Source organism: Oncorhynchus mykiss, chromosome 4 (genome assembly GCF_057628025.1).
Source record: "Oncorhynchus mykiss isolate SJ-2025 chromosome 4, ASM5762802v1, whole genome shotgun sequence".
NCBI classification, from domain to species: Eukaryota; Metazoa; Chordata; class Actinopteri; order Salmoniformes; family Salmonidae; genus Oncorhynchus; species Oncorhynchus mykiss.
Window position 1 is genome coordinate 72,632,820 of NC_143025.1, and position 576,716 is coordinate 73,209,535.

The window sequence follows — 576,716 nt, forward strand, 5'->3', positions numbered from 1 at the left end:
TCCCTCCACCATACTTTACAGTTGGGATGAGGTTTTGATGTTGTTGTGCTGTGACTTTTTTCTCTTCACACATAGTGTTGTGTGTTCCTTCCAAACAACTCAACTTTAGTTTCATCTGTCCACAGAATATTTTGCCAGTAGCGTTGTGGAACATCCAGGTGCTCTTTTGCGAACTTCAGACTTGCCGCAACGTTTTTTTTGGAGAGGAGTGGCAACTTCCGTGGTGTCCTCGCATGAACATCCTTCTTGTTTAGTGTTTTACGTATCGTAGACTCATCAGCAGAGATGTTAGCATATTCCAGAGATTTCTGTAAGTCTTTAGCTGACACTAGGATTCTTCTTAACCTTATTGAGCATTCTGCACTGTGCTCTTGCAGTCATCTTTGCAGGACGGCCACTCCTAGGGAGAGTAGCAACAGTGCTGAACTTTCTCAATATATAGACAATTTGTCTTAACGTGGACTGATGAACATCAAGGCTTTTAGAGATACTTTTGTAACCATTTCCAGCTTCAAGCAAGTCAACAATTCTTAATGTTAGGTCTTCTGAGATCTCTATTGTTCTAGGCACGGTTCACATCAGGCAATACTTCATGTGAATAGCAAACTGACATTTTGTGAGTGTTTTTTTACATTGCAGGGCAGCTCTAACCAACATCTCTAATCTCGTCTCATTGATTGGACTCCAGGTTAGCTGACTCCTGACTCCAATGATCTTTTGGAGAAGTCATTAACCAAGGGGTTCACATACTTTTCCCAACCTACACTGTGAATGTTTAAATTATATATTCAATATAGACAAGAAAAATACAATAATGTGTGTGTTATTAGTTTAAGCACATTGTGTTTGTCTGTTGTTGTGACTTCAGAGATCAGATCGCTTTTTTGACCAATTTCTGTAAAAATCCAGGTAATTCCAAAGGGTTCACATACTTTTCCTTTCAACTGTATTTGCAGAATTATTGAACATGTGACTAGTGGCTAACAAATTGACACTGTAAACTTGACTGAACACAGCTGAGTGGCAATGGATACCCTTGCAAAAGTAAATATTAGCAGCAAACTTCCAGCAAGTTTGTGGCTAATTTGCTGCAAACTAAATTGTGTGCCACAAAAACGTTGCCAGAAGTTTGCAAATGTTGCCACTAGTGGTGAAACTGCGGCAAACCTTTGGCAACTATAAAATGTATTGGCACTAGTTGCAAACAGTTCAACAGAGTTTTTTCTGGCAAATAATTATGTCGAGATTCTGTTTCAATCTGTGGCAAAAATGTGGCAACAATATGTATTGCCACAAGTGGCAAACCGTTTACCAGAATTACACATGCGTTTCAAGACCAGTAACCGGTAATTTTTCTGCCATTTTGGTGCCACTCCAGCCCTTGCTTCCAATGGGAGAGCATCTCCACCTGGCTGATGGGGGGCAGCTTGGTTAGCAGCATCTGGAAGGCAGGAGGGGGCAGTCTGCTGGAAAAGTTGCTGGGGTTTGCCTGCACACAGCAATGACGTTAGCAGAGAGGAAGAGGCAAAATGAGAGGTTTCACTCTTGACAAGAACTGTCCAAAATAAGCCCAATGTGTTTCCATGGGCTTATTTTGGACCTATGGGCTTGTTCCCTGCCTTCCCGCTTTTGGGACAATGATTCCCATTGTTAGGGCGGAGACATAAACATCTCGTCATGATATAGGCCTACAGATCTTTGATGTTAGTCAGGTGAACCACTCCCTTCTCATAGTTTCCAAAGGGTAAGATCACAAAATAGATGAGTTGAAAGGAACAATGTAAGGTCTGGACTGGAGCAAATATGTGAATATAGGAAAGGCTCTTCTTCCCCTCAAATGTTTTGTACCCTTTAGACAACAGAAATTCAGAAGAATCAGATTGATTACAGTCCATATCATCGATCAGCCCCCTTACAGAGTCTCTGGTATTGTCCCCTGTGAGATATAATATCTCACTACTGTAGTGTTGACAATTGACAAAATTTACTACTGTATGCAAACAGAAACTTTACTTGCAAACAAAATGTCACAAGAACTGTGGTGGAGGATGGGACTATAATAACCTGAACGCTACCATGCTGTAGAGTAGCACTTACATCCAGAATATTTTGCTGTAGGCTTCAGCTACAGGACTTGGCATAGAAGGTGGTTGAGAGAGCACTGTAGGCTTCAACTACAAGGGCTCTTCTCCACCCTTCTCCTGAAGTGTGCATTTGCACACCCCTCGTCATGGATTTAAAAGCATAGGATAGTTTCCAGCATTGCTTTGCTAAATCCGTACAAGAAAGTGTGCTTTGGGAAAAAGGTGGGGAATCGGGATGCAATTCACACAGAAACATTACATTTAGGTCAAACTCATATTAGTACTGCCTATGAGGAGAAACAGTGCCAAGTAATGACTTGCAACTATAGAATTAGATACTGTAGACATTATCTACATTTATCCTCCACCTCCTATCTATCCAAATAGTAGTAGTGAAGAAAAGGACTAGGGCAAGGACAGACTGTAAGCTAGTTTCAGGACTGTTGTTTCCACCGTGGCACATTGGTCAGAATGCAAATGAGGAGATTGAGTAGGAATCCAGGTTTAGGGGTATTTATTACACAAACACACTTGAACACAGGAACGAACAGAGGCACGTTGGGAGAGGGTTTGGAATTAAGGTTTTGTAGGGCTTGTAAGGCCGGTGGGAAGGTTAGGAAGGATGCTTTAGGAGTGGTGGCTTGTAAAGGCCTTGGAGATAGGATGTGGATAACAAGGATGTGATGATCTGGACGGAAGATACAAAAGGGAAACTTTATCAACACATAACATAGAGGTGCAGACATGACAAAGTAGTGCCAGGTGACTATGGGGAATTGGCTTAACATATAGCATCCAACGCAGGAGACTGCCAGGATAAACATAACAAATGAGTAATTAGCATTATCAAACTGATGACATGGGTATCAAAGGGATATAACGTAGGGCAACAAATATAAATATATACTGTATATATATGATTATTTAGTGCTTACATTTCTCCAAACTTTGTTCTAACAGGAATAAGTTAAACTATTAAATTACTTTCCTCACAAGATTTGTATTACATTTCCAGAATCTACCTATAACTATGACTCCAAATAATTTTAAACAGTGGGACAAACTCCTGACCAAATTTATCTAGGAAGGAAGAAAAGCCTGTGTCAAACTTAAAACAATTTGAATGCGTTTCTACTGGACTGACACTGTAAATTCATTAGGCCTATGGACCTTTCACCATGCTTCTGTCCAGCAGATGGCGTCATTTTTATTAGTCCTCTTTTGAACAGCGCCCTTCACACCTGCATGTCATGTGCTGTCAAACTGTCAAAACTTTTTCACAAGGATACATTGTAACAATTAAATTATTATATTGAAATATCATGGCACTAACCAATTCTTATTTGAATCTAATTTGACATACAATTAAATGCTATTCACTGATCTTTCTGTATGATAAATAACATTTCAAAATAAAAGACAACATACCTAAATGTATTAAAATAAATAATTATTATTACTAATAGAAGTAGACGTAGTAGTAGCGCTAGTTTTATGTTATTATTAGGCCTTACTATTATTGTTGTTGTTGTTAGTATTATTATACGTTTGATTATTATTGTTGTTTTTAGCTTGGCCAAGGCTACTAGGGATAGGAGAGTCCTGACCTGGATCTACAAACTCACACAACTAACTTGTCATATACATAGTCTATAGGCCTGCTTGTCTTGGGAGAACCATTGGACTGAGCCCACTTTCTTTCCGGTTTCTTACTACCGGTAGGCTACAGGAATCTTGCTCCCCGGGCTCTGGAGTCAATTCAGCTATTTACTCGCTATAAAGAAATTTCATATTTTTGTTGACTGGATATACACAATTGGGATTGACTGTCGCGGATTTTTTCGCACTCAACCATTTTAGCTGTCTCTCTCAGGTTTGAGGTTAAAGGGCATCTTGTATTTAGTGATGTATTAAAATTTGTTCTGCGACGACTCGCCCCAAGAAGTGCCTTGTTTTCGCCCAGTTGAGCTGCGAGGAAATGTCTGGCTGAGGATTTGTAACCCACGAAAACCTTGGCCCGTTTTGTAATGATAGATTAATGCACCGACAATGGCAAACAAGGTAGGATGACATCTTTACAGAAGTGTTTTTTTCTGAAAGCTGGCGATCTATCCATTTTGAATTATTTTAGCACCAGAGTTAGTCGGAGAAGGAGAATATCAGGGCTGTGAGAGTTCTATTTTCAGTCTGGCGCTCACCTCGAAATTGGTTACATTTGTGAACTATTTCCCCGGTATTAAGAGAGGGGAGAAGACATTTTATTTTCTCTGTTGTTCGTACTTCAAAATGGCTTAGGAACGCTTTTATATGTACATGGAAAATATGTATCATTAAAAAGTGTCTTGTGACATTTTATTACCCTTCCAGTGCGGGTCATTTCTTTACGCTAAGAACTCTGGGAAGTGTAGTGCTTTGAGCACAGAACTTTGTGGCAGAGGGTGAAAATGTTAAACGCTTTGGTGTTAACTTATTGATACGCATAAAAGCCCACTAAAGATAATTAAGGTACCAAGCTACTAACATTGCACAATGCAGGGTACTATGTAATCTATAGCTGTTATTATTATGTGCAAAATGCTACGATGAGGCTAGGCGTGAAATAGACTGCTTGGAATGAAAGGGAAAGGCCCATTCGTTCTATGAAGGATTCCTCTTCTAACATTCTATAATGGAGCATCCTAGAATTCTATGGAGGTGTACGTTGTATAAAAGATGCTGTCTTTTGAGTTAATCTCTGGTGATTTCGCTTGAGACTGCATGCTTCCTTTTGGGGTAGCGTTTGAAGGACAGAATTGAAATTGATTTCACATTCTAAGGAATCTTGACTATTTGGTTCCGCCTTTCTATGGAGAATTCAACTGAAACATGTCAGCCATTCCTGTACTTTTATCATCAGCAAGAGTATGTAGGCTACACGAGGGCCACATCAAATAGATCCTATTATGTAGCCTAAGTTCTGCATTCCTTTTTATGGTCTGTCCAGACGTTCCAAAGAATGTTGGCTATTTGCTTCCACCCTCATCTCATTGTAATCCATTCTATGAATCATTAGGAATGTTGTATTAGCCAACGCTCTTCTCTTCCATCAGCTTCAGTGTGTAGCCTAGCTGTAGATCCAGACACTGAGCTAAAGAGCACCCAAAAGTCTTCTGACAACTTGCATTTCCGCCAAAACTGACTGACTCACTCTGTCTATGGTATCATTCTTTCTTCCTCCCCCTCTCTGTCCCCCGTCTTCTCCCGGCCTCGTGGAAGCTGGCTGGGATGCTAACATTAAAATAGACCTATATTCAGAGGCTGAAGGTGCTAAACAAACAGACGGGCAGACACCGAGACAGACGGGCAGACACCGAGACAGACGGGCAGACACCGAGACAGACGGGCAGACACCGAGACAGACGGGCAGACACCGAGACAGACGGGCAGACACCGAGACAGACGGGCAGACACCGAGACAGACGGGCAGACACCGAGACAGACGGGCAGACACCGAGACAGACGGGCAGACACCGAGACAGACGGGCAGACACCGAGACAGACGGGCAGACACCGAGACAGACGGGCAGACACCGAGACAGACGGGCAGACACCGAGACAGACGGGCAGACACCGAGACAGACGGACAGACACCGAGACAGACGGACAGACACCGAGACAGACAGACAGACAGACACCGAGACAGACAGACAGACAGACACCGAGACAGACAGACAGACAGACACCGAGACAGACAGACAGACAGACAGACACCGAGACAGACAGACAGACACCGAGACAGACGGGCATTTCCATGGAAAAGGACCCGTGAGCACCAACATGTGAAATTCATAGGAGCATATCAAATTGGGTGTCAAATGAAAGTATATATTTTTGGGAAATTAAGGCATAGATATGTTTTTCAACCATTTTCCATCCTAAAAATTAGGAATAAGTAAAGGCTTTGATTTCTGGAAAAAACAGAAGTGTTAAAAGGTATCAGAAATAGATAAAGACCGCTGTCAACTAATATCAACACTTATATATAGTTTTGGAGAAATTCCTTACCTTCTGTAAATTCAAGATATATTGCCTTGTGCCTTTAAATTCCGTTACCAAAAACCCACATACTGTATCTTTAAAATATTTTATAATTTCATGCCCTTATGAAGAGGGACGATAATGACATTTCATAGAAGTAACAAATACAGTGTCTTCAGAAAGTATTCACACCCCTTGACTTTTTCCACATTTTGTTGTTACACATTCTGAATGTAAAATTGATTAAATGTAGATTTATTTTGTCACTGGCCTACACAAGACCAGGGAAGTTTTCCAATGCCTCACGAAGAAGGGCAACTTCAAACATTGAATATCCCTTTGAGCATGGTGAAGTTATTAATTACACTTTGGATGGTGTATCAATACACCCTGTCACGACAACGTTACGGGCATCATTCCTAATTCAGTTGCCGGAGAGGAAGGAAACCGCTCAGGGATTTCACTATGAGGTCAATGGTGACTTTAAAACAGTTACAGGGTTTAATGGCTGTGATAGGAGAAAACTGAGGATGGATCAACAACATTATAGTTATTCCACAATAGTAACCTAATTCACAGAGTGAAAAGGAGGCCTGTACAGAATAAAAATATTCCAAAACATGCATCATGTTTGCAACAGGGCACTAAAGTAAAATTGTAAAAAAGGTGGGAAAAGCTATTCACTTTTTGTCCAGAATACAAAGTAATGTTCTGTGGCAAATCCAAGTACCACTCTCCATATTTTAAAGCATAGTGGTGGCTGCATCATGTTATGGGTATGCTTGTAATTGTTTAGGACTGGGGAGTGTTTCAGGATAAAAAGAAACAGAAGGGAGCTCAGCATAGGCAAAATCCAATAGGAAAGCCTGGTTCAGGGTGCTTTCCACCAGACACTGGGAGATGTGCGCCAAATCTACACTGGAGTTGCTTACCAAGAAGACAGTGAATGTTCCTGAGTGGCCGAGTTACAGTTTTTCCTTAAATCTACTTCAAAATCTATTGCAAGACATAAATGGTTGTCTAGCAATGACCAGCAACCAATTTGACAGAGCTTGAAGAATGAAAATAATAATGGGAAATGTTGCACAATCCAGGTATTGAAAGCTATTAGACTTACACAGAAAGACTCACAACTGTAATCGCTACCAAAGGTGCTTCTACAAAGTATTGCCTCAGCTGTGCATGCTTATATGAATGAGATATTCTGTATTTCATCTTCAATACATTTGCTAACATTTTTTAAAACATGTTTTCACTTTGTCATTATGGGCTATTGTGTGTGTATATTGGTGAAAAACTCAAATGTAATCAATGTTGAGTTCAGGCTGTACACAAGAAAATGTGGAGTCAAGTCAAGAGGTAGGAACACTTCTTGGCGCACCCATCCCGTTTGTGGGATCATTTTCGTCAACATCCGCTGAATTGCAGAGCGCCAAATTCAAATGAAATTACTAAAAATATTACATTTTCATGAAATCACAAGTGCAATATAGCTTGGCTTGTTGTTAATCCACCTGGCGTGTCAGATTTCAAAAGAGCTTTTAGGCGAAAGCAAACCAAGCGTTTATGTAAGGACATCTCTCTCAGCAGACAAAACATTACAAACAGCTAGCAGCAAAGTAGATTGGTCACGAAATTCAGAAAAGCAATAAAATGAATCGCTTACCTTTGATCTTCGTATGTTTGCACTCACGAGACTCCCAGTTACACAATAAATGTTCCTTTTGTTCCATAAAGATTATTTTTATATCCAAAATACCTCCATTAGGTTGGCGCGTTATGTTCAGTAATCCACAGGCTCGAGCGGTCACGACGGGGCAGACGAAAATTCCAAATAGTATCCGTAAAGTTTGTAGAAACATGTCAAACGTTTTTTATAATCAATCCTCAGGTTGTTTGTACAATAAATAATCGATAATATTTGAACCGGACCGTAGCTTTTTCAATAGGAGAGAGAGAGAGAGAGAGAAAATGTCTGCTCCAAGCTGTTGGCGCATGCAAAACTCTGCTGGCACCCAGCCATCCACTGACGCGATGTGATTGTTCTCGCTCATTTTTCAGAATAAAAGGCTGAAACTATGTCTAAAGACTGTTCAGACCACGTGGAAGCCATAGGAAAAGGAATCTGGTTGATATCCCTTTTAAATGGAGCGAAGGCATGCAATGGAACAGGGAGCTTTCAAAATAGAAGGCACTTCCTCTTTGGATTTTCCTCAGGTTTTCGCCTGCAATATCAGTTCTGTTATACTCACAGACAACATTTTGACAGTTTTGGAAACTTTAGAGTTTTCTATCCTAATATGACAATTATATGCATATTCTAGTTTCTGGGCCTGAGAAATAGGCAGTTTCATTTGGGTATGTTTTTCATCCAAACATCAAAATACTGCCCCCTACACTCAACAGGTTAATGAAGGCACTGGTAGACCTACCAATTAGTTATAGTAATTTTACTGATAATTTTACTCCTCTTTGTTTGAATGATTAAGTGATTCATTACTAAATTGTTAACGGAATTACCAAAAAATCAGTAACGGAATTACTGCAACTGAAGTTGCTACAATGGGAAATCATAATAGTCACAAACCACAGTTGGGTTACCTGCTACTGTCCTCCCTTCCACTGGCATACTGTTCAGCTCATAATTGTTTTCTTTGAAGAATCTTAAATACAGCACCAGTCAAAAGTTTGGACACACCTACTCATTCAAGGGTTTTTATTTAATGTGTACTATTTTCTACATTGTAGAATAAAAGTGAAGACATCAACTATGAAATAACACATGGAATCATGTAGTAACCAAAAAACTGTTAAACAAATCAAAACATATTATATATTTGAGATTCTTCAAAGTAGCCACCCTTTGCACACTCTTGGTATTCTCTCAACCAGCTTCATGACGTAGTCACCTGGAATGCATTTCAATTAATTGTGCCTGGTTAATTTGTGGAATTTCTTTCCTTAATGCGTTTGAGCAAACAGTTGTGTTGTGACAAGTTAGGGGTGGTATACAGAAGATAGCACTATTTGGTAAAAGACCAAGTCCATATTATGGAAAGAACAGCTCAAATAAGCAAAGAGAAATGACAGTCCTTCATTACTTTAAGACATGAAGGTCAGTCAATCCGGATAATTTCAATAACTTTGAATGTTTCTTCAAGTGCAGTCGCAAAAAGCTTTCAAGTGCAATGATTAAACTGGCTCTCATGAGGACCGCCACAGGAAAGGAAGACCCAGAATTACCTCTGCTGCAGAGGATAAGTTCGTTAGAGTTACCAGCCTCGAAATTGCAGCCCAAATAAATGCTTCACAGAATTAAGGTAACAGACACATCTCAACATCAAATGTTCAGAGGAGACTGTGTGAATCAGGCCTTCATGGTCGAATTGCTGTGAAGAAACCACTACTTAAGGACATCAATAAGAAGAGACTTGCTTGGGCCAAGAAACATTAGCAATGGACCATAGACCGGTAGAAATCTGTCCTTTGGTCTGATGACTAAAAAATCTCAAATTTGGGTTCCAACCACTGTGTCTTTGTGAGACGCAGAGTAGGTGAACGGATGATCTCTGCATGTGTGGTTCCCACCGTGAAGCATGGTGGAGGAGGTGTGGGGTTGCTTTGCTGGTGACACTGTCAGTGATTTATTTAGAATTCAAGGCACACGTAACCTGCATGGCTCCAAAGCATTCTGCAGAAATACGACATCCCATCTGGTTTGCACTTAGTGGGACTATCATTTGTTTTTCTACAGGACAATGACCCAACACACCTCCAGGCTATGTATGGGCTATTTGACCAAGAAGGAGGGTGATGGAGCTCTGCATCAGATGACCTGGCCTCCACTATCACCCAACCTCAACCCAATTGAGAGAGTTTGGAATGAGTTGTACTGCAGAGTGAAGGAAAAGCAGCCAACAAGTGCTCAGCATATGTGGGAACTCCTTCAAGACTGTTGGAAAAGCATTCCAGGTGAAGCTGGTTGAGAGAATGACAAGTGTGCAAAGCTGTCATCAGGGCAAAGGGTGGCTACTTTGAAGAATCTAAAATATATTTTAATTTAACACTTTTTTTGTTTACTACGTGTGGGCGTCACTACAGACCCTGGTTCGATTCCAGGCTGTATCACAACCGGCCGTGATTGGGAGTTCCATAGGGTGTCACACAATTGGCCCAGGGTTGTTAGGGTTAGGGTCATTGTAAATAAGAATTTGTTCTTAACTGACTTGCCTTTTTAAATAAAGGTTAAATAAATAAATAACATGATTCCATATGTGTTATTTCATAGTTTTGATGTCTTCACTATTATTCTACAATGTAGAAAATAGTCAAAATAAAGAAAAACCCTTAAATGAGTAGGTGTGTCCAAACTTTTGACTGGTACTGTATGTTTCACAAGTAGAGTACAGTATTGAGTAGAGCACTGTCGAATACAGTATTGAGTACATTACAGTACTGTACAATAGTGAGTAGGGCACCACAATACAATATAGTGAGTAGAGCACAGTAGAGTACAGTCCAATGTGGTATAGTACAGTATATTGGACTGTTTTGAACTATGCTCTACTTTACTGTACTGAACTCTACCCTACTCTGCTGTGCTGTATTGTATCGTACTGCACTGTACTCTCCTGTGCTCCGCTGCACTGGGCTGTGATGTCCAAAGTTACACATCAGGGACCCATGATGTAATTCCGTTACCGTAATTCTGTTGCAGGGTGTAAATCCACTTCACTTACTGTAGTTCAATAACCAAAATATATATATTTTTTACTCAAGGTGCCATGTCATTGCTGACACAATTCTTTCTGCAGACATCTTTGAATCTTAATTTAGAGTACATAAAAAATCTGGTCCCATTAAAGCCTGATGGAGATTTTACTGTTCCATTACCAAAGTTTGCGTTGGCACAGTTCTTCCACTAAATGATTTTTCTACATTTTCTGTTGAAGTTATTAAGTTGTTGAACTTTGGAATCAATTTTTTTTATTTTTTTAAGTACATTTTAAAGTAAAAAAACTGAGTCAAAGTCTAATTCCGTTACCGTGGAATTGCCCACAGACATTGCTTCAGTCTGTCTAATCGATACGCTAGCTGCCCAAGCACTGACGTAGCTCTGTGAATTCTACACCATTATAACAATAGCATTCCCTCTTTTGTCCGAGACTCTCATCCCCTCTTTTATCTTCTGTACATAGCATAGGCCAGGAGGTTTCCCTGACCATGTGACCTAACCAGGAATAACTCTTGGCTTCCTACCTCTCCCAGAGGCCTTTCATACTGAAATGCTACAACGTTCTTTGAAGTTACTGCTGTAGCCTTGGGGTTACCAATAGACCAATCTGTGCAGAGGTCAAGCTGAGCTGTCTAAAAATGGCGTCAGTGAAGAAGTGAAAGAGGTTAATCTTGGAGTGATATGATCACTTGTTTCTCTCTCACTTCCCTCTTAGAGAGGCGTAGAGGGAATTGGGCGGGGTTACTGTTTCTCGAAGGAGCCCCTTGTCAAGAACACTGTTCCCACTGTCAGATCCCCCCTGCACACGTGCTTATTTCTATGGGCACAAGCTCTGTTTATCTCACAAACTGTTCACACCCCTCTTGTTGGCGGAGAGAACATTTAGCAAGTTTAAAGCTTATTTCCTTTAATTCTACACATTTTGTCATGGGGTGCATAGAAAATGTTTCAATTTTTAAGCTAACTCTGCACATTTTGCCAAGTCTAATGTGTATTCATGTGATGTTTGAGTGACTCAAATATTACAACAATCTATGGGCAAAACATCATAGCTAAATAACATTAACATGGGCTAGTTGATCTGGACATTTCTGACAAGTTATAAATATCTATAAATATATAGGTATGCAATGACTGACATGACAAGAGGAACTGATGATGCACTACCCAATTTTTGAAATTGCACCTTGTGCTTTCTACTATTACAACTTTCAAGAGTAAGTTTATAACCCCCCACACACACACACACACACACATAGTTTGAGAACCACTGGTCTAGTGGACTGAGTCACTAGGGTGAGTTGAGGCCGTCGGAATGGGCCTATCAGGGTTCAAGCTCTGTTTGAGATGTATATACAGGTGCTGAGGTTGAGTCCGCACAGCAGAAGTCCTTGGCAGCAGAACTAGTTCAGCTTGTTTGAGGTTGAGATTTCCTCACTCCACTCCTCAGCAGATAAACGATGATGTGTGTCTGTGTTTGGCCTGATTGGCCTGGCCCTGATTGTGTTGACTCTTGTTGTGCTTCTCTCAGGCACAGGTTTTGTATGACTTCACTGCTGAGCCTGGAAACAACGAGCTGACCGTGAGAGAGGGAGAGACAGTCACTATCACCAATCAGGTGAGCACGTGACTGACCCCCCCCCCCCCCCCCCCTTCATTACCCCGTTTATCTTTTTCTGTCCCTATCGTTACCCATCTCTTTTTCTATCGCTGTCTTTCTCTTCCACATATCTCTCTATCTGTCTCTATTTTTGTCCTCATACAGTATCTTTTTCTCTCGAACCCCCTTTCTCTCGTACGCGCTCTTACCCCCCCCCCATCTAACTTTCTCTCATCTTTCCCCCTCACACCACACTATGCACATCATCAGTTCTGTGTGCATTTATGTGAGTATAAAAGTATCATGTCTTGCTGGCTCAACTATATTCTGTGTCCTGTTTACAGCCGTGTAAAGTCACATGATCAATATCTCACATGATCACATAGACAATAAAAGCTCCTCTCTGTAGTATAATGAGCCAACGTGATGTCACTGCTATCATGCGGGAACGGCAGTTCAAAGGTCACTGCAGTGACTAACTGTTTCATCATCAAATCTGTCATCAGCCAATCACGTCATATCATGACACTCTCTTCTCACAAAGCCAATCACAGTCTCTCTTATTGGTGTGTTTTGTTTCAGGGTGTTGGAGGAGGCTGGATAGAAGCACAGAATTCCAGAGGAGAGGTTGGACTAGTGCCAGAAGACTACATTGAGGTTAGGGAGTGGCTTGAAGTGTTGTTGATGGAACTGGCTTCATTTACACTTTATATCAATGTCTTATTCCTTCTCATATATTGTTTCACCGTTTTTTAAATCTTCTATGTATAATTGACTTTTCTTTTTCTTTTTTTACCAGTTGCATTCACCTTGTAGCCTGAACCTGTTAGTAGTGTACCTACAGTGTTACTACACATGGATAAATAGCTTGTGTCGTGTTACTGGGATTGTCAATGGGAATGGGCTCAGGGTTGTGGAAGGGGGTCAAGGAAAAGGCAGCTCTCGCCAAGTTTCTCTGCTTTTGGGAAACCAGGACAGGATATACCTCCTTCGGGACTGGGGGTTGTATCACTATGTTTATGTAATGCAGTGGTGTAGGGACCCTTCTGAGTAGTGTGTTTCTGTGATACAGTATCAACTTCAGTATGGGGTGAGTCACTCTGTGGTCTTCTTAAAGCCAAGACAGAGATGTGAGTTCTGTCCAGTCAGTCGATGGCAGAGAGAGGAGAGGTCTGCTAAACAGTTTAGTCTTACTCCAAACAGCACCGAGTAGTCACAGCAGTAACAGATCACGCTGTGTGTGTGTGTGTGTGTGTGTGTGTGTGTGTGTGTATTTGGAGGACCAGTAAAAACTCATCACCCTAACTGATCAGTGCTTACTTTCTTTATTCACAAGATGGAAGTGCGTGTTTGTTATTATTGGGCAGACTCCCACCAGCTATTTGACCCTTAGTTACCTCCCCAGCTGTCCTAGATAGTTTTGGTTCCACACAGGGTCATAATATTCCCATTGACAACTGATATCCACATGCTGTTATTGTTATTTTCAGTGAAAACAGCAGGACTAAAGTTCACTGTGTCTCTAAAGCAAGTGGTTTCTATCTCCGTACACCAGGCTACAATCTCGGGGGGAGGTGTATACAAAACAGGGCTACTTCTGCTGAGTAAAGAGTTAGTTAGGATTTATTTTTGTATAGTTTCACTATACCATTTCAGTGGCCTCCCAGGTGGTTAGCCACTAAACCTTCTATAAATCAACCATAACTTGAGCTTAGAACTTGAAGGTGTAAAATGTGGTTGTTTGTAAATATGTTTGTCTCTCTCTCTGTCTCCTTTGTCGCTTCTCTTCTGTCTGCAGCTCCCAGGAGGAGGGGGAAATGTAGGACATGTAGCTGCCCCAGTAGCTGCCCACGCCCCAGACCTATCGTTCTTTGACGCCTTCGCTGCCCCAGCCAACAACACCACTCAGAACCAGGTAGCACACTGAAGAAGTAATGACATGTTTATCCACAGTGAGAAAATATTTCATTTCAAATAGGAGCTAATGTCTTTTAAATTATCATAATTGTGTTGTAACCTCATGTCTCTGTCTGCCTCTGGGTTTTTGTCCCAATACTTCTTTATATCATACTTCCCTTGTCTCTTCTCCTCTGCTTTTACATGTGACTCACCCCTTACTAATTCTTATCACTCTATACTAGTCCCTCCCTGCTACAGTGGCCTCTGTGCCAAGCTAGACCACAATGCACTGCTCCCAACGATACCATGGTGGTGTGACGTTTTGAGTGAAAGAGATGCAGAGTGCAGAATTGAGGGATGACCTTTCAGTCTTTTATTCATCTAATGAATATTATTCTACCCATCCGAACCTCTGAAATGAAGAAGGAAGAGCAGATATTTCTGCACGGTTGTGGGTTTTAAATGATCCCTGTTTTTAGATATTGGTCTTAGGACAGGGGGTTACATTGTGTGATTGTGTATGTATTGAAAAATACAATAGAATGTGAGTATGAGTGAATGGGAACTACAGTGCCTTGCAAAAGTATTTGCATCTCTTGGATTTAATTTTGTTGCAAAGTTGGATTAAAATGTATTTAATTTCCATTTTGTTGTCAATAATCTACACAAAATACTCATGTCAAAGTGGAAGAAAAATTACATATATTTTTTGTAAATTAATAAAATAACTAAAATATAGTCATTGCATAAGTATTCAGCTCCCTCAGCCCATACATGTTAGAATCTCCTTTGGCAGCCATTACAGCGAAGAGTCTTCTTGGAGCTTTACACACCTGGATTGTGCAATATTTGCTTATTATTCTGTTAAAATTCTTCAAGCTCTGTCAAGCTGTTGGGGATCATGGCTAGACAGCAATTTTCAGGTCTTGCCATAGTATTTCTAGCAGATTTAAGTAAAAACTTGGCCACTTACAGTAGGAACATTCACTGACTTCTTGGTAAGTAACTCCTGTGTAGATTTGGCCTTGTGTTGTAGGTTATTGTCCTTCTGAAAGGTGACCTCCTCGCCCAGTGTCTAGTGGAAAGCAGACTGAAGCAGGTTTTGCTTTAGGATTTTGCATGTGCTTAGCTCCATCCCATTTATTTTAATCCTGGAAAAACTCCCCAGTATTTGCTGATGTCAAGCATACTCATACCATGATGCAGCCACCACCATGCTTGAAAATAAGGAGGCAGTTACTCAGTGATGTGTGGTGTTGGATTTGCCCAAAGGCCAAAACATGTATTCATTTGACATTGTTTTTTTCCCACTATTACTTTAGTGCCTTGTTGCATACAATATGCATGTTTTGGAATATATTTATTTAGTATGTTTGTGTTCTTCTTTTCACCCTTGTCATTTAGGTAATTTATTGTGGAGTCACTACAATGTTGATCTATCCTCAGGTTTCTCCCATCAGTCATTGAACATTGTATCTGTTTTAAAATCACCATGGCCTCATGGTATCATTCCCTGAGCAGTTCAGAAGGATGACTGACTATCTTTGAGGTGTCTGGGTGGTTTAATACATAATGCACAGCATAATTCTTCATTATACAACGGGTGGTTCTAATACTGAATGCTGATTGGTTAAAACCACATTCCAGCCGGTGTCTATTCCACAAGTTACCACTGGCTAAATCTATTACTTTAAAATGCCTATTTACTCTTCCATCTGACTGCGCAATCCAGTGTCTCATCAGCCCAGCCAGGCAATTTATAAACTTGATTTCCACTATAAAAAGCATCTAGACATTCTCACATTTCTTTTAGACTAACATTTAGTTTTAAACAGCAGAGATTTGTATAACCTTGCTGTCTGTCTCTCTGACATTTGCAACATTGTTTCAATATTCCAATTCGATCTCCAGCTGTTCCATAGTAATGAGTCTCTCGTCCCGAGAGAGAGAGAGGCAGGCAGTGTTTCTCAGCCAGTCGAAATCATGAATCAGCTGACATCATTTTTATGGATATATACAAAGAATTGTCAATTGATAAAAGGTAGAACATAAACGAAGGTCAGCTAGTTTGTGGTCTTTCCAGCTTCAGTTTGAAGTTATTGTGTTAGGTGTGTTGTTGGCTAGCTCCTCTGAACTAATCGATTGCAGAGGCCATGGGGATGGTACAGTCCAAGAAGAAGGGGAGTGTGGCTAAGATGCACATCTCTGTCCAGAATGCACTCTCTCTGCCAATTATGTACTCAATATATTATTCCAGTCTTTTGCTGTTCGCATTGTCGGAGTGGACACGTTGTTTCCAGAGTGCACAGCCTATGCTACACTTGTGAGAAACACTTTTTGGTTCATTTCATTCCACTTCCAAGTTGTCAATTTAGTCATTGTCTTTTGTTTGGAGCGCTCCTGTCAATGTACATTACCCATAGAACTAGGCCTATAGGCTAGCTGGCCTGCGCACTAATGTAGGCATATAAATGTGCCAATTTTAAAGCATCAGACAAGCTCAATGTGAATTTATAGTTGATTTTATTAAAACACAAAGGGCGTGTCTAGGTCTGTTGCGTTGACTATTACCGCCACACCGGCGGTCACAAGTCATGAAGGCAGTCAAATTCCACATGACCGTTTAGTCATGGTAATTAGGTTTCTCCAAGCTCTGATGCTGCTGGTGGTCATTAGTAGCCCTTCAAACTTGCTAACTGCCTGGTACTCAAGCACTCTATTGTCCCTCTAATCACTTTGACATCAATGCAAATGTTATAGAAAATCCCGCTGCCCCTGTGTGTGATAATGGTCTATTCTATATCAAAACAAATGTCACACTTGTATTATTTAGTATATGTAAAGACAATATTTAATCAAGAATAGTCTGATGGGTGACAATATTAGCCTATTACTGATATGATATATTATCACTTGTAAATGATGCCTAGCATAAGAAGCAATGACTTTTTCTAATCATGGTCGCAAACCTCATGTAACCTAGCCCATAGGCCTATATGTTTTAAAGGTTTGTATCACAACTAAAGTGGCTGGCCAAATAACCTCTTAAAGTGATGCACATTAATCTGCTTTACAAGGGGTGTAGAGCCTAACGTGTGAGTTTCAAGTTTGGGGTAGATAATTTTCAGCATAAAAATGCACCTTTTATAATAAAATAAATACATGCATAATTGCATTTTGTGGTCACTTTTGATAATGTTTTTTTCCCGCTAATGGCACATTTGCACTTATAGCCTACTACCATGTATGTGTGCATTGCTGCGCTGTTAATGTGAAGAAGTAGCCTAATAGTTTATCAACATGTTAAGCTAAACGTCCTGATCTGTTGCGTCAGCCTCATTGCATAAAAACATTTTTTGATGCTAGTGGTTGTATTAATTTGGGATCTATCGCATCCCACAACTGTCCCAGACTATGTTTGGAATATTTATTTATTACACAAAATAGAATAGGTCGACTTTTGTGCTATGTAGATTGACATAGGCTAGTGCTTTTGCCGTTTGTTAGGCCTACTCGTCTTTTTGGCTGACGAAAAGTTATTCTATTATCTTCAATATGCACCTCGGAATTGGAAAAGGACGTGCGCAGTTGCGTCCCGGATGTGTCTGTCTTCACTTGTAAACCTGTAAGAAAGACCTGATCAAGTGGCTGAAAGCCATGTGAGTGAGAGGCGCTTCAGATTGCGCCGCACACTGTTACAAGTTACATTAATAACTTTATATTAAGCATATAGGAGTACCTATTTTTTTCTTAACACAGAATAGGCGCATGTGCGCACTCCCTCAAATCGTTTGGAGAAAATATTTATATTTTATTCAACTTTGTTCAATTGTGTTCTTCATACTATAAAATAATGCCACGGAATTCTAAGCAAATCTTGTCTGCTAAATGAACTAGTGTAGCCCACATCAGGACCTAACATAAGGACAACTCAGAGTATGCTATTCTTTTCTTCTGAAATAGTCTACATTTTCTTCATATCATGCTTCTTTAGAGCTGTCTAAAATAAATAATGGATTTATTGTGTAGGTGTAGGCTATATTACATGGATTTATTGTACTTTTTAAAATGGCTTGTAGGCTATGTGTGAAAGCCAGGAGATGCTAAATGTGTTTATGTTAATTAAAGGTCAATTACCGTGAGACCGACAGTTATTTGCTTGACAATCACCGGCTGACCAAATTTTGTGACCGCCACAACCCCAGGTGTGCCCAATGTTCCCTCAATTGTTTTCCGGCACTGAGCAAATTTCAGGTATGCCGAGTGCAAACTTGAAGTTGTTCAAATTCTGTTCAAATTCCAGTGCGCGTTTACTGTGAACACCGAGTCTGTACCCGCTTTAAGTTACAGTTTTAACAGTGGCTATGGCTATTTCATCATGATGTAGGCCTACCAGAGTGGCATAGCATCAAAATCAATGGAGTGCATCCCATAACATTTTAACATGGAAATCATTCAGCCTACAGTAGCAGCCACTGTGTGGTGTTCAGTGTAGGCCTACATTCCATGAGGCTTTTGGAGAAGAAGAAAAAAGCATGCAGGGCTTGACATGAACCTGTTAATCCACTTGTCCTTCAGACAAGGTGACTGAAAGTGTTGTGGGATGCAAGAAACCACTTTACAAAATAAAATGCATTATTATTCCCATACCATTAATACAGACAATCAGGCAAATTATGCTACCCTCTGTCTATTGGTTACTTAGCTTATTCAAGACTGTCTCAAAATACAACACTACCTGTTTATGACAAAAAAAGCTCTTTTACCTTACTCGCTTTTCAAAGATGTCTAGAAATGTACATATTTTGTGCTCTTGTAGGAAGCAATCACTCCCCTATTGCTGACTACAAGTGATCTATAACTGGGCTAATAACTCAGTAACTAGCAAAGGATATGAACAAACTGTGCACACGCGGCTACATGCAGCTCTCACTTTGATCTCAAAACAAGCGCATCAACTCACGACCACTCATGCTGTAAACACAGTCCAGTTCAAAGTAAATGGTACAGATCCATATACAGTGCATTCAGAAAGTATTCACTTTTTCCACATTTTGTTACATTACTGCCTTATTCTAAAGTGGATTCAATTGGTGAGGGAAAAAAAACAATCTACACACAATACCCCATAATGACAAAGCAGAAACAGGTTTTTAGAAATGTTTGCAAATTAAACTGAAGTATCACTTTTACTCCCATTCGTCCCTACAGATGCTCTCAAGCTCTGTCAGGTTGGATGGGGAGCATTGCTACACAGCTATTTGCAGGTCTCTCCAGAGATGTTAGATCGGGTTCAAGTCCGGGCTCTGGCTGGCCCACTCAAGGACATTCAGAGACTTGTCCCGAAGCCACTCCTGCATTGTCTTGGCTGTGTGCTTAGGGTCATTGTCCTTTTGGAAGGTGATCCTTCTCTGCAGTCTGAGGTCCTGAAGCAGGTTTTCTTTAAGGATCTCTCAGTACTTAGCTCCTTTCAGCTTTCTCGATCCTGACTAATCTCCCACTCCCTGCCGCTGAAAAACATCCCCACAGCATGATGCTGCCACCACCGTGCTTCACCATAGGGATGGTTTTGGCCAGGTGATGAGCAGTGCCTGGCTGTAATGTGATGCTTGTTATTCAGGCCAAATAGTTCAATCTTGGTTTCATCTGAACAGAGAATCTTGTTTCTCATTGTTCGAGAGTCCTTTTGGTGCCTTTTGGCAAACTCCATTTGGCCGAGCATCTCGGTGGATGCTTTATTCAATCAATTTTAGAATAAGGCTGTAACGTAAGAACATTTGAAAAGTTAATATGATCACACCAGTAATAGATTTGATGTTGTATTACTTGTGAAACACAGCTGAGTAAGCATTTAAATAATTTGCTTTTTATTTTTTATTTTACTGGGCTGATGGTGCCTGCATCTGATGGTCAGTCTCAGCAGAGGGAGAGAGCAGCAGACTGAGGGTCCACTTCTCAACATCCCTCCGCTCTTCCTTTCCTCCACTGACCAAAAAGTCACACTGTCTTCCAGCTAATGGCAACTTGAGTTGCACAACATTATTTCTGCCTCATCCACAGATTCATGTTGTTACTCCTATGAACAGAGAAAGTTAAATATTCCTCGATATTAAAAAAAGACCCAAGCTGTTAATAATAATAATGCAATCCTATAGATACACTTTCCTACTCATTACTGCTGCAGTGCTTGTTGTAGCGCTGAGTGGAAATAGGAAGAAGGCGCATTTTATGGTTTTATAAAAGTGTTGAATACAAAGTGTTGACAGTGCTGAGTAAGAACATGAAGGAGTTCACAAACAGCAGCTCTTTGCTGTATTCGTTGACAGTCTCTCTCCTGTCATGGTTTTAAACGTTTTGAAATATCACAGTATCAATTTTACTGTAGATTTATTTTATGCCTGTTACGTTACTGTAGACATGGTCATCTGAGCCATCCAATTGGCCAGCGGTAGACCTATTGTGCACTTGATATGCTCTCTGGCCCACTGGAAAGGCTGAGTTTGTACCTTCAGACACATGAAATGGTTCAAAATGGCAACAGTTCGCCTACCTGGCGCAGGGAAGCTAAATCGGGTGCATCTATCGCCAACAGCCTGAGACGAATACAAAAAAAGGAGGAAAACAAGGCTTTATCGTTGTTTTTTTTACAGAAATGTTTGGCGATCGACTAGAAATGCCTTGGAGATCGACCAGTCAATCGCGATCGACCTGTTGGTGACCACTGCTCTAGAAAGTGAAGTTTAATCTTGTGCTTCTCTCTGTGGGCTGGTATTTCTGCGCGGCAGTCCCGGAGGAGCTGCGTGGCAGTCTTGGGCTACTGTGCACACGCAGGCAGCTTAGAGGGAACATTGGGTGTGTCTATATATGCAAAAAAATACATGTTTTAAAATTTCAACCAATCGATTGTTTGAAAGAACAGACTACTTCCGGTCAACAATTAAAAAAACAAAATGTTTTTATGTTGTTGTCGGCAACAGCCCTATTTGTTACCCATCTACCAAACCTATTATTTCACGCAAAGTGAATCCATGTAACTTTTTATGTGATTTGTTAAGCCAAATTTGACTCCTGAACTAATTTAGGCTTGCCTAAAACAAAGGGACCGAACACTTATGCAATGACTATATTTTAGTTATTACATTTTGTATTCAGAATAATGTTTTTTTTACTTATCCACTTTGTCATTACAGAGTATTTTGTGTATATTATTGACAAAATATGACAATTAAATCCCTTTTAATCCCACTACGTGACACAATAAATCCAAGAGGAATCCAAGGGGTCTGAATACTTTTACAAGGCACTGTATGCTAGATGCAAGCTATTTATTTTTCTTGGAAAATGGGATAGCTATACAACTGTGAAGACATGGTACCCCTATTATAAGTTAGAGGGGAGTCAAATATTCCTACTTCACTGTGGCCCCTGCTTGGGGTCCGCGTTGCCCAGGTTACCCTTTACTCGCAGGCGCTTTGTGATGATGTCACCTTCTCTCCCCTCAAGGTGGATGTTGGGGCCTGTAGTCCTCAGCCGGACACCCCCGACACCCAGGCCCCCCCTTCCTCCTCTTCCCCTGACGAGGTAACCAGCACCGAGCGGTGGTCAGGGCCCCGTCCCCCACCTCCCATCTCAAATCCCCCCCCCACCCCCCTGCAACCCCACCCACACCCCCAGCTCAGCCTGCAAGAGCATGATCTTACATTGTACCACCCCCACCCTCTCCTACACCCCACTCCCTAAACCAGGGTCCACTTACTTTCTGTCCATCAAACTACAACTGACCTGGAGCCAGTTGATAAGGGTAACTGTTAACTGGAACATCCAAATCAGAGGCCAAATCAAGCCTACCGACCCCCTACACCCCCAGACGGGCATCCCATCACAGATGAATGAAATTGATCTGCACATCTCTGATACAACATGCACCGCTATGGATCAATGTTTCTTATTACCAGCACTAAACACCAAACGAATGATCTCAACATTCACGGTTCCCTATAACCAATCAATTATTACAGTGATCAGTGAACAATCTCTCCCACCAGGCAAGAGCCAGCAATCATTTGTCTCAATTTTACCATTGTTTTTATATGTTGTAAACAAATTGTTGGACAATTCAGCAGAATAAGTCAAAACTCCTGCAGTTTGTTCTGTGGTAACACACAGCTGCTATGAGCCTGTGTTCCCCACCACTGTGGTCCTCTAATGTACTCTCTCTCCCTCTGTTTGTTTTGTGGCTTACTGTGAGTAGCCTATGATGGAGATGTTTGGTCAGCAACTTCCTATCCAAACGTGCACACATACACACACACATCTACACAGGGCTCTCCAAGCCTGTTCCTGGAGCGCTACCATCCTGTAGGTTTTTCGCTCCAACCCTAATCTAGTGCTAATAATTCGCTGGTTGATGAGATGAATCAGGTCAGTTACAACTGGGGTTGGGGTGAAAACCTAGAGAAGGGTAGCGCTCCAGGAACAGCCCTGATCTACACACACATGCTTGCGGCATGGTCAACGTCTGCCCCATACGCATGGCATGCAGTTATCCTGTCAATTGTCTTTTGCAAAATTCTTCTATAGTCTCAGTGAATGAATGACTGTAGAACGCATGAGATGTGTGTCTGTTCTGCTTGTGTTGTCCTCCAGCCATGGAAATGACTGGGAGAAATGCTTACTGTGACGTGCTGCATCCTGCCGTGCCTTGGCATGATCTGAATGGTACAGTGCAGTGCGTCACAATGCTGGACTTGAATACGAGGCATGAATTTCTCAATTATTTAGATAAGCGTGAGAGTGGCATTGTGCGCGAGAGACGTTTTTGCATAATTTTGTGTGACTTGAGGAAACACGCTGTACCTGCAAGTCCAGGGTTCAACTTCCATACCATTCAACACACAGTCACATGTCAGTGTGTTGCCTGACTCTGTATTTTGAGTGGGGTGTGTGGGGAGGGAGTCTGCCAGGTAAGGGTTGGAGTGAGAACACCATCTTTTCTTCCTTGTTTCATGTTTTATGTCCATTTTTCTCAAGCAGTATTAGTGGGGCAAATAAGTATTTAGTCAGCCACCAATTGTGCAAGTTCTCCCACTTAAAAAGATGAGAGGCCTGTAATTTTCATCATAGGTACACTTCAACTATGACAGACAAAATGAGAAAACAAAATCCAGAAAATCACATTGTAGGATTTTTAATGAATTTATTTGCAAATTATGGTGGAAAGTAAGTATTTGGTCACCTACAAACAAGCAAGATTTCTGGCTCTCATAGACCTGTAACTTCTTCTTTAAGAGGCTCCTTTGTCCTCCACTTGTTACCTGTATTAATGGCACCTGTTTGAACTTGTTATCAGTATAAAAGACACCTGTCCACAACCTCAAACAGTCACACTCCAAACTCCACTATGGCCAAGACCAAAGAGCTGTCAAAGGACACCAGAAACAAAATTGTAGACCTGCACCAGGCTGGGAAGACTGAATCTGCAATAGGTAAGCAGCTTGGTTTGAAGAAATCAACTGCGGGAGCAATTATTAGGAAATGGAAGACATACAAGACCACTGATAATCTCCCTCGATCTGGGGCTCCACGCAAGATCTCACCCCGTGGGGTCAAAATGATCACAAGAACGGTCAGCAAAAATCCCAGAACCACACGGGGGGACCTAGTGAATGACCTGCAGAGAGATGGGACCAAAGTAACAAAGCCTACCATCAGTAACACACTACGCCGCCAGGGACTCAAATCCTGCAGTGCCAGACGTGTCCCCTGCTTAAGCCAGTACATGTCCAGGCCCGTCTGAAGTTTGCTAGAGAGCATTTGGATGATCCAGAAGAAGATTGGGAGAATGTCATATGGTCAGATGAAACCAAAATATAACTTTTTGGTAAAAACTCAACTCGTCGTGTTTGGAAGACAAAGAATGCTGAGTTGCATCCAAATAACACCATACCTACTGTGAAGCATGGAGGTGGAAACATCATGCTTTGGGGCTGTTTATCTGCAAAGGGACCAGGACGACTGATCCGTGTAAAGGAAAGAATGAATGGGGCCATGTATCATGAGATTTTGAGTGAAAACCTTCCATCAGCAAGGGCATTGAAGATGAAACGTGGCTGGGTCTTTCAGCATGACAATGATCCCAAACACACCGCCCGGGCAACAAAGGAGTGGCATCGTAAGAAGCATTTCAAGGTCCTGGAGTGGCCTAGCCAGTCTCCAGATCTCAACCCCATAGAAAATCTTTGGAGGGAGTTGAAAGTCCGTGTTGCCCAGCAACAGCCCCAAAACATCACTGCTCTAGAGGAGATCTGCATGGAGGAATGGCCAAAATACCAGCAACAGTGTGTGAAAACCTTGTGATGACTTAAAGAAAACGTTTGACCTCTGTCATTGCCAACAAAGGGTATATAACAAAGTATTGAGAAACTTTTGTTATTGACCAAATACTTATTTTCCACCATAATTTGCAAATAAATTCATTAAAAATCCTACAATGTGATTTTCTGGATTTTTTTTCTTCTCCTTTTGTCTGTCATAGTTGAAGTGTACCTATGATGAAAATTACAGGTCACTCTCATCTTTTTAAGTGGGAGAACTTGCACAATTGGTGGCTGACTAAATACTTTTTTGCCCCACTGTATATTCAAATTTCTATCAAGTCAAGTTATATACCCTGTCATTTCTTTCCCTGACAAGTCATTTAAAACCAGTATTGGTTGATTGTTAAAAAGGCTGTCCTCTACCCCCTACCTATTTTTCTCTCTCCTCTCTCTCGCTCCTCTAGGCGAGTAACGGTAAAGACCCGTGGTCGGTATGGAACCAGGACACCACGGGAGGTTCCTCCAACAACTGGGCGGCCCAGCCAGAGGGCACCATTACAGGCACCATTACAGGCAAGAGTGCTGCCCCTGACCCCTGGGGCTCCACAGCACAGAGCCATCCTCAGGCCTACCAGGGCCCAGGTAAGAGTCACTGTTCTAGAGGAACTAAAGGGCAATGAGGGCCCCTTTATGGACCTCAACACTTTGGTAATAATTTGCTCGTAATACTGTAGGGAAGACCTACTTTAGCAAGTTTCTGGCAAAAGACTTGCAGAAAGATGTCTCCAGAAATGATTTTTTCCCCCTTGTTATACCTCTTTTTAGGAACTTTATCCATTGTTAATATCTATGTTTTGGGTTTTAAGAATATAGCCTTTGGCATACATGAAGGGTGGTGTTTTGCAATGCATTTTCTAGGTGTGGTCTTTAACAGGGGACGGTGTTGTCATCAATAGTTATGAGATCACTTGCCTTTGCAGAGTTTTTGCTGGCTTTGGTTTTTCACTTCCCGTTTTAAAACTATATTCTGAATTAAGACGTGACTGACTGAATGAACGAAATAACAAAGTGCCTCTTCTTTTTCCTTCCAAAGATATCTATCCATATCCCTACCTTATTGACTGGTCAGGTATCCCACCATGCATTGCCTGCTGGGAGGGTTTCCCTGTTTGTGCGAGTGTTGACTGTTTCTTGTTTTAAGAAAATGTCTGGCATGTGTATAACCAGTAAATGTACATTATTTTCTCTATTGTAGGCATGTGTTTGCATTGTGTGTATTTTCTCTCAAGAAAGCTATTCACAGTATTTATAGCTTAACACTCAATTGGTTGGTTTTGAGTATATATCTAACTGATTATCTAGACTGATATAATAGGTTTGTTGTTTCTGTTTGGATACATACTGTACAGTATATTTACAATTTTTCTCTCAAAACATAGCACGGGGTAGTGCAGTGCAGTGGTCTTCAAACCTCTCATTGGGCACCCAAGATTTTCCCTTAAGGAGCTCACCTAATTCTCTAATCAAGGGCTTAATGATTAGTGATTGGAATCAGGTGTGCTAGCTCTGGAATAAGAACGTCTGGGGGTCCTCGAGGAGAGGTTGGAAACCCACTGGTCTAGTGCATGTTCTCTGATCTCGGTTTTAGGCTTTTTATGCTGTATGATCTCTCTTCCATGTATTTGGTTACTAAGGGTGTGTGTTTGTGTGTGGGTAGGAGCGGAGGACGATGAGTGGGATGATGAGTGGGATGATGTGAAGTCGAACTCCGAGTCTGGAGATGGAGGGGCCATCCAGAGAGGAGGGGCTACTGGCTCCTCCATGAAGATCTCCCTCAACAAGTAAGACAGCTGACTACTACTCCAAACCATCACACTGAATCCACAAACACTAGCCATGACCTAAAGACCACTTTTACCCAGATTTTACCCACGGTAAACATAAACATTGAGTCAATATACAGAGTTTGGCCATCTTAGTTTGCGGTTTAGAATCTGAGACGTTTGGCGGAGGATAGTTGGCCCAACTCACCATTGCCGTTGGATTTCCAGACTGTCAAGTGTCCCTTTCTACCTAACCACTGACACTTAACCCCTGACCTTTACCCCTGTGTGTTCCTCTTTGAGCAGGTTCCCCGGGTTCTCCAAGTCTGGTCCTGAGCTGTTCCTCCTCTGCAAGCAACCACCCAAGGGAAAGGAGAAGATAACCATCTATGTGAGTTGGTGGAGGACCGTCATCAGTACTGGACATTGAATGGAGTGTGGTTGGCTGTGTTGTTTAGCAATTTTTTGTACTGTAGTCTTTTCAAATTGCTGTAGGATTTATCTTGTAGGATTTAGTAGGGTTGTCTCTGCTCCGTCTCAGATGGGGGAGGTTGGTCCAGTGTGGTCCTATCCAGAGGCTCAGCTGGACTGTGTCGTAGCCGACCCTAAGAAGGGCACCAAGATGTACGGCCTGAAGAGCTACATCGAGTACCATGTCATACCCAACGTAAGTGGGACCACTACTAGTATCAATGTGAATGGTCATTAATGTTTCTGGCTCGATCATTTCTAGGGACAGATACATTGTCCAAATGCCTGATATAACGTGCTGTCTCAGATAAAAGCTGCAGTTTCCGAAAGCCAATATTATGCCAACCCATTGGCATTATAGTGCATGTTAACTTTGTGTGATTGGTTTGCAGACCACAAACAGACCTGTCAATCACCGATACAAGCACTTTGATTGGCTGTATGAGAGGCTACTGGACAAGTTCGGTTCAGCCATCCCCATCCCCTCTCTACCGGACAAGCAGGTCACAGGTGAGAGACTGACCTGCTAACCTCTCCTCTTCTCTCCTCCACTGAGAAACCCTCTGTCTATCCTATAGGAGAGGAGTTCACTTAATGTATGAAGGTATATGTGGAGCCTGGGGTGCTCCTTTCAATGCACACTGCTTATATCTGCTCTCTCTCCCTTTCTCCCTCCCTCTCTGCCAGGGCGTTTTGAGGAGGAGTTTATCAAGATGAGGATGGAGAGGTTGCAGGGCTGGATGACCAGGATGTGTCGGCACCCTGTGGTCTCCAACAGTGACGTCTTCCAACTCTTCCTGACCTACAAGGACGAGAAGGTACAGTAGGAGTCTTCCTCATCTTCCTCCCCCAGAAACAGCAGAGGGGTGCAGTATCAGACTGGACATGGAGCTCTGACTGTACAGGACTGGTAGTGACACTGAGGATTGGCTATTGAGCACTGTGTGTTGCAGGACTGGAAAACAGGGAAGAGAAAAGCAGAGAAAGACGAGGATGTGGGAGTGATGATCTTCTCCTCCATAGAGCCTGAAGCCCCCGACCTGGACCCCATCGAAGTGTGAGTGACATCACACCACTCTGCAGCAGACATATACAATATGAAATGCTATGGGGTGTTTTTCTTCATTTGTTTCCATTGCGTAACAGGGAGCAGAAGTGTGATCAGTTCAGTCGTTTCACCAAAGCTATGGATGATGGTGTGAAGGATCTACTCACAGTGGGCCAGGAGCACTGGAAGAGATGCACAGGACGTATGTATGCACTACATAAACACTACACAGCAGCTATGCAGGCTACATAGTTATAACACATGACCGAATCTGTGTGTGTCCTCAGCTTTGCCCAAAGAGTACCAGAGGATTGGCAAGGCCTTCCAGAACCTCTCGTCTGTCTTCACCAGCAGTGGATACCAAGGTAGGCCTGTTTGGACAGACATTTACCCCACTAAATGGGATATATATGGATCTCTGAATGTTTTAGTTTGTTCAATGTAAGTGTTGTTGCGTGTAATGTAAAAAAAACAGGTTCTTGTATCTGCAGGAGAGGCCACCCTCACCGATGCCATGACTTCAGCAGGAAAGACCTATGAGGAGATAGCTCAGATGGTGGCTGAGCAGGTACAGTACCAGTACAGACGTGTCATAACCTGTAGATCTCTCTCTTAACCCTGTATCTCCTCTGGGTTAAAATAAATTATCAGAATGTGTTGTTATTTTCAGTGTCAGAATTGAATTTCCATGTTATTTTATTTGATTATTTAAAAACAAGATACTGTTAGGTTCTGAACAAACAGAGTAAAAACTCAAACGGATGACTAGGAAAAATCTCAAACCAAGTTTATTCACCCACTGGGTCATACACAAATCAAAATCAAATCAAATCAAATTTATTTATATAGCCCTTCGTACATCAGCTGATATCTCAAAGTGCTGTACAGAAACCCAGCCTAAAACCCCAAACAGCAAGCAATGCAGGTGTAGAAGCACGGTGGCTAGGAAAAACTCCCTAGAAAGGCCAAAACCTAGGAAGAAACCTAGAGAGGAACCAGGCTATGAGGGGTGGCCAGTCCTCTTCTGGCTGTGCCGGGTGGAGATTATAACAGAACATGGCCAAGATGTTCAAATGTTCATAAATTACCAGCATGGTCCAATAATAATAAGGCAGAACAGTTGAAACTGGAGCAGCAGCACGGCCAGGTGGACTGGGGACAGCAAGGACTCATCATGTTAGGTAGTCCTGAGGCATGGTCCTAGGGCTCAGGTCCTCCGAGAGAGAGAAAGAAAGAGAAAAAGAGAGAATTAGAGAGAGCACACTTAAATTCACACAGGACACCGAATAGGACAGGAGAAGTACTCCAGATATAACAAACTGACCCTAGCCCCCCGACACATAAACTAATGCAGCATAAATACTGAAGGCTGAGACAGGAGGGGTCAGGAGACACTGTGGCCCCATCCGATGACACCCCCGGACAGGGCCAAACAGGAAGGATATAACCCCACCCACTTTGCCAATGCACAGCCCCCACACCACTAGAGGGATATCTTCAACCACCAACTTACCATCCTGAGACAAGGCTGAGTATAGCCCACAAAGATCTCCGCCACGGCACAACCCAAGGGGGGGGCGCCAACCCAGCCAGGATGACCACATCAGTGACTCAACCCACTCAGGTGACGCACCCCTCCCAGGGACGGTATGAGAGAGCCCCAGTAAGCCAGTGACTCAGTCCCTGTAATAGGGTTAGAAGCAGAGAATCCCAGTGGAAAGAGGGGAACTGGTCAGGCAGAGACAGCAAGGGCGGTTCGTTGCTCCAGAGCCTTTCCGTTCACCTTCCCACTCCTGGGCCAGACTACACTCAATCATATGACCCACTGAAGAGATGAGTCTTCAGTAAAGACTTAAAGGTTGAGACCGAGTTTGCGTCTCTGACATGGGTAGGCAGACCGTTCCATAAAAATTGAGCTCTATAGGAGAAAGCCCTGCCTCCAGCTGTTTGCTTAGAAATTCTAGGGACAATTAGGAGGCCTGAGTCTTGTGACCGTAGCGTACGTGTAGCTATGTACGGCAGGACCAAATCAGAGAGATAGGTAGGAGCAAGCCCATGTAATGCTTTGTAGGTTAGCAGTAAAACCTTGAAATCAGCCCTTGCTTTGACAGGAAGCCAGTGTAGGGAGGCTAGCACTGGAGTAATATGATCACATTTTTTGGTTCTAGTCAGGATTCTAGCAGCCGTATTTAGCACTAACTGAAGTTTATTTAGTGCTTTATCCGGGTAGCCGGAAAGTAGAGCATTGCAGTAGTCTAACCTAGAAGTGACAAAAGCATGGATTAATTTTTCTGCATCATTTTTGGACAGAAAGTTTCTGATTTTTGCAATGTTACGGAGATGGAAAAAAGCTGTCCTTGAAATGGTCTTGATATGTTCTTCAAAAGAGAGATCAGGGTCCAGAGTAACGCCGAGGTCCTTCACAGTTTTATTTGAGACGACTGTACAACCATTAAGATTAATTGTCAGATTCAACAGAAGATATCTTTGTTTCTTGGGACCTAGAACAAGCATCTCTGTTTTGTCCGAGTTTAAAAGTAGAAAGTTTGCAGCCATCCACTTCCTTATGTCTGAAACACATGCTTCTAGCGAGGGCAATTTTGGGGCTTCACCATGTTTCATTGAAATGTACAGCTGTGTGTCATCCGCATAGCAGTGAAAGTTAACATTATTTTTTTGAATGACATCCCCAAGAGGTAAAATATATAGTGAAAACAATAGTGGTCCTAAAACGGAACCTAGAGGAACACCGAACGCACGAGGACAGATGCAGAGCCTCGGTCTGATGCCATTAAAATGTCATTTACCACCTTCACAAGTGCAGTCTCAGTGCTATGATGGGGTCTTTATTACTGCCACTTTTAGTGAGTTTGGTACACATCCGGTGGATAGAGAGCCGTTTATTATGTTCAACATAGGAGGGCCAAGCACAGGAAGCAGCTCTTTCAGTAGTTTAGTTGGAATAGGGTCCAGTATGCAGCTTGAAGGTTTAGAGGCCATGATTATTTTCATCATTGTGTCAAGAGGTATAGTACTAAAACACTTGAGCGTCTCTCTTGATCCTAGGTCCTGGCAGAGTTGTACAGACTCAGGACAACTGAGCTTTGAAGGAATACGCAGATTTAAAGAGGAGTCCGTAATTTGCTTTCTAATAATCATGATCTTTTCCTCAAAGAAGTTCCTGAATTTATCACTGCTAAAGTGAAAGCCATCCTCTCTTGGGGAATGCTGCTTTTTAGTTAGCTTTGCGACAGTATCAAAAAGGAATTTCGGATTGTTCTTATTTTTCTCAATTAAGTTAGAAAAATAGGATGATCGAGCAGCAGTAAGGGCTCTTCGGTACTGCACGGTACTGTCTTTCCAAGCTAGTCGGAAGACTTCCAGTTTGGTGTGGCGCCATTTCCGTTCCAATTTTCTGGAAGCTTGCTTCAGAGCTCGGTATTTTCTGTGTACCAGGGAGCTAGTTTCTTATGAGAAATGTTTTTACACCTGCAAAGACAAAGCATGATTACACAAGCACATATATTTATAACCTCCTACTAGGCAGGGTCAACTCCTTACACGTCTAGATAGCCAATACATACATCTCTGTCGCCAGGCAGGAACTTAATTGGTTTCTCTCACTGGTGTAGTCATGGTCCTTCCTGATGTTAGAACCTTGGTGGGTGTGGAAGTGTGTGTGTGAGATAGGACTGTTGTGGTGGGCCCCTCTGGCCCCCCTCCCAGAGGTTTCTTCTCACTTCATCTGTTGACTTAACCTCGAGCCAAATTCCACGCTCCTCTCTAGTTTCGCAGCTGGCCTGCCCTAACAGAGACTAACTACACTGTTGCCCTTTTACCTCCCTCCTTAGGACATACACCAGATTCCTATACACCCTTCATTGACCCCAACATATACATTCCTTGTACATGTAAAGTATCAACATGTTTTAGTATAGTAAAAGTATATTTCGAGCTAGAATCCAACAATATGCATACAAAATTATTCAATTGATTAAGAATCATTGAGGATGAACACAAAAAAGCACAAATGTCTGTGACTTACTTCCATTGTGGTCCTCTTTCATGATAGTGTTTGGCATAATGTGGCACGATAAAAAAAGATACATCTAAATTGGCAGGCCAATTTGGTTACTTAATCATAAGAACACAAACACATCCAGTTTACACACTATACACAAAGGAACTAGGAGGGATTGCTCACACAAGCACACTATCCATTAACTAGGATTTCACCTTCCCTTTAATGCTACTCAGAGTGGGAATAGTTTTAACACAGACAGATTATTCCACTCAGAGGCTGCTGAAGAGTCTCCTGTTGAGAGTGTAGTTGCTCAAGGGCTGTAAATAGTATTTGAAAGGCAATGTGTGCTATACGTCAGATGTAGCCTTGTTTTTTTTTGTCTCAGTTGTTGAGGTCTTGGAATCCAAAATAAGCCTTTGAGGGAGTGTATGCTAGTCTACTTTGAGGAGCAGCTTTGGGCAAGTGGGGGCAACTTCCTGTTGCTCTGTGTACTTCCTTTAGCCCCAAAGGCCTTGTGCTCTATTCCCGTTCCTTTGGTCTCTCTTTTTTCTTCATCGCCCCAAGCTGCTCCTGTCTGATGTCACTTCCTGGATGTCTGCGTGTGTTTCCTGTGACCTCACAGTGTCTGTTTTATATCCTTGTTCTGACCTTCTTCTGACCCTTTCACTAAGCATCCTGTGTGTGAGGTGTGTGTTATCTGAAGGGAAGAGGTCAAGACTTGTATGATTACTCCATGACATTAATTTAAGGCCACCAGCACTAAATTTAAGGCCACCAGAGCAAAATATGTTCTCTACGTTCCTCTGACAGTTCAGTTGAACATAATGTTTGAATATCAGTTCTCTGATTTATATCCATGACGGTGTAGTGTGGTTTGTAATGAAATCAAAGCCCCACCCTGTTTTTGATGTTGTCGCAGCAGCGTCGACATGGAGGACTCATCTGGTAAGCATGTGTTGCTCCAGTCCAGAGGTTTCTGTCCTTGGTCCAGACTCTGTTTGACTTCTTTTTGACCTCCACCAATCATTAGCTGTGTAGTTTCAGTCCTGGGTAGTTACTAGCACTCAGACACAGTGCTGTCTATATATATATATATATATATATATATATATATATATATATATATATATATATGTGTGTGTGTGTGTCAGTTCAACATTATAGTAAACCTACAGTTCCCTACCTTGGTTCTCTGGTAATGTTTGGGTGGATGTGTTATGGATCTCTTCCATGACCAAGCACGCCTTTTGGATGTTGTTTTCCCTACATGGTCCTTTATTGTCTCTGTTTTTGGTCATATTTCTATCGTTTTTAAGTGGTTTCCTGTTTTTTGCTATTTGAGACATTGCTACTACATTTCTTTCTGATGATGTCACAGTTGTATTATTGTACTCATTTTGTTCATTGGCTTTTCTGGCTCAGTACCAAAAGTGTAATGTGAATTGGCTTTTGCTCTGTTTGCAGGGGATATTGGGTTGTGCGGCTGTGTGTGTGATTTGATATCTAATTGTCCATGTTCTCTCTCTGTAGCCCAGGAAAGACCTGCACTTCCTCATGGAGAACAACAATGAGTACAAAGGCCTTCTAGGATGTTTCCCTGACACCATTGGAGTACACAAGGTAGGCTCCTACAGGGGGGGAGGGAGGGAGGAGAGAGAGAGAAATTGGTATTCACATGATACTGAGCCTAGGGCAGAGGAGAGAGAGCGAGAGAATAACAACCATATGAAAATAACATTGCTAAAAGAACAAAACCATTTTATTTTGGTTAGGACCTACAGTGTCTTTGCTATTAATGTAGATCCCTGTTTAATCCAGTATAGCTGTAAAGTTGAATCCCTAGAATTTTGTGTAAAGCTGAAGACTGCTCTGTCTTTTCACTGTTAGGCGGCCATAGAGAAGGTGAAGGAGGGAGACCGGCTGGTGGCAGCTAGCAAGATCACCCCTCAAGACAAAGTGACCATGGCTAAACGTGTTAGCACCATGTCATATGCACTACAAGGTAAGGCTACTGGTCTAATGCTAAACGTGTTAGCACCATGTCATATGCACTACAAGGTAAGGCTACTGGTCTAATGCTAAATGTGTTAGCAATGGTTAAATGTGCTAGCACAAAGTACTGTAAGCCTATGGCGTAATAAAGAGATGGTTCCATCATCTATACTAAATCACGTGACAGTGGATTTCCTGTTTTCCCCCCGCCCACAGCTGAGATGAACCACTTCCATAGCAACCGTATCTACGACTACAACAGGGTGATGCAGCTGTACCTGGAGGAGCAAGTGAAGTTCTACGAGACGGTAAGAACACCATTTTAAAATGTCAGTAGCTTCTTCCTCTCAAATAGAAAACCTATGAGTTCTTTGCCTGAATGACAGTGGATCTAAAGCAAATGAGTATTGCTAGCATTGAAATTATATTAATGAATGGGTCATTTCCACATGCTCACATGCAATTGTCTCTGACCCTGGTCACAAGGTCTGCTATGAGAGGGACTGCTATGAATAGATGCATCTGTACATACAAATAGTAGTCCATCAACAATGCTTCAATCTGATGAATGTTTTTATTTAGGCATTCAGCACATGGCTTTCAATGGGATTTTTCTCTTTATTCCTGGTTTGGGCAGATTGCTGAGAAGCTGAAGCAAGCACACAGTCAATTCACCACCATGTAAACCTGCCTCCTAAGACTGAAAATGCAAGAAACAGCTTAACACCCAAGAGATCTCTCTTTTTCTATTTCTCACTCTGTTGCTTTTTCCCTTTGCGCTCAGTGCAATTTCATTTCCTGCAGTCGTTAGCTAATGATGCTAATGTAATCTGTTTTAAACAGTCTAGGAACTGTTTAGGAAGAGGTGTAGACAGTCGAAACCCAGATGGGTGGATTGCAGCAGTGCCTGATGCACAGTGGGTGCCACATGCAGCACCAAACAGCCCAGTCCCACAGGAAACAACACTGACTTCTTCCTGTGTCTCAGGTCAGGGTAACATGACAAACATTCAGGCCCTCATTGAACATATTGCACAGTTAAGCATTGCCCTCACTGCCTCAGTGATTCACTCAAAATGCAGAGGTCAAAGAGCAGCTCTCTTCCCCTGGCAAAGAGGATACTGTTTGCATTTCCTTGTTTGACTGAATCCATGGGCTAGTCATGTGGAACTGACTTCCTCAGTTCCACATTATAGTAAAACTACAGTTCCCTACCTTGGTTCTCTGGTAATGTTTGGATGGATGTGTTATGGATCTCTCTCATGACCAAGCACGCCTTTGTGGATGTTGTTTTATGCTCCATGGTTCTTTATTATCCCCTGGTCATCTTTTGGACCTTACCCCAGCATCACAGCATTTTTTAATCACAGCATTTCAACAGAAATTGTGTATATGATTTTCTTAAGTGATTGAAACACACTCACAGTTCAGAGTAGAGTTGTTGCATTATGCCTTGTCAGTTAAGTTCCAGCAGATATGAGAGAGAGTGTGTCACCACGCCCCTTGCTTGTGAGTGTGTCTGAACACTGCTGGCAGTGCCCCGCCTCTTCCTTCACTCACTTCCTCGATCTCTTAACAGGAAGCTCGACCCTTTCCTGCCACTGTGCCTTGTTGACGTTCTGTAGAAAATAGAACTGCATGCTTCGCTAATTCCCCCCTGCCTCATTTTTTTTTTTTTTTACTTTTCACATCTTTCCAAAAACATGGAGTTCTGCTTTTCTCCCTTCTGGAAGGACACATCTTGATGGGGAATGTTAGAGGTTATGCAATGGGAGCCTACTCCTCGTCCATGGAAGCCAAACATCAGTGAGCCAATGCTTCTCCCAAAGCCAGTGCCAAACATGGTGGCTGGGTCCCAATACTCGTAAATTGCTCCCTTGTTTTCTTTCCTTCAAAAACAGCTGAGCGGTTTCACAATATTGCTTTCACCTATCAAATCCTTACATAGCAGTGGTTAGTAAGGAAATGTGGTTAAGACAATTGGGACACAGCCATGCCTTTCTCCGGGTGTCTATGACAGCTCTTCTCTGCCTCACTCCACTTAATACCGCAGTGCAATCTTCAATCATTATTTAATCTCACTCTTTCTATTCTCGTCACATAAATACAAATACATCTATATTCTATCTGATGCATGTGCTTTTTGGTTGTTGAGGTATTATTTTATGTATAGAAATATTTGCGATACGTTGTCACCCAGAAAGAGGAGAAATTTAAGTTTGATTTAATAAAAATGATTTGTACTCTCCATGTACACGTTTGCATTTCTTTGAGTGTGTTTGTGGGAGTGAGTGAGTCATGTCTTGTTCTGCCGGACTTGTGTATTTGGGACGACACCCACCCACACACACTCATATACACACACAGCAGGCCCCGTCTGAAAATTCTGTGGAGATGGATAGGAATGAAAATGAGTTGGTCTATCAGCAGAGCGGAGCGTCAAAGAGTGTGTTTGTGCTGATTATGAGGGTGGAATGAAAGAGGTCTTTCACCCTGTACTCTGCCTGCACCCAGCTCTGACTGAAATCAGGTGCAGCTGGGTCTCTATCTCTACACCCAGAAAGAGTTAAATATTTCACTCTATAAAGAGTTAAATACGCTATACAGTGCCTTGCGAAAGTATTCGGCCCCCTTGAACTTTGCGACCTTTTGCCACATTTCAGGCTTCAAACATAAAGATATAAAACTGTATTTTTTTGTGAAGAATCAACAACAAGTGGGACACAATCATGAAGTGGAACGACATTTATTGGATATTTCAAACTTTTTTAACAAATCAAAAACTGAAAAATTAGGCGTGCAAAATTATTCAGCCTCTTTACTTTCAGTGCAGCAAACTCTCTCCAGAAGTTCATTGAGGATCTCTGAATGATCCAATGTTGACCTAAATGACTAATGATGATAAATACAATCCACCTGTGTGTAATCAAGTCTCTGTATAAATGCACCTGCACTGTGATAGTCTCAGAGGTCCGTCAAAAGCGCAGAGAGCATCATGAAGAACAAGGAACACACCAGGCAGGTCCGAGATACTGTTGTGAAGAAGTTTAAAGCCGGATTTGGATACAAAAAGATTTCCCAAGCTTTAAAAATCCCAAGGAGCACTGTGCAAGCGATAATATTGAAATGGAAGGAGTATCAGACCACTGCAAATCTACCAAGACCTGGCCGTCCCTCTAAACTTTCAGCTCATACAAGGAGAAGACTGATCAGAGATGCAGCCAAGAGGCCCATGATCACTCTGGATGAACTGCAGAGATCTACATCTGAGGTGGGAGACTCTGTCCATAGGACAACAATCAGTCGTATATTGCACAAATCTGGCCTTTATGGAAGAGTGGCAAGAAGAAAGCCATTTCTTAAAGATATCCATAAAAAGTGTTGTTTAAAGTTTGCCACAAGCCACCTGGGAGACACACCAAACATGTGGAAGAAGGTGCTCTGGTCAGATGAAACCAAAATTGAACTTTTTGGCAACAATGCAAAACGTTATGTTTGGCGTAAAAGCAACACAGCTCATCACCCTGACCACACCATCCCCACTGTCAAACATGGTGGTGGCAGCATCATGGTTTGGGCCTGCTTTTCTTCAGCAGGGACAGGGAAGATGGTTAAAATTGATGGGAAGATGGATGGAGCCAAATACAGGACCATTCTGGAAGAAAACCTGATGGAGTCTGCAAAAGACCTGAGACTGGGACGGAGATTTGTCTTCCAACAAGACAATGATCCAAAACATAAAGCAAAATCTACAATGGAATGGTTCAAAAATAAACATATCCAGGTGTTAGAATGGCCAAGTCAAAGTCCAGACCTGAATCCAATCGAGAATCTGTGGAAAGAACTGAAAACTGCTGTTCACAAATGCTCTCCATCCAACCTCACTGAGCTCGAGCTGTTTTGCAAGGAGGAATGGGAAAAAATGTCAGTCTCTCGATGTGCAAAACTGATAGAGACATACCCCAAGCCACTTACAGCTGTAATCGCAGCAAAAGGTGGCGCTACAAAGTATTAACTTAAGGGGGCTGAATAATTTTGCACGCCCAATTTTTCAGTTTTCGATTTGTTAAAAAAGTTTGAAATATCCAATAAATGTCGTTCCACTTCATGATTGTGTCCCACTTGTTGTTGATTCTTCACAAAAAAAATACAGTTTTATATCTTTATGTTTGAAGCCTGAAATGTGGCAAAAGGTCGCAAAGTTCAAGGGGGCCGAATACTTTCGCAAGGCACTGTATATACAGAAGTATGTGGACATCTCTTAAAATGTGTGGATGTGGCTGTTTCAGCCACACTCGTTGCTGACGGGTGTACAAAATCGACTACACAGCCATGGAATCTCCATAAACAAACATTGGCAGTAGAATGGCCTTACTGAAGAGCTTAGTGACTTTCAATGTGGCACCATCATAGGATGCCACCTTTCTAACAAGTCAGGTTGTCAAATTTCTGCCCTGCTAGAGCTGCCCCGGTCTACTGTAAGTGCTGTTATTGTGAAGTGGAAATGTCTAAGAGCAACAACGGCTCAGATGTGAAGTGGTAGGCCATACAAGCTCACAGAATGGGACCACCGAGTGCTGTAGTGCATACAAACTGTCTGTCCTCTGTTGCAACACTCACTACCGAGTTCCAAACTGCCTCTGGAAGCAAGGTCGGCACAAGAACTGTTCATCGGGAGCTTCATGAAATGGGTTTCTATGACTGAGCAGCCGCACGCACACAAGACCAGTAGCGATTTTAGCATGTAAATCTTGATGGGGGGAAAATAAATAAAAGTGGGATGCATCCTAGCAAAGCCACTACACAACACAACACTAAACAAATTGCACTATAACGGTGACAAACAATGCCCACAAACTGTTAGGGTCTACATAAAGCTGTCCCAACAGAAGTCTCAACACCTTACCACTGCTACACCTGGCTATCAGCGGAGCCTTGTCTGGCAGTGAAAAAATAAAAAAGTTTATTCAGCCTCATTTACTGCCTTTAAAAAAACATAGCTGATATGGCTGACTTGCTAAAACAAATGTGGTGTCTACTGACAATTGAGATGTACAAACTATGGTATAAGGTGACGACAAGCAGATGAGGCAATCTGTAATTTTGATTAAGACATTGAGCGAGCTACAGTAGGACGAACGTAGTCAATATAACTTTGTTTTGCACTATTGAAATGTACAGCGCCACAATTCAGAACATGGGCCGTTCTTATAGTGTTCTCCCTGTACACCAATTCAGAAGAACCGTAGGATAAATAAAGGGGGCATATAAGCAGACAATGAAAGCTCTTACAATATTCGATGATTACAGTTCTCTAAAACAGGTTAAATGCTACATGTACACCACCAAGTCAGAACAGTAGGGAAAATTAAGAGGGGTATATGGACCAAATTATTAGGGTGAGGCACATGGTACTACTAACATCTTACTGCACAACATACACTTAGTATTACTTTCTTAGCTACAGTATGCATATCTACCTGGCATATTACATAATTTATGCAGGAGCATACAATACATTTTTGGACTCACCTTGTTGTGCTGTGCTCACTTGAACAGGAAGGTGGCACGTCCTTCATGGGCTTATTTTGTCATCAAAGTCTGTCATTCTCTGGATTTATGGTGCTTTCAAAACAACTGGGAACTCTGGGGGGGGGGGGGAACAAGGTAAAATCGTGATGACGTCATTGATCTTCAGGTCGTAGCTGTAGAAAGAGACCAGATTTACAGTTCCGAGTTGGATGACCATTCAAAATGTATTTTCCAATGCATTTATTCCCGACTTCCCAGTTGTTTTCGCAGTTCCAAGTTAAGTTGTTTAGACCGCGGCACAAATTATGTTTCATTGACAGCATGGCCATGTGAATGTTTATCATTTTAAACTTGGAAAAAAGCCCTTAATCACAGATTTGGGACCACACAGCCATTCCACTGAATAGCAGGCTAGTGATTGGTTTGCAAAGCTTGCAGTTGGCCACTGTCACTGATTCCTTCCAAACCACTCATTGTTGAATTTGGGATTTCTAACTTGTTGTGTAATGTTTATGGCCGATGAGCACCAATACGTTTAATCTATCATTTCTCTTCATTATTTCTCTTAATATGACAATAATTAAAAAGGATTTGCCAGTAGATTGTCGACTTGATTCATGATGATGACTGCTAGCTAAGATTTTGAAAGTATGATGTTGACAGCCCAGTCAATTCCTGCCAGTCTGCACAGCGCGATATCAACCCAGAACATATTGGACTGCTTTTTCTCTACCACATCTCTGGATTCCTACCACAAGCTCTGAACCTTTACACCGGATCATCGCAGCTAGCTAGCTGCTATCCGAGTGTCTACTCCTGGCTAACGTCTCTGTCCGGAAGCAAGCACCAGTTAGCTTGGAGCTAGCCTCGAGCTAGGCCCATCTCCTGGCTAGCTGAAGAGGTCCATCAGCCAATTTCTTGGGTTACAATACCTATTTTGCCAATTGGCCTGGACCCTTTTACTGCCGACACGGAGTGCCAACGATCCATCACAACTGATGTGCCGACGTAACCTTCCGAGGGGATCTCAACAGGCTCTTCCGTCGCGACGTCCACCGAAGGCCCTTCTGCTAGCTCCGGCCCGCTAGCTGTCTGAATCGCCGTGTCTCCAGCTCGCCTAGCTACTCACTGGACGCTATGATCACTCAGCTACGCATGCCTCTCCCTAATGTCAATATGTCTTGTCCATTGCTGTTTTGGCTAGTGATTATTGTGTTATTTCGATGTAGAGCCTCCAGTCCTGCTCAATATCCCTTTTGTTCCACTCCCCACTCATGTGGTGACCTCACCTGGCTTAAATGGTGCCTCGAGAGACAAAACCTCTCTCATCGCCACTCAATGCCTAGGTTTACCTCCACTGTATTGATATCCTACCATACCCTTATTTGTACATTATTCCTTGAATCTATTCTTCTGCGCCCAGAAATCTGCTCCTTTTACTCTCTGTTCTGAACGTACTAGACAACCAGTTCTTATAGCCTTTATCCGTACCCTTATCCTACTCCTCCTCTGTTCCTCTGGTGATATAGAGGTTAACCCAGGCGCTGCAGCACCTAGCTCCACTCCCATTCCCCATGTGCTCTCATTTGTTGACTTCTGTAACTATAAAAGCCTTGGTTTCATGCATGTTAACATCAGAAGCCTTCTCCCTAAGTTTGTTTTATTCACTGCTTTGGCACACTCCGCCAACCCAGATGTCCTAGCCATGTCTGAATCCTGGTTTAGGAAGGCCACCAAAAATCCTGAAATTTCCATCCCCAACTACAATATTTTCCGACAAGATAGAACTGCCAAGGTGAACCGAGTGCCTGCAGAGTTCTGTTATACTATCCAGGCCTGTTCCCAAACAATTCGGGCTTCTACTTTTAAAAGTCCACCTTTCCAGAAACAAGTCTCTCACTGTTGTCACTTGTTATAGACCACCTTCAGCCCCCAGCTGTGACCTGGACACCATATGTGAATTGATTGCCCCCCATCTATCTTAAGAGCTTGTGCTGCTAGGTGACCTAAACTGGGATATGCTTAACACCCCGGCTCGTCCTACAATCTATGCTCGATGCCAAATTATCAAGGAACCTATCAGGTACAACCCTAAATCCATAACCATGGGCACCCTCTTAGATATCATCCTGACCAACTTGCCCTCTAAATACACCTCTGCTGTCTTCAACCAGGATCTCAGCGATCATTGCCTCATTGTAAAACTGACCATCCTACCGATCCTTGACTTCGGCAATGTCATTTACAAAATAGCCTCCAACACTACTCAGCAAACTGGATGTAGTCTATTACAGTGCCATCTGTTTTGTCACCAAAACCCCATATACTACCCACGACTGCGACCTGTACGCTCTCGTTGGCTGGCCCTCACTACATATTCGTCGCCAAACCCACTGGCTCCAGGGCATCTGTAAGTCTATCCTAGGCAAAGCCCCGCCTTATCTCAGCTCACTGGTCACCATAGCAACACCCACCGGTAGCACACGCTCCAGCAGGTATATTTCACTGGTCACCCCCAAAGCCAACACTTACTTTGGCCGCCTTTCCTTCCAGTTCTCTGCTACCAATGACTGGAACTAATTGTAAAAATCACTGAAGCTGGAGACTTATAACTCCCTCTCTAACTTTAAGCATCAGCTGTCAGAGCAGCTTACCGATCACTGTACCTGTACACAGCCAATCTGTAAATAGCACACCCAACTACCTCATCCCCATATTGTTACTTATCCTCTTGCTCTTTTGCACCCCAGTATCTCTACTTGCACATCATCATCTGCAAATCTATCACTCCAGTGTTAATGCTAAATTGTAATTATTTTGCTTCCATGGCCTATTTATTGCCTACCTCCCTACTCTTCTACATTTGTACACACTGTACATAGATTGTTCTATTGTGTTATTGACTGTACGTTTGTTTATGTGTAACTCTGTGTAGTTGTATTTGCCGCACTGCTTTGCTTTATCTTGGGCAGGTTGCAGTTGTAAATGAGAACTTATTCTCAACTGGCCCACCTGGTTAAATAAAGGCGAAATACAAATAAATAAAACAGTCCATGATGATCAGTCCAATCAAAGCTGCTGTACATATAACTTCATTTGATGTAATTTTATCTGTGGCCAATGACCTTGAGATTTCTTGGATGGGCACTTGTAATGTAACTATGGCAGCACCCAAGGGACTAGAATTTTCTAGCTCTAATGTTCTAGTTCTTGTGGGGCGGCAGGTAGCCTAGTGTTTAGAGTGTTGGGACAGAAACTGTAAGGTTGCTGGATCGAATCCCCGAGCTGACAAGGTAAAAATATTTCGTTCTGCCCCTGAACAAGGCAGTTAACCCACTTTTCCCCTTTAGGCCGTCATTGTAAATAAGAATTTGTTCTTCACTGACTTGCCTAGTTAAATAAAGGTTGCATTACCATTAGACTTGGCAGTGACATAGTGTCCCCATGAGTGACAGAACACTGAGCTAGGCTGAAACACCTGCGTTTTGGAGTTGCCTTACTCAAGAAAACAAAAAAGAGACCGTGTTTGTATGCGGCTTTATTAGTAACATGCCTCCCCCCCAAAAAAAATAAAAACAAATGTATTTGTTTTTGTAAAAATGTTGGCCTCAAAACAGGTTTCCAGCGTTTCCACTGCACAAGACTAAGATCACCATGCCAAGCGTCAGCTGGAGTCCGCCGAATCTGGGTTTGACAAATGCCAGGAGAACGCTACCTGCCCAAATGCATAGTGCCAACTGTAAAGTTTGGTGGAGGAGGAATAATGGTCTGGGGCTGTTTTTCATGGTTAGGTTTAGGCCCGTTACTTCCAGTGAAGGGAAATCTTAACGCTACAGCATACAATGACATTCTATATGATTCTGTGCTTCCAACTTTGTGGCAACAGTTTGGGGAAGGCCCTTTCCAGTTTCAGCATGACAAAGCGCCTGTGTTCAAAGCGAGGTCCATACAGAAATGGTTTGTCGCAAATCGGTGTGGAAGATCTTGACTGGCTTGCACAGATCCCTGACCTTCACCCCATTAAACACCTTTGGGATGAATTGGAACGCCGACTGCTTATCGCCCAAAACCAGTGCCACTCCTCACTAATGCTCTTGATGCTGAATGGAAGCAAGTCCCTGCAGCAATGTGGAAAGCCTTCCCAGAAGAGTGGAGGCTGTTATAGCAGCAAAGGGGGGGACCAACTCCCATGTTAATGCCCATGGTTTTGGAATGAGATGTTCGACAAGTAGGTGTCCACATACTTTTGGTCATGTAGTGTATCTCAATCTACACACACAAATAGGTAAATATGTCAATCTGCACACAAGGCCGTAAACACCCACACTTCCTTGTGTTTGAACGCTAACTGCAGTTTAAGAACAGCGGCAGTTAGCCTAGTGGTTAATAGTGTTGGGCCAATAACCGAAAGTTCGCTGGTTTGAATCCCCAAGCCGACAAGGTGAAAAATCTGTCTGTGCCCGTGAGCAAGGTACTTAACCCTAATTGCTCCTTTAAGTCAGTCTGGTTAAGAGCATCTGCTAAAATGTAAGAATGTTATATTTACATTCATCTGAGTTTTGTGTTTTTCTAGCTGGGATTCAGCCCTTAGTCTTTACACTAACACACATTGCAGTTTAAACAGTGTCTTTTCTCTTCTATATATTATGTATGGTATAATATATAGCATTTTATGTACTGTATAGTATATTGTCCACCTGACTGTGGATCTATAGGAGGGAAGTTCCCCTTCATCCCTCCAGCAATAGGCTGTTAGTTTGGCACAGTCATGTTATTATAGTACAGGACTGTGGAATCTATGTAACTCCAGCCATCTTCTAGACAGGTCAACACACACACAAAGGACTTCTCGACGTGTGCCACCCCTTCCATTCAATACTTGTTTCTCAGAGTTCACTGGACAATATCTGTTCCTGTGTCTGTATTGGTCAGAAGACTTTAGTACAACATGCCACAGTATCCAGGATTGAGCTTCTCACTGAGCACAGGTGGCTGGTGGCACCTTCATTTGGGAGGATGGACTCAGTAATGGTTGGAACGGAATAAATTGAATGGTATCAAACGTGGTTTCCATGTGTTTGATAATATTCCTTTCACTCTATTCCAGACATTATTATGAGCCGTCCTCACCTCACCAGCCTCCTGTGCCTGTCAGGCTTATTGGTGGCATGGCCACATATGCAAATTTAAACATTATGCAAACATATATCCACACACATTCAAAAATATGTGCACACACTGAAAATCCATCTCCAGACCGGTGAGTAAGGTTTACTGCACATTTCACTGTAAAAGTGTGGAGCATGTACGTCTGTGGTGATGTCATCAGATCAGACGAGCCATTATGGAGCCTGACCGTCATCAGGGGGTGGTTGTCATGGCCATGCGGTGGTTTCTCAGGGCGACATGCGTGGGCGGAAGGTACGTGGGCGGATCATCATACTGACTTTCCTTAGAGAGTAGTAGTCCGAGTCCTTCCAGGAATACCACACGATTCCGTCTGGTCCTAGAGGGTTCTTCCCCTTGGGGGAATACCGGCCTCCCTGTGGGGTCACAAACACAGTCAGAGTTAGCGGTCAGGGTGGTAACAGGGAGGAATACCGGTGACCAGATACCTATAGGTCTGTAAATATCTGTCAAGCACTTTGTGACAACTGCTGATGTAAAAAGGGGATTATAAAAAACATTTGATTGTTTGATTGGTTATGAATATTCTTTTGATTATCATTACACACATACCTCTATCAAACATTCACATTCTATCTGACAAGGTCATTTATTGTGCAGTGTGTTTGTGTGTGTCTGTATGGTGAGGTTGTTACTCTGTAGTAGACTCCGTTGAGGTTGGCGTAGAAGCACTGGTTGTACCACCAGCCTCCGTGGGATATCTCAGCACAGATGTTGCCAGTGTCGGGGGTGCTGAAGCCCTGCTTGTCATGGTACCAGCTGAATGAGTCCTCCGTCGTCCCACTGAACCCAGACACATGGAGACAGTACTGGCTGTCCTCCCCATCCACACTGTATGGAGAGACACACACACGCACACGGACAAGCAGAAGTTAAAATGCCACCCAAAAGAGAATGTCTAGGTCATTCCAAATTCCATTAACAGTGTGTGTTTTCATTCAAATAAAAATTGAAAATCTGCAGAAAATTACCATTTTGAAATGTCCAACTTCTGCAAGAATGTTAACCCACTCAACCCCAAGGTCTTCCCAAGTTTTCACCATTGTTGTTTAAGCCCTGGTTATTTTGTTGCTTTGGACAAGTAATTTGACTTATTTAATGTGATTAGTGATTAATTAACATTTGTCCCTCAGGTTTAAGGTCTATCCTGAAATGTGAACTGGACTCTCGTTTTAATTAATATGGTAAAACTATTTCTTTTGAAAAAGGAACATTGAACATTAATAGTCGAATCATAGTGTAGAAGCAGGTGAGATGGTTCTACTGTTTTTTTGGGGTGTTTTGTGTTGGAAAACTGAGTACATTGAGTATAACATGTCAACCCTGTTGCTCATTATAGGCTAGAAATGTTTTAACACGTTCAAATATTGTTGTTAAGCTTGTATCTAACCCCCACCTGAAGCTCTGGTAGAGGGCGTGTTTGTATCTAACCCCCACCTGAAGCTCTGGTAGAGGGCGTGTTTGTCTCTAACCCCCACCTGAAGCTCTGGTAGAGGGCGTGTTTGTATCTAACCCCCACCTGAAGCTCTGGTAGAGGGCGTGTTTGTCTCTAACCCCCACCTGAAGCTCTGGTAGAGGGCGTGTTTGTCTCTAACCCCCACCTGAAGCTCTGGTAGAGGGCGTGTTTGTCTCTAACCCCCACCTGAAGCTCTGGTAGAGGGTGTGTTTGTCTCTAACCCCCACCTGAAGCTCTGGTAGAGGGCGTGTTTGTCTCTAACCCCCACCTGAAGCTCTGGTAGAGGGTGTGTTTGTCTCTAACCCCCACCTGAAGCTCTGGTAGAGGGCGTGTTTGTCTCTAACCCCCACCTGAAGCTCTGGTAGAGGGCGTGTTTGTCTCTAACCCCCACCTGAAGCTCTGGTAGAGGGCGTGTTTGTCTCTAACCCTCACCTGAAGCTCTGGTAGAGGGCGTGTTTGTCTCTAACCCCCACCTGAAGCTCTGGTAGAGGGCGTGTTTGTCTCTAACCCCCACCTGAAGCTCTGGTAGAGGGCGTGTTTGTCTCTAACCCCCACCTGAAGCTCTGGTAGAGGGCGTGTTTGTCTCTAACCCCCACTTGAAGCTCTGGTAGAGGGCGTGTTTGTCTCTAACCCCCACCTGAAGCTCTGGTAGAGGGCGTGTTTGTCTCTAACCCCCACCTGAAGCTCTGGTAGAGGGTGTGTTTGTCTCTAACCCCCACCTGAAGCTCTGGTAGAGGGCGTGTTTGTCTCTAACCCCCACCTGAAGCTCTGGTAGAGGGCGTGTTTGTCTCTAACCCCCACCTGAAGCTCTGGTAGAGGGCGTGTTTGTATCTAACCCCCACCTGAAGCTCTGGTAGAGGGCGTGTTTGTCTCTAACCCCCACCTGAAGCTCTGGTAGAGGGCGTGTTTGTATCTAACCCCCACCTGAAGCTCTGGTAGAGGGCGTGTTTGTCTCTAACCCCCACCTGAAGCTCTGGTAGAGGGTGTGTTTGTATCTAACCCCCACCTGAAGCTCTGGTAGAGGGTGTGTTTGTCTCTAACCCCCACCTGAAGCTCTGGTAGAGGGCGTGTTTGTATCTAACCCCCACCTGAAGCTCTGGTAGAGGGCGTGTTTGTCTCTAACCCCCACCTGAAGCTCTGGTAGAGGGCGTGTTTGTCTCTAACCCCCACCTGAAGCTCTGGTAGAGGGCGTGTTTGTCTCTAACCCCCACCTGAAGCTCTGGTAGAGGGTGTGTTTGTATCTAACCCCCACCTGAAGCTCTGGTAGAGGGTGTGTTTGTCTCTAACCCCCACCTGAAGCTCTGGTAGAGGTTGTGTTTGTATCTAACCCCCACCTGAAGCTCTGGTAGAGGGTGTGTTTGTCTCTAACCCCCACCTGAAGCTCTGGTAGAGGGTGTGTTTGTATCTAACCCCCACCTGAAGCTCTGGTAGAGGGTGTGTTTGTATCTAACCCCCACCTGAAGCTCTGGTAGAGGGTGTGTTTGTCTCTAACCCCCACCTGAAGCTCTGGTAGAGGGTGTGTTTGTATCTAACCCCCACCTGAAGCTCTGGTAGAGGGCGTGTTTGTATCTAACCCCCACCTGAAGCTCTGGTAGAGGGTGTGTTTGTCTCTAACCCCCACCTGAAGCTCTGGTAGAGGGCGTGTTTGTCTCTAACCCCCACCTGAAGCTCTGGTAGAGGGTGTGTTTGTATCTAACCCCCACCTGAAGCTCTGGTAGAGGGCGTGTTTGTATCTAACCCCCACCTGAAGCTCTGGTAGAGGGCGTGTTTGTCTCTAACCCCCACCTGAAGCTCTGGTAGAGGGTGTGTTTGTATCTAACCCCCACCTGAAGCTCTGGTAGAGGGTGTGTTTGTATCTAACCCCCACCTGAAGCTCTGGTAGAGGGTGTGTTTGTATCTAACCCCCACCTGAAGCTCTGGTAGAGGGCGTGTTTGTATCTAACCCCCACCTGAAGCTCTGGTAGAGGGCGTGTTTGTCTCTAACCCCCACCTGAAGCTCTGGTAGAGGGCGTGTTTGTCTCTAACCCCCACCTGAAGCTCTGGTAGAGGGCGTGTTTGTCTCTAACCCCCACCTGAAGCTCTGGTAGAGGGTGTGTTTGTATCTAACCCCCACCTGAAGCTCTGGTAGAGGGTGTGTTTGTCTCTAACCCCCACCTGAAGCTCTGGTAGAGGTTGTGTTTGTATCTAACCCCCACCTGAAGCTCTGGTAGAGGGTGTGTTTGTCTCTAACCCCCACCTGAAGCTCTGGTAGAGGGTGTGTTTGTATCTAACCCCCACCTGAAGCTCTGGTAGAGGGTGTGTTTGTATCTAACCCCCACCTGAAGCTCTGGTAGAGGGTGTGTTTGTCTCTAACCCCCACCTGAAGCTCTGGTAGAGGGTGTGTTTGTATCTAACCCCCACCTGAAGCTCTGGTAGAGGGCGTGTTTGTATCTAACCCCCACCTGAAGCTCTGGTAGAGGGTGTGTTTGTCTCTAACCCCCACCTGAAGCTCTGGTAGAGGGCGTGTTTGTCTCTAACCCCCACCTGAAGCTCTGGTAGAGGGTGTGTTTGTATCTAACCCCCACCTGAAGCTCTGGTAGAGGGCGTGTTTGTATCTAACCCCCACCTGAAGCTCTGGTAGAGGGCGTGTTTGTCTCTAACCCCCACCTGAAGCTCTGGTAGAGGGCGTGTTTGTATCTAACCCCCACCTGAAGCTCTGGTAGAGGGCGTGTTTGTCTCTAACCCCCACCTGAAGCTCTGGTAGAGGGTGTGTTTGTATCTAACCCCCACCTGAAGCTCTGGTAGAGGGTGTGTTTGTATCTAACCCCCACCTGAAGCTCTGGTAGAGGGTGTGTTTGTATCTAACCCCCACCTGAAGCTCTGGTAGAGGGTGTGTTTGTATCTAACCCCCACCTGAAGCTCTGGTAGAGGGTGTGTTTGTATCTAACCCCCACCTGAAGCTCTGGTAGAGGGTGTGTTTGTATCTAACCCCCACCTGAAGCTCTGGTAGAGGGCGTGTTTGTATCTAACCCCCACCTGAAGCTCTGGTAGAGGGCGTGTTTGTATCTAACCCCCACCTGAAGCTCTGGTAGAGGGCGTGTTTGTCTCTAACCCCCACCTGAAGCTCTGGTAGAGGGCGTGTTTGTATCTAACCCCCACCTGAAGCTCTGGTAGAGGGCGTGTTTGTCTCTAACCCCCACCTGAAGCTCTGGTAGAGGGTGTGTTTGTATCTAACCCCCACCTGAAGCTCTGGTAGAGGGTGTGTTTGTCTCTAACCCCCACCTGAAGCTCTGGTAGAGGGCGTGTTTGTATCTAACCCCCACCTGAAGCTCTGGTAGAGGGCGTGTTTGTCTCTAACCCCCACCTGAAGCTCTGGTAGAGGGCGTGTTTGTCTCTAACCCCCACCTGAAGCTCTGGTAGAGGGCGTGTTTGTCTCTAACCCCCACCTGAAGCTCTGGTAGAGGGTGTGTTTGTATCTAACCCCCACCTGAAGCTCTGGTAGAGGGTGTGTTTGTCTCTAACCCCCACCTGAAGCTCTGGTAGAGGTTGTGTTTGTATCTAACCCCCACCTGAAGCTCTGGTAGAGGGTGTGTTTGTCTCTAACCCCCACCTGAAGCTCTGGTAGAGGGTGTGTTTGTATCTAACCCCCACCTGAAGCTCTGGTAGAGGGTGTGTTTGTATCTAACCCCCACCTGAAGCTCTGGTAGAGGGTGTGTTTGTCTCTAACCCCCACCTGAAGCTCTGGTAGAGGGTGTGTTTGTATCTAACCCCCACCTGAAGCTCTGGTAGAGGGCGTGTTTGTATCTAACCCCCACCTGAAGCTCTGGTAGAGGGTGTGTTTGTCTCTAACCCCCACCTGAAGCTCTGGTAGAGGGCGTGTTTGTCTCTAACCCCCACCTGAAGCTCTGGTAGAGGGCGTGTTTGTCTCTAACCCCCACCTGAAGCTCTGGTAGAGGGCGTGTTTGTCTCTAACCCCCACCTGAAGCTCTGGTAGAGGGCGTGTTTGTCTCTAACCCCCACCTGAAGCTCTGGTAGAGGGCGTGTTTGTCTCTAACCCCCACCTGAAGCTCTGGTAGAGGGTGTGTTTGTATCTAACCCCCACCTGAAGCTCTGGTAGAGGGTGTGTTTGTATCTAACCCCCACCTGAAGCTCTGGTAGAGGGTGTGTTTGTATCTAACCCCCACCTGAAGCTCTGGTAGAGGGCGTGTTTGTATCTAACCCCCACCTGAAGCTCTGGTAGAGGGCGTGTTTGTCTCTAACCCCCACCTGAAGATCTCGTGGAGGGCGTGTTTGTCTCTAACCCCCACCTGAAGCTCTGGTAGAGGGCGTGTTTGTCTCTAACCCCCACCTGAAGATCTCGTGGAGGGCGTGTTTGTCTCTAACCCCCACCTGAAGCTCTGGTAGAGGGCGTGTTTGTCTCTAACCCCCACCTGAAGATCTCGTGGAGGGCGTGTTTGTCTCTAACCCCCACCTGAAGCTCTGGTAGAGGGCGTGTTTGTCTCTAACCCCCACCTGAAGCTCTGGTAGAGGGCGTGTTTGTCTCTAACCCCCACCTGAAGCTCTGGTAGAGGGCGTGTTTGTCTCTAACCCCCACCTGAAGCTCTGGTAGAGGGCGTGTTTGTCTCTAACCCCCACCTGAAGCTCTGGTAGAGGGCGTGTTTGTCTCTAACCCCCACCTGAAGCTCTGGTAGAGGGCGTGTTTGTATCTAACCCCCACCTGAAGCTCTGGTAGAGGGCGTGTTTGTCTCTAACCCCCACCTGAAGCTCTGGTAGAGGGCGTGTTTGTCTCTAACCCCCACCTGAAGCTCTGGTAGAGGGCGTGTTTGTCTCTAACCCCCACCTGAAGCTCTGGTAGAGGGCGTGTTTGTCTCTAACCCCCACCTGAAGCTCTGGTAGAGGGCGTGTTTGTATCTAACCCCCACCTGAAGCTCTGGTAGAGGGCGTGTTTGTCTCTAACCCCCACCTGAAGCTCTGGTAGAGGGCGTGTTTGTCTCTAACCCCCACCTGAAGCTCTGGTAGAGGGCGTGTTTGTCTCTAACCCCCACCTGAAGCTCTGGTAGAGGGCGTGTTTGTCTCTAACCCCCACCTGAAGCTCTGGTAGAGGGCGTGTTTGTCTCTAACCCCCACCTGAAGCTCTGGTAGAGGGCGTGTTTGTCTCTAACCCCCACCTGAAGCTCTGGTAGAGGGCGTGTTTGTCTCTAACCCCCACCTGAAGCTCTGGTAGAGGGCGTGTTTGTCTCTAACCCCCACCTGAAGCTCTGGTAGAGGGCGTGTTTGTCTCTAACCCCCACCTGAAGCTCTGGTAGAGGGCGTGTTTGTCTCTAACCCCCACCTGAAGCTCTCGTGGAGGGCGTGTTTGTCTCTAACCCCCACCTGAAGCTCTGGTAGAGGGCGTGTTTGTCTCTAACCCCCACCTGAAGATGTCGTGGAGGGCGTGTTTGTCTCTAACCCCCACCTGAAGCTCTGGTAGAGGGCGTGTTTGTGCTTGTTGCTCCAGTCCTCTAGGTCAATCCTGAGGCTATAGTCTCCCTGGCTGGTCAGGTCATGGATGTGGTCGTTACCCAGCCAGAACTCAGAATGCATATCACCAAACCCGTCCTTATACTCCCTCCAGCTCCGGTCAAAGGTCACAGAGCCATCCACACGCCGCTGGAGCATCGTCCAGCCACCACCTGGGAGAAGGAGAGGATACGTATACATTAAATATGACATACACTACCAAAGGTTTTAAAACACCTATTTATTCAAGAGTTTTTCTTTATTTTTACTATTTTCTACATTGTCGAATAATCGTGAAGACATCAAAACTATGAAATAACACATATGGAATCATGTAATAACCAAAAAAGTGTTAACCAAATCAAAATATATTTTATATTTGAGATTCTTCAAATAGCCACCCTTTGCCTTGATGACAGCTTTGCACACTCTTGGCATTGGTAGTGTACAAGTTATGCAAACACACATAATGAGGATATGTTATTGACTGATAAAACTGGTTCTTCAAACCACAAACCAACTCTGTTCATGTGTGACACTTGTGAGTGTATATAACCCTCACCCTCTGTCTCCATGTCACAGTAAACCTCGACAGGCATAACCCCCAGTGAAGGCACCACCGTGTACAGACCAGAGCGCCTCACACCGTTATAGTAGATAGACGCACAATCTATAGGACAGTTCCTCACATGCTGTACCTCTGGCGGACAGAGAAAACACAGAGTGTTTCATCATTAATTGACACAAACTTAAAAATGCAGTATTTGAGCAGAAATGAACAGGTGAGATATTGGACTCAGAATACTTTTAAAGAGGCTTGTCACCCCCTACTGGTAAATTGTAGACCTTGGCTCCAATGAATTGTAGATATGTTAAATAAGTCCAAAATAAGGCAATAATATTAACATATATATATAAATATATCTGAGTGTGTGTGTGTGTGTGTGTGTGTTTTTATCAATAATGAGTGTCTATGTACCTGGATGCAGGGCCTCCTCTGAACTCATCTGAGGGCTGGTACCGACAATGTTGATCATACAGCCAGGGTTCCTCCGTACACTCTCTACCAGCCGAGACAGGTTATGGATCTGGGCCTAGAGAGACAGACGACAAGCTCTCAACATGTTTGAAAAATGTACTTAGATTATTACATTACTGGTACTATAAGATGTGTACTGTACTGTGTACCTGAAGGTCGTAGATGAGGGTCCCTTGTAAGTGCACTAGTGTGGTGGCCTCGGCATAGTGTGTCTCCAATTCATGGAAACGATGCTCCAAGGATGAGTTAATACGGGTCTTCTCCTCGCTCTGATATATATATATATATACACACACACACATTAAGACAACAATGCATGGATATGTACACAGCAAAGAATCAACTCCACAGCTGGCCATTTCAAAATCCATGCAAGTAATGGAACAATGCTTGAAAGTGTTGATTGTTTGAAATATCTGGGTTTGAGGATATATTCTGAATGATCTTTTGGAAAGCACATTGATTATATTCGAAAAACAATTAACTATAAGCTACACAGATCTAATAATTGTTTTACTTTATCCATTAGAAAGACCTTAGGAACTCAACTGCTGCTTCCTATAATAGACTATGGTGGCATCATCTATAAAAACACAACCACGACCTTACTTTATGAATGAGATGTAATTTACATCAATCTTTGAAGATTGAGTCCTGGATGCCATTATAAGGCACATCATTGCACAATGTGTGAATCACTAAATGGTATGTCACTGTCTAACAGAAGACAACTGCATTGGTACCAATTTCTTTCTAAATGTATCTATTTAAATCTCTCTGTATCAGTGGAGGCTGCGGAGGAGGAGGACAGCTCATAATGTCTGGAACGGAGTGAATGGAATGATACCATTCCACGTATTCCGCTCCAGCCACTATCACGAGCCCGTCTTCCCCAATTAAGATGCCGCCAACCTCCTGTGCCCTGTATATACTCACTTTACAAGACACACACTACTCCTTTCAAAAACAGTAGCAATCACAAATTCTAAGGGTATATCATGAGGTTGGAGTAAGATCTTTCAGATACAAAGGCCCAACTTACTGAAATAATTTACATACAGAAATCAGGACATTACAATCACACAGGGAATTTAAGAAAGGCCTTTTTCGAATGTTATTGTTTTTAAGTAATAGAAACATCACCATGTGAAGATGTTTGTAAATATGTATCTATGTATTACAGGTACTTGGTTGTATTAGTAGTGTTAGCAGTAGTTTTTATTAGTTGTATTAGTAGTGTTAGCAGTAGTTTTTATTAGTTGTATTAGTAGTGTTAGCAGTAGTTTTTATTAGTTGTATTAGTAGTGTTAGCAGTAGTTTTTATTTGTTGTATTAGTAGTGTTAGCAGTAGTTTTTATTCGTTTTTATTAGTTGTATTAGTAGTGTTAGCAGTAGTTGTATTAGTTGTATTAGTAGTGTTAGCAGTAGTTTTTATTAGTTGTATTAGTAGTGTTAGCAGTAGTTGTATTAGTTGTATTAGTAGTGTTCGCAGTAGTTTTTATTAGTTGTATTAGTAGTGTTAGCAGTAGTTGTATTAGTAGTGTTAGCAGTAGTTGTATTAGTTGTATTTGTAGTGTTAGCAGTAGTTTTTATTAGTTGTATTAGTAGTGTTAGCAGTAGTTGTATTAGTTGTATTAGTAGTGTTCGCAGTAGTTTTTATTAGTTGTATTAGTAGTGTTAGCAGTAGTTGTATTAGTAGTGTTAGCAGTAGTTGTATTAGTTGTATTAGTAGTGTTAGCAGTAGTTTTTATTAGTTGTATTGGTAGTGTTAGCAGTAGTTTTTATTAGTTGTATTAGTAGTGTTAGCAGTAGTTTTTATTAGTTGTAGTAGTAGTGTTAGCAGTAGTTTTTATTAGTTGTATTAGTAGTGTTACCAGTAGTTTTTATTAGTTGTATTGGTAGTGTTAGCAGTAGTTTTTATTAGTTGTATTAGTAGTGTTAGCAGTAGTTTTTATTAGTTGTATTAGTAGTGTTAGCAGTAGTTTTTATTAGTTGTATTAGTAGTGTTAGCAGTAGTTGTATTAGTTGTATTAGTAGTGTTAGCAGTAGTTTTTATTAGTTGTATTAGTAGTGTTAGCAGTAGTTTTTATTAGTTGTATTAGTAGTGTTAGCAGTAGTCGTATTAGTAGTGTTAGCAGTAGTTGTATTAGTAGTGTTAGCAGTAGTTTTTATTAGTTGTAGTGTTAGCAGTAGTTTTTATTAGTTGTATTAGTAGTGTTAGCAGTAGTTTTTATTAGTTGTATTAGTAGTGTTAGCAGTAGTTTTTATTAGTTGTATTGGTAGTGTTAGCAGTAGTTTTTATTAGTTGTATTAGTAGTGTTAGCAGTAGTTGTATTAGTTGTATTAGTAGTGTTAGCAGTAGTTGTATTAGTTGTATTAGTAGTGTTAGCAGTAGTTTTTATTAGTTGTATTAGTAGTGTTAGCAGTAGTTTTTATTAGTTGTATTAGTAGTGTTAGCAGTAGTTTTTATTAGTTGTATTAGTAGTGTTAGCAGTAGTTGTAGTAGTTGTATTAGTAGTGTTACCAGTAGTTTTTATTAGTTGTATTAGTAGTGTTAGCAGTAGTTGTATTAGTTGTATTAGTAGTGTTAGCAGTAGTTGTATTAGTTGTATTAGTAGTGTTAGCAGTAGTTTTTATTAGTTGTATTAGTAGTGTTAGCAGTAGTTTTTATTAGTTGTATTAGTAGTGTTAGCAGTAGTTTTTATTAGTTGTATTAGTAGTGTTAGCAGTAGTTGTAGTAGTTGTATTAGTAGTGTTACCAGTAGTTTTTATTAGTTGTATTAGTAGTGTTAGCAGTAGTTTTTATTAGTTGTATTAGTAGTGTTAGCAGTAGTTTTTATTAGTTGTATTAGTAGTGTTAGCAGTAGTTGTAGTAGTTGTATTAGTAGTGTTACCAGTAGTTTTTATTAGTTGTATTAGTAGTGTTACCAGTAGTTTTTAGTAGTTGTATTAGTAGTGTTAGCAGTAGTTTTTAGTAGTTGTATTAGTAGTGTTAGCAGTAGTTTTTATTAGTTGTATTAGTAGTGTTAGCAGTAGTCGTATTAGTTGTATTAGTAGTATTAGCAGTAGTCGTATTAGTTGTATTAGTAGTATTAGCAGTAGTCGTATTAGTTGTATTAGTAGTATTAGCAGTAGTCGTATTAGTTGTAGGCCTATTAACTGTTTTATGCTGTTAATGTACTTTTTTGTTTGTTATTATTTCATTTAAATTATTTTTAGACTGTAGTTGCCATATTATTCTTGTTGTTAAGTATTGTTTGTTTGTTTCCTTTTTTTTAAAATTTGGACACGAGTTGGTGCATCTCAAGAGATTTCATCCTTGAAAATATCTAATAAATATATATAAGTACATTTTCATAAACAAAGATGTTCTGTACATGCTAAGAAAAGTCTGCTATGCAGTAACTGCTATGCCATTTTCCCCTGTAAGGTGAGAAGTGTTGGGATATAATAGTGGGGCAATATGCTGTATGACCCCAGAAAAAGAGATTTGCAGAGAGAGAAAGGAGTAAAAATGATAAGGGAAATGACAGAGACAGACAGACATACAGAGGGTATTCAACCACCTATTATGGTGGAAATTACAAGATTATGTTATAATACTTTTATTGCATCAAATGGTTGTTTTATGCAACCGAAGAGAGGATTTTTAGAACTATTGTGTGTGTTCTACTGAGGATGGGCCTCTGGGAGATAACACTGACAGGAGATTTATGATGTATTTTGGGTGATAAAACCTAAAGAGACCTCATTCCAGAGCATGAGTTTATGTTTCTGTTCTATAAGATACCAGGGAGAGATGACCCCAGTGCCAGACACTGGTCTCTACGCAAAGATAACTGTTTTTACAGCATATACTGTCTGCTGTGAATTATACGTATCTTTCATACAAATCTTAACCTTGTGACCCATTCTATATATCTGTTGTTCATCATGTAGGTTGAAAGGGGTGTATCTTAGCTATAAAAGACCTTTGTACTTTTGTCTCAGGGCTCTCAACGAGTCATCTAAGGGTGACTCGATGACCAGCCATCATTATCGTAGAGCACTCAATCGATTCACTTTATATGTGTGAGTTGTATTCACCTGCTCCCTTATTAATAAGTGATTTAAAGATTTAGTTTAAGTATAAGTATAAGACTTGTGTGATAAGGTTGTCTCTCCTCATTTGATAGTAAAGAAATGAACCACCACACTAACCCCAACCATCCCAACTACAGGTGCTATATTCCCAGCCCATATCCCAAACCACATCCAAGTGGCACTACCTCCCCCTTTCGTCCCAGACCAGGTAAAAGCCATGGTTAGCCAAAGGGCTGAGTCCCAGTGCCACAGACACACGAGGCAGCACGTGGTGGAGGAGGGCCAGGAGAGCCAGGCCAGAGTACCCAGGGCTAATCCCCTTAGCGCCAGGGTCAAGGACTTGCTAGGAGGGAGGGACACCTGGGGCGATACCGTACACTACCGGCTGCCACAGCGTAGGGGGAGTAACAGAGACAGGTGTCAGTGTGTATGTGTGTGTCTACAGTATGTGTGTTAGTTGGCTGAAGTCCTCCTTTATGACGTAGGGTTAGAGCGTGTTCCGGAGGCTTTTAGCATTCAGTTTAACGTAAAGTAACCATAGCAGTATCTCAAGAACAGTTGCTCACCTGCAGTTCTAGACCACTGGCACATGTCCTGCTCCGAGTCTGAAGCAGTGGCTCACCTCCAGCCTTACACACTCATACAGAAACTAGAGCACTGTATCTCAGTCATTGAACTTTTATTTCCATGAAGCTTTATAACCCTGGCCTACTTGTTTTTCCCTGAACTCTAGTTCTAGAATTTGAACTCCATCTATTTCTCTACACCATTAGCCTATTCCTCCAGTTCAATCTCTAGAACCCACCTGCAGCTCCAGAACCTTGACGCGGTGCCTGTGGTTCCTCAGCTCCTCCTGAAGCTCTGAGATGGTCTCCCTCAGAGACAGAATCTGCTGTTTCCTCTCCTCGTTCTCATGCAGCCAATAGGAGACTTCGTCTGTGCAACGGAACATGTCTGGACAGCGCTGGTCCTCGGTCTGGGGCAGGGTGGCCACCAGACGGCACATCCCATCCTCCATCACCTGGTTACTGTAGTCCCCGCACTGGGAGCCCCCGCCACCACCGCCAATCTGATGACTAGTGGGGTCTTCTCCATGGACCTCCCGGACCAGGAGGACACACAGAGCCAGCCACAAGCCCAAGAGGGGGGTACAGTGAGGGGGTAGGAAGGCCATTGTTCTCCTCTGGTTGGAACGTCCTAGCTTGGTCAGAGAGAGTGGTCTGTCTGGCTCTGGAGACTGGCAGGTTCAGGTTCAGGTTTAGCTTTCTCTCTGTAGGATGGGCAAAAAAGCTTTAGTACTATAAAATCACTGCACACTGGTAGGCCTATATGTACCACCAGATCATCATTGCATTACTTAGCAGATGTTCTTATGCAGAGCAACTAGGGTTAAGTGCCTTGCTCAAGGGCACATCAACAGGTTTTTATACCTAGGCAGCTCAGGGATTCAAACCAGCGATATTTCAGCTATTGGCCCAACGCTCTTAACCAATAGGCTACCTGGCGCCCCATCGTAGTCCAGACACTAATGTCTGACATATTCGTAGCTCACACCAACGCCCACCTCCCAACCACAACCTTTGACCTGCTCTAATAGCGTGATTAATAGGTCATGAACTCTGAGCACTGAAATGAATACTAGGTGAACCTACCATGTTATAATAGTTGAATTGCATCATAACTGATATACATGTTTTCAAATGACTGAGTAGCATTTACTGACACACAAATACATAAGCCAATGTATCTCAAACCCCCCTCCAAAACAACATACTATTTAATCACTCTATTTATTCACACAACACAATAAAACCCAACAACAAACCCAGTATAGAACCCCCCTGTGCATGTACAGAGTTATCTACAGAGCTGCTGTAAACAAAGAAGTTTGGTATTTCTTTACCTCTCTCCTGGCCAGTCTCTCGCCCCTGTCCTTACACCATCCTGGTCGTAAGACCCTCCCCATTCCTCTCCGTCTCCGTCGTTCCTTCTCTCCTCCAATCTCCACCTCTCTTTCTCTATCTCTCTATGTGAAAGAGTGATTTAGAGCAGTGTGGCTGTAACACAGTGGACATCTTATCCCCATAATCCACCTTAGAGGATTCCCCTGAGGGAGAGGGAAAGTGAGGGAGGGAGGGAAGGAAGGAAGGAAGGAGGGAGGGAGATGCTGTGAAAATAGGATTAGGGATGAGCTGGGATGTGGACATGAAGCTAGGGTTAGAGGTAAGGTTAGGGATGAGCTGGGATGTGGACATGAAGCTAGGGTTAGGGGTAGGGATGAGCTGGGATGTGGACATGAAGCTAGGGTTAGGGGTAGGGATGAGCTGGGAAGTCATCCTGGTCTCAGAACATTTCGTTTTATTCTGTACGTAAATACGTAACACTCCATTTAGTATTATGTTATATTTTTGTCTCTATTTATTAATTTGTGGATATCCATCACCCATTTCTTATATGTTACGAATTACAATTCATATTATAAACTCAACAAAAAAAGAAACGTCCTCTCACTGTCAATTGCGTTTATTTTCAGCAAACTTAACATGTGTAAATATTTGTATGACCATTACAAGATTCAACAACTGAGACATAAACTGAACAAGTTCCACAGACATGTGACTAACAGAAATGGAATAATGTGTCCCTGAACAAAGGGGGGGTCAAAATCAAAAGTATCTCCTCCTCATGGACTGCACCAGATTTGCCAGTTCTTGCTGTGAGATGTTACCCCACTCTTCCAACTAGGCAATGGCAAGTTCCCGGGCATTTCTAGGGGGAATGGCCCTAGCCCTCACCCTCCGATCCAACAGGTCCCAGATGTGCTCAATGTGATTGAGATCCGGGCTCTTCGCTGGCCATGGCAGAACACTGACATTCCTGTCTTGCAGGAAATCACGTACAGAACGAGCGGTATGGCTGGTGATGCTGGAGGGTCATGTCAGGATGAGCCTGCTGGAAGGGTACCACATGAGGGAGGAGGATGTCTTCCCTGTAACGCACAGCGTTGAGATTGCCTGCAATGACAACAAGCTCAGTCCGATGACGCTGTGACACACCGCCCCAGACCATGACGGACCCTCCACCTCCAAATCAATCCCGCTCCAGAGTACAGGCCTCGGTGTAACGCTCATTCCTTCGACGATAAACGCGAATCCGACCATCACCCCTGGTGAGACAAAACCACAACTCATCAGTGAAGAGCACTTTTTGCCAGTCCTGTCTGGTCCAGTGACGGTGGGTTTGTGCCCATAGGCGATGTTGTTGCCGGTGATGTCTTGTGAGGACCTGCTTTACAGGCCTACAAGCCCCCAGTCCAGCCTCTCTCAGCCTATTGCGGACAGTCTGAGCACTGATGGAGGGATTGTGCGTTCCTGGTGTAACTCGGGCAGTTGTTGTTGCCATCCTGTACCTGTCCCGCAGGTGTGATGTTCGGATGTACCAATCCTGTGCAGGTGTTGTTACACGTGATCTGCCACTGCGAGGACGATCAGCTGTTCATCCTGTCTCCCTGTAGTGCTGTCTTAGGCGTCTCACAGTACGGACATTGCAATTTATTGCCCTGGCCACATCTGCAGTCCTCATACCACCTTGCAAAGTGCCTAAGGCATGTTCACGCTGATGAGCAAGGACCCTGGGCATCCTTCTTTTGGTGTTTTTCAGAGTCAGTAGAAAGGCCTCTTTAGTGTCCTAAGTTTTCAAAACTGTGACCTTAATTACCTTCCGTCTGTAAGCTGTTAGTGTCTTAACGAACGTTCCACATGTGCATGTTCATTAATTGTTTCATTGAACAAGCATGGGAAACAATATTTAAACCCTATACAATGAACATCTTTGAAGTTACTTGGTTTTTAACTAATTATCTTTGAAAGACAGGGTCCTGAAAAATGTCTTTTTTTGCTGAGTTTATGTCACGCGTTTGCAAAACTATACTATAAAATACAAAACATTACATCTAGTCTATGAGACCAGGCTGGGGATGTGGACATGAAGCTAAGGTTCGTTTTTTTTTTTTATCTTTATTTAACTAGGCAAGTCAGTTAAGAACAAATTCTTATTTACAATGACTGCCAGATGACACTGGGCCAATTGTGCGCCACACTATAGGACTCCCAATCACGGCCGGATGTGATGCAGTCTGGATTTGAACCAGGTACTACAGTGACGCCTCTTGTACTGAGATGAAGTGTCTTAGAACACTGAGCCCCTTGGGAGCCCATAAAAAGGGTTAGGGGAAGGGAGGAGCTGGGATGTGGACATGAAGCTAGGGGTGGGGCAGTGCGGCCCTTCATTCAGGGCACCTGTTTGAACCCAACAATTTTTGCAAAAAATAATAATAAAAATAAATGTTTTGTTAAAAGAATTGGGCTTGCATGTTTTGCATGTTATTTTAGAATTAATGACTTGTGGTCCCAAGTCTAAGATCTATGGGTCTATTCTCCTAGTTTAAAATGATAAACATTCAACATTGGCCATGCTGTCTGATTTGTGCCGCACTCAAAACAACTGTTAACTCGGAACTGAAAAATCTGACTTTAGTGAGTTCAAGACAACTGGGAAATCAGGAAAAATTAGCTACGACTGGGAAAATACATTTTGAACTTTCATCCAACTCGGAATTGTAAATCAGGAACTCTGGCCTCTTTCTAGAGCTACGACCAGTTGTCTTGAAAGCAGCATAAATCCAAAGAGTGACAGACTTTGATGACGAAGATTGATGACAAAATTCGCCCATGAAGGGACGCCGCGCCACCTTCCTGTTCAAGTGAGAACAGCACAATAAGGTGAGTAGCCCATGTGCCTCACCCTAATAATTTGGTCTATTTTCACCTCTTAATTTCACCTGCTGTTCTGACTTGGTGGTGCACATTTAGCCTATACCTATTTTGAAAAATGTAATAATAGAATATTGTAAGAGCTTTCATTGTCTGCTTATATGCTCCCTTTATTTATCCTACTGTTCTGACTTGGTGTACAGGGAGAACACTGTAAGAACAGCCCATATTCTGAAGACAAGGCTCTGCTGATAGCCAGGTGTAGCAGTGGTAAGGATTCAAGCCATGGTGCTGAAAATAAAGCTCTCCTGTTGGGACAGCTTTATGTAGGCCATACTGTAACATTGTGGGCATCATTTGTCACCGTTTTAGTGCAATTCATGTATTGTTTAGTGTTGTGGCTTTGCTGGCATGCATCTAAAATAATGTTGGAGGGTTTGTCCCACCAAGATTTACACGCTAAAATCGCCACTGTGGTAGGATTTAGGGGTGAGCTGGGATGTGGACATGAAGCTAGGGTGAGGGTTTAAAAAGTTTGGGAACCTCTGGGTTAGGTTAAGCCTAACCCTAACTCTAGTTTCATGTCCACACCCCGGTTCAAATCCATTCCTAGCCATAACCCCAATCCTAACCGTTAAAACTTTACAGGTTGTCATGTAAAGAAAGTTGCCCTTTCCCTGAGTTTATAGGGCTCTTAAATCAAGCTGAAATTATTTTGGGGATGGCTCATAATAAAGCATATACAGGTGTAAGATCTTAATTTGATCAGTTTCTCACAGCAGGAAAATAATCATGCAGCAACGGGAAATGTGAATTATTGTGTGAATTATAATTAATGGACATTTTTGTAGGGGTTGATACATTTTCTGTTAGGGCAAATCAAGTCTGACATTTTTAAGTGGAAATGGCAAACTTTAGAAGCCTTTTAAAACCTTGAATACACTACAAATGTGCAGGAAATTTCCAGCAACAACAAGGTGATCAAATTAAGATCCTACGCCTACAGGTTATGTTGGAGCATTTTGACATTTCCATGGCATCAATGTAGATTACTCACTTCACACTTAGTTCATGTTCTGACAAGCTTGCTGTTGAATAACTATTTGACAGAACACAAAACAACTTTCCTAGAAATGCATTCCAAATATCAAAGTGTGTGTTCATCTGGTTTAATGTATATTTGAGTAACCAACCATTAAAAGCCTCCTAACCCAACCAAAACAAACAGACGCGCACGCGCGACACACACACACAAACACACAGTTTTATGACCAAGTTCAGGTCTTTGAGCTAATGGTAGGCTTTTCATATTTTCTTTTATCCATCTTGAAAGTGGCAATCTGCAGTAGCTACATCCATGTTTGGACGTGTAAATTAATTATATGGACCCATTGATTCGTTGAAACGTATCTTATACATGCCTCATACCCCATCAGAACCCCAAATATAAGCTTGTTTTACTCCGATGTTTGTAAACTAGGTAAATGTAAACGAACACTATACAGCCTCAAAAACTTGGTTAAAACTCTCATGTTGATATCATGGATAGCCATAGCCATGCATCCATAGCTCTGTCAATGAATTTGAGAGTGGGTACATTTATCCAACCTCATCCATCTCTCAGCTTTCTACCGAATCAGAGGCGGAGGTAAGCTTTGTTAAAGTTTCAACTGCTGACATCCCCTTTAAAGCAAAAAAAGACAATTGTTCAATATTCTTTTCAATATACTTCTTGCAACATCAAAGCAACATTTTATTGGAGAGAGAAAAGCTTAATATTTGGGATCCACCATGTCACCCTCTGCCATTCTGTGGCTAGCCTAAAGTTCCCTTTCTTTTTACAAATCAATTCAAAATGTACTGTAAAGTGTGTAAAACCTTTGTTTCTAGAAAAATCAGTCAATAACTAAGTGTAATTGCTTTCTTTCTCCAGCCCCTAACATAGATTTCTGTGGTATTCTTTTGTATCTTGTTTCCTTTAATTATATGGAGCAGTCACAATGGTGCATTCAGATCATCCTCCACTGCAATGGAAGCCATTGTTTTTCACAATGTGTGTGTAGCACAAGAGGTTGGTGGTACCTTAATTGGGCAGGACAGGCTTATGGTAATGGCTGGAGTGGAATACATGGCATGGTTTGAATGATTCAAACACATGGGTTCCATATGTATGATGGATGTCATTCCATTTGCTAATTTCCAGTCATAATTGTGAGCTGTCCTCCCCTCAGCAGCCTCCACTGATGTGTAAGGGTTGCAAAGGGAGGGTATACTGTATTTCTGGTAACTTTAAAAGTTTATAACATGTGAAAATGAAGACAATTTTAATATTTACATTTTTTTTAATGACAAAAGCTGTATAACATTATCCTAAATATAACCCATCAACTTTGTGAATATCGTTGGTGTTTAAAAGGGAGGGTTTCAGCATGAAATATCCTTTATATTTTGACGTGCTTTTATTTATTTTTATCTGTCAATATGTGTTTGTTGTAAATGTAAATAGGGTTGCAGAGTTCATTGGAATTAATTTAATTGTTGATTAGATGCTCTTTAAAAATTAATTAGGCTGTTTTCGCTTGATCATAATGGTCTATACACAAAAAAACTTGTGGACAATAATATGGACACAGATCTAAATATGAAGAGAATTTAATATTTTACATGAATACATTTCAAATATATATTTAAGAATAAATTCCTACTTACCATAGAGTGCCAAAATTATAGATAATTCTGTTTTGCAACCCTACAGTGTGTGTGTGTGTGTGTGTGTGTGTGTCTGCTTCAATCCTTGTGTGTGTAAGGTGGAAAGAGTGTTTGCTTGCCCCTCTACAACCCAACTTCTAAGGGTTTATTAAGGTGTAGCAATCATGTGTGATCATCAATGAGTCAGATTTCTGAGAAAATTTTGATTTGGCCTTAAATGTTATCCTTGATGAAAACCAATGGAACCAACTCCATTTGCACGCTGCCCGCTGCTGCCCTTTCTCCTATGAAAACATGTTACTCCACATCGCTCCTCCGTAGCTGATTAGGTAGCAGTGTTTAGCACCTCCTTGAGTATCCATCTACTGACAATAGAGGCTGGAGAGAACCTCAGATCCGGTGTCAGCGTCACCTTTTAAACCCAGAAAGAGAAGTGTCAATTTTCCCACATACACATATGATTCAAAAACTGATCAACGCAAAGAAACACAACGTCAGTTGCTATGGCATGACTCAACAAGTGGCAGCTACCTGCTAAGACCTCACCTGTCATCTGGTAACGTGAGCCCCCATCGATTAGAGAGAGAGAGGGAAAGTGTGTGAGGGTGGAATTTCCTATGACCTCCCCACCCCTAGCCTCCTACCCACCCACACGTGTCTTTGGCTACAGTATAAAAGGTGCTCCCACCTCACAGACATAGACACAGGACAAATTCCTACAAAGAAATTGATCAGACAACCAAGGGAAGAGAAGGAGAGAGAGGAGTGATTCCATTCTGCGCTGTGAGATCCTGCAGAGAAAGACAGGAGACCTGTGGAAGAACAAAACGAGAAAGTGAAAGAAGGTAAGGAAGATGAACCTGCTAAAGAGCAACAGCAAACTTCTGCATAATTTTCCATTCATGCTCTGAATTAGCTGTTGTCTTATTTTGTTGAGAATTATTAGTAAGACTTAGCACTAGGCTGTGTGCATAAATATGATTTTAGTTAATTGCACAGCTCTATTGCATGTTAACATTCCTACCCTGAATATTAGCAGAGGTAAGCTGGCTAATCTGCTTATCTGCAATATATATTTCATTATGTTTGAAATATAGATTATTTGTCCTAAAGTAGAGAGATGAGAAATATTGATTAGGTATCAATTGATCAGGGAGAGGAAATATGAACATGCATGCATGGAACACCAACTCATCACTTTTTGTCGTAATAATAATATAAATAAATATATAAACTACTTTGTTAGTAATTAGAAGAATATTGGGGGAATACTTATTTTACTATAACTTTCGGACACAAAGGTATACTTGTGTGTCAATGTATTTGTCATCATCAATTGAGTAGTGTTTAAAAGTTACTGTAAAATCAATGCTAATTTCCCCCCAAGATAACCTATTTTTGAGCCATTCACAAGCCAATGGCATTTCTTTCTGACGAAACAAGTGGCTGACCTTTCTGCAATGCAGAGATCAACTTATTCTCAGAAAGCCAGGGAACATTCTCAGGACATTTTTTATCACCAAATATAGTATATCCTTGGAATTTTCTCCTAACATTCACTAACATGTTGTGCACAACACCTGTTAAAACTACTACAGGACATTCTCCTAAGGTTCTCATTAGGTTGCCAGGGAACGTAATAACACAATGTTCCGGTATATTCTTAGAACATACATAACAAAATGTGGGAGCAATAGAAATTGTTCTGAGGAAACGTTACAGGAACGTTCTGCTTATTTTGATGGATATGAAAAAAATTAAATTAAATAAAAAATAATAATTAGGGCATATTTCTACAATGAATGGTCTCATAAAGTTAGTGTGACGTTTTGACCTTATGTTCCAAAAACATTCCTTGAACATACTTCATGAAATGATGTCTGGATTCAGTTGAATTGGTTATGACAACATTGCAGGACCGTTCTGCTAATGTCCATGGCGACTCTCACATAGGTACAGTGTGATGTGTCCATTAGCGTTCCCTGAACATACTTCAGCAATAAAATGTAGGAGAAATAGAAAATGCTGGAGAACATTCCTGGAATATTCAACTAATGTTGGTGGATATACAGTATTACTACTGACACCTACAACAAACAAACAAGAAACATTCCTGCAAGACTGTTATAAAGTTATTCTGCAAATTCATGTCATGATGTTCCAATACATCCAGTACATCACTGAGCCGAGCTTCCTGCCATCCAGGACCTCTATACCAGGCGGTGTCAGAGGAAGGCCCTAACCATGGTAAAAGACTCCAGCCACCTATGTCATTGACTGTTCTCTCCACTACCGCATGGCAAGCGGTACCAGAGTGCCAAGTCTGGGACTCCTTAACAGCTTCTACTCCCAAGCCATAAGACTAATGAACAGTTAATCAAATGGCTACCCCCCTTGATTTTATTTTCTGCACTGACTCTCTTGCACAGGCTTGATGTACACTCACTGGACTCCAACCGCACACTCACACATGCACTACACGGCCAAAAGTACGTGGGCGCGGCCTCCCGGGTGGCGCAGTGGTTAAGGGCGCTGTACTGCAGCGCCAGCTGTGCCATCAGAGTCCCTGGGTTCGCGCCCAGGCTCTGTCGTAACCGGCCGCGACCGGGAGGTCCGTGGGGCGACGCACAATTGGCCTAGCGTCGTCCGGGTTAGGGAGGGATTGGTCGGTAGTGATCTCCTTGTCTCATCGCGCACCAGCGACTCCTGTGGCGGGCCGGGCGCAGTGCGCGCTAGCCAAGGCATGGTGTAGCCTCCGACACATTGGTGCGGCTGGCTTCCGGGTTGGATGCGCGCTGTGTTAAGAAGCAGTACGGCTGGTTGGGTTGTGTATCGGAGGACGCATGACATTCAGCCTTAGTCTCTCCCGAGCCCGCACGGGAGTTGTAGCAATGAGACAAGATAGTAGCTACTACAACAATTGGATACCACGAAATTGGGGAGAAAAAGGGGTAAAATTCAACAAAAAAAAAGTACGTGGGCACCCCTTCAAATGAGTGGTTTTGGCTATTTCAGCCACACCGTTGCTAATAGGTGTATAAAATCGAGCACATAGCCATGCAATCTCCATAGACAAACATTGGCAGTAGAATGGCCCGTACTGAAGAGCTCAGTGACTTTCAACGTTGCACTGTCATAGGATGTCACCTTTCCAACAAGTTAGTTCGTTAAATTTCTGCCCAACTAGAGCTTCCCCGGTCAACTGTAAGTGCTGTTACTGTGAAGTGGCAATGTCTAAGAGCAACAGAGGCTCAGCCTCAAAGTGGTAGGACACACAAGCTCACAGAACGGGACCGCCGAGTGCTGAAGCTCGTAGCGCGTAAAAATCTTCTTTCCTCGTTTGCAACACTAACTACCAAGTTCCAAACTGCCTCTGGAAGCAACGTCAGCACAATAGCTGTTAGTCGGGAGCTTCATGAAATGGGTTTCCATGGACGAGCAGCAGCAAACAAGCCGGAGATCACCATGTTCAATACCAAGTTACGGCTAAAGTGGTGTAAAGCTCGGTGCCATTGGACTCTGAAGCAGCGGAAATGCATTCTCTGGAGTGATGAAACACGCTTCATCATCTGGCAGTGCGACGGACTCATCTGGGTTTGCCAGGATAATGCTACCTGAATTCATAGTGCCAACTGTAAAGTTTGGTGGAGGAGGAATAATGGTCTGGGGCTGTTTTTCATGGTTCGGGCTAGGCCCCTTAGTTCCAGTGAAGGGAAATCTTAATGCAACATCATACATACATCATACAAAGACATTCTAGAATATGCTGTGCTTCCAACGTTGTGGCAACAGTTTGGGGAAGGCCCATTCCTATTTCAGCATGACAATTCCCCCGTGCACAAAAGCGAGGACCATACAGAAATGGTATGTCGAGATCGGTGTGGAAGAATTGTTCCAACATCTAGATGTTCCAACATGTTCCAACTTCCCAGAAGAGTGGAGGCTGGTATAGCAGCAAAGGGGGGACCAACTCCATATTAATGCCCATTACTTTGGAATGAGATGTTCGACGAGCAGGTGTCCACATACGTTTGGTCGTGTACTGTATCTCACTACACTGACACTCCAACACTCAAACACGCACACACACACGGGGACAAACACAAAACACACACACATGCATTTTGACACCACACACATGCACACACATGCGTTCACATTCTTCGCATACACTGTTGCTACTCTCTGATTATTATCTATGCATAGTCACGTTACCCCTACCTACATGTACATATTAAATAATTTACCTCAACTAACCCGTACCCCCACACATTGACTAGGTACAAGTACCCCTTGTATGATCATTTATTGGGGTATTTCAAAAAATAGTTACAGCTTTGAACCAGCAATCTGCTGTCTTACAGCCCTGATAGTCTGCTAAGCCACCAGGAGAGAGCTCATCTGTTTCATTCTGTACATAAAGCTGTTCAGTCACAGACACAGCAGGGGTTCAAACTGTGGAACCCAATTCCTACATTTGAATATAAAAATGTATTTTATCAAACAAAACTATGCCACATTTGATCTCTGGAACCCTCAGGATTACAAATCTGAGCAAGATTACTGAATGTAAGTACATTATGTACCTTCAGAGGTGAATGTATCAAACCAGTTGCCGTGATAAAAGTTTTGTTGTTGTACAGTCTCCTCAAACAATAGCATAGTATTTTTTCACTGTAACAGCTGCTGTAAATTAGACAATGCAAAATAAGATTAACAAGAATTTAAGCTTTCTTCCCATATAGGACATGTCTATGTCCTGGGAAATGTTATTTTTTACTTACAACGTCATGCTAATCACATTAGCGCACGTTAGCTCAACCATCCCACGGGGGGACACCGATCCCGTAGAGGTTTTAATCAAAGAATTATGTCTCATATTTACCTTTGCAATTGATATAGAAAAATAATTAATTCACAAGTATCCTCTCTTTCTTTCAAATCCCAATGTTTCCATTGGATTTCCCTTTGCATTGAAATCCTTAAATTAAGATTGAAATTATGGCTATAAGATTCCAACTATGTCTCACTCTTAGTACATATTCACATCTATTTACACCTCACCACAATCGATCAGGCAGTAATAAAAATGTTATATGATTTCTGAAATCAAGTTTGTAGGGAACTAAAAGTATTGTATATATAATTGATTGGTAGAGTAAGAAATAATAAAGTGTACTTATTTTTCTAGATGTAGTTATCCTCTCTCTGCAAAGACAAACATCACAACCTGGAACTCTTAACATAACGCTGTAAACAGCTTTGTACTTGTGTTAGTCCCATCCTAGTGGTGTGGTGGATTCATTCCTGGGATAACACTCCAAAGATCCCAACTAAATGTTTTGGGAACTTTTAAATAACATTCTGATTAAGGCGAGACAAGTTTCCACAGACATAGATCTATTGAGTTTGTCAGAGAACTCCACAGCAGTAAGAATGCCATGATAAAACACTCAGTTACATTGTAACTCAATACTTTGTTCCTTTTTTCAGTCACTGTTTTAGTATGTTCATTAAAAGTATGTTGTATGTTTAGTAAAATGTGTTTCTTTATTATTTAAAGGCAACGCATTCCTGCCTTCATACAGTACCTGGTGTTAGTACAGTATGTTCGGAACATTCTTGCAAAATCAGAGGTATGTTAACATCCTACTACAAAGATTGTATAATCATCAACACAACTGGACAGATTTTGTGTTACTATAATTTTTGAGTGGAATGTTCTTAATAATATGTTCTGGGAACATTTACAGAACCAGTTATGGTGTGCTGGAATCTTTTTCTGAATGAAAATACATAATTGGATGTTCTAGGTTCTATTATAGAACACCTGGATGGTTATCAGTGATGGGATGACTGAGGTACAGCCACAAAGTTAAGGATATAGGGAGAAGGAGCAGTGGTTTGTCAACTTTAACTTGTGCTAACTTAAAGATAACAGGGGGCAATAGACTAGGGGAGATGTGTCACAAGGCCAGTGAAGGCTGCCTCCCATTCAGAGACTTCCTTTGCACATCTTCCACAATATTTTATAGAAAATGTTCCAGTGTATGTGTGGGACAGGGGCATGAATGAGCTCCATATCTGTGTTGTGTGTGTGTGTGTTCACAAGGGCACTGATATATAGGAGCAACAGATAAACAAAGGTCAGCGAAGTCATCTTTGATAAGAATGTCTGAGCGTCACATACGTTGGGTGATAGAATTCCAATGGTATGGGTTCTAATCCATCCTTCTTATAGTTTGCCCTTCACCAGTTTACCTGTGAATACTGCATTAATTCACCTTTGTGTCAGGGATTATTTCAGATTGATGCAGGACAGGATTAAAGTTGATCAAGAGGAAGTAGAACTGCTGGTGAAATGACCACAGACTCAAGCCCTATTCCTCTATGCGCCTCATCATCTGCAGTCTATTTTCATGACGTGTTTCTGATCAGAATTAAATAATTGTACATGTCTTTGTCATTGGCTAATCCTCCCTGTGCCTCTGTGTGTCTTGTGCAGTGTTAGGTTGAATATGGTGTGTGCGCCCTGGCTGTTAGCGGTGGTGGTGGTGTGTGTGTGCAACCCCGGGGTGGAAGGGCAGTGCTGGGATAGCTCCCACTGCAAAGACCTCCCTTCAGAGGACAAGATACTGGTGAGTTAAAGTTAAAATCATCACCTTCATTCAGTAATCATCATCAAAATCAGTATAAGATTTAATCATCATCTATAGCAATTTTCATCAGTCACTATTCATGAATTGTTCTTTAACCCAACCATCCATATATCACTAAACACTGTTCCTGTCCATCCATTTGTATTGAACTCCTGTCTCCTGTTCTTCTTCCGTCTGGCAGGAGTGCATCCACCTGTTCAGGTCTGGGCTCCAGGACGAATCCCCAGAGCCCAGATCGGCTGCCCAGCAGTCCACTGAGGAGAGCCTCTCCCTGGGCATCCTGTTGGCAGCCCTGACCTCTGGAGAGAGAGCACTGGATGCTGACCCTGAGCCCCACAGCGACAAGAGACACTCCTACTCCATGGAGCACTTCCGCTGGGGCAAACCCATTGGGCACAAACGCCGCCCCATCAAAGTCTATGCCTCCAGTCTGGAAGGGGGGGACTCCTCCGAGGGCACCTTTCCCCTGCAGGCACGCAGGCAGCTGAGCAGCTGGGAGGACGAGATGGTGGGAGCTCTGGGGAACCAGGGGGCCAAGGCTCAGACCAAGGTAGTCCCCAGAACCCTCACTGTGACGGGGCTGCAAGATAAGAAGGATGGGTCCTATCGGATGGGTCACTTCCGCTGGGGCAGCCCAACCGCTATCAAGCGCTACGGTGGCTTCATGAAGCCATATACCCAGCAATCCCACAAGCCCCTGATCACGCTGCTCAAGCATGTCACCCTTAAGAACGAGCAGTAGAGGAGGGCAGCAGGAACAAGGGATAGAAGGGAGGGAGGGGAGGGATAGGATGAGTGTAGTAAAGAGGAAAAGATGAAAGATGAACTGAATGTTTTGAAGACCAGTGGCAACTGTTGAAAACTAAGGGTCATATTTAATCTGTAGCCAAGTTTCCAGAGTAACACAAAAAACGAATTATAGCTCCGCAATATAAAACAATGAAACAACAAATAAGTCCCCAAAAAATGTCTTATATACATTTCAGACAAGATATGATATGTTACCTGTAAAAAAGATAAGGCAATGTTCCCATTCAAACAGCCCCTTATTTACAACTTATTTGCAGGTATGCCCTTTTATACATATCAGTGGGTAACTGGCAAATTGGGAGGGTAGGGTGTGCCGTTAAACAATCGAAGTGTTAATTAATTTACCTGCAAATAAGCGGAGAACCATACTGTACACAGACCTGATACCTGTATTTTGGTTAGAGGGTCTGTGAAAATACAGGAATCATGACTAGGTCTTTAGGTGGGTTTTAAATTACCATGTTTTTTTTAACCCTTACCCCTTTCAGAATGACAAAAAAAGCTTGTACTGTATAAAAAGCTGGCATGGTAAAATAGTGTGATTTTTGTCTGTATATGAAAGGGATATTAGCATTGCCCTAGATAGCCCATAACGGTTTTGATTGAATAGGGCCATTGATAGCTGTAGAATACATTTATGGCCATGGCTTGAATGCTGTATGAGAAAGTATAAATTGAAGGAAGTACTTAGAAAGTCTTCGGTAACAGTGACCATACTGAATACTGTGTATAGATGACAGACTGGGGTAGGGAGTGGGGTATGAGAGAAGATCATTTCAAATGGAATACTATTTTTCCTCATTATTTTTATTGAGATAAATTGTACCATATTGTAAATGTATGTATTAAACAGATACTGCTTTGTGGCAAGCAACACAAATGACTTCCTTTTTTGTACTGTACATTACTATTTATTTGATGTCTACCAAACAAGCAACCAAGATAAAATCAATGGTGCTGTCAATATACAGGTATAGGTAGTGCCGATTTTAGCATGTACATTTTGGTGGGGCAAAAATAAACAAGTGGGGTGCATGCCAGCAAGGCCACAACACAACACTAAACAATACAGTAATTGCACTATAACAGTGAAAACGGTGCCCACAAACTGTTCAGGCCTACATAAAGTTGTCCCAACAGCAGTCCCAACATCTTACCACTGCTACACCTGCCTTGTCTGGCAGCAAAACAGTCAATTCAGCCTCATTGACTGCCTTTAAAAAAAATATAGCTGGTATGGCTGACTTGCTTAAACAAATGTGGTTTCTACGAACAATTGAGATGTACAAACTATGGCATAAGGGAGCGACAAGTGGATAAGATGCAATCCGTAATTTCAATTAAGACATTAATGAGCGAGCTAGGATGTACGTAGTCAATATCACTATTTGTTTAGCACTATTGAAATGTACAGCGACAGAATTCAGAACATGGGCTGTTCTTACAGTGTTCTCCCTGTACACCAAGTATGAACCATAGGATAAATAAAGGGGGATAAGCAAACAATGAAAGCTCTTACAATATTACATCACTTATGCAGGAGCATACAATACATTTTTGGGCTCACCTTGTTGTGCTGTGCTCACTTGAACAGGAAGGTGGCGGTCCATCAAAGTCTGGCATTCTCAGAATGTATTGTGCTTTCAAAACAACTGGGAACTCGGAAAAAAAATAAGGTTGAATCATGATGATGTCATTGATCTTCAGGTCGCAGCTGTAGAAAGAGGCCGGATTTACAATTCCGAGTTGGATGACCGTTCAAAACGTATTTTCCCAGTCAGAGCTTGTTTATTCCCGACTTCCCAGTTGTCTTGAACTCACTGAAGTCAAGTTTTCGCAGTTCCGAGTTAACAGTTGTAGCGCGGCACAAATCATGCTTCATTGACTTGAAAAAGAGCCCCTTAAGCCCAGATTTGGGACCACACAGCCATTCCACTGAATAGCAGGCTTGTGATTGCTTTACAATGCTTACAGTTTGCCACTGTTTCCTTCCAAGCAATTAATTGTTGAATGTGAATGTTTATGTCCAATGGCTGAATACGTTTTATCTATCATTTCTCTCCATTATCTCTGTCACGTCTGCTCTCACTCTTCCCTCCCCTGGCGCTTGAGGGCGCAAGGCTGCCCTGCATCACGCACTCCTGTCATCAATTACGCACACCTGCCTTCCATCGTCATGCGCTTCAGCGATATTGGACTCACCTGGACTCACTTATCATCTGTTTATTACCTCCCCTATATTTGTCAGTTTGCCTGCTGATGCATTGATTATTTTTTGTCTTTGTTTTCTTGTATGTTGATGCTGTTCCTGTCTCGTTCCATGTCCGTTCCTTATTAAATGTTTGACTCCCGTACCTGCTTCGTCTCTCCAGCGTCAACTCATGTGACAATTTCTCTTCATATGACAAGGATTAAAAAGGATTTGCCAGTAGATTGTAGACTTGATTCATGATGATGACTGCTTGTCTCACTTGCTAGCTAAGATTTTGAAAGTATGATGTTGACATGATTAGTCCAATCAAAGCTACTTTACATATAACGTGATATGATGTAATTTTATCTGTGGCCAATGACCTTGAGTCTTCTTGGATGGGCACTTCTAATGTAACTCTATGGCAGCACCTAAAGGGCTAGAATTTTCTAGCTCTACCCTTAGACTTGGCAGTGACATTGTGTCCCCATGAGTGACAGAACACTTAGCCAATCATGTCATAATGCTCCGTATTTTCTGCTGGCTTGCCCCACCACCACAGAAAGCACAGAGCTAGACTGAAACACCTGATTTTTGGAGCTGCCTTACTCAAGAAAACAAAAAAGAGACAATGTTTGTATGCAGCTTTATTAATTCAATGATATGTACTTTTTCTTTTACATTGATTGCAAACTGATATGTGACACAGACTAACTTTCTCAGGCCTTTTATATGTACTGTACAGTTAGTGAAAGTCTAAACACCCCTTGCACAGTCTTCACATTTTGCTGTCTTAAAATTAAATCCAAAAATGTAACATTTTTTTTTCCTACTGATCTACACAACCTACTCCACATTTTCAAAGTCCTTATAAAAAATTATACAAAGTTTACCACACAAAAAATATCAGAAAAGGTATGATTTTATCCCAGCTACAACATGTTGTTCCTTAAAAGTTATGGGACTATACATTTTTTATTTCCTATTGTTTCTAGGAACGAAGCCATACAGTGCATTCGTAAAGTACTCAGACCCCTAGACTTTTTCCACATTTTGTACCGTTATATTTTTCCCCCATCAACCTACACACCTGCCCCATAATGACAAAGCAACAAAAAAAAGCAGAAAAATATAATTTCCATAAGTATTCAGACCCTTTACTCAGTACTTTGTTGAAACACCTTTGACAGCGATTACAGCCTTGAGTCTTCTTGGGTATGACGCCACCAGAATGACACACCTGTGTTTAGGCAGTCCTCTCAAGCTCTGTCAGGTTGGACGGGGAGCGATGCTGCACAGCTATTTTCAGGTCTCTTTCCAGAGATGTTTGATCTGGATCATGTCCGGACTCTGGCTGGGCCACTCAAGGACATTCAGAGACTTATCCCGAAGCCACTCCTGCGTTGTCTTGGCAGTGTGCTTAGGGTTGTTGTCCTGTTGGAAGGTGAACCTTCGCCCCAGTCTGAGGTCCAGGTTTTCGTCAAGGATCTCTCTGTACTTTGGCCCGTTCATCATTGCCTCGATCCTGACTAGTCTACCAGTCCCTGCCGCTGAAAAACATCCCCATAGGTGCCTTTTGGCAAACTCAAAGCGGGCTGTCATGTGCCTTTTACTGAGGAGTGGCTTCCATCTGGCCACTACCGTAAAGGCCAGATTGGTGGAGTGCTGCAGAGATGATTGTCCTTCTGGAAGGATCTCCCATCTCCACAGACAAACTCTAGAGCTCTGTCAGAGTGACCATCAGGTTCTTAATCACCTCCCTGACCAAGGCCCTTCTCCCTCGATTGCTCAGTTTGGCCGGGCGGCCAGCTCTAGGAAGTGTCTTGGTGGTTCCAAACTTCTTCCATTTAAGAATGATGGAGGCCACTGTGTTCTTGGGGACCTTAAATGCTGCAGAAATGTTTTGGTACCCTTCCCCAGATCTGTGCCTCGACACAATCCTGTCTCGGAGCTCTACAGATCATTCCTTCAACTTCATGGCTTGGTTTTTGTTCTGACATGCACACATCTGTCAACTGTGGGACCTTATATAGACAGGTGTGTACATTTCCAAATGATGTCCAATCAATTAAATTTACCACAGGTGGACTCCAATGAAATTGTAGAAACATCTCAAGAATTATCAATGGAAATAGGATACAGCTGAGCTCAATTTCGAGTCTCATAGCAAATGGTCTGAATACTTATGTAAATAAGTTATTTCAGTTTTTTATTTCTATTAAATTTACAAAAATGTCTAAAAACCTGTGTTCGCTTCATCGTTATGGGGTAGTGCATGTAGATTGATGAGGAAATGTTTTAATTTAATCAATTTTAGAATAAAGCTGTAATGTAACAAAATGTGGAAAACGTCAAGGCCTCTGAATACTTATTGACGCTTGTTCGCTTGCCCGGTGCAAGTGAAAAAAACATTTACGTTGTCTGATGGACATTTACGTTGTCTGATGGACATTTACGTTGTCTGATGGACATTTACATTGTCTGATGGACATTTACGTTGTCTGATGGACATTTACGTTGTCTGATGGACATTTACGTTGTCTGATGGACAAAAGCAACAATATTAAACAATTAGACTCCCCCGATCAGAATTGGATCAGTATCCTCCGAATGCAATGGGTTGCACACTGTTGTCCCAATCTCTGCAGAGCGCATCGGAGTATAATTATTGTAGGCCTGCATTGACAGGCTAAAGAAGCCTTTCAATCATGGAGTCGCAAGATGCGTTTTTGAAATAAAAGCCTAGTTTAGTTTGGTCAGCAATGAAGATCCTGTAAAAGTCATGGTGTGTGCCTCACCTGCGTGTGCCAGTGGGCCGTTGCCAGGGGAGAGAGAACGAGAGAGAGACATTGTGCTGCATGTAAAATAATTACAGTGGGGCAAAAAAGTATTTAGTCAGCCACCAATTGTGCAAGTTCTCCCACTTAAAAAGATGAGAGAGGCCTGTAATACACTTCAACTATGACAGACAAAATGAGGAAAAAAAATCCAGAAAATCACATTGTAGGATTTTTAATGAATTTATTTGCAAATTATGGTGAAAAATAAGTATTTGGTCAATAACAAAAGTTTATCTCAATACTTTGTTATATACCCTCTGTTGGCAATGACAGAGGTCAAACGTTTTCTGTAAGTCTTCACAACACACTGTTGCTGGTATTTTGGCCCATTCCTCCATGCAGATATCCTCTAGAGCAGTGATGTTTTGGGGCTGTTGCTGGGCAACACGGACTTTCAACTCCCTCCAAAGATTTTCTATGGGGTTGAGATCTGGAGACTGGCTAGGCCACTCCAGGACTTTGAAATGCTTCTTACGAAGCCATTCCTTCGTTGCCCGTGCGGTGTGTTTGGGATCATTGTCATGCTGAAAGACCCAGCCATGTTTCATCTTCAATGCCCTTGCTGATGGAAGGAGGTTTTCACTCCAAATCTCACGATACATGGCCCCATTCATTCTTTCCTTTACACGGATCAGTCGTCCTGGTCCCTTTGCAGAAAAACAGCCCCAAAGCAGGATGTTTCCACCCCCATGCTTCACAGTAGGTATGGTGTTCTTTGGATGCAACTCGTGCAACTCGTGCAACTCATTCTTTGTCCTCCAAACACGACGAGTTGAGTTTTTACCAAAAAGTTATATTTTGGTTTCATCTGACCATATGACATTCTCCCAATCTTCTTCTGGATCATCCAAATGCTCTCTAGCAAACTTCAGACGGGCCTGGACATGTACTGGCTTAAGCAGGGGGACACGTCTGGCACTGCAGGATTTGAGTCCCTGGCGGCGTAGTGTGTTACTGATGGTAGGCTTTGTTACTTTGGTCCCATCTCTCTGCAGGTCATTCACTAGGTCCCCCTGTGTGGTTCTGGGATTTTTGCTCACCGTTCTTGTGATCATTTTGACCCCACGGGGTGAGATCTTGCGTGGAGCCCCAGATCGAGGGAGATTATCAGTGGTCTTGTATGTCTTCCATTTCCTAATAATTGCTCCCACAGTTGATTTCTTCAAACCAAGCTGCTTACCTATTGCAGATTCAGTCTTCCCAGCCTGGTGCAGGTCTACAATTTTGTTTCTGGTGTCCTTTGACAGCTCTTTGGTCTTGGCCATAGTGGAGTTTGGAATGTGACTGTTTGAGGTTGTGGACAGGTGTCTTTTATACTGATAACAAGTTCAAACAGGTGCCATTAATACAGGTAACGAGTGGAGGATAGAGGAGCTTTTTAAAGAAGAAGTTACAAGTCTGTGAGAGCCATAAATCTTGCTTGTTTGTAGGTGACCAAATACTTATTTTCCACCATAATTTGCAAATAAATTCGTTAAAAAACTTACAATGTGATTTTCTGGATTGTTTTCTTCTCATTTTGTCTGTCATAGTTGAAGTGTACCTATGATGAAAATTACAGGCCTCTCTCATCTTTTTAAGTGGTTGAACTTGCACAATTGGTGGCTGACTAAATACTTTTTTGCCCCACTGTATACACAACAAATCAAATCACATTTTATTTGCCACATGCGCCGAATACAACAGGTGTAGATAGACCTTAGTGAAATGCTTACTTACAAGCCCTTAACCAACAGTGATTAAAAATAGATAAGAAAAAATTAAAAATAAAAGTAACAAATAATTCAACAGCAGCAGTAAAACGACAAGTGAGGCTATATACAGGTATATTGAGGTAATATGTACATGTAGGTAGAGTTAAAGTGACTATGCATTATAAACAGAGAGTAGCAGCAGCGTAAAAGAGGGGTCTGGGTAGCCCTTTGATTAGCTGTTCAGGAGTTGTATGGCTTGGGGGTAGAAGCTGTTACGAAGCCTTTTGTTCCTAGACTTGGCACTCTGGTATTGCTTGCCGTGTGGTAGCAGAGAGAACAGTCTATGACTAGGGTGGCTGGAGTCTTTGACAACTTTAATGGCCTTCCTCTGACACCGCCTGGTATAGAGGTCCTGGATGGCAGGAAGCTTGGCCCCAGTGATGTACTGGGCCGCACGCACTACCTTCTGTAGTGCCTTGCGGTCGGAGGCCGAGCAGTTGCCATACCAGGCAGTGAATCAACCAGTGGTGCAGCTGTAGAACCTTTTGAGGATCTGAGGACCCATGCCAAATCTCTTCAGTCTCCTGAGGGGAAATAGGCTTTGTCGTGCCCTCTTCACGACTGTCTTGATGTGTTTGAACCATGATAGATTGTTGGTGATGTGGACACCAAGGAACTTGAAGCTCTCAACCTGTTCCACCATAGCCCCGTCAATGAGAATGGGGGCATGCTCGGTCCTCCTTTTCCTGTAGTTCACAATACTCTCCTTTGTCTTGATCACGTTGAGGGAGAGGTTGTTGTCCTGGCACGACACGGTCAGGTCTCTGACCTCCTCCCTATAGGCTGTCTCATCGTTGTCGGGGATCAGGCCTACCACTGTTGTGTCATTGGCAAACTTCATGATGGTGTTGGAGTCGTGCCTGGCCATGCAGTCATGAGTGAACAGGGACTACAGGAGGGGACTGAGCACGCACCCCTGAGAGGCCCCCGTGTTGAGGATCAGCATGGCAGATGTGTTGTTCCCTACCCTTACCACCTAGGGGCGGCCCGTTAGGAAGTCCAGGATCCAGTTGTAGAGGGAGTTGTTTAGTCCCAGGGTCCTTACCTTAGTGATAAGCTTTGAGGGCACTATGGTGTTGAACGCTGAGCTGTAGTCAATGAATAGCATTCTCACATAGGTGTTGTCCAGGTGGGAAAGGGCAGTGTGGAGTGCAATAGAGATTTCATCATCTGTGGATCTGTTGGGGCGGATGCAAATTGGAGTGGGTCTACGGTTTCTGGGATAATGGTGTTGATGTGAGCCATGACCAGCCTTTCAAAGCACTTCATGGCTACAGATGTGAGTGCTAAGGGTCAGTAGTCATTTAGGCAGGTTACCTTAGTGTTCTTGGGCACAGGGACTATGGTGGTCTGTATTACAGACTCAGTCAGGGACTGGTTGAAAATGTCAGTGAAGACACTTGCCAGTTGGTCAGCGCATGCTCGGAGTACACGTCCTGGTAAGCCGTCTGGCCCTGCGGCCTTGTAAATGTTGACCTGTTTAAAGGTCTTACTCACATCGGCTACGGAGAGCGTGATCACACAGTCATCCAGAACAGCAAGTGCTCTCATGCATATTTCGGTGTTACTTGCCTCGAAGCGAGCATAGAAGTGATTTAGGTCGTCTGGTAGGTGTGTGTCACTGGGCAGCTCACGGCTGTGCTTCCCTTTGTATTCTGTAATTGTTTGCAAGCCCTGCCACATCCGATGAGCGTTGGAGCCGGTGTAGTACAATTCAATCTTAGTCCTATATTGATGCTTCGGCTGTTTGATGGTTTTTCAAAGGGTATAGCAGGATTTCTTATAAGCTTCCCTGATAGTGTCCTGCTCCGTGAAAGTGGCAGCTCTACCCTTTAGCTCATTGTGAATGTTGCCTGTAATCCATGGCTTCTGGTTCGTGTTTGCACGTACACTCACTGTGGGGACGACGTCATGGATGCACTTATTGATGAAGCCAGTGACTGATGTGGTGTACTCCTCAATGCCATCGGAAGAATCCTGGAACATATTCCAGTCTGTGCTAGCAAAACAGTCCTGTAGCTGAGCATCTGCTTCATCTGACCACTTTCTTATTGACAGAGTCACTGGTGCTTCCTGCTTTAGTTTCTGCTTGTAAGCAGGAATCAGGAGTTTAGAATTATGGTCAGATTTGCCAAACAGAGGGCGAGGGAGAGCTTTGTACGCCTCTCTGTGTGTGGAGTAAAGGTGGTCGGTCTAGAGTTTTTTTCCCATCTAGTTACACATTTAACATGCTGGTAGAGATTAGGTAGAACGGATTTGAGTTTCCCTGCATTAAAGTCCCCGGCCACTCTGGATGAGTGTTCCTGTTTGCTTATGGCCTTATACAGCTCATTAAGTGTGGTCTTAGTGCCAGCATCGGTCTGCAGTGGTATATAGACAGCTACGAAAAATATAGATGTAAACTCTCTTGGTAAATAGTGTGGTCTACAGTTTATCATGAGATACTTTACCTCAGGTGAGCAAAACCTCGAGACTTCCTTAGATTTCATGCACCAGCTGTTGTTTACGAATATACATAGGCTGCCACATCTTGTCTTACCAGAGGCCACTGTTCCATCCTGCTGAAAAATCTGTATGTTAATCATGTCGTCGTTCAGCCACGACTTGGTGAAACATAAGATATTACAGTTTTCAATGTCCCGTTGGTAGGATATACGTGCTCGTAGTTCATTTATTTTATTATTGATTGATTGTACATTGGCTAATAGGACCGATGGTAAAGGTAGTTTACGCTCTCGGCGAAGGATCCTTACAGGGCACCTGGACCGTCATCCACGATATCTCCGTCTTTTCCTCCTATCGGGCGTCAGGAAGTAAATTCTTCCCGTCCGACACGTTGAAGAAGAAGAATTCCTCCAGTACGGGGTGAGTAATCGCTGCCCTGATATCAAGAAGCTCTTTTAGGTCATAAGACACGGTGGCAGAAACATTATACACAAAATAAGTTACAAATAACGCAAAGAAACATACACAATAGCACAATTGGTTACAGGATTGTAAAATGGAAGCCATCTCATTTGCCGCCATTATGCTCAGACTAACTAGATAGGCAATTCAAAACATAGTGCAGTTTGGCTGGTTCTCTCGCTAGTTAACTATTTAGCATGTATCAATGTCATTGTCATGTCCGATGTCCTAAAATAACTTTCTACTAGCACTCGTGTATATCTGCAAATGGCAGACACACAGTTGATACGGGTGCGCAGTTGATGAAACCAATGCTGCATACGCTGGTTGTAAAGCAGGCTCTTCACTTCTCAAAATTTGCTAGGATTCTTCTTTAATGAATACTATGTAATTCTGACAAAGTAAAAAAAACACAAATCTTAGAATAGCCTAATTGACAAGTAACTCCTATGCTTTAAAGATCTCCCTTGAACACTGAATATTTTAACCTTACAAATAGATAAACATCTTAACTAGCTACCTTAGCCATTTGATCCCTGGTTTATTGAATAAGGGAATTGTTTTATAAACACAAAAAGTATTTGGTTGTAATTGTAATGTTGCAGGGTGTGCAGGCTTTTGATCAAGCCCTGCTCGAACACACCACACTGTAAAGAATCAGCTGCTCAACAGGACCTTGATAAGCTGACTGGTGACTTTGAGCAGGGTTTGATCAAAAGCCTGCCCACCTGGTAGCTTTCCAGATGGAAAGTTGACGGACGGTGTGTTTTATACAGTAGTCAATCAGTGCAGTATTTTACTTTGTGGGGGTTAAATGCCTTGCTCAAGGTCACAACGGCAGGATACACTGTATAATACATGGGATCCGAGACTAGCAGCCTTCCATTGTCAATACCAGTGATAATAATTAATGTTATTTTGGGAAGTGTTTCCTTGCATCATACAACGCAATTTTCCATCACATTTTTGGCCCATGCTGTTACAGATTTAAATTGGGAACAAGTGACTTGAGCTTTCGGACAAGCCCTGCATAAGTTTCCTGACCGGTAAAACTGAATGTTTTTTAAACGTTATGAGAACGGAAGTAAACATGTCGCCAGTTCTGGAAACATAAATGTTTTGGTTGCAGGGAAGTGTTTAAAACATGTTTTACTATGGTCTTCTGAAAGTTTTCCTGGGAGGTTTTATTAACGTTAAGGGAACAGAAATTATAGGTTATTTGAAGGTAATTCTGAGAACATGTTTCAATAATACTTTTAATAACACTGCTAGCTTAATTTAGGTTAACTGTTTTGAACTCCAAGCACATATACTGTAGGACACATGGGCTGCGTTTACACAGGCATCCCAATTCTGATATTTATTTCACTAATTGGTCTTATGACCAATCAGATCAGCTCTAAAAAAAAAAAAATCTGATGTGAAAAGATCTGATGTGATTGGTCAAAAGACCAATTAGTTGAAAAAAGATCAGAATGGGCTGTCTGTATAAACGCGGCAAAGGAAATTAATTTGCTTAGGCATTAATCATGCAAACACATGTATTTTTTATTGTGGCATGGCATCAGTGAGGAAGTGAAGGAAACAAGCACTCATTAAGATCAGGTGTGGCCAATTAGTGGGCACGGCCAACACTCCACCCCTTTGCTATTATAACAGCCTCTACTCTTCTGGGAAGGCTTTCCACTAGATGTTGGAACATTGTTGCAGGGACTTGCTTCAATTTATCCACAAGAGCATTAGTGAAGTCTGGCACTGATGTTGGGCGATTAGGCCTGGCTCACAGTCAGCGTTCCAATTCATCCCAAAGGTGTTTGATGAGGTTGAGGTCATGGCTCTGTGCATGCCGGTCAAGTTCTTCCACAAAATCTTGACAAACCATTTCTGTAAGGACCTCGCTTTGTGCACAGGGGCATTGAGATGCTGAAACAAGAAAGGGCCTTCCCCCAAACTGTTGCCACAAAGTTGGAAGCACAGAATCGTCTTGACTGTCATTGCATGCTGTCGCGTTAAGATTTCCCTTCAATGGAACTAAGAGGCCTAGCCCAAAGCATGAAAAACAGTCCTAGACCATTATTCCTTCTCCACAAAACTTTACAGTTGGCAATATGCATTCGAGCAGGTAGCGTTCTCTTGGTATCCGCCAAACCGGACTGCCAGATGGTGAAGCGTGATTCAATGGCTGCGAGCTTTATACCACTCCAGTCAACGCTTGGCATTGTGCATGGTCACCTTAGGATTGTGTGCGGCAGCTCGGCCATGGAAGCCCATTTCATGAAGCTCCCGACAAACAGTTATTGTGCTGACGTTGCTTACAGAGGCAGTTTGAAACTCGGTAGTGAGTGTAGCATCCGAGGACAGACGACACACACATTCAGCACTCGGCAGTCCCGTTCTGAGCTTGTGTGGCCTACCACTTCGTGGCTGAGCCGTTGCTGCTCCTAGACGTTTCCACTTCACAATAACAGCACTTATAGTTGACCAGGGCAGCACTAGCAAGGCAGAAACTTGACAAACTGACATGTTGGAAAGGTGGCATCCTATGACAATGCTATTTTGAATGTCACGGAGTTCTTCAGTAAGCCTATTATACTGCCAATGTTTTGCTATGGAGATTGCATGGCGGTGTGTTCGATTTTATACACCTGTCAACAACGGGTGTAGCTGAAATAGCCAAATCCACTAATTTGAAGGGGTGTCAACATACACTATATATACAAAAGCATGAATGTTATGTGTAAGCCTCACACCTATGAAACATATGGTTCTCAGAATGTTATGTGTAAGCCTCACACCTAAGAAACATGGTTCTCAGAATGTTATGTGTAAGCCTCACACCTAAGAAACATATGGTTCTCAGAATGTTATGTGTAAGCCTCACACCTAAGAAACATATGGTTCTCAGAATGTTATGTGTAAGCCTCACACCTAAGAAACATATGGTTCTCAGAATGTTATGTGTAAGCCTCACACCTAAGAAACATATGGTTCTCAGAATGTTATGTGTAAGCCTCACACCTAAGAAACATATGGTTCTTAGAATGTTATGTGTAAGCCTCACACCTAAGATAATTCTTAGCGGAAACACCTTTGGCTGGCATTACCACCAACTTGGCACAACTCAGGATCAGGAGTTTGAGGAAACCCCACCTGTCTTCTAAATAATTAACCCTGGTATAGTTTTATTTTTCAGAGAAAATTACAAAAAAATGTTTGCCAAAGACGTACCAGAATGGCTTTCCAATAGGCGTTGAGTGTTCCAATATTGCTTTCCATCAATGACTCCCAACCAAATTTACGGAGTAATTTTTACAAAAACAATAGGTATATGTTGCCCTAAGAGTTGTGCCAAGTTGGTCAAATCTTATTCAAAATGATTCACAGCTGTAATGGCTACTGAAAGGGATTCCACTAAGTATTTACTCTGGGGTGTGAAGACCCTACGCAATCGAGATTTTTTTAAAAATTATTATTATTTTTTAAAGTTTAACATTCTCTATAATTGTTCTTTCACTTTGAAGATGTGAAGTAGGTTGTGTACATCAGAAGAAAAAAAATCTAATTTAACAAATGTTTTGATTTCATTTTAAGGCAGCAAAATGTGAAGACTGTGCTGCAAGAGTTGTGTAGACTTTCATCAGGCACTGTATTTCTCTTTTTCTCTGAAGCAGAGTACACATTTTCACTAATGAGGTGAGAAGACCGTGTGCTGTACTGGTGGACAGTCTCTCATTCCTCAGAGACACATTCGTAATTATATTCTTAAATCCTTAGTCTTAAAAGTCATGCTTCACTCAGCTGTCAGATATACAGCAGGCTACCCAATAGAGCACTGTCCTACCCTCAGTGGGTATGGTAACACCCTTTAATGCTACAATATGCATTAGAGCTGCTGCCATCAGGATTACCTTTACAGATTCAGAAAGAAACAACATACCAGCATATTTTGGCCACGCCAACATTCGTAAAGTTAATTTATTTGACAACCAATCAAATGACAATCAGGATGAAAAAAATAAAAAACAGCTGAGCAGGACAAACATTCAGGATCAGGAGGATACAGTCAGTCAGTCAGTTAATGCTGCACAGTAGTGTTTTAATAACAATACAAACATCACATACTGCAGTCTATCAAACTATGGGAGAGAGAACACCTCACCTATAGTCTGACAATCAGTCACACACAACCGCATGCTGTTGTATTGTGATGGAAAAACCTACGACTGTTTGAAACACTGTAGCCTATTATACATAAATAATTCAATTTCACCTGGAAAAGCTAGGTGAAATCACAGGGGGACATTCTACCACAGTCCAGTCTCACTTCTGAGATGAGCTTTACTCAGAGATAGATAGAGGACTTATCTTTGTATCTGTGGCATTGTAGCGTCTGTGACAGCATGGGCAGCACCATTTTGAAGTAGTCAAATTTCTTCATGGTTGTCTGATCCAATGAATTTGGAAGTTCCACCCAGTTGACTACATTCAAATGGTGGAAGCCCTCAACGTCACTGCCAATGCTAAGACGGTCTCTTCTTTTACTAATTGGCAATGAATTATGCTGATTTCTACTACGTAGCTGTCTGTTAAAATGTTGCTGTATGTACACCAACTGTGTGGGCGTCCGACTGTATTTGACAATATGTCTACATCTTACGACATTGCTACTGAGAGACATGGTGCTTCTACAACAGCCATACTACATACAGTTCAATTAAAAAGTATGTGTTTTTCTTATAATTTCAGCAATAAAGGTTTCTTTGAAACAGAACATCTTCAGTGCAATTGGCAAAGACTAAATTAAATGTTTCATGGAAATTTGATCAGGAAGAAACAGTAACATACATAAATTCAGCTAGATGGTCATTGAACTGTACGTAGCTACATCACTAGCATGCAAAGTCAGGTCCAGCACTCATCATAAGGCATTTTCTCCATGTACAAGCTGCCTCTGTCACTAGGGAATCCAGTTTAAAGTGCAAAGTTCACAGATTAGATAGTTTGACCTACAGCACTACAATGTAAAGAGCTACATTTACTATACAAGGAAAAGGAGATGAGTGGACAGAAAGGTGTAACAGATCTAATAAGCATTAGATTTACACCAAGCAGAACTGTTGTTGTTTAGTTCAAAATAAATGTACCCACATGAAAAACATAAGTTTACTATAGAATACTACAGTACTTACTATACTACACAATGTAGTATCCCCCGATCATGTGTAGTACTTACTATAGAATATTGAAGTACACTATAGTAAATACTACAGTATTATCTGCCAAAAAAACACTGTAGTGTTCATCTGTTACTGTGACTTGTTATTGGCTTCGTTGGAAGGATAGAGAGCTGCGTGATGCTGATTACATTGTTCTTCATGAGAAGGAGGAAGAGGAGTTAATGGACTGGGTTGTAAACTGGGTCTGATCATTAGTTTGGTCTTGGGGTGATGACTGAATAGACAAGAACACACGGATGCACGGACGAACACACACAATGACAAAGTTACTCAGTAAACATGAACCTTGTAAAAATTGAAACGTCAATGGACAATCCGGTAAACTACTGGCATGGGTTGACTTGACAGAGACAATACATAGTAGAAACAAAACCTACAGAACACTGCATTATGGGCAGTTAACACTAATCACAATATGACATTTTGTCAGTGACAGACATCAACTGGTTATGACAGTGACACATATAGAGCACACCCAGTTTACACGAGCACAGTTTACACGAGCACAGTTTACACTAGCACAGTTTGAGAGTCAGTTGACACTAGCACAGGAAGGAAGGAGTCTCACAATGTCACGGGTACAGAAGGTGTCACAGCACCGTCCAGAAGTCATTTATTAAAACACAGAATATGGACTATCTTCAGATGGGGCTATTTCAGCCTGGAAGGCCAGTCTGTTTCGGAGTTGGCTAAACTGGACTCTAGACTGCCTGATCTGGCTAGTTCAGAAAACCTCAAACCATCATAAGACTTAGAATTATTGCCATTGTACTTTGTTTTGCGACAATCTGTAAGAGCATGAGCTGAAAGTACGAGCCCAGACACACCGGCAGAGACATTCTTATGAAGCTACTTCTGTGACCAGTATCTACTGTCCAGTCCAGGCTCGTCTCTCTCCACTCACATACAAAGGGCAAACAATCATAACGATGACGTCATCAGTAGGGAAAGGATGAGGAGGATCTGATATAATAAACGTGGCACTATCATTGGACTAAACACACTGACTCTAGTTGTAATAAAGGATAGTTATGGCAGTATGATTACAGGGAGGGGGGTATGTTGCTAACTTGCTTTCCCTCCTGCAACATCGCTCTGGTGTATTACAGACGTTAAGATGTCTGAGGGAACTACACACTAGATCATCTCTAACGTCTCTGGTTTTAAAACGGCCTGTGTGGCATCGATATGAGTCATAAACATTCATTCTAGTGTCAAAATTGATTACAAAGTGAAATAGGATAAAACCTAGTTTATGAAGTGAATAGGTCATGACTTCCTGAAGCGTTGGGTATGGATTAGGATCATGCCCACTAGCAGCCAGGACCTCCAGACAGTGAGACATACCTGCCAATTACGCAGCGCCTCAGACTTGTTTACATAAGACAACCCGTCACCAATGTTATGTTGAAATAACCATTGGCCCTAAGCCCTTTAAGGACTGGCCACATGCGGATGTTTTGAAAGTGTCAAACCCCCGAGTCTGACACTTTTTTGGGGCAAAATGAGAATTGAGATGATCTTATATCGCACTTGTATCCCATCTGCAACTCAATTTTGAGTGACTTGATAAGCTGATTGTGGCCTGGTTGTGCTCAATACGCCTTCTAGCTACTACTTGCTAGCTTCATTGACAAACAGAGTTGTAATTTAGCTGGAAAGTGATTTTGGGCACTGATAAACAGCTTGCAGATGAAGTTGTAGACAAGTTATTGTTCTCAGAAATCAGTCCTGAACGCGCAGCCAGACTTTCCCGACTCGATAGACTGTATGCAGTGCACGGGCTAGTTTTTCATGCACATTTATTTACTTGAGATATACTGCACCAAACACCTTAGCTAGATCTAAAATTGCACGACTAAATTAATTACAGATGTTTTTATTAATCTTAAATTAAATCGGACTATTTTGAAGAAGTGGCTGTGTTATTGTACAGTGACTCAGGAGGGACAAACAACAGTACCTGTCAGGGTACGATTAAGTGAACACAACACAGCCACATCAATCCACACCCCTAAGACAACTCTCATTTGACTTCAGCCATGGCCACTGGCATTTCTTAATGAGCAATCTTCAAAATGAGGCTACATCAGGAAGTGCAATCGCACTTTAATATGTCTGAGGGAACTACTCCCTAGATCTTCATCACTCTCCTCCACTGCTCTCTGTCTGGCAGTAACTCTAAACATAATATGGCAGTCTCTTTACAGGCCATCCCTGTTCCAGACACAGTCCGTCCTGATTTGATGCCATGCTGGTTAGTTCTCAGTGGGCTAGCTTATATATATATATATATATATATATATATATATATATATATATATATATATATATATATATATATACACACTCTTAAACATATTAGTAGATATTTCCCTTAACTATGGCTAGTCAGTGCAATCTAAAAGTATATTTATAGATCTATACACAAACAAAATTAACTACATTTACATCATGGTTATAGCTAGATATGTAATGTACTCTGTATCCACGTACACAATCTTAATTTGACCCTGCTTCTCACAGCAGGAAAATAATCCAACAGCAACAGGAAATGTGAATTATGTGGATTATAATTATTGGACACTTTTGTAGGGGTTGATACATTTTTCGTTAGGTCAAATCAAGTCACATTTTTAAGTGGAAATCACAAACTTTAGAAGCCTTTTTAAACCTTGAATACACTACAATGACCATTTCCTGCGACAACCCGAGAGATTAAATTAAGATAGCAGATCTGTATATGACAAATAATAAATGTGGGTTGGTTAATTAGTCTATATGGGTCGTTCAACAAAATGAGCACCTTTTGAAATTGTGCATCAATATTCAATTTTAAAAGCCTGTTATAGTCAATGAAGTGCCCTTTATTATAGACCATATGGAGAACTAAATACAGATTTTTGTATATGAATAAAGACTTGCTAAAGTGCCAAAATTCAGCATTTTGACATGTCCTTCCTTGCACCCTCTGACTTCCAGGAAGATTTGAACATACTTAACTCCACAAAGGTTTTCACCATCAAAGCCCTTGTTGCTTTGACAAAGTAATTTCTGAAGATGATCATTTATTTCATGTGATTAGTGATTCATTTTAAGGTAAAAAAACAGCAACATTTTCCTCATTTTATGGTTAACCCTGTTATGTGAACTGAATATGGTGAATCTATTCCTTTGGAAAAAAAAAAACATCTCAAGAAATATTAACCATCTAATAGTCAAATCGTAATGTAAGAGCAGGTGATCTGGTTCCCCTCTTTTTGGCCATTTACTGGTGTTTTGTGGTGAAAACTGAGTGGGTCAAGCATAACACGTCAAGCTTGTGACCCATATGGACAGGCTAGAAATGTTTTAACAGAAACATGTGTAGCTTCCATGCAATTGCCCCTCCCTGTTGCACACAACAAGCTTACAATTCCCTTGTAACGGGATTTGTGGCTGATTTAAAATGAAATCGTCAATCCTGTTACTTTATTTGCCACTTAATAGACACTTACTATATACAGTATTATTTGTATCTCTTACTCTTTACAACAATGTTAAAATAAGGTGAAATCAGAAGTTTCTTTTAACCAAGATCCACATCTCAAAAGGCACCGTATTGATGGAACGACCCATATGCTAGTGTTTGAGCATGTAAACATAACTGTACACTCTTCAGATCCTTACAAAGTGGGAAAGCTATGACTGGTTTTGTGAGCGGTTGGACTGGTTGAATCTAGCTCTGCTGTCACCTGTAGGGCACTCTCACATTTCGGAGGACAGCACACACGTCACACACTTTAACCTTTGCAGTCAAATCATGGATTACAATATACAACATTTAAAAAGCAAGGGGGTAAAAAATACAAAATGAAGATAATTTGGGTCAGCATCAAAAGCACACCCGGCTAACACGCTACGACACAAACAAATACTCTGGAGTTCTCACCCCAGAGACTTAAAATAAAAACCTAGAAAGACATGAAAAGCACCAAGCAAACACAATGCACCGTTGACTTAGAACTGAATGGTCTGAGCAGGGAGTGGGGATAGTGTTTCAGAAGTAGTCATCCCACTGAAAACTAAAACACTAGATTCCATACATTTTTCATTACAGCTTCCATTGCCAGGTATTTAACATTGTCCCTTTCCAGTACTGAAAAACGAAATAATTGCAATACAATAAAACTAATGAGAACATTTGATTTTGTTACATTTGGCAATTAGCCATTTTGTGATTGGTGCACTTTGGGTAGTAATGCATCCAGTGAGGGATAAACTAGGACAACGACTAGACACTAGTAATGGGCTCAAGGGTGGTGTTTAGAGTGGTGGGCATGCAGCAAGTTAATCAGGGGGAAAGAAGGTTAAAACTGGCGATCACTATGTTCTCTCCTCCCTGTTCTATCCTCAGTCCATCCATTGTTCTTCTCCACGGTCTTTCTGGCTACAGTCTAATCCAAGCCGGTGGCAGTCATATGGGAATTTTGAGGATGGGGGGAGGGGTCGCGCAAAGGGTGAAGGGTCGATATCTCACACTGCTGCCTTTTTGTTTGTCTATTTGTTTAGTCTGCGATCACAGTGCAAAAAACGCATGGTCAGTCATGTCAGTAGCTCTTGACAAAATGAGAATGGGGAGCAGGGGGAACAGGTCACAGTGTCTGTAGTTGTTTTAACACTGAGGGCTGCTGTAGCTCCACACCCCCTGTTCCTCTCTCCTCCTAGGGTGACCCCTGACCTTTAGGGCTAGTAGACACAGAGGTCAGGGAACTTCATCTCGTAGACGGGCACCGAGCGGCTCTGGGTCTGGCCGTAGCCTGATGAGATGGTGCCAGACGGGCTGGGAGGGGGTCTGGGGAGGGCAGAGAGAGAGAACATGGGGAAGGTGTTCTAAAAGATTCCAAATTATGTTGCTCAAGTCATAGAGTGTGCCAGATATTTACCAGGACAGATTGGAGGGTACAATTATATCATACTAAGTGCCTACGGGAATCCTCTGTTCTTTTGGCATGTGGACAGGCATACATTACAGTGGTGAGAAGTATGTATGTGTTTATGTGGGTGGGGAGGGGGTGAAGCTATTAATTCCAATTTATGCTGTTCAAGTCATAGTGTGCCTACTTGTGCCCATACCAAGAGCCAAAATAACTTCAGAATGCACCTAACATTATGATATAATTGTACCCTCCAACCTGGCCTGTTAAAAATGTGCAGGTTAGCATTTATTCAGATGAGTAGTCTACCAGAGGCTGCACTGTAGTGTTCAATAGCTGGCACAGCCACCGTGCCAGCTTTAAACCTAACCTTAATACTTAGCCATAACCTTCAATTAAGACCAAAAAGCACATTTACGATATAGCCAATTTTGAAACAGCTCAATTTTGCCTCCAGGGTGAGACCCTGCCAATAAACGCTAACCTCTGTTAAATATCTGGCTCCTGAGCAACACCATCCCCCCTCCACCCACACAAACACACTCATCATGTCTACAATGTACACTGAACACAATGAACTGAATGGTGAATGATAACTGAAGAAATGTACTGAGTGAGTGGATGTTTCTGAGCACTTCTAAAGTGGGAATTACATCATCATAGCTTCTGTTTGGACTATTCTTTCTTTTCCTCTTGTTTCTTACCGGATTGTGATCTCAAAGATCTGATTGAGTTTGCTCTGCAGCAATGTGGCCTGTAAAGAACAAGCAGAGAAGAGCATCAGAGTCAGAAATAGAATGAAGCCACAAAATAAAAAATACAAAAGTAAGATAATGGATTGAAAAATTCAACAGTGATATTCAAGTCATGCAACGGCAGAATTTAGGTTCTTTAAACATGGGGGTAGAATTATATATATTTTTTTACCCTGGCCCCGCAGTGGGCAGCTATCTCCTCGAAGGGGGCCTTCTGGAACTTCTCCACCACCTGCCTCCTGCGCTCTCTCTCCTGCTCCTCCATCCCCACACTGTCCACTGAGGAGACACACACACTTCGGTATTGTTGTACTGCTGATACAATCACAATGTGCTTGGAGGGACAGATTGATAACGGTCCAATAGAACACTTTACTGTCAGCTAACTTAATATCCTGCTGCCTGACCAAATGACTCATGAGTGATATAGTGCTGATGTGTACTTACCAATGGCGTTTTTCAGAGTTTCAAATGTGATCTCCTCTGCTGGAGTCCTCTGTAGAATGAGAGAGCGAGAGAGAGAGAGAGAGAGAGAGAGAGAGAGAGAGAGAGAGAGAAAGAGAGAGAGAGAGAGAGAGAGAGAGAGAGAGAGAGAGAGTGAGGGACAGAAGAGACGGGGGGACATTTTTGGTGTGCCTGTGTTTGTGTTTCTCCTTACCTCCTCTTTCTCTGGGCTGTTCCTAGACTCCACCTCCACCTGTAGTGAGATGGTCTCTCCAATGCTCTTCCTCTTGGACAGACGGTCCTCGTCTAGAGAGAACAACAATTTAGCTGAAAAATGACCCACGATGAGTACAATGGCTTGGGATTAAAGAGGCAATCTGGGATTCAATCAACAAAGTGGTCACCCAGTGACGAAGGTACAGTACACACTATTAACTCAGTTGTAGAAGAGGTGCAATTCACCTCTTTTCTATTTCCATTCACTCTACAGGCATGGATCAAAACACAGGCTGCGTGCATTGCTGTTCCAAAGGTTAACCATTTCAGCTGGATTACTCCTCATCACCCATCCTTATTGAAGCTACTGATCTTAGTAAGAGTTGAGCACATGTTCTCGTGCATGTTGAAAGGTCTGTGTTACCTGTGAACTGAGGGATGTAGGGTGTGGCCAGCCTGTCTGTGTTGTAGCCGCTGCCCCCCAAGACTTCTGTGATCTTAGACTGCTGGAACAGAACATCCCCCTCCAACTTCTCCAGAGAGGCAGGGAGCCTGGGAGACGGGAAAGAAGAGACCGAAGACAAACGGTAAGAGAGATGGGGAAGAAGAGAGATGAAAGAAGAGAGGGACAGGACGGCGACAGAAGACATGGAAAGACAGAAGGAAGATCAGAGAAGGAATAAACGGGAGGAAACTTCTCCATTTACTCCAGATCTTATTTACTCCACATCTTAAAAAAGACTCCCCATCTCCCCGATGAAGTATGAAAGCAATATATGGAGGAAAGTAACCCTGCATCCATAAGCTGCACCGCTTTCATCTGTAGAGTTCACAAAAGCCTTGAGGAAGTTCACAGAGCGACAAACAGCATAGAGCACACACACACACACACACACACAGAGAGAACTTAGAATAGCTCTCTTTAAATGCATCACTAATAGGATTTTCGGGTTGACACGAAAAGGAAGGAAGGTCTGTTAAAAGCTGTGTTGACTGTGGCTGAATGCTTCATGAATCTTAAGTGAAATGTCTTTCTAATGGAAAGAATACAAGAGGGCTGTGGGAAGAACAAGAACCCAGACTACTACTCCTATTCACGGAGTAGTGCTGAGCGATTAGTGAACTTCGAGGTCGGTTCGATTCAAAATGGATTTGATTTGGGTTGAACGCTGTAACACAGAATAAAACAATGAATAAAAGATGGTAGTGACTGCCCATTACTACTTATCACTAATTAACCATAATTTATTCACATTACTTTACGAAAATATTTCAGTTGTGTATATTACATTTGTTTTAAGTGATGACTATTATTTCATTCCAAGTCTTCATCTCATCTCTATAGAGCTGTTGCCTATGCTGTCTGACAAAATCATTATTTTAGTAGTTCTTCAAAGTAAATAAAACATACTTTTATGATCATGTATTTTCAGGTAGATACCTCGCGGAGCAACAGCTGCTCTATCTCCTCAAAATCTCGCATTCTTCTGTTTCTTCCGTAGGAGGATTAAAAGAAACACAGACCAGACAAGTAGATGCACAATAGATTATGCTCATTGTAGTTAATTGCCACATTTTATGCGATAAACTATGTAGAATATTGGCCTGTTGGAAACTCCCATCGCACAGTTCAGGCTGGATCTGATTTATCTCTAGAGAAACTGTGCAATGTGTGAATTAAGCTTGCAGAAAACAAAGAACAAAATGGAATTCAAAATAATTGAACCAATGTCGGTCAATTAGTTGTTTAAAAAAATAAAAATAACCAACATTTTGGGTTAATCACTCACTGAGACCTATAATATAATATCATACAGTGCCTTCAGAAAGTATTCATACCTCTTGACTTATTCCACAAATCATAATAATTCTCACCCATCTACACATAATACCCCATAATTACAAAGTCGAAACATATATATTTTTGGGCAAATTTATTGAAAATGAAATGCAGAAATATATAATCTACATAAGTAGTCACACCCATGAGTCAATACTTTTTAGAAGCACCTTTGGCAGCGATTACAGCGATGAGTCTTTCTGGGTAAGTCTAAGAGCTTTGCACACCTGGATTGTACAATATTTGCACATTATTCTTAAAAAAATTCCTAAAGCAATTTTCAAGTCTCGCCATAGATTTTCAAGCCAATTTAAGTCAAAACTAACTAGGCCACTCAGGAACGTTCAATATTGTCTTGGTAAGCAAATCCATTGTATATTTGGCCTTGTGTTCTAGGTTATTGTCCTGCTGAAAGGTGAATTTGTCTCCCAGTGTCTGTTGGAAAGCAGACTGAACCAGGTTTTCCTCTAGGATGTTGCCTAGATGTCCACCACCATGCTTGACTAGTACTCGGTGTTGTGCTGCATTTGCCCTAAACATTACGCTTTGTATTCAGGAAATGAAGTCCATTACTTTGCCACATCTTCTGCAGTTTTGCTTTAGTGCCTTTTTGCAAACAGAATGCATATGGGATATTTTTCTTCTTAGCTTCCTTCTTTTCACTGTCATTTAGGTTAGTAATGTGGAGTAACTACAACGTTGTTGATCCATCCTCAGTTTTCTCCTATCACAACCATTAAACTCTGGAACTGTTTTAAAGTCACCATTGGCCTCGAGGTGAAATCCCTGAGTGGTTTCCTTCCTGTCCGGCCACTGAGTTAGGAAGGACACCAGTATCTTCATAAAGTCTGGGTGTATTGATACACCATCCAAAGTGTCATTATTAACTTCACCATACTCAAAGGGATATTCAATGTCTGCTTTCAGATTTGCTATAACAAAAGGGGTTGAAAACTTGACTAAGAACATTTCAGCTTCACATTTGTATTAATTTGTAAACATTTCTAAAAACATATTCCACTTTGACATTATGGGATGTTGTGTGTATGCCAGTGATACAAAATTGCAATTAAATCCATTCAAAATTCAGGCTGTAACAAAACAAAATGTGGGAAAGTCGTAGGGTGTGAATACTTTCTGAAGGCACTGTAGACACAAATGAATCACTAATCACACAAAATAAATAATACACTTCAGAAATGACTGTCAACACAACAAACGTGAGCAAGAAAAAGGAACTGATCGTAGATAACAGGAAAAGGAGGACCGAACACGCCCCCATTCACATCGACGGGGCCGGAGTGGAGGAGCAGGTCGAGAGCTTCAAGTTCCTTGGTGTCCACATCACCAACAAACTATGATGGTCCAAACACACCAAGACAGTCGTGAAGAGGGCACGAAAAAGCCTATTCCCCCTCAGGAGACTGAAAAGATTTGGCATGGGTCCCCAGATCCTCAAAATGTTCTACAGTTGCACCATCGAGAGTATCCTAACCGGTTGCATCACTGCTTGGCATCCGTAAGGTGTTACAGAGGGTAATGCGTACAGCCCAGTACATCACTGCTTGGCATCCGTAAGGTGTTACAGAGGGTAATGCGTACAGCCCAGTACATCACTGCTTGGCATCCGTAAGGTGTTACAGAGGGTAATGCATACAGCCCAGTACATCACTGCTTGGCATCCGCAAGGTGTTACAGAGGGTAATGCGTACAGCCCAGTACATCACTGCTTGGCATCCGTAAGGTGTTACAGAGGGTAATGCGTACAGCCCAGTACATCACTGCTTGGCATCCGTAAGGTGTTACAGAGGGTAATGCGTACAGCCCAGTACATCACTGCTTGGCATCCGTAAGGTGTTACAGAGGGTAATGCGTACAGCCCAGTACATCACTGCTTGGCATCCGTAAGGTGTTACAGAGGGTAATGCGTACAGCCCAGTACATCACTGCTTGGCATCCGTAAGGTGTTACAGAGGGTAATGCATACAGCCCAGTACATCACTGCTTGGCATCCGTAAGGTGTTACAGAGGGTAATGCGTACAGCCCAGTACATCACTGCTTGGCATCCGTAAGGTGTTACAGAGAGTAATGCGTACATCCCAGTACATCACTGGGTCCAAGCTTCCTGCCACCCAGGACCTTTACACTAGGCAGTGTCAGAGGAAGGCCCCAAAAAATTGTCAAAGACTCCAGCCACCCAAGTCATAGACTGTTCACTTTGCTAGCGCACGGCAGATGGTACTGGGGCGCCAAGACCAGGTCCAAAAGGCTTCAGATAAGACTGCTGAACAGTAAATCAACTGACTACCCAAACTATTTGCACTGGCCCCCACACATTTTATTAATATTATTATTTTTTTACACTGCAGCTACTCGCTGTTTATTATGTATGCATAGTCACTTGTACCCTACCTACATGTACATATTATCTCAACTAACCTGTACCACTGCACATTAAATCGGTACCCCCTGTTAATAGCCTCGTTATGGTATTTTTTATTGTGTTACTTTTTAAAACTTTAAGTAATTTTCTCAACTCTTATTTTCTTAAAACTGCATTGTTGGTTAAGGGCTTGTAATTTTGTATTTGGCGTATGTGAAAAATACAATTTGATTTGAAAATAACTAGGGCTTGACAATGATGGTGAAAACTAGGGATAATTGTGGGTTTAAGTGGGTTAAAATCTTCCTAGAAGTTACCCAGGGTGCAATATTGGGGAAACATTTCTACTTAAAATATCGAAGGGACGCAAGAGGCACTCGTAGTAGAACAAACCATATCTACATATACAAAAATATAAACACAACACGTGCTGGTCCCATGTTTCATGAGCTGAAATAAAAGGTCCCAGAAATGTTCCATATGCAAAAAAGAGCTTATTTCTCTCAGATTTTGTGCACAAATTTGGTTACATCCTTGTTATTCAGCATTTCTCCTTTGTCAAGACAATCCATCCACCTGACAGGTGTGGCATATGAAGAAGCTGATTAAAAGGCATTATAATTACACAGGTGCACCTTGTGCTGAGGACAATAAAAGGCCAAATGTGAAGTTTTGTCACACAACACAATGCCACAGATGTCTCAAGTTTTGAGGGAGTGTGCAATTGGCAGGCTGACTGCAGGAATGTCTACCAGAGCTGTTGCTAGAAAATGTAATGTTAATTCCCCTACCATAAGCTGCCTCCAATGTCATTTTAGAGAATTTGGCAGTACGTGCAACTGGCCTCACAACCGTAGACCACGTGTAACCAAACCAGCCCAGGACCTCCACATCTGGCTTCTTCACCTGCGGGATGATCTGAGACCAACCACCCAGACAGCTGATGAAACTGAGGACTTTTTCTGTCTGTAAACCCCTTTTGTGGGGAAAAACGTATTCTAATTGGCTGGGCCTTGCTCCCCAGTGGGTGGGCCTATACCCTCCCAGGCTCACCCATGGCAGCGCCCCTGCCCAGTCATATGAAATCAGAAATATGTGTTATTTCATAGTGTTGATGTCTTCACTATTATTCTACAATGTAGAAAATAGTAAAAATAAAGAAAAACCCTGGAATGAGTAGGTGTGTCCAAACTTTTGAATATATATATTATTACATATTTCTGCCGAGAAGCGTTTTAATTGGATTGTCATTGGCTCAATGACTGTGTCATTGTGCAAACGCTATTACCCCCTCCCCCCACTACTCTTGTCACCACTGCTGTCAAAAAACCTAGGGGAAACACAGCTTTACCTATACCAATCTTAACAACTACCAAAGTGATGTAAACCTACTTGGGGTTTTCTATGAAGACGTCCTCAGGGAGAAGGAAGGGTACCTCCTTCTGTCTCATCTCAATCACCTGGGAGGGAGTGAGCGACACACAAGTCATTCATTAGAGGAGTCCTACATCTGCACATTGCAGGCAGAGAGTGGTCTGATGCACACAGGTACCTCGTGTATGTGCTGACAGAAGGTGGGGACGGTGGTGAGTTGACAGATGAGGTTGAGATAGGCAGCAGAGAGGGCATGGACAGCACAGCGGTTATAGACTGACAGAGACTCCTCGTTGGTTTGAGCCAACTCCTACAGGATAGAGAGAGATGACACTGATAACCTTTATGAGTATGTGTGTGTGTGTGTGTGTGTGTGTGTGTGTGTGTGTGTGTGTGTGTGTGTGTGTGTGTGTGTGTGTGTGTGTATAGTTATGAGTATGTATGTGTGTGTGTGTGTGTGTACCTGCAGGGCCAGGGCCAGTCTGATGAGGTCCACCACCACCTCTTCGTTGGCCAGTTCCATGCTGATGAGGGCCAGCAGGGTGTAGAGCGTCTCAAAGTGCTGTGGACCACTGCTCTGCTCCTTACACGCCAAGTAGATGTGGCGGTACAACTGCTGTGCATGCTGGGAAATAGAGAAAGAGAGGAGAGTGAGACAGGAGGGGGTGGCAGATGGAGAGAGGGAGAAAGAGAGAGAGTGAGGAAGGTGAGATGGTGATAGAGAGAGCAAGCTGGTGATAGAGAGGTTTACCTTTTTCATGAAAAGGTTGTCCTGTCGAGAGCACTTATCCACTTTCAGTTTGAGAACAGAGATATCTGATATAATGCTGTAGGAGGAGACAGGAGACTAGCATTATTATATGGACAGATACAGAGAGAGTGAAAGCATAGCACAGTGCTTCTGTAAGGACAGGTCAAGAAGACAAGATGCCTCAAAATGACAAGTGCAAGCCTGAGGAAAGAATGATAGTGACAGAGACAGAGAAGGGATGACAATAAGCCTGACAGGGGAGACAAAAGCCTGACAGTGAAAGATAAGGACAGAGGGATAGAGAGAAGGACAGAGGGATAGAGAGAAGGTATGTCTGAGGGGCAGAAATACAGACAGATTGGGGGGAAGCGAATGAGAGAAAAAGTGAGAGTCACACAAAGAGCTAGACCTAAGGAGTGTTCTGACCTGATGCTGGAGAACTTGGGTGTGTTGTCGTGTCTGTCTATAACACTGAGGAGGATGGTGAGCACCAGCAGTCTGACCTCCGGGTCCTCCATCAGAGAGAAGGACAGCAGCGGCTCCAGAAATGAGTTGGGCAGCGCCGTCAGCATGTTGGTGGTCTGGAACCCTGTCGTCACCTGGGGAGAGGGAGGAGAGAGCGTGGTGGGGGGAGGGAGGAGGAGGAAGAAAGATTTAAAGAAAGAAAGAGGAAGATTGATGTGGGCCAGTTGACAGAAACCTGCACACAGAGTTTGGTGACTACTGAGAAGTCTCTAATGTTAATGTCTCACCTGAACCAGTGACTTCAGCAGCATGATCTGGATCATCCTGGTCCCTTCACAACCCCTTCAAATAAAAAAAAGTTGTCAGGAAAGTGTGAGAGTGTGCGTGTGTGTGCGTGTGAGTGCGTGTGTGTCCTCACCCTGAGCCTGCGTTTGTGAGTGCGGGGTGTACCCCTGGTACAGGAATCTTGCCCATGATGAAGAGCATGACTTCGGAGCGCTGGTATGTAGGGAGGGTGTTCGCAAACGACCCTGGAGAGATACAAACAGTTCAAATGAAAGTCAATATTTTGGTAGTTATAGATCTTGAAAACTTGACTGCTGACATGCAAAACATTTTGGGACTATATCAGATAGAGGAAGGTGGAGAGAGATGGTGTGTGTGATTGTCCACACACACACTAGATTTGCAGCCAGTCTCTCCTTAAAGAACACACACACACTGACCAATAGTCCTGATGACGGCTTCCTGTAGCTGTCTCTCCTCATGTGTTTTGATGATCTTGATTCCAATGTTTCCGCTGGCGTCGTAGGAGCCGGTCAGCTCGTAGTCCACACTGAGACGCAGCTGCCTTAGCAGAGTGTTAAACACCTCCAACACGGTGGGGCCTGACACACACACACTTCATTAGAGAAAGAACCCCTACTTCAGTAGATAGACACTTTCAATGATAACACACCTCTCTCTGGTAGAGAGATTATAATACTGAATGAAGTGTGATCTGGACAGGCAAGCCAGGACAAGGTGTGTGTGTGTGTGTGTGGCAGACCTCTTTCTACCCACCTACAGAGCCACTGGAAGCAATGGCTGCAGCCTCCAGGAGGACTTCAACTATCCCAGCACGCACTGTGGCTGAATTCTTACTGTTGGCATCCAGGTGACCTAGCAGCTGCTGGATGACCAGGTGAGAGTGCTGCGACTGGAGGAGGAGGAGAGAGGGAGCGAGAAGGAGCGAAACAGGGCAAAAGAGGGAGAGAGAGAATTAATTTCAAACCACTTTATTGGGTCAATATAAAAACAGCCTTACATCAAAGCAACACAGAGAGTGGGAGTGAGAAGCAACTAGGATTTCAGTTGAATTGGGGTGAAAGTACGAGGTTGTTCTAAAAGACGGGGGAGGATACAAAAAGCACTTTAGGTTGACTGACTTTTCTGCTATTTGATCATCCCCAGGTAACAGCTGCCAGAGAGCGAGAGAGGGAGGGAGGGAGAGAGAGCAGGGAGAGAGGGCGGGAGGACGGAAGGAAGGAACGGAGAGAGTGAGGAATAGAGGGAGTAGAGGTGACTCACCTGGATAGAGTACATGATGATCTTAAAGCAGCGGACTGCAAAGGTCTTCCCCTCCCACAGAGAGTGGTTATCTAAGTGCCTGGAGTGAGAGAATGAGCGTGAGAGACAGAGAAGAGACAGAAAGTGTAAACGTGAAAGTTACAAAGTACAGACAAGAGGAAGACAGACAGAGAGAGAACTTGCTGATACAGAACATTCCCCACAGAACCATGTTGCATTTTAGTCACAATACACAGCACTAGTCCACTAATACACAGCACTAGTCCACTAATACGCAGCACTAGTCCACTAATACACATAACTAATCCACTAATCCACAGCACTAGTCCACTAATCCACAGCACTAGTCCACTAATACACATAACTAATCCACTAATACACAGCACTAGTCCACTAATCCACAGCACTAGTCCACTAATACACATAACTAATCCACTAATACACAGCACTAGTCCACTAATACACATAACTAATCCACTAATACACATAACTAATCCACTAATCCACATAACTAGTCCACTAATACACAGCACTAGTTCACTAACACAGCACGAGTCCACTAATACACATAACTAATCCACTAATACACATAACTAATCCACATAACTAGTCCACTAATACACAGCACTAGTCCACTAATAAACAGCACTAGTCCATTAGCACAGCACTAGTCCACTAATACAGAACTAATCCACTAATACAGAACGAATCCACTAATACACAACACTAGTCAACTAACACAGCACGAGTCCAAAAACACAGCACTAGTCAACTAACACAGCACTAGTCCACTAACACAGCACTAGTCCACTAACACAGCACTAGTCCACTAATACACAGCACTAGTCCACTAACACAGCACTAGTCCACTAATAGACAGAACTAATCCACTAATACACAGCACTAGTCCACTAATAAACAGCACTAGTCCACTAATAAACAGCACTAGTCCACTAACACAGCACTAGTCCACTAATACACAGCACTAGTCCACTAACACACAGCACTAGTCCACTAACACACAGCACTAGTCCACTAACACACAGCACTAGTCCACCAACGCCCAGCACTAGTCCACCAACGCCCAGCACTAGTCCACCAACACCCAGCACTAGTCCACCAACGCCCAGCACTAGTCCACCAACACCCAGCACTAGTCCACTAACACACAGCACTAGTCCACCAACGCCCAGCACTAGTCCACCAACGCCCAGCACTAGTCCACCAACGCCCAGCACTAGTCCACCAACACCCAGCACTAGTCTACCAACACCCAGCACTAGTCCACCAACACCCAGCACTAGTCCACCAACGTGCAGCACTAGTCCACCAATAAACAGCACTAGTCCACTAATAAACAGCACTAGTCCACTAATACACAGCACTAGTCCACTAATACACAGCACTAGTCCACTAATACACAGCACTAGTCCACTAATACACAGTACTAGTCCACTAATACACAGCACTAGTCCACTAATACACAGCACTAGTCCACTAATACACAGCACTAGTCCACTAATACACAGCACTAGTCCACTAACACACAGCACTAGTCCACTAACACACAGCACTAGTCCACCAACGCCCAGCACTAGTCCACCAACGCCCAGCACTAGTCCACCAACGCCCAGCACTAGTCCACCAACACCCAGCACTAGTCCACCAACACCCAGCACTAGTCCACCAACACCCAGCACTAGTCCACCAACGTGCAGCACTAGTCCACCAACGCGCTGAACTAGTCCACCAACGCCCAGCACTAGTACACCAACGCCCAGCACTAGTCCACCAACGCCCAACACTAGTCCACCAACGCCCAGCACTAGTACACCAACGCCCAGCACTAGTCCACCAACGCCCAACACTAGTCCACCAACGCGCAGCACTAGTCCACCAACGCCCAACACTAGTCCACCAACACCCAGCACTAGTCCACCAACGCGCAGCACTAGTCCACCAACGCGCAGCACTAGTCCACCAACGCGCTGAACTAGTCCACCAACGCGCAGCACTAGTCCACCAACGCGCTGAACTAGTCCACCAACGTGCAGCACTAGTCCACCAACGCGCAGCACTAGTCCACCAACGCCCAACACTAGTCCACCAACGCCCAGCACTAGTCCACCAACGCGCAGCACTAGTCCACCAACGCGCAGCACTAGTCCACCAACGCGCTGAACTAGTCCACCAACGTGCAGCACTAGTCCACCAACGCGCAGCACTAGTCCACCAACGCGCTGAACTAGTCCACCAACGTGCAGCACTAGTCCACCAACGCGCTGAACTAGTCCACCAACGCGCAGCACTAGTCCACCAATGCGCAGCACTAGTCCACCAATGCGCAGCACTAGTCCACAGCCCTAGTCCACAGCCCTAGACCACAGCCCTAGACCACAGCCCTAGACCACAGCCCTAGACCACAGCCCTAGACCACAGCCCTAGACCACAGCCCTAGACCACAGCCCTAGACTACAGCCCTAGACTACAGCCCTAGACCACAGCCCTAGACCACAGCCCTAGACCACAGCACTAGACCACAGCACTAGACCACAGCACTAGACCACAGCACTAGACCACAGCACTAGTCCACTAAAACAGAGGGGACCAAGTCTTACATGAGTACTGGTGTGACAGCGTTCTTGATGTTGCCGTAGGCGGCCCGTCCCAGCAGCTCTCTGAAGCAGCGCTCCGTCAGCTCTGCCGGACTCTCCTTCTCTTTCTCCGACGCCTGCAGGGGAGAGGGGGAGCGGCTGGAGAGACCGAGAGAGAGGAAGGGAGGGTGAAAGGAAGGTGAGAGAGAGACCGAGGGTGAAGAAGGACAGTGAAGGAGTAAAAGAGGAGCAGAAATATATTTGAGTCAACGAAAACACACATAAACGCACGCTTTCGACACACATAAAAATCACATAAACAAGGGTGTTGTGTCCTTGCTGGTGTATACCTGCCTGAGGCACTTTTCCCTCTCTGTTGTGGTGTGTTTGTGGTGACTGCACAAATGGTGAGCGTGTATGCGTGTACACTTGAATGTGAAAGAGAGCGAGAGTGTGTGTGAGCATAAAGTGTTAATGTGGTTGCGTGTATGTGCAACAGTATGTTTGTAAAATGTGCATGGAAGCCCTCTTCTCCCTCTCTCTCGGGCCCAGGCTTTCCTGTCTTATACATAGTTAAAGCGTTCTCAGCTGAGCGGAAGTCTTCTCTGTTCTACTCTCTACCATGCCTGGCATCAGGTGGTCCTCCAATAACATCATTTATTAACCACATACGGCCTTTCTTCTCGCCCCCCCACCACCAGCACCACTGAAGAAGAGGTCATGGGACTTCCCGTCTCTGTATGGGTCCCGTCTCTGTAGAACTCTCTCATTAGCAGCCATGCTCTTACTGTAAACGCCCCAGAAAATATTAGATAAACATACACTTGGAAATGATTCAAAACAAAACAAAATCTGCCACAAAACATGGATAGCAGCATTTTCATCTATTCAACATGTGGGTAATGCTGTATGAAGGTAGAGAAAAGAAAATGATATGTTCCTCGCCATTAATGAAACAATGGATACACCAAGAGAAGGTGCACAGCAGATTGGTATCAGCGACCTTTCAATAAGTCTAGCATTTCCTTAACAACAAGTTAAAAACAATCAGTGAAGGACGAGATAAATGTCTCTAAATATGTCCTCACGTTTACCTGTATTTATTTATTTCTGCAAGACCTATTTTCCAGCCTTACAATAAATGAAGATTTCTAGTTTGAATGTCCTTTGAATTACATGATCAAAGTAAGACATAACCACATTGTAGAAATTAATTAGCTAGTGTGCTAGCCCCTGCAGTCCTACTAGAGTTGGCCAATAAGGACAAAAAAAAGATATCACGATGAACTGACAGAATTTTTACGATACTGATAAATTGAACAATAAATGTATAACATGAAATGTGCACAGGTAACTTCTTTATATAACCCTTAAAACTACTACTACTGGCTATGAATGATGTGCTTTCAATTGTCCTGTTAGCAATAGTCCATATGAGCAGACTTCTTTCCTTTCTAACGTCACAGTCCTCTAATAAAGGCTACACAGATGACACAATTGCTCAAAAAAGCTGAGGCTCTCTCTCGCTCTCTCAATTCAATTTCAATTTAAGGGTCTTTATTGGCATGGGAAACACATGTTAACATTGCCAAAGCAAGTGAAGTAGATAATAAACAAAAGTGAAATAAACAATAAAAATTAACAGCAAACATTACATTCACAGAAGTTCCAAAAGAATAAAGACATTTCAAATGTCATATTATGTCTATATACAGGGTTGTAATGATGTGAAAAGGGAAAATAAATCAACATAAATATAGGACTCGCTCTCTCTCTCTGATTTATTGGCGTCAGTGTGATTCAGTGCATGTGGAGACCTGCCAAAAACTGGATAGAGGCAGTCTGGCTCTCCACTACCCTCTCCACCCCCCTCTCCCTCTCTCAGCATCTCTGCCACATTGCCCCCTCTTTCCTCTCCAGGACTCATTTGGTCCCTCAGTATTGTAGATGCATTTAATTATTTGTCTCCATCTTTCTTAATAATTTTGAGTCAATCATTACCTACCTCTGACTTTCTCTCATCTTCTCTTCCTCCATTCCTCTCCCTCCCCATCTCTTCAACCCTCTATCTCTCCCCCCTTCCCACATTCACTCTGTTTGTCCTTGGATGCAGTGCTAAAGACATGGCCTTGAGGTTAACTGGACTGTCAGTGACATCAATCACAGATGAGTGGATAACAGCTGGCTGGCAGTGTCAACACAAACACCACCTGACCTGGACTAGCAGGCCTGCGCAACCACCCACCCACAGCTACAATGACCCATCCACAGCAACTCCACCCTCCAGTCCTTGTAGGCCTGGACTTTCAAACCTCTCGTTCACAACATGGATGGGCTATTTGAACATAGACATATGTCTTTCTGTCAGGCGGTCACTTCTCTAAAACCTCTTCGTAGTTTTTTAATATAATTAACTACAAGGAAACTGTTACTAATGACCCTGCCCCTGACCGCTAGCCTCTTGATAACCCCTTACATTGACCCCTCACCTCTCAGTGCCCTCTCCACTCTGCAGGTTGAAGAGCAGTGAGGGGACGATCTTGTCCATGTGCTGGGGATCCCAGATGTTAGACTGTAGGTCATCATTCACCGTCTTCCTCACAACCCCCTGCAGACCATTTATCCCAGCCATACGGATCCTATAAGAGAAAGGGGACAAATGAATGAATCAACCAACCAATTAGTCAGTCTCTTGATATTAATCGAGGATCATTTAATCTTAAAATCACTCTCCCATCAGGAAGATTTGTAACAAAGTAATCAAGTATAAGACAGTACAGGTACATAGATCAATATCTACAATAGGGCTGATCCCATTTAGTCGACTGGTCGATTGTTCGGTCGATAGGCTGTTGGTCAACCGAGATTTCTTTAGTCGAGCAGTTTTTCATGGCTGATTCACGCCCTTCTCAGGTCGACTAATCCATTGAGGAGGCCGCGGGGATGCCATGGTCCAAGAAGAAGAGGAGTTTACCGTTCTCATTGTCGGAGTGGACACATTGTTTGCAGAGCTCACAACCTATGCTACACTTGTGAGAAAGTTCTTATCCAGAGCGACTGACAATAGTGAGTGCACACATTTTTTGTTGTTGTACTTTTTCATACTGTAACGACAAGCACCTGATTACACATATAGAAGTATGCCTAGGCAACCTAGCCTGTGCGCAAATGTAAGTCTATAAATGTGCCCATGTGGGGATGTCTGATAGTATTTCTGATTTTCTTAACTCACCACCACTAAAATCAGTTGTGGAGCTTCTCAAACTAATTTTTTCTTCACCTCAATTAGCAAGTAAACAAACTGTTTTTAGAATGACAATAGTTCCTCTAGGGCTGACCCCATTTAGTCGACTGGTCGATTGTTTGGTTGATAGGCTGTTGGTCGACCGAGATCTCATTAGTCGAGCAGTAGCAAAAAATGACAATAATAATCATCACAGTGTACAAGAAACCTGTCTGATTTGTGCATGTCTGAGCGGACTGATCCATTGTGGAGGCTGTGGGGATGGCACAGTCCATCAGTCTAAGAAGCAATGGGTGGGTGGGTACAGGCCCACCCACTTGAGAACCAGGTCCACCCACTGGGGAGCAGACCCAGCCAATCAGAATTCGTTTCTACCCACAAAAGGGCTTTATTACAGACAGAAAAAGTCCTCAGTTTCATCAGCTGTCCGGGTGGTTGGTCTCGGATCATCCCGCAGATGAAGAAGCCAGATGTGGAGGTCCTGGGCTGGTGTGGTTACACGTGGTCTGCGGTTGTGAGGCCGGTTGCACGTACTACCAAATTTTTGGCTTATGGTAGAGAAATTAAAATAAAATTCTCTAGCAACAGCTCTGGTGGACATTCCTGTAGTTAGCATGCCAATTGCGCGTTCCCTCAAAATGTAGGCATCTGTGGCATTGTGTTGTGACAAAACTGCACATTTAAGAGTCGTCTTTTATTGTCCCCAGCACAAGGGGCACCTGTGTAATGATAATGCTATTCAGCTTCTTTATACGCCACACCGGTCAGGTGGATGGATTATCTTGGCAAAGGATAAATGCTCACTAACAGGGATGTAAACAAATTTGTGAACAAAACTTGAGAGAAATACGCTTTTTGTGCATATGGAAAATTTATGCAATCTTTATTTCAGCTCATTAAAGATGGATTCAACACTTTACATGTTGCGTTTTATTTTTGTCCTGTACACACACATGCATAACACAGTAGCAGTCAAAAGTTTGGACACATCTACTCACTCAAGGGTTTTTCTTTATTTTGACTATTTTCTACATAGTAGAATAATAGTGAAGACATCAAAACTATGAAACAACACATACAGGAATCATGTAGTAACCAAAAATATATATTTTAGATGTTAGATTCTTCATAGTAGTCACCCTTTGCCTTGACAGCATTGCACACGTTTGGCATTCTCTCAACTAGCTTCACCTGGAATGCTTTTCCAACAGTCTTGAAGGAGTTCCCACATATTCTGAGCACTTGTTGGCTGCTTTTCCTTCACTCTGCAGCCCAACTCATCCCAAACCATCTCAAATAGGTTGAGATCAAGTATTCGTGGAAGCTAGGTCATCTGATGCAGCACTTCATCACTCTTCTTCTTGGTCAAATAGCCCTTACACAGCCTGAAGGTGTGTTTATCATTGTCCTGTTGAAAAACAAATGATAGTCCCACTAAGCGCAAACCAGATGAGATGTCCTATTGCTGCAGAATGCTTTGGAGCCATGCTGGTTAAGTGTGCCTTGAATTCTAAATAAATCACAGACAGCACACCCACACCACCTCCTCCATGCTTCACGGTGGGAACCACACATGCACAGATCATCTGTTTACCTACTCTGTGTCTCACAAAGACACAGCGGTTGGAACTTAACATCTAAAATTTGGACTCATCAGACCAAAGGACAGATTTCGACCGGTCTAATGTCCATTGCTCGTGTTTCTTGGCCCAAGCAAGTGTCTCCTTATTTCTGTCCTTTACTAGTGGTTTCTTCGCAGCAATTCAACCATGAAGGCCTGATTCATGCAGTCTCCTCTGAACAGTTGATGTTGAGATGTGTCTGTTACTTGAACCCTGTAAAGCATTTATTTGGGCTGCAATTTCTAAGGCTGGTAACTATAATGAATTTATCTTCTGCAGCAGAGGTAACTCTGGGTCTTCCTTTCCTGTGGTCCTAATGAGAGCCAGTTTCAACATAGCGCTTGATGGTTTTTGTAGCTGCACTTGAAGAAACGTTCTTGACATTTTCCGTATTGACTGACCTCCATGTCTTAAAGTAATGATGGACTGTCATTTCTCTTTGCTTATTTGAGCTGTTCTTGCCATATGTATTGGTCTTTTACCAAATAGGGCTATTGTCTGTATACCACCCCTACCATGTCACAACACAACTGATTGGCTCAAATGCATTAAGAAGGAAAGAAATTCCACAAATTAACTTTTAACAAGGCACACCTGTTAATGCATTCCAGGTGACTACCTCAAGAAGCTGGTTGAGTGTGCAAAGAAAAATAGCTGGTTGAGTGTGCAAAGCTGTCAAAAAGGCAAAGGGTGGCTACTTTGAAGAATCTATAATATATTTTATTTGTTTAACAATTTTTGGTTGCTACATGATTCCATGATTGTTATTTCATACTTTTGATTTCTTCACTATTATGCTACAATGTAGAAAATAGTAAAAATAAATAAAAATCCTGGAATGAGTGGGTGTGTCCAAACTATTGACTGGTACAGTATATCTACAGAAACTAACCTGTTTGAGTGTTTGTTTAATATCCTACTGATTACGTGAGCTCTAAGCTGTGATTTATTTAACTGCGATTTATTCACAGGGGTTCCTCATCAGCTTGCTGCTATTTTGGCTGCGTGGTGATAACCACCTCTACGCAGACGACACCATTCTGTATACTTCTGGCCCCTCACGGATTACAAAAAGAAAACCAGCCCAGTCACGGACCAGGATGCCTTGCTCCCAGGCAGATTAAATTACTTTTTTGCCCGCTTTGAGGACAATACAGTGCCACTGACACGGCCCGCAACCAAAACATGCGGACTCTCCTTCACTGCAGCCGAGGTGAGTAAAACATTTAAACGTGTTAACCCTCGCAAGGCTGCAGGCCCAGACGGCATCCCCAGCAGCGCCCTCAGAGCATGCGCAGACCAGCTGGCTGGTGTGTTTATGGACATATTCAATCAATCCCTATCCTAGTCTGCTGTTCCCACATGCTTCAAGAGGGCCACCATTGTTCCTGTTCCCTGTTCCTGTACCCTGGGTCTCGACCCCGCCCTGTGCAACTGGGTACTGGACTTCCTGACGGGCCGCCCCCAGGTGGTGAGGGTAGGTAACAACATCTCAACACCCCGCTGATCCTCAACACTGGGGCCCCACAAGGGTGCGTTCTGAGCCCTCTCCTGTACTCCCTGTTCACCCACGACTGCGTGGCCACGCACGCCTCCAACTCAATCATCAAGTTTGCGGACGACACAACAGTAGTAGGCTTGATTACCAACAACGACGAGACGGCCTACAGGGAGGAGGTGAGGGCCCTCGGAGTGTGGTGTCAGGAAAATAACCTCACACTCAACATCAACAAAACTAAGGAGATGATTGTGGACTTCAGGAAACAGCAGAGGGAACACCCCCCTATCCACATCGATGGAACAGTAGTGGAGAGGGTAGTAAGTTTTAAGTTCCTCGGTGTACACATCACAGACAAACTGAATTGGTCCACCCACACAGACAGCATCGTGAAGAAGGCGCAGCAGCACCTCTTCAACCTCAGGAGGCTGAAGAAATTCGGCTTGTCACCAAAAGCACTCACAAACTTCTACAGATGCACAATCGAGAGCATCCTGTCGGGCTGTATCACTGCCTGGTACGGCAACTGCTCCGCCCACAACCGTAAGGCTCTCCAGAGGGTAGTGAGGTCTGCACAACGCATCACCGGGGGCAAACTACCTGCCCTCCAGGACACCTACACCACCCGGTGTCACAGGTAGCCAATAAAGATCATCAAGGACAACAACCACCCGAGCCACTGCCTGTTCACCCCGCTATCATCCAGAAGGCGAGGTCAGTACAGGTGCATCAAAGCTGGGACAGAGAGACTGAAAAACAGCTTCTATCTCAAGGCCATCAGACTGTTAAACAGCCACCACTAACATTGAGAGGCTGCTGCCAACACACTGACTCAACTCCAGCCACTTTAATAATGTGAATTGATGTAAAATATATCACTAGCCACTTTAAACAATGCTACTTAATATAATGTTTACATACCCTACATTATTCATCTCATATGTATATACTGTACTCTATATCATCTACTGCATCTTTATGTAATACATGTATCACTAGCCACTTTAAACTATGCCACTTTGTTTACATACTCATCTCAAATGTACAGTGCCTTGCGAAAGTATTCGGCCCCCTTGAACTTTGCGACCTTTTGCCACATTTCAGGCTTCAAACATAAAGATATAAAACTGTATTTTTTGTGAAGAATCAACAACAAGTGGGACACAATCATGAAGTGGAACAACATTTATTGGATATTTCAAACTTTTTTAACAAATCAAAAACTGAAAAATTGGGCGTGCAAAATTATTCAGCCCCCTTAAATTAATACTTTCTAGCGCCACCTTTTGCTGGGATTACAGCTGTAAGTCGCTTGGGGTATGTCTATCAGTTTTGCACATCGAGAGACTGAAGTTTTTTCCCATTCCTCCTTGCAAAACAGCTCGAGCTCAGTGAGGTTGGATGGAGAGCATTTGTGAACAGCAGTTTTCAGTTCTTTCCACAGATTCTCGATTGGATTCAGGTCTGGACATTGACTTGGCCATTCTAACACCTGGATATGTTTATATTTGAACCATTCCATTGTAGATTTTGCTTTATGTTTTGGATCATTGTCTTGTTGGAAGACAAATCTCCGTCCCAGTCTCAGGTCTTTTGCAGACTCCATCAGGTTCTCTTCCAGAATGGTCCTGTATTTGGCTCCATCCATCTTCCCATCAATGTTAACCATCTTCCCTGTCCCTGCTGAAGAAAAGCAGGCCCAAACCATGATGCTGCCACCACCATGTTTGACAGTGGGGATGGTGTGGTCAGCTGTGTTGCTTTTACGCCAAACATAACGTTTTGCATTGTTGCCAAAAAGTTCAATGGTTTGGTTTCATCTGACCAGAGCACCTTCTTCCACATGTGTGTCTTCCAGGTGGCTTGTTGCAAACTTTAAACGACACTTTTTATGGATATCTTTAAGAAATGGCTTTCTTCTTGCCACTCTTCCATAAAGGCCAGATTTGTGCAATATACGACTGATCGTTGTCCTATGGACAGAGTCTCCCACCTCAGCTGTAGATCTCTGTGAGTGATCATGGGCCTCTTGGCTGCATCTCTGATCAGTCTTCTCCTTGTATGAGCTGAAAGTTTAGAGGGACGGCCAGGTCTTGGTAGATTTGCAGTGGTCCGCTTGCACAGTGCTCCTTGGGATGTTTAAAGCTTGGGAAATATTTTTGTATCCAAATCCGGCTTTAAACTTCTTCACAACAGTATCTCGGACCTGCCTGGTGTGTTCCTTGTTCTTCATGATGCTCTCTGCGCTTTTAACGGACCTCTGAGACTATCACAGTGCAGGTGCATTTATACGGAGACTTGATTACACACAGGTGGATTGTATTTATCATCATTAGTCATTTAGGTCAACATTGGATCATTCAGAGATCCTCACTGAACTTTTATTTTATTTATTTTACCTTTATTTAACCAGGCAAGTCAGTTAAGAACAAATTCTTATTTTCAATGACGGCCTGGGAACAGTGGGAACTGCCTGTTCAGGGGCAGAACGACAGATTTGTACCTTGTCAGCTCGGGGGTTTGAACTCGCAACTTTCCGGTTACTAGTCCAACGCTCTAACCACTAGGCTACCCTGCCGCCCCAACTTCTGGAGAGAGTTTGCTGCACTGAAAGTAAAGGGGCTGAATAATTTTGCACGCCCAATTTTTCAGTTTTTGATTTGTTAAAAAAGTTTGAAATATCCAATAAATGTCGTTACACTTCATGATTGTGTCCCACTTGTTGTTGATTCTTCACAAAAAAATACAGTTTTATATCTTTATGTTTGAAGCCTGAAATGTGGCAAAAGGTCGCAAAGTTCAAGGGGGCCGAATACTTTCGCAAGGCACTGTATATACTGTACTCGATACCATCTACTGCATCTTGCCTATGCCGTTCTGTACCATCACTCATTCACATATCTTTATGTACATATTCTTTATCCCTTTACACTTGTGTGTTTAAGGTAGTAGTTTTGGAATTGTTAGCTACATTACTCGTTGGTTTTTACTGCATTGTCGGAACTAGAAGCACAAGCATTTCGCTACACTCGCATTAACATCTGCTAACCATGTGTATGTGACAAATAAAATTTGATTTGATTTGATTTAGTACAGCAGCCTTGTATAACCACCACCGAGCTATAGACCTAAGAGTGATTCTGTTGAGTATTAATAACGTACCTTACTTCGGCATATATTTCAATACTTATATACAGTTGAAGTAGGAAGATTAAATACATTTAGGTTGGAGTCATTAAAACTCATTTTTCAACCACTCCACAAATTTCTTGTTAAACTATAGTTTTGGCAAGTCGGTTAGGACATCTACTTTGTGCATGACACAAGCCATTTTTCCAACAATTGTTTACAGACAGATTATTTCACTTATAAATCACTGTATCACCATTCCAGTGGGTCAGAAGTTTAAAAGGCACAGTTAACTTAGTGTACGTAAACAGCTTGAGAAATTCCAGAAAATGAGGTCATGGCTTTAGAAGCTTCTGATAGGCTAATTGACATCCTTTGAGTCAATTGGAGGTGTACCTATGGATGTATTTCAAGGCCTACCTTCAAACTTAGTGCCTCTTTGCTTGACATCATGGGAAAATAAAAAAAAATCAGCCAAGACCTCAGAAAAATAATTGTAGACCTCCACAAGTCTGGTTCATCCTTGGGAGCAATTTCCAAACACCATGGGACCACGCAGCCGTCATACCACTCAGGAAGGAGACACGGCCTGTCTCCTAGAGATGAACGTACTTTGCTGCGAAAAGTGAAAATCAATCCCAGAACAACAGCAAAGGACCAGCAAAGGACCACGTGAGGAAACGGGTACAAAAGTATCTATATCCACAGCAAAACGAGTCCCATATCGACATAACCTGAAAGGCCGCTCAGCAAGGAAGAAGCCACTGCTCCAAACCCGCCATAAAAAAGCCCGACTACGGTTTGCAACTACACATGGGGGCAAAGATTGTGCTTTTTGGAGAAATGTCCTCTGGTCTGATGAAACAAAAATATAACTGTTTGGCCATAATGACCATTGTTATGTTTGGAGGAAAAAGGGGGAGGCTTGCAAGCCGAAGAACACCATCCCAACCGTGAAGCACGGGGGTGGCAGCATCATGTCAGGAATTTAAGCTTGGTCGCAAATGGGTCTTCCAAAATGGACAATGACCCCAAACATACTTCCAAAATTGTGGCAAAATGGCTTAAGGACAACAAAGTCAAGGTATTGGATTGGCCATCACAAAGCCCTGACCTCAATCCCATAGAACATTTGTGGGCAGAACTGAGGAGGCCTACAAACCTGACTCAGTTACACCAGCTCTGTCAGAGGGCATGGGCCAAAATTGACCCAACTTATTGTGGGAAGCTTGTGGAAGGCTACCCGAAACATTTGACCCAAGTTAAACAATTTAAAGGCAATGCTACCAAATACTAATTGAGTGCATGTAAACTTCTGACCCACTGGGAATGTGATGAAAGAAGTAAAAGCTGAAATAAATCAATCATTCTCTCTACTATTGTTCTGACATTTCACATTCTTAAAATAAAGTTGTGATCCTAACTGCCCAAATTTTTACAAGGATTAAATGTCAGGAATTGAGTTTAAATGTATTTGGCTAAGGTGTATGTAAACTTCCGACTTCAACTGTAGGCTTCTGTATCAATCAATCACTTATTTGTTCATGTCATCACACAGCATACAAGTCATTCACGATTTGAAACAATAAACATAAATAAATAGGCCTAAACCGTTCCATTTCGGAAATTGCATTCACAAAGGAATGCAACTGTTTTAATCTTTGCTGTAATATATTTTATTTTGTGTTGTTTACATTGTTCCATATGGTCAGGAAAAGTATATTGTAATCTAACAGCACCTGTTTGGGACATTCTTTCAATAATCATGCAGCAATAAAAAGGGAAACATGAAATGCTCTGATCCAGTAGAAACGTCAAAAAATGCCTCATTACTTCTTATCCCTTGCACAAATAACCTACAGCTGTATCTGTCCTGAGCTCACTGGTGCGGGAAACTGAGGGCCCAGAATATTTTATACAATGTTGCAAGTTTGCTAGCAGGAGCTTCAGGCCGGACACAGTTGATAGTTACAATTTTTAAGTTAATTGCTGACAGGCCATGCGTAGCCAATGTGATTTATAAGATACTTTCTTCCTGCAGGCTGCAATGTTTTTATTTGTTTGCTTTATGTAGGCTATTTTTACATGGTTGGCAATAGAAGTTAGATTTTTATTTAGACTCAGATAGAATTTAGATTAACCACATGACAATGACTTTGAGATACAAAGACTATTGTAAATTAAATGAAACTGTCCCACGAAAATGTACACATGAAAATCATAATGGGCACGCAGATCGGCAGAAATTCTAAGATAAATTGGCACTCGGAAACGGTTCAAATAGAAAAGGGTCAGGAGCGTAACAGCAGAATCTGTGAAGGCCAGCAGCGGGAGGAGGGTCAGGAACAGGTTTTTTTCCTTCTGGTTAAGCTATCTTGATCTCCGGGTCCCTCGAGTCATATGCGTGTCTTAATTATTTAATCAAACCGTGTGCTTTAACCCTTTAACCCACAGGTGTGATCATGCTACAGTGGTCCCTGCCTGTGTGATTAGAACGCTTATTTAGTGTGTCCAGTTTCCATTGATAAAACAGTGTTTGAGATGGCAACACTTTTTTTCCTCTCAGAAAACAGTTTGTTTGTCCAAACATTACAACATTATGTCCTAAATGTGACCAGTTAATATTTGGATGCAATGTTCGGACATTCACAGAAGTGGCGACAGCATAACACAATCATCCAAACAGGAAATGTAGGCTACATTAGTCCTAGCACTAACAGATGGAAGATTGACCTAACACAAGCGGCCATATTTAGCTAACTCTTGGCTGAAATAAACCATAATATGAATTAGCCAATAGAAATTATTATTTACAATACAATTTGAGTCAACCATTTATAAGAAGAGAAAACAAGATTAGTTTAATCTGTTTGCAGAATGAATGTTGAAGAGGGTGTGTCTACTACAATCATTCACATCCGGAAGTTTACTCGAAAGATGAGTGAACCATCCCTCACCTCATTTTGTTGTAACATCTTTGGTCTGACAGACATTTAACGTGACACCCAGAATGCATTGTATAATGTCAACAAATATGGCCCCGGCAAATAGTTCAGCATTAGCTCCTCATAATCAGTACAACCTTCAAAAAATAATTTTCCACACATCATAAAGTGCAGTCGGAAAGTATTCAGACCCCTTGACTATTTCCACATTTTATTACGTTACAGCCTTATTCTAAAATGGATTTTAAAAATACATGTAAAAAAAATCCTCAATCTACACACAGTACCCCATAGTGACAAAGTTAAAACCGTTTCTTAGAAATGTTAGCAAATGGACTGAATAGTTATGTAAATAAGTGTAAATATTTGCAATGACACTCAAAATTTAGGTCAGGTGCATCCTGTTTCTATTGATCATCCTTGAGATGTTTCTACAACTTGATTGGAGACAATTGATTGGATATGATTTGGAAAGGCACACACCTTTCTATATAAAAGGTCCCACAGTTGACAATGGATGTCAGAGCAAAAACCATGCCATGAGGTCGATGGAATTGTCCGTAGAGCGCCGAGACAGGATTGTGTCGAGGCACAGATCTGGGGAAGGGTACCAAAATATGTCTACAGCATTGAAGGTCCCCAAGAACACAGTGGCCTCCATCATTCTTAAATGGAAAATGTTTGGAACCACCAAGACTCTTCCTAGAGCTGGCCACCTGGCCAAACTGAGCAATCATGTGGAGAAGGGCCTTGGTCAGGGAAGTGACCAAGAACCCAATGGTCACTGACAGAGCTCTAGAGTTTCTCTGTGGAGATGGGAGAACCTTCCAGAAGGACAACCATCTCTGCAGCACTCCACCAATCAGGCCTTTATGTTAGCCACTCCTCATTAAAAGGTGCATGACAGCCTGCTTGGAGTTTGCCAAAAGGCATCTAAAGGACTCTCAGACCATGAGAAACAAGATTCTCTGGTCTGATGAAACCAAGATTGAACTATTTGGCCTGAATGCCAAGCATCATGTCTGGAGGAAACCTGGCACCATCCCTACAGTGAAGCATGGTGGTGGTAGCATCATGCTGTGGGGATGTTTTTCAGAGGCAGGGACTGGGAGACTAGTCAGGATCGAGGGAAAGATGAATGGAGCAAAGTACTGCGAGATCCTTGATGAAAGCCTGCTTCAGAGCGCACAGGACCACAAACTGGGGTGAAGGTTCACCTTCCAACAGGACAACAACAGTGAAGGCAATGCAAGCACCAGCCAGAACATGTGCCAGGGGGAAAAAGTTTGTGCTAGACTGCGCAAATGTCTGCATACTTGATCTGGGGAACAACTGGTGAGGTGCTTGGGCTCTCAAAGGGAGAAGTTTGTCCAGTTCAGTAAAGCCTCATACATAAATTGGCCGCAACAATGAAATGGGCTACTTCTATGTGAATTAATACAACTTGTTATGAAATAATTTAAAATGAACATGTTGAAATATAGCCTATAGATAATTAGCAGGTGGCGTGTGTCTTGGTTTGAGGGCAGTGTGGGTTACCAGTCCTGTTTCGTAACAATCCCATTTTTGAAGTGAGTGCATTCTGACTTCACGCGCATAAAACAATCTCAGGCTGGGGCGACCGTTAGAGATATTTGGGACTCACATGAGAAAATGTTAAGCATCAGACAATTCAGTACATATTGTTGATTTTATTAAAACACATAGGGTGTGTCTATAAAGAAAAATATACGTTTTAAAATTTCTACCAATCAATTGGTCGAAAGAAAAGACAACTCTCGGTCGACTAAGATTTTTTGTCAGGGACAGCTCTAATCTGCAACATCAATTGATCATCCATATAACGTCCACTCACTTGGTGCGGATGTCTGGGTCCTCGTAGCTGGAGTGACACATCTCGCTGAAGCGCGAAACAAAGAAGTCATAGCTGCGATGATAAGACGCAGTGTCCTCCTCAATGTTGGCAAACTTCACAAACTGAGGGAGGGGGAGAGAGGGAGAGAGAGAGGTAAATTAACATGAATCTCCATCAACTGGAGAAGAACGCAATAAATCTGTCTCTCTAACTATCATATTCTTCCGCTTTCTTTGTCTAATATAATCCCAAATTGAATTTTGCAATTAATTTCTGGGAAAAGAGTAGCACAAAAGCCTCGTATTGAACTGCCAGGCAAAGAACAGATTCTGACTGCCGCTGAAATGTCACCATTTCAACTTTAACACTTTAGCATTTCGTTTCACACCCCTCCCCAATTAACAACTAAACAATGTGCTACTCTTGGGAATGGAACAGAGGGAAGCCTTCCTGAAGCCAACCTGTGGTGATGACTTCTTAATTAGATGCCTGATTAAACTCATTCCAATGGACAAACCAGGCTAAACAACTGCAGGTGACCTTGACCGGACCAGACCAGACACAGAGGCTAAAATAGCACCGTGGTTGTGATGTACCCAGGGCTCTATGATATCTGGTACCACTGTTATTTCAAGTATGACAATGCAATGTAGTTTAGACTAATGTGTAGTGTCCATTTAAACACAGATAAATACAAGGAATCTGCATACATAGACAGGATATTTGAATTGAACTGATTTAGGCTCTGTGTATTGAGTCCTTTTAGGTGAGTCCTAAAGAGAACAGGAGACCTTCAGTAGCTATCCTGGACCACTGTGACAGTGGTAATAATCTCTTTCTAATCCCCCCCCCACTCTCCCTCTGACTCTCCCAATTAAACACCACAGCATGAGGCAAAGACTGATGTGCTGGCTGGTGTATTTAGTAATCATACATAAACACATTACTTTGGGGTCTGTGCTTCTGTGTATGTATCAGTGTATTAGGTGACGTCCCCGCGTCCTGTCCAAACAACGTTGATATAAAGGACACATTGCTAGGCCTAAACAGTGTTAGGCCTAGTTCTTTTTTTATCTAGTCTAGGCTGCAATGATTTTCAAATTTGTAGGGCTATGTTTCTGTTGTCCATAAAAATACTCAGATATCAGTTATATAAGCCTACCTTTTAAAAAGGGATATTATAGCTGTATGAAGTGTATTCTATTGTTATTTCATCTTGATCATCTGGGTAAGTGCTTATGCTACATTCTTCCATTAGGCTACTTTGTCAGTTTCAGACTGTAAAAAGGATTTCACTATAGTATAGCCTGCCTTAGTAACTACAGTATAGCCTGCCTTAGTAACTACCGCCTTAGTAACTACAGTATAGCCTGCCTTGCGCTAAATAATTTTTAAAATGATGGCTGACTTGGGAAAGTAAAACAGGTCTTCGGTTTCAGGCCGAATGATAAAGGTGAGCCAGCAGACCTGACTGAAGTCACTTGCAGAATTTGCAAAAAGATGATCAATGCAAAGGATGGACGGACAACAAACCTCCAACATTTACAAGTCCATTATCCTGCAGAGTTCGCTACTCTGAACATGCTGGTTTTCCTTAACAGAAACCTTTAGGTAGGCCTAAGACAAGGTGTAAAAAATTTAAATAAATTGCACTATATTTTATTTTTTAATGTAGCCTATAATTAAAATACAGATGCATCTTATTGGAAAGACATATCCTATAGGATAGGCTCAAATATTGTGCCAAAGCTTGAGACTTTTTCACACTGTTTTTTTTGCCAGTAATTTAGGTCATTTTCATACTTGTTTTGTTTAGGCTACTTTTTAAAATGTTGTAACGTCTAGGAATATATTTAGGATTTTTACAGTTCAATATCCTAATAGGTCTATTCATTTTAGAATTAGCCATTGTTAATTCGTTTAAGTGTTATAAAGAATATTATAAGTAATCATTAGTTTTATCTGATTGCATAATTAGGATTGGTACAGTTCAATAGGCACAAGACAGACCGGATAACAGGCCTATTTGTTTTTAGTCTAAGCCAATGTACAGTCAAGTGTTAAGCTATAAAGAGACTTATAAGCCACATAATCATTTGTTTTATTTGATTGTTGACATTTATATGAACGCACAATTTTGAAACAATTCAAAATAAAGTAGTTTGTGAGACAAGTAATGACAACAATTCATAATTTATAGATGTTTGTTTCCACTTACTGAAAGTGCTGCTGCGGGAGCTTATGCCACGATTGCCCATTGTGCAATTCAAGGATATCAATAAATACTTTGAAAATATTATAAATATAAAATGTATAAGTTTAACTTGTATTGACAGTAACCTATGTGTAGGCCTATATTATTGTCTGTTTGGTTTGCAAGGAGGGATTTTCCGACTGCACAATTTTTGTGCCTACATTTTGGTGAAGTAAAGCAGAAACATACCAGGTTTAAACAAACTAGGTTTAAACAAACTTTGTTTGATTAGTTTATCTTGCAGAAGTTTGTTTTCTCTCTTATTATTACGATAGTGTTTTAATTTTGGCTATTTGCAAAAAAACTTTTGAGATGGAACTCTGAGACCTATAGATTCATTCAATGGTTGATTATGAAATAGTAGACTATGCCTATTTATTTTATTTTATTTCACCTTTATTTAACCAGGTAGGCCAGGTGAGAACAAGTTCTCATTTACAATTGCGACCTGGCCAAGATAAAGCAAAGCAGTTTGACACATACAACAACACAGAGTTACACATGGAGTAAAACAAACATACAGTCAATAATACAGTATAAACAAGTCTATATACGATGTGAACAAATGAGGTGAGAAGGGAGGTAAAGGCAAAAAAGGCCATGGTGGCAAAGTAAATACAATATAGCAAGTAAAACACTGGAATTGTAGATTTGCAATGGAAGAATGTGCAAAGTAGAAATACAAATAATGGGGTGCAAAGGAGCAAAATAAATAAATTAATTAAATACAGTAGGGAAAGAGGTAGTTGTTTGGGCTAAATTTTAGGTGGGCTATGTACAGGTGCAGTAATCTGTGAGCTGCTCTGACAGTTGGTGCTTAAAGCTAGTTATAACAACAAGTCACATTCAAATCGAATGGGGATTGGGGAGAAAAAGGGAAAATCAAGATCTTAAAACAATAAACCAGACAACGGAGTGTCTGCTCAAAAAGGCCCATGATCAACCAAAATCGGAAAGGAGAGGGAACAAAACATGATATAGGTCCCATCTGAATTTTTGCACTGCTTTGGTGCTCTCCGCTCTTTCTACAATCTACATTGTTCTCTTGCAATGTGTTAGTCTAACTACCTCATGTGTATTGAACATTTAGGCTATGGCAAATGTGGAAAAGGCCATTTGGCATGGCACCCTGCTGCGTGCTCACTGCGCTGTTGTGCGCTACCAGACTCCAATGGTGCAGTCAAATTCAAATATGCTAAACCATCGTTTGTGAAATCACAATGTCGTCAACATCGACGATGGCTGTCAAACATTGTCGATAGACAATGTAATCGTAAAATCGTCGAACACTAGTGCGTGTATGAGTATGTGTATCAGTGTGTGTGTAATCCATGGTATCACTAGACAGTGTTGCCAGTGTGGTAAGTCTGTCTCTATGGGTAATGTTATTTCCTTGATACTTCCTGTTCCCTCCTGACCCTGCTGCTCTGACAGCCCTGTCTGATAACACCGACAGCTGCTGCTGGCTGCTATTACACATCATCAACCAGATAGCCATTCTCTCTCTATGCATACCCACGCTCTCCACCTCCTCCCTCCCTGGTAAAAATTTACATTTATGTTTAGATCACAGTCTGGCATCTTCTATTTACATGGCCGTTGCTACATTACATTTCCTACAGAATAGACCTGCAATTATATTTCTTTGTGATTCATTGCAGCCAGCTGCTAGTGTGTATTGTCAGATAAAACCTGACTGTTTATCAAGGTGGGCGTCTTCTATTCTACTCACAGAGTTGGTTCCCAGGATCTGTAGGTTGGGTTTGTCGGCCTCCAGCAGTTTACGGACCATCTTAAGGAAACTCTCCACAAACAGGTTGATGCTCTGACAGTGGCACGCCATCAGCAACTGATCCAGAGCTTCCATAGCTATACACACATACCTGAACACACACACACATGGTAGTTATGCCACACACCATATGTCTTAAGACCATTACATTCAACTAGAATGCAAATGAGAAAGTAATAGCCATGGTGCATTTTGAGCCGACATGGATGACAGTTGACAGATATCTGTGCAGTATATTCATGGCTCCGGTGTAACTGTGGTGTTGCTCACCCGTAGCGGTGCCTAGCCACGTCCCTGGAGAGCCTCTCTGACAGGTAGGCCCCGATACGGTCCAGCTTCTCTGGAGCTGACAGGGCATAGAACGTCAACTTCTCCATGTTAGCCTTCACCAACCCGTCCTACAAACAGACCGAGAGATCGAGGGTGTGGGGGGGAGAGAGGGAAAGACAAGAGAAAAAGAAAGGTGGAGGATGAAGGTGGAAAAGGGTTAGGTTTGGGTTCTTGGTTCACTGTCTCCACAGGACAGGAATATACTCAAATCAAAATCAAGCTTTATTTATACAGCGCATTTCAGACATGGAATGCAATGCGCTTTACAGGAAAAATTAAAAACAGTTAAAAAGATTAAACATTTACTACACAATAAACATGATTTCTTTTTTTAAGAATGACAAACTGAATGACTAAAAAGCACCCTAATAAAATGCAAAGCTAAAAATGTATGTTAAGTTCTCTTTTAAATATGTCCACCGTTTCAGCCCCCCTCAGGTTCTCTGACAGGCTATTCCAGAGGCTGGGGTCATAATAACTCAAGGCTGTCTCTCCATGCCTCATGGTCCAAGGCTTTGGGGTAGTTAAAAGGTCAGTGCCAGAAGACCTGAGGGACCTACTGGGTACATAACTTAAAAGCATGTATTGGGGTGCAGAATCGTGGATTGATTATAAACCAATAGAATCTTTTTTAAATTAATTCTAAAAAACTTACAGGCAGCCAGTGCAGAGACCTTAAAAGCGGTGTAATGAGTGCGCTCTGGTCTTGGTCAGTACCCGTGCTGCAGCATTCTGTATGTTTTGCAGTTGACCAATGGCTTTCTTGGGTAGACCAGACAGGAGACCATTACAGTAGTCAAGCCTGCTTATAATAAAAGCATGGAAGAGTGTCTCTGTATAAACCTGAGAGAGAAACGGCTACAACTTGGCAATGTTCCTCATCTGGTAAAAAGCTATTTCGATTATATTGCTAATGAAATTTTGTTCAGAATCTATAATAACACCTAAGTTTTTACCTGGTGTTTTATCTTTATTACCAGTGAATTAAAATGTGAGACTCGATTCTCTCTCTGTGCTTTGGCTCCAACAATAAGTACCTCAGTCATGTCTTGATTTAGATGGAGGAAGTTGAGGGCCATTCAAGTATTTACATCACTAATACAGTCTAATAATTTATCAGGGGAGCTAAAATAGTCTGGTGACACATAAATGTAAAGTTGTGTATTGTCTGCATATCAGTGAAAATTAATGCTGTGCTTTCTGATAACGCTGCCAAGGGATAACATAAATAAACTGAATAGTACCGGACCCAAAATGGAACCTTGTGGAACGCCACATGTGATATGCATTTTCTCAGAGTTATGTTCACCAAGGGTGACAGAAAAAAAGAAAAAGAGGACAACAACACAACACAACACAAGCATGCGGCCATGCTCAAACTCTCGGTCACACCAACACACACCCCCTCCAGGTCAAACAGTCTGGGCTCAAGGACTAAAATCGTCCACTCCACAGTGTCTGGTGAGATAGCCTCTCATTTACATTTAGACTAGTAATGATCCAATAAAATAGAATGAACTTTGCTCACAGGAATTGCCTCCATTGTATATTGTATTTTGGTATTTTATTAGGATCCCCATTAGCTGTTGCAAAAGCAGCTACACTTCCTGGGGTCGACAAAACATAGTACAGAATGTCAATAGACAAGAACAGAACGACATACTTTTTATAAGGCTTGAACTACAAAATGTGTGGTAAAGCATTGAAAATAATACAAAGATAGAATGAAAAGTCATTACCAGACATAACTCTATATGATAAACACATTAACCTGACTTTGGTCTATTCTCCCTGACTCTGGATTTAGTGTCTGACTCAACGTTATCTGAAGACACTTTTTATCTCCCCTGCAGCCGTGTGAATGTTATCAGAGAGCTCTGGTTAGTCTCATACACACATTCCAGACACACTGTTAGTGTGAATGAGTGAATGATAGAGGGTTGTGGGTCAGTCCCTGGGTGAGGAGATTAGATTAGTTACAGTCTCTGTGTCGGGAGCGTAGAACCCAAAATTAGAAACAGACTGGTTTTTGGGGCATGCAGCACACAATTGACATGCACACGCAGCAGAGAAAGTGGGTCTCTGCGTTCTGAAATCAGATGTGTTGCTGGCAACAGATCTGACAGGTAGACTGGGCTATTTTTACAACGTTCACAAATAAATTAATTCAATCAAGTCATTCTCTTTCACAGATATGGTGATATATGTGGAATATCTTCAATAGTGACTTTCTTCTTTGTCCTTCATATTCTCTCATTGTGACAGGACCAGTGAAAGTAATTCAGAGGTTGCCTGCCAGGAATTCACTTGTCTGTCTGTCTGGTCTTTTCAGATCAGTGAAGATGAGAGGAGACCACTAGAAATATTGAAATGGCAAAAAGGTCACAGGATGTAGAGCACATTGCCACAGGAAACAGGAAGTGTCAGTTGAACTCTCACCTCTGGGTCCTCTGGGAAAATGTTGTCCACCAGTCTCTTGTAGCGGGGCCTCAGAGCCCCACAGCAACCACACACCCCTTCAGGAGAGAGGGAAGGAGATACGGAGAGTGGGTGAGTGAGCGAGTGAGAGATGACAGAAAGACGTATGAATTAATAAATCATGTTTGCAACTGCAGATACCTGACCATGATAAACCACCAATAAAATAAGTCCTCCTTCAAAGAGAGTTAGTGAGACTACAGTGAAAGCTCAGGTTGTTGCAGTGCTACATCAAGTCTGTCACCTAGTACACCTTAGTGTCAGCAGCATCCACCTCATGTTGACTGAAGAACACCGTTATTATTGACAAAGTTAAATAAGCCTTGCACAGCTCAAAGATTAATCAAATTTAGACATCCATCTACCCAGGGCTTGGGGGGGAGCGAGAGAGAACGAGAGAGAGAAAAAAAGCTTGGACACAACTACACAGCAGCAATACCAGTTTTTTCACACAGGCTGAGAAATAGATGCCTTTGTTCTAAGCTCCCTTTAAAAGAGGTCAGACATCTGAAGAATGTGGCCACAAAGGCATTGGAGCACAAAGACACACTGAGACGAGAAAGACTCACCAACATTTTTTTTGAAAGACATTGTACACACACATTATTTTTCTCTCGAAAAGACACAGTCACTCAGTGTGCGCACACACACAATCTATACATCACAGTCTCACAATTGACAACCTTGAGGAAAGTTGTGCAACACTGCGGAGGGAAGAAAGCTGTGAGAGCGAGAGAGACAGAAAGAGGCAGAGAGAGAGAAAGAGAGAGAGAACACGCTGGGAGCTGATTGGAGCAGAGAACTCGGCAGTGATGAGTCATAGGGCAGGGGCAGGCAACTAGATTCAGCCGCAGGGAGATTTTTTTCAGAGTGGATGGTCGGGGGGCCGGAACATAATTAATCCCAAAAATAAATTGTTATTTTCAAATACACCTTCATACCTTGATTACATTGAGACAAGATCTCATTTATTTTTTATTTGTGGGAATATTTGTGCACAGATTTCCTAAATTTAACTAATTCCTAGCTGAATTCCCCCCCCCCCCCCCCAAAAAAAAAAAAACTACAGGAAGGAACATTCCAGTCCACCTGGATAAACACAGCTGACTGACAATCGCCTGGAATTCATTCAAAGCATTACCACTGGTTAATATATACGCTGTCAAATAAATAGCCTTTCTAATTCATTTTTTTGAGAATCTGCAGTGAACTCTACATAGGAAGACTTCTGGGGAAGCAAGACAACCTTGAAATAAGCTTTTAACAATTTCAAATAGGCTTGCCTAACTGAATGAGAAAAAGATAGCTCCCAAAAATTTGAAGACAGTCAGGCTGTATACAGATCCTTCCTTCCCTTCCCTCATTCTATCCTTCCTAGTTTATTTTCTTCCTTTCATGAAGATCTCCTTGAACATTCCACCATATTGCTTTCACCTAGGCTACCCAATCATTATCAATTAATGGTTGTCAAATCATCATCAGCGATCACCTCATAGTGGAAAGGAGGAAGGATGCATTTCAAAATTACTCTCACTAGGCAACTGTTCTGTGTCTGTCTATCCCTCTGTCACATCTCTGAGGTGGTATCCTCAGTCATTCTAGCCTTGGGAGTTAAGATAAGATTTAGGCTTAGGGCCTCTGTCTGTGCGTCGGTCAGTAAAGTTTCTGTCATTGTGGTGTTAAACGCCCCCGTAAGGCTCTGCTAGCTGCAAGCAGCTGCTATCTCCAGCTCTCTATCTGCCCTCCCTGCTGCTATTCTTAGCTTTCCTCCTCTCCTCCATCACTTCCAACTCCAAATTACTCTTCTCCTCTCCTTTACACCCTCCATCCCTTCCTCGCCCGTCTTGGCTGGGGGCCCTGGAGTAGGAGTCACCACTGAATTAATGACTGCATCAGGGTCCCCGGTGAAGAAAGCAGGGAGGATTGAGGGATGGGTGGAGGTGGGTCCTGTGAGTGAGTCACTGAGAAGTGCTACTGTACATACGGCAAGTCTGTTCCCCGAGGAACAAACTTTGTGTGGAACACACACACACAGTGATATTACCAAAATATAATATCACGGTATTTAAAAAAAAAAAAAGATACTGTCATAACGTAAATAATATATGTTTTTGAATAATAAAACATTTGCTTTATGAGTAGTGAATGATCCCAGGGTCTCAACACATACATTCTAAGTGATTTCAATGAGTCTTTCTCCATTCTGATTGTTTTAAACTCTTCAATTTAACTTTAAGCAAAAGTACATTTCTGCGTTATCACTTTCTGCATTTCCTGCACTTATTTGAGAATTTCCACACTGCCATGTAGGGCTGCATGATATGGGAAAGCAACAATGTTGATGACAACAATGCTTTTTTCACTTTGCTTCTTAATATAAATCCACTAGTGCTCTGTAATTACACTATTGGTTTGTGTTTTTTTACATCTGAAAATTGTTAGTTTTGTATTTTCTTATCAAGTTGGACCTAATTTGTGTTAGCTGCTAATGCTAATCACTAGTTACACTTTTTTTTCCTACCCTGACACAATAACTACTCCCTGGCATTTTAATTCGTTGTCATGCCAAACAACTGTATTCAAAGAGCCCACTATTCTATAGAATTAGAATAATCATTCTATTTCCATGATTCCAACAGTTTACCCAAATGTTTTGCTCTAAATCGCAAGTCAAATCACAATTGCAACATTTGGTAAACAATAAGGCCTAGATTATAGCTGACCATGCAGACTGAACACAAGTGTCTGGTGATCGAGGAACAACAAATGCACTCCTTGAGTGACAGGGGGCGGGGCTAGGTCTGTGTGGAAAGTGGCTTGGAGAGAGAGAGAGAGCAGAGAGAGAGAGCAGAGAGAGAGGACTCAAGTAGCAGAGTATACTACAAAAATGGACGTTACACACTTTGTATCGCATTTAACAGACCAAACATTCGAATACCGTTACAGAAGATAAAGTAAAAACCCAAACCAGTCCGTGCATCAATACCGGTATATAGGAAAATACGGTATACCGCCCAGCCCTAGCTGTGTGTAAGGGTGTATGTGTGGAGGTTCATAGTTTGGTTGGGGGAAAAGGGTTGCACATTGGGGACTTCTGTTTTGTTGTTGAGGGGGGTGAATAAAAATGTGGTGAATAACAATTCTCTTGACAGCAGTGCAGCATATTGGTGGGTGCTGTACTGAACTAGCCTATTAAGGTGTGGGCTGGTTGGAGGCAGTACGGAAGTACGGAAGAGGGAACTAGGAATGGTAGAATCGTCAGGAGAGTATAGGGGGTAGATGCTAGATGGTAGTTGTGACATTGCAGCACAGCGAGGGGTCTCTGGCTGTCCATTCACCCTCACAGTAAACAGGTTTATTACAGCTCTGCGTACGTCATGTTCCTCTGCTCTCCTACACCAACACACACACACACACACACACACACCGAGAGCGAGACAAAAGAGAAAGCAAGAAAGGGGTGGAAAGTGCACAGCAAACTCCACAACTGTACAGCAGCCAGTCAGTCTAGGCCCGCGACCCCAGTTTGATATCTGAAAATTCTCGTGACCCCAACCAAGTGAATTTTATTTGGTAATTAACAGCCAATGTTTACTTTTTTATTTGGGGCTATGGAAGTCTTTCTGATGGTCTTCTCATCTCATACACATACTTTTAATGTGGGGCTATGACAGTCAATTGCAAATTAGTCTGACTTAATATATGTCTCACCACCACTAATGAGTTGGGTGTGCTTGATGCATATCGCGAGGAGCTTTTCAAAGTCAGATGGCGAGGTCGCACGTCATCCCTGCTGTCACATCCAACCTGGATCGATATTTGGTTTTAACGCAGACGATGGTGCTTTCAAAACAACTGGGAACTCAGAAAAATATAAGGTCAAACCATGACGTCAGTGATCTTCAAGTCAGAAAGTCGGAGCTCTAGAAGAATGGGAGAAACTCCTCAAATACAGTGTGTCAAGCTTATAGCAAGAAGACTCGAGGCTGTAATCACTGCCAAAGGTGATTCAACAAAAGTACTCAGTAAAGGGGACTGAATACTTATTTAAAATGTGATATATTTAAATGTTTTTCTTAATTTGCAAAAATGTCTAAAAACTTGTTTTTTGCTTTGTCATTATGGGGTATTGTATATACAATATACAATTATTTAATACATTTTAGAATAAGGCTGTATAACGTAACAAAATGAGGAAAAAAGGCATCTTAATACTTTCTGAATGAGCTGTATATGCAAGAAAGAAAAAAAAGAACAGTTTTTATAAATAGTTTCCTGATCATCCGTGTATATCTCGCAGATATAGGACATACACTTCAGAACAAACGTCCTTTAGATTTTCTGTTCCATGTCGTCAATCTGTTATTCAATAAATTTCTACGGGCTAATAGCAGTAATGCCAAATTAAATATTTTTTTAATACCTTAAGGGGTCTTAAAAATTCTACACCAAGTATCATAAGCTATTTGATATGACCATCTTAAAACAATTCCATATGTTAACCCCACCAGACGCACGCCATCAGTCCAGAAAAAAAGTCCCAAAAAAAAGCCAATTATTATGCTCACTTAGCTGTGCCTCACAAGTAATCAATCAATGTTGCTTCCTAAGTGGACAGTTTGATTTCACAGAAGTGTGATTGACTTGGAGTTACATTGTGTTGTTTAAGTGTTCCCTTTATTTTTTTGAGCAGTGATCTATATATAATATATATATATATAATATATATATTATATATATTATATATAAATATATAACATATATAATATATATATATATAATATATATACACAGTTGAAGTGGGAAGTTTACATACATTTAGGTTAAAGTGATTAAAACTCGTTTTTCAACCACTCCACAAATGTCTTGTTAACCTCTCTAGGGTAGGGGGCAGCATTCGGAATTTTGGATGAAAAGCATGCCCAAATTAAACGGCCTGCTACTTGGGCCCAGAACATATGATATGCATATAACTGGTGGAGTTGGATAGAAAACTCTAAAAAGTTTCCAAAACTGTTAAAATATGTCTGTGAGTATAACAGAACTGATTTGGCAGGCGAAAACCTGAGAAAAATACATTCAGGAAGTCGTTTTGGTTTTGTAGTTTTCTATTCAATGCCATTACAGTATCCATTGACTTAGGACTCAATTTACAGTTCCTATGCCTTCCACTAGATATCAACAGTCTTTAGAAATTGTTTCAGGCTTGTATTCTTATAAATGAGGGAGTAAGACCAGTCTGAATGAGTGGACCCTGACGTGTCACATAGCTTTTTCATGCGCAATCCCGAGTGCATTTCTTGTTTACCTTTTATATTGACAACGTTATTGTCCGGTTGAAATATTATAGATCATTTAGGCTAAAAACAACCTGAGGATTGAATATATTGGATATAAAAAGAGACTCAAACAAAAGGAACATTTATTGAGTAAATTAACATCTTCTGAGTGCCACCATATGAAGATCATCAAAGGTAAGGGATTAATTTGATCTCTATTTCTGAGTTTTGTAACGCTTCTGCTTGGCTGGTTACTGTTTGTAATAATTTGTCAACTGGGCTATGTTCTCAAATAATCGTAATGTATGCTTTCGCCGTAAAGCATTTTTTGAATCTGACACCGTGGTTGGATTCACAAGAAGTTAATCTTTAAACCTATGTAAAATATGTTTTGTTTTCTGAATTTTTATAAATTAGTATTTCTGTATTTGAATTTGGCGCTCTGCAATCTCACTGGATGTTGGCCAGATGGGACGCTAGCGTCCCACAAACCCTAGAGAGGTTGACAAACTATAGTTTTGGCAAGTCGGTTAGGACATCTACTATGTGCATGACACAAGTAATTTTTCCAACAATTGTTTACAGACAGATTATTTCACTGTATCACAATTCCAGTGGGTCAGAAGTTGACTGTGTCTTTAAACAACTTGGAAAATTCCAGAAAATTCTGTCATGGCTTTAGAAGCTTCTGATAGGCTAATTGGCATCATTTGAGTCAATTGGAGGTGTATCTGTGGATGTATTTCAAGGCATACCTTCAAATTGCCTCTTTACTTGACATCATGGGAAAATCAAAAGAAAGCCAAGACCTCAGAAAAGAAAATTGTAGACCTCCACAAGTCTGGTTCATCCTTGGGAGCAATTTCCAAATGCCTGAATGTACCATGTTCATCTGTAAAAACAATAGTACGCAAGTATAAACACCATGGGACCACGGAGCCGTCATACCGCCCAGGAAGGAGACACGGTCTGTCTCCTAGAGATGAACGTACTTTGCTGCGAAAAGTGCAAATCAATCCCAGAACAACAGCAAAGGACCTTGTGAAGATGCTGAAGGAAACAGGTACAAAAGTATTTATATCCACAGTAAAACAAGTCCTATATCGACATAACCTGAAAGGCCACTCAGCAAGGGAGAAGCAACTGCTCCAAAACCACCACAAAAAAGCCAGACTACGGTTTGCAACTGCACATGAGGACAAAGATCGTACTTTTTGGAGAAATGTCCTCTGGTCTGATGAAACAAAAATGTAACTATTTGGCCATAATGACCTTTGTTATGTTTGGAGGAAAAGGGGGGAGGCTTCAAGCCGAAGAACACCATCCCAACCGTGAAGCTCGGGGGTGGCATCATCATGTTGTGGGGGTGGTTTGCCGCAGAAGGGACTGGTGCACTTCACAAAATAGATGGCATCATGAGGTAGGAAAATTATGTGGATATATTGAAGCAACATCTCAAGACATCAGTCAGGAAGTTAAAGCTTGGTCACAAATGGGTCTTCCAAATGGACCCCAAGCATACTTCTAAAGTTGTGGCAAAATGGCTTAAGGACAACAAAGGCAAGGTACTGGAGTGGCCATCACAAAGCCCTGACCTCAATCCTATGGAAAATTTGTGGGCAGAACTGAAAAAGCTTGTGCGAGCACAAAGGCCTACAAACCTGACTCAGTTACACCAGCTCTGTCAGGAGGAATAGGCCAAAATTCACCCAACTTATTGTGGGAAGCTTGTGAAAGGCTACCCAAAACGTTTGACCCAAGATAAACAATTTAAAGGCAATGCTACCAAATACTAATTGAGTGCATGTAAACTTCTGACCCACTGGGAATGTGATGAAAGAAATAAAAGCTGAACTAAATCACTATTATTATTCTGACATTTCACATTCTTAAAATAAAGTGGTGATCCTAACAGACCTAAGACGGGGAATCTTTACTAGGATTAAATATCAGGAATTGTGAAAAACTGAGTTTAAATGTATTTGTATTAAGGTGTACGTAAACTTCCGACTTCAACTATATATATATATATATATATATATATATATATATATATATATATCAGTGCATTCTGATAAGTTGTTGTGCTGGTAGTTATGCATACTCCTCGTACTTTTCTCATTCGTGTGAGAAAGATTGAGGGGAGGTAGAGAGGAAAAGGGGGATAGAGAGAGCTGGAGAGGGGTTGAAAGAAGGATAGAGTGAGCGGGAACGAAGGAGACAAAAATAGACAAATGGAAGAAGAGAAAGAGAGAGACAAACCTAACCTAAAGAGAAATACATGGACTTAGTACAGACAGACAGGGAGGGAATGTCATCAACAGCTCTTCTCGTTGTCTTATCTGCACCTGCTGTCACAAAGCTGCTCTGTGTTTTTCCAAAGACACGTGGCCTGCAAATGTGAGCAAGTATACCCTAGTCCCCATCAGCACTTTATCCTGCTATCAATATCAGGAAATAGAGAGCTTTTAAATCTTTCCATGGCTGTGCGTGTGCGCGTACGTGCGTGTATGGTCTCCCAAAGCCTTATCCATCTGCTACTTCAACAGAACTGCTACTCACTCCCCTGCGTGAGATTGATTGCACTCTGCTATGTGTACGTCTTTAAAATGTGTGTGTGTCTGAAGTCGACCATGTGAACTGGAGTGGAGCTGGAGCGGAGCGTGCCCAATTTGACTGGAGCGTGGAGCGAGATTCCCAAAGGATGGAGCCTCAAGGCCGCTCCAATTTCACTCCAGTAGTGCTCACGTCACGAGCTCAGGCATGCCCACCCCAGCATGCATTTGTAGTCTACTTGTGTGCTGCTATGGCCCCTTGCTTTAGCTACTGTCATGGAGTTCACTAAATATTTTCATAAAGAAACTGATAAAACACACAGGTGCTAAATAAAGGTGACTTACAAAGATGAGGACCAAGAGCAAGAGAGGGAGTGCAGTGATGGTGTCCACAACTAAATAATCATTGTGGAATCTGAAAAGACACTCACCAAATCAAATGTTATTTGTCACAAGTGCCGAATGCAACTGGTGTAGACTAGAGGTCGACCGATTAATCGGAATGGCTGATTAATTAGTGCCGATTTCAAGTTTTCATAACCATCGGAAATCGGTACTTTTGGATGGCGACTTTGCCGATATACAGTGCCTTGCGAAATTATTCGGCCCCCTTGAACTTTGCGACCTTTTGCCACATTTCAGGCTTCAAACATAAAGATATAAAACTGTATTTTTTTGTGAAGAATCAACAACAAGTGGGACACAATCATGAAGTGGAACGACATTTATTGGATATTTCAAACTTTTTTAACAAATCAAAAACTGAAAAATTGGGCGTGCAAAATTATTCAGCCCCTTTACTTTCAGTGCAGCAAACTCTCTCCAGAAGTTCAGTGAGGATCTCTGAATGATCCAATGTTGACCTAAATGACTAATGATGATAAATACAATCCACCTGTGTGTAATCAAGTCTCCGTATAAATGCACCTGCACTGTGATAGTCTCAGAGGTCCGTTAAAAGCGCAGAGAGCATCATGAAGAACAAGGAACACACCAGGCAGGTCCGAGATACTGTTGTGAAGAAGTTTAAAGCCGGATTTGGATACAAAAAGATTTCCCAAGCTTTAAACATCCCAAGGAGCACTGTGCAAGCGATAATATTGAAATGGAAGGAGTATCAGACCACTGCAAATCTACCAAGACCTGGCCGTCCCTCTAAACTTTCAGCTCATACAAGGAGAAGACTGATCAGAGATGCAGCCAAGAGGCCCATGATCACTCTGGATGAACTGCAGAGATCTACAGCTGAGGTGGGAGACTCTGTCCATAGGACAACAATCAGTCGTATATTGCACAAATCTGACCTTTATGGAAGAGTGGCAAGAAGAAAGCCATTTCTTAAAGATATCCATAAAAAGTGTCGTTTAAAGTTTGCCACAAGCCACATGGGAGACACACCAAACATGTGGAAGAAGGTGCTCTGGTCAGATGAAACCAAAATTGAACTTTTTGGCAACAATGCAAAACGTTATGTTTGGCGTAAAAGCAACACAGCTGAACACACCATCCCCACTGTCAAACATGGTGGTGGCAGCATCATGGTTTGGGCCTGCTTTTCTTCAGCAGGGACAGGGAAGATGGTTAAAATTGATGGAAGATGGATGGAGCCAAATACAGGACCATTCTGTAAGAAAACCTGATGGAGTCTGCAAAAGACCTGAGACTGGGACGGAGATTTGTCTTCCAACAAGACAATGATCCAAAACATAAAGCAAAATCTACAATGGAATGGTTCAAAAATAAACATATTCAGGTGTTAGAATGGCCAAGTCAAAGTCCAGACCTGAATCCAATCGAGAATCTGTGGAAAGAACTGAAAACTGCTGTTCACAAATGCTCTCCATCCAACCTCACTGAGCTCGAGCTGTTTTGCAAGGAGGAATGGGAAAAAAAATTCAGTCTCTCGATGTGCAAAACTGATAGAGACATACCCCAAGCGACTTACAGCTGTAATCGCAGCAAAATGTGGCGCTACAAAGTATTAACTTAAGGGGGCTGAATAAGTTTGCACGCCCAATTTTTCAGTTTTTGATTTGTTAAAAAAGTTTGAAATATCCAATAAATGTCGTTCCACTTCATGATTGTGTCCCACTTGTTGTTGAATCTTCACAAAAAAATACAGTTTTATATCTATGTTTGAAGCCTGAAATGTGGCAAAAGGTCGCAAAGTTCAAGGGGGCCGAATACTTTCGCAAGGCACTGTATATATATTTTTTTTACACCTTTATTTAACTAGGCAAGTCAGTTAACTTCTTACGGCTGGGGGGCAGTATTGAGTAGCTTGGATGAATAAAATTGCCCAAACTAAATGGCCTGCTCCTCAGTCTCAGTTGCTAATATATGCATATTATTATTAGTATTGAATAGAATAGAAAACACTCTAAAGTTTCCAAAACTGTCAAAATATTGTCTGTGAGTATAACAGAACTGATATTGCAGGCGAAACCCTGAGGAAAATCAAACCAGGAAATGGCTTCTATTTTGAAAACTCCATGTTCCATAGCCTGCCTTTGCTCCATTTAAAAGGGATATCAACCAGATTCCTTTTCATACCGCTTCCTCAAGGTGTCAGTCTTTAGACATAGTTTCAGGCTTTTATTTAGAAAAATGAGCGAGAACGATAACATTGCGTCATTGTATGGCTGGGTGCCAGCAGCGTTTTGTATGCGTAACAGAGTTTGGGCTGCCATTGCCTTTCCCTCTCCTACTGATAAAGACAGTTGAAGGTTGATATATTATCAATTATATATTTTAAAAAACAACCTGAGGATTGATTATAAAAAACGTTTGATATGTTTCTGTGGACATTATGGAAACTATTTGGAATTTGTCTGCGTTGTTGTGACCACTCTTTCCTGTGGATTTCTGAACATAACGCGCCAAACAAACTGAGGTATTTTGGGTATAAAAATAATCTTTATGGAACAAAAGGAACAGTTGTGTAACTGGGAGTTGTGAGTGAAAACATCCGAAGATCAAAAGGTAAACGAATAATTTGATTGCTTTTCTGATTTGTGACCAAGCTACTTGATGCTAAGTGTACATAATGCTTTGTCGAGCGATCGATAAACTTACAAACGCTTGTATTGCTTTCGCTGTAAAGCATATTTTCAAAATCTGACACGACAGGTGGATTAACAAAAGGCTAAGCTGTATTTTCCTATATTGCACTTGTGATTTCATGAATATAAATATTTTTAGTAATATTGTTTGAATGTGGCGCGATGCAATTCAGCGGTCGTTGATGACAATTATCCCGTTAACTTGTTATGGCTGCAATCCCGTTAACAACACATTCTTATTTTCAATGACGGCCTAGGAACGGTGCCTTGTTCAGGGGCAGAACGACAGATTTTTACCTTGTCAGCTCAGACTTGGAGTAGTTGTTCCCCTTGCTCTGCATGGGTAATGCTGCTTCGAGGGTGGCCCAAAAAAATAGATCTCTGAAATGTTTCATTAATTTTCTTTCTATTATCTGTATAACATAATAGATTTTGGTCCAATAGGCCTGGCCCATTCCCACATTCAAGGAGCTTTCCGTTTTGATTAGGTTTTGCCTAAAAACCTTTAGGCCTACGTATAATTATTATAATTGTTTTTCCTTCTCCGCATCTCTGCCCAGAAAAAGGGTGTTTAGCATCCCCAGTGGCTCTGCCAGTGTAGAGAGGATATTCTTGTCTGGAGAGCTTGCCTGCTCTCCAGACACCATTGCATGAGCATGAAGCCACAGACTGGCCAAACTCGTGTTTCTAAAGATGAATTCAAAAAAAGTCATTTTTTTGTTTAAATTGTATTTAATTCTAAGTCACAGCGTACAGTATATGCACAATTTATGGAATGATTTAATACAATGAAATGTTTAAATGCTGTGCGCTTTAGGTCCCTACCAGCCTATTGTGTCGCACTCGCAAGTGCTTCAATGTATTTCTTTGCAGGCTATAGCCTTGAAAGAATAGACAGACAATTTATTTTCGTTCCTTAGGCTCCCTGTCTGGCTCCTGAGCAATTTAGAGTGTTTATATGCGGTTTAATATGAATATGTAGCCAATTTGAAATTATGTTCGCTTCTTAAAAATTCACTTTTTCATGTTTATTCAAATACTTTTCATTCAAATCCACATGGTTTGGTTTCAATACTTAAAAATCAACTGGTAGGTCCAGGTAGTCACAAAAATAGATGGGTGTTGGTTAAACTGTGATTTTATTGAATGGAGCGCATTTTTTTTCCTGTGAGTTTCTTTTCCTGTGAGAGCGGAACAGTTTTTAGCAGAGCAGTAAGAAAGGACATGGAGCACCAGAGCAGAGCAATGAGCGGGATTTCCAACCGCTCACATGGTCTGGTGTGAAGTAAGTGTGTGTGTGTGTGTGTGTGTGTGGCAGGCCCATGTCCTGAGAAGTATCGTGACCAAATGACGTCATCACACACTCCCTACCTACTGTGCTCAGCACGCTTCACTGTAACCAGTGCATACTGCAAAGATAATCCAGCCCATTATTGTATGCTACATGCACAGCAATCATATACACACTCTGTACTCTGCTCACCATGATGGTTAAAAGCGGGGAGCCTTCAGGGCCATTACATAAGGGGGGGGGGGGGGTAGAGAGAGAGCGAGAGAGAGAGAGAGAGAGACACACACCACTTCTTGCTATTTTTATCAGCACAGAGAGCAACCAAACGTCACTAAATCTACAGCCCCACCCAGACACAGACCAAGTAGAGGAGAGTATAATGGTCTGTAGCTCCAGTCTCTGTTAAAGTCATTAATAGGAAATAGAGAGAGTGCCATTGAGTGCCACTCAGGCCACACAGACAGACACAGAAACACGAGAGCCTCCGTCACCGTTTGACATAGACTTCCGTGTGACTTTTGACATTAAATCGATCAAAGTCTGCTGCTGGAAAAACTTGTGTTATGGCGTTACACCCACTGCTATATTGTGGATAAAGAGTTACTTGTCTAACAGAACACAGAGGGTGTTCTTTAATGGAAGTCTCTCAAATATAATCCAGTTGGAATTGGGAATTCCCCGGGGCAGCTGTTTATGTCCCTTTCTTTTTTCAATTTTTACTAATGACATGCCACTGACTTTGAGTAAAGCCAGAGTGTCTATGTATGCAGATGACTCAACACTATACACGTCAGCTACTACAGCGACTGAAATGACTGCAACACTCAAAGAGCTGCAGTTAGTTTCAGAGTGGGTGGCAAGGAATAAGTTAGCCCTAAATATTTCTAAAACTAAAAGCATTGTATTTGGAACAAAACTCACTAAACCCTTAAACCTCAACTAAATATTGTAATAAATAATGTGGAAATTGAGCAAGTTCAGATGACTAAACTGCTTGGAGTAACCCTAGATTGTAAACTGTCATGGTCAAAATATATTGATGCAGTAGTAGCTAAGATAGGGAGGGATAAGTCTGTCTATAATAAAGCGATGCTCTCCCTCCTTAATAACACTATCAACAAGGCAGGTCCTACAGGCCCTAGATTTGTCGCACCTTGCCTACTGTTCAGTCGTGTGGTCAGGTGACACAAAAAGGACTTAGCCAATTGCAATTGGCTCAGAACAGGGCAGCACGGCTGGCCCTTGGATGTTCACAGAGAGCTAATATTAATAATATGCATGTCAATCTCTCCTGGCTGAATGTTGCGGAGAGACTCTTCATCACTACTTTTATTTATGAGAGGTATTGACATGTTGAATGGGCCGAGCTGTCTGTCTAAACTACTGGCACACAACTCGGACACCATGCATACCCAACAAGAGGTCTTTTCACAGTCCCCAAGTCCAGAACAGACTATGGGAGGCACACAGGACTACATGGAACTCTATTCCACATCAAGTAACTGACGCAAGCAGTACATTTAGATATAAAAAAACCCTAACCCTGAGGGGACTGTGAAGCAACACAAACATTGGAGCACACACACACACGGGTTTAGTGCTGTAGATATGTGGTAGAGTAGGGGCCTGAGGGCACCCAGTGTGTTGTGAAATCTGTGAATGCATTGTAATGTTTTTAAAATTGTATAAACTGCCTTAATTGTGCTGGACCCCAGTAAGAGTAGCTGCTGCTTTGGTAGCAGCTAATGGGGATCCATAATAAATGCAACATACTATCACTAGCAGACATTTCCACAGCCAAACACACACACACACACCCCGATCGTAAAGAAGATCACGGAACATACTGCACACCTCCAATTCATTGAACGTGTCAAATGCTGTGTGGGTGAGAGAAAACATGCTGGATGAGCACAGCTAAACACGACACAATATCATTAGGCTATATGTACGTCATTCATCATACCTATCAGTTAAACTATGTACCTTCGGACCTGCATGAACATGATCCATACAGATCTATAGTGTACAGTAATGCACTGAACTGAATGTGAGCTCAAAGACTCAGCATGCGGCATTCATACCACAGCTGAATGAATGGCAGCATATTGAAGCACTATAGGAAAGAATGAAAAACATCCTGTATTATCTAAATTAACAGTGGATAGCCATTCATTTAGCTAATGGACCAACATCAATACAGTGATTTATCTCAATAAACAACAGCCTCCTGGAACATAACAACCTCCACACACACACACGTCAATAGCCAGTGTGTGTGGTTGAACGGCAAAATTACATAGCAGTACAGCTAGTAGGGCATGGAAATTGCCAGGGACCTAAAGATTCGATATTATCATGATACGATATGTATTGTGATTCTCATGAATCGCAATTCGATACTGCGATTTCATTGAGATTCGATGTTCCAAACACATTGCTCACCATGTCTGTTGCAGAGGGACAAGAGAGCATGAGAAAACAAGTTGTATTCATCAGTCAGGGAAATACATAAAAGTGCAAACTATTTAAAAAAGAAGATGGAGAACAAGCTCTAGGATGAATAATACCAGAGTTTTAACGCAGGTACAGCAGACTAGCGCTAGCTAGCGCTCATATACATATATATTTTAGTTATTTTTTTATTATATTTTTTTAATCAATACTTGGAGTCAAAGTACCAATATAATATTGTCCAAAAATAATATTGAGATAGGTAACTATGCATTTTTTCCCTGATCGTTCAACAGGGTTGACTGTGTTAGGCTATTACACACACACACACACACACACACACATGTATTAGGCTAGTGCATTAAGAGTGTGTATCACACACATATTGATGTGCCCACACAAACATGTCAATATACCATAGAGGACCAGCAGACGTATACAACTTCAGGGACAGTATAAGAAGATGACGATAAGCAGCAACTTACATAGTTCACCTAGAACGTACATGATCAGACACAGCTGGACACCTCTTCAGTACCACCACAACACTACAGTTAACGCTATTAGAGTACCATATTTTATACAGTTCCATATGCATACAAGTCACATACAAGTCACATACTAGTCTACATGCATAAAATACCATAGACTGTCCAGAGCAGTGACCATCACTGGGAAGATAAGAAACCATGGATTTTAGAGAATGTAGGAAAACTGGCTCAACGGAGGATGATTGACATTGCGCAGGAGCACACACACACACACACAGAGAGAAAAGGATACTTAGCATTCTTACCATACATCGATCACGATGCTGACGCGTTTCACTATCTGCCTGCAGCTTCTCTGATGCGGTCACGGATAGTCACACGCACACACACACACTGCTGTGCAAACAAGACACCGAAAAATACACACACACAGTGTTCTTTGGGATTAATACATAGGTGCACGGTCATATACACACACAGTCTTGTAGGCACACAAGCTTGCTCCCTGCAATAAAAATGAACACACACATACGCTGTACGAGAAGGCTGACAGACAGCATCAGCGAGAAGCGTGTTGCGATGACCTTGTATTTTCCCGTTTGCGCTCCCAATCGCTCAGTCTCAAGAGAATGACGCTGATTTCACACACACGCACACACACCTCCTATCCAATCACAATTCACACACAAGAGAGCGAGAGAGAGAGAGGGGTGGGGGGGACAGCTCTGCACCTACAGGGGCTGTGAGGAAGAAACCCTCCACCCACTCACTCTTCAGCTCCCTTGCTCTCCCTCGCTCCCTCTCTCCACCCTCTGCCTGCATCACCCCCCTCATCCACCATCAGTCTTCCCATTTCCTCATTTACAGAAACCCAGCTTAAAACCCCAAAGAGCAAGCAATGCAAATGTAGAAGCAACGCAGATAGTCTATTATTGAACATGCAACTCCTGTAATGAAGCCGCTAATAAAACGTCCTTTTCAAACATTTACCAAAACGCAATTCTCAGGAAAACACAGTTGTAAACAGAACACCTAACGCGAGCGGTTCTGGGATAGAGATGAACATCTTCCTTAGGGATCTCATAGCAACAATTAGGATGGGTTGCTAATATGACTAGGATTGTGCCTTTGGCTTCTGGACAACGTAAGAAAGTTTATATGAAAACCAATCAATTTTATTTTTAGAATAATTGCTTCCACGTTTCTATGGTTGGATTTTGACTAGACTACTTTGAAGCAAGATAAGACAAGCCTCATCATTTGAAGTGTTCAGGTTTCAGACAATTATACTGCCTCAAGCTGACATTGTAGTGGTTGGTGACGCGCTGACTGCCTGCCTATCATCGTCTATAACCCATGGCGCTCTTTAATTACAAGTTCAGATAGAGAAATAAAAATAGTAGCACTTTTTAAAATTGTGGCCATCAAAACAGTAAACACGGGATTGCATTTAGAATTGTTATTTTTTGCGTATTGACTGGGCTTATAAAAGCACGTTTTACTCAATTACCAGCTTTGTGAGGAGCTACTCTCACGCTGTCTGACATGTGGTAGGCTATTCCGCTCCTCAAACTAGGCTCTGCATGCTGTGCGTGTGTGATTAACAAAATACATGAAGACTAGGGATGCACGATATATCAGTGAAAATGTCAAAATCGGACGATATTAGCTAAAAATGCCAACATCAGTATCGGCCGATGTCTAGTTTAATGCCCCGATGTGCAAAACCAATGTCAAAGCTGACGTGCATACCTATATAACGTATGTAATGACGGCACATAAAATTTTGCGCTATATGTGCAACACAGCATTCCTAACCTAGCCCACAATGTCTGCTGTGTGGATCGAGCAGTCAACAAGTCGAGGGGTCATTTGAAAGAGGAACAAAATTTCAGCGAGCCAACTCAAAGGTGAAATCGATTAAAGCCAAGAATAATGGAATACATTGCGCTTGACAATCTACCGTTCTCTGTCGTGGGTGATGTTGGCTTTCGCCGACTGGTCGAGCACCGGTACACACCACCAAGTGCGCTGTTTCAGATGTTGCCCTACCGGAGTTACACAGTAATTGCGTCACTGCTATTAGCTTCATGACATACAGTGGGGCAAAAAAGTATTTAGTCAGCCACCAATTGTGCAAGTTCTCCCACTTAAAAAGATGAGAGAGGCCTGTAATTTTCATCATAGGTACACTTCAACTATGACAGACAAAATGAGAAAAAAAATCCAGAAAATCACATTGTAGTATTTTTTATGAATTTATTTACAAATTATGGTGGAAAATAAGTATACCAAGGAATTCCGTTTGGGTTTTTGCGTGTCAAAAAATATACAGTAGCACTGTCAAAGCTGTACAAAAAAGTCTGCAAAAAAGCAACACTGGCCACGAACGATGTGTTTATAATACTGCGTTGGTAATAAAGCATAATTTGTTTGACCGCAACTCCTGGGGTAGCTAGCTTTAGCTTGGTACCTAGCTAGCACCAATATAACCAGCCTGAAAACAATGACCAGTAGAACCTGCAGTCATTTTCATTATTCTTAGCAATGATTTAGGAATCCTGCAATGATTTAGGAATCCTGCAATGATTTAGGAATACGTAAATGCCAACAAAATGACTTTTTTAACTAGGCAAGTCAGTTAAGAACAAATTCCTATTTACAATGATGGCCCGGACGAAGCTGGGCCAATTGTGCGCCGCACTATGGGACTCCCAATCACGGCCGGATGTGATACAGCCTGGATTCAAACCAGGGACTGTAGTGACGCCTCTTGCACTGAGATGCAGTGCCTTAGACCGCTGGGTCCGTGTGTGTGTTAACTATACTAGAATGCTTAAAAGGCCATTCAAATTGTGAATAGCGGTATCGTTTTTTTTGGCAAGGCTATCGGTCAAAAACGTCATATTGGTGCATCACTAATGAGGACTAATGAAAATACACATTCGCCAATTTAATTCCACTAAATTATGAAAATTAACCTATAGACCGATAAGCATGACCAATCAAATGTATTTTGGGCGGTTAACCGACTAACATGCTTTTTACATTTATATCACAAACCATTTTTTTTTTTTTAAATCAATATGATGAAAGTGGCCATTTTAAGCATTTGAAGACCTACAGCATAGTCCTTATAGTGTACCCTCAAATATGGAGTGTCTAGACTCTGAAATACTATTTTTCAAATACATTAGTATGAATGTCTCAAAACGATCCTTTTTGATTTTTTTTTTACATTATATTGTTTGAAACAATATACTCTTCAGACACACAACATTTCCAGAGTTGCTCTCTGGTTCTTTTAATGATATGACCCATTTTTCTTTTACATAGAAATGTATATTATAGGTTATAAACCAATCACAGCCCTGCTTTAGGATTGTACATTCAGCAAACCACCAGCACAGGGAGTTCCCTTTGAATCCATTCACTGTGTTGGTGGTGCTCATAAAATGGATCAGAACTTCAAAATTAGCAGAGCACCCACTATGGAAATGTGATGTACTTGTAGAGTATACTGTTCCAAACAATACGTCTTAAGATGAACAGATTCAAAAAGGGTAATTGAGATATATTAATATTGTACTTGATTTTTTTTTTTTAACTGCACAGGTAAACGAGTGTGAGTGTGGAAAAATGCTGAGCCACAGTGAAACAAAAAGACAGTTGTAGGAAGAGAGAAGTGGGAAGAAACTAGAGGAACAGAGAAACAGACACAGAGAGTACGAGGCGGAGATGGGACCTCTTACCCCTGCCAACGCGATGATCCAGGAGGAAACGACAGTCCAGTGTCAGCCTCCGAGAGGCCGGGACATCGGGCACAGGCAGGGGCATGGTGGGTACACACACACACACCGGCTCACACACACTCAAGCACACAGCTAGTCTCTCACACACAGAAGCAAATTCTCGCACAAAAACACACACTGATACGCTGGAACACATACAAACACATAGGCTAGGCTATATAAAATCAAGTTCCAATGACAAGACAAAAAAATTACTCTAGTCTTGCATACAAATCAGTCCTGTCGTAAATCTACACAACCGCTCAGAGCCTCAAACAAGCCTGACAACACTAACTAAAGACTGTTCATTTCTTAACACAGAAACACACATATCCATAACCCACCTTGTCAAATCCTTAACACATGGATTGACCACAAACAACACGCCCTTCACACATACGCACCAGCTTAAACCTCAGCAACAAAACACCACACACACACACCCTCCATACAGCTCCAACCAATGTGAAGAATTTCACAGACACACAGTCACACAGCCCTTATGGCCTCTGCCGAAGACAACTTGTGTCTCCCTCAGAGTCTCTGTCCTGTGTTTCTTCTTCAGCTAGTGGAGGAGCTAACAGAGAACAGCCTGGGTGCCTTGGCTTTCAGTGCACTATGAGATTAGCGATTAGCCCCTTCTATAGCTGCTCTGCCTCCCTTTCTATCCCTCTCTCATTAATAAACATCTCACTAACACAATGGGCTTCACTATCCACCCTCTGTCTCTCTGTGTGAGAAAGAGAGGGAGGGAGAGAGAACAAGCTGCATTGCTTGCTGTTTGGGGTTTTAGGATGGGTTTCTGTATAGCACTGTGACATCTGCTGATTAAAAAAATGAGGCCATTTTTACATTTAACTAGGCAAGTCAGTTAAGAACAAATTATTATTTACAATGACGGCCTACAGGGGAAAAGTGGGTTAACTGCCTTGTTCAGGGACAGAACGACATATTTTTACCTTGTCAGCTCGGGGATTCGATCTAGCAACATTTTGGATGGCCCAATGCTCTAACCGCTAGGCTACCTGCCGCCCCTCTAATAAATACATTTGATTGACTGATCAGAGAGGCAGCCTTTCAGCTACTTGGCAAGAGGTTTGCCAGCAGACACCAATGCTGGGGAAACGTCTGGAAACGTATATTTTCATACACTGAACCTGGACACACTCAAGACACAAATACATACACACTAGTACACAGACAACCTATCACATAGGAGGGACAGGGGCACCTCCTTGAGTGATTCACTGAAGACTTTGATTAAGCAGCTCAGGGACTTTTCAGCCTCTGCAGCAGTTCAGCTTAGAAATGACCTCCACTGCATTCAGGATGCATAACCCTCTTGTGTACTACAGTATTAAAGCTATTCGGGAAATTGCAGATATTGCTTACCTGTCATATTCAATATTCGTCACCAGGCGTCGTTGTTCTCTACGAGCTGGTTCTGTCTAATCCAGTGTAGAGGTTTAGTTGGGAGAGACCCCCAAAGTAATGCTTTTCCGGGGGCAGACACAAAAGGAAAACCGCAGGTTATCCTTAGGCCTGTGAAAAATGTTGTTAGGTTAGCTTGTAGCTAGGTTGTACAGTTGGCACATTAGGCAACTACTGTAAGGAAATTATTGTTAAACATTGGCTAGATGACAATCTGCCTTCTCTGTCTCTGTTCATAGGCTGTTTATACATGCAAATTCTCACTGATGAACTGTCAGCTAAGCTAGCTAACTGGTAACGTTAACCCATGTGTAGCTAGCTAGCATTTTAACAAGTAGGCTGGCCAGCTAGCTAGATTATGATTAACTATAACCAACCACTTTATTAGCTAGCTATCTGACAGCATATTCGCTTGCAAAACAATTAACGTGAGATAGCTAACATATATTGACACATACGCTAGCTAGATGCTGCTGCTAGCCATCATGTCAGTTAGCTAATAATTTCCCCTCTTAACACCAAGTAACTAGTTAATATCAAAGACTGTACAGTAGGTTTGGAAACTCTGCTAATATTGTTAACGTCAATTTGCAAGCACCACGTTATTTTAGCAGTAGTTTGCTTAGCTTGCCACAACAACAGCATTCACACATTTGGTTAGCTAGGTAACGTTAGCTAGTTAATAACCTTAGCTAGTTAATAACGTTAGCTCGAGCTGGCTCATTGAATCACTCAAAGACAACTACAATTGTGAATGAAGAATTGGTCGTAAAAAACGCTCTTACCGTGGGTTGACTTGAGATCATGAAATTGATGATTCGCCGAAAAGTATCCCTAACTTGCTGTCCAGCTGGGTTGTCTATCTTGCTAGCTAGCTACCGTCTTAAACCCCCCGTAGCCTGAATTTGAAGAAGGGTCCACCCAGTTCATCGTGTCAAAATGTTCAGTCAGATTCTGTCCCGTCCTTTCCCCAAAACGCTACGCACGCCCGAGCTTACTGTGCAAGAACAACATGCACTTATTGGAGCAGTATCCTCGACATTCTTGACAGATGTTTTCAAGCCATAAATTACTTTTTACAACAAAAGTGTAAGCTACATTGATAATAATGTAGATATTTAGCTAGCTGTATTATCCTGCAGCCTAACTAAGCATATTATTCGTTAGCTTTTTCTTGAACTTCTATAATTGTCTATCATAATATTTAGGATAAGAAAAATGCAATTGCTTTAGTTAATCTAATATGTATTTGGGCTAAACAAATAAAATGTGTATATGTCTGACTATGGAATGAATACTGAAGTACTGTATCTTCACTGGACCTTGGATGATGCACCACCTCACTAATGGTACATTGATTGTTATTCCAGCTGGGGGCAGTAGTGGGTTCAGCTGCTGCTGCGGCTGTACTGCGGCGTTGCGCTGCTGCGGCTGCTGCTGCGCGCGGTTGCTGTTGCGCTGCTTCTTCTTCTTTCGCTTAATAGCGTTTGCAACAATTATATGTTCATTCCGCCACCTACAGTACAGGTGGATAATAAGGATCCAAAAAGGAAAAAAATGCGGGGTAAAAATATCGAATACATTTTTTTAAAGTCCATACAAACTATCAGTAACGAAATGTTAATTCATCTAAATCAGCCTGCTTTTCAGTTTTAATCAGGTCCCTACACAGGCTCAGGATCCTGGGATGGCGGGTGTAATATTTGTGTTTTGGAGAAAATTACAGGGAGTAATTACCGGGAGACGGGAGTACAGTTTATTGTCGTTTAGTAAGATCATTTCGTGCCCTACAGCTCCCGGGCCAATAGCGCGCATGTGCACTTCTATTAGGCGTTGTAACATAATACTGCCTTAATACATTACTGCTTAGTAACAGCATAGTAACTAATATAGACAGATATAGATAACCAATACTACACTCCTCCTCCATAACTTTTAACTTCCAGAGAACAAGGGAAATACATTAGGGAAATACTAATGCAATATCTGAACAATGCATTCATAAGCATTTCTCAACTACTGGGTTGAAGCAGATTTTCCAGAGCCCAGCACAAATCCAGGGGATTATTCTACCCGGAAGATAGATTTTGTACTAATAACTAGCCCAGGTAATGTCCTTTTTCTTTCCTTTTATTAAAATGAAGGTTTAATAAAAACATGTTTAAAGTGTTTGTTTTACTGTTCGTTACCTCCTGAAATAGCTCAATTCACAGGTCAAGCTTTTGAGGTGCCCTTCACTGTCGAACAGGATATCTCCGCTCCTCCTGGGCTTCCGGTGGTGGGCCAGGTTCGGGTGGAAGGTCAGGCTCTGTCTCCCCCGTATGTCCACAGTCAGGAGAATAGTCCTGGGGGGTCATTATTGTTCTTGTTCTCTCGGCATGTCTCTGCTAGGGCGTTGGACCATAGCAGATGATCCACATGAACGTTGACATGGCGATGATCAACTTGGACTTGGTAAGTCAAGGGTCCTCTGCGTTGCAAGATCACACCTGAGTTCCACAGGCACTTGGTGTGTCTTAAGTCACGTACCATCACCCTCTCTCCCTCTTTGAAATCTCTGACTGTCTTTGTGTCTGTCATGAGCTTTCTTCTGCTATAGCTGGTGCTTTGCCACACTGTTTGACGAGTCTGGGTTCAACAATGTCAGACGGGTACGTGGTTGAAGTTTCAGAAAGAGTTCAGCTGGTGTACGTTCCGTTACTTTGTCTGGTGTGTTACGGTAAGTAAACAGGAAATGGGGAAGTCTTTGGTGGGTGGGCACAGACTGATCCTTGAGTCTAGTCCAGGCCTTCTTAAAGGTTTGCTCGGCTCTCTCCGCTGCCCCGTTTGATGCCAGATGGTGAGGTGGTGACAGGATGTGCCTTACTCTGTTGTTCTTGAGAAACATTTTGAAATATTTTGCTGTGGAAAGGTGGGCCTTCGTCCGAGACAAGCTCCTTGACTAGTCCAAAGTATGCAAACAGGTGTCTGAGAAGATTGACGATCTTCTCAGCTGTAGTCAGTTGAGTAGGGAACACTTCCATCCACTTGGAATAGACATCGACGACAACAAGGAAGTTTTGCTTGTCAATCTCAGCGTAATCCACATGGGTGCGTTCCCATGGTGTAGCAGCCCAGGACCATGGATGGAGAGGTGCAGTAGCAGGCTTGTTGCGAACAGCTTCACAGGTGAGCAGTCTCGTATAGGCCATACGCCGCTGAATGTCCTGATTCATTCCAAGTCACCACAGATAACTGCGGTCGAGTGTTTTCATTCGAGTGATCACTGGATGTCCCTCATGCAGGTCAGATAGCAGTCTCCTCTTGTATTTGTGAGGTACCACCACCCTTGATCCCCACAGAACACATACTTGATCAGTAGACAACTGGTCTTTCTTGTCGATGAATGGATAAAGGTTTTGTTTATGAAGGTTGGCCAGCCTGCCAATGTTAATTCCAAGACTTTTGAAAGCACTGGGTCATTCCTTGTTTCCTCTGATATGTCTGAAACATATATGGGCAGTTAGCCGATGAGAGAGATCTGGAAGACTGCTCTATCACCTTCACTGTTGGTGTCACTTTTGCTTGGTAGTCTTGACAGTGCATCAGCATAATTTTTCTAACTTGGTGACAGAGTCCGTGATGCAAATGCAGTAGGGTGTTCTTCATCTGATGGTAGAACATGTGAGATGACGGCTCCTACTCCGTTTGGAGATGCATCTCAGCTTCATCTCTGTGTCGTACTGGGCAAGCCACTTGCTATCAGGTATGAAGGTCAAATGTCCAATTAACAATGGTTCAATAATCCAACAGGGGCAGGTAATATACAGGTCGAGGCAGGCAGAGGTTAATAATCCAGAGGTTGGGCAAAGGTACAGGACGGCAGGTAGGCTCCGGGTCAGGGGCAGGCGGAGTGGTCAGGCAGGCGGGCTCAGAGTCAGGACAGGCAAGGGTCATACCAGGAGGGTGAGACAAGAGAGACTGGGAAAAAGCAGGGACAAAAACGCTGGTTGACTTGACAAACAGACACACAGAGAACACAGGTATAAATGCACAGGGGATAATTGGGAAGATGGGCGACACCTGGAGGGGGGTGGAGACAATCACAAAGACAGGTGAAATAGATCAGGGTGTGTGTGACACTTGCTCTTTAGCAGACGCTGTTTTCAAGTCTTGAATACTTCTTCGTATTGTTTTATTTGAATTAGTACATTTGTTTTATTTCCTCTTTCCACCAGAGGATATAGTCCAGGCAAAAGCCAGTTGTTAGTTCTTAGGTTTTGAAGTCTCTAACCAAACAGCCGAGTATTAAATTGTCGTTCAATCTATTCATTCCACGTTGGTATGCTAAACAAATCATTGGCATCAATGATGACAAGAGACAAAAACTTCAATAAATTATGATTTAATAAATCATTTATAAATAGGCAACAAAAACATCAACAAATAATGATTTGATAAATAATGTATAAATAGGCAAAAACCAGCTGATTGTCAAGTTGATAAAGTTATGGAGAATGGCTAGGCTAAAGTTACTTGGCTTTGCTAGTTAGCTAGCCAACTAACGTTAAATCTAACCCACAATCACATCAAGCAGCTGAAATTAAATAAAACTACAGTATGTGCATTTTCATTTGTTTTACCTTTGATTTTATGTTTTACCTTTGTTTTAATATATTGTCCTTTATTTTAATATATCTAATATAATGATCCTAATAAATTAATTTGCCGTGCCCAGAGAAGCTGTCAGTCTTGTCACTTTCATACGCAAGGTACAGTGGAGATCAAAAAAATTATTGCAACATGTTGCACAGGTCAGACAGGCACACAGCGAGGGTACAAATCAAAGAGCTAGGCAAGATGCATGGGGAAATATTGTATAGATGAATTCATAAGAATGCTGTAAGTACAGAATTTGTTTTGGTTTGCCAACCAGACAAACCAGCAATCTTGCTATAGAAATAGAACCTATAGAGTGGGAATTATCAACCAAACATTGCTCCCAGTGTTTGTATGATGTTTCCCATGCCACAGAGTGTTGTATCTGTTCTATGTGTTATATTTCTACACTCACCGTGGGGATCAGAGTGGTGACAGTGGGCCGTGGGAGAGCAGCCACATGCCAGAAGGAGCCCAGGCAGGAGTTTATAGCATATCTTCATTACTAACAAGCTCAGGTCTAAATCTGGCAACCAGCTCAGTCACAGCTGAGAACCTGCCCACAGACAGTACCTGTCTCTAACGTTTGGTCCAAGCCTCGATGTCAGAGCACACACCATGTTGAGTTGTGACTGTGTTGGAACTGGTAGAAGGAAGCAGCAGGCAGCAGGCAGCAGATGATCCAGATTAGTATGAGTCTAGAGCTTTGGACAGTATTTGTTTTCTTGGGCGTCATACTCTTGTTTTTTCAGGACTGAAAGAACATTGTTTTGCAATAAAATATCACATGAATGACCAGATTAGAATGTCCCTGCACCGACACTTTCATTCATTTTCTGAAATGGAATTGGCTCCACCTTATTAACTTCACCACATTTCATCCCCTATCCCCTCCATCCTTCTTTCCTCTATACTCTGCTCAGGCAATGCAGCCCCACCCTTCCCTGACTCCTAACCCCTCGTGAGCTGAGAGGAGGAACACCCCAGACCTCCTGACAACTCCGATGGTGGAGGTCGGGTCACTTGGAGGTCATCATGAGGACCTTTGCAGAGACGTCGGGGGTGCAGCCCATGCTTCGGGAGCCGTCATGCATCACCACACATCTGTCCCCCGGGCTGCGGCGGAAACAGCTGATGTCGAAAAATGCCGTCATAACACATCATTAGCTAACAGGAGATAAATGAGCATGTGAACTTACATGACACGTACAAATCATCTCTCCTCCTACACTGAGTATTGTTGGCCATGTCTTAACTATACACTCTTAGAATAAAAGTTGCTATCTAGGACCTAAAATGGTTCTTCAGCTGTCCCCATAGAATAACCCTTTTGGTTCCAGGTAGAACCAATGGAACACAAAGAGGGTTCTTCTATGGGGACAGCTGAAGAACCCTTTTTTAGAAGTATACTGTCCTCATTCCTTGCTTCCTTCTCTTGTATCCTTTCCCTCTTGACCACTAATAGGTACAGTGAATGTAGGGGCAGGTGGGACTTGATGACTATACATGTTAATCTCACATTTTCAGAAATTCATCTCAGATCAGTAGTCATGAAAATGGGATGAGATCCAATTGATGTCAATCACACTGTACAGTAAGTGTTGACTTTTAATCCTGCGACCTGAAGTAGCTCTACCAGCAACACTCCTCCCACCAACGAGGCACCTTGCTGGCCGTCATCGATGCCTTGGCCAAACTACACATCCTGGTCCTGTACCTGGTGGGTGGCTGACGGGGTTATTCATGGCAGTGTCTGTAGCGCTGTGTCCTGGTTCTGACTTGTTAGGACTTAATGTCTCCTCAGTGGCTGCGCTATGCTGGCCTGGCTAGTTGGTTGTCCCAGACGGCCTCTGGCGGCCTGGCCTGCGGGCTGGAGAGGGACCCAACATGGTACGTGCTGTTCACGCTATTTGCCACCTACACACTGCTCCCACTACCTCTGCTCTGGGCCATGTGCGCCGGCTCGCTCACCTCGGCACTAGAACTACTGAAAGGGGATCATCCGTCACTACAACAAATAACTTTGTTGCTCTCTACTGTTGTCTAGTGATTCTTCTACCTATTGAGAATCCCACCCCATGTGGTAGCTTGCAGCCATCCCCTACTGTACAACTCTCCTCCTCCATTCTTATCCTCCTTGCCATGTGTTAGCCATAAGGCTGGTTTACACATCTAACCCTCTCTTATCCTACTAGCTTCAGGTGTTGGCCACAGGGCTGCTATACTTGGGTATGAACACAGCTGGCCTGTTCATCCACAACAAACTCCCACTCAACGTCGACAAAACAAAGGAGATGAACGTGGACTTCAGGAAACAGCAGATTGAGCACACCCCTATCCACATCGACGGGACAGCAGTGGAGAGGGTAGTTTTAAGTTCCTCGGCTTAAACAAGGGCGAACTGAAAAGGTCCACCCACACAGACAGTGTGGTGAAGAAGAAGCAACAGCGCCTCTTCAACCTCAGGAGGCTGAAGAAATTTGGCTTATCACCTAAAACCCTCACAAACTTTTACAGATGCACAATTGAGAGCATCCTCTCGGGCTGTATCACCGCCTGATACGGCAACTGCACCACCTTCACCCGCTGGGCTTTCCAGAGGGTGGTGCGGTCTGCACAACGCATCACCGGGGGCAAACTACCTGCCCTCTAGGACACCTACAGCACCCGATGTCACAGGAAGGCCAAAAAGATCGACAGCAACCACCCAAGCCACTGCCTGTTCACCCCGCTACCATTAAGAAGGCAAGGTCAGTACAGCTGCATCAAAGCTGGGACTGAGAGACAGATGTATTTCAATCTCAAGATCATCAGACTGTTAAACAGCCATCTGTCACGTTCTGACCTCTATTTCTGTTGTTTTGTATTTATTTAGTATGGTCAGGGCGTGAGTTGGGTGGGCAGTCTATGTTTGTTTTTCTATGTTTTGGGGCATTTCTATGTTTTCGGCCTAGTATGGTTCTCAATCAGAGGCAGGTGTCATTAGTTGTCTCTGATTGAGAATCATACTTAGGTAGCCTGGGTTTCACTGTGTGTTTGTGGGTGATTGTTCCTGTCACTGTGTTTGTTGTCACAGGATAGGCTGTATAGGTTTTCACGGTCCGTTTGTTGTTTTGTAGATTTGAGTTATTTCATGTATCGTTCAGTTTTCCATTAAAGAACATGAATAACCACCACGCTGCTTTTTGGTCCGCTTCTCCTCCTACAGACGAACGTCGTTACAGAACCACCCACCTACCAAGGACCAAGCGGCATGGTAAACAGAGGCAGCAGCAACAGCAGCAGCAGGAGAAGCGACTGGTGCAGCAGGAGCAACAGCAGCAGCAGCAAAAGCAGCAGCAGGAGGAGCAACAGCAGCAGCAGCAAAATCAGCAGTGGGAGAGGCTGCACTACTTGGAGAGATGGACTTGGGAGGAGATTCTAGACGGGAAAGGACCCTGGGCAGAGCCAGGAGAATATTGCCGCCCCAAGGCCGAGCTGGAGGCAGCAAAAGCAGAGAGGCGGCATTATGAGGAACTAGCACGGCAGAGCGGATGGAAGCCCGAGAGTCACCCCCAAAAATTTCTTGGGGGGGGGCCACAGGGGGAGTGTGGCAGAGTCAGGAGTCAGACCTGAGCCAACTCCCCCCGTTTATCGTGAGGAGCCAAGGAGGAGCTCAGAACCAGAGCTGGTGTTGGAGGTGAGCGAAGCAGAGACTGTGAAGGAGTTAATGGGGAAATTGGAGGAGAGTGATATGAGGGACTTGCTGGTTTGGTGCATGAGGCACGACATTCGCCCGACGGAGCGTGTCAGGGATTTAATGGCACCGGGGTCAGCTCTCCATACTCATCCTGAGGTGCGTGCGAGGGGTCTGGTGAAGACTGTGCCAGCCTCACGCACCAGGCCTCCTGTGCATCTCCCTAGCCTTGCACGTCCTGTGCCATCTCAGCACTACAGTGCTCCTAGCAGTGCTAACTGTGGCGGGCGTGGTGCTGGTCAGGCACCGTGTTATGCAGTTGTGCGCACGGTGTCCCCAGTACGCGTGCTTAGCCCGGTGCGCTACATCCCAGCTCCCCACATCTGCCGGGCTAGGGTGAAGATCCAGCCAGGGCGGTTGGTGCCAGCCCTGCTCTCAAGATCTCCAGTACGCCTTCACGGCCCGGTCTATCCGTCACCACCTCCACGCACCAGCCCTCCGGTGGCAGCCCCCCGTACCAGGCTGTCTCTCCGGCCCATCCTTACAGGGGCTTCCTCCTCTCCAGCGCTGCCGGAGCCTCCCACCTGTCCGGCGCCTCTGCCGGAGCCTCTCGCCTGTCCGGCGCCGCTGCCGGAGCCTCCCGCCTGTCCGGCGCCTCTGCCGGAGCCTCCCGCCTGTCCGGCGCCGCTGCCGGAACCTCCCGCCTGTCCGGCGCCGCTGCAGGAGCCTCCCGCCTGTCCGGCGCCTCTGCCGGAGCCTCCCGCCTGTCCGGCGCCTCTGCCGGAGCCTCCCGCCTGTCCGGCGCCTCTGCCGGAGCCTCCCGCCTGTCCGGCGCCTCTGCCGGAGCCTCCCGCCTGTCCGGCGCCACTGCCGGAGCCTCCCGCCTGTCCGGCGCCTCTGCCGGAGCCTCCCGCCTGTCCGGCGCCTCTGCCGGAGCCTCCCGCCTGTCCGGCGCCGCTGCCGGAGCCTCCCGCCTGTCCGGCGCCGCTGCCGGAGCCTCCCGCCTGTCCGGCGCCGCTGCCGGAGCCTCCCGCCTGTCCGGCGCCGCTGCCGGAGTCTCCCGCCTCTCCGGCGCTACCAGGGCCTTCCTCTTCTCCAGCGTTGCCGGAGCTTCCCGTCTGCCCAGCGCCAGCTGAGCTTCCCGTCTGCCCAGCGCCAGCTGAGCTTCCCGTCTGCCCAGCGCCAGCTGAGCTTCCCGTCTGCCCAGCGCCGCCAGCGCCGTCTGTCTGCCCAGCGCCGCCAGCGCCGTCCGTCTGCCCAGCGCCGCCAGCGCCGCCCGTCTGCCCAGCGCCGCCAGCGCCGCCCGTCTGCCCAGCGCCGCCAGCGCCGCCCGTCTGCCAGGAGCCGCCAGCGCCGCCCGTCTGCCAGGAGCCGCCCGTCTGCCAGGAGCCGCCAGTGCCGCCCGTCTGCCAGGAGCCGCCAGTGCCGCCCGTCTGCCAGGGGCCGCCAGTGCCGCCAGTCTGCCAGGGGCCGCCAGTGCCGCCAGTCAGCCAGGGGCCGCCAGTGCCGCCAGTCAGCCAGGGGCCGCCAGTGCCGCCAGTCAGCCAGGGGCCGCCAGTGCCGCCAGTCAGCCAGGGGCCGCCAGTGCCGCCAGTAAGTCAGGGGCCGCCAGTAAGCCAGGGGCCGCCAGTGCCGGCAGTCAGCCAGGGGCCGGCAGTAAGCCAGGGGCCGCCAGTGCCGCCAGTCAGCCAGGGGCCGCCCGAGCAGCTGCCCCTCTGTCCAGAGCAGCTGTCGCCCCTCTGTCCCAAGCTGCTGCCGCCCCTCTGTCCCGAGCAGCTGTCCCTCGGTCCCGAGCAGCTGCCCCTCTGTCCCGAGCAGCTGCCGCCCCTCTGTCCCGAGCTGCTATCGCCCCTCTGTCCCGAGCTGCTATCGCCCCGCTGTCCCGAGCTGCTATCGCCCCTCTGTCCCGAGCAGCTGCCCCTCTGTCACGAGCAGTTGTCCCTCTGTCCCGAGCAGCTGCTTCACCTCTGTCCCGAGCTGCCCCTCTGTCCCGAGCAGCCCCTCTGTCCAGTGGGGTCATTGAGAGGGGTGGCCATGGTGAGTAAGCCAGGGAGGTGGACAATAAGGCGGACTAAGACAATGGTGAAGTGGGGTCCGCGTCCTGCGCCAGAGCCGCCACCGCGGACAGACGCCCACCCAGACCCTCCCCTATAGGTCAAGGTTTTGCGGCCGGAGTCCGCACCTTTGGGGGGGGGGTACTGTCACGTTCTGACCTCTATTTCTGTTGTTTTGTATTTATTTAGTATGGTCAGGGCGTGAGTTGGGTGGGCAGTCTATGTTTGTTTTTCTATGTTTTGGGGCATTTCTATGTTTTCGGCCTAGTATGGTTCTCAATCAGAGGCAGGTGTCATTAGTTGTCTCTGATTGAGAATCATACTTAGGTAGCCTGGGTTTCACTGTGTGTTTGTGGGTGATTGTTCCTGTCACTGTGTTTGTTGTCACAGGATAGGCTGTATAGGTTTTCACGTTCCGTTTGTTGTTTTGTAGATTTGAGTTATTTCATGTATCGTTCAGTTTTCCATTAAAGAACATGAATAACCACCACGCTGCTTTTTGGTCCGCTTCTCCTCCTACAGACGAACGTCGTTACACCATCACTTAACAGAGAGAGAATGCTGCCTACATAGATACCCGAATCATTGGTCACTTTAATAAATGGATCACTAGTCACTTTAAATAATGCCACTAATAATGTTTACATATCTTACATTACTCATCTCATATGTATATGCTGTATTTTATAACATCTGTTGCATCTTGCCTATGCCGCTCGGTCATCGCTCATCCATATATTTATATGTGCGTATTCTAATTCCATCCCTTTAGATTTGTGTGTATTAGGTAGTTGCTTTGGAATTGTTAGATATTACTGCACTGCCGGAACTAGAAGCACAATCATTTCGCTACACTCGCATTTAACATCTGCTAACCATGTGTATGTGACCAATAAAATTTGATTTGAACAGCGCCCACAACCTTCTCACTGTCATCGCTATCAACTTCGGCCTGACCTTCACCGACATGGTGAGTACCAGCCAGGTTGAGTCCATTTAATTTAAATTCAGTCATTTCTGGACTGGATTTTCAGTTAAAATGCATTTATGAGCTAAATAATTATAAACAAATGGATGGCCTGGTATCAACTTATCATAGAAAGATATTATGAGCACCAATAGAGCTTAGAAAGATACGTGTGGTGAGTACTGGAAGGACAGGGTTTTACTCCTTTCATATCAGGAGCTGCATTACTCAATGTCCGTGCTTCACTCCTGCACCGTCCCACTCTTCTGGTGAAAATGAGAAACCTCATGAATTCTACTGACTGTTTTCATCATGTGTCTGATTTGAGGTCCAGCAGGACATGAGGATGGTGTTGTGTAGTTGACTGTCCTGCTTCACTCGTCTGTCTGCGCTGGTCCAGGTGTGGTGCATTCTGAGGGACTCTGCTGTAGCAGGGGACAGACAGGGCCAGCACAGACAAACCCATCCAATGGATTCTCACAGCCTGCACCTACCCAGAGGTTAGACAGACTTCTCTGAAAGACAAATGTGGAGTGTGGATTTATCACAATGTGATCTTACAAATTCTAATACATTTTCACTGTTGAAGATTCACTATACATACACATTTAGCCATTTAAGACAATAAATAACACTGTCCCTTCGCTCTCTCTCGCTCTCTCCTATGTTCTACAGTTTTTTTGTGTAGAGCGTGGTGACATCCATGGTGACATGTGCAGTGTTCCTCAAGCTGAGTTCTCTGCTGAAGCTAGCTGTACTGCTATTGGTGGTAGCTGTCTACTCTTACTTTATACAGGTGGCATTCCACGTTCTATATGTCAATGAGCAAGAGCAGGACCTCCTCCTTCATAAGCACGCATACACATCAATATAACAAACATACCAATTTCACAAAGTATAACAAATAGCATATAACAAATGTCAGGTGGCAGGTAGCCTAACGGTTAAGCGAGTTGGGCCAGTAACCGAAAGGTCGCTGGTTTGAATCCCGGAGCTGTCAAGGTGGAAAAATCTGCCATTCTGCCTTTGCGTAAGGCAGTTAACCCTGATGTGGATGTTGGTTGGGTTAAATGCATTCAGTTGTGCAACTGACTAGGTATCCCCCTTCACTCTAAATCAATATTGTGTGTGATTTGGCAATGAGTTGTCCATTACCAGTTGAACACTTGGTTGATTTTTATCACTCAAATTATGTGTCTGTCTCTTCCTTTGTGTGTCACACACACACACAGGTCTCACAGGTCCTACCTCAGGAGGAAGGGCATCTCCATCCTCCTCATGACCATTTTTGTTGTTGTTGTGTTCTACAACAGAAGACAAGTACAGTAACACACAACAGTCCTTACTTTTTATTTCAGTAGAGCTCCCAAGGCATCTTATTGTGTTAAGCAGTTATGTAGCTGCAACTGATGTGTCTAACTAATTCAAATTTATTGAGTCACCATCATCCCTCAGTAAAGTCTATTTGTGATTGGCTGTTCCTTGTCGTCCAGTGGGAGGCGACGGCGAGGCTGGACTTCCTATGGCGTCTGCAGGCTCAGCAGGAAGGGGAGGACATGAGGGAGCTGCTGGAGCACAACCGGTGTCTGCTGCACAACATCCTGCCATTGCACGTCGCAAGACACTTCCTAGAAAGGTGCAGGAACAACGAAGTATAGAAAACACCTTGACACCGTATAGGCTACTGAATATCCTGATTCCAAACCAATCCCTTGCACATGTCCATTAGCCTAGTCCCAGATCTCTGTTTTGCCTTGTCAACTCCTATAGTCATTTTTTGGCAAGACAGCACAAACATCTGGGACCAGAGTACCGATCCTCAGGTCTCTGACTTCACAGATCCTTCTGACGAGGAGTAAGAGATATCGGACCAATTTGCAGCGTGGTAAGTGTCCATAACGTTACTTTATTAACAAGAACACTAAACTACAAAATAACAACGTGAAATACTGAAACAAACGAAACAGTCCCGTGTGGCACTAACACGGAAAACAATCACCCACAACTCAAAAGTGAAACCAGGCTACCCAAGTATGGTTCTCAAATCAGGGACAACGATTGACAGCTGCCTCTGATTGAGAACCATACCAGGCCAAACACAGAAATCCCAAATCATAGAAAAAGGAACATAGACAACCCACCCAACTCACGCCCTGACCATACTAAACAAAGACATAACAGAACTAAGGTCAGAACGTGACAGCTGGTATGGCTTTCCTTTGTTGTCTGGTCAGCCTCATGGCAAGGCCATTTGGATAATGAATTTAAGGTAATTTGTACTACTGATTTTAAGGTAATCTGTGTAATTGATAATTATGATGGAGTTTATAGTTCTTTGACATATTTGTAATGTGAACCAATGAGAAGGGCATAGCCTTTGATTAAGGGTATGCTTCCTTGAGTCTATTTTCCTATGTCCATAAGAGTACAATAATTTCTTTGGAGTTTTTCAGAGTAGTGATTTTGATCTGATTATGTCATTTGAAATGTTTTCATCTTTTGACCCGTAGTAGTATTTTTATACATTACCTAGCTAAGTTTTATTTTCCCTTAGCTGTTGTATGCAGTGTAAGAAATTTAACACAACAAGGCTGTGAAATTGATATAATGGTATTATTATATGTTGAGTTTTCTAAAAAAAATCCATGAGTGGAGACAGTGAGACATTTAGTCAATATTTGGAAACAGAAACCATATTTGATATTGACTGTTATGAGAAAGAGTGACAGACCGATAGAAGGGCAGACGGAGAAGTCCTCCCCCGCACTGCGGAGACCTTGATGGTTTGCGAGTAGCAGGAGGAGAGAAGATAGAAGTGACACAGAATGGGTAGATAACAGTTACTGAGTGGAGACCAGCATAGCTCAAATATAAACAGGATTAGATGGCAGAGTGTAAGGCTCTCCTGAGAAATGGAGGACAGAAATAATACCATGACAGACAAAAGACCGAATAAGAATAAAAGGGGAAGAGAATTTGGTTCGCTTAGCTTTAGGATATTAATTCATGGAGAGACTGTCAGCTCCATTGGTTTTAAAAATATGAAAAGTTAGGAGGGGAGGCAGGTATTTTAGTTTTTATTTTAAGTGTATGGTTAGTAAATTCGCTAGGAAGAGATATGATGATGATTTTCTTGAAAGTAGTTACCCTAACTAAATTGGGAATGAAAGCTTAGTTAGTTTCAGGAACTAAGGTGTTAGACACTGAGTCATTGCCCAGTGTCTGAGCCATTATTCTGCACAGCAGGATGAAATAGTAGCATTGACTAGAGCCTGCAAAATAAGAAAGGAGAGAATGGTTACTATTTACACAGACAAGCACATAGACATTTAAAACCATACAAAGCAGCACAGATAAATCTTAAAGTAGATAAGACACTTGACAGAGAATTTTTATAGGATAGCCAAGAACGAACGCCCCAGGAAGACTTGGACATGTGGACAATGAAAGGGGCAATCCTACAAGATAAGGTCTGACATAAGGATAATTTACTAATCTTACCAAAGACACTCTTTAGATATGTGGCAATATTGACACATGGGCGGAACCATGTGTCAACAGGGAGGAAGGATGGTAAAGCAGGTTAGGAAACACTGCAGGTTAGGAAAGACGTAGTGGCCTATAGGATAACTACTTTAAAAAATATATATAATAGATAAATATAGCAAATGGGGAGAAGCGTTCCCAACTTCCTTGGCGGACACGATTATGGTAGTTAAAATATTAGGTCAAGATATTATCCCTAGAGTTGGTTTACTAGGATCCACGTTACCCACTGCAAAGAGGTATGTACACATACAAGCACTGTTGATCACACACAGAGTAAGGAGAAGAACCGAGTACCAACAGGGTCCAGGGGTTACCTCCTTAACGAAGATTCCCTATCCCGACCGCTCATCACTGTGGGTGCTCCTAGAAGTGTGAGTATGGGGTGGTACCTAGCGGACCGACTAAGGGCAGGAGAGGGTTGGTGGTTTTTGGGAAGATTAGGGACTCTGAGCTGCATCATAGTCTTGGTAACCTTTCTGATACATCCAGATCCACCACCTTCCGGTACTAATTATATGACGCTGTTGTCATTGATAAGAAGTAAAAGAGATAAACTATACAATACACTGACCATCAAGGATGGGTGACTTACAGAATAGGAGGCAAAGAAGGTCAAGATGTAGGATTTAAGGTAAACATTAAACAATTCCCTCAGAAAGCAAATACCTTTACAGGGATTGGGTTGGCCAGATTGAAGTACCCGGCCAACCCACCTCGGTTCACTTTAACTCCTGATGAGTACCAGTGTTATAGATACAAGAAGTACACCGAGAACTTAGGTGATTTTAATGGCTGTAAGGCAATTGTTAATTTGACTGACATAGGTTTGGAAGTACAGGAGAAAATTCTTAACCTCACAGCACCTATAACTGATGTAGGGTGGGCTTGAACCAGAAAAGGATGCATACTATATTTAGATTCTTTAGATTTAGATTTATATTTATATTCATGCATACTACTATTAGCATCCATCTAGACAAAGCTACTCCCATCCTGGTCAACTCCTCCTGTATCCTTCTTTAGCCTCCTATAACTGGCCTCTGATTACTCATTTGAACTGGTTGGACCAATAACACCGGGGCGCAAGTTCCTAACCATCCTTTTTGGTAGTGTCTCAGGGAAGTTCCAGATGAATACAAAGCTAGGAATTAAATTAGGTGAAGGCTTTACCATTACGTTTTTTTTTTGGTGGTTGACAATAAATGAAAATGTGGATTGGATTAATTACATCTATTATAATCAACAGAGATTCATGAATGAAACCGGGGATGCAGTAAAGGGGTTCTCTGACCAATTATCCGCCACCTCCCTCATGACCTGGTCAAATAGACTGGCTCTCAATATGTTATTGGCAGAGAAGGGCGGGGTATGTTAAATGATTGGGGTTCATTGCTGTACGTTTATTTTTTAATAACACAGCTCCAGATGGATCCGTGACCAAGGCCCTGGCTGGTTAACTTCTCTAGGATAGGGGGAAGCATTTGGAATTCTGGATGAAAAGCATGCCCAAATTCAACTGCCTGCTACTCATCCCCAGAAGATAAGATATGCATATTAGAAAACACTGTTAAAAAACACTGTTAGAAAACACTGTTAGAAAACACTGTTAGAATCATGTCTGTGAGTATAACAGAACGTTTGTAGCAGGCGAAACCCCGAGGACAAACCATTCAGATTTTTTTTTGAGGTCACCCTCTTTTCAATGGGTTTTCATTGGGAATCCAGATTTCTAAGGGACTTGCTTGCAGTTCCTACCGCTTCCACTGGATGTCACCAGTCTTTAGAAATTGGTTGAGGTTATTCCTAGTGTAATGAAGTACGGCCATCTTGAACAAGGGTCACTTCATGTGTACTGTTTGATAGAGGCGCATGACCAGAAAGCATGCTTCAGTTTGTTTTCTTCCTGTATTGACACAGATCATCTCAACTTCAATTTTATCGATGATTTACTTTAAAAAATACCTAAAGTTGTATTACAAAAGTAGTTTGAAATGTTTTGGCAAAGTTTACAGGTAACTTTTGCAATATTTTGTAGTCACATTGCGCAAGTTCCTGTGTTTTTCTGGATCAAACTCGCCAAATAAAATGGACATTTTGGATATATATATATATCGACGGAATTAATCGAACAAAAGGACCATTTGTGATGTTTATGGGACATATTGGAGTGCCAACAAAAGAAGCTCGTCAAAGGTAAGGCATTAATTATATTTTTACTTTTGCGTTTTGTGTTGTGCCTGCAGGGTTGAAATATGCTTTTCTCTCTTTGTTTACGGAGGTGCTATCCTCAGATAATAGCATTGTTGGCTTTCACTGAAAAGCCTTTTTGAAATCTGACATGTTGGCTGGATTCACAACACGTGATTCACAACAGCATCTCCTCCGGCCCGTACCCCTCCCAGTCCACGAGGTACTGAAGGCCCCTCGCCCGACGTCTTGAATCCAAAATGGATCGAACAGAGTACGCCGGGACCCCCTCGATGTCTAGAGGAGGTGGAGGAACATCACACACTTCAGCCTCCTGGAGCGGACCAGCCACCACCGGCCTGAGGAGAGTCACATGGAACGAGGGGTTAATACGGTAATTAGTTGGCATTTCTAACCTATAACATACCTCGTTCACTCTCCTCTGGACTTTAAACGGCCCCACAAACCCTTGCACTGGGCGCACACCGAGCAGGAGGAAACATAAATCCTCACGTCCTTAGCTAAAGTGGGCCACCAGTACCTCCCATCAAGACAGCGCATCGTCCGACCTATCCCAGGATGACCAGAGGAGGGTGACGTGTGAGCCCAATAGATCAATTGATCGCGGACAGCAGACGGAACGTACAGGCGACCAGCTGGACACTCAGGGGGAGAGGGCTCTGCACGTGACGCTTGCTCAATGTCCGCGTCCAGCTCCCACACTACTGGCGCCACCAAACACGAAGCTGGGAGTATGGGAGTGGGATCCATGGACCGCTCCTCTGTGTCATACAGCCGAGACAATGCGTCTGCTTTGACGTTCTGGGAGCCTGGTCTGTAAGAAACACAAAACGAGTGAAAAACAAGGCCCACCTTGCCTGGCGAGGATTCAGTCTCTTCGCCTGCCGGATGTACTCCAGATTGCGGTGATCAGTCCAGATGAGAAAAGGGTGTTTAGCCCCCTCAAGCCAATGCCTCCACGCCTTCAAGGCTCTTACAACAGCTAACAGCTCCCGGTCCCCCACATCATAGTTTCACTCCGCCGGGCTGAGCTTCTTCGAAAAGAAAGCACAGGGGCGAAGCTTCAGTGGCGTAACCGAACGCTGAGAGACCACTGCTCCTATCCCAGCTTCGGATGCGTCCACCTCCACTATGAATGGCAAAGAGGGATCCGGATGAGCCAACACAGGTAACGAGGTAAACAGAGTCTTCAGGTGTCCAAAAGCCCTGTTCACCTCAGCCGACCACTGCAAGCGCACCGGACCCAACTTTAGCAGTGAGGTGATGGGAGCAGCAACCTGACCAAAACCCCAGATAAACCTCCGATAGTAATTGGCAAACCCTAAAAACCGCTGCACCTCCTTTACCGTGGTTGGAGTCGGCCAATTACACACGGCTGCAATGCGGTCGCTCTCCATTTCCACTCCTGAAGTAGAAATCCGATGCCATAGGAAGGAGATGGATTGTTGGAAGAACAAGCATTTCTCAGCCTTGACATATAGATTATGCTCCAACAGGCGACCAAGCACCCTGCGCACCAGAGACACATGCTCGGCGCGTGTAGCGGAGTAATTCAGAATATCATTGATATACACCACTACACCCTGCCTGTGCAGGTCCCTGAAATCTCATCTACAAATGATTGGAAGACTGATGGAGCATTCATCAACCCATATGGCATAAGGTACTCATGACCTGAGGTGGTGCTAAATGTTGTCTTCCACTCATCACCCTTCCGAATACGCACCAGATTGTACACACTCCTGAGATCCAATTTTGTGAAGAAGCAGAGGTAGCGGGTAACTATATTTCACCGTGATTTTATTTAGACCTCGATAATCAATGCACGGGCGTAAACCGCCATCCTTCTTTTGGCTGAATGTACCCCTGACGCAGGGATTCAGAGACATATGTCTCCATAGCCACCGTCTTCGCTTGAGACAGGGGATACACGTGACTCCTGGGATAAACAGCGTCTACCAGGAGATCTATCGCACAATCCCCCCGTCGATGGGGTGGTAATTGGGTCGCCTACTTTTTACAGAAGGCGAGAGCCAAATCGGCATATTCGGGGGAATGTGCACGGTGGAGACCTGGTCTGGACTTTCCACCGTAGTAGCACCAACGGAGACCCCAAAACACCTACCTGAGCACTCTCGTGACCACCCCGTAAGAGCCCTCTGTGGCCAAGAAACAGTGGGGTTATGACAAGCTAACCAGGGTAGGCCTAGCACCACAGAATACGCAGGAGAATCAATAAGGAAAAGACTAAGCTTCTCCTTGTGACCCTCCTGCGTTATCATACCTTAAGGGAACATTTTGACATTCGCCATATGGTTGGTGAGAAGGTCCATATTGCAAATGTACGGTCCCTTACCAGACGTCTGAAAACGTTTGCAAAATTTGCGGACGGCGTCGGGCCGTGCGGCAGGGCCGGATCTATCGGGAAGTCATCAAACGAACTCTCTCGGACATTCGGTTTCCGTTTTATAAAATAATCACATTTTGGTCATTTTTCCACTGTCCCGATAAATCCCACAAGAGGGCGAATGGAATCATATTGCAAATGTACAAAACATCACGAATCACGACGTGGCCTTATCTCCAAAACGGAAAAGACTTCGAAGACGAAACTTGGTGAGCGTAGGTTTGGCATAATGGGCAGTTGGCCCCGAACAAGATGGCGTCTAGGCCTCAACGGTTTTTGAGTTATGGCCATTTTTCTGGGATTAAAGGTCCAAAATGAAAATAGAGCAATCATTTTTCAGCTTCACGTCAAAGTCAAGGAGCCTCCGGTGTCAATAAAAAAAGAACCAGACATTTATCTATCGTCGTTTAAGAGAAATCGTACAATGTCAAATTGGTGATGTTCAAAAATAGTTTTTTTTAAAAAAAGTTACAGATCCAGTTGCAGGGTGTTCATACAAATATTTTTAAAGTGTGCTGCGGAGCTCTGCGAGATTTCTGTGATTTTCTGAGATAACACACTCACCCAACCCTAACTCAGTTCTTAACGTAAAGACTTAAAACTAAGGATTCTGTAAAGGCATACCCCAATCAGGATATGAGTTTATTTATAGCTTCCTGTGCCAACCGGAAGTGCCTTAAATGGTGTCATAGTGGCTGTTTTGAAGGGTTAAAATGGTCAGACCTTTTCAAAGCTTCATGTGTGTGATTAGGCAACCCCCATGAACTGTAAATCAGTCATGACTCCCACAAAATTTCAAAGAAAAACTAAAGCACACACACACACAGCTTGGCAGGAGGGACCCATTGGGGTGCGTAGAGACAGACAGTGCCTGCAATAGTTACCTTTGTTCGAGCTAAAAATGAACCGTCAGACCTAGAGTTCTGAAACTTTAGAAACCTGTTCTAGACATCAGGTCGATAGTGTGTGGTGAGTTAGGTGGCTCTCGAAGGTTCTCGGACCGAGAAACAGCCTCGTACATTTGCAATGACTTCAATTCATTTTGACCATTACGAAAATGACGACATTTAGAAAAGTCTCAGAGACGCAAGACTAGGTGCATTGAAACCGGCTCGGCCCATAGAGACGGACCCCAATGTTTCTGTCCGATAGCTCATTCAAGGACCCCGTAGCAAGGCATGGAAAAAAGTGGATTTTCAGCACCAATTAGGGTCTTGCTCGGCACCGAATGACCTATCGAGCCGAAACTCTGGGGTTGGGGTCGCCTCACATAGACCTACACATAATGTCCGAACTGGACCCGCAAGAACGTAACTATGTGTTTTACGTTTTTGTTATGTTTTAAACTGAAGGCGCTGTGAATTATGGGCCTGCTCTGGAATATGTGATAGTTGGCTTCTAAATGAGTTGGAAAAAGTGGGTTTGGTGTCAGAATGACATCTAATTGACTGATGTACAAAAGTCAACTAGCAAGTCAGTGTCCATTTGCAATATGTTTAAACTGAGAGGTAACATCACCAAAGTGACATTCTGAAATCAACCCTAATGAGCGATGGAGAGGAACCAGAATCACTGCCCAGCCATCCCGAGTTCATCGGGCCAGTCAATTTTGCATTTCTGCAGGATTTTTGAGCATGACAAATTCGTGATGGTACATGGCCATTGAAACAAATTGCAAATGCACAGTGAATTTGCAAAAGTGAGAAAACATAAACAAATGGACATAATGAAAACAACACAACGAGTGATGGAAAGGAGAAACTATCACTGCCCGGCCATCCTGTGTTCATCAGGCCAGTCAATTTTGCATTTCTGCAGGATTTTTGAGCACGACAAATTCGTGATGGTAAATGCCCATTGAAACATATTGCAAATGCACGTGCATTTGCAATATGATTCAATAGTGAAAAAAACATCACCAAATGGACATGATGAAATCAACACAAGGAGTGATGGAAAGGAACAACTATCACTGCCCGGCCATCCCCAGTACATCAGGCAAGTCAATTTTGCATTTCTGCAGTATTTTTGAGCATGTCAAATTTCTTATGACTTTTGACTTCCTATGAAATCATATTGCAAATGGACAAAACATATGCCTTATGCACAAGTAAAAAATAAAAATAAAAATGATGATAATAAAATATGACTAAAGTATGTTGATACAGTTCTTATACATGTGTAATTGACACAAAAATCTAAAGAATTTCAAAAAAACGGTCCAGAAAGCACTTTAAGGGGGTGCTAAGTTTTTGAAAAAATTCACTTTTTCAAAATGTTGCTTTTGGATGTTGACTTGTGTAGCATTTCCAACAGGTGGAGCGCGCTTGCCACCTGTTGGATTTTTAAAAAGTGTTACATCTGGCATTTGCCATATGGCATTTGCAATCAAGTTTGAACGAAACAACGCCGAATTGAGTGGTATTGGACACCGTGTATATGGTTTGTCCAGTGCCAATGACTTCCCATTCATTTTTGTCCATTTCAGGGGGGTGTTCCCTTACATACACAAAGGTGTGGTGACCTCCCTGATAAACCCTGACCCTAATGGTCGACTATCTAAGGCATGAATAGGGAAAGGCATATCCACAGAAACAATAGGGATCCCTAAAGAATGAGATACATTTTTATTAATGAAATTCCCAGCCGCGTCTGAATCTACTAGCGCCTTATACTGGGAATGCAGGGAAAAATCCGGAAAAGTGACAGAGACAAACATTAGTGCAACAGAGGGCTCTGGATGAGAATGGTGCCTACTCACCTGGGGTGATGCCAGAGTTTCCTGCCTGCCTTCTCTATTCCCAGAGGAACCAACCCGGCACCGACCAGCAGTGTGCTCTCTGCGACCATAGATGGTGCTCGAGCGGGAACCCCCTCCGGTCTCCCTGCGCACCATTGCTCCCAATTCCATAGGTTCGGGAGAGAGGGTGCGGGAGGATGGAACAACCAGACCCCGATCTAGACGTCCACGAGTAGCCAGCATGTTGTCCAGCCTGGTGGACATGTCCACCAGCAGGTCGAAGGTGAGGGTGGTGTATCTACAGGCCAGCTCCCGGCGGACGTCCTCGCGTAGACTACAACAGTAATGGTCGATCAGGGCCCTGTCGCTCCATCCAGCGCAGGCAGCCAAGGTCCTAAACTCCAAAGCAAACTCCTGTGCGCTCCTCGTCTCCTGCCTCAGATGATAGAGGCGCTCACCCGCCGCTTTGCCTTCGGGTGGGTGGTCGAATACTATCCGGAAATGGCGGGTGAACTCCTCAATGGTCCAACTCCGCATCCTCCTCTCTACACACAGTGCTGGCCCACTCCAGGGCTTTCCTGGTGGAGGGCGCAACTCTTCTCACGGTCCGATGGTACTGGGAGAACGTGGCCAGATACAAGTTCAGTTTAAGAAGAAAACCCTGGCAGCCGGCAGTATCTCCGTTGTATCCCGTGGGTAGGGATACATGGATCTTATTAGGTTCAGGAGGGGGGGAAAGCGTTCAAGGGAGATCCCGGTTGTGGTGGTGGAGGCGCTGGAGAAACTCCCTGTCTCTCCCAGCGGTCCATATTCTGGACAATGCGATCCATGGCGGCGCTCAGACAGTCAATCTCCTCCGCTTGTTCCCGGACTCATTCCTCCATCTCCCTGAGCGACGTGTCCTGCTAACTTCATATTTATGGTCAGAGATTCTGTCAGGTGTGCATAGGTGGCAGGGAAGTCAGGCGCAGGAGAGTCAAACGGAGTGTAAATTGAGTCTTTTAATATAAGTCCGCTTAACATGCTACAAACACTAAATCCGTACATACATAAACGAACATGGCACACCTATACAAAAAAAACAAAATAAAACAACACTTGACATAAAATAGAGGGTTAAATACACAACAGGTAATGAATGGGATTGAAAACAGGTGTGTGGGAAGACAAGACAAAACCAATGGAAAATGAAAAATGGATCAATGATGGCTAGAAGGCTGGTGACTTCGAGCACTGCCCGAACAAGGAGAGGCAATGACTTCGGCAGAAGTTGTGACACTCCCTCCCTCCCTCATACACACACGCACACATTCAAAGTCGCAGTCCCAGAATGAATGGGTGGCACCACCTGAGTGAGCTGGTCCTGTTTGCCCTGGCCATGTAGGAGACCCTGAGAGAGATCAACAAAAACTCTCACATCTTCCAGCTCCGCGTAAGTAAGAGACAACAGACTATACACAGAGAGACTATGCTCAGACAGACCTACGCAGACATATAGGCCTAAACTACATGTTTTATGATGCTCAATTATGATCGATCCGATGGTTGTTCTCTCTGCTTGAGATGACACAGTAGTTCAGTCAAGATGGCACTCTCGCTCACACAATACCCAGCTAGCACATAACATTCTGAGAACCATATGTTTCTTAGAGCTTGGTGAGAGTGTGGTTGTCCTATGGTTATTTTTGCATTCAACTTTCCCACAACTTCTTGGGAATGGTGCAGGATAGTTGATTAGCTTTGGAACATTCTCAGCACATTTTGAAGAAATTGATAACCAAACATTATTTTCTTGGTATTTCATTACTTTACCAGAACATTTCCTAAAAGTTCAATAATGGTTGCATTTAATAAAATGTTTGGTAATGTTCTAAGAACGTTCTTAAACTGGTTTGACATTGGCTATGTTCTCAAATAATTCAGTGAATGTAAAGAAACAATGTACTACTGTGGGAATTTCACTACTTCAGTATATTGTTTCCTACAGGTTTCCTCATGATTCTATTTAAAATGTTGTTCTCAAATTGTTCCAAGAGCGTTAAAAGAAAATGTTCCAATAAAACCTCAAGAAAACTTTAGCAAAGTTCAGAAAATGTTCTAAGAATATATACATTCCATCAACAAAACTTTCTCTATCCTCTCTGTTGTTAAGTGTGTTCAGGTGTGTTGTCCACGCCCACTAATTGGCCACAACTGATCTTAATGAGTGCTTGTTTCCTTTGAAATGGATTTTTAAAATTAACAGCTTTGTATGCGTAAAAGAACATGGCATGCTAGTTCCATCCTGGTGGTGCAGTGGATTAATTCCATGAATAGAGAACAAACGATTATAGATTCAAATCTCACTAATGCTGTGTCATAATAAAAAAATGTATGTGTTTGCATGATTAATGACTAAGGAATTGATTTTGTATCTGTCCTATCTGTGCTTGTAGTTCAAGAAAGTGAACCCAAAATAAGCTGACAGTGTTATTAAAAGTCTTATTGAAACATTTAGTGAAAGTTTTAAGGAAGTTACTAAAAATTCAGAGCGTTAATAAAACTTCAGAGGAACATTTTCAAGGAACCAGTGTAAAATGTTCCTAGAACCTCCCTGCAACCTCAAAATAAAAGTTCCCAGAACAGGCTAAATTTCCACTTCTGTTCTCAGAAAGTAAAAAAAACTTTCAGTTTTACCAGTCAGGAAACATTTGGCTTCATTCCCACAACCAATGTGAAACCAAAAACATATGTTCCCACAACTTCCAAGGAACCAAATGTGCTAGCTTGGTAAATAATGATTACGGTGTAATAAGCTTAACTTTTACTAAGTCAATACTCATCCAATCAAGCCTCTCCACGTTTATTTCTAACCACAACTCAGGCATCGCTCATGGGCCTGTGGTTGCCAGGGTGATCAGCGCAACCAAGCCTCGGCATGACATCTGGGGACAACGGTGAACCTGGCGAGCCGCATGGACAGCACAGGCGTGAGCGGCCACATCCAGGTGCCTGAGGCCACACAAGGGATCCTGGCTGCCTGGGGCTTCGTCCTGGAGCTGAGGGGACAGATCTACATCGATGGGGTGTAGCTCTGTCCCCACCCTATACCCCACATTGTGCACCACTATTGTCCAGAGCCATATGAGGATATAGTATATAGTACTGTACACTTTAAGAGGAATTCAGAAAATTAGGGTATTGCTTTCTATTCCTTTTATTTGTGTTATTGTAAGTGAGTGAGCGGCAGGGGAAAGTCCAGACTTACTTCATCTACAGCAGTCACACCCAAAGGGTCAGTAACGGGACTGGGGGGACGGTCAGGGGGGCAATCGGAGGGCAAGAACACCCTGGCAGTGGTGGTGTTTGGCCTGGTACAGTCCAGGAAGAAGGAGAAGCAGAGAGTCCAACAGAGTGTTGTTCAGCTTGGCCCCTAACAGCGGACAGTGCTAGCAGAGGATTCTGCTAGCACACCAAAGGCACTTCCTGTTTAGGGGGTCATGACTTCCTATGTTGTGAGTCGTCCAGCCCTGGCTCTAAACACCACTGTGGTGGATTAGCTGGTTGATCCTCAGAGAGAGAGAATATATACTGTATGAGATACTGTATGTAGTGATTCTCATGAGAGAAAACTGTACAGAACATGGGACCAAGTACCCCAAGGGATTAAAGTATTTTGTTGGGTCGGTTCAAGGGACACATTGGGTGTCATATTAAACATTATTCAGAGGACTTTCTCTTTGGCCCACAAGACTCCATCTTGTTTTGAACAGGAGGATCCACTGTCAGTCTAAGTTTTACTGAGTTTTAACAATCACCGTTAGGATGATAATAGATTTTTTTTTGCCATATCTACATATGCAGTACATATTTGTTAAATGTGTTTTCATGTTTATTTCTTACCTGACTGAGGCCAACACAGTGCACTACTCTTATAGACGTCACATCTGTGCAAGACAATTTGATTACTATAAGAATTCACTGTAAGAGGAGTGCATTGTATTTACTTACTGATGTCATTAACCCTGCAGTTTACATGTTCGATTAGAGTCCAGACCTTTAAGCCATGATAATAAATGCCTCACTTCATCATCACTGTACCAAGACTAACTGCAACTTATTTTGTATCATAGACTTTCATTCGCTGGATTAATTTAGTGTAAATCAGTGCATTCATTTTTGTAAATGATATACAATTTTGTAATGTTTTTATTACGATGTATAATATCATTGTTAATCGAGAGAACACATTGTTTAAATACATTGTTTGATCTGTGTAGTGATAATAATAAGTGTATTTTGCTACACATTAGATGTCTTTCTCTGCTCACACAGTGGTGAGCAGGACCTGTTCTTCCTTCTCGTCTTTGTCCTAGACTACTTTAGGTTCCCAGCTGCAGACTGTGAATGTTTCGCCTTTACCTTCTTCTCTCGTCGAGAGTTTCAGAGGGTCTTACCATTTTCTAGTCTTGTAGTTTTAGCCATTTCAACATGTGGACCACGGCCTCACGTTCTCTGGTCTGTATTTAAAATCTCAGCGAGTCCTTTGAAGCACTCTGGCCTGAAACGCGGTTCCATCATGTTGACACGAACTCTGAGCTCACTTGGGTGTGGCTACTGACTGGGCACAAGTTTGCAAGAAAAACAATTCTCATTTAAAAGGCTAAAATCACATTGCTATCTTTTCAAAAATAGTGTGAATAGGTGTGGTCAACCAGGTATATCTCACAGCTTATACTAACCGTACTCTTTACTACAGAGTTGTCCTTTGTACCTCAGCAAGTTGCAGCAGAAACATTGTGGCCAGTTTCCCCATTCTGCAGATCCTTATTCCTTCTGGCTGATTTAGGGCGGGCAGAAGGGCGCGGTATTCAGCATTGTAGTGCATTTCTGGGCACAGAAATGTTCCGTTTCTGCCCCATTTCAGCACAGTCAGCAATGTCCTGAAGAGCCCAGATCAATTTAATTTTCATGAAAGGGGAAACACTTTCCTTTGGAGCTACTCAATGACCAACATGCAACAGCCTCCTATATAATATCTCTTATGTTATTTGTTCCTGTTGATAGTGAATATTCTAGTCTGTGTTTTATATTGTTTTTATGATTTACACTTCAATGTTTATTGTGTGTGTTGATATAATGTAATAATATGTTTCTGACAGTTTATCAGCTGTTGATTTATGGCAAATATTTTGCTAAGAAATATTTCACTGCCTAATTTAGGATATTCACAGACAGTCCAATTATTACCAGATTTTTTTGTTATACAATCTTTACTTGATCAGTATTTTGGTGGCTGCCTCTGTTGATCCAGATGAGATAATGGGGAAGTGCGCCATCTAGTGGCAAATTATGTTTATATTGTCTGCCATCACCATTCAGTACAAACAAACAATTTAAAGCTAGAGTCCTTATTCAAACAATAAACAGAGTTAAACAGAGCTGTGGATGTAATGACTGACCATTCATTATATTCAAATTGTAGTTTTAACCATGTTTTGAGGCCAGAAAAATCCAATTGAACGGCCATCCAAATGGTAATTACTAGTCGGAAACTATCATCATGAACTCCCACTTCTCCCGCATGCTGACCTCTGACATCACGTCACCTTCTAATGAAATTACCTCGATTACAGCCTTTCCAGGAGTTAAATGCAATAACAAAACATTATTTATAAAAAGCAATCTGTTCATGTTTTTTTTAACACTTTTGGTCGGATCAATTCTTCAACCAGTAAGATTTTAGCTAGCTTTCTTCAACAATCAATCTGTATAAATATTCTTAATTTAAGTCCAAAAAATAGATCTTTAAAATAAAACCTAAAAGTACAAATACTATCATTAATAAAAGGTTATTCGTTTGAAATAAAAATGTTTTTTTGAGCGTTGGTTATCGAACTCTGTATTTGACTTTCTATGTCTTTTAGAACATCTTCCTCGATTGCTCTTGTCTGCGTATCTGCGCGGGTACTCTGCACGCGGGCTGCAACTACATTGTAGTGGCTACTGCCAAGCACGTTAGATTTACATTCAATCAATCTAATTTTGTGTATAAACTCAACAAAAATGGCAGATGCACAAGAGGACAAGCTTTACAAAGCTGAATATGCCAAAAGTGGACGTGCTTCGTGCAAGAAATGCAAGGAAAACATAGCAAAGGATTCGCTGCGGATGGCTATCATGGTGCAGGTAACGTAGCTAGAGCGTCTTTGGATTTCCAAGAAAACTGTATAAGTGTGGACAATCTCAGAATCATTAAGAATCACTTATACGGTTATGTTGTTTCTGCACTAAACAGCCCATTATTGATATGTTGTGGATTTCCTTTACGAATACAGCATGTTTGTGTTGTCTTGATAGAACTCATTTGCGTTTAAATGGCTTCCGAATGCTTAAATGAGAACGGGCTTTGATTCCTTCGCACCAGCAGCGCATTCTTTTTTGGATGATTTGCGTAGATGTGATCGAAGTAAATGGAATGCAGATAGTGGGGAGAAGGAAGCAGAATTGTCGCAGGTTAAACACATCCGTTCTAACAGTGGATATTCGTACAACCCGTCGTGATTTATGTATTGTAACAGGCCCGCAATGTGGCTACTAATATCCGGTTAGGATATAATTGGCAGTTTTCGCTACATAACAGAAGTTTTCCCTTTTCTGGTTTAATAGAATTGACTGCTAACTAATTTCGCTTCGTATAAACTGGTAGCATAACTATCACACACAACTCTGTTGTGTTAGTCAAATTCGTTTTTATCTGTATTGCAGTTGATTGGTGACGATGCCATTAACATGTATTGGGGTTAACATCTGTATAAGAATTATACTTAATTTTTACAAATTTTTTACCTCAAGTGTCAAATACACATCAATAACGGCCTAATATGTTCATTTTGCTGGGGTCATTGAGGAGTTTCGTGTCTGTCCCCAACGGCATCTTTCCCAACGCGTTTCCATGGCAAATCTCCATTAGGTCACACTGCTATGCTTTATCTTGGCCAGGTCGCAGTTGTAAATGAGAACTTGTTCTCAACTAGCCTATCTGGTTAAATAAAGGTGAAAATAAATAAATAAAAAGGTCGCGTTCCACCTCTTTACCGCATCTCTGCTACAGCTAGCGTTATGCCCTTGATTTCCAATAATTAATTAGTTCAATTCAACGACCTGCGGTAGCATCTGCCGCTTTCAAAACAATTCGGAACTTGGAAATCTTTGAATTTAGCGCGTTCACAACAACTGCTAAAAAAACGCGCTCCTACTGTAGAAAATCGTTTTGAATTGTCATCCAAGGTGCAACTCGGAATGCCAAGCTGGGAACTCGGGGCAGCTTTCTAGAACTCCTACCACAAGATCACTTACGTCATGATTTGACCAAGTTTTTTCCGAGTTCAGTAGTTTTGAAAGCACCATATGTCAGTTTGACCCATTTCCAAATTAGCTCAGGGAAAACTTCAGCAACATCGCCAGTGCAGTCATTTGTCATAACACTTTTGAGAGTTGTGTGAATTGTGCCAAGAATTTCACATGAACCAATGTTTACACTTCACAAGTGAAATAAGTGACATAGCTTGCTAGATAAGATGGCAAGTGTGCCTGCTGGTGACCATTTTTTTTGTTACCCTGAGTCATATGAGCCTACAACCTGGACTATATATGTACAATGTAGTGTGATTACCTTACCCACCATGACCCTCCCATTATTGTATTTTCCCCAGTCGCCCATGTTTGATGGTAAGGTGCCCCACTGGCACCACTTCTCCTGCTTCTGGCTGCGGGCGTCTGCCCAGTCTCCTGCAGACATCGCTGGATTCTCTGACCTGCGATGGGAGGACCAGGAGAAGGTCAAGAAGGCCATCGAGACTGGGGGAGCTGCAGGAGGTCAGTCTTTAACCATTAACTTTTCTCCCAGCGTGGAGTCATCTGTGTACCCCTTTGATGTCATCGAAATGGGACCCCAAAAAATGTCATGCTCATTGACTGGAGGTCAGATTTCAAATATGGCTTCTCTCTTCCTCACAGGAAAAGGTGATGTGAAGGGTGGGGCCAAAGGAGAGAAGACTCTGAATGACTTTGCAGTGGAGTATGCCAAGTCCAATCGCAGCACATGTAAAGGGTGTGAGCAGAAAATTGAAAAGGTGAGGAGTCAATATTTAGATCTGTTTATTTTGTACATAGAGATGATCTGATACACATGGCTGTAAAATGAATAATTACAGTACAGCTATTCCTCAACATCTGTTCAGTGTAAAAAATAAAAATAGAAAGTTTTAGAATAGATTGTCAATGTCCATAAATACTTGAATAGGTATCCTACATAAACCCAAATATACACTATCATAACAACCCGAACTCCTCTCCTCTGTGCCCCAGGACCAGATCCGTGTATCTAAGAAGACGATTGACCCAGAGAAGCCCCAGCTGGGGTTGATAGACCGCTGGTACCATACCGCCTGCTTTGTGGGCCGCAGGGAGGAGCTGGTCTTCAAACAAGAGTACAGCGCCGCTCAGCTCAAAGGCTTTAACACACTCAGGGTGGAGGACAAGGAGGAGCTGAAGAGAAGGCTCCCCGCTGTCAAATCTAAAGGGTGAGGCTTTCTCTAATGAAGCAAATAAAGTAGTCTGGTGTCCACAAACTTGAACTTTACTGGAATGTACATAGTGGTATATTAACGTTAGTTAGGAGATGTGTCCCTGATATTCTAGCAGTTCTGTTTATTGTAAAAGACAGTTCTCTGGGCATAAAGACCACCAAATGGTACATAATCCTCACCAGTTGAACATTTAAGGAATGGCGAGTCAAGACGGTACCAACGGGTCTTCGGTCAGGTCCTGTGGGTGGTGGTCCCCCCACCATCGGCCGCCTCTTCCCAGTCCCCTAGAGCTCTACAGCAGAGGAAGATGGCCTTAAAGGTGTTCCGGAAGGTCTTCATCTTGTACGCGTACAGAAAGGGGTTAACGGCAGAGTTTGCGTGTGATAGGATAATGGCGGTGAGGAGGAGCTCCAAAGGCACAGGGCAGCCGGGGCAGAGCAGCAGGAAGCAGTTGATGACGTGCAGTGGTATCCAGCAGGCAGTGAAGAGGAAGAGGACGAGGAACAGCGACGTGGCTGTCTTTATCTCCTTCTTCATGCTGGCCGCCCGGGCCGCCTGCCCCTCCGCACCCCCCACGCCGCCCCCGCGCTCTGCTGCGATGCGCCGTACCTGCCGCTTGACTGTCACAAAGATCTTGGCGTAGATGAGGAACATGACCACCAGGGGCGCTAGCACGCAGGCAAAGAAGTTGAAGTAGACCATATAGGTCATGTCCACCACGAAGACGAAGAAGCAGTAGCCTGAGTCGGGCGGTGTTTTGTGCCAGCCCATGAGGGGCACCAGGCCAATGAGGAAAGCCAGCACCCAGGTCACCAGGATAACTAGGATAGCGTTGCGTGGTGTCATGAGCGTGTGGTAGCGGAAGGGCAGGAAGATGGCCACGTAGCGCTCCACAGCTACAGCTAGCAGGCTGAAGATGGAGCTCTGGGTTAGCATGATGAGCACACTTAGCATCAGCAGACACAGGTAGAGGTTGTGGCGGGGCACGCCAACGCCAGTGAGGATGGCGCAAGGGATGGCCAGTGCACCCACGCAGATGTCGGCTACGGCCAGCGACACTAGGAAGTAGTTGGTGACAGTACGTAGCTTCCTATTGAGGCCAACGGCAGCACACACCAGCAGGTTACCCACGGTGGAGAGGGTTGCTATGATGAGTTCAGCCACCATGTACACAACGTTGGGGGACACCACCAGGTCAGGGGGAGGAGGGGTGGAAGAGGGGGAGGAAGAGGAGGTCCAGAGGGGTTGAAGGTATGGGGGGAAGGTTGAGTTGTCGAAGAGAAGGGAGGTTGAGCGATTTAGTGATGCTGTGATCTCTGTCATTTTCCTGAAATTGAAAGGGAAGTCAGACTTGCTTACTGTAACATTGTGAAAATTGTCTTAAAGTGATTCTGATTTAAATGATTCCTTATTGATTTACTACATAAAAATGCAGTTTTGGTAAAGAAAGGGCTACTTACCAAACGGTAGCTAGTCAGAATAATGATCCTTAAAATGAAGAATGTCCGTCTTGTTCTGTGCCTGACTCTCCCTCTCTCTAATGAAGAGCAGTGTTCATCAGGAGGACTTGTGAGAAAGGGAATGCATTAGTATTGATCTGCTGCCATCTCTACAAAGTACCACCTCTCTCCCAACCACTGCTACTGCTATGACCACACACAGGCTTAGTGTGTGCACAAGGCAGAGATGGGTCGTTTTTATAGATTCTATCATAGGAGGTGGATGTTTTTTGGTGTTTGTTTCCTGTCCTGTGAGTCAGTTGGTGACCACTATGGGACAATGTGTTTAAGGGGCAGTGATTTACAGATGTTTAGAGGGACAGGATAGGCCTCTGGGAAGCTGATTAATTTCCCTCCTGAAGGGGAGAGGTTGACCAGAGGGAGGGGAAGTGGGTGACATCCTAATCACCTACGGAGTCACAGGGACGTGTAGTAACTTGAATCATCTCCAGAGACTGGGTGATGTGCGTCTCCACCAGGTGTCAGGACACTAATGAATCTCCCTGATTAATGAAGGTGTCAGGCCTGTTTGACTAACCTTGGATAAGGCTCTGCTCCCAACAGGCCTCATTTACAAAGTTAATGGGGAAGTCCGTGCCTGTCAAGTTCCTTCAGGAAGTTTTCAACAGCAAAACTTTCTCTTGGAGGATGAATTACAGGATAGTGTTATTTGAAATGTTGCTTGTAAATGTTTTGCTTGGTAGATAAATTGGTTCCTGCATAGAGAATGTAAGCCATTTATTTTCCCTGTTTTTCCCTCAGAAAGAGAGAGACTGATGAGGTAGATGGAGAAGGGGCATCGAAGAAGAAGAAGAAGGATGAGGAGGAGAAGAAGAAAGTGGACTTGCAGATGAAGGTTCACTCCTGAAAATTGCAGAAATGCCTTAACATTAATATTTCTTTACTTCATCAAATTAGTAACATAATGTCATTGTTGTCATGTTGAATGTGTGTATGCAACTATATGCCCATATGTTTTGCAGGTGATGTTTTCCAAACCCCCTCTTGTGTGGTTGTGTGTGTACAGGAGCAGAGCCAGCTGATCTGGGGCATCAAGGACAAGCTCAGGCAGTTCTGTTCCACCAACGACATGAAGGAGCTGCTCATCGCCAACGGACAGGAAGTGCCCTCTGGAGAGTCCAATGTAAGGAGGCTCACTGTATCTGTCTCAGTAGTTGTCTTTCTCTCTATCTGTCCATTTCTGCGGTCTGTCTCATTTAACTGTGTAAAAGTGTGTGGTTTGTGTGTCTGTGTGATGGTTCAAACAGCCAGTCAAATCGTGTGTTGTTTAATTGACAGGTGGTGGACAGCCTAGGAGACTGCATGGCCTTTGGCGCACTGAAGCCCTGCGAGGAGTGCCAGGGCCAGCTGGTGTTCAAGAGCGACGCCTACTACTGCACTGGAGACCTCTCCGCCTGGACCAAGTGTGTGTTCAAGACCCAGCTGCCCAACCGCAAGGGCTGGGTCATCCCCAAGGTAGGCCCCCTTCTTTGGGTTCAGAGCGTCTGTAGAGTTTGATGTTCATGTACGCTGCTGCTACTCGCTGTTTATGATCTATGCATAGTCACTTTACCTGTACCTACATGTACAAATGACCTTGACTGACCTGTACCCCCGCACATTGACTCAGTACTGGTACCCCCTGCATATAGCCTCGGTATTGTTTATAAAGTAAATATTTTCCTAACTCTATTTTCTTAACTGCATTGTTGGTTAGGGGCTTGTAAGTAAGCATTTCACCGTATTTCGTGCATGTAACAAATATAATTTCATTTATCTGGGTTGTAGGGAAAACTAAGCAAAAAGTTTTGCAACAGAAAATGAAAAAGCCATTTCTTATTGGACAAGTTCACATAGTACCTGCTTGTTTTGGACTGTTTTCTTCAGTGTCGTGCCTAATGAATTCGACAAAGATCTCAGATATAACTCACTATGCTCTTGTGAATGTCCAACTCAACCATCTCCTCCTCCAATCTATTCCCCTGCAGGAGTTCCATGAGCTTCCCTTCCTCAAGAAGTTCAAGTTTAAGAGACAGGACCGGGTGTTCCCCAAGGTGGCCCCTCCCCCAGCCTCTTCTGCATCCGCTCCTGTCCCCAGTGCCTCCAGTGATCCCAGTATACCCCTCCCAGAGGGAGCCCCTGCAGGTAAGCAGAAACCAGTAGGAGAATGTGGTGTAGTGGGCCAACTTGTTGGAATGACTTGAGTCATTATCTTCTCATTGTGCTGAGGAATCTGGCCGAAATGGAGATGCCTCTTTTAGAGTAAAACAACAATGATTTCACTCTATTTTTGCTTCTCTATTCTACAGTGAATATATTATCTTGTTCCTAAGTGCGATGCTAGAACATGACCAGCCCCATTCATAGTATTGGAATGGCCATTCTACTCATTCTAATTCTGTCTATATCGGTTCCTCTCCCCTGTAGATAAGCCTCTGACAGGGATGAAGTTGCTGACTGTGGGCAAGCTGAGACAGAACAAGGACGAGCTGAAGGCTGCCGTGGAGGAGCTGGGCGGGAAGATCACCGGCACAGCCAATAAGGCTACTCTCTGCCTCAGCACCAAGAGTGAGTAGCCAATCAATCCGAGGGGGCTGTTGGATTCAACTTTTGTTCACCCTTACAGTAACAAATTACACAGATTTTCAGAAGGATAGGTTGGATTTCTTTGTTTTCCCTAGTTTGACATCTTTGGTGTGCTCTCTTTCTCACAGAGGAAGTAGAGAAGATGAGTAAGAAGATGGAGGAGGCAGAGGAGGCGGGCGTGCGCGTGGTCTCAGAGGACTTCCTTACTGACATCAAGTCCTCGGGCAAGGCCCTGCAGGAGCTGGTCTCCCTGCACGCCATCTCCCCCTGGGGGGCCGAGGTCAAACTAGAGACCCAGGTTCAATCAGCAGCCTCCAGGTCTGGAGCCATGGCTGGCAAGAGCACCAAGAGGGTGAAGGAGGAGGAAGGTACGGAATCGGAAGTAACATTGAGTAACTTAACTGACTGTTATCGTGGAGTATTTTCTTTTTACAAGCTGCTATGCTAGAGTGTATGGCAGTTGGGTCAATTCCACTTTTACAGTTGTAACAATCTAATTTCTGCTTTTTCAGGTGTTAGCAAGGCCAGTAAGAAGATGAAGCTGACTGTGAAAGGAGGGGCAGCAGTGGACCCAGACTCATGTCTAGAGAACAGTGCTCATGTCCTGGATCAGAATGGCAAGATCTTCAGCGCTACGCTAGGTCTGGTGGACATCGTCAGGGGTACCAACTCCTACTACAAACTGCAGCTGCTGGAGGACGATGTGCATAAACGGTTAGTCTATCCTCCGGGTGAAAGGGGGCCACTTCCTCTCATCCCTTTCTCTTTATCCTCCCCATTCACCACTCCTCTCTCCCCTGTGCTACTCTCTCTGCTTTCCCTGTATTTCTCTTCCTCTTTCTCCTACCTCTTTCTTGTCCCTATTTCAGCTCATCTCACCCTTCTCTTCCCTCTCCCTCTGTCTTTCTTCTCTGTGTGTAGGTACTGGGTGTTCCGCTCCTGGGGCAGAGTGGGCACCACCATTGGGGGAAATAAGCTGGATAAGTTCCAGGATAAGAACTCTGCCATGGACAACTTCCTGGGTGTGTACGAAGAGAAGACAGGCAACGCCTGGGGCTCTTCCCACTTCACCAAGTATCCCAACAGGTTCTACCCTCTGGAGATCGACTACGGTCAGGTACAGCTAGAACACACAGACACACACAGGACCGTTTGTGTTCATATTTAAGAAACTTGTTGTGCATTTGACTTGACAGGCCAACTTTTAATTGAGAAATGTATACTGTGGCCTTCACCGATTAACCCTGATTGGCCCATCCTATCTCTGTCCCATATCTGATTGGTTGTTTTCCCCACCAGGATGAGGAGGCGGTGAAGAGGCTGACAGCCAGTGCTGGCACAAACTCTCTGCTGGCCAAGCCTGTCCAGGAACTCATCAGGACCATCTTTGATGTGGAGAGCATGAAGAAGGCCATGGTGGAGTTTGAGGTGGGTACTGAGTTGGAGAGAGTGTGTGTGTGTTGGTTTTTCTTAATGTGTATTTTTGTCCAAATGTGACCCCCATTTCCCCCTTTGATTTCTCTTAATTGAGAATGAGTCATTCATCTTTTGTCTTTCCTGTCAGATTGACCTCCAGAAGATGCCGCTGGGGAAGCTGAGTAAGAGGCAGATTCAGAGTGCCTACGCCCTCCTCAGTGAGGTGCAGCAGGCTGTGTCGGACAGTTCCTCAGAGTCCCAAATTCTGGACCTGTCCAATCGCTTCTACACCCTCATACCTCACGACTTTGGCATGAAGAAACCACCGCTGCTCAGCAACCTTGACTACATTCAGGTGAGGACACCTGTGTTCTCTCTCACGCTCATCCTCTCAATCAAATGTATTTATTAGCAATTGTTACAAAGTGCTACTACAGAAACGGAGCCTAAAACCCTGGAGAGCGAGCAAGGCAGATGTAGAAGCACGGTGGCTAGGAAAAAATCCCTAGAAAGGCGGGCTCTGAGGGGTGGCCAGTCATCTTCTGGCTGTGCCGGGTAGAGGTTTTTAAGAGTACGTGGTTATTAAGGCCAGATTTGTCAGACCTCCAGCTCTAAATGTACACAGTCAGTCAGTTATCCAGAGGTACTTGAACCAAAGGAGTCTAGTTGACTTTATTTCTAAACTCTTCACTAAGTAATGGTAGCTGTTTTTAACCCTTTGTGTCCCACTACAAACCAGGCTAAGGTCCAGATGTTGGACAACCTGCTGGACATTGAAGTGGCCTACAGTCTGCTGAAAGGAGGGGCCGAGGATAACAAGAAGGACCCTATCGACATCAACTATGAGAAACTCAAAACCAAGATTGAGGTACAGTAGGGCCTGGTGGTTTTTCAATGCTACTCTCTCTTGTGAATACAGTGCTCTAAAAGTTATGAATTGTGTTGTATTTGTCATCCACCTTGCAGGTTGTTGACAAGACCACAGAGGAGGCAGAGATCATTCTGCAGTATGTCAAGAACACACACGCTGCTACACACAACACCTACACACTGGAAGTTGAGGAGGTAAGATTTTCCTGAGAAGCTCACATACACACACTTCACAACTGCTTCTACCAGACTCTTATTATGACTGCTAAATACTGCATAATTTAAACACTTACCCCCTAATATCCCCTTCCCCAAAACACATAAATATTGGACTATAAGTTGTGCCTTCCTGTATTATACCTGTGATAAAATGTATATTCTATTATACTGAGCCATTTACTCTATGTTCCTATTCTTATATTTGATTATTTCTTACTGTTGCATTGTTGAGAAGGAACCTTCAAGTAAGCATTTCTATGGACGGTGTATACGATGTGTATCCCTTACATAAGACTAATAAAACTTCCGCGGTGTCTTGCTTCCGCCCTCTCAGATCTTCAAGATCGTTAGGGAGGGAGAGTACCAGAAGTACCGCCCCTTCCAGGATCTGCCCAATCGACAGCTTCTGTGGCACGGTTCTCGTGCCACCAACTACGCTGGTATCCTTTCTCAGGGTCTGCGTATCGCTCCTCCTGAAGCCCCCGTGGTGAGTGTCCTCCTCTCACTACGGCGCCAGCTAATGCTTGGGATGCATAGCGGAAGTTCCTTCTTTCTGTTTTTATGATAGCTGATCAACATGGGATTCTTTTTAGTACCTGGTGACATGGTCTTGTATGCAGTCCATATTTATCATTATATGGCAACAGCACCGGTTCAAATTCAGCTTTACTACGTTGTGACATTTGAAAAAACGCTCATGATGCTGTCCTGATACATTCCAGACGGGTTACATGTTTGGCAAAGGTGTGTACTTTGCCGACATGGTGTCCAAGTCGGCCAACTACTGCCACACCTCCCAGTCCGACCCAACTGGCCTACTTCTACTGGGAGAGGTCGCCCTCGGAAACATGTGAGTGACGGCTCAGGTTCATAGAATCCTTTTAATATTCCATATTCTCTGCAATGCCAACTATCGTTATTAATATTTGTTTATCTTTTGTACAGGCATGAACTGAAGAAGGCCTCACACATCACAAAACTACCCAAGGGTAAACACAGTGTGAAAGGTAAGGTGATTTTAAATCATATTTAAGTAATTGAAAAGGCTGTATACAATCATGCAATATGTAGACACATTTATATTACTGTAACTTACTTGGCACTTAACTCATTATTTTCTTCCTTCTCTCCCTGTTAGGGTTGGGTCGAAACGCCCCAGATCCTAGTGCCACTGTCACTTTAGATGGGGTGCAAGTGCCTCTGGGAAAAGGAACCAACACCAACATCGACGACACGAGTCTGCTGTACAACGAGTATCCTTTGCTTCCTCTGAGGGCCTCTGCCTGTCTTCTGAATCTGAGTCTTATACTTTTGCCCATTTTCATCCAAGTGGGTTTATGCACTGCCTTGTCAATAGAATTTAAAACCATCTCTACTACATTGTTATTACACATGTACGAGGTTGAGAGATGGATATGTGTCCTGTTATCAAGACGAGTTTACAACCTTTTGTTGTATTTCTGTTTGAGGACTTGCATCGAATAATATGCCATACCCCCACACTGTTCCCTAGTTCCTATTTCACTTAACCTTGCCTCCTCTAGATATATTGTGTATGATGTGGCACAGGTGAACCTGAAGTACCTGCTGAAGATCAAGTTCAACTACCAGATGTCCATGTGGTGAACGGGGTTGTAGTTGACCACCACAGGCTCTCCAGAAAATTCCAGCTGACCACCCACCGCTTCCAGCTCCCACCCCACAACAAGAGACATTTTGAACCTTCCCATCCTAATGCAGTGTTCTGTTTTCATTTTGTAGTTTAAAATCTTAGCCACTATACACATGGCTTATTGCAATAGCGGATAGCCTTAAATAGGATAGATGTATTGACCTTGTTTTATGCACCTTAGTACCTGTTTGACTATACTAGGTTGGTATTGGTTATTAAGACTGTGGATCGTAAGGTCAGAGTTCAACAATCAGAATGGCTGAATTAAGGCACCTGTGGAAAGAGATTGTCATTGCAAGACAAGAAAAGCGATAATATAACCAACACTGGTCTGTTAAATGTAAGTTTGTTTTAGTTTACTTGTGTACCCATAGTCCAAGGTAGTATTTCAGGTAAATGCAAAGCTGTTTTTTAAAGTTTGAAAAAAAATATTACTCTTAAAACTGCAATTTTTCATCTATGGTCAGTTTCAAGGGTTTCAACGGGCATAATGAGATGTTTCCCAATGTGTCATTTCTCTTCACCCAGTCCACTCCATTCTAGCCAAAAGGTAGTAGTTGGTAAATCGGCACACCCTGTGAACACATACAAACCATGGATGACACTTTACTAGAACTTACTAGTAATAGAACTGTTAAGATAAATACTTTGTAGACTGTTCGTAAGGAGTCAATACTAAGTTTGACCTGTATAATATGCTTTGTTTTTTTCTATATGCTTTGTCTCTCAATCTCTTTGTCAAGGTTGACCCTGTAAAAAATAGGTTTGTGCTGACAGCGTTTAGTCCATGTATTCTATAAATAAATGTTTGACTTGGAGTGGTGAGAGACTGTTGGTTTTGTTCTATCCACTGTATTTTTTTCCCCACCACTCAGAATAAAGCATTTTGTAAATCTTACCTTCTTACAAATGGCAACTTTGAACTCCTGTATTTCCATTGTCTAAATTACAAATATTGTTTGTTGCCCTTGTACAAAGTCAACCCATCACATGGCAGGCATTCTTGTCATTACTTGCTTTATGATGTCTGGAGAATTCATGTTGGGAACTAATTTGTCATAAAACACCCCCAGTTGGCCCACTTACTTCATTTGGGTGTGTCCTCTGAGCCCTGTGTTACAAAGGGGGGGGGGGGGGGGCAGTTTTGTTTTCTTCTGCTTGCTCTGCTGCTAATAAAGGACTAGTAAAGGCCCAGTGCACTACTTTTGTGCATTTGTAACTTGAGTCTGATAATTATCTGTACAAAACAGTTAATCTGATAATTGAGGAATATAAAAATACTTGCTTTATATTTTCAAGTGTCTTGAAATACTTTGCAAATGCAACTTATTTCTATGTGAGAACTAAAATGGTCTGTTCATTCCTTTTCCATTTTAGTAGATACTTTTATCCAGAGCAACTTACAGTAGTGAATGCATAATGTCATACTTTTTCATACTGGTCCCCCCTTGGAATCAAACCTACAACCTTAGCTTTGCAAGCACCATGCTCTACCGACTGAGCCACATCACAAACCATTTGATCAATTACTGTTTTTGCATAGGTTTTTTTCAGTGATGGAAAGCCTACAGGTACAGACCTAGATGACCAGCCAATGTACAATACAGTAATGTATTACATTAAGTGGTTTGTAAGGCTGGAAAATTAATACTGCACAAAAAGTGTTTTCCATGTTATTTGATTTTAAAACTATATTTTGATAGCATGTTTTGTGTCTTTGACCATAACTTTGCACCTTTTGATGTAAATGTTTGAGTACAGGGTTTTGTTATTTCTGTATTCCATTAGAATGACAATTGCAGAGAAAGGGATGGGACAACTCTTTCAATTGCAACTACTGAATTCTGTAAGATACTGTTCTTAATTATACAATTAACTTTTTATGCCAAAGCTGAGATGCTGAAGATTTTTTTTGCCTGCACTACTGACTTCTATATCGGTCTGCTAATACCAATGGTGGAAAAAGTACCCAGTTGTCATACTTAAGTAAAAGTATAGATACCTTTCTATTAAGGTAAGTCAACCAGTAAAATACTACTTAAGTAAAAGTCAAAGTATTTGGTTCTAAATATACTTAAGTATCAAAAGTAAAAGTATAAATTATTTAAAATGACTTAAATTAAGCAAAGCAGATGGCACCATTTTCTTGTTTTTAAAATGTACAGATAGCCAGGGGCACACTCCAACACTCAGACAAGTCTGTCAATTCGGAGGCAGTAGGGATGACCAGGGATTTTATTTTGATGTGTGAAATGGACCATTTTCCTGTCCTGCTAAGCATTCAAAATGTAACTTTTGGGTGTCAGGGAAAATGTAGGGAGTAAAAAGTGTGTTCTTTTTTTTAGGAATGTAGTAAAGTAAATGTTGCCCAAAATATAAATAGTAATGTACAGATACCCCAAAAAACTGCTTAAGTAGTACTTTAAAGTATGTTTTACTTAAGTACTTTACGCCACTGGCCAATACTAGTAAAGGCACAGTGCACTACATTTGTATTTTTTTATTCTGATTTTTCAGGGGGGGCTACAGCACCCTAAGCATCCCTACTTCCCGCAGCTATGGTTGATGAGCTTCTGCATGGTCCAGTAACTCATGAAGCCCTCTCATTAATGTATCATTGTCTTGTCAAGGTTAATTATATGGAGTTTTTTTCTTCCTTCGGACAGCATGTTTAAGGTTAGCTCTCGAGAACTACAGCCAGTTCCCCTCTTGGGTTCTCAGCTGAAGGTATGGACCACAGCTGGCTCCATGTGAACTACAATCTTGACGCTCTGTTTAACATTTAGAAACGTTATTAATCATCACTTGCGATACAGTTTTGGAAACCTTTGGAACATAACTTTTATATAAGCGAGAACAAATATTTCAAATACAAAGACAAACTTAGTGTACTTGTACTCAGTTTAGCAAAGTTGCACCAGGATTTGTTTTGAAACAGCATTGGCTACAATACATCCTCATCTTGCCCTCGCATTTCCATTTTACCATTCCATTCAATATTTCCTGGTGCAACTTTGATAAACTGCATACAGTAAGTGTATATTTTGTATAAAAAAATATATATATATATATATTGCTCATATGAGGTGGATTTGCATTTAAACAGAGCATTTGGCCAGGGCCGGGCACTTGCCTCATGCAGCATAATAGCTATGTGGAATGAGTGTTAGTCATGTGCTGCTACGCAGTTGTGGGTGAACAGGGAGTACAGGAGGGGACTAAGCACGCACCCCTGAGGGCCCCAGTGTTGAGGGTCAGCATGATTGGATGTGTTGTTTCCTACCCTCACCCTCTACCATTTCCATGCCATATTGGCTTAGATAACTAAATGCATGTATTTGATTGCTACCCAATTTAAGCATCCCTTTACATAAACAGTTTACATGATAATAATAATGTTACTGTTTATTATCTAGGTGTAAACATAAATTCAGTCCATAAAAAATTGCCCTGCAGACACACTGTCCCAGAATGCATCTTGACAATATGGTCTTTGAAAAAAGCAGCGCGGCTAATTCAAGATGGCGGAGATGGACCAGCTAGACGAGAGTAAGTAATAACACGAATTTAACAAGACTTTTAAACTACCAATATAATTATGTGAGGAAATGTTTACTTTAGAACCTTGTATGTGTAACTGTTATTAACTGAATACTTGTCGCACTTTTTTCCTGAAGCGTTTGTAAACTAGTTTTCTAGACGCAAGCGCTAGTGAGCTAACGCTTGTTAGCAAGTTAGCTTGTGAAGCTAGCTGCTTACCGAGCTAACAAGCGTTAGCTCAGATTAGTACGCTAGCTAGCTGCTCTAAAAATAATTAGGCGATTGTCATTATGGCTAACTAAAGGTTTGCAGGCTTGTTTGTTGCCCGTTAGCTATCAACCCAGAAATCTAACGTTAGCTAGCTGAGCTTTGTTTGCTTACTTGATTTCTGAGTATTTGTATCAAACTTACTTAGCTACATTTAGCTAACTGTTAACGAGTTACATACATTAAACACTGTTTCCTAAAATACATCATTTGTATAGGTGTCTTGCTGTTTAAACATCTAAAAACAAATCGCCTATTCAGCAGTCTTATCTGTCAAGACACTGACAGAACAGCCCTCTAATGGGTGATGTGAGGGGTCATACTGCTGGCTAGTTGTCATATTTGTCTAGTAACTGTTCTAGCCACAAACTGCCAATTTCCTCGGTATTTAACAAACATCGATTGTAGAGTTGAAATATAAACTGTCAGACCACCTGCTATTCTTTCTATTTGTACCTAGCTAACTACCTTTGTCAATAATTGACCTTGGGTTATTGGGTTAATAAAGATCACATTCTCTCCAATGAGCATTATTTTGTCACAACACTTAGTATTTGCATATAGGGCTATATGGGGACTGCTGACTGGAGCTCATCTCCTCCTCACTATGAAACACCACATTTTTGGATTCTCACAAATATTACATTTTATTGACCTATGGGTTTTCTTATATAGTGCCTGTAGAAAGCCTACCCCCCCCCCTTCAAAATAAAATGTTCACCTTTTGTTGATTTATAGCTGGAATAAATACATTTCCACCCCCCATTGATCTACACATCCTACCACACAATTTCCAAGTGAGAAATATTCTGGAATGTTTTAGAAAATCAAAGGGGTTGGACAAGTGTCCACCCCCTTTTAATATAAATCTTAAATTAGCTCAGCTGTAACCAATCACCTTAATCACACACCAGGTTATTTAGCCTCCACCTGTGTAGTTATTCGTGTGATTTCATGATGATTTCAGGATAAATTCAGCAGTTCCTGTATGTTCCCTCTGCTGGGTTGGACATTGCAGAGCAAACACTTAACCATGAGAACCAATAAGCTTTGAAAAGAACTCCAGGACAAAGTTGTTGAAAAGCACAGATCAGGGGATAGGTATGAAAATATTTTAAAAAGTCCTAAAATATCCCTTGGAGCACGGTCAAGATGATTTTATTAAGTGGAAGGTGTATGGCATCGCCAAGACCCTACCTAGATCAGGCTTTCCTTCTAAACTGGATGACTGAGCAAGTAGGAGACTGATCAGAGAGGCTGCCAAGAGTCCAAAGGCAACTTTGAAAGAGCTGCAGGCTTTTATGGCCAAGACTGGTCAAAGTCTGTAAAAAAAAGGGGGGGGGGGCGGGGGGGATACCCTTGTCAGTTGCATAATGCATTCAACCGAAATGTGTCAAACACAATTTAAACTCCTCTGAATCAGAGAGGTGCGGGGTGGCAAGAAGGAAGCCATTACTCAAGAAAACCCACCTTGAATCCTGTTTTGAAGTATAAAAAAAAAAAGCAGTGTCAGTGTTGTGGTCTGACGAAACTACAATTGAAATGCAAAGCGTTACGTTTATCAGGATGAAGGGGAAAATGAATCGAGCAATGTACAGAAAAGTCCTTGAGGGAAAACCTGCTGCCCTCTGCAAGAAAGTTGAAACTGGGATGGAAGTTCACCTTTTCAGCATGACATCACAATGACCTGATGCACACAGCCAAAGCTATAGTGGAATAAAAAGGTAAATGTCCCAGTCAGAGTCCGGATCTAAATCCAATCGAAAATGTGTGGCATGACTTCGATTGCTGTCCTAATGAACTTGACAGAGCTTGAACCGTTTTGTAAAGAATGGTCAAATATCGCCAAATCTAGGCACTGACAGAACAAAAATTTTAAAAGTTCAAGGGGTTTAGACTTTCCATAGGCACTGTACATTCGGTTTATTGGGAACACCCATCTAGTACTGGGTCGGACCCCTCGTTGCCTCCAGATCAGCTATAATTCTTCTAGGAATGGATTCTACAAAGTATGACTTTCAAATGTTTCTCAGTTGGTATCAAGGGACCTAACGTGTGGCAGAATTTTTTTCCCCCACGTGATTACACCATCGCTACCAGCCTGTACTGTCGACACCATTTAGGATGGGGCCATGGACTCATGCTGCTTACGCCAAATCTTGCCATCATCGTGCCACAATGGGATTCGTTGGACCAGGCAATGTTTTTCCACTCAATTGTGTTGCTCATGTGCCCACTTGAGCCGCTTCTAGTTTTTAGCTGACAGGAATGGAACCCGGTGTGGTTTTCAGCTGCAATAGCCATCCGAGACAAGGACCGATGAGATGTGCGTTCTGTGATGCCATACTGCGCAGTTATATGCCTGTTTGTCGCCCGCCTGTTAGCTTGCAAGATTCTTGCCCTTCTTCGACCTTGCTCATCAACATGCTGTTTTCGTCCACAAGACTGCCGCTGACTGGAGGTTTTTTGATTGTCACACCATTCTCTGTAAACCCTAGACACTGTCGTGCGTGAAAAGCCCAGAGGCCAGCCATTTCTGATGTACTGGAACCGGCGCACCTTCAACTGACCACAATACACATTCAGTCTAAGTCACTCGTTTAGCCCATTTGTAACGTTCAACCAAACAGTAACTGGATGCCTGTCTGCCTGCTGTATATAGCAAGCCATGGCCACCTGACTCACTGTCTGTAGGAGTGAACCATTTTTGTGAATGGCCACTGAGTATGTAAATCCAAAATCATGAATAAAGTCACTCAATCCTCAAACACCATCAAATGAGAGAAAGGATGAATAAGAATGCGGGATTTTGTTTAAGTGGAGGACAAATTCCATGTCAGTCTTGGATCATTCCCCTCTTCTCTTGATTGCAGGCTCTTCAGCAGAGGCGCTAGTCAGTCTGAAAGGTACTGTAGCTTAACACATTGCATTTATTATCCCTGTCTGTGTATGTAACCTATGTATTGCATACTGCATGCCCACGTTGACTGTTTTTCCCAAAAGGTTGGAGATGTCAGTCCCTCATTGGATTAGGAGTCTTTAAAAGTCTGTAATTACAAGCTTAAAAATGCAACACACAGGTGATGTGTCAGACTCGGAACTAAGCCCATTTGAACTCTTAACTTGTCAATTGTTATAGTCTTAGACCATCAATGTGCTTTATTCACTGATGTCATTGTCTGATGTGGTAAGTATGTACTTATAAGTAGTTAACTCTCCTTTCCTGTAAGACTACTGATTGCAGAATACTTAATAGGAGAAATCAATAACGTGGAAACCAGTCCTTTCAGCTATGGCAGGGCTTGACATTAACTTTTTTTAGCCACTGATTTTTGTTTTTTACTTGTCCGAAACCTCAAGTCACACCATGGGCCAAAAAGGTGACAGGAAATTGTGTTGTATGATACAAGGAACCACTTCACAATAACATTCATTATTATTGACAATGGAAGGCTGCTGGTCTCTGATCCCATGTATAATACAGTATCTCCTGGTTATGTGTCCTTGAGCAAAGCGCTTAACCTCCTCCCCCCATAAGATACTGCACTGATAAGCTGTCAACCCTCCATCTGGAGAGCTACCAGGTGTGCATGCTTTGGCTCCAACCCTACTCAAAACACACCAGTCAGCTTATCCTGTTGAGCAGCTGATTTAAAACATTTGGCGTAAAAGCCTGCACACCCAGTAGCTCTCCTGGAATCTCTTGGAGGATGGTTGGTCACCCTGCAACATTACTTTTTATATATTTTATAAAATGAGTTACTTGTCAATAGGGTTGGGCACTATCCATAACTTCATACTGTCCCTGTTGCCATTCTGGGATATACGGTATTAATGGTAGTAACACCATAGGGGTGCTATTTTTAAAATATTTTTTCAAATGTAAATAAAGACCCAAAAATGTCACTTAACAGAATTTTTACAAAATGCTAACAAGTAACGTTACTAAGGAATCCCCATAGCGGATGCTTGGTAAACACGGAAGTCCAGAGAGGACATAAGAATAAATGTGGGGCATTTTAAGCTACGAACAATACTTTTCCAGAATTACATGGCCGGTATTGAATAGAGGAGAATCATAGCCAATTTTGAGTGCTTGAGGGACAGTTTTACAACTGGAGTAAGAAGCAATGGTTTCATCAACTGTCTGTCTGCCGTTTGCGGATATACACGAGTGCCGCAGGAAAGTTATTTTAGGATATCGGACATGACAATGACATTCATACATGCTAATAGTTAACTAGTGAGAACCAACTATACAATATGTTTTGAATTGGCCATCTAGTTAGTCTGTATGTCATTATTTTACCTGCTGCACAAATGGCTCTCCCTCTCCTCTGGCAACTGCCCGCTGGCGCAACCAGGATTTTCATTGCTGACCAAAAATGTGCTATAACTGGGCAAATAACTCACTAATTAGCAATGAATATCAACAAATGTGCACACGCGGCTCGCTATGATCTCAAAAATGCATCTCGCGACTGCATGATTGAAAGACCGCCCATGCCTGTCAATGTAGGCAGACCTACAGTAATTATACTCCGATGCAATTTGAAGAGATTGGGAGGACAGTGTGCAACACATTGCATCCAGAGGATACTGATCCAATTCTGATTGAAGTAGCCACATTTGATTTTTTTGTTGCGTGATTTGGATTTTTTGCTTGTCCATTTGGACAACCTTATTGCATTGTTTTTGTCTGACAATTTATTAACTTTCCCTGGGCAAGGGGAAACGTGTAATTTTGAACCCTGTATGGTCATGAAGTAAGAATACTAGGAAAGGAAGACATTTCAGAGTTTTGTGAAACAAACAATGAGAGAGCAGTGGTGATTTGTAAGATGCAAGTTTAATCTATTTTTGATAACGCCATATTTTGTGCATCTCCAGAGGGCAGTCTGTCAAATACTTTGAATGAGAAACAAACAAAAGCTCACAACACGAGAGGAAGACACACCTTGGTGTCCATGGAAACGGTGAGTTGGCCAATCTAGCACTTCATCACATCTATCCTTTGAAACTCTAGGTCTCCTATCGATTTATCTGGTGACTTAATCACTGTTAATTAAGTGGACACTGATAGTCTTATCAGAACTTCCCATTAGCAGTTTGTCCAAGTTACCCTCAATGTTATGATTTGCACGATCAGTTCTACCTTGAAACTTAATTTTTGTTCTAAACAAATCAGTGCCCCTGTTTCATCATAGATGGGGTAGGCGTGTGCCATAAGCAATACTATCTGCACATTTGAAAAACATTTTTATTAAGCATTGACATTATTCTCACCGATATGCTGACCCTCCTGTCCCTGTGTCTAGCCCACACGGAGCTCCAAGAGGAGCAGACTGTTCAGAGAGGAGGAGGAGCAGCGCCTCCCATCCAGATCCCCTAGAAGGAGCCAGAGGGTCACCTCTGTACCCCAGGTATAGCTCCGGCTCACACAGCTGGGCAAAGCAAATCCTGTTGCTTCTGTAAAATAAATGCCTTGCTTTTGGCCAGCATCGTCCTATCCCCCTCTTTGCAAATACACTACCTTCTTTCAACTCAGAGGTGACAGCATTGCCTCCTATAGATCAACTACTATAGCTCAGGATAACCCAGATGTGCTTTTGTAAACTATTTGACTTCATTATTGTTAATTTGTTTTGATTGTTTTCTTTCAGAAGTTTGCTAATGTGACGACCCCAGATAAGAAAGTGTCTCAGAGAATCGGGCTGAGGTTGAGAAACCTTCTCAAACTTCCTAAAGCACACAAATGGTGCATCTACGAGTGGTTCTATTCTAACATAGATGGGTAAGCTACACTACCACGACAGCTGTATAACTTAAACACACCCAGTGTGTAATTCCTTTGACCTCTGACACCTTTTCCTGCACCCAGACCTTTATTTGAAGGTGACAATGACTTCTGCCTGTGCCTGAAAGAATCCTTCCCCAACCTGAAGACCAGGAAGTTGACCCGCGTGGAGTGGGGTACAATCAGGAGACTGATGGGGAAACCCAGACGGTATTGTTCATTATTACAGCACATTCTCTTTTTAAAGACTGACCTTCCAAATCTGGTTTGCATTAATTTATTTTTCTGTTTCCTTTTGAAGTGAGTAGATTGTCCCCATGAATATCCCGTTCTTTTTTAAATTATTTCGAATCACCAATGATACATCTTATGGACACCATGGATTCTCAGGGAAATATCCTGGAATGTTAAAGAAACCTTCCTTGGTTGTCTTTCACGCACACCAAGTATACCAACTGTTTGTGTAAAATTTACTTAGTTAAATGTTCCCCTTTAGGTGTTCGTCTGCGTTCTTTGCTGAGGAGCGGACTGCGCTGAGGCAGAAGAGGCAGAAGATGCGTATGCTGCAGCAGAGGAAGTTTTTCGACGTGGCACACTGCAAAGACCTCCCCGACGAGATCCCCTTGCCGCTCGTCATAGGAACCAAAGTCACCGGTAAAACACTGTAGTGATGGCAACCGAAATGACTTGTTAAATACCAGCAGCCCCTACCCTAAAAGTAGCTATCAGCAAACCTGTAGTCATAGCACCCAAAGTCCCCTTTAAATCTCCAGATTAGATGGATTCTGTGTGTTCCAGCTCGTCTTAGGGGAGTCCATGACGGCCTGTTCACTGGGCAGATCGATGCCGTGGATACGGGCGCTGCCACTTACCGTGTGACCTTTGACCGGAATGGGCTGGGCACACACACCGTGCCTGATTACGAAGTGCTGGTACGCCTGGTCTTCATTACTCATTCAGCATTGACATGTTAGAATGAGGGATTCTGACCTCGGCAAACATCAAACACACAGAGAAACCGGAGTCTGTCCATTACCAGCAGTGCTGTTGTCAACTTAAAAAGCAAAACATTTAGAACAATCCTTCAATCACACACGCTACATGGAAATCACAAGGGAACAAGAAAAAGACGATGCAATAAATTACTTCCTGCTGTATTACCAACGATATGGTTGATTTAAATCTGTTGTTTTTCCCCCCTCCAGAGTAATGAGCCCAACGAGACCATGCCCATCTCAACCTTCGCACAGAAACTGAGACCCTCCCGCTTCCAAAACTTCATGACCCCTCCCAGAGTGACCTACGCCTCCGCCACCACACCAGTCCTCATGGTAAGAAGGAAACGGTGCACATTGTACAGTACCAGTCAAACTTTGACACACCTACTCAATACGGGGTTTTTCTTTATTTTTACTATTTTATACATTATAGAATAGTGAAGACATCAAAACTATGAAATAATACATATGGAATACTGTACTAACCAAAAAGTGTTTAACAAATCAAAATATTTTATTTGAGAGAATTCAAATTGCCACCCTTTGCCTTCACTCTTGGCATTCTCTCAACTTGCTTCATGCAGGGATGCAAACTAGTCACCTTTCGGTGAAATTCGCCTCAAAATAGGTGACCTACGTGATTCGTGATGAGAAAAGTTTGTGCGGGGGTGCTTTGGATCACTACTGGCTGTAAGTGAACGAGTGATGCGCCTTTGGAGCAATACTGGCTGTATCCAAGGTTCAGCCAATCGTTCACATAACAATAGAATGCAGCACGCTACTTAAGAGAGACACGACAACCAATGTGCTAGTTACGGCATCAGCGTATGCTGAAAGAGCGGAGAGTGGAATGGCAATTTACCAATTACAGCAGGGCGTCCCCTGAACGATAAGAGGTAGGAGAGAAGCCTGACCACCGAGATGGGGTTGAAAAGGTGATGAACCGCACTTCATGCGCTGTAACCGAAAAACACCTGGCATTTGGAAAATTTGAGCTGAGGGAGAAAGTGTGGCGGAACAAGTATTGTTTAGAGGTGAAAGAAACACCTATTTAGGCGAGGTGCTGGCTAGCGGAGGGGAATGCTTACAAAAATAAAGGAGAGCCGCACACTCTAGGAGCTCAGGTGCAAAAATATTTATGCCCAGCGTTTCGACAGACAAGCTGTCATCATCAGGGTATAATGACAAACACTGCAGGATGACTCATTTATATAGTGTCAAGACACACAGGTGTCCGTAATCATGGCCGGGTGTGGTCTGATATCATTGGTTCATCCTCATATTAAAATAACATACAAAAAACATAAATGGATAGCGTACGATCATAGATACAATTTGGCTACATACGCCTACAAACATTTACAATAGCAAAATAACGTAGAGACGAAATCGAGTGGTTTTCTTCCAAAAAGTTGGCCGCAACTGGGTAAGTTGAGTTTTTGCAGCTAATGGTGCTACGATGCTCCGAGATGCGTACTTTTAAATTGCGCTTTGTTTTATCCACACAATTTTATCCACACAAAAGGACAAGTTATAAGATAAATAGCACCCTTAGTGGAGCACGTGATGACACCTTTGATTGGGATCTGTTTCCCTGTTTGGGGGTGTTTGAAGGATCTACATTTTATAAGTGTCATTACATTGAGCACAGCCATTACACTTGTAGTCTCCATCCGTTAGGGGCGCAAATAGACATTGTGCAGGGATATCTTGGGGTGGTAAATCAGAGTTTACCAATTGTGAGATTTCTGCCCCGTGAGAATACGAACAAGGGAAAGTATCGGTAATGTGTTTTCAGACCATCATCGGATCTTAGAATGTGCCAATGTTTGTTCAGAGCACTTTGAATAGCGGGTAGTTTGTTTTTGCTAGACTGACCTTGAAAAAGGTTGTCTCGTTTTGGGACAAGTATTGTTAAGTATATTGCTACAGTAGCTAGATCGAAGTTGACGTTGGCTAGCCAGAGAAATGTTGAGCAATATTAGCCAACTTAACTGGACACACAATTGAGTTTATGGTGTGAAAATTAGCTGGCTAATAAGGTCAGGCAGCTAACGTTAGCTTGTCTGATGTTGTAACCTAACCATTCGCTATAGTATTAACTGGTATACGACTCCTTGCCGATGTGCCGAAAGCGAGGGGGGATTATTAAATGTTTTACTCTGTGAACATTATTTTTGCACACATGTAGCCTTGTGCACTTGATCGACGTCTACTATAGTTGCAACTATAATAGAGCAAAAATAGAATTCCTGGTTCATTCTATTTTCACTTTAAAACTTCTTATGGCTAGGCCTCGACAACATTCCGCTGAAAAGGCAGCGCGCAAAATTCAAAAATATATTTTTACTTTCACACATTAACAAGTCCAATACACCAAATGAAAGAAACTTCTTGTTAATCTACCCATCGTGTCAGATTTCAAAAAGGCTTTACAGCGAAAGCACAACATATGATTGTTAGGTCAGAGCCAAGTCACAAAAACACACACAGCCATTTTTCCAGCCAAAGATAGGAGTCACAAAAAGAAATATAGATCAAATGAATCACTAACCTTTTGATGATCTTCATCAGATGACACTCATAGGACATCATGTTACACAATACATGTATGTTTTGTTCGATAATGTGCATATTTATATCCAAAAATCTCAGTTTACGTTGGCGCATTACGTGCAGTAATGTTTTGCTTCCAAAACATCTGGTGATTTTGCAGATAGCCACATCAAATCCCAGAAATACTCATAATAAACATTGATAAAAGATACAATTGTTATTCACAGAATTAAAGATACACTTCTCCTTAATGCAACCGCTGTGTCAGACTTCAAAACTTTACGGAAAAAGCATCATCTGAGCTTGGCGCTCAGAGCCCAATCCAGCCAAAGAAATATCCGCCATGTTGGAGTCAACAGAAGTCAGAAATAGCATTATAAATATTCACTTACCTTTGGTCTTCATCAGAATGCACTCCCAGGAATCCCAGTTCAACAAATGTTTGATTTGTTCCATAAAGTCAATAATTTATGTCTATATAGCCACTTGTTGTTAGCGCGTTCAGCCCAGTAATCCATCTTCATGAGGCGCGAGCACTAGGTCCAGACAAAGTCGAAACGTTCTGTTACAGTTCGTAGAAACATGTCAAATGACGTATGGATCTTTAGAATGTTTTTAACAACTTCAATAATGTTCCAACCGGAGAATTCCATTGTCTGCAGAAAAGCAATGGAATGAGAGCTACCTCTCACAGGAACGAGCATCACGAGCCTGTGGCACTCTGCCAGACCACTGACTCAAAGAGCCCTTATGAGCCCCTCCTTTACAGTAGAAGCCTGAAACAAGTTTCTAAAGACAGTTGACATCTAGTGGAAGCCTTGGGAAGTGCAATTTGACCCCATAGACACTGTATTCGGTAGGCCAAGCTTTGAAAACTACAAACCTCAGATTTCCCACTTCCTGGTTGGATTTTTATCAGGTTTTCGCCTGCCATATGAGTTCTGTTATACTCAGACATCATTCAAACAGTTTTAGAAACTTCAGTGTTTTCTATCCAATACTACTAATAATATGCATATATTAGCATCTGGAACTGAGTAGGAGGCAGTTTACTCTGGGCACGCTTTTCATCCAAAAGTGAAAATGCTGCCCCCTATCCCCCTATCCCTCAGATTTCCCACTTCCTGGTTGGATTTTTATCAGGTTTTCGCCTGCCATATGAGTTCTGTTATACTCAGACATCATTCAAACAGTTTTAGAAACTTCAGTGTTTTCTATCCAATACTACGAATAATATGCATATATTAGCATCTGGAACTGAGTAGGAGGCAGTTTACTCTGGGCACGCTTTTCATCCAAAAGTGAAAATGCTGCCCCCTATACCCCCTATATTTTACACACAGAGACTGATCATGTAGATCCTATTCTTTGTTGTTTAATTAGTTAAAACCTGCATTTCCCCTTAGCAGGGATTATTTTCTTTTTTTTTGCAAGTTTCAGTACAACAAAACAAGTTGCCTTTTTGGGCCATCACCAGTTTGCATCCCTGTTCATGAGGTTGTCACTTGGAATGCATTTCAATAAACAGGTGTGCCGTATAAAAGTTAATTTGTGGAATTTCTTCCCTTAATGCGTTTGATCCAATCAGTTGTTGTGACAAGGTAGGGGTGGTATACATAAGACAGCCCTATTTGGTAAAAGACCAAATCCATATTATGGCAAGAACAGTTCAAATAAGCAAAGAGAAACGACAGTCCATCATTACTTTAAGACATGAAGATCAGTCAATCCGGGAAAAGGTCATTAACTTTGAAAGTTTCTTCAAGTGCAGTCACAAAAACCAAGCGCTGTGATGAAAACTGACTCGCATGAGGACCGCCACAGGAAAGGAAGACCCTGAGTTACCTTTGCTGCAGAGGATACGTTCATTAGTTACTAGCCTCAGAAATTGCAGCCCAAATAAATGCTTGAGAGTTCAAGTAACAGACAGATCTCAACATCAACTGTTCAGAGGAGACTCTGTGAATCAGGCCTTCGTGGTGGAATTGCTGCAGAGAAATCACCACTGAAGGACAGCAATAAGAAGATGCTTGGTCCAAGAAACACGAGCAATTGACATTAGATGGGTAAAAAGTTATCCTTGGGTCTGGAATCCACGTGGCTTCGTGAGATGTGGTGTGGGTGAACAGATGATCTCCATGTGTATTTCCCACCGTAAAGTATAGAGGAGGAGATGTTATGGTGTGGGGTGCTTTGCTGGTGACACTGTCTGTGATTTAATTTAGAATTCAAGGCACACTTAACCACCATGGCTCCAAAGCATTCTGCAGCAATACGCCATCCCATCTGGTTTGCGCTCAGTGGGACTATCGTTTGTTTTTCAACAGGACAATGACCCAACACACCTCCAGGCAATGTAAGGGCTATTTGACCAAGAATGAGGGTGATGGAGTGCTGCATCAGATGACATGGCCTCCACAATCACCTGGCCTCAACCAAAATGAGACGAGTTGGAATGCAGAGTGAAGGAAAAGCAGCCAACAAGTGCTCAGCATATGTGGGAACTCCTTCAAGACTGTTGGAAAAGCATTCCTCAGGCTGGTTGAGAGAATGCAAAGCAGTCATCAAGGAAAAGGGTGGCTACTTTGAAGAATATAAAATATATTTTGATTTGGTCATGGGTGAACCTCAGCCACGCTCAAGGTCCTAAACGATATATCCCCCATCGATAAGAGACCTTACTGTGCAGCAGTATTCATCAACCTGCCTAAGGCTTTCGACTCTGTCAATCACAACATTCTTATTGGCAGACTCAAATGATTGTTTAAATGCCTTGTTTACTCAAATGATTGCCTTGCCTGGTTCACCAACTACTTTGCAGACAGTGTCACATCGGAGGGCCTGTTGTCCGGACCTCTGGCAGTCTCTATGGGGTGCCACAGGGTTCATTTCTCGGGCCGACTCTCTTCTCTGTATACATCAATGATGTCGCTCTTGCTGCTGGTGATTCTTTAATCCACCTCTACGCAGACAGTTCTGACTTAGATTATGTGGACAACTACAAATACCTACGTGTCTGGTTAGACTGTGAACTCTCCTTCCAGACTCACATTAAACATCTCCAATCCAAAATTAAATCTAGAATCTGCTTCCTATTTCGCAACAAAGCATCCTTCACTCATGCTGCCAAACATACCCTGGTAAAACTGACGATCCTAGACTTTGGCGACGTCATTTACAAAATAGCCTCCAACACTCTACTCAACAAACTGGATGCAGTCTATCACAGTGCCATCCGTTTTGTCACCAAAGCCCCATATACTACCCACCACTGCGACCTGTACGCTCTCGTTGGCAGGCCCTCGCTTCATACTCGTCACCAAACCCACTGGCTCCAGTTTATCTACCAGTCTATGCTAGGGAAAGCCCCGCCTTATCTAAGCTCACTGGTCACCATAGCAGCACCCATCCGTAGCATGCGCTCCAGCTGGTGTATCCCATTGGTCACCCCCAAGGCCAATTCTTCCTTTGGCTGCCTTTCCTTCCAGTTTTCTGCTGCCAATGACTGGAACGAACTGCAAAAAACACTGAGGCTGGAGACTCATATCTCCCTCACTAGCTTTAAGCACCAGCTGTCAGAGCAGCTCACAGATCACTGCACCTGTACATAGCTTATCTGTAAATAGCCCATCCAACTACCTCATCCCCATACTATATTTATTTATCTTGCTCCTTTGCACCTCAGTATCTCTACTTGCACATTCATCTTCTGCACTTTTTACCATTTGTGTTTAATTGCTAAATTGTAATTACTTTGCCACCATGGCCTATTTATTCCCTTACCTCCCTTATCCTACCTCATTTGCACATGCTGTATATAGACTTTTTCTACTGTATTATTGATTGTATGTTTGTTTATTCCATGTGTAACTCTGTATGTGTCCGAACTGCTTTGCTTTATCTTGGCCAGGTCGCAGTTGCAAATGAGAACTTGTTCTCAACTAGCCTACCTGGTTTAAATAAAGGTGAAATAAAAACATTTTTTAATACTTTTAACACTTTTTTTTGGTTACTACATGATTCCATATGTGTTATTTCATAGTTTGATGTCTTCACTATTATTCTACAATGTAGAAAATAGTAAAAATAAAGAAAAACCCTTGGATGAGTAGGTACGTCCAAACTTTTGACTGGTACTGTAGTTTCATCACTTCTAATCATTCATTTCTGAATGATGTCATCTGGGATACTGGTTAGGTATTGTCTTTACAGTGTTATTTGTGATAATTTGAGATCACTGTGAATGTTACATGTACTTCTATTGCTATAACATGATTATGACTGACCCTTTGTCTCTCAATTTAATTCAATGTTGCTTTGCTTATTTGCCATTGGAATTTACACATTCCTGTGACAGGACAATGATCCCCTCATCAGCCAGTCTCCATGGAAAAACAAACTCCCTGGAGCGGACGGAGACACGCTTGGAGGGTTCCCTGTCAAGTTCCTCGTCCAAGTGGTCAGTCTTCCTATCTTGACTCTGCTTCTAGGATAATAGAGCATAATGTGAAGGTAAATGTCCCACTAAGAATCTCTCCCTCCTAGACGAGGCTCTCCAAGATCCTCATGATCAAGAAAGAACACGTCAAGCACTTGAAGGATATGAACGCAGAAGCTGAAAAACTGGTAGAGTCTCAGAAAATACTAAATCCGTATTATGACAGAATGTTCCTAACAGTTTATTCCATCATAGAAATGGTAAATATATACAACTTAACATTAAATTGTGCTGTGTGTTTTGTAGAAGTCGTGCTCGATGCCTATAGGCCTAGAGTTCCAGAAGCGTTATGCCACCACAGTACTGGAGCTGGAGCAGCTCAATAAAGACCTGAACAAGGTGCTGCACGAGGTCCAGCAGTTCTGCTACGAGGTGACGACACACTGGCACATCTTTCGGTCTAATCTCAGTAAACAGGCTATATTTTGTCTTGCAGCTAGACGTGTAACAGATCGCCTTACCTCCGAGTGTATTTAGCAAGAAGGCATGAGACGAGCAAAACATCACCAATAGTAATTTTTAGATTATCATCAATGAAGGCTGTCTAATGACGATACACTGATAAATTGCATATTTGTTTCCAAAGCTTAAATGAGCATCTTTCTCTTTGGCTGGTCCCAGAACAGTTTATACAAGAATATGAATCGACACATGTCCCTCTGTCCTCTCCAGCTGGCCCCAGATCAGGGCATGGCTCCTGCGGACCGGCCCACAGAGCTGCGTCAGCGCTGTGAGGAGGAGGCCAAGGAGATGGTGCAGCAGACCAACACCCTCCGTGACGACCAGCAGTGCGTCTCCAACGCCAGCCTCACACACCTCATCTCAGGCCTCACTGCCTTACTGCTGCAGATCAAGGTTAGTGTATGGTGCGCGCACACAGCATCACAGCACTACTCTATTTGTTTGCCTGAGCATGTATTTGTTTGTTCCAGTGTCTGGCTGAAGGAGGAGATCTGAACTCCTTTGAATTTAAATCACTCACTGACTCTCTGAATGACATAAAGAGCTCAATCGACCCCTCCAACCTCAGGTGAGTGCCTCTACAGTTCACATCCAATTTGCCCAATATTTCATCCTATTTAGCGCTATGCGAGGAGATGGGTGACTGTGGTGGAAGACTTCAGAGGAAGGGATAGAAGATGGTGGGTGCATGTTCACCTGGTCTTAATGTTTGTCTTGCCTTTGCAGTTGCTTCCAGAACAACGTAGAGATTCACGTAGCCCATATCCAGAGTGGTCTGAGTCAGCTGGGAAACCTACACGCCTTTGCAGCCAACAACACCAACACAGTCTGAACACACACAAAGAGTGCGGCCTGGTCAGCATCAACTAAGTGGAACATGCACACTATCTCGAGTGACTGTGAAAGAAGAGGTCGGTTTGTGGCCCCCCTGACTTTCAAACAAAAAGCCCCCACTGAAATGATCTGGCTCAACATGTAGGCTGTTTCTGAGGTTGTGGGGAAATATCCTTACTTTTCTCATAGCTGTCTGTCATCCACCTTTGATTTTATTGTATATATGTCTTTGAAAATGACTTGTTTACTGTAATGAACACAGACAAAATGTCATGTCAAACCTACCCTGGTCTATAGACTAGGACTTTGGTCACTGCAAGAATTCACAACACAATTTCTGTTGTAGATTTATTCTATGGTCTCATGTGCCAAACAGTACTTCAAGCGGTTTCTATTATAATCCATATTTATTTTTAAGAGTTGGTGATAAAACAAGATTTACCATTTGGAGCTTCCCTTTGTGAGTCAATGTTTTGTGTTCCTTTACTCCACTGGTAGTAAGCACAGGGTAGGCTAAAGAATGTTTTGTAAAATTGTTTATTGTAGATATTTGTACAATACCTTTGAGTACTCTGATTTATCGTTAACATTTCTGTAACATACTCAGAGATGGCTTTTGTAATTGTGTGCACTGAAGAGATTTTTTTTGTATTTTTGTAAAATGAGAATTCTGGTTTTTGATGCAGTTGACTCAAATTGATTGGCAGCCTCGAATATGGCATTGTTGAAGCATCAGACTGACATGTAACCCAAATTCAAACAATACTAAGGTGATAAATGTTTGTTTCCAGAATTTCTCCAGTCACTTTTTGTTTTGTAAATCTGTATATGGGAATTTGTACATATTCCTTGCTCTCATTTTATATTAAACATATAGCCAAGAAAACTCATGATTTTGTGACAATTGATACGGATCAGTGGGGGGAAAAATGACACAGCGGGGGTAGATTAAATATAATATTTTATTTGGTAGCCTGTTTGAAAACGAAGACAATCAAAATAATATACAATAAATAAGTATCTTTATAACAAACTTACATCCGTTCATTTTGAAGTGATGAACCCATCAGTCAATTTCACATTGACAGAAAATTCACATGAAGTCACCAAAGCCAGACATGGCACCGTTTTCCCACTCTGAATCCGAATCAGAAAACTCTTGAGCCTTGCTAGCACGAATGGGAGAGAAGTGGCCAAAGTTATCAGGTCTGGTCTTAACCTGAGGATGCTGTACCTGGCATGCGATATGCTTTGGAGAGGACCTGCCTAAGTTGTTCTGTGAAGGAATAGGAGGGATAACAACTTTCATTTCGGGACCTATGGTCTTGTTTGGGGGAAAGTTGTCATATTCAACCAGGACATGTTTTGTACCTTCACTACCGCTTATGTTGCTCTGGGACTTAATGTAAAGTCCATTTCCCTTGTGATACGGATGAACGTTGTTGCACGGAACCGCAACGCTCAACTCATCTCGTTCAATTTGCTCAATTTTTCTTGTATTCCCATTTATGGATGCATCGTCAACATACGGGATAGTTGAGTGTTCGTAGTTACCAGTTTTCGTGGGTAGTGTAGTCTTGGCTTGCGTTTCTTCCGTCCGGCTGTGGAGTGGTGGTCTGAAGTTGGGCATTCGGTGATGGAGTTGTGCGAACGGGGTCACGGGGGCGCTGGCGGCAACACCATTGAGCTTCATAGAAATGGACGACCCTTCCAGGCGACGGGATTTTGCGCGTCGGTTCTGGAACCACACCTGTGGGAGATAACGTCCTTTAACGTTTTCTTCGCATTTCAAGTAATTTTTTTGTGGGTAGGCCTAGAACATTTTGCCCATGGCAGTTTGCCAAGATTTATCATGGAAACAACTTGTAAATCTGGTGCCTTACCTGAATTCTGGACTCTGGTAGGCCGGTGAGAGCCTCAAGTCTCTCACGAAGGAATATGTCAGGGTATTTGGTGTCGGAGTATACTTTCTCCAGCACCCCAATCTGCTGCTGGGTGAAGTTGGTTCTCTTCCTTCGATGGGTCATACTGTCGGCTCTCTGTAAAGTGGCGTTTGGGGAGTTGAAGTAGTTTGCCCTATCCGCAGCACCATAATCTGTCAAAAACAAGAGCGATGCAATGAATGTAAAATGTAACGAAGGTAGACAGTAAGATTTACAGAGAGATTGCGCTTAACCTGTGCGTAATTACACTGTAACCAACCTGAATGCAGCATGCTATTCCTCTCCATGTGTCCTTCGGGGTACATCGGGAATTGAGTTAGGTCTCCTACCCTCAGTTTTCCGTGGACGGCTGACATATTACTACTCTAGTCTATTCCCAGAATCTGACTGACCACAACCGCCTGATCCCCGGTTTTATATCCGCCCTCATCTCCTTGTGATCAAAGGTGACGTCGGAATGTGTGAACTACGAGGGCAGTTAGCGGCGGCTGGCACTGGAGACGAACATTGTTCCTAGCGCGTCTGATGGCTGGAGAAAGGTGTGAATCTGCGACACCCTGAACGGTAGTGTGCACAAGGTCGCTTGAAAAGGTCTACATGTCCAATACACAACTTGAGAAAGCATTTATATGCTTTTTGAAGAAATGGTGGTCCCCTTCTGAAGCAGTAGTCTTCAAAGAGAGGATGTGAAAGGCTTCCACCATGCTGAGAATTACAGAAATATTTTTTACCTTCATTTAACTAGGCAAGTCAGTTAAGAACAAATTCTTATTTTCAATTACGGCCTAGGAACAGTGGATTAACTGCCTTGTTCAGGTGCAGAACGACAGAATTTTACCTCGTCAGCTCTGGGATTCGATCTTGCAACCATCCGTTTACTAGTTAGTACAACGATCTAACCACTAGGCTGCCTGCCGCCCATAATTATGGGTCCATACCTCTATATTCAGCAATGATTCCATTTTAACGGTAGCTGCAAACATTTGTTCACTTTTAAAATGTTGTTGTTTAGCCTATTTATTTAATCTTATATAGGTTAATAAATGTTTTATTTAACCTATATCTCTGCAAGTCAGTTAATTAAGAACACATTGTTATTTACAATGATGGCCTACCAAGAGGGGGGGGGGGGGGGTGGCTGGGATGAAAAAAATATATATAGGACAATACACACATGACAAGAGAGACAACACAACACTACATAAAGAGAGACCTATAAGACAACAGCATGGCAGCAACACATGACAACACAGAATGGTAGCAACAAGACAACATGGTAGCAGCACAAAACAGGGTACAAACATTATTGAGCACAGACAACAGCACAAAGGGCAAAAAGGTAGAGACAATACATCACGCAAAGAATGTCCATGATTGAGTCTTTGAATGAAGAGATTGAGATATGGTGATGTAGGCAGTTTCAAACCAGACCTACATGGAAATATACACTATAGTAAAATGTGTAGGCCTACTTTCAGTTGACCCAGTGGGTCTTGTGAATGATCATGACGAATCATACCTCTATCAACAAAGAGCATGTCAATACACAAACCCAGATCAAAGGTGGTCATGAGGGTATGTTTGAGGTGAATGGCCTGCCTCCACATGGGCAATAGGAGGTCAAGTCAAGAGGTCAACATCAAACTCACACTCATCCATGTATGTGTACCAGTACAGAAATAGATGATTGAATGTATTTAACAACTTTGTTACAAATGCAGTTACCCTAAATCTGAAATAATTATGCATGAATTCTGAAAAATATTTATCGATCCATTTCACTTGGGCCCCCAGACAAGACATTGATTTGACATTGGATTCAAATGTGCTTGTGATCGAGTCCTATATATTGCAGCACTTCACAAGCCAGGCTTTGTCTGAGGGTTCCAACTCCATTTGGTTACTGTCTGTCTGTGAGCCTCTAGAGTGTTACATTGGGCTGTTGAGGTTCCTGATCTTGTGTAATGGCCTGGGTCAATGTTCTCAGGCTTCTTCTTGTGCATAACCTAAAGTCTTCGTGAGGGACATATCTCAGATGTTTCAAAACGTCTCAGATCATGTTTCTTTTGCTTGCAAATCTTTGAATAATTCAAATTTCAGATACCCAAAAATTACAAAATTGGTGTTCTGCATCATGCAAGAGTCAGACACCCCAAGGCTAGAATACTTTGTCTGCTTTTGATGCAGATGTAGACCACACAGCCGTATGTAGGCTAACTATTCACAACAGACCTAACTGTCATACATTAATTAGGTTGTGAAAGTGTTTCGTAATGAAAAAAAAGGAGGACCATGAAGGGAGATTTAACAATTGTGTTCATTCTTGTTGACTGTATGTCTAGCATAGTCAAAGACTGACACTGACCCTACTGCTGATAAGATCTGTTAAATTAGATTAAAGGCTGGAGAAAGTTGATTAACTATTTTTTCTTTCAAACATCAAACAGCAGAGAGCGGCTGGCTGGTCAGAGCATCATGCTCAAGGCAGTGATCAGCTGAGCTGTGATAGGGGGCAGCCTTTGTTGATAGACCCATTAACACCCTGTCATCAGACAGACTGGGAAATGGACCACAGAGATTTACAAGGAAATGTCATGCATCTTGATGTTCTGTTGTCTATTCTATTTAGGCCTGTAACCTGTGGGTGATGACATAGGATGGTAGGATTCGTAGCCACTGCAATTCTTGATCTAAAACAGTACAACCAAAAGAGGACAGTTAATGTAATTTTATCCAAAAATTCTTGAATGGGGTTCATTTGGATGCCTATTGCTTTTGGGGTAGGGGGGGGGGGGGGGGGGGATTCGTAGGACTGGAAGTGTGTGTTGTGTCGTTTACGCTTTCCAGTTTGAATGGAGATGGACATTTGGGAGGTCTGGTTGCGGGAAATCGAATTCATAGCCCCAAGGTTCCCAGGTAGAAATCTTCTAAAAGCCCTTACAAAAAAGATTGCATATATATATATATATATATATATATATATATATACATATATATATAAAACTGCAAACACACACTTCCAGTCCTACGAATCCCCCGTCCAAATATTTGCAGCATACTGCAGTTACACTGCACTCTTTCTGCAATATTTTTTTCGTAAGGGAGAATCTCTTTCCACCATTTACCACAGCCACAAAGTAAAACATGGCTATATAGTAAACATTCCTGAAAACCAAAATTAGCTTTTTGGTCTTACTTTAAGGTAAGGCATAAGGTTAACAGTGTGGTTAATTTTAGGGTTATGTTTAAAATCACATTTTAAGAAGAGAAATTGAAGAAATGGGCGGGGTTTATAACTTTGTGTCTGTGGTAACTAGTGACGACCCAGAATCTCCCGGAACTTCCGCTAAATTAAATCGGAAGTAAGTACGTGGCTGCTTCAGGCAGCTCAAATTCTGCATGATGGCGACAGAGGTTCAGAGCGGCGACCTCAACAATGGCAGTTCTAGCCGGCTCGAAGTCTCAATCGATGGCCTCACCCTCAGCCCGGATCCCGAGGGCGAGCAGGAGCAAGTCTTTGAACCGGACCCCGTGCCCGCGGAGCAGGAGACCGAGGACCAGAGCACCGCCGAAGCCACCGACGATGGGCAGGAAGGCGAGTCTGCCAAAACCACGATAGAGAGGAAATGGGGCTTTGGTTTGCTGGAGCTATACGGACTAGCATTGAAATTCTTCAAAGGTATTTTGTATTTATTCGTATTTGATGCTAACAGTGTAATGGAATTGACATTGTGATTTGGCATTACATGATGTGGCTAGCTAGCTGTTTCATCCCAGTTTATTTTTGTGTGTGCTGTACATTAGCTAACTAGCTAATGTTAGCAAGCTAGCCACTTGCTTAACTATGATGCCTTGCTAGCTGTCAAAATGCCACAGCAACTTGAAGATTTTTCAACAGAATCTCCGAATAATGTATCTGCATGATTGCTGGATGTTCTTTCAGGTTGTCTCTCGTTGACAGAATAGTTATTCAGACATCGAAAGAATTACGGCGTAGCTATATCTAGTTTAGATGAGGCGACATTTAACTTGACATGTCATGTGTCGATGTGATCATGTGGTTCCTCCACGTAGCTACTAACTGCCAGTTTAACGTTACTCTAGTGAATGACAACCCAGTAACTAGCTAGTTTGACTGGTATGTGGCACACGCCCTGTTATTAATACATATATTCTCGTTACGGGCAGGGAGTCAGATTTGCATACAGCTCATAGACACAGATTTGTCGACGTCAAAATACTACATAATGCTAGTGATTCATACTAAATAAACATTGCGATCAGCATACACACATGTTGACACCTGTCATTTCTGAGATCTTGAATTATTGATTACTGAACTAAGCAGACAAGGCTAGTCATTCAGGCATCGGCTAAAGTAGACAGCTTGCAAGCAGTCTACTTACTTGTACTGCTTAATTGTAGGATGACTGCCTTACAATCTTCAGAATTCTCATGCATTAACTGCACTTGGCTCCATCAAAATAAAGTGCTTAGGTTTCCTTTAATGGGCCATTGAATGCAGACTACACACGCATTTCACAGCCAATGGATTAGCTTGGAAATGAGTCTGTGCAAATGCTATCACCATCACTTCAGATCTACACCTTCTATAGAGCAACAATAACTTGACATTTTTAAAGCACACATGAATGCATTCTGCCCTGATTCACTGCTCCCCTGACAGGACTGAATAGCTAAAAGAAGTGTGGCTGAAACAAGGTGACAAGGTACACACCTACTCAATCATCTCAGATCTACGCTTGTGGAGTGAACAATGCCAGAGAGGATGGGATACATTTCTGGAATGAAATGCAGCCTAGATATGTAGAGGGGAGAGAAAGAATAAGGAAACATTGAAGGAGTAGTTTATTTCTCACACATGGGTGTGTTCGCTAAGTAAACATTTTTGCATCCACCACTTCAAACATATAATCCATTTTTACGGCTGGATTATTGTGAGAGCCCTCCAGGTGACTGGGCATTGTGCAAACTGGTTCTAAAATGGGACTCCTCCTGTTCTTCAGTGAAGTTGTGCATTGCATGCATTGTTGATTTCTCCATGCATTTGCAATATAAGGGGCTGAGAAGGGAGAAAAACATGCTTTATGACCAAGCCCAGACATGGCTAAGTAGCTCCTTCGCTGACTGTACACAATAAAAGGGACATTTATGTCAGTCATCATTCGCCAGCAACACACCAAGCAACAATCTATTCTGGAACGAGGAAAACAAAACAGAACATTCATTTTTAATGACCCATTTTATAGAGTGCCATTTTCAATATAAGCCTAAGTGTCTAGCAATGAATAATTGGTTAAATGATCAACAGATGACGTATTTGCCTTGCTAGTGTATTGCAGTATGGAATCTAGACTATTAGTTTGTTCTCAGATAAGGATGGGAAGGCCTTTCACCCCACCTATGAGGAGAAGCTTCGTCTGGTGGCCCTCCACAAGCAGGTGTTACTGGGGCCATACAACCTCGACGCCTCTCCAGAGGTGGGCTTCTTTGACGTCCTGGGCAATGACCGCAGGTAACCCCCAACCCCCGCCCCTCCCCATTGTGTGTGTGTGTATATGACCTTTGAACTCCAGCAGCAGCTCCAGCCCTAGTGCTGCTGCTGTGTTCCAGTAAACAGGAAATATGAGGGAACAGATTGTGGAACAGAGCTTTTCCTCCCAACAGTTTATCAAGGTTTTTCACAGCTCAACACACACTTATCTACTGCCTCTACCTTAAATGTGCACCAATTGATGGCCCATGCTGACGCTCAGTGGTTGAACTCTTTACCCCTTACTGCAGACCACGTAAGAAAACCTTGGACTTAACTTTTGTTCTTGTTATTTGTCCTAAGTCATTGTCCTATTGCCGCCACCTCTCTTCCTTCTGTAGGAAAGAGTGGGCTGCTCTGGGTAACATGGAGAAGGAGGAGGCCATGGTGGAGTTTGTCAAGCTGTTGAACAAATGCTGTAATTTATTCGCTCCTTACGTCACCTCCCACCAAATAGAGAAGAAGGAGCAGGAAAGGAAACGGTAAGATGCCCAGGAGGACAAACAGACAGACATTTCTGCCCATAAGAGCAACATGGGAACTTTCCCCTAGTTTAGGATTTAGGGAATTCTCAAGTTTGTCTTGTTTTTGTCTCTTTCCTTCCATCTCACCTCAGGAGGGAGGAGGAGGAACGACAGCGCCGGGAGGATGAAGAGCGGGAACGACAGAGACAGGAGGAGGAGAGGCAGAGGCTGGAGGAGGAGGAGAGGCTGAAGAGGGAGGAGGAGGAAAGGAGACAGTTGGATGAGGAGAGGCTACGGGTGGAGCAGCATAAGTGAGTACTGTGTGTGATAAGTCTCATGATCTAGATCTCTAGCTTCAGCTTAACCTCTATCTAGTGTGTGTAGGAAGCTTTTTATGGTATCCCAGTATTCGTTGAATGGTGCTGCATTGATGGTCTCCTCCATCCTCCCCCTCCCTGTCTGCAGACAGCAGATCATGGCAGCATTGAATGCCCAGACAGCGGTGCAGTTTCAGCAGTATGCTGCCCAACAGTATCCAGAGAGCCCTGAGCAGCAGCTGGGTCTCATACGCCAGCTGCAGGAACAACACTACCAACAGTACATGCAGCAGCTCTACCAAGTCCAGCTGGCTCAGCAACAGGTACACCCTCCCACAATGTCCTATGTACTCCACACCTCAACACATCTTTTTCAGATACAAGGTAATAAGCAGTACTAAGCCATTTTAAGTGTTCATTAAGTTGTTGCTCCTTTACGTCTCTCATTAGAGATGTCAACCAGGGCGTACCTTTTTATTTTCATGAGGAGAATACAATGTGGAGATTATACAGAAATGTATTAATCATGTTGTCTTCCAAGTCATTGACCGTCATCCTTCCCCTCCAGGCAGCCTTACAGAAGCAGCAGGAGGATGCGGTGGTGCAGGCTACCCTGGAGGTCACAACTGAGCCTGTAGCTGCAGTGCCCCCGGCTAGAGAGGAGGTCCCCATGCTCAACGGCCAGTCGGACTCCCACTCTGAGAGCATGGACAAAGAGCCAGAACCCCTCGAGCCTGCCGACGAGGCCACTGAGAATGGACCCATGGGTACACGCACGCATCGACCAGGTACCAACACACACGTGCACACACACCGGCCAGGTATCATCAGGGATCACCCGAGTCGAGTATGATTGTCCTCAATGCGTTTTTCTATTTGTGGTTCTTCAGATGGCTGTAAAGGCTGATGCGGAGCCACATTTTGGTGCAGTGTGGATAGGGGTGAGGTGTGGTTGGACCTTCCTGGTGTTGTCCTTGCATAGCACTCACACCCCACAGACCAACCGGTATAGTTGCATTCCAACCGGTATAGCTGCATTCCAACCTGTAAATGTGTGATACCTTACACTCTGTCCTTGGGCGTCAGAAAGGGATGCATAGGTGTAAGGGATAGGTGAATGACTCCACTCTAACCCTCCGATTGGCTAAGAGGAGTTCCTGCCCATTGTGCTCTCATTGATACAGTTCTTTCAGGTCTCTGATGAGGGAGTTCTCAAGGACAGAGGAGGCCAATTTCTGGTTTGGAATCAAGCCATGGAATGCATTAATCTGTAACAGCAGAGTATCTCTTTCTATTCTGTTCATGCGGGATAGAACAAGGAGACAGTATGCCAGTGTTGCCCGAAAGCCATTACTGCCTCATCGAGTTTCTTAAGATGCCACTCTAATTGAGAAAGGAAGTTTTATTTGAAAGTACTCAAAAGCAGGATTTTAAAACTATATATGTTTTTATCCTCACTGAATCAGATTAGTCTTTTTCTGAAAATTTCTACCTGAGAAATGTATGTACGTGGTGCCCAATCTACCTGTTATATTTACACACCCCTCTGATACCTTCCTCCCCCCACTTTCCCTTCTCCGTCCAGCAGACTCTTCCCCGGTCATCGCGGCTCCCTCCATGTGGACGCGGCCCCAGATCAAGGACTTCAAGGAGAAGATCCGACAGGACGTGGACAGTGTGATCACGGTGGGGCGTGGTGAGGTGGTGACGGTGCGTGTGCCCACCCACGAGGAGGGCTCCTACCTTTTCTGGGAGTTCGCCACGGACCACTACGACATCGGCTTCGGGGTCCTCTTCGAGTGGACTGATGCCACCAACGCCTCGGTCAGCGTGCACGTCAGCGAGTCAAGCGACGAAGACGAGGATGAGGAAGGTGAGGTGGAGCACTGTTAGATAGGCTGCTTGTGTTTTAATAGGATGTTACGTGTTGTTTAGTGAGACCCAGGATGCATTTCTACTGAGATGACTGTCCTAGCTAAATATAACCATTTAGTTAGTCCTCACCTTCCTAATGGGGTTATTCCTGCTTGTTTGTTACGGCTTATGTTCTTTTTTGCATGTTTCCTCCTTACTGTTGATGTGTACGGTCCTTTCACACATCTTGAATGCTACCTCAGACATGATGAATATTCAGTAGCTACAGACAGCCTTCCTGACGGTCTGTGTTCCCTCCATCTTCAGGGGAGCCTCCCAGGGAGGGGGTGAAGCTTAAGAAGGGGGCAGGGAAGCCCCAGGTGGATGAGATAGTGCCGGTGTACCGGCGGGACTGTCACGAGGAGGTATACGCTGGCAGTCACCAATACCCCGGCCGTGGAGTCTACCTGCTCAAGTTCGACAACTCCTACTCTCTCTGGAGGTCCAAGAGCGTCTACTACAGAGTCTACTACACCAGATAAGCCTGGAGATGGACTGGGGGAGGGTGGGGTGTGCCTGTACATTAAGAGAGGGGGAGGGGGGGTGAGAGGATCTGTTCTGGACAAGACCACCAGAGGGTGACAGAAATGTCAGACTCAGTTTGGAGATGGGAACTGCTATCTGTTTGGTGTGTGTGTGTGTATACACCTCGTCGGAGTTTGGGGGGGAAGTTAACGCTGTAGTCTGTTCGCCGACCTGTCTTTTCTCTCTGAGACCACCTCTAGGACTCTGTATTAATGTCTGTCTTCCCTGCACAAAGGTCATCTAACCCACAGTCTATGTTCTGTCATGTCATGTCATTGTTATGGCTGTGCTTCTATCTGACTGAGACGCTTCTTAACCGGAGTTTACATATTTCAACACAGAGCTGAAGTTCATACAGGGTTTTGTCCAATGAGAGAAGTCCTGGACAAACAGAGTCCAAACAGAGTGACACACTACACTACAGCACCATGCCTTTGTACTATAGCAGGAGTCCCTTATACACCAACACTGAGTAACACACTCAACTGAACAGTCAATCGCTCCTGTAGTGGCAATACTGCTGCGGAAAGAGCTACACCCAGATCCACATGAACGCCTAGCCCCTACCACCTACACCCTACTGGGATCTGAGAGGGTTGGATTATAGGCATAAGCAATACGGCTTATCTGTGAAAACTTTACACATCTCCACAAGTACATAGGGAGACGGGGCTAGGGGTAGATTGGGTTCTATTCTACTGAACGAGGGATCATTGAGAAGTGGGGAAGGGTTATTGGTGGTGGAAGAGGGGATATGACATGTACATTGGAAAGTATGGTTGAGGCCTTGTAAATTTGGGCATCTCGAAATGGAATGCTGAAAAAAGGTGATTGTCTAAAAAGGATTTAATAAATATTTATTTGCCCTTTCTTGTAGAGTAGGATCATTTTTGTGTCTGTATAATATTTGGGTGTATTTCATCTCCAGTGGCCTCCCTGCTTCAGGAGACATGTCTCTTTAGATCAGGGTTCCCAAATCGGTGGCCTGCAGGTGATTTAAAAAAAATTTTTTTATTTGGTCCCCTAAGTTTATTTGGTCCCCTCTGTAGGACAGAAGACTAAAATCAACAGGAAATCAGCTCAAAGTGATTTTTAATTTAGGAGATCTGTTCCCAAGTATTCCCACACAGAAATAGAAAGGGATACGATCACATATGCCAATGTAATCAAGGTTTAAAATTATTCAGTTTTTGAATCTTGCAGTCAATTTGCAGTGTACAAATTATAATTGTTCGGCCTCCCGACTATCCGCTCAAGGAGAACTGGTCACATGGCTGAATGTAATGGACCCCGCTTTAGATGCTTGCTTTTCTTTATGGCCGCTGGTCTCAGGACATGACAGGTTTCCATCCTTATCATTTTCACCTGTCGGTCTATCCCTATAAGAGGGCAAGGAAAGCAAGCCAGTAAAGAGTATTGGGACATACCACATGTCTGTTCAGAGGGAGACTGGACACTGTCCTCTATTGGCAATTGTGTGTTGAGTTTGTCACTAATTTGATTTGACTCATACATACGCTAACAATCCAAGAAGATTTTTGCCTTTTGTTTTGGTCATTTCACTGTTACATCTCTATAGCATTTAATCTTTCAGAAGTCCACAGCCAAGCACAATATTGGCTGCATTTATGTCATCATTTGATGGATTGATTCAGATTTGTCATCTCAAATATGGCTTTGAACTATCGCTAATAAACTGGTCATTCATGTCTCTGGTTGAGAGTAATGCTCTCTGGTCACGTCTAGCTCTCTGGTCGTTCATGTCTCTGGTTGAGAGTAATGCTCTCTGGTCACGTCTAGCTCTCTGGTCGTTCATGTCTCTGGTTGAGAGTAATGCTCTCTGGTCACGTCTAGCTCTCTGGTCGTTCATGTCTCTGGTTGAGAGTAATGCTCTCTGGTCACGTCTAGCTCTCTGGTCGTTCATGTCTCTGGTTGAGAGTAATGCTCTCTGGTCACGTCTAGCTCTCTGGTCGTTCATGTCTCTGGTTGAGAGTAATGCTCTCTGGTCGTTCATGTCTCTGGTTGAGAGTAATCAGTTATTGAGCTCAGACTGAGCTTAGTGTTTAACTCTTATGATTTCTGAGTTTATTTTGCTGGCATTATTTGGTATTGTTCAGACTGTTCACCTACCTTACATCTGCATGCTTTGTGTTTCACTTGAAGTCAGATGGCCACCAGGGTTTGTTGATGAGTTGTTCTTCTTTTGAAAGACTTTTCGATGAATCCTACTGTTTGGTTTCTGATGGATGACCAAGTCTCCTTTCAAATGAGTTGTACAGTGTCAACACGGGTCAGACTTGGGCTTATCGGTAGGCCTGATTCTAATCACGACTCCCTCTCCTAGTTGGATGTTCCTCCTTGTTGTTTTGTTCATTTGTTTAAAGTACTTTTGCTCACCAACTAGTAGCCTAATGATACAGATTGTTCAAGCCTTGTATGTAAATAATTATAAATGGATTTTAAGTGTGTGGGGGGGGGGGCACAATGGGTTGAGAAGTGATGCACTGTAGTATGGTGAATGAGATTATGTATATTGTTTCCCCAAAAAGTCAAACTCAAGTGTAAACTGAAAGACAATGAACTGTGGAAAAATGCTCATCCATGTTTGTATTGCTTTGACTGTATGTTCTGTATTGATCTGTATGAGTTTGAAGAATCTGGGCATATATTTAACCTCGATTACATTTATGCTCATCTCTCTTACCTGAATTTCTTCTCACGTGTTTTTATTTTATTTTTACAATGTAAATGTTAAATTTAGAGGTACATTTTGTTCTACTTTTTGTTACAGTCCAGGTGTTAAGATTATGTAGTAGACCTTCATCAGTCTCATTACAGATGTTTCTTTTGCAATCTTTTAGAAATGATCATTTTATAAACGTTGTGTACACTCTGTCCCAAAACATGTGTGCCAGTTTTCATGCAAAATGTGTCATTTTATAAAAATTTAATTTGAGTTGAGAATGTGCTTATCCTCCCTCCCAAAGTCTTGCATTGCAACAAGGCAAAAGTAGTATTGTGCAAATGGGGAATTCAGGATGAAACAAAAGAACAGGCAGGCCTAGCTAAATATAATAACATGCTATCAGTGAGAAGAGTGAAGTTATCTTTGTATTCAAAAATAATTAGAATTATTTCCTAATTAATTTCCGTGATCGTTGCAGAATAAAATCCTCACCTTTTCTGACTGAGATGGTTTCATAGGCTACTTTAGAAAATAGTCTACAAGTTCAGAAAAATGGTATCCCATCTCTCATTTAAGTGACCCACTTCACAGTAAATAGATGAGCTATTTCAAGCAGGCTTTTAAAAAGTTTTTTTTGCTCTATGTGCAGTTTAATGGTAGAACAGACGGTTCAGCTTTTCCATTGACATTTGTAGGCTACATCTAAATAACGTAATGTGACATTTCTTAATTTATATGCATAAATACATAGTCGTGGCCAACAATATTGTCACCCTTGCACTTTTTTTTTCAAATAAATGCCCCATTTCTTCCAGAACTGTTGAAATTAAAAGCCTGCTTGAAATTAAACATGTATGTCTTAGATTTGCAGTTAAACAAAACAAATAGGAATAACTGACTAAATGTTAGCTTATTCCACAAAGAAATCCTAAAACGGCCTAGGCAATATTATTGGCTCCTTCTAGAAGTAGTTAGAAATAATTAGATTTCAAGCAGGTGATTCTTCTTTACTTTGGAATTGAACTCACTTATGGTGAGTTGGTGCCTGCAATATAAACATCACTCATTTGAACAGAGAAAAGGATTCATTCTCCTGTTTTGTGTCACTGTGTACTTCAATGAGCATGGAGGAAGAAAGAACTAGAGGATTATCTGAGGTCAGACACAAGATTGTAGCCAAGCATGGACAATCTCAAGGCTACAAGTCCATCACCAGAGACCTTGATGTTCCTGTTTCCACCGTACGTAATGTTATCAAGAAGTTTGAGGCCCAAGCCGCTGTAGCCAGCCGCACTGGACGTGGCCAAGAGAGAACTTGATGGAAGATTGTACCGAGGATCGTTGGAATGGTGGAGAAAGCACCACGATCAACTACCACACAGATTCAAGCTGCCCTTCAGACAGAAGGTACGACCGTTTCAACTCGCACCATCCGTTGCCAACTCAATGAAAGGCAGTTATATGGTAGGAGACCCAGGAGGACCCCACTGCAGAGAGGGAGACATAAAGAAAGCCTGACTGCAATTTGCCAAAACACACTTGAACATGCCAAAATCCTTCTGGGAGAATTTCCTGTGGACAGATGAGACCAAAATAGAGCTTTTGGTAAAGCACACCATCTCTATGTTTACAGAAAACCAAATGAAGCCTTTAAAGAAAAGAACACCTTCCCTACAGTCAAACATGGAGGCAGTTCAGTGATGTTTTGGAGTTGCTTTGCTTCCTCTGTCACTGGGTGTCTTGAAAGTGTGAATGGCATCATGAAATCAGGGGAATACCAAGGGGGTTGGCGCCCCCCCTTGGGTTGTGCCGTGGAGGAGATCTTTGTGGGCTATACTCGGCCTTGTCTCAGGATGGTAAGTTGAAGATACCCCTCTAGTGGTGTGGGGGCTGTGCTTTGGCAAAGTGGGTGGGGTTATATCCTGCCTGTTTGGCCCTGTCTGGGGAAATCATCAGATGGGGACACAGTCTCTCCTGACCCCTCCTGTCTCAGCCTCCAGTATTTATGCTGCAGTAGTTTATGTGTTGGGGGGCTAGGGCCAGTCTGTTATATCTGGAGTATTTCTCCTGTCTTATCCGGTGTCCTGTGTGAATTTAAGTATGCTCTCTCTAATTCTCTCTTTCGTTCTCTCTGAGGACCTGAGCCCTAGGACCATGCCTCAGGACTACCTGGCATGATGACTCCTTGCTGTCCCCAGTCCACCTGGCTGTGTTGCTGCTCCAGTTTCAACTGTTCTGCCTGCGGCTATGGAACCCTGACCTGTTCCCCGGACGTGCTACCTCTCCCAGACCTGCTGTTTTCAACTCTCTAGAGACCGCAGGAGTGGTAGAGATACTCTCAATGATCGGCTATAAAAAGCCAACTGACATTTACTCCTGAGGTGCTGACATGTCGCACCCTCGACAACTACTGTGATTATTATTATTTGACCATGCTGGTCATTTATGAACATTTGAACATCTTGGCCATGTTCTGTTATAATCTCCACCCGGCACAGCCAGAAGAGGACTGGCCACCCCTCATAGCCTGGTTCCTCCCTAGGTTTCTTCCTAGGTTTAGGCCTTTCTAGGGAGTTTCTCCTAGCCACCGTGCTTCTACACCTGCATTGCTTGCTGTTTGGGGTTTTAGGCTGGGTTTCTGTACAGCACTTTGAGATATCAGCTGATGTAAGAAGGGCTATATAAATACATTTGATTTTGAAATTTGATTTTAGGAGCGCAATGTTGGAAAGCTTGTTCCATCGATGGTCATGGGTCTTTCAGCAGGTCAATGACCCCAAACACACTTCAAAAAGCACCCAGGAATGGTTCAAGATAAAATGCTGGACTGTTCTGAAGTAGCCAGCAGTGAGTCCAGATCCAAATCCCATTGAAAACTTGGGGAGAGATCAGAGAACGGCAGTTGGGAGAAGGCACCCTTCAAAAATAGGAGAACTGGAGCAGTTTGCATAAGAGGAGTGTGCCAAAATGCCAGTAAAGAGGTGCAGAAAGCTCATCAGTGGCTATAGGAAGCACTTGATTGCAGTTATTTTGACCAAACACTGCTACCAAATATTAAGTCTAGGGTGCCAATAATTTTGTCAATGCCATTTCTGTTTATTTTCTGATTTAAATGCATATATTAGTAGACAATATTTCAGATTGTGCAGCATATTTAGGTTCGGGAAAAAGTGAATGGAAAACATTGCATTCAATCGATCTGTTTACAGGTCCACGACAATCTGCAATTGATTTTGTCTTTCAGAAACTGTCAGATACAGCAAATGTCACTGCAAAAGAACAATTTCCCAACACCTCCACAGATATTTGATCAAGTTCACCATCCTTTAGATACTGTCTTGCCCTAATTCCAATACTTCCAAAGTATACAGCAAATAAGGGCGTTATTGTCACCATAAAAGGTGAATGATCAGCGTTTTTCAGGCAGAGTTATAATGCTCGTTCACTCGCGCAGTTTAACGACAGCTCTGATTTATAATGGTAAACATGGGTATTTTGTGGTTGCGCCGTTTTTTTTTACAGAAATGGCGCACGCAGATATGTTGTATTAAATTTACGCATTGGTTATAAACGAGGCCACCGGAGTTGTGTTATTGTCACCCAGTACATTGGTCTTTTATGGCGCTCATTGGGTTTGGCCTTGGAGCATGTTTCTGGTCTGGTGACAGATGCGTCATCCACATTCTGTATTCCAGCTAAACCTCCTTTACTGTAGGGAGGATACAGGAGGGGAAGTGACTAACATTAGAGCCATTCAGGCATTCTTTCCATATTGAACTAGGAAATTGCTACATAGATAGAAATGTCACCAGGAAAGAGAAGTGCAGAGTAAGCCTCCTGTGAAATCCTGTCTTGTTGGGTTGGCAACTTTTGCACAATTAGTCATGTTGATGTTGAAGACATAGCATTGAACATTGTTTGTTGGTTGATTTAGAATTAAAGTCGACATTTGGCAACATACCATGAACAAGTATGGCAACTTGATCTACCACAGTGCCAGTCAAAAATAAGATGGTTCACTATGCTGTTATGTTTGCTTGAAACCACAAGGGGGCGGATGAGGTGGACACAACTCAAGTTTAAATAGTGATAGGAATGATTGCCAACTGCCAACTGGACATTGCGCTCCTCAGTTTAGGCTGCGTTTACTCAGGAAGCCCAATTATGATATTTTTTTTCACTAATTGGTCTTTTGACCAATCAGATCTGCACTGAAAAAAATCTGATATGAAGAAATCTGATATGATTGGTTTAAAGACCAATTAGTGGAAAAAAATATCGGAATTGGGCTGCCTGTCTAAAGTCAGCACAGATATTTTACTTATTCTGTGGACTCAGACAAATCTGAATGACTCTTATCAACAATAGCCTTGGAATTATTGCTGGATCTGAGTTTGCGGTCCAACCTTCTAGGGAAACCAGATTGTGCAATGGTAGGAATATTGCCTACAATAGCCCTGGACATACAGTATGTGAGTGAAACAATGTTCCGAGAATGTTTACGGTTTTTATAGTGTTCAATGTCTATCTTCACATTCGTATTTGAAACGGGCAAAAACCTATGCACATTTCCGTGGAAAATAAATACTGTTGTACTTCACATTGTACAGGGAATCCAGTCCGGATTTTCCGTCCTGCCTTGGCAGCAGGGGAGGCAGGTAAACGTTTCTTCCACATCTTGCAGATACAGAATTCAGACTCCAGTTGCCACAGGTGGTTGTACTTTTCCGTGTTTTACTCGTACTTTCCCCCTACTTTGCTCCGCGAGTTGTTTTTCTATGCTGGTTCTCGTTGGATTTGAATAGACTTTGGGAGCAACGTCTCCGTACAGCGGAATTTCGCATCTTTGAAAAATATGGCGGGATGTCAGGATCATGTAGCTTCACAAACAATAGCGGCATTGCATCTGTTTCTTGAGGTTTAATGTAGAGACCTTGTGACCGAAGTTTTATTGTTTTGTCTTCCCTGGAATTCGTAAAAATGCCGTTCCACCAAAGAATAGTGGAGCCGCGGCATTTGTCTCGGTTGCCCAGGAGGGATGGCAAAACTTTAGGTGAAGAAGATGGGGCTTTCATAGTGGTGGATGGACGCAAACTTCGGAAGCCTGTTTTATTTACAGCCTTGGATGAGGTTTGCTCTCATACAATGATAAACATACTTCACCAACTTTCTGACCTATCACGAAATGCAAGCGACATATTTCTGGGGATTGAGATGGAGGCTGGAATGGTATTTCAAAGATCCTGCAGGATTCAAGTGCGCCTGGAAACTTTACACAATGCTGTCATCAAGTTCGATCACAAGAAAATCAAAATCCGTAAGTGTGATAGTGATGTTTTTTTTGGTTGTCGTGCATTTGACACTACATATTTTTGTTGAAGCATTAATGCTTTTTTGTCACCCCAGTCAGTCCTAATGATGTTTATAAATCGTTGGTCAGTCTTTGTATATGAGTAGTTAGGTTAATTGTTCAAAAGTAATACGTGTATCCTTATGCTGTGTGTACAGCATCATCATAATAGTTTTGTAACAAAATGCAGCCATTAATAAAACGAGGTATTTTAATGAATCATGAGAAAGTGTTACTTTAAACTCAACACAGTAAGCTACTTGAAGATAGCTAACGGGTTTGTTCATATTTGAATTAATTAATTAATAACAGATTGTCACATAGTATTGGTAAAAACAAGAGGAGCCACTGTCGAGTAAACACATGGCGTGTGTTTGAGTTAGGTTTGAAGTTATGCTAATACGGTTATTCTACGGGCGTGAGTCCTGTCATATGTGATCGATTTCCAGCAACGCACTGACCATCTGCGCGAGCTGGGGCGCCTGTGGCGTGGGGGCTTCAAAGCATGCTTCATAACGACATTTGGACCTCGGGGCGGGAGCGGCAACGATAACCTTCACACAAGCCGAATCCTTCTGTTTCTAGTCCTCAAAGATGAACGTGAAATCAATTCCCTTTTTGATAAGCCTAATTGTTGACTCTCCACAACCCACACCATCTTATTTTGAGGGTAGGGGTTTATGTTGAAGCTGACAATTGTATCTTCGATTATTTATTTTTTAGATAGCATATGCTCGTATCCAGAGCGACTTTTAAGGTACTGAGTGAGTGCATGCATACATGTTCGTACCTTTTCGTGCTGATGCTTGTCTTTCGTTTTGGCATGTTTTGCTGCCTTGTGCCAGCCAGGCAGCTACGTCACGATTGCAAAGATACTTGCCCTCCTGCTGCACCGATATGTAGGAAATCCACTGAGTAAACAAACTGCTAAAACACTAACTTTTTAATCACAGCAAACTACCTTATTGTTTGCCTACTAGTAGTGTGTCAATGTTTTAGAATCTGCCAGGGAACTGTATCCCTGTTTTGTATTTATATTATTTTACCAAAAGGCAAATATTTGGATGAATTTACATGTCTTCAGCAGCTTGTTGGGGAAACAGAGTTGACCACTTCAGGAAACATTCCTTGTCAGGTTGATGAATTTCCTCCTGGCTTTTACACAGCACACAACTCTTTTTGTTTGAATCTACATCCCATGCCAAAATCCCGGGTGAATCCTAATTCAATTTCCTCCCAGCAGTGTAAAACTTAGTCAAGAGGAAGTACAGTTTAACAATCTTTTCTTTGTCTGACTTCATCTACTAAAACACCAGACATCATGGACCACGTTCCTTTTGAGGAGGACTTATTCACCAACAGCTGTAGAATGACTGTAGCCTAGTTCTTCCCCTCAAAATTCTCTGCTGTGTCCTGCACCCCAGTGTAACACACACACACCACACACGAGTTAGACAGTATATAGAGTATGTATGATGAGAAACAGACAGTAGGTTACATGCTGACCTTGATGGAATCAGTCATCATAATGATACTGAAAGGCAAGTGCTCCTGCTGGTATAGGTCTGCTACTTGACATATAGCATATTCACTCCCTAATACCAAAGACCAGATTCAACTTGTTATCAGAAAGCCCGCTTAATTAAACCTCTGTCGGATACCCCACCTTATTAACTCTTCACACAGCCTGTGATGCCACATACTCTACTCACTGGTTGAGGCAATACACCAGAGAGACAGTTTTAATAAACCTCAGATACCACATGATACTAAATACCACCTCGTAGCCCAAACTATTACACAACCTCATTCTCCCAGGGTGGAGGCTTATAGTTATAACCCAACCTCATTCTCTCAGGGTGGAGGCTTATAGTTATAACCCAACCTCATTCTCTCAGGGTGGAGGCGTATAGTTATAACACAACCTCATTCTCCCAGGGTGGAGGCGTATAGTTATAACACAACCTCATTCTCTCAGGGTGGAGGCTTATAGTTATAACCCAACCTCATTCTCCCAGGGTAGAGGCTTATAGTTATAACCCAACCTCATTCTCCCAGGGTGGAGGCTTATAGTTATAACCCAACCTCATTCTCCCAGGGTAGAGGCTTATAGTTATAACCCAACCTCATTCTCTCAGGGTGTAGGCTTATAATTATAACCCAACCTCATTCTCCCAGGGTGGAGGCTTATAGTCCCCAACAGATTTTCCCATAGAACCTGGGATTCCAACCGGGTCTGGCAACACCTCCAGTTGCTGGCCAGCCTCTCCATTTCCATCCTTCAGTCTAGTGTTTCCCAACTCCGGTCCTGCAGTGAATCAGCTGAGCTTGTCCAGAGCTACATCAACAACGTGTGCTGTTGGGGGTACTGGAGGTCTGGAGTTAGGAAACACTAGTCAAAGCTACTTGCCGCTCCTAATGGGAAAACACCTGGCCCTACATCAGTCTACCTGTGGTGGTGTTTAAGACCAACTAAGAGGTTAGTGAAGCCAGGAAGTTCCAGACAAGCTGTGAGAGAGAAGACTGGAATGTGCTTACATAGGGGAGCTTTAGTGTCCAAGAGAAGCACTGGCATGTTTTAAATGCCTGCCTTAGGTTCTATAACCCCCCCCCACACACACACACACATACATACATACATATACACACACTTTGATCATATATTAAAATAGGCTCGTTATGACAGTTCTTATTATTGAAATAATAGACTGAATAAAGTTGAGCATAGTCTGTGCTCTCAATAAGCAAGTCTAGGGTCATTTAGTGCTGAGGTAGGCATTTATGCTACGAGAATGATTTTGTAAAGACACAAAGCCACTGTTGCTATGCTAAAGCTAGCCCCTGCTCTGGGTGCAGGTCTGCGTACAGAATCTCTGCATGGGGAATGAATCATGTTACTCGTCAGGGGCAATAGAATGGCAACAAGAGGGGCCCCTAGCTGCTTGGTGCTTGACATTTAGGGAAGGGCATGTGTGTTTGTATGTGCGTGCGGACACATGCTCCTGAGTTTGTCTGAGGGTCAGAGTTCATTGTAGTGGCATGGTCAGTGGTCAGCCTTTCTCTCTTTCTGGAGGGAAACACCCGAGTGAATCAAGAGTTAGGTTGAAGCAAAGTCAAGTAGTTTATCCCTGTTAGCACTTCAGCCCTCAAAAACAGGTCACTGCCACGCCTGAACTTCAACCAACACAATAACAACGTCTGTCGCTTCTGATGGCTCAGTAGGCATGGAACAGGATGCTGTCAATACCAGAGTTGTTGGATTAATTCCCACATGGGCTATATTCAATGATGTGTTGTCTATAGGCCCAAGTTGGGTAAAGATAAAAGAATCTGCTTAATGAACATGAAATTATTTTGGAGCTATGCTGAAATTGGCACCATGTAATTAGATGGAATTAAATAGTGCCTATCTTTCCCATTCATTCTCCTCGTGCATCTAGCTAGATCAACGACACCACAGATGGCGTGGGAAATGGACTCCTCTTAACCGTAGACTACTTTTTTATGGAGACTTCTGAGTGTGATTTAAGGGAGAACTATTTCTTTCAAGGCGCTACATGTAGAATGTCTCACCCACGTGGGAGCTAGGGAAATTTGAACAACACTTAGGTTGAATATAAACAATATTTGTGAATATTAACAATATTTATTGTTATTTCGCATCGATTTAGATGGTGCAATTATTCCCAACACTATTCAGTGCATGTTTTCTCACACAAACTGAAATTGAGCGAGGCGTGTAGAATTTTAGCAACCAGGAAATGACAGAGCGATGTCTACATTGGCCGCTTGCGCCGGTCTGCCATTGTTCAGTGTGCTCGATTAGGAGATGACCAGGCCTTTTAGTGAAGCCCATGTTATAGAGGGAGGGTGCAGTTTTCCCATCTAGATAACAGAAGCTGGCATGGCCTTTGTTGTCAAATCAAAAGTCTTCATTTTAAGATTGTGATTGTGCATTGGTCCAAAATAATTTTTGTTTGTGAGAAAATAATTCTACTATGACTCCAGATATATTATGGATTTTTCTGAAATTTCAATGCAAAAATGCTACATCTAGCTCCTTTAAGTCTACCACATAATAAGCCAATTTCTGTCATTTGTTAGAAACGGATGTAGAGGGTTTGTCTTTGAGTAGGGAGTTGTGTGGGCTATTTTAATATGGAAAGTGTGTCAAACCGTATTGAAGGTTAATTGGAGTGTAGGCAGTGTTAGGGCCTCCCTTTTCAGAAAGCTTAGGACACACACACTACAAGACTGCCTAGACACACACACACACACACATTCAGATGCCCTGCTGATCGCCACTATCTCTCTCTCTCTCACACACACACACACACACACACACACACACACACACGCACACACACACACACACACACACACACACGCACACACACACACACACACACACACACACACACACACACACCAAAGCGGTCACATTCCTCCCCTTATCCCTCTCTGATATTTATAGATGTGTATGTCTTCGCCCGTTCGCCCCTCTCATCTCTCACACGCTGTCATGTGGAGTGCGTGTCTCTGCCTGTGTGCTTCTGATTCTTGTCATGGAATCACTCTTGCTGAAGGACATGACAGCAGGTCTGGGTTCAGTCTAAGTTTAGACAGCTACTGTACTGCGTGTCTACTGTGTGCACACTGTGGCCTATAGTACACACAAACCTGCCTAATGGTAATGATAACTTAAGTGTTTTTGATAGATAGAGATGAAAGTGCTCTCTAAAGTAATGGTTATAACGTAGTAGGGAGGAACACTGATGTGGCTCTAATTGGTTGTTCATGTGGTGAACCTTGTTTTCGTAGTCCTGTACGCCCATCTGTCCAACTGGTTTCACATTCCAACGACACACGCACACACACACGGACCAGAACGAGGGTTAAGGGGCTCCTTCTCTCCTCCTGTTGACCTACAGTAGTGGGAAAACGAGGTAACGTGATGTTATCCCTCTTTCACCCCTCTGTACCCTGGCATGGCCTGGATCCCTCTGTACCCTGGCATGGCCTGGATCCCCCTCTCACCCCTCTGTACCCTGGCATGGCCTGGATCCCCCTCTCACCCCTCTGTAACCTGGCATGGCATGGATCCTTCTCTCACCCCTCTGTACCCTGGCATGGCCTGGATCCCTCTGTACCCTGGCATGGCCTGGATCCCTCTGTACCCTGGCATGGCCTGGATCCCTCTGTACCCTGGCATGGCCTGGATCCCCCTCTCACCCCTCTGTACCCTGGCATGGCCTGGATACCTCTGTACCCTGGCATGGCCTGGATCCCCCTCTCACCCCTCTGTAACCTGGCATGGCCTGGATCCTTCAATCACCCCTCTGTACCCTGGCATGGCCTGGATCCCCCTCTCACCCCTCTGTGCCCAGGCATGTTCTGGATCCCCCTCTCACCCACCCTGGGGGGTCTGAGGTAGCGTGAGATGCCCACATGGACTCTTTCTCCCATTGCCCCCCAGAGCCATGGCTCTGCTGCTCCCTCCATTTTGTCATTGGACCATGGTTGCATTCTAGAACCCCGTCTGGCTGCTTCCATTGGTGGGAAAGGATTTGTGTATTCTCAAAACGTCCTGACTGTCTTTTGTCCCTTTAGAGATGGCAATGACAGCATGGAGTGAAGTGAGGCCAGGAGACATGGAGTTAGAAAGAGCTGTGTGTGTGTGTGTGTGTGTGTGTGTGTGTGTGTGTGTGTACAATGGGTCACAATGTGGAAAAGAAACCCAACCGTCACCACTGGTAAAAGGGAGACGTGACCCCAATGACTTTTTCTCTTACTTCCATGCTAATCTTTTGACTTTGTCATGTGACATTTCCTGTTCCTAACAGGAAAAAACTCCTAATCTTTCTCATCGGAAATTGATTTTAAGCTGACGTAGGATGGCTGAACTGTGACGCTGTACTGTATTGTAAGACTTAAAGTAAACGGAAAGCCGTTTCCCCCCTTTTCTTTTGATGTAAGTATTAAATCCTAGTGTGTGTGTGTGTGTTTGGAGACAGTCCAGTAGAACCAGTCTAGTGGTATAAGCCTGTGAGAGCTGTAGGATTAAGGGTTGGATCTAAACATGTATAGTTGTAGAGAGTGAGGGTTCCTTGCCTATGTCTTTCTATCCCTGTTTCTCCTGAACATTCTCTCCCCTGAACATTCTCTCCCCTGAACATTCTCTCCCCTGAACATTCTCTCCCCTGAACATTCTCTCCCCTGAACATTCTCTCCCCTGAACATTCTCTCCCCTGAACATTCTCTCCCCTGAACATTCTCTCTCCTGAACATTCTCTCCCCTGAACATTCTCTCCCCTGAACATTCTCTCCCCTGAACATTCTCTCCCCTGAACATTATCTCCCCTGAACATTATCTCCCCTGAACATTATCTCCCCTGAACATTCTCTCCCCTGAACATTCTCTCCCCTGAACATTCTCTCCCCTGAACATTCTCTCCCCTGAACATTCTCTCCCCTGAAAATTCTCTCCCCTGAACATTCTCTCCCCTGAACATTCTCTCTCCTGAACATTCTCTCTTCTGTGTCTTTTCTGAATCCATGTCTGTCTTGTCATACTCTGTCAGTGGGGAGATGGTCTTTTACGGTGAGACTACGTAGTACCTACACACATTGTATGGATAATACACAAGCTTTAACAAAGTGTTCTGCCATCATCCAGTCCAGATGCGGGCACACCAACATTGTGTCATCATCCGGCAGGGACACACACACACACACACTCTCACTCACTCATCCCTGGTTCCATCCGTGGTTGGAGTACCAGAGCCAGGCTGACAGACCTAGAAGGGATGCTGACCAGTGTGTAATCTGGGGCTTTACCCAGCACAGGGGAGATAAGCACGATTTAATCGCCTCTAGGATGGCCTGTCCCTGGGGTAGGAGCCAGTGAGGGAGTCGGTCTACTTCCATCTTGTCCCGTGTAGCTCAGTTGGTAGAGCATGGAGCTTGCAACACCAGGGTAGTGGGTTCAATTCCCACGGGGGACCAGTATGAAAATGTATGAACTCATTACTGTAAGTCGCTCTGGATAAGAGCGTCTGCTAAATGATTAACATGTAGATGTCTCCACAATCACTACAGTGTCACTGTTTTCTCTCGCGTTTATCATACTCACTGTCACACACACCGCTCATTGAAGGGTTTGTGTTAGTTCAGCAAGGGTTCAGGCTACTTTGTTCTCTTATCGCTTTTCTAGAACTCTATTGTCTTTTAGTGAAAGACACGAGTAGAAAAAGCTAAATGTCCAGATGTTCAAATTGATACCATTTGGGATGAAGACAGAAACAAACAAACAAATACCAGAATGTAGAAAGAACATTGTTTCAAGTGTATAGCTGGCTGTATTACACAACTGTTCTGCTGTTCCCGTAAATACATTATTCTGACTGTTGTTCGTCAACAGTGTATAATGTGTGTAACACAATCTCCTTTTCTTCAGTGGTGTCCTTTTTTTAAGTGCATCAGTCGTCAATAACTCTAATTTATTCTGTACTCTATCCAGATCTGTTTTGAAGCCTCTCTTCCCCTCACTCTGTTTTTTCATATGGCTTCCAGGCCTGTCTCAGCTGTGTCTGTCCATCCCTCCCTCTGCCTGCAGCGTTGACGTCAGAACTGGTACAGCCACTCTGGCCACTACAAAGACACAACAACAGGACACTCTTTCCTCCCCTTCATCTGTTCAGGCACTGAATGTACTGTTTCTCCCTCTTTCTCTCTTTCTCTCTCTTCCTCTCTCTTTCCCTCTGTGCCAGGTGCTGTTTGTTTGTCAGGTGTGGACGTTTGGTAGCAGGAAAGGTTCTATAACTTAGGTGTGTGTGTTTGCCTGTGTGTGTGTTCGCCTGTCTCCACCAGCATGTGTTTCAGCACCTCTTAACCCTGGCTATTGTGACCGACTGTTTTACAGCTGAAACTCGCCCACGTTCCTCCATTTTTATTTCCCCTCAAAGACAACACGAGTGGGTTTTTCCATAGCTGTGACCCTGAGCTCTCTTCTGGACCAGCGACCTGTCTCAAGGTGTTGAGGGATGCTGATTGGTGCCTAGACTCAGGGCTCACTCATTCATCATTGTGCTCTGTAACAGTGCCTCCAGGAAGTATTGACACACCTGGACTTTTTCCACATTGTGTTGTGTTACAGCCTGTATTTAAAATGGATTACATTGATGTTGTATCACTGGCCTACACACAAACCCATATTGTCATGTTTTTAGACATTTTTACAAATGTAATAAAGTTCAGGAGTAACAATATGCTTAAGTCACAACTTGCATGGACTCACTCTGTGTTTATTTAATGGGGTTTTAACAGGATTCTTAAATGACTTACCCATCTCTGTGCCCCACACAATTATCTAAAAGGTCCCTCAGTCGAGCAGTGAATTGCAAACACAGGTTTTAACCACAAAGACCAGGGAGGTTTTCCACTGGCTCGCAGAGAAGGCCACTTCTTGGTATAGTATTTGTCTCGATTTTACACATGTACAAGTAGGTATTAAAAAGCATGTGTGAATTGGAAATGTGTTTCCTGCAGAGACACCGTCGGAGAGTAGGATCACGGCCAGGGTCTGTACATAATACATGAGGTATGATAAAGGATTGTCACCCATGAATAGACAAGTGGATCAGGGAAATGATACACTGATAAAGCAACAAGTCTGTGTGTGTGTGTGTGTGTGTATATATGTATCATTGGTTTGTACAGAAAACATTATTGTCCTGCCAACTACTTTTTTCAGAAAATAGGAATTTCATTATTTTGTTGCTAAGCAGCTAAATAACAGAAGTACTGTTTCCTCGACAACATGTTCAGTCACATGAATAAAAGCATTTGACATTAAACAGAGAGCCACAACAAGACTGACAGCTGATAATGGTATCACGCAGAGGATTGCTGCTCCATTAGTGACCCCACAGCGTTGTCGTGTTGTGACATTTCATCTTGCGTGTGCCTCTGTCCATACCCACTAATGCTGATGGAGCTCATTTCTCCAGTGTTTCCCTGTGTTCATGTTAGAGGCTGACCACATGTAGGTGAACAGTGCTCTCAGAAGTCCAAACACCGGCACCTGTAGTCCTGTCTGTGTGTTATCTCTCTAAGTGCTTACCCTGCTATTAATAAAGTTACCCTTTACATAAGAGCAAACACGGTTAGACTCTGACCACACCCTGCTGTGATTGATCTCTCTCTCTCACACACACACACACACACAGGTGGAAGCTCATTTTACAGAAACACAAAGCTTATTGTTGTCATCCAGCTTCTATACTTTACAGCTTTTATGTACAAGGGAACTTACTGTACACCCCACACACACACTAGGGTTGGCACAATACCAGTATTGAGATGTAAGGAAGGTCCTAAACAGTCCTTATGTGGTCACATTTAGTTTATTATTCAGATTTCAGGCCCAGTGCAGGCAATTGGTTAATAGACCAAAAGCAAAGAGTTCCAAACCTCTCTGCCAATAACAGCTCATTTTCAGTTTTCCCTTCGCCCCTCTGACCACTCCCAGACAGTCCTAGCTAAATTCTTGCTTGAGAAAGTTTATTTTAGCTAAATAGCTGTTTTTGCCCATTTTAATGAAACTTATTACATTAAGGTACTTAATTGTTACCCAGAAAATATTTTTATATTGATATAAAAATGTCTGCTTTGGGCCTTATTTAAGATCACTTTATTCCTCAATTGTAAACAAGGTCCAACTGAAGTTTGACTACAGCTTTGTCCCAACCCCTCTGAAAGACACGCCCACATGTACAGGTTGGAGCAGTGGGCTGCCACACAGGGCGTCTGGAGCAGTAGTTGTGGGGGATTAAGTGCCTTGTTCAAGGGCGCAATGGCATCTAGGATTTGATAGCAGCAACACTCTGGTTGCCAGATCTTTCCCATCAGACCCGGGATTTGAGCAGGCAGCCCTTCGGTTTCTGGCTCGCCTCTCTAACCGCTAGGCTACCTTTGCAAGGTATAACTCTACAATATTTGAAATAAAGTAGGTTTTCAAAGGATCATAAAGTTAAGTCTGCTTTGCCAAGGAAAATCTGGGATTGTAGTATCGGGATACTGGTATCGTGACAACCCACACACTGCTGAATGAAGACTGGCTCAGGATAAATAAACAGGGATTTTCTGCCACATCTGTCGCTAGTGCTATGACCCCTCCTACCCTTTTTCCCTCAAACTCTGACACACACACACACACACACACACACACACACACCACACACACACACACAGAGACATATCCTCATGATTTGCATTCGAGCCTGTATAAACACACTGTAGTGGGCCTCGTCCTACTGTGCTCTGTCAGAGGAAATACCATTACATACACCACAGTCTATGGACAGGCTGTAAGGCCACTTCCTCCTCTAGTACACGTTATTGAACGATGCTTTAGTCTTCAGTCTTCACTTCATTGGAGCTTGAGCTCCAGTGTTCGGTTGATATTACTGAATTGGTTCAGCTGTGATCAACTTCCTGGTTGAAAATGTATGTTTTTCCACCTCTCGTAACTTCGGTATTTGAGCTCTCGCTGACTTGTCAATGAGTGGGTCAGATGGGTCCCTTTGGCCACAGAGGGAGAGGGTACCATTATAACCTCCCCCTTTTCCCCATGTAGTGACATGACATGATGAGTCAGTGCCAGGGGGTTAGTAGTTGTGGAGTGTTTTCCCAGACCTGTGTGTGTGTGTTAAACAGTCCCCACACCAAACGGTTGTGTGTCAACCAGGACAACACCCAGTGTGATCTGAATGCCTTCACTTCTCCAGGTCAGCCATGATGTTAGGAAGAGTAGTAGGCCAGCCCTCACACCATAAACCAGCATTGGGCTGAGGGCTCTAGAGCTTTATGGGATCCTGCCTTTGTGTTAACAGTGCATGTCATGGATTCTCATTCACTAAAGTGATGAGTAGGCTATCGTGTCGTCATGGACTGGGTCATTTGAGCAGTAACGCATTGTAATGTATATGTAATTGTATTAATTGTAATGTTATACAATGGGGTTAGTAATGTGTTATAGGGCTGAGGAGGACTGGAGTGAGTGGAACTAAAAGGGATTGTAATAGGTTTGTATTGGCAGCTCTGCAACGCATCTTCACTGACTATCAAGCCTTCCTGGAAAACGTCCTCCGGAGGTCCTCTCTGACACAGAAGACAGCTGTGTGTGTGTGTGTGTGTGTGTGTGTGTGTGTGTGTTTTGAGCGAGATAACGTTTGAGAGATCCCTTTCAGCATTTCTGTTGGCCAGTTCCTGTCTTTCTGTCTCTCAGACCTTTTTATTCCCTTGCTTTCTATTCTATGGAATCAGGATGGGTTGGACTAAAAATAAAATACTAGCTTGTCCTCTGTTTCCCTCTCTCTCTCTCTCGCGCTCTCTCTCTCTCTCTGCTGTGTTGTTTTATGTGAGTGTTTCCCTCTGTTCTCCCTCTCTCTCTCTTCCATCTCACTGGCCTCTCTCTCTTTTTCATTGCCTGTGTGTTGTACTGGAGGGGTTGAGGAGTGTGTTTTGATTGGAGCTCTTTGACTGCAGCTGGATGCTGTTGTGACCTAGGAGAGGATGGAACAGTAAAATTGGTGACAATATAGAACAGGATAGATTAAGCTGCTATATTAAAGTGCTGCTAATCAATAGTTGAAGTTAAACCACAAGATCTCACAGGCACACTTCATTACCCGTGGTTTACGGTTTATTAAACTGGGCTCCCGAGTGGCGCAGCGGTCTAAGGCACTGCATCTCAGTGCTAGAGGCATACCTACAGACACCCTAGTTCGAATCCAGGCTGTATCACAACCGGCTGTGATTGGGAGTCCCATAGGGCGGTGCACAATTGGCCCAGCGTCATCCGGGTTTGGCCGGTGTTTGTTCTTAACTGACTTACCTAGTTAAATAAAGGTGAACAAAAAAAATGTAATGTAAAAAATATATATACCACGGCTGTCAGCCAATCAGCATTGAGGGCTCGAACCATCCCGTTTGCAATATGCTTTCACTGCACTCTATAGAGTCAAACACTACTTGTTTCCAACTCTTTTGTTGATAATTCCTTGGCCTGAGGCAGAAACTGTCCCTGTCGTCCATCATGCACCCCCCCCCCCAGAACACTGAGAACTCTGTGCGCTCCAGTGTGTATTACCTCGTATCTGCTGAGAGAATAGAATAGAATATGACATACTCTACACAGGAATCTCTGTGTGTGCTTCTTGTCTGCTTCCCATGTATCATACCCAGCTCTCTGTCTCTCTCTACAACTCCACAGTGCACCATTCTGTCAATGCCAAATCTGTACCTTGCTCATAGACGGGTTGGTTGTTTAGCAACAAAACCGAGGCGTGCGCAGCTATGGGGCTAAACAGACGGGGTTGGCTTAAATTGTTGACATGTAAACTATATTTTGTCTCCAACTTTTTCATTGAAAACAAAAATACATTTGCACAATGAGTAGATTGTTACTGTTGTTGGTTAGCTAGCTAGTGAATTTGAGCCATTTTAGCATTGACAAGAACACCTGAAAACAAGGTCAACACCTGAAAACAAGACATTGTTTCATCTTGTTCTTGATACCATCTTGCTAGTAATCTGGCCATCAAGAATCACAACAACACTCTGACTTCTGCCCCATGGAAGCATGCACATTGCTTTCGTGACGTTGGCAGCTAACCCATCGACACACCGAAAAGAAGTCTGCTTAAACCGAGAGGAATTATTTTGACCTGTTGGCATGTTTAGCCAGAAACAGCTTGACCTCAACAATAGAGAGAAAACGGTCTGATTAAATCTGGAGATTTGTTTTGATCTCCATGTGCTTGACTTGTTGAGCTCCTAACAATCTGGCAGGATTGACCAGTATGTTACATTATGTTTGGCATGTGTGTCTGTAGGAGCTGGTCTGTGACCATGGTTATGTCATGTCTCTGGCAGGTCTGGCTGCCATAACTGGCCCCAGATCAGTGGTCATTCCTCTGCAGGGGTTTACTGACTGAGTGACGATGAAAGCAGATGTCTGTCAGTCCGCCCTATCCAAGCACTGCTCTTTACTGCAACCAGATGTTCACTATCCTCTCTCTTTCTTGCTCGCTCTCGTTGTCTCTCTTTCCTTTCTTCCGTTATTCTCAGGCTTCCCCTGTCCTGTTCTTTACAACAACCACATGAGAGAGAACTCTTCGTTCTGCCTTTACTTGCATGCCCAAATGGCTAGAAGATGACTGAATGTATTTGTTTAGAAGTTTCCCTAATTACTGAGTGTGTAACATACTCACTGTGAATCTCTTCTCTGCCGCTAAGGCCCTGGTGTCTGGCGCGCAACACGTCCTTGATGAGTGTGGAAAAGAAAGAGGAAAATCCAAACCACCTGCTGCTCCCTGTAATGCCAACGACACACAGAAACAGGACTTTATAGGATGTAAGCGGAGAACGTTTATGGTTGTGATGCAGTTTATTAAACATGAAGGGACCATAAAGGACTGTGGAGGCTTAGAACCGCAGAGGAACAAATAGTGGTTATAATACTGAATTGACGTGGCTAACGCGCACACATACACACACACACACACACACACAGCTTTTACAGAGCAGGACCGTGTCGTAATAACTCACATTGCATATGCAGCGATCCATGTCATAACTCACAAAATGTCTCAAGTCTACTGTAGCATAATAACCCGTTAAGTGTATGCTGCTAGCTGGTTCATATTCATAATAGGCAGTAGCGAAATGGTTCTTCCTCTACAATGGAAATGTTTTCCCTCATTGTGCACTGAAGGTTGGGTCTACAAAGTCAATCACACAGCGCTACCCTACAGCTTGGGTTTTTTTGTAGGCCATATGTGAGATCCTTTAGCTGGGCCCTTCCAGGCCTTAAGTGGGGATTTTCAGAGCCAGTGGATGGAATTATGAATATGATTCTATAGAGCAGAGTATTGTTGATCTCCAGGACTTAAGCCCTGGTACAAGTCCTGTTACAGCATGTTGCTGAGGATGGCATGGCACAGAGGCATTAGAATGGGCTTTCATTCTTTACCTGTGGAAAAGTGTTGTGGTGAAGTGCTGTTGCTCTAGGGTGACGGCTCCTATTTGTTGATTTTGAGAGGTGTGTTCAGTGCAGGCAAGAGTTGCTTGTTAAAACAAGAATAAGTAATCAACAAGTGTTTCCACCAAAAACCCAGGCTAGACAATATGTGAAAGTGGGCGTGTCTCTTTTTGGTGGTTTAAGTATAGTAGTTGACTCACGTAGCTTTGAGATATGACCAGCTGTGTGTGGGTGTGTGTGTGTGTGTGTCTGTTGAACTTGGCCAGACTTTCTGTGTTTCTCAGATGTTTCATCCCCTTGGTTGATTCTGTGGGATGAGAATGGGTTTGACTAAAAATAAAAAAAGCGGTGCTTTTCTCTGAGTCAGCTGGCTCTTTTTTATTTCAGCAGTTTTCCCCTCTTTCTTTCTCTGCCTCGGTGGAAGTTTCTATTTGTTTGAGTTGGACTCTCAGACTACAGGTGTTTCCTTCTGTGTAGAATGAGGGTCAGTTCCACTTAAGTCAGTAGTTGTCTTAAGGTGAAACTCAACTGTCCGGTATTGAAGCTGAACTGTCCGGTATTGAAACTGAACTGTCCGGTATTGAAACTGAACTGTCCGGTATTGAAACTGAACTGTCCGGTATTGAAACTGAACTGTCCGGTATTGAAACTGAACTGTCCGGTATTGAAGCTGAACTGTCCGGTATTGAAACTGAACTGTCCGGTATTGAAACTGAACTGTCCGGTATTGAAACTGAACTGTCCGGTATTGAAACTGAACTGTCCGGTATTGAAACTGAACTGTCCGGTATTGAAGCTGAACTGTCCGGTATTGAAACTGAACTGTCCGGTATTGAAACTGAACTGTCCGGTATTGAAACTGAACTGTCCGGTATTGAAACTGAACTGTCCGGTATTGAAGCTGAACTGTCCGGTATTGAAGCTGAACTGTCCGGTATTGAAACTGAACTGTCCGGTATTGAAACTGAACTGTCCGGTATTGAAACTGAACTGTCCGGTATTGAAACTGAACTGTCCGGTATTGAAGCTGAACTGTCCGGTATTGAAGCTGAACTGTCCGGTATTGAAACTGAACTGTCCGGTATTGAAACTGAACTGTCCGGTATTGAAGCTGAACTGTCCGGTATTGAAGCTGAACTGTCCGGTATTGAAGCTGAACTGTCCGGTATTGAAACTGAACTGTCCGGTATTGAAACTGAACTGTCCGGTATTGAAGCTGAACTGTCCGGTATTGAAACTGAACTGTCCGGTATTGAAACTGAACTGTCCGGTATTGAAACTGAACTGTCCGGTATTGAAACTGAACTGTCCGGTATTGAAACTGAACTTTTGAGAAAGTGTCAGGAAACAAAATGGAATTGAGCCCAATTCTGGTATGTAGCCAGTTTTTATATTGGTATTAAGTTACTGCTCTCAGCTTGTGTGTGTGTGTGTGTGTGTGTGTGTGTGTGTGTGTGTGTGTGTGTGTGTGTGTGTGTGTGTCACTAACTGCCAAGGTTACAGGTGTGTTTGGTGTAGAGGTCGACCGATTATGATTTTTCAACGCCGATACCAATACCGATTATTGGAGGTCCAAAAGGCCGATACCGATTAATCGGCCGATTTTAAAATAAAATAAAAATAATACAAAAATGTATTTGTAATAATGACCATTACAACAATACTGAATTAACACTTATTTTAACTTAATATAATACATCAATAAAATCAATTTAGCCTCTAGTAGATAATGAAACATGTTCAATTTGGTTTAAATAATGCAAAAACAAAGTGTTGGACAAGAAAGTAAAAGTGCAATATGTGCTATGTAAGAAAGCTAACGTTTCAGTTCCTTACTCAGAACATGAGAACATATGAAAGCTGGTGGTTCCTTTTAACATGAGTCTTCAATATTCCCAGGTAAGAAGTTTTAGGTTGTAGTTATTATAAGACTATTTCCCTCTATACCATTTGTATTTCATTAACCTTTGACTATTGGATGTTCTTATAGGCACTTTAGTATTGCCAGTGTAACAGTATAGCTTCCGTCCCCCTCGCTCCTCCTGGGGCTCGAAACAGCAACACAACGACAACAGCCACCACATCGAAGCAGCGTTACCCATGCAGAGCAAGGGAAACAACCACCCCAAGGCTCAGAGCGAGTGAAGTTTGAAACGCTATTAGCGCGTGCTAACTAGCCAGCCATTTCACTTCGGTCACACCAGCCTCATCTCAGGAGTTGATAGGTTTGAAATCATAAACAGCGCAATGCTTGATACATAACGAAGAGCTGCTGGCAAAACGCACAAAAGTGCTGTTTGAATGAATGTCAGATACTTAGATACTTGTATGCTTGTATGCTCAGTCAGATTATATGTAACACAGGACACACTAGATAATATCTAGTAATATCATCAACCATGTGTCGTTAACTCATGATTATGATTGATTGATTGTTTTTTATAAGATAAGTTTAATGCTAGCCAGCAACTTACCTAGGCTTACTGCATTCGCGTAACAGGCAGGTCATTATTGCGTTGGACTAGTTAACTGTAAGGTTGCAAGATTGGATCCCCCGAGCTGACAAGGTGAAAATCTGTCTTACTGCCTCTGAACGAGGCAGTTAACCCACCGTTCCTAGGCCGTCATTGAAAATAAGAATGTTCTTAACTGACTTGCCTAGTTAAATAAAGATTAAATAAAGGTGTAAAAAAAAAAATAATCCGGCAAATCGGTGCCCAAAAATACAGATTTCCGATTGTTATGAAAACTTGAAATCGGCCCTAATTAATCGGCCATTCTGATTAATTGGTCGACCTCTAGTTTGGTGTGTCAGCACCCTATTTATAATACTGAAGGATCTGATTCCTCCATCTAGAGTTTGGGTTTTTGTCTGTTCTCGAGGATGGAATGTGTATTTGTGGTTCTTGCATACATGTTGGTGAGATTTAGAAAATGTATATAGGTCTATTTGTATGTGTATGTCAGTAAGTTTGTGTGACTTAATGTGTGTCAGAGGCCTAAACGATAAAACACTCATCCTGAATTTAAACCTTTCACCTTTGAACTAAATCCCCCCCCCCCCATCACCCCTCCCATCCTTACCACATCAAACCCTACCCACAGCCCATTCCCCCTCCCATCCCCATCCGTTATCTTAACTCACTCTCTATGATGCCTGAGGCCACCACATAAAAGCATATCACCCCCACCCCCTGCACTCAGCCCAGCACAGCCTCGATCCCCTTCAATGAGACAGAGAGAGTGTGTGTGCATCTGAGCCCCCAGAAACGTCCCTCTATGCCTCTATCACATTTTTTTATTTGTATTTAACCTTTATTTAACTAGGCAAGTCAGTGCATTGAATACAACGGGTGTAGACGTTACCTTGAAATGCTTAGTTACGAGCCCTTTCCCAACAATGCAGAGAAAAGTCAAAGATTAGCAAAAAGTAAAAGAAATACTAACACAATAAAATAACAATAACAAAGCTATATACAAGAAGTACCGGTACCGAGTCAGGGGTACGGGGGTACGAGGTAGAGGTAAATGAGACAATAAGTACATGTCGGTAGGTAGGGGTAAAGGGACTAGGCAATGAGGATATACTGTATAATAAACAGAGTAGCGGCAGTGTGTCTGTGTGTCAGTGTATGTGTGGGTAGAGCTTGTGCAATAATAAAACATGATTGAATAAAGGGGGTCAATGAAAATATCCCATAGGTGTGACTGGAGAGGGTTGTGCTTGGTGCAGAGGTGAAGAAGTAGGAGGGAGGTGAGCTGGGTTAATAAGCCCAGGACATGCTCCTGATCCTGGGGGAGCTGTGGTCCTCTGGGCCCCTGGACCCTGGAGGTGTGGAGATGGGGCTGGCTCTTTTGTGTTCTGAGACGGGAGGTAATGAGAGCCGCTGATTTAATGCCAGCCCCAGGCAGGGAGAAAGATCCAATCCTCTCTCTTTCTCTTTTATCACTTCATCTTTTATTCTCTTTTTCTTGCTGGCTGTCTCCGTCTTCCTCTGTTTGTTTTTCCCTATCTTCCTCTCTTCCCCCTCCTCTCTCTGTCATAAATAAATATGTAGGACAATGGAACACATACTCTGTCAGCCATGTGGACTGACGGATGGATGGTTTCCTGCTTGTCAGGGTCAGAGTGTGTGTGTGTGTGTGTGTGTGTGTGTGTGTGTGTGTGTGTGCGTGCCATTATGCCCTGGCACTGCTTCCCATCCTGTCTCGTATGCGCACACACACACAGGAACTCAACTGTAGCATGATATAGCGTCCCTATAAACAAGACTAGTGTCTCCAGCCTCCCCATGTTAGCAGAACTCAACACACTTCCACACACAGCTCTGGCACGGCAGACAGCTACTGGACTGTCTCATAACCTCTCTCTCCTCTGTCTCTTCCCCCCTCTCTCTCTCTTTCTTTCTCTACACACACTGAGTGTACAAAACATTAAGAACACCTTCCTAATATTGAGTTGCACCCCTATCCCCTTCTTTCCCTCAGAACAGCAAGTGACTGTGTGACTGGCTCCTGTTGTCTCTCCTCCCTGCTGCAGCGACCACCACACAACATTAACAGTGTTTATCGTGCTGACCGTGTTGCTAAAGCTGCAACATAATTACAGCCATTTCTGACTGAAAAGTTCTGCTACCAAAATCACTAATTTGTTCAGGACATACCCTCAACCCCTCAACTCAATGTGCAGTTAGATTACAATATACTTTTTCTGTCCATTTGGAACAATGTAAACAACACTAAATACAGTTGAAGTCGGAAGTTTACGAACACTTAGGTTGGAGTCATTAAAACTCGTTTTTCAACCACTCCACAAATGTCTTGTTAACAAACTACAGTTTTGGCAAGTCGGTTAGGACATCTACTTTGTGCATGACACAAGTAATTTTTCCAACAATTGTTTAACAGACTTTTAATTATAATTCTTATAACACTTATAATTCACTGTATCACAATTCCAGTGGGTCAGAAGTTTACATACACTAAGTTGACTGTGCTTTTAAACAGCTTGGAAAATTCCAGAAAATTATGTCATGGCTTTAGAAGCTTCTGATAGGCTAATTGACATCATTTGAGTCAATTGGAGGTGTACCTGTGGATGTATTTCAAGGCCTACCTTCAAACTCATTGCCTCTTTGCTTGACATCATGGGAAAATCAAAAGAAATCAGCCAAGATTGTTGTTATTCTAACTTCCACGACGCATATAAGGCCCTCCCCCGCCCTCCCTTCGGAAAAGCTGACCACGTCTCCATTTTGTTGCTTCCAGCCTATAGACAGAGACTAAAACAGGAAGCTCCCGCGCTCAGGTCTGTTCAACGCTGGTCTGACCAATCAGATTCCACGCTTCAAGATTGCTTCGATCACGTGGACTGGGATATGTTCCTCATTGCGTCAAACAACAACATTGACGAATACGCTGATTCGGTGAGTGAGTTTATTAGCATGTGCATCGGCGATGTCGTACCTATTAAAACATTCCCAAACCAGAAACCGTTGATTGATGGCAGCATTCGCGCGAAACTGAAAGCGCAAACCACTGCTTTTAATCAGGGCAAGGTGACCGGAAACATGACAGAATACAAACAGTGTAGCTATTCCCTCCGCAAGGCAATCAAACAAGCTAAGCGTCAGTATAGAGACAAAGTAGAGTTGCAATTCAACGGCTCAGAAACAAGATGTATGTGGCAGGGTCTACAGTCAATCACGGATTACAAAAAGAAAACCAGACCCGTCGCGGACCAGGATGTCTTGCTCCCAGACAGACTAAACAACTTCTTTGCTCGCTTTGAGGACAATACAATGCCACTGACACGCCTCCCACAGGTGGGGAGGGTAGGTAACAACATCTCCACTCCGCTGATCCTCAACACTGGGGCCCCACAGGGGTGCGTTCTGAGCCCTCTCCTGTACTCCCTATTCACCCACGACTGCGTGGCCATGCACGCCTCCAACTCAATCATCAAGTTTGCAGACGACACTACAATGGTAGGCTTGATTAACAACAATGACGAGACGGCCTACAGGGAGGAGGTGAGGGCCCTTGGTGTGTGGTGTCAGGAAAATAACCTCACACTCAACGTCAACAAAACAAAGGAGACGATCGTGGACTTCAGGAAACAGCAGAGGAAGCACCCCCTATCCACATCGACGGGACAGTAGTGGAGAGGGTTGTAAGTTTTAAGTTCCTCGGCGTACACATCATAGACAAACTGAATGCGTGGTGAAGAAGGCACAGCAGCGGGGGCAAACTACCTGCCCTCCAGGACACCTACAGCACCCGATGTCACAGGAAGGCCATAAAGATTCTCAAGGACAACAACCACCCGAGCCAAGGCCTGTTCACCCCACTATCATCCAGTAGGCGAGGTCAGTACAGGTGCATCAAAGCAGGGACCCAGAGACTGAAAAACAGCTTATATCTCAAGGCCATCAGACTGTTAAACAGCCAACACTAACATTGAGTGGCTGCTGCCAACATGCTGACTCAACTCTAGCCACTTTAAGGACAACAAAGTCAAGGTATTGGAGTGGCCATCACAAAGCCCTGACCTCAATCCCATAGAAATATTGTGGGCAGAACTGAAAAAGCGTGTGCGAGCAAGGAGACCTACAAACCTGACTATTACACTAGCTCTGTCAGGAGGAATGGGCCAAAATTCACCCAACTTATTGTGGGAAGTTAATGGAAGGCTACCCAATGGAAGGCTACCCAAGTTAAACATTTAAAGGCATTGCTACCAAATACTAATTTAGTGTATGTAACCTTCTGTCCCACTTGGAATGTGTTGAAAGTTATACAAGTTTAAATAAATAATTCTCTCAACTATTATTCTGACATTTCACATTCTTAAAATAAAGTGGTCATCCTAACTGACCTAAGACAGGGGATTTTTACAAGGATTAAGTGTCAGGAATTGTGAAAAACTGACTTTAAATGTGTTTGGCTAAGGTGTATGTAAACGTCCGACTTCAGCTGTAAATGATAAGAGTAGCAGTGAGTCTGTCATGTTTTTGTTGTGAAGCCTTAATTACAGCAAAGACTAAAAACAGTTGCATTCATTCGTGATGGCAAATTAGAGATATGGAACGGTTTAAGGCCTATTTACTGTTTACGCTAATTATCCAATGGTCACTTTATTTTAAAACTAAAATAATTTATTTTCATTTCAAACCATGATTGAATCGTATGACGCCTATTTAAGAATTGAAATATCGGCCGAAGTAAGTTACGGTATTAAGACTAAACAGGATGCGCTCTTAAGCATACAGCTTGTTAGTGGTTATACAAGGCTGCTATACTAGACAACTTTTCTTATTGTTAGTAATAAAACAATGGGGAGAGCAAGGAAAATGGAGGTATATTATTCTTATAAGTAAATACAAATCTGACATTTTGGAACAGTGTGAACGACACAAAATAAATTATAAATATTACCAGAGAGGCTGGTCTAACAAAAGAGTGTAAAGTCTTTATTACAACATTGCAGAGATTTAAAAACAGCAACATTTGTGAAATTGTTTATCCAAAATGTGGTTGTGTGAGGCTTGGGGATCACGGAATTAGTAGGCTATTAAACAGACACTCGGATCCTACTTCTGTTGCCTGTTTGTCCCATTTCTGTACATATACAGTATCAGTCAAAAGTTTGGACACACCTGCTTATTCCAGGGTTTTTACATTGTAGAATAATAGTGAAGACATCATAACTATTAAATAACACAGAGGGAATCCTGTAGTAACCAGAAAGGTGTTAGGGGTGAAATACAGAAGATTATTTGGTAAAAGACCAAGTCCATATTATGGCAAGAACAGCTCAAATAAGCAAAGAGAAACAACAGTCCATCATTACTTTAAGACACGAAGGTCAGTCAAAGTTTCTTCCAGTGCTGTCTCAAAAACCATCAAGCCGGATGATGAAACTGGCTCTCATGAGGACCGCCACAGAAGACCAAGAGTTACCTCTGCTGCATAGGATAATTTCATTAGTTACCAGACTCAGAAATTGCAGCCCAAATAAATGCTTCACAGAGTTCAAGTAACAGACGCATCTCAACATCAACTGTTCAGAGTAGAGGTCGACCGATTATGATTTTTCAACGCCGATACCGATTATTGGAGGACCAAAAAAAGCCGAAACCGATTAATCAGACGATTTTTATTTATTTATTTGTAATAATGACAATTACAAAAATACTGAATTAACACTTATTTTAACTTAATATAATACATCAATAAAAATATATTTAGCCTCAAATAAATAATGCAAAAACAAAGTGTTGGAGAAGTAAAAGTGCAATATGTGCCATGTAAAAAAGCTAACGTTTGAGTTCCTTGCTCAGAACATGAGAACATATGAAAGCTGGTGGTTCTTTTTAACAGGAGTCTTCAATATTCCAAGGTAAGAGGTTTTTAGGTTGTAGTTAATATATAGTATTTATAGGACTATTTCCCTCTATAGCATTTGTATTTCATATACCTTTGACTATTGGATGTTCTTATAGGCACTATAGTATTGCCAGTGTAACAGTATAGCTTTCGTCCCTCTCCTCGCCCCTACCTGGGCTCGAACCAGGAACACATCGACAACAGCCACACTCGGAGCAGCGTTACCCATCGCTCCACAAAAGGGGAATAACTACTCCAAGTCTCAGAGCGAGTGACGTTTGAAACGCTGTTAGTGCGCACCCCGCTAACTAGCAAGCCATTTCACATCGGTTACACCAGCCATTAGGCTGATAGGCTTGAAGTCATAAACAGCGCTGTGCTTGCAAAAAGCTGCTGGCAAAACGCACGAAAGTGCTGTTTGGATGAATGCTTACGAGCCTGCTGCTGCCTACCATCGCTCAGTCAGACTGCTCTATCAAATCATAGACTTAATTATAACATAATAACACACAGAAATACGAGCCTTTGGTCATTAATATGGTCGAATCCGGAAACTATCATTTCAAAAACAAAACGTTTATTATTTCAGTGAAATACGGAACCTTTCGGTATTTTATCTTAACGGGTGGCATCCCTAAGTCTAAATATTCTTGTTACATTGCACAACCTTCAATGTTATGTCATAATTACGTAAAATTCTGGCACATAGTTTGCAATGAGCCAGGCTGCCCAAACTGTTGCATATACTCTGACTCTGCGTGCAAGAGAAGTGACACAATTTCACCTGGTTAAAATGGCCTGCTAACCTGGATTTCTTTTAGCTAAATATGCAGGTATAAAAATATATACTTCTGTGTATTGATTTTAAGAAAGGCATTGGTGTTTATGGTTAGGTACAGTCGTCCAACGATTCTGCTTTTTTCGCAAATGCGCTTCTGTTAAATCATCCCCCAACGCTGCATCGATTATATGCAACGCAGGACACGCTAGATAAACTAGTAATATCATCAACCATGTGCAGTTATAACTAGTGATTATGATTGATTGATTTTTATAAGGTAAGTTTAATGCTAGCTAGCAACTTGCCTTGGCTTCTACCTCATAGACCGGTGTCAGTCTGTCCTTTGGTCTGATTTGAGATTTGTGGTTCCAACCTCCATATCTTTGTGAGACGCAGAGTAGGTGAACGGATGACCTCTGCATGTGTGGTTCCCACCGTGAAGCATGGAGGAGGAGTGATTTATTTAGAATTCAAGGCCCACTTAACCAGCATGGCTACCACAGAATTCTGCAGTGATACGCCATCCCATCTGGTTTGTGCTTAGTGGGACTTTCATCTTGTACTGGGTCACTACTAGTGCTGTTTTCACCCACAGGACTGCCGCTGACTGGAGGTTTCTGTTTGTTGCACTATTCTCTGTAAACCCTAGACACTGTTGTGGGTGAAAAGCCCAGCAGGCTGGCCGTTTCTGAGCTACTGAATGATCATACCACGCTCAGTCGCTAAGGTCATTTTACCCTTTTCTAACGTTCAATCGAACAGTAACTGAATGCCTTAATGCCCATCTGCCTGCTTTATATACAGTGCCTTCAGAAAGTATTTACACTCCTTGCCTTTTCATATGTTGTTGTGTTACAGCCTGAATTTAAAATGGATTAAGTTGAGATTGTTTGTCGCTGGCCTACACACAAAACCCCCGTAATGTCAAAGTGGAATTATGTTTTTAGAAATGTTTACAAATGTAATAATACATGTATAGCTGAAATGTCTTGAGTCAATAAGTACTCAACCCCTTTGTTATGGCAAGCCTAAATAAGTTCAGGAGTAAAGATGTGCTTAACCAGTCACACAAGTTGCATGGGCTCCCTCTATGCACGATAATAGTGTATCATGATTTTTGAATGACCAGCTCATCTCTGTACCCCACACATACAATTGTTTTTAAGGTCCCTCAGTCAAGCAGTGCATTTCAAACACAGATTCAACCACAAAGACCAGGGAGGTTTTTTAATAGATGGGTTAAAAAAAAAGCAGACATTGAATATCCCTTTGAGACTGGTGAAGTTATTCATTACACTTTGTGTGGTGTATCAATACACCCATTCACTACAAAGATAAAGGCGTCATTCCTAACTCCGTTTCCGGAGAGGAAGGAAACTGCTCAGAGATTTCACCATGAATTGTTACTTTAAAACAGTCATTTAACTTTTTGTCCTGAATACAGTGTTATGTTTAGAGCAACTCCAATACAACACATTACTGAGTACCACTTTCCATATTTTCAAGCATAGTGGTGGCTGCATCATGTTATGGGTATGCTTGTAATCGTTCAAGACTGGGGCAAAATCCTAAACGACAACCTGACTCAGTTTGCTTCCCACCAGACACCAAAAATAAAAATACAACATGCAACAATTTCAACAATTTGACTGAGTTATACTTCATAGAAGGAAATCAGTCAATTGAAATTTATTAGGCCCCAAATATATGGATTTCACATGACTGGAATTCAGATATGCATCTGTTGGTCAATGTGGAAGTCCTGAGCTGGCATGGTTACACCCCAGTGTGGTCTGTAGTTGTGAGGCTGGTTGGACGAACTGTCAAATTCTTTAAAACGACAGAGGCAGCTTATGGTAGAGTAATGAACATTCAGTTCTCTGGCAACAGCTCTGGTGGACATTCCTACAGTCAGCATGCCAATTGCACACTCCCTCAACTTGAGACATCTGTGCCATTGTGTGTGACATCTGCATATTATAGTGCCCTTTTATTGTCCCCAGTACAAGGTGCACCTGTGTAATGATCATGCTTTTTAATTAGCTTCTTGATATGCCACACCTGTCAGGTTGATGGATTATCTTGGCAAAGGAGAAACACTCACTAACAGGGATCTAAACAAATGTTTGCACAAAATTTGAGAGAAATAAGCTTTTTGTGCATATGGGACATTTCTGGGATCTTTTATTTCAGCTCATGAAACATGGGACCAACACTTTACATGTTGTGTTTTATATTTTTCTTCGGTGTATATGATATTTGTGTTATGAGTCAGCAGCAGGTGTTATCAATCAGGCATGACTGGACTTGACTGTACCTTTCTATCATACCTGAAGACAGACAGACACACAGACAGTACACTATCATTTAAATCCCTGTTTCAGTGAATACTTCAATTTCAAACTTGTTGATGAACTAGTAGCTTACTTCCCTCCCTCTCTCCCCTCTCCTCCCTTTCTCTCATTCTCTCTGTTCTATGGTCCCTTCCAACCATGTGTTTAGCTCCTAGTGTGAAGGAATGGGCAGCCAGTCTTTGGTCTGGTCAGTCAACAGGCTGAAAAAGGAGAATAATTTATCTTGGCAGGCTAACTGGAACACAGAAGTTGTAGGCCGTCATTGTAAATAAGAATTTGTTCTTAACTGACTTGCTTAGTTAAATAAAGGTTCAATAAAAAATGAATAAAATATGTTAGGCTATTCTACCCAATGCTACACTCCATTGACTTCATCAACACTGGAGAATGAGAGACGGAAGGAGGATACTAAGGTAGATGGGGCAAAAGGAGGGAGAGCTGGGGATAGAGAAAAAAGAGGACCAGACCGAGGTAGAAAGAAACCAAGAGGGGGAGGGAGATGAAGGGAGAGAGAAGTTGAGAGGAGGGTTTATGGTAAACAGTCACTAACGACATAACAGGGTGTCCTAATTGGCCTGTGTGTGGTGGTTAGGTGCTTCAGTGAACAGCTGGCTATGCGGCTTCTTTGGGCTGAGGGCAGCAGGGTCATGGAGAACCCCCTTATTAACAATCTCTCTCTCTCTCTCTCTCTCTCACTCACTCACTCACTCACTCACTCACTCACTCACTCACTCACTCACTCACTCACTCACTCACTCACTCACTCACACTCACACTCACACACACTGTCTCCGGCACCACATGGGACCCACCCAGTAGGTCTTTTATGTGGTTGGTAAGGGGAGGTAATTTAGGGGAAGGCAATCAGATACAGCACCAGTTGAAGTCTTCACTGTCTTCCTCTCCTCTTTCTCCACCTCCACTTCCCTCTTTCTCTCCTCCTTCTTCCTGCTCCTCCTCCCCTCCACTTCCCTCTCCTCCTCCCCTTCTGCTTCCCTCTCCTCCTCCCCCCACTTCCCTCTTCTTCTCTCTGGTGTTATCGATAAGCTTCCTTTTTGAATTGGTTAAGTATGACGGTGTATTTTGGGTTCTGTAAGGAATTATTCTGTTCCCCTCCTCCTGTTGTCCTTAGTCAGGGAGGGGTGTTGATGTGTCTTCAGTGACTGCAGTAAGTGATGCCATGTGTTGTTTTACGTTTACAGTTGGGCTGAAGGTAAAACAGGAGTCACTCGGTCCACACCTGGAGAACATCAGTCAGTGCGGTTTAGATAGCTACAGGATGCTAACAGTTGATGTCTCTCTTTCCATAGTATCTTGACCTGTAGCCTAGTCATATGCTACGCTAGCAGATATTTCAACTCTATGAAGTTTAGTCTGCAGCTGCTCATAGACAAAACTGGTCTCTTTCTCTCTCTCTCTCTCTCTCTCTCACACACACACACACACACACACACACACACACACACACACACACACACACACACACAGTAGCCTCATTGTGTTAGTTGAGGTCCCCCAGACAACCGGTCACACACACGTACGCACATGCGTACACACACACACATTGTCTCTGACTCCTCTGTGGCATCCTTGTCACCGAGTCTCTTTTAAAATGGGCTTAAAAAAGACTAACACACACAGGAATATTATACCTGGTTTGTGTGTGATGATATCAGTCCACCCTGGGTCACTCTCTCTGTGTCACTGTCTTTGATTGGCTCTCCGACTGGTATCCCATTTCCCCCTGCAGCATGTGTCTAAAGCCTGACCACAAGGGATTCTGCATGTAGGTAACCCTCTCTCTCTCTCTCTCTCTCTCTCTCTCTCTCACTCTCTCACTCTCTATAATGTGTGTCTTGTGACGTATAGTACAGCAGCCATAAATGCCATGTCTTACTGGGCTTCTCTGATCTTCACTGTCTCACCTGTTCTCTGATCCTTCTGACACCGCACAGCCCTGCACCGTCTCAGCTGTTCTCTGATCTTCACAGTCACCACACAGCCCTGCACTGTCTCAGCTGTTCTCTGATCTTCACAGTCACCACACAGCCCTGCACTGTCTCAGCCGTTCTCTGATCTTCAAAGTCACCACACAGCCCTGCACTGTCTCAGCTGTTCTCTGATCTTCACAGTCACCACACAGCCCTGCACTGTCTCAGCTGTTCTCTGATCTTCACAGTCACCACACAGCCCTGCACTGTCTCAGCCGTTCTCTGATCTTCACAGTCACCACACAGCCCTGCACTGTCTCAGCTGTTCTCTGATCTTCACATTCACCACACAGTCCTGCACTGTCTCAGCTGTTCTCTGATTTTCACAGTCACCACACAGCCCTGCACTGTGTCTCAGCCGTTCTCTGATCTTCACTGTCTCAGCTGTTCTCTGATTTTCACAGTCACCACACAGCCCTGCACTGTCTCAGCTGTTCTCTGATCTTCACAGTCACCACACAGCCCTGCACTGTCTCAGCTGTTCTCTGAACTTCACAGTCACCACACAGCCCTGCACTGTCTCAGCTGTTCTCTGATCTTCACAGTCACCACACAGCCATGCACTGTCTCAGTTGTTCTCTGATTTTCACAGTCACCACACAGCCCTGCACTGTCTCAGCTGTTCTCTGAACTTCACAGTCACCACACAGCCCTGCACTGTGTTTTAGCTGTTCTCTGATTTTCACAGTCACCACACAGCCCTGCACTGTCTCAGCTGTTCTCTGATCTCCACAGTCACCTCACAGCCCTGCACTGTCTCAGCTGTTCTCTGATTTTCACAGTCACCACACAGCCCTGCACTGTGTCTTAGCTGTTCTCTTAACTTCACAGTCATCACACAGCCCTGCACTGTCTCACCTGTTCTCTGATCCTTCACAGTCACCACACAGCCCTGCACTGTCTCACCTGTTCTCTGATCCGTCACAGTCACCACACAGCCCTGCACTGTGTCTTAGCTGTTCTCTGAACTTCACAGTCACCACACAGCCCTGCACTGTCTCAGCTGTTCTTTGATCTTCACAGTCACCACACAGCCCTGCACTGTGTCTCAGCTGTTCTCTGATCTTCACAGTCACCACACAGCCCTGCACTGTCTCAGCTGTTCTCTGATCCTTCACAGTCACCACACAGCCCTGCACTGTCTCAGCTGTTATCTGATCCTTCAGTCACCACACAGCCCTGCACTGTGTCTCAGCTGTTCTCTGATCCTTCACAGACACCGCACAGCCCTGCACTGTCTCTCAGCGGTTCTCTGATCCTTCTGACACCGCACAGCCCTGCACTGTCTCAGCTGTTCTCTGATCTTCACTGTCTCAGCCGTTCTCTGATCTTCAGTCACCACACAGCCCTGCACTGTCTCAGCCGTTCTCTGATCTTCAGTCACCACACAGCCCTGCACTGTGTCTCAGCCATTTTCTGATATTCAGTCACCACACAGCCCTGCACTATGTCTCAGCTGTTCTCTGATCTTCACAGTCTCACCTGTTCTCTGATCCTTCACAGTCACCACACAGCCCTGCTCTGTGTCTCAGCTGTTCTCTGATCCTTCACAGTCACCACACAGCCCTGCACTATGTCTCAGCCGTTCTCTGATCTTCACTGTCTCACCTGTTCTCTGATCCTTCTGACACCGCACAGCCCTGCACTGTCTCAGCTGTTCTCTGATCTTCACAGTCACCACACAGCCCTGCACTGTCTCAGCTGTTCTCTGATCTTCACAGTCACCACACAGCCCTGCACTGTCTCAGCCGTTCTCTGATCTTCACAGTCACCACACAGCCCTGCACTGTCTCAGCTGTTCTCTGATCTTCACATTCACCACACAGTCCTGCACTGTCTCAGCTGTTCTCTGATTTTCACAGTCACCACACAGCCCTGCACTGTGTCTCAGCCGTTCTCTGATCTTCACTGTCTCAGCTGTTCTCTGATTTTCACAGTCACCACACAGCCCTGCACTGTCTCAGCTGTTCTCTGATCTTCACAGTCACCACACAGCCCTGCACTGTGTCTCACCTGTTCTCTGATCTTCACAGTCACCACACAGCCCTGCACTGTCTCAGCTGTTCTCTGATCTCCACAGTCACCACACAGCCCTGCACTGTGTCTCAGCTGTTCTCTGATTTTCACAGTCACCACACAGCCCTGCACTGTCTCAGCTGTTCTCTGATTTCCACAGTCACCACACAGCCCTGCACTGTCTCAGCTGTTCTCTGATCTTCACAGTCACCACACAGCCCTGCACTGTCTCAGCTGTTCTCTGATTTTCACAGTCACCAAGCCTCAAGAGCCTGTCTGGTCTCTATGGCTGAGGAGGTCTCTATGCTGAGTCACTTTCATGATAAAATGGTGACCTTGTGTTACAGGTGAAATCCGAGGGTGTGTATTTCCTTCGATGCTCTCCCAGTCATGTTATGTACGCTTGTCTCTTCGTTTACGTCATTACTCACTCTCTCACTCCACTTCCAGTGTAAGTGGATCCCTCTACCTACTGTCTCTCTGTCTTTCTCTCTCTCTGAGTTTTGATCTCAGTAGCTGCTGATATCCTGAAGCTATGGTGGATCAGGTTATGTGAGCTCACTGCACAGCATGATTGCCTTTGATTATTTGTGTCTGTATGTTAAAGTATATCTGTACGAAACTGAGTCAGTATCACTGGGGTCACAAAGGGAGAACAGGTTTAAGGCAGGATACTAGTGTGTGTGTTTTTGTGCTCATGGATGGGTGCATTTTGTAGTCTTACAACCCTGTTTCTAATGAGCATTTTAAATGCTTCTGAGACATTATGTTCCATTTTTCATGATGTAAGGTGAAACCTTCGCCCCATTTTATGTTGACACATAAAATCACGCACGGCAAACACAGTCTTCTCCAGTTGATGTTTTTGTCTTTGAGGCTAGATGGGGGTTAAAGGTTAGCTTTTAGGTTTATTTAGGTCATTCTCAGCATTCCCTGTGGTTACCATGGTACCAGCCTTCTAGTCTGTAGTCCAACCTAAAGCCTGAAAAACGGTTGTGTGTGTGTGTGAATTTTGCGCGATTTAGGACACCAATGACATTTCTCATGCTACTAACGCCTGTTAATTAGACATCCATTGGTTTGGACTGTGTGCAAGGAACTGATGGTAACAAACACACACACATACTGAGAGAGCATAAAGTAGCTAGTGGAGACACAGGAAAACCCATGTGGAAGTGTTTTCTCCCCATGCCTTCCAACCACAGCCTGCTTCAAAGGCCGTCACTCACTGTGTGTGTGTGTGTGTGTGTGTGTGTGTGTTTTCTTACATATTCATACTCTATGTATTTGTTCTGGTTTTTGTTTCTGTAATGTATTCTAAGGCTGTAATTGCCTTTTGTCTGTGTGCTTGTCTTACTTTAGTGAATGAGGGTCTTTGTCTGTCAGGTGTGCGTGTGCGTGTGCGTGTGTGTGTGTGTGTGTGTGTGTGTGTGTGTGTGTGTATTATATGAGTGTATCCATCCATAGAAGAAGACAGGCGGTAAAGTGTCTCCCTAAGCTGTTTTTTGTCCTTGGGGGATTGAGGGATCACTGAAAAGACGTGGGAAACGTCCGAATGAAAAGGAAGGAGAGGAAGAAGGAGAAAAGGGAGGAAGTCCTTGTTCTGCATGCTATGAGTATGTCCTGTTGGAACGTGTGTGTTGGCACAGTCGTTGCAACTCCGTCCTGGTTTTGGCACGTCCCAGACTGCTGGCGTACAACGACAGAGAGAAGTAGCAGGTGAATGTGAAAAAGGAGGAGTGTGAGACAGTCACAGCTAAGGAGGAGGGTAAGAAAGGAGGAGTGTGAGAATGTCACAGCTAAGGAGAGAGGGTTAGAAAGGAGGAGTGTGAGACGGTCACAGCTAAGGAGAGAGGGTTAGAAAGGAGGAGTGTGAGACGGTCACAGCTAAGGAGAGAGGGTTAGAAAGGAGGAGTGTGAGACGGTCACAGCTAAGGAGAGAGGGTTAAAAAGGAGGAGTGTGAGAAGGTCACAGCTAAGGAGAGAGGGTTAGAAAGGAGCCTGAAGAAGTATGGAAAGAGGGACCCAACATAATGGGAAAGATTGGGGGTAAAGAATGCTAGAAAATGGTGAGAGAGGTGGATAAACAGCCCTTATATTGTGTGAATGAGTGTGAGGCGACAGTAGAGGTTATTCGAACTAGGAACAGTGTGAAAGACAATGTGCTGGTGTGAATTAGCGGGTTGAAATCAAGGAACTCTTAACCTCCCTCTCTCTCCTTCTTTCCATGACTCTTTGTCCCTTTCTTTCTTTCTCCCCCTCACTCTGTTTCACTTTCCCTTGTCCCTTCCTTTATCTTTCATTGAATGCCTTATTTCTCCCTCTCTCCTTCCCTTCTCTCTCACTCCTGTTAGTTGTTTCACCAGTCCAGAGAGTCTAGTTAGTTATCCATACCATCATGCTTTACCTTCTCGTCCAGCGACATGTCTACTTACTTTCCCTCTGCTCTGGGTGACTGGCCTGGCTGGCTGCTCCCATCACTGACATCCTGTCCCCCCCAGTCCTAAACCTGTTTCCTCCTCTGTCCCTAAGCCTATCCGCTCTGCCCCTCACCAGAACACCAGACCCCATACACACTCAAAAGAGGAAGTGCTCTTAATCTGACAGCTGTCTCAGCCAAACAGATCGCTCAAATCCCCCCCTTGTCCCTGTCTGTCACAGCTTTCCATGATTGTTGCCTAGCGCAGGATGTGACATGTGTTCACTGTCGTTTCCCGTTAAAGGGAAAATCCACTCAAAAACGATCTTTTGGTATTTTCTTTCATTAGTCCACTGTTGATACAGTCCCCAGATATGTTGTATGTCAGCAGTCAAGTTTTCAAGATATTGGGCTTTCAAGAAGCAAAGTGTCACCGGTCACATTATCATGATGATACAGAAAAGAAGGGGGAGCATGGTGGAGTTAGGGGAATGGATTCAATAGCTTTAGGAAGTTGTCTGTCTTCCCCCAAAACAACTCGTCTGTTCTGAATCTCTGCATATCTAACGAGACATGGGGTCTGCTGGTTTCTTCGATTGTTTTTCTGAGTCGGACTCTGATTGGTGTTCTCTGAGACTGAGTGCAGTTTGAAAGCCGTCTAATTTGATCAGTGTGAGAGCACTCTGTATGATATGAAAGACGGTCTGTCTGTTGTGTCTGAGGAGGAGAAGAGGAGGTTGATGAGAGGAGAGGATGAGAGGAACTACTTTTGGTTGACCAACGCTTGACCGCCAAAAAAAACTGCTTGTCCTTTATCCCTGATATTGTCAACAACACACAGTCCACACTAACTTAATTAGAAAAGTGTTAAGAGTGTGAGGTTGGGGTGGCGGGGTGCACCCCTCATAATTGAAAGGAGTGCAGGGGGACACCCCTTCAGCTTCCATAACCCAATTAAGGAGGCGATGAGCTACACCTCATTCCCTTGACAACAACGGATAGCAACCACATCACCATAGCAACCTGGGGATTGGGGTGGGGGGGGGTCACTGGTCAGGTCCTCTTGAATGTCCCACCCCCTCCACACACACCCCTCTGTATGTTACGGCCTATTTGATTGGCCTGTGTGTGTCAGTGTAGTGTGTGTGTGGGATCTCGGCACGCGTGCGGTGAGGCGGCACAGAGGTGGCCAAGTGTGGAGAGTGTGTGTGTCTGTGTTGAGCACTGAGCGGGAGAAAGGGTGTCTGTTGGAGGGAAACTCTGCAGCGTTAGTGTTTGAGGCTACTTGGTGTGTGTGTGTGTGAGTGTGCTAGAGTTTAACAGTACTTGATGTTTATAACAGCATAGTGTGTGTCCCCTCTGTGTAGCTCAGTGTGTGTGTGTGTATATGGGCTTAGTGGACACAGTCATGCCTGCTAGAGGGATCAAGATTTGGGGCCACAAGAAAAGGAAGAACCCCTATGCAGGTAGGAAGTGTTTGCGTGCCATGTGTGAGCACATGTTGTTGTTATGTGTGCCATTTGCTGTGGTTGTTAATACATGTTCACAACATCACCAGAGTTTTGCCTTGGATCAGAGATGTAAATTAAGACGTTCACAGACAGAGAGTCAGCGTGAGAAAGTGTGAACCAGAGGGAGAGGTAGATGGAAGAGGAAGAGAAAGTGTGATGAGAGAGAAATGAGATTTAGCCCTTAACGTATGTCTCAGTGATGCTGAGAGACTAGCTTGTGAGCTTCAACATGTAGTGTTGTTGGTAGTATGCAGTCATGTTCATAGTAAATGGAGTTACATTGATGTAGCTGTAATATTTACTTTTCTATCAGAATAGTAGTGACTTTCTTTGTGAGTGAATGGATTTGCACAGGGATGACGTTGAGTTTGAAGGAAGACACTCACCTGACATTGGAGGTAGGCTTTCACCTTCACTTACAATGTTCTGTTATAGACACCTTTTAACACACAGCTTTCAGATTCTAGCCTACTATCTAAGGAGATATATTATTATATTTTTTTATTTGATATTTGTTGGAATATTATACTAAAATCTGCCAAGAACTTTTTCTCAAGTCATGTTGTAGGACTTCATTTCATTTGTTTGACCTAGAAGATGTGGCTACTATGTTACAGTGAATGTTCTGGTCTGCTTGGTGATGGCCTTGAGATGGGCTGACTGTCCGCTGCAGAACAGCACACATCCTTCTGTTCTGAGCACCATCATGGACAATACGTTGCCTTTGAGCTTGTCCGTATTAATTTGGTAAACATAACTAAGTAAGGTGATATGGTTGGTTAACTGTAGCTCTTTGTAAATAATGATTAATGACAGATTAAATAGATGTATGAGCCAGAATACAGTACATAGATTGATTTCTCATTGATGGAGTCTCAACAATAAACCTGAATGACTGGCTGTTGAGGGTCTCACTCTCAGGGTCAAGTGTGTGTGTTTGTGTGTGTGTGTGTGTGTGTGTGTGTTGGGATGATTTTATATAGTTAAATAAAATATTGTGATATTTGAAGTTGACGATATACAGTACCAGTCAAAAGTTTGGAGTACTCATTCCAGGGTTTTTTTCTTCTTTATTTTGACTACTTTCTACATTGTAGAACAATAGTGAAGACTTGAAAATTATGAAATAACACATATGGAATCATGTAGTAACCAAAAAAAGTGTTCAACAAATGACCGCTTTGCACACATCAAGGCAAATGGTGGCTACTTTGAAGAATCTAAACTATAAAATATATTGTGATTTGTTGAACACTTTTTTGGTTACGACATAATTCCATATGTGTTATTTCATAATTTTCAAGTCTTCACTATTGTTCTACAATGTAGAAAATAGTCAAAATAAAGAAGAACCCTTGAAAAAGTAGGTGTCCAACCTTTTGACTATAATTTAACTTTTACAAATCAAAACAGTTCGGTCTTCTCAGTTAGACTGTATCAATATGTTCTTTTTTTGAACCATATTAAGATTATATAATGAGAATATGACTATAATATCGTAAATATAATGAAACAAAATTATTATCTAGTTATTAACTTCGCAAAACGATTATACTGAATATCGCCATATTTTTAGTAGCGTATTGTAGAAGAGGTCTGCCCAAATATCAGCCAACCCTAGTGTGTGTGTTTGTGAGTGACACACTGCTGATACCTCTCTTGTGTGATGGAGGAAAAGTAGATATTTGACTGATCTGACGTAGACAGCCCCCCCCCCCAGCATCCCTTAATTATCCCACATCATCGCACCCCCAAACATCCCTCAACTATCACACACACACACACACAGCTTTGTCCTTTCCATGCTACACTCCTATAAGGTCTGTGTTTTCTTGTCTATTATTGTACAGTGGTGTTCATTCATTAGTACTTCTAGTATCTCTCTCACTCACACCCCCATCTTTCCCCTCACTCTCTCATTTACAGTGAGCTCCCCCCCCCCCCCCCACACACACACACTCACACCCCCATCTTTCCCCTCACTCTCTCATTTACAGTGAGCTCCAAAAGTACCCCCCCCCCCCCCACACACACACATACACAAAAATGCTAACTTCTCCTGTTATTGTGATGGTGAGAGGTTAGCTTGCCTTGGGGGTATGAAATGTGTGTAACTTTCTCACTCATCATTCGTCACGATTCATTCAGGACTGTCCGTAATCATGGTAGCATCCACATTAATGTAGATGTGTTAGAGTGTCTCAAATGGCACAATACATGATTTACCATTCATTTCTATTGAGCACAAAATTATCTGAAACGCAATCAAAAGAAACAGAAAATGCATCCAACAAGTTTGTAGAGTCACACGTTTGATGTAATCATTGCTTACTAAGAATATGGGACCAAATGCTAAACTTTTGACTATATATGGTCCCCTAAAATGGGGGGGACGGGACACTATGCCAAAAAGTGCTGTACTTTCTAAACGGTTCACCCAATATGGATGAAAATAGCCTCAAATTAAAGCTGACAGTCTGCACTTTAACCTACATTTAACCTCCCCTTTTTGCATAATTTCAAATCCAAAGTGCTTGAGTACAGAGCCAAAACTACACAAAATGTGTCCCTGTCCCAATACTTTTGGAGCTCACTGTGGTCGTTCTTTTCTCCTCATTCTTTTTATTCTCTTTCTGTATTTATTTCTCTACCTCTGTTTCTTTCTCTCTTCATGCCTTTTTCTCTGCATCTCTGTTTCTCTCTCTGTTTCTCTCTCTGTTTCTCTCTCTGTTTCTCCCTCTGTTTCTTTCTCTCTTCATGCCTTTTTCTCTGCATCTGTTTCTCTCTCTGTTTCTCTCTCTCTGTTTCTCTCTCTCTGTTTCTCTCTCTCTGTTTCTCTCTCTCTCTCTCTCTCTCTCTCTGTTTCTCTCCCCCCCCAAAGAAAGACCATGTGTCAGTCAGCAGGCACTAGTTTATTAGTACAGCATTACTGTATGTATGTATCATGAGTCCAACTGAAAGCAATGAGAAGTTTTTTTAAAATTATTTGTTTATTTAACTAGGCAAGTCAGTTAAGATAAAATTCTTATTTACAATGGCGGCCTACCTAAAGGCTGCCTGTGGGGACGGGGGCCTGGGATTAAAATAAATACAATATAAATATAGGACAAAACACACATCACAACAACAGAGACAATGCTACATTCACAGCCAGAAGAGGACTGGCCACTCCACATAGCCTGGTTCCTCTCTAGGTTTCTTCCTAGGTTTTGGCCTTTCTAGGGAGTTTATCCTAGCCACCGTGCTTCTACACCTGCATTGCTTGCTGTTTGGGGTTTTAGACTGGGTTTCTGTACAGCACTTTGAGATATCAGCTGACGTACGAAGGGCTATATAAATCAATTTGATTTGATTTGATTTGCTACATACAGAGAGACCTAAGACGACAACATAGCAAGGCAGCAACACATGACAACACAGCATGGTAGCAACACAACATAACAACATGGTAGCAACACAACATGGTAGCAGCACAAAACATGGTACAAACATTATTGGGCACAATCAACAGCACAAAGGTAGAGACAACAATACATCACACAAACAACCACAACTGTCAGTAAGAGTGTCCATGATTGAGTCTGTGAATGAAGAGATAAACTGTCCAGTTTGAGTGTTTGTTGCAGCTTGTTCAAGTAACTAACTGCAGCGAACTGAGAAGAGCAGCGACCCAGGGATGTATGTGCTTTGTGGACCTTTAACATAAATTTAGAAGAACGTGGGGCCTAGGATTGAGCCTTGGGGTACTCTGTTGGTGACAGGCAGTGGCTGAGACAACAGATTTTCTGACTTTATACATTGCACTCTTTGAGAGAGGTAGTTAGCAAACCAGCACAAAGACCCCTCAGACACCAGTACTCCTTAGCAGCACAATATTGCTTAGAATCAAGGGCAATGGTGACATCTTTGAGGACATTTTAAGGTTGCAGTGACACATCCGTAACCTGAGCTGAAACCAGATTGCATACCATAGAGAATACTATAGACCTCAAGAAAGCCAGCCAGTTGATTATTGACAAGTTTTTCCAAGAAGAAGACTGGGGGGCAGGAGGGGGACAAGGGGAGCAGGTAGCTGACTTGGTGGCTGTTCAGCAACCTGATGTTCTGGGGTTAGAAGCTATTGGCCAGCCTTACAGTTTTGTCCATGATGCTCCTATACTACCCACGTGCGTAGTATATTATGAAATATAGGATGAAAAAATATAAATATATATATATATTAGAGGTCGACCGATTAATCGGAATGGCCGATTAATTAGGGCCGATTTGAAGTTTTCATAACAATCGGGAATCGGTATTTTTGGACACCGATTTGGCTGATTTTTATTTTTATTTAATTAAATTTTTTACACCTTTATTTAACTAGGCAAGTCAGTTAAGAACACATTCTTATTGTCAATGACGGCCTAGGAACGGTGGGTTAACTGCCTCGTTCAGGGGCAGAATGACAGATTTTCACATTGTCAGCTCGGGGGATCCAATCTTGCAACCTCACGGTTAACTAGTCCAACTTAATAACAGCCTGCCTCTCTCTCGTTGCACTCCACAAGGAGACTGCCTGTTACGCAAATGCAGTAAGCCAAGGTAAGTTGCTAGCTAGCATTAAACTTATCTTATAAAAAACAATCAATCATAATCACTTGTTAACTACACATGGTTGATGATATTACTAGATATTATCTAGCGTGTCCTGCGTTGCATATAATCTGACTGAGCATACAAGCATACAAGTGTCTAAGTATCGCACTTTTGTGTGTTTTTCCAGCAGCTCTTCGTTGTGCGTCAAGCATTGCGCTGTTTATGACTTCAAGCCTATCAACTCCCGAGATGAGGCTGGTGTAACCAAAGTGAAATGGCAAGCTAGTTAGCGTGCGCTAATAGCGTTTCAAACGTCACTTGCTCTGAGCCTTGCAGTGGTTGTTGCCCTTGCTCTGCATGGATAACGCTGCTTCGATGGTGGCTGTTGTCGTTGTGTTGCTGGTTCGAGCCCAGGGAAGAGCGAGGAGAGGGATGGAAGCTATACTGTTACACTGGCAATACTAAAGTGCCTATAAGAACATCCAATAGTCAAAGGTTAATGAGATACAAATGGCATAGAGGGAAATAGTCCTATAATTCCAATAATAACTACAACCTAAAACTTCTTACCTGGGAATATTGAAGACTCATGTTAAAAGGAACCACCAGCTTTCATAGGTTCTCATGTTCTGAGCAAGGAACTGAAACGTTAGCTTTCTTACATAGCACATATTGCACTTTTACTTTCTTCTCCAACACTTTGTTTTTGCATTATTTTAACCAAATTACTTGAGGCTACATTTATTTTATTGATGTATTATATTAAGTTAAAATAAGCGTTCATTCAGTATTTTTGTAATTGTCATTATTACAAATAAATTTACAAAATATTTTTTGTTCCTCCAATAATCGGTATCGGTGTTGAAAAATCATAATCGGTCGACCTCTAGTAACAACACATCCGCCACGCTGATCCTCAACACGGTGACCCCTCAGGGGTTCGTGCTCAGTCCCCTCCTGTACTCCCTGTTCACTCATGACTGCATGGCCAGGCACGACTCCAACACCATCATTAAGTTTGCCGATGACACAACAGCAGTAGGCCTGATCACCGACAATGATGAGACAGCCTATAGGGAGGAGGTCAGAGGCCTGGCAGTGTGGTGCCAGGACAGCAACCTCTCCCTCAACGTGATCAAGACAAAGGAGATGGTTGTGGACTACAGGAAAAGGAGGACCAAGCATGCCCCCATTCTCATTGACGGGGCTGTAGTGGAACAGGTTGAGCGCTTCAAGTTCCTTGGTGCCCACATCACCAACAAACTATCATGGTCCAAACACACCAAGACAGTTGAAAAGATTTGACATGGGTCCTCAGATCCTCCAAAATGTATGCAGCTGCACCATCAAGAGCATCCTGACTGGTTGCATCACTGCCTGGTAAGGCAATTGCTCGGCCTCTGACCGCAAGGCACTACAGAAGGTAGTGCATATGGCCCAGTACGTGGGGCCATGCTTCCTGCCATCAAGGACCTCTATACCAGGCGGGGTCAGAGGAAGGCCCTAAAAATGGCCAAAGATTCTAGCCACCCTAGTCGTAGACTGTTCTCTCTGCTACCACACGGCAAGCGGTACCGGAGCCCCAAGTCTAGATCCTTCTTAACAGCTTCTACCACCAAGCCATACGACTCCTGAACAGGTAATCAAATGGCTACCCAGACTATTTGCATTGTCGTCACCCCTCCCCCCACCCTTACGCTGCTGCTACTCTGTATATTATCCATAGTCACTTTAACTCTACCTACATGTACATATTTCCGCAATTACCTCGACAAACCTGTGCCCCCGCACATTGTCTCTGTACCGGTATCCCCTGTATATAGCCTTGTTACTGTTATTTTACGGCTGCTCTTTAATTATTTGTTATTTTTTACTTAACTTTATACCTGTTGTATTTGGTGCATGTGACATACGATTTGATTAGATGAAGCGGAGAGAACAGGACATGGCTCAGGTGGCTGGGGTCCTGTAGATCACTGTGAGGGCCCTCTGATGTTGAAGATGCTCTGTTGTACCTTCTTCACCACGTGTATTTTGACAATTTCAGCTCCTCGGAGAGGTGTACGCCAAGGAACTAAGTTTTGGAACGTCTCCACGGTGGCCCCGTTGATGAGGATGGGGGCGTGTCCAATCTGGTGACTCCTGAAGTCCAGAATCCGCTCCTTTTTGTTTTTCTGATGTTGAGGGAGAGGTTGTTTACCTGATACCATGCCGTCAGAGTGCCTACCTCCTCCCTGTAGGCCGTCTCGTAGTTTTTGAAAATCAGGCATACTACTGTTGTGTCATCAGCTAACTTAATAATGGAGTTGGAACTGTGTGAGGCCATGCAGTCATGGGTATACCTTGTGGGGACAGGACGCACCCTTGTGGGGCTCCTGTGTTGAGAATCGGTGTCAAGTTAATGTTGCCTACATTCACCACCTGGGGGCGGCCTGTCAGGAAGTCCAGGACCGGGTTGCATAGGGAGGGGTTCAGTCCCAGTGTTGTGAGCTTTGTGGAGAGCTTAGGGGGCACTATGGTATTGAAGGCCGAGCTGTAGTCGACGAATGGCATTCTCACATAGGTGTTCCTTTTGTCCAGGTGGGAAAGGGCAGTGTGGAGTGCAATGGCGATTTGCGTCCTCCGTGAATCTGTTAGGGCGGTAGGCGAATTGGAGAAGGTTGAATGTGTCAGGAGGGAGTAGGTGGTCTTTTGACCAATCTCTTGAAGCACTTCATGATGACGGAAGTGAGTGCTACTGGTTCAGTTCAGTTACTTTCCCTTTCTTAGGCACAGGGATGATAGTGGACATCTTGAAGCAGGTGGGGATAGCGGCCTGAACTAGAGAGAAAATGTCAGCTGGTCTGCACATGCTCTGACGGCACAGCCTCTTATTTCTTACTGAGTGTTATATACACACACACACACACAGAGACAACGCAGCATTCATTGTGTTCATCTCAGCCTGTCAAAGCTTCCTCTCCTGTTCCTGACCAATGTCCAGACAACGGCAGTTAAACATCTGACTGGCTGACTGTTTCCGTAAATGCCAGTTACCGGAGGACATTTGCGGATTAAAGTTTGTTCAGGAGATCGGACAAATGATATCCTGCTATTCAATGTCTGTTAACTATTACTCTCCTTATGCTCCTCTCGGACCTGACCCTTGCCTGACCCCTCTTGATCCCTACCAATCTTCATCTGTATAACTCCGGTAAGTGCTTTTTGGGGAGAACAGCCAGTAACAAACTTCACCTTTCACCCCTCCCTGTGATTTTGGTTTATTCACTAGGGCACAATATTACAGAACATTTACTGTATGTTTACGCAGAAATGCATAGAACTGACATGATTCTATGTCATGTCTCTTCTATACATTCCATGTCTATCTGCAACATTGTTATTCCCCAGAATATGTGACCCACCACTTCGATTCGGTCTTATGTAGCAACATTTGAAACAGTTTTTTACATTGGATAAAAGTAGACTCAGAGCTGTGAAATGGTATATCATACACTGCAGTTGAGGAACTATGGGAAAGTTATTATGCTTTGAAACTTGATAAACTTGTAACCCCACTTTTGACAAAATGGCCCTTGAAAATGTTGGTACACCTACTGGAGAGCTTTGTCTACACCTATGTCTACACCTATTTGTCTACACCTTTGTAGACACCTATTCAGCATCGTTCCCACCCTCTTAAGCCTTGGCCCCACCCATCTCTTTAAGGATTCACGTGAGGCCAAGTGCTGAACAGAGTGAGTAAGGTAGTGTAGTAAACAACCAAAGACTAAGACTAACAGTGGTGAAAGTGGTAGCCTACAATAATGAAACATTCTAGGTGAAAATACACTTTATTTAGTCATTGGCCTGTATCCTAAGATGACTTTGAAAGTGTCCAGATAAAAATATTTTATAATTATTAGATGATGCTTACCCAGACAGCTGTCTAAATTGATGGGTCACGTGAAAGAAATGCTATAACCACCCCCCAGCCACATATAGCTAAGTGGATGGGTCACTATTGTCTAGACATGTACACATGTTCATGAAATACTATAGAGGCCGTAATCACCTCTAGACACACAACTTGATGGGTCATGTATTCATTAACTTGTGAAGTGGAGTCTTTTGTTTAGACATGTAGTTAGCTTGCTAAACAATGAACCATAATCCCAATCCCAAAATTAGCTAGCAATGCAAATGGATTTCTGAGATACAAATAATATTACTACACAGATCATACACGTAAAGTTAGCTAGCTAGCGAACAGTACGCTTTAACTTTCAATGAAAACGGCTTTCTGCCCAAATTAGAAATGTATAATATCTGAAAATGTAGCTAGACTCTTAGCCGTAAACATGGATGAACGCTTCAGGGTAGCGTGTCTTTTCCGTTTGGTTTGTAGCTAGCTACAGCTTGTTTTGCCCGTTGGTGTGTCAAGTCACTCTGGTTCACACTAAACTTGTGCAGAAATAGTCCATCAACTTTTTCCCACAGATCTTTGTTGATAGCACCTACTAAATTCAGGGCAGCAATGTTGTTGAGAGCAGTAGCAACACTTTTGCAGATTTCCATGGCTAACGTTTTATCTTTCAAAAAATCTGCGGTAGGAAGGATTAGCTACACACACTGAGCAGCTCATGTTATCGACAGAAGTGTGCTACATCGCAGACCAATCCGAACTCCTCTCTCAGCATGTTCAGCCCATTTGTTATCTCATCCAATCATGGCTAGCAGGAAGGTTCCTGACTTTTTCCGTGGATAAACGGACTAGGCTCGTAATTTTGACAATTTTATTTGTATTTACAGATGGCATACAAGTTTGTTATTAATATTTTTATTTTTATGTTTTACCTTTATTTAACTAGGCAAGTCCGTTACAATGACGGCCTACACCGGCCAAATCCGGACGGCGCTCGGCCAATTGTGCCCCGCCCTATGGGACTCCCAATCACTGCCGGTTGTGATACAGCCTGGATACGGACCAGGGTATCTGTAGTGACGCCTCTAGCACTGAGATGCAGTTCCTTAGACCGCTGCGCCACTCGGGAACCCAGAGGAATTTCTGGGCTTAAATAAATTCAAAACGTTCAAATGTCTGTTTTGTGAAGAAGTGACGTGCAACATACGCCTGCCTAGCTTCTTGAAACGGGTCACAGTATTTAAATGTATAAGCCCCTGGTCTCTGTAGGGGTGTCTGCCAAGAAGTGAAGCTAATTTCCTGGATGTCAGAGCAGAGTGATGGGCCTCACCCGTTGTGTGGACGGTACTGATGCAGTCAACATGATTTATATGTGATAGACTTAGGGAGCAGAAAAATGTGTGTGGGGGTGATGTTGAGGAGCTGTGTGTGCTTGTGCGTGTATATACTGTGTGTGTGTATGCGAGCACATGAGTGTGTGTGTAACTGTCTACCTCTGTGTGTGTATAACCGGAGGGGTGTGCTCCTAACGTGGGAACACCGGGTGAAACGATGTGAGATCACTAATCTCACTGTCTCCACAGAGCCCTGAGCTACACATTGACCCCTTCACCACTCCCACAGGGGAACATAACCTCATAACTCACACCTAGAGGAAAATACACCTTGAGAAGCTAGAGCTCATATTACCTCTATCACCTTTATGACAGACCTATAGGCTCCATATAGAACGGATCTACAGAGATCGTTACTATAGGCTCCATATAGAACAGATCTACAGAGATCGTTACTATAGGCTCCATATAGAACGGATCTACAGAGATCGTGACTATAGGCTCCATATAGAACGGATCTACAGACATCGTTACTATAGGCTCCATATAGAACGGATCTACAGACATCGTTACTATAGTCTCTATATAGAACGGATCTACAGAGATCGTTACTATAGGCTCCATATAGAACGGATCTACAGAGATCGTTACTATAGGCTCCATATAGAACGGATCTACAGAGATCGTTACTATATGCTCCATATAGAACGGATCTACAGAGATCGTTACTATAGGCTCCATATAGAACAGATCTACAGAGATCGTTACTATAGGCTCCATATAGAACGGATCTACAGAGATCGTTACTATAGGCTCCATATAGAACGGATCTACAGACATCGTTACTATAGGCTCCATATAGAACGGATCTACAGACATCGTTACTATAGTCTCTATATAGAACGGATCTACAGAGATCGTTACTATAGGCTCCATATAGAACGGATCTACAGACATCGTTACTATAGGCTCCATATAGAACGGATCTACAGAGATCGTTACTATAGGCGCCATATAGAACGGATCTACAGAGATCGTTACTATAGGCTCCATATAGAACGGATCTACAGAGATCGTTACTATAGGCTCCATATAGAACGGATCTACTGACATCGTTACTATAGGCTCCATATAGAACGGATCTACAGACATCGTTACTATAGGCTCCATATAGAACGGATCTACAGAGATCGTTACTATAGGCTCCATATAGAACGGATCTACAGAGCTCGTTACTATAGGCTCCATATAGAACGGATCTACAGAGATCGTTACTATAGGCTCCATATAGAACAGATCTACAGAGATCGTTACTATAGGCTCCATATAGAACGGCTCTACATAGATCGTTACTATAGGCTCCATATAGAACGGATCTACAGAGATCGTTACTATAGGCTCCATATAGAATGGATCTACAGAGCTCGTTACTATAGGCTCCATATAGAACGGATCTACAGAGATCGTTACTATAGGCTCCATATAGAACAGATCTACAGAGATCGTTACTATAGGCTCCATATAGAACGGCTCTACATAGATCGTTACTATAGGCTCCATATAGAACGGATCTACAGAGATCGTTACTATAGGCTCCATATAGAACGGATCTACAGAGATCGTTACTATAGGCTCCATATAGAACAGATCTACAGACATCGTTACTATAGGCTCCATATAGAACGGATCTACAGAGATCGTTACTATAGGCTCCATATAGAACAGCTCTACAGACATCGTTACTATAGGCTCCATATAGAACGGATCTACAGAGATCGTTACTATAGGCTCCATATAGAACAGATCTACAGACATCGTTACTATAGGCTCCATATAGAACGGATCTACAGAGATCGTTACTATAGGCTCCATATAGAACAGCTCTACAGACATCGTTACTATAGGCTCCATATAGAACGGATCTACAGAGATCGTTACTATAGGCTCCATATAGAATGGATCTACATAGATCGTTACTATAGGCTCCATATAGAACAGATCTACAGACATCGTTACTATAGTCTCCATATAGAACAGATCTACAGACATCGTTACTATAGGCTCCATATAGAACGGATCTACAGAGATCGTTACTATAGGCTCCATATAGAACAGCTCTACAGACATCGTTACTATAGGCTCCATATAGAACGGATCTACAGAGATCGTTACTATAGGCTCCATATAGAATGGATCTACATAGATCGTTACTATAGGCTCCATATAGAACAGATCTACAGACATCGTTACTATAGTCTCCATATAGAACAGATCTACAGACATCGTTACTATAGTCTCCATATAGAACAGATCTACAGACATCGTTACTATAGTCTCCATATAGAACAGATCTACAGACATCGTTACTATAGGGCCGTGAAGTTGTCCTGAGCATCTGACCTGACTTTTCTCTCAAGGTGTATTTTGAACTAGAACTCCAATCAACTAGGAAGCTTTGAAGTCTCACCTGTGGGAACTGTAGCTTATAACTCTTGAAACGACTAGTATAGATAGAATCTGTTTCAAGCAGACGTGTGTGTGTGTGTGTATATGTCTGCTCATTGGCTGGTTGGGGGTCCCTTAGGGCTAGCTTCCATCTTAAATGAGGTCAGTGTGTGTGTGTGTGTGTGATGCTGTAGGCTACATTTTGACTCCTATTTTCTCGTCCAACACGTTGTTAACTCATATATTATCCTTTATCTCAACCTTGGGGTGAGAACTAAATTAAGATTGCTTCTTTCTCTCTCTCTCTCTATCTCCCCCATCTCGCTCTCCCTCCCCCTCTCACCTAATGTACGCTAGCTACAAACAAACCAGGTGATGGTTGAGTAACAAACCTCAGACAGTCTAGTGACACAACAAGAATCCTCTCACTGCTCACAAGCTTGACTTGTCAGGTGGATGGATTATAAAGTAGCGGATTAAACCGAATGATCATTACACAGGGCATCTTGTGCTGGGGACAATAAAAGACCACTCTAAAATGTGCAGTTTTGTCACAGCACAATGCCACAGATGTCTCAAGTTTTGAGGGAGTGTACAATTGGCATGCTGACTGCAGGAATGTCCACCAGAGCTCTTGCTAAATAATTAAATTGCACAACCGATGAATTTCTGCACAAACGGTCTGAAACCGTCTCAGCTCATCTGCATGCTCGTAGTCCTCACCAGGGCCTTTACCTGACTGAAGTTCGGCATTGTACCTAGTTCAGTGGGCAAATGCTCACCTTTGATGGCCACTGGCACGCTGGAGAAGTGTGTTCTTCACGGATGAATCCCGGTTTCAACTGTACCGGGCAGATGGCAGACGTGTATGGCGTTGTGTGGGCGAGCAGTGCCCCATGGTGGCGGTGGGGTTATGGCATTGCAGGCATAAGCTAAGGATAACAAACACAGTTGCATTTGTTGATATTAATTTGAATGCACAGCCATACCGTGATGAGATCCTGATCCCGTGATGAGCCCATTGTCGTGCCATTCATCCTCCACCATCACCTCATGTTTCAACTTGATAATGCACGTCTCCATGTCACAAGGATCTGTATACAATTCCTGGAAGCTGAAAATGTCCTAGTTCTTCCATGGCCTGCGTGCTCGCTAGACATGTCACCCATTGGGAATGTTTGGGATGCTCTGGATCGACATGAATGACAGCGTGTTCCAGTTCCCGCCAATATCCAGCAGCCTTGCACAGCCACAATCAACAGCCGTCTGATAGACTCTATGCAAAGGAAACGTATTGCTGTATGGACTTCAAGGACATTGTTATTGTACAGTGCATTCGGAAAGTATTCAGAGCCTTGACTTTTTCCACATTTTGTTACATTCTAGCCTTATTGTAAAATTTATTTTAAAAAGTCTTCTCACCAGTCTACACACACTACCCCATAATGACAAAGCAAAAACAGGTTTTTAGAAATGTTTCCAAATGTATCAAAAAATATAAACTGACATAAATATGACATTTACATAAGTATTCAGACCCTTTACTCAGCACCTTTGGCAGCAATTTACAGCCTCGAGTCTTCTTGGGTATGACCCTACAAGCGTGGAACACCTGTATTTGGGGAGTTTCTTCCATTCCTGTCTGCAGATCCTCTCAAAGTCTTTCGGGTTGGATGGGAAGCGTTGGTGCACAGCTGTTTTCAGGTCTCTTCAGAGTTATAGGTCGACGGATTTAATCGGTACGGTCGATTTTAATTAGGGCCGATTACAAATTTTCATAACAATCAGTAATCGGCATTTTTAGACGCTTTTTACATTGCATTCCACGAGGAAACTGCGTGGCAGGCTGACCACCTGTTATGCGAGTGCAGCAAGGAGCCAAGGTAAGTTGCTAGCTAGCTTTGAACTTATAAAAAACAATCAATCTTCATTCACATAATCACTAGTTAACTACACATGGTTGATGATATTACTAGGTTAACTAGCTTGTCCTGCGTTGCATATAATGCGGTTCCTGTTAATTTATCATCGAATCACAGCCTACTTCGCCAAACGGGTGATGATTTAACAAAAGCACAATCGTTGCACAAATGTACCTAACCATAAACACCAATGCCTTTCTTAAAATCAATACATAGAAGAATATATTTTTTAATCTGCATATTTAGTTAAAAGAAATTCATGTTAGCAGGCAATATTAACTATGGAAATTGTGTCACTTCTCTTGCGTTCATTGCATGCAGAGTCGGGGTGTATGCAACAGTTTGGGCCGCCTGGCTCGTTGTGAAATAATTTGCCAGAATTTTTCATTATTATGTCATACCATTGAAGGTTGTACAATGTAACAGCAATATTTAGACTTAGGGTTGCCACCCGTTCGATAAAATACGAAATGGTTCCGTATTTCACTGAAAGAATAAATGTTTAGTCTACGAAATGATAGTTTCCGGATTTGACCATATTAATGACAAAGGCTCGTATTTCTGTATTTATTATATTATAATTAATTCTATGATTTGATAGAGCAGTCTGACTGAGCGGTGGTAGGCAGCAGCAGGCTCGTAAGCATTCATTCAAACTTTACCGCGTTTGTCAGCAGTTCTTAGCAATGCTTAATTCACAGCTCTGTTTATGACTTCACGCCTATCAACTCCTGAGATTAGGCTGGCAATACTAAAGTACCTATTAGAACATCCAATAGTCAAAGGTATATGAAATACAAATGGTATAGAGAGAAATAGTCAACGCGTCATAATTCCTATAATAACTACAACCTAAAGCTTCTTAACTGGGAATACTGAAGAACTGGGAATATTCTTCTGAGCAAGGAACTTAGACATTAGCTTTTTTACACGGCACATATTGCACTTTTACTTTCTTCTCCAACACTGTGTTTTTGCATTATTTAAACTAAATTGAGCATGTTTCATTATTTATTTGAGACTAAATATCGGCGTTGAAAAATCATTATCGGTCGACATCTACTCCAGAGATCTGGTTCAAGTTCGAGCTCTGGCTGGGCCACTCAAAGAAGCCACTCCTGCGTTGTCTTGGCTGTGTGCTTAGGCTCGTTGTCCATTTGGAAGGTGAACCTTCTCCCCAGTCTGAGGGCCTGAGCGCTCTGGAGCAGGTTTTCATCCAGGATCTCTCAGTAATTTGCTCCGTTCTTATTTGCCTCGATCCTGACTAATCTTCCAGTCTCTGCCGCTGAAAAACATCCCCACATCATGATGCTGCCTCCAACATGCTTCATTGTAGGGATGGTGCCAGGTTTCCTACAGACGTGACACTTGGCATTCAGGCCAAATAGTTCAATCTTGGTTTCATTAGACCAGAGAATATTGCTTCTCATGGTCTGAGAGTCCTTTTGGTAAACTCCAAGCGGGGTGTCATGTGCCTTTTCCTGAGGAATGGGTTCCGTCTGGTCACTCTACCATAAAGGCCTGATTGGTGGAGTGCTGAAGAGATGGTTGTCTTTCTGGAAGGTTCTCCCATCTCAACAGAGGAACTCTGGAGCTCTGTCAGTAAACATGAGGTTCTTGGTCACCTCCCTGACCAAGGCCCTTGTCCCCCGATTGCTCAGTTTGGCCAGCTCTAGAAAGAGTCTTGGTGGTTCGAAACTTCTTCCATTTAACTATGATGGAGGCCACTGTGTTCTTGGGGACCTTCAATGCTGCAGAAATATTTTAGTACCCTGCCCCAGATCGGTGCCTCGACACAATCCTGTCTCGGAGCTCTCCTTCGACCTCATGCCTTGGTTTTTGCTCTGATATGCACTTTCAACTGTGGGATCATATATCGACTGTGTGCCTTTCCAATCAATAGAATTTAACACAGGTAGACTCCAATCAAGTTGTAGAAACATCTCAAGGATGATCAATGGAAACAGGATGCACCTGAGCTGAATTTCGAGTTTCATAGCAAAGGGTCTGAATACTTAGATAAGGTACTTCTGTTTTTAATTTTTAATACATTTGCAAAAAATTCTAAAAGCCTGTTTTTGATTTAACTTTATGGGATATTGTATGCAGATTGCTTCGGGAAAAAGTGTTTAATCTATTTTAGAATAAGGCTGTAACGTAACAAAATGTGGATAAAGTTGAGAGGTCTGAATACTTTCCGAAGGCATTGTATGTGGATCGTATACTCCGTTTGGCATGTACCTTTGTGATGTGCATTTATATATGGGACAGAGGTTTAGGATTCGAATTCGATAAAACAAATAGACTCGACACGGAGTTCCTCTCATTCTACGTCTTCTTGGGAAAAGGAAATCTCCAGCTCTTTCTCAATACTAGGGCGTTGACTTTGAATGGCATATTGTATACATCTGGTTGTCTTAACCTATTCCTTATCAGTCCCTGAGAGGGCTTTAGGTTGGAATGTGCTGCTATGTTGTGTTCAGAGGCACAGACAGACATTCCTCTCCTGTGTGTCCAGACCAGCAGCAGTTATCCCTCATTTATAATCACCTGGTAAATCCTCATAAACAAGGAAGAGAGTAACTTTTGAATAGGGCTTTTCACAGCTCTTCAAGCACTGTGTCATAGTTCTGACTGAAACTAGCCTAGCAGTCCTTTGTCATTTAACAATTCACAGCATTTGAGTTGATGACATCACAAAAGGCTGTAAGAGTTGGACATTCTGAGTCACAAAGGACTGTTCAACATAATTGATGTGATCACAAAAGGTTGCTAGTTCAATCCAAAATATTGTTCTCCAGCCAAAACCAAAAGGTTTTGAAATGTTACTATTTCAGTTCTGGTGTGGTAATACAGTACACACAGCTATTTGTGGTCTAAATATGCACACAGAGGTTATGCACACAGAACAGGACCAACAAACCAATGGGCAAAGGTGTGGGGTGGGATAATATGTAACAGACACCAGTTGGTTTGGCTACTGTACGATGTGATGATTTGGATAAAAGTGTCCAGACACACATGCACAGGCCTTAACACGCACACAGACACACACACACACACACACACACACACACACACACACACACGAACACACACACGAACACACACTGACACACAGACACAGCCAGTCTCAAGAGGCTCATTTCATAGTGGGTGGGGCAGTGGCCTTTGGCTTTCTGTCTGAGGTGGGACGAGAGTTTGTCCAACTCCCCCTCTACACGGACACAAAGAAACACTGTGTTTGAGAGAAAGAGAGGGAGGGGAGAGACTTGGTGAAAAGGGGAGAGGGAGAGAAAGAGAGGGAGGGGAGAGACTTGGTGAAAAAGGGAGAGGGAGAGAAAGAGAGGGAGGGGAGAGACTTGGTGAAAAGGGGAGAGGGAGAGAAAGAGAGGGAGAGACTTGGTGAAAAAGGGAGAGGGAGAGAAAGGGAAACAGTTAGAGGGAAGCAGTTAGAGGGAAACAGTTAGAGGGAAACCTTTAGATGGAAACCTTTAGAGGGAAACAGTTAGAGGGAAGCAGAGGGATAGAACATTGGAGGCAGAGGAAAAGGAGTGAAGTTAGAACTGATGGAGAGAGAGAGTGACTGGAAGAAGAGGAAGACAGCGGGGTTCTGGTCTGGGTGAAAGTGAGGGGGAAATAATGTGGAGAGAGAGAAAGAGAGAGACAGGGGGGGAAAAGAGGGAGAGATGGAGGGTGGCCAGATGGAACTCAGCTCAAACTTCTGACAGCTTGTGGGAGGAATTTCTATTTTAGATCATCCCTGTGTGTGTGTGTGTGTGTGTGTGTGTGTGTGTGTGTGTGTGTGTGTGTGTGTGTGTGTGTGTGTGTGTGTGTGTGTGTGTGTGTGTGTGTGTGTGTGTGTGTGTGTGTGTGTGTGTGTGTGTGTGTGTGGCACAGACTTGTGGATGCTAGCCCATATACTAATAAAACCATAACGGATATGGAATCTCTGTGCCACGCTGTGTATGTTTACTACTGTGTGTGTCTTACACCCTTTGTTGGAGTGCACAGTCTGTTCACAATGCAGTGTATGTGTGTTCTGCTCCACATTACATACAAGGCTTCCCTATAATCTGCCTGAAAACCTCTCTTTATCTGTAGAATCCAGGCTGGCTTTGACTGGGATACCACTGATCTGGATTCAGTTTTAAATAACTCCATGTAATGTAATGGTTCAGAATGTAGATTATTTTGCTGTTCTAGAGTCTGCATTAAGGCAGGTGTAATCCTGTGTCCAGTGGCTTATGGAGATTTGGCTGTTCTCTGTACAGTTTAGTTGGGAGGTTTGTATAGTGTGGTACAGCGGTTACCAACCTTTTCCGTTCCAATGACCACCAAATCAGTGTCAACAGCTCTCAAGGACCACCAAATCAGTGTCAACACCTCTCAATGACCACCAAATCAGTGTCAACAGCTCTCAAGGACCACCAAATCAGTGTCAACAGCTCTCAAGGACCACCAAATCAGTGTCAACAGCTCTCAAGGACCACCAAATCAGTGTCAACAGCTCTCAAGGACCACCAAATCAGTGTCAACAGCTCTCAAGGACCACCAAATCAGTGTCAACAGCTCTCAAGGACCACCAAATCAGTGTCAACAGCTCTCAAGGACCACCAAATCAGTGTCAACAGCTCTCAAGGACCACCAAATCAGTGTCAACAGCTCTCAAGGACCACCAAATCAGTGTCAACAGCTCTCAATGACCACCAAATCAGTGTCAACAGCTCTCAAGGACCACCAAATCAGTGTCAACAGCTCTCAAGGACCACCAAATCAGTGTCAACAGCTCTCAAGGACCACCAAATCAGTGTCAACAGCTCTCAATGACCACCAAATCAGTGTCAACAGCTCTCAAGGACCACCAAATCAGTGTCAACAGCTCTCAAGGACCACCAAATCAGTGTCAACAGCTCTCAAGGACCACCAAATCAGTGTCAACAGCTCTCAAGGACCACCAAATCAGTGTCAACAGCTCTCAATGACCACCAAATCAGTGTCAACAGCTCTCAAGGACCACCAAATCAGTGTCAACAGCTCTCAAGGACCACCAAATCAGTGTCAACAGCTCTCAAGGACCACCAAATCAGTGTCAACAGCTCTCAATGACCACCAAATCAGTGTCAACAGCTCTCAATGACCACCAAATCAGTGTCAACAGCTCTCAAGGACCACCAAATCAGTGTCAACAGCTCTCAATGACCACCAAATCAGTGTCAACAGCTCTCAAGGACCACCAAATCAGTGTCAACAGCTCTCAAGGACCACCAAATCAGTGTCAACAGCTCTCAAGGACCACCAAATCAGTGTCAACAGCTCTCAAGGACCACCAAATCAGTGTCAACAGCTCTCAACGACCACCAAATCAGTGTCAACAGCTCTCAAGGACCACCAAATCAGTGTCAACAGCTCTCAACGACCACCATTCATGGAAAAGCGGAAATGTTTAACATGAAATATCTTGTTAGTCAAATTTAGTCAATCTTATCAGTGAATGTAACAGATTAAAGGAAATAATAATAATATTGTAAACTGTTAGCATTGTGGAAGTAATGCAAATTTGCTTATAATACCATTAATACTCCCAAATGTCATTATTTTTGGAAGATTTTTATAATAAAAAAATAAAAAATAAAGAAAAATAATAATAATAATACAAAAATTGCGTAACTCCTGCAGTACCCCTCGGACCACAGGTTGAAAACCACTGGTGTAGTGTCTCCTGTGGTTATCTGCTGTAGGATTAGTTGGTGTGAGTGTGGCTGAGAGGGATGAGCACTATGCAACGGAAGAGCCTGCCGTATGAACGGTAATGTGTGTCTGCCTGTGTGTTCAGAGCAGACAGCACACAGCTGTAGAGGGCAGAGCGCCAGCCCCAAGTCAGCCTCCCATTGTCACGGTAATGGTTAGGCCTGCCGACCAACGTCTGCTCAATCAGCATAACAGACTCTCTCTCTCTCTCTGTCTCTCTCTCTCTCTCCAACTCAGTGTTGATGTGCAGGCTGAGTGCCGGGTCGTGTGGGGGAAGAGGGAGAGTGTGTTTCTGGGGTAACTATCTACCCCCATCCCGACCCTCTCCCCTCTTCACATAGTCTCATGTATTTACACAGGCCTGAGGGGCAGGCTAGAGGTACCGCTACCGATTCTCACAGCTAGGGGTTTTATGACTGCTAGAGACTGTTGCTACTGCACCTCATAGTGACACACACTGACTGCACAATACCAGAAAAGAGAGAGAATCAATATCTCTCTTTTTGTGTCTCTGGCTCTTTCAAGCATTCACACAAAGCTCTGCATTCACTGCACATAGACTCACACCTCCCGTCAGAGCCGGTTGGGCAGACTGCAGTACCTGTAAACTCTCCAGAGGGACTGTCAACAAATGTACGGAACTGTGCTTCTCTGCCAGTCTCATTTTCCTCAAGATTCCGAAGACTGGCCCTCTGGGAAATACTATAATCTGTATTTTTACAGCGACAACCACATGAATACACACGCCCAAAGCACTTCATATGTGGCACGAAAAGACAAAAGAGATATTTTGGTCTCAGTGTATTTCGACATAAGGATTCAGTTGTATGTGCACAGAACACCATGGGAGATGGATGTGGAGTGCACTAACCTGCTCTGTGTTTTTGTCAGCAGTTTAGGTTTGTTGAGGAATCTTAGCTCTGTGTTTTCACAGCTCGACAGAAGGAAGTAGCACAGCATAAACCACACACACAAGCAAAACATGGAAACTTTCCAGAGGCTAAAGTCATTGTGTGTGTGTGTGTGTGTGTGTGTGTGTGTGTGTGTGTGTGTGTGTGTGTGTGTGTGTGTGTGTGTGTGTGTGTGTGTGTGTGTGTGTGTGTGTTAAGCTCCCCCTATGGTGGTTGTCAGGGGAACTGCTGATGTTGCAGGTGTAAAACACCCAAACACAGCATGGGACTCGGCTACTGTTGACTACCAATGGGAAACAAACAGGTCTTTATGTACCAAACACAGCTGAACACGGACACTTGTGCAGCAATATTTCAGCTATGTAGAGGACACTGTGATTCACCTAAATGCTTGACTCCCTGGTCCTCGGCCTGATGCTGTGGCTGATGGGCGTAACGGGGAGCTCCTACACTGACTCACCTGTCTATGAGCACACTGACCTGGGCTGGGTTCTGTGTGATTAGTACTAATGTCAACATTTTATGGATTACTGTGGAAGAGTGAAATACAAAGACCTGAGCACTGAACTGTTCCAATAGGATAGGTAGGGCTGGCACAATTGACATAAAACCATGCAACCAACGGTTATGCATGGAGACTGTCATTAAAATACAATAACCGTCCTAACAGTTTTTAGAAAAAAAGACTAAATGAAAAATTATATAATTTTATTTTGCTGCCCTTCCTTATTGGCTCACCAATAACCAAAATTCCATGATCGTCACAGCCCTCATGTTAGGTTACCTTTGTTGACGCAAGACACTGTTTTGATCCAAATAGATCTTGGTCAGTGGAGAATAGTGACTTTCAGTCCCATAATCCCTAATCTCTTCTGCCGGACAGGCACCCTGTTGAACAAGTAAAAGGACGAAGTTACACACTCTTAGTCATGTTAATAATGCTGTCTAGGCTAAGACTACCTGTAAGGGGTTAATGCTGTCTAGGCTAAGACTACCTGTAAGGGGTTAATGCTGTCTAGGCTAAGACTACCTGTAAGGGGTTAATGCTGTCTAGGCTAAGACTACCTGTAAGGAGTTAATGCTGTCTAGGCTAAGACTACCTGTAAGGAGTTAATGTTGTCTAGGCTAAGACTACCTGTAAGGAGTTAATGCTGTCTAGGCTAAGACTACCTGTAAGGAGTTAATGCTGTCTAGGCTAAGACTATCTGTAAGGGGTTAATGCTGGTGTGGTCCTACAGGCTTCAGGGTCAGTCCAGTGTAAAGCATTGTGGAGCTGAAAGTCTGCAACCTGACTCTTTTCAGCCACCCCAAGTCTTTTTTGACTGGTTCCTCTCGAGCGTGACTGATCAGGAATTTACTGAGGGGACCACACCCTCTCCCCCTGGGCCCCAGCCTCCAGTGCGCGTGTGTTCATGTGTGCGTGTGTTCATGTGTGTGTGCGTGCAACTGTGCACGTATGCAGATTGTTTCAAAGCCCTCTGATTACTGCTGCTCATTTGTCTTGCACGGTTTCTCCTCCTTTCTCTCTCCTCCCCCTGTAGTATCAATCTGTTCTTTCTTTCTCTTTCACACCACTGTACAATATCTCGATCTATCCGTTCTCCTCCCCCTGTTTGTCCTCATTCAGACGGATAAACTCCTCACCGTATAGTCTACAGCAGAGGGAGGGAGGAGTTCTCCTCCATGTGACTGCACTCAGATGCTACACACACTCAGTCATACGTTCGTATGCACAGGTACACACACACACACACACACACACACACACACACACAAACACACACACACACACACACACACACACACACACATACATACACACACACACACACACACACACATTGCTCGCTGAGTGCATGCATACATACAGATGTTCTGCAGGCCTAGTCCCTATTTATTGAAGTTGGTGGTTGGTAGGTTGGTGAGTATTAAAGTCTTGTGTGTTTGTGCTAGAAAGGCTGTCTGGTTGTTTTTTAAATGTGTTTTCTCTGCTGTCACTAATGACAACATCCTCTGGAATCACACACACACACACACACACACTGATAAAGCCTTTACTTGCGGTTTGGGATTAGGAAGCACTGCTGCCTGGGGTCAGGAGAGAAAGGTCAGGGGTCAACACCTGCTTCACCTTTCCTTTGTCTCTTTAGTTAAGCTGCTTCCCAGAAGAGGCGCCATCTGAGACTCCACACACACACACACACACACACACACACACACACACACACACACACACACATACACATACACAGAAGAGGCGCCGTCTGTGACTCCACTGAAAGGCTCTCTTAGCTAAGCTCCCAGCTTTTGTATGGAATAACGGTATTAAGACACACACACACACACACACACACACACACGCACACACAGCTTTACTATGCAATAACAGACTTGAAGCACGTGGGCAGAGGAATGGAGGGGATTGGAGCGTTAACTTTCATGAATCCTCAAGTTGACAGCATTTTCTTTTTTACTGAGGCTCAGCTCTAACAACCCCTCTGGCTGTACAGTCAGCCAGCTATGGTAGGGTTCCACAGTCACTGCCTATCTAATTAGATCGATTTTAATCTGATTTAGCCGTTTATTTCTAAACCAGTCTGTGTGGCCTGTTTGTACTGCGGCCTGGTAAATGAATGGTTTTGTTTATTGACTGTAGTGTGATAGCAGGGAGACACACAGCCTTCTTTCCGGCTCATTTCAACATGTGGTAATGACCCATAGTTATCAGAGACAACCTGCTGAACAGACAAGAAGAGACTCTCATTGGCTGTTATATGGCGCCCCCCTGTGGTACATAAGATCCATTACAGTTTCACTTTGAGTCAATTAGGCTTTGCTTATGGAGATTTGGGGGAGGTTGTTCCCCACATAGCTGTACTTTTCTTGTTTTCTTCTGGGTTGTGTGGCCTGTTCAAGATCTTTACAGTTGAGATTTTTATTATCTGATAAGTTTTGTAGTTTGTGACTGAATGGATTGTTTTATTGGATATTTCCTGTGTTTCAAAAGGTTTCCCAATGACCTTACAACCCTCTCTCATTGAATGCATTCTGTAATGTATGTATTTATGTCTCTCCTAGTAACTGGCCCAGAATTTTAAACATTTATTGCTGAGAGCAGTAGAGCATTCAGGCCTACACAGCTGGAGGCCCCAGAGGATCCAGGAGCCACTACCACAGTGACTCTCTACCCCGCCACCAGAGGGCCGTTGCTGGGCTACATCATCCTGCTTGGCCCTGTTCTGCCCTGCTCTCTGGAGGTCTGGGGTTGCTAGGCAGCCCTTCTAATAAATGGAGATCCGGAGATGACCTGTTAATTATTTGTGTTATCCAATTTACCCTTTTTCTCATGCTCTGTTCGTCTGCTCTCTTCCCTCTCTCCCTCCTTAAGAAGGTGTCCATTTTTAACTTACCTGTACAGTAAAGCATGTTTAATATGCACCTGTCTGTCTGTGCAGTGTCCACTCTCACACTTTAGTAAATGGTCTGGTAAACGTTGCTACACCTTTCAAACTCACCCAACCCCCAACAACTCACGGTTGGTGGCAGTTTGAGTGCATCAATGTGTCCAGATTAGGTCCCTTTATGGTTTGTGGGGACCTCTGGGACCCTATGGGGACGGCTAATTCACTGAGTGGCTGCTCTGCCCCCAACCTGTCAATCACCTGTCTGTCATGTCCACCCCCATAGCCCCCTGGGTAATGCTGTCAGCATGGATGGCACATTGCAGCGCCGCAAAGCCACATGGGAGTCCGCTGAAGTGACGACCCCCACACATATGTGCACACAGATACGCACACACACTGGTGACCGTCTGACCCCAGCTGTCACATTTCTGTCACCTGGAAGGACGATCTGTCTTGTGAATTACATTAACCTTTGTTCACTTAGCAAACAGAACGACTTATAGGCCAATGTGAAATGGTCTACATTCTTTCAGTGGATACAATGCTAAAATGGGGGGGTTAAAAATATTTTGCTCTCTCCATGTTTTGTTGTTAGCTGTTCAGTAAGAAATGCGGTACTCAGAACAGAAGTGGGAAGACATTTTAGCTGGAGGAATACTTGTTAACATTGAACATTGCTACAGTGAGAGGAATCAGAATCTGTGAATCTTAATATTGATGACATTCATATTAATCTTTAACGGAACACTTAAATTACCTCGGCTCCCACCTTTATAATGAGATGTAGTTTCACCTCGGCTACCACATTTATAATGAGATGTAGTTTTACCTCGGCTACCACCTTTATAATGAGATGGGGGTTTTACCTCGGCTCCCACCTTTATAATGAGATGGGGGTTTTACCTCGGCTCCTACCTTTATAATGAGATGGGGGTTTTACCTCGGCTCCCACCTTAATAATGAGATGTAGTTTCACCTCGGCTACCACCTTTATAATGAGATGTAGTTTTACCTCGGCTACCACCTTTATAATGAGATGGGGGTTTTACCTCGGCTCCCACCTTTATAATGAGATGGGGGTTTTACCTCGGCTCCTACCTTTATAATGAGATGGGGGTTTTACCTCGGCTCCCACCTTTATAATGAGATGGGGGTTTTACCTCGGCTCCTACCTTTATAATGAGATGGGGGTTTTACCTCGGCTCCCACCTTTATAATGAGATGCGGTTTTACCTCGGCTCCTACCTTTATAATGAGATGGGGGTTTTACCTCGGCTCCTACCTTTATAATGAGATGCGGTTTTACCTCGGCTCCTACCTTTATAATGAGATGGGGGTTTTACCTTGGCTCCCACCTTTATAATGAGATGGGGGTTTTACCTCGGCTCCTACCTTTATAATGAGATGCGGTTTTACCTCGGCTCCTACCTTTATAATGAGATGGGGTTTTACCTCGGCTCCCACCTTTATAATGAGATTGGGGTTTTACCTCGGCTCCTACCTTTATAATGAGATGGGGGTTTTACCTCAGCTCCTACCTTTATAATGAGATGTGGTTTTACCTCGGCTCCTACCTTTATAATGAGATGGGGGTTTTACCTCGGCTCCTACCTTTATAATGAGATGGGGGTTTTACCTCGGCTCCTACCTTTATAATGAGATGTGGTTTTACCTCGGCTCCTACCTTTATAATGAGATGGTGGTTTTACCTCGGCTCCTACCTTTATAATGAGATGGGGGTTTTACCTCGGCTCCTACCTTTATAATGAGATGGGGGTTTTTACCTCGGCTCCTACCTTTATAATGAGATAGGGTTTTACCTCGGCTCCCACCTTTATAATGAGATGGGGTTTTACCTCGGCTCCTACCTTTATAATGAGATGGGGTTTTACCTCGGCTCCTACCTTTATAATGAGATGGGGGTTTTACCTCGGCTCCTACCTTATAATGAGATGGGGTTTTACCTCGGCTCCTACCTTTATAATGAGATGGGGTTTTACCTCGGTTCCTACCTTTATAATGAGATGGGGTTTTACCTCGGCTCCTACCTTTATAATGAGATGTGGTTTTACCTCGGCTCCCACTTTTATAATGAGATGGGGGTTTTACCTCAGCTCCTACCTTTATAATGAGATGGGGGTTTTACCTCGGCTCCTACCTTTATAATGAGATGTGGTTTTACCTCGGCTCCTACCTTTATAATGAGATGGGGGTTTTACCTCGGCTCCTACCTTTATAATGAGATGGGGGTTTTACCTCGGCTCCTACCTTTATAATGAGATGTGGTTTTACCTCGGCTCCTACCTTTATAATGAGATGTGGTTTTACCTCGGCTCCTACCTTTATAATGAGATGGGGTTTTTTACCTCGGCTCCTACCTTTATAATGAGATGGGGTTTTACCTTGGCTCTTACCTTTATAATGAGATGGGGGTTTTACCTCGGCTCCTACCTTTATAATGAGATGTGGTTTTACCTCGGCTCTTACCTTTATAATGAGATGGGGTTTTACCTCGGCTCCTACCTTTATAATGAGATGGGGGTTTTACCTCGGCTCCTACCTTATAATGAGATGGGGTTTTACCTCGGCTCCTACCTTTATAATGAGATGGGGTTTTACCTCGGTTCCTACCTTTATAATGAGATGGGGTTTTACCTCGGCTCCTACCTTTATAATGAGATGTGGTTTTACCTCGGCTCCCACTTTTATAATGAGATGGGGGTTTTACCTCAGCTCCTACCTTTATAATGAGATGGGGGTTTTACCTCGGCTCCTACCTTTATAATGAGATGTGGTTTTACCTCGGCTCCTACCTTTATAATGAGATGGGGGTTTTACCTCGGCTCCTACCTTTATAATGAGATGGGGGTTTTACCTCGGCTCCTACCTTTATAATGAGATGTGGTTTTACCTCGGCTCCTACCTTTATAATGAGATGGGGGTTTTACCTCGGCTCCTACCTTTATAATGAGATGGGGTTTTACCTCGGCTCCTACCTTTATAATGAGATGTGGTTTTACCTCGGCTCCTACCTTTATAATGAGATGGGGTTTTCCCTCGGCTCCTACCTTTATAATGAGATGGGGTTTTACCTCGGCTCTTACCTTTATAATGAGATGGGGTTTTACCTCGGCTCCTACCTTTATAATGAGATGGGGTTTTACCTCGGCTCCTACCTTTATAATGAGATGGGGTTTTACCTCGGCTCCCACCTTTATAATGAGATGTGGTTTTACCTCGGCTCCTACCTTTATAATGAGATGGGGGTTTTACCTCGGCTCCTACCTTTATAATGAGATAGGGTTTTACCTCAGCTCCCACCTTTATAATGAGATGGGGTTTTACCTCGGCTCCTACCTTTATAATGAGATGGGGTTTTACCTCGGCTCCTACCTTTATAATGAGATGGGGGTTTTACCTCGGCTCCTACCTTATAATGAGATGGGGTTTTACCTCGGCTCCTACCTTTATAATGAGATGGGGTTTTACCTCGGTTCCTACCTTTATAATGAGATGGGGTTTTACCTCGGTTCCTACCTTTATAATGAGATGGGGTTTTACCTCGGCTCCTACCTTTATAATGAGATGTGGTTTTACCTCGGCTCCCACTTTTATAATGAGATGGGGGTTTTACCTCGGCTCCTACCTTTATAATGAGATGGGGGTTTTACCTCGGCTCCTACCTTTATAATGAGATGTGGTTTTACCTCGGCTCCTACCTTTATAATGAGATGGGGTTTTTTACCTCGGCTCCTACCTTTATAATGAGATGGGGTTTTACCTTGGCTCTTACCTTTATAATGAGATGGGGGTTTTACCTCGGCTCCTACCTTTATAATGAGATGTGGTTTTACCTCGGCTCTTACCTTTATAATGAGATGGGGTTTTACCTCGGCTCCTACCTTTATAATGAGATGGGGGTTTTACCTCGGCTCCTACCTTATAATGAGATGGGGTTTTACCTCGGCTCCTACCTTTATAATGAGATGGGGTTTTACCTCGGTTTCCTACCTTTATAATGAGATGGGGTTTTACCTCGGTTCCTACCTTTATAATGAGATGGGGTTTTACCTCGGCTCCTACCTTTATAATGAGATGTGGTTTTACCTCGGCTCCCACTTTTATAATGAGATGGGGGTTTTACCTCGGCTCCTACCTTTATAATGAGATGGGGGTTTTACCTCGGCTCCTACCTTTATAATGAGATGTGGTTTTACCTCGGCTCCTACCTTTATAATGAGATGGGGGTTTTACCTCGGCTCCTACCTTCATAATGAGATGTGGTTTTACCTCGGCTCCTACCTTTATAATGAGATGGGGGTTTTACCTCGGCTCCTACCTTTATAATGAGATGGGGTTTTACCCCGGCTCCTACCTTTATAATGAGATGGGGTTTAAAAGCATAGTCGAGGGCTGGAAGTAGGGAGGGAGAGCGGGAGGAATCTGAGAGGTGTTTAGTATCATGTCCAGTTTTCTACCTCTCCCAGGCTGTTCAAAACACGTGATCCATAAAAGTTTTCTTGGGTGCGTGAGATTGAGTTTTTAAAAAAAAACATTACACTACTGTATAACCAACCAACCTGGCTTTTATGTAGCATTTTATGTAGAACTGGTTTTACTGGGTGTGTCCACATGCCAATCTGGGTTTTATACAAGCATATATATATATATATATATATATATATATATATATATATATATATATATATATATATATATATATATATATATCAACAAAAACGTTTCTTCCTCTCACTGTCAACTACATTTATTTTCAGCAAACTTAACATGTGTAAGTATTTGTATGAACATAACAAGATTCAACAACTGCGACATAAACTGAACAAGTTCCACAGACATGTGACTAACACAACTGGAATAATGTGTCCCTTAACAAAGGGGGGGTCAAAATCAAAAGTAACAGTCAGTATCTGGTGTGGCCACCAGCTGCATTAAGTACTGCAGTGCATCTCCTCCTCATGGACTGCACCAGTTCCCGGACCTTTCTGGGGGGAATGGCTCTAGCCCTAGATCCAACAGGTCCCAGACGTGCTCAATGGGATTGAGATCCGGGCTCTTCGCTGGCCATGACAGAACACTGACATTCCTGTCTTGCAGTATGGCTGGTGGCATTGTCATGCTGGAGGGTCATGTCAGGATGAGCTTGCAGGAAGGGTACCACATGAGGGAGGAGGATGTCTTCCCTGTATTGCACAGCGTTGAGATTGCCTGCAATGACAACAAACTCAGTCCGGTGATGCTGTGACACACGGCCCCATACCATGACTGACCCTCCACCTCCAAATCAATCCCGCTCCAGAGTACAGGCCTCGGTGTAAGGCTCATTCCTTCGACGATAAACATGAATCCGACCATCGCCCCTGGTGAGACAAAACCGTGACTCGTCAGTGAAGAGAACTTTTTGCCAGTCCTGTCTGGTCCAGCGACGGCAGGTTTGTGCCCATAGGCGATGTTGTTGTCGGTGATGTCTGGTGAGGACCTGCCTTACAACAGGCCTACAGTCCAGCCTCAGCCTCAAGCCCCCAGTACAGCCTCTGTCCCCAATCGGCTGAGTGTCTGAGCACGGATGGAGCGATTGTGCGTTCCTGGTGTAACTCGGGAAGTTGCTGTTATCATCCTGTACCTGCCCCGCAGGTGTAATGTTCGGATGTACCGATCCTGTGCAGGTGTTACACGTGGTGTGCCACTGCGAGGACGATCAGCTGTCCCCCCTGTCTCCCTGTAGCGCTGCCTTCGTCGTCTCACCGTACGGACATTGCAATTCATTGCCTTGGCCACATCTGCAGTCCTCATGCCTCCTTGCAGCATGCCTAAGGCACGTTCACGCAGATGAGCAGGGACCCTGGGCATCTTTCTTTTGGTGTTTTTCAGAGTTTATATATAATGACTTGCATTCCAGATAACTAGATGATAGACCTAGAGGGTTATGAGCCTTGTTCAGTTGAGACGTGGCAGAGCTGTCACATCTGATCCAGGATCTGTAAATGGACGCGTGTGGAGTAGTGACACATTTGACACAGCAGAGGATGAATACGAGGATACATGTGACTCTCGCTGTCTCTCTTCACCATGTGTATAGCTCTACTCCTGTCCCCTGTAATACATACTGACCTCACTGCATTCTACAGGAACCTGCTTTGGCTTACACCTGCTCTCCAAGGGCAAGGAGTGGGGGATAGATATGTTGAGAAATGGAGGGAAGGAGAAAGCAAGTAGAAAGATGGAAGGAGAGATGGGGGGGTGGCAGATACAGCGGAAGGGGAGGGGGGAGCCCCCATATTAGGCAGCATGCCTGTGGTGAAAGTTAAGGTTAGTACTCGTGTTCAGAAGGAAGGTCAGAGGTCATGGTGGTCAGTCTGTTAGGCTGCTGTTGAAGATGGTATTGTCATGCCTGTCCAGGAGAGATGAGAGGATTTTCCACCTCACTCCTCTCGCTTCTCAATCTTTTTCTCTCTTGAGTTCCTCTTCTTCCTCCAATACCGCTGTCTCATTTCCTTTAAGGCCTACCCATTATCCAGTCTATACTGTCTACTATTTTCCATGACGCTCTGATTTTCTCCTGTTAACCTCTCTATTGTACGTGGAACGGTAGCGTCCCATCTGGCCAACATCCAGTGAAATTGCAGAGCGCGAAATTCAAACTACAGAATTTAAAATTCCTGAAAATACACATGCAATATGGCAAATTAAAGCTTGACTTCTTGTTAATCCAGTCATGGTGTCATATTTCAAAAAGGCTTTACGGCGGAAGCAAACCATGCGATTATCTGAGGGCACACCCCATCAAACAAACACAGACAATCATATTTCATCCCGCCAGGCGCGACACAAAACTCAGAAATAACGATATAATTCATGCCTTACCTTTGAAGAGCTTCTTCTGTTGGCACTCCAATATGTCCCATAAACATCACAAATTGTCCTTTTGTTCGATTAATTCCGTCGTTATATCTCCAAAATGTCCATTTATTTGGCGCGTTTGATCCAGAAAAACACCGGTTCCAACTTGCGCAACATGACTACAAAATATCTAATAAGTTACCTGTAATCTTTGTCCAAACATTTCAAACAACTTTCCTAATACAACTTTAGGTATTTTTTTTACGTAAATAATCGATAAATTTAAGACGGGATAAACTGCATTCAATAGCGGATAAAAACAAAGTGGATCGAGCTTTCAGGTCACGCGCCCCAACCACAACAGTACACGTCACTCAACCCTCGTTCTGAACAGGGCTACTTCTTAATTTCTCAAAGGAAAAACATCAACCAATTTCTAAAGACTGTTGACATCCAGTGGAAGCGATAGGAAGCAAGTGCCTTAGAAATCTAGATCTCCATAGAAAACTAATTGAAAAGAGTGACCTCAAAAAAATAAATTCCTGGATGGTTTGCCCTCGGGGTTTCGCCTGTCAAATACAGTGCCTTGCGAAAGTATTCGGCCCCCTTGAACTTTGCGACCTTTTGCCACATTTCAGGCTTCAAACATAAAGATATAAAACTGTATTTTTTTGTGAAGAATCAACAACAAGTGGGACACAATCATGAACTGGAACGACATTTATTGGATATTTCAAACTTTTTTAACAAATCAAAAACGGAAAAATTAGGCGTGCAAAATTATTCAGCCCCTTTACTTTCAGTGCAGCAAACTCTCTCCAGAAGTTCAGTGAGGATCTCTGAATGATCCAATGTTGACCTAAATGACTAATGATGATAAATACAATCCACCTGTGTGTGTGTAATCAAGTCTCCGTATAAATGCACCTGCACTGTGATAGTCTCAGAGGTCCGTTAAAAGCGCAGAGAGCATCATGAAGAACAAGGAACACACCAGGCAGGTCCGAGATACTGTTTAAAGCCGGATTTGGATACAAAAAGATTTCCCAAGCTTTAAACATCCCAAGGAGCACTGTGCAAGCGATAACATTGAAATGGAAGGAGTATCAGACCACTGCAAATCTACCAAGACCTGGCCGTCCCTCTAAACTTTCAGCTCATACAAGGAGAAGACTGATCAGAGATGCAGCCAAGAGGCCCATGATCACTCTGGATGAACTGCAGAGATCTACAGCTGAGGTGGGAGACTCTGTCCATAGGACAACAATCAGTCGTATATTGCACAAATCTGGCCTTTATGGAAGAGTGGCAAGACGAAAGCCATTTCTTAAAGATATCCATAAAAAGTGTAGTTTAAAGTTTGCCACAAGCCACCTGGGAGACACACCAAACATGTGGAAGAAGGTGCTCTGGTCAGATGAAACCAAAATTGAACTTTTTGGCAACAATGCAAAACATTATGTTTGGCGTAAAAGCAACACAGCTGAACACACCATCCCCACTGTCAAACATGGTGGTGGCAGCATCATGGTTTGGGCCTGCTTTTCTTCAGCAGGGACAGGGGAGATGGTTAAAATTGATGGGAAGATGGATGGAGCCAAATACAGGACCATTCTGGAAGAAAACCTGATGGAGTCTGCAAAAGACCTGTGACTGGGACGGAGATTTGTCTTCCAACAAGACAATGATCCAAAACATAAAGCAAAATCTACAATGGAATGGTTCAATAATAAACATATCCAGGTGTTAGAATGGCCAAGTCAAAGTCCAGACCTGAATCCAATCGAGAATCTGTGGAAAGAACTGAAAACTGCTGTTCACAAATGCTCTCCATCCAACCTCACTGAGCTCGAGGTGTTTTGCAAGGAGGAATGGGAAAAAATGTCAGTCTCTCGATGTGCAAAACTGATAGAGACATACCCCAAGCGACTTACAGCTGTAATCGCAGCAAAAGGTGGCGCTACAAAGTATTAACTTAAGGGGGCTGAATAATTTTGCACGCCCAATTTTTCAGTTTTTGATTTGTTAAAAAAGTTTGAAATATCCAATAAATGTCGTTCCGCTTCATGATTGTGTCCCACTTGTTGTTGATTCTTCACAAAAAAATACAGTTTTATATCTTTATGTTTGAAGCCTGAAATGTGGCAAAAGGTCGCAAAGTTCAAGGGGGCCGAATACTTTCGCAAGGCACTGTAAGTTATGTTATATTCACAGACATCATTCAAACAGTTTTAGAAACTTCAGTGTGTTTCTAGCAAATACTACCAATTATATGCATATCCTAGCTTCTAGGCCTGAGTAGCAGGCAGTTTACTTTGGGCACATCAATCATCCAAACTTCCGAATACTGCCCCCTACCCCAAAGAAGTTAAAGCTGTTTTGTCCTTGTTGTGTTTTAAGGAGCTGGACGCTTTTCTGTTACACAGGTTCTGGCCAAATCTGGATTGGGTGAGAGAGAGATTGGGGGTCAGGGTTGGATGGATGGAGAGAGAGGTTGGCAGGGATGGATTGAGAGAAATTACAGAAGAGAAAAATGTGTTCATTAAAATTGTTAATGTTGCCCTCATGTCACAGATGCTCCCCTCCCTTCATCATTCCATACAAACAGATAACTAAACCCAATACAAACTGTGAGATAGAGGGAGTAGTACCCTGGTCCCCGGCCTCCACCCTTTCTATCAAAATACCACCAAAATACCAACACCTCCTCCTAGACCATTAAGAGTGCTCCGTGTGGCCTCCAAGCCACCACCCAATTTAGATAGTACACACTCAACCACATACGTTTAAACACGCACACACACACGTATAAACCCCTTGGGATGGAGACTAATAAAACTCTTCCTTTATGGCGTCTCCTAACCCCCTGTATTTAGAGCATTCATTAAAATGTTATTTCTGTGGCCAGCACAGTGTGCAGCTCCACTTACTGTGGAATGGAGGTTGGCACTAGGGCTGTTACGGTGACCGTATTACCGCCACACCGGCGGTCACGATTTATGATGGCATTCAAATTCCTGGTGACAGTTTAGTCACTTTAAATAGGCTTCTCTAACCTTTATGCTGCTGATGGTCATTAGTAGCCTACCAAACTTGCTAAGTGCCTGGTACTTCGCACTCTATTGTCCCTCTAATCACTCTGACGTCAATGCAAATGTAATCAAAAATCTAATCTAACACTTCATGAGAGCCCATGAGCTCATGTTGCACAACATTTCTATAGGCTATGCAATTGCGTGATAAAACACCAGTGATGGCCTCTATTAAAAAGAGGAGGATCCCATCAGCTTTCTATAGGCTAGGCCTACTATATTTATTTCTAAACGTTCCTAATATTAAGCACAGTGCTTCTATTTTAAAACAGGAGTACAGCCTACCTTACTGGCGTGAAAATGAACCACAGGAAAAGCATCTTCCATTTGCTATTTAAGTGCATAGATTACATGTATTTTTTCTCGCTGCCCCTGTTCCGAGACAGGTGCATAATAATGATCCATTCTAAATCCTAACTTATGTCATATATGATGTAGTATATGTGAAGACAACATTAAATTGGGAATAGTCTGATGGGTGACATTATTAGCCTGTCACTTGTGAATGATGCCCAGCTTGTGTGCAGTAAGAAACAGTGCATGCTGTTTTTTTGCGATCTTTTTCAAATCGTAGTCGCACACCTTATGTAGCCGAGCCCATAGGCCTATATGTTTTAATAAGGTCAGTATCACACCTTATGTAGCCTAGCCCATAGGCCTATATTTTTTAATAAGGTCAGTATCACACCTTATGTAGCCGAGCCCATAGGCCTATATGTTTTAATAAGGTCAGTATCACACCTTATGTAGCCTAGCCCATAGGCCTATATTTTTTAATAAGGTCAGTATCACACCTTATGTAGCCGAGCCCATAGGCCTATATTTTTTAATAAGGTCAGTATCACACCTTATGTAGCCGAGCCCATAGGCCTATATTTTTTAATAAGGTCAGTATCACACCTTATGTAGCCGAGCCCATAGGCCTATATTTTTTAATAAGGTCAGTATCACACCTTATGTAGCCGAGCCCATAGGCCTATATTTTTTAATAAGGTCAGTATCACACCTTATGTAGCCTAGCCCATAGGCCTATATTTTTTAATAAGGTCAGTATCACACCTTATGTAGCCGAGCCCATAGGCCTATATTTTTTTATTAGGTTTGTATCACAACTAAAGTGGCCAAACAACTTCTTAAAATTAAGCACATTAATCCACTTTACAACAAGTGAAGAGTCTATGTGGCATCCATATGCAGTGTGTGAGTTTCAAGTTTGGGGAAGATCATTTTCACCATAAAAATGCACCTTCATAATAAAAGAATTACATGCATAATCACATTTGCAGTCACTTTTGAGAATGGTGTTTTCCCGCTATTTGATTGCATTTTGGAACATTTAGGCTTATAGCCTACTGCTGTGTGCATTTCTGCACTTCTAATGTGAAGAAATAGCCTAATAGTTTATCAACATGTTAAGCTAAACGTTCTGATCTGTTGCGTCAGACACATTGCTTTTAAACTTTTTTTTTTATGCTAGTGGTTATATTAATTTGGGATCTATCGCTTTTCACAATTGTCCCAGACTATGCTTGAATATTTATTTCTCTCACGGAATAGAATAGGTCAACATTTGTACTATGAGGGATAGTATATTGACATAGGCTAGTGCTTTTGATTTTCGTTTGGCCTAAATCTTGTCTGCTAAATGAACTAGTGTCACCCACAGCCATATGGCATAGCCAGATCAGGACCTAACATAACGACAACTCAGAGTACGCTATTATTTTCTTCTGAAATAGACAACATTTTCTTCATATCATGCTTCTTTAGACCTGTCTACAATAAATTATGAATTTATTGTGATAGTGTAGGCTATATTACATGGATTTATTAGACTTTTTAAAATGTAGATGTTCCAAAGGTCTGCATCAGTGGCTTGTAGGCTAACGCTTGGAAGCCAGGGGATGCTAAATGTGTTTATGATAATTAACAGTCAATTACCGTGAGACCGGCAGTCTCATAGTATATTTTGCTTGACAAAATGTCATGACCGCCACAGCCCTCGTTGGCACTACCTGATTTTTAAATTCCTGAATAAGAAGTTAGTCACTTTCTAAGATGGAATTGACTCCAACACTGTGTAATGCACAGCCATGGTCATTTCACTGCAGGCGTAGGCTATTTGGTGACTTTCTGAAGATTTACACATGTACTGTATGTTGTGTAATGGTCGCATATATTAATGGCATGCGCTCTCCACTGATGTCTGGTTACCAGGCAACCAGACCCCGGTGCTCTCATCACCAAGACACCTACCCAGAGTCATGCCAATGGTTTCTCACTGCCACAGGGTGGGTGTGTGTGGTTTAAGAGAAGTATGTTTCTGTACTTATACCAGCCAACGTTCCAGTCCTTTCCCTCCGTTACTCTCCTCTTCCCTCCATCTCTCAGCTGTCCCTGTGGTGTGTATGTGTGGAATGTTCCGACCGGGCCAGAGAGGGAGTAGGGCTTCACAACAACATGTTGGGGGTCACCAGCTAGCATTCCTCTAAGCATCATTACACCCCCTGATGGTGCATGTGTTTGCATGCAGGACCCACCAACATGATACTACTCTATAACTTAGCTGCTATCGTCTGGAAGCTGACCCACTGACTGAGACGGTAACGTAGCTGCTAGCGTCTGGAAGCTGACCCACTGACTGAGACGGTAACGTAGCTGCTATCGTCTGGAAGCTGACCCACTGACTGAGACGGTAATGTAGCTGCTAGCGTCTGGAAGCTGACCCACTGACTGAGACTGTAACGTAGCTGCTAGCGTCTGGAAGCTGACCCACTGACTGAGACGGTAACGTAGCTGCTAGCGTCTGGAAGCTGACCCACTGACTGAGACGGTAATGTAGCTGCTAGCGTCTGGAAGCTGACCCACTGACTGAGACGGTAATGTAGCTGCTAGCGTCTGGAAGCTGACCCACTGACTGAGACGGTAACGTACCTGCTAGTGTCTGGAAGCTGACCCACTGACTGAGACGGTAATGTAGCTGCTAGCGTCTGGAAGCTGACCCACTGACAGACGGTAACGTAGCTGCTAGCGTCTGGAAGCTGACCCACTGACTGAGACGGTAACGTACCTGCTAGTGTCTGGAAGCTGACCCACTGACTGAGACGGTAATGTAGCTGCTAGCGTCTGGAAGCTGACCCACTGACAGACGGTAACGTAGCTGCTAGCGTCTGGAAGCTGACCCACTGACAGAAGGTAACGTAGCTGCTAGCGTCTGGAAGCTGACCCACTGACTGAGACGGTAACGTAGCTGCTAGCGTCTGGAAGCTGACCCACTGACTGAGACGGTAACGTAGCTGCTAGCGTCTGGAAGCTGACCCACTGACTGAGACGGTAATGTAGCTGCTAGCGTCTGGAAGCTGACCCACTGACTGAGACGGTAAAGTAGCTGCTAGTGTCTGGAAGCTGACCCACTGACTGAGACGGTAATGTAGCTGCTAGCGTCTGGAAGCTGACCCACTGACTGAGACGGTAACGTAGCTGCTAGCGTCTGGAAGCTGACCCACTGACTGAGACGGTAATGTAGCTGCTAGCGTCTGGAAGCTGACCCACTGACTGAGACGGTAACGTAGCTGCTAGCGTCTGGAAGCTGACCCACTGACTGAGACGGTAATGTAGCTGCTAGCGTCTGGAAGCTGACCCACTGACTGAGACGGTAATGTAGCTGCTAGCGTCTGGAAGCTGACCCACTGACTGAGACGGTAATGTAGCTGCTAGCGTCTGGAAGCTGACCCACTGACTGAGACGGTAATGTAGCTGCTAGCGTCTGGAAGCTGACCCACTGACTGAGACGGTAATGTAGCTGCTAGCGTCTGGAAGCTGACCCACTGACTGAGACGGATATTCAATATTTTTTGTGCTAATGTATTTCCTCCACTCTCCTGGTTCAACATTTGATTTGTTCAGTAACTGTTCAGTGGTTTTTAAAATTCTATATGGGTGGGGGGGTTTCAGTTCAGATTTTGGGGAATGTCTGTTTGGGGGAGGGGGTCAGGGGTTGAAGCAGGAATAAAGTTGACCTTTATACACCGACCTTTCACCTCCCTTGGGGGTCAAACAGCACTTTGCTTAAAACAGCTCTCTGTGTTTTAGAGGTGAAATCAATACTCTCCTCAATGATCTCTCAGCCTATACACAAACACTTCAGTCAGCATCACTTAACCTATAGGACACCTAGGCTGAACACAGCTATCCCAGAGCTCATTTGAGCCCATTGAATCTCCTTTTCACAGTGCTCTGCTCAGCTGCTCTGGACTAGTGGACACTAAAAAAGTGTTTGTAGTTCACTCCCATTCAGAAATAGAGGCTAGGTAGAGTAGAATAGGTTTGTATCTGAACTTCCACAGGCCTGTGTATTTCTTTAGTATGCATCGGTACACTTTCAAGACATCCATCTTTTATCCTTCCATCCCTTCATCCCAGCGCTGTGGGAGAGCAGGGCTGGTTAATTATTAAAGGAGTGTGACTGGCCTTTGGTTTCACCGACAGGGACAAAGGTTCACACAGACTCAGCGAGCAATGTGTGTGTGTGTGTGTGTGTGTGTGTGTGTGTGTGTGTGTGTGAGTGTGTGGGCCAGAGAGAAAGGAGGTGGTGTTATTGCTAGTGTTTTATCAGGTAAACCAGGACCCAATCGTGTAGCACGCAGCAAACTGCCAGGGATTAGTTGTCCCAGGTCAGTCAATATGTGCACATCAGAAGTGCCGGCACCATAGATTTTTGTCACTGTGGGAAAATGAACAGGAAAGCAAGGACAGAGGGGAGGAGGGGTAACATTACGTGGTGTTATCTATCTCTCTGAGAGTTAGTACAGGGTAGGCTGGGACAACCCGACAATGGAGTTGCATGGAGAAGACACCCCACGAGGGTTGGCATAGGTTTGTGTGTCCTAGGAGGGCGGTACCGCAGTGAGGGCTGTGACTGGGGGATTCAGTTACTCCATGGAGAGAAGAACAACTCTGCCTCGCCCTTCTCCTGGGAGCCCATTGTGGTGTTGGAGGAACAGTGTGGGTACCTTGGAGGGAGAAGAAGGGCCCTTGAACCGCCTCATACACACCCCGGCTCTGTGGTTTGTTTGTGGTCCCTCCTTGGTAGTCACACAACAAAAACTACTGGGAGGTGTGGCTTTCCCACCCATGTGTGACCACAAACAACCCTCCATGATGCCTCTCTTACTTGTCAGCTTACACTAATATCCTGTAAAGACAGGCCACTGTGGACAGGGTTGATAAATGATGCTATGTCAGCCAGGATGTCAAGCTCCAAAATGCACCTGTTGTTTTTCTGTACCTTCTCTGTTTCTTCTCTGCTTCTGTTGTTTGTGTCTTTAGGGCACTGTGCACACTATCTGTTCAACCTGTTTGGTTGATGGTAAGACTGTGTTTCTGTGAGCTACATGCCCTAGACTCTAGACCTCAGGGGACAACACGACAGAGAGGGAGGGAGAGAACTGGAAAGAGGAGAGCGGTGGATGAAAGGAGTGGAGAGGTGGAGAGCCCTCCCTCCAGCCCCTGTGGTTGCCATGCCGGCGAGCGAGGGGAGGGCCACAGATCAGAGATCAAAGTGGAGTGAGGGAGGGAAAGAAGGAGAGAGGGATGGGCCTTCTCGTGTTTCAGCCGAGTGGCTGGGGTTGGGTGTAATTCTAACCCCACAAACACACAGCGTCCCAGCCCTTCAGAACACACATGGTACATACACAGAAGGACTACCAGTGGAGCAGAACGTCTGGATGACCCTTGCCGTCTCACACAGTAACTCCTGACAGTTCGCCTAGCTAGCCTTTGTCCACCCTTTCCCCCTCTCTCTCTGTCTGTGTGGGCAGCAGGTGAGTGAATCCCTCGGTCTGTCTCGCTCCCTCCTTTCCCTCTCTCTCTGTCTGTGTGGGCAGCAGGTGAGTGAATCCCTCGGTCTGTCTCGCTCCCTCCTTTCCCTCTCTCTCTGTCTGTGTGGCCATGTGGGAGTAGAACAGATAAGAGGTCTCAACGGGTTGCAACTGTTCTTAGAAATCGCTCTCTCGCCACCTGAGCTACTCTCTCCATGCCTGATGAATGTAAATATAGCAGACCAAGATGCCAAGGAGTGTGTTGACGCCACACACACACCTTATTGTGCCACCCCTGACCTGGAGAAGAAGAAGAGCGAGTGACTACACACAATCCTCTGGAACCCACATGCAGTGACATCACTTCTTGTGGAGTGGCGTGAGTCAGCGTATGACGTGCGACAGAAGGTCTCTGTGAGTGTGTGTGTTTTAAGCAAATCAGCCTGGGACCTGGGAATGGATTGGAGGATGCTGAAACGGCATAACCCTTCGTCTGCTGGCAGTCGGCCTGAGTGTCAGCTGTTATAAACAGATCAACTGAAACACTGATAAACCACTGGAGGACCGTTGGCTTGTTGTGATTTAAACCCAAACGTGACCAGGAAGTGTCGCCCTGCCCTGTTACACCCCAGAGGAATACCTCCGTCTTTACCAGCGTGTGTGTGTGTGTGTGTGTGTGTTGGAGAGCAGGAGCGGTGATTTTCCAGATCGCTGGATTGCCTAATTGTCACTTTGGATTTGGGAAGCGCGCCCTGGATTTTGAAACACAAAGGACGAGAGTAAGGGAGGAGTTTATCTTGTTTGGCTCAATGATAGAAGAATGAAATGGAGCAAATTTGTTGAGATATGATTGGGAAGTGGGACTGTGGAACTACCGGAGAAGAAGACAGCAGGACTAAACTGTCATGTCAAATGACATTTTACTGTCACATATAGGGAAATTGACTTTGAATTGGATTGTTCCTTCTACAGCTCCACTTTGGATGTGGGACTTTTGATTCAGTCTCTATTTTTGGTTCTTTTCAAAGTATTTTTTGTTGTCTCCCAGAGTGAGGATGAGGAGGGACAGGAGTTCTGGGTCTTTCCGTAAGGATCGGAAGGAGAAGCCCGGGGGTCTCTCCAGAGCTCTTAGCTGGCTGAGTGTATCCTCTCTATCTAGACAGACCCGACGCATCTTCCGCAGCCAGTCAGAGCTGCACACACACTTCCACACACATTCCCGCTCACACACACACCTGCACCCAGGGGAGGCAGAAGATGAAGAAGACTGGGTGTATGAGCCGCAGCATCGCACAAGAACAGGTGAGACCTGAAGGGTGGCAAACCATCCGCCACGTTGGCACCAATATCTGGACATGACAAGTCTTAAATGACATGGTGGAAACCTGTCCAGTCCTTTCACATATCAGTGGCCACTGGCCAACATCCCCAGTCTGTTTGTATGTAGTCTGCATCTCTCTACTTTGACTCTACCTCATTTGAATAGATTTCCATTATCTCCCTCTGTCTTCCTCTGTACTAGCATCAGGAAGTGAAGGAGAGAGTTGTTTACAAGTGGAGACAGAGAAGTGGGCCACTGTCTTCTTACGGCCCATTATTGCCTGCCTCTTTGCCACAGGTGGTCAAAGTGCAGTGTGTGTGTGTGTGCGTGCGGGTTGGTTCTTCTATCCTTGTAAAGTCCCCACAAGGATAGAAAAACAAGGGAGAAAAAAGGCTATTTTAAGCTAGAGGTTAGGGTTACAATTTAAGTTTAGGGCTAGAATTAGGGTAAAGGTTTAGGGTTACGGGTTAGGGGTAGGTTTATGGTTAGGAAAAAAGTAATTTTTAATGGAAATACATTTAAGGTCCCCACAAGGATAGAAGATCTAAACATGTGTGATAGTATTGTGACTTTCCGGAAGTGGGTGATCTCATAGGCTGGTGATGTCATAGGCTGGTGGTGATCTGAGCGCGTGGTTCTGTGCCAGGGAGGGAGAGAGAGAGACTTTGTGAGAGTGTAACATAGTGTTTTCCTCATTATTGAGTAGAGAGACAAAGAGCACAGGCTAGTTCTACATTGTAGAATATTGATATTATTGTCTCATCCATATTTATCAATATGTTATTGATTTGTTATGTCAGAGAATAGGTTTTCTGGGGTGAGGTAAGCATGACATCTATTTATAGTTCTACCAGTGTAGTTTATCCTGATTGACGATATTATCAGTTCATTAGCTTCTTGCATGTCGCACGTACTGTTACACTGCGTCCGTGAATGTGTGTGTGCGCGTGAGGTCAATGCTGTCAGTGAGCCATTGGGTACATTGGTTGTAACTCAACCCTTGCCATCACCTGCTGATGGAAAAACACCAGCACTGCACTATTGTGTTAATGTGCACCAGCCACCATTAACACTGACCTGGTCAGGGCATCCCAAAATACTGGCATGGCCTTCAGTCAACTCTTCAACCAGACAGACGGGTAGAGGAATAACACTTAAGCTCTGTGTGTTTGTGCACGCATGTAGATACCTGCAGTGATCTTGTCATCTTCAGATCTGTGTCTGTATACATATTGTTCCTCTGGTTTGATTTCTTACGTAAGGTTATCCAACTTTTGGTATTCACTTTGATCCTGCTCCCTTTTCCATATTCCGTCTGGGATTTTTTTGTTGTTGTGTATTTTCTCATCGCTATTCTCAGAAAAGCTTTGCCAAGCTAATGGTCATAGTTTTGCATTTTCATAATCTAGAGTACTGATTATTAGCGATTTAGATATTTAGTCTGATTTAGTCTCTATTGAATGTTTCACAGTCTTAGAGGGGAGTCCTGATTAGTCAGTTATACTGTGGTAAATCCCATTGGGAAGGACGTAACGCTTATTGTTCATTGATTAAGGAAACAATGAAACATAACAGGATACCATGTTAGTTAAATAGGTCGATTTGTTTCTGTAAAACAACTGTGAGAAGGTCCATTTTTGTGACTTTTTTAAACTACATTTTACTCCAATGCATGACAATTAAATTATGTTGGCGCCATCTGAAATATAACTGATGCACACCACTACACTGTAGAAGGGAGATGATGAGCAAGTGGTGGCTGTGCGCTTGTGGCTCTCATTCGCACTACTGCTCGCTCTGTTTGCTACAAATATATGTTGTAACCTGTCACTGATCTTAAAGGGATGAGGTGAGATTTGGCGATAAACCCTGTTTTTACTGACCCAGAGTCAGATGAACTCATGGATACCTTTTTTATGTCTGCGTGCCGTTTGAAGAAAGTTGGTCATTCGGTCACTCGGTATAACATACTATGAGGAGTCAACGACCAATCTTATTCACCTGAAAACTGAAATCACATCCAATGGGCCAATGAATGCCTAGCCCGCCCTCGGAAGCCCCGCCTGCCTGGTTATAATTCCGGGGCTCGCATTCGTTTCCTTAATTCTTCGCTCTTCAGCTCGCCTGAAGGAAGAACTTGTCACACAAATTACTAACTTTTCAAGCACACGAAGACTATGAGATTCGGCTCCAATTTAGGTGTCTGTTAGTGGGTAGAGCGTACTCGCCCCCCTAGGTCCCTCAAACTCACCTGGATCTCGAAGACAGTTCCAAAGCATTTTTTCATTGTTCCCCTCTAATCAGGGACTGATTTTAGACCTGGGACACCAGGTGTGTGAGTTTTGGGTCTTGGTATCGTTTTTTGGTTTCAACTTGCGTTGGGCTGACTGTGAGAGAGATTGTGGTCTTCCCTACTTGGCTATAGAGAGTTTTCACAGTGCGAATCGGATGACATCAGTCCGGGCAGCCCAAAGTCCCGGCTTTTGAACCATTGGTGGTTAATGCGCCTTTGGTGGAGCTGTGTCATAGGGAGTCGGATCACCTGGCGGTGGATTGACCGTCTTCTCCCCCACAGCAGAGTTCCTTCAGGTTTGGGGGAAGATGTTTATATAAAGAGGATGCTGTATTAACGAACAACGGATTGCAACTTGCAAAACATGCAGGAAGAAAATTACATACAGAGGCGCAACAATTTCCAACTTTGTTCGACATTTGAAGCTGCACAAAAAACACTAAGTCATGGCTAGTATAGCCAACAGCTATATCATTTATAACTTTGCTAGTGTAGCATGTAGGCTAACCTAACATTAAATCAATGAGCCTCCACACAGTCAGTCAGTGGGGGAACGTGATCATTGCACCAAAGATTGAGCTACAACTGGCTAGGCAGTTGGTAGCCTAAATCCTGCCTGATGTTACTGCTGTTCCTAAAATCATTAACATATGTTAGCCTACTGTAACCACACACACAGTGTTTGTGTGTGTGTGTTAAGGTTGGGCGATTGTGTACAAGTCTACATCGCACGATTGCGATCCTCGATAGTCGATCGCTATTGGGAGGGTCTTTCTTATGGCTACCCATGTATTTCCACGGAAATATAAAGTTTATTTGGGAAGTAATAAATATTTTTTTAAAGCATTTATGATTTGCGTAAATGTAAGATACTAACTATTACTCTTGTTAAAAATATGAAATGGTATTACATTTGGTGAAGAGCACTTGTTTAGGACTCGAACTCAAAGTTTAGGACTTGAGACTTGTTGGACTGTCTTGACTTGGGACTTGAGTGCTAAGACTTGAAACTTACTTGTGACTTGTAAAACAATGACTTGGTCCCACCTCTGATTAACGTATCTTTACTTTTACTCAAGTATGACAATTGTGTACTTTTTCCACCACTACAATTGAGTGCAGGAAATGTAGAAATGTTAAAAGTGCTGAAATTTGTTTAGGTTGAATTGAACAGTATAAAACAATCAGAATGGAGAAAGACTCATTGAAATCACTTAGAATGTATGTGTTGAGACCCTGGAATCATTCACTACTCATAAAGCAAATGTACAACTTTTATTATTGAAAAATGTAAAAATACCGTCATACTGTGATATAATAATTTTAACCATATCGCCCAGCCCTAATCTCGCAGGTTGCACATTTACCCTGATTACCACAGTTGCCTTGGTGTGCAGCATCAATTCGTGTGCATTATCAGGGTTCCCACAGTGTCCTGTGTGTTTGAGCCTTGGGCTTCCGTGGCAGCGTGCGAGTACACAGTTTCCAGGTTACGGCAGGTTTCCTGTGGGTTTGAGCCTTGGGCTGCCGTGGCAGCGTGCGAGTACACAGTTTCCAGGTTACGGCAGGTTTCCTGTGTGTTTGAGCCTTGGGCTGCCGTGGCAACGTGCGAGTACACAGTTTCCAGGTTACGGCAGGTTTCCTGTGGGTTTGAGCCTTGGGCTGCCGTGGCAGCGTGCGAGTACACAGTTTCCAGGTTACGGCAGGTTTCCTGTGTGTTTGAGCCTCGGGCTGCCGTGGCAGCGTGCGAGTACACAGTTTCCAGGTTACGGCAGGTTTCCTGTGTGTTTGAGCCTCGGGCTGCCGTGGCAGCGTGCGAGTACACAGTTTCCAGGTTACGACAGGTTTCCTGTGGGTTTGAGCCTTGGGCTGCCGTGGCAGCGTGCGAGTACACAGTTTCCAGGTTACGGCAGGTTTCCTGTGTGTTTGAGCCTTGGGCTGCCGTGGCAGCGTGCGAGTACACAGTTTCCAGGTTACGGCAGGTTTCCTGTGGGTTGGAGTCTCAGGCTGCCGTGGCAGCGTGCGAGTACACAGTTTCCAGGTTACGGCAGGTTTCCTGTGTGTTTGAGCCTTGGGCTGCCGTGGCAGCGTGCGAGTACACAGTTTCCAGGTTACGGCAGGTTTCCTGTGTGTTTGAGCCTTGGGCTGCCGTGGCAGCCTGCGAGTACACAGTTTCCAGGTTACGGCAGGTTTCCTGTGGGTTTGAGCCTTGGGCTGCCGTGGTTCATTGACTCTGGTTGATTCTATGCAGCGCTTTACCAAGTCATGACAGGTGTTCTGTTGTTTTGGACTTGTGGTTCCTTGTACGAGTTCTGACATTTCAGGCTCGCAATAAAGTATTGTTCTTGGAACCTTGGGGATACTTTTGCGCATAGCCAAGTTGCAGCAGGTTTGGTTCCCTATATGGGGCTCTTACAGACTTCTCTGGTAAGTATTAGGGAAAAAGGTGGCTTCTGTAACCCATTTTTGGAGCTGGTCGAACTTGTGTGTACTTGGGCTGCGGTGGACCTCTTAGTTTGGTATCCTCTGAGCTGGCTTGGGGCATGATTTTATGTCCCCATAGTATGTTATACCGTGTGACTGACTAAAGGTGAATGTATAGTTATGAATATAACTACTGTTCCCACAAGGAGGCAACGAGGTATAACATATTTGGGCCCCAAGTGTCAGGGGATTTGGGCTTGCTGAAGAGCGGTACTGAAGATCCTCCTTCAGGGACCAGTAGTTATATTCATAATGGTATGTTTCGCAAGACAAGTAGCACAATGACTAGAAGTCGACAGGAACAACTAACGCTAGTTAGCAATTGCACTAAGGCTAGTTAGAAACTTCCTTCAAACTGCATTCAGAGTAGAGGTCGACCGATTATGATTACTGGAGGACCAAAAAAGCCGATACCGATTAATCTGACAATTTTTTTTGTAATAATGACAATTACAACAATACTGAATCAACACTTATTTTAACTTAATATAATACATCAATAAAATCAATTTAGCCTCAAGTAAATAATGAAACATGTTAAATTTGGTTTAAATAATGCAAAAACAAAGTGTTGGAGAAGAAAGTAAAAGTGCAATATGTGCTAAGTAAGAAAGCTAACATTTCAGTTCCTTGCTCAGAACATGAGAACATATGAAATGTTCCTTTTAACATGAGTCTTCAATATTCCCAGGTAAGAAGCTTTAGGTTGTAGTTATTATAGGAATTATAGGACTATTTCCCTCTATACCATTTGTATTTCATTAACCTTTGACTATTAGATGTTCTTATAGGCACTTTAGTATTGCCAGTGTAACAGTATAGCTTCCGTCCCTCTAGTTAGCGCGTGCTAGCTAGCTAGCCATTTCACTTCGGTTAAACCAGCCTCATCTTGGGAGTTGATAGGCTTGAAGTCATAAACAGCGCAATGCTTGATGCACAACGAAGAGCTGCTGGAAAAATGCACGAAAGTGCTGTTTGAAAGAATTTTTACGCGCCTGCTTCTGCCTACCACCGCTCAGTCAGATACTTGTATGCTTGAATGCTCAGTCAGATTATATGCAACGCAGGACACGCCTGATAATATCATCAACTATGTGTAGTTAACTAGTGATTATGATTGATTGTTTTTTATAAGATAAGTTTAATGCTAGCTAGCAACTTACCTTGGCTTACTGCATTCGCGTAACAGGCAGTCTCCTTGTGGAGTGCAACGAGAGAGATGCAGGTCGTTATTGCGTTGGACTAGTTAACTGTAAGGTGGCAAGATTGAATCCCCCGAGCTGACAAGGTGAAAATCTGTCGTTCTGCCCCTGAATGAGGCAGTTAACCCACTGTTCCTAGGCCGTCATTGAAAATAAGAATGTGTTCTTAACTGACTTGCCTAGTTAAAGGTTAAATAAAGGTATAAAAAAATAAATAAAAAATTGGCAAATTGGCGCCCAAAAATACAGATTTCCGATTGTTATGAAAACTTGAAATCGGCCCTAATTAATCGGCCATTCCGATTAATCGGTCGACCTCTAATTCAGACACATTGGTCGAAAAGTGGCTTAATTGCCACAATCTGGGACTATCCCTTTAAAAGCTCATCTCGACAGAAAAAAAACAAAAACAATATTTTTCAGTCAGAATAAGTGTACTTATAAATAACATCTGGCAGTGACTCCAGCTTCCCTGCCAGACCAGTTAAAGCCCTATAGGCTGCCACGCACCGGGCCTGTGTGTGTGTATATATAGCTCCTAATGACTGGCTCTGGGCTGCTGTTTGCAAAGCAGCAATTACAGTGCGGTTGCCACCGGTGATCTGTTGGATGTTTTCCTTGGTTGCCATGGCAGTGGTAGGAGGCGGTGCAGACAGCGGAGCGGAGAGTTCTGGTGCTGTTCCGTGTGATCTCCCTATTGTGAACTCACTCAGCCAATCAGAGCCAGAGAGACACACCCTTGTTGTCATTGGATGCACTAGGGAAGGTTGAATGAACTAAAACTCAGAATAATGAAAGGAGCCTAGCTATATCCAGGACACATTATGTAGATGTCTTATCTATGCTATTAGTTTTTATTGTTACACATTATAACACATGGCCTAATGTTTTGCACATACTTTCTTACTTTAACATAGGTTGAGAGCACTAAGGCAGCTGTTTTTCCAAATAGGATAGAAATGACCAAGTGTCATTATGCCAGGGGCCTGTAGGTGGCGACAGTGAGCTGATAGTGTTGTCCCATACACTTTCAGCTCATCTCTTATCTGTCCTTATCACTGTCCTTATCATTCCCATAGCCACTATGTTCCCACTTTCACTGGACATGGACAAACCAATCACCTCAATCATTTACATTGAATACCAACTTGCTTTGCTGGACTTCACTAATGAACCACTCAAGGACCTGACATGTTCAGTAGAGAGGAATCTTGTACAGAAGGGTTGAACACTCAGGTTCCAAAAGCCAATATCTGTCTGGTGCATCATCCTGGGAGGGACCAAGCCAGAATAAAGACTAGACCAGTCCCATAGCTTCTCCATGTTAGCCAGTCAAATCTCCTTTCCCTTTTAGTAATATGAGTTTTCTATGTAAATCGTAATATGGGTTTTACAGTACCATGTTAGCCGCAAGTCTAATATGGGATTTGCAAGCGTGTCAATGTTTGGGTTTACCAATCTGAATGAACGGTGATTTGGGATAGCACAGCACATTAACCCAAATAAACATGCCAAACCAGAATTGGGTCCTACCATGTTATGAAAGGTTATTAGTGGGATATGAAAGGTATTTAGGTTCATATTCTATGTTGGAGTGATCTGCTGTAACTCCTGAGAGGCTTGTGATGATGCCCTCATAATTGTCTTTTGGTTTTGGAAAGACAAGCACATGTGCGCGCACACATGTACATGTACACACACACACACACACACACACACACACACACACACACACACACACACACACACACACACACACATACAGTACATGTACACACACACACATACAGTACACACACATTTTGGGGTCTGTGGCCCAAGCCCAGTTGTCCTGTAATTCCAGATTAACAGAACTCAGCAATAGTGAGACAACATTGGCCCACTACTCCTGGCCTAGCTCTGATGTTACAAGACTGAGCTGTCATTAAGAGATAGACATGTGCCATCTGCCACTGTGGCTCGAGACCTAGGACCAAACACACACACACACACACACACACACACACAGACACACACACAGTCACAGTGCAATTTGATAAGGCTTTCCTCTTCTGACTAAATTATAACAGGGCTGTCATATGCCGTATTGTATTATATTACTGATGCTGGCTGAGTATACATGGTCTTTAACGACCTTTCTCTCTCTTTCTCTTTCTGCCTCTTCTATGTGCTGATAATGATGACTGACTGGGGATCATATTCAGGTAAGTCAACCCTCTCAGTTTTAACCTCCTTTTAACCTCTCCAGCAGTTCCTGGATTGGTCCTATGTGACATTTCAAAGCCCTAAGCTCCCACAGACCATGATGGCTCAACTGTTATCTGTCATTTAAGAGCGTTACTCCCATTTGAACCAAACTGAAGCTTTCCCCTGAGCTATTTGGTAGAATTACACTCAACTTACGTAACAGGGCACCTTTTCATAATCATAACTCCACATCTTATTGTCTGCTCCCTGGCATCCTCTTATCTTGGTATTATGGGATGTATCCATGGACGCCATGACTCGAACCTGAAAGCGGATCATCAACATTGTGATAAAGGGGATAGGAGAAGAGGCTTATGTTTGGTATTTGGTATTTTATTAGGATCCCCATTAGCTATTGCAAAAGTTCCTGGGGTACACGCAAAACAAGGAAACATGACATAATACATAACATTAATAGACAAGAACTGCTCAAGGACAGAACTACATACATTTAAAAATGACACACACAGCCTACATATCAATATATACACTCTAAATATCTAGGTCAAATAGGGGAGAGGCATTATGCCGTGAGGTGTTCATTTGAGCGATATGAGAGTTATATGAGTTTATACGAGAGTTCCATGCAATAATGACTATATAATACTGTACGCTTTCTTGAATTTGTTCTGGATTTGGGACTGTGAAAAGACCCATGGTGGCATGTCTGGTGGGGTAAGTGTGTGTGTCAGAGCTGTGTGTAAGTTGACTATGCAAACAAATTTGGAATTTTCAACACATGAATGTTTATTATGAATGTTTACACTCCTCGATGCAGTCAGCCAAGAGAGACTGGCATAGATAGTATTTATATTAGCCCTTTGATTACAATGAAGAGCAAGACATGCCGCTCTGTTCTGGGCCAGCTGCAGCTTAACTAGTTTTTTCTTTGCCGCACTTGACCACATGACTGGACAGTAATCAAGATAAGACAAAACTCGAGCCTGCAGAACTTGCTTTTTAGAGTGTGGTGTCAAAAAAGCAGGGCATCTCTTTTTTTATGGACAGACCTCTCCCAATATTTATAACCATTGAATCTATATGTTTTGACCTTGACAGTTTACAATCTAAGGTAACACCAAGTAATTTACTCTCCTCAACTTGTTCAACAGCCACACCATTCATTACCAGATTCAGCTGTGGTCTAGGTCTTAAGGAATTATTTGTACCAAATACAATGCTCTTAGCTTTATAGATGTTTATTACTGGCCACCCATTCCAAAACAGACAGCAACTCCTTTCCGTGACTTCATTAGCTGTGGTTGCTGACACATACAGTGCCATGCGAAAGTATTCGGCCCCCTTGAACTTTGCGACCTTTTGCCACATTTCAGGCTTCAAACATAAAGATATAAAACTGTATTTTTTTGTGAAGAATCAACAACAGGTGGGACACAATCATGAAGTGGAACGACATTTATTGGATATTTCAAACTTTCTTAACAAATCAAAAACTGAAAAATTGGGCGTGCAAAATTATTCAGCCCCCCTTAAGTTAATACTTTGTAGCGCCACCTTTTGCTGCGATTACAGCTGTAAGTCGCTTGGGGTATGTCTCTATCAGTTTTGCACATCGAGAGACTGACATTTTTTCCCATTCCTCCTTGCAAAACAGCTCGAGCTCAGTGAGGTTGGATGGAGAGCATTTGTGAACAGCAGTTTTCAGTTCTTTCCACAGATTCTCGATTGGATTCAGGTCTGGACTTTGACTTGGCCATTCTAACACCTGGATATGTTTATTTTTGAACCATTCCATTGTAGATTTTGCTTTATGTTTTGGATCATTGTCTTGTTGGAAGACAAATCTCCGTCCCAGTCTCAGGTCTTTTGCAGACTCCATCAGGTTTTCTTCCAGAATGGTCCTGTATTTGGCTCCATCCATCTTCCCATCAATTTTAACCATCTTCCCTGTCCCTGCTGAAGAAAAGCAGGCTCAAACCATGATGCTGCCACCACCATGTTTGACAGTGTGGATGGTGTGTTCAGGGTGATGAGCTGTGTTGCTTTTACACCAAACATAATGTTTTGCATTGTTGCCAAAAAGTTCAATTTTGGTTTCATCTGACCAGAGCACCTTCTTCCACATGTTTGGTGTGTCTCCCAGGTGGCTTGTGGCAAACTTTAAACGACACTTTTTATGGATATCTTTAAGAAATGGCTTTCTTCTTGCCACTCTTCCATAAAGGCCAGATTTGTGCAATATACGACTGATTGTTGTCCTATGGACAGAGTCTCCCACCTCAGCTGTAGATCTCTGCAGTTCATCCAGAGTGATCATGGGCCTCTTGGCTGCATCTCTGATCAGTCTTGTCCTTGTATGAGCTGAAAGTTTAGAGGGACGGCCAGGTCTTGGTAGATTTGCAGTGGTCTGATACTCCTTCCATTTCAATGTTATCGCTTGCACAGTGCTCCTTGGGATGTTTAAAGCTTGGGAAATCTTTTTGTATCCAAATCCGGCTTTAAACTTCTTCACAACAGTATCTCGGACCTGCCTGGTGTGTTCCTTGTTCTTCATGATGCTCTCTGCGCTTTTAACGGACCTCTGAGACTATCACAGTGCAGGTGCATTTATACGGAGACTTGATTAAACACAGGTGGATTGTATTTATCATCATTAGTCATTTAGGTCAACATTGGATCATTCAGAGATCCTCACTGAACTTCTGGAGAGAGTTTGCTGCACTGAAAGTAAAGGGGCTGAATAATTTTGCACGCCCAATTTTTCCGTTTTTGATTTGTTAAAAAAGTTTGAAATATCCAATAAATGTCGTTCCACTTCATGATTGTGTCCCACTTGTTGTTGATTCTTCACAAAAAAATACAGTTTTATATCTTTATGTTTGAAGCCAAATGTGGCAAAAGGTCGCAAAGTTCAAGGGGGCCGAATACTTTCGCAAGGCACTGTATATGGTTGAGTCATCAGCATACATGGACACACAGTGTTTATTTAATGCCAGTGGCAGGTCATTGGTAAAAATAGAAAAGAGCAGAGGTCCTAGAGAGCTGCCCTGCGGTACATCACGCCCAAGATGTTTGTCATTAGAGAAGCTTCCTTTAAAGAAAACCCTCTGTTCTATTAGATAGATGGCTCTGAATCCACAATATGGCAGAGGTTGAAAAGCTATTAAACATGTTTTCTCAACAACAGGTTCTGGTCAATAATATCAAAGGCTGCAGTGAAATATAACAGTATAGCTCCCACTCTTCTTATTATCAATTTCTTTCAACCAAACTTAATTTGTGTCAGTGCATTACATGTTGAGTGCCCTTCTCTATAAGCATGCACGAAAGTCTGTCCGTTTCAGAGAGATAGCATTGTATTTGGTCAAATACAATTGTTTTTAACTTGTTTGCTAAGACCTGTTAGCAAGCTTATAGGTCTGCTGTTAGAACCAGTTAAGGCCGCTTTACCAATCTTGGGTAGCGGATTACTTGGGTTCTCTCCAGGCCTGAGGACAAACACCTTCCCCTAGACTCAGATTAAAGATAGGAGTGGCTATTGAGTCAGCTACCATTCTCAGTAGCTTTCCATCTAAGTGATCAATACTAGGAGTTTTGTCAATATTTTTCCCACCTCTTCCATACTAACGTTCCAAAAGTATATATTTTTAAAATTTATTTTGTACTTTTACCCCTTTTTCTCCCCAATTGGTAGTTAGTCTTGTCGCTGCAACTCCCGTACGGACTCAGGAGTGATGAAGGTCGAGAGCCATGCATCCTCCGAAACGCAACCCAACCAAGCCGCACTGCTTCTTGACACAATGCCCGCTTAACCTGGAAGCAGAGGAAACACCGTACACCTGGCGAACGTGTCGGTGTGCATGCACACGACAAGCCATAGGAGCGCGATGAGAGCGCGATGAGACAAGGACATCCCTGCCGGCCAAACCCTCCTCTAACCCAGACAATGCTGGGTCAATTGTGCGCTGCCCCATGGGCTGCAACAGTGCCCGGACTCGAACCAGGATCTCTAGTGGCACGGCCAGCAACTGCAATGCAGTGCCTTAGACCACTGCGCCACTCGAAAGGCCACACTTTTTTTTTATCATGAATACGATGTCTCACTGTTTGTTATTGGCATTTCCTGCCTACGTTTGCCCACTTTGCCAGATGGATTTGTGATATATAAGCCATCTGATTTGATGAAAGATGGAGTTGAATTAGTCTTTCTACCCATAATTTCCATCATTCTTTATGTCATTGATCTAGGCTTCATAATACAGTTTCTTCTTATTTTTGTTGAGTTTAGTCATATCATTTCTCAATTTGCAGTACATCAGCCAGAGGTGTGCAGCCAGACTTATTAGCCTCTCCTTTTGCCCCATCTCTTTCAGCCATACAGTTTTTCAATTCTTCATCAATCCATGGAGCCTTAACAGTTCTAATAGTCAGTTTCTTAACAGGCCCATGTTTATCAATAATTGGAAGAAGCAATTTCATAAATTCATCAAGTGGAGCATCTAGATGCCAGATTACAGGCACTGGTTACAGGTAGAAGCTTCCACTTGAGTGGACAGCTTGATGAAAACAGTCAATATTCAGGTCCCCAAGAAAGTAGACCTCTCTGTTTACGTCACATTTCACACACATTATTTAGATACTGACTGTTAGCACTATAGCAACACCCCAAAAGCATAGGCTTTATATGAGCAGGTGAACCTGCAACCACAGCTCTTTAATAACACTTGACATGAGATCTTCTTTAGGGCCGATTTCACGTTTTTATAACAATCGGAAATCGGTATTTTGGGGCGCCGATTTGCCGATTAAAAAAACAATACACTTTTTTTATTTTATATATATATATATAATATATAGTTTTATACCTTTATTTAACGAGGCAAGTCAGTTAAGAACACATTCTTATTTTCAATGACGGCCTAGGAATGGTGGGTTAACTGCCTCGTTCAGGGGCAGAACGACAGATGTTCACCTTGTCAGCTTGGGGGATCTAATCTTGCCACCTTACAGTTAACTAGTCCAACGCAATAACGACCTGCCTCTCTCTCGTTGCACTCCACAAGGAGACTGCCTGTTACGCGAATGCAGTAAGCCAAGGTAAGTTTCTAGCTAGCATTAAACTTATATTATAAAAAACAATCAATCATAATCACTAGTTAACTACACATGGTTGATGATATTACTAGATATTATCTAGCATGTCCTGCGTTGCATATAATCTGACTGAGCATACAAGCATACAAGTATCTAAGTATCTGACTGAGCGGTGGTAGGCAGAAGCAGGCGCGTAAACATTCATTCAAACAGCACTTTCATGTGTTTTGCCAGCAGCTCTTCGTTGTGCGCCAAGCATTGCGCTGTTTATGACTTCAAGCCTATCAACTCCCGAGATGAGGCTGGTGTAACCGAAGTGAAAAGTCTAGCTAGTTAGCGCGCGCTAATAGCGTTTTAAACGTCACTCGCTCTGAGCCTTCTAGTAGCTGTTCCCCTTGCTCTGCATGGGTAACGCTGCGTCGATGGTGGCTGTTGTCGTTGTGTTGCTGGTTCGAGCCCAGGGAGGAGCGAGGAGAGGGACGGAAGCTATACTGTTACACTGGCAATACTAAAGTGCCTATAAGAACATCCAATAGTCAAAGGTTAATGAAATACAAATGGTATAGAGGGAAATAGTCCTATAATTCCTATAATAACTACAACCTAAAACTTCTTACCTGGGAATATTGAAGACTCATGTTAAAAGGAACCACCAGCTTTCATATGTTCTCATGTTCTGAGCAAGGAACTGAAACGTTAGCTTTCTTACATAGCACATATTGCACTTTTACTTTCTTCTCCAACACTTTGTTTTTGCATTATTTAAACCAAATTGAACATGTTTCATTATCTACTTGAGGCTAAATTTATTTTATTGACGTATAATATTAAGTTAAAATAAGTGTTAATTCAATATTGTTGTAATTGTCATTATTACAAATAAATCAATAAAAATCGGCCGATTAATCGGTATCGGCTTTTTTGGTTCTCCAATAATCGGTATCGGTATCGGCGTTGAAAAATCATACTCGGTCGACCTCTAATATATGTATATATATTAGTGCCATCGCAAAGTATTCAGATCCCTTGACTTTTTCCACATTTTGTTACGTTAAAAATTTTCTAAAATGGATGAAATACATAACAATCCTCAGCAATCTACACACAATACCCCATAATGACAAAGTGAAAACAGGTTTTTAGAAATGATCGCAAATGTATTAAAAATAAAAAACAAATATATTATTTACATAAGTATTCAGACCCTTTGCTATGAGACTCGAAATTGAGCTCCAGTGCATCCTTGAGATGTTTCTACAACTTGATTGGAGTTCACCTGTGGTAAATTCAATTGATTGGACATGATCTGGAAAGGCACACATCTGTCTATATAATGTTTCACAGTTGACAGTGCATGTCAGAGCAAAAACCAAGCAATGAGGTCGAAGGAATTTTCCGTAGAGCTCTGAGACAGGATTGTGTTGAGGCACAGATCTGGGCAAGGGTACCAAAGAATATATGCAGCATTGAAGGACCCCAAGAACACAGTAGCTTCCATCATTCCTAAATTTAAGAAGTTTGGAACCACCAAGACTCTTCTTAGAGCTGGCCACCCGTCCAAACTGAGCAATCGGGGGAGAAGAGAAGGGCCTTGGTCAGGGAGGTGACCAAGAACCCGATGGTCATTCTGACAGAGCTCTGGAGTTCTTCTGTTGAGATGGAAGAACCTTCCAGAAGGACAACCATCTCTGAAGCACTCCTTTATGAGCCTTTATGGTAGAGTGGCCAGACGGAAGCCACTCCTCAGTAAAAAAGCACATGACAGCCCGCTTGAAGTTTGCCAAAAGGCACCTAAAGACTCTCAGGCCATTATAAACAAGATTCTCTGGTCTGAAGAAACCAAGACTGGTACTATGATTAAACTCTTTGGCCTGAATGCCAAGCATCATGTCTGGAGGAAACCTGGCACCATCCCTACAATGAAGCATTGTGGTGGCAGCAACGTGCTGTGGGGATGTTTTTCAGCGGCAGGAACTGGGAGACTAGTCAGGATCAAGGCAAAGATGAATGGAGCAAAGTACAGAGAGATTCTTGATGAAAACCTGCTCCAGAGCGCTCAGGAATTCAGACTGGGGCGAAGGGTTGCATTCCAACAGGACAATGACCCAAAGCACACAGCCAAGACAATGCAGGAGTGGCTTTGGGACAAGTCTCTGAATGTCCTTGAGTGGCCCAGCCAGAGCCCGGACTTGAACCCGATCTAACATCTCTGGAGAGACCTGAAAATAGCTGTGTAACAATGCTCCCCATCCAACCTGACAAAGCTTGAAAGGATCTGCAGAGAAGATTGGGAGAAACTCCCCAAATACCGGTGTGCCAAGCTTGTAGCGTCATAGCAAAGAAGACTTGAGGCTGTAATCGCTGCCAAAGGTGCTTCAACAAAGTATTGAGTAATGGGTCTGAATACTTATGTAAATGTGATATTTCTGTTTTTTTATTTTAAAATAAATTAGCATACATTTCTAAAAACCAATCTCAAGGATGATCAATGGAAACAGGATGCACCGGAGCTCAGTTTCGAGTTTCATAGCAAAATGTCTGAATATTTATGCAAATAATATATTTATTTTTTTGTTATTTTTAATACATTTGCAAACATTTCTTAAAACCTGTTTTTGCTTTGTCATTATGGGGTATTGTGTGTAGATTGTTGAGGAGAAAAAAACTATTTTCAATACATTTTAGAATAAAGCTTTAACCTAACAAAATGAGGAAAAAGTCAAGGGGTCTGAATACTTTCTGAAGGCACTGTATGTATAAATATCTTCCCCATAATAATTCCTGTCTCTTCTATTAATGTTATATCCTTGTATTGCTACTGCTGTATCATCAAATGAATTATCTAAGTGAGACTCGGAAATGGCTAATATATGAATGTTATCTGAAATTAACAAGTTATTGATTTTATTAACCTTATTTCTAATGCTACATATATTGACATGGGCTATTTTCCACCCTTTCTTCGGTAGCTTCTCAGAGATAGACATAATATGGAAAATAACAAACAAAGTATTTTTAAACCTCAAATATACTACAAGTTCTCCTGCAACGGGGTGGTCAAATGAAGATCCCACGTCTATAGGTCTCAGAGGATCATACCTGCCTGTAAAGACAGAACGTCTGATCTGATGTACCAACATGGATGACATTATGTGGGTTTATTCAGGTTTACTGAGATGATAAATCCTCTATGATTATCTATTAATTCTCTTGATTTAATCTTTATTTATCTAGGTTAGCCTCTTTGAGATAAAATGTCAATTTCAAGAGAGAACTGTTCAGATAAATCATACCAATGCCAGGTACTCTATCTCTTTGTGTGACAAGTTATGTTACTAACCAGAGCGCTATATCAGCTAAGCAGCTAAATGTCAGCTACAGCTAGCCCAGCTAAGCCTCGTGCAAGGCTACTTACTTTACTTACTAGCTCATCTCTTATCTGTGTGTATTAGTGTTACCATTTCACATTGTTCCCTACAGAAATACTACACTGTACGTTTTATCTGTGAATGTGCTTTCTGGTACAGTACAATACAGACGTCTGAGATAGGAACATGGTAATTATTGTTGGTTATACAGGGCCATTGGAAGAGGGGCAATTCCACAGTAACGGAAGAGGGGCAATTCCACAGTAACGGAATTGCGCTGCCAAACAAAAAACATTGATTTCAAAGTTTAACAAATCATACAACTCTATACACAAGGACTACTTTTAACAATTTACACGGAAAATTGTACAAAAACACATTTACTGGAAGAACTGTGCAGATGCACAACGTTTGGTAAGAGAATTTTGGTAAAATCTCAGTTTTGTGTCCATGTTTTCCAAAACTCAGAATTAAGATTCAACGATGTCTGCAGAAATAATGATGTGTCAGCTATGACGTGACGGACTTTGAAAACATATATTTTGGTTATTGAACTACAGTAAGTGAAGTGTATTTACACCCGGTAACAGAATTGCGGTAAATGAATGTCATTCCTGATCTGTACTGCACAGAAATGCGTCATGATGGATATGAAGGTCATTCTCTTCATGGTGCTGTATCCTAAATAGGAACACAAAAGTAGAAATGTACAATATCCTCCTTTGCATATTTGCGTATTATTCTACACACTGACTATTAATTTAATGAGCTCTGCCCCCAAACGAGACAACATTTGGTTGGTCCGGACAGGACCAAATCTGAACAAATAGTAGACGTCTTTGTTTCACAAATTTGGACCTCAAAGTAAAGTATAGTAGAGTCACAGTATAAAGAGTCACAGGAGGTTGGTGGCATCTTAATTGGGGAGGATGGGCTCATGGTAATGGCTGGAGATGAAAAGGTGGAATCGTATCAAATACATCAAACACATGTTTGATTCCATTTGATTTACTCAATTCCAGCCATTATGATCCCTCAGCAGCCTCCTGAGTAGAGTACAGAGTACAATACATTATAATGTACTCAACTCTAGTGTGCTCTGTGTACTATACTGTATTGTGCTGAACTGTATACTACTTTGCTGTACTGTGCTCTCCAAACTTGTGAACCCAACTGTGGTTTGTAACTACAATGATTTCTATGTAACCAGTTGAATTGCGGAAATTCCATTTACCGATTTTTCGGAAATTTCGTTACCGATTTGGTAACGGGATTTAACGTTTGAATCACTTAATAATTCGTAAACAAAATGTATAAATTAATTGATAGGTCTACCTTTACTTGTCGGCTCTGTGAACTGTCATGATCCTCCCTTATGAGGGAGAGAAATCAGAAAATATCTTAAAGATGTGTAGATGTTTGGTAATGAAATGTCAAGGCACAAGGCAATGTTTCTTAAACAGGAGGCAGAAACATTTATTAGACACTGAATATAAGTGTTGATGTTAGTTGCCAGTGGTCTTTACTTCAACATTGTTGTTTTGATGTATTTCTGATATTTTCTGGTAGATGTTTTCTAAGACCCCTTTTCCATCTGTTTATCCAGAAATCAAAGCCTTTACTTATTCCTCATTTTTAGGATGGAAAATGGTCGATTTTTTTTTATATGCCTTAATTAAAAAAAAAAATATATATATATATATATATATATATACTCTTAGCTTCCATTTGACACCCAATTTGGCATGCTCCTATGAACTTCCCATGTTGCTGCTCACGGATCCTTTTACATGGAAATTACCAGAGTTAGATGTTGTGACGATCAGCTAGAAATATAGGCTGTTGGACTGTCTTTAATGCATTCTTGCTTCCTCCATTCCTTTAGTGAACCACTGATCTGTACATGATTGGATTAGAAACGAGATTTCCACACCTCCAAACCTACTGCCTTTCCCCCATTCAGCCATGTCAGATCAGTGATCACTTTCAAGGAGGATGCAATTTTGAAGGTTTGAGCAGACCCCTGTTCAGTTTCCATTTTGGAAAATTGTGTCTCATTCGTGTTACATTTTTACTGGTGTGTTTGTTGGTCTGTTCCAAGTTTGTGTATTTGTAGCGGTGGGTTATTTTCAGGGTTGTGTTTTTTGTGGAATTCTCATTTCACACACTCGCTCATGCAGAAGAGCCCTCTCACACACACTAATCAGACAGTAATGGACAGCACCTGGTACTGGCAGACGTATCACAACATGCAACCTGCACCACCGTGGGATTGACACACGCACAGGACATTTTTCTCACAGAACAAATCTCATGTGACATTTTCTGTATGAGCACACACACACACACTTCTTTACAAAATAGGACACAACATTTTGACATTGTTGTGATGTGAGCACAGTGCTTTGGGCTTTTAGTCATTGATTTCTCTTCTTCCCCAAATCCCCCTCTGGGTGTGACAAACCATTCCACAAAGCATGCCCACAAAACCTTCTCAACTATTCTGATTCTAGGAGGATCCATTGTGCTTCTCTACCATTGTGGTTGGCGCAAACTCATTGTTGAGTGACATTAGCATTTAAGATAGAAAATTTGCATTTAAACTAGTTTTAATACCCAAACCAGTTGATTATGTCTGCATCTGGTTATTTCTCCCAACCGACTTGACTAATTAATTGTGAATAGTGTTGTGGAGCTCTTAGCTCGCATAACAAGCTATACCTCTCCACCATGTTAGAGACAGCAGCTAATGGGTTCACCAGTCTAAGAGAAGGCCATTAGAGGTTCTCATTGGAAATCAATGTCTGGTCCAGTCAGCGTTTTAGTCCACAGGCAAACTCTGTTTTAACCGACAGTGACACTCCATGATTCATACACTATTTTTCTGTTTTCATCTTTGTTCCTGGCTGTTTAGGGTTTATTGGACATTTTTACTGGGTCCCAAGGGTGGGTCGATCCCAAGGGTGCATATTCAGCTTCTAGGGTCCCAGCTAGAGAATGGATGGTTGTTTTGTCTCGGTGAGGATGCAAGTGTGGATGTTTGGTGTCCTAACGATGCTTACTGTTATGTCCACTATGCCTCATGATATACACCACTCAGCCCCCTTCCTCTGAAGGGCGAGAGTGTTTGGCATTCCTCCGATCAGCTTTCACATGCCACAGCCAGCTGGGGACGTTTTGTCACAGCACACCAAGGTACAGTAGCTGTCAAAGGTGAACCCTCAGCCTTTCTAGTGGACCTCCTGAGGAAAACAGCCAGAAAATGGAATCAGTCATTGATAAACTAACATGGTCATGAATTTGTACAGTACCACAATACCACACTATGTTCAGCCAAAATATTGTGTCAAGAGAATTTGAATAACCCTAGGCTATTGGGTATACTTTGGACACATCTTACACACTCGGGCTAATATTAACTGTCAATATGAAAGGAAACTAGTTGAATCCCAGGATTTTGAGACGGTCATGTGACCACGGTCAATCAGTGAGTCAGTAAGTACTGTCTCTATTGCTCGTGTGGCCAGGCTGTACTCTGTACGTCCGGCTCTGAGCGCTGAGGTCCCTGGATGCGTCAGTGGACGTGGTTGGTTTTGATAACAAACAGTTGAGTTGGGGGGGATTAAGCGATTATGTTTGATCACAGCACAATGGGCAGGCTCGAGCCGGGCCCCCTGCCAACTGCTGACGGACCAACTTCAGAACAATCACACACCCCAGCCAACCCCAATGGTTGTGCGTGTGTATGTGTGTGTGTGTGTGCGTGAATAACTGGTGTGTGTGTTTGTGTGTCCAAAGTGAGTTTGTCGCATACACAGTTTAGAAAATGTTATAGCGGGTGCAGTGAAATAAATGCTTGTGTTACTAGCTCCTAACAGTGCAGTAAAATGCCAAACAAGTACACACATAACACTGTGTGCTTAAATGGGCTTAAATGTGTGTGATAAAAGGGGGGTGGGATAGTTGGAGCTGTGAGTGAGGCAGAGCTTCTATCTGCCTACTTTTTCAGTTAGGGGGAGGGGTAGAGAGAGGTGGATTGTCAGTGTGGAAGAGGGGGAGAGCGATGGGAAGGGGAGAGTGGGGTTTGTAAAGCAGTTTCCTGCGGTGCATGCGTTGGCTGGCTGCCACTGTGAGTCTGTGTATGTGTCAGGGAGAGAGAGAGAGAGAGAGATGGGGCGAGAGAGAGAAGAGTGTGTGTGAGTGTCTGGGTCCGTGGGTCTGTGTGTAAGCACGTTGACAGAGGGGTGCAGAGTGAGGGAGAGAGAGGGAGGGAAAGAAGGGGTTAAAGAAAGAAAAAGAGAGGACAGAAAAGTAGGGAGTAGCTCAAGGACTGGGTCTGACCACTTCATTCAACACCTCTGTGGATGTCTGTGGAACTTAAGGAAACGCCATGTTCTGTCTGAAAGGTAGGACCAATCTGAGTGTGGAACTTTTCCATCCGAGTTCGGAGACAAAGGGAAGGTTTAACCCCATCTCTTTTCCCTTTCGGTCACAGTGGTTTCTTCTCCACATGTCTTCCTTTGTTTTCCTTTATACTGTAGGGAGTTTACTTTCTTTCCTTCTCTCTTTCTCTGTCATACTCTTTCTCCATCTCTTCCTATATTGAGGGAAGTGAGGAAGAGAAGTTGAGTAGATTCAAGTTGTAATCTATTAAAAGTGTTGCTTTGATCCGTTGTTAGATTTTTATGTGAACATCTGTCTAGTGTGTCTGTTTAAACTTGAAAGAACGTTTCAGCGCTGCCTACTATGGAATGTGTTGTGTGTGTGGTCAGCATATGTGTGTTCAATATGTCTGAGTAAAGTAGAATGGAGGGTATTTTAAGTGCCGTGTGGACTGTGGAGTGTGTTCCTCTTTCACATTGGCAGCTGCCAGGGAGGGAGGGCAGCAGTTGCTGTAGTGCTGTCCTGTGCTGCAGAGTGGCGCCATGTGTTGGCCAGGCAGCGCTGGGCTCAGCCGGGCAGGGCAGAGCAGCAACAGAAAGGACAACAGAAAAACTCTACACTCACAGCTCTCTGCTATTCTCTATAGATCGGTCTTTCTCTCTCTCTCCTTCATTCAGAGTTTTTTTTTTATACCTCTGTCTCATTCTCTAATTGATGTCTCTTGTATTATCTTTCTCCCTCTCGCACTCTTTTTTTTGGGGGTCAAATTTCTTTATTTTTTTCTCTTTTACAAACACACTGCCATAGCCAGGGGCAGAGCAGACATGCACAGGCATTGATTTGATTAGCTGTAGGCACTGGGTCATGGAAAAACTGGTCACACTGGCAAACTAGTGGCACCTCGGTTAGCACACACTAAGCACCTCATTGGCACCTCCTGTGGCACATGTTCCAAACTTTTAAATGTTCCTGGATGGCAGCGTCTGCCACCTCTGTATCTGAAGAGGCTGAGCTGTGATTGGCCGAGGTGGCAATGAGGTCACCATCATCTAATCCTGCTTTGATTTAGAATGTGAAGTACTCTTAAACTGTCTGTCACAGAACCCCAATGTACTTTACATTATGACAGCAAACCAGACGTTATCAGTAGCACTGTACTGATTATCTAATCCACATCACCCGGCAGCTCTTCCTCGTCTACTTGGACTGGCCCTACCAGTCTGGGTTTGAGGTAGCGGACTAAACTCTTCTCCATGGTGAAGGAAGTTTCTGATGACCTTTCCCAATGGCGTGGAGCTGAGACCAGGCATTGTGGAATTTAGTTCCGACTACATCGATTCACCCATGGTCAATACTTCAAAAAAATGTAAATCATGAAATGCTCAACTTTTACATATGTTTGTCATCTGTAGTTGTGTGCCTTTGTTTCCTGAAATCCATACTTTTTCAATAAACTTTAATCAAATAGAACCACTGACTGTTTGCTCATTGCTGTTGCTCTAAGATGGCAACTCAGTGCAAATGTGCCAATTAAATCTCAACAAGGGAGATTCGGTGGTTGTATTTGATTAAAGTTTTATTGAAAAAGTATGGATTTCAGCAAACAAAGAAAGGCACGCAACTACAGAGGACAAACATTGATACAAGGTGGGCGTTTCATAATTGTGCGAATCGATGAAGTCGGAGATAGATTCCACAAAGCCTGGTCTCTGCTCTACACAGTTGGTGAATGTTCAGAGCCATTTGGGTTGCCAGGTTAGAGCTATATGGGTTGCCAGATTGAAGATGAGGGGTGTTTTGGGCAGTCGCCCTACATCTTTCCACCCCAGAGCAGGAGTAAGGCTGGTAATGTTAGTTAAAATGCGGTTATCTATCCTAACTTGACTTTACCCCTCAGTACCACGGTAAATCCCAGCTCTTTAATTTACTGTAAGCTCTTGGCATGTTATGGGGAATGGTTGGCTTCATAAGTCTGTATTTATCACATTACCTACCGTGTCTCGTACAAATGTAATATGGTGGTTGTGTAGGAGGGGTTAGTGGAATGGACTGGTGGCCAAGGAGTTGATGGGTTTTATGTTAGACCCCATCAGGCTGTTGTGTCCTAGAATTGAACATTTACAGCGAGTAATCCAGAAGCTCCAGGTTGAGTATGCAACATGTCTGCCTTGTAAAGTGAATCTAATTTCTTGTAGAACTAAGATGTCACCCGATGTTCCAATTCAGACGGTACTGAAGGCAAATGATTCTGGCGGCTCTGTCCAGGCTAGGAGAACAAGTGAAACTAAGACCATATTGCTCTCTTCTCACCAATCCAGACCTTTATTATGTGAACAACACCAAAGACAGAAGGGGCTAGGGACCAAAAGGGAACTGGTCTGTGCTTGGTGTTGTGTTTTTAGTTGCCTTGTCTAACATCTTATTAAATCTGTCAATTTTATTTAGTTTGGGTGATGTTTCATTAATCCTGCTGATGTGACGGTCTGGTGAGCGCAAAGAGAGGGCAGATGTTCCCAGTACAGTAAAGGAAATACAGGAAATCTCTCTCCTCTCCCCTTCTGCCATGTGGGTTAAGCTGCCTTGTGGCTATTATGTGGGCAGGGAATAGTTGGGTTTTATGTAGGGATGCAAGAAATATTGGTAAGCATATCGGAATTGGCCGATATTAGCTAAAAATGGCAACTTGGACATCGGCTCTATGTATAGTTTAACGCCGATGTGCAAAACCAATGTCAAAGCTGACGTGCATACCTGTATGACGTAATGACGCCACGAAAATTACAGCACTACACGTGCAACACAGCATTCCTAACCTAGTCCACAATGTCTGCTGTGTGGATCTATTTTGAAGTTTCAAAGGAAGATAACAGAAAGGCCATATGCAACGTTTGTGCTGCTATTATTTCCTGAGGAAGGGAGAAAGTGAAATCTTTCAATACCACAAACCTAATTACTCATTCGAAAGTGCTTCACCCCCAGACGTTCAGCGACTAGTTAGAACAAAAGCAGAAAAAAACTAAGCACACACTTCCAACAATTTAACAAGTTCAAGTCGAGCAGTCATTTGAAAGAGTAAGAGAATTTCAGCGAGACAACTCAAAGCCAAAATCCATTAACGCCAAAATGGATGATGTTAGCTTTCGCCGACTGGTCGAGAACTTCGAGCCCCGGTACACACTACCAAGTAGGCGCTATTTTTCAGATGTTGCCCTACCGGAGTTACACACTTGTTGAAATGCACATCCATGAGCTACCTGCTATTAGCTTCTCGACTGACATTTGGACCAGCGATGATAGTCTTTGCCATGCATGGGACACATGCTGCAACTGGCTGTGAACAAAGGTGTTTTGGCCCAAGGCAGCATATCTGACACAGTGGCAACAGGTAGGACGATAGTGCGTCATGTTAAACACTCACAGCTTGCATACAGCCGACTGCAAGCAATACTACAGGAGCAGCTTGGAGTGCAAACGAAAGCAAGACCTTTCCACCAGATGGAACAGTACTTTTTACATGGAGAGCCTGCTGGAACAAAAACGAGTGCTTGGCGTGTACACAGCTGACTGAGTTACCTGCAACAGTCGGTACAAACCAGTGGACTCTCATTGAAAACATGAACACACTCCTAGCTCCATTCGAACAACTCACTGGAGAAACAAGCTCAACAACTGCGTCTGCAGCAGACGTGATACCCTCTGTCATGGCATTGAAACGCCTGATCAACAACTGCCAACACAGACCGTGGGGTTAAAACTTACAAAAGTACTTGAGACTGTGAACAAGAGATTCGGTGACATTCTGTCTGAGCCTCTTTAGTGTCGCCACCATGGTCGATGCCAGGTACAAGGACCGCTACTTCGATGCAGACAAGAAACAGGGTTTACGTGAAATGTTACATACACAGCTGGATAAGATGGAAACGGACACAGTGACAGTGAGCACCGAGGAAGAGGACCCACGACAGAAGAGGCCATGGACAGACAGAGCTAAAACCACTGCTTGACATGTATGATGAAATCCTGGTTGACAATAAAACGACTGAACAAATGAACAATGAAACAGCACAGCAAGTTAGTGAAATAAATAGGATTTGATTGTATTTTACTGGTAATGGGGACAAATGTAAATGCCAACAAAATAACTTTTTGTGTGTGTGTGTGTGTTTCAACTATTTAACTGTACTAGAATGTTTAAATTTCAAATATTGGTGTCGCGTATTTTGGCATGAAAATATTGGATATTGATATCAGCCAAAAATGTCATATCAGTGCATCCCTAGTTTTATGCTACTATGGTTAGCCCGTTGTATTAGTGGTCACAGCTTAGACACACACTGAGTGTACAAAACATTAAGAACACCTTCCTAATATTGAGTGGCATCCCCCTTTTGCCCTCAGAACAGACTCAATTCATCAGGGCATGCACTCTACAAGGTGTCAAGCGTTCTACAAGAATGCTGACCCATGTTGACTCCAATACTTCCCACAGTTGTGTCAAGTTGACTGGATGTCCTTTGGGAGCTGGACCATTCTTGATACACACGGGAAACTGTTGAGCATGAAAAACCCAGCAGCATTGCAGTTTTTGACACAAACCAGTGCGCCTGGCACTTACTACTACTATACCCCGTTCATAGGCACTTCAATCCTTTGTCTTGCCCATTCACCCTCTGAATGGAGCACATACACAATCCATGTCTCAAGGCTTAAAAATCCTTCTTTAACCTGTCTCTTCCCCTTCATCTACACTGATTTGAAGTGGATTTAACAAGTGACATCAATAGGGGATCATAACTTTCACCTGGATTCACCTGGTCAGTCTATGTCATAGAAAGAGCAGGTGGTCATATGTTTTGGACACTACATTTTTACAAAATTAATTAAAATGTATGAGCTAAAATCTCTTCAGTCAATAAGGGAAAGGAAAGGTGGATGCCTAGTCAGTTGTCCAACTAAATGTATTCAACTGAAATGTGTCTTCCGCATTTAACCCATCCCCTCTGAAGCAGAGAGGTGTGGGGGGCTGCCTTAATCGACATCCATGTCTTCGTGGAACAGTGGGTTACTGCCTTGCTCAGCGGCAGAACGACAGATTTGTTTTACTTTGTCAGCTCTGAGATTCGATTCAGCAACCTTCCGGTTACTGGCCCAACGCTCTAACCGCTAGTGTTCAACCTCTTTGTCATGGCAAGCCTAAATAAGTTCAGGAGTAAACATTTGCATAATAAGTTGCATGGATTGGCTCTGTGTGCAGTATTGGTGTTTAACGTGATATTTGAATGACTACCTCATCTCTGTACCCCACACATACAATTCTCTGTAGAGTCCCTCAGTCGAGCAGTGAATGTCAAACACAGATTCAATCACAAAGACCAGGTAGGTTTCCCAATCCCTTGTAAACAAGGGCACCTATTGGTAGATGGGTTTAAAAAAAGCAGACATTGAATATCCATTTGAGCCTGGTGAAGCTATTAATTACACTTTGAATGGTGTATTAATACTAGAGGTCAACCGATTGATCGGAATGGCCGATTAATTAGGGCCGATTTCAAGTTTTCATAACAATCGGAAATCTCTATTTTTGGGCACCGATTTTGCTGATTGTTAAAAAACATTTTATTATTATTTTGACGATCGTTTTATACCTTTATTTAACTAGGCAAGTCAGTTAAGAACGGGCCTCCCAGGTGGCACAGTGGTTAAGGGCGCTGTACTGCAGCCCCAGCTGTGCCACCAGAGACTCTGGATTCGCGCCCAGGCTCTGTCATAACCGGCCGCGACCGGGATGTCTGTGGGGCGACGCACAATTGGCCTAACGTCGTCCGGGTTAGGGAGGGTTTGGCCGATAGGGATATCCTTGTCTCATCGCGCACCAGCGACTCCTGTGGCGGGCCGGGCGCAGTGCGCCCTAACCAAGGTTGCCAGGTGCACAGTGTTTCCTCCGACACATGGTGCTTCCAGGTTGGATGGCGCTGTGTTAAGAAGCAGTGCGGCTTGTTTGGGTTGTGTATCGGAGGACGCATGACTTTCAACCTTCGTCTCTCCCGAGCCCGTACGGGAGTTGTAGCGATGAGACAAGATAGTAGCTACTAAAACAATTGGATACCACGAAATTGGGGAGAAAAAGGGGTAAAATTCAACAACAAAAAAACACCAAAAAAATCCGTTAAGAACACGTTCTTATTTTCAATGACGGCCTAGGAACTGCCTTGTTCAGAGGCAGAACGACAGATTTTAACCTTGTCAGCTCGGGGGATACAATCTTGCAACCTTAAAGTTAACTAGTCCAACGCTATAACCACCTGCCTCTCGTTGCACTCCACGAGGAGACTGCCTGTTACGCGAATGCAGTAAGAAGCCAAGGTAAGTTGCTAGCTAGCATTAAACTTATCTTATATAAAAAAAACTATCAATCAATCATAATCACTAGTTAACTACACATATATATATTATTACTAGTTTATCTAGCGTGTCCTGCGATGCAACGCTGGGGGATGATTTAACAGAAGCGCATTTGCGAAAAAAGCACAATCGTTGGACGACTGTACCTAACCATAAACACCAATGCCTTTCTTAAAATCAATACACAAAAGTATTTATTTTTAAACCTGCATATTTAGCTAAAAGAAATCCAGGTTAGCAGGCAATATTAACCAGGTGAAATTGTGTCACTTCTCTTGCGTTCATTGCACGCAGAGTCAGAGTATATGCAACAGTTTGGGCCGCCTGGCTCATTGCGAACTAATTTGCCACAATTTTACGTAATTATGACATAACATTGAAGGTTGTGCAATGTAACAAGAATATTTAGACTTAGGGATGCCATCCGTTAGATAAAATACCGAACGGTTCCGTATTTCACTGAAATAATAAACGTTTTGTTTTTGAAATGATAGTTTCCGGATTCGACCATATTAATGACCAAAGGCTCGTATTTCTGTGTGTTATTATGTTATAATTAAGTCTATGATTTGATAGAGCAGTCTGACTGAGCGATGGTAGGCACCAGCAGGCTCGTAAGCATTCATTCAAACAGCACTTTCGTGTGTTTTGCCAGCAGCTCTTCACAAGCACAGCACTGTTTATGACTTCAAGCCTATCAGCCTAATGGCTGGTGTAACCGATGTGAAATGGCTAGCTAGTTAGCGGGGTGCGCGCTAATAGCGTTTCAAACGTCACTTGCTCTGAGACTTGAAGTAGTTGTTCCCCTTGCTCTGCAAGGGCCGCGGCTTTTGTGGAGCGATGGGTAACGCTGCTTCGAGTGTGGTTGTTGTCGATGTGTTCCTGGTTCGAGCCCAGGTAGGGGCGAGGAGAAGGACGGAAGCTATACTGTTACACTGGCAATACTAAAGTGCCTATAAGAACATCCAATAGTCAAAGGTATAGGAAATACAAATGGTATAGAGAGAAATAGTCCTATAAATACTATATTAACTACAACCTAAAACCTCTTACCTTGGAATATTGAAGTCTCATGTTAAAAGGAACCACCAACTTTCATATGTTCTCATGTTCTGAGCAAGGAACTCAAACGTTAGCTATTTTACATGGCACATATTGCACTTTTACTTCTCCAACACTTTGTTTTTGCATTATTTAAACTAAATTGAACATGTTTGATTATTTATTTGAGGCTAAATGGATTTTTATTGATGTATTATATTAAGTTAAATTAAGTGTTCATTCAGTATTGTTGTAATTGTCATTATTACAAATAAAATATTAAAAAATCGTCCGATTGATCGGTATCGGCTTTTTTTGGTCCTCCAATAATCAGTATCGGCGTTGAAAAACCACAATCGGTCGACCTCTAATCAATACACCCAGTTACTGCAAAGATGCAGGTGTAATTCCTAACCCAGTTGCCGGAGAGGAAGGAAACCACTCAGGGATTTTACCATGAGGCCAATGGTGACTTTATAACAGTTACACAGTGTGTAATGGCTGTGATTGGAGAAAACTGAGGATGGATCTACAACATTGTAGTTACTCCACAATACTACCCTAAATGACAGAGTGAAAATAAGGAAGCCTGTACAGAATAAAAATGTTCCTAAACATGCATCCTGTATGCAATAAGGCACTAAAGTAAAACTGCAACATGTAGCAAAGAAATTCACTTTATGTCCTGAATACAAAGTGTTATGTTTGTGGCAAATCAAGACAACATTTTTCATATTTCATTTTCAATACATTTTGCAAAAAAATCTAAAACCATGTTTTCACTTTGTCATTATGCGGAATTGTGTATAAATGGGTAAGGACATTTTTTTTTAACCAGTTTTGAATTTAGGCTGTAACACAACAAAATGTGCAGTAAGTCAAGAGGTCTGAATATTTTCTGAAGGCACTGTACTTCATGATACAACTGTTGTTTTGGGTTTAGAATAGATTGACTCTGCTGTAACTGAGTTCTCTGTGTAGAAGTTGATGGCAGTGGGTTAGGTGTAGAGCAGTAGATAGATGGTCATCTATGGAGATTCACGCCGTGAGTGATTACAGTGTGAAGCTAAAATAGTGTAAAGTCTGTCAACTTCTCCCTCTGGTGTCCATTGTGAATCTCAGGCGTGTGTAGCAAACATGTGTTATGGAGGTGTGTGCATGAGTGTGGGTATGTGTAATGATGAGCACATGCACTTATGAGCACATGCACACGTTTGCTCATTGATATAAAGTAACACATTTGGGGATGGTCATGTTTTACGTGAGAGTGTGTATGTGAGTGTGAATTTAAGCAATGTGTCTGTGAGTTCCTTACACTCTTGGGATAGCTGGGGGTCAGGTGTTGTCTCTCCGTGTTAGTGGCTGGGTCCAGACCTATGTATAACCTGTGATGGCATTTAACACCCTCATCACAGCCTGTATGGAGGACCAGGCCAGTCTGATCTGAGTTTTAGAGCTACTAGAGTTATTAGAGGGATGCGTTTTAGAGGAGGAGGGATGAGTTTTAGAGGAGGAGGCATGAGTTTTAGAGGATGAGGGATGAGTTTTAGAGGAGGAGGCATGAGTTTTAGAAGATGAGGGATGAGTTTTAGAGGAGGAGGGGTGAGTTTTAGAGGAGGAGGCATGAGTTTTAGAGGATGAGGGATGAGTTTTAGAGGATGAGGGATGAGTTTTAGAGGATGAGGGATGAGTTTTAGAGGAGGAGGGATGAGTTTTAGAGGAGGAGGCATGAGTTTTAGAGGAGGAGGGGTGAGTTTTAGAGGAGGAGGGGTGCGTTTTAGAGGAGGAGGCGTGAGTTTTAGAGGAGGAGGCATGAGTTTTAGAGGATGAGGGATGAGTTTTAGAGGATGAGGGATGAGTTTTAGAGCTATTAGTGACCCTACGTGTTGATAAGCTTTGACTTTGTTTTTATTTAGCTTATTCACTTTCAGTTCACTATTTAAGATGCTACAGAAAGTAGGTTAGATTACGGAGGTGAAGCTCCAAAGACTGGATGACTCCTGAGTTCTGTAGAACAAGTTCTCACTATGGATGAGTCCTGTAGACTACGAATGAGTTCTGTTGACAAGCAGGAGTTCTAGATAATGGACGAGTTCTGTTCGCTACAGTTGGTTTGAGACAATGGCTAAGTTTTCCATAGTCCTCCTGTAGACAATATACTTTGTTTTTTTTCAATAGTCCTCCTGTAGACAATGGATGGAGTTTTCCATAGTCCTCCTGTAGACAATGGATGAGTTTTGTTAGCCTGAGCTCCTTAGACAATAGCTGACTCCAACATGATGATTCTTCAGACAAACAGAACACAGCATGCAGGTGTTTTCCCACTCTCCCCACATGTAGCCCCCTGGGTCTCCCTGGAAACCATTTTCTCTGAGCCTTCCGTAATATCCCCCTGTACAAGCACACACAAAGGCACGCACGGGCCCACGCAAGTGTGCTTACACACACACACACACACACACACACACACACACACACACACACAGTGGATGAGCTCTTCCCAGTGTGGACCCGCATGGGCATCAACAGCATTGTCTGGGAGGGGTAGTCACACACACACACACCACACACACGCTCACCTCCTGACTGACTACCCATAATCCCCATTCAGAACCAGTGGGCTGAGAAAGACCGGCCACACTGCATGTTGGGCCGGGGGGTTATCTACCCATGCAGTACTGAACCCTGACTGACTCACACACTGTGTGTGTGTGTGTGTGGTGTGTGTGTGTGTGTGGTGTGTGTGTGCCGGTTACTGTGTCAGTTTGAACCCCCCACTGTTTAGTTAGTTCTGTCAAAGGCAAGGCTGCTAATGTGTCTGTGTGTTGGTCCAAACGACCCCTATTGTGCTGATGCTACCACTAATGTATGTGTGAGTGTGTCCACTGTCCGCATCACTCTATACCCCCCCGCTGGGCATGTGAAAATGTTGAATCTAATGCACGCAGAGAGAGTGATTGTGTATCTTTCAGATATGTAGCTATATGACCGAGGGAGAGACTATGTGTTTTCCAACACCCCTCTGTGTTGATGAAACTGTATATGTGTTTGTTCTGTACTTACATGGTTTAGAATGGGAACAGAGGGAGGGGTTAAGTACACAGTCAGATGTGCCTGTGTTAAAAGCCTTTTGGCCTGCCTGCATTGCGTGTGTGGGTTCGGTGTTTGGCTGTGGTATTAGTGTTGTCAGTGTGGCTTCCATATGGAAATGATAACCTCTGTTAATGGCTCTGTGAACCCGGCTATCTGCTGTGGCTTTGGCAGGGCACACACTGACCCTACTTCCATATGGTATTTGACCTTTATCCATAATTTCACTCCTCTCTATATTTGTTACTGTTCAGTCTGCTTGTTTGTGTGTCTTTACAAGCTAATCAGATCCTTTGACAATGTAAGAACACTGGTTTCCTGTTCATTGTCCTGGAGCTAAAACCATGTCTGTCTGTCTGTCTGTCTGTCTGTATGTATGTATGTATGTATGTATGTATCAGTGTCTGTCTGTATGTATCAGTGTCTGTCTGTCTGTATGTATGTATGTATGTATGTATGTATGTATCAGTGTCTGTCTGTATGTATCAGTGTCTGTCTGTCTGTCTGTCTGTCTGTCTGTCTGTCTGTCTGTCTGTCTGTCTGTCTGTCTGTCTGTATATATGTATATATGTATGTATGTATCGGTGTCTGTATGTATCAGTGTCTGTATGTCTTATCAGAACCTCACCTCACCCTTACTTTCCTGTACCTTATAAAGACAGACAGAGGTACTGTCGGGAGTGCCCATTAAACACACTCTGCTAGATTAGGTTATAGTGGAGTTACTTTCAGTGTCTGGTTTCTCTACCACAGTACTCCATACATGGATCCTTGAAGTGACGATGTCACTTGAAGTGATGATATTGTACCACTAGATGGAGCTGCTGTGTGGTGTTTGTTTTTTCTCATTTAGTTACTACTGTGAATCCCTCCCTTCCTCTGCATTTCTGTTTCTATCTGCCTTTTCTGCCTTGCATCAGTTCAGGGTTGTTAGTAGTCTTTTTGAAGAGGCTCTACCCGCAACATTTTGGTGTGTGTGTGCATGCGTTTGTCTATGCTTTTATATGTTCTATAATCTGCCTAGTCATCATTGCTGTTGTGTAAATGAAATAAAGCCTGTGTGTTTCCCTGGCCAATCATTCTCCTCTCCCCCTCTGCTGGTCAGCAGCTCTGTCACTGCTCTAAGCTCCAATGCCCCCAACAATCTGATTAGTGATGATTGATCCATATGATACACACAACTCTATATGTAGTGGCCTAGTCTAGAATAACACACAACTCTATATGTAGTGGCCTAGTCTAGAATAACACACAACTCTATATGTAGTGGCCTAGTCTAGAATAACACACAACTCTCTATATGTAGTGGCCTATTCTAGAATAACACACAACTCTATATGTAGTGGCCTAGTCTAGAATAACACACAACTCTATATGTAGTGGCCTAGTCTAGAATAACACACAACTCTATATGTAGTGGCCTAGTCTAGAATAACACACAACTCTATATGTAGTGGCCTAGTCTAGAATAACACACAACTCTATATGTAGTGGCCTAGTCTAGAATAACACACAACTCTATATGTAGTGGCCTAGTCTAGAATAACACACAACTCTATATGTAGTGGCCTAGTCTAGAATAACACACAACTCTATATGTAGTGGCCTAGTCTAGAATAACACACAACTCTATATGTAGTGGCCTAGTCTAGAATAACACACAACTCTATATATAGTGGCCTAGTCTAGAATAACACACAACTCTATATGTAGTGGCCTAGTCTAGAATAACACACAACTCTATATGTAGTGGCCTAGTCTAGAATAACACACAACTCTATATGTAGTGGCCTAGTCTAGAATAACACACAACTCTATATGTAGTGGCCTAGTCTAGAATAACACACAACTCTCTATATGTAGTGGCCTATTCTAGAATAACACACAACTCTATATGTAGTGGCCTAGTCTAGAATAACACACAACTCTATATGTAGTGGCCTAGTCTAGAATAACACACAACTCTATATATAGTGGCCTAGTCTAGAATAACACACAACTCTATATGTAGTGGCCTAGTCTAGAATAACACACAACTCTATATGTAGTGGCCTAGTCTAGAATAACACACAACTCTCTATATGTAGTGGCCTATTCTAGAATAACACACAACTCTATATGTAGTGGCCTAGTCTAGAATAACACACAACTCTATATGTAGTGGCCTATTCTAGAATAACACACAACTCTATATGTAGTGGCCTAGTCTAGAATAACACACAACTCTATATGTAGTGGCCTAGTCTAGAATAACACACAACTCTATATGTAGTGGCCTAGTCTAGAATAACACACAACTCTATATGTAGTGGCCTAGTCTAGAATAACACACAACTCTATATGTAGTGGCCTAGTCTAGAATAACACACAACTCTATATGTAGTGGCCTAGTCTAGAATAACACACAACTCTATATGTAGTGGCCTAGTCTAGAATAACACACAACTCTCTATATGTAGTGGCCTATTCTAGAATAACACGCAACTCTATATGTAGTGGCCTAGTCTAGAATAACACACAACTCTATATGTAGTGGCCTATTCTAGAATAACACACAACTCTATATGTAGTGGCCTAGTCTAGAATAACACACAACTCTATATGTAGTGGCCTATTCTAGAATAACACACAACTCTATATGTAGTGGCCTAGTCTAGAATAACACACAACTCTATATGTAGTGGCCTAGTCTAGAATAACACACAACTCTATATGTAGTGGCCTAGTCTAGAATAACACACAACTCTATATGTAGTGGCCTAGTCTAGAATAACACACAACTCTATATGTAGTGGCCTAGTCTAGAATAACACACAACTCTATATGTAGTGGCCTAGTCTAGAATAACACACAGGTGGACCGTTGTTGCAGAAGAGGCGAAACCTTTAACTGTTGTCTAGATGTGTCTGTGTGTCTCTTTGTCTGTCTGTCTATTTGTCTGTGTTTTGTCTGGTTCTATTTGCATCCTCCAGGTCACACCTGTAATGACTGGCAGTTGTCATCTGAGGTGCCACACACGCTGGCAGGCTGACTGTTACACCAGAGTTAATTAGCAGCAGGATGGCGTCCATCTGTAGTGCTCTCCGTGTCTGCTGTCTCTGTAAAGGGACTAGGACTAGATAATCTGGAATTACAGATTAGACCTATAAAGGAGGGGGGAGAGGAGGAGAGGCCAAGGGGCAAAGCTGATGGTCAGTTGGAGAGAGAGAAGAAAAGAAGGGGGAGAAACTCACCTCACGATACTCATCCTTCACACACTTTGTGCTGGAGAGTTGCTACTCACCTATTCACCAGGGGTATCTCTTTTCATCACCTCTTGCATTTGTTCTAGAGGGTGTCTCCGTCCCACATACACCCTGACTGTGTTCCTCTTGAGTTCTACACACTTCGTTGGAGTATTGAAAACCAGTGAGGAAGGAGCGTTTTGGAGAAAGTTAAAATTGTGACGTGAGAAGAATCATATTGTAACCTCAGCTATTTCCTGCTGGGGGTGGAGACCTTTGTTTAAACACTTTTACACATTCTCAGAATATTTCACCACATTTCTCCTGGTCTCTTCGGAATTGGAATCCAACTCTTTTTTTTTCAAACCGAAACTTCCGATTTGGGGTTTTTGGTGTTGATATTTTTGAGGTGTGCTGGATTTTGGAAGATTCACCGTATTTGTTTTGGAAATATAGCTTGTAATCTGACACTGCATATTCCTCCCTTTTGTCAGGCAAATCAATGCAAGTCAATAGAAGCCCCTGAGAGAGGGAGTGAAAGACAGAACACAAAGAGAGGAGGAGATTGGGAGGGGGAGAGGCTGCCTTTTGGAGATTGTGGTCTGGAGGGAGGAGAGTGTCCCCTGCGGGTTGCAAAAACTTCAAACCATGAAAACCAGCCCCTCCCATCCCTTCATCCTTCCTGGAGAGAGGGGGTGAGAGAAGGGGGAGTCCTATTGAGGGTCTAGGGGCTAGAGAGAGAAAATAGGAGGGTGACACACACGCACACACAAGCCCCTGTCCCAAGTGGGAGGGCAGTGAGGGGGGCTCGAGGGTCTTAGAGACAGAGAGAGGATGATCGCATATGTGCAGTGCCTCTCCTCCAAGCCGGTGGTCAGCTGCTGGCACAAGGCCGCCTGCTATGAGGACTCGGGAGGGAAGAAGGCTTTCCACAACACCTCCGAGATGGGCAACAACCTACCAGTCCAGCCCCATGCTTCAGGGCCCATCCGTAGGTCCGAGGGCAGCCTGCGACGCCGCCTGCTCTCCACCAAGGTCCACCAGAGACAGGACTCTCTGTGGACGCCCAAACCGGGACTGCTAGGACCCGAGACCAAGGGCTCCTTGGGACACACACACACCTACCAGGATGGCCAAGGTAGAACTTCTCACCAAGGTAGAACTTCTCACCAAGGTAGAACAGAACACACTACTAAGACTGGAGTCGGTCGGCTTTAGAATGAGGGTTTTACTGGTTGTGTGACAGAGACAGTAGTGTTTTGTTGGGTTCAGGCTGTTGTGTGCTGTTGAGACACACGTGGCTGGAACTGTTGGACTGCAATGGTGGATTAAACTGCTCTTCTGCCTCTATGGACTGGTCTCTGGGCTTTAGAGTTACTGTTTTTCTAGTCAGTCCTGGCAGGAGGAGTCTCTGGGGCTTTGGACTTGTCTATAGTGCTTTGCTTTATATTCTAATCTATACTAGGGTCTTAGAGACAGAGAGAGGATGATCGCATATGTGCAGTGCCTTTAGTGTGAATGCAGTGTTTCCCCTATATTCCTCCGCTGCTAAATCATTGCTGCCACTCCAAAAAATTGGGATGGTTAAACATTTTCAGTGTAAACTTAAACTACTGAAACCAGATATAAAGTGTGTAGAAAATATTGTAGAGTTATATATTTTTAATAAGAGAGAACTAACAATCACCAAAATAAAAACTAGACAGTTCGGGAGAATCTACAATTCCAACAAGGTAATGTTCCCCCAAAGAAATTGTAACTCAGGTAGCATAAGCCATTGCAAAATGTGTAGAAATGATCTTTAAAACTGCACATTTTCTCTCAGCCCCATGGCAAAATGTGTAGAATTGCAGGAAAGTAGCTTTAAAACAGCAACGTTTTGTTTCTGCGGCCAAGAGAAGGGCCTCTAAAATGTTGGGTCAGAGACCGCCCATTGGCCACGCCCACTTCTACAACCCCTCCCCATACCCTATGCTAACTTTGCCACTGCTGCTGAAAAAATCCTAGGGGAAACACTGGAATGCTCATAGTGGCTTTGCTGCAGACAGAGACAAATCTGTTGTTGTGAACAGGCCTTGTCAGTAATGTTGTTTTAGACTATCCTGTTGGAACAGTGTTAGTGTGTTTCTATGGGAGACATGTGGTACAGCCACTCTCAAGCCGGTGCTTTGTCTCCTCCCATTATGTGATTTGCAGTAGTTGTAATTGTGTGATCTGTGCCGTCTGTCCTTGTTTTTTTTTGTGTGTGTGTGTGTGGTGTGTGAGTCAGAGCGAGTGTGTGACTCCTTCGTTGGGGGTCATTTGTTGTGCCATCAGGGTGTGCTGTGGTGACCTCTAACCTTTGACCTGTGAGTGGTGGCAGAGGTTCTGGCGGCCGAGCTGAGGGCATCAGGGAGTTAGTTACACGACCTCTGGGAGCAGAGCCCAAATATTACCATTAATTGATAGCACATAAACAACCCATCCATGATAAAAGTCAGTCTTTAGTATTTTTCTTTCTAGGCCTTTCTCTTCCTAAATTCTAGAAATATGCTGAATGTTTTGCAGTTACTGTAATGTATGGGTGCCGTGTGTGTGTATTTGAGTGTGTGTCCGAACATGTCAATGCGTGCTGAGTGCAGACACCGGACATCAGAATGTGCAGTAAGATACACAAATAAAGAGGAACCCTGAACCATAACCGGCAGCTGGGGGTGATGGGACATGCCTGTGTTGGACTGTGACAGAGATGACAGGATGTGGTGATGTGGGGGACAGTAGTAGGTAGCAGAGGTGACTGACTTTCACCTTGGAGAGTTAATAAAGAACCCATCGAATGGGGTGAGGAGAGAAGAGGTTTTTATGGTCATTGATCAATAAACAAAATGTTGCTGTCTTTAACGCAGCTAGACTAATACTGTACTGAGTCTTTATGATATTGCGCTTGAGTGTGTGTGTGTGTGTGTGTGTGTGTGTGTGTATGTGTGTGTGTGTGTATGTGTATGTGTGTGTGTGTGTGTGTGTGTGTGTGTGTGATGAATCACTTATTCTTATGTGTTTAGCGTAACAATGCGAGCCAGGCTAGCGTCCCTGCTCAGGCCTGTTTTGCTTAATGCGCCGTGACAGCTCAAGATGTTGCCCACATTGGTACAGTATTGTGCCTGCGCTGTACGTTGTATTAACGCTCTAGTCACGCTGTATTTACGCTACGGTGAACAGACGGCAGCTGACACAGAGCTTTGAGGCTAGGTGTAATTCCTTCCTGTCTCTCTTGTACATCACTCTTCCTCTATGCTCTTCTTCTCTCTATACAGCTTCCACTTCATTCACCGTTTTCCTTCCTGTCTCTCTTGTACATCTCTCTTCCTCTATGCTCTTCTTCTCTCTATACAGCTTCCACTTCAGTCACCATTTTCCTTCCTGTCTTACAGTATCCGTTCTCTACCCATTCTATCTGTCTTGTCTCTCTTCTCCCTCCTCTCTCATGTTCTTTAGTTACCAGTTTAGATGTGTAGCAGGTGTTCTCCAGATCCTCCATAAGCCCCCCAGTGGGCATACACACGCAGGACCAGGGTTTGACCAATCACAGCCAACAGCTCCCCCGGGGGCCCAGAGGACCTCTGAGTGGCAGAGGAGCAGGCTTCCTTCTGGAATAGGAATGGGAAATGGAAATAGGCCCTAATGAAATCAGTGGGCTTTTTTGAGAACTAGAGGGAGGTGAGGGAAACCTGCATGGGGAATTTGACTGGGGTTAGTGTAAATGAGAGTGTTTGTCTTGTATCATGCCTTACATATACATCACGTAACTCCGGGAAACTATTTGCCCCCTTTCAAATGTTCAATTTGTGATACGGAATGTTATCAGATCTTCAACCAAAACCTGATATTAGATAAAGGGAACCTGAGTAAACAAATAACACAATAATTACGTATTTATTTCATAAACAAAGTTACGCCACACCCAATGCTCCTGTGTGAAAAAGTTATTGCCCCCTTACACTCAATAACTGGTTGTTCCACCTTTAGCTGCAATGACTCCAACCAAACACTTCCTGTAGTTGTTGATCAGCCTTTCACATCGCTGTGGAGGAATTTTGGCCAACTTGTCCATGCAGAACTGCTTTAACTCAGCGATATTTGTGGGTTTTCAAGCATAAACTGCATGACCCAGCTGCGATTCAGCTCCCGTTGAGTGGATGGGGATGTTGCATAACTTTGTTAATTCAATACATAAAATAAGTATCATTTTGGGGGGTATTTGTAAACTCATGTTCTCTTTATCTAATATTAGGTTTTGGTTGAAGATCTGATAACATTCAGTATCACAAATATGCAAAGAAAATAGAGAAAATCAGAAAGGGGGCAAATACTTTTCCCTGCACTGTACATGAAGCTCTTTCTCTCCTTCTCTCTCTGATCTGGTCAAGACTGTTCCCTTTACCTTGACCTCGTTGGTCATATCTCTGTGACATGACTGAGGCTGACGCCTTAAACATGGTCGGCAGCACACTTTTACATCAGACCGCATTACCCGTTTGGTCAAGCACCTCTCCTTTATCCAGTCATGGATTAGCATGGTTTATAGCTATACATACACAGCTATAGGAGAGGGGATCGGTGAGGAGATGGAAACAGAGGTTGAGATGAAGGATAAGAGGATTTATTTCATCGTTGAAAACTAGACAATGGTGTCAACCCATGCCCCAGAAGTGTGTGTTTGTGTGTGTGTGTGTGTGTGTGTGTGTGTGTGTGTGTGTGTGTGTGTGTGTGTGTGTTTATATGGCCCCTGCTGAGGGAGGGGAACACAAAAGAAGTCCTTCCTCTGCCTGATTAACTGTGGGATTTGAACAGGAACAGTCACAAAGACACATTGTTACACATCAGTCCCACCCCCTACAGACACACACAGTTTCCCTGAATCCCACCGTTGGCGGGTTGAAGACAAAGTTTGAGAAAGTGTGATAGCTGATCTTGGTGGGATAGAGGATTTATCCCAAACAGTTTATTTTTCTCTCTCGCTCTCGCTCTCTCCCCCCCTCTCATTCTCTCTTGCCCCCCCCCCCCCACACACACACACACACACACACACACAAACACAAACAATGTTGACTACAGAATCACGAATGACCCATAATGAAAGATGTTTGTTCATAAACGCTTATCATTTCCCCAAGCTTGCATGTCTCTGATGAAGTGTGTGTGTGTGTTAACTCGCCTGTGTGCCTCACCAACCCCACGTCCCTTCAAGCCTAATTCAGTTACCCTGGCTCTGCCCCTCGGCATTGAATGAAGGAGTAATTGGTGCTGCATGGTTAGTTCTGTGAGTAATGGAGGGACGCCTGCCTTGTTAAGCTCTAATAGGTGACAGTTCCATCATGTGTGGCTAAGACCTGAGTCCTCCTGTCGGTCTGTGACAGGTAGTGGGGCTGCACACTGTCACATCTGTGTGACTTTTACTTAAGGAGTTGATTACATTATTAGGGATAACCCTGTGGTTTATTTTCTGAGCTTGGCTGATGCCCCTGTAAAGGATGGAGAGCCCCCTAGTGGTATAGTGTGTGTATGGCTGGAGCCTGATTTTATGAATTAGATTAAGATGGCAGTGAGGACATACAAAGGGCTTTGAGTAAGTCAGTCCATATCCGTATAATATAATAATATATGCCATTTAGCAGACGTTTTCATCCAAAGCGAGTTAGTCACGAGTGCATTCATTTTACGTATGGGTGGTCCCGGGAATTGAACCCTCTACCCTGGTGTTACAAGTGCCATGCTCTCTACCAACTGAACTACAAAGGACACCTGTACCTCTTGGGGTCTCCCTCTACACCTCTACCTCTTTCATCCCCCTCTCCCTCTCATGGGCTGTGCCCCTGTCACCTGTCTTGTGTTACGTGGGGATGTTTTACAGATGTGTGTGAGGCGACATTCCATTCTGCCCAGCGCTGACACATTGCAGAGAGGGTTGAGTTGAAAGGCCATACAGAGTTAATCTGTACTGACCTGCTGTCTAATAGTATTAACAGCCTGAATATGTGTAGCTAGGTGGAGAAGCCTGTTTACTGCTTGTGTGAGTTAATTCCGAGTGTGTGCGTGTGTGTGTGTGTGTGTGTGTGCGCGCTCAAGCATGCAGTCCTGTTTTAGGCCTGTAGTGTGCTTTTTGGAGATTAATTTCCAGGAGGCTAGTAGAATATTAGGCTGATAGGATGGAGTCATTCGTGCAGTTCCATGTCCTCACTACAGCCCGAGCCATATTTAATTCAACCGTAGTGCTGTGTGTTACCCTGTTTCATTTATGCCTAGTACAGGATAACAGTGTTTAAGCACTAAATGGCCTGGCTCAAACTCATTTATTTAATTACTTCTCTGTTCAGATTGGGCTTTTATCAGCTCCAAGCTGCTTCCACTGAGGTCTTTCTGGGTTGCTCCCAATCCTACCCCTCATACAATCAGATTGGGTACTGCATGTTTTAGTGGCTACAATTGGCTTCAGAGGAGAGTTGCATGATTATTCACACTTGCGCATTGCCCTTTAATAAGGGGGTTGAATAGCATAATATTATCCTGTCTTATTCTTCATTCTCAACCCCGGTCCCATAGACCCCGGCCCTTATCCTAGGTCCTTAATCATAGTCCTAGGTCCTCAGTCATAGTCCTCAGTCATAGTCCTAGGTCCTCAGTCATAGAGCCCTAGTCCTCAGTCTTAGTCCTAGGTCCGCAGTCAGTCCTAGGTCTTCAGTCAGAGAGCCCTAGTCCTAGGCCCTCAGTCTTAGTCCTAGGCCCTCAGTCATAGATAGGTCCTCAGTCATAGAGCCCTAGTCCTAGGTCCTCAGTCATAGTCCTAGGTCCTCAGTCATAGAGCCCTAGTCCTCAGTCATAATCCTAGGTCCTCAGTCATAGAGCCCCAGCCCTAGTCCTAGGTCCTCAGTCATAGAGCCCTAGTCCTCAGTCATAGAGCCCTAGTCCTCAGTCATAGAGCCCTAGTCCTATCTCCTCAGTCATAGAGTCCTAGCCCCATCCCAAGCCTTAGAACCTGGATCCCCTGTACCCTTGTTTCAAACCCCAGCCATAGACCCTGGACCCTAGGGCTGGGAGTTGCCAGGGACCTCACGATACAATATTATCACAACACTTGCCGATAAGAAATGTATTGCGATTCTTGCGGGTCGATACTGCGATTTGATGTTCCAAACATATTTCTCACCATATATCTGCTGCAAAGAGACAAGAGAGCATGAGAAAACAAGTTTTGATAAGTCAGATAAATAAATGCGTGGAAACGTCTTAGCTGGAGAACACGCTATAGAAGATGGACAACGAGCTATAGAGTTTTGGCTTAGGTACTGCAGACTAGTGCCAGCTACCTCTACTTACAGTAGCAAAAACAATACAAAAGAGACACTTGGAGTCAAATATCGATATAATATTGTCCCAAAATAATATAGTGATATATGTAACTATCGATCCCCCCCCCCCCCCACCCATCAATACTGGACCCCCTACCCTTGTTTCAAACCCCAGCCCTAGGCCACAAACATGCCCCCAGTCTTATCCTCAGCCCCACGCCCTTTATGAGTGAATCAGCTGGAGGCTCCATTAAGCCAAGCATCCTGAATATGCTGCAGCTTCCCTTTATGCTGTAGAGACTCATTAGAACAGAGGAGAGCGGGGAAGAGGAGAGTAAAGAGGGGATGCTGCTGTGTTTTTAAGAGGCTCTTTTAATTCCACCGTGCTAATGAGCCATCCTCACCATGGCAACCCTCTTTTGAGGGCTTCCACGCCTCATGTGTAAATTGATTATGGTGAAAATCATTGGGGTAAGAAAGAAAAGCACATTTGGTTGTCAGTGCAGAGGTATAGGCTCACGTTATTATGGCCATGAAACTACAGGGGACTCAGTTTACATGACTGAAGTTGGTGAAATGGCTGTAGTTTAATTAAACTACTTTTAAATGTTTTTAGGTAACTTTAAACTTTCCAATTTTTTCCCACTTGATTATAAACAATGGAATTGCGTTCTGTACTTATCGTTCCATTGGGTCTGCAGTTGCATGTTTCTACCACGTGGTGGCACTACATAACCAACCAGCAGCATCACTGTAGACTGCTCTTGTGTAGGGATAGTAGACCACTGTTGTCCCATGATTATAGTGCTGATGGGCTAACCATGTGTAGCAATAAAGCATTTGGAAAGCCCCTGTAATTCACAGAAATGATTAATATAATCGAATGAACATATTAATCCAATGCTAATTTTCTATCAAAAAGAACTACAGGTTTTTATCATTTAACCCCACACAGAAGTTTGGTGTCATGTCACATTTTATTTCAAAACAACAGGGTCTTTCATTTGGGATGTTTGATCAGTGATTTACCCTTGTTTTCCTGTGGGACCATTATGGGGGCACACTCATTGTATTTGAATGGTGCCTTTCTCTATTAATCCTTCCATCCATAATGAATTAGATGTGACAGTGGGGTGTGAGGGAGGGAGCAAAAGGTGAGAGGTTTTTTATCAAGCAATTTGGGGGTTGAATATGGAGAGAGAAAGGGAGGGAGTGGTTAAGTGGATTTTAGGGGCTGCCTGTTTCTCAGACAAGGTCTAAGGATCCCCTCCCCCGCATCACACACACACACACACACACACACACACAGAGCACCCAGACATAGATCCCCCTTTCACTTTGGACAGATGACACCAGCGATCCCAGAATGCTTTTAGTGTGCATGTTCAGTGATACGGATTCCATGTCGATGTGGTCCCAGGAGCTCTAATCTTTCTCTGGCCAGAAATACTCACTGATCTCACTATGTTACAGCCTACTAAACCTGTGGTACAGTATGTTACTATACAGGTAATGGGCCCTATAGTCTTATCTGGGCTGTTACTGTGACTATTACACATAATCTCAACCCCTATGGTCCTAACATCAGACTGACCTGGTTAGGTTCTGGTCAGATTCACACACACAGAGCTGGGTATAGTGACAGAGTCAATACAATACTGTATTTACAGTGTGGGCTGGGTTTGGCTAGAAAGCATAAAATATGTATGGCAATTTAGCTAGCTAGCTTGCACTTGCTAGCTAATGTTAATTTGTTCTATTTAGCTAGCTTGCTGTTGCTAGCTAATTTGTCCTGGGATATAAACATTGAGTTGTTATTTTACCTGAAATGCACAAGGACCTCTACTCCGACAATTAATCCACACATAAAACGGCCAACCGAATCGTTTCTAGTCATCTCTCCTCCTTCCAGGCTTTTTCATTTTTGAACTTATATGGTGATCGCATCTAAACTTGAATTGTATTACCACGATCTGCGTCAGAAATAGGAACGACTTCTATTTTAGCCCTTGGCGTGTGCGAGCAGTGTGGGTGCAATAATTGAATAACTTGGATTTCTACATTTATTTCGCGCACGCGACGTGTCCGGTCTGGTCAGCATGTAACAGGCAGGCTCCTCGTGGAGTGCAATGTAATCAGGTGGTTAGAGCTTTGGACAAGTTAACTGTAAGGTTGCAAGATTGGATCCCCCGAGCTGATAAGGTGAAAATCTGTCGATCTGCCCCTGAACGAGGCAGTTAACCCACCGTTCCAAGGCTGTCATTGTAAATAAGCATGTGTTCTTAACTGACTTGCCTTGTTAAATAAAGATGAAATAAAGGTGTAAAAATAAACCAAAAAAAATCGGTGTCCAAAAATACAATTAATCGGCCATTCCGATTAATCGGTCGACCTCTAGTAGGAAGTGATCATTATTGGTTGGTTTTGGGTCATATCCTGTTGGCTGTATAGGCCACACACATACACACACACACACACTCACTCAGCAGAGGGGGGGGGGGGGGGGGTCAATGTGATACGTTGGATAAATCCAAGGTCACACACACAGGATGACTGTCACAGACAGATCCAGCAGGGATGGGTTCAATGTGATTGGCCAGACAAATCCAAAGTCAATCAAGCACATGGAGAATTATGGGAAATCAACACTTTTCACTGCAGGGCCACCAGACCCAACATCCATCACCCCTGATTGGTTGAATCAGACAAGTAGGAAATTATCTGAATGACAAGCTCTCTTCCTGGTCGTGCGTGGATTGGTCCTCGTGTGGTAAAGGGGATTGTTGATTGGTTGTTAGTCCCGGTCCCCCATGACCGCCTGTTGTGGCTGATGAGAGGTGAGATGCCATGTTAAACTGGGCCAAATGAAAGTGCCTGCTCTCCCCTAACGTAGACACACCCACAGGATCTCCCTTCCTCTCTCTTCCTCCTACGTTGAAATGCCGTGCAGGCCCAAGTGGCTTGCCGCTCTGTGCCCTTGAGCTAGTGGAGGCACTTACCCTAAAGTAACCCAGTCTGTCTGGCTCAGTGTATGAATGAGACAAACGCCTCACTGTTAACCATGAAAGCTAACAGGCTACCTTGCTGTGTCCTGCGTGGATACAGTAGTCTAAGCAAGGTCATCTATAGCTAGCTTGTTGACCACGCTAATGATAGCTATGATAATCACACTAATCATGACTCCCACTAATGCAATGATAATCACCTATGGGGCACTGGACAGTGTCAACTCTTACGCATGCAGTATAATACTCTGTCTATACATTTTAATCATTTAGCAGACACTCTTATCCAGAGCGACATACAAGAGCAGTTAAGTGCCTTGCTCAAGGGCACATTGAGAGATTTTTCACCTAGTCGGCCTGAGGATTCGATCCAGCAACCTTTCGGTTACTGGCCCAACGCTCTTAAACGCTAGGCTACCTGCCGCCCTAAATGATGTTCTAGACCCTGTTGACCCATACTAACATCTGTCTGTTTGTATCAGATCAAATGTATTGTGGTGTGTGTGAGGTTAATTAAATTAGTATTGTTAAGAGGCCCACCTCCCCTGTGGAGAGTAGAGTTGACAGCAGTCGACTACATATAGACAGACAGAGCTGGTGTGAGATGTAGGTCAGCAGCACTTCAGCCAGCATACGCCACAATAGGGAGAGGATTGTGTGTGTGTGTGTGTGTGTGTGTGTGTGTGTGTGTGTGTGTGTGTGTGTGTGTGTGTGTGTGTGTGTGTGTGTGTGTGTGTGTTATGACAAAAGGGAGCCAAAAGAGCGATGAATCTGGTATGATTCTGCATAGTGACAAGGACGTGTTAAGACTGGGTTGCCGGTGGAAACGGAAAATGAAGGAGATTACAGAACTTTCCACAGACAAACACACACACACCTTGTCTTGTCATGATGTGATCAGTCCTAAGAGGATAGTGTAGTCATATTGAGGGTTCTCAGATCAATATCTATGGAGCCAGACTGGCTGGCCAGTAATGTAGACTGGGCCTCTTTATGGGGTTTCTATATCTTTATTGGACTAGATGATGCTCTACTGTAATACCCCAGTGTTAGCCAACATTACACGGCCATTGGACTATGATAATGGTCATTACGGAATAATAAACGTGATGCATTTTGGTTTAAGACACACTTCAAGACATCCAAGGACACTGCTTTGTAAAATACATCTGTAAACCACTGCAGAGGCTATGGACCACTCTGCATTGGAGCAGGACTATTAGGCTGCGTTTACACAGGCAGCTCAATTACCATATTTTCTTTCACTAATTGGTCTTTTGACCAATCAGATCAGCGCCGGAGTTAAAGAATCTGATATGATTGGTCAAATGACCAATTAGTGGTAAAAATGTCTGAATTGTGCTGCTTGTGTAAACGCAGCCTTAGAGCCTCCTTATTTGACTAGGCTACTTGCACGTGTGATAGTAATTGGCCTGGAAAGGAGCGCTACTGAAATACAAATGGTGGAAGAAGGACTCGTAGGATTAGGAGTTTCCCACCAATCCATTTTGGGGTCAACAGGGGAATAGGCAAATGGGGTTAGAGTTACATTCTCTAAAAGAGAGGGGGAGAGGTATGCAGAAATACCAGGTGACGGGGGGCCGGGAGCTACCAGCCTCTCCACTGGGACCGTTACTACAGATGGACAAAGCAGCCGGCTCATAAAATAACATTTTGAGAGGCTGCTTTACACAGGGACACATTTGAAGTGCAACACCTGTTTTATTTTACTCTATGCTAACATTTAAAGGTCCCCAGGTTTGAATGTTTGTTAGATAAAGCCCCTTTTTTGGGAATGAGGGGATCTGATGAAGATCCTTTGTTCAGGGCCTCCCCAGAGAGAGATGGAGGTTGATGAGGAGGGGGAAGGAAGCTTGTTGGAGAGACAAACCGCTTTGGACTGGATGGATGACCATCCACCAAGTGTACTAAATACCCAGGTGACCTTTAAATACCCTGCAGTCACCCATTGCACAGGCATCCACCAGGTCGCGCACACACACACACACACACACACACACACACACACACTAGCTTGAATTACAAAGGGTCTGTAGGATCTGCTTGGGTCAAGAATTTATGGACAGCAATGAGTCATGAGCACTGACCCTGCTGTGTGTGTAACCCAGTTCTCACCATTTAGGCTACAGGTGAGCGAACCCAACTCTATTTAACTAAGGTGGGGACTTTTTCACACTCATTCATGCAGACAAGCTTTGACCAAGTTTATCTGTCTGTCTTCCTTCCAGTCCTTCTCTGTACAGGCCTTACCTCTCCTCTGACCTCTGACCTCTTTCTCTCAGTACACATGGCTCCTTTGTTCTTTTAGCACTGAGTGCTTTTCTGCCACATCAAGAGAACTTTGGCTTTGAAGTTTGAACAATTTTGCACAGCTTTCCTCTGGTCTCTTCCTCACTCTTTTTTCCTTTTGATTCCATCTCTCTTTTTCACTCTTTACGTCTTTACAGTTGATGTTATGTTTCATGTTGTTCTTTTACCCTTCAAAGGAGCATTTCATCTGTTCATGCTCACCTATATGTGAATACTTTTGTGTTTGAACAGACACAAAACATGCATCTCATTTATCTCCACTGCACCGACGGCTTTCCCTGTAGGCTAGATGAAATCCCCTCACATGCAGATGCACATATGGAGGGACTGAATATGTTAGTGATGGTGTCTTTGGTCTCACGCTGCACTCAAAGCAGGGTGTCCTTGTCTGGAAGGTTTTCTCATGGAGTACAATAGAGGGGAGGCCTATAGAGGGAGGCCCCTCTCCCTTTCATAGAGAATAATACACACAATGCAGCCTCCACTATTGACTTGAATGCACATAAAACTCTTTAATTTGTACCAACTCAAGTAGCAGATAATATGTTCAATTTCTTCTAGCGTTGCAACACACACACGCACACACACACAATGCGGCCTACTTAATCAACCTAAGCGCACAAAACAACTCCTCCACTGGAATGAAATGTTAACAACTCAAGTGGTCTGAAGTAGATTTTTGCTAAGAGTATACACACACACACACACACACACACACACACACACTCCCAGCATCCATCCTCTTCAAATGCCTGCTATTTCCGGCATCTAGTACCTCCCTCTCTATGGTTGTTCAGTAGGTGGTGATAACAGATGTGTGTGTTCAGTAGGTGGTGATAACAGATGTGTGTGTTCAGTAGGTGGTGATAACAGATTGGTGTGTTCAATAGGTGGTGATAACAGATGGGTGTGTTCAATAGGTGGTGATAACAGATGGGTGTGTTCAGTAGGTGGTGATAACAGGTGGGTGTGTTCAGTAGGTGGTGATAACAGATGGGTGTGTTCAATAGGTGGTGATAACAGATGGGTGTGTTCAGTAGGTGGTGATAACAGATTGGTGTGTTCAATAGGTGGTGATAACAGATGGGTGTGTTCAGTAGGTGGTGATAACAGATTGGTGTGTTCAGTAGGTGGTGATAACAGATTGGTGTGTTCAATAGGTGGTGATAACAGATTGGTGTGTTCAGTAGGTGGTGATAACAGATGGGTGTGTTCAATAGGTGGTGATAACAGATGGGTGTGTTCAGTAGGTGGTGATAACAGGTGGGTGTGTTCAGTAGGTGGTGATAACAGATTGGTGTGTTCAATAGGTGGTGATAACAGATTGGTGTGTTCAATAGGTGGTGATAACAGATTGGTGTGTTCAGTAGGTGGTGATAACAGATTGGTGTGTTCAATAGGTGGTGATAACAGATTGGTGTGTTCAATAGGTGGTGATAACAGATTGGTGTGTTCAGTAGGTGGTGATAACAGATTGGTGTGTTCAGTAGGTGGTGATAACAGATTGGTGTGTTCAGTAGGTGGTGATAACAGATTGGTGTGTTCAATAGGTGGTGATAACAGATGGGTGTGTTCAATAGGTGGTGATAACAGATTGGTGTGTTCAGTAGGTGGTGATAACAGATTGGTGTGTTCAGTAGGTGGTGATAACAGATTGGTGTAATGCAGTGTAAAGACCTGATCTTTACTATGGTAAACACTGAAGAGTTTGATCTGGGCTATAAAAACACACAGGCACTGAGGAGCGAATGGCTCCACTGTGATTAGTAAACATGTTTGGGTGTTTTGCGTGACGTTGAGGTGTTTGTGGGGATGGAGGGGAGATGACAAAAAAATGATGTTTGTTTCAAAAATTAGGGCTGTTTTCCTAAAGAAGTTAAATCCGCTTCATGTTTTGTTTCCTTACCACGAATTACAACGAATGTTGCGATACTGGTATCATCCCGGCACTGCTTACAATATGTCCTCTTCTCCTTATTTCATGTCAGATCCCCCTGGCTCACTTTGATGACATCATCCTATCCCCAGACACCCATGGATACGGTCTGTGTCCTCCTGACTCACTCTGTGTCCCAGCCTGGTTTCTCTTTGGTTTCCCCTCTTTTTGTCCAACAACCAGCCTTTGAAGTTTTGTGAGTGTGTCGTGCGTGCAGTGCACACATGTTTGTGTACGTGTGAGTGTGTCGTGCGTGCAGTGCACACATGTTTGTGTACGTGTGAGTGCTGACTGTGATGGAATCCCAGTGCTGACCTCAGCCGGCACAAAAGAGCAGGTCAGTTGGAAAGCCCAGAAAGGGGGTAGAAAGGAGTAGAAGGGGTGAAAGAAAAGAAGAGTGGTGGGGACGGAGGGGAGAGTATGGACTAGGGGTCGCTCGCTGACCTCTGTCTGAGTGGCCTGCTGAGAACAGAAGGACATGTCACTCAAAATGGACTTTGAGAGAGGTGGTATAGCTTTCTACTCAGCCTCTTTGGTTAGGCCTATTTCTTTCTTGTGAATACCGTCCAAAAATGTTCAATTGTGTGTTTATTATGGTTGAGTGTTTCCAAGAGAGAGTGTGGGTGGGTGGGTGTGTTGGGGATGCATGGGAACCTTGCACCATGCTAAAGTCATTAACAGGAGAACAAGACTCATCAGAGAGCAACAGCATGTTTATTTACCTGGCCTCTGTGTGTGTCTGTGTGTGTCTGTATGTGTCTCTCGTGTGTGTGTGTGTGTGTGTGTGTGTGTGTGTGTGTGTGTGTGTGTGTGTGTGTGTGTGTGTGTGTGTGTGTCGTCAAAGTGTGTGTACATGCAAAATAATGTAGCCTAATTGTATTGCAACCTTCTCTCCTCTTTCTTGTTCTTTCTCTCTCCCCCTCTTCTCTTTCACTCTCCCCTCTTCTCTTTCTCTCTCCCCCTCTTATCTTTCTCTCTCTCCCCCTCTTCTCTTTCTCTCTCCCCTCTTCTCTTTCTCCCTCCCCCTCCCCCTCATCTCTTTCTCTCTCCCCCTCTTCTCTTTCTCTCTCTCCCCCTCTTCTCTTTCTCTCTCCCCCTCTTCTCTTTATCTCTCCCCCTCTTCTCTTTCTCTCTCTCCCCCTCTTCTCTTTCTCTCACCCCCTCTTCTCTTTCTCTCTCCCCCTCTTCTCTTTATCTCTCCCCCTCTTCTCTTTCTCTCTCTCCCCCTCTTCTCTTTCTCTCACCCCCTCTTCTCTTTCTCTCCCCCCCGCTTCTCTTTCTCCCTCCCACTCTTCTCTTTCTCTCTCCCTTCTTCTCTTTCTCCCTCCCCCTCTTCTTTCTCTCTCTCCCCCTCTTCTCTTTCTCTCTCCCCCTCTTCTCTTTCTCTCTTCCCTCTTCTCTTTCTCTCTCCCCCTCTTCTCTTTCTCTCTCTCCCCATCTTCTCTTTCTCTCTCCCCATCTTCTCTTTCTCTCTCTCCCCCTCTTCTCTTTCTCTCTCTCCCCTCTTCTCTTTCTCCCTCCCCCTCTTCTCTTTCTCTCTCCTCCTCTTATCTTTCTCTCTCTCCCCTCTTCTCTTTCTCTCTCCCCATCTTCTCTTTCTCTCTCTCCCCCTCTTCTCTTTCTCTCTCTCCCCTCTTCTCTTTCTCTCTCTCCCCTCTTCTCTTTCTCTCTCTCCCCTCTTCTCTTTCTCTCTCTCCCCTCTTCTCTTTCTCTCTCCCCCTCTTCTCTTTCTCTCTCTCCCCTCTTCTCTTTCTCCCTCCCCCTCTTCTCTTTCTCTCTCCTCCTCTTATCTTTCTCTCTCTCCCCTCTTCTCTTTCTCTCTCCCCATCTTCTCTTTCTCTCTCTCCCCCTCTTCTCTTTCTCTCTCTCCCCTCTTCTCTTTCTCTCTCTCCCCTCTTCTCTTTCTCTCTCTCCCCTCTTCTCTTTCTCTCTCTCCCCTCTTCTCTTTCTCTCTCTCCCCTCTTCTCTTTCTCTCTCTCCCCTCTTCTCTTTCTCTCTCTCCCCTCTTCTCTTTCTCTCTCTCCCCTCTTCTCTTTCTCTCTCCTCCTCTTATCTTTCTCTCTCTCCCCATCTTCTCTTTCTCTCTCCCCATCTTCTCTTTCTCTCTCTCCCCCTCTTCTCTTTCTCTCTCTCCCCTCTTCTCTTTCTCCCTCCCCCTCTTCTCTTTCTCTCTCCCCCTCTTCTCTTTCTCTCTCTCCCCTCTTCTCTTTCTCCCTCCCCCTCTTCTCTTTCTCTCTCTCCCCCTCTTCTCTTTCTCTCTCTCCCCTCTTCTCTTTCTCCCTCCCCCTCTTCTCTTTCTCTCTCCTCCTCTTATCTTTCTCTCTCTCCCCCTCTTCTCTTTCTCTCTCCCCTCTTCTTTTTCTCCCTCCCCTCTTATCTTTCTCTCTCTCCCCTTCTTCTCTTTCTCTCTACCCCTCTTCTCTTTCACTCTCCCCTCTTCTCTTTCACCCTCCCCCTCGTCTCTTTCTCTCTCCCCCTCTTCTCTTTCTCTCTCCCCCTCTTCTCTTTCTCTCTCTCCCCCTCGATCTGTCTGTCTCTAGCTGATAGATTATAAATTACGTTGTCCATTTCTCTAAGGGCTGGAAGGCACTGTAGGCTAGATCAAGTTCCTGTTTACTAACAGCTACACTTTCATTCACAGACAAAAAGAGGGGGGGGGGCGTCCGGCATACTATAAATAATTCACACAGAGAGAGTGAGGAGAGAGAGGGAGGAGGGATACTGAGGAGGGAGACTGAGGAGAGTGGTCGTTGGTTTTGTTACTGTTCAGAGATATCAAAGTATGATATTGAATGTAGGCCTATCCCAGAGTTAAACATTATACCATACGTCATAAAGTTAGTGTCATTTGAGTCATGTGTCTGATACCGGGATCTACTTTCTATGGTTTATCAAGGTCATGTAATTTCAGAGAAACGAGATAAGAGCTGTAAAATGAACACAAGCTTCCCCCTCACATGTTCTTGCTTGTCTGTTTGTCCCACACCATTTTTCATGGCGTTTGTGTTTTGCTGAAGAGGGAATGCACGGTCACGGTTAGAGCAGGAGAACAGAATAAAGGAGGTGAAGAGAGGAGAGGAAGGAATCGATATATAGATTACCTTAGTAGGAGAGAGCGAGAGAGAATGCATGAAGGTGCAGATTGAAAGAAGGAAGGAGAGAAGGTATGGATTGAGATGTGCCATTAGGTGATTGGGGTGGGGGCTCCAGGCTACCTCGTGGTTTTAGGGCTCAGTGGGTCCTCTTCTCTTTTAGTCCAATTACAGAAATAAATCTGCGCTCTGACAGTGGTGGGGGGCAGGATGTGTTGAGGGGTGCTTTGGGCATTTTACTGGAGGTTTTATAGTCTATAATGTTGAATGGGAAGAAGAGGGGGAGTTTGGGGTGAGGGGGGTTGGATTCAGGGGTTGACTGATAGAATTGGGACTGGAGGGGACGGGGATTGAGGTTTGCGAGTTTGTCTGGGTAGCAAGGGGGTGCAGGAAGAGAGAGAGAGAGATTGAGTGTGTTGCTGGAGGTTTCATCTCGTTACTTGCTGTGCGTGTGTACGTGTGTGCGTGCGTGCGCGCGTGCACGCTGGGTAGTTGTGAAGCCACGTCTGTCGGGTTGCGAAGGAGATCCAAACGAGGTGTGAAAATGGGACGGAATTAGGGAGAATTGGAGCGAGAGAAAGTAGAGCAGAAGACGGTCATCATTCACTTCAGCTGATCATCCATCTGTCAGCTCCATGTCTTTATTACTGTGGTTCATTCAACAATACCTGTTTATCTCTCGCTCTCTCACTCATTCACATCCTCTATGGTTCCTTATCGTTTGTTTAAGCAAGTCTGTTCTCCCATAGGCCTACTTTCTCAACATCTTGCTGCTGTACGCCTATATATTGGCTTTTAGTATAATATTAATGAATCTGGTTTTATTAAGGGCTTTTCAGAAAGACTGAAGTTCTACACTTAGTCAGTTAGGAAGTCAACAGAAAACGACAAATGGTTGACATGTTGAGCATTTTGGAAGGCGTCTTACCCGGGTCTGATCACCTCAGTCGGAGGTCCTTACCTGATGCCGTGTGTTTGTCAAGCCGTGTATCAAAAGCAATCTCATTTTATTGGTCGCGTACACATTTAGCTGATATGCGGGCATAGCGAAATGCTTGAAGAATTAATATTAGTGTTGTTTTGGGACGTCTCCTCTCCTCAAAGCATGTCTGTGGTAGAGGGATGAAGCCAGGGATGAAGGGTGGATAGATGGGGGGGATAAGCCTAATCCAGGAGATGTCTAGTTTTCTCCTCCATATGGCAGATCCATTGGCCGTGTCTACTGGTCCCTCTGTGTTCAGAACAATAGGTCCTGTAATCACTGCAGCCATGGCCGGCTTGTGTTTGCATGTTATCTTAATACTGTACGCGTGTCAGATGGTGTGATGCTCACCCCAATCACAGAACAGGCCAGGAGCCCCACACCAAGCGTGGGGAGTCAGAGAGGGGGGGGGGGGGGGGGGGGGGGGATAGAGAGAGGGGGAAAGGTTTGCTGAGGAGAGAGATAGGAGAAACTTGCAGAATGCTTCTCTGTGTGAATCTGGCACAGCCATTGCAGAACACTAGAGCGTGGCAGTGATCCTGTCAAATACACAAACACACATACTGTACACACACACACACACGTACTGTACACACACACACACACACACACACACACACACAGCATTGTGAATGTACGCTGCAAAGAGATTCAGGAGAGGAGGAGACAAGGTTGGAAGGGGGGGACCTTGTACCCACAAATTCAACAATCATTTGCAACCCCATTCAAGCTCCAGTTTCAGCCCCCTCCCATCTCCATCCCCCCATCCATTTGGGAAGACATAAAGGAATACGGGGCAGTAGTAGGGGCAGGCAGAGAATTGAGTTTCTGTGGACACTTGTGTGTGTATCTCCGTAGTGCTTTGTATGTGTGTGTGTGTTTGTGTGTGTGCGTACGTGTGTGTGTGTCTGATAGAAGCTGCACAGAATGGACAATAGGCGGATTGTATGTGATCTATATTCATGTGGCCCAGATTTAGAGTCCGTGTGCTAACAGCAGGCTGGCTGATCAGAGAGAGGGAGGGAAGGAATGACGGAGAAAATGATCAGAGTTGTGGTGAGATGAAAAGGGACATACACACAGACATTCAGTCAGGGACCGTTGTTGGTCTCTAAGAAAAGTCAACAGTCCTTTCTTTGTGCATCAGAGTACAAAGCAGGTGGTGTCCCTAACTACTAAAGTCTACTGCAGGAGAGGGAATATCAGACCAGCATAGCCCTCCTGGGGAAATGAAGAGAAACTCACAGCAGAGATGAGATGTGAGATTCAGACATGAGAGAGAGAGAGCGTGCTTTGGCAGGTCCCAGAGTGGGAGTGAGGGAGCGAAAGAGAGTAGGCTAGCCTATTTATTCTGTATTTATGAAATCCATATACCTTACAGCTAAGTATAATTACTCCTGGTCATACTGTTACATCGTGTTTGAATCTTTAATCTTTAGAGTCCTGTAGAGGGAGAGAGAGAGAGAGGGAGAGAGAGGGAGAGGGAGAGAGAAAGAAAAAGAGGGAATAAGAGACAGCGAGAAAGGGATAGGGAGAAATGAAGAGAAAGGGTGAGAGAACTCCATGGTAACCAAAGCACAAGGGAACAGATTCTACACCCCTCCCGCTGTGTGTGTGTGTGCGTGCGTGTGTGTGTGCGTGTGTTCCTCAAAGGTCTGGGCAGCGCCTGAGATAGGAGGGGGTGGGCAGTGTGTGTGAGGGGGAGAGGCTCATTGTGAACACAGCAGACACACACACACACACAGAGCTGAGCCACCATATAGAGTGAGTGGAGAAGAGCGGCGGCAGCACTCGTCTGTCCTGTCCTCCTCCTCGTTCCCTCGCTCATCTGCGTGGCTTGTGCCTTTACAAGGCCGTTCTATTGATATTCTTATAGACCGACTGGAATAATGGTGTTTATCGGGACCTCGTTAAAATCTGTCATTAAATACTTCAAGAGGAAGGGTAAGAGAGACACTTTGGTTTCATTTGCTCTGCCTTTCCTTCCCTTTTATTAAATATATCATTCATTTTCCAGTAATGGCAGATCAGGTGTCACTTTGAGAGGACTTTTCATAAAATGAGTTTTAGTTGTGGATAATGTTACACAGTACATTGGCATGGGGGGGGGGGGGGGGGTGTTTCTGTGATCTGACGGAGTACATACTGTTGTTCTCTGTTACCTAGTAACCAGTGGGAGAGGCATTTAAAGGGTTAACGTCTCGGCTAGAGTTAAAGTGCCCTCTCTTTCATTTGAAGCGCTCTCTTGGATTTTGTAGAAATTGGGGCAATTATGAATGAATTTAGGATAGTAGGGTCTGTGTGTAAGGGGATTGGGGACGTGCGTGTGAGAGTGTGCGAGAGGTGACATGCTCTCACTGAAAGCCGTTTGTGCTCATCCTAATCTCAGGTGTATCCTCTATTAGCACTGTGTGTACTGTAATTCTCAGATCAACTTTGTTAATCCTTACCTCAGCGTTTTCAGACTCCTTCCACACACCTGTGTAAGTAGAAAAGAGGAGGCGTTAACACTCTGATACAGTAGGTAACCTAAACTACAGTGGGATGTTTTATGGAGTGATGCTTTGCATGGACAGAGCCACCTTGCAGCTGTCACTGTCACTGTCACTGTGATGATGCAGAGTCATCAGGAGTAGATGATATCAGCCTCTGGCCCTGCTGCACACCTCCTCTATTCCACTGGTCCTGCACATCACATGTGATTGTTTCTCTGTTTGTATTGATAGGTTATAGTGCTATATACAGGATTATAAACGGGGTGGTTTGAGCCCTGAATGCTGATTGGCTGACTGCTGTATACCACAAAACTTTTATTTTTAATGCACTAATTACGTTGGTAACCCGTTTATAATAGCAATAAGGCACCTCTGAGGTTTGTGGTATATGACCAATATACCATGACTAAGGGCTGTGTCCAGGCACTCCGCGGCGCGTCGTGCCCAAGAACAGTCCATAGCCGTGGTATATTGGCCATATACCACACCCCCTCGTGCCTTATTGCTTAATTAGAAGTTGTCAATATGCATGGATTCTTTTCAAATATAGATTCTAAGAGGACCGTGTTTCTGAGTGTGTTTCTGCAACTTTTGTCTTTCTTTCCTCTCTGAGATAATTGTGTGCTGGTAGTAAGGGAGGTGTGCTTGGGGGGGTTAGGTGACAAGTGAAAAGATGTGGACATTGTGGTAGCATGCGTGTTTCTGGGCGAGTGTGATGGGGTTGGGGGGTTGTCTGGGGGTATTGTACTAGTGAAAGGCCCGATGTGGAGGCTGATTCTGTGGGACAATACAGGCTTTATGTCCATCGTCCCAGTGGCCTTGGTCTGGCTCTGTGGCTTTGACTGGCTCTATTCACCACATCAGGCCCAAGGGTGGGGGGAGAGCTAGCTACCTGCATGGATTGGGCTGGAGGATACTCCAAGCTGTGTTTGTGTATGAGACAAGTATTAGGCTAGACAATCACGTGTTTTGACTAGGTTGTTTGGGACTAGTAGATACAAGTGTGTAACTTCATTTGTGTGTAACTTCATTTGTTTTGTGTAGGCCTATCTATGCACTGTTAGTCTGGTGCAACAGTAGCCCTTATGTGAGTGGTTAGGCATGTTTGGGTGTCCGTTGTCAACTCTTTCACTTTATGTGAGTGTATATTTGGAGTGTGTGAGCGTGCATGTGCACGTTTGCGTGTCCCGTTCCCTCTAGCTCTGTCCTCCTGTCGAGCTCACACACACTGAGAGCTCACACACACACTGAGAGCTCACACACACACTGAGAGCTCACACACACACTGAGAGCTCACACCCACACTGAGAGCTCACACACACACTGAGAGCTCACACACACACTGAGAGCTCACACACACTGAGAGCTCACACACACACTGAGAGCTCACACACACACTGAGAGCTCACACACACACTGAGAGCTCACACACACACTGAGAGCTCACACCCACACTGAGAGCTCACACACACACTGAGAGCTCACACACACACTGAGAGCTCACACACACTGAGAGCTCACACACACACTGAGAGCTCACACACACACTGAGAGCTCACACACACACTGAGAGCTCACACACACACTGAGAGCTCACACAGACACTGAGAGCTCACACACACACTGAGAGCTCACACCCACACTGAGAGCTCACACCCACACTGAGAGCTCACACACACTGAGAGCTCACACACACACTGAGAGCTCACACACACACACTGCCAATGTGGCTGACATGTGGCAGCAACAAGTGTCATTCACCCTCCGATGGTTCTACCACTCCTCAACCACGTGGTGTGGTGGGTCTCGGTATTCTCAGGGTTGACTTTTCCTACACGAGAAGGTTTAGCTGTGTGTGTGTGTGTTTGAAGAGGAGAAAGGAGAGCGATATGTTGGAGAGATATGCCTAGCTGTTTGTAAAGAACAGTTGGTAAGCAACAGGTCATGAAGGAATACAAAGGCTCCTCTCTCCCTGCCAAAGAGGTAGTTAACCGGCCATCGAAGAGGTGTCAACTTTAACTGCTGAAGAGAGGAACTCCTAACAGACGTCACATCACACTCCAACGGTCGGCCCTGCCACCTGTGGTCCCTAGGGACTGGCACACTGGAAGGCGCCTTCACACCTGTGGAAACATATAACCCCCGCCTTACACAAACACCCCCCCCCCCCCAAGTCCCTCGTCTCATTTGCCTTTCCCTCAGGCCTTTTGCACCGTTCAAATGGCAGTTCAACTGTTGACATTTGGACAGGCCCCGGGGCCTTCTTATGGAGGACGTCAACCTGTTTAAACGTACAACATTTGAACACCATCCACCCCAGGGGATTCCCCAGGGGATTCCAAGTGCTGGCTTCCAAATGTTTCCTAGACTTTCTCCTTGGCCTTTTGGGCTCCCAACACAGCCACTCAAAAGGCTGTGTTGGGGACAGGGTGGTAGTTGTAGGGACAGGACACACATTTCCTCTAATGGTCCATTAGCACTTGTGGGAATGAATAAGGGTCAAGTCAAAAGGACCCTTTGCCCCCCTCAACCCAAAAAACACACACTACCTCAGATGGCCCATTTGCACCTGTGGAAAGACTCCTTCACGCACCCCGCATCCCCACACACACACCTCCTTCCTTAGCCTGCCCCTTTCCCAGGATCCTCCCAACTTTCTCCTCTTTCTGTTCTTACTTGTCTGACTTTTTCCTGAGATAGATGGTCATGTTGTTAGTCAGTACAGGCACAGAGCTAGAGAGCTTGTTTAGAGGAATGGAGATACGTGGTCTCCCAATCCCAGATAGTACTTTAGTCTGGATACAATCGCTCGGTAAGTCCTGTGTGTGTGTGTTTTCTCTTGAAATGGGCAAAGTAAACAGCGGATGGTGGCACTACTTGTTTTGTGTTTTTGTACCCTCTCTATTTTCTTATTGTTGAGATGTTGTGCAGGATGTAACCTGAGGATTGTGTGTTGTTTGGACAGTATTGGATGACCAAGAAATAACCAAACAGGGTGAACAATGGTTAGTCTGGGCTCCCGAGTGGCGCAGTGGTCTTAGGCACTGCATAGAGGCATCACTACAGACCCTGGTTTGATCCCAGGCTGTATCACGACCGGCCGTGATCGGGAGTCCCATAAGTAGGTGAACAATTGTCCCATTGGCTGGGGTAGGCTGTCATTGTAAATAAGAATTTGTTCTTAGCTGACTTGCCTAGTTAAATAAATAAATAGTTTGAAACCTTTGAGAAGTTGTTTGAGAGGCAATGTTTTGGAAGTTCTTCTTAGCTTGTTCTATTGGCAGTAGACTAGTGTCTGAAACAATGCTCTTCATGTTGAAGCCTGGTCTCTCTGTGGAGAACATTGAAGCCTGGTCTCTCTGTGGAGAACATTGAAGCCTGGTCTCTCTGTGGAGAACATTGAAGCCTGGTCTCTCTGTGGAGAACATTGAAGCCTGGTCTCTCTGTGGAGAACATTGAAGCCTGGTCTCTCTGTGGAGAACATTCTGTTTTGAGTGTAAAAAACATTAGGAACACCTGCTCTTTCCATGACAGACTGACCAGGTGAAAGCTATGATCCCTTATTGATGTCACCTGTTAAATCCACTTCAATTTAAATCCACTTCAATCAGTTGAATCCACTTCAATCAGTTGAATCCACTTCAATCAGTTGAATCCACTTCAATCAGTGTAGATGAAGGGGAGAAGACAGGTTAAAGAAGGATTTCTAAGCCTGGAGACAATTGAGAAATGTATGTGTGCAAGACAAAAGATTGAAGTGCGCAACTCAATATTAGGAAGGTGTTCCTAATGTACACTCAGTGTCTATTAGAATGTTCTTCCGTTGGAACTTCTGACTAACCTTCCCTCCACTTTTCATTTCCCTCCACAGTTTAGTCATTTAACAGACTCTCTTATCCAGAGGGACTTACAGTAGTGCGTGCACACATTTTTATACTAGTCCCCCGTGGGAATTGAACCCACAACCCTGGTGTTGCAAGCGCCATGCTCTACCAACTAAGCTACACGCGACCATGCATCACAGTAGAGTGTTAAAGCTGTTTGTGTGTAGGGTCACACCTTCATACAAACGTCACTCCCTCCTTCCACTCCAACTCAAACAAGATTTATTAGCATTACAACTTCCAGATAAATAACAGCTGGCCATGGGCTGGGTAAGGTGGCAGGTAGCCTAGTGGTTAGAGCATTGGGCCATTAAGCAAAAAGTCGAGTTCATATCCCCGTTCTGACAAGGTGAAAAATCTGTCGATGTTCCTTTTGAGCAAGGCCTTTAACCCTAATTTCTCCTGGGTCGCTTTTGATAACGTCTGTCCCTGGCCGTGACTCCACGGTTTAGAGTATATATTGTAAAACAACATGGGGGGGTTTATTTAAAAATGGAACATGAATTGCACCAGTGTGTCCTGAAGTTGACGGCTTGATTGAAGAAGAAGAAAACCATTTCCAATGAAATAGAACAAATTTCAGCACCCACCAAGTTCTTATTTATTTCAAAGCATCAGTCCCTATCCCTGACATACAACTGTACCAAAACACATCTAGCCTATATTTGTTCAACACGACTGCCTTTTTAAACTGTAAATCATTGAACTTCCTTCCCTCTCTCTCCTCCCTCTGTAGCGGTGTCTAACCTGGATGAGGAGAGCAAGTGGACAGTCCACTACACAGCCCCGTGGCACCAGCAGGAGAACGTGTTCCTGCCCGGCAACAGACCGCCCTGCGTAGAGGACCTCCACCACCAGGCCAAGGTCAACCTCAAGACCGCACTGAGGGGTAAGGACCACAACCGCACTTACAGACATGACCCTACACACACAAATACAGTGTTGTTGGAATGTCACCGACCACCCATTGCATTTCATCACCCTCAATATCTCTTGATACTTTATTGATGTTCACGACGTTACGACAACGTTTAAAAAAAACAACAACAACAACAAACAAAAAACCGTCCAAAGCGTTTGTTTGCATAGCTACACCAACACACCCGTGTTCAGCCCTCCTGTGGTGTGTCCAGTGTCTTTGAGGGGCGAACATGAAAGGTTCCCCCAAAATAGCCACAGCTAGTCACTTCCTGGTCTGTTCCCAAAGAGAACGGTTCAGTTGTGGGAAAAGGCATGGGGGAGGAGTTGAGTTGGAGTGGGTGTGTATGGGGTTGGTCTGTGCTAGTTTGTGTTGATCAGTGTAAAGGACAAGACATGCGGTCTGCCGTTCGTTCACTTGCTGACGGCACGGTGTTATAGTCTGACTGCCAAAATTTTTGACCAGCATTTTTGACCATTCTACATGTAAAATCTGGTTGCACTCGGTTTTCAAAATATGTCTGGCATTCTGTTCAGGGGTGCTAAGAGCTCTCGGCCGGCAAACGTGATCGGTGTGTCCGTGCCTTTAGAGAGATTCTCTGGCACTTCTATATACTTTTTAGCCAGTAATTCTGAAAGTAGCACTGACTCATGAGCCAAAAGTGTGTACCACGTCACATATGTGCACGACGTTGTTGCTCTCTCCCTGGCTCTGCTGAGTAAGGGTCTTGCTAACTGTCACTCAAGTGGTGAGGGGCTGAACCTCATTGGCTGCCTGGAACTCAAATTGCTATGGAGCTGGCCCATGTGGGGGAAATGTAGAGAGAATGGCGCTGCCAGTAAACAGTAGCATTCAAACTAGGGATTTTGTGGCTAATTGAGGTAAGACTTGTCATTCTGCTCATAGATTATGCATGTATGAACTACACAATGGCACATCCAGCCCGAAGCGGGAGGGTTACAAAAAAATATTTGGTAGTCGCCAAAGTTCTGTAGCGTGTCTTTAAGGATGGTGTGTAAGAAGGTGAGTGTGGGGCGGGGGCTTGTTATTCATGTGCTAGGTGAGCTTGTGTGCCAAGCAGACAAAGAGGGAGAAGATAAAGGGAGAAAAAGGAGGAGAGAGAGGGGGGGGGGGGATAAAGGAGAGGAGGCCAGAGAGAGAGAATAGGAGGAGAGGGACTGAAGACAATAGAAGAGGTAATGCATAGAGTGTGTTATTATTTCACCTCCACTAAGATAATGCCACACACACACTGTCTTTGTCCTTCTGTCCCATTGTCCTGGTTCTATGTGAGGTTATTGTCCATGTAGTATGACACACACCCGTCATGCTACACACCGCATGGGTAATGGTATCATTTGATCCCCTGCCACCGTCCTTCTGAAAGAGCCCTTCCAACAGGTGTCCGGGGAGACTGCCTGTGTCGGTCAGTCTGTTACGTCGTGGTGTGTGTTTAGCTGCTGAACCCATGTTCTCTTCCCATGAAGCTGCTGCTGGGATGCTCTGTTACATCATTTAACTGGTCAGCCTACAGTCTGATAGCAATAGAAGCAGTACACAACGTATACTTTCAAACTAAACCCTGTACAAAGCTGTAACACAAGGGGACCTAGAAACTGCCCAAAGCGCTGTTCTATGGCTGACCAGTCTGGTTAGAGTCAAGATATGCATTGGTATAGAGAGAAACTTATCTGAGAGCAGGTCTATCCACCACCGTGCCCCTGCTCCTGTGCTTATGAAGCCCCCTCTCATTAAATCTATGTCACCCCCGTCGGCCATATCACCAGGACAGAGACACAAACAGAAGTTAGGGAAAATTCAATATCAGACCCTGCTTGGGTCTCAAAGCAATCAATATGTAATCAGCTGCTAGTGTCATCGGCACAACGCCCGAGTCTCTCAACAGTTAGGACAGGGTCATTACCCATAATGCCATTCGTCGGCACATTCTGGTGTCAGGTTGTGGTCGTGTGCGCACAAGGGTGACTGGTTGGGAAAGCACAGACATATTGCGTAATATCAGACACATTATAGTCAACAGTGTTTGAAAGATTTGGATCGATTAGTACCCTCGCTCTCTTTCTACATCATTCTGGGATGGTGCCATGTGACCATAGTAATAAACCTCCATATTTCTCCTTCAACTAAACTCCAGCCCCTGTTCTGCTCGACAACAGTCCTGGAAACGGAAACTGTGTAACACCTATTCCCGTCCTCCTCATCATCTCAAGTGGCTTCTAAAACCCTTCTGTTCCAGATCACAGGCGCAAACACTAACAGCCATCAGTAACTAGCTGCTCCATTAGGCTCCATTAAATGACAGTATTATACATGCAGACAGCGCCTCAGTCCCTGAAGAGACCTACTCTAATGAGCTATGTAGGCATTAGGACATGAAAGAGGAAAGTAGTCTGTAAGGTGTAGCTCCGTAGAGAGTACGAACACATCAAACCACTCCTTCACATGAATATGACAATGGGCAGATTTACATTTGTACATCAGTGATTTGACTAATTAGTTGCGGGTATTCAACACAAAAGACTAGAGGAGTAGCGGATGTCTTTGTCGCTATACACACATCAAACGGAGATGGCAGAGACTAGAGAAATTAATAGGCCTATTTGGTCGCTGTGGTAAAGAGCATTCGGTGTACATTATATGTATATATTTAATCTTTATTTAGACTGCTGACCACTCGGGAGCCCAAGGTTCGACCCCGGGCTGTATTACAACCGGAAATAATTGGGAGTTCAAATCAAATCAAATCAAATTTTATTTGTCACATACACATGGTTAGCAGATGTTAATGCGAGTGTAGCGAAATGCTTGTGCTTCTAGTTCCGACAATGCAGTAATAACCAACAAGTAATCTAACTAACAATTCCAAAACTACTGTCTTGTACACAGTGTAAGGGGATAAAGAATATGTACATAAGGATATATGAATGAGTGATGGTACAGAGCAGCATAGGCAAGATACAGTAGATGGTATCGAGTACAGTATGTACAAATGAGATGAGTATGTAAACAAAGTGGCATAGTTTAAAGTGGCTAGTGATACATGTATTACATAAGGATACAGTCGATGATATAGAGTACAGTATATACGTATGCATATGAGATGAATAATGTAGGGTAAGTAACATTATATAAGGTAGCATTGTTTAAAGTGGCTAGTGATATATTTACATCATTTCCCATCAATTCCCATTATTAAAGTGGCTGGAGTTGAGTCAGTGTCAGTGTGTTGGCAGCAGCCACTCAATGTTAGTGGTGGCTGTTTAACAGTCTGATGGCCTTGAGATAGAAGCTGTTTTTCAGTCTCTCGGTCCCAGCTTTGATGCACCTGTACTGACCTCGCCTTCTGGATGATAGCGGGGTGAACAGGCAGTGGCTCGGGTGGTTGATGTCCTTGATGATCTTTATGGCCTTCCTGTGACATCGGGTGGTGTAGGTGTCCTGGAGGGCAGGTAGTTTGACCCCGGTGATGCGTTGTGCAGACCTCACCACCCTCTGGAGAGCCTTACGGTTGAGGGCGGAGCAGTTGCCGTACCAGGCGGTGATACAGCCCGCCAGGATGCTCTCGATTGTGCATCTGTAGAAGTTTGTGAGTGCTTTTGGTGACAAGCCAAATTTCTTCAGCCTCCTGAGGTTGAAGAGGCGCTGCTGCGCCTTCTTCACAATGCTGTCTGTGTGAGTAGACCAATTCAGTTTGTCTGTGATGTGTATGCCGAGGAACTTAAAACTTGCTACCCTCTCCACTACTGTTCCATCGATGTGGATAGGGGGGTGTTCCCTCTGCTGTTTCCTGAAGTCCACAATCATCTCCTTAGTTTTGTTGACGTTGAGTGTGAGGTTATTTTCCTGACACCACACTCCGAGGGCCCTCACCTCCTCCCTGTAGGCCGTCTCGTCGTTGTTGGTAATCAAGCCTACCACTGTTGTGTCGTCCGCAAACTTGATGATTGAGTTGGAGGCGTGCGTGGCCACGCAGTCGTGGGTGAACAGGGAGTACAGGAGAGGGCTCAGAACGCACCCTTGTGGGGCCCCAGTGTTGAGGATCAGCGGGGAGGAGATGTTGTTGCCTACCCTCACCACCTGGGGGCGGCCCGTCAGGAAGTCCAGTACCCAGTTGCACAGGGCGGGGTCGAGACCCAGGGTCTCGAGCTTGATGACGAGCTTGGAGGGTACTATGGTGTTGAATGCCGAGCTGTAGTCAATGAACAGCATTCCGTAGGGCGGCGCACAATTGGCCCAGCGTCGTCTAGGATAGGGTTTGGCCGGGGTAGGCCTTCACCGTAATAAGAATTTGTTCTTAACTGATGGCCTACCCCGGCCAAACCTTCCCCTAACCCAGACGACGCTGGGCCATTTGTGCGCCGACCTATGGAACTCCCGATCACTGCCGGTTGTGATACAGCCCGGGGTCAAACCAGGGTCTGTAGTGACACCTCTAGCGCTGAGATGCAGGAGCCCCGAATTTGAAAGTATACGCACAAAATTAATATAACAGTTGAAGTCTGAAGTTTACATACACTTAGGTTGGAGTCATTTAAAACTTGTTTTTTAACCACTCCACAAATGTCTTGTTAACAAACTATAGTTTTGGCAAGTCGGATAGGACATCTACTTTGTGCATGACACAAGTAATCTTTCCAACAATTGTTTACAGACAGATTATTTCACTTATAATTCACTGTATCACAATTCCAGTGGGTCAGTAGTTTACATACACTAAGTAGACTATGCCTTTAAACAGCTTGGAAAATTCCAGAAAATTATGTCATGGCTTTAGAAGCTTCTGATAGGCTAATTGACGTCAATTGGAGGTGTACCTGTGGATGTATTTCAAGGCCTACCTTCAAACTCATTGCCTCTTTGCTTGACATCATGGGAAAATCAAAAGAAATCAGCCAAGACCCCAGAAAAATAATTGTAGACCTCCACAATGGTTCATCCTTGGGAGCAATTTCCAAACGCCTGAAGGTACCACGTTCATCTGTACAAACAATAGTACGCAAGTATAAACACCATGGGACCACACAGCCGTCATACCGCTCAGGAAGGAGACGCGTTCTGTCTCCTAGTGATAAACATACTTTTGTGCGAAAAGTGCAAATCAATCCCAGAACAATAGCAAAGGACCTTGTGAAGATGCTGGAGGAAACCAGTACAAAGTATCTATATCCACAGTAAAACAAGTCCTATATCGACATAACCTGAAAGGCCACTTAGTAAGGAAGAAGCCACTGCTCTAAAACCACCATAAAAAAATGCCAGACTACGGTTTGCAACTGCACATGGGAACAAAGATCCTACTTTTTGTCCTCTGGTCTGATGAAACAAAAGTAGAACTGTTTGGTGATAATGACCATCATTATGTTCGGAGGAAAAAGGGGGATGCTTGCAAGCCAAAGAACACCATCCCAACTGTGAAGCATGGGGGTGGCAGCATCATGTTGTGGGGGTGCTTTGCTGCAGGAGGGACTGGTGCACTTCACAAAATAGATGGCATCATGAGGTAGGAAAATTGTGTGATATATTGAAGCAACATCTCAAGACATCAGTCAGGAAGTTAAAGCTTGGTCACAAATGGGTCTTCCAAATGGACAATGACCCCAAGCATACTTCCAAAATGGCTTAAGGACAACAAATTCAAGGTATCGGAGTGTCCATCACAAACCTCTGACCTCAATCCTATAGAAAATATGTGGGCATAACTGAAAAGGCATCTGTGAGCAAGGAGGCCTACAAAGCTGACTCAGTTACACCAGCTCTGTCAGGAGAAATGGGCCAAAATTCACCCAACTTATTGTGGGAAGCTTGTGGAAGGCTACCCGAACGAAACGTTTGGCCCAAGTTAAACAATTTAAAGGCAATGCTACCAAATACTAATTGAGTGTATGTAAACTTCTGACCCACTGGGAATGTGATGAAATGGAATTTTACTAGGATTAAATGTCAGGAATTGTGAAAAACTGAGTTTAAATGTATTTGGCTAAGGTGTATGTAAACTTCCGACTTCAACCGTAGCTTGAAAATCGCTCTGATATGGACATGTATATAGCTATAGAATTATCTATAGCATTTTAGATATACTATTAAATCATGGATATATAAATATAATTGAATTAGAAATTATTAAGTTATGTATAATTAGTCTAGTACATAATATTTCTACATCTCATTAGTAGATGATGTGTTATTTAGTAGCTGATCTAGTTAGTCATGCAAATATGACAAAGGAGTCCCTGGTAGCAGAGTGACTGAAGTGTAAATAGCCACTGAGGGAGGGAGGAGGTGTTTGAGAGAGGAGGACGATTCCACCATCTGTGTGTGACAGACTGGAAGGGATACCCCCTCCTAGCTCCCACACACACATGCATGTACACACACCACACACACACACGTAGATTAGGAACACACACATCTCACCCCTCACAGCAGGGTCTAATGAGAGAAGCAGTCAGGGGCTGCTGCTGAGGCAGGGTCTACACACACACACACACACACACACACACACACACACACACACACACACACACACACACACACACACACACACACACACACACAGGCTGCTCGTCTATATGCTGTGTGTCTCAGAACAGCTGCCCGGTATATTGCACAGGTCAGCTCCTCTGCTGTGCGTGTTCCCTGAGGTGTTGAGCTCTCGACAGGTGTAGACACCACTACCAGGGGGTGTAGACACCACTACCAGGGGGTGTAGACACCACTACCATGGGGTGTAGACACCACTACCATGGGGTGTAGACACCACTACCAGGGGTGTAGACGCCACTACCAGGGGTGTAGACACCACTACCATATGGTGTAGACACCACTACCAGGGGTGTAGACACCACTACCAGGGGATGTAGACACCACTACCAGGGGGTGTAGACACCACTACCATGGGGTATAGACACCCCTACCATGGGGTGTAGACACCACTACCAGGGGTGTAGACACCACTACCATGGGGTGTAGACACCACTACCAGGGGTGTAGACACCACTACCAGGGGTGTAGACACCACTACCAGGGGTGTAGACACCACTACCAGGGGTGTAGACACCACTACCAGGGGGTGTAAACACCACTACCATGGGGTGTAGACACCACTACCATGGGGTGTAGACACCACTACCAGGGGTGTAGACACCACTACCATGGGGTGTAGACACCACTACCAGGGGTGTAGACACCACTACCAGGGGTGTAGACACCACTACCAGGGGGTGTAAACACCACTACCATGGGGTGTAGACACCACTACCATGGGGTGTAGACACCACTACCATGGGGTGTAGACACCACTACCAGGGGTGTAGACACCACTACCATGGGGTGTAGACACCACTACCATGGGGTGTAGACACCACTACCATGGGGTGTAGACACCACTACCATGGGTGTAGACACCACTTCCAGTGGTGTAGACAACACTTCAGTGTGTGTGTGTGTGTGTGTGTGTGTGTGTGTGTGTGTGCGTGTGTGTGTGTGTGTGTGTGTGTGTGTGTGTGTGTGTGTGTGTGTGTCTGTGTGTGTGTGTGTGTGTATATTAAGGTTTGTGAAACCCATTCCCTCCCTCTCTCTTCCAGAGTGTGACAAGTTAAGGAAGGATGGTTTCCGTAGCTCCCAGTACTACTCTCAGGGCCCCACCTTCTCTGGCAGGGCAGAGTCCCACAGCAGCCTGCAGGATGATGAGGACGACACAGACAAGAAGGTAACACACACACACACACAGCCCGCGTGCGCGCACACACACACACACACACACACACACACACACACACACTCAGCACCCATAGAAATATAATTGCACACACCAAACTGGTATGTGTCTGCCCTCCAGTGGTTTGAAGCAGAAGTGCACCACCTCTCTGTATTTTCCTCTGTCATTGACTGCACCCCCCCACTCTGTCTCATTACATTGTGTTCCTGCCATGGCTGGTTTCTCATGCGTGTACAGCCTCTTAGAACTGTTTATCTGGCAGGCCCTGATAGGGAACACTTGGGAGATTTATTCTAAATATCTAAATAGCATTGTTTTGATACTGGTTTAGACTTGGTGGAGCTGTTTTCACTCTAATGACAATAGACAACTTGAGAATTGCATGTGACTGACTTACACAGTGACAGTATGACATTGTTAATTGTCTTAAAACTAACCTGTGTGGTAGAGTGAGGTGGTATGAACGTTAGGACTAACACGTGAATGGTCAAATAGTCAGAGAAGCCTTTTCCAGGACGCTTACTTTCCTTGTATATGTCCAACCCCCACCCCCCCCCCACACTCTTGTCCGCTTTTCTCTTCTCCATATTCCCACTCCTTCTGTAGTCTCTCCTCCCTCCACTTGACTCGTCCAATCGTGGGGGTCCTGATGGGGTCAGACGAGGTTGTTGAAGGGGGTCTTTCTTTGGTAGAATGAGGTGCCTCTCACCCCCTAACCCTGCTCGCTGTTGTCCCTCTATCTAAACTATCCCCTTTTTCACTGGGCCTGCCTCCACACCTCCTTTCGCTCTCATCCATCCCCTGCTTTTTCCTTTGGCCCAAGCCACCCTCAACCTTAACCCCATTCCCCCACCTCTCTTGTTGCCCGCCTCTCCTCACCCCTGTTCTGTTGTCTCCAGGCCAGTGAGCCTAACTCTGGTTGACAGCAGCTCCCTAGCTCAAAGGGGAAACTGGGTTACTGTTCAGACCCACAATGGCCCCTAATGGTGGGGGCAACTCTGAAGGCCACAACATAACACACGGCCTGCTTCTTCTCCACCCTGCCCTCCTCTCCTCCCTCTGACTGTCCCATGTTTGAGCTGCTGTTGTGACTGATAACATGAGGCTGCGATGCTGTTGGAGAGGTAGGTAGGTATCTGTTGTTTTGAGATGGAAAAAGGAACCAATGTATTTTTATATTTTTTATATTCTGGAATTTGATTTTTGATAATTGTCTAAAATATGTGCCGGCCTGTTTGGTTGATGCCCTGGGTTCTAGAGAAAGCCCAGGTGCTGTAGTGAGAAGTTTGGTGGCGCTGCTCTTCTCGTATCTCTGCAGTGTAGATGTGATGCGCTCAGATTGAGAACTCACAGCCCGTCAGCACAGTTTAACACATGAGAGCATCTCTCTGTTACTCTCCTTTTGTTATCTCATTCTCTCACTCCTCCTTGCTGTTAGTTTGTCGGGGTGTGAGGGTGTGCATGTCAATGTGTGTATGATTGACCGTGAAACATGTTTATAGACTCTCTGGCTCAAAGGTCAGATTGCTGCAGTAAACATAGTGGTGTGTGTGGGTGTTTGGGCAATAATGAACACAATGCTGGAAGAGGTTTAAAGCGTTCATACAAAGGATGGCAGACCCAGTGGGGGCAGGTGCAACACACACACACACACACACACACACACACACAGACACACACTCCTTCCTTCTACAGGCTCAGGTGCGTTTCTTCAGGCTCAGTCTGAAGCTCATCTCTCCTCTATCCCTCTCCTTCCCATCTCTCTCTTTTATCTCCCTTCCTCTCTCATCTCCTTTTCATTCCTGTGTACCCGCCTCTTCTTTTCCTCCCTCTCACTTCTCTCTCTCCTCTCCTCCAGTCCATGGCCTCGTCAGCGGAGGATGACAAGTCCCTGCACCCCATGAGGCCCCAGACCCCCCAGGAAGAGGAGGGGATAGATGAGTGTGACGGACAGGTGCGCTGCTACAAGGCCCCGCCCCTCCCCACCCCTGAGGAGAAGATGAGGATGCAGGCTCAGGCCGTGCCCACTGACGTCATCCCTATCAACGTCACAGGTAGGCCACACCCCCTGGCTGCCACACCCCCAATAGTAACCGTTGTATGTCCTAGGTTGAACATGCCCACAATTACCGATGCCATTCAACCAATGAAATAGGAGTCTTGGTCTTGAAGCAATCCTTTTTTCGCCTCACTTTTAACCCCTCTGTGTGTTCGAATGGACATACTGGGAATTGCATCCACATGCATAGAGCGTTGTGTTTTCTGTCTGTCAGTAGTATTATCTTCCCCCTGTTTTTCTTTCATATTATTATCTCGATCTCTGACCACCCCCCTGCTAAGTGTGTGTTTGTGAGCGTGCTCAGTCCATCCCAGTGTTAGAGAGAGTGAGAGCGATTGCAGTCAAAGGTCAAAGCAGCTCCATGGCTGTATCTCAAACCATGGGGCGCCTGACAGAGACCGACACCTATGACACACACACTACATACACACACAGACATATATACGCACACACATACACACACCACCACCAGAACACACTTCATCTCAGGAACCATCACAGACACCGTACTGCTCTATCTCCCACCCACTAATACATCAGCCCTGCTAGTGACATCTGTCACTCAGCAGTCGGTCTGAGACTGCCCCCCCCCCCCCCCCCACATACACACACACTTTCTTTCCCTCTAACTATCTCTGTCAGCTCTGGCTCAGTGGTGTTTGTCCTGTCCTCTGACTCAGTTTGTCGCTAGCACACACACGCTACAGGGCATAGAGAGAGAGCTGTCTGAGGCTAGATCCTGCCACAAAACACTGCAAAGTAGCACAGACAGCTCCTAACAGTATCAATAGTCAGTTGGTGTTAACATGTATTTGAATACATGTAATTGTGAGACCTATTAAATCTGCAGGCTTCTTAACGCGGATTGGTTTAGAATCAGTATTTCAAGTTAACAAAATGTCAACAACATATCTAATCAAATGAAATAAAAAAAGACTGTTTGTAATGTGAGCGTGTTAGACCCAATCTGTCTATATGTCAGTTTTCATATCACTTTCTCACCATCCATCAAAAGAGCAGATTCGCCGAGTCTGAACTAGTTTCAGACAGTCAGAGCAAAACACTGATCTGTCTGTATGTTTGGTCTTGTATGGCTGTGTGGGATACTCGCTCTTTTAGTTTCTGTGTTTATCTGTGTGTCACCCCCCCCTGTCTATGTTATACAGCATGCTTTTCTATATATATGTGACTGTCTACTCTCTCTGGTTCTGTCACTCTGCCCGTCTCTAAACTCTGCATGTATGAACACAACTGCACGTGTGTTTGTATCACTAACGGGCTGGTTTTTGTTTGCCGCTGTTCTGCCTGCCTGCTCTCGCCCTCCCGGCCACTAGGGGCAACGTTTGACCGGCAGGCCAGCATCCGCCGCTCCCTCATTAACACTGACACAGTCTCCCGCCGGCCCAAGAAGGTCAAACGCAGAAAGACTATATCAGGGCTGCCTGACAACATCTGCACCGAACTAGGTATGGTATATACCCAGAGCTGTTCTGCATCCCGCTCTCACTAGTCCTCCCACCCTTCCCTCATCCCTGACCCAGACAGCTAGTCCATCCACCTGCCTGCCTCACACCTCTGGCTGGTTTAGTGACTAGTTTGACTCCCCCTCATTGTTCAGTATACCGTAGAACCACCACCATTGCTCATTCTCAAAGTTCTCTTCCCTATTCTAGAATTTCTACATCTGCTTTCTCATGCTAGAATCTTGACATTTGACATCTCTCTTCTAGAAGCTCTTCATAAGCCCCCCCACCCCCCACCCCTCATAGTAAAATCTCTACTGGCATCTGTCATTGCAGGACCTTTACTTCCTCAAATCTAGTAGTCCAGAGTCTGACATCACTCCGAAACACTCCTTTTCCCATGACCCCCATGGGCCCGGTCTCTGCACTGTCCTCCTCCCTTAGCCATGATAAGTGTTTCTAATGTGAACACACACAAAAATGTAATATCTGGTGACTTACGAGAACGACGCTGGTAACAAGTCTAGTGAATCTAAATGGGCACTTATTCATATGTGTTAATCCCTGGGATACACTGATAATCTAAGCATGCCACAGTGTGTTCCACACATCCCACCACTAAACGCTGCATCTAATCCCAGCATTCCTACCACAGATGTCATTCTATCTTCATATTTCCACAACTGTGTAATGCACACTCGCCTATCATGGGGGAGTGGGGTTGGCTTGAGGCCAATGGAGGGAGGGGGAGAAGGATGGGGGAGGTTAAATAGGAAAGGGTATATGATGTGGGGTGAATGGACAATATTGGTTTTCTGTCACAATCAAAACAAACACACAGTCAAGCATACATGTCCTATTGTGGATTTCACTGTGAAATTGGTCTTAACCCGAACCCACCTCTCCTCTCCTCTGTCTCCCCAAGACTTAGGGGATACGCCAGACGAAGAGGGCCTGAATGTTTCCATTTCCCGCCCCTTTGCGTTTATTGTCAGCTGTTGTTATGATAGCCCCACCCTTCTAACACCCCCCCCCTGACCTTTCACCCCTAATCCTCAGAACAGATGGGCTGAGGAACAGGCAGAGGGGCCAGGGTTCCTCACCCCTGCTAATAGCTATGTGCTACACTAAGTTAAGCTAACTCTATTAAGGTATGGGTGACTGGGGACTCTCCTTGCGTTAAGAGAATGTCATCTCGCTGTAGGATGAGATCAGCTGATAGGCAGAGCTTTGAAGCCTTATTATACAGACAGACCGGTGTGAAAGACCAGACAGACAGGCTTGGAAGTCCTGATTACTGTTAGATGGTAAGTCCTTGCCTCAGTGAGTGAGATACCCAGGCTGTATGTGAAGTAGAAACCTGCAGCTTAATCTATCTAATACAGCAGTGCTGTCACTCTCTGCCTTAGGGAGGGGAGGTGTGTGTGTGTGAGCGTGTTTAGGGAGCATGAGCATCAACAAGCAGCCAGCACAGATGGCCGATACATCAGATATCCTCTCCTATTTTACACCAGATCCTTCACTTTGTTTATTTATATGTGTGTGTGTGTGTGTGTGTGTGTGTGTGTGTGTGTGTGTGTGTGTGTGTGTGCTGCCCAATGCCTTACCAGCTGCCCACACCCTGAGGACCATTCTCTTTCTGATCAGACGGAGCCAGAGTAGGAGGGAAAGCATAGTGGGAGTCTTCCTTCTGGTGTCTGTCCTCTTCTCTCTCGGTCCCACTATTCCTCTCTCTCCATCTCTCTCTCTCTCTCTCCATTTCTCTTTCTCTAACTCTGTCCATATCTGTCGTAATGAAGACGACCAGCGGTTATTAGCGCATCAGACAGGGCTGCAGAAAATCAAATTAATTAGCCTCTTAGACACAGCTAATCTGATTGACAGCCTGACAGAGAGAGGGGGAACAAGGGAGAGGAAATTAGAGAGAGAGGGGCGGAAGCTGGAGGTATTTTGATTGCTCATATGTTAAAACTCTCTCTCTTTCTCTTCTGCAGTGGCGAAAGGACGTGGGGGCGAGCTCCGGCCACATTCCATGTTCATCCCGGGACAGTATTCCACATTGGGAAGAGTCGGGAGCGTCAACTCATCGCTCAGACATTCCAAGACAAGGGACTCTGGTTGCCAGACTGAGGAGGTGAAGATCGTTCCACCGTCCATGCGGAGAATCCGGGCTCAACGGGGACAGGGAATCGCAGCCCAGATGGCCGGAATTTCCACTTCCTCGTCTACAGGAAGCATCTCCGTCTCCAGTAGCGACGGCTGTTCCGGAATGCTGGTCCTACCCTCGCATCTGAATGTAGATGCCCAGCGCTTCCATAGTCTTCCCAGACCCGGGCCAAGGGTGTCTCTCAGCGCTGAGCCCATCTACAGCAGCACCCCCATCAGGCTGGAAGACCACAATGCACCTCAGAGGCAGATCGGCAAACTGCAGGTGGACAACACCGTGGTGCATCTGAGAAACTCCCCCAGGACAGGTAATCTGAGGCCCAAGTCTCAGGAGGTGCGGGGGTCCCAGACAGGGGACTGGGGTGGTGGTCCAGCATGTGTGGTGTCCCCCCACGCTGCCTACTCCACATCCCTCATCCCCAACGCCACCATGTCCTGCTCTGCCGAGGTTGTGACCCTCCATACGTCCTCCAGCCAGCACCCCCAGACCCCCGGGACGGCCTACCCCATCTCCAGGCCTCTCAGTCTGGCCACGGGCACCAGCAGGGACCCCCTGAGCTCCACCTCCTTCACTCACAGGACCACCTGCCCTGCCCGGGCCACCTCCACACCAACACATACACATCCCCAAGACGCCCCGGCAACGCCCAGCGAATCGGGCTGCTCGGATGGCAGCCTGCACAGCCACACAAGCACCATCGCAGCAACGACTCCGTCCTCGGCCGACGACCAGTGGTCAATCTATGACACACCGGAGAACGTGGTCCTGCCCCGGCGTCCTCTGACCTCTAGCTGCTCTACTCCCATCAACCATCTGAACAGCAGCATGGAGCTGTCGTCCCGCACCGACTCCAGCTCCCTGTACTCCCAGGACAACGACGGCTACTACACCTCCATGCACCTGGACTCTGGCCTACGCTCCAGGAGCCATGGTAGCGGGCAGGGCCACGGGATGGTAGCCAGCCGGACTGCCAGACACAGCATGTACGAGTGCCGTGAGCTACCTAGCCACGAGGAAGATTCTAACAGTCTTTACAGCGATCGCTCACTGTCCCGCAGCATCTCTCTCCGCAAGGCCAAGAAGCCGCCGCTGCCCCCAGCCCGGACTGACTCCCTCCGCCGCAAGCCTGGCGCGAAGAAGCCCCTGGGTGGAGTTAGTGCAGTTAGCATGAGTGCTAAGGGATCAGTGCTGAACGAGACACTGATTGCTAGCCTGCAGCAGAGCCTCCAGATGGGTTTGAGAGATCGAAAGGGGAAGGGCGTGTCCCCCTCCTCGCCCTCCCACAGCCCGTGCAGCGACTACGAGGACCCCTGGTTGCTGCGACCACGGAGCCAGAGCAGTGTGAGCGCCACCAGCTCCGCCACGTCGCTAGCGGCTAACAACACTAACAGTGGCGTAGTGGCTAATGTGTACTCGCTCTGTCATGTGACGCCAGCTCACAGCGACACCAGCAGCCTGCGGTCCGACTATGCAGAGTCCTGGGGCTACTACATGGATTACCCCCGTAACCATGGAGACCAGGGGCCGCAGTCCCCCTCCACGCACCAACAACTCCCTGCTGCTAACATTGTAGCGGGCACACACCCGAGGGGTCTGTCGAATGGAAGTGGGGGTCTCCACAATCACATCAATATCCAGGCCTCGGCCCCTCCAGCCCAGGAGGGAGGTGTGGCAGTCAAGCCTAAGACGGCCACCTCGTCCCCGGACAGGATCCATAGACTGACCTCCCCCTCCAGTGGCTACTCCAGCCAGTCCAACACCCCCACGGCCGGCACCCCCGTGCCCTCCTTCATGCGGTCCCACTCCCCCTCAGGACGGCCCAAGCCCAAAGTGCCGGAGAGGAAGTCTTCACTCCTGTCATCTGTTTCCATCTCCTCCTCCTCCACCTCCCTCTCCTCAAACGCCTCTGACTCTCTCAGGAATTCTGGCCCCCCTCCTCCTCCCCCTCCTCCCCTGCCTCCCACCTCAGCACCCATCAGCCCCCCACCTCCTTTCCCTGCTCCTCTCCCCCCATACAACCCCAGCTCTCCCCCTCTGCCCCTCGCACCCCTGTTACCTACAACCCCTCAGGGCACCCCCATGAGCCCTCCCCCTTACTCCACCTCTCCAGACTTCCCTCCCCCTCCTCCTCCAGATTCCCTCATCCACCCCAGCCTCTCCTTCAACGGGACCATCAGTCCTCCTCCCCCTCCATTCCCCTCCACGGTCCCCTCTCCTCCACCACCTCCCCCCCTGCCTGCCCCTGCTCCACCCACAGCCTCCCCCCTCACCTTGAAGGCAGCAAAGAACGCTCTAAAACCAGCTACGGTCACTAACAGCCCAGCAGCCAAGGAGGCCGGCAAGTCCCCCATGCCCCTGATCACCCCATTCGCCCTGCAGAGTGTGCACCTCCGCTCAGTCAAGCAGTCAGAGGAGCAAGTCAACGGCAAGGCGGAACATACCAAAGCTCAGGAAACGGGGGGCAACCAGGCCTGGGCCCTCAAGCCCCATACGCCGGAGAAGATTAAGCAGCAGGAGCATCCCACCATGCTGCCCCTGATAAACTGCACCAGTCCAGAGGAAATCACCAAGGCCTCATCTGCTGTGAAGAAGCTCTTCGCTGAACTATGCTCAGACTACAGTGATTCTGAGGTGCTGCCAGGGGGCGCCATCACCAACGCTAAACCTAAGGTACAGAGCCTGTCCAACAGCTCAGCCCAACCAGATCAGGAGAGGGAACCATCACCCCTCCCAAGCCTCGTGGAGGAGGCAATCAAAAGCTCCCCAGTCAAACAGAAACCCTCAGTGGCCTCCAAGAAGCCCAAACTATCCCTCGTCACCCCCCAGTCTGTGGTGGGAGAGGAGACCGCCCAGACTACCACCACACTGAGCCCCCAGGATGAGTCAACCACCACAGAAGAAGACCAGGTGGACGCTAAAGTGAGAGAGGAAGAGACGAAAGAGAAGCAAAATGAGGAGCAGGATGAAGATGAGGCTTCAGAGAGTTCCTCAGCCCTGACAGAGAATAGTGAACCTTCCACCTCCACGGTGATCCAGGAGGAGACCCAGCCTCCGGACACCGTCACACAGGAGACAAGCCTCGCTGAGGGGCAGGAGCGGAACAACAGAGATGCTGAGGAGGAAGAAGAGGAAGATGAGGAAGAAGATGAGGAAGATGGGACCAGTAGTACCACTGGGTCAGTCAGCTCTAAGGACGACGAGAGTGGTGAGTTAGATTTCATTTATATTATTAACAAAAAAAGACTAATTAAATTCAGATAAACTTGCATAAAGTTGAATGTTTTGAAGAAACAAAATGGGACATCTGTTTTGTAAATTACATTGAGGCAGCTTTTACAATCAAACTTTTGGTTTCTGAGTTCGAGGTCTAGTCTGTCATCATTGGCAGCTGTTCGATGCTGACTGAATTCAGTGCTGACCTGCCAGTCAGTGCTGACTGGTGGCAAGTGTTTGTTAGCTGTGCTGACAGTTTGCGTTGGCTGAGGTAAAAGGCAGTTGGGAGAGGTTACATTGCAGGACATTAGCTGTGCTTAAGGCTCGGGGCTTTAGCTGGGGTTTCCTGCTATCCCTTGGTTCTTCTTCAAATCCCACTTCAAGGCAGGACAAAGGGCAGGTATCGGGGCCAGCTTCCCTTAAGCTAGTCTTAGACTGCCTGCTGTCTCTCTGACTGTGAAGGTATAGAAAAGGTTTAGACTGAAGGCAAGGTTAGCAACACAATACAGGTTCCCTTTATTGAATGTGATCAAAGGTTTAGGATATTGCTGGAAGGATGCACAGGGAAAGACCTCCCTGGGTCTCTGGTTTTAACTGGATCTTGAACTTGTTGTGAGAGTTGAATTACATCTAGAAGAAGCTGCCATCGGGGCTGGCGGGAGTGGCCACTTTATGGGATTTTAAATTGTGTCACATTTGGGGATTTTAAGTATAATCATTGGGTCTGATTGTCTCTGCAAACAGTGCCCTAAAAATAAATAGTTTGCCCATTTAGTGCTAATGTAGCATGGTGCCGCCTGTTGTCTGTTCTGTGTCATTGAGCTCGCCAGAGAGGCATCATACCTGCCTGCCTCTTCCCCTAAGTGAGAGCTCAGCTTAGTGAGGGACAGCACTGCGGCAGATGCCTGGATTTATCAGCTCTCTCAATTCAAAGGGCTTTATTGACATGAGAAACATGTTTACATTGCCAAAGCAAGTGAAATAAACGCAACAAAAAAATATCTCCATCCTCACTCCATCTTCTCTTGTTCTGGTTTGTTTTATGCTGTCGCTGTCTCATTCTAATCTATGTCTCCTCTATCTCCTTTCTATTACTGGACTCTCCTTTTGTGTCTGCTTCCCCCTCAGTCTGCTTCCCTCTGTCTGCTTCCCCCTCGGTCTGCTTCCCCCTCGGTCTGCTTCCCTCGGTCTGCTTGCCCCTCGGTCTGCTTCCCTCGGTCTGCTTCCCCCTCGGTCTGCTTCCCCCTCGGTCTGCTTCCCTCTGTCTGCTTCCCTCTCGGTCTGCTTCTCCCTCGGTCTGCTTCCCTCTCGGTCTGCTTCCCCCTCGGTCTGCTTCCCCCTCGGTCTGCTTCCCCCTCTGTCTGCTTCCCTCTGTCTGCTTTCTCTGTCTGCTTCCCTCTGTCTGCTTCCCCCTCGGTCTGCTTCCCCCTCGGTCTGCTTCCCCCTCGGTCTGCTTCCCCCTCTGTCTGCTTCCCTCTGTCTGCTTCCCCCTCGGTCTGCTTCCCCCTCGGTCTGCTTCCCCCTCTGTCTGCTTCCCTCTGTCTGCTTCCCTCTCGGTCTGCTTCCCCCTCGGTCTGCTTCCTCCTCTGTCTGTTTCCCTCTGTCTGCTTCCCTCTGTCCACCCCATCAATAATTATGTCCAAGTATCTATTTTATTCTGTACTCCTCTTTTTTTCATCTGTCATCCTCTATGTCTGGTTGTCTTCACTCGCTTTCTACTCTTCCTGCTCTCTCTCACTTTCTTCTCTCTTCCCTCTCTTTCACTCTCGCTTTCTTCTCTTCCCTCTCTCTCTTCTCTCGCTCTCTTCTCTCTCTCTCTCTCCTCTCTCTCTCGCTTTCTTCTCTTCCCTCTCTCTCTTCTCTCTCACTTTCTTCTCTCTCTTTCTTTCTCTCTCTCTCTCTGTCTTTCCCACTCCCTCTCTCTCTCTTTCCCACTCTCTCTCGCTTTCTCTCTCTTTCTTTTCTCTCTCTCTCTCTCTCTCGCTTTCTTTTCTCTCTCTCGCTTTCTTTTCTCTCTCTCGCTTCCTTCTCTTTCTCTCCCGCTTTCTTCTCTCTCTCTCTTTCTTCTCTCTCTCGCTTTCTTCTCGCTTTCTTCTCTCTCTCTCCTCTCTCTCTCTTGCTTTCTTTTCTCTCTCTCGCTTTCTTTTCTCTCTCTCGCTTTCTTCTCTCTCTCTCGCTTTCTCTCTCTCTCGCTTTCTTCTCTCGCTTTCTTCTCTCTCTCTCTCACTTTCTTCTCTTCCTCTCTCTCTCTGGGAGGTAGGGGGCATCTGTCTTAGTGGGAGGTCTGTTTAGTGGAGGGAGGCGGGAGAATGTGGAGAGTAGGGGGAGGGACCCACTGTACGGGAGGGGAGGGGAGAGGAGATGTGGGGAGGGAGGGGGGAGGGGGAGAGTGTAACATGAGATCGCCTGCAGCGGCTCAGGCAGTCGAAGTGCAGACACGAGCGAGCGAGCGAGGGAGGAGGAGGAGAGAAGCTCAACTAGAAGAGAGAGAGCGGGAGAGAATGTAAGAAGCCAGTCACTCAGGTTACTGTTGCGGGATAGCCGACCATCGGTTATGTGTGTGTGTTAGCTTGCTCCTCAGCTGCTGTCCGTGTGACGTGTGTCCTGTGTGCATGAGTTTTCATTTACCAGGTGAAGTGTTTGACAATTGTAGGGCTGTGTAATGCTTGTATTTGTTCCTCAGTCGGTGTGTATGTATTGTGTGTGTTCTCTCATCAGCATGTGTAACGTGTTTCTAATGTGTGTGTGTGTGTGTGTGTGTCTAATATGTGTGTGTCTCCTAGGTGAGGTGTTTGATTCAAGCAGCACTCCTGAGTCTTCACCGGCCCCCAGGATCCACAGGCGGGGGGATATGGTGACCCCCACACGCCCCCGAACTACAGAGGACCTCTTCGCTGCCATCCACAGGTACGCAATGGCACGGTCTCCTCTCAGTTCATCTCTCAACTCTCCATTTATTTACACCCCATACCCCTCTATCCTCCTCACTCAGCTCTCTCTGTCTCGCTCTCTAACTCTCTCTCATATTCACAACACTCTCATCCCTCTCCTATCCCCCTCAACCACCCCACTGAAATATAGCTTTATCTTACTGCTCTTTCTATCTTCGTGTCTCTCTCTCTCGCATTGCTTAAATGCAGCATGACACTCATCCTAACCCCTGTACCTCCCCTTCATCTTGCCATTCTCCTCAGCCCATCAATCCTCTCTCTCACATACGTTTAGCCAGGCTGTCCTTTTTTTATAATTCTTTTTTTAAATGTATCTTTAACTCTGCATTGTTGGCAAAGAACCCATAATGAAGCATTTCACTGTTAGTCTACTCCTGTTGTTTATGAAGCTTGTGACAAATACAATGTGATTTGATTTGTACTTTCGTCAGGCGGTAGGCAGGTGTCTCTGGGTCTGGCAGCCAGGCAATGGAGGGCTTTTCTCTGTAACGTCTGTTAGAGACGGGCTCACTGGGAAGGGAACCCAGTAGTAGTTAATGGGTGCTGTTGAAGGGATGGTAGCTAGTAGCTTCATTTAGCAATGCTCATGCCGCAGCCACCTGAGAATCTGTGTTTTTCAGTCATCTATTTCCTGTGTTTGAGGAGTGCAAACACACCCTGGTAATGGCTAAAATGGGTTTAATGGAATACATTGTCTTTCCGTTGCATCTATAAGAACACTAAAGCTTCGTCAGGGATTTAACGCATTGTCTCGACACTTACATTGCATTCGGAAAGTATTCAGAACTCCTTGACTTTGTCCACATTTTGTGACGTTACAGCCTTATTCTAAAATGGATGAAACAACTTTTCTTTCCTCCTCAATCTACACACAATACCCCGTAATGACAAAACAGAAAGTTTTTTGTTAGAAATGTTTGCAAATATATAAAAAAATTCAAACGGATACCTTATTTACATAAGGATTCAGACCCTTTACTCAGTACTTTGTTGAAGCACCTTGGGCAGCGATTACAGCCTCGGGTATGACGCTACAAGCTCGGCACACCTGTGTTTGGGGAGTATCTCCTATTCTTCTCTACAGATCCTCTCAATCTCTGTCAGGTTGGATGGGGAGCGTCGCTGCACAGCTATTTTCAGGTTTCTCCAGAGATGTTAGATCGGGTTCAAGTCCGGGCTCTGGCTGGGCCACTCAAGGACATTAAGAGACTTGTCCCAAAGCCACTCCTGCGTTGTCTTGGCTGTGTGCTTAGGGTCGTTGTCCTGTTGGAAGGTGAACCTTCGCACCAGTCTGAGGTCCTGAGCGCTTTAAAGCAGGTTTTCATCAAGAATCTATCGGTACTTTGCTCCGTTAATCTTTCCCTTGACCCTGAAAAGTCTCCCAGTCCCTGCCGCTGAAAAACATCCCCACAGCACGATGCTGCCACCACCATGCGTCACCGTAGGGATGGTGCCAAGTTTCCCCCAAACGTGACGCTTGGCATTCAGGCCAAAGAGTTCAATCTTGGTTTCTTCAGACCAGAGAATCTTGTTTCTCGTGGTCTGAGAGTCCTTTAGGAGCCTTTTTGGAAAACTCCAAGCAGGCTGTCATGTGCTTTTTGCTGAGGAGTGGCTTCTGTCTGGCCACTCTACCATAAAGGCCTGATTGGTGGAGTGCTGCAGAGATGGTTGTCCTTCTGGAAGGTTCTCCCATCTCCACAGAGAAACTCTAGAGCTCTGTCAGAGTGACCATCGGTTACTGGTCACCTCCCTGACCAAGGCCCTTCTCTTCTCCCCCGATTGCTCGATTTAGCTGGGAAGCCTACTCTAAGAAGCGTCTTGGTGGTTCCAAACTTCTTCCATTTAAGAATGATGGAGGCCACTGTGTTCTTGGGGACCTTCAATGCTGCAGAAATGTGTTGGTACCCTTCCCCAGATCTGTGCCTCAACACAATCCTGTCTCGGAGCTCTACGGAAAATTCCTTTGAGCTCAAGGTTTGGTTTTTGCTCTGACATGCACTGTCAACTGTGGGACCTTATATTGACAGGTGTGTGCCTTTCCAGATCATGTCCAATCAATCCAATCAAGTCGTAGAAATATCTCAAGGATGATCAATGGAAACAGGATGCACCTAAACTCAATTTCGAGTCTCATAGCAAAGGGTTTGAATACTTGTGTAAAAAAGGTATTTACATTTCTAAAAACCTGTTTTTGCTTTATAATTTAAAAGGTATTGTGTTTAGATTGATGAGGATTATGTTTCTTTTGATCCATTTTAGAATAAGGCTGTAAAGCAAGGGAAGGCAAAGTACGGCCCACGAGCCGTATCCGGCCCGCCGGGCACTTCAGTCCGGCCCGCGAGACATTTTTTTAAATTATAAAGATAAAAATAATTATGTATACCTTCTTTCTCCCCAGTTTAATTGTATGTAATTGGTAGTTACAGTCTTGTCCCATCGCTGCAACACCCGTACGGACTCGGGAGAGGCGAAGGTCGAGAGCCATGCGTCCTCCGAAACATGACCCAGCCAAGCCACACTGCTTCTTGACACAATGCCCTCTTAACCCGGAAGCCAGCTGCACCAATGTGTCGGAAGAAACACAGTACACCTGGCCAGCGTGCATGTACCTGGCCCGCCACAGGAGTCGCTACAGCTCGATGGGACAAGAAAATCTCGGCCTGCCAAACCCTCTCCTAACCTAACCCGGACCCGGACAACGCTGGGCCGATTGTGCGCCGCCTCATGGGTCTGTGACGCAGCATGGAATCGAACCCGGGTCTGTAGTGACGCCTCAAGCACTTCGATGCAGTGCCTTAGACCGCTGCACCACTCGGGAGGCCCCCGCAAATTGATTTTAACAAACAATTGGTCCCCCAAAAAATGCGTCCCTCCGTTGACTTTCAAAATCACGATGTGGCCCTTGAGCCAAAAGGTTTGCCCACCCCTGCTGTAACGTAACAAAATGTGGAAAAAGGGGAGGGGTCTGAATACATTCCAAATGCACTGTATATCACAAGAAAGAGAACGAAGATAACTTTGTTTTGATGGGTGTTCATTTTTTGTAGAATTTTAAAAAGTAATAATTTAATACAGTTGACATTTTTACAAATGAACACTCAGATTATAGTGATATTATGTCTGATCTCGCAACCAATATAAATTATGCATAGATGGATGTAATTTAGAGCCAAGTGTGTTGATTTTTAATCCGAGGGTATCCTGCTATTGACACTTATTGAATTATGCAACAGAACTTGGCAACAACCGTAATCCATGAGTCCGTCTAGACAGTGCAGGTGAGTGCAGGAAGGCATAGAAAGAACACGTTTTTGGTGGTTTCATCCCTTTATGTTAATATATTCGTATATGCAAATTAGGCACATGATTTTCTTCATTTTATCACAAAATATTTGTAAAATATTTTCCACCATTAGAAAATGTCTATACACATAGTGTACAAAACATTAAGAACACCTTCCTAATATTGAGTTGCACCCCCCCTTCTGCCCTCAGAACAGCCTCAATTCGTTGGGGCATGGACTCTTCAAGGTGTCTAAAGCATTCCACAGGGATGCTGGCCCATGTTGACTCCAATGCTTCCCACAATTGTGTCAAGTTGGCTGGATGTTCATTGGATGATGGACCATTCTTGATACACATGGAAACTGTTGAGCGTGGAAAAACCCAGCAGCGTTCCAGTTCTTGACATACTCAAACAGGTGCGCCTGGCGCCTACTACCATCCCCCGTTCAAAGGCACTCAAATATTTTGTCTTGCCCATTCACCCTCTGAATAGCACACATACACAATCCATGTCTCAAGGTTTAAAAATCCTTCTTTAACCTGTCTCCTCCCCTTCATCTACACTGATTGAAGTGGATTTAACTGATTGAAGTGGATTTAAGTGACATCATTAAGGGATCTTAGCTTTCACCTGGATTCACCTGGTCAGTCTGTCATGGAAAGAGCAGGTGTTCTTAATGTTTTGTACACTCAGTGTATAAGTGCATTCGAAGAAAAAGAAAGTTGCATTTAACAATATATGTTATACCTGAATTCCCACCAAAATCCCTGAACTCCATTCATTCATTATCCAAGCCAGTAAAAAGTTGTATGCGCTATAATTCAGTCATTATCTGATGGATTAAAAACATTCTATATGTTTTGGAGTATCTTCATCCAGTGTCCAACTGTTGCATTCTTTTTTTAAACCTTTTAACTTTTTTATTTTGATGACTGTTGCTACTTCTTCTTAGTGAATGAAAAGCTGATGGTTCATTCATTATTGAGCTAGTTGAACCTAAATCAGAAGCCACATTCCTGATGTAGGTTAGAGGCTTCACTTAAGAGCTTTTCTGTCTCTCACTCTCTCTGGTACACTCTGCTCTTCCAGTCTGCATGTACTCTCTACGTTCTCACACATGTGCATGCGTTCAATGGAGCATACACACACATCATTTGCTCACGCAGCCAACCGGTGTGTGTGTGTGTGTGTATCCTGGTCACGTGCAGCGGTATGATGGTCAGTGAGCTCCCGAGAATCACAGGATTTCATTTCAGGGGATTTTATTTCTACTGGCTTTTGTGTGCGTGTGCGTGTGTGTGTGTGTGTGTGTGTGTGTTTGCGTGCGGGCTTTACTTTTCCTGGTGGATTTCTCCTAACTCTAATATCTTTGCAGGCTATATTAGAGGCAAAGACAAGTTAGGCCTTGTGAAGGAGGGAAGCCTACAGTATGTATATGTAGACCTTAGGGCACCAGCTGTTACTGCTGACGAGAGGTAAACCCAGCACTGTTTGCCTTGTGCTCCATCTACCCTCTCTACTCTACTCCTCTCTGCGTTCTCTCCCTCTCACTACTCAGTAACTGATGAGAAATGGAGGGAGAGAATGATTAAAACCTGAATGGATTGTTATCACAACCACAGCCGGGGTAGGATGGAACTGGCTGGAGGGATTCTCACAATCAAACATTGTATTGAAAGAAAACAATCGATGCACCACTCAAAACCTGTGTGATGGTTGTGTGTGTTTGTGTTTCTTCATACTTTGGATCAGTATTTCCCTTTTTCTCCATCTGTCTTTCTCTTATTCCCTTTGCTCGGTCTGTCTCTCTGACATTCATTTTCTCTCTCCTCGCTCCTTTTCTCTCACCTTACCACCTTCGTTGTGTTTGTCCTTTATCTCTGTAGTTTGTGTGTGTGTCAATAGATCAGCATCAGTCCGGGGAGTTAGATGTGGTGTTGCCTGGGCCTGGTTAAATCAGGTGTGAGAGAGAGAGAGACGTTACGTAAGCCTGCTGCTATAACCTATGGGCTAATGTACTGCTAGAGCTCTCATGGGACCCCACAGTATTGAGGTTGCATTTGGGGCACAGCCGTCCCTCAAACATCCCAGCCTCAAATAACAGACTCCTATCCAGTCTTCTCTCATACCCGGATCTCTCTTTGTCTGTCATGGACTCCATATTACATCATGGATATATCGTGCTTGTCTTTATTTCTTGTTCTCTGTTAAAGACAGTTGATTTACTTAAACCTCTCTGTCTTTGGACCTGATCTGAAGGATTAAATGTTGCGTCTGTCTGCCTCATTCACCCTTCCTCTATGTCATTAAATCCCTTTTGTCATGTCACTGTCTGTCCTCCACACTCTTCTAGCTCCACCTCTTCTTCTTCCTCCCTGGTGCAGCGGGGGAATGCAGAGTGAGCGTTTGAGCGCCCCTTGCCTAGAGAGGTTTGGCGTGGCAAGTAGCCCATTACTGTAATTGGCCGGTCCTGTATCTTCCCTGCGGTAACGCTAGCGCTGGATTAGCGCCATAATCCCCAAGCAACCCCTGGACTCAGATTAATTATGCTGTTTTTCCCTGCGTTAATCTGATCTCCCCTGCTAGCCACGTCTTTAGCACAACGCTTATGACTAAGGAACGCATTTCTACTTTTGTGAGTCTATGGTTGGTAGACATGGTGTCGTGGAGGAGGAGAATGGCAGCCCCTGCTGGCAAGGAGGCTGAACTGTCTTTAGATTTAAAAAAAAGCTCTGGGCACTTTTCCCAGTTAGTGTTGTTGATGAATTCCATTGTGCCACCTCTTAGCGTTCCCGTAGAGTTGCAATGTGTGCAGTTTTCGCATTTTTAATAAAATATTTAAAAGCACCAGCCCTCTCCTTCCCCGCTTCCCAGCCCCTGCTCCACTCACCCCCTCTATGTTAGATTACCCTCGCTTCTTCTAGGCTTCTGAAGCAATGCACCCTGGGATTGCTGGGGGCATTGTTGACATATGGCTGAATTGGGACAATGTTCAGAAGGGGGGTGTGTATGCCGACTGGCATGTCTTATTAGAGGAAAGCTTTGTTTTAAAAATAAAAGTTAGTACTGATGTTCCATCATTGGTTGAGCCATAGAGTAGTAGAGAATGTTTCATTGAGTGTTGATCTGAGTAGATGTGTTTAAAGAATTGCTTCTAAGCTTTGATCTGGACTCTGGACAGTCTCCAACCACGCGCTCCCTCTCTACCCCTCCACCCTCTGTATATGTCCTGTACCCGCTGTCCTCCTACCCAGCCTGCTCAATATCACTAACCCTGTTCTCCTATATATCCATCACTCCAACCTCAACTTAATGTCTCTAACCAACCATGTCCCTAACAAGGCTCTCCTCCTCTACCCTTAGGTCCAAGCGGAAGGTCCTGGGTCGTAAGGAGTCTGAGGAGGACAAGCCACAGGGCCACTCCCCCTGTCCGTCTCCCCCCGTCACCCCCACGGGCGCCTCCCCCAACCTAGTATCCTCGCTGTCCATGGGCAGGCAGACAGGCTCCATTCAGCGCAACCTGCGTAAGTCTGCCACCAGCAGCGACACCTTCAAGGCTCTGCTCCTGAAGAAGGGAAGCCGCTCCGAGACCAGCTTCCGAATGTCGGCCGCCGACATGCTGCGTTGCACAGACCCGCGCTTCCAGAGGACGCGCTCCGAGTCCTCCCTGGACCCGCCCTCTTCACCATCATCGCCGACAACACCACACAGCCCTTGCGCTTCCCCAGGTCGCAGCAAGAGGGCGCCAGAGGAGTGGGCCCGCAACGAGGGCCTGTCCTACTCCTCCCCATCATCATCACTGAGCGGCATGAAGTACGGGCGATCGCGCACGCCGCCCTCTGCTGCCAGCAGCAAGTACAACGCCCGCAACCGCATTCTGAGCAGCCCTATGACGGTCATCTGCGAGCGTGAGGGAGAGTTAGCTGAGAGCGCAGAGTGCGGGGACGTCCCTGACAGCCAGCCCTGCCCCTTGCCCCTCCCCCCGCTCCAGGGTTCCAACGGCACTTTATCTGAGGAGAGCAGTAGTTAGATAGAAGGGACCGCCCCCTGGATACAGGGACTTGAACTCACTCATGGTTGCCGGGGAGGGTTGGGCCCAATGATGGGCCCTCCAGAGACTCATGTGCCCCCCGAGCCCCACCCCTGGCTCCAGATCCTGTAGATTTTGGACCTGGTTCTGAGGAAGCGGACCTGACTGGCCCTCAGACCGACCGGACTGTTCTTAGTCTGAAGTGGAGACCGACTCAGCTGCAGCTTTTCAAGACTAATTTTCCTGAATTTAGTTTTGATAACCCCATTGTTTGTGTTACAAAAAAAGTCATCATTATCGTTTTTTTCCAAAGACTGAGGTTCCCGTTTTGTTTGTTTGCTCGTTTTAATAAAAAAAATATTCCGGTTAGAGCTTCAGAGGTGCTGATTGTATTCAGGGTTGGTTCCTGTAGTTTTTAGGTTTCTCTAAGGTTAAGGGAAAAGCTAAGGTGATATGAAGGTATTGAAAAGTGACAAGTTGTTTTTACTTTGGCTGCAGTGGTGCCATTAGTTAGTCAGGCGTTGGAATGTGGAACTTGAAGGTGTGCTAGGGGCTGGCTTAAATGCAGTGTATTTCTGCTCTGCTTGCTGTTCATCTCCTGTTATCTTGAGTCTTAACATACCATTGCTTGTGAGTATGTATGGTAAAACAATATAGAACATGTGGCAAACAGTAACAGAACGGTACACCAAATGGTTCCGGGACACAGCTCCAGTTTTGGTTCTTGTCAAGTTTTCTTTCTGCTCTTTGAAGTCTGTGGTTTGCAGGGGCTGGACCTTTCAGTGGTAAAAGGGAAGTGCAGAGGGCTCGTGACTGCCCCATAGGGACAGGCAGGTGAAGAGACGCACATGGACAATGGCTAGGTCTATTCTACACAAGACACACAGCCAATATGATGGATTTAATATGGAGGTTTGGAAAACCTTGGATTTTTTGAATTTTAGTTTGTAGATTTGCACTGTCCATGTGTTTTCTTTTTCTTTGTTTGTGTCATTTTAAAACCATGTGTTTAGAATTGTTTTATCATTAAGCCTGTGTTTAGGTATCCTCCTTTTCCCTCACGTTTGGAAATTAAGAATTCATCTTAAAAAAAAGTCAAATGAAAAAATATTAACTGCAAACTGTCATTTTTATTTGTGATAATTTTGGTTACCAAAGAGCTAAACAATTCAATGTAGCCTGCTGTTTATGCTAATATGGATACAATCTGAATCTGTGATTAGCCGTCCTGGACCGGACCTATTGACCGAGGTCCAGTATTGTGGAGTTTGATGACATGACCTACTAGAACCTTCTAGGGCTTATGATTACCATCACACAGTTTACGTTTCTACTAGGTTTCTCTTGCGCAGTTTTATATGGTTCTTTTTGTTTAAAAAAAGTTTAAGTAGCATTACTTATTTTCAAAGAGCCCTTGTTGAAAGGGAGTGTTTTTCTTTTGTAGACTATTTATTTTAAAATAGTGAGGTTGTGACGTGGTACTCCAACACCCAGCAGTCAGGTACTCCCAACACCCAGACAACCAGCAGTCAGTACTCCAGCCCCAGACAACCAGCAGTCAGGTGGAGGTGAGGAAAGGTTTGGGGCGGGGAAGGATCAGGAGGTGAGGAAAGGTTTGGGGCGGGGAAGGATCAGGAGGTGAGGAAAGGTTTGGGGCGGGGAGGGATCGGGAGGTGCAGGAATAAGTGGAGAGCCTGGACCACAGTTCACGGGCTAGGTTTACAAAGCTAGAGCAAATATTGTAACATTTATAGTGGTATTAAAAACCTAAAGAGGTACAACAGTGGTTAACAAAAATATTCCACCCTGGTGCAAAAGCTCAGTAAATCTGACTTGATGTATCATAGGAGGTGACAAGCGTGACTCTTCCTACTCTCAGAGCCTGTAACAACCCAGGTTTAATCACCTGTGACCAATGGGTCTCGCAGAGTTCAGACCCAGTCATGATTCAGAGCTCGTCTCAGTCCGGCTCATGATGGGAGTTTATGAAGTCTCGATCTCAGCTCGTTGAGGAAGAGGAGGGGAAGAATGAAATAAAGGTGGATGTAAAGGAGGCAGGCAGGCTAACCTCTTGTGTATATGTCTGTGTAATAAAACATGTTGATATTTAGTGTCTCGTCTCTACCTCTGTGTGATTCACGACCATCTGCCAGCCCGCCGCCCAAATCACTGCCTCATTAGCACCGTTGCCATGGCACCCACTGTCGTCTGTCATCCGCAAAACTTCAGAGGCCATCACTTAGCCCCCACTTCCTCCTCCAGGTCATCCCTTATGCCTCTCACCTCTTGACGTCCCGTTAGAACTCTGCGTCACCGGGTGTCACATAATATTCCACTGTTGTGCCATCATAACTGTGTGACATATAGTGACACTGCATAAATGTCACCTCTTCTAATATTTCATGAAGACAGAGACCGTGTTGGTTGCTGTAATAGAGACCAAGTTATCTCCATAGGGACACTGGCTTGGCATATTCATCAATCCACACACGGCTATATGAAATGGTGCTATATAGAACAACAAAGCACCCTTAGTTTTAGCAGTCCACCCACTATTGGGATGACTGGTAGCCCGCAACACTGGAATATTTAACTGTGTTACTCCATCTCCCCTTTAATATTCCAGACAGCAGTCACAACATTTCACTGTCACATCAATCAATGTGACGCCTCTCTCCCTCCCATCATCATTCCAGTGACATGCTGTATCTGCCCTCTTTCCAATACTCAAGTGTCACTGCCCCATACAGACCCTAGTCAGCCAACCTATCTTCAGATATAAGATCATGGTACTGGGACATTTCCTATTGACTTGGTAATGCTCTTCATTATAAAACCCTTGACTCAACATCTTTACTGTTTTTTTCCCAATATGCATCATTTATTCAACGGTTCAATAATTTACTGTACATAAGTCATTCAAAACTGGGTGGGAAGCAAATTCTTGTGCAATTAATTAATATACTCAATGTATGGTATCAAATACAATTTGATTGGAAATATCTGAAGTCTCACAAAGCCACAAGGCATGGGACATGTTTCTGACTAAGCAGCAGCAGACAATACAGCAGTGTCCTGCCCTGGTTCTGCTGACCGTCTGAACATGATATGGGGAACAATTCTCCTAAAAATAAAGATGAGTCCGCACACACACTGACCTGACTGTGAGAGGAGGATAGGAAAGAGATCGGGGGAGAGAAAGGTATGGATGAAACAGGATTTCAGCTGGCTGTGAAGAGTCATGACCTTCAGTTTGTAAGACATACAGATTTGTTGTGTACCTAAGGATTTCAACCTCCAAAAGCACTGCTCTCAGGAACTAAAGCCCAAACAGACTACTCCATGAAAGTAGACATTTTAAATGTATTTAATCACGTTTTACATACATTGATTGTAAATTAGTACATAAATTAAGACATTATAGATCCGCAATCATGTAATAGTGAAAAGTATTCCTTCTTTGAATAAATCATAGTAAAGAATGTAACACAATATACACTGTGTACAAAACATAAGAAACACCATCCTGCCTCAATTCGCAGGGATGTTGACTCCAATCCGTCCCACAGTTGTGTCAAGATGGCTGGATGTCCTTTGGGTGGTGGACCATTCTTGAGACACACGGGAAAGTGTTGAGCGTGAAAAACCAGCAGCGTTGCAGTTCTTGACAGAAACCGGTGCGCCTGACATCTACTACCATACCCTGTTCAAAGGCGCTTAAATCTTTTCTTTCCCATTTCACCCTCATTGGCACACATATACAATCCATTGTTTCAAGGCTTAAAATGCCTTCTTTAACCCATCTCCTCCCCTTCATCTAAACTATTTGAAGTGGATTTAACAGGTTACATCAATAAGGAATCATAGCTTTCACCAGATCAGAGACTGTTTTCTCTTCTACCGCACAGCAAGCAGTACCGGAGCGCCAAATCTAGGACCAAAAGGCTCCTCAACAGCTTATAGCTTGGGGGTAGAAGACTGCTGAACAATTACTAAAATCACCACCGGACAATTTACATCAACCCCTCCCTTTTTGTACACTGCTGCTACTCGCTGTTTATCTATGCATAGTCACTTCACCCCCACCTACAAATTACCTCAACTAACGTGTACCCCCGCACACTGACTCGGTACCGGTGCCCCCTGTATATAGCCACGTTATTGTTATTCTTATTGTGTTACTTTTTAATTTTAGTCTACTTGGTCAATATTTTCTTAACCAACAGTGAATTTCAAGAAGAGTTAAGGGCTTGTAAGTCAGCATTTCACGGTAAAGTCTACACTGTTGGTTAAGGGCTTGTAAGTCAGCATTTCACGGTAAGTCTACACTTGTCGTATTTGGCGCATGTGACAAATAAAGTTTGATCAGTCTGTCAAGGAAAGAGCAGGTGTTCCTAATGTTTACTACACAGTGTATAATACATGTTTCCATTGATCCAGCTTCTGTCCCTTTCACAACCTAATATCAGTTTACATCATAATATCCCAACAAATGTGTCATTTTTTGGGGGGGCGAGGGGGGGGGGGACGGGGGGGGGACGACAAGATGCAGACACACATTACATTTTCACATCATCATTGAGACTTTCTCACAGTAATCCATAGTTCAGCAATAGTCCATAAGCATGTCTAGTCATACAATGCAGCCCTCAGAGCTAAGCCACACTGCCAAGTCCTCCGTAAAATGTATATAGTTGCCACCATTAATTAGCAGTTTGAATATGCAAGGCGTCTACAATGAAAAGTACAAAGTAAAAGAGCACAAAAGTTGAAAAGCTTAAAACAAAAGTTAAGTGAATCAGGAATTCAGTGTGAAAGTTCAAAGGTCTTCCCTGTACATTTCATTTTCTGAAGAAGTGCTAATGTTAGCTTATATAGGTGCTTGTCATGCCAGCATCTAACGGAATGGAGTTAAATTCTTTGTATACTACAAGAGACTTCAAAATGTAGTAGAAAGGAGTCTCAAATAGAAGCCACAGTATATCATCAGTCCCTTCAGTGACATGAATATTAAGAGCATCTAAAAAGCTCCTTGACATCTGTCTCTTAGTTTCTTTAAGTATCAACGGAAAGGTTATTACTGTAGTATCATTATTACAAAAGGTCACAGACATTGCTTAGGCACTTGTGATTATGCTTCAAAAAGCTGCATATCTTTTTCTAATCATAGTGGGAATGGGTGCTATTCTGTTCAGTTCCTTACCTTCCTCCCCAACGTGTGCACCCGTTGACTCCCCCTCACGGATTGAAAATTAATAGACTGTTTTAAGATAGCTACACTACATGACCAAAAGTATGTGGACACCTGCTCGTCAATCATCTCATTCCAAAATCATGGGCATTAGTAGAGTTGCTTCCCCCTTGCTGTTGTATCAGCCTCCACTCTTCTGGGAAGGATTTCCACTAGACGTTGGAATATTGCTGCGGGGACTTCCATTCAGCCACAAGAGCATTTGTGAGGTCGGGCACTGATTTTGGGAGATTAGGCCTGGCTTGCAGTGGGTATTCCAGTTCATTCCAAAGGTGTTCGATGGGGTTTAGGTCAGGGCTTTGTGCAGGCCAGTCAAGTTCTTCCACATCGATCTCAACAAACCATCTGTATTGACCTCATTTTGTTGCTGAAACAGGAATGGGCCTTCCCAAAACTGTTGCCACAAAGTAGGAAGCACAGAATTGTCTAGAATGTAGCTGTTATTTGTTAAGATTTCCCGTCATCCCTTCAATGGAACTAAGGGGCTTAGCCCAAACCATGAAAAACAGCCCCAGACCATTATTCCCCTCCACCAAACTTTACAGATAGCACTATGCATTCGGGCAGGTAGCGTTCCCCCTGGCATCCTCCAAACCCAGATTATTCCGTTGGATCAGATGGTGAAGCGTGATTCATTACTCCAGAGAACACGTTTCCACTACTCAAGTCCACTCCATTACACCACTCCAACCGACATTTGGTATTGCGCATGGTGATCTTAGGCTTGTGTGCGGCTGCTCAGCCACAGAAACCCATTTCACAAAGCTCCCGACAAACAGTTCTTGTGCTGACGTTACTTGCAGAGGTCGTTTGTAAGTGAGTCTTGCAACCGAGGACAGATGATTTTTACGCGCTTCAGCACTCGGGGGTCCCGTTCTGTGAGCTTGTGTGGCCTACCACTTCGCAGCTGAGCCATGTTGCTCCTAGACGTTTCTACTTCACAATAACAGCATTTACAGTTGACTGGGGCAGCTCTAGCAGGGAAGACATTTGACTAACATCCTATGACGGTGCCACATTGAAAGTCAACTGAGCTCTTCAGTAAGGCCATTCTACTGCCAATGTTTGTCTATGTAGATTGCATGGCTGTGTGCTCAATTTAATACACCTGTCAGCAACAGGTGTAGCTGAAATGGCTGAATCCACGTATTTGAAGGGGTGTCCACATACTTTTGTTTATATAGCACAGGAGGTTGCTGGCACCTTAATTGGGGAGGATGGGCTCATGGTAGTGGCTGAAGCGGAATAGTTGCAAATACATCAAACACATCATGGTTTCCATGTGTTTGATGCCATTCCATTTGCTCTGATCAACCCATTATTATGAGCCATCCTCCTCTCAGCAGCCTCCACTGATATAAAGTGTATCTGGTCGTCCATGCCTACACCAATCCAATACTTCTAAATAAATGAGTGTTCAAGTGCATACTTCGAGGAGAAAGGTAGGGACCCCCTTTGAACCATTACTATGGCTCTGTCTTCTGGAGGATCCAGACCTCATTTCTGCGGTTGACTAGTTTGAAGGGGCTGTCATAGCCACAGACGTAGTAGGGCATGTCCTTGTAGCGTGCCCCATCCCTCTGGAGGCTCTCTAGCAGATTCAGAAGCTCCTCACGACTCTTCTGCATGTTGGTGAAACCCCCATACTTCCTGCATGGAAAGACAGAGAGCATGACGAAGGATATATTTTATGAGGGAAGGAAAGAAAGGATACTGGTGCCGTGGTCTATGGTCTACTACTCACAGATGTGTTCATGAACACTAACTGCTGGCCCTATACTGCCTCACATTTCAAACGTCAGCAGGTGAGCGAAACCTGTATTGGTCCATTACCTGACAAACACAGTGAACTCCTTTCTGTTCTCCAGGAAGACTTCTGGGTCGCTGGGCAGGGGCGGGGCGGCCTGGTGCTCCTCTGGGATATAGAAGGACACTGTGAAGGTGGTCTCACAGGCCGGGCCAGCCCCAGGGTCCACCAGACACGTCACTGGAGCTGTCATCTCCACGTTCTCCTCTGGGAGACACATACAAGCCAATGATAGATGGCCAGATACGCAACATATAACCAGGACCAGGCACAGGCAGTTAGACTGTGGGTATGACAGACACACACAGTGACACAGATAGTGATTCCCTAAGTTTAATACTGGCCATGTGTCCCTGACAAACAGACATTAGATGGTAAGGATATCACATTTTCTAAACAGACACTAAAGCCACGACTGCCCACACAACACACCTTGCCCTATGTACTTACTGCCCATATGTCACATGCCCTAAACACACAGAAATATGATGCACAACACCCTCATAAAAAATATATGTGCACCTGCTATCACTTGAGACACACTTTGCCCTCTTTCGTTTGGCATTAGTTCCTACTTCACTGTAGGGTCGTGGGTCACATACATTGAGTGTACCAAACATTAGGAACACCTGCTCTTTCCATGATTGACTGACTAGGTGAAAGCTATGATCTCTTATTGATGTCACCTGTTAAATCCACTTCAATCAGTGTCGATGAAGGGGAGGAGACAGGTTAAATCATTATTTTTAAGCCTTGGTTTGGACACACCTACTCATTCAAGGGATTTTCTTTATTTTTACTAGTTTCTACATTGTAGACATCAAAACTATAAAATAACACATATGGAATCATGTAGTAACCAAAAAAGTGTTAAATCAAAATATATTTTAAATGAGAGATTATTTTAAGTAGCCACCCTTTGCCTTGACAGCTTTGCACCCTCTTGGCATTCTCTCAACCATCTTCATGAGGTAGTCACCTGGAATGCATTTCAATTAACAGGTGTGCCTTGTTAAAAGTTCACTTGTGGAATTTCTTTCCATCTTAAATGGGTTTGAGACAATCAATTGTGTGGTGACAAAGTAGGGGTGGTATAGAGAAGATAGGGCAATTAGGGCAATTTGGTCAAATAAGTCCATATTATGGCAAGAACAGCACAAATAAGCAAAGAGAAACGACAGTCCATCGTTACTTTAAGACATGATGGTCATTCAATCCGGAAAATGTCAAGAATTTTGAAGGTATCTTCAAGTGCAGTCGCAAAAACCATCAAGCGTTATGATGAAACTGGCTCTCATGAGGACCACCACAGGAAAGGAAGACCCAGAGTTACCTCTGTTGCAGAGGATAAGTTTATTAGAGTTACCAGCCCAAATAAATGCTTCAGAGTTCAAGTAACAGACATCAACATCAACTGTTCAGAGGAGACTGCGTGAATCATGCCTTCATGGTCGAATTACTGCAAAGAAACCACTACTAAAAGGACACCAATAAGAAGAAAAAAAGAGAGACTTGCTTGGGCCAAGAAACATGAGTAGTGGACCGGTGGAAATCTGTCCAAATGTGAGATTTCTGGTTCCAACCGCCGTGTCTTTGTGAGATGCAGAGCAGGTGAACAGATGATCTCCACATGTGTGGTTCCCACCATGCAGCATGGAGGTGGTGGTGTGCTGGTGACACGGTCTGTGATTTATTTCGAGTTCAAGGCACACTTAACCAGCATGGCTACCACAGAATTCTGCAGAGATACGCCATCCCATCTGGTTTGCACTTAGTGGCACTATCATTTGTTTCTCAACAGGACAATAATCCAACACCTCCAGGCTGTGTAAGGACTATTTGACCAAGAATGAGGGTGATGGAGTGCTGCATCAGATGACCTGGCCTCCACAATCACCGACCACAACCAAATTGAGATGGTTTGGGTGAGTTGGACCGCAGAGTAAAGGAAAAGCAGTCAACAAGGGCTCAGCATATGTGGGAACTCCTTCAAGACTGTTGGAAAAGCATTCCAGGAGAAGCTGGTTGAGAGAATGCCAAGAGTGTGCAAAGCTGTCATCAAGGCAAAGGGTGGCTACTTTGAAGAATCTAAAATATATTTTCATTTATTTAACACTTTTTTGGTTATTACATGATTCCATAGGTGTTATTTCATAGTTTTGATGTCTTCACTATTATTCTGCAATGTAGAAACTAGTAAACATAAAGAAAAACCCTTGAATGAGTAGGTGTCCAAACATTTGACTGGTACTGTTTACGTTTGATAAGTTTTGTATAACAACAAAAGTGGCGATGAAGATCATTTTCACCATAATAATGCACCTTTATACTAAAGCGTTACATGCATAATCGCATTTGTCGTAACTTATGAGAATGGTGCAAATGCAATCGAGTATCAAATCACACACATCATCAAAACAGCCTCTAGTACTTTATAAACTCACCTCACTGTGATTATAAATTTGAAGAAATTAGTTAAACAGCAGGTTAAAACACTGTAAACGAAATGGACAGCGCTTTCTAAGGTGATGATTAATTAAAAACACTCATGTATATTAGAGCTGATGCCCAGAAAAAAAAACAAAAAAAAATTATGATTGTGCCATTATACAATACAGTCTACTGTATATTATGCACTGCAGAAAAACAACAAAACTGATGTAAGATTTCTTTGATACATAATTGAGTGTGGACTGTATTATGCACACTAGATGGACTGGTTACCTTACGCTACGCTCCAAACTACAGTTGAAGTCGGAGGTTTACATACACCTAAGCCAAATACATTTAAACCCAGTTTTTCACAATTCCTGACACATTTAATCCTAGTAAAAATTCCCTGTCTTAGGTCAGTTAGGATCACCACTTTATTTTAAGAATGTGAAATGTCAGAATAATAGTAGAGAGAATGATTTATTTCAGCTTTTATTTCTTTCATCACATTCCCAGTGGGTCAGAAGTTTACATACACTCAATTGGTATTTGGTAGCATTGCCTTTAAATTGTTTAACTTGGGTCAAATATTTTGGGTATCCTTCCACAAGCTTCCCACAATAAGTTGGGTCAATTTTGGCCCATTCCTCCTGACAGAGCTGGTGTAACTGAGTCAGGTTTGTAGGCCTCCTTGCTCACACACGCTTTTTCATTTCTACCCACAAATTCCCTCTAGGATTGAGGTCTGGGCTTTGTGATGGACACTCCGATACCTTGACTTTGTTGTCCTTAAGCCATTTTGCCACAACTTTAGAAGTATGCTTGGGGTCATTGTCCATTTGGAAGACCCATTTGCGACCAAGCTTTATGAACATGATGCTGCCACCCCCGTTCTTCACGGTTGGGATGGTGTTCTTCGGCTTGCAAGCCTCCCCCTTTTTCCTCCAAACATAACGATGGTCATTATGGCCAAACAGTTATATTTTTGTTTCATTATACCAAAGGACATTTCTCCAAAAAGTATGATATTTGTCCCCATGTGCAGTTCACAAGGTCCTTTGCTGATGTTCTGGGATTGATTTGCACTTTTCGTACCAAAGTACGTTCATCTCTAGGAGGCAGAACGCGTGTCCTTCCTGAGCGGTATAATGGCTGCGTGGTCCCATGGTGTTTATACTTGCATATTACATTTTGTACAGATGGACCTGGTACCTTCGGGCATTTGGAGATTGCTTCTAAGGATGAACCAGACTTGTGGAGGTCTACAATTTGTTTTCTGAGGTCTTGGCTGATTTATTTTGATGTCAAGCAAAGAGGCAATGAGTTTGAAGGTAGACCTTGAAATACATCCACAATTACACCTCCAATGGACTCAAATGATGTCAATTAGCCTATCAGAAGCTTCTAAAGCCGTGACATCATTTTCTGAAATGTTCCACTGTTTAAAAGGCACAGTCAACTTAGTGTATGGAAACTTCTGACCCACTGGAATTGTGATAGATAATTCACTGTGTCTGTAAACAATTGTTGGAAAAATGACTTGTGTCATGCACATAGTAGATGTCCTAACCGACTTGCCAAAACTATAGTTTGTTAACAAGAAATTTGTGGAGTGGTTGAAAAACAAGTTTTAATGACTCCAACCTAAGTGTATGTAAACTTCCAACTTCAACTGTGTGTGTGTGTGTGTGTGTATATATATATATATATATATATATATATATATAGCCTTGTGAAAGTATTCGGCCCCCTTGAACTTTGCGACCTTTTGCCACATTTCAGGCTTCAAACATAAAGATATAAAACTGTATTTTTTTTGTGAAGAATCAACAACAAGTGGGACACAATCATGAAGTGGAACGACATTTATTGGATATTTCAAACTTCTTTAACAAATCAAAAACTGAAAAATTGGGCGTGCAAAATTATTCAGCCCCTTTACTTTCAGTGCAGCAAACTCTCTCCAGAAGTTCAGTGAGGATCTCTGAATGATCCAATGTTGACCTAAATGACTAATGATGATAAATACAATCGACCTGTGTGTAATCAAGTCTCCGTATAAATGCACCTGCACTGTGATAGTCTCAGAGGTCCGTTAAAAGCGCAGAGAGCATCATGAAGAACAAGGAACACACCAGGCAGGTCCGAGATACTGTTGTGAAGAAGTTTAAAGCCGGATTTGGATACAAAAAGATTTCCCAAGCTTTAAACATCCCAAGGAGCACTGTGCAAGCGATAATATTGAAATGGAAGGAGTATCAGACCACTGCAAATCTACCAAGACCTGGCCGTCCCTCTAAACTTTCAGCTCATACAAGGAGAAGACTGATCAGAGATGCAGCCAAGAGGCCCATGATCACTCTGGATGAACTGCAGAGATCTACAGCTGAGGTGGGAGACTCTGTCCATAGGACAACAATCAGTCGTATATTGCACAAATCTGGCCTTTATGGAAGAGTGGCAAGAAGAAAGCCATTTCTTAAAGATATCCATAAAAAGTGTCGTTTAAAGTTTGCCACAAGCCACCTGGGAGACACACCAAACATGTGGAAGAAGGTGCTCTGGTCAGATGAAACCAAAATTGAACTTTTTGGCAACAATGCAAAACGTTATGTTTGGCGTAAAAGCAACACAGCTGAACACACCATCCCCACTGTCAAACATGGTGGTGGCAGCATCATGGTTTGGGCCTGCTTTTCTTCAGCAGGGACAGGGAAGATGGTTAAAATTGATGGGAAGATGGATGGAGCCAAATACAGGACCATTCTAGAAGAAAACCTGATGGAGTCTGCAAAAGACCTGAGACTGGGACGGAGATTTGTCTTCCAACAAGACAATGATCCAAAACATAAAGCAAAATCTACAATGGAATGGTTCAAAAATAAACATATCCAGGTGTTAGAATGGCCAAGTCAAAGTCCAGACCTGAATCCAATCGAGAATCTGTGGAAAGAACTGAAAACTGCTGTTCACAAATGCTCTCCATCCAACCTCACTGAGCTCGAGCTGTTTTGCAAGGAGGAATGGGAAAAAAATTCAGTCTCTCGATGTGCAAAACTGATAGAGACATACCCCAAGCGACTTACAGCTGTAATCGCAGCAAAAGGTGGAGCTACAAAGTATTAACTTAAGGGGGCTGAATAATTTTGCACGCCCAATTTTTCAGTTTTTGATTTGTTAAAAAAGTTTGAAATATCCAATAAATGTCGTTCCACTTCAGGATTGTGTCCCACTTGTTGTTGATTCTTCACAAAAAAATACAGTTTTATATCTTTATGTTTGAAGCCTGAAATGTGGCAAAAGGTTGCAAAGTTCAAGGGGGCCGAATACTTTCGCAAGGCACTGTATATATGAGTCTGGACAGAACGTATAGCATTAGACCATGCTGTTGATTCATTGATTGTGCAGGGCGGCTTACAGTTAGTCTACAATTTGTATTTGATTTTGAACAGCCTAGTAATAGGGATTGTTTTGAATTTTCATAATTAATTGGGTGACACATCACACACAGAATTCCCTATTTGAGTCCATACAGAAGACATTTTCCTATTTGATAATGGGCCATTCTAAATCAAAACTAATTTGACATATCAGTAAAGACAAGATTAAATTAAGAATAGTCTGATGGGTGAAAATCAGTTGATGAGAGAACAGCTGTGCAGCCTGAGGCAAGGAACAGAGCACAAGCTTTTTCTGCTTCTTTCTCAAATCATCAATAGCCTATAGTTGCTCCATGCAATTAGTTTTTTTTTAATTTATTTAACTAGGCAAGTCAGTTAAGAACAAATTCTTATTTACAATGACGGCCTACACCAGCCAAACCCGGACGACGCTGGGCCAATTGTGTGCCGCCCTATGGGACTCCCAATCGCAGCCGGTTGTGATACAGCCTGGATTCGAACCAGGCTGTATCTAGCACTAAGATGCAGTGCCTTAGACCGCTGCACCACTCGGGAGCCCATATATGATTTGATTTCTAAGACATTCTAAGATTTGTTTCATTCACAACTAAAGTTGCCAAATAACTCTAAATCTAGCATATAGGACCTGTTTCAAGTGATCATTTATACACTCAATATAGCCATGCCATATGCGCACTCATAAAATAAATGCACAGGATTTATAAGCATATCTTGTCAGCCAAATTAACTAGCCTACAGCCGTTGGCATGGAGCATAGCCAGATACAGTAGGCCAACTGATATTCTGAAATATATTTTCTTCATATCATAATATTTCTTTAGACCTGACTACAATAAATAATGGATTTATTGTGATGGTGTATGTTAAATTGATATATATATATATATATATATATATATATATATATATATCTGAAGTTGGAGTAATAGCAGCTTGTATGTGTGGAAGCCTGGAGATGCTAAACGTGTTTATGTTAATTAACGGTCAATTACCATGAGACCAGCAGTCTTTTGCATGACAGTAATTGGCTGACAAAATGAAATTACTGCCACAGCCCTAGCCAAGCTCATCGGTTTGTGTCAAGAACTGCAATGCTGCAGGGTTTTTCACGCTCAACAGTTTCCAGTGCTTATCAATAATGGTCCACCGCACAAAGGACATCCAGCCAACTGGACACAACTGCGTGAAGCACTGGAATCAATATGGGCCAGTATCCCTGTGGAATGCTTTCGACGCCTTGTAGAGTCCATGCCCAGACAAATTGAGGCTGTTCTGAGGGCAAAAGGGGGTGCAACTCAATATTAGGAAGGTGATCCTAATGTTTTGTACACTCAGTGTAAATTTATCCAAAGGGACTTGGACATGCTTGCATATTACATATGGGTGGTCCTGGAAATCGAATTCACTATCCTCACATTGCAAGCGCCATGCTCTACCAACTGAGCAATAGTTAAAGTGCCTGTAAGCATGTTTGTTTCTAAGTGAGTAGCCTAACACCTAATGACTGAAAGTGTGACTTACTGTTGTGGTTGTTGCCCTGGATGTAGCTGAACAGGCGTCGGAACCCAGTGCTTATCGCAGCCTGCTGCTCCATACCAGTCAGAGTAGTGCTTATCCAGTTGGTTGTCTGATAGGTACGGACCTCATAGTCAGGAGCCTGAACCCCCCCCCCACCACACACACACACACACACACACACACACACACACACACACACACACTTGTTGTAAACTTGTACTTGTTCATCCAGAAAAGGTATATCCATATCTAAGCTGACTGGGTACTAAGAACCACCAACCTTATTCTCCTCGTTAGGTGTAAACTTTGGATTCTGCAAAGTAGTCGAAAAAATAGCTTGCCCAATTGTTTTCAGCATTGTGGGAGGTTTCTGACCAGTCCTAAAGTCCTTCTCATTCAATACTTGATGTTCAAAGCTAAAGAAAAAAGGTAAAACTAATATAAAACACAACTTCGCTGATCATACCACAAAACAACTATAACTTAAAATCAATCATTCACAACCTGTTCCTAGATAGTCATGTTCACGACAACAACTTGCCTCTCCCCACAGGTAGCTAGCGAGATAAAGAGTCTAAAACGACAGTCCTTACCTTCTTCGAAATCACTGGTGTGTCAACGTACTAGCTATGTATTTATCGTTTTTCCTGGATAGAAATTACAAAATGGTCAAAATGTAGGTGTTTCATAACAGGGAGGGCGAGGTCATTGGGGGAGCGGTGCGTTTGTTGTTACAACATCCCTTCGGTCACATGATATTTACGTAGCAACGACAGAAAAACGTGAATCCTGATTGGCTGCCCAGAGTTTTTGTAAGCCACAAAATACAGAAAAGGACAAAACATGTTTATTCAAAGTTTGAACGTAACAAAAATACATGTAACAAATATTGAGGCTTCCAAACACTAAAACAAGTGCATGGTTTATAAGAAAGGCATTAAAAGCAAGCCCACACAATTATAACACATTTATATAACAAATATATACTGAACAAAAATGTAAATGCAACATGCAACATTTTCAAAAATGTTACTGAGTTACAGTTCATATAAGGAAATCAATCAATTAAAATAAATTCGTTAGGCCCTAATCTATGGATTTCACATGACGGGGCAGGGGCACAGCCATGGGTGGGCTTGGAGGACATAGGAGCCAGGCCCAGCCAATCAGAATGAGTTTTCCCCACAAAAGGGGTTTATTACAAACAGATAAGTCCTCAGTTTCATCAGCTGTTAGGGTGGCTGGTCTCAGAAGATCCCACAGGTGAAGAAGCCAGATGTGGAGGTCCTAGACTGGCATGGTTACACAAGGTCTACGGTTGTGAGGCCGGCTGGACATACTACTAAATTCTCTAAAACGATGTTGGTATAGAAATTAACATTAAATTATCTGGCAACCAATCTGGTGGACATTCCTGCAATCAGCATGTCAATTACACGCTCCCTCAAAACTTGAGACATCTGTGGCATTGTGTTGTGTGACAAAACTGCACATTTTAGAGTGGCAGTTTATTGTCCCCAGCACAAGGTGCACCTGTGTAATGATCATGCTTTTTAATCAGCTTCTTGATATGCCACACCCATCAGGTGGATGGATTATCTTGGCAAATGAGAAATGCTGACTAACCTGGAGGAAAACAAATGTGTGCACATAATTTGAGAGAATTAAGCTTTTTGTGCATATGGAACATTTCTGGGATCTTTTATTTCAGCTCATAAAACATGGGACCAACACTTTACATGTTGCGTTTTATATTTTGTTCAGTATAAGTAAGCCTTAAAGCCTGTGATTTACCATCAGTCTAAGATTTAGCACAAATCAAAAAATTACTAGCCTAAATTATTTGTCAATCTATTTAAAAACAAAGGGAAATACTGCATCTAAGAATCAATTCCACAATATAAAATAGTTGGTCAAGTAAATATTGTATACTATTTGGGTGGACATAAAGAGGGGAGATGGAGTTTGATACCGATAGATGAAAATTATTCAACATTTGTCAAAAAAAAATGTTTTAAACCAACCCAATTTGGTGTTCAAATAGCTAGATAAACATTTGTACATGTATAAGTAAAGCAACAACATAAGTTACTAAATCATATTTACATATATACAACATTTATGCCACAGAGGCCACATGTACCTTCAGCCTTCACTTGATTGAGGGGGACCTCTGTTCTACCTTTGACCATGCCATCACAGCCTGGGACCTCTCTCCCTTCTCTCTTCTATACTCCTTTGATCTGCTCTGCTCCCATTACTTCAGTTTGAGGGCAATATTCTTCCTGCGAGGGGTATCTTTTTGGACCTGACGAGCCCGCGTGCCAAAGCCCAGAGACTGTAGAGACTCAGTCATATACCTCTGGGTGGGAGAGACACAAAGCATCACCAGCAGCTTTGCATCCCCACCTAGTGGAGAAGGAGAAGAGGATAGAGAACAGAGGGGAGAAGGAGAGGAGAATGGTTAGTCATTATCAACTGCAGTCAAGGAAAACAACAAACTGTGTGTGTGTGTGTGTGTGTGTGTGTGTGTGTGTGTGTGTGTGTGTGTATGTGTGTGTGTGTGTGTGTGTGTTACCGATGGCATCCTGCAGTAGGTGTGTGAGCTTGCTGTTTCTGTAGGGCACATGTGGCCGTTGCTCTGCCAGAGCTCCCAGTACGTCAGACAGAGCAGACAGACTGCGGTTTATACACGACGTCTCCCACAGGGCAGCGCCAGTCACCCCTGACATACCTACAGTTACACAAACACACGTCCAAACAGTTACACACACAGCATACACATAGTCATCCCCCCTACACCATCGGAGAGAACACCATTGCTACACAACAATCACAGACCATGGTGGATGAGTTTGGTGTTGTTTTCACGACTCACCCACGCACTCGCTACCTGCAAGGTCTACCAGCTGTAGTTTGGTCCTGAAGGGAGCCTGGGCGGTGCTGGCTCTGGGGGAGGGGCAAGAGGAGTGAATGGGGGAGTGGCTGGGGGAGTGGTAGGGCGAGGAGGAGGAGCTAGCGGAACGCTCGTCCCCCGATTGGCGGGCCATTGGGTTGGCACGGCGACAGCGGGGGCTCCACCACTCCTTCTGGGCCTTGCGCTGCATGTCTTTCTTGACACTTTGCAACCTACGAGCTGGACAGCACAGCACCACAGACACAGTCAATAAAGGAATATAACAGCAAGATATCATGACAAGAAATCAATAAATTATAGCACTAAGACATTGTGTAAAGCTTGTCATTTTTCATTTGTCAGTAATCAGATGTTTGTGTGTGTGTCTCACCCAGGGCCAGTGCATTGGGGCTCTTGGAGGAGACAGTGAGGGTGACTATGAGATGAGAGCGTGAGGAGTCTCTGTGGACCAGTGTAGGGCAGCGAGCCCTCAACCTCAGAACAGAACTGATCAGCTGCATCACATCTGCTGAGCTTCTCACCAACCTGGGAGGAGAACACAGTCAGCAATACAGTACTTCAACTCACATAAATCTCACACACACAGAAATGGTCACTATTCTATTACCAATCCAATAGATATGTCTCTACACTCACTCAATTAATCCCTCACATACACACCACGCACGCACGCACGCACACACACAGTAAAGGACTACTCACACGTAGGAGAGTAATGGCACCTCGCTGGTCCCTGTGCTGGTAGTGATGACATCTCTCTTGGCGCCCATGGCAACCCCATCCTCGTCTTTAGCCAGCAGATCCAACACCTCGTTGTTGTACACCTCCACCACAGACACCTCCACCGTGTGACTCTCAGCAGGTTTCTCCGATATCATCCTGTCAGATGGCACACACACATACAAAAATAAACAAGATAAAACAAGTATAAACATGCATCCATGTACAAGTATAGCTCCTTCTCTCATCACCCTAACCCTAGTATGAACACCAAACTTTGAATTCTCCCTCCCTCCCTCCCTCCCTCCCTCCCTCCCTCCCTCCCTCCCTCCCTCCCTCCCTCCCTCCCTCCCTCCCTCCCTCCCTCCCTCCCTCCCTCCCTCCCACCTGAAGAGTTCAGTGGCTGCTTTGGGAATAACGCCTTGCCGGGCCTCCCCCTGTGGTCCTGATGGGTCCTCAGCCTGGGCGCCGATCATGGTGTGTGTCTTCCCACTGCCTGTCTGTCCGTACGCCATGATGCACACGTTATACCTGACCGAACAATAGGAGAATCAGTCTGTGAAATACAGACTTGCTGTTTCTATTAACTTAGCTGTTTGTTATTCAGACGTCGTCTCACTGGATTTAATTCCTCATTCTGCTTCGTCTATTTAATAACGTTTCACATGGTCTGCTTTGCCTCTGGTCCTGATCCAATGGAGCACTCAATCACAACACTAATTCTCTGAGGCAATCATCTCTACTGTAAATAGGAGGTACACAGTGTTGGCTTTTTTTTATATTTTTGAAGTTCTGAGATGCTGTGAGGAAGGCAATAGAATTACATTAGCGATCAGTGTTTCCCCTTAGCAGCACAAGGTCACATTAACTCACCCGTCCAGCAGAGATGTGAGGAGAGGCTTCACTTCCTCAAACACGACATCCTGGGAGTCCTCAGGACCATGCACCCTGGAAACACATGCTTGATAAGCTTCATACATCTGAAGCTGTGACACATACTACAATACAACTGCTGACAGAATGTAAATATAGAATAGCAACAATAATCAAAGTTATTATCATGTTATATTACCTCTCAAACTCAAACATCTTGTTCAGCCCCAGGTTCCCCATTCTAGTACAATTCACAACAACTGTATCCTGGAAAACAGGCAAAACAACAGTGAGGCAGGCAGGTGATTTCAGAATGACTCATTCAACCCAATCACAGACCTAACAATAAATAAGACCTTAAAACTGTATGTACTCACATCATTGACTGCCTGAACCACCTCTTCTGTTGTAGCAGGCCTGAACAGAAAACAATCATGACTATTATAAAACTGTACTGTTCTAAATTGTTGTTACTAAGAGGATGTTAAATGCACTAATTAAAGTGATACTTCAGGATTTTGGCAATGAAGCCCTTTATCTCCCTCCACCACCCCCCCTCTTCGGAGGACAGATATCTTGATTTTTTTACAGACTTTTTGCTACACATACATACACGTTACATATATGTTAGATAAATGGTACTTTTAAATAAAGCAGTCACATAACAATAATACATTATCAAACAAACTCTTTAAACCCGTCAGTCCATCCCACCTATCACCATAGACCTCTGCTCTTTAATCCCACCCCTCAGCCACTCTCAGTCCATCCCACCTATCACCATAGACCTCCTCAGCTCTTTAATCCCACCCCTCAGCCACTCTCAGCCCATCCCACCTATCATCATAGACCTCAACTCTTTAAACCCAACCCTCAGCCACTCTCAGCCCATCCCACCTATCACCATAGACCACCCTGTTTTGGTTACCATGTGCCATATATTTTTCAATTTTGCTGTGATGTTTTACAACATTTTATAACCTTTTTAATCATATATTATCCACAGATTGTGAGCTAAAGATGAAAGCCTTTTCTACGAGTATTATTATATTATTTATTGACTGACTACGGCTTTCCAAATTCCCCAACACTGCTATTTGTAAGGTTAATTTTAAGTGCATGTTATGACTTTTTAACCATTCCTGAACCTGTGACCAGAAACCGGCCCTTTGTCTACTTCCCCAGAGGCAGATGAACTAGTGGATACCATTTTTATGTCTCTGTGTCCAGTATGAAGGTAGTATGCTAGTACAAACCCATAGACTTCCAGTCATTGCAATAGTGCTAATTAGCATTGGCTCGAGAAACTACATCTAACTTCCTTCATACAGGACACAGAGACATACAAATGGTATCCACAAGTTCATCTGACTTCAGGGAAGTAGATAAAGGGCCTCATTCCCAAAATCCCAAAGTATCCCTTTAAAATGTACAGTACTGCTCAAAAATATATTATCTGACAAACTTACCCTATTGCTAATGTTGATCCCTGGCCATCGTCAAAGGGAAGGACTGGACGCACTCTGCAGTGGACCCTGATGTTCCCCCGCAGCTCCTGAAGAGCAACAATGAGAGAGAAAGAGAGAGAGTGAGAGAAAGAGAGAGAGACAGAGATGGAAGCAAAGACAGAGACAGAGACAAAAAAAGAATCGCAGTCACTGTAGACTATTAAAATGTAGTCAAGATCCTCACCACCAAGGTGTTGTGAAGTATCTTCCTCCTCTCCCTCTCAGTCCTGCTCCGCTCCTTCTCCTCCAGTAGAGAGCGCTCTAGAGCCTCCATCTGAGCCTGCAAACCTTAGGACAGATACACAGAGAACAGGATAATAATAACAGCACCATCACATATAATAACCAAATTATGAGGGCTTTTTTGTTGTTGCTTCAATGGTGTTACACAAACCGTGACAGTAACATCATGCATGTGCCAGGCTAAGCCACTAAATGCAATGTCATGCCATGAGAAACACAAATAATTGTGCCTAGTCCAGGTAATACCTTTAGACCCAAGTCCTTAATCTCAGTGGAAACATGGATACACCCACTCATACACTCACACGCGCTGTAATGAAGCAATCAAAGCCATATAAGAACTCCTGGAATCCTCTGGACGACATGACATACAACCTGACATCAAACAAGCGAATGGTGAACTCTAGTCTCAAGAGTCAGACCTCCTCACTATTCATTACTATTACATGTAACTAACCTCCTCTTAGAGAATGCAAACTACAACTACAACAAGCAGGGTAATAGCTAAGGAAAGAGATCCTCTCCTGCTGCTGATGGTTATTGTATTTGACCTGTCCTGTTCATGAGCTAAGACTTAAGCCTGAGGGGTTATGTGTGTGCTCATTGTGCCGGACTTACAGGGACAGTTGATGGATTAATCTAAGTCATTGTTTTGATAGGAGGCTGGGTTGCTCAACCATCTGACATCCTTCCTGAATGAAGGGTAGCTCGAGATGCAACTGCAGGGTCCACTTTATTTTTTAAACAGTGTATTCGCAAAATAAAAATATTAATCCATGATCTATAAATGACATGAATAATGCTTCATAAATTGCAATAAATCATACTGGTTCATAAATACAATATTTGTGCCTACATTGACATTTTCTCCAAAAGCTGACTGATTTGGGATCAGCGCTACTGCCTTACATATACATGAACTATTTCAAGCCAAACAACAAAACTGACCCTGGACCTGTGGGAAACGAAGCCAATAGGGTCAGGTATATATAGGCTAGGGGCTTTTCCCACAGGCCCAACAGACAGCCAGGTTTAACCAAGTGACGTGGGATAAGTTCCTCGAGCTTGTCACCATGGCGACCAGGTGACGCAGAGGACAGGTCACACAACCTTTCCAAACCTCGCTGACAGAGTCATATTGGAGGGCTGGGTGAAGGAGGGGTTAGAGGGGGAGAGAGGATTATCCCCAAGGCAAACAACCTCTTAACATACGGCCTAGGGGCACGGTAAATAAGATACTTGAGAATGGGAGAAAGACAGAGAGAGAGGGAGACATAGAGAGACTATGTACAGACTCAGTGAGCATAGCCTTGCTATTAAGAAGGGCCGCCGTGGGCAGACCTGGCTCTCAAGAGAAGACAGGCTATGTGCACACTGCTGCACTTCCTAACCTCCTGCCCAATGTATGACCATATTAGAGACACATATTTACACAGATCCACAAATAATTTGAAAACAAACCCGATTTTGATAAACTCCCATATCTACTGGGTGAAATACCACCGTGTGCCATCACAGTAGCAAGATTTGTGACCTGTTGCCACAAGAAAAGGTCAACCAGTGAAGAACAAGCACCATTGTAAATACAACCCATATTTATGCTTATTTACTTTCCCTTTTGTACTTCAACCATTTGTACATCGTTACAACACTGTATATATACATAATATGACATTTGTAATGTCTTTATTCTTTTGAAACTTCTGTGAGTGTAATGTTTACCGTTCATTTTTATTGTTTATTTCACTTATGTATATTATCTACCTCACTTGCTTTGGCAATGTTAACATATGTTTCCCATGCCAATAAAGGCCCTTGAATTTAATTGAATTGAGAGAGAGAGAGAGAAACAGAGAGGCAAGAGAAAGGGAGTGACAGAGAGAAACAGACAGAGAGAAGCAGAAGTACAAGGGGATAAGTGTGACACACATTGATTGAGTGAAATCATAAATCCGACCACAGGTAGTCTACTCACTGTGCACATCATTGCCATGGTGGCCCTGGAGGGCGAAGCTGGCTTGGCCGACTTGTTCCAGCAGCAGCCTGCTCTGGTTCTCCAACTCAGTGGCGAAGTTCACATACACCGCAAACACCTCTCTCAGGTCCTGCTTCAAAATCTAGAATAACACACAAATAATACCATGAATGTGTGGTCATGTGTGTTCAGGTCATCAATGACTCTAGTACAGTATTTCAACCTATACACACTACCGTTCAAAAGTTTGGGGTCACTTAGAAACGTCCTTGTTTTTGAAAGAAAAGCACATTTTTTGTCCGTTAAAATAACATAAAATGTATCATAAATACAGTGTAGATATTGTTAATGTTGTAAATGACTATTGAAGCTGGAAACGTCTGCGCAAACTGGTTCTGACCAGAATAGAAAGAGGACAAGTTCATTAGAGTGTCTAGTTTGAGAAACAGACACCTCACACGTCCTTAACTGGCAGCTTCATTAAATAGTCCCAGCAAAACATCAGTCTCAACATCAACAGTAAAGAGGCGACTCTTGGATGCTGGCCTTCTAGGCAGAGTTGCAAAGAAAAAGCCATATCTCAGACTGGCTAATAAAAAGAAAAGATGAAGATGGGCAGAAGAACACAGACACTGGACAGAGGAAGATTGGAAAAACGTGTTATGGACAGACAAATCTAAGTTTGAGGTGTTTGGATCACAAAGAAGAACATTCGTGAGACACAGAGAAAATGAAAAGATGCTGGAGGAGTGCTTGACGCCATCTGTCAAGCATGGTGGAGGCAATGTGATGGTCTGGGGGTGCTTTGGTGGTGGTAAAGTGGGAAATTTGTGTACAGGGTAACAGGGATCTTGAAGAAGGAAGGCTATCACTCAATTTTGCCATGCACCCTGTGGACAGCGCTTAATTGGAGCCAATTTCCTCCTACAACAGGACAATGACCCAAAGCACAGCTCCAAACTATGCAAGAACTATTTAGGGAAGAAGCAGTCAGCTGGTATTCTGTCTATAATGGAGTGGACAGCACAGTCACCAGATCTCTACCCTATTGAGCTGTTGTGGAAGCAGCTTGACCGTATGGTATACGAAACCCCAATGGACACCATGTTGGCCTTCCTCTGAACTAAACAAAACAAAACAATACAGCTGTGTAACTCTGGGGTTGTGTGAACCTGAACTTCAGACAGGAGTTTGGCCAGGGCAGACTGGGTGCTTTGCTGCACAACTCTCTGGTGTTGCCAACGCTTCTGGGCTTCTGCTTCTGCCTCTTCTGCATGATCCCGACGAAGTTTCCCCAGACACTGGAGAGGGAGAACAGGGCAAGGGGGAACCACCATTACCAAGACATACAGTGACAAGTCACCATTTTGACATCCAAAACCCACTTTTTGGTCCAGGAAGGACGTGGTAGACTTTTTTAAAAATGTACCAGCAACTCAGTGTTCATTTTATGCCTCCATACTGTGCCCAATTGGAGCTATCCATGAAGTGAACATTGACAGGGAACGTGTTAAACAAGCAAAAATAACATGTTTACATTTTGCTTTTAACTCATTCTAATTCAATTATGCAGACAGTAAGCGTATCCATCTGTGGCACCCAATGATGTGCTTAAATTGTGTACCAGGGCCTTTGCTTGGCTACCTACACAGCGCGCAATGACTGGGGTGTTAAAAATCCACAGTACATTAAAATGTATTATCCAATGACTCAACTCACATCGGCGAGCCTCAGGTGAAGAATGGCATTTTCAGTCTCCAACTCCAGAATGCGTTCTTCTTTGCTCTAGAAACGTTCGGGACAGATTAGCCAGCGCTGCTAGTTTGACGTTGTAAAGTCAGTGATGTTTATCTGATTCCATTTAAATTCCTTTACCAAAGATACATAAAATAAAATAGGGCTTGTAATTAATAGAATAGTTATTATAGCTTACTAACTAAACGATAAACAATTAGTCTCACAAAGTAACAACTAAACCTACCTAAACGACAGTCGTTTTAGCTTCACCTGTCATACCTTTTGAATTTACAATAAATTTAAAAATATACATACCCGCAGTTTGTGCTCCAGAAGGTGCACTTGGTGCGCAAAAATCTGGTCTCGGTTAATAAAGAGTGGCATTTTAATAAACGAGAGAAAACAATAAAAAAAAGTACAGTAAAGAATATTATGCGACTGGGTTGTCAGCCTGCGTTTTTGCAGGTCAGATAATGCGATTACGCACGGACAACACTTTCCAAGAAGCTCTCCCTCCGTGCGCATTTAGATGTCGTCCACTTGTCCTGAGACGTGCGTTCGGAATGGTGCCATGGGCTTTTGACAGGCTGGAGAGAAAAATCAGCAACAGTATTTGAATGTGAACATTTGGTGGGTAGTATATATCCCTTGGTTTTGATCATTTTGCTCTCGCATGTCAAAGTCTGAATTTGTGGATTAATGATAATCCTAAATCCTAAATCCTGCTGGCACAATTGAGCCTTGTATCCTGCATCTCAAGGACTGCGGTCAATTGAGCCTACATTCTCAAAACGAAGTCAAGCCACCGCACTTCAGTTTCCGCCAGAATTTGGTGCCCAAATGCACAACACTTTTTTTGGTAGGGAAACTGAGTTGGACGAGACGATAGCTACAAAGTAGTTATATTACAGTGAACATTGATGACCCCTATGTAAAAAATAATACAATCACTAAAAATAGCTGGTAGACTTTATTTTTATGTGTGCCAGTAGTAGTTAGTTAATCCAGCGTGATGACTATTGCATACCATAAAATGCCCATATTATGCCATCATAAAGATGTTTTGTGACATGTGCCACTAGTAGATACATACTTGTTTTGTCCTATTATAGTGAAATTTGAGGAATTCTAATTAAATTTTAATGGAGTAAAAATGGATGGTAAACACTTTGTGTGCTACAAGTAGATCAATAATCCATTATTATTAACATTGCAAAGCATAATCTGGTGACTCTGCTGGCCACTCCATTATAGACAGAATACCAGCTGTCTGATTCTTCCCTAAATAGTTATTGTATAGTTTGGAACTGTGCTTAGGTCATTGTCCTGTTCTAGGAGGAAATTGGCTCCAATTAAGCGCCGTCCTCAAGGTACGGCATGTGTAACCGATGTGAAATGGCCAGCTAGTTAGCGGTGGTGCGCGCTAATAGCGTTTCAATCGATGACGTCACTCGCTCTGAGACCTTGATATAGTTGTTCTCCTTGCTCTGCAGGAGCTGCAGCTTTTGTGGAGCGATGGGTAACGATGCTTCGTGGGTGTCAGTTGTCTATGTGTGCAGAGGGTCCCTGGTTCAAGCCCGGGTAGGGGCGAGGGGATGGACTAAAGTTAAACTGTTACACACACACGTTGCAAAATGGAGTGATAGCCGTCCTTCTTCAAGATCCCTTTTACCCCGTACAAATCTCCCACTTTACCACCCCCAGACCATCATGTCACATCCACCATGCTTGACAGATGGCGACAAGCACTCCTCCAGCATGTTTTCATTTTTTCTGCGTCTCACGAATGTTCTTCTTTGTGATCCGAACACCTCAGATTAATCTGTCCATAATACTTTCTTCCAATCTTCCTCTGTCCAGTGTCTGTGTTATTTTGCCCATCTTAATCTTTTCTTTTGATTGGCCAGTCTGAGATATCGCTTTTTCTTCGCAACTCTGCCTAGAACGCCAGCATCCCGGAGTCGCCTCTTCACTGTTGACATTGAGACTGGTGTTTTGCGAGTACTATTTAATGAAGCTGCCATTTGAGGACTTGTGAGGCATCTGTTTCTCAAACTAGACACTCTAATGTAATTGTCCACTTGCTAGTTTTGCACCGGGGCCTCCCACTCCTCTATCTATTCTGGTCAGAGCCAGTTTGCGCTGTTCTATGAAGAGAGTAGTACACAGCGTTGTATGGGATCTTCAGTTTCTTGGGGATTTCTCTCATGGAATAGCCTTCATTTCTCAGAACAAGAATAGACTGACGAGTTTCAGGAGAAAGTTCTTTGTTTCTGGCCATTTTGAGCCTGTAATTGAACCCACAAATGCTGATGCTCCAGCTCTCAACTAGTCAAAAGGCCAGTTTTATTGCTTCTTTAATCAACACAATTTTCAGCTGTGCTAACATAATTGCAAAAGGGTTTTCTAATGATCAATTAGCCTTTTAAAATGATCAACTTGGATTAGTTAACACAACGTGCCACTGGAACACAGGAGTGACGGTTATTGATAATGGGCCTCTGTACGCCTGTGTAGATATTCCATAACAAAATCAGCTGTTTCCAGCTACAATAGTCATTTACAACATTAACAATGTCTGCACTGTATTTCTGATCATTTGGATGTTATTTTAATGGACAAAAAAATGGCTTTTCTTTCAAAAACAAGGACATTTCTAAGTGACCCCAAACTTTTGAACGGTAGTGTAAATATAATCTAATTCAAAAGGCACTTGCACATCTGAGCTATCTTTTGTTGCAGGTGCATGGTAACATTTGAATAAGATTTTAAAAAAAAGAAGAAACCAACACACTGCTCTTGCTAGTATCACTGCTTTTAATAAGCTTTACGTATCGGCCTCAAGGCCTTCGTCAGAGTTTTTTTTAAATTAGCACCCTTACAGTGAAGGCTCCTCAGAGGCGGAAGGGGAGGACCATCCTCCTCAGTGAATTTCATAAACATTTAAATTGTAAAACATTGAAGAAGTTATCCTTTCTAGATAAAAGTATACTAAATATATTCACATCACCAAATAATTTATTAAAACACACTGTTTTGCAATGAAGGTCTAGAGTAGCCTCAAAACAGCAACCTGTAAGGTAGCACCTTGGTGTAGCCGGAAGACAGCTAGCCTCCATCCTCCTCTTGGTACATTGACTTCAATACAAAACCTAGGAGGCTCTTGGTTCTCACCCCCTTCTATAGACTTACACAGTAATTATGACAACTTTCAGAGGATGTCCTCCAACCTATCAGAGCTCTTGCAGCATGAACTGACATGTTGTCTACCCAATCAAAGGATCAGAGAATGAATCTAGTACTGAAAGCATAAGCTACCACTAGCTAGCACTGCAGTGCATAACATGACGTGAGTATTTGACTCAAAGAGAGAGAAAGACAATAGTTTAATAGTTTGAACAAACTAATTTATTCAAAAATGAAGGCGAAGCAAGAGAGAGAGAGTGTCATTTTTCTTCACTTTCAGTTTCACTTACTAAGCTGGCTAGTAGCTTAGCTATGTTGACTAGGACATTACTTTAGCGAATATGGGGACAATGATGTAGGCTGTGTGTAGCGGTTATGACATGGTTTGGAAAGTTTTTTTTGCTTGGCAGCTTCATAAAACATTGTACCCAATGATTTATGAAAACTTGCTTGATGGGTCATGTCCTCATTGTTGTTTTACAGACATGTTTAATACGTTTTATGTACACACTTCATTAGAATATTTATGAAATGCACATTGTTATATTCGGCAACACTAACATGCTGACCAGACCAGACACGTCGAGTGCTTCGCAAAATACATTTAGAAATTAATGCGATGCCAGGGGCTAAAATAGAAGTCCTTTCTATTTCTGACGCAGATCGTGCTACAAGTCCTGCCTCTCCCATCTCCTTATTGGTTTATAGAAGCAGGTACCCACGTGCGTATAACCAATGAGGAGATTGAAAGACGAACTGTTTTGCTGGTAGTCGTGGTAATACTATGAACATTTAGATGGATCACCATATAAGTTCAACGATGAAAAGGCCTGGAAGGAGGAGAGATGACTAGAAACGTTCCGGTTGGCCGTTTTATGTGTGGATTAATTTGTTGGAGTAGAGAACCTTGAGCATTTCAGGTAAAATAACAACTCAATGTTTATATCCCAGGACAAATTAGCTAGCAACAGCAAGCTACCTACCTAAATAGGACAAATTAGCTAGCAAGTGCAAGCTAACTAGCTAAATTGCCATACATGTTTAATGCTTTTCGACCTGTCCCCAAATTAATGTCATTGGTTCAGAGTTTGTTTTGATATTTTAACCTGCGTTTGGTGTAGGGGGCAAAATAAATGTATGCACGTGCGCAGCCGGTTTGGGTTCCGTGTTACTTATTTTCTCTCGACTCCAACCTCATTCGATGCATTGAACGGATGTGGGTGGAGCTATGTCTACATAACCGTGCAAATAAAAAAAAAACTCACAAAAGCTCTGACGAAGGCCGAAACGTAAAGCTTGTTAAAGAGCAGTGATACTAGCAAGAGCAGTGTGCGGGTTTCTTTTTTTTTCTTCTAAAAAATATATATATAATCTAATGAAATAGAATGAAAAACATATCAAGCTCACTCAGATCTTGCTGTGTGTGTACTGTGATTGTATGTCATGACCGTAAATAGGTATTGCTTTCACAATTTAACGTTTGCTAAAACAGCACATCCGATTGGCTGCCTCTGCAGTCTCACTCTACCCGTGATATCAGTGATTTTTGATAAAGCAAGACAATTAAATAAACTATTTGGTATCGTGGAAGATTGTATACGTGTGCTTCAAACTGTTTGCAGCTATCGTCTCTATCTACAAGCAACTCGCTACACTCGCATGAACATCTGCTAACCATGTGAACGTGACATACACATATATCTGTGCTGAGAATGCGTCCCTACTAAAAAATAATAAAAAAACTAAAAAAAAATTAAAAAGAATGCGTCCCTACTCGTTACCGTAAAGTGTGGTGTATTCGCGCATCCCAATTCAGGCAACTAACACGCGAATGGCTGACTGCGTTTTACGAGTGTCGGCTCAATTGACGGCAATATCACAAGAGGCATCACTGGCAACAATATTATTTGATATTTTATACGCACGGCAGCTCTAGAATCTAGATTAAACGTGCAATAGTAGCTTACATTAAATAATGGTTTGTATCGCATGTGCACAACATTCACCTTCGTGCACTATCGCCTCCACACAGCTAGGGGTGGCATTTTCCGAGATTAGATCCTCACACAGACTCGCAGTAACCCCAAGAATAATAATTATTGTACCCTCAGCAGGTCGTTTACTTTGGTGTGTTTTTTTCTCACAAAATGACCAAATCTAAGGACAAGCGAGAGAAAGTCAGCGTTGCTAGCGAGGTAAGACACAAACTGTAACTTGAAGGTTTCTTACGTGACGTTGAATAATGTTTCGTTGCTCTGGAATTTGCAAGTTTAGCTTAGCTACGTTAACTAACAAGCTTCATTCAAACGTTGGATACCATGCGTGAGCTCACCTTAGCCAGAGAGGAAGAGGCGAAGTATATTGCTACCCTGTTAGGGAGCCACGTTTGCGACAATTCACAGGTGTCACCCAATGTTATTGCCAGAGATATTTAATAGTTTATATGTCCCCTACACAGATTGATCGTGTTGAGGAGCGACGGTTGCGATGTCACGATAGTATCGAGAGGGCCGAGTTCAGACGGCGGCGCGAGGAGCTCTCGGATCAAGACAGGTGATGATTATGATGACAACGATGATAATGGTGATGAATGCACAATTCCTAATCTCCCTCTATTCGACAGACAATCGCTGGAGGATGAAATGACGATAATGAACGATAGGATGCAAAAGTATGGTAAGGAAAACGTTTGTTTCATGGAAAATGTTATACGCAATTCATATAGTAGAAATGTAGTATAAGTGTTATTGTGAAACTGGATCCCGAATGATGTGTGTGGTACATTGTGGACTTACGGCTTGTTCCCTCTCATTTAGATAAAGAGCTGGAGGTGTTGAGAGGAGAGAACAGGAGGAATATGATGCTCTCTGTTGCTCTATTGGCCGTCAGTGCTCTCTTCTACTATGCCTTTATCCACTACTGATTAAGAATTAGCTCATTTTAGCACAGTTGACTGTGTTATGTTACATCTTCATCAGGACCAAATACTGCTTTGGCAGCTAAAAGCCTTAATGCAGCCATTTGTGTGAATTATATGGTAACATTCTGGGGTGTCTTTTTTTTCACTTAATCTTCTATTTGCACCTGCATGCGAGTGTTTACATTTTTTTCATGGGACAAATAGTAAAGACATGTCATTAACCAGTCATTTTTTTTGTATTACCTTTTTAATTTGGCATGAACACAAGTCATCTTATTGTCAAACAAATCAGTTTAAAAAGTAGGCTACCTCCACTCCAAAATAATTCCTGCATCCAAACAGTGCACTGTACACTCGTGTCATTTGATGAATGGAAAGCGAAATCTGTTACAAAACACCAAAAAGTATAATGACATTTGGCAGTTGTCATTGGGTCTACACTCTTGTAGCCTGAATTGATGTGTCTTGCTGACAACATGACCTTTTCTGTAGAAAGAGAAGTCGGGACACTTGAAACGGGGCTGAAATATGTAACAGTCCCGCATGACAAGTGCAGCCACATGGGGGGATAAAAAAACACAGAATACAGTGGTGGGGGTGTTCGTTTCATGTGGGATAAGCTTTTATTTTCATATTTACCACTATACACATTTCATTTTAAACAAATAGGATAATGGGTAAATTAGCATTTATTTATTAAAGACCCCCCAAAGTTATGACTTGTTTAATTTAGGGGGGCTCATATCTCTTTCAGGGTTTATCCCCACTTGTAATTTACACTCTGCTCACAGGTACCTCTGCTCTGTCAAGCTTTGGTACTCAAATTGCCTAATTTGTTGAGCCACTACAAATTGGATGTTCGTTGCGAAGTCATCCACATCATCAACTAACTCCTGGGCTGAGTTTTGCTTTCCCCTTCATACAGACTGTGGTATACTTTTACTACACTTCAATGGTTACTGATGCTCTTATGAAAGCAAAATCATGCACAATGCTTATGTAAATCATGAACTCTTCATCAAGTGTGACATAGTATACAATTCTTCCTTTGACTTCATTGCAATGTGTGCTCTGTGGTGCTATGATGAGGGTATGAAGACACTGTACTTCTCAATGGGTTTACATAGTGCACCTTGGGATTGTGTTCTCAGACTGTTGCCAAAATGATGCTTTAGTTCTCATTGTGGTCAATAACCACTATGCCTGTCTGTTAGTTAAATCACCCGAGACTGAGACTTGACTGGGCTTTATCTCTTGACATAATTTTGCAAGGGTCTGTATTTACAAAGCATCTCAAGTATGAGCACTCCTACTCAGATGCTTTGTCAATATGGGCACAGGGCTACATATACTGTATACCATTAGAATAAGGAAGGGGTGTATATGTGTTTTTGTCCACATCTTAATTAATTCCAAGCCTTTGTTGCCAAAATGAATCTCCCCATAGCCTTTTTTTGTTCAGGCATTGCATTTTTAGCAGTGCCTGTGCATCTAAATGATTTACATTGAGAATGTTTGATTACTCATGCATGCATTAAGGCCTTCCTACATGCAGACAGCTTCACATCATTTTGATCCCTCACCCAAGGCAACAAGTTTATATATATTTACTGTAAATTAATTCAGATAATTACATGCTTGGCATGTATGAACATTGTTCTTTTGTAATTATGTCTGAACATCCAAAAAACAAAATAAATGCATCTCTAAATCTGTTTTATCTGGTTGACCATTCTATTGCTACTCAGAATCAACTATGACAGAGGCAAAGCTCTCTTCTACAAGCCTATGATATAATGGATCATATTTATGTATCATGATGCATAGTAGGACAACTCAGTCACTGCCAATATGTAGCATCCAGACATTTTGTGGCAGAACATTCACCACATAAGTTATGGTAAAGGGCAGGGGTGATTGTGTGTGTAAAGGACAACTGGGCCTGGGGGAAAGGTTTCTGGGAAGAACAAACTTATTTTTATTACTACATTATCATCAACAGGGTTTGAAACAAAGAAAAATGTCACCTCATCCTTAAAATTACACAAACTAAACAAAACTAGGACAGCGGAGCAAGGAAACAGGATGCAACATAATAAACACGGTGACAACGAGTAGAAAGTAAGGCCCAAAACCTGAAACCCCCATTAATCCCCTAGACAGACAGGCTAGAATGCATGGAAGGCTGTATTTGATATAACCCCGTTTTTCAATGAAGGCCAGGAGTTTTTTCCTGACCAGGGTTGTGGTAAATTCCAGTCAATTCAGGAAGTACATGGCAATTCCAATTATTTTTGATGAGGAAAATGTGGAATTGGAATTTGGTTTACTTTCTGAATTGAAATGGATTGGACCCCAACCCTGCTCTGGGCACTAGTTATGCTACATCTCACCACTCCCCATGTGTACAAAGGTTTAGTTGTTGCTGAAAGGAGAAGATCTTGACTGGCTAGGCACTCCAGTAAAGATCTTGGAGGGTAAAAACAAGCTGGGTGGGTGAGATGATTGGACTCCGTTTTGAAAGTCAGGCATACCAGGACGTATAGTGCAGTGCCTTAAAGGGAAACTACCTCTAACTTCCTTCATACTGGACACAGAGACAAAAATGGTATCCATGAGTTCATCTGACTCTGGAAGTAGAAAAGGACCTCATTGCCAAAATCCCAAAGTATCCCTTTAAAAAAGGCACAATGGGAGGTTTTCAGTTCCAGACAAAAACATATGTAGTGCTTGAGCTTCGGAGAGGTTCTAAATTAGAGTACACCACCGCATCTTGTACACAAACACACTGCAAATCATGGAGGCATGGCATGAATACAAGCAAAGGGACGGGGGGGCATGGAATCAATAGAAAAACAGGAGCATGCAATGCAACACGTAATGTGACAGCTTGTCAATGTTGGTTTTCATAAAGTATTAAAATCACTTCTAAGCTGCATTCTGTACAGTGGATCTGATCTGATACATAGAGCTTGGGGCAGTAGAGAGAGGAGAGAGTGGTCTTTGTAACATAATTACAGGGAGAGCTGTCTCAAAGAGCCATAGAGTTAGGCAAACTGTCCTTCATGTTGGCACCAAACATTTGATAATAATCCACTTCTAACCGCCAATTTTTTTTCAAGCCAAAATAGCGCCTGTGAACATTTTGTGAATGCCAGTTTGCCAAACCATGTGCAGGGTACTGTTATCTGTCTATGGCAATATTCTATGTGTCTGGGGGGCTCCCCCTGGTGGCTCAGGGCTGGTAGTGCTGGTGGATGAAGGAAAGCACATTGTCCTTAGACAGCTTCTCAGGATCAACCCGCGTCTGAGAGTCGTGAACTCTGACCCCGTCCTCCCACGCCCAGAACAGACGCTCTGTATGGCAGACGCTGAGGAGAGACACACACAAATTAGAAACAACATATTCAGTTCAATAACCTTTCAATCCATTTCATACCGCTCCTTGGGGATGTCCAGCCATTCCATGTATTTGATGGAAGCTAGCACACCTGATCCAACTTCCCAACTAATCATCAAGCACTTGAGTTGGGGTAGTTCAGGGCTACAACACAATTGTGAAATGTCTGGAGGTCCCAGAGGAGAGGTTTGAGACCCCCTGTCTAGAGTAGACTAGGTTCAGATGCAAAAACATGCAGACAATTCCTTGTCGCACATTTCCTAGTCTACCACACAGATTTGAGACCGGTGCATAGTGGTACGCACTGAAACGGGGCCACAGAGTTGGCTGGCAGGTCGTAAGTGGACTGTTTAGTCATCTTGTTGAAGAAAAACTTCCTCTTGGTGTTCTTACTGTACGCCATCGTCCAGGGATCTGCACGTCAGAGGAAGAGAAATGTCTGTGAGAAAATATCCAGACTCCTGTATCCTAGAGCAGAAATGCTCTACCTCTCTCTCTCTCTCTCTCACACACACACACACACACACACACACACACACACACACACACAACAAAAATATAAACACAACATGCAAACATTTCAAAGACTTTACTGAGTTGCAGTTCATTTAAGGAAATCAATCAATTGAAATAAATTAATTAGGTCCCACACGACTCCAAACCTGTGGTCTGCGGTTGCCAAATTCTCTAAAACGATGTTGGAGGCGGCTTATGGTAGAGAAATTAAAATGTAATTATCTGGCAATAGCTCTCGTGGACAGTCCTGCAGTCAGAATGCCAATTGCATACTCTTGGTATTCTCTCAATTAACAGGTTTGCCTTGATAAAAATACATTTGTGAAATTTCTTTCCTTCTTAATGCGTTTGAGCCATCAGATGTGTTGTGACATGGTAGGGGTGGTATACAGAAGATAGCCCTACTTGGTAAAATACCAAGTCCATATTATGGAAAGAACAGCTCAAATAAGCAAAGAGAAACAACAGTCCATCACTACTTTAAGACATGAAGGTCATCCAATACGGAAAATTTCAAGAACTTTGAAAGTTTCTTCAAGTGCGGTCACAAAAACCATCAAGCGCTATGATGAAACTGGCTCTCATGAGGACTGCCACAGGAAAGGAAGACCCCGAGTTACCTCTGCTGCAGAGGAGAGTTACTAGACTCAGAAATTGATAAATGCTTCACAGAGTTCAAGTAACAGAGACATCTCAACAGCAACTGTTCAGAGGAGACTGCGTGAATCAGGCCTTCATGGTCGAATTGCTGCAATGAGACCACTACTAATGTATACCAATAATAAGAAGAGATTTGCTTGGGACAAGAAACACGAGCAATGGACACTTAACCAGTGGAAATTTGTCCTTTGGTCTGATGAGTCCAAATATTAGATTTTTGGTTCCAACTGCTGTGTCTTTGTGAGACACAGAGTAGGCGATCTCCGCATGTGTGGTTCCCACCTTTAAGCATGGAGGAGGTGGTGTGATGGTGTGGGGGTGCTTTGCTGATAAGGGCTATTTGATCAAGGAGAGTGATGGAGTGCTGCATCAGATGAACTGGCCTCCACAATCACCGACCTCAACCCAATTGAGATGGTTTTGGATGAGTTGGACCACAGAGTGAAGGAAAAGCAGCCAACAAGTGCTCAGCATATTTGGGAACTCCTTCAAGACTGTTGGAAAAGCATTCCAGGTGAAGCTGGTTGAGAGAATGCCAAGAGTATGCAAAGTTGTCATCAAGGCAAAGAATCAAAAATATATATTTTAATTTGTTTAACACTTTTTGGGTTATTACATGATTGCATGTGTTATTTCATAGTTTTGATGTCTTCACTATTCTACAATGTAGAAAATAGTAAAAAATAAAATGTATTAAGTGTGTCCAAACTTTTGACTAAGTATTCAGACCCTTTGCCATGAGACTCGAAATTGAGCTCAGGTGTATCCTATTTCCATTGATCATCCTTGAGATGTTTCTACAACTTGATTGGAGTCCACCTGTGGTAAGTTCAATTGATTGGACATGATTTGGAAAGGCACACACTTGTCTATATAAAGGTCTCACAGTTGACAGTGCATGTCAGAGCAAAAACCAAGCCATGAGGTCGAAGGAATGGTCTGTAGAGCTCCGAGACAGGTTTGTGTTGAGGCACAGAACTGGGGAAGGACACAAAAAGTGTCTACAGCATTGAAGGTCCCCAAGAACACAGTGGCCTGCATCATTCTTAAATGGAAGAAGTTTGGAACCACCAAGACTAGTTTTAGAGTTGGCCGCCTGGCCAAAGTGAGCAACCAACTTTCCAGAAAGACAACTATCTCTGCAGCACTCAACCAATCAGGCCTTTATGGTTGAGCGACCAGACGGAAGCCACTCCTCAGTAAAAGGCACAAGACAGTCTGCTTAAAGGCACCTAAAGGACTCTCAGACCATGAGAAACAAGATTCTCTGGTCTAATGAAACCCAAGACTGAAATCTTTGGCCTGAATAGCATTCGTCATGTCTGGAGGAAACCTGGCACCATCTGTACGGTGAAGCATGTTGGTGGCAGCATCATGCTGTGGGGATGTTTGTCCTTGAGTGGCCCAGCCAGAGGCCGGTCTTGAACCCGAACTAACATCTCTGGAGAGACCTGAAAATAGCTGTGCAGCGAAGCTCCCCATCAAACCTGACGAGATTGAGAGGATCTGCAGAAAGGAATGGGAGAAACTCCCCAAATACAGGTGTGCCAAGCTTGTAGCGTCATAGCAAAGAAGACTAGAGGCTGTAATCGCTGCCAAAAGGTGCTTCAACAAAGTACTGAGTAAAGGGTCTGAATACTTATGTAAATGTGATATCAGTTTATTTATTTTTTTAAATGCTAACATTTCTAAACCTGTTTTTGCTTTGTAATTATGGTGTATTGTGTGTAGATTGATGAGAAAACAAATTGTTAATCCATTTTAGAATAAGCCAGTAACATAACAAAATGTGGAAAAAGCCAAGGGGTCTTAATACTTTCCGAATGCACTGTATGTCACCTTAGCGACAGTACATACCGTTGATAGTTTTGATGATGTATAGGCCATTCGGAAGGAAGTGGCGGTCGTCCCGGCCAGTGTAGGACAGACGAGGGACTCCTCCTGAACTCTTAGTCACCTTCATTTCCAGTCTAGGCAGTTGAGGAATATTCATTCATTTATTTATACATTCTTAGACTAATGCAAAGTTCTCCGTCTCAAATGTGGACTATGGCAATAGCATTAATCTTCTCATACCTGACAAAGATCTTGTCCATCTCCTCCAGCCTGTACACCTCTTTCACTCTGAGAAAAGCAGAGAAAGATTAGGACTTCCCAAAAAATTCCTCCAGATCTTCCCTTCATATTTATTCTTATTCAAGCAGAAAAAAAAGTTAGAGTGTAGGGTTGTTACCTGATAGGGTTCATGTCTGGTCGGCTTGGCTTGGACACGGCCCTCACAAACTTCTCCGCCATCTGGATTCTGGAGACAGTGACCACAGTTCAGCAACAATACATGTAATCACCAGATAAGGTAAAGGCAGGAGTGAAAGTAAGCCAGTACGGTCTAGTACTATTAGGCCCAGAATCTTCTATCCAAAATGTTAATCTAGGCAGAGGCTGCGGCTCCATGGATCTCTGAGCCGAAGATCCAAATCACGTTTTACACGTTTCTTTACCTCTACATTAAGCACACATTTGTATGGTCACCCTCCCTTTACATTTCTCACTGTCATTGGTGAAAGATAATTGTTCACTGTTTTACTGGTGAAACGTCCATGCAGCATCTGCATACCAACCATTTGATCTCAATCAGTTTCATGGGGATATGCATTTAGATCTTCTTGTGTTATACAGTGTTGATTAGAAGTAGCCCAGTGTTGTTTTGAATAATGTAAAATTATAGTATTTTAGAGCAGATGGTAAACTGTAGCATAGCCTACCTGGGTTTATTTTAAATATACAGCGCGTTCTGAAAGTATTCGAAGTCTCGACTTTTCCCACATTTTGTTCCGGTGTGTGCCTTTCCAAATCATGTCCAATCAATTGAATTTACCACAGGTGGACTCCAATCAAGTTGTAGAAACATCTCAAGGATGATCAATAGAAACAGGATGCACCTGAGCTCAATTTCCAGTCTCATAATAAAGGGTCTGAATACTTACATAAATAAGGTATTTCCGTTTTAGTATTTTTTTAAATCAATTTGCAAACATTTCTAAAAACCTGTTTCCACTTTGTCATTACGGGGCATTGTGTGTAGATTAATGAAGATGTATTTTTTTAGAATAAGGCGTAACGTAACAAAATGTGGATAAAGTAACGGCGTCTGAATACTTTACAAATGCACTGTAAGCACACATTTTGCCTAGTGGCGCGCTATTGAGCTTTGGCCACATGAGAGAAACATTTCACCATTCTCACAATCATACTATAATCCCATAAGAAATTAGGTGGTGTTTTTAATTTTACAGTAACGTTGTATGTGCTGATCTAACTTTAGTAAATGAGCACCATAGCAGAGTTGCCGGTTCTCTACGAGTAGAGCAGAGTCAGTAAGTAGAGAATCCCACACATGTGCAGAAGCTTCAGGACTTTAGCTGTGGGAAAGAGGGGTCCAGAAAAGTCTGATCCGTAGCCACTCCGTTAAATCTACTTTCACCCCTGGGTGAAGGTTAGGGTTGTTGCCTCACCGTTGGTTGAAGTGCTGGACCCGAACGTCAGTGCCGTTGAGAACCAGGGCATCTAGCACATGTACCGCGTTAATCCTGCGCTGGGCTTTACCCTGTGTTCAACAAACATTTAAAAAAAGGTAAACAACCATAGTAATTACTTACTCTCTTCCTTTGCCTTCCCCTATTCAACCCCCCCCCCCTCCCCCATATCGTCCTCTCCTCTCTCACCTCTCCCTTCAGCTCCTGGACAATCTCTACACTGAGCAGGGTCTCTCTGGGCAGCTCCAGCTTGAAGTTCTCCAGCTTCCTCCAGCGCAGAGGATGCTTGCTGTCCCAGGTGTAGATCTGAGACTTCTGTAGAGAGAGAGAGAAAGAAGCATGAGAAGAGTGGCATACCCATGTCTATTTGTGAATAACAGGATAACTTCTGCTGAGATGATCATGGCCCAGGTCCATAGTCCAGAGTGGTGTCTGCTCTCTCTCACCCCAAGACCTAACAGGAAGAGCTGTTCCCCTCCTCCCACAATACACCGGTAGTCCAGGACATGGTGCACCTTATCCAGAGTGGTGGAGCTCAGAGGGGTGGGCTTGGAGTTCAACAACTCGATGTCAGAACCCTGAGAGACATAGATAAGAGATAAAGAGAGAGTGAGACAGAAAAAGAGAGAACGTTAAATTCTACGAATACATGTTCAAACACATGGTGATAAAAACACTATCACCATACAGACAATTAAATACACACAGTTCAGTGTGACTATGTACTACAGACTACCGTATCAAACACACCCTTTCCTTGATACTAGGTAAGGGATGGGAGGCCACAATCTCACCTTCATCAGCTCATAGAATTTGGAATTGGGGTCTGAAGAGACATGAGTGACTCTGGCCTTATCAGGGATCTAAAGAGACAGAAAGAGAGAGACACACAGCGAGAGAGAGAGAGACATAAATAAACAAATAACTAGTGAGTGCTATGAAGCGAGATGATTGAATTGCTCAGATACCAGTCTCTATACACACTGACCAGCCCTCACTAACTCCTCAGTACTACTCACCCCCCAAAGCTTCAGACACTCCTTCCGGATATCAGCCTGCCTGGCCTCTGACAGGGTCCTGACAATACACAACACAGTCAGATTGTACTTGCACATGCAGGTACACTACATTCCAACACGTTTACACTGATTAGAACAGTAGAAGGGAGAGGGTAGGTAACTCACGTGTCTAAGACGTAGGCATGGATCTTAGCCAGGGCTTTGATCTGGACTACACAGTGGCTGCAGGGAGACATGGATGATTATAAAGCCTTTGTTTATTTGTGTGTGTGTGTGTGTGTGTGTGTGTGTCTTTCTACCTCTCGTTAGAGTTGATCATGTGGTTGTAGAACTCAGTGTCTCCTTTGATGAGTTCGATGGGCATCACCTCGTTGACGTCAGACTCCGAGTTCCTCAGGTGGTTGAGCTTCAGGTTGACAGTGAACATGTACTCCCTGACCGGATCTGAACCAGGCTTCAGACCGCGACACACAATGTATCTGAAAACCAAGGATATAATGTCAGAACATAGATAATAGGTATTGGTCAAAGTAAATAGTATTGGCCTCAACAGCATTTACACACACCTCTCGGAGTTGGCGGGCCTGCTGGTGATGGGTTTGAAGAGGGACACCCGGTCGAAGCAGAGGTAGAGCAGGTACACCAGCCCCACACTGAACGGTGTGAACAGGTCAAAGGTCTTACACACGAAGTGACCACCTGGGGGAGACAGAGAACACAAGTCACTCACTGTCCTTACACTTCTGGATAGTAAGAGACAGACAGACGTACCTGTCCGGAGCACAGACATTGCGGTGAGGAACTGACAGAGCAGTAGTTGTTTGCTCAGAATCTCCTGGATGTTCTCCTGCCCCTCCACTGAGAACCCCTACCAATCAGGAAACAAAGATGTGCTCAACATCACACCCTACCAATCAGAACACGTCTCACTAAGCCTTTGGCCAATGATGACACAGTGCGATGAAGACTCCAACTCACCCCGTCAGCCATGAGGAAGTGCAGTCCTCTCCTCTCTGTACTCTCCATGATGAAATTCCGGAAGGCACTGATGTTCTCCGGACGAGTGATGTCACCATCCCCATCCACCCCGCCTTCTCCTGAACCACAGGGAGGGTGAAAAGCGAAGACGATGACCATAAGATCTTATTCCAATTTGTTCAACCATATTTGACAATCAGCACATGGGATCCATCATGGTACATACCGTAGTAGGGTTCAAACAGTTCGCTGGGTGCGGCGTAGAAGTCTTCCAGTTTGAAGTCGCAGGGTCCTTTGAGGGTCATGCCGAATCCCTTGGCATGCCAGCGCCGCCGCCACAGGATGTACTCTGAGAATCCCCCCGGCCCCGCACACACATCCCCGAAATACAGCAGCTCCCCCTCGCGCTCTCGCGTCAGGGGCTTCTGCATGGGGAGAGACACGGACAAAAACACACCTTTATCACCTAACACCTGGACACCAGTCACAAATATCTACTAAATATGCATTTGCTAAATGTCACTTTCATTGACTAGATCAAGTGTAAATGGAAAGGGTCACTCACCCCTTGTGAATCCTTTGGGTTGGTGAACATGCCGTCAAAGACGTGATCCATGTTGGCCATCTTCATAGCCGCTCTAGAAAGAAAACAAACAGATAAGACAGTCATTATGATCAGCTACTGTAAGTAAAAAGCCGGGGGCCTCATTTAGAACCTTGGCGTAAATTTGACACTTAATATCTGCGTGTGCCATTTCTGAAAATAATATGTACGTCCAAAAATATTCAGATTTATAAACTTGGCGCACACTATACAGTCGTGGCCAAAAGTTTTGAGAATGACACAAATATTAACTTTCACAAAGTCTGCTGCCTCAGTGTCTTTAGATATTTTTGTCAGATGTTACTATGGAATACTGAAGCATAATTACAAGCATTTCATAAGTGTCAAAGGCTTTTACTGACAATTACGTTGCTGCAAAGAGTCAAAATTGGCAGTGTTGACCCTTCATTTTCAAGACCTCTGCAATCCTCCCTGGCATGCTGCCAATTAACTTCTGGGCCACATCCTGACTGATGGCAGCCCATTCTTGCATAATCAATGCTTGGAGTTTGTCAGAATTTGTGGGTTTTTGTTTGTCCACCCGCCTCTTGAGGATTGACCACAAGTTCTCAATGGGATTAAGGTCTGGGGAGTTTCCTGGCCATGGACCCAAAATATTGATGTTCCCGAGCCACTTTTGCCTTATGGCAAGGTGCTCCATCATGCTGGAAAATGCATTGTTCGTCACCAAACTGTTCCTGGATGGTTGGGACAAGTTGCTCTCGGAGGATGTGTTGGTACCATTCTTTATTCATGGCTGTGTTCTTAGGCAAAATTGTGACACCATCCTCCAAAACTCTTCACCTCACTGTGCATGCAGATGCACTCACACCTGCCTGCTGCCATTCCTGAGCAAGCTCTGTACTGGTGGTGCCCTGATCCCGCAGCTGAATCAACTTTAGGAGACGGTCCTGGAGCTTGCTGGACTTTCTTGGGCGCCCTGAAGCCTTCTTCACAACAATTGAACCGCTCTCCTTGAAGTTCTTGATGATCCGATAAATGGTTAATTTAGGTGCAATCTTACTGGCAACAACATCCTTGCATGTGAAGTGCTTTGTGGGCAAAGCAATGACGACGGCACGTGTTTCCTTGCAGGTAGCCATGGTTGACAGAGGAAGAACAATGATTCCAAGCACCACCCTCCTTTTGAAGCTTCCAGTCTGTTTTTTAAACTCAATCAGCATGACAGAGTGATCTCCAGCCTTGTCCTCGTCAACACTCACACCTGTGTTAACGAGAGAATCACTGACATGATGTCAGCTGGTACTTTTGTGGCAGGGCTGAAATGCAGTGGAAATGTTTTTGGGGGATTCAGTTCATTTGCATGGCAATGAGGGACTTTGCAATTAATTGCAATTCATCTAATCACTCTTCATAACATTCTGGAGTATATGCAAATTGCCATCATACAAACTGAGGCAGCAGACTTGGTGAAAATTTATATTTGTGTCATTCTCAAAACCTATGGCCATGACTGTACATACGCAGATATAAAGCTCTGCCTGGAAAACACCCTGCATTCACATTTTATGGTGATACTAACACCTTTTATTTGCTGTATAATTTGTCACTATTGGAATTAGGCCACACCAGTTTGTAAAAGAAAGAGCAATGGCATTTGATCACATTTCTGTAGAGGTGCAGCCAGAATATTTTTGCAGTGACTTTTTCAAACTAAACATGCATGCTACCTATAGCGAGTGCCAGTCTGCAAGATTGCCTGTACACTACATGAACAAAAGTATTTGGACAAGAGGTCGACCGATTAATCGGAATGGCCGATTTCAAGTTTTCATAACAATTGGAAATCGGTATTTTCGGACACCGATTTGGCCAATTTTTTCTTTACACCTTCATTTAATCTTTATTTAACTAGGCAAGTCAGTTAAGAACACATTTTTACTTTCAATGACGGCCTAGGAACGGTGGTTTAACTGCCTTGTTCAGGGGCAGAATGACAGATTTTTACCTTGTCAGCTCGGGGATTCAATCTTGCAACCTTACAGTTAACTAGTCCAACGCTCTAACAACCTGATTACATTGCACTCCACGAGGAGCCTGCCTGTTACGCAAATGCAGTAAGCCAAGGTAAGTTGCTAGCTAGCATTAAACTTATCTTATAAAAAACAATCAATCAATCATAATCACTAGTTAACTACACATGGTTGATGATATTACTAGTTTATCTAGCGTGTCCTGCGTTGCATATAATCGATGCGGTGCGTATTCGTGAAAAAGGACTGCCGTTGCTCCAATGTGTACCTAACCATAAACATCCATGCCTTTCTTAAAATCAATACACAGAAGTATATATTTTTAAACCTGCATATTTAGCTAAAATAAATCCAGTTTAGCAGGCAATATTAACCAGGTGAAATTGTGTCACTTCTCTTGCGTTCATTGCACGCAGAGTCAGGGTATATGCAACAGTTTGGGCCGCCTGGCTCATTGCGAACTAATTTGCCACAATTTTACGTAATTATGACATAACATTGAAGGTTGTGCAATGTAACAGGAATATTTAGATTGATGGATGCCACCCGTTAGATAAAATAAAGAATGGTTCCGTATTTCACTGAAAGAATAAACGTCTTGCTTTCGAGATGAAAGTTTCCAGATTCGACCATATTAATGACCTAAGGCTCGTATTTCTGTGTGTTATTATGTTATAATTAAGTATGATTTGATAGAGCAGTCTGACTGAGCGGTGGTAGGCACCAGCAGGCTCTTCGCAATGCAAGCATTGCGCTGTTTATGACTTCCAGCCTATCAACTTCCGAGATTAGGCTGGTGTAACCGATGTGAAATGGCTAGCTAGTTAGCGGGGTGCGCACTAATAGCGTTTCAAACGTCACTCGCTCTGAGACTTGGAGTGGTTGTTCCCCTTGCTCTGCATGGGTAACGCTGCTTCGAGGGTGGCTGTTGTCGATGTGTTCCTAGTTCGAGCCCAGGTAGGAGCGAGGAGAGGGACGGAAGCTATACTGTTACACTGGCAATACTAAAGTGCCTATAAGAACATCCAATAGTCAAAGTTTAATGAAATACAAATGGTATAGAGAGAAATAGTCCTATAATTCCTATAATAACTACAACCTAAAACTTCTTACCAGGGAATATTGAAGACTAATGTTAAAAGGAACCACCAGCTTTCATATGTTCTCATGTTCTGAGCAAGGAACTTAAACGTTTAGCTTTCTTACATGGTACATATTGCACTTTTACTTTCTTCTCCAACACTTTGTTTTTGCATTATTTAAACCAAATTGAACATGTTTCATTATTTATTTGAGGCTAAATTGATTTTATTGATGTATTATATTAAGTTAAAATAAGTGTTCATTCAGCATTGTTGTAATTGTCATTATTACAAATCCATTTTTTTAAAATGGGCTTTTTTTGGTCCTCCAATAATCGGTATCGGCATTGAAAAATCATAATCGGTCGACCTCTAATTTGGACACCTGCTCGTTGAACATCTCATTTCAAAATCATGGGTATTAATGGAGTTGGTCCCCCTTTGCTGCTATAAAAGCCTCCACTCTTCTGGGAAGGCTTTCCACTAGATGTTGGAACATTGCTACAGGCATTTGCTTCCATTCAGCCAGAAGAGCATTAGTGAGGTCGGGCACTGATGTTGGGCGATTATGCCTGGCTCGCAGTCCGCGTTCCAATTTATCCCAACGGTGTTCGATGGGGTTGAGGTCAGGGCTCTGTGTAGGACAATCAAGTTCATCCACACTGATCTCAACAAACCATTTCTGTATGGACCTCGCTTTGTGCAGAGGAAAGGGCCTTCCTCAAAACTGTTACCACAAAGTTGGAAGCACAGAATCATCTAGAATGTCATTGTATCCTGTAGCATTAAGATTTCCCTTCACTGGAACTAAGGAGTCTAGCCCAAAACCATTAAACAGCCCCAGACCATTAGTCCTCCTCCACCTATCTTTACAGTTGGCAACTATGTATTCGGGCAGGTGAACTTTACACCACTCCAACCAACGCATGGTATTGCGCATTGCGATTTTAGGCTTGTGTGTGGCTTCTCAGCCATAAAAACCCATTTCATGAAACTCCAGAAGAACAGTTATTGTGCAGTTTGGAACTTGGTAGTGAGTGTTGCAACCAAGAACAGATGAGTTTTACGCGCTATGCGCTTCAGCACTCGTTGGTCCCATTCTGTGAGCTTGTGTGGTCTACCACTTTGCGGCTGAGCCATTGTTGCTCCTAGATGTTTCCACTTCACAATAACAGCACTTAACAGTTGACTGGGGCAGCTCTAGCAGGGCAGAAATTTGATGAACTGACTTGTTGGAAAGGTGTCATCCTATGACGGTGCCAGTTGAAAATCACTGAGCTCTTCAGTAAGACCATTCTACTGCCAATGTTCATCTTTGGAGATTGCATGGCTGTGTGCTCGATTTGATACCCCTGTCAGTAACGGGTGTGGCTGAAATAGATGAATCCACTAACTTTTGGAAATGTAGTATATTGGAAACAATTTAAAAGTAGGCTACAGCCCACACTTCAATGCAAAGGACGAATTGTTGCTCAATATTTAGTTTATCAATAGATTATTGGGTTTCTGTGTCCTGCCTTGGTATTGGCTCAGATTAAATAGGCAATGATATCGCACTCCTATCGCACAGAAATACTGTCGCCTACACATACTGTCACATATTTGACATAAGCTACCAGTCTATTTACTTTATTGGCAGAATGTTTACACTGTATCTGGCAAAGGACTGTGACAGAAAGAGAAAACAACGGCAAATAGTTGTGGACCTGTTAATTCAACAATGTTTTGCATTGACTTTTACCCCAACCTAAATATGCTGGACTTCCTGCGAATACTGAAACATTGTTTAGGCTACTAACAACAAATCAAAATTACAGTAGGCTATATACTAGCATACATACAGTACCAGTTAAAAGTTTGGACACACCTACGCATTCAAGGGTTTGCCGTTAATGAGACGAGTGAAAATCAAGTGCTTTACTTTTGGAATCTAAACAATTAGACATAAGAATCTATTCCCTATTTATTTTTATAACCATTGCAGAATATATTCCTCACCTCACTAACTTTTCTGTTAGTGATGTGTTCATATTTCTGAAGTAGCCATACAACAAATTACCATGTGGGAAAACTGCATATCACATGCATATTTTGGGATATATTTTGTACGCAGTTAATAAATGAGGCCCCAGGTGCTTCATTAGCAGTGTGAGCTAGCATGTGTTTGTGTGATGCTAGAACATCTGTGGGTTATTCAGTAAGTTCGGCTACCTGTTGAGGAAGAAGGCTCCTCTAATAGTCTCGTAGGGGTTGGAGCGTGTTCGAGCTCGCCTCATCTCCTCCCCCTCCAGATCGTCAAACACTGTCTGCAGACCACACACACTTTTTACTGCCATAACTTACTTATGCCATTATAGAATCAATATCCTGATGATGAGTTGTTTGCAGTTGAATAGGGGGTTGTTCTTTAGGTGGCTCACCTTGCACCTCAGAAGGCTGTGTAGAAGATCCTCTGTGCAAAACTCTGTCTCATCCTCAATCCTCAGTTTCCTCTGAGATAGACCAAAAAATATAGTGCACAAGTGAGAATGACAGATCGAGAAGAATGTGTGTTAAAAGTGAGTGCACGCGGATGTGTGTACCGGTCCCACAGCCATCCACCCCCTCAGCTCATCTGCATCTGGGATCTCTGTGGAGCATTCTGGGAACCACTTCAGCTCTTCTACAGCACCGGGCTAGAGAGAGAACGGGAGATCAGACAGATGGGGGAATAGAGAGGGGAAGAGAGAGGAGAGAGTGGGATGGAATAAAGGGGGAGAGAGGAGAGAGTGGGATTGAAGAAAGGGGGAGAGAGAGAGTGGGAAGATAGAGGATGAGGGAGGGGGCAGAAAAAGGTGTTGTTTACATTGGTGAGCGCATTCTTTTCTCCTGTAGACTGTACATAGAATTGGGAAATATCCCATACTAACAGCCTATTTTATGACAGTGTGACAAAGCTATCTGCTTGCTTATGTCTGTGATGATGTTGTTGTGTAATACCTCAATTTCGTCTTGCCAGTCAACGTTGAGCTCTCCCTGGAAGCCCTGCAGCGTGAGTCCCAGACCCCTCCTCCCTCTCTGAGTGGACGCCTCGATGATCTCCTTGCGCCCCTGGCCAAACTTACCTAGACCTTCACCTTCCCGGAAACCCATTTTGGCCTGGAGGTGGAAGAAGGGAACACAGAAAAAAATGTGAGAGAGGGATAAAGAGATGAGAAGAGGGATGGAACATTCTGGGATCCATGATCCCTCGTAGTTGTATCTTTGTAAGTCAATGGGACACGTGAGTGTCATCTTACCATGAGTTTCTGCGACACGGTGTTGTACATGGTGAACTTGTTGGCGTCGCTCTGTTTGGCATTGTCTGTGGCTGATGCATTCTGGGATACAATGGGCATAGAGAACCCTGGTCTATGGTCCTCCGAGTCACTGTGGGAGTCACTCTGACTAGAGTCTGAGAGGAGGCGGCACACACACAAACAAAAACACAGGTCATGTCCTGTGACATTCTGCCAAATCCTGGATATCTCATTGCACAGTGAGAACTATATACAAGGCAATGTGATGGGGATTTCACTGACTGGTTGTCAGTAGCGGCGACTCCTCATCTGAGCTGGCTTCCTCAAGACGTTGTTTCCTAATCCGCTTCAGCGGTTCGGAGGCCGCCTCGCCCCTTCTCTTCATCATGGCTGAGGAGGAGGGATAGGGGGGGCAAAGACAAAGATAGCTCACACACTTCTTCATTCAATTCTGTGGGGATGCATTTGCTTCATTGTAATCCACTACAGAGTTCAAACCCACTGATTACATTTGCTTGGACATTGTAATACGATGGAAACTAAAATGTAAGGGAAGTTCAGTGTAAATTAAGTAATTCAGTGTAAATGCCTATTCTCCATCAATAGCCCAGATATCGTTGGACGCTAAAAAACAATTGCTTGATTCTCCTATGATAGAATCACATAGGGCCACAATGATGTGGCTTATCCATCAAATAAAATGCATATACAAATAACATGAAGTCACTAGCGTGTATTGTCTTGATTATTATTAAATGCATTGGCTTGCATTTTATCTGTTTTAATTGTGCAGTAATATGCTACCTCATTGGAGATATTACACTACGTAATTCCTTGGCAATTACAGGTAGCTAGCTCTAAGAGAAGTAGGTATTTACCTCTTGTTTGCTGTGTTTGGCTAACTAACGTTAACAAGTCGGACCATTCCACAGCCCTAACGTTACTTTCCTGCTTGCCGACTAAGCACGAGCACCAAGCTAGCTACTAGCAACGACAAATGGGAAGATTCGCCACTTTTCTGATATAAATATCTGAAACGAAACTGAGTCCGACACCCCTCTGACGTGAAAAGTGTCGATTTCACCCTCTGTAAGTGAGCTAGCTAGTTGTTTACCAGCTAGCTACGTGAAATATTTTCTTCTCGGCTAGAGAACCTCCACCTGTCATTGCAACGACACACTTTATTGGAATATATCCATTAACGTTTTATGTCTTCGTAGAATTCATTTCCATGCACAAAGTGTGATTAATGTCGCATAAAACGAGGTCAACGTTAATGCGCGTTCAAATTTCTGTTTTCTGAATTATCGTAAAGGTCCTTCGAATATGTATGACGCACGTTAGTGACGCTTTTGGTGGCATGGGGCTCAAGATAAGTGCCTGATTCAGAAGTGTGCAAAACAACAACCGGACAACTGCTGAAGCATTACTAATTTAAACAACATTATTTATTAAATAGTTACAACATGTACAGCCATGCCCGCTTCATAGTTTTATTATTGTAGTCTGGAGAAACAGTACACAAGTTCACATCACTCAATCAATAGCGCCCCTCTGTGGTTGTCAGCTAAATCGCAATGTTCTGAAAATAATATCAAAATCTATTTTGGAGTTTTGTGTTGTTTTGATAGAAAGAAAGAAATAATACAATATATATCTCTATATACAGTCAGTATAGTTTTGTTTCTTATAATAGGGAACCCACGTCAACAAATGCAATAATTGTATTGTTTTGCTATTGATGGAGTTCATGTCAATTGCATCGTCGTCGAGGTGATAAACTGATTTAGATAGGGATTCTCAATATACTCCTACTGGCATCACGTTCGTGAGCTACTGTAATACGCACTCCTGAGTCCCGACCTTAAGATGAATTACTTGTGTCCTGTATTCAATTCCATGTCATTTTTGTCCTGTAAACAAGCGTGTAGGCCTCCTGCGCTTTAGGAAATCCCTTCCTCTGAAGTTTAGCAGCATGTCTCGTGAGTTTTGGTGACATTCAACCTGTACTTCTGAATTTAGTCCATCTTATCTCCGTGACATGAAAATAAACAAAGGTAACTATTTTCTTCTTGGAATTTACCAATGTGATCCAACACCAGGCCATTCACATTGCACAGAGGTTTTTAGGCCTATTGAAATTGTGTGACAGATCATTTTTATTGTAGGCCTTTACATCTATTGAAAATTAATAATACATATCAAATGAAAGCGTGTCAACACTTCTCAGTTGTTCATTTTGTTCATAGGGAATTACTAAAACATGGGTCGGCAACAGTTGGCCCACAATACAAAATAATTAATCTATATACCGAATGAATCTATATACAGGGAGTACCTGTACCAGATCAATATGCAATGGTTCATTGGAACAGTCTAAAATGTTGCACGTACACTGCTGCCATCTAGTTGCCAAAATATAAATTGCTCCTATAGTCCTAAATCAGATAATGACCTTTCTCTTGCATTTCAAAGATGATGGATCAAAGAAAATGCAAAATGCAAAAAAATAAAATAAAATAAAAATAATCTTTGTATTATCTTTTACCAGATCTAATGTGTTATATTCTGCATTCATTTCACATTTCCACAAACTTCAAAGTGTTTGAAATGGTATCAAGAATATGCATACCCTTGCTTCAGGTCCTGAGCTATAGGCAGTTAGATTTGGGTACGTCGTTTTAGGCAAAAACATTTTTTAAAAGGGTCCGATCCTTAAGAGGTTCTTCTTGTGTTACTCTTTTTATATTTATAATTATTGGCATTGTTGGGAAGGACTCGTAAACAAGCATTTCATGGTAAAGTCTACACCTGTTGTATTCGGCGCATGTGACAAATACATTTTATTTTATTTTGATTTGAGTGATTTATTATTTATTTTTTTTGGTCAAAGGAAACCAGGAATTCAACTAAAAATGTGTTTAATTTAGGAAAACTCCTCCCATGTGTTCACACACAAAAAATAGACATACTTTTATGATTGTGTCTCAACGTGATCAAGGAACTAAATTATTGTAATTTTTTAAATACAATATCTTTTTGGACTTAGGCGTGGTCAATTTGCAGTGTACACGTTATTATACTCATGTCCCCCCCCCCCACCGACCATCCATCCACAATCTAGATTTAGCCAATCGACCCATGGCTGAATCTAGATGCCTACCCCTGGTAGTCCAAATGAGAGGGCAAACGACCTCTGCTCTGAATGGTGTGGGTAAAAGTGGGAAACAATCTCAGCCGGTGCCCTGTGGATGGGATCTTATTGCTAACTACTGTCAGCATCACTGACTGTCAAAGGTTGTCTGTATCCCCCCCCAAAAAATAACTGAAACAGTAGGCTAGTTCAGATCAATAACTGTGAATGACATACAGTACCAGTTTGGACACACCTACATTGTAGAATAATAGTAAAGACATCAAAACAATGAAATAACACATATGGATTCATAACAATGTAGTAACTGAAAAAGTGTCAAACATATCAAAATATATCTTAGATTTTAGATTATTCAAAGTAGCCACCCTTTGTCTTGATGACAGTTTTGCCCACTCTTGGCATTCTCTCAACCAGCTTCATGAGTAATGCTTTTCCAACAGTCTTGAAGGTGTTCCCACATATGCTGAGCACTTGTTGACTGCTTTTCCTTCACTCTGCAGTCCAACTCATCCCAAACCATCTCAATTGGGTTGAGGTCCGGTGATTGTGAAGGCCAGGTTGTCTAATGCAGCACTCCATCACTCTCCTTGATCAAATAGCCCTTACACACCCTGGAGGTGTGTTTTGGGTCATTGTCCAGTTGAAAAACAAATGATAGTCCCAGTAAGCTCAAACCAGATGGGATAGCGTATCACTGCAAAATGCTGTGGTAGCCATGCTTGTTAAGTGTGCCTTGACTTCTAAATGAATCACAGACAGTGTCACCAGCAAAGCACCCCCACACCATCACACCACCTCCTCCATGCTTCATGGTGGGAACCACACATGCAGAGATCATCCGTTCACCTACTCTGCGTCTCACAAAGACACGGTGGTTGGAACCCAAAATCTCAAATTCGGACTCATCAGACCAAAGAACAGATTTCCACCAGTCTAAAGTCCATTGCTCATGTTTCTTGGCCCAAGCAAGTCTGTTCTTCTTGTTGGTGTCCTTTTTTGGTTACTATATGATTTACATATGTGTTATTTCATCGTTCTGATGTCTTCACTCTTATTCTACAATGTAGAAAATAGTAAAAAATGAAGAAAAACCCTTGAAGGAGTATGTGTGTCCAAACGTTTGACTGGTGCTGTATATATTTTGCTTCAGATTTTTTCTCAAGTACAGTGAAGATCACATGTCCATGCGTGTCATCTCCCCAACAACGACAACTGCAAAACATGCCCCAATGGGATCATCTGTATTGCCACTAATTTGCCACTAATTGTTAACCTGCTCTCCCAGTAACGTCATTTCAGCATTGTTTTCTGACCCATTGATCCCCAGAGGGTGGCCCAGGGACAGTAAGGTAAGGTACATCCCTCTTGGTACGTTAACCCACCATATTAGCTCTCTCCTTCTGTGCCAATGGCCTAATAATCTCTCTTTGAGAGAGAGGGAGGGAGGGAGAGAAATGGCAACACACACACAACACATTAACCATGTGACTCCTTACACAACCAATCCCAGGCTTTATATATCACCTGTAGGGATGAGTCTCTCACGAGAGATCAAAACAGCCCTTGACAGTGCAGGTGTGTGTTGGTGTTTTTGAGCAGGCGTGTGTGTTCTTCGGACACAGGAGAGAGCTGCCACCGCCGCACTCAGCCCAGTGGAGGACACCAAGGCCAGAGTGAGAGAAGGAGAGAGAGAAGGGACATAGAGCCAGGTTGCTAAAAAATAAACTCCTCAGGGTTGTTGGAGAGTTGATCTGGTTTCTGCTGGGAAAAGGTTCTAGAGACCGCTAAGATGTTTTTCCGCATCCCTCGACTGACCCCTGGATACATCAGATACTTGCAGGTGCGTAAGCAGCATGAGTGTGGTAATAGATGCTTAGATAAATATGCCTTTAGAGCACAGTCTAGAAGAGCCTGTCAATCAAATAGAACTCTCACACATTAATAACAAAATAATTCAATTACCTATTAATTGACACTGTTTTGCTATATTGTGTGACTCAACAATATGGAATGGAAGCAAAACTGTTTGATATTAAGTGCATGTTTACCTTATTTTACGATGTACAGGTAACTGCAAAAATAAAGGAGACACTTGAGTAAATGAGGGATACAAAGTATATTGAAAGCAGGTGCTTCCACACAGGTGTGGTTCCTGAGTTAATTAAGCAATTAACATCCCATCATGCTTAGGGTCATGTATACAAATGCCCTGTTGTCTATTATTTTAGCTATCATGGCTAGAAGTGACTTTGAAAGAGGGGTCTTAAAGAAGCGTAGGGTGTTTTGGCTGTGTGTGTGTGTGTGTGTGTGTGTGTGTGTGTGTGTGTGTGTGTGTGTGTGTGTGTGTGTGTGTGTGTGTGTGTGTCTCAGTCACCAAATCCCAACCCAATTAACCACTTATGAGAGATTCTGGAGCAGATTCAGAAAAAACATTTTCCACCAACATCAACAAAACACCAAATGATGGAATTTCTTGTGGAAGAAGAGTTTTGCATGCCTCCATTAGAGTTCCAGACACTTGTAGAATCTATGCCAAGGCGCATTGAAGTTGTTCTGGCGGCTCGTGGTGGCCCAATGCCCTAGACACTTTATGTTGATGTTTCCTTTATTTTGTCAGTACATCTATCTAGCCGTATTGTATTGTAAAGACTAGTTAAGGGTCTTGACAGTGTCACCGTCCAGAGCCCAGCGGGTGTCCAGTGTGTTTCCGGGTGAGCAGGATAAGCAGGATTAGTCCCCCCTGCAGCCTTTGAATGGATCTGCATTGACGACACAAGCTGCTTCAGGGTCAAGTGAATGTCCTCTTAGTAAGATCTACAGTCAAATGACCTGAGATCCATGCTCTCAATCGCCCCAAGGGTATTTTAGGACCATGCAGATAGATTTAGAAGCCTATTGCGTTTTTCAGGCGAGAAGTGTCAAGCCTGATTAACTGTGTTTGGAGCTCAGCAGTTAGCTAAGTTAGATAACTCACAGGTTAGATTAAAATAAACATTCTCAGTCACAGAAGCTGACTGGTGTCATAAATGTGCAATTACTCGTAAAAAAATACATATATATTTGACTTTAAGGCTCTTTTCTATAATCTAACAACATAGAGCTAAGATAAAATAATAACTCAATTTATATCTGATTTTATTTGCCCCCCCCCCCCCCCCAAGTTTTCTGAGCAAATATTTGTTTTAACCATTTTTTATTATTTATTGTTGAACATAAAAGACTGTAAAAACACCAGCAAATCAGCTGATTTTAATTTTGAAATCTGTTCCAAAGTATTCCCACCCATAATAGATAGATATCTCTGATCGTATATAAATGTCATCAAGGTTTGAAATTATTAAGTTTTAATCAAATATTGTATCTGTTTGGGCTTCTTGCAGTCAATTTGCAGTTTACAAATTATTTATAGTTATGTCCCCCCCCCCCCCAGTAGCCCGGATCTTCCCCATGGTAAGACCATCACGGGGATGAAAAATATGCTTGACCACTGTCACATGTTTAAGGACTCCAGAACAGCACAGGCCAGATGGAAGGTTTCTCTGCCGTCGCCATGGTGACGACCCCTCTCTCTTGACCTTTCAGACTCAAGCTGCCCAGACCGTGCTGCAGAGCCGGGAAGGCCCCATGATGTCGAGGGTGGCCATGCTGCTCGGGCTGATGGGAGTTGGGATGTCTGGGTACAGCTCACGACAGCTCACCCTGCACTGCAAGCCCTCCGCTAACCTGCTGAGATGAGGCAAGACACAACACCTCTGACCTTCCACCCTGAAGACGACAACATGGATTAGATCGATCACTGGAGCATATCCAATACCCCTGGATTCCACTTACACTACAAGAATAATTAGTCTCTGTTTCCTAAAAAGGTTTTGTTTTAGTTGAGTTTTTTGTTTGTTACCCTTGCACCTTTGATTTCCCCCATTGTGGTTGAAGTTTGGGATGAACCAAGTTCAGATTCTTATTCTGAAGAGTTTAACATTGAAGATCGATACTTTAAGGTTCTACACGTGCAGTTATGACCATATAAGATTATCCCTCCATTTAAAAAAATCTATGTTCTTTTAAACTACCTCTCCCTTTCAAACCAGTTAAAGTGTTATTCAGCCAACATACATCAATCCATTCTTATTGAGCTCTTAATGTTTTCTTGAGCTGGTAACATCCTCAACTTTAACCACCCATTTTCTTTTTGTAATTCTGTGCCTTAAATCCATTAAAATCAGTTTAAAACACCAAATGGTGTTACCTCACGCTAACCCAAGAAGACCAAAACCCAAGAAATAAAGACATCGCAATGGAGAAATATTAAATATGTCAAATATTTTTCAAAACCTGCCGAAATTCCTCAGTCCGCCTGTTTATTGCCATTCTCTTGTCTCTGTTTGGCAAGGCATGTATACAGAGATTAGCACCTCTGTTTTAGGGAAGGTATCCAGTGTTTTCCTGAACAATGTCACGAGTGGCAGGAAAGAAGAGCGAAATCAAAATGGTAGCATCTTGGAACTCCGGGAATCCAGTTGGTCATAGGGATTATAAAAATGTTTTTTGTCTGTTATCATCAATGCTCTTGATTCCTTCATTTGGTACTTGCTTTACTTTCTTTGTCTGCTATGTTTGCACGCAAAGAAATACAGGAAAAATCCTTTGACCAAGATTCAAAATGTACTCAACCGACCTGCTTCCAATTGTATTTTCTAATGTCTTTTTTTATTTGGTCAAGCCCAACTTTTTTCCATTGAACCTTTTTGATTTTGCACAGTGAAAAGATTGATATTTTTACATACACTCTTTTCACCAAAACACTCTGACACTTTGCACTTTTTTAAGAATGTATGTGTGTGTACATAATATGTACATAATGTACATATCTGAATTATTGAAGCTTGAAGAGATTAGTAGATGGTTAAGTGACATGGAAAGTGACGCCAGATTGGTTTGAGAACTAGTCTGGGTGGAATCCAGCTGGATTCACACACGGCACCACAGTTTGGTATCAGGCATCCAGGGCAGCCACCCTGGATGGACCTCACTGGACGAATGCCACCGTATGTGTGAATTCACCGAGATTCCTCCAAGTTGTCCTCCATGTTTGTCAGAATTGGGATGTTTAGATTAATGGCCACATGGTCTCTTAACATAGCTAGCATGAAATACTATTTATATTTCCTTTAGATTCAGAACATGCAGTACACACTTTGTAATAAGGGAAATAACTTTAACACGACAGCATATGAATGTATCGCCGACACAATGAATGTTTCTTAGTGGTATACTGTAATTGTAAACATGAACGTACTGTAGGTTACTGTGTCATAACCATGGGATCCCACTAGTCTGGTTTAGAGGAAACAGTGGATGTAACCAGACCTTAGATTTCCACTGGATTCTCCAATGGAACAGATTACCATGCCGTTGGTAGTTGTCCAGTGATCCAGTGGTCTTCCGGTGATCCAGTAGTCTTCCGGTGATCCAGTGGTCTTCCAGTGATCCAATTAGGAGAAGTGTCTCTTTTATGTCCAGCTTCACCAGTATAAAGGGTTAGTGACCCTAAATAGTGACCCTAAATAGTGACCCTAAATAGAGACCCTGCTATAGAGACCCAGACCAGTGAGAGGAACATAGTAGGAGTTCTGAAACCCCTAGTTTATCTTAGTCAATGTAATGTTACATGAACTTGGTGAAGAACTGACACAGAATTCAATTGGGAACATGATTGATATTGAAAGCTGCAATGGAGGAGTGATGTTATCTCATACACAGTGTAATGGGTCATTGCTGTTTAATAATTATAGTACACTACAGTGCTGTTTGTTTTACATGGTTACATTTCATACCAAAAGGCTTACAATAGGCCTATCTTTGTGTTGTTGCTAAATGTAACAATGTTGTTTAGGAATGCCATAGTGAATTGAAGAATTATGACTGCTTCACAAAGCACCCTTGAATATCTATTCATGTTTATTGTTATGATACAGCATGTATCAATACTATGAATAAAAACCTATAAACGGATGAAATTGTCCCTCTATTCTTCACCTTTCTTGTCATGTTTGGCAGTAAAAAGAAGAAGCACAGATTACAATGAAATGCTGATTCTACTCACTAGATGTCAGTAATGATTTTACTTTTGCAAGCCCACATTTTTCCCAATTTCCCATTTCATGTATTATTTTTTTTATTTCACCTTTATTTAACTAGGCAAGCCCATTTCATGTACCGCTAAGATTTTAAGAACAATGAGCTCAGTAAGCTGCGGTCCCAGTAAAGTGATCACCGACTCAGACTGGTGGTTAGCACAACGCTGTTCACGGTCAAGGCTACGGCTGCACGGCCGCCTGGTGCTAAGAACTGACCCAGTTAGCGGTAAGCTCCTTTAGGGGCCCAGCCCGCTCCAAAATCCATCCCAGTAACGGCTAGTACAGGTTACGGCGACACGCCATCCGCCCAGGGCTTTCATACAAACAACAGCTTAGAGCTGAGGAGCTTTCCAGTAAGAAATGGACCGAAAAAAACAGGGAATGACAAAGTACCACGCACACACACACACAGACACGCACGCACACACCCACACCCGCACCCACACCCACACACACACAAACACACACACACACACACACACACACACACACACAAACACACAAACACACACATACACACACATACACACACACACACACACACACACACACCAGCGAGACACACATGCTTGCCTGGGCTTTCATGAGGTCACTATAGGCCTCAGGGTCTTAGGGACAGGAGACAGACGCACATTAATACTCTCTCTTTTACATAGCTTCGTACATACACTCGCTGTAACACTTACTCTACTGAAAAACACATGCACATGCACACACGTACACACGTACACGCGTACACACACACACACACTACTCCATTGTGTGTCTGTGTCAGTATTTGGTGGCTCTTGTTACACTCTCTTACAGCCAGTAACAAAGAGATGAATGTCTCTCTTAGTTTTAGGGTTAGGAGCTAGGATTAGTGTTAGGGGTAGGAGCTAGGGTTAGTTTTAGGGTTAGGAGCTAGGGTTAGTTTTAGCGTTAGGAGCTAGGGTTAGTTTTAGGGTTAGGAGCTAGGGTTAGTTTTAGGGTTAGGAGCTCGGGCTAGTTTTAGGGTTAGGAGCTAGTGTTAGTTTTAGGGTTAGGAGCTAGGTTTAGTTTTAGGGTTAGGAACTAGGATTGGTGTTAGGGGTAGGATCTAGGGTTAGTTTTAGGGTTAGGAGCTAGGGTTAGTTTTAGGGTTAGGAGCTAGGGTTAGTTTTAGGGTTAGGAGCTAGGGTTAGTTTTAGGGTTAGGAGCTAGGGTTAGTTTTAGGGTTAGGAGCTCGGGTTAGTTTTAGGGTTAGGAGCTAGGGTTAGTTTTAGGGTTAGGACCTCAGGTTAGTTTTAGGGTTAGGAGCTAGGGTTAGTTTTAGGGTTAGGAGCTCGGGTTAGTTTTAGGGTTAGGAGCTAGGGTTAGTTTTAGGGTTAGGACCTCAGGTTAGTTTTAGGGTTAGGAGCTAGTGTTAGTTTTAGGGTTAGGAGCCAGGGTTAGTTTTAGGGTTAGGAGCTCGGGTTAGTTTTAGGGTTAGGAGCTAGGGTTAGTTTTAGGGTTAGGAGCTAGGGTTAGTTTTAGGGTTAGGAGCTAGGTTTAGTGTTAGGTTTAGATTTAGGGTTAGGGGTTAGGGAAAATAGGATTTTGAATGGGACTGAATTGTTTGTCCCCACAAGGTTAGCTGTACAAGACTGTGTGTGTTTGTGTGTGTGTGTGTGTGTGTATGTGAGTCTATCCCCCTGAGCTGAGCTATCCTAATCACACTGCAGTACACAACATACCTGTGTCAACAGAGAACAGACACACGGGCTAATACAGTCCAATGGGACCTAAGGGTCTGTAGAGAATCAGTACATTTTTATTTAATAGCATAAAGCCTTAAAAACAAACTGAATTGTTAAAAACCCATACACCTGTAGAGTCTGCCTGGTTGGTGCCTGTAAGATAAAACAGATAGGCTGGATTTTATTTGATGCCACATGGAGTTACTCTGAATTCTGTCCATCTGAAAATGAGAACTGATGAATTTAAGGTTCAACAGAATAGATGGATACACTTTACATTACAGTACCCCTATTACTGTCTATCTACTCAATACTCATGTAATTACAGTGTAACAATATTGTTATTACTCATTATTACACTGTGCTCACAGCACTAATACTAACATTAGCCATAACCCTAGCCTCAACCCTAAACCAAACCCTAACTCTAACTTCAAGTCCACACACCGGCTCAACCCCATCCCCAACCTTAGCCATAGCCACTTGTAACACAGGAATAATTACACATTAGTAAGGACAGCAGTGTACACTGTTCAGTATCCTGCTTTTGTTAGGACATAAGGTTCAAACAATGAATCACACTTTTTTTTAACTCTTTGAAGAGTGTGTGTGTGCTCAGTGTGATGCAGCACATTCCTGTGGTGGTCCTTCTTTAACTGTGGAATGGTTTAGCCTGGTTTCAGTGTGTCCTCTTCTTCTGATCTCATTAAACCCTATCTCCTGTGTAAGGACTTTTTTCCAACCCCCCCCCATAACACACACACACAAACGCACACAAACGCACAAAGACGAACACATATGAACACAGACGCACGCACGCACGCACACACACACACACACACACACACACACACACACACACACACACACACACACACACACACACACACACACACACAGAGAGAGAGAGAGAGCTGATACACTGAACCCATACACTTCACACAGTAGGAAACCACTTTTACACACTAACAAATAGGTTTCATGCAAAGACACATCCGTGCTATTTTCGGGCTCTGTTAGCATGCAGGTTATGGTGGTACAGAGTTGACAACATGTCTTGAATGGATCTTGTTCTGAATGGTAATGGACCGGCCTCATTGGAAGAGTTAATCAGATACTGACAGGATGTCATACTGTAGGGAGGATGATTCTAACACAAATGAGTTTGGTTGGTACACTGGATTGCCAGAAGCCCAAACCCCATTCACAACCGCCTTCCCTGGGGCAAGAAGTGGAGATGGAAATAAAAACTTGAGCTGCTTCATTCAAAGCACCATGTCTTCATTTTTGAGGAAGGGCACGTATTTTCCGCTGGTTTCAGTGTTAAAGTGTAACTGATGATGCAGTTGCTGCAAAAACAGGCAGGTTGCCCTACTACACTCAAATGCCTGTTCAGCACCATTAGACCCTCTGACTAGTTTAAAAAAAAACAAGTTATTTGAACATGTTTTGAACATCCACTTTTCCCCCTTCAATCTCTAACCTTTGACCCCTTCTGTTAGTCTCACATTCCATTCCCCACTGTCCCTTTTTATTTGGTACTCTTTAACGAGCCTGCCGCTAACAATCTGCTTTGACAAACACCCCTCACAAACACAGCCATTGTTGGGAGCCAGAGACTCTGAGAGGGAGAGAGAGAGCAGGAGGAAAACCCTTGAGAGAATCAACAACTGCAGTATCTCTCTGTGACATTCTCCTGCGGTTATTATGATGAATGGATGTTTTTGACTTGAGGAGGAGGGAAAAACATTTTAAAATAAAAGGAAAAGGGTTTTGAACTAGATCCTACTCAGTTGTGAGAGTGCATCATGTCGACTGTCCTTCCAGGTTTTGGCTAAAGAGACTTATGGTGGTTCCTCGGTCATCATGGTGAATAAAATCCAATCAGATAGATGCTGAGTTAGGGTAGTCCCATTTCAGACTTCTAACATTGTGTTAACCCTGAAACCCTGGGAGCAGTTACAGATCATTATTATTAGTGTTGTGGGAGAGAGCTATAATTAACCACACACACACACACACGCACGCACACGCACGCACACACACACACACACACACACACACACACACACACACACACACACACACACACACACACACACACACACACACACACACACACACACACACACACACACACACACACACACACGCACACACACACACAGTACATGGGTCTTCCCAGTGGATGGAGTGAGAGTAGGCCATTGAGTGCAGATCATGGTGTGATTGGTAGTTTGGGTGGGGTGTGAGAACTCTGACCTTTGACAAAGTCGTCATTGTCAATGGACAGAGACGATTAAACAATTACCCTACTGTCTGATGACGATTATGGACACTTGTTCTACAAGTGGCCAGTTGGGTCATGTCCAAGGGAAACACTAAACCCTAATTTACATATGTATACAACTCCTGGAAATGTTAATTTGTGGCAACTTGCTCTTATTGTGATCCACAGTGATAGGTCAATAAAAATGATCTACCTCATTTAATAGGTCACTCTTGTTGTGGACACACCACTTTGTAGGCGAGGCACTGACCTTAATGATTGAACATTAAACCTCGCTTACAGTACAACACATCACCAGCTTGCCATACAGAACTCACAAAAGTGGGGATGTCGTCAGAGCTAAGGCATTGAGCAAGCACATGAGCTATTTGTTCCTAATCTAGGGCTAAGGGGGTTAAAGTTAGTGTCAGAGGTTAAGATTGCATGTATGGTTTAAAAGCACTTCCATTAATCCACGCACGCATGACCAGATAACGACATCTCTCAATACACCACTTTCAGGGAATTTCTCAACCTACACAGTACCTCTTTCTGTAAAGACCAAACAACATCCAGAAAGTTGCTTCCATAATGTACACAAGTGATCAAAAATGGAATTGCTTTAGATGTGAATTCCACATGCTCAACCATCACAGATCCCTAGTAGAGTGTGTCATCAAAGGAACAACATACATTGTTTAGAGGTACATCTAAAAGAGGATGCAGAAACTCTGAAACCCTAATTGTTATAGTTATTCAACAATCTTACAATCCTAATTGATTTAGCTGTGAAGTTGCAGCCATAGAAATGTATCCAGATCCTGAGGATCAGGTGAACAGTGTTAGCAAGGCTATTTTAGGGACCAGTCAGCAGCATAATGTGTAATTTGTTCCCGAGGCCTCAGGCTTTCTTTATTCAGAGAGGAGGGAGGATTGGAAGGAAGGAGAGGGGGGGGGGGGGGGGGGGGGGAAGCAGGAGCCCAGTTTTTTGCCCACTCTGTTAAACCACAGGGCTAACTTTAATCAGCTGTTATGCTGAGTCATGAAATCACATTGTTTTTGTTGGTTTATTTGCATTTCCTTACATCTATTGATCTTCCAATAGGGATGATTGTGATGCAACCTGCACCCCCACCACTACCCCTGATAACACAGAACATAATCTCTGAGATGATGAGAAGTATTTGCATATTACATTTACATTCAAATTAGTTCAAGAGATGATAGGGCATAGTCCACTGAGTTGGAAAACATTGTATGCTGTCTTGACACCTCATTTGTTCAACTAGGCCTATGGGCTACTAAACCAAGCCACAATGCCCAATTCATTTCCAAATCAGTCCTAAAGCTCCCAAATTATTACATGAATGCATGTAATGGTTGGTTGGTTTGAATCTAAATATAAGGTTTCAGAAGCACTGCCATACTAGATTTCTACAAATCCTAGTTTTAACTTTAGAAAAAGTTCCAACACTTCTGCCTAATCTCAGCCCAGTGACTTCAAAGGTGGAAAATACAACACTCCTCAAAGTACCATGGCAACCATAAAACGGGACTCATGTGGGGGGATATGGGAGGAGCGACGTGGGAGGAGATCCAGGTGGTGGTCGAGATTCCGCAAACAGACATAGGCTACATCAAATAGGCCTACACCAAAACGTCTTTGAACTGGAGTTTGGCGCTGCATAAAGTCGCTTGCCTAAAAAGCTGTTTTCATGGAAAGGCTCCAAGATCTGTTGTAGTAACCACAGCGGTGGCTCTTACTTGCGATCTCTCGAGAAACGGAAAAAAAGTTTGACAGAACGAACTCTTCGCTGCGTTTTGATGTGCGCGCGTCCAGATTGATTAAAGAGAAATTTGGAAAGATGTTCAAGAAAAGCAAAAGCAAAGTGTTGGTGGACTATGTGTCGGAGGAGGACGAAATATCCTGGCATCATCAACACACTTACAAGGTAAGGAGAGGAGCCAAGCAGCTGGCACACATAAAGTAGAGGGATTATAGCGCACATAGGATGCAGGGGTTCACGTAGCTGTTTTAGCCGGTGTTTTCGTTTCGTGTACTTATGATCAACAGTTAGATCTGAGGCCTGGTCCAAATCATTTGTCCCTGAAACACACATAGAGCACAGCCCTAAATATTTGATTTGTTATCGGAATAGTAACTAGGTTATATCATATGTTATACTAAAACTTTTAATTTGGATCTATACTCTAGAAGTTTGGATTTGAGATCACACGTTTTATATGAGGCGATAGTAAAGAATGTCACCTTTAGAGGGTATATTCTCGTACATATCTGTTTTACCGTTTATAAATAAATGCACTTTATGTATGTAGTAGTCCCCCCCATTTGAAAGTGTCGAAAGAGTATTACATTTAGTCGAAAGTGTAGTATTTGGTCCCATATTCCCAGCACGCAATGACTACATCAAGCTTGTGATTGACTCTAGATAGTTTGTTTTGGTTGTGTTCAGTATTATTTTGTGCCCAATATAAATGAATGGCAAATAATGTTGGCCTATTGTGTCATTTTGGAGTCACTTTTATTGTAAATAAGAATATAATATGTTTCTGAAATGTCCTATGTTAATGTGGGTCAGTAGAGGCTCCTCAGAGGAGGAAGGGAAGGATCATCCTACTCAGTGAATTCTAGAAAAATAAAAATGAGGATAGCTATTTTCTGTTCTCCTCTGGATACAGTGTCTTCAATACAACACCTAGGAGGTTGATGGTTCTCATCCCTTCAATACACTTACATAGTAATTATGAGGACTTCTGGAGGACGTCCTCCAACCTATCAGAGTTTTTGCAGCATGAACTGTCACTGAAAGCATACGCTACAGCTAGCTAGCATTGCAGTGCATACGTCTGGTTGAGTAGTTGACTCAAAGAGAGAGAAAGACAATAGTTGAACAGTTTTGAACAAATTAATTTCTGTCTCGGGCAAATCATTTCATAATTTCAAATCATTTCATGATCATTGTAGAAAGGTAGAATAATGTCTCGATGCAACAAAACGGCTACCAAGAAATACATTTCTTCACAAATTAAGGAGAAGCAGCAGGGAGGGAGAGCTAGCTATATTTTGTTGTATTTTTTTCCTTCTTAGTTTACCTTTCACTTACTTAGGTAGTGAATGCAGATAATTCAGCCTACTCAACAACCTGACTCAAACAGAGAGGAATGCAAGCAAAGTGAAATGGTGAGAGAAGGAGAAGGAATTATACAACGAGCAAAGTGATGATGGCTGCGATGAAAGTGAATTGTGTGTGCTAGTGATTCCGCCGATTCTGTTGCAAAACGATTCTTAAACGTGGTTACAGATAATGATTATGTATTATAATTAATTAATTGTGAATAATGATGTGAGAAAGTTATAGAAGCATAAATAGCATACCCCCCCAAAAGTATATATGAATATATGAAAATATGTTGCCTCATAAAAAACATTTTATCGCAAATCCAAAATGCTGGAGTAAAGAGCCAAATAAAAAGTTTGAGCTTCACTGTCCAAATAAATACGAAAGGGGAGTGTGGATTTCAATACACTTTAGTAATATATGCAACCCTTAAGGTCATCACTGAAGCTGTCCAATTGTACAAAATGTTTTATTGAAGCATACTGTAAATTATGGTGCATTGTGTGGAAATGACTGTATTTTGAATGGTGCTGTAATTCCACCCCACAGAATACAGTACCGTATCTTTGGAGCACCAACATTTTTTTGACCACTACTGGGTGCGTGGTATTGTTGTTTCTAGCTTATTAACATTTTTTGAGGCGTGCCTTGTTAGAGTCTATATTTGTTGCACCCTTATGAGAGAATGATGTACCAATTTAGCTCCTATGTGGTTATAGTGCCCCATGAAATGTAAAATGTATAGGGGATAGATTGGAGTGGCAGCAAGTCTTAAATGGTTGAACATTTTTACATTTTGTCATTGTGGTCTGTTTGGTCCTGTAGTCGCTGCCAGTTTAGCCTTTGTTAAGGCCTATAATAGTGCAAGAAGCAGTGCGGCGTGGCTGGGTCCTGTTTCGGAGGGCGCATGGCTCTCGACCTTCGTCTCTCTCGCTCTCTCTCTCCTGTAGAGGAGTTGCAGCGATGGGACAAGACTGTAACTACCAATTGGACCAACCCCCTGTAATTACATTAAAATACTGTGAAATGCAAACAACTCATTCATTCATTCCTCCATTAATTCATCAATTCGTTCTGATTAAGTATAATACAGTACATTTTACGATATTGTACTGTGTGTCATTACACTGTACTTGCTTTGATACAGTATTTACAGTACCAGTCAAATGTTTGGAGGATAGTGATGCAGTCCTGCATCAGATGTCTTGGCCTCCACAATCACCCAACCTAAACCCAATTGAGATGATCTTGGTTGACTTGGACCGCAGAGTGAAGGAAAAGCAGCCAACAAGTGCTCAGCATATGTGGGAACTCCTTCAAGACTGTTGGAAAAACATTCCAGGTGAAGCTGGTTGAGAAAATGCCAAGAGTGCAAAAGATAAATTATATTTGGATTTCTTTAACTCTTTTTTAGTTACTACATGATTCCTTATGTGTTATTTCATAGTTTTGATGTCATCACTATTATTCTACAATGTAGAAAATAGTAAAAAATAAAGAAAACCCATTGAATGAGTAAGTGTGTCCAAACTTTTGACGGGTATTGTGCTTCAAAGTAAAAGATCAACTGTCTTGATGTTCACCTGTTAAATGTAGGCTATAACCCACGCTGCCTATTGGATCACATACAACAAAAATTGAAGTACACAGCCTATCTATTACATAGGCCCAATTAAAAGAGAGATGCGCATGGTAATTTGTTGTATGGCTACTTCAGGAATATGAACACATCACGAACAGAAAAGGTGAGGAATATATTCTGCAATGGTTATAAAAAATAAATAGGAAATAGATTCTTATGTCTAATTATTTAGATTCCAAAAGTAAAGCACTTGATTTTCACTAGTCTCATTAACGGCAAACCCTTGAATGAGTAGGTGTGTCAAAACCTTTGACTGGTACTGTATGTATGCTAGTATATAGCCTACTGTAATTTTGATTTGTTGTTAGTAGCCTAAACAATGTTTCAGTATTCGCAGGAAGTCCACCATATTTAGGTTGGGGTAAAAGTCAATGCAAAACATTGTTGAATTAACAGGTCCACAACTATTTGCCGTTGTTTTCTCTTTCTGTCACAGTCCTTTGCCAGATACAGTGTAAACATTCTGCCAATAAAGTAAATAGACTGGTAGCTTATGTCAAATATGTGACGGTATGTGTAGGCAACGGTATTGCTGTGCGATAGGAGTGCGATATCATTGCCTATTTAATCTGAGCCAATACCAAGGCAGGACACAGAAACCCAATAATCTATTGATAAACTAAATATTGAGCAACAATTCGTCCTTTGCATTGAAGTGTGGGCTGTAGCCTACTTTTAAATTGTTTCCAATATACTACATTTCCAAAAGTTAGTGGATTCATCTATTTCAGCCACACCCGTTACTGACAGGGGTATCAAATCGAGCCCTTTTATGGTTATTACATGATTGCATGTGTTATTTCATAGTTTTGATGTCTTCACCATTAGTCTACAATGTAGAAAATAGTAAAAAAAAAAAAAAGAAAAACCCTTGAATGAGTAGGTGTATCCACCTTTTTGACTGGTAACAGTAGGTATACTGTAATATGAAATACAGAATTTTACTCGCCGCCGTGCTGCCAGTAAGATACTGTCAAATGCATGGCAACCCCCCTACAGTGCAGCCTGTTGATTGAACATGAAAATGTGTTCAAGTGACATCATGCAATATCTGTCCTTCCAGCACAAAGAAATTCATCTCAGTCCTTTTCATAATCCTTTTAAACTATTGATATAGTTCCTTGACATTAATTACATGGGGTTTAATTGTAGCCTACACTAGCTTCAATGTCATCGTACAGGTGTCGATCTTAATTTGAGGACATTAATTAATTAATTAATTAATTAATGGACATTTCTGTAGGGGTTGCTACATTTTATGTAATGGAAAATCATGTCTGAAATGTCGAAGGGGAAATTACAAACTTCAGAAGCCTTTTTAAACCTCAAATACACTACACGTTTTTATATTTCCTGCTTTGTAGGAAAGTTCTCCTGCAACAGGGGTATCAAAATAAGATCCTACATCTGTACACCGGCATGGAAAGTGTTCTAGGGGTCAAATTTGAAGCTATGGAGTCAGCCCTCTGTTATGGAAAACAACGGATAAGAACAGATAAGCTGATCCTCACACACAAAAATAAAATAGCACATCAGCTGCTCAGTTAAGATCCCCTTAACAAAACTGCCTCACACACACGCACGCGCACACACACGCACGCAGACACACACACACACGCAGACACACACATGCAGACACACTCTGCTCCCTTCTAGCCTATTTACCAGCTGAGTACCAGCAGCATTTGTGGGGCCTAAGAGGTCCTTCTTCTACCCCCCATATTTGCCCAAGCAGCTGGCCTCTGTCAGGCTGCTGGGGACAGCGAGAGAGCCCCAGATAGGAGAGAACATCCCCTTTCTCACACACACACATACACACACTTGGGGCCTATTACGGTGAGGATGAGGCCAATACTGCACTGTTCCGTTTGCTTCCGTTTAAGAAACGTTTTTCAACAGAATCCCCCGGAATGAATACACCCCATGATCACGCTTAAATAGAGTTAACTTTCATGGCAGTTACGTTGTATTCCTTCTCTTCACTTTGCTTGTGGAATTCAATGCACAACATATCAGTTGTATGTAACCAGGCGAAAAAATACTTTCCAAGCCAAACCGCTACACACAGCCTAGATCATTGTCACCATTAAAGTAACGTCATAGTCAGCATAGATAATATAACTAAAGCATTAGTAAGCCCGCTACAATCATGCAGCAATGTTTGTGTACAGTCAGTAAGCAGTTACACCCACGGACCTCGGTGGCAATAAATTAGTAATACTTAAAGCTCAGCTTGACTTGGAAGAGTTCCAGTGTTGTGTTGGAAAGTCATAGCCAGCTAACTAACATAGCATCCCTATGTTTGAGCAGGGTGTTTCAGTAGGCTAAGTAAGTGAAAACAATTATGAAATCTCGCTCTCTTTATTTCTCTCTTGATTCTTCTTCATTTTAGAATAAATTAATTTGTTCAAAACTGTTCAACTCTTGTCTTTCTCTCTCTTTGAGTCAACTACTCACCCCATTGTATACACTGCAGTGCTAGCTAGCTGTAGTTTATGCTTCCAGTACTAGATTAATTCTCTGATCCTTTGGATGGACAACATGTCAGTTCATGCTGAAAGAGCTCTGATAGGCTGGAGAAAGTCCTCCGGAAATGGTCATAATTACCGTGTGAGTCTATGGAAGGGGGTGAGAACCAAGAGCCTCCTATGTTTTGTATTGAAGTTAATGTACCAAGAGGAGGACGGAAGCTAGCTGTCCTCTGGCTACACCATGGTGTTACTCTACAGAGTGCTGCTGAGACTACTGTAGACCTTCTTTGCAAATAGTGTTTTCATCAGTTATTTGGTGACGTGATTATATTTAGTATAGTTTTATCTAAAAAGGATAACTTTTTTAATGTTTTAAAATCTACATTTTTATGAAATTCACTGAGGAGGATGGTCCCATTCTTCCTCCGAGGAGCCTCCACTGAGGTACACTATCTGAAGGCTTATCTTTAGAGGGCATTTCTGCTTTCCCAAAACAGTGTCCAAGCTTTCTAACCATCAGGGACATATTTACACTACTTGTTCTAACATCAATCTCAGTGTTCTCTAATGTGGGATTGATCGTGTGGAGAGAAACGGTTGGCCAACACTCTCACATGAGTCTGTTAAATATTGTAAATCACCAAAGGAAAATCATGGCCCCTGCCTTATTGGGTGGTCCCTGATGCTGCCCTGGGAAAGTCTATATGTGGAGGTTACCCATAAGAACTGATTCAGGGTTAGTTTTATGTTATCATTCCAGATGGTGAACGTTATGAGTAAAACTGATCCCAGTCCAGGTTTAGTTATAACCTATCCCTGGGGCCTGGGAAAGTAATCAGAGAGGTCTCCTCATGAAGCCATGCATGGCATTAAAGTGCATCCAGGGTCAAAGGTCTAATCATAAAATGTTCTTACAGAAGCTTTCTCCCCTCGTATCAGGGAAAAATGGATACCAGAACAAGGTCTGACAGGAGAGTCTCTGAATGTTCTGTTCTTTATTTTCTCTGAGAAGAGGTTTTTTCCTTCCTTCAGTTTAGGTCCCTGGGCAAAACAGGTTCTATTGGGAGAGGGCCAGGTGGCAGATCTGCCTCACCCAGAGAGAGGAAGGGAGGGAAGGGCAGATGGAAGGAGAGAGGGAGGGAGAGAGTGAGAGATGCACTCAGTAAGAGACAGAAAGAAGGTAGAGAGAACAGAGGTAGAGAGAAAGGACTTAGAGAAAAAGTGAGAGAGGCATTAAAGAAGGAGAGACAACTATTTGTAGACAGGGAGAGAGTGTTTAGGGGGTAAGGAGGAGAGAGAATAGATTGGAAGTTAATATCTTCTTTCTCCACTGCGCTCTAGGGCTCCGGGGCCATGCTACAGCTTGCTTTCCCTCCACTCTCCTCGCAACAAGATCCTCCTAGTCCTGACTGTCTCTGTGATGTTACCGTGGGAGGAAGGTTCACCGGAGTGGGGGGGGGAGGGGGGGAGTGTTTGCAGGGCACTGAGTGTATAAACTATCATATTGCTTTAATACTACCATAATACCACTGTAATACTGCTCCCTGTGAAGCAGGATTACCAGATTTTGAATCTAAATACTGACTTCAGAGGACTTCACCTCTACACATTTAATCATGAACGGTGGAGGAAAATAAAGGAGAGGAGAGCTAATCCTGCTGTTGAGGATCAAACACTGCCTCTGCCCCGTAGGCCCCAATTATACAAATGTAATAATCATGCCTTGATACAAACAGAAAAAAATCTTCGTCATATTGCAGTAATGTGTTCCCTATTGCAATATGATGTTGATTATTTTAGTGAAGTGAAGGATTATAAGAGCATTTATCTTGAATGATACCTCTAAATCATTACAGGTGACTTTCTGAACTTGCAGTGCTAAAATCAGTTGTATGTGTCTTCGCCTGGATATCTGGCTTTCATCAAACAACTCAGTGCCAAAAATGGAAGCTTCAAACACCTAAAGAGATAGAGACAGAGCGAGGGAGATGCAGATAGATAGAGATTAAATCCCTGAGGATGGCAACCAACCTCTCTCTGCCTCTCTCCTGTTGTTGGGACATTTTTACTTAATCACAGCATTCTCCTTCTATTTCTCCCTCTTCTGCTCTTTTCCTCTCTCTCTCACCCGAACTCTCCCCCCACTCTCCTCTCTCACTCAATCTCTCCCCCTCTCTCTCCCTCTTTCACTCCCTCTTTCTCTCTCTCTCTCCCTCTCTGTCATCTTTCTACATCTCACTCTCTTTCTTCTGTCCCCCTCTCTCTCCCCCTCTCTGTCTCCCTGTCATCTTTCTACATCTCACTCTCTTTCTTCTGTCCCCCCCGTCTCTCCCCCTCTCTGTCTCCCTGTCATCTTTCTACATCTCACTCTCTTTCTTCTGCCCCCCCCCTCTCTCCCCCTCTCTGTCTCCCTGTCATCTTTCTACATCTCACTCTCTTTCTTCTGTCCCCCCCTCTCTCCCCCTCTCTGTCTCCCTGTCATCTTTCTACATCTCACTCTCTTTCTTCTGTCCCCCCCTCTCTCCCCCTCTCTGTCTCCCTGTCATATTTCTACATCTCACTCTCTATCTTCTGTCCTCCCCCCTCTCTGTCTCCCTGTCATCTTTCTACATCTCACTCTCTCTTTCTTCCTCTGTCTCCCTCCTCTCCCCTCCCCCTCTCTCTGTCCATCTACCTCTCATCTTTCTCTCCCCTCCTCTCCCTCTCTTCTCTGTCTGTGTGTCGTTAATGCTTTCTGCATCCATAAATAGTAGTAATTAGACTGGGCCTGTTGTGACTGTGTTCTCTTTGATCTGTTGAGGTGGCTGTGTCCCAGAAGGCTCTGCCCTGACACGTCAAACCACCGCCCCAATCCCACCCCACTGCCAAACCCAATCATTTACCTTACACACAGTCAGCTGTCCTCAGGGGCAGCCATGTAATACCAAAAAATATATTATCAACAAGATTTACAATGCAACTTTATAATGCAACATTCACACTCAATCAACGTAAATGACTATTATCAATCACCATATCTATTTTTAAGTCCAGACTGATACATGTTATAGAGCAGAACAGAAGACCCCTATTTGTCGTCTTTATCCTCTCCTGTGTCACTTCCCCTAGGTGGTCTCTCTGTTCTCTGAGTAAAGGGAGAGATCTGAGGCCTTCCTCTCCCCCCTGAGGCAGTGTTGATGTTACTGTTCCATAAATACCTCTGCCTTACAGGAAGCCCTGCACACACTGCTCTAGACTCAGCTCCGGTGTGTGTCTATGAACATGTCTACAACAGTGTGTGTGTGTGTGTGTGTGTGTGTGTGTGTGTGTGTGTTGCCTCTGGTTACTGACCCTGCTGTTTGTTGCTTTTCAGGATAAGGACCCAGAGGGGGAGGGGGAGGAAGAGGCAGTGAGCCCTGTATCCAAGGTAAACAGCCCAATCCCTCCAAACACCACAACTGTTTAGTTATTCCATCTCAAACCCACACACCTCCAGTATCTAGCCCTAGACCCTCTATGTGTCAACCTCAACCCCTTTTCATTCCTACTTTCCTATATCCCTCCCCCTTATCTTCACATCATTCCCACAACCACACTCCACCCTTCACTCCAAACCCTTCTTGCTCAAACCTTATTCTTACTCACTCTACCTTCACGTGTACACCCCCCTACATATATATTTTGGACAGTGAATCTAAAACTATATTTCATCATTTTGGATTTGAGATCAAATTATATGAGGCAACCAGTACAGAATGTCAGCTTTTAATTGAGGGTATTTTCATATATGTTGTACCGTTTTAGAATGAAATGTATCTAGTCCCCCCATTTGAAGGTATGATCCCCCCATTTGAAGGACAAATGCACTTATAGTGTAATACATTTAGTCAAAAGTGTAGTATTTGGTCCCATATTCCTAGCATTCAAAGACGACATCAAGCTTGTGACTCTACAAACTTGTTGGACGCATTTGCAGTTTGTTTTGGTTGTGTTTTGGGTTATGTTGTGCCCACTTGAAATGAATGGTCACTAATGCATTGTGTCATTTTGGAGTCGCTTTTATTGTAAATAAGAATATCATACAGTATGTTTTTGAACACTTCTACATTCATGTGGATTCTACCATGATTTCGGATAATCATGAATGAATCGTGAATAATGATGAGTGAGAAAGTTAGTGACATAAATACCCTACCTTCAAGACATGCTAACCTAATCACGATTCATTCATGATTATCCGTAATCATGGTAGAATCCACATGAATATAGAAGTGTTCAGAAACATACTAGAACAGAATAGCATACTCTGAGTTGTCATGTTAGGCCCTGATCTGGCTATGCTATATGGCAGTGGGCTACACTAGTTCATTTAGCAGACAAGATTTGGTTAGAATTCCGAGACATTATTTTATGTTATTTTATAGCATGAAGAATACAATTGCACATAGCTGAATAAAATAGAAAGTATATTTTCTCCAAACGATTTGAGGGAGTGCGCACATGCGACTATTCTGTGTTGAGAGGTTAACAAAGAAACAGGTCCTCCTATATGCTTCATTTAGAGTAATTTATGCAACTAATTTGTGATGCAACGTTGGGCTATTTGTTTAGATTTTTAATACATGCTAAGGCTGCATTATGCGACTCTAATTTGAAAAAAGTTGCATGAAAGGCAATGAGCTCTGCTTTGTTCTTTGCACAGGCTGCACACACTTCATCAGTCTCTCATTCACAATTGGATAAGCTCTTGATAAAGCCAATGTCAATGTACTATCCCCCATAGTACAAAAGTTAACCTATTCTATTCTGTGCGATAAATAAATATTCCAAACATAGTCTGGGACAGTTGTGGGATGCGATAGATCCCAAATTAATACAACCACTAGCATCAAAAAACTGTTAGTCTATTTCTTCACATTACAAGCGCAGCAACACATGCTGTGTGCGTATTGCTGCGCTTGTAATGTGAAGAAATAGCCTAACAGTTTATCAACATGTTAAGCTAAACGTTCTGATCTGTTGCGTCAGCCTCATTGCTTAAAAATTATTTTTTGATGCTAGTGGTTGTATAGGCTATAAGTCTGAATGTTCCAAAATGCAATCAATTAGCGGGAAAATATCATTCTCAAAGTGACTGCAAATGTGATTATGCATGTAATTCTTTTATTATGAAGGTGCATTTTTATGGTGAAAATGATCTTCCCCAAACTTGAAACTCACACACTGCATATGGATGCCACATAGACTCTTCACTTGTTGTAAAGTGGATTAATGTGCTTAATTTTGCAAAGTTATTTGGCCACTTTAGTTGATATACACACCTTATGGGCTCGGCTACATGAGGTATGTGACTATGATTTGAAAATTTGCAAAAAAAGGCATGCACTGTTTCTTACTGCACACAAGCTGGGCATCATTCACAAATGATAATATATCATTCACAAGTGATAGGCTAATATTGTCACCCATTAGACTGTTCTTGATTTAATCTTGTCTTTGCATATACTAAATAATATACTGTATGTGTGAAATTTGTTTTGATATAGAATTAACCATGATCATGCCACTGTCTCGAAACAGGAGCGGGGACAAAATACATGTTATTTATGCACATAAATCCCGTGGTTAATTCTTATGCCAGCCAGGTAGGCTGAAATCCTGTTTTAAAGAGAATCAATGTGCTTAATATTAGGAAAGTTGAGAAATAAATATTGTAAGCCTATAGAAAGCTGATGGGATCCTCCTCTTTTTAATAGAGGCCATCACTGTTCTCACGCAATTGCATAGCCTATAGAAATGTTGTGCAACATGAGCTCATGGGCTCTCATTAAGTGTTTGATTAGATTTTTTGATTACATTTGCATTGATGTCAGAGTGATTAGAGGGAAAATAGAGTGCTGAGTACCAGGCAGTTAGCAAGTTTAGTAGGATACTAATGACCATCAGCAGCATCAGAGCTTGGAGAAGCCTAATTACCCTGACTAAACGGTCACATAGTTGTAGCTTCACTGTCCAAATAAATACGTAGGGGAGTGTATGTACACATCATACCTTTGTATCAAACCCCCTCAACCCCCATCCACTGTGGCCAGATATTATGACACAGTGGATATCCGTCCACCTCCACCTTCAACCCTCATCATCCCTCAGCCCAGCCCTTAGTGTCTCTGCTCTGTTTCTCAGCCCAGGTCACCTTCATATCTGTTTGTGGTGATGTTATTAGGTCTGTGTGTGTGTGTTTGGTGTGTTTTTGTGTCTTAGCCTTTGTTATCTGTTTGTTGTGGTACGATAAACAGGTGTCCGTTGTGGTTTCTGTCAACAAAAGTTTGTTGCTCTCCCCTACTGTGTGTGTGTGTGTGTGTGTGTGTGTGTGCGTGTGTGTGTGTGTGTGTGTGTGTGTGTGTGTGTGTGTGTGTGTGATCTCATGGGGTATTTCATAACCTGTTTTGATGAGATGCTGCTGGAATGTGTACAATTTGCTAAACCACCATACTTCCTAAACATGTGGTGTTTGTGCGTAGATACCCCAGGAGCTGTGCTAACTGTTACTGTAACTGTTCAGTGGACAAGACGTGGTGGTATTTCATAACCTGCTTGTAAGTGAGGATGGGGGACGGCTGGGTTGGTACTAGGGGGAAGGAAGCCGAACATTCTTTCGAGGAGTCAGGATTTGGTGGGGAGTAATCGGTGTGAAACAAAGCAAAGCTGAAAATAGCAAGAATTGTCCGGATAGAACGCCATGATTAGAATCGCCAAAAGCATGGGTCAGTTTTATGCTTAGACAGAGTTATACGCTTCAGTATAATGCCTTCATTACTTTGTATGATAAAAAAAACATATTAAATTGTAGAACTTGATGTATACCCATTTGATCATGCAGACTGCAGTAATACCAAGGTATGGATGAAAGAAATTCTTTCCAATAAGACGTCCATTGTTCTGTGTGGCATGGAGGGAAAAGTTGCCATCTCACACACAGAGAGCTTAGTGAGGTGAATAGCCTGCTTGCTGGGCTGCATGAAGATTACACTGGGCTGTGGCTGCTATGCAGGCTTTGGTGTCCTGGAGGTGAAGGTTAAGGAGATCGCTGAGTAGCTTACTGTATACTATGGTACACGCGCACACACACACACACACACACACACACAGCTGCATACCTGGGTCAGGGTCAAAGCTTTGCCGTCACTGCTGGTCTCAGTGTTGCTGCATGGATTTGGAGTGTAGTAAACCTGATCCACTGTTTACACCAGACAACACAGGGAGAGACTACACCAATAAATAAGAGAACGGCCTAGGGGGGAGAGGGAGAGAGAGAGATGGTATGGGATTAAATTTACATTGATTAGGATCCCCATTAGCCAAAGCCAATGGCGACAGCTAGTCTTACTTGGGTCCGACACATAATGAAAAAGACATTACAGACAAAATACTTTACAATTTACATACATTTAAAAACATGAACATCTGGTGTGTGTGTGTGTGTGTGTGTGCATTTATCAGTTACAATACTGTACTGTACACATACAGTGCATTCAGAAATAATTTTTCCACATTTTGTTACTTTACAGTCTTATTCTAAAATAGATTGAATACATTTTCCCCCTCATCAATCTACACACAATACCCCATAATGACAAAGCGAAAATGTATTAAAAAGTTTTAAAAAACATAAATACTTTATTTATAGTACCAGTCAAAAGTCAAAAGTTTACTCATTCAAGGGTTTTTCTTTATTTTTACTATTTTCTGCATTGTAAAAAAGCAGTGAAGACATCAAAACTTTGAAATAACACATATGGAATCATGTAGTAACCAAAAAAGTGTTTAAACAAATCAAAATATTTTTTAGATTTTAGATTCTTCAAAGTACTTGAGTACTTTAAATGAAATTATGGGCAGAAAGACAAATTCAACTCCATCTTTCATCGAATCAGATGGCTTAAATATCACATTTACATGAGTATTCAGACCCTCTACTTTGTTGAAGCACATTTGGCAGCGATTATAGCCTTGAGTCTTCTTGGGTATGACATTACAAACTTGGCACACCTGTATTTGGGGAGTTTCTCCCATTCTTCTCTGCAGACCCTCTCAAGCAGACCCTCTTTGTCAGGTTTGATGGGAAGCATTGCTACACAGCTATTTTCAGGTCTCTCCAGAGATGTTAGATCGGGTTGAAGTCCGGTCTCTGGCTGGGCCACTCAAGGACATTCAGAGACTTTTCCCGACGCTACTCCTGCGTTGTCTTGGCTGTGTGCTTAGGGTCATTGTCCTGTTGGAAGGTGAATCTTATCCCCAGTCCGAGGTCCTTAGTGCTCTGGAGCAGGTTTTCATCAAGTATCTCTCTGTACTTTGCTCCGTTCATCTTTCCCTCGAACCTGACTTGTCTCCCAGTCCCTGCCACTGATAAACATCCCCACAGCATGATGCTGCCAACACCATGCGTGACGCTTGGCATTCAGGCCAAAGAGTTCAATCTTGGATTCATCAGACCAGAAAATATTGTTTCTCATGGTCTGAGAGTCCTTTAGGTGCTTTTTGGCAAACTCCAAGCGCACTGTCACGTACCTCTGTCACGGCTTCCGTCTGGTCACTACCATAAAGGCCTGATTGGTGGAGTGCAGCAGAGATGGTTGTTCTTCTGAAAGGTTCTTCCTTCTCCACAGAGGAATTCGGGAGCTCTGTCAGAGTGACCATCAGGTTCTTGGTCACCTCCCTGACCAAGGCCCTTCTCCCCCGATTGCTCAGTTTGGCTGGGCGGCCAACTCTAGGAAGAGTCTTGGTGGTTCTACACATTTTCCATTTAAGAATGATGGAGGTCACTGTGTTCTTGGGGACCTTCAATGCTGCACACATTTTTTGGTACCCTTCCCCAGATCTCTGCCTCGACACAATCCTGTCTCGGAGCTCTACAGACAATTCCTTCGACCTCATGGCTTGGTTTTGCTCTGACATGCACAGTCAACTGTGGGACCACAGGTGTGTGCCTTTCCAGATCATGTCCAATCAATTGAATATACCATAGGTGGACTCCAATCAAGTTGTAGAAACATCTCAAGGATGATCAATGGAAACAGGAGGCACCTGAGCTATTTTTTTAGTCTACTAGCAAAGGGTCTGAATATTTATGTAAATACATTTTTTCAGTTTTACATTTTTTATAAATCTACAAAAAAATTAAACCTGTTTTTGCTTTGATATTATGGGGTATTGTGTGTAGATTGATGCTTTAAAAAAAATCAGTTTTAGAATAAGGCTGTAACGTAACAAAATGTGGAAAAAGTCAAGGGGTCTGAATACTTTCCGAATGCACTGTAGCCTACGGTTTTCTTGTAATCTATGTTTAATTAGTGTAACCGGTGTACCCCCACAATAATTTTTGGGCTAACTTTCCCCCATGGAAATCAAATTAGCATAATACAAAAAATCCCCATAAAAATCTGTCAGTTTAAGCTAGAGATATTGTTTTTTTTCATTGGATGAGTCTCAATCGACATCCACAGGATGTCGCACTTCCGCATCTGCGGTGAAAAGTAACAGAGCTAGAGCGGTGTTTGTCAGACCATGTTATTCAGTGCATTTCTATGGGATAATAGCAGTAAGGCCAAAAATATACACTACCGTTCAAAAGTTTGTGGTCACTTAGAAATTTCCTTGTTTTTGAAAGAAAAGCACATTTTTGGTCCGTTAAAATAACATGAAATTGATCAGAAATACAGTGTAGACATTGTTAATGTTGTAAATTACTATTGTAGCTGGAAACGGCTGATATCTACATAGGCGTACAGAGGCCCATTATCAGCAACCATCACTCCTGTGTTCCAATGGCACGTTGTTTTAGCTAATCCAAGTTTATAATTTTAAAAAGTGAATTGATCATTTAGAAAACCCTTTTGCAATTATGTTAGCACAATTGAAGACTGTTGTCCTGATTAAAGAAGCAATAACCTGGCCTTCTTTAGACTAGTTGAGTATCTGGAGCATCAGCATTTGAGGGTTCGATTACAGGCTAAAAATGTCCAGAAACAAATAACTTTCTTCTGAAACTTGTCAGTCTATTCTTGTTCTGAGAAATTAAGGCTATCCCATGTGAGAAATTGCAAAGAAACTGAAGATCTCGTACAACGCTGTGTACTACTCCCTTCACAGAACAACGCAAACCGGCCCTAACCAGAATAGAAAGAGGAGTGGGAGGCCCCGGTGCACAACTGAGCAAGAAAACAAATACATTAGAGTGTCTAGTTTGAGAAACAGACACCTCACAAGTCCTCAACTGGCAGCTTCATTAACTAGTACCCACAAAACACCAGTCTCAACGTCAACAGTGACGGGATGCTGGCCTTCTAGGCAGAGTTCCTCTGTCCAGTGTCTGTGTTCTTTTGCCCATCTTAATCTTTTCTTTTTATTGGACAGCCTGAGATATGGCTTTTTCTTTGCAACTCTGCCCAGAAGGCCAGAACCCCGGAGTCGCCTCTTCACTGTTGACGTTAATACTGCTGTTTTGCAGATACTATTTAATGAAGCTGCCAAAAATCAGCCGTTTCCAACTACAATAGTAATTTACAACATTAACAATGTCTACACTGTATTTCTGATCAATTTGATGTTATTTCAATGGACAACAAATGTGCTTTTCTTTAAAAAACAAGGACATTTCTAAGTGACCCCAAACTTTTGAACAGTAGTGTATATATATATTTTTGATACTTCAAGGGGTCTTAAAATTCTAACTCAAATAGCTAAATGATCCTTGGTGACCATCTTAAAATCATTTCATATAGCTTAGTAGAACCCCTCCCCTGCTTAGACAGGGCTTGGAATCTGATGGGTTAACTGATTACCACTCTTTATTGCATGTCATATCATTTTAAAGGGCTGTTTCCCATCTTTCAAAAAATGGATCATGTTTGAAACGCTCAGAATGTTATGTGGTTCTCAGAATGTTATGTGGTTCTCAGAATGTTATGTGGTTCTCAGAATGTTATGTGGTTCTCAGAATGTTATGTGCTTGCTGGGATGTCTCAACCTCAACCCCTCTGGTATGTGGAGGAAAGAAAGAGAGGATGAGAAGTAATCATATCTGATATTTATTAACCCCCCTACTTTATTGGGGTCTTTAGACTGTAAGGTATTTTAATGACACCTTCATCAAACTGTAAATACAACCAATGGCATTCCCCATAGACTTAACAAATCACACAGAGTGTGTATGGGTTTACTGTACAACATGTGGTGCTGTGTGTGTGTGTGTGTGTGTGTGTGTGTGTGTGCGTGTGTGCGTGTATGTGTGTGAAGTGAACAGAGGATATAGTGTGGAGGGGTGCAGCCAACTATGCAGTGTTAGAGGGCTCATGTCTGTGTGTGTGACATTGTAGAGAGTGTGCCTGTCCACAGCAAAGAGGGCAAATAGGACCCTGCCTTTATTAAATGGAGGTCTCTGGGTTCAACGATCTGGGATTAGAAGAGCTTTCATGGCCCTTTGTGTTTCTGTTTATATTTTGGTTGGCTTCTTTAGTCTGCAGACCTCTGTTTGTTTGTGTTGTCCTGTGTTCTCTGTCCTGTGTTCCAGAACAACAAGGACTGAACTGGGGAAAAGGGTGTGTGTGTGTTTTAGTTCCATAGAAACAGCCTCTTACACAGTGGCTTGTTGACAGGTAACCTCAAACGTTACGAGGGTACAGATAATTTAGAGTCCAAATAATACGTCTATTACGAGAATTCTGAATATTTATCAGAAATGCCAGGAATGTACTAATGTGAAAAGAACAGGTCAGATGTGAGTTGGTGTAAACGATATGACCTTGATATTTGACATTGGAATAAAGTGGGACAAGAACAAAAAGAGGGACATGAGCCAACTACTGCTAAAGGGCCAGACTCAGGATGGGCGTTCCCTGTGCGGATAGCAGACCTGCGTTCAAATACTATTTTAAGTATTTCAATTACTTTCAAGTATTTGAACACATTTTCTTTGAAAATACAAGTAGTGGAATAATGGAATGTAGTTGGAAATACATTTGGAAAGTATTGGCATGTATTTGAAAATACTCATACACAGATACAGTTTTCAAATAGAAATATTTAAATGCTCCATGCACTTGAACCCATGTCTGTTTGGTCCTATGCGTATTTATAATGTATTTGGAAACATTTTAAAATAGTTTCAAATAGCCTAGATTTATCGGACATTATCTGAAAATACTTCAAATAGAAGTAGTTGAATTCGGCCACGTTATTTGAAAATAATAAGGCTGGAATTCCGATGTGACAGATGAGTGGGGGTTAGGTGGGAGGGTATTCTACTGGAATGTACTGACCAGCCAAGCGAGTAGTGACTGCTCTCTCTCCTCAGTGCCAGGGCTGGAGCCGAGATGACTGTGCTGTAACTGTTACCCCATTTTACACATAAATGGCCAATACCTGTATTCAATCTCCATTGAATCCATTCTTTTGAGTTAATCTCATCACTTAAAAACAGACTGTTCTGGTGGTGGAAGTCAATAGTCATAAAACACCACAGAACTGTTATGATTATCATTCTAGAGCTTATGAAAACCTCTTTAGTATTTACAGTCGTGTTTACGGTAGAGCCCAACCTATATATCGGTTCACAGATATTGACCTTTAAAGCGCTATATCGGCATCGTCCGATAACTCCACCTATAAATGAAAAGGGGAATCTCATGCTTATCTGAACGTTTGCGGCCATTTTCATGATGTGTTATTGAAATGATGAAATCAACATTTGAAGCATAGTTATTGGAAAATTGCTATTTTGGATGGCAATTTATGAGAATTCAGTGTGGAAGAAAGACACTTTTTAATTTTGCTGATGTAAACAGTATATTGGCAGATATATTGGTACCGGTAAGTTTTTAATCTGTTTTGGACCCAAAAAAACATATTGGTCAGGCTCTAGTTTACAGTGGTGCTCTGTTTGTTTTGGTCTCCCAGGAGGTGAAAGTGAAGAAAGTCAAGTCCAAGAAGGAGAGGAGGGATAAGAAGATGTTTTCTTCTCAGGATGATGAGCACTTCCTACTGACAGGGGTCACACTGGCCGACCGCAGAGGGTGAGATTGATCATATACTGTACTACCATCATGACATATAACAAAATGCAGGCAAGTATTTGAATGTCATACTTTTGCTACCTCGCCCCACTATAAACTCTTATTTCCCCAATTAGCTACAAGGTGCAATAGGACTGGCCCCATAGAACATTTAGTTGGGCTCAGAGGGAGAGGGGGAGGTGAGCACTCTGTCTTCCCTCCTTCAGTGAGATTAATGTCCTGTCTCATTTGACCTCTCTGAGAAGGTGAGGCCTACAGTAAGCTCTGCTGGCGCTGCTGCTCTCCCAAAACCACCTAATCCTGGATAGAGCCTCCTGAACACAGACATGCAGACATGCAGACAGACATGCAGACAGACATGCAGACAGACATGCAGACAGACCGACAGACATGCAGACAGACAGACAGACAGACAGACATGCATGCAGACAGACAGACAGACAGACAGACAAACAGACAAAGAGAGAGACAGACAAAGAGAGAGACAGACAAAGAGAGAGAGAGTCAGATAGCGAGACAGACAGTCTGGCTCACGTCAACATCCTGTCTCCACAGGGTGTGGAATGTATGGAGGGTAAATCATCATTCAGTGGCAGAAGTACAATACCTCTGGTATCCCTATACAATGCCCTTCTCAATGGGGAACGCACCACACTCCTACTTTAATGTCCTACCGATGCAGTAGGGGAAGTGAGGGGGAGGGGAAGAAAATATGTCTCTATAGGAGTAGGTGTGGGGGCTTAGGATGCCCCGTTGTCATGCATACTTCTACTGGATAAGCAGAGCTGTAAATATAAAGTAGGGGTAAAAATGTCTACTTTACCATCCCACACCCTCCTGTCCTAGTATCCTGCATGTTCTACACGCTTAGAAAAAAGGGTTCCAAAAGGGTTCTTCGGCTGTCCCAATAGGATAACCTTTTTTGGTTCCAGGTTGAACACTTTTGTCTTCCATGTAGAACCCTCTGTGTAAAGGGTTCTACCTGGAACCAAAAATAGTTATTCAAAGGGTTCCCCTATGGGGACAGCCAAAGAACCCTTTTATGTTCTAGATAGCACTTTTTTTTAATAGTGTGTTTAGGATGTGGGCAGGAGAGTACCCATGTGTACATGTACACAACTACATTGGACTTCAAGGAACAATGATACATGTATTGCAGTATGTTCTTACTGCTTTTTGTACTCATAGTCCTCTTCATCCTCCCCTCTCTCTGTCTTTGATCAAGGTCCCACAAGAAGAACAAGGAGGAAGGGAAGGAGAAGAACAAGCCAATCACAGAGAAGGGCCACTGCTTCTGGGACAGCGTCACCATGACGATGAGGCAGATCACGCCTACCAGGAAACTGGACAAGCTGGAGGGCTGGGAGCCGCCGCAGTTGCCCGACCAAACCGAGACACCCACCGAGGAGGCAATGGAGGATCAGAGTGGGACCAGGGACTCGCCTGTGTCCTTCCCCCAGGCCCTGGGGCTCCCGCTGGGGCTGCCCTCCTGGACAGGTCTGGGTCTAGAGGAAGACTCGTCGCACTACGCCAACCTGTCAGAATCACGGGATTCCACGGCCGTCAGGTGGACAGCCCGCGCCAAAGGCAAGCTGGCCGGAATCAGGAGGCGGAGCCGAGGGAGTGTTTCGGAGACATGGGAGGGGTTTAAATAAAAGCTTTACCCCTTACCTGCCAGCAATCCCTGCCCCTCACCTCATTCCTCAAATTAAAAGGAGGGAAAAAGACATGCCTGTCTGTCTCTGTGCTGCATAAAGAACTGATTTTGTATTCCTCCATTGACATTCTGAGTGCAGTCCTGACTTTTCCGTACAGCATGATGAACACAGCCCATATATCCCTGACTGTTCACTCCACAACATAGCAGATGAACTTACAAAGCAGACAAGGTCACTAAAATCTATTATTATTGACTTTGTGTTGAAACTGTGGTGTTTTAATGCTGCAGGGACATTGAGCCTGGGAACACATTATGCTAGGTTGATCTTAGTGGACTGGTTTGGCAGTGTAGAGAAAAGGGTCACCATCTTGAAAAGGATGTCATAGATAAGAGGTTGGAAAGTAAAAAAGAAAACACATGAAGGCCTTACGCTACCTTAAACTGTGCTATCCACTGGCCTTTGACCATTTTATATTATCAAGCCAAGAGAATGATTTCCAAAGGAGATTTTGTTTTGTAACATAGGCATTCATGTTTTATGCTAGAGTGTAGTTTGAGAACAAGACCAACTATGCTACTGTAGGCCTTATTTAATGATACGTTTTCCATGTTGTTTGCCCTCCCTAGCCCTGCAGTAAATGTCTACTGGGAGAGGAATGTGCCAGAAGTCTTAGCTCCTAATAAGCATAGCTAAAAGGCTTAAAATGCTTTGTCCAATAATGTGTAATAAGCCTTCCAGGCTCTGAACCATAAGTGCAAATGTGCGTTAGCGAATATAGGCTGCTGAATCTGGAGTATTGTTAATGAATGATATGATCTAAATGTTGTTACAAGCCCAGCAGATGGCGCTCCGTTGGAGTGTCATGAATACTGTACATTCAAATCTAATGATAAGAAACATTTTCCATGCAATAAGAGGACTGAGCGCCATTTTCTGCATGCAGTCTGTGTGCTGTTTCCCCGATTAGACAAAAAGCCGTGATGTGCCTTTCTCTACAGTATGTGTTGTGGCATGCTTCTCTGCTCACCATATTGGAATAGACTACTACTAGACCAAGCTCACCATGAGGATCAAATAATGTGATGGGCAATCCCAGCATGCATCACTGCTGCATCCCTCCCTGGTTTTGACTAAATGGTTTTCAGCTACGGACAGATTTGACTTTTTGTAGCAGGCTAGGAGAACTCACACAGCAGGTTAGGATAATTAGGTTAAGGTTAGGAAAAGGGTTAGGGTTAGCTAAAATGCAAAAACTCCCGGCACGACTAGAACATACAACTAGAACATACAACTAGAACATACGACTAGAAAATATACCATCTAGTATACCATCTAGCCACACTCACACCCTTCTCATTCATGGCCATGAGAAACTTCCTGTATTCCAGTTTTCATGGTTTCCAACAATTTTGCCAGCAGCCGAGGTGCTTTTGGGACTGTGACAGAAACTAATTCAACAGACATTGTTAACATGAGATCTGCTGTTGTATGTGCCTGTGTAAATGTGTGTTGGTGCTTTAATAAGATAGCAGTGAGTTATTGAAGAATCATTTTATTTCATTTTCATAGCAAAAACACTGATTGTTTTGTGTGTGATTGCAATTGTATATTTTAATTCCAAACAGAATCAGGCTTTCCACTTGTAGGTGGTTTGACTTGGACAATCCTTTCATTTAAATATGTGCCTTTATTTTCAAATCTACTTAGTCCCTTCTTCCACAGCCACGTTTGTGCACAGATATGGGTTCCTTGCCACGATGGCTGTTAGAGCTTCTGTATTTACTAAAAAGAAGGGTCACATTTGTTCAGAAGAATAAAGACCTGCCCTGCCTGGATTGTTTGGATCTGCTTATTTCAACAAGGTGTCGTTGTGTTCACTCCTAGGTAAATGCATGGTCAGATTTACTGTGTCGGACTTCAACAACGGAATAGTTTACAATGTGGAGAAACATGCAGGAACACTCTCCTTCATACAGCCTAGCCGCTTGCTAGCCAACTAGCTTACATTGGCTGTCATGACTGTTTAGGACTCCTGTTATGAATGCTCTATGCATGGCCTTAACCTCAGACGGAGGGTTCATGTGAATGTTGCCGAACATACTCTGCTCAGTCTCCTGTGATCTGCATGGGTGTTAAGGCTCCATGTCATATTGTAGTGGATTTTATAAGGACAAAGGTCAGATGATTCCCATAGCAACCACAGCCATGAATGCCTTTATTATAATTAGTTCGCTTCCATCACAGGAAATTAATGATTATACCAACAACAGTAGCCAACTATAAGTTACATCTCAGTTGGAATGTTAAAGCAATATTACAACCCCCCCCATAAAGTCATGTTCCCATTTCATTACTGTCTACTTGAAAGTTCTGACAAAAGGTGTATCGTAAAAAGTCATTGTTACAGCAAACATGTACATTTATTTTTAGTGTTGACGCCTCAAATATGCAGGGCGAAAATACACAGAAGGAGATATACTGTACATAAAACAGACCTACATCTACATTGGACATACATTCTGTTACCAAGAAGGAAAAAATAAAACAGTAGGCAAAATGGCCACCAAGCCATCACATGGAATAATCAGTTGTTATTTCCCAACAAGGTGTCAGCACTGCAGTTCTCTTTAATGCCATCCATGCCTCACACTCAAAAACATATCTCCTCTTTTCCTCTCTGTTGTCCAGTCAGAGTCAAAAATATGCAGAAAAATATTAAACAAAATGTCTTCTTCCTCTGAGCCCTTTGATTTTACACACACTATACACGGAGAGGAGAGGCAAGGCGAGGAGGGGGTAAGTCACCCCTGGAGTATCAAAAAGAGGTCTAGAATTTGAAGAGGTCTATGAAGTGCTGAGGTGAAACAGGCACGAGGCAGTTGTCGGGATCGTTGGCTGTACAAGGATGTCCAGAGTCCTAGGAGACAGGAGGGAGAGCCATTGTTACTATACTATAGCATCACACATTCATACAAGTTCCATGTCAGACAGGACAACAGGGCCTAAAATACATTTTCTCAAATAAAATAAAAATCCCAACCTTAGTCATTTTCAAAGCAAAAAAGCAAAACAAACCAGAAGACGAGTGACAACAAGCCGAGTCTAAAACATAATTCATCACCAGGACAACAGAAAACAAAATGGTGGCCAGAGAGTCAGACATGATGGGAAGGAAAGTACCTTGAATAAAAAGGCCAGGTGGCAGTCCTTTAGGGGTCAGGGACAAGTACAGGGGGAGTCAGGAAGAGAGGCAGGAAGTAAGGAACAAGAGAGGGATGGAGAGGGATGCAGAAAGGTTAAAAGATTAGAAACAGAAGGATGGGAGGCTGTCTGGTTCTAACAAAGTCTTGGTTGGCACTGAGATGAAAGAGGGGTCAATCTACAATGCCAGAGGAGAAATAGAAGGCACATTTCTCTAAATTTAGGAGTGTTACAGTACTTGCAGGAAGAGCCCAGAACAATACTCAGGTTGTTTAGAGTCTAGTACTGCATCATAACACTAGTTAGTGGTGAGAGGAGCTGGCAAGGTGATGTACTCATATGTGCTCAGCCTGCTCACACATTTGAGTCTTAATAGCAATGGTGTGACCAGTCCTTCTATTCATGAGCATCTTAAGTGGGGCTATAAAGGTGAAACAAATATTCATAACAGTCATTAACAATAACCTTGCTATAACCCATGCTTTTGAATTAAATGGGTGGTCGGTTTCTTATAAAGAAAATAGGTCAAATCTGTCAATGAGGGTTAGTCAGTTCATTCATTGATCTTTGAGCCGCATGTGAATAATTTGTCTGGTTTCACAGATTAGTTTCCTCCTTAGGTTCGGGATTAGCACAGTCATAAGCATTAACGTTAGCAAACTAAAGCCCAACCAACATGCTAAACCTGTAGATCCCCAGGGAATAGTCCATCTATAGTGTAGAAAACGTTCATTATTCATGTTCTGGGTTCAACTGAAAAGGTTTTTAAAAGGGTAACTCAACCCCAATTTCAGCATTTTCCCACCCCTTCAAATAAATAAAAAATGTATTCAGGTGAGAAGTTCTGGGTGGGTAGTTAAACATAGTTGTACCTGATCCCCACATTTTCTCACGAAAGCATACTTACCAGTCCACTGTGGCACACTGATAAGAAAATGATGTGCACCGTAAACAAATTTCTCTGGATATTTATCTCACAGCGGTAATGCGCAGAGTTCCTGACATCTATTGCCACTTGCGGTGTAAATTAAAAATCCCTCATGGGTCGCAAAAACAATATTTTAAATGTGGAGCCACATTTATTGCAGTATTGTTTTGAGAAGAAAAGTGCAATCACCTTGAAAATGAAAATTAGGGACTCAATTCAATCCAACCCACCTTGCAGTATTTACACAGTAGCTCTTTTTCCAATGGTCAAATTAACTCAGATTGGTCTTGGGTACTGTATAAAAACCTACAACTACTACAAGGGCAACCCCTATCATAGGGATGCTTTCACTTTTCAGAATTTAAAAAATTTGTGGGAACGGGACAAATATTGTAAATAAAGGATATCTGCCCTGTGTGATTAGAACACTATGTTGAATATTTTTGGGGGTGGTTGTGACTACACATTACTGATAAAGATTGTTTTGGCTGTACATTTTCCTCACAGTACAGCCCTGTCCAGCTCTTGGGAACCCAACGGGGGCATACAGCCATCCCTAGGGTTCTAAGGTGAATGTATATGGACCACCGCTGGCTACATGTGGACTACAATCCCGACGCTCCGTTTTAACGCTTAGAAGGGTCTTTCTATAAACTAGGGTACCAGTGAGGATGTTTTTTCTCTCATTACGTTAAATATAGTGGGGGTGTCATAACTATATAGCCAACCTATGTTTAACCCTTAATCATGGTTGGTGTCTTGACGGATTTGTCCAAAATCGTGTGACAACTTACTTCCCTCCTTGCATTTATGGCAGTGTAAGCTGTCGTTATATCATGTTAATCATTAAATCAGTTAAATTAGACATTGTACTTGAACCCTGTAAGAATCTTGGACCTAGCTGTCAATAGTTTTTTGTATAGAGATCTCAGAAATGTGAAACTACATTTAGTGTCTCTTTATGTAAAGGGGTGAAAACAGTTTATGGGCACACAAATCGAAAATAATGTTGGCATTGCAAAATCAAATGCTTCTAACAAAAAGAGTCACCTTACCTTTATACACTGCTCAAAAAAATAAAGGGAACACTTAAACAACACAATGTAACACCAAGTCAATCACACTTCTGTGAAATCAAACTGTCCACTTAGGAAGCAACACTGATTGACAATAAATTCCACATGCTGTTGTGCAAATGGAATAGACAACAGGTGGAAATTATAGGCAATTAGCAAGACACCCCCAATAAAGGAGTGGTTCTGCAGGTGGTGACCACAGACCACTTAGTTCCTATGCTTCCTGGCTGATGTTGTGGTCACTTTTGAATGCTGGCGGTGCTTTCACTCTAGTGGTAGCATGAGACGGAGTCTACAACCCACACAAGTGGCTCAGGTAGTGCAGCTCATCCAGGATGGCACATCAATGCGAGCTGTGGCAAGAAGGTTTGCTGTGTTTGTCAGCGTAGTGTCCAGAGCATGGAGGCGCTACCAGGAGACAGGCCAGTACATCAGGAGACGTGGAGGAGGCCGTAGGAGGGCAACAACCCAGCAGCAGGATCGCTACCTCCGCCTTTGTGCAAGGAGGAGCAGGAGGAGCAATGCCAGAGCCTTGCAAAATGACCTCCAGGAGGCCACAAATGTGCATGTGTCTGCTCAAACGGTCAGAAACAGACTCCATGAGGGTGGTATAAGGGCCCGACGTCCACACGTGGGGGTTGTGCTTACAGCCCAACACCGTGCAGGACGTTTGGCATTTGCCAGAGAACACCAAGATTGGCAAATTCGCCACTGGCTCTCTGTGCTCTTCACAGATGAAAGCAGGTTCACACTGAGCACGTGACAGACGTGACAGAGTCTGGAGACGCCGTGGAGAACGTTCTGCTGCCTGCAACATCCTCCAGCATGACCGGTTTGGCGGTGGGTCAGTCATGGTGTGGGGTGGCATTTCTTTGGGGGGGGCCGCACAGCCCTCCATGTGCTCGCCAGAGGTAGCCTGACTGCCATTAGGTACCGAGATGAGATCCTCAGACCCCTTGTGAGACCATATGCTGGTGCAGTTGGCCCTGGGTTCCTCCTAATGCAAGACCTCATGTGGCTGGAGTGTGTCAGCAGTTCCTGCAAGAGGAAGGCATTGATGCTATGGACTGGCCCGCCCGTTCCCCAGACCTGAATCCAATTGAGCACATCTGGGACATCATGTCTCGCTCCATCCACAAACGCCACGTTGCACCAGACTGTCCAGGAGTTGGCGGATGCTTTAGTCCAGGTATGGGAGGAGATCCCTCAGGAGACCATCCGCCACCTCATCAGGAGCATGCCCAGGCGTTGTAGGGAGGTCATACAGGCACGTGGAGGCCACACACACTACTGAGCCTCATTTTGACTTGTTTTAAGGACATTACATCAAAGTTGGATCAGCCTGTAGTGTGGTTTTCCACTTTAATTTTGAGAATGACTCCAAATCCAGACCTCCATGGGTTGATAAATGTAATTTCCATTGATCATTTTTGTGTGATTTTGTTGTCAGCACATTCAACTATGTAAAGAAAAAAGTAATTAATAAGAATATTTCATTCATTCAGATTTAGGATGTGTTATTTTAGTGTTCCCTTTATTTTTTTGAGCAGTGTACTTAAAATCGATACGATCATTAATGTGCTTCTTCAACAATTATGCATAATACTTGTTAGATGCTCATTTGGTATCCATCCAGCTGATTAGTTACGCTGTAATATTTTCACACATCTACTGATCCAGGAAATAATTTTTGGGAATAACAGTCAAGTGACAAACAGCTGTGATGGCGCATGCGATGCAACAATAGCCCAAGTGCCGTAAAAAAGGTGTTTGCAATTAATGTCCAGAATATTTTGGCGTCTCATTGGTTACGCTGGTGAAGACAGTTGGATCTAATATCCCTAGCGAATTGATGTTTACCATCTATCATTGTCTGCTTGACTTACAGCAGGGTGTCGTTAGATTTAACAGAGAATGCAAAAAGGCAATGAGTTCGTGTTTTCAGATATTTTTGTTCCTCGGCTTGGACAGAGTCTACTGTGTGCAATTGTGTAGAATAGACTATTGCGCAAAACCAACCCGATTCCTATGCGATTCCTATTAATTATTTGGGATATAATGACAACAAATTACTTAACCTAGTGGGCTTATTCACAATAATGTATTTGACATGTTATTTCATTACCAGGTCATATTAAGATCTGGTAATGAAATAACATGGAAAACAAAATGTATTTGACATGTTAGAACTGCAATTTTAAAAACAAAACAAGGGGCTTGAAGTAGCCTACTTGAACTTGAATTTGTTGCTGTGTTTGAAAAGTTATTGGAATTATTGTAGTCAATTTATAAGTTCTCCTGCTCCCTTGTAACTACCCATGATTATTACTTACATTTTAGTCATTTATCCAGAGTGCCTACATTTTCTTACTTTTATTAGAACAACATCTAATGTTAGATTCAACTAGTCTTTCCATAGAAATTCTTCCAGAAAAAAAGGAAAAAAAGGGCAGCAGGTAGCCTAGCAGTTAAGAGCGATGGAACAGTTACCGAAAGGTTGCAGGTTTGAATCCCAGAGCTGACTAAGTGAAAATTCTGCAATTAAAATCAAATTATCCTGTAAGTTGTTCTGGATAAGAGCGTATACTAAATTACTACACTGTAAAAGAGACCTGGATTTCAGTCACTTACTCATGATAAAAACAGCGATGGTGAGATTAATGCTACCGCTATTCATGACTTCATTACGTGTGCCTACATCTGCCACATACAAATCTCCATGCATGCATCCAATCTACTTAGTCAGGAAATGTCCACATTCTCACATTCTGTTATGTAAAAAATATTTTGAATATCAATGCATTGGCAAGGCCCAAAAACTCAAAGAAATAATTATTCTTAAAGTAGTAATGGCCTACTTTAATGTTTTATTTTATTTTTACACTTTTTGCATGCTTTTTATTGTGTGTGTGTGTGGGGGGGGGGGGGGGGGGGTATATACATTAGGACCTATATGTACAGTTATATACACATTAAACAATTGTAGAACATTGAGGTTCTTTAAAAAGTACCATTAAGTTCTTGAAAATGTCTCTGAAAGACGTGCTCTTGCTGTCCGGGTTTCCGCCCCCTCAGGCTCGTGCGGTGGAGGAGATCTTCGTGGGCTACACTCAGCCTTGTCTCAGGGTAGTAAGTTGGTGGTCTGTTGATATCCCTCTAGTGGTGTGGGGGAGATCTTCGTAGACTATACTCAGCCTTGTCTGAGGGTAGTAAGTTGGCGGTCTATTGATATCCCTCTAGTGGTGTGAGGGCTGTGCTTTTGCAAAGTGGGTGGGGTTATATCCTGCCTGCTGCTCCAGTTTCAACTGTTCTGCCTGCGGCTATGGAACACTTGAGCTGTTCACCGGACGTGCTGCCTTGTCCTGGACCGGCTGTCTTGACCTCTGACTACTCAGCTATGAAAAGCCAACTGACATTTACTCTTGGAGGTGCTGACCTGTTGCACCCTCTACAACCATGGATTATTATTTCACCCTGCTGGTCATCTAAGAATGTTTGAACATCTAGAAGAACAATCTGGCTTTAAATGTACTCTTATAATCTCCACCCGGCACAGCCAGAAGAGGACTGACTGGCCCCCCCTCAGAGCCTGGTTCCTCTCTAGATTTTTTCCTAGGTTCCGGTCTTTCTAGGGAGTTTTTCCTAGCCACCGTGCTTCTACATCTGCATTGCTTGCTGTTTGGGGTTTTAGGCTGGGTTTCTGTACAGCACTTTGTGACATTTGGCTTTATAAATACATTTGATAGGTTGTTGTATAGGTGGTTATGAGGCGATTTGCATAAATTCACTTTTCTTCCTCTAAGAACACATGAAACTACATGAGAATCCTTTTGATTTTTGTTTCATACGATTTTGAAATGTTGATCCCAATGTCACACATTGTCCCCATTGTTCATAGAAAGACCCAGACACATGAATAATCCTTGCTGGCGATACAACTTTACTTTCCTATGAGCGAGAAAGAATCTTTCAAATACAAAATATACTTACTGTACGCAGTTTTAGCACAATAACAGCCTCCAGCCGACATCCTCCCACCTTGCGCTCACATTTCCAATGGCGAAGGGAGGAAGTGTCTTTCTGGAAGCATGCATTATTCACAACACAGTCATGTGCAACTGTGCTAAAACTGCATACAGTAAGTGTATCTTTTGGATTTGAAAAACAATTTCTCGCTGATATGAAAGTCAAGTCCCAAATGTTTCCAAAGCCGTATCACAAGTGAGGCGTATTAACACAGATAGTCGGGGCATTTCCCTCTTACGGCAGAAACATTTGTGAATCGACGGAAATGCGCTACCGTCTACTAAAAGGGCAAATCTCAGTCCTGAGCTGACCCCAAACTCCATAAACACAGCCAAAGGTCACCATGACATCACATACAAAGATTTCTCCTGGCTAGGACTCAAAAACTCACTCTCCACTTTGAAACTTTATTTTACATTTTAGTTTACTTTTCCTTCTTGATAAGCACATTGCGAACTTAGTAAAATGCTTAATAAATCTATTATTAATATCAACCTAAAAATAGGCATATGTATTATGGGAGTCCCCCCTGATATGCAGCTATGTAACCCATTATACGTGTCCGAAATGGCACCCTATTCCCTATGGGCCCAGGTCAAAAGTAGTGCACTATGTAGGGAATAGGGTGCCATTTGAGATGCTGTCATATTGTCTAGTGTGTCTTCTTGTTCTTACCTTCCAGAAGAGGATGCTACAGTGTCTGCAGAAGTGCAGTGTGTCTCCGTACTGCTCTCTCTTGGGGTAGTATTTCTGTAGGGTGTAGTACATGACCTTCCAGTCCACATGGCCCCTCTCTGACAAGATCAGATGCCTGCAGAACTACACACACAAGGAGAAAACACCAGGGGGAAAGGAAAGAAAGAGATGCTAAGGTAACTCCGAAGGGTAATTCCCGAGTTATTTTCTAAATGACCACCATTTCATGTTCAACTCCATAGACCTTATGTAGAATGCCTCCCTTATATTAAATGTGGCAACACTGCACTCTGGTGGTCACTGTGTACTACTCACTGAACATGACCCCTGTATTCAAGCAGTTTGTGACACTGATTACATTGAATGCCATGTTTAGATACCCAGTGACTTCTACCTGTTTCTCTGCAAAGTGAAACTGGCACAGCTTCTTCCACAGGTGCCGGTCCTCACTGAGCATGTGAAGAGTGGGCGTGGCCTGTCCCAGGTTGATGATGTCACAGGCGTCGGAGAACTTGTACAGGATGTTGTTCTGCATGTCTAGCGGCAGGTCACGCAGCGTCATCCCATTGGACATTTGCTGGGGGGGGGGGGGAAATATACATATGTTGAAACTATGGCAAGACTGTCACATAACTACCAGGTCAATTATCCTCCAAGCAAGCGGTCTCTCGTCTCTTGAAACTAAACAGATGGCACACGTCTAAGTACAGAAGTTACAACTTTTTACAAAGCAAACATTAACCACCTTGATAATGAGACAGAAAAAGAACCAGTCTATCTCTGAAGCCTAGCCAGTCTGATTTGGATTCAGCCAAACATCAGAACAAGAGTTGGCTAAAGCAGAACCAGATTGACACCTAGTTAAGGATATCCCAGGCTGGCTGGGGCTGCAGCATTCCACTACACAATACAACACTGAGAGGACCCGATGACTGAATACTGTCACCGTGCCAAATCATATAAAATGTTATTGGTCACAGACGTAATTAGCAGATGTTATTGGTCACACACGTAATTAGCAGATATTGCGGGTGTAGCTAAATTATTTTGCTTCTAGCTCCGACAGTGCAGTAATATCTAACAAATTACACAACATATACCCAATACACACAAATCTAAGTAGGAATGAATTAAGACTATATACATATGGACAAGCGATTTCAAGGCGGAACGGACTAAGATACTGTAGAATAGCATAGAAAACAGTATATACACATGAGATGAGTAATGCAAGATATGTAAACATTATTAAAGTGACTAGTGTTCCATTCCTTAAAGTGGCCAGTGATTCCTAGTCTATGCCTATAGGCAGCAGTCTCTAATGTGCTAGTGATGGCTGTTTAACAGTCTGATGGCCTTGAGACAGGAGCTGTTTTTCAGTCTCCCGGTCCCAGCTTTGATGCACCTGTACTGACCTCGCCTTCTGGATGATAGCGGGGTGAACAGGCAGTGGCTCGGGTGGTTAATGTCCTTGATGATCTTTTTGGCCTTCCTGTGACATGGGGTGCTGTGTCCTGGAGGGCGCGTAGTTTGCCCCCGGTAATGCATTGGGCAGACCTCACCACCCGATCATCTCCTTTGTTTTGTTGACGTTGAGTGAGAGGTTGTTTTCCAGGCACCACACTCCCAGAGCCCTCATCTCCTCCCTGTAGGCGGTCTCGTCATCGTTGGTAATCAAGCCCACTACGGTTGTGTCGTCTGCAAACTTGATGATTGAGTTGGATGAGTGCTTGGCCCCGCAGACATGGATGAACAGGGAGTACAGGAGGGGGCTGAGCACGCACCTTTGTGGGGCCTCAGTGTTGAGGACCAGCGGACTGGAGGGGATGTTTCCTACCTTCACCACCTGGGGGCTGCCCGTCAGGAAGTCCAGGACCCAATTGCACAGTGCGAGGTTCAGACCCAGGGCCTCAAGCTTAATGATGAGCTTGGAGGGTACTATGGTGTTGAATGCTTAGCTATAGTCAATAAACAGCATTCTTACATAGGTATTCCTCTTGTCCAGATGGGATAGGGCAGTGTGCAGAGTGATGGCGTTTGCATCGTCTGTGGATCTATTGGGGCGGTAAGCAAATTGAAGTGGGTCTAGGGTGGCAGGTAAGGTGGAGGTGATATGATCCTTGACTAGTCTCTCAAAGCACTTCAGGATGACATAGGTGAGTGCTATGGGGCGAGTGATTTAGTTGAGTTACCTTTGCCTTCTTGGGTACAGGAACAATGGTGGCCTTCTTGACTGTACCCAGGTCAGTACCCAGGTCAGCAGTAGCCTTCCCTTATAGAGCCATGGCTGAACTATAAGTTGTGAGGGCTTTTAGGCCCATAATCAGCCATTTAAAAAGGACCGCCACCCTCCATACTCTACCTTGGGTATCTGCAGGTTGTTGAGCTGCTGCTGCCAGTTGAGGATGGTCTCCAGCCTGCAGACCCAGATGTTGATGTTGCCCACCAGGACAGACTTTCCCATGCCTCGGGTCAGGATGCACAGGGTGGAGCTCAGGTCCTGCAGCAGCTCCTTGATAAGGCGAGGGTTATGATGGTCCTCCAGAACTGGACACAAAGAGAGAACAAAGACGTTAAAACAGTGTAAAAAAAACACCCTGTAACTACGTCAATATTCACTGTCGTTCATACCAGGTCTCTCAAGAGATAAATGTTATGTTTTTTGTAATGGAAGAAACGTAGTCAAATTCAATATATACACTTTTTTTTTTAACTGTACAGGAAAATCTTTATCAAAAGTCAAAGCATTTTACCATTACTCCCAAAGCAAAAGCACCATTTGAAGAACGTAGTGTACTCTCAAGGCATGCATGAAGCCAAAGCAAAATAGGTCTTTATATACTGCAGATAATTCATGTTGTCCTTCCTGAGGCGTGTGGTTGTGTGACCTAAAGCTTAGATCTGAGGTCTCCTTTGATCCGCCCGGCAACAGCAGCTCAGTAATGACGGGGCACTACAGCTGTGTGGTTTAGTGGCGGGACAATCACTGACACAGCAGCAGTGGGACCAGTTCTACTGCCACACTGACGAGACCAAACAATGCCAAGAAACCCAGTATTAGACTGTCAGTTTGAGGGCATAGAATTGAGAACAGAGAGACCTGTTGTTCTCAGAGAAAGCATGAGGCTGCATTTCACTTCTCCAACCAGGGAGCAGTGCCAACACTAATGTAAGTATGGCTCAGAGCTAAAACCAGGGGCTGTGCCATTAGGCAATGTGCTGTGGTTACACAGTGTTATTCTGACAGGCCATTGAGTACAGACCAGGGAGGTACAGCATGATGAGGACATATCCCTCTCCGTCTCGCTCACCCTTCCGTACGATCTTCTCCAGCACGTTGAAGTAGTTCTTCTGAGCTGCTCCACTGAGGGACGGCAGCTGAGACCTGGCTATGAGCTGGAGGAGCTGCACAGAGAGAGCAAGAGGGTAAGAGAGAGGGGAAGTAAAAGAGTGAGAGGACAGGACACAAACCAAGGACTAGTATCAACACATATCCAGTAGTATTGATACACACAGTTTTAGTGATCAAGCTAAATCATGATTATAATTCAGATAGTTAGCCAACAGCTTACTTTTGCCACATAGGTAAATCTCTGGATGTCCTGAGTGGCACTGGAAAAATCTAGACGGTTGAAGGCTTCCCCTAGCGTGCAGTATCCATGTCTCTAAGGTAATAAAACAAACTTAATTACCAAAACACATACCATGTATGGTAAAGAGTAGAATGGGCAATAAACTAAATCTAGTGGACATTCTCAGTATTATTTACTGTCCATTAAATTTTGCATTAACAGTGTATCCACATTCCAGGTCTTGGGTCGCACTGTTATATGGTGCGGTTGACCTAAACTTTCCTCACCTCTCTTGTGCTCTCCTTCTGAACATAGATCCACTTCTCCTGGTAAACAACTGGGAAAAGAGAGAAAAGAAAACTGAGTCAAAGAGAGAGATTTACTTTGCTATTTATCAGAACTGTTTTGTTAAACCACAGTTGCCAAACCTCATGCTAGCTGGCTAGCATTCCTAATAGCTCGTGGTTGGCCATTTTCCCCCAAAGACTTTTAATGGGAATAAGATGGCTGCGGTCAGTGCTACTCACACTGTGATTTGGTGTTGTTATTGTAGAAGTCTTTTTTCCTCTTTTTGGCGACTACCTCGCACACATTTCCAGTAAACAGATTCTCTTTGTTTTCATCGCAGAGCCTGTTTCAGAAAGACAAGGTAGACATGAAAGGAGTGCGTTAATAGCATTGTTTATGAGCGTTGGCATGTTGGACGTCAGTGTATTTATGTAACAAACTAAGTGGCTGTCCACACTGCAGAAGGCCACAGCCTGGCCATGCCCAGATGACTGCCTGACTACCCCTCTGAGGTGATTAAGACTGGCACAGCCCTGATCTGACCTGGCTGACCTCTTGTTTCTCAGAAAGACTCATGGAGAAGGTCAGGGACTATTTTCCGACCATAACATCAGCTCTAATGCTGGACAAGATCTGCTCATCTCTTTATCTAGGAAACCACTTTCGGATAAACACTAAACTTCAGGTTTCCGAAAATCTCTGGACTTGCATTGATGCCAGGGTGTGTATATGACTGTATGCCAATAGGTCACAGATCACAGCTTGTATCCATGAGGTTGTATCACTGTCATTGTATCATTGAGGCAAGCATAAGATATCTAGCAGCAAATCAACTTCCCATCACAGGCAGCTAATCTCAAAATCCAGATTATACCGCAACTATCAACTTCCTACAGTCCTGTTTAGGTCTATGTTCCGTGTGTACCCGTGGCTACACGGCTGCCTGTAGGGTGGAGTGGCAGAGTAGGTCTTGTTTTGCATTCATGGCTACAATTCATAGTGATACTTCTGTTGGGGCTACCCTTAGGGGACGTTTCAGTACTCAAATTTCAGATTACATCTTCAAAACAGGTTTGTGAAAGTATGGCTCGAGGCCAGTATCTCTGAGGGCTCCAGTATACTAAAACACAAATTATGAATGCACTTTTTTTGCCCAACTCAGACCATATAATAATATTCCTGCACTGCCACGTAAGCCAAAGGAATTAACTGAAAATAAATAGGTTAAATAAATTAAACTTCTGGTCTTGCCCTTGACAGAGATTGGTTTGCCCTCTTTGTATCAGCAGAGCTTTCATTACTCCCACTGGACTTCATTACATTTCAAATATATGGCAACAGGCTTTAATCCTCAGTCCAACAGCATACACAGGGAAATGTATTGGCTCTATCAGTCAGGCTTTTGAAATATATTTTAAAGACTGTAAAAACTATTTCCCAGATTAAATAGTCACGTTCTCCATAAAATGAGTTTATAGTAATTTGGGTGAACTACCTCTTTAACCCCTAGTCCATGTTGTTGCTCCTACATGGTTTTGTGGTTGTTGCTACTGTTATCTGGAACATAGTGCATCTGGAACTTCATTGACCATCACCTTGCTCTGATCTCTATGGGTGTTGCGTTCTCTCTCTACACAGACAATCAGCAGGTTTAATGAGGACTGGCTGCTAGATCAAAGTGAGTGGTCCACTGATGTTCTCCATGCATTAGTAATACATGTGCTCAGCCTTATCACGTGACCATCTCAGGAGCAGAGCTCTGAGACTCTCCCTCCAGCCTGTCTCAGATCCACACAGACTGACCACAGGTAGGGGGCTGGAGATGAAGCAATTCATTGGTGTGGATCAACATTTTTTGCATGTGATACATGCAGCTTATCCAGGCTGGAGGCTAATTCAGGACGTTTTATGCACTGGTCCCACTGCTTAAAGCACGCACACACACACACACACACCAATCAGTAACAGGGAATTAGAGGTCAGGAATGCAATGAACTAACATTTCAGAGGATTCTCACGCAACATGCCTGGACAGAAGGAAAAACAAAAACCCTCAGACAAGAGGAACAGAGCAATATTGGCTCTCAAACTACTCGAAATATACTCTGTACAGTCAATGTGGGGCTTTGACAGTCGATGTTTACCTTTTACATGGCATCAGCTAAATGGCTGAGAGAGCTGAACTACTGTGTTGGACTTGGATCAGTACAATAGCAGGCATAATGATGTCAGTCTGTGGGAGTGTTTGTTTAGCAGTCAATGGCTATTGTGTGTGTGTGTGTGTGTGGGGGGGGTACTGTATGATGTCATTGGCCTTTGAGTCAGGATGTTTTTTGGAGGAGTCACTGAGAGGAAATTATGTCATCAGTTATTGTGTGGTGCAATGTCATTATCTGTTTTTCTGTGAGGTATTTGTAGGATGTGTATTGTCAACTGTTGTACTGTGAGGTACTGGATGGCCAACTCTAGATTTGACACCATTAAAAAAAAAAAAAAAAAATGTTTTAAAGTACTCAGCGACTAGCCTATACTATTATAACCATCTGAGATAAATAGCGACTGCATCACCACAAAAAAAAAAATGTGTAGCATATCATAACAATCAGATGTAATACTCTGCCACGTCAAAATAGAAGATTATTATTTTTCCAAATCTGTTTTGTTTGTCTAGACTGGAGCACCACAGGCGTTAGACAGAGCTAGCTCTGAATGGGAAAACCCCTGGTCTAAAAGCCTCATCATTCACTATCACCACAGTCCACAGGACATAACAGAAAATGTTTCCTGCAGATAACAGGCCAGCACTCCTGCTGAGAGAAGTAAGACTGCCCAAAACCCCATTTTAACTGACAAGAGACAGACAAAAATAACTTGTTTGTAGCCACTGCTATAGCATAAAAGGCCATGCTGATTTGATGAACACATGGACTCCTGCATTGTAAATCCTTCTACATATTTTTATATGGCAATACAATGCAGGGTCAAACCCATGCACCCAATTATAGCATTCCATAAATATGAATCAGCCTCAACCTGAGAGAGGAGGGTAGGAAAAATCCTGGCAACTTTATTCAATAGGTTTGCTAGTGAATGTTAAATTGAACATGTCAGAACAGATGTGAGAGAGGGAGTTAATATTTCATTCAGTACAGATGTGGAAAATGTTTACCTTAATTGAGTATAAGGACAGGGTAAGTTTAGGCTATCCCACACCCAGGGTAAGTTGTGCCAAGAGATGAGACCACTTTTTAGACAAGCTATGTTTACATTAATGCAAATTATTTCCAGGGATCCACAACATCCTGAAATATATGTAGATATCTTTGTTAGAAAGAATATTATATTTCTCTTGACGTAGTGATGAATGTAAAAAATAAAAATATGGCTCCAGATACCCCACTCTCCCCTACTGACTTATGAATCTGCCAGTCATGTCTATTTCACAATACAATTCTCCACAGGTTGCATAGCTGGGGACGAGAAACTAGACATGTTTGTATTGATGTGTGTGCCTGGGTATCCTCCTCCGGCTAGCAGGTATGGAGTCAGTTCCCTCAGACAATCAGTCAAACAAACAACTATTATCAGTATTCACACTTACTGTCTGACAGGCTGTGGGAGAAACAGGAACCAAACACATCTGTTTAAAAACACTGTCCTAGGGCCTCCCGGGTGGCGCAGTGGTTAAGGGCTGCACTGCAGCGCCAGCTGTGCCACCAGAGACTCTGGGTTCACGCTCAGGCTCTGTCGTAACCGGCCGCGACCGTGGGGCGACGCACAATTGCGTCCGGGTTAGGGAGGGTTTGGCCGGTTGTCTCATCGCGCACCAGCGCGGGCCGGGCACAGTGCGCGCCAACCAAGGTTACCAGGCGCACTGTGTTTCCTCTGACACATTGGTGCGGCTGGCTTCCGGGTTGGATGCTCGCTGTGTTAAGAAGCAGTGCGGCTGGGTTGGGTTGTGTATCGGAGGACGCATGACTTTCAACCTTCGTCTCTCCCGAACCCGTACGGGAGTTGTAGCGATGAGACAAGATAGTAGCTACTAACAATTGGATACCACGAAATTGGGGAGAAAAAGGGGTAAAATAAATTTTAAAAATGTTTTTTTTTAAACTCTGTCCTTAACCCACATTGATGATGATCACACACACACACAGTTGGCACGACTGCCGTATTGCATCTCCATCCCAAAGCCCTTGCTTGGAAGTGTACTTCACCAGACTGCCAAGAACCTTGCCCTCATCCAGGCCAAGGTGGCAAGACATGGTAGTGATGACACCATAGGCCTTGTTGATCGCTGCGCTTGCCAGCATACTTGGGGTCCAACATGTAAGCTGCGGCGTGTATGGGCTTCAGGCAGAAGTCTTCACGCTTTCAGAACTGCAGTTCTCTCTGTTTGGAGCAACAGTGAAGTGGGCACGGCAGTACGGATTTCTTCTCTTACATCTGCAAGCAGAGTCTGAACATCAGACAGAATGGCATTGTCTCTTTCAATCAGTGCAATGGCAACTGCTATAGGTTTCAGGAGTTTCAGGCTGCTTACCACCCTCTCCCAAAATACATCACCCAGGAGGATCCTTTTGATAGGGCTGTCCATATCGGCAGACTGTGATCTGGCCATTTCTTGGAGACTCCTTCCCCTCCAGGAGACTGTCAAATAGCAAAAAGCATTCCAGGTGTAGCTGGTTGAGAGAATGCCAAGAGCGTAGAAAAGCTGTTATCAAGGTAAAGGGAGGCTACTTTGAAGAATCTAAAATGTCATTTGATTTGTTTAACACTTTTTCAGTTACTACATGATTCCATATGTTATTTCATAGTTTTGATGTCTTCACTAGTATTCTACAATGTAGAACATAGTAAAAATAAAGAAAAACCCTTGAATGAGTTTGTGTGTCCAAAATGTTGACTGGTACTGTATGAATGTATATATCAATAGGTGAATTATTAAGAGCGATGATGGCACGTACGTAAACGGCACTTACTCTTCCAAGTCTATTCCGTTGTTGTTGTCCCTCAATTCATTTCCATAGAACTCGATCCTCTTCCAGCCATCCTCGGTCTTGATCCAGCTCCATCCTGGCGACCTCCAGTCCTGGCCCAAGAAAGGCATTCTTCACCTGGGGAATGTGCAAGGAGATGTTTGTGTAGCTAGCTGCTATTTTGTTACTGTACCTGTGTGTGTATTGTTGTATTGCCACGGTTAAAATAAATCGCTGTGAGGAGAGATTACACATTTTAGCTAGCAATTTCTAGTTAAAAAAAAAAAAAATCAACATCAGTTGTCAACACTGTCGAATGTACAATAAAGATAAAGTCATTGTTAAATATTGACTACTACTGCGGATATCTGTCAAGCACAGTTCTCTGGTTGAGCAGAGTTAGAAAAAGGCAGAGCAAATGACAGCTAACGTTAGCTCGCAAACTGATTATCCGGAAAAAGATTAACAGACTATAGAGACAGAGGACTATTGTGTTTCTTAGTTAAACATATATTTCCCAATAAAACAATCAAACCAAACTTACTTAGAGAGCGATTAGGTTGTTGAATTGAGAAACGCAGCTTTGCTCTAGAAATATTGACGGAAGTAAACATATCGTACAATAGAATGTGACACGCCTCCTGCCTTTCTGTGATTGGACGTGTTGGCTTTCTTTATCTTGTTGCTACCCGGAATTTTATCGCTGATTGGCTGTCACTATTGTCAATCATTATCTTTTTGATCTACGGTGTTTTGCTAAGAAATTTGTATACACGTGATAGAAACCTCGCACATGTATCCGAGTGTATTGGTTTGGATATGGGGAAGGGATATAATGCCGAGTTTGCTAAACTGAACGGTATGGGTTGACTTCGCTCTAAGACATGTAGTATTTTGATAGCACTATAGGCTATTTAGCTCTGTCATGATATCCCATTTACAAATCGTGACCGGGACTATAAGGTTCGATCTGACATTTTGGTTAAAAAAAAGTACATTGATAATAAAACAATTTTAAATCAGAAAGTAATATCTGCGCAAACACCTTTTAACTTGGTGCTATAAGGTTATATCAGCAATCCAATTACACAATTCTGGGTTGTCAATCAAAAATAATTGTATGTAAGGTGATATACAGTGCATTCGGACCCCTATACTCTTCCATATTTTGTTACTTTACAGCCTTATTCTAAAATGGATGAAAAAATACATTTAAAAATGTAAATAAAAAGCAGAAATACCTTATTTACATACAGTACCAGTCAAGAGTGTGGACATGGCTACTCATTCAAGGGTTTTTATTTATTTGGACTATTTTCGACATTTTAGAATAATAGTGAAGACATCAAACATTGAAATAACACATATGGAATCTTATAGAAAGCAAAAAAGTGTTAAACAAATCAAAATATATTTTATATTTGAGATTCTTTAAAGTAGCCACCTTTTGCCTTGATGACAGCTTTGCACACTCTTGGCATTCTATCAAGCAGCTTCATGAGGTAGCCACCAGGAATGAGTTTCAATGAACAGGTGTGCCTTGTTGAACTTGTTGAATTTCTTTCCTTCTTTATGCGTTTGAGCGAATCAGTTGTGTTGTGACAAGGTAGGTATACATAAGGTATAAGGTATACAGAAGACAGCCCTATTTGGTAAAATACCAAGTCCATATTATGGAAAGAACAGCTCAAATCAAATAAGCAAAGAGAAAAGACAGTCAATCATTATTTTAAGACATGAAGGTCAGTCAATCTGAAAAAGTTTATTTAAAAAAAAAAACATCAAGAGCTATGAGGAAACTGGCTCTCATGAAGCCTGCCCCAGGAAAGGAAGACATAGAGTTACCTCTGCTGCAGAGGATGTGTTCATTAGAGTTACCAGACTCAGAAATTGCAACCCAAATAAATGCTCACAGAGTTCAAGTAAGAGACACATCTCAACATCAACTGTTCAGAGGAGACTGCATGAATTGCTGCAAAGAAACCACTACTAAAGGACACCAATAAGAAGAGAAGAGACTTGCTTGGGTCAAGAAACACGAGCAATGGACATTAGACTGGTGGAAATTGAGTCCAAATTTTAGATTTTTGGTTCCAACCGCTGTCTTTGTGAGACGCAGAGTAGGTGAACGGATGATCTCTGCATGTCTGGTTCCCACCGTGGAGCATGGTGTGATGGTGTGGAGGTTTTTTGCTGGTGACAGTGTCAGCGATTGATTTAGAATTCAAGGCACACTTAACCAGTATGGCTACTGTAGCGATACGCCATCCCATCTGGTTTGCGCTTAGTGGGACTATCATTTGTTTTTAAACAGGACAATGACCCAAAACACACCTACAGGCTGTGTAATGGCTATTTGACCAAGGAGAGTGATGGAGTGCTCCATCAGATGACCTGGCATCCACAATCACCCAACCTCAACCCAATTGAGATGGTTTGGGATGAGTTGGACCACAGAGTGAAGGAAAAGCAGCCAACAAGTGCTCAACATATGTGGGGACTCCTTCAAGACTGTTGGAAAAGCATTCTTCATGAAGCTGGTTGAGAGAATGCCAAGAATGTGCAAAGCTGTCATCAAGGCAAAGGGTGACTACTTTGAAGAATCTAAAATGTAACACTTTTTTGGTTACTACGTGATTCCATATGTATTATTTCATAGTTTTGATGTCTTCACTATTATTATACATTTTAGAAAATAGTGAAATAAAGAAAAACCCTTGAATAGGTAAGTGTGTCCAAACTTTTGACTGGTACTGTATGTTTTCAGACCCTTTGCTATGAGACTCGAAATTGAGCTCAGGTGCATCCTGTTTCCATTGATCATCCATGAGATGTTTCTACAACTTTACTGGACTCCACATGTGGAAAATTCAATTGATTGGACGTTATTTAGAAAGGCACACCTGTTTAGGTCCCACAGTTGACAGTGCATGTCAGAGCAAAAACCAAGCCATGAGGTTGAAGGAATTGTCCGTAGAGATCCGAGATAGGATTGTGTCGAGGCACAGATCTGGGGAGGGTACCAAAGAAATTCTGCAACATCGAAGGTCCCCAAGAACACAGTGGCCTCCATAATTCTTAAATGGAAGAAGTTTGGAAGCACCAACACTCTTCTTAGAGCTGGCCGCCCGGCCTAACTGAGCAATCGAAGAGCATTTGTAGGGAGGTGACCAAGAACATGATGGTCACTCTGAGAGAACTCCAGAGTTCCTCTGTGGAGATGGGAGAACCTTCGAGAAGGACAACCATCTCTGCAGCACTCCACCAATCATGCCTTTATGGTAGAGTGTCCTGAAGGAAGCCACTCCTCAGTAAAAGGCACATAACAGCCCGCTTGGAGTTTGCAAAATGCACCCAAAGGACTCTCAGACCATGAAAAACAAGATTCTCTGATCTGATGAAACCGAGATTGAACTCTTTGGCCTGAATGCCAAGTGTCACGTCTAGAGGAAACCTGGCACCATCCCTACGGGGAAGCATGGTGGTGGCAGCATTATGCTGTGGAGATGTTTTTCAGCGGCAGAGAGTGGGAGACAAGTCAGGATTAAGGGAAAGATGAACAGAGCAAAGTACAGAGAGATCCTTGATGAACACCTGCTCCAGAGTGCTAGTCTGGGGTGAAGGTTCACCTTCCAACAGGACAACGACCTTAAGCACACAGCCAAGACAACGCAGGAGTGGCTTCGGGACAAGTCTCTGAATGTCCTTGAGTGGCCCAGCCAGAGCCCGGACTTGAACCCGATCGAACATCTCAGGAGAGATGTGAAAATGGCTGTGCAGCCATGCACCCCATCCAACCTGACAGAGCTTGAGAGGATAGAGAAAAATGGCAGAAACTCCCCAAATACAGGTTTGCCAAGCTTGTAGCATCATACACAAGAAGACTCTAGGCTGTTTTTTATTTGTAAAACATTTGAAAACAATTCTAAAAACCTGTTTTTGCTTTGTCATTATGGGGTGTGTGTGTAGATCGATGAGGGGGAAAAATATATATCATAAAAATTACAAACCACATTTTATTGATAACTAGCAAGAAGTTTAATGACTTTGGGAGTTAGAGACCAGAAAAATATATCAGTTTACTCATCCAGAGCTATGCTTTAGCAATGTTTCTAGTTATCCATGGTAGAGGTGCCTGGAGAAGTGGGTATACTCTAATTTTGCCAAACATTTCCCAAATGACCTGCTCGTTGAAGGAAAGGCGCCCTATGTGAAAAATTCTATGAGAAACAGTGACATACACTTTGAATGACCTAAAACGATAAATCCCATATTGGTCAGGCCTACCCAAGCTGTACTGTGCAGTAGGCTAATAGTATTCACACTGTTGATATAGATAAATAAGGCTGTCACGCTCTCAAAGTTACACCTTTTTTATTAGAAAACAACACAATTGGATGTCCATAAAAATGCTTAGAACACATCAGGAGACATCAATTTCGATTTTTGAGTGTAGTTACCCTTTAATTGTTGTTAGTTTAGCATTTCAGTAGCACATGAGATGGAGTTCGTAAAACAAATGGCCACTGGATTGATGCAAATAATCATGATATCGTTCTGCCAGGTAGGCTACTTTGTTAACATTTAATTAAGAAGGTTTCTGGGAAAAAGCCTTTCCATCTACCAGAAGACAGTTAGGCCTATCATTAGCATCACTTTATCTTTCCTGTTCCTTCATTGTTTGAAACCTGGATGTTTTACTTCATATTATTAGGCATGTCTTACCTTGCTTCAAAGTAGCCTATCGACAAAATGCTACCCTAGAAATGTGGAGGCAATTTTTTTATGAAGACTTCCTCATACACTACCAGTCAAAAGTTTTAGAACACCTACTCATTCAAAGGTTTTTCTTTATTTTTTACAATTTCTTTTACATTGTAGAGTGATAGTGAAGACATCAAAACTATGAAATAACACATACGGAATCATGTAGTAACCAAAAAAGTGTTAAACAAATCTAAATATATTTTATATTTGAGATTCTTCGAATAGCCATCCTTATCCGATGACTGTTTTGCACACTCTTGGCATTCTCTCAACCAGCTTCATGAGGTAGTCACCTGGAAGGCATTTTAATTAACAGGTGTGCCTTCTTAAAAGTTCGTTTGTGGAATTTCTTCCCTTCTTAATGCGTTTGAGCCAATCAGTTGTGTTGTGACAAGCTAGGGGTGGTATGCAGAAGATAGCCCTATTTGGTTAAAGACCAAGTCCATATTATGGCAAGAACAGCTTAAATAAGCAAAGAGAAATGACAGTCCATCACTACTTTAAGACTATTTTCAAGAACTTTTAAAGTTTCTTCAAGCGGAGTCGCTAAAACCATCAAGCGCTATGATGAAACTGGCTCTCATGAGGACTGCCACAGGAATGGAAGACCCAGAGTTACCTCTGCTGCAGAGGATAAGTTCATTAGAGTTACCAGCCTCAGAAATTGCAGCCTAAATAAATGCTTCACAGAGTTCAAGTAAGAGACACATCTCAACATCAACTGTTCAGAGGAGACATTAGACCGGTGGAAATCTGTCCTTTGGTCTGGTGTCCAAATTGGAGATTTTTGGTTCCAACTACCATGTCTTTGTGAGACGCGGTGTGGGTGAACGGATCATCTCTGCATGTGTATTTCCCACCATAAAGCATGGAGGAGGAGGTGCTGGTGACAGTGTCAGTGTTTGATTTAGAATTCAAGGCACACTTAACCAGCAAGGCTACCACAGCATTCTACAGCGATAAGCCATCCCATCTGGTTTGGGCTCAGTGGGACTATCATTTGTTTTTCAACATGACAATGACCCAACACACCTCCAGACAATGTAAGGGCTATTTTACCAAGAATGAAAGTGATGGAGTGCATCAGATGACTTGGCCTCCACAATCACCAAACTCAACCAAATTGAGATGGTTTGGGATGAGTCTTACCACAGAGTGAAGGAAAAGCAACCAACTAGTGCTCAGCATATGTGGGAACTCCTTCAAGACTGTTGGAAAAGCAGAAGCTGGTTGAGAGAATGCCAAGTGTGCAAAGCCGTCATCAAGGAAAAGGGTGGCTACTATATTTATATTTTTTAAAACACCTTTTTGGTTACTTTTTGATTCCATATGTGTTAGTTCATAGTTTTAAGGTCTTCACTAGTATTCTACAATGTAGAAAATAGTAAAAATAAAGAAAAACATTTGAAAGAGTAGGTGTTCTAAAACTTTTTACCTGTAGTGTACATTCTCCTGTTCTATTGTTTATTTTTAAACATTTTTTTTTTTCATTGTTCATTGTCATTGTTCATATTGGCATTATCCTAGTCAATCTGCAATGCAGGATAGTTTTTACATCTTTACATCTCCCCTCTTTCTAAATTTCGAACTGGATGTTTTCATATCGGTCCATGAAACCCCTTGCATGTGCTGTGCCGCAAATTGCATTTTGGAACATTCACGCGTAGGCCTACCACCATGTGCACATTGCTGCACCTAAAATATGAAGAAATTATAGTTTATCAACATTTTAAGCTAAACGTTCTGATCTAGTCCATCAGCCTTATTAATTGATATGCGTATACCTCCACTACACTCATTTGATACGCATCGTGGGGATTAAGAAGTGAGTATACACAATGCCCCTGAAAAATAAGTGGGTATATATGGCGTATACACGCGCATACCCTCCCCTACACCACTGTTTGTCATTTTAGGGAACTATCGCTTTAACAAATGTTTTGATGAACATTAATTTATATATTTGATGATGTGATTAAAAAGAAGGAATAGTATTCTCATTATTTCCCCATTAAATGATTAAGCATTCTGTGCCAGATAGAACCTTCCCATTGGGCACAGATGTCAACTCAACATCTATTCAAATCAAATCAAATCTTATTGGTCACATACACGTTTAGCAGATGTTATTGTGGGTGTAGCAAAATGCTTGTGTTTCTAGTTCCAACAGTGTAGTAATATCTAACAAGTAATATCTAACAATTTTACAACAATACACACACAATACACACAAATGTAAAGGAATGGAATTAAGAATAATCCCAAATTGGTTCTACGTAATTTAATTGAAATGACGTGGAAACAACGTTGATTCAACCACTGTGTGCCTAGTGGATTATGGCTGAACCCAGATTGACATTTCTGAGCTATAAGATTATATCTGCCATTGCACCCCCACATTTCACTAAAATTATCCGGTGTATGTGACAATTAAACATAAACAAAAAACAGAAAGACTGATTTATAAATGTTTTAGGATTTTGGAACTCTGGTTTATGAAATAATAATTTACAAAAAAACTATTCTGAGATCTGGGATATGAAAACGTCAATGCTCAATATCTCAGAACTATGCTTTGCGCAGATATAATCTTACAGTCGAAGGTCGGTGTGCGGAGAGAGACCTCGGATAGACAGTTGCTGTGTTCACGACAACTAAGAACTCGAGAAACTCTGGAATTTGTTGATGTTTTCAAGACAACTGTGAACTCGAAAAGAAACTAGGTCAAATCGTGACGTCAGTGATCTTCAGGTCGTAGACATAGACTGACCAGATGAAAGCTATGGTCACTTTTTAAATCCACTTCAATAAGTGTAGATGAAGGAGAAGAAATATGTTGAAGAAGGATTTTTAATATGCAACTCAATATTAGGAAGGTGTTATTAATGATTTGTTCACTCGGTGTATGTTGCATATTTTAATATTGTATTATCTTAAAAGTGATTTGCTAAATTAGGATTTTACTATTTGAAAAGTATTTATGATTTGTGTTATGATTGTAAGTTGCTGTATAATTCAGTCTATGACTGCGAGAAAGAAATACATTATACTACTACAGTACTACACTACTCCACTTGGAAGGTATAAGAATCAACCAATAGGAAGCTCTACGCAAAAAACATGTGCAAATTTTAACTCTGAGGTTCTTTGTTGTCTTTAAAGCACCATTGAACAAAGTCATATATCAGATGTCGGAAGAGTTCCAAGTTCCCAGTGGTCTTGAACTCGGCATCCAATTTGGAAAATCGTTGAAGAAATATGAGCTCCAAGTTTCCCACTTGAAAAGTATCAGAATCAACCAATAGGAAGTTCTACGCAAAACAACGTACCCAAATTTCAACTCGGCGGTCCCAGGTTTCCGAGTTGTCTTGAAGGAACCAATAGACTCAGATTTTCCAACTTGGAAAGTTTCAGACTCAACCAATTGGAAGCTTTACGGGAAAAAAAACAAACAAATTTTAACACGGCGGTTCTGAGTTGTTTTGAAGCATCAGCTTGTGACCACTGAGGACAGTGACCCATTATGTGGGCTCAGCATCTGTGAAGGGGACACGGGCACGGGACACACAGGACATAGGAGGGTAGGGGGGATGGGGGGGACCTGCGAGATATCACCAAACAATAGCATCATGCACAACACTGCCAAGTGGGACAGTTCGTGTCACTCACTCATCATTGGGCTTTTGTTTCAAATGCATCTTTCACTCTGAGTAACCTACCAACCATTACAACTAGCCAATGTAAGCTATAGGATGAAAATAACAGCTTGACAGCTACAGTGCATTCGGAAAGTATTCAGATCCCTTGACTTTTTCAAAATGTTGTTACATTACAGCCTTATTCTAATGTAACGGATGTGAAACGGCTAGCTTAGTTAGCGTGGGCGCTAAATAGTGTTTCAATCAGTGACGTCACTTGCTCTGAGACCTAGAAGTAGTAGTTCCCCTTGCTCTGCAAGGGCCGCGGCTTTTGTGGAGCGATGGGTAACGATGCTTCGAGGGTGACTGTTGATGTGTGCAGAAGGTCCCTAGTTCGCGCCCGGGTATGGGCGATTCAGAGACTTATCCCAAAGCCACTCTTGTGTTGTCTTTGCTGTGTGCTTAGGGTCGTTGTCCTGTTGGAAAGTGACCCTTCGCCCCAGTCTGAATTCCTGAGCGCTCTGGAGCACGTTTTCATTAAGGATCTCTCTGTACTAGTCTCCCAGTCGCTGCCGTTGAAAGAACTTCCCCACATCATGACGGTGCCAGGTTTGTCCAGATGTTACGCTTTGCATTCAGGCCAAAGAGTTCAATCTTGGTTTCATCAGACCAGAGAATCTTGTTTCTCATGGTCTGAGAGTCCTTTAGGTGCCTTTTGACAAACTCCAAGCAGGCTGTCATGTGCCTTTTACTGAGGAGTGGCTTCCATCAGGCCACTCTACCATTATAGGCCTGGAATGTTCTCCCATCTCCACAGAGGAACTCTGGAAGTCTGTCAGAGTGAGCATTGGGTTCTTGGTCCCCTACCTGACCAAGGCCCTTCTCCCCCGATTGCTCAGTTTGGCTGGGCAGCCAGCTCTAGGAAGAGTTTTGGTGGTTCCAAACTTCCAGTTAAGAATGATGGAGGCCACTGTGTTCAATGCTGCTGACATTTTTTGGTACCCTTCCCCAGATCTGTGCCTTGACACAATCCTGTCTCGGAGCTCTAAGGACAATTCTTTCGACCTCATGGCTTGGTTTTTGCACTGTCAACTGTGGGACCTTATATAAACAGGTGTGTGCCTTTCCAAATCATGTCCAGTCAATTGAATTTACCACAGGTGGACTCCAATCAAGTTGTAGAAACAATTCAATTCAATTTTGAGTCTCATAGCAAAGGGTCCTAAGACTTATGTAAATAAGGTATTTCTGTTTTTTATTTTGAATAAATTTGCTAACATTTCTAAAAAACAGTTTTTGCTTTGTCACGATGGGGTATTGTGTGTAACTTGTTGAGAATTTGTTTTATTTAGTCCATTTTAGAATAAGGCTGTAACGTAACAAAAATTGGAAAAAGGGAAGGGGTCTGAATACTTTTCTAATGTTTTTATTTGCCAATAAGTAGTAACCATTGGTGAAGCTATAGTTAAGTAGCTTTAAATGATGTGTTCTTTTTTGTGGACGTGAACATTTTTTGTCAAGTAAATTAAACGATTATGATGACAAAACATGTGTCAATGTGACGACAGCAAAACGCCACAGTAGATTGCGTCATTGTGCTTAGATGACGTACATCGTCCTAACATTATGAACAGCCAGTTTGCGACTGTCTCGGCAGACTCACTCTCATGTGGGTCTCCAACAGTAGCCTAAGAGTCTGTTTATGTTATCATGCCAGCTCCTTGTCTCTCAATGTCATTCCAAGCATGTTTGGCTCACTTGACAATGACATCATTGGAGTTGACAAGAGCACAAACAGTTCTGGGACCAGGCTGCTCCAATAGTAAGTTGGTGTTTACTTCCCTAAGGTACATTTGGGATTCAGCTACAAAGTTCTACCAGGTAAGTAAAGTGGACAAAAGCTGGTAAGCTTTGGTGAAGAGTGCTGCCAGACATCAGACAGCACTAGGACCCATTGCGAGTGGGAGTTGACTTCTGACATGACACCACAGTACCACCCTATGGCATCGTCTGGGACTGTCTAAGACTCATTCCTGCAGATTTAAGGGGGCTTCCTGCCCCCTTAAAGTGTATTATTCTTCTACTGCACATTTAAATCAATAAATATTTTGATTACATCAACTACATCAACATTGTCTCTTTTTTTTAGGTGTCAGCACATGCGCACACAAACTCCGGGCCTTTTTAAATACATAAAAGAATGTCCCTATCTGTGTGTGTGTGTGTGTGTGTGTGTGTGTGTGTGTGTGTGTGTGTGTGTGTGTGTGTGTGCGTGCATGCGTGCGTGCGTGCGTGCGTGCATGCATGGGTGCGTTTGAGAGAGAGAGAGAGAGAGAGATAGACAGAGAAGCAGATCACAAGCAGGCACCTTGTTGTAAGGGCACTTCCACAGAGTGAGTAACATTCTACATTGGACCGCAAGCATGCCCTGATGCAATTCACATAATATATTTTTCTTTTGTGATCTCTTTTTAGTCAGATTTTCTTAAATCAGACATTACTATGGGATGTATCATGAGAACTAACTTCACGCAGATAAGCAGCTCAGTAAGAAAGACATTGGCCACATATATTGTTTAGGTTTGTTATGGAGAGCAAGACCCAGTTCCAATCTGATGCTGCCTCCTAGGGGCTACCTTCAAATGTACATCAAACCACAAATAGGCTGCTACTAGTAGCAATGTGCTGCCTTTGCTCTAAACTGGAGTTAATATATATATATATTTCACCTTTATTTAACCAGGTAGGCTAGTTGAGAACAAGTTCTCATTTACAACTGCGACCTGGCCAAGATAAAGCAAAGCAGTGCGACAGAAACAACAACACAGAGTTACTGTTACGGTGAGTGAATGAGGACCCAAAAGCGAACTAACTTAAACAGAGCTTCTTTAATAACCAAACATAGGTAGGCTCAGATAGACCGGCAGATTCCGACAGGACAGGACAAGGTTACAGCAAACATGACGATAGTCTGGCTCAGGCATGAAACACAACAAACAAGAATCCGACAAGGACAGGAACAAAAACAGAGAGAGATATAGGGGACTAATCAGAGGGAAAAGGGGAACAGGTGGGAGAAGGGGTGACGAGGTAGTCAAGAGGAGACAAGGAACAGCTGGGGGAAAGCGGGGGAGAAAAGGTAACCTAATACGACCAGCAGAGGGAGACAGGGTGAAAGGAAAGGACAGAAAGACACAACATGACAATACATGACAGTACCCCCCCACTCACCGAGCGCCTCCTGGCGCACTCGAGGAGGAAACCTGGCGGCAACGGAGGAAATCCTCGATCAGCGCACGGTCCAGCACGTCCCGAGAGGGAACCCAACTCCTCTCCTCAGGACCGTACCCCTCCCAATCAACGAGGTACTGGTGACCACGGCCCCGAGGACGCATGTCCAAAATCCTGCGGACCCTGTAGATGGGTGCGCCCTCGACAAGGATGGGGGGGGGGGGGGGGAGACGAGCGGGGGCGCGAAGAACGGGCTTAATACAGGAGACATGGAAGACCGGGTGGACGCGACGAAGGTATCGCGGAAGAAGAAGTCGAACTGCGACAGGATTAATGACCCGAGAAATACGGAACGGACCAATGAACCGCGGGGTCAACTTGCGAGAAGCCGTCTTAAGGGGAAGGTTCTGAGTGGAGAGCCAAACTCTCTGACCGCGACAATATCTAGGACTCTTAGTTCTACGCTTATTAGCAGCCCTCACAGTCTGCGTCCTATAACGGCAAAGTGCAGACCTGACCCTCTTCCAGGTGCGCTCGCAACGTTGGACAAAAGCCTGAGCGGAGGGGACGCTGGACTCGGCGAACTGAGATGAGAACAGCGGAGGCTGGTACCCGAGGCTACTCTGAAAAGGAGATAGCCCGGTCGCAGACGAAGGAAGCGAGTTGTGGGCGTATTCTGCCCAGGGGAGCTGTTCTGACCAAGACGCAGGGTTGCGAAAAGAAAGACTGCGTAAGATGCGACCAATAGTCTGATTGGCCCGTTCTGCTTGACCGTTAGACTGGGGGTGAAAGCCGGAAGAGAGACTGACGGAAGCCCCAATCAAACGGCAAAACTCCCTCCAAAATTGAGACGTGAATTGCGGACCTCTGTCCGAAACGACGTCTGACGGAAGGCCATGAATTCTGAAAACATTCTCGATGATGATTTGTGCCGTCTCTTTAGCAGAAGGAAGCTTAGCAAGGGGAATGAAATGAGCCGCCTTAGAGAACCTATCGACAACCGTAAGAATAACAGTCTTCCCCGCTGACGAAGGCAGTCCGGTGACAAAATCTAAGGCGATGTGAGACCACGGTCGAGAGGGAATGGGAAGCGGCCTGAGACGGCCGGCAGGAGGGGAGTTACCGGACTTAGTCTGCGCGCAGACCGAACAAGCAGCCACGAAACTACGCGTGTCATGCTCCCGGGTGGGCCACCAAAAACGCTGGCGAATGGAAGCAAGCGTACCCCGAACGCCAGGGTGGCCGGCTAACTTGGCAGAGTGAGCCCACTGAAGAACGGCCAGACGAGTAGGAACGGGAACGAAAAGAAGGTTCCTAGGACAAGCGCGCGGCGATGGAGTGTGAGTGAGCGCTTGCTTTACCTGCCTCTCAATTCCCCAGACAGTCAACCCGACAACACGCCCCTCAGGGAGAATCCCCTCGGGGTCAGTGGAGGCTACTGAAGAACTGAAGAGACGAGATAAAGCATCAGGCTTGGTGTTCTTAGAGCCCGGACGATAAGAAATCACGAACTCGAAACGAGCGAAAAACAGCGCCCAACGCGCCTGACGCGCATTAAGTCGTTTGGCAGAACGGATGTACTCAAGGTTCCTATGGTCAGTCCAAACGACAAAAGGAACGGTCGCCCCCTCCAACCACTGTCGCCATTCGCCTAGGGCTAACCGGATGGCGAGCAGTTCGCGGTTTCCCACATCATAGTTACGTTCCGACGGCGACAGGCGATGAGAAAAATACGCGCATGGGTGGACCTTGTCGTCAGAGAGGGAGCGCTGAGAAAGAATGGCTCCCACGCCCACCTCTGACGCGTCAACCTCGACAACGAACTGTCTAGAGACGTCAGGTGTAACAAGGATAGGAGCGGATGTAAAACGATTCTTGAGGAGATCAAAAGCTCCCTGGGCGGAAACGGACCACTTAAAGCACGTCTTGACAGAAGTAAGGGCTGTGAGAGGAGCTGCCACCTGACCGAAATTACGGATGAAACGACGATAGAAGTTCGCGAAGCCGAGAAAGCGCTGCAGCTCGACGCGTGACTTAGGGGCGGGCCAATCAATGACAGCTTGGACCTTAGCGGGATCCATCTTAATGCCTTCAGCGGAAATAACAGAACCGAGAAATGTGACGGAGGAGGCATGAAAAGTGCACTTCTCAGCCTTCACAAAAAGACAATTCTCTAAAAGGCGCTGGAGGACACGTCGAACGTGCTGAAGATGAATCTGGAGTGACGGTGAAAAAATCAGGATATCGTCAAGGTAAACGAAAACAAAGATGTTCAGCATGTCTCTCAGGACATCATTGACTAATGCCTGAAAGACAGCTGGAGCGTTAGCGAGGCCGAAAGGAAGAACCCGGTATTCAAAGTGCCCTAACGGAGTGTTAAACGCCGTCTTCCACTCGTCCCCCTCCCTGATGCGCACGAGATGGTAAGCGTTACGAAGGTCCAACTTAGTGAAAAACCTGGCTCCCTGCAGGATCTCGAAGGCTGAAGACATAAGAGGAAGCGGATAACGATTCTTAACTGTTATGTCATTCAGCCCTCGATAATCTATGCAGGGGCGCAGAGACCCGTCCTTCTTCTTGACAAAAAAAAACCCGCTCCGGCGGGAGAGGAGGAGGGGACTATGGTACCGGCGTCAAGAGCTACAGACAAATAATCCTCGAGAGCCTTACGTTCGGGAGCCGACAGAGAGTATAGTCTACCCCGGGGGGGAGTGGTTCCCGGAAGGAGATCAATACTACAATCATACGACCGGTGTGGAGGAAGAGAGGTGGCCCTGGACCGACTGAACACCGTGCGCAGATCGTGATATTCCTCCGGCACCCCTGTCAAATCACCAGGCTCCTCCTGTGAAGAAGAGACAGAGGAAACAGGAGGGATAGCAGACATTAAACATTTCACATGACAAGAGACGTTCCAGGAGAGGATAGAATTACTAGACCAATTAATGGAAGGATTATGACAAACTAGCCAGGGATGGCCCAAAACAACAGGTGTAAAAGGTGAACGAAAAATCAAAAAAGAAATGGTTTCGCTATGATTACCAGAAACAGTGAGGGTTAAAGGTAGCGTCTCACGCTGAATCCTGGGGAGAGGACTACCATCCAGGGCGAACAAGGCCGTGGACTCCCTTAACTGTCTGAAAGGAATGTCATGTTCCCGAGCCCAGGTCTTGTCCATAAAACAGCCCTCCGCCCCAGAGTCTATTAAGGCACTGCAGGAAGCTGACGAACCGGTCCAGCGTAGATGGACCGACAAGGTAGTGCAGGATCTTGAAGGAGAGACAGGAGTAGTAGCGCTCACCAGTAGCCCTCCGCTTACTGATGAGCTCTGGCTTTTACTGGACATGAAGTGACAAAATGACCAGCAGAACCGCAATAGAGACAGAGGCGGTTGGTGATTCTCCGTTCCCTCTCCTTAGTCGAGATGCGGATACCTCCCAGCTGCATAGGCTCAGCTCCCGAGCCGGCAGAGGAAGATGGTAGTGATGCGGAGAGGGGGGCAACGGAGAACGCGAGCTCCTTTCCACGAGCTCGGTGACGAAGATCAACCCGTCGCTCAATGCGAATAGCGAGTTCAATCAGGGAATCCACGCTGGAAGGGACCTCCCGGGAGAGAATCTCATCCTTTACCTCTGCGCGGAGACCCTCCAGAAAACGAGCGAGCAAAGCCGGCTCGTTCCAGCCACTGGAGGCAGCAAGAGTGCGAAACTCAATAGAGTAGTCTGTTATGGATCGATTACCTTGACATAGGGAAGACAGGACCCTGGAAGCCTCCTCCCCAAAAACAGATCGATCAAAAACCCGTATCATCTCCTCCTTAAAGTCCTGATACTGGTTAGTACACTCAGCCCTTGCCTCCCAGATTGCCGTGCCCCACTCACGAGCCCGTCCAATAAGGAGAGATATGACGTAGGCGACACGAGCAGTGCTCCTGGAGTAAGTGTTGGGCTGGAGAGAAAACACAATATCACACTGGGTGAGGAACGAGCGGCATTCAGTGGGCTCCCCAGAGTAACACGGCGGGTTATTGATTCTGGGCTCCGGAGATTCGAAAGCCCTGGAAGTGGCCGGTGGATCGAGGCGGAGATGGTGAACCTGTTCTGTGAGGTTGGAGACTTGGGTGGCCAGGGTCTCAACGGCATGTCGAGCAGCAGACAATTCCTGCTCGTGTCTGCCTAGCATCGCTCCCTGGATCTCGACGGCTGAGTGGAGAGGATCCGAAGTCGCTGGGTCCATTCTTGGTCGGATTCTTCTGTTACGGTGAGTGAATGAGGACCCAAAAGCGAACTAACTTAAACAGAGCTTCTTTAATAACCAAACATAGGTAGGCTCAGATAGACCGGCAGATTCCGACAGGACAGGACAAGGTTACAGCAAACATGACGATAGTCTGGCTCAGGCATGAAACACAACAAACAAGAATCCGACAAGGACAGGAACAAAAACAGAGAGAGATATAGGGGACTAATCAGAGGGAAAAGGGGAACAGGTGGGAGAAGGGGTGACGAGGTAGTCAAGAGGAGACAAGGAACAGCTGGGGGAAAGCGGGGGAGAAAAGGTAACCTAATACGACCAGCAGAGGGAGACAGGGTGAAAGGAAAGGACAGAAAGACACAACATGACAATACATGACAGTTACACATGGATTAAACAAGAGTACAGTCAATAACACAATCGGAAAAAAAGAAAGTCTATATATAGTGTGTGCAAATGGCGTGAGGAGGTAAGGTAATAAACAGGCCATAGTAAAGGAGTGATTATAATTTAGTAAATTAACACTGGAGTGATAGATGAGCAGATGATGATGTGCAAGTAGAAATATGGGTGTGCAAAAGAGCAGTAAAGTGAATAAAAACAATATGGGGATGATGTAGGTAGATTGGGTGGGCTATTTACAGATGGGTTATGTACAGCTGCAGCGAACAGTTAGCTGCTCAGATAGCTGATGTTTAAAGTTAGAGAGGGAAATATAAGTCTTCAGCCTCAGCGATTTTTGTAATTCGTTCCAGTCATTGGCAGCAGAGAACTGGAAGGAAAGGCGGCTAAAGCAGGTGTTGGCTTTGGGGATGACCAGTGATATATACCTGCTGGAGCGCGTACTACGGGTGGGTGTTGTTATCGTGACCAGTGAGGTGAGATAAGGCGGAGCTTTACCTAGCATAGACTTATAGATGACCTGGAGCCAGTGGGTCTGGCGACAAATATGTAGCGAGGGCCAGCCGACTAGAGCATACAAGTCGCAGTGGTGGGGGGTGTAAGGGGCTTTGGTGACAAAACGGATGGCACTGTGATAGACTGTATCCAGATTGCTGAGTAGAGTATTGGAAGCTATTTTGTAAATAACATCGCCAAAGTCGAGGATCGGTAGGATAGTCAGTTTTACGAGGGTATGTTTGACGGCGTGAGTAAAGGAGGCTTTGTTGCGAAATAGGAAGCCGATTCTACATTTAATTTTGGATTGGAGATGTTTAATATGAGTCTGGAAGGATAGTTTACAGTCTAGCCAGACACCTAGGTATTTGTAGTTGTCCACATGTTCTAAGTCAGAACTGTCCAGACTAGTGATGCTAATCGGGTGGGCGGTTGTGGGCAGCGAACGGTTGAAAAGCATGCATTTGGTTTTACTCGTGTTTAAGAGCAGTTGGAGACCACGGAAGGAGTGTTGTATGGCATTGAAGCTCGTCTGGAGGTTAGTTAACACAGTGTCCAAAGAAGGGCCAGATGTCTACAGAAGGGTGTCGTCTGCGTAGAGATGGATCAGGGAATCACCAGCAGCAAGAGCGACATCGTTGATATATACAGAGAAAAGAGTTGGCCCGAGAATTGAACCCTGTGGTACCCCATAGAGACTGCCAGAGGTGCGGACAACAGGCCCTCCGGTTTGAGTGTGTTCCACACTTTACAGTGTTCCACACTGAACTCTGTCTGAGAAGTAGTTGGTGAACCAGGCGAGGCAGTCATTTGAGAAACCAAGGCTATTGAGTCTGCAGATAAGAATACGTTGATTGACAGAGTCGAAAGCCTTCACCAGATCGATGAAGACAGATGCACAGTACTGTCTTTTATTGATGGCGGTTATGATATCGTTTAGTACCTTGAGCGTGGCTGAGGTGCACCCGTGACTAGCTCAGAAACCGGATTGCGCAGCGGAGAAGGTACGGTGGGATTCGAAATGGTCAGTGATCTGTTTATTAACTTGGCTTTCGAAGACTTTAGAAAGGCAGGGCAGGATGGATATAGGTCTATAACAGTTTGGGTCTAGAGTGTCACCCCCTTTGAAGAGGGGGATGACCGTGGCAGTTTTCCAATCTTTAGGGATCTCGGACGATACGAAAGAGAGGTTGAACAGACTGGTAATAGGGGTTACAACAATGGCGACGGATAATTTTAGAAAGAGAGGGTCCAGATTGCCCAGCTGATTTGTACTGGTCCAGGTTTTGCAGCTCTTTCAGAACATCTGCTATCTGGATTTGGGTGAAGGAGAAGCGGGTGAGACTTGGGCAAGTAGCTGCGGGGGGTGCGGAGCTGTTGGCTGGGGTTGGGGTAGCCAGGAGGAAAGCATGGCCAGCCGTTGAGAAATGCTTCTTGAAATTCTCGATTATCGTGGATTTATTGGTGGTGACAGTGTTACCTAGCCTCAGTGCAGTGGGCAGCTGGGAGGAGGTCCTCTTATTCTCCATGGACTTTACAGTGTTCCAAAACTTTTTTGGAATTAGAGCTACAGGATGCAAATTTCGGTTTGAAAAAGCTAGTCTTTGCTTTCCTGACTGACTGCGTGTATTAGTTCTTGACTTCCCTGAAAAGTTGCATATCGCAGTAGACTATAAAATGCTAGTGCAGTTCGCCACAGGATGTTTTGTGCTGGTCAAGGACAGTCAGGTCTGGAGTGAACCAAGGGCTAGATCTGTTCTTAATCTAAATTTTTTGAAAGGGGCATGATTATTTAAGATGGTGAGGAAATTACTTTTAAAGAACGACCAGGCATCCTCGTCTGACGGGATTTGGTCAATATCCTTCCAGGATACCTGGGCCAGGTAGATTAGAAAGGCCTGCTCGCAGAAGTGTTTGACAGTGATGAGGGGTGGTTGTTTGACCGTGGACCCATAGCGGATGCAGGCAATGAGGCAGTGATCGCTGAGATCCTGATTGAAAACAGTATTTGGAGGGTAAGTTGGTCACGATAATATCTATGAGGGTGCCCATGTTTATGGATTTAGGGTTGTACCTGGTGGGTTCCTTGATCATTTGTGTGAGATTGAGGGCATCTAGCTTAGATTGTAGGACTGCCGCGGTGTTTAGCATATAACAGTTTATTTAGGCCACCCAACAGTACAAACTCTGAAGATAGATGGGGGGCAATCCATTCACATATGGTGTCCAGGGCACAGCTGGGAGTTGAGGGGGGTCTATAAGAGGCGGCAAAGTGAGAGACTTATTTCTGGAGAGATTCATTTTTTAAATTAGAAGCTCGAACTGTTTGGGCATAGACCTGGATAGTATGACAGAACTTTGCAGGCTATCTCTGGAGTAGATTGCAACTCCTCCCCCTTTGGCAGTTCTTTTGGACGGAAAATGTTGTAGTTAGTTATGGAAATCTCAAAATTTTTGGTGGCCTTCCTAAACCAGAATTCAGACACAGCAAGGACATCAGGGTTGGCAGAGTGTGATAAAGCATTGAGTAAAATAAACTTAGGGAGGAGGCTTCTGATGTTAACATGCATGAAACAAACGCTTTTTCGGGTTACAGAAGTCAACAAATGAGAGTACCTGGGGACACGCAGGGCTTGGGTTAACCTCCACATCACCCGAGGAACACAGGAGGAGTAGGATGAGGGTACGGCTAAAGGCTATCAAAACTGGTCGTCTTGTGAGGTTGGGGACAGAGAATAAAATGAGCAGATTTCTGGGCGTGGTAGAATAGATTCAGGGCATAATGTACAGATGCTCTGAAAGCAAACTTGTTGACATGAGTACCCTGATATCGGGGAATTTGTGCCATTCTGAAAAAAATGTTAGTTTGTATGAAAATTCTTACATATTCCTTTTAAGATTGTGACCAAGAAAATTCCAATGTGAACAGTTCCTATGTTTTAGATGTAGGTATCAGTATTTTGTCTCCCCCATACACCAACTTCTTATCTTGCCAAATTTTTAAGCAGTTTTGTTTACACTCCACCTTGACAGTATTCTTTTTTGCAGGTACAGTGGAGGGAAGTGGGAGTGGGATTGGTTTTTACAGTAGTGTTGCAGTCATCTGAATGCTTGGGAGTGTAGAGGCAGGATGATACTTGTCCCTGTGCTGCTGTCAGCCCCTTCTAGGGAACTCTGAAGGAGACATGGGTGTGCCCATAACATAGGTGAGGCTGAAAAGTGTGTACCTGCCTACAACAGACAGGAAACAGCACGTTTGTGAGTGGAGGGGCGTTAATGATGGCCTGATTAGGACAATTGGCAAATAAACGTGTGTAATAACATCCCACTTGGCACACCACGTTATTTTAAAGTGAAGATGTGTGTCATTTGTGGTTGAGATGTTGATCAATAAGATGTAAACCTTTATTCACTCACTCAAAACGACTGAAGTTCTTTAAATTCTCAATGTGTTATCACTAGGTTTACAACACAACCAAATATCAACATTTAAAGGTGATGTATCTAATGCTTGAATAGTTTCATCAGAGCCACTGGCCTAATTCTATTCTTTAACTTTTATTTTTGGTTTATTTGGAGACCGTTAATCCAACATATTATTTGTTAAATTGTTGACAAGTTAATAAGCTGTTTACTGAATTGCAAAAGTGATATTGAATTGTGTTTGGTTGTCAACGCAACCAAATATTAACATAAGAAGAAGACGTATATTATGTGCCACTGACTTAGTCTGACTTTAATTCCAGTTTGTTTACAAAATAATATTTGATAAATTGGATTCTCCATTTCAACCAAAAATCTAAGTTAAAGAATAGGAATAAATCAAATAAAACTTTAACTGCATTTTAAATAAAGTTTGATTGATTTAGTCCTATTCTTTAACTTAGATTTTTGGTTGAAATGGAGATGTGAATCCAACATTTTCATTATTAACATGAGGATTACATTTGACATCAATCAAAGCATGAAAACCCTATGCTTACAGTGCATTCAGAAAGTATTCAAACCTCTTGATCTTTTCCACATTACAGACTTATTCTAAAATTGATTAAATAAAATGCAATCTTCATCAATCTACACACAATACACCATAATTAAAAAACTAAACAGGTTTTTAGAAATGTTAGCAAATTTATTACAAGAAAACCCCCAGAAATACTTTATTTACATAAGTATTCAGACTGTTTGCTATGAGACTCGAAATTGAGCTCAGGTGCATCCTGTTTCCATTGATCATCCTTGACATGTTTCTACAACCTGATTGGAGTCCACCTGTGGTAAATTCAATTGATTGGACATGATTTGGAAAGGCACACACCTTTCTATATAAGGTCCCACAGTTGACAGTGCATATCAGAGCAAAAACCAAGCCATGTCGAAGGAATTGTCTGTAGAGATCCGAGACAGGATTTTGTCAATGCACAGATATGGGGAAGGGTACCAAAACATTTCTGCAGCATTGAAGGTCCCCAAGAACACAGTGGCCTTCATCATTCTTAAGTGGAGGACGTTTGGAACCACCAAGACTCTTTCTAGAGTTGGCAGCCTGGCCAAACTCAGCAATCAGGGCAGAAGAGCCTTGGTCAATGAGGTGAGCAAGAACCCGATGGTCACTCTGACAGAGCTCCAGAGTTCCTCTGTGGAGATGGGAGGACCTTCGAGAAGGACAACCATCTCTGCAGCCCTCTACCAATCCGGACTTTATGGTGGAGTGGCCTGACGGAAGCCACTCCTCAGTAAAAGGCAATTGACAGCCCGTTTGACAACGCAGGAGTGACAAGTCTCTGAATGTCCTTGAGTGGCCCAGCCAGAGATCTTGGGTGTTTCAACAAAGTACAAAGAAAAGGGTAAATGTGATATGTAAATGTGTTATTTTTCATTTGTAATAAATGTGCTAAAATGTCTAACCCTGTTTTTGCTTGGTCATTATGTGTGTGTAGATTGATGAGGAAAAAACCCAATTGAATCAATTTTAGAATAAGGCTGTAACGTAAACAAAAATGTGGAAAAAGTCAAGGGGTCTGAATACTTTCCAAATGCACTGTATATGTATTGTCTATTTTTAGTTGAACCCTGAGGTTAAATTTAAAATAAGAGCTGTTGATGACTTTGCCAATGCTACAGTATATAGGCCAAAATAGTATCATTGATGAAATACTGGATGATTTGTAAAGTCTGCTTACACTTAATTTGCTCTGTTAAGCCTTACCTTTAGAATGACTTTGATAGCTACAGTGAATCTAGTCACTACATTTACATTTCAGTCCTTTAACAGACTAAGTAACTTATCAGAGCAGTTAGGGTTAAGTGCCTTGCTTAAGGGCACATTGACCGTTTTCACCTAGTGTATTGGAACCAGCAACCTTTCAGTTTCTGGCCCAACGTTCTTAACCGATAGGCTACCTGTCGCCCACCTATTAAGAGATCTCTCAATAATCATTCTCACGATAGCACATTGGTAGTAGTGGGTGACAAATATCAAAGATAAATGGGGCAGGGCTTGGTTAAAACCCTGGAGGGGGGACATAATGGATAGATGTAGATAGCTCAATTCTCCAGTAGGAGGTACTGCTCAGCCTATTTCGTTTTTTGATAGTGGATATAATGTTGAAGATCTGATGTTGTTTCATAAGTGTACAACTTCAACATATTTAATAGAAGGTTTGTCTATGTTAAAAATTGGTTACCATGATGACATAATTCTGTGGTTGAAATTTCCCCCTCAAAACAACAGTTAACATTGTTTACTTTTTTCAAATCCAATGTATTTTCCACATGGATTCCACATCACAATACATTGACAAATTACATTGAAACAACGTTGATTCAACCAGCTTGTGCCCAGTGGGATGTGTGTGCTAACAGATGGACATGTGTATAAAGAATGTATAATCCATATACACACAGGAGTGTTTGATTCTGTGTTCTCTCTCCCCCTCACTTTTCTTCCTGTCATGTTACTGCCTGTGAGCTGTAATTACAGGGAGTGAAGAAGGTAGGGTTGAGGGGAGAACAGAGAGAGAGGGAAATTGAGACGAGTGCTAGTGACGGAATGTGCAAGAAAAAAAAAGGAAGAGATATTCAGTTACATTCCATCATTGACCTTTAACCTAATACATTTTCAAATGACCAGGTGCACTCTCTCATGGCTGCTTCATGACTACCTGCCCGAGAGACAAGAAACCTTTGTTCCGGTTGCCTCGAGCTCAGACAATGATATTTATGCCCAGTATTGAGTGACCTGTTTAATGATTCTACAATGTGGCAGTAACTAGATATGCTTTGGCATTCCAATAGAACTGTTCATGAAAATTGTAATCCAGAAGAAGTTAACAGTTTAATTGACATAAGAACACATACTGTACAAAGGTCTATTTCCACCAGAAATAGAGGTCATGTCTATAAAAATAACAGCAATAATAAAACCTAGTCCAAAGATATACCTCACAGATTGTCTTGGTTGACTATTTGGACTTGTAACATTTGTACTAATACATAAGCATTCACACACAACCAATAAACGTGTTTTATCAGCGAAGTAGTGATCAGTGAAATCACACACACGTTTGTTTTTACTATCCTTGTGGGGACCAAACAATTGATTCTCATTCAAAATCATATTTTCCCTAACCCTAATTGTAACCCAAACACCTATCTCTAAAATTGCCTTTTTCCTTGTGGGAACAAGCAACATTTCCTCCACTTACCTGAATTGTCCTTATTTTACTATCCTTGTGAGGACTTCTGTTCCGCACAAGGCTAGTAAAACAAAAACACACACACACACACAAACATATAACCTATTGTGCAATAGCCAAGAAAACATTGTGTGAAGGCCAGGAATGTCATATAGTATTTCAGAGGCAGACGCAGTTTAACATTTTAGTGGGTAAGGAATAGCTAAAGTTATGTTGTAGGACTAGGCCTAAAACAGGCAGCCTATAGGCAGAGCCTAATAGAGAGGCCTACACTGCTAAATAAGCCTATACGTAGGCGTTGAATACAGAAATGTCAGTTTAGATCTCGTAATTTCTTCCCAGACTCTTTGGCATTTTTACAGCTGTACAGCCATTTTATAATCCTGGCATTGCGCTCAATGACCGATGTCCCCTGTCGAACAGTTTCATGCATCTCCTCTTCCAGTAATCCTTCGTTACTGTCCTCGCCACTATTCCGTGTGAACCCGTCATCTGACGTCGAGATGCTGACGCTTCGGATTTTATTGACACGTTCATCCGAACATGCGGAAAAGTTCTCTTTGCCCAGGGACTCAATGACTTCGCCATTCAGTCCGCAGTATTTGAAGAAGGCATCAAAGTCGGCAAAGTTTTTGGAATATCTTGAGCTGATGTCAGAGTGAGAACGGCCGACCCCTTTGCGAGTCCTCCTCTGAACTTCCGCTACTCTTTTGTGAGTGGGTCTCTGCATCACACCTGGGGACACGTTTATGTCCGTCCATTCTTCATCTGTGGATAGAGATTGTGTTTCTGGCTGTATGGGTTTCGAATAGCCAGCCTTTGAATCACATTCCTTGGCAAGTCCTTCGGGTGTCGTAAATTTGGTATACATTTCCTCTGCCTCACATTCCTTACCTGATGCCTCAGGTAGTAAACTTGCCTTATCCAGAGAGCTGAGCAACAACCTGCGCCCCAAATTCAGTTTATTTTTCTCACGCGTCGATGCTTTCACAAGTTCACATTTCTGTCGGTACAGTAAAAGTGAGTCTCTTCTTTTGGAGCTCGTCCGATGCACCGCATTTTTGTCCTCCGGCGGCGAAGGCCCTCCTTGCACACTGCTTGTACCCGCAGGCGAATTCCTCCCACTGTTCCTACAGTTCATGTCGGAGCCCCGGTTAGACGATCCGTTACTACTAACAGAGGCAGATCCAAAACTAACCACGGGCTCCTGTATCGAGTTGAACACCTGTTGACTTTTGACATACTGTTTTTTACTTGCGGCAAGCATCTCCACTGCGCTCATGCGTCCCGTCTCCTCGCTCTCCAGTTCCATCTGTTTCCGAAGGTATTCCGGACCCTTCTCTAGAATTCGAGTGGCATCTACACCTTTGTTAGTCATATTGTTGGTTTTTGCTTTCAAAACACTACCCTAGCTGGCATTCCAAAACTGTATTCAGGATGTAAAGGGGTCCCACGTTACCAATCCATGTTCGCGCAGTGCTCAAATATCCAGAAGCTCGAAGTAAGAACAATTCAATGTTCTACTGTACAAACAAGCTCGTGCCTTGTCCAAGCACGTACTAAAGCGGGAGTGTTCACCTTTCTGCTCAAACACATTACACAACCCCATCCCGTCTTGCGCAAGACCAGGTTGAACCAAACAAGTGGTATGCAAAGTACACCTGATCATCACCAGAGTTTTTGATATGTACCCCCCAATTTTTTAAAAACTGGTTACAAGTAAATAAGTTATTTTTTGTTGTTGAGTAAACCTAACTACATTTGTTGAAACCAAATGTATGATTAAATGTCAACTGTTAGATTTTATTATTAACAAATCTATATTTCATGTTGTAACCTATTCCTCAACTTGCTTTCCCATTTGGTTGAACCTAACAAACAACATAGATACAAACTAATATTTAATGTTAATACAACCCATTTAAAAAAATATTTTTTACATGTATTTTTATTTTTAATCCCAGCAGGAGGCCTTTTGGTAGTCCGTCATTGTAAATAAGAATTTGTTCTTAACTGACTTGCCTAGTTAAATAACGGTTAATAAATAAAAGTAAAACAAATAAAAGTAGATTTTTCACTTTGGAGTTACCTATCCAAATTTCTTTAATTGGGTTACAAGCAATTAGATACATTTCCTGTAAATAAAGATATTAAGTTGGTTCCATAACATGAACTAAGTTCACGATTTACCAAATACATTCTTTATAATAGTTCAAATTTACTGGCTACAATATTGTAACCAAATGGTGGCAATCTCGACAATGGAAACCTTTCCATGGTCTTTCATATCACATGCACTTATACAAATATAATTTGTGATTCAGTGCTGGCAGAGTATAGGTATAAGCTTGATAATATTAAAACATAACACTTTAACTGTAATGACATTCGCACACTGAAAGCCACGCCTCCAACTCTTCTAATAGGATGCCTCTGCTTTATTGCCCCCACTGCTACGCAATGCAAATTAGCATGAGGTATTGAAAGCAATTTCACTCTTTCTGTGAAAATGTTATCACCTACATTGTCATTGGATGCAATGAAACCACCCGACTTTATATCCGGCAAATCCCATGCAGCGACATTAGAAGTTCCTGCAGCCATGTTACAAGTTCAAACACTTGAAGGCGTGATGTTCTGTTGTAGGCTATAGGCCCTATAGACAGGTTTTAAATCCCCCCCATATCATCGTTTTGAACTTCTAACTTGGTAGGAATAATAACCCACTGGGCACAGACCTCAATTCAACGTCTATTCCACGTTGGTTCAACGTAATTTCATTGAATTGATGTGGACACAACGTTGATTCAACCAGTGTGTGCCAAGTGGGAAGGAAGGGAGTGGTTTGTGACACACAAGAGCAACCGCGGGGTAACGCTCAATCTGATTGAATCAAGACCCTAATTTTAGAAGGATTAAAAGGGCTGGAGTACAGCAGAGTCTATCTGGAAACTAGTGACGCGTTGCCACTGATCAAACCAATCAAGTTTTTTGCATGGGTGTAGTTGACTGGCAGCAGACTGGGCTGTGGGGGAAGTAGGCCAGGTACTGGTGGCAGCAGACTGGGCTGTGGGGGAAGTAGGCCAGGTACTGGTGGCAGCAGACTGGGCTGTGGGGGAAGTAGGCCAGGTACTGGTGGCAGCAGACTTGGCACTGGAGGAAGCAGGTTGGACTGCAGTGGGAGCAGCCTGGGTGGGGATTGCTGCAGAGAAGTCGGCAGTAGTGGTGGTGAAGTCATCCAGAAGACTACCAACTGTGGGGTCCATTGCATAGTCCTCAAAATCAGTCTCCTCCGAGTCAGGGTCCATGTCCTGCATGGCCTTCTCAGTCTGCCTGAGCAGATAGTCCATACACCAATTAGCTCTCCTGAAAATGAAAAAGACAACAGAATGCAAAACGAGACAAAAATAAATGAATATGATTACAATATCTTCATCAAAACACTGACACATAGTTTTGTTTCTGCCATGTTTTAATGGATGTAATGCTATTCTTTAAGAATTGACAGTGTGTTATGTACTGAGGTTCCTCTTCAAGGCTATAGCAGAGCTATATAACATTTACACGAACAGGCTTTCTAGGCACATCGTGCTGAAATGATGAAGGAAATACAGAAGAATATTGATATGAATACCGACAATTTTCTTTTTCCATCATGTTTTGATTGATGTACATTGCCTTCGGAAAGTATTCAGACCCCTTGTCTTTTCCCACAATTTGTTACGTTAAAGCCTTACCTTAAAATAGGCTAAAAAAACAACTTTTTCCTCAGCAATCTACACACAATACCCCACAATGACAAAGTGAAAACAGGTTTATAGATTTTTTTTTTGCAAATGTATAAAAAATAAAACAGAAATACCTTATTTACATAAGTATTCAGACCCTCTGCTATGAGACTCGAAATTGAGCTCAGGTGTGTCCTGTTTCCATTGATCATCCTTGAGATGTTTCTACAACCTGATTGGAGTCCACCTATGATAAATGCAATTGATTGGACGTGATTTGGAAAGGCAGACACCTGTCTATATAAGGTCCTACAGTTGACAGTGCATGTCAGCGCAAAAACCAAGCCATGAGGCCGAAGGAACTGTCCGTAGAGCTCCGAGACAGGATTGTGTTGAGGCACAGATATGGGGAAGGGTACCAAAACATTTCTACAGCATTGAAGGTCCCAAAGAACACAGTGACCTCCATCATTCTTAAATGGAAGAAGCTTAGAACCACCAACCGGGGGAGAAGGGCCTTGGTCAGGGAAGTAACCAAGAACCTGATGGTCACTCTGACAGTGCTCTAGAGTTCCTCTGTGGAGCTGGACAACCTTCACTGTAGCACTCCACCAATCAGGCCTTAATCGTAGAGTGGCAAGATGGAAGCCACTCCTAAGTAAAAGGCACATGATAGGCCCGCTTGGAGTTTGTTGAAAGGCAACCAAGATTGAACTCTTTGGCCTGAATGCCAAGCGTCACATCTGGAGGAAACCTGGCACCATCCCTACAGTGAAGCATGGTGGTGGTAGCATCATGCTGTGGGGATGTGTTTCAGCGGCAGGGACTGGGAGACTAGTCAGGATCGATGCAAAGATGAACAGAGCAAAGTACAGAGAGATCCTTGATGAAAACCTACTCCAGAGCACTCAGGACTTCACACTGGGCCAAAGGTTCACTTTCCAACAGGAAACCCTAAGCACATAGCCAAGACAACTCAGGAGTGGCTTCGGGACAAGTCTCTGAATGTCCTTGAGTGACCCAGCCAGAGCTTGGACTTGAACTCGATCGAACATCTCTGGAGAGACCTGAAAATAGCTGTGCAGCGACACTACCCATCCAACCTGACAGTGTCACACCCTGATCTGTTTCACCTGTCTTGTGATTGTCTCCACTCCCTCCAGGTGTCGTTGATTATCCCTGGTGTATTGTATCCCTGTTTCTCCTGTCTCTTTGTGCCAGTTCGTCTGGTTTGTTTTTCAAGTCAACCAGCGTTTTTCCTGTACTCCTGCTTCTATTCTCTTTTGTTAGTCTTCGCGGTTTTGACCCTTGCCTGTTTTCTGGACCCGCCTGCCTGACCATTCTGCCTGCCCTGACCTTGAGCCTGCCTGCCACTCTGTACCTCCTGGACTGGTTTTGATCTTTTGCCTGTCCACGACCATTCTCTTGCCTACCCCTTTTGGATTGTTTAATAAATATCAAGACTCAAACCATCTGCCTCTCATGTCTGCATCTGGGTCTCGCCTTGTGCCCTTATAGAAAGAGCTTGAGAGGATCTGCAGAGCAGAATGGGAGAAAGTCCTCAAATGCAGGTGTGCCAAGCTTGTAGCGTCATACCCAAAAAGACTCGAGGCTGTAATTGCTGCCAAAGGTGCTTCAACAAAGTACTGCGTAAAGGGTCTGAAAACTTATGTAAATGTAATATTTCCATCTGTAAATGATCAAATATGTAACGGTTTTCTTCCTCTTCTGAGGAGGAGTGGGAAGGATCGGACCAATATGCAGCGTGGTAAGTGTTCGTCATTTTATTAAACTGAACTGAACACTACAATACAAAGTCAACTAAAAGAACAACCGAAACAGTTCCTTCTGGTAACTAATACAAAGACAGAAAACAACTACCCACAACCCATAGTGAGAAAACAGGCTGCCTAAGTATGGTTCTCAATCAGAGACAACGATTGACAGCTGCCTCTGATTGGGAACCATACCAGGCCAAAACCAGAAATACAACTCACGCCCTGACCAAACTAAAATAAATAGAGACATAAAAAAGGAACTAAGGTCAGGACGTGACAAATTATTTCTAAAAAACTGTTTTGCTTTGTCATTCTGGGTTATTGTGTGTAGATTGATGAAGGAAAAAAATATGTTTAATACATTTTAGAATAAGACTAACGTAACAAAGTGAGAAAAAGACAAGGGTTCTGAATACATTCTGAAGGCACTGTAAGTTCTAGGTATTAGTTCTAAAATGACAACAGTGCAAGATGTAGTAGGCACAATATCAGACTCACAGAGGCCAGAGTATGGGTTGAGGCACTCACAGAGTTTGTAGACAACTTGGCTGGGCTACGGACAGTTTGTGTGTAGATTATTTAAGGTTATACTGTTATGAACACAGATCAATACAAACCCAGATTTGCAAAAACAAATTCACCACAATTTCAATCTTGTCTCATCGCTGCAACTCCCCAAAGGGCTCGGGAGGCATGCATCCAGATGACGCTCTACCAATTGTGCGGCACCCTACGGGACTCCCAATCACAGCCGGTTGTGATAAAGCCAGGGATTGAACCCGGGCTTGTAGTGACACCTTTAGCACTATAATGCAGTGTCTTAGACTGCTGCACCACTTGGGCCACAAACCAAGCTTTTGACAAGTTAGCCTGCATTTAATTTACCCGAGCAGGCTTCCTTGCCAAGTTAAGGTTTGTTCTTGCTGCAGTCACATGAGAGCCCCCAAAAACTTTGCCTTTTGAACTGCAAAATATATATTTTAAAAACTCATAGTCACAATGAACAGAGGTAACCAAGTCCCCTGTCAAAATGATTATCTGAATCGGTGTTCTATCATTGCGGCAGAGCCACTGTAGTTGAGGAAAATGTTGTGACAAAGAAGTTTATATTTACCAATGACAACAAGTTGAATGCAGTCCTCAATGGAGTAGTCTGAACAGCAGACCCAGAAGCAGGCGCTGGCAGAACTGTGGGTGCTGGCCCAGCAGGTCCCCTGGTAGAGTCGTGCTTCAAATATAGGGGCGGGGGAATACAGAGACAACACTACAGTATGGTATCTAATTTCAGTCAATCAGAAAAGAGAATACATGTTGTTTAAGCTTCTCCCCTAGCAGAGTTGTCCACGGACCTGCACTGTACAATTCTCTATCTGTAGCAATACATAAGGAAGCCTGTGTTAGGAAGTCCCCTGCTGGTGACTGCACCATCTCCCAGCCCACTCAAGCAGCTCATCCCCAACACCTGAAATCGGAAGTCAAGGGCTGATGAACGCTAGCGCTCTCTGGAACTTTCCTCAACCTGTTGTTATTGGTTGACAAGATCACAGCTTGGGACTTTAACACAGTGTATAGTCTCTTTGTTACAGTATGCAATGACAATTTGATGGCCAAATATTATTATCAAGTTTCTGTTCACTAGTAGTAAAGGCCTACATTTAATGACAGGTATTTCTATTGCAGTAATACAGTATGTTTTCCAGATGAACACAACGTTCATGTCATGGGCCTATGCATGTTTTCCCATTATCTTGTGTCATAATACATACTGAGACTCTAAAGAAATAACATGTTGCCACTGTAGCATTTGATTGATTGATGCCAGCGAGCATTTGTCTCCCTTGATACAAGAAATAAAACATAATTAGCCAATCAGTTGTCCCTGGGTTGCAGCAGAACGCCCCCCAAGGGAGGCCAGTTTGGAATTGACTGCATACCAATCAAATCACTTCCTTTGCAAAATGTCATTTTCAGAAAAGCGTATCTGTTTCTGGTCTGCTTGTGTTGATGTCCTGCAGTAGCTAGCTTGTGTTGATGTCCTGCAGTAGCTAGCTTGCTAAATCTGCCCTTTCCTAAGCCATGGATGGAGATGGGGATTTGGACTTAATTCTCTGTACAGGCCAATGATGATGATGCCGATTCTGATCTGAACCATAAATGAATATGTTGTGCCACTGGCCTGAGACGATTGAAGTTCAATATGTAGCTAGCTAGATAAGTTAGCTGGTTCATTGTTGCCCATGCGAGGAAGTCAGGCTAGCAAGCATTTTAGCTAGGTAGCTTATGACAACAAAAACTAAAAGTGTACTGTATGACAGAGCCATAGATCGTTTTGACAACATGAAAGAGAGGAGGATGGCATTGGAGTTCAACTAGTCTACAAGTAGGGTGAGTCAAAATGTGTATTTTTTACCTGCGGGTGCACGCACGCATGATTTAACTGTTGGTATGAAATATTTGCTTTGTGGACTTCACGGGACAGATGTTGCTTTGTGGTTTTGTGATGAAACAGACATATATATAGTTGAATTTATTCCGCCACTGTGTGACTGTTGTTTTTTTGTTGTCTCTGCCTTATTGTATATCACGGTGGCGTATGAACGATTGCGTTATTGGGCAAACAATGCAATTATCACAACATAGGTTGTAATATGGCTTTTTTACTGGCTTGACTTCCCTAGTGATTCTACACACACACACACACACACACACACACGCACACGCACACGCACACACACACGCACCACTACTGAGTACTGTACAACAATAGTGCATAGTTCTGACGGGTCATCTATAGGTCATATCTCTTCCCATCCCTTCTAGAGGTCCAAACCTCACCATGATACGATGGGAACGTTGTTGAGGTCAAAACAAATGAGTCCAGGAGGGAGCCACCAAACAGACTGACTAACCCCCTGATGAATTTCAGCACTCCCTTGTTAGACAGGATGGAGTTCTTCTTTCTGGCTCTCTTTCTCTGGGCGTTGACCCATTCCAGTGAACATCTGTTTGATGCCAGTAAACCTTCATGCACTCCCTATGGAGATCTGGAAACTCTCTCTCTCTGTGTGTATGTGTGTGTGTTTGTAGTGTGTGTTTCTTTGTCTGTATTTGTGTGTTTGAGTTTATAATCCTATTCACGGCAGAACCTGGCTGTAAAATGTAATCAAAACTGAACACGATTCACTCATTTTGTAATGTATTTCCAGGAATCACTGTTACGTTTTGATTTCCCTGCTTGTTTAACCTCTGACCTATGTGGGTACACAAACAGGCCTAGTGAAGCACTGTACCCTGAGTGATAAATCCTGCTTTCACCCTCTAAATGTAATGTCTGGACATTTAAAAGGAAATTGCCATTTACATCCACTATTACATCCATTATGTTAGGAGACAAAAACTCTTTCACCCTCCTGTAATTGAACACATGGATTCAATCAATTTAACCACAAACATGTGTATGTGTGAGTCAAGCTGGAGATATAGGCTGTCAGACTTGAATTAACAGTCAAAACAGTAGATGGCAGCATGTTCATGGTTCGCATAGTTTGAAAACCATTAATGTGATGTTGCATTATGATTAGTTGAAATACATTATCTGATGTTGGCCAGGCTGTAATGTTTGTTTGCTGTTCACCTGACGGAATACCTTCCCAAGAGCAACATTAGGGAGGACACATATTTTTCCTATTTTCTTTCAATAATAAACTGCTTACAACACATTACTGTATATTTTGCATTATGTCATTGTTGTAACAGCCTGTTACAAAATTGCTGCCTGCTCAGTTTGCACACAGGGTCATTGAGAGGAATCAATCAAAAAAAGTAAAGGTGTTATTTCATTCAACTCATTCAATTAGAGAAACTGAATTTAAAATAATTATTTTCTCAAAAAGTCTAGACTTGTACTACATGTTCTAGCTAGCAGTTGATTGGTTACAATTACAGTCACCCTTTCACTTGATTGGCTGTCTTGGCTTGTAGAGCCTCACTCTCACTATTCATTGGAGGTTTTTGGTGTTCCTCTGTACTGTGTCCTCACTTTCCCAGTGAATAATGACCTTGTCCTGAAGAAATCCCCAAGAACATGTAGTCCTTGGCGAGGACAATGTACAGCAATGAGAAGTGTGTGATTTCTCACAGGGGCCTCCTCATAACAAGGCTTTAATCTATTACTCTTTGAATGTTGTTTTAGTAGTTAACCGCCAAATTAGATGGCCAGAGACTCCATAGAGTATGACACAAACATGCTTATAGATGCTCGCACACACACACACACACACATATTCCATCTAGAGGATTACAGAGTTAAAATCCAGTGATGACTGTGAATAAAATAATAACATCCACTTTCATTTATAATAATTAAAAAAAGATAACGTTGTTTCTTGGCTTTGTGTTGACAGCCAGATGGTTCTATACTCTCCTGGCTTCTCTTTTTGATATACAATGTATTCTTCAATAGAGACATTGTGATATGTAGCATATGTAATTTTTCGTTTTTTACTGTCATTTAAATATTTGAACACTTTGTATGTAATGTTATCGCCCTACTGAATAAGCCCATGGATCCACATCAAGCTCCCAATTTACTGAAATGAGATTTCACAGGAAACTCAGTTGTACAGATATTTTGGTTGGTAATTACTGTAGTATTCAACCTATTTATGTTTGCAAAACTAAATTAAATGTCTCACTCTCTCCCAACATAATTTAACAGGGTTGGTTCTAGACCAATTGCAAAGCCACAAACCGCCTCAAATTCCAGACAACCTGTGGAGAAAAACAAAGCTTTAGTGAGCGAAAACTGTCCATAATCTACTGTAATTTAACAATGTCCTCTAAAACATAAAAAAAATACTGGAAATCTAGAGGAGAAGATGAGAGGTTAGCCACTCTGCTAACACTGGCGGAGCCAAGCACATTCCACATGAGCGCGTGCCATTGGAGTGAAGATGCCCAGAAAGGGATATTGAGCGTGTTGCAGGGAGGCAGCTCAGACCACAGCATCATCCTCCTTGCCCATCTAAAAACTGGTAATAAGACCACCCTATAATAATGGGCTCTATGTAGTTAAACTTGCCTCCTCACACAGATGTGCTGTCAGTGGAAATGATAATCAATCAATCAAATGCATCCTTCCCCCCCATAAGATTTTTGTTAGGCTTGGTATGTCAACCGTTTATCATGCCACGAGGAGACATAAGCCTATAGATTTACATGTGGTTCACATGATAGAGGATATTGGACACAATAGGGGGGCATTTGGAACACAAAAGAAAATTGAAAAGTGTTTTATTCAGGCTTTTGGGGATTGATCTCTATGGAAATTACTATTTTTGTTGCACAACAGCCACAAAAGTTCAGTGCGTGGCAATATTTCCCTGACGATCCTTCCTGTTAGAACATTTGACAAATCTCAAAAGAAAGGCCTAATGAAAAAACAAGATCCCATGCATCACTCATTGGCACTGTCGTAGGCCAATAGATATATACAGAAAATACTTTTAGGGGTGGATGCAACATATGAGGGATGTGTTGCACTGTGAGCGTATCCTAAATAAATAAAGGGGATTGAACATCATGTCTGATGGTCCCACTTTGTTGGGTGACCTGCGCCAAAGTACAGACACAGTCTGCTGAACCCTAAAGCAGATCCTTGGCTCAGATGTGTCTTAAATGTGAAATCCAGATGTGACAAGTATCTATTCAAACCGATTATACGCCCGCCCACCTTTCCCTTTAACACGCTCTCTCTCTCTTCCTCTCTTTCCGTCTCTCTCTCATTCACTCCCTCCATTCTGGATCTCATAATGGTTCGGGGACAGGGGTCCAAATAATTCAACAGATTCAGACACACAACCTCATTAGTGTGTTATATTGGTGAAAGGAAAATGGGTGGCACATTGAGAGCTGACCCCGGCACACACCCTGGGCCAACCACCACTCCCCCTCCATACGGCCTGTCAGCATGGGAGCCCACTATAATAGCAGTCTTGGCACCCGCCATAGACTGGCTCACATTGTAGTCTCTGATTCATGAAATAGAGATTTCTGAGGTCTGTTTGTGATTATGAGCAAGAATAGCTTAATGGTGAGAGAGAGAGGGAGAGATGAGAAATAGAGGCAAGACAGATATATAATGTACAAAGGGATCAGGGGTAGAGAGAAAGAGACAATGGTAGATAGACAAGAGTAGAGAGAAAGAGACGGGGGTAGAGAGAAAGAGACAGGGGTAGAGAGAAAGAGACAGGGGTAGAGAGAAAGAGACAGGGGTAGAGAGAAAGAGACAGGGGTAGATGGACAAGGGTAGATAGAAAGAGACAGGGGTAGATAGACAAGGGTAGATAGAAAGAGACAGGGGTAGATAGACAAGGATAGATAGAAAGAGACAGGGGTAGATAGACAATGATAGATAGAAAGAGACAGGGGTAGAGAGAAAGAGACAGGAGTAGAGAGAAAGAGACAGGGCTAGAGAGAAAGAGACAGGGCTAGAGAGAAAGAGACAGGAGTAGAGAGAAAGAGACAGGGGTAGAGAGAAAGAGACAGGGGTAGAGAGAAAGAGACAGGGGTAGAGAGAAAGAGACAGGGGTAGAGAGAAAGAGACAGGGGTAGAGAGAAAGAGACAGGGGTAGATAGAAAGAGACAGGGGTAGATAGACAAGGGTAGATAGAAAGAGACAGGGGTAGAGAGAAAGAGACAGGGGTAGAGAGAAAGAGACAGGGGTAGAGAGAAAGAGACAGGGGTAGAGAGAAAGAGACAGGGGTAGAGAGAAAGAGACAGGGGTAGATAGAAAGAGACAGGGGTAGATAGACAAGGGTAGATAGAAAGAGACAGGGGTAGATAGACAAGGATAGATAGAAAGAGACAGGGGTAGATAGACAAGGATAGATAGAAAGAGACAGGGGTAGATAGACAATGATAGATAGAAAGAGACAGGGGTAGAGAGAAAGAGACAGGAGTAGAGAGAAAGAGACAGGGCTAGAGAGAAAGAGACAGGGCTAGAGAGAAAGAGACAGGAGTAGAGAGAAAGAGACAGGGGTAGAGAGAAAGAGACAGGGGTAGAGAGAAAGAGACAGGGGTAGAGAGAAAGAGACAGGGGTAGAGAGAAAGAGACAGGGGTAGATAGAAAGAGACAGGGGTAGATAGACAAGGGTAGATAGAAAGAGACAGGGGTAGAGAGAAAGAGACGGGGTAGAGAGAAAGAGACAGGGGTAGAGAGAAAGAGACAGGGGTAGAGAGAAAGAGACAGGGGTAGAGAGAAAGAGACAGGGGTAGATAGAAAGAGACAGGGGTAGATAGACAAGGGTAGATAGAAAGAGACAGGGGTAGAGAGAAAGAGACAGGGGTAGATGGACAAGGGTAGATAGAAAGAGACAGGGGTAGAGAGAAAGAGACAGGGCTAGAGAGAAAGAGACAGGGGTAGAGAGAAAGAGACAGGGGTAGAGAGAAAGAGACAGGGGTAGAGAGAAAGAGACAGGGGTAGAGAGAAAGAGACAGGGGTAGAGAGAAAGAGACAGGGGTAGAGAGAAAGAGACAGGGGTAGAGAGAAAGAGACAGGGGTAGAGAGAAAGAGATAGGGGTAGAGAGAAAGAGACAGGGGTAGAGAGAAAGAGACAGGGGTAGAGAGAAAGAGACAGGGGTAGAGAGAAAGAGACAGGGGCAGAGAGAAAGAGACAGGGGTAGAGAGAAAGAGATAGGGGTAGAGAGAAAGAGACAGGGGTAGATAGACAAGGATAGATAGAAAGAGACAGGGGTAGATAGACAATGATAGATAGAAAGAGACAGGGGTAGAGAGAAAGAGACAGGAGTAGAGAGAAAGAGACAGGGCTAGAGAGAAAGAGACAGGGCTAGAGAGAAAGAGACAGGAGTAGAGAGAAAGAGACAGGGGTAGAGAGAAAGAGACAGGGGTAGAGAGAAAGAGACAGGGGTAGAGAGAAAGAGACAGGGGTAGAGAGAAAGAGACAGGGGTAGATAGAAAGAGACAGGGGTAGATAGACAAGGGTAGATAGAAAGAGACAGGGGTAGAGAGAAAGAGACGGGGTAGAGAGAAAGAGACAGGGGTAGAGAGAAAGAGACAGGGGTAGAGAGAAAGAGACAGGGGTAGAGAGAAAGAGACAGGGGTAGATAGAAAGAGACAGGGGTAGATAGACAAGGGTAGATAGAAAGAGACAGGGGTAGAGAGAAAGAGACAGGGGTAGATGGACAAGGGTAGATAGAAAGAGACAGGGGTAGAGAGAAAGAGACAGGGCTAGAGAGAAAGAGACAGGGGTAGAGAGAAAGAGACAGGGGTAGAGAGAAAGAGACAGGGGTAGAGAGAAAGAGACAGGGGTAGAGAGAAAGAGACAGGGGTAGAGAGAAAGAGACAGGGGTAGAGAGAAAGAGACAGGGGTAGAGAGAAAGAGACAGGGGTAGAGAGAAAGAGATAGGGGTAGAGAGAAAGAGACAGGGGTAGAGAGAAAGAGACAGGGGTAGAGAGAAAGAGACAGGGGTAGAGAGAAAGAGACAGGGGCAGAGAGAAAGAGACAGGGGTAGAGAGAAAGAGATAGGGGTAGAGAGAAAGAGACAGGGGTAGATAGACAAGGATAGATAGAAAGAGACAGGGGTAGATAGACAAGGGTAGATAAAAAGAGATAGGGGTAGAGTAAGGTCATGAGCACAAACATTAGTCTATCAACCCAAACCACTTCTCTCCTCCTGACCTGGAACATTATATTTCTTGCAATTCATATCATATGTCTACCTGCTTGTTATAAAAATACATTCTACCCTTTAAATGTGCTACTGTCTGTGTGCATCATCTATTAATTGTGGTCTTAGTGATTCATTCACAACAATTAACAGCACTCTTTAAGACATGAATGAACCCCTTTGAGTCATTCATTAAAACCGTCTCACAAATTACAAGATGTAATTGCTACAAGCATCTTTGCGTGTAACCCATCTTTAATGAGCCGTTATGCATGCAGCACTAATTAACAGGCCTAAGGTCACTTCCTTGTCATTCAGCAGCTGATAAACACTGTTTATCTTCTTACACTAATTGTCAACTAATAACATCATCAGTGGAATAATTTAAGAGCATGTACGCAAAACAACACAATGGTCAAAAAAACGGTTGAAATGTAAGGCGCAGTCATTTTATAATGGTGATTTGTTTCTTCTTGTAGGCCTACGGTAGCAAAACAAAGTAAGAAGTTGCAAAACATACATTTAAACATTTCCTTTTGGCTTTACAAAGCATTTTCACACAAAATGCCCCAGGACAATTGCACAATGTCAATTATGACTTCTGACCACCTGTTGCCCTCCAATCATTGTAGTCCAAACACTGGATCAGAGGATAGTGTTTTTTATTTAGTTTGGCTTTTGTTGCTTTAGCAAATATCAACTAAGAGAATAACTCTCCCTTTCAAAATGGCTGCCATTTCAGGCAGACAAGAGTACACTTGTTTTTTTTTTTGCAGTAAATTAGCCCACGTCCCGGAGACAGCTAATTTAGTGAGGTAGCTATCATTATCATGCACTTGAACAATAATTACTTGAATGTGCTGAGGAAATCTACAGATCAATGCCAACCGTAATAATCTTCGCATGGCTGGCATAGACCATTGGAAGATATATATGTGGAAAGAACACATGTTTTCTTTATTCCACTTGAATAGACAAACTGATGGATGAACACCTGGTCAATTTTTTTAAAAAGTGATGAAAGGTCTAATTGTGATAATTCAGATTTATGTTCTTAGAGTTGTATTAATACCATTATAGATTAAAACCTCTTAAGGATTAGCCCCTTTTTAAAATGTTCTCCTAAAATGACATACCCAAATTTAACTACCTGTAGCTCAGGCCCTGAAGCAAGGATATTCATACTCTTGGTACCATTTAAAAGGAATCACTTTGAAGTTTATGGAAATGTGAAAGGAATGTAGTAGAATATAACACAATAGATCTGGTCAAATATTTTTTTGTACCATCATCTTTGAAATGCAAGAGAAAGGCCATAATGTATTATTCCAGCCCATGTGCAATTTATATTTTGGCCACTAGAAAGCACCAGTGTACGTCTAAAGTTTTAGAATGATCCAATGAACCATTGCATTTCTGTAAAAAAATCTGTATCAAGACTGCCCAAATGTGCCTAATTTGTTAATTAATAACTTTTCATGTTCAAAATTGTGCACTCCCCTCAAACAATAGCATGGTATTATTTCACTGAAATAGCTACTGTAAATTGGACAGTGCAGTTAGATTAACAATAATTTAAACTTTCTGCCAATATCAGATATGTCTATGTCCTGGGAAATGTTCTTGTTACTTACAACCTCATGCTAATCGCATTAGCCTACGTTAGCTCAACCGTCCCGTGGAAGGGACACCGATCCCTTAATGTATTCTCCCACATGAACCTCTGAGCACTCTAAAACAACATGAAAAAGATAATGCTGATCTATGTGAACCAGTACAAATGGGAAATACAGTGTATTTTTTTTGTAAAAATTACCAAAGGGCAGCTTGAGTTATGGGTCTATTTCCTGTTTTATTTTCCCTTGTTCGAATCAAAGTAAATAACATTTAAACCGTGTTGAAAATGACTGGCCCAAGTCAGACAGGGCCAAATCCTGTCAGGGAGAGAAGCTGTGAACCTAATTCTCAACAAGAGCCAAACATCCCTTTTAAAATATGCACATATTTACTTTTATCCATTAAGATTCTTGCATGTGTGGCTCTCCAAAGCAGCATGACATGAATCACTGAGTATTGGTTTTCTGCACAGCCTCAGAAATGGTTGACTCACCCTGGCTCTGATGCTGTATTTCTCTCTATCCAAACAGAACAAGACTGCCTGGTAGAAACGAGGTGATGTGAGATCCCCAATGGCCTCAACCAATCACAGAGCCCTAAAGATAGTCCATTTGTCTAGTAGAACCTCATGACAACCAATTACAAGACTTGAAAACCATTCTGGTCATTGTATTCAGAATCGGTCCAACTCCCTGATGGAGTATCAGAGTCAGAGAGAGTTTGGAAAAGTCACTCCTCAGAAATCAGAGCTCTTAGTTTTTTATCTGACAGTTATAAATGTGTGGGGAATAACACAGAGCTCATGGTAAACAGGTTGTACAACAGCCAGAAAGAACAACAGCCTGTTGAAATAAACTCCATATTCAGTCAGGACTTTCTCAGGATTTTCTTGTGACCTGCATAGTTCCTACTGTACCTCAGAGCAACAGTCTCTCTTGTCTGAACATCACGTTACATTTACGCTATCTACAAAACGTTGAGGAATTCAATAAAATAGCCTACCTTTGGGTATGAAAAGCTCATCTCGTTGAGACGGAAGGCAAAGTACAGCCTAGGGCAGTGGTGTCACGCCCTGAGCGTAGATTGCATTGTATGTTTCTATTTTTTGTTTGGTCAGGGTGTAATGTGGGTGGGTATTCTATGTTGTATGTCTAGGTGTTGTGTTTCTATGTTTAGGCCTGGTATGGTTCCCAATCAGAGACAGCTGGTTATCGTTGTCTCTGATTGAGAACCATACTTAGGCAGCCTGTTTTCCCACTATGGGTGTGGGTAGTTGTTTTCTGTCTCTGTACCAGACAGGACTGTTTCGGTTTGATATTTTTGTTCCAGTGTAATTAAAAGATCATGAACACGTATCATGCTCCACCTTGGTCCTCTCCTTCTTCCACCTACGATAGTCGTTACAAGTGGTTTCCAACCTGTGGTCCGCGGACACTGCAGGTGGTTCATACCGATTGAATAGTTCATACTGTACCTCAAGCAAGCATAACTTTTCAGGGAAATATAGTGGCGTTAAAAATAGGACAATAAAAAGGTATGTTAAAAGAGATTGCAATCTGGGGTGAACCTGAGGAGAAGAGTGGGATTGGTCCGTGCTTGAGCTGGACGTCACATACGGATCTGGAATGTGTTTAAACTGGGTTCATATTTGCAAACATGGATTTTTAGAGGAAAGGAGCTCTTACTATTGGGTCATGAACCAAGTTTGCCCATTCATAGATGGTGATGTCAGACATTCACGTCTATTCACAAAAAATGGCTGCCGGCTGAGGGCAGAGCCCCAACACTCCGACGGTGTCCTGAAGCTCTGTCTAAACACCAATATGTCTCGCTTGCAATACGTTTTTTGAAATATTTGGAACTTAACTTTCATATCACAATATTTGTTTTCTTCAAAAAACAAAATACTAAATTACTACACACCTTTATAGGGTTAGGTTTCCCGCAAGGCCATATTTCCATATTACATCGCTTGTTTACGGAAGACAGACGGGAGACAGAGGCACCCACTTGTGCTAATTATCTATCTAGTATGCTCCGAACACTTATATGTAACAGAAGGACGTCAGAAAAGTGCTGTAACTGAAAAAGACTGTCGACTGCAACTGTGTCAAAACCAGTTAAAACTGTCTACAGTAAGTGTATATTTTGCTTGTGGGAAATTATTTTGACGTGATATGAAATGAAAGGGCTTTGTGTTTCTAGAACCGTATTACAATTGAGAATTGATTCACGTTTAGATGGAGTATTTGGCTGTTTTGGCAGCCAGAGCAAGTCTACCTCAACATAATTTATAAGGTCCTTGGATGTTAAGGAGTAAAGGCAGGCTCGCCAATAGTCCTTCACAGTACATTCTTGGGATAGAAGCAAGTCAAAAGTCAGCCACAGGAAATGCATTATTGAACACATTCTTTACTACTGACCAGATTCAGTCACCTCTTATCACTATCAACATTTAACACATTTTGATTGAGTCATACTGAAAATATTTGGGTTAGTTTGTAAATAGATTTGACTTGAATAAAAATGGGCTAGTTACGGATGCAGAATCTTAAGTTGAGCCAGTTTGCTACAGCAAGAAAATAATCCAGCAGCAACAGGACATGTGAATTATTATGTGGATTTGACATTTATTTAGGGGTTGGTACATTTTTCTTAAGGGAAAATCAAGTTATAATTTTTAAAGTGGAAATAACAGACTTCGGAAGTCTTTTTAAACCTTGAATACAGTACACATTTTTAAAATCTCCTGCAACGGGGCGATCAAGTTAAGATCCTACATCTGTAATATCCTCTTATTTCACTGAGTTGATACCCTGTCCACTCTGTCCACTAGAAGGTGCAACAGGTGTAATCTCGGCACTCAGAACCACAACAGGTGCAGCAACATTCTCTCTTTTCTGAGCATCACATTAAATTTACTTTATTTACCTACAAAATGTTGATGAATTCAATAAAAAAGCTAATCTCTTTCACCACTTCCACCTTGGGACGGAAGGCCAAGTATAGCCTAAGGTGCAAAAATGTTAATACTTATTAGGTAGGCTAGAAGTAGTGGTAGGAGGGGTATGTAATAATTAAAAGGCTGGCAAAAATGACTATAATTGACTCACAAAACAGCCAAACAGGGTCAAAAATCTAAATCAAATCTTCAAATTAATTCAAGGTGGTTCTGCCCTACAATCAGGCTGCAGGCACTGTGGTCAATGGGCTGCCTACCCACATAGATGATCTCAAACTAAATGTACAAATTACAGATTACATAATAATGTAATTACACAGGTATACATTGAGTAAATGAAACATTAAGAACACCTGCTCTTTCCATGACATACACTGACCAGGTACATCCAGGTGAAAGCTATGATCCCTTATTAATCTTACCTCAATCAGATCAGATCTTACTTCAAATCAGATGAGGGGGAGGTCCTTTTTAAACCTTGAGGCATTTCAGACATGGATTGTGTATGTGTGCCACTCAGATGGTGAATGGGCAAGACATAAGATTTAAGTGCTGTTGAACGAGTATGGTAGTAGGTGACCAGCCGCACCGGTTTGTGTCAAGAACTGCAACACTGCTGGGTTTTTCAAACGCAAAAGTTTCCCGTGTGTATCAAGAATAGACCACCACCAAAAGGCCATCCAACCAACTTGACACGACTGTGGGAAGCATTGGAGTCAACATGGGACAGTATCCCCGTAGAACGCTTGACACCTTGTGGAGTCAATGCCCCAATGAATTAAGGCTGTTCCGAGGGCAAAAGGGGGGGTGCAACTCAATATTAGGAAGGTGTTCTTAATGTTTTGTATACTCAGTGTTTATACACCTAGCACCACCACGGGCTAAACTGGTTTTATCTAGACGGGATACTGACTTTTCATTGCAGGTTAGAAGAACTTACGCAGCAGGTTAGGAGAATTAGGTTAAGGTTAATAGGGAAAGAGTTAGGGTTAGCTAAAATGCTCAATTTGAGAAAAGCTGTATCCCGTCTAGACATGACAGGCTAAACCATAGCTTCAATGTGAGTTGACTATAATGGGCCTTTACAATTCAACTGGTTACATTTCTCATAAGCACATTTCCCAAATAAACATAAACAGCAAGCAGGATTTCCTAGATTTTCAATCAGGCATGATATTTTTAACCCAGTGAAAGCGACATTGACAGAAGGAGCCAGAAGCATAATGGGAGGTGGGAGGATGACTTGAGGCAGAAAGAATAGCACACATACCGTGTTCACGTGCTAGTCGGAACTAGGATCTTGGAAATGTCCAACTGGGGTGCTGAGGAGTATTTCTGTCTGTAATAAAGTCCTTTGTGGGGAAAAACTCATTCTGATTGGCTGGGCCTGGCTCCCCAGTTTTTATTTAACTAAGAAAGTCAGTTAAGAACAAATTCTTATTCACAATGACAGCATACCTACAGCAAATTAGGGTTGAGTGCCTTGCTCAAAGACACATTGACAGATTTTTCACCTTATCAGCTCGGATATTCGAACCAGCAACCTTTCGGTTTCTGGCCAATTGCACTAACCGCCAGGATACCAGCCTGACTGCCAAGTGTGTGGGCAATGTGTTTCAATTGACTGATTTCCTTATATGAATTATTACTGTAAAATCTTAGAAATTGTTGCAAATATATTTGTGTTCAGTATACAGTCGTGGCAAAACGTTTTGATAATGACACAAATATTCATTTTCACAAAGTCTGCTGCCTCAGTTTGGATGATGGCAATTTGCATATACTCCAGAATGTTATGAAGAGTGATCAGATGAATTGCAATTAATTGCAAAGTTTCCACTGCATTTCAACCCTGCCACAAAAGGACCAGCTGACATCATGTCAGTGATTCTCTCGTTAACACAGGTGTGAGTGTTGACGAGGACAAGGCTGGAAATCACTCTGTCATGCTGATTGAGTTCGAATAACAGACTGGAAGCATCAAAAGGAGGGTGGTGCTTGGAATCATTGTTCTTCCTCTGTCTACCATGGTTACCTACAAGGAAACACGTGCCTTCATCATTGCTTTGCACAAAAAGGGCTTCACAAGCAAGGATATTTCTGCCAGTAAGATTGCACCTAAATCAACAATTTATTGGATCACCAAGAACTTCAAGGAGAGCAGTTCAATTGTTGTGAAGAAGGCTTCAGGGTGCCCAAGAAAGTCCAGCAAGCACCAGGACCGTCTCCTAAAGTTGATTCAGCTGCGGGATCAGGGCACCACCAGTACAGAGCTTGCTCAGGAATGGCAGACGGCAGGTGTAAGTGCATCTGCACGCACAGTGAGGGCTAAGACTTTTGGAGGATGGCCTGGTGTCAAGAAGGGCAGCAAAGAAGCCACTTCTCTCCAGGAAAAACATCAGGGACAGACTGATATTCTACAAAAGGTACAGGGATTGGACTGCTGAGGACTGGGGTAAAGTCATTTTCTCTGATGAATCCCCTTTCCGATTGTTTGGGGCATCCGGAAAAAAAGCTTGTCCGGAGAAGACAAGGTGAGCGCTACCATCAGTCCTGTGTCATGCCAACAGTAAAGCATCCTCAGACCATTCATGTGTGGGGTTGCTTCTCAGCCAAGGGTGTGGGCTCACTCACAATTTTGCTTAAGAACACAGCCATGAATAAAGAATGGTACCCACACATCCTCCGAGAGCAACTTCTCCCAACCATCCAAGTACAGTTTGATGACGAACAATGCCTTTTCCAGCATGATGGAGCACCTTGCCATAAGGCAAAAGTGATAACTAAGTGGCTCGGGGAACAAAACATTGATATTTTGGGTCCATGGCCAGGAAACTCCCCAGACCTTAATCCCATTGAGAACTTGTGGTCAATCCTCAAGAGGCGGGTGGACAAACAAAAACCCACAAATTCTGACAAACTCCAAGCATTGATTATGCAAGAATGGGCTGCCATCAGTCAGGATATGGCCCAGAAGTTAATTGACAGCATGCCAGGGAGGATTGCAGAGGTCTTGAAAAAGAAGGGTCAACACGGCATATATTGACTCTTTGCTCTTTGCAACTTCATGTAATTGTCAATAAAAGCCTTTGACACTTATAGAATGCTTGTAATTATGCTTCAGTATTCCATAGTAACATCTGACAAAAATATCTAAAGACACTGACGCAGCAGACTTTGTGAAAATTTATATTTGTGTCAATCTCAAAAGTTTTGGCCACGACTGTACAACCAATTTGCAAATCGGAAATTTCGGAGTTGCCTAGTTCGGATTAGCACGTTAACCTGCCATTAGTACAAACCATACAAAATGACATCTCCCTAATACAAGCCCAGCTAACAATTATAGGTAGAGAGAACATTTATGTAATGTTACCCATAATGTTCCCCTAATGTTTGAGTGTCTAGTTTTCAGTTTGTTAGCAGAACATTAAATCTATTTTAGCAAAAACCTTTTGAGAACATTTTTAGCATGACTTGGTGTTAAAGTTAGGATAACATTGCCTTATTGTCAAGCAGAACCTATCTAGAACGTGGTTACAATGTCCTCAGAATATAAAACATGAATGTTCTAGATGCTTTTTATGGGACGTTGCAAGAAAATGAATGTGTCCAGTTTTCTAAGAGTTAAGGTCCAAGGATCTTATGTTATTTATTTTCAGAGGTAGACTGGCTCTGACAGTTAAAACAGCCAAATACTCCATCTAAACGTGAATCGATTCTCAATTGCCACACTGTTCTATAAACATAAAGCCCTTTACTTTCATGTCACATCAAAATAATTTCACAAACGCAAAATAAACACTTACTGTACATTGTTTTAACCTGCTGTATCACAGTTGCAGGCAACAGCATTTTTCAGTGACAACACATTCCGGCAGTGAGAGTAAGGTGACTCGCCTAACAGGTCTAGAAACCAGGCCACCAGCATGACAAACGCCCTACCTACTGTCCCAATATGGGATATCTCTAAGGAATGTGCTTATTGGGACAACGTAGTTAAGCCCTGTCCAGAAGAAATCATTAACCCTCCTTCCTAGGCAATTGTGTAAATCTGAAACAACTTGATATTGTAGGTGTAAGCAATAGGGTTAATGCATTTTGAAGTAAATCTCAGCTCTGTTAAAACTACATTCAAGAAAATATTTGATTGAACATAGTGATTCAAATAGCAGTGCTGACAGGTGGGGAGGAATTGGTGAGGAGTGAGCCAGCAACTGGAGGGGAGCTGGCATCAATCCTTAAGTGCCAGGGTTAACGAACTTAACCCCCTAAACTGTTCATTGGGCACTGCACAGCGTGTGTGTGTGTGTGTGTGTTAAAAGCAGAAGACACATTTCCATCTCGTGGGGACTAATAACATTGTGTCTTGTCATTAAAACAGGCTAATATACCCCACCAACATTACACAGCTGCTGAAATAAGTTGTTTCTTTCAAATGATGAAAATTCTCAGATGAATTGATACCTGACATTGTGGTGTAGCAGGAAGTTCAGAGTACCATGAACCAAGAGGTTGTGAGTTCAAAACCCAGGTGAGGACATGTTGAATAATAATTACTGTATAACTAAACATGTCAAATGTGTGTTGAGAACACTGTGTGAAAATCCCTAATCTTACCAACAGACAAAGAGCTAACCAATCAGGGCTTTCATTGGCTTGGTAACATGTGTATTTCTTTCTTAAACACATACTGAACAAAAATATAATGCAACAATTTCAAAGATTTTAATGAGTTACAGTTCATATAAGGAAATAAGGAAATTGAAATAAATGAATTAGGCCCTAATCTATGGATTCCCCATGACTGGGAATACAGATATGCATCCGCTGGTCACAGATACATTTTAAAACAAAAGTAGGAGCACCAATCAGAAAACCAAACAGTATCTGGTGTGACCATCATTTGCTTCATGCAGAGTGACACATCTCCTTCGCATAGAGTTGATTAGGCTGTTGCTTGTGGCATGTTGTCCCACTCCTCTTCAATGGCTGCGCAAAGTTGCTGAATATTGTGTGAACTGGAACACAGCGTCATACACTTCGATCCAGAGCATCCCAACATGCTCAATTGGTGACATGTCTGGTGAGTATGCAGGGCATGGAAGAACTGGGGCATTTTCAACTTCCAGGAATTGTGTACAGATCCTTGCGACATAGGGCTGTGCATTATCATGCTGGATCATGAGGGGGTAGTGGCGGATGAATGGCACAACAATGAGCCTCAGGATCTCTTCACTGTATCTCTGTGCCTTCAAATTGCCATTGATAAAAGACAATTGTGTTCGTTGTCCGTAGCTTATGCCTGCCCATACCATAACCCTACCGCCACCATGCGGCACTCTGTTCACAATGTTGACATCAGTAAACCACTTGCACACACAGATCTGCGAGGCCAGTTGGGCGTACTGACAAATTCTCTAAAATGACGTTGGAGGTGTCTTATGGTTGAGAAATTAACATTAAATTATCTGGCAACAGCTCTGGTGGACATTCCTGCAGTCAGCATGCCAATTGCACGCTCCATTAAAACTTGAGACATCTGTGGCATTGTGTTGTGTGACAAAACTGCACATTTCAGAGTGGCCTTTTATTGTTCCCAGCACAAAGTGCACCTGTGCAATGATCATGCTGTTTAAATCAGCTATTTGATATGCCACACCTGTCAATTGGATGGATTATCTTTGCAAAGGAGAAAAATCTCACTAACAAGAATGTAAACACATCTATGCACAAAATGTGAGAGAACTTAGTGTTTGGTGCATATGGAACATTTCTGGGATTTTTAATTTCAGCTCATGAAACAATAGGCCAACACTTTATATTTTTGTTCAGTGTATATACACATTTCAAATCAAAGTTTATTTGTCACATACGGCAAATACAACAGTGAAATGCTTACATACAGGCTCTAACCAATAGTGCAAAAAAATGTATTCGGTGAACAATAGGAAAGTAAAGAAATAAAACATTAAAGAGACAGGCTATATACAGTAGCGAGGCTATAAAAGTAGTGAGGCTACATACAGACACCGGTTAGTCAGGCTGATTGAGTTAGTATGTACATGTAGATATGGTTAAAGTGACTATGCATATATGACCAGAGAGTAGCAGTAGCATAAAAGAGGGGTGGTGGGTGGCGGGACAGAATGCAGATAGCCCGGTTAGCCAATGTGTGGGAGCACTGGTTGGTCGGGCCAATTGAAGTAGTATGTACATGAATATATAGTTATTTTTTCTTTGGACACATACTGTTTTACTGTGGATATAGATACTTTTGTACCCGTTTCCTTCAGCATCTTCACAAGGTCCTTTGCTGTTGTTCTGGGATTGATTTGCCCTTTTCGCAGCAAAGTACGTTCATCTCTAGAAGACAGAACGCGAGACGCGTTCTGAGCGGTATGACGGCTGCATGGTCACATGGTGTTTGTACTCCTGTACTATTGTTTGTACAGATGAACGTGGTACGGTCAGGCATTTGGAAATTGCTCCCAAAGATGAACCAGACTTGTGGAGGTCTACAATTTTCTTTCTGAGGTCTTGGCTGATTTCTTTTGATTTTCCCATGATGTCAAGCAAAGAGGCATTAAGTTTGAAGGTAGGCCTTGAAATACATCCACAGGTACACCTCCAATTGACTCAAATTATGTCAATTAGCCTATCAGAAGCTTCTAAAGCCATGACATCATTTTCTGGAATTTTCCGAAGCTGTTTAAAGTCACAGTCAACTTAGTGTATGTAAACTTCTGACCCACTGGAATTGTGATGCAGTGAATTATAAGTGAAATAATCTGTCTGTAAACAATTGTTGAAAATATTACTTGTGCCATACAAAAAAATAGATGTCCTAACCGACTTGCCAAAATTACAGTTTGTTAACAAGACATTTGTGGAGTGGTTAAAAAACAAGTTTGTTAACAAGACATTTGTGGAGTGGTTAAAAAACAAGTTTTAATGACTCCAACCTAAGTGTATGTAAACTTCCGACTTCAACTGTATATATTCTTGCAACGTTCCCATGAAGTGTGTCTACAACATTAATACCTTATGTTCTGAGAACATGGCAACCATGTTCTGTGTATGTTCGGTGGGACTATGATGGAATATTCTACTAACCCTCAGAAAACTGAACACATCAATGTTCTTCAAACATTCCCATGAAAATAGTCTAGAACGTTAATATATTATGTTCTAAGAACATACCAACCATGTTCTGTGTATGTTTGGTGGGATGTTGATGGAATATTCTCCTAATCCTCAGAAAACTGAACATGTAAATGTTGTTGCAATGGCTCCCGAGTGGCGCAGTGGTCTAAGGCACTGCATCTGAGTGCAAAAGATGTCACTGCAGTCCTTGGTTTGAATCCAGGCTGCATCACATCTGGCTGTGATTGGGAGTCCCATAGGGCAGTGCACAATTGGCCTAGGTTTGGCTGGGGTAGGCTGTCATTGTGAATGAGAATGTTATCCTAACTGACTTGCATGGTTAAATAAAAACATTTATTTTCTAATTTAACGTGTCTACAACAATATCTTATATTCTGAGAACATGGCAACCATGTTCTGTGTATGTTTGGTGCGACGTTGAAGGAATATTCTCCTAACCCAAACAAAACCAGACATATGAATGTCTTGCAATGTGCCCACGAAACATGTCTAGAACATTAAAGTTCTGAGAACATGGTAACTACGTTCTGGGTAAGTTATATTTTACATTAACCAAATGGTCTCTTGGAAACATTCCATGCACATGGGAACATTCCTATAAAAATCTTAGCTACTGAACGAATTAGACGCTTAAGGGAATGTTATACAGTTGTTGGAACATTTGTTGTTAGCTGGGATGTTGCTGGGGATCAGAAATGTCGGGTGCAAGAGAGTTTGATATGCTAGGCAGTGTGGAAAGTAGAGGATGATGGGCAAAGGGTGAGAGCCTGAGAGGATCCCTATGAGTAGTAGTAGGCCAGTACAGAGTGACCCAAACAGTTTGTGCATTAGTAAGGTTGGCATCTTGGCATTTATTGCTATGGTCATTAATTGTACCGCACAGATGGAACGGAGATCCCAGAAGATTGATTTGGTGGCAGCTGAGACGTTTTTGGGTGTCAGAGATTTTAGTGCAGAAGATCTACAGGGGGTTTTGAGAGAAGAGATTCCATCCTCCCGGGCCGACAGCCTGGTGTAGGATCTGTTAGGGCAAAAGTAGTGGGAAGAGGTGTAGGGTTTGTTGGGGATAGTGGCGTATACAGTTGAAGTCAAAAGTTTACATACACCTTAGCTAAATACATTTAAACTCAGTTTTTCACAATTCCTGTCATTTAATCCAAGTAAAAATTCCCTGTTTTAGGTTAGTTAGGATCACCACTTTATTTTAAGAATGTGAAATGTCAGAATAATAGTAGAGAATGATTTATTTCAGCTTTTCTTTCTTTCATCACAATCCCAGTGGGTCAGAAGTTTACATACACTCAATTAGTATTTGGTAGCATTGCCTTTAAATTGTTTAACTTGGGTCAAACGTTTGAGGTAGCCTTTCACAAGCTTTCCACAATAAGTTGGGCCCATGAATTTTGTCCCATTCCTCCTGACAGAGCGTGTGTAACTGAGTCAGGTTTGTAGGCCTCCTTGTTCACACACACTTTTTCAGTTCTGCCCACAAATTTTCTATGGGATTGAGGTCAGGGATTTGTGATGGCCACTCCAATACCTTGACTTTGTTGTCCTTAGGCCATTTTGCCACAACTTTGGAAGTATGCTTTCGGTCATTGACCATTTGGAAGACCCATTTGCGACTAAGCTTTAACTTCCTGACTGATGTCTTGAGATGTTGCTTCAATATATCCACATAACTTTCCTATCTCATGATGCCATCTATTTTGTGAAGTGCACCAGTCCCTCCTGCAGCGAAGCATCCCCGCAACATGATGCTGCCACCCCCGTGCTTCACGGTTGGGATGGTGTTCTTTGGCTTGCAAGCCACCCCCCTTTTCCTCCAAACACAATGATGGTCATTATGGCCAAACAGTTCTATTTTTCTTTCATCAGACCAGAGGACATTTCTCCAAAAAGTACGATCTTTGTCCCCATGTGCAGTTGCAAACCGTAGTCTGGCTTTTTTATGGAGGTTTTGGAGCAGTGGCTTCTTCCTTGCTGAGTGGCCTTTCAGGTTATGTCGATATACGACTCGTTTTACTGTGGATATAGATACTTTTGTACCTGTTTCCTCCAGCATCTTCACAAGGTCCTTTGCTGTTGTTCTGGGATTGATTTGCACTTTTCGCACCACAATTCGTTAATCTCTAGGAGACAGAACACGTCTCCTTCCTGAGCGGTATGACGGATGCGTGGTCACATGGTGTTTATACTTGTGTACTATTGTTTGTATAGATGAACTTGGTACCTTCAGGCGTTTGAAAATTGCTCCCAAGGATGAACCAGACTTGTGGAGGTCTACAATTTTTTTGGTCTTGGCTGATTTCTTTTGATTTTCCCATGATGTCAAGCAAAGAGGCAGTGAGTTTGAAGGTAGGCCTTGAAATACATCCACAGGCACACCTCCAACCTCCAAGCACAGTCAACTTAGTGTATGTAAACTTCTGACCCACTGGAATTGTGATACAGTGAATTATAAGTGAAATAATTTGTCTGTAAACAATTGTTGGAAGAATGACTTGTGTCATGCACAAAGTTGATGTCCTAACCGACTTACCAAAACTATTGTTTGTTAACAAGACATTTGTGAAGTGGTTGAAAAACAAGTTTTAATGACTCCAACCTAAGTGTATGTAAGCTTCCGACTTCAACTGTATGTACAGTAGGGTTAGATGGCGGTGCAATGCATTTTTCCCATTCTCCTTTTCCCGTTTTTGTGAACAAATGTGAAATTCACACTCCAACCTGTAAACGCCAGCAATATGCAACAAAGCCTCTTGTCTGCCTGAAAACTAGAAGAAGACGAAGAAGAAGAAGAAGAAGAACGTGCTAGTGATGTGAACAAGGCTAGATGGGATACATTCTATGTCAAAATAAAGTCAAAAGTTGATTTTAACCCTAACTATTTTTCTGACCTTAACCCAATTATCTCAAACTGCTACGTAAACCGCAAACTGCTACGTAAACCTGCCGCGTAAATTCTCCTAACCTGCTCCGAAATATCAATTCTGACATAAACTGTATCCCTTCTAGACAAAATCGAGTGATACTGACATAAGACCCTAAAAGCAAAATGGCAGCCAGCAGTGGAAAATCTGTTCTGTTCGTGTGTCTGGGTAAGAAACGACCAAGAAAAAGACCAGTCTCTGTGATTTCATGCACATAACGAGTCAATGGTGTGTCAAGGTGATAATACATTAAATACAACAAATTGCCATACACTTGGAACTGACTGTCGTTTGTACGTGAATGGCAAGTGATGCTAACGGGTGCTATGCTATGCTAGCTCCAGTAGTTACTGAGTAACTAGCTAGCTAAACCACTGAAAACGTTGGTACAATAACTATTGCAACCGCTATTGTAGTTAGTTAGTTAGCTAGCTAACTAAATTGCACATATCAATTTCTGTATCCAACTTGCAATACTAAAACCTTACATTCACTGCCATGATTTAGTTTGGAATCTGTCTATTAGTCCATTTCGTTGGGCCACGCAGTTCTTTCACATCTTTGAAAAACTAGTGACCACTCATCAAACTTGCCTAATATCCCTTACTAATATATCACCAGATTATCTTTATCTGAAATGCAAAGGCAATGAAAAGGTTGCTCAATGATTATACCACGGCGTAAGACCTTTGGACAGTAGAGTCCAATGTAAAATTATGTACGAAGAGCATGTGCCATAGCCAGGCAGGCTAAGGTGATTATGGGAATTCATTTTGTAGTCAACAGCCAGCTATCAAAAGTTTCTCATGTTTCCAATATGTTATATTGAACTGTTAATTGGACATTTCAACGACGTTCCATTGTTCAGATTGCATAATGTAAAACGTGACCACATTGCCATGTAATACCTCCAATCAAACACTGTAGCTGACTCACTTGGGTCTCAACAAGTTAAATTATTATTTTTCATTCAGAAATATAGGCTAGATATTCACCAAGACTCCAGGGGATATTGTGAGATAATCAGTTTTTGCTGATGCAAGTGTAGCAGATGGGTATCTCCACTAACGCTGCCAAATAGCTAACTTTTCTGTGGCTCGACTGGGTACATTCTCGACTCAGGAGGGTGGTCATATGTGTTTGCGAGGCAGAGGTCCTAGGTTCGAGCCTCGGTATGAGCTGAGTTATGAGGAAGTGGTACTGGTGAAGCAAGCAGCGTGACCTAATTTAGCCAAGCACTCTAATGGTAGTCAGCTTATTATGTGTCTCTTTTTTTTTAACAGGGAACATTTGCAGGTCCCCCATCGCCGAAGCCGTCTTCAGGAAAATGGCGACAGATGCTGGTGTTGTTGACAAGGTAAAGACTTAAATGTATATATATGTGTGGGTAGATCTTCACAGGAACATATTGACAGCTCTGTTACATAGAAGTAATGCATATATTATGTAACTTGTTTTGTGTAGACTTTGCTCCACATATGTTGTACGTTTGTTGAGCTACTGTACTCTTTTGATTGATAAACTTTTGTTCCCCTACTGCATCATATTCCAAACTGTTTAAAAATATATATTAAAAAAAAACTTTATATAACTAGGCAAGTCAGTTAAGAACAAATTCTTATTTACAATGACGGCCTACCAAAAGGCCTCCTGCGGGGACGGGGGCTGGGATTCAAAATAAAAATGAATTAAATACAAATATAGGGCAAAACACACATCACAACAATAGAGACAACACTACATAAAGAGAGACCTAAGACAACAACACAGCATGGCAGCAACAGAACATGACAACAACACAACATGGTAGCAGCACAAAACAGGGTACAGACATTATTGGACACAGACAACAGCACAAAGGGCAAGAAGGTAGAGACAATACATCACGCTAAGCAGCCACAACTCTCAGTTAGAGTGTCCATGATTGAGTCTTTGAATGAAGAGATTGAGATTAAACTGTCCAGTTTGAGTGTTTGTTGCAGCTTGTTCCAGTCGCTAGCTGCAGTGAACTGAAAAGAGGAGCGACCCAGGGATGTATGTGCTTTGGGGACCTTTAACAGAATGTGACTGGCATAACGGGTGTTGTATGTGCAGGATGAGGGCTGCATTAGATATCTCCGATAGGGGGGAGTGAGGCCTAAGAGGGTTATGCAAATCAGCATCAACCAGTGGGTCTTGCGACGGGTATACGGAGATGACCAGCTCTGCAGTCTTCTGCTTCTAGAGATGGAGATGCAGTTTTAACAGTATAGGCTAAGGAAACAAACAAATTAGACTGAACTCTGTCAACCTATTATTAGATTGCTCTAATGTGCTGCATGTGCTGAGTCATTGTGTGCATATGAATACATTTTGCTTTGTTGTTGCTGTTCTCCTGCTCTGCATAGTGGAGGATAGACAGTGCTGCCACCTCCACCTATGAGATAGGCAACCCTCCAGACCACCGTGGTCAAGCCTGCATGAAGAAACACGGGGTGCCCATGAGGCATGTAGCCAGGCAGGTACGACCAACCCCTTTATCCTTCCTGTTAGCATTAGCTAGCTAGCTCTTGTGTTCTCTGTTGTTGCAGTGGGTCATAGACAGTGGTGCCACGACTGACTGGAACACAGGCAGCTCCCCGGACGCCCGTGGTCTGGCCTGCTTGAGGACACATGGCATTGAAACAAAACACAGGGCCCGACAGGTATATGATACATCAGTCACCCTGGGGTCCTTGCTGGGTCACTTTGGAGACTGTTTAAAAATGTGTGTGGCATGGAAAGTGTGTGTGTGTGGGGGAGAGTGTGTGTGAGTTGGCTGTATTAGCCTAAATCCCATGAATAAAACACTCGAGCACAATGACTTTCCTAGCAGTACTAACTTTTATTGCCAATGCTTAGTATTGCATCCTGATAGACACTGCTAAATCACACCAAGATGTTATGAAGTCTGGTATCTAGGCTCTCCAAATCTACTCAGTCTATTGAAAGAGACAAGCTTGAGGTTAATTCCATTTCAATTCCAGTCAATTTAGGAAGTACACTAAAATTTCAATTCTTGTCAACCCGTTTCATTTTGGAAAATGTGTAATTTGGTTTACTTTTTTAATTGACTGGAATTTAAATTGATTTCACCCCAACCATATTTGCCAACTGTGTTAGTGGGCCTCATGTTTTGCTGGTCTTTTTCTCTCCAAAGTTTTTCCAGCTCTCCCTGTCTCTCCTGCCAGCTCTCTGGTGCCCTCCCTGACCCAATGCTGGGAAGGGGAGCTGCCGTCATGTTGGTTTGTCTCTCATAACGGACAGAGGCCAACCCCGTTCTAATCTCCAGAAATTAGGGATGGGAGCTCAACGCTGCCCTGGCTCTGAGCCACCCATGTCTCCACGCAATGAACTTTGACAAGCTCTGAGTTTCTCTCTCTCGCTCTCTGTTCCCCCCCGTTCCCTGCTAATTTCAGTGAACTTTAACTCACTGTTTCTTGCCTCTAATGTAATGTCTCGGCTTGCCTCAGAAAATACTGTTTAGAGACAGAGGGTGCTCTGTTTAATCAAAAACGTGAGTTTGTTTGTTTTATTGAGAGACAACCACAAGGGGATAGAATGGGGACTATTCATTTTTTGTTGTTGTTGTTGTTAATGAATCCATAAGTGCATCATCACAGAGAAAGATTAAGTTATTTTAGTCTTAACACTGGAAATTCCAGATAATTGATTTGATTGGAGGGGGCCCTGCAAGGGGTTTGAAGCAATATGATTTTTTGCCATGAATGCAAATTGTCAGAATCAAGCATAATTTTTTTCAGTCTGGGTGTCATCCCAATTCCCATCACCACATTTTACTTACTATAGCTTTAGACTGAGCTCTTGTAATCAGACAGTTCCCTGCTCAAACTCACTGCTCACCAAGAGTCATACAATAACTCAACAACTCCACACGGTTTCTGAACTTTTTATCTGTCTGCCCTTAGACCGGGTCATCGTTCTCCCTTATTTCTCCTTATATCTCTCCCCTCCTACCCGTTCCTCATATAGCAGCCTCCCTGACTGTCAGTCAAAAATTCCAGAAATCCAACCAGGCTCTATCGCTGCATTGTGGAGGGGGTTCACATGAGGATTTTGACCAGAGATTATTGCAAAGGGAGAAGACAAATATTGTGTGTGTTTGTGCTGTAAAGCCCAAGCGGGGAACTACAGAGTTGAAATAGCAGTGGATGGAATTTGACATTTTGCCAACTTAACTTTGATTTTGCAAGGGTTTTTGGATACTACATACACAACACCTAGTTATTATATACTCTTATTATACAAATCTGGAATGGCCATGTTTTGGCGAGCTTTCATGTATATTACTCTTTCTCTGTCTTTAATCCCTCTACTTCTTTCTCTTCACTCTTTTAACCTCTCCATTCCCAAGTCCCACCCTAGAAACCCTTTCAAACCATAAGTGAGGCATGGCCTAACTCTCTCCTGAGTCATGGCTGCTGAGTAAGTGTTGCAAGATTCACATACAGTGCATTCAGATCCCTTGATTTTTTTTCTTCCCACATTTTGTTACGTTCAGCCTTATTCTAAAATTGATTAAAAAATATATATATTCTCATCAATCCACACACACTACCCCATAATGACAACGCAAAAACAGGTTTTCAGATATTTGTGAAAATGCATTACAATTATAAAAACAGATATTTAATTTACATAAGTATTCAGATCCTTTACTCATTACTTTGTTGAAGCACGTTTAGCAGCGATTACAGCCTCAAATCTTCTTGGTTATGATACTACAAGCTTGGCACACCTGTATTTGTGGAGTTTCTCACATTCTTCTCTACAGATCCTCTCAAGCTTTGTCAGGTTGGATGGGGTCTCTCCAGAATGTTAGATCGGGTTAAAGTCCGGGCTTTGACTGGGCCACTCAAGGACATTCAGAGACTTGTCCCGAAGCCACTTCTGCATTGTCTTGGATGTGTGCTTAGGGTCATTGTCCTGTTGGAAGGCGACCCTTCGCCTTCGGCTCTGAGCGCTCTGGAGCAGGTTTTCATTAAGGATCTCTCTGTACTTTGCTCCGTTCATCTTTCCCTCAATCCTGACTAGTCTCACAATCCCTGCCGCTGAAAAACATCCCCGCAGCATGATGCTGCCACCACCATGCTTCACCTTAGGGATGGTAACAAAACAGGAAGCACCTGAGGTTAATTTCAAGTCTCATAACAAAGGGTCTGAATACTTATGTAAATAAGGTATTTCTGTTTTAGATTTTTTATACATTTGCAAAAAATGTAAAACCGGTTTACACTTTATCATTATGGGGTATTTAGTGTAGATTGAAAATTATTAATTTAATCAATTTGAGAATAAGGCTGTAACGTAACACAATGTGGAAAAAGTCAAAGGGTCTGAATACTTTCCGAATGCACTGTACTTGGAAGATGTACTGCTTTGATCCCTTTCATAACCCTGAACATGGAGGTACCCAGACACCGCTCCTCTCCATCTCTCTCTCGCTCCCCCTCTCTTTCTCCTTCCTCTTCTCTCTCGGAGTTCTCTAGAACCTCTCAATTTGACTCAACAAGAACCAGGGAGAGATCTTTACCACTGTAATGGAACACATATACCAGGCAGAAGTTATATAGGGCCTAGTGCCTGACAGTTAAACTTTATAGAGAAATCACAACAGCCAGTCTTTTGTTGTCAACACACACCAGTACCAATGTTAACATTTTGTCTTCTGTGTTTTTTCTTCTTCTAGGTGACAAAGGAGGATTTTATGTCATTTGACTACATTCTGTGCATGGATGAGAGCAATTTGAGGTATATGCATCTTAACCCTATGTTCGTGTGTGAGTGCATGTGTGTCCGTCCATGCGTATATATATGTGTGTGTGTGTGCTCGGTCTACTTCCTTTGTTCAAGAGGGGGGTGAACACAATTTGCAACATCTGCACGGACACTCTTGACTCACAGAGCGGTGTTCTGTGCCATGACATCATGACAAGTCTATTCTATTCCGGGCTGCCATTCAAAATTATTGGAGTAAAAAGAAAAATGTTTAAGTAAGTAACATCCTGGGGTTTACTTGTTCTATGACCCTATGGCACTTACCCAAACATGATTACCGGGGTCACAAACTAAGTCAGAGAAGAGCTTATGCGGAGTGTAGAAATGGCCCGGGATATTGAGATAGACAGAACAGACCGAGCAATAAAAGTACAATAGGAACGAGGTAATTGTCAGATCCAAACTTTATATCAGGAACTCGGGGACGGCTGTCGTCCATTCAAAATGTCATTGTATGTTAAAGTTGGGCTTTCCCTGCAACGGGTCAGGTAAGGGGATGCCTTGGCGATTGTGGAGAAGTATATTGTGTACACACACACACAGATGCACACGTGACATACAGGCAGACATGTACACCTCAAGGTCTATGTAAAGTGTAGGGGTAAAGTCTGTCTAACAAGTGAGTGTCCCTAAGCTGTTTGCATGTGAAGCCTGGGCAGGGGGAGGGATATTTCTTGCTACTTTGAACGTTCAGGGATCATTTAGAGATCACATGCCTAAGGCGGTGCGGTCTGTAAGCAGCTTACTGAGGTCTTTGGATGCCTCGTCTTTTCTGTTTGGGGGCGACTTTTCCCTTCATCCATTCTGTTTCTCTCTCCAAGTATTTGGTTGGCTAGCGAGAGAAAGAGATTAACCTTAACTCCCTGCCAATTATTACCAATGACTTAATTAATCATCACCAGTTAGGTTTTACATGTGTTATTATTGTGTTGGATTATAGTGCTTTTACATTTCAGTTTAGTCAGTGGGAACCAGGAGCCCTTTCAGCTCCACTGCATTCTACATTTACAATGCAGTGCTATAGAACTAACCTTAACCCCCCCCGCAGTAGGGCGGTAGTTCCCTGTTTAGAATCCCATTCCCAGTATTGGAATCTTCTCTGCTTGGCCCCATACCCTCACTGTGGGGGAGTCAGTCCCCTCTCGGTCCAAGCAGTATGGCTGGCCATTTCATTTGAGCCATTACACTACTTACAATGGGAAGGACCTGGCAACCGCTTTGTTTTAGTGCCTGGGTTAGTAATAGTTTTTTTTTTTATATCCATCCGCTACATTTCTAAACCCCTGTGGTCTGGTTTCCAGCCAGGCTTGGTGCATGGATCCTTCCTAGCTGCTTTTATTACTGTCTGAGTGTGTTGTTGTATTTATAAGCCCAATTACCCAAGCATCAAAATTAAAGAAACCAGTAAAGTCAATAAAAGACTCATTTCCACAGTTGGATTGTGAGGACGTGTTTGAAGAAGTTGTGTAGCCTTTAAGTAACTGTTCTAGTAACTGTCAAAACGATTTAGTCACAAATAAATTCTCATATATTGATATTTGGTTTCAGAGTTCGACTTGTTTTGCACTGATAGCGTATACCACAGTAAGCCATTTGGAAAACTTGGAATAGAATAGATGTGTTGTCTGTGATAGGCTCTTGCGTGTAACAGAAACACCAAACCAACAAAATGGGTGTCTAAGACTTATTAAACCTTTTTTATTTGGTTCCATTTGTTATGACAGATGGCCATTTATACCACAATAAAAGTTGTTCTATGAAATGGGTGGTTACATTTGTAAAAGTCTGTCCAGATATATGGTCCAAAATAGCACTGGTGGTATTTGATTTTAGTATTGTCACAGGAACACATCCTAACCGTCTGACTTTTCTCTCTCTTTACAGTGACCTGAAAAAGAAGGCAAACTCTGTGAAAAACAGCAAAGCCAAGATTGAGCTGCTGGGCTCGTACGACCCAGAGAAACAACTGATCATCAAAGACCCATACTACGTAAGTCTACTGCAATGACAGCGTTTTCCCACCAGTACTAAGGGGCCCTATCACAACTGGGTTACTAGGTTTAGACAAAAAAAACGATTCTGCTGCTCGCGTTGTGAACAAAAAAGAACCATGACTGCATATGGCTTAACCCACCAACATTATTCTAAAGTACTGTAGGCTAGATGAATCCATGTCCTGTTCTCTATAGGGTAAGTTTCCATGTTAACTCCCATAATTCAGAGTCCTTGTGTCCTCACACCAGCACTATCTATGCCTAAGCCTCACTCTGGACTCCCGAGTGGCGCAGCGCTCTAAGGCACTGCATCTCAGTACAAGAGGCGTCACTGTCCCTGGTTCAAATCCGGCCTTGATTGGGAGTCCCATAGAGTGGTGCACAATTGGCCCAGCGTCGTCCAGGTTTGGCCGCGGTAGGCCGTCATTGTAAATAATCATTTGTTTGTAACTAACTTGCCTAGTGTAAATTTTAAAAAAAAGTCATCCCCAGTTAAAACCACTGTATGGAACAATTGGTTTCTGATGGGAAAACAGTAGCAAGATATTGTCTTCCTCTCATGTCCTGAGATACGATATTATTAGGATACGATATTATCATGATACTTTGGTGCCGATACGATATATATTGTGATTCTCACAATTCTATATGTATTATGATTCGATCATTTGATGTTCCAAACATTATTGCTCACATATGTCTGCTGCAGAGGGACAAGAGAGCTATGAGAAAGATCTGATCAGTTATGGAAATAAAACTGTCAAAAACACATTGTCTCCCTACTTAAAAAGATGGAGAACAAGCTATGAAGGAAAAATACTGGAGTTTTGGTTCCGTTACAGCCAAATAGCGCAAAGATAATATTGCGAAATTGTCAAAACGATACGATATAGCGTCAAAAATAATATCCTGATATGTACAGTACCAGTCAAAAGTTTGGACACCTACTCATTCAAGGGGTTTTCGTTATTTTTACTATTTTCTACATTGTAGAATAATGGTGAAGACATCAAAACTATGAAATAACACATATGGAAACAGCATTCAGCAGCGATACGCCATCCCATCTGGTTTGCGCTTAGTGAGACTATAATTTGTTTTTCAACAGAACAATGAGACAATAAAAACCCTGGAATGAGTAGGTATGTCCAAACTTTTGACTGGTACTGTAACTATCGATTTTTGTTCCCCATCACTAATGTCCTGTGTCCTCAAGTCTCTCTGCAGCCCCTCCTTTACCATCTCACAACATGTTTCATGGCTTCGTTAACTTTTCCCAGCTTTAAATGCTTCCTATGCATTCGTAAGTCCTGCCAAATGGCATCGGAAGTGGAGGCCAGTTGGTTTGTGTAGAGTAGATAGAATTTTACATGGATGTGATGAGGGAGGGCAGTTAGTTTGACAGTTGAAGTCCAGTTGTTGGTCTACTACGGTCTCTGCTGTTGGTCTACTACGGTCTCTGCTGTTGGTCTACTACGGTCTCTGCTGTTGGTCTACTACGGTCTCTGCTGTTGGTGTACTACGGTCTCTGCTGTTGGTCTACTACGGTCTCTGCTGTTGGTGTACTACGGTCTCTGCTGTTGGTCTACTACGGTCTCTGTTGTTGGTGTACTACGGTCTCTGCTGTTGGTCTACTACGGTCTCTGCTGTTGGTCTACTACGGTCTCTGCTGTTGGTCTACTACGGTCTCTGCTGTTGGTCTACTACGGTCTCTGGTGTTGGTCTACTACGGGTCTCTGCTGTTGGTCTACTACGGTCTCTGCTGTTGGTCTACTACGGTCTCTGCTGTTGGTCTACTACGGTCTCTGCTGTTGGTCTACTACGGTCTCTGCTGTTGGTCTACTACGGTCTCTGGTGTTGGTCTACTACGGGTCTCTGCTGTTGGTCTACTACGGTCTCTGCTGTTGGTCTACTACGGTCTCTGCTGTTGGTCTACTACGGTCTCTGCTGTTGGTCTACTACGGTCTCTGCTGTTGGTCTACTACGGTCTCTGTTGTTGGTGTACTACGGTCTCTGTTGTTGGTGTACTACGGTCTCTGCTGTTGGTCTACTACGGTCTCTGCTGTTGGTCTACTACGGTCTCTGCTGTTGGTTGTGGAGGAAGATAATTAGAAAAAAGGAGGGAAATGTTTCAGGAATGTGAAAATGCAGGCAAACTGCATGTTTGGTTTGATGAGGAATGCTACATAAATCATATCCCCCTGTCCTATATTCTTGTTAAAATAATAAATGAATTAATTTGTTGTGTGGTCTTGACTAGGGACATGCATGTTGCGGGTAGACCTCTGATCGCATAATGTCATGTGTGGGTAATTGAGATGTTTATATTAGGGTTTCAGGAAATACCCTTTTGATAGAATAATGACGGTAAAGTATTAATGTTGCGATGGTTGTGGTTGACCAAAATTAAGTGTCTGTGTGCGCTCTGGCTCAATCATGTGTGTCCCTCTTCTTGGCTGTCTGTCCCTGTGTGTTAAAATCCCAGTGCTGTCAAAAATGTGATTTTCCTATGTTTTATATATGTTTCCACATGGAGGTTGTAAAAATATTGTGAAAATGATAATATCCTTTTAGTGTAAGAGCTGTTTGGAAAAAAAGAAAATGCCTGGAATTTCAGCCTGTTTTGGTGGGATGGAGTTTTGGCTTCACCAGGCAGTAAATGAGTTAATAGACCAATAAGAGTTCTAAACCTCTCTGCCAATAACAGCTAGTTTTCAGTTTTCCCCTCCCCACTTAGACCACTACAACAGTCCTAGAAAAATTATTGCTTGAGAAATTACTCTTTGCTAAGAAGCAATTTTTGTTTCGTTTTGATCATTTCAATTAGAAACAGTCACAGTAAGGTATCTAATTGTTACCCAGAAATGATTTGCTATTGAGATAAAAATGTCTGCATTGGACCTTTAACACCAGCTGTGAGTGTGTGGTAGCCAGAGGGAGCTTAGCCTTAAACATGGTTTCAGAGGCGAGTAAATAAATATTTTGGCCTGTTGACAGCACTGGGCTGTGGTCCGTCATCTGTCGCCACATCGCATGGCAGAGAAGCACAGTAAAGGACTAGAGCCAGACGGCTGTTTTTTAAATAAATTGAGACATAAATTCAGTCCAACCTTAGAGCCGATGACAAGCTCTGAGGAGGACGTAGCTGAATGGGTTTCCAAAGACTTCATTTGGAGCCTTTTTGTTTGGATCAGAGACTGGGTTTGGGGGTTGGAGGGGGTGGAGGAACTGGGTGGGTGTTAAGTCTTCAGGTGTGGTTGGCTGTTCTCCTGCCAGCGAAGGAGTATATTAAAAGGCTAACTGTCAAATGTGTCCAAGTACATTTTGCACAGGGACTCATTTCTGAACGTTTCTGCTTTTGATTTTAGTTCCAGTATGGTATAAAACGAGCAGTCCGTTATAAAAAACAATACAATTTTTCAGACGGTTTTTTACCTTTTACAATGGCCTGAACAAGTAAAAAACACTTTTAAAACGTATTACAAAATGGCATGTGCACTCTACTCCTAGACCATTTCTGAGGAAAGAAAATATCTTTCATTTTTGGATGAACTTTTTAAAGTTAGTGTTACATGCCGTTGTCGGCCATCTTCCCTGGTTGTTACAGATCTGATTTTTTATGAATATGAGATCATCGCTTTAGGAGTCCCCAACCGGCCTCTACAATGGGCTGTCTGTGTTTCACCAATGCATGTGGACAGATATTACATCTATTGTTGTTGTTTTTTATTGCATCTCTCTCTGTTTGGTATATTTTTCTGGAAAGAGTCTCTTCTTGATGTTTTAACATTACTATTCACACAGTGTAAATTTGAGTTTTAAATTAGTTTGCCACACAACAGGAGAGAGAAATGCTGAACATTTCAAAGGACAAAACATGCCCTTTTGGCACTTTGGATTGGTGTTACAGGTCTCTGAAAGGTGTAACGTTATTTATGGTGGGCCTGGAAAGTTGGCTTGGGCTGTTTTCTTCTCTATTATTGGCTAATTTAATCACGAGCCAATTAGCCAGAACTGTGTGGGTTTTGGGGGGGGGGGGGGAAACGTCACTGAAGAAACCCCCCATCCAATGTCAGCTCTATATTCTACTGGTTTGGGAAATGATTGAACTAGTAACTAGAGGCTTTCTGATCCAGATTTGGAGAAAGATGAACTGTTTCATTGCTCAAGGAAAAGGCTCTTTCCTGCTGTCTTATTTTGATGGCACTATTTAAATGCCTTATAAAAACAATATTGGTGAACACATCAAATTTTATTTTATAGCTTTCTGAAAAGCAGAAATGTATAACTTTTATTCATACAATATTTTGGGGCAAAATTCATTGATTTCCCTTTTTTTTCCTGTTTTATAGGGGCATGAGGAAGACTTTGAAAATGTGTACGAACAATGTGTGAGATGCTGCAAAGTGTTTTTGGAAAACAACTCGTAACCAGACCCAAGATCTGACCGGTGAACATCCACCCAAACACTAGATGGATAGTAAAGAAACGATCCTCCGTTATCGTCCATAGTTGTGCAGTTACAATACACATCTGCCAGGTCACACTAACAGTAGTTCCCATCAATATGGTGTAGCAATCAGTTGATTGTCACAATCTACAATATGTCTGTAAAACAAACGGTTTACTGTACTGTGTCCTAAATAAAATGCTTTTTTTGAGGAATTTGCAGATTGTCTGGTCCATTCAAATAAACAATACATACTCAACAGAACTAACAATGCACTATTCTATCTTTATCTTATTTCTCTCTCTTTTACATTTTGTAAATTGTTAGTCTAATCTAGTCTAACATAGCCATCAACGTTTATAGAGATTAATATGGATGCATTATGGCATGACCAGACATTTTAGGGTTCAGAGGCGAAAGGTTAAAGGTTGAGACCAGGGTCAAAGTTAATGCTTGCCCAAATGATAATCTTGTTGGGTATTTGACACGGGTTTAGTTAGTTACTTTCATGTCACAATGTTTTTTTTAATTTTGAGTCATTCTTCCATTTGTACTCCCATGACATCCTAATTCGAACATCAGGGCGTTGATAAAACAAAACCTATAAAATCACTTTTAATGAGTGTAATTGCTTTAGCTCAGCTATTGGTATTTTAGAGAAATGAGAGGACAAAAATAGTCTGCAGTGATTTTGTTCTCATAACTAACTAATGATGCTACTTAGCCTCTTTATCTTACCACTGGCACCTCCACCATTATGTCTGATTTGGACCCTCACATACTACTCCTTATGTCAAAGATGATTAAAATCCCAAACCATGATGGCAGCCCAAGGTAGTGCAGAATGCTGCCTGTGAAAATAACCCTGAATTGTACGTTTTCAGGTGTATTTCACTGTGGATTTAGTTCCTAGGCTGTGATTGACAGAAATTGGGAGTGGTAATACATAATAAACCAGATGAAGTAAATGAAGGCATTGATATATCGTGCTAGAGTGGAACGACCAAAGGAATGTCCCTCCACACACTGTTCCCTGCTAGTGTGGTCCAGTCTATCCTCTTAGGACTGTGCTCAATCCAAACCAGCAAGCAGAAGTTTACCATACTAGGGTAAAGCCAAAGCATGGTGAATTATTTATTCACCATTGCACAAGAGAGTATTTGAATGAATCTAAAGTTGAGCGTCTGATTTTGATTGAGTAGGACTCTTACTGTAGTATCAGGCTGAGAAAAAAGTGTTACTTAGTGTTGATCACTTTGCCTGCTAGCTTGTAAAAACATATGTTGGCACGGGGGAATGGGATCCACAACGCATAAATCCTGCAGTACAACAAATGGTTGATTGTTTGGTGACTTTGTCATTTGAACTTAAACAAATAGACATTTTCAGACAAATATTTACTCTCTCTTAGGTAAAGAGAACTTCCATTGACAGAATACATTTTCCCAGACGGCAAGTTCACTCAATGCTCATTAAGCAAAAACTACTTGGCTTTAAAGGGATACTTTGGGATTTTGACAATGAGGCCCTGGGGCGGCAGGGTAGCCTAGTGGTTAGAGCAACCGAAAGGTTGCAAGTTCAAATCCCCGAGCTGACAAGCAAGGTACAAAATCTGTCGTTCTGCCCCTGAACAGGCAGTTAACCCACTGTTCCTAGGCCGTCATTGAAAATAAGAATTTGTTCTTAACTGACTTGCCTAGTAAAATAAAGGTACAATTTTTAAAAAATTCCCTAGAGGCAGAGGAACTTGCATGCTAATGCTAGTTAGCATTGTCTTGTGAAACTACATCTAACTTCCTTCATACTGGACACGGAGACATAAAAAATAGTATCCACAATGTTATCTGACTTTGGGGAAGTATATAAAGGGCCTCATTGCCAAAATCCCAAAGTATCCGATTACTATTACAGTACATAATGTGAATTTTAGATAACTGACTTTGCAAAGTGTTTTATTTGTCTTTTAATCTACAGTGAACAAAAATATAAATGCAACATGCAAACATTTCAAAGATTATGATCAGAAAAAACATTCAGTATTGGGTGTGACCACCATTTGCCTCATGCAGCATGACACATCTCCTTCGCATAGAGTTGATCAGGCTGTTTGTTAACTGTGGCCTGTGGATTATTTCCCCCACTCCTCTTCAATGGCTGTGCGAAGTTGCTAAATATTGGCGGGAACTGGAACACGTACATGTCGAACCACAGCATCCCAACATGCTCAATTGGTGACATGTCTGGTGAGTATGCAGGCCATGGAAGAACTGGGCCATTTTCAGCTTCCAGGAATTGTGTACAGACCCTTGCAACATGGGGCTGTTTCATTATCATGCTGAAACATGAGGTGATGGTGGCGGATGAATGGCACGAGCCTCAGGATCTCGTCACGGTATCTCTGTGCATTCAAATTGCCATAGATAAAATGCAATTGCATTCATTGTCCGTAGCTCATGCCTGCCCACACCATAACCCTACCGCCCTCATGGGGCACTCTGTTCACAACGTTGACATAAGCAAACCGCTCGCCCACATGGCGCCAAACACGGTGTCTGCCATCTGCCCTGTACAGTTCAAACTGGGATTCATCCGTGAAGAGCTCACTTCTCCAGCGTGCCAGTGGCCATCGAAGGTGAGTATTTGCCCTCTGAAGTCAGTTATGACACCAAACTGCAGTCAGGTCAAGGACAACGAGCACGCAGATGAGCTTCGCTGAGACGGTTTGACAGTTTGTGCAGAAATCCTTTGTTTGTTCCAGCCCACAGTTTCTTCAGCTGTCCAGGTGGCTGGTCTCAGACGATCCCGCAGGTGAAGGAGTGGGATGTAGAGTTCCTGGGCTGGCGTGGTTACAGGTGGTCTGCGGTTTTGAGGCCGGTTGGACATGCTGCCAATTTCTGAAAAATGATCTTGGAGGTGGCTTATGGTTGAGAAATTAACAATCAATTCTCTGGCAACAGCTCTGGTGGACATTCCTGCAGTCAGCATGCAAATTCCCTAAAAACCTGAGGCACCTATTGTGTTGTGTGACAAAACTGCACATTTATTTTATTGTCCCCAGCACAAGGTGTACCTGTGTAATGATCATGCTGTTTAATCAGCTTCTTGATATGCCGCACCTGTCAGGTGGATGGATTATCTTGGCAAAGGAGAAAATGCACACTAACAGGGATGTAAACAAATCTGTGCACAACAATTTCTGTGATCTTTTATTTCAGCTCATGAAACATGGGACCAACACTTAATTAACATGTTGCATTTATATTTAAGTTCAGTGCATTAATCTAGACCTGTAAGGAAGCCAGAGACCTGTGCAACCTACTGGATTCCTATAGATTCCAATTGAATCATATTGCCTGTTATAGTCAGTGATGAACAACACCACGTACTTTAAGAAACAACAGAGAGAGGCCGCTCATGTTTGTACCAATCTTATAATTTATTTAAATATATTTCATGTTTTTGATATATATTTTTTAACACCAAGTTAATATACGTCAAACACTTTCATTTATGGTTGTTATGTGGATTCCTTTTATGCTTTTTACAATATGTACATATTGCACTCAGGTTAGAATGTTTACACATACTGTATGTATACAGAGGAAAACATATGACAACTTGAATATATAAATATACTGTGTACCACACTCAGACTCACAGGAGGGTTTCTTCTTACACACAACTTCTGACTGCAACCAGTGCCTAATATATAGTGTCTCTTGTTTTAATACATGTCTTACAAAGACAAAAGGCAAGGAAATTGTCATGCAGTGAATAATTGAATCATACGTTTCAGTGTGGTCACAGGTAGGTGAGAGAATGTCCGAGATAGCCTTATATCCACTAATAGGTAGTGCTGCTGACGAAGGTATGACGCCGAACCACAACAGAAATACAACCTAAAAAGGAATGACGCAACCCAACCAGAGGATTTGATTGATTCCAATTGTTGTTGTTGTTTTTTTTTGGGGGGGGGGGGGGGGGGGTTAAAAACAAACAAAAGCAATCCCTTTTCTCTTTTGGTAAAAACCAAGAAAGAAAGAAGAAAGTAGAGTTTGTCCAGCCAGCAGGACAATAATAACCCCGAAATCTGTGGTTGCTGCCATGTTTTCCCCCTTCACCTTCTGTATCTTCTGTATAGTCTCTTGTCAAGACCCGCAGTGACCACAGACTGTCGGGTCCAGGCAGGCCTGTGGGTGGTAATCCATGCCTTTGTAAAATAGTGAACTCTGGTGACGGACACTGCGTAATGGTGGACGTGACTGGTTCCACTTTGTTTGGTTTCCCTGTTGTTGTCTAAGGCACTTTTTTTCAGGGCTCTGTCTTCTGGACAGCTCTGGTTTGGCTTCAACCTGCGAGAGAGAGAGAGGAAGTGAAATTTAGTGCTCTCTCGTACTTGGCAGCGCCCAGAAATTCTTTCCTCTCCAAAAGTACCATGAAAAATGGAGAAAGAAACATGATTTGTTACAGATTTTGTATTTCATGCTGTGCTCCAAAAACTGTGTGGACACCGTGCATGGCACTGATTAGATCTACCTATAAGACTGAGAAAGACATTTTAACATTACTTAACTTCTTCCTTTCAACTTAATGCCATGACTCTACGCAGTAAATTGAAACCATGTGAGGTGCAGTTCACCTTTACCAGGTGTTTTAGGTTACATTTCACTTTTGGAACAAGTATTTTTTATGTGGGAAAAGTACTATTGATTTGTGTCAGGTTTAACAATGCATATTATTATACATGTAACAGGTGTATTTGATTAACACTTTCTGTTTGACCTGTGTAAAGCCCATTAGACTGTTATTAGTTTCACTGAATAGACAAGGACCTCCATAAACAAACATACACAATACTTAGGGCCCTGCGCTCTACCAGACCATGTGACCTGACTAGGAAAAACTCTTACAAAAATGATATGCATACTCACTTGATTTCTGCTACCCTTCTGTACATCGTGGGCTCCCTGCTAAGCGTGTGAGAAGCCGTGCGCATCTTTTGAAGTCTTAAAAGGAAAGAAAAGAAATAGAGAGATGAATGAATGCCTGGGAGACAGTACTATGCCTCCCCTTATACATAACATGTGATGTGCCTATAAACACTGCTTTAAATCCAGGGAAAATGTATTCTTTGTCATATGAAGAGGTTGAGGAACTTACATGCAGGTATTGTGCAGTCTCTGGTGTTGTGATATAGTCTGTATACGTGCTTCCTGCATTTGGGATTGAAATACAGAGGACCTGAGGGACAGAGAAAGCCTTTGAATGAAAGCTGAGCAGTCCAACTACTATCACCTTTCTCTCCCTTTCTTGTCCTTTACATCCTGACCCACCGCACTCAAATCTCTCTCTCTCTCTTTCTCTCTCACACACACACACACACACACACACACACACACACACACACACACACACACACACACACACATCATATGATGTATATCTCACCTGTTAAGTGTTTTAAAAACTTTTCTTTCTTTCTGAGATCTCTAGGAAATATTTCTGAAAGACAAAAAAGAAGGCAGGGGGTGAGAACAGGAGATCAAAGTGTGTTTCTAACTCTAAGTCGCTCTGGGTAAGAGCATCTGCTAAATGACTAACATGTCAAATGTAAATCACTTTCTTAAGATTCAGCAACTTCAAAATTCCCCAGGCATAACATATTTGAATGATGTGCACCCAGTACCCTCATAGCGCGTTACATTCCGTGGTGGTCTTTTTACCCCACCACTTAAGACTGTTATACAACATATTTTGGAGTTCATGGTAACGCCCAGCTGTCAATGTGCGAACTCACCAATAATTTGATCGCCACTATCTGTTTTGAGGTTTCGTAAATCCCTTTTTGTCTCAACTGGGGATTCTCTCCTAGAAGTCGACTGTGATGCTGCGTTCGTGCCGTTCTCACCGCGGCTCTCCTCCACGTGCTTCACTATGTCTGCAATCCGCCTGAGTAGGCTCTTGTCGTTCCTCGCGACCGTGGGAGCCGTGGCTGGCGCGCTCTCCTCACAGTGGCTGGTAGTACTGCAGATCAGCAATATGAGTCCCATAACTACAGGCTTGCACAGTCCGCTCATTGCTACCGCGGGCTGAGGAAAGGGATCTCCCTCTCTGACGCTGCCTTGAGTTTAACGAGACCCCTGCAAGAGTTAAGACGTGGGGGTCATAAATGAAGCCCTCTGACGCACAGAACCATTACATTGTGTTCTTATCTTCAGCATTTCTCCAACATAAATTATTACATTATATAACCCCACATCTACCATGCCTATATATCCTGTCCTCTTAGACAGAGTATTTCAATGTTAGTCTACACCTGTTGTTGAAGAAGCATGTAAAATACAATTTTATTATACTATATATGACCTATTCACACCCATTCATGCAAGCAAATACGACATCTACTTTCTATAGGAGATTAACAGGCGACGAACCAACTTTCATTGAACAAATCGATCGATATTTGTTTATTCAAACAAAATAGACGGTCAACTTTGTAGGTTAGTTCCAAACAAGTTAACTTTTTCTTACAATTCCTCAAAGCAATTCCAATAGTTCTGCTTATGTTGGACAGTAATGTTGCTTTTATGAAATAAATTGCTATAGTTATTCAGAATGCTGTCCACTTGAGAAAGTGTCAGAGAGAAGTCCGATGGAAAACTGTGAAATTACCTGCTTTGTCTCCGTTTCTAATATCCTCCAGTAAATCCGTCGATGTTTTAATGTCAACGCTATTGAACCGCGCCGGATAACTCAGTCTTCGGCACTGTTCTGCCCCATACAATTCCACGATTTAAAACACGACCACATAGGAAAGGAGAGAATCATCAGTTTTTATAAGAAGTGTATTTGGGCTGCAAGTGCGGTCATCTTCTGATCCTTCCTTGACCGACTTGATGGGAGAGAATGGAAAAGTAATTAAAAGGTCTGCTCCATATAGCCTAGAGGCTAACTTCTGTGTGCGCCTTGATGAAGCCTCAGGTTGTTTGCCAGGGTGCCACTCACTTTTTATTCTCGCTCTCATACGTAAGGAGCTGTCCCTCGAGGATCACCATGTCTTCAATTAGAATGGCGTTATAAAGACTCGTAAATAGGAAATATCACTCAAATTTCCCGATCATCCGCTCTGCCTTGTCAATTTCTTTGCGCTCTCCCTTTTTCGTCACTCCACTTATAGCCTATTTGCAATACGCGCTTACCAGGAAGCTTTTTTTAATTGTTTCCTTGAACTGAAATTCCAAATGACTGATGTGAACGTTTGCAGATAACCGCATCTCGTCTTGAATATACTCATAATAACCTCCAATAACCTCGTCACTTTACAAATCAATAACAAATCAACTGAAAGACAATACAATGACCCACCATGACACAAGCTTTCGTAATTATTATATTATTTGCGTAATTCCAACATCGATTCATGAATAGGTGCCAACGGACTGAGAGGAACAAGTGAACTGAAGCCTTCGCCGGTTTAAGATTCGTTTAGTTTACTTTCGTTGGTACAACTCCATCTAAGTAAAGCCTCACGGTGTAATTGGCTTGGTTTCACTGACCTGCCTCCCCCTGAACGCTCATAATTGGTTTCAATCTGTTGGTTGGAATTTGAGATCTGTTAGATGATGACCAATAGCCTACTTATCAACTTGTTGCAAAACCTTCCCCTGTTTGAAACTTTTCCCATGTGTCTCTTTATTTGTGTTTATGGAGTCTTCATGACAGCCAGTAACACATGTTGCCAAGACTCCTTCGTTTATCGGATGTTCAAATTATAGCAGGCCCATATAACGATAATTGACACGATATCTGGTGTCTTTCGATAAAGGCAACACCCAGGTTAAATGTTACTGCCGTGCATAAAGGACGGTGTGGTGCTGAAAGGACAGCGCTCACCTGCAGTGCGCACCTTCGAGAGTAGCTGCTGCTACACCAGAAGGGAGTGGGGACTGGTGTGTAATCATACAATTAGCTAGAGGGTTGTGTATAATAATATATTGTTATTATTATATTGCACTTCATTTATCACTTTCAATCTTTCTTCCTATTATCAACAATGTAAATCAATCAAACATGTCTGAGTGTCCATTCCTGTTTGTCTTCATCCCTATAGCTTACTCACTGGCATGACATCAACACTGTACCTTTAACACACACCGGCATTATCTCTTTGGGTATACAGATACAGGCTATCAATCTACTAGGGAGGGAAGGAGAGTTCTGAAAGAGAGAGCGTGTGTGTCAGAGATATAGAGAGTGCATCTGTGGAGGTAACATTAATATATAACGTGAATCGGTTCTAAACTAAAACTAAAATCTACTGCTGTGAACGCTGTGTCAAGTCTGTGACTAGCGAGTGAGGTCTATAATAAACGAATGCGGGCGTTGAAACTGAAACGCTGAACGCTCTCATGCGATCCTGAAACACCTTGCATACTGGGCGTATCTACCACCACCAACAACCACAGCGAGTCAACTGAATCAATCGAAGAAGAGTGCGTTTAGCCTTTCTCTGTGTGAGCCCTCGTGCCTTTCCCTATAACAAAATGTATTCATATCCCCTCCACAAATATGCATTACACGCGCTGATAACACCACATCTCATGTCACATTCCGCTGGAACTTTTGGCCAGGCGACAGACCCACCACATGTCACAATGTGACAACTACCTGTCCTGATGAAGAGTGAGTGATAAGGAGTAAAAACGACACATACAGCCAGCCACATGCCATGTCTCAGTCACAAGGCCTTTGTCAATGCATAAAGAGATGGAATAAAGAATTCAATTTAGGCAGTTGGTGTCTCAGTCTGCTATGATTTTAATGAATAAAAGTAGCCTATCATGGAGTGTTTGCCTGTAGTGAAATACCCTATTTAACCCTGTTAAGGTTAAACTCTTAAACATTCTTCTGACTCATAGGAATTAGCAGGGGCACAACTTTGGTTTTAGAAGTGGGGGGGCATAGTAAAAAAACATACATTTTATCCAGTCTGATTAACACTCCAAACAGCCTCGGGTAGTCTGCCCAGAGGCATCCGCATGGTCCTAAAGCACACTGTTGCCTAATTTTTTATCACATTCCAATGATAAAAATGCAGGGGGACAAAAATGTAAGTTCAGAATGTGGGGGGGGGGGGACATGTCCCTCCCGTCCCAAGGAAAGTTGCACCCCTGGGAATTAGTGACCCTGAACAAACATATTCACATGAGGATTAGTCATTGTTCACCTTACTTGCCCACAAATGTTCCCTTTCTCAATTTATCTGTTTTTTATACTCATACCACAGTGATGAATGATTTTTATATCTTCTTTTAGAGTGATGACCTACATGTCCAGAACATGCTGAATGTATAAATCACTATGATTAACCTCAGTTCTCACAATATGTGACCTCTGCTGGTCACCTGATTTTCTGTCTGGTGGGTTTTGTGGGAGGTCTCTAATTTCTTCTCATTTTTCCCCTCTCTCTTTTCTGTGCTGTGTGTGTTCTTCCTGGGTGATGATATAATACATTTGATATTATACATTATACCTCTGTCATGCACCGTTCTCCTCAGGGTGTCCCATCAGTTGGTTTTTACTTCCTCAAGGTGATATTTGAGATGATTCTCTGTTCTTTGTCAGAATAATGAATGAGATGTCCTCTGCACTTGGCGCCACAGCAAGGGAACCAATGTTGTCGTAATCAGGAATGTTGGAATATCTTCAGTTGTGCGGGTTGGTGACACTTTTTAGATTTTGGCTTTTGGAATCCACTAACTGTTACGTTAGGGCCCAACTCAAAAACCGGTAACTGGATTTCCAGGCTGATTTGAAAACGTGTGAAAGTGTAACCGGTGTGAAATGACTAGCTAGTTAGCGGGGTGCGCTAATAGCGTTTCAATCGGTGACGTCACTCGCTCTGAGACCTTGAAGTAGTTGTTCCCCTTGGCTTTTGTGGAGCGATGGGTAACAAGACTTCGAGGGTGGCTGTTGTCGATATGTGCAGAGGTTTCCTGGTTTGAGCCCAGGTAGGAGCGAGGAGAGGGACTGAAGCAAATCTGTTACATTGGTGCCGCGACCCGGATCACTGGTTGCTACGGAAAAGGAGGAGGTCAAAAGTGGGGTGAGTGTAACCGATGTGAAATGGCTAGCTAGTTAGCGGGGTGCGCACTAATAGCGTTTCAATCGGTGACGTCACTCGCTCTGAGACCTTTAAGTAGTAGTTCCCCTTGCTCTGCAAAGGCTGCGGCTTTTGTGGAGCGATGGGTAACGATGCTTCGAGGGTGGCTGTTGTCGATGTGTGCAGAGGGTCCCTGGTTCAGGGCAGAAGCGAAACTGTTACAAAAGCAAAACAGTAATTCAGAAATTCATCTAGATAACAAATTACACATTCATCCTCTTAGTAATTCAGTGCAAAAAAGAAACTGTCGTCCCCCCCCCCCCCCGTTTTTATTGAATAGGGCTCTTAACCTCTGATAAATGCAGGAAGGAGAATGGCATCCACCCTAAAACATATGTGTGCTTTTGGGATGTCTTCCTCCCCCTTTCCACACGTACGCCTGTTATCTTAAATATTAGCCCCATTTCCTATCCCAAATTACAAACTGCTGTACACACCATTGTAAACCATTACAAGACCTTCTCTGCATGTGTTTCTGGTCAGTCTTAATCCTGTTCAGATATAATACAGACTCCTGTTGCTGTGTCTTTCCCTCCCTCCCTCCCTCCCTCCCTCCCTCCCTCCCTCCCTCCCTCCCTCCCTCCCTCCCTCCCTCCCTCCCTCCCTCCCTCCCTCACAGTCACACTCTGTCTGCCTTCCTCGCCCTCTACACAGCTCTCTCTCAATCTCTCTTTCTCGCGCTCTGTCTCTCGTTACGTCTTATCTATTCATACATTTTCCACTCATTGTTCACACTAGTAATCCTCTCTTAAAATCATCCATAACCCCCAGATGTTGGTTTCTTACTGTGATAACCGTTCCCACTCATCCTTCTGGATCCCATCATCTCTCCTTAATTCCTGCTTTGGTCCTCCGCTTAGGTGAAAATGTTTTTGGGCCAGCTAGCCATCTCTCTCTCTCTCTCTCTCTCTCTCAATTCCATTTCAATTTAATGGGCTTTATTGAAATGGGAAATATATGTTTACATTGCCAAAGCAAGTGAAATAGATAATAAACAAAAGTGTAATAAACAATAAAAAATGTACAGTAAACATCACACTTACAAAAGTTCCAAAAGAACAAAGGCATTTCAAATGTCATATTATGTCTATACACAGTGTTGTAATGATGTGCAAATAGTTAAAGTACAAAAGGGAAAATAAATAAACGTACATGTACAGTGCCTTGCGAAAGTATTCGGCCCCCTTGAACTTTGCAACCTTTTGCCACATTTCAGGCTTCAAACATAAAGATATAAAACTGTATTTTTTTGTGAAGAATCAACAACAAGTGGGACACAATCATGAAGTGGAACGACATTTATTGGATATTTCAAACTTTTTAAACAAATCAAAAACTGAAAAATTGGGCGTGCAAAATTATTCAGCCCCTTTACTTTCAGTGCAGCAAACTCTCTCCAGAAGTTCAGTGAGGATCTCTGAATGATCCAATGTTGACCTAAATGACTAATGATGATAAATACAATCCACCTGTGTGTAATCAACTCTCCGTATAAATGCACCTGCACTGTGATAGTCTCAGAGGTCCGTTAAAAGCGCAGAGAGCATCATGAAGAACAAGGAACACACCAGGCAGGTCCGAGATACTGTTGTGAAGAAGTTTAAAGCCGGATTTGGATACAAAAAGATTTCCCAAGCTTTAAACATCCCAAGGAGCACTGTGCAAGCGATAATATTGAAATGGAAGGAGTATCAGACCACTGCAAATCTACCAAGACCTGGCCGTCCCTCTAAACTTTCAGCTCATACAAGGAGAAGACTGATCAGAGATGCAGCCAAGAGGCCCATGATCACTCTGGATGAACTGCAGAGATCTACAGCTGAGGTGGGAGACTCTGTCCATAGGACAACAATCAGTCGTATATTGCACAAATCTGGCCTTTATGGAAGAGTGGTAAGAAGAAAGCCATTTCTTAAAGATATCCATAAAAAGTGTAGTTTAAAGTTTGCCACAAGCCACCTGGGAGACACACCAAACATGTGGAAGCAGGTGCTCTGGTCAGATGAAACCAAAATGGAACTTTTTGGCAACAATGCAAAATGTTATGTTTGGCGTAAAAGCAACACAGCTGAACACACCATCCCCACTGTCAAACATGGTGGTGGCAGCATCATGGTTTGGGCCTGCTTTTCTTCAGCAGGGACAGGGAAGATGGTTAAAATTGATGGGAAGATGGATGGAGCCAAATACAGGACCATTCTGGAAGAAAACCTGATGGAGTCTGCAAAAGACCTGAGACTGGGACGGAGATTTGTCTTCCAACAAGACAATGATCCAAAACGTAAAGCAAAATCTACAATGGAACGGTTCAAAAATAAACATATCCAGGTGTTAGAATGGCCAAGTCAAAGTCCAGACCTGAATCCAATCGAGAATCTGTGGAAAGAACTGAAAACTGCTGTTCACAAATGCTCTCCATCCAACCTCACTGAGCTCGAGCTGTTTTGCAAGGAGGAATGGGAAAAAATGTCAGTCTCTCGATGTGCAAAACTGATAGAGACATACCCCAAGCGACTTACAGCTGTAATCGCAGCAAAAGGTGGCGCTACAAAGATTTAACTTAAGGGGGCTGAATAATATTGCACGCCCAATTTTTCAGTTTTTGATTTGTTAAAAAAGTTTGAAATATCCAATAAATGTCGTTCCACTTCATGATTGTGTCCCACTTGTTGTTGATTCTTCACAAAAAAATACAGTTTTATATCTTTATGTTTGAAGCCTGAAATGTGGCGAAAGGTCGCAAAGTTCAAGGGGGGCGAATACTTTCGCAAGGCACTGTAGATTATATTTACAATGGTGTTTGTTCTTGGTTGCCCTTTTCTTGTGGCAACAGGTCACACATCTTGCAGCTGTGATTGCACACTGTGTTATTTCACCCAATAGATATGGGAGTTTATCAAAATTGGATTTGTTTTAGAATTTTTGTGAGTCTGTGTAATCTGAGGTAAATATGTGTCTCTAATATGGCCATACATTTGGCAGGAGGTTAGGAAGTGCAGCTCAGTTTACACCTAATTTTGTGGACAGTGTGCACATAGCCTGTCTTCTCATGGAGCCAGGTCTACCTTTGGTGGCCTTTCTCAAAGCAAGGCTATGCTCACTCAAGCTGCACACGGTCAAGATTTCCTTCATTTTGAATCAGTCATAGTGGTCAGGTATTCTGCCACTGTGTACTCTCTGTTTAGGGCCAAATAGCATTCTAGTTTGCAATTTTTTTTGTAAATTTTTTCCAATGTAATTATCTTTTAGTTTTTTTCATGATTGGTTGCGTCTGATTGTGTTGCTGTCCTGGGGCTCTGTGGGGTGTGTTTGTGTTTGTGAACAGAGTCCCAGAACCAGCTTGCTTAGTGGACTCTTCTCCAGGTTCATCTCTCTGTAGGTGATGGCTTTATTTTAGAAGGTTTGGGAATTGCTTCCTTTTAGGTGGTTGTAGAATTTAACTTCTCTTTTCTGGATTTTGATAATTAGTGAGTATCGGCCTAATTCTGCTCTGCATGCATTATTTGGTGTTTTACGTTAAACACTGAGGATATTTGTGCAGAATTCTGCATGCAGAGTCTCAATATGGTGTTTGTCCCATTTTGTGAATTCTTGGTTGGTGAGCGGACCACAGACCTCACAACCATCAAGGCAATAGGTTCTATAACTAATTGAAGTATTTTTAGCCAGATCCTAATTGGTATGTTACATTTTATGTTCCTTTTGATGGCATAGAAGGCCTTTCTTGCCTTGTCTCTCAGATCATTCACAGGTTTGTGGAAGTTACCTGTGGCGCTGATGTTTAGGCCAAGATATGTATAGTCTTTGTGTGCTCTATGGCAACAGCGTCTAGATGGAATTTGTATTTGTGGTCCTGGCAACTGGACCGTTTTTGGAACACCATTATTTATGTTTTACTGAGATTTACTTTCAGGGCCCAGGTCTGACATAGTTTGTGCAGAAGATCTAGGTGCTGCTGTAGGACCTCCTTGGATGGGGAGAGAAGCACCAGATCATCAGCAAACAGTAGACATTTGACTTCAGATTCTAGGATGAGGCCAGGTGCAACAGTCTCTCTCTCTTTCTCCCTCTCTCTCTCTCCCTCTCTCTCTCTCTCTCTCTCTCTCTATCTATCTATCTATCTATCTATCTATCTATCTATCTATCTATCTATCTATCTATCTATCTATCTATCTATCTATCTATATCTCTCTCTCTCTCTCTCTCTCTCTCTCTCTCTCTCTCTCTCTCTCTCTCTCTCTCTCTCTCTCTCTCTCTCTCTCTCTCTCTCTCTCTCTCTCTCGCTCTCTTCCTCTCTCTCTCCCTCCTCTCTCTCTCCCTCCTCTCTCTCTCTCTCTCTCTCTCTGTCTCTCTCTCTGTCTCTGTCTCACTCACACACACACACACACATGCCCTTCTTGTTTCCATGCCGGTATCTTAATCTCTGTCTCTCTTTTCCCTTCACCTCTTCAATTTTCTTAAGTTGTATGGTGGAACAAACTGTTCCCGCTGCCAGCTTCAGAATTCCACTGTCTCTCATTGCATTTAGTTCCCTCCAGGGGACCGGGCAGTGGATATTGGTGGGTCTCAACACAAACACTTGGGAACCACTGAGACATGATTTTTCTCTAATAATAAATCCCCTATTAGTCCTACCAACTTGGTCCCTCTTGTGGTCTGACAGGAGAGTTAATTGTTTCATATTGATTGTACATTTTACAATTTTTAGCTGAGTCACATCAGGCCTCTGGCCTCTCACATCAAAATATAGTATGAGCTGGGTAAGAGCTGGAGACAGAGTGTGAGCAACTTTGTCTTGAGTGTTTCTGGATTTTGTTGTTTGTTTATGGTCCCCTGTGAAAAACAATAATGTCTAATCATGGCACAGTTATGCTGGATATGATTTGTTCCATGCAATATTTTTCAGATGAAGAAATGACAGTAAACCAATACTTTGAGCTGAAATGTTTCTGCTTTGAGTGTGTTCTGTACTTATGGTTAACAGACTCTATAAAACACCAACAACCATACATCGCAACCAATTAGCTTCATCCTTCAGCTCCCATCCTCTCGCAGAATACCGCTGGTCTTGTCAAACATGCAGTTGTCCTAATACTTTATAAAGTGTTGTTCAATATCAATCAACTGTGAGGCATCTTTGTTTTCTGATGAGAAAATGAAAAATGTTTCCTGATTGCAAAATTGCAGGTTTTCAGTTGCAGAGTTCACACCAACGTGCCAATGAAAAAAATGTGCTTTTCACTCCAGGGACGTGGATGGGGGTATGCAAAAACATTCTCCAACAAAATGAAAATAACGTTGAAAAGAAAATATGGACTTGTGTTGAAAGGTCTTATTTACATGTACTCAATGCTATGTCCACTCAAAACACAGGCAAAAAAATGTATATATCAACCCTGTTCAGTTACTCACAGAAGTTGTAGAGAAGATGTTGAATACAGAGGTGGGACCAAGTCATTGTTTTACCAGTCACAATTAAGTCTTAGCACTCAAGTCCCAAGTCAAGACAGGCCAGTCCGAGTCAAGTCTCAAGTCAAGACCGTCAAGTATGAAGTCAAGTCTCAAGTCCTAAACTTTGAGTTTCGAGTCCTATTCATATTTTTAACAAGATCAATAGTTAGTATATTACATTTACGCAAATCATGAATGCTTTTAAAAATATCTATATATTTATTACTTTCCAAATAAACGTCATATTTCCATGGAAATACATGGGTAGCCATGAGAAAGACCCTCCCAATAGTGATCGACTATCGAGGATCGCTATGGGGCGCAATTGGGCGATGTAGGCTTATACACAATCGCCCAATCTTAACACACACACTCTCTCTCTCTCTGTGTGGTTACAGTAGGCAAACGTACGTCAATGGTTTTAGGAACAGCAGTAACATCAGGCAGGATTTAGGCTACCTACCAACTGCCTAGCCAGTTGCCGCTCAATCTTGGGTACAATGATCACGTTCCCGCATTGACTGACTGTGAGGAGGCTCATTGATTTAACGTTAAGTTAGCCTGCATTATACACTAGTAAAGTAATAAAATATATAGCTGTCGGCTATATTAGCCACGACTTACCATTCTTTGTGCAGCTTCAAATGTCGAACAAAGTTGGAAATTGTTGCGCCTACATCTGTCATTTTCTTCCCGCATGTTTTGCAAGTAGCAATCCGTTTTTTGTTGAGACAGTGTCGTCTTTATATCTGAAAATAATACTTTTTGGTATCATCTTTCCAAGGGCTCCATCTGAATTCACCTGCCGACATTCCTCTGCACTGCCACGCACAACTTTTTCTCAGCTGGCACAATTTGATTGGCTGCTGTCCGATTCAAACTGTAATCCGTTAAATGAAGATTTGATGCGCTGCACACTTTTTTAATAGCATCATTTTAAATATTTGGGCTTGGGGAGGGTATCAAGTCAGGTCGAGTCATAACGCTCAAGTCCAAGTCAAGTCAAAAGTCATTGGTGTTAAAGTCAAAGTCGAGTTGCAAGTCATCATATTTGTGACTCGAGTCTGACTTGAGTCCAAGTCATGTGACTCGAGTCCACACCTGAATATATAATGAAACTAAGCCCTCTCTTTTGGGTCAAGAAGTTCCTCTGAAGGTAACTCTTCCGGAGGGTTTGTCTTTGGCACTGTCACCTCAGGCTATTTAGGAGTTTGATTTGTGTGTGTGTGGTGTGTTTACACGCACACCGGTCACTCTTACGCTTTCCTCTGATGTACATTTTCTTCACATCTTAAGCAGTTGAATCACATATATGAGGGTAGTGGGGGTGGGGAGGGATTAGATTCGTAGATATCAAATTGTATTTGTCGCATATGCCGTGTACAATGGGCTTGCTTACGAGTCCTTTCCAGTGATGCAGCGTTTAAAAATTACAATTAAAAAATATATAGTAGCACAAGAGGAATAAAATACACAAGAATGAAGCTATATACAGGAAGTACCAGTACCAGATCAATATGTAGCTATATACAGGAAGTACCAGTACCAGATCAATATGTAGCTATATACAGGAAGTACCAGTACCAGATCAATATGTAGCTATATACAGGAAGTACCAGTACCAGATCAATATGTAGCTATATACAGGAAGTACCAGTACCAGATCAATATGTAGCTATATACAGGAAGTACCAGTACCAGATCAATATGGAGCTGTATACAGGAAGTACCAGTACCAGATCAATGAGGAGCTATATACAGGAAGTACCGGTACCAGATCAATATGGAGCTATATACAGGAAGTACCAGTACCAGATCAATGTGCAGGAGTACTAGATGAGTGTGCATGAAGGCTGAGGGTAGGGGGTAGTGGGCTCCCCAACTAGGCATTTGAACAGTCAATCACCTGGGCCCAGTTTTTCAAAGTTATCTGGATTTCGCTTATCAGATTGAATTAAATGCATAGAAATAGTATTAATAGAACGGACAAATAATTGTCCTGAATGGGGACTCCCATTCTATTAATTACATGTATATGCATTTAATCCTATCCAATTGGCGAAATTCAGATTGCTAACTTTTTTTAACTGGGTCCTGAGTATTACTATAGAATCTTGTGATCCTGCATGTTCTCTCTAGACATACTTCACTGCTGTAAAGGTCACATCCAATATTCTCCATGTATGATCATATAAGTACTTATAATGTTAACTTTAATACACTACATCACAAAAAGTATGTGGACACCCCTTCAAAATATGTGGATTTGGCTATTTCAGCCACACCCGTTCCTGACAGATGTATAAATCTGAGCACACAGCCATGGAATCTCCATAGACAACATTGGCAGTAGAATAGCCTTACTGAAAAGCTCAGTGACTTTCTACATGGCACGGTCATAGGACGCCACCTTTCCAACCAGTCAGTTCGTCAGATTTCTGCCCTGCTAGAGCTGCCACGGTTAACTGTAAGTGCTGTTATTGTGAAGTGGAAACGTCTAGGAACGCAAAGTGGTAGGCCACACAAGATAACAGAACGGGTCCTCCTAGTGCTGAAATACATAAAAAATCATCTGTCCTCGGTTGCAACATTCACTACTGAGTTCGAAACTTCCTCTAGAAGCAACGTCATCACAAGAACTGTTTATCGGGAGCTTCATGAAATGGGTTTCCATGACCGAGGAGCCGCACACAAGCCTAAGATCACAGTGTGCAATGCCAAGCGTCAGCTGGAGTGGTGTAAAGCTCACTGCCATTGGACTTTGGAGCAGTGGAAACGCGTTCTTTGGAGTGATGAATCCCACTTTACCATCCCGCAGTCCGACGGACTAATCTGTGTTTGGTGATGTCAGGTGCACGCTGCTTGCCCCAATGCATAGTGCCAACTGTAAAGTTAGGTGTAGGAGGAATAATGGTCTGGGGCTGTTTCTCATGGTTTGGGCTAGGCCCCTTTGTTCCAGTGATGGGAAATCTTAACACTACAGCCTACAATGTCCACATACTTTTGGTAATGTAGTGTATATTGGAGAATAATACACTGGGAGAGGAATTCAAGAAATCGAAGGATAATGCTCAATATGATATAGTGAATGATCAATGTTTAACTACTATCCGATAAGGAATTAATAGAATACATATTTCACCCCCCCCCCCACCCCCTCACCCCCCCACAAAATTAAACTTGACATGAAACAAATGCTTTTCTTCCATGTTAAACACACATGTTTGTTATCAGGATTTGGAGACCGGGAGAGAAAAAGCTAGAGAAAGTGTAGGATGCGGGTGAATTGGCCATAATGCATTTCACATGCGCCCTGGTGTCCTCATACAAACCCGGGCAAAGCAACCTGCACGGGAGGCTAGGGCGACTGGATGCCATGAGCCACAGTCCCCCCTGTCTGGATCCAGCCTTGGACCCTCTCATCCACCATGCAGAACTAACTCTGCCAGTGTGTAAAACAAAAAGGAAGCAGCCTCAGGAGAAACATATGTAAATGATAAACACTTTATACAACTGCATTTCATATGATGTGCAATAGCCTGTTCCATATGCAAAATACCCTGGACAAGGCACAGTGATGCCGAAACGTTGGTGTTTTACACAATAAATAACTGGTAGTTTATATAAAGAGCGTGTAACTCTCTTTATTTTTTTGTAGCTTACAGTTCATTCACTGTTAGTCAGTACCTCTACACTAAATACATTGCTCCGGGTGTGTGCCACCTCATTCTTTTTATTAGACCATATGCAAAATGGAACAAATGAAACTGTGCAAACAGTCATGCTGTAAACACATGCAGTATCATGCTGTAAACACATGCAGTATCATGCTGTAAACACATGCAGTATCATGCTGTAAACACATGCAGTATCATGCTGTAAACACATGCAGTATCATGCTGTAAACACATGCAGTATCATGCTGTAAACACATGCAGTATCATGCTGTAAACACATGCAGTATCCTGCTGTAAACACATGCTGTATCATGCTGTAAACACATGCTGTATCATGCTGTAAGCACATGCAGTATCATGCTGTAAACACATGCAGTATCATGCTGTAAACACATGCAGTATCCTGCTGTGAACACACGCAGAATCCTGCTGTAAACACATGCAGTATCATGCTGTAAACACATGCTGTATCATGCTGTAAACACATGCAGTATCATGCTGTAAACACATGCAGTATCCTGCTGTAAAGACATGCAGTATCCTGCTGTAAACACATGCAGTATCCTGCTGTAAACACATGCAGTATCATGCTGTAAACACATGCAGTATCATGCTGTAAACACATGCAGTATCATGCTGTAAACACATGCAGTATCCTGCTGTAAAGACATGCAGTATCCTGCTGTAAAGACATGCAGTATCCTGCTGTAAACACATGCAGTAACATGCTGTAAACACATGCAGTGTCATGCTGTAAACACATGCAGTATCATGCAGTAAACACATGCAGTATCATGCTGTAAACATATGCACACATGCAGTATCCTGCTGTAAACACATGCAAACACGCAGTATCCTGCTGTAAAACACATGCTCTATCATATTGTAAACACATGCAATATCTTACTGTAAACACATGCAGTGTCATGCTGTAAACACATGCAAACATGCAGTATCATGCTGTAAACACATGCAGTATCCTGCTGTAAACACATGCAGTATCATGCTGTAAAGTATCCTGCTGTAAACACATGCAGTATCATGCTGTAAACACATGCAGTATCATGCTGTAAACACATGCACACATGCAGTATTATGCTGTAAACACGCGCAGTATCATGCTGTAAACACATGCACACATGCAGTATCATGCTGTAAACACACACAGTATCATACTGTAAACACATGCAGTATCATGCTGTAAACACATCAGTATCATGCTGTAAACACATGCAGTATCACAGCCACAGTCCCCCCTGTCTGGATCCAGCCTTGGACCCTCTCATCCACCATGCAGAACTAACTCTGCCAGTGTGTAAAACAAAAAGGAAGCAGCCTCAGGAGAAACATATGTAAATGATAAACACTTTATACAACTGCATTTCATATGATGTGCAATAGCCTGTTCCATATGCAAAATACCCTGGACAAGGCACAGTGATGCCGAAACGTTGGTGTTTTACACAATAAATAACTGGTAGTTTATATAAAGAGCGTGTAACTCTCTTTATTTTTTTGTAGCTTACAGTTCATTCACTGTTAGTCAGTACCTCTACACTAAATACATTGCTCCGGGTGTGTGCCACCTCATTCTTTTTATTAGACCATATGCAAAATGGAACAAATGAAACTGTGCAAACAGTCATGCTGTAAACACATGCAGTATCATGCTGTAAACACATGCAGTATCATGCTGTAAACACATGCAGTATCATGCTGTAAACACATGCAGTATCATGCTGTAAACACATGCAGTATCATGCTGTAAACACATGCAGTATCATGCTGTAAACACATGCAGTATCATGCTGTAAACACATGCAGTATCCTGCTGTAAACACATGCTGTATCATGCTGTAAACACATGCTGTATCATGCTGTAAGCACATGCAGTATCATACTGTAAACACATGCAGTATCATGCTGTAAACACATGCAGTATCCTGCTGTGAACACACGCAGAATCCTGCTGTAAACACATGCAGTATCATGCTGTAAACACATGCTGTATCATGCTGTAAACACATGCAGTATCATGCTGTAAACACATGCAGTATCCTGCTGTAAAGACATGCAGTATCCTGCTGTAAACACATGCAGTATCCTGCTGTAAACACATGCAGTATCATGCTGTAAACACATGCAGTATCATGCTGTAAACACATGCAGTATCATGCTGTAAACACATGCAGTATCCTGCTGTAAAGACATGCAGTATCCTGCTGTAAAGACATGCAGTATCCTGCTGTAAACACATGCAGTAACATGCTGTAAACACATGCAGTGTCATGCTGTAAACACATGCAGTATCATGCAGTAAACACATGCAGTATCATGCTGTAAACATATGCTCACATGCAGTATCCTGCTGTAAACACATGCAAACACGCAGTATCCTGCTGTAAAACACATGCTCTATCATATTGTAAACACATGCAATATCTTACTGTAAACACATGCAGTGTCATGCTGTAAACACATGCAAACATGCAGTATCATGCTGTAAACACATGCAGTATCCTGCTGTAAACACATGCAGTATCATGCTGTAAAGTATCCTGCTGTAAACACATGCAGTATCATGCTGTAAACACATGCAGTATCATGCTGTAAACACATGCACACATGCAGTATTATGCTGTAAACACGCGCAGTATCATGCTGTAAACACATGCACACATGCAGTATCATGCTGTAAACACACACAGTATCATACTGTAAACACATGCAGTATCATGCTGTAAACACATGCAGTATCATGCTGTAAGCACATGCAGTATCATGCTGTAAACACATCAGTATCATGCTGTAAACACATGCAGTATCACAGCCACAGTCCCCCCTGTCTGGATCCAGCCTTGGACCCTCTCATCCACCATGCAGAACTAACTCTGCCAGTGTGTAAAACAAAAAGGAAGCAGCCTCAGGAGAAACATATGTAAATAATAAACACTTTATACAACTGCATTTCATATGATGTGCAATAGCCTGTTCCATATGCAAAATACCCTGGACAAGGCACAGTGATGCCGAAACGTTGGTGTTTTACACAATAAATAACTGGTAGTTTATATAAAGAGCGTGTAACTCTCTTTATTTTTTTGTAGCTTACAGTTCATTCACTGTTAGTCAGTACCTCTACACTAAATACATTTCTCCGGGTGTGTGCCACCTCATTCTTTTTATTAGACCATATGCAAAATGGAACAAATGAAACTGTGCAAACAGTCATGCTGTAAACACATGCAGTATCATGCTGTAAACACATGCAGTATCATGCTGTAAACACATGCAGTATCATGCTGTAAACACATGCAGTATCATGCTGTAAACACATGCAGTATCATGCTGTAAACACATGCAGTATCCTGCTGTAAACACATGCAGTATCATGCTGTAAACACATGCTGTATCATGCTGTAAGCACATGCAGTATCATGCTGTAAACACATGCAGTATCATGCTGTAAACACATGCAGTATCCTGCTGTAAACACACGCAGAATCCTGCTGTAAACACATGCAGTATCATGCTGTAAACACATGCAGTATCATGCTGTAAACACATGCAGTATCATGCTGTAAACACATGCAGTATCCTGCTGTAAAGACATGCAGTATCCTGCTGTAAAGACATGCAGTATCCTGCTGTAAACACATGCAGTATCATGCTGTAAACACATGCAGTATCATGCTGTAAACACATGCAGTATCATGCTGTAAACACATGCAGTATCCTGCTGTAAACACATGCAGTATCATGCTGTAAACACATGCAGTATCATGCTGTAAACAAATGCAGTATCATGCTGTAAACACATGCAGTATCCTGCTGTAAGCACATGCAGTATCATGCTGTAAACACATCAGTATCATGCTGTAAACACATGCAGTATCACAGCCACAGTCCCCCCTGTCTGGATCCAGCCTTGGACCCTCTCATCCACCATGCAGAACTAACTCTGCCAGTGTGTAAAACAAAAAGGAAGCAGCCTCAGGAGAAACATATGTAAATGATAAACACTTTATACAACTGCATTTCATATGATGTGCAATAGCCTGTTCCATATGCAAAATACCCTGGACAAGGCACAGTGATGCCGAAACGTTGGTGTTTTACACAATAAATAACTGGTAGTTTATATAAAGAGCGTGTAACTCTCTTTATTTTTTTGTAGCTTACAGTTCATTCACTGTTAGTCAGTACCTCTACACTAAATACATTTCTCCGGGTGTGTGCCACCTCATTCTTTTTATTAGACCATATGCAAAATGGAACAAATGAAACTGTGCAAACAGTCATGCTGTAAACACATGCAGTATCATGCTGGAAACACATGCAGTATCATGCTGTAAACACATGCAGTATCCTGCTGTAAAGACATGCAGTATCCTGCTGTAAAGACATGCAGTATCCTGCTGTAAACACATGCAGTATCATGCTGTAAACACATGCAGTATCATGCTGTAAACACATGCAGTATCATGCTGTAAACACATGCAGTATCCTGCTGTAAACACATGCAGTATCATGCTGTAAACACATGCAGTAACATGCTGTAAACAAATGCAGTATCATGCTGTAAACACATGCAGTATCCTGCTGTAAACACATGCAGTAACATGCTGTAAACACATGCAGTGTCATGCTGTAAACACATGCAGTATCATGCAGTAAACACATGCAGTATCATGCTGTAAACATATGCTCACATGCAGTATCCTGCTGTAAACACATGCAAACACGCAGTATCCTGCTGTAAAACACATGCTCTATCATATTGTAAACACATGCAATATCTTACTGTAAACACATGCAGTGTCATGCTGTAAACACATGCAAACATGCAGTATCATGCTGTAAACACATGCAGTATCCTGCTGTAAACACATGCAGTATCATGCTGTAAAGTATCCTGCTGTAAACACATGCAGTATCATGCTGTAAACACATGCAGTATCATGCTGTAAACACATGCACACATGCAGTATTATGCTGTAAACACGCGCAGTATCATGCTGTAAACACATGCACACATGCAGTATCATGCTGTAAACACACACAGTATCATACTGTAAACACATGCAGTATCATGCTGTAAACACATGCAGTATCATGCTGTAAGCACATGCAGTATCATGCTGTAAACACATCAGTATCATGCTGTAAACACATGCAGTATCACAGCCACAGTCCCCCCTGTCTGGATCCAGCCTTGGACCCTCTCATCCACCATGCAGAACTAACTCTGCCAGTGTGTAAAACAAAAAGGAAGCAGCCTCAGGAGAAACATATGTAAATGATAAACACTTTATACAACTGCATTTCATATGATGTGCAATAGCCTGTTCCATATGCAAAATACCCTGGACAAGGCACAGTGATGCCGAAACGTTGGTGTTTTACACAATAAATAACTGGTAGTTTATATAAAGAGCGTGTAACTATCTTTATTTTTTTGTAGCTTACAGTTCATTCACTGTTAGTCAGTACCTCTACACTAAATACATTTCTCCGGGTGTGTGCCACCTCATTCTTTTTATTAGACCATATGCAAAATGGAACAAATGAAACTGTGCAAACAGTCATGCTGTAAACACATGCAGTATCATGCTGTAAACACATGCAGTATCATGCTGTAAACACATGCAGTATCATGCTGTAAACACATGCAGTATCATGCTGTAAACACATGCAGTATCATGCTGTAAACACATGCAGTATCCTGCTGTAAACACATGCAGTATCATGCTGTAAACACATGCTGTATCATGCTGTAAGCACATGCAGTATCATGCTGTAAACACATGCAGTATCATGCTGTAAACACATGCAGTATCCTGCTGTAAACACACGCAGAATCCTGCTGTAAACACATGCAGTATCATGCTGTAAACACATGCAGTATCATGCTGTAAACACATGCAGTATCATGCTGTAAACACATGCAGTATCCTGCTGTAAAGACATGCAGTATCCTGCTGTAAAGACATGCAGTATCCTGCTGTAAACACATGCAGTATCATGCTGTAAACACATGCAGTATCATGCTGTAAACACATGCAGTATCATGCTGTAAACACATGCAGTATCCTGCTGTAAACACATGCAGTATCATGCTGTAAACACATGCAGTATCATGCTGTAAACAAATGCAGTATCATGCTGTAAACACATGCAGTATCCTGCTGTAAAGACATGCAGTATCCTGCTGCAAAGACATGCAGTATCCTGCTGTAAACACATGCAGTATCATGCTGTAAACACATGCAGTATCATGCTGTAAACATATGCACACATGCAGTATCCTGCTGTAAACACATGCAAACACGCAGTATCCTGCTGTAAAACACATGCTCTATCATATTGTAAACACATGCAATATCTTACTGTAAACACATGCAGTGTCATGCTGTAAACACATGCAAACATGCAGTATCATGCTGTAAACACATGCAGTATCCTGCTGTAAACACATGCAGTAT

At 43.2% G+C, this 576,716-nt stretch overlaps 18 protein-coding genes, 1 long non-coding RNA gene and 1 pseudogene across 53 annotated transcripts; 10 read left to right on the top strand and 10 right to left on the bottom strand.

Moving 5' to 3' along the window:
• The first annotated feature begins 3,524 nt into the window (after positions 1-3,524).
• snx9b (sorting nexin 9b) lies at positions 3,525-36,259 on the top strand. Of its 10 annotated transcripts, none has more exons than XR_016495427.1 (20): positions 3,639-4,145; positions 12,368-12,454; positions 13,019-13,093; positions 14,235-14,351; positions 21,839-21,916; positions 25,116-25,293; positions 25,745-25,780; positions 26,369-26,492; positions 26,778-26,865; positions 27,016-27,141; positions 27,338-27,455; positions 27,633-27,763; positions 27,899-28,002; positions 28,092-28,195; positions 28,281-28,358; positions 28,485-28,561; positions 33,548-33,637; positions 33,905-34,075; positions 34,226-34,317; positions 34,647-36,259. XR_016495427.1 is itself a non-coding variant. In XM_036975943.2 (20 exons), exons 1-20 carry the CDS (start codon positions 4,134-4,136, stop codon positions 34,692-34,694), a joined length of 1,878 nt encoding a protein of 625 aa, XP_036831838.1. In that variant the 5' UTR covers positions 3,639-4,133; the 3' UTR covers positions 34,695-36,259. The 10 variants fall into 10 exon arrangements, 8 of the variants coding, with proteins under 8 accessions (XP_036831845.1, XP_036831843.1, XP_036831838.1 ...); XM_036975943.2 differs by having other exon boundaries at positions 33,905-34,019; XM_036975944.2 differs by having other exon boundaries at positions 26,781-26,865; positions 33,905-34,019.
• A 6,800-nt stretch (positions 36,260-43,059) lies between these two features.
• si:ch211-203k16.3 (techylectin-5B) lies at positions 43,060-58,880 on the bottom strand. The gene is made up of 8 exons (XM_036975951.2): positions 58,688-58,880; positions 57,590-58,054; positions 52,851-52,970; positions 52,642-52,756; positions 52,225-52,362; positions 51,619-51,835; positions 45,364-45,559; positions 43,060-45,084 (listed from the first exon to the last, which is right to left on the bottom strand). Exons 2-8 carry the CDS (start codon positions 57,956-57,958, stop codon positions 44,938-44,940), a joined length of 1,302 nt encoding a protein of 433 aa, XP_036831846.1. The 5' UTR covers positions 57,959-58,054; positions 58,688-58,880; the 3' UTR covers positions 43,060-44,937.
• Positions 58,881-65,033: 6,153 nt separating this feature from the next.
• On the top strand, positions 65,034-72,608 carry LOC100136772 (proopiomelanocortin B). The gene is given in 4 exon segments (NM_001124719.1): positions 65,034-65,110; positions 69,829-69,901; positions 70,771-70,903; positions 71,106-72,608. Coding segments are annotated over 3 exon segments (723 nt in total). The 5' UTR covers positions 65,034-65,110; positions 69,829-69,872; the 3' UTR covers positions 71,667-72,608.
• Positions 72,609-85,370: 12,762 nt separating this feature from the next.
• LOC110521069 (protein EFR3 homolog B) lies at positions 85,371-146,941 on the bottom strand. Of its 4 annotated transcripts, none has more exons than XM_036975954.2 (24): positions 146,258-146,941; positions 145,434-145,583; positions 125,080-125,156; positions 122,581-122,708; positions 122,251-122,401; positions 118,265-118,386; positions 106,461-106,610; positions 103,996-104,130; positions 101,378-101,456; positions 100,871-101,006; positions 100,534-100,695; positions 100,227-100,338; positions 100,096-100,150; positions 99,770-99,942; positions 99,344-99,419; positions 99,056-99,217; positions 98,771-98,902; positions 98,611-98,678; positions 93,419-93,546; positions 92,993-93,084; positions 92,782-92,830; positions 92,507-92,613; positions 92,284-92,333; positions 85,371-91,497 (listed from the first exon to the last, which is right to left on the bottom strand). In XM_036975954.2, the coding sequence occupies exons 2-24, from the start codon at positions 145,438-145,440 to the stop codon at positions 91,392-91,394; spliced, it is 2,457 nt and encodes an 818-aa protein (XP_036831849.1). In that variant the 5' UTR covers positions 145,441-145,583; positions 146,258-146,941; the 3' UTR covers positions 85,371-91,391. The 4 variants fall into 4 exon arrangements, with proteins under 4 accessions (XP_036831849.1, XP_036831851.1, XP_036831847.1 ...); XM_036975956.2 differs by lacking the exons at positions 145,434-145,583; positions 146,258-146,941 and adding exons at positions 140,556-140,643; positions 140,783-141,062; XM_036975952.2 differs by lacking the exons at positions 145,434-145,583; positions 146,258-146,941 and adding an exon at positions 144,003-144,780.
• A 26,657-nt stretch (positions 146,942-173,598) lies between these two features.
• parp1 (poly (ADP-ribose) polymerase 1) lies at positions 173,599-185,453 on the top strand. The gene is made up of 21 exons (XM_021600799.3): positions 173,599-173,879; positions 175,406-175,568; positions 175,710-175,825; positions 176,061-176,275; positions 178,543-178,636; positions 178,808-178,924; positions 179,080-179,256; positions 179,769-179,925; positions 180,208-180,348; positions 180,495-180,734; positions 180,879-181,080; positions 181,288-181,483; positions 181,666-181,794; positions 181,931-182,137; positions 182,522-182,650; positions 182,749-182,847; positions 183,206-183,358; positions 183,594-183,721; positions 183,817-183,878; positions 184,010-184,124; positions 184,416-185,453. The coding sequence occupies exons 1-21, from the start codon at positions 173,757-173,759 to the stop codon at positions 184,495-184,497; spliced, it is 3,045 nt and encodes a 1,014-aa protein (XP_021456474.3). The 5' UTR covers positions 173,599-173,756; the 3' UTR covers positions 184,498-185,453.
• On the bottom strand, positions 176,409-177,920 carry LOC110522425 (adenosine receptor A1 pseudogene; annotated as a pseudogene). The gene has a single exon (XR_016495429.1). The product of XR_016495429.1 is annotated as an adenosine receptor A1 pseudogene (transcript).
• Positions 185,454-187,786: 2,333 nt separating the features above from the next.
• On the top strand, positions 187,787-204,381 carry lin9 (lin-9 DREAM MuvB core complex component). Of its 2 annotated transcripts, none has more exons than XM_021600800.3 (15): positions 187,787-188,092; positions 191,224-191,256; positions 193,241-193,326; positions 193,669-193,773; positions 194,014-194,144; positions 194,232-194,357; positions 194,644-194,801; positions 194,946-195,079; positions 195,353-195,478; positions 202,059-202,160; positions 202,247-202,327; positions 202,446-202,571; positions 202,872-203,054; positions 203,132-203,229; positions 203,388-204,381. In XM_021600800.3, the coding sequence occupies exons 1-15, from the start codon at positions 188,065-188,067 to the stop codon at positions 203,491-203,493; spliced, it is 1,623 nt and encodes a 540-aa protein (XP_021456475.2). In that variant the 5' UTR covers positions 187,787-188,064; the 3' UTR covers positions 203,494-204,381. The 2 variants fall into 2 exon arrangements, with proteins under 2 accessions (XP_021456475.2, XP_021456476.2); XM_021600801.3 differs by having other exon boundaries at positions 188,004-188,092; positions 194,017-194,144.
• A 58-nt stretch (positions 204,382-204,439) lies between these two features.
• On the bottom strand, positions 204,440-205,834 carry mixl1 (Mix paired-like homeobox). The gene is made up of 3 exons (XM_021600802.3): positions 205,698-205,834; positions 205,379-205,590; positions 204,440-205,245 (listed from the first exon to the last, which is right to left on the bottom strand). The coding sequence occupies exons 1-3, from the start codon at positions 205,792-205,794 to the stop codon at positions 204,589-204,591; spliced, it is 966 nt and encodes a 321-aa protein (XP_021456477.3). The 5' UTR covers positions 205,795-205,834; the 3' UTR covers positions 204,440-204,588.
• Positions 205,835-208,773: 2,939 nt separating this feature from the next.
• Positions 208,774-217,115, top strand: LOC110522421 (Golgi resident protein GCP60). Of its 2 annotated transcripts, none has more exons than XM_021600797.3 (8): positions 208,774-209,117; positions 210,833-210,974; positions 211,334-211,474; positions 211,609-211,767; positions 211,922-212,096; positions 212,342-212,561; positions 213,359-213,646; positions 213,955-217,115. In XM_021600797.3, exons 1-8 carry the CDS (start codon positions 208,838-208,840, stop codon positions 214,167-214,169), a joined length of 1,620 nt encoding a protein of 539 aa, XP_021456472.1. In that variant the 5' UTR covers positions 208,774-208,837; the 3' UTR covers positions 214,170-217,115. The 2 variants fall into 2 exon arrangements, with proteins under 2 accessions (XP_021456472.1, XP_021456473.1); XM_021600798.3 differs by having other exon boundaries at positions 213,362-213,646.
• A 3,871-nt stretch (positions 217,116-220,986) lies between these two features.
• nhsl1b (NHS-like 1b) lies at positions 220,987-386,869 on the top strand. Of its 13 annotated transcripts, none has more exons than XM_036975961.2 (8): positions 221,532-222,215; positions 357,670-357,822; positions 365,457-365,581; positions 367,449-367,644; positions 368,984-369,115; positions 371,107-374,484; positions 377,276-377,399; positions 384,093-386,869. In XM_036975961.2, exons 1-8 carry the CDS (start codon positions 221,879-221,881, stop codon positions 384,757-384,759), a joined length of 5,112 nt encoding a protein of 1,703 aa, XP_036831856.2. In that variant the 5' UTR covers positions 221,532-221,878; the 3' UTR covers positions 384,760-386,869. The 13 variants fall into 13 exon arrangements, with proteins under 13 accessions (XP_090089100.1, XP_036831856.2, XP_036831860.2 ...); XM_036975965.2 differs by lacking the exon at positions 221,532-222,215 and adding an exon at positions 295,608-297,075; XM_090232977.1 differs by lacking the exon at positions 221,532-222,215 and adding an exon at positions 297,789-297,916.
• A 1,241-nt stretch (positions 386,870-388,110) lies between these two features.
• hebp2 (heme binding protein 2) lies at positions 388,111-399,958 on the bottom strand. Of its 5 annotated transcripts, none has more exons than XM_036975970.2 (5): positions 399,784-399,958; positions 399,471-399,606; positions 399,194-399,329; positions 391,844-392,024; positions 388,111-391,660 (listed from the first exon to the last, which is right to left on the bottom strand). In XM_036975970.2, the coding sequence occupies exons 2-5, from the start codon at positions 399,546-399,548 to the stop codon at positions 391,477-391,479; spliced, it is 579 nt and encodes a 192-aa protein (XP_036831865.2). In that variant the 5' UTR covers positions 399,549-399,606; positions 399,784-399,958; the 3' UTR covers positions 388,111-391,476. The 5 variants fall into 5 exon arrangements, with proteins under 5 accessions (XP_036831865.2, XP_090089105.1, XP_090089108.1 ...); XM_090232979.1 differs by having other exon boundaries at positions 399,471-399,503; positions 399,784-399,934; XM_090232982.1 differs by having other exon boundaries at positions 391,844-392,100; positions 399,784-399,923.
• Positions 399,959-400,015: 57 nt separating this feature from the next.
• kif25 (kinesin family member 25) lies at positions 400,016-409,861 on the bottom strand. Its single transcript, XM_036975972.2, has 15 exons — positions 409,479-409,861; positions 409,146-409,211; positions 408,599-408,727; positions 407,427-407,568; positions 405,393-405,496; positions 405,170-405,255; positions 404,078-404,117; positions 403,900-403,967; positions 403,701-403,775; positions 403,215-403,358; positions 402,810-402,986; positions 402,478-402,632; positions 402,069-402,326; positions 401,769-401,924; positions 400,016-401,599 (listed from the first exon to the last, which is right to left on the bottom strand). Exons 1-15 carry the CDS (start codon positions 409,686-409,688, stop codon positions 401,448-401,450), a joined length of 1,962 nt encoding a protein of 653 aa, XP_036831867.2. The 5' UTR covers positions 409,689-409,861; the 3' UTR covers positions 400,016-401,447.
• A 3,753-nt stretch (positions 409,862-413,614) lies between these two features.
• On the top strand, positions 413,615-416,984 carry ccdc167 (coiled-coil domain containing 167). The gene is made up of 4 exons (XM_021600794.3): positions 413,615-414,544; positions 414,808-414,902; positions 414,973-415,025; positions 415,166-416,984. Exons 1-4 carry the CDS (start codon positions 414,497-414,499, stop codon positions 415,270-415,272), a joined length of 303 nt encoding a protein of 100 aa, XP_021456469.1. The 5' UTR covers positions 413,615-414,496; the 3' UTR covers positions 415,273-416,984.
• A 239-nt stretch (positions 416,985-417,223) lies between these two features.
• Positions 417,224-433,681, bottom strand: cmtr1 (cap methyltransferase 1). Its single transcript, XM_021600793.3, has 24 exons — positions 433,212-433,681; positions 432,616-432,723; positions 432,334-432,488; positions 432,035-432,193; positions 431,638-431,730; positions 431,476-431,547; positions 431,267-431,361; positions 425,941-426,013; positions 425,602-425,800; positions 425,376-425,494; positions 425,169-425,265; positions 424,964-425,096; positions 424,697-424,876; positions 424,563-424,619; positions 424,398-424,455; positions 424,173-424,241; positions 423,825-423,956; positions 423,568-423,693; positions 423,358-423,449; positions 422,079-422,147; positions 421,922-421,969; positions 421,703-421,815; positions 418,975-419,083; positions 417,224-418,640 (listed from the first exon to the last, which is right to left on the bottom strand). Exons 2-24 carry the CDS (start codon positions 432,719-432,721, stop codon positions 418,505-418,507), a joined length of 2,490 nt encoding a protein of 829 aa, XP_021456468.3. The 5' UTR covers positions 432,722-432,723; positions 433,212-433,681; the 3' UTR covers positions 417,224-418,504.
• A 3,367-nt stretch (positions 433,682-437,048) lies between these two features.
• On the top strand, positions 437,049-441,490 carry LOC110522416 (uncharacterized). The gene is made up of 2 exons (XR_002473313.3): positions 437,049-437,330; positions 439,073-441,490. It is a non-coding gene; the product is annotated as an uncharacterized LOC110522416 (long non-coding RNA).
• A 5,623-nt stretch (positions 441,491-447,113) lies between these two features.
• On the top strand, positions 447,114-469,391 carry si:ch211-225h24.2 (testis development-related protein). Its single transcript, XM_021600791.3, has 4 exons — positions 447,114-447,545; positions 456,199-456,252; positions 465,780-465,895; positions 467,121-469,391. The coding sequence occupies exons 1-4, from the start codon at positions 447,459-447,461 to the stop codon at positions 467,548-467,550; spliced, it is 687 nt and encodes a 228-aa protein (XP_021456466.2). The 5' UTR covers positions 447,114-447,458; the 3' UTR covers positions 467,551-469,391.
• Positions 469,392-469,749: 358 nt separating this feature from the next.
• fbxo25 (F-box protein 25) lies at positions 469,750-486,915 on the bottom strand. The gene is given in 10 exon segments (NM_001193325.1): positions 469,750-470,473; positions 477,463-477,606; positions 477,878-478,060; positions 479,846-480,030; positions 480,795-480,888; positions 481,056-481,148; positions 481,343-481,392; positions 481,583-481,686; positions 486,326-486,460; positions 486,867-486,915. Coding segments are annotated over 9 exon segments (1,071 nt in total). The 5' UTR covers positions 486,454-486,460; positions 486,867-486,915; the 3' UTR covers positions 469,750-470,383.
• A 22,512-nt stretch (positions 486,916-509,427) lies between these two features.
• Positions 509,428-512,375, bottom strand: fam110c (family with sequence similarity 110 member C). The gene has a single exon (XM_021600790.3). It carries the CDS (start codon positions 511,183-511,185, stop codon positions 510,121-510,123), a length of 1,065 nt encoding a protein of 354 aa, XP_021456465.2. The 5' UTR covers positions 511,186-512,375; the 3' UTR covers positions 509,428-510,120.
• A 26,123-nt stretch (positions 512,376-538,498) lies between these two features.
• Positions 538,499-551,156, top strand: acp1 (acid phosphatase 1). Of its 3 annotated transcripts, none has more exons than XM_021600788.3 (6): positions 538,499-538,848; positions 539,964-540,037; positions 541,251-541,364; positions 544,409-544,470; positions 546,382-546,487; positions 550,844-551,156. In XM_021600788.3, exons 1-6 carry the CDS (start codon positions 538,806-538,808, stop codon positions 550,919-550,921), a joined length of 477 nt encoding a protein of 158 aa, XP_021456463.1. In that variant the 5' UTR covers positions 538,499-538,805; the 3' UTR covers positions 550,922-551,156. The 3 variants fall into 3 exon arrangements, 2 of the variants coding, with proteins under 2 accessions (XP_021456463.1, XP_021456464.1); XM_021600789.3 differs by lacking the exon at positions 541,251-541,364 and adding an exon at positions 541,068-541,181 and having other exon boundaries at positions 538,512-538,848; XR_016495430.1 differs by having other exon boundaries at positions 538,528-538,848; positions 541,068-541,364.
• Positions 551,157-554,353: 3,197 nt separating this feature from the next.
• On the bottom strand, positions 554,354-559,767 carry alkal2a (ALK and LTK ligand 2a). Of its 2 annotated transcripts, none has more exons than XM_090233469.1 (6): positions 557,614-559,767; positions 556,739-557,081; positions 556,390-556,443; positions 556,102-556,182; positions 555,873-555,947; positions 554,354-555,293 (listed from the first exon to the last, which is right to left on the bottom strand). In XM_090233469.1, exons 2-5 carry the CDS (start codon positions 557,016-557,018, stop codon positions 555,883-555,885), a joined length of 480 nt encoding a protein of 159 aa, XP_090089595.1. In that variant the 5' UTR covers positions 557,019-557,081; positions 557,614-559,767; the 3' UTR covers positions 554,354-555,293; positions 555,873-555,882. The 2 variants fall into 2 exon arrangements, with proteins under 2 accessions (XP_090089595.1, XP_090089596.1); XM_090233470.1 differs by having other exon boundaries at positions 558,307-558,768.
• Positions 559,768-576,716: the final 16,949 nt, after the last annotated feature.

Bases quoted from the DNA above. Each gene is read 5' to 3' on its own strand.
- snx9b (XM_036975943.2), top strand. The intron at 27,142-27,337 runs GTAAGTGGGACC...ATTGGTTTGCAG, and splicing joins AGTACCATGTCATACCCAAC to ACCACAAACAGACCTGTCAA. The intron at 27,456-27,632 runs GTGAGAGACTGA...CCTCTCTGCCAG, and splicing joins ACCGGACAAGCAGGTCACAG to GGCGTTTTGAGGAGGAGTTT.
- si:ch211-203k16.3 (XM_036975951.2), bottom strand. From the start codon at position 57,958: ATGGCCTTCCTACCCCCTCACTGTACCCCCCTCTTGGGCTTGTGGCTG. The intron at 51,836-52,224 runs GTGAGGGTTATA...TCCTTCTCCCAG, and splicing joins CTGTGACATGGAGACAGAGG to GTGGTGGCTGGACGATGCTC. The intron at 45,085-45,363 runs GTAACAACCTCA...GTGACCCCACAG, and splicing joins TCAACGGAGTCTACTACAGA to GGAGGCCGGTATTCCCCCAA.
- LOC110521069 (XM_036975952.2), bottom strand. From the start codon at position 144,198: ATGTGTTCCAGCGTATCAGTGTGTGTTTTTGTGCGAGAATTTGCTTCT. The intron at 101,457-103,995 runs GTAAGACTTGGT...CTCTCACTCCAG, and splicing joins GCTGTCACACCAGTACTCAT to GCACTTAGATAACCACTCTC. The intron at 92,831-92,992 runs GTAAGGAGAAAC...CTCATTCTACAG, and splicing joins ACAGCCCAGAGAAAGAGGAG to AGGACTCCAGCAGAGGAGAT.
- parp1 (XM_021600799.3), top strand. From the start codon at position 173,757: ATGGCAGATGCACAAGAGGACAAGCTTTACAAAGCTGAATATGCCAAA. The intron at 180,735-180,878 runs GTACGGAATCGG...CTGCTTTTTCAG, and splicing joins GAGGGTGAAGGAGGAGGAAG to GTGTTAGCAAGGCCAGTAAG. The intron at 182,651-182,748 runs GTACAGTAGGGC...TCCACCTTGCAG, and splicing joins AACTCAAAACCAAGATTGAG to GTTGTTGACAAGACCACAGA.
- lin9 (XM_021600800.3), top strand. From the start codon at position 188,065: ATGGCGGAGATGGACCAGCTAGACGAGA. The intron at 194,802-194,945 runs GTAAAACACTGT...TGTGTGTTCCAG, and splicing joins CATAGGAACCAAAGTCACCG to CTCGTCTTAGGGGAGTCCAT. The intron at 203,055-203,131 runs GTTAGTGTATGG...TGTTTGTTCCAG, and splicing joins CCTTACTGCTGCAGATCAAG to TGTCTGGCTGAAGGAGGAGA.
- mixl1 (XM_021600802.3), bottom strand. From the start codon at position 205,794: ATGTCAGCCGTCCACGGAAAACTGAGGGTAGGAGACCTAACTCAATTC. The intron at 205,591-205,697 runs GTTGGTTACAGT...TGTTTTTGACAG, and splicing joins GAATAGCATGCTGCATTCAG to ATTATGGTGCTGCGGATAGG. The intron at 205,246-205,378 runs GTAAGGCACCAG...TATCTCCCACAG, and splicing joins TACCAGAGTCCAGAATTCAG to GTGTGGTTCCAGAACCGACG.
- LOC110522421 (XM_021600797.3), top strand. From the start codon at position 208,838: ATGATGGCGACAGAGGTTCAGAGCGGCGACCTCAACAATGGCAGTTCT. The intron at 209,118-210,832 runs GTATTTTGTATT...GTTTGTTCTCAG, and splicing joins AGCATTGAAATTCTTCAAAG to ATAAGGATGGGAAGGCCTTT. The intron at 212,097-212,341 runs GTACACCCTCCC...CTTCCCCTCCAG, and splicing joins TCCAGCTGGCTCAGCAACAG to GCAGCCTTACAGAAGCAGCA.
- nhsl1b (XM_036975960.2), top strand. From the start codon at position 332,718: ATGATCGCATATGTGCAGTGCCTCTCCTCCAAGCCGGTGGTCAGCTGC. The intron at 367,645-368,983 runs GTAGGCCACACC...CCCGGCCACTAG, and splicing joins CATCCCTATCAACGTCACAG to GGGCAACGTTTGACCGGCAG. The intron at 374,485-377,275 runs GTGAGTTAGATT...TGTGTCTCCTAG, and splicing joins CTCTAAGGACGACGAGAGTG to GTGAGGTGTTTGATTCAAGC.
- hebp2 (XM_036975970.2), bottom strand. From the start codon at position 399,548: ATGCTGAAAACAATTGGGCAAGCTATTTTTTCGACTACTTTGCAGAAT. The intron at 399,330-399,470 runs GTTGGTGGTTCT...GGGGGGGTTCAG, and splicing joins CACCTAACGAGGAGAATAAG to GCTCCTGACTATGAGGTCCG. The intron at 392,025-399,193 runs GTAAGTCACACT...TGTGTCTCCCAG, and splicing joins CCAGGGCAACAACCACAACA to AGGAGAACGTGGAGATGACA.
- kif25 (XM_036975972.2), bottom strand. From the start codon at position 409,688: ATGCGCACGGAGGGAGAGCTTCTTGGAAAGTGTTGTCCGTGCGTAATC. The intron at 407,569-408,598 runs GTTCACACAACC...GTGTTATTCTAG, and splicing joins AACTCCTGTCTGAAGTTCAG to ATTTTGAAGCAGGACCTGAG. The intron at 405,256-405,392 runs GTGAGGATCTTG...GTTGCTCTTCAG, and splicing joins TACTTCACAACACCTTGGTG to GAGCTGCGGGGGAACATCAG.
- ccdc167 (XM_021600794.3), top strand. From the start codon at position 414,497: ATGACCAAATCTAAGGACAAGCGAGAGAAAGTCAGCGTTGCTAGCGAG. The intron at 414,545-414,807 runs GTAAGACACAAA...TCCCCTACACAG, and splicing joins AAGTCAGCGTTGCTAGCGAG to ATTGATCGTGTTGAGGAGCG. The intron at 414,903-414,972 runs GTGATGATTATG...TCTATTCGACAG, and splicing joins GAGCTCTCGGATCAAGACAG to ACAATCGCTGGAGGATGAAA.
- cmtr1 (XM_021600793.3), bottom strand. From the start codon at position 432,721: ATGATGAAGAGAAGGGGCGAGGCGGCCTCCGAACCGCTGAAGCGGATT. The intron at 425,801-425,940 runs GTGAGTGACCCT...CTCCCCATGCAG, and splicing joins ACCCAAAGGATTCACAAGGG to AAGCCCCTGACGCGAGAGCG. The intron at 425,097-425,168 runs GTACGTCTGTCT...TGTCTCCCCCAG, and splicing joins AATGTCTGTGCTCCGGACAG to GTGGTCACTTCGTGTGTAAG.
- si:ch211-225h24.2 (XM_021600791.3), top strand. From the start codon at position 447,459: ATGTTCAAGAAAAGCAAAAGCAAAGTGTTGGTGGACTATGTGTCGGAG. The intron at 447,546-456,198 runs GTAAGGAGAGGA...GTTGCTTTTCAG, and splicing joins ATCATCAACACACTTACAAG to GATAAGGACCCAGAGGGGGA. The intron at 465,896-467,120 runs GTGAGATTGATC...TCTTTGATCAAG, and splicing joins ACACTGGCCGACCGCAGAGG to GTCCCACAAGAAGAACAAGG.
- fam110c (XM_021600790.3), bottom strand. From the start codon at position 511,185: ATGACTAACAAAGGTGTAGATGCCACTCGAATTCTAGAGAAGGGTCCG.
- acp1 (XM_021600788.3), top strand. From the start codon at position 538,806: ATGGCAGCCAGCAGTGGAAAATCTGTTCTGTTCGTGTGTCTGG. The intron at 538,849-539,963 runs GTAAGAAACGAC...TTTTTTTAACAG, and splicing joins TGTTCTGTTCGTGTGTCTGG to GGAACATTTGCAGGTCCCCC. The intron at 544,471-546,381 runs GTATATGCATCT...CTCTCTTTACAG, and splicing joins ATGGATGAGAGCAATTTGAG to TGACCTGAAAAAGAAGGCAA.
- alkal2a (XM_090233469.1), bottom strand. From the start codon at position 557,018: ATGAGCGGACTGTGCAAGCCTGTAGTTATGGGACTCATATTGCTGATC. The intron at 556,444-556,738 runs GTGAGTTCGCAC...TTTGTCTTTCAG, and splicing joins TAGTGGCGATCAAATTATTG to AAATATTTCCTAGAGATCTC. The intron at 556,183-556,389 runs GTGAGATATACA...TCTGTCCCTCAG, and splicing joins GTTTTTAAAACACTTAACAG to GTCCTCTGTATTTCAATCCC.